General features: G+C 41.3%; 7 protein-coding genes and 1 pseudogene across 18 annotated transcripts; 3 read left to right on the top strand and 5 right to left on the bottom strand.

Moving 5' to 3' along the window:
* Positions 1-2,835: 2,835 nt before the first annotated feature.
* TTBK2 (tau tubulin kinase 2) lies at positions 2,836-166,890 on the bottom strand. Of its 3 annotated transcripts, XM_080674760.1 has the most exons (16): positions 166,538-166,890; positions 140,129-140,264; positions 132,732-132,879; positions 91,037-91,110; positions 85,810-85,950; positions 83,493-83,597; positions 68,749-68,814; positions 62,162-62,254; positions 61,410-61,535; positions 42,645-42,802; positions 34,466-34,682; positions 28,943-29,154; positions 23,127-23,715; positions 18,462-19,723; positions 4,826-5,313; positions 2,836-2,953 (listed from the first exon to the last, which is right to left on the bottom strand). In XM_080674760.1, the coding sequence occupies exons 2-15, from the start codon at positions 140,195-140,197 to the stop codon at positions 4,851-4,853; spliced, it is 3,723 nt and encodes a 1,240-aa protein (XP_080530886.1). In that variant the 5' UTR covers positions 140,198-140,264; positions 166,538-166,890; the 3' UTR covers positions 2,836-2,953; positions 4,826-4,850. The 3 variants fall into 3 exon arrangements, with proteins under 3 accessions (XP_080530886.1, XP_080530885.1, XP_080530887.1); XM_080674759.1 differs by lacking the exon at positions 2,836-2,953 and having other exon boundaries at positions 3,292-5,313; XM_080674761.1 differs by lacking the exons at positions 2,836-2,953; positions 132,732-132,879 and having other exon boundaries at positions 3,292-5,313; positions 166,538-166,871.
* A 19,020-nt stretch (positions 166,891-185,910) lies between these two features.
* UBR1 (ubiquitin protein ligase E3 component n-recognin 1) lies at positions 185,911-352,574 on the bottom strand. 2 transcript variants are annotated; one of them, XM_080674650.1, is made up of 47 exons: positions 352,002-352,574; positions 333,555-333,811; positions 330,014-330,092; positions 324,450-324,560; positions 316,601-316,731; positions 311,974-312,112; positions 310,725-310,787; positions 310,360-310,483; positions 309,727-309,834; positions 308,993-309,081; positions 306,162-306,260; positions 305,101-305,258; positions 289,272-289,371; positions 288,710-288,838; positions 284,912-285,092; positions 282,422-282,483; positions 282,028-282,138; positions 281,250-281,315; positions 280,898-280,999; positions 269,831-269,894; positions 266,833-266,957; positions 264,629-264,681; positions 262,383-262,485; positions 261,870-261,918; positions 261,321-261,475; positions 259,422-259,521; positions 258,730-258,839; positions 255,857-255,943; positions 251,431-251,612; positions 244,773-244,978; positions 243,259-243,352; positions 242,138-242,287; positions 231,382-231,479; positions 226,456-226,549; positions 225,267-225,415; positions 223,423-223,478; positions 222,367-222,463; positions 219,505-219,572; positions 218,343-218,493; positions 215,674-215,761; positions 207,134-207,267; positions 205,651-205,759; positions 203,862-203,918; positions 201,382-201,459; positions 191,745-191,915; positions 190,073-190,174; positions 185,911-188,509 (listed from the first exon to the last, which is right to left on the bottom strand). In XM_080674650.1, the coding sequence occupies exons 1-47, from the start codon at positions 352,080-352,082 to the stop codon at positions 188,368-188,370; spliced, it is 5,262 nt and encodes a 1,753-aa protein (XP_080530776.1). In that variant the 5' UTR covers positions 352,083-352,574; the 3' UTR covers positions 185,911-188,367. The 2 variants fall into 2 exon arrangements, with proteins under 2 accessions (XP_080530776.1, XP_080530777.1); XM_080674651.1 differs by having other exon boundaries at positions 231,406-231,479.
* TMEM62 (transmembrane protein 62) lies at positions 352,235-429,140 on the top strand. 7 transcript variants are annotated; one of them, XM_080674680.1, is made up of 14 exons: positions 352,235-352,356; positions 373,882-373,993; positions 375,238-375,375; positions 378,403-378,448; positions 388,499-388,640; positions 392,004-392,128; positions 392,549-392,671; positions 399,943-400,098; positions 406,441-406,600; positions 415,429-415,542; positions 417,609-417,693; positions 422,875-422,979; positions 424,906-425,024; positions 428,142-429,140. In XM_080674680.1, exons 3-14 carry the CDS (start codon positions 375,279-375,281, stop codon positions 428,466-428,468), a joined length of 1,599 nt encoding a protein of 532 aa, XP_080530806.1. In that variant the 5' UTR covers positions 352,235-352,356; positions 373,882-373,993; positions 375,238-375,278; the 3' UTR covers positions 428,469-429,140. The 7 variants fall into 7 exon arrangements, with proteins under 7 accessions (XP_080530806.1, XP_080530803.1, XP_080530804.1 ...); XM_080674677.1 differs by lacking the exon at positions 352,235-352,356 and adding an exon at positions 373,112-373,575; XM_080674678.1 differs by lacking the exon at positions 352,235-352,356 and adding an exon at positions 373,139-373,575 and having other exon boundaries at positions 388,547-388,640.
* A 320-nt stretch (positions 429,141-429,460) lies between these two features.
* On the top strand, positions 429,461-440,018 carry CCNDBP1 (cyclin D1 binding protein 1). Of its 2 annotated transcripts, XM_080665867.1 has the most exons (11): positions 429,461-429,667; positions 429,884-429,943; positions 430,240-430,325; positions 434,105-434,186; positions 434,983-435,079; positions 435,250-435,323; positions 436,112-436,188; positions 436,539-436,822; positions 437,864-437,924; positions 439,239-439,285; positions 439,532-440,018. In XM_080665867.1, exons 1-11 carry the CDS (start codon positions 429,565-429,567, stop codon positions 439,644-439,646), a joined length of 1,086 nt encoding a protein of 361 aa, XP_080521993.1. In that variant the 5' UTR covers positions 429,461-429,564; the 3' UTR covers positions 439,647-440,018. The 2 variants fall into 2 exon arrangements, with proteins under 2 accessions (XP_080521993.1, XP_080521994.1); XM_080665868.1 differs by lacking the exons at positions 434,983-435,079; positions 435,250-435,323.
* A 3,556-nt stretch (positions 440,019-443,574) lies between these two features.
* On the bottom strand, positions 443,575-464,613 carry EPB42 (erythrocyte membrane protein band 4.2; the record flags this gene model as incomplete). The annotated part of the gene is made up of 13 exons (XM_080674746.1): positions 464,529-464,613; positions 462,840-463,025; positions 461,979-462,212; positions 456,614-456,732; positions 455,609-455,713; positions 454,212-454,389; positions 453,510-453,648; positions 453,138-453,241; positions 452,122-452,364; positions 450,778-451,077; positions 446,959-447,119; positions 445,745-445,878; positions 443,575-443,737 (listed from the first exon to the last, which is right to left on the bottom strand). Exons 1-13 carry the CDS (start codon positions 464,536-464,538, stop codon positions 443,575-443,577), a joined length of 2,076 nt encoding a protein of 691 aa, XP_080530872.1. The 5' UTR covers positions 464,539-464,613.
* A 17,044-nt stretch (positions 464,614-481,657) lies between these two features.
* Positions 481,658-521,758, bottom strand: TGM5 (transglutaminase 5; the record flags this gene model as incomplete). Its single annotated transcript, XM_080644477.1, has 14 exons — positions 481,658-481,805; positions 481,993-482,126; positions 485,012-485,172; positions 485,702-486,049; positions 488,758-488,997; positions 489,101-489,204; positions 489,824-489,959; positions 508,785-508,962; positions 509,551-509,679; positions 511,904-512,022; positions 513,764-514,009; positions 514,108-514,323; positions 519,754-519,911; positions 521,736-521,758. The coding sequence occupies 14 exons, from the start codon at positions 521,756-521,758 to the stop codon at positions 481,658-481,660; spliced, it is 2,340 nt and encodes a 779-aa protein (XP_080500603.1).
* LOC308245840 (10 kDa heat shock protein, mitochondrial-like) lies at positions 499,581-499,892 on the top strand (annotated as a pseudogene). The gene has a single exon. The product of its transcript is annotated as a 10 kDa heat shock protein, mitochondrial-like (transcript).
* Positions 521,759-529,792: 8,034 nt separating the features above from the next.
* On the bottom strand, positions 529,793-543,857 carry TGM7 (transglutaminase 7; the record flags this gene model as incomplete). Its single annotated transcript, XM_080644352.1, has 13 exons — positions 529,793-530,253; positions 530,472-530,605; positions 531,920-532,080; positions 532,391-532,717; positions 534,002-534,244; positions 534,698-534,801; positions 535,823-535,961; positions 538,203-538,380; positions 538,467-538,595; positions 540,414-540,532; positions 541,266-541,511; positions 541,954-542,425; positions 543,828-543,857. 13 exons carry the CDS (start codon positions 543,855-543,857, stop codon positions 530,094-530,096), a joined length of 2,442 nt encoding a protein of 813 aa, XP_080500478.1. The 3' UTR covers positions 529,793-530,093.
* Positions 543,858-570,494: the final 26,637 nt, after the last annotated feature.

The following is a 570,494-nucleotide window of genomic DNA, read 5'->3' as shown; positions in this document are numbered from 1 at the left end:
CATTTTATCGCCACAGTAATACAGGTACTAAAATCTCTTTTTAGGCAAAGCCCCCAACACATCTGTGGTAAATACACATAAGCAGAAATGTGCAGATGTTAAGAGAATGAATGTAAACAACTTAATTCCAAAATACAGGAGCATGACAGGAGAACTGTTTCCCTAATGTATGCCATGTTTGATTGATATAAAGGAATGAAAAACATTTTTAAATGTCAAAACTCTGATCTCCAAGACTAAATCTAGACTTATCTATAAGTAAATATATTTTCAAATAGCCAGAGTACGATGTATTTCCCCCCTAAATTCTAAATTCTGGATCTTGTTCTCCTATCACCAGTTCCTTATGTTAGATTAAGAATGTAGTTCCTAGAACAAAGAATCCTCTGCTTTTGGGGAAAAGGCATCTGTTTTTTATTCAAAGGTACAGAAAATTGTTTTAACTACCTGTGTCTGGGTTTATAAAACATGCCCTAATGTACATCTTTTCCTTGTAGATTGAAAACAACCATAGAAACCTTTGCATAAAAATCTGTGGCTTAGAAGGAATCTCATGATTACTAAGAACCTCAAGTTCCCACAGTGTTAGGAGGAGCTAAACAGAAAGATACTGCACATCTAGTTCACTGTATTAGTAAGCAGCTGAAATTTGTTTAGTATTTTAAAGCAAATAATATAAAGTAGATAACAGTGGGTCTCAATTATCATTTTGCTACTTATTTAGGACTTGATTAACTTGGCAACTTTTACAAAAAAACATTTACTTCACAACATGCAACCTAAAAAACAGTAAATGTAGCTATGCCACTGTCAGCAAGGCCAGCTTGCGTACCAAGTTGAGAATGATGGTTCCTGCCTAAGACTTAAACATTCAAAGATGTTTATAATCTGTGCTTTAAAGTTAAATTTGGTATGACCCAATTTTCCTTTTCTGTTCACTATATGTTAAAGTTAAATGCCTTTAAGCTGTGCAAAAGATCACTATGTGAATGTTTTGCTTATTTTGTGACAGTCAAAAGAACGTGCAACGTTCAGCCTGCCCCAGCTTTCCTTACAATCAGTGCCCTCTCACCTTGTAAAGTGTGAACGGCCCTTCCGTTTTGTACAGAAGATGAACTGTATTTTGCATTCTGTCTACTTGTAAGTGAATGTAACATACTGTCAAATCTCCTTGTTTGAATATAGAATTGTAACACTACACGGTGTACATTTCCAGAGCCTTGTGTATATTCCAATGAACTTTTTGCGAGCACATCTGTAACCATGTGTATATAATTAACAAGCCCGTGTATGCTTATGCCTGGGCAACTATTTTTGTAACTCTTGCGTAGATTGTCTCTAAACAATGTGTGATCTTTATTTGGAATCCGAGTTTGTGCTTTAACTTTTTTCTCCAATATAGTGCCCCAGGACAGCAAAAAAAAAAAAAAAAAAAAATTACTATGTGGAATTTTAAAGTCATTTAACTCATTTGTACACCTGGAGATTTGGCAGTATAACTTAGAAAGAATGCTACCTGAAAGGACCAAAATGTTGCTAATTCCATCTTCTATTCCACCTAAGTAGTTCCAGAGATTAGATAGGGAAGGTAACCAGCCACTTTGTTGTGATAGAAATGACAGGCACTTGATTTTCAAAAGATAATTTACTTCTGCTCCATAATACTTTCAGTGTAGTTTGGCTTGACTTTAACTAATGGCCATGTATGTCCCTCATCTTAGGTAGAATAACCAAACTGGTTTAAAATTACTTGGATGATCTATGTTTGTCACTGAATTTTGAAATATGCCATCACTAAAAAAAATAAAGAAGTGAAAATAACAATACAACTCACTCTCTGTGTCATACTTTACAATAAAACAAAAATCCTTGTGCCGAAAGTGCTTTACTCAGGGCTGTGCACTTCTCTTTTTAGCCCGAGACAGGTATTATCTGAAAACACAAATTGTACTTAAAAACCCTAAAATCTCTATGCAGGGTGGGACAAAAGTAGGTTTATAGCTGTGAGTATGCAAAACAGTTCATTCTTGTATTATTATTTATTAATTACTGTATTGTTTTCCACACAAAGAACTAAAACCCTACTTTTGCCCCACCCTATATAAGATAGTAGTACTTTCAAGTGGACCTACTGATACATAATATAGTATTAGTTTGTTTTCTTTTGAAAGTATCAAGCAGAAAAATCTCTGGTTAACACTTTTCTCTACATGCAAAATAAAATAGTCTTACACAGCAAGACTGTTTCTGGACCTTGAGTTTGTGGGTACCATTTAGAAACGGGAGCAAAATACAGTGGAAAAGTTGTGAGAAAAATGGAAAGAACTAAAAAAGAGGAAAAACATTAAGTTGCCATCATTGCCAGTTTTGACTGCTAGCAGAGAAATGCCAATCAGATATAAAATAATACACACACCACACTGCAGCCTCTCCCAGCTTTTCCAATGGTTACTGCAAGCACATTTCTGACCAAAGGGGTCAGGATTTAAAGCTGGCTACTTTTCGCACAATTTTGCAAGTACAGCAGAAAAAAAGAGAATTTCTTAATTGTAGCTTACTCCTCCACCACCCCTCAAAAAAATGAAGTTAAAAGAGGAAAGCAGAATGGTAATTTTAAAGGATATTTTTTAAAAATCGATTCATCAGACCTATGATTATCATCCCAGTTTATCCACTGTAACCATAAGAACAGCATTATGTAATTAACGAGACAAATCTTTGAACCAGTATTACAAGCATGTCCCAGTAATTTTTCCCCTATTAAAATATTTTTAAAAGTGAAAATCAGCCTATCTTGGCCTGTTAAAGACTGCCAACCCTTGCAATTATACGCAAGGAAGGCAAGAAGAATCTTCAGTGTCAAATGCCAAGAACGTATTTTCAGGAAATGAAGACAGGCAAGGCCCAAGTGTACACGAGGCACACAGTAAAAAGGTACTTCTCCACCTGTGATCTTGAAATTACAAATGGAGAATGAGAAAGAATGAGTTTATATAAGCATATGTTTCTCTATATTTTTATAAATATTTATATAATTTACCATGAAGACATGCAAGTAGTGTTATAGCAACTATTATACAATATAATACAGAAAGATGGGTCTTCCAATGTTACAGTTGCTTTAGGTAAACAGCAAATATGTCTTATCTATTGCATTCCCCTATAGTGCTTGAAACCAGAGAGAAATTAAGTTTCCACACTATGCTACAATTCTTATGGGAGTCAAAATATGCCTCAATAGTGTTTTGAGGTTTGTTTTTTTTGTACATTTTTTTGTTTTTGTTTTTTTTTAGAAAGCTCAACACAGATAAAGAGAACAAGGTAAGTTCAGTGCAGCTTCAGGGCAACTTTGATGCAGCATTAGAATATGTTCACTCGGTGAGAAAATATATTTCTTTCCCCCCCCAAATTCAACCACATTAGGTTTGGCAGCAAACACAAGGTCAAAAAGAAAGCACAGATTTTGCTAGAAGGCAAATTTCAACAGCAAGCAGACCAATTTACCTGACCTTAATAAGGTCTTTACAACACAAAAAACACCAGAGTATAAAAAAAACCCATTTTCAAAGTCTACTATGATTTAATTTTGCCTGATTCCTGTTAGCAGAAGAGTGCGATTAGAACAAATATGATCCTCTTTATAGCTCTGTAAATTGAGATTACATAGAAATCAGGTCAAGAAACCCAAATGTTCAAACTAAAGCACAGGAGAAGCTGGTAAAAAAAACTTTAAAAGATAAATATTGAACCTAAATTTATTTCCCCAGATACTCATTCCTAACTGGCTCCATGTATAAAATACAAAGTTTACGGATGATAAGTCTCAACAACATCCCTAATTTCTTTCTACTTTTCTTTTTAAATCTCTAAAAGCATAAAGTCATATTTCACAGCACTGTACTTCCTTGGTATCATCTTGGAGGTTGGCATTAGAAATAGTTGGAACCTAGAAGAATTAAGGAATCAAGGTCTACTCTGGTCAGTTTTCCTTCCACAAGGAAGAAACTAACAGGGAAGGAGCGTTCATCTACCTTAAAGGGCATTAACCCCCACTCTGCCCCTCTCTCCCTAAAGCACTAAAGCCTGCAAACTAGTTCTATTTAGACTTTCCCTTCCATTACCTAGGTGTCATCAGTTATTTCTCACAATAAAAATATACTGAGACCATGGTGCTCCAAAGAAAAATATTAGCATATGCTGCTAAAAGCATATTAAAATGTACTGGTAAAATAAGAGAGACTGGATCAGGTGAGAAATGCTAACTTTAAAAAAATGTGAAATCCAAGGAGGGTACTAGGAATGAGGCAAAGTAAAGGTGTGAACTCTCCATATAGATAGATACACAAGCTAAATATATGTGTATCAGCACTGGCTCCCCACCAACAGACTTCTTACATACTTTAATATTGGAGCAATTCTGAACTCCAAAGTTGAGAAGTTTTGAATGAAAATATTAAAACAGGAGTTTTCAATTTTGCTATATAATGTTTGAGGATAGCTGTGAAGAATAAGGAGGCCAAACCCTTTAAAATTCCATTCCATCTCCTACCTTTGACTCTTTTGTTTTAGAAGCAGCTAAAAAACAGAAAAGAAAGTTCATTTAATCAGTTTCTCCCTCTTGGATTTGCTAGACTGCCCTTCCTATGCAAAGGCATTAATTCTTGATCTGCTTGCTGCCTGCCTTAGGTAATTCCTTATCATATATTTATGTCTCCTTATAAATAATTTATCATGTTACTTTCTTTTGCAAGAGAAAATCAACACAGACTTTTAAAATAGACAGTATAGGGATACACATGCATCAGGTTTGGGGGGAGATCTTCACCTTTCACGGAGATGCGGCTTGGCTCCTATCTGCTGAGTTTACTGGCTGACTTACTCTTCCCTGGGGGGGCTTTAGTGCTGGCCGAGTGGTGGTGGAGGTTGCCAGATCCTTTCAGGCCATTCTTGCTGGGTTTGCAATGCTCCTGTTGGCAGGACCTCCTGGAGGAGGAAGATCCTGAGTGGCTGGGAGGTGACTTGCTTCTCCCCAGATGCGGGGATGAACTCCTCTGGTCATGGTGGGGCCGTCCAGCCCTAGATGGTGAGGAACTAGATGTGCGAGGCAAAGAAGAACTTCGAGGAGAGGCACTGGGGCTCCTGCGAGGGACAACTGGACTCTTGGGTGGTGTTTTTGGGTTGTGAGGGGATCCTGGACTCTTGCACTGAGTAGTGCTCCGGGGTTTCTGAGATCCATTTTGAAGAATTTGGGCCAGGCGGGAGAAAAGGTCTGAGTCAGAATTGCTACTCCCTAGGACTTTGTATCTGCGGAGCCTTAAAAGAACAGAGAAAAATTATTTTCATTTTAATTCATTTCAGGTGTGCCTATAAAAGTCCCAATCATAATTTGTATGATGTGAGTCAAAATTCAGGAAACACAGGATACAGCTACTCTTTTACATACCAGTTCTATGACCCTGGACAAATTAGTTAATCTCTCCTAGCTTTTGATGGGAATATTATCAATCTCACCACGTTACTGAGCAGCCAAGGGCAATAACCCAAGTGAAGTACTTAGTTGGAGGTCTGCCATTCAGAAGCACTTGGGTGTTGTTAGTCCCCTTCCTCCTATGGCATGTTTGCTCTTCTGATTTTAGGATTAAATAAAACATCTCTAGCATAAAATGCCTTAACATTTTGTTTAAGGCTTCTAGGACAGGAATTCTGCATACATATACAGGCAGTCCTCGGGTTACGTTGGACTCGTCGAACGTCGTCTCGTGGTTACACTGCCATCTCCCATTTATTTATTTTGCAAAAAAAAAAATTTACATCGCCATCTCCCATTTATTAAAAAAAAAAAGTACATACGTCATTTTGACATATGTACATATGTGCTTTATGTTTTTTATCATTTATTTACCACAAGTAAAGGTCAGGAATTGTTATCTTTCTTTTAAATTTTTTTTACTGTTTCACTTCATTACTGCTGTGCATGTGCTCCATGTGAGTGACGTAGGTGCTTATGTAGGTGGGTTCTGGCTAACGGCGAAAATTGCAGTGCCATAGGAACGGATCTCCGACGTAACCCAAGGACCTACTGTATGCAAATATTAACCCCACAATGTAAGTTTTCAACATAAACTGTGCTCACCAATAGCAGGAACTATAGAAAAAGGTTATTTCAGCTTCTTTAATAGTTTCCAAAATAAAAGAGTCCTCACTGATTCCTCTGGGTCTCAGTCTCTGCCCTGATAGAAGGCTGAGATTCAGGAGAGCTGAATTTGGGAACTGACTGCCCCTCTTTAACTGACAAGTCAGAACTCCAAATCTAGAAAGTATTCATATGAATAGCAATGTCTTCTTTGCCCTAAATGTTTTTTTTCTGTTTTAGCTTAAAATCCACTCCGTTTAAGAATTTAAACCTCAAACTGCTGACATGCCACTCCTTACAGAAGGAAGTGGGAGAAGAACTTAAAGGTTGTATTAGTATGTACAGAATGCAGGTACATAAATAGCCATCATCATCATCATGGGTCAGCAACAAATTACTGATTTTTTTCTATGAATTTTCTTTCCTTCTCTTTCTCTACCATCTACTTATTCTGAAAAATGACATGAAACTCATTTGGGTTAAGTCTATTCTCAAGGATCTTAGAGTGAAAATTCTGAAATGGAATAAAATAATTCCTCTGTGCCAGGACCTAAGTAGGAAAGTTGAGTTCCCTCTGAGTATCCAGATGAGTCAACTCTAATATCTGGCACAATGCCACAGGCTTGACTTAGTTACTAAGTGCTACTTTTAGGGGACACCGTAAAATGCTAAATAATGAATGATAATTAAGATTTGTTTGTTGCAGTCCAAAGAAGTTCAAGCCACAGATATGCTATCTCTATGAAGCACAGATGCCAAGCAGAAAAAAAACAAAAACGGGATGCATAAATATTGTTCATAGAATCACCTTTTGAAAATCTCATAAAATGACTGCTGTTTACTCATCACTATTCTTCCTATGGAAGTCTTGTCCCATTGGCACTTTAAATCTAATGTTTAGTTACCCTGAACCTGAAACCTTAGGGCAAGTCAAAACTAAACTTTCTGTAGGTAAGAGTAACAAGTTCTGCTGTGTAATGATACAAATAGAATCTTACTTTATTTATTTATTTTTTTAAATAAATCTTTATTCAGATTATTACAATTATTTCTCCTTTTTCCCCCCATAGCTCCCCTCCACCCAGTTCCCACCCCACCTTCTGCCCTTACCTCCCCGCCAATGTCCTCATCCATAGGTGTATGATTTTTGTCCAGTCTCTTCCTGAACCCCCCCATACCCCTTTCCCCCTGAGAATTATCAGTCCACTTCCTTTCTATGCCCCTGATTCTATTATATTCACCAGATTATTCTGTTCCTCAGGTTTTTATTTATTTTTTATTTATTTATTTATTTTTTAAATATATTTTATTGATTTTTTACAGAGAGGAAGAGAGAGGGATAGAGAGTTAGAAACATCAATGAGAGACATTGATCAGCTGCCTCCTGCACGCCCCCTACTGGGGATGTGCCCGCAACCCAGGTACATGCCCCTGACCGGAATCGAACCTGGGACCCTTCAGTCCGCAGGCCGACGCTCTATCCACTGAGCCAAACCGGTTAGAGCTGTTCCTCAGGTTTTTAATTCACTTGATTTTTAGGTTCACTTGTTGATAGATATGTATTTGTTGTTCATAATTTTTCTCTTTACTTTTTTCTTCTTCCTCTTCTTTAAGAATACCTTTCAGCATTTCATATAATACTGGTTTGGTGGTGATGAACTCCTTCAGCTTTTTCTTATCTGTGAAGCTCTTTATCTGCCCTTCAATTCTGAATGATAGCTTTGCTGGGTAGAGTAATCTTGGTTGTAGGTTCTTGCTATTCATCACATTGAAAATTTCTTGCCACTCCCGTCTGGCCTGCATAGTTTCTGTTGAGAAATCAGCTGACAGTCGTATGGGTGCTCCCTTGTAGGTAATTAACTGTTTTTCTCTTGCTGCTTTTAATATTCTCTCTGTCTTTTGCTCTTGGCATTTTAATTATGATGTGTCTTGGTGTGGTCCTCTTTGGATTCCTTTTGTTTGGGGTTCTGTGCGCTTCCTGGACTTGTAAGTCTATTTCTTTCACCAGGTGGGGGAAGTTTTCGGTCATTATTTCTTCAAATAGGTTTTCAGTATCTTGCTCTCTCTCTTCTTCTGGCACCCCCATAATTCTGATGTTGGTATGCTTGAAGTTGTACCAGAGTCGTCTTACACTATCTTCAACTTTTTGGATTTTCTTTTTTGCTTTTTGCTTTTTCGGTTGAGTGTTTTTTGCTTCTTTGTATTTCAATTCTTTGACTTGATTTTTGTGTTCCTCTAGTCTGTTTTTGGGTCTCTGTATAATATTTTTTATTTCAGTCAGTGTATGTTTAATTTCTAGTTGGTCCTTTTTCATATCTTCGAGGGTCTTGTTATATTTATCGGCCTTTTCTAAAATATTCTTGAAAAGCCTTATAACTGTGGTTTTGAATTCTATATCCAGTCGTTTGTTTTCCTCCATTTCTTTCGTTTGTGATCTGATTCTTTGAGGCCGCATTTTCACTGCTTCCCTGAGTTGGTAAGGTAGATTTGTGTGCTAGGTTTCCAATATGGCCCAGTGGGTCTGCCTCCCCAGTTAACCTGAGGTGGACACACTTGGTGCACCCCTTTGTGGACTGTGTGTACAGCCTTGTTGTAATTAAGTCTTGATTGTTGTTGGTTTCACTGGGAAGAATTGACCTCCAGGCCAGTTGGCTGTAAGGATCAGCTGTGTCTATGCTGGGAGAAGTTCGGTGCTGGAGACAGCCTTATAGGATTAGACTTGCCAAATTGCAATAGCCTCTGTGCTCAGCTTGGATGGGATAGAGTCTCAGTCTTGGCTTCCTGTCAGCCTTACCCTTGCACGCATGTGCGCACCTTCAGACCTCCGCCTTCCCTGGCTCCTGAGTCTCCGCCCGAGAGTCCAGACTCCCCCCACAAGAGCGTGGGTCCCCAGCGGCTCGCCTGGAACCGGGGTTCAGTGCAGTCAGAACTGGGGCCCAGTGCAGTCAGGAAGCTCCGACTCCCTTCCACTAGGGAAAGCCTGTGGCAACCTCCGCAGCCTTTGTGCGCACTGGCACGCGCGTGCTTTCAGTCCTCCGCCTTCCCCGGCTCCCAAGTCTCCACCCGAGAGTCCAGACTCCCCCCACAAGAGCGTGGGTCCCCAGGGGCTCGCCTGGAACCGGGGTTCAGTGCAGTCAGAACTGGGGCCCAGTGCAGTCAGGAACCTCCGACTCCCTTCCACTAGGGAAAGCCTGTGGCAACCTCCGCAGCCTTTGTGCGCACTGGCACGCGCGTGCTTTCAGTCCTCCGCCTTCCCCGGCTCCCAAGTCTCCGCCCGAGAGTCCAGACTCCCCCCACAAGAGCGTGGGTCCCCAGGGGCTCGCCTGGAACTGGGGTCCAGTGCAGTCAGAACTGGGGCCCAGTACAGTCAGGAACCTCTGACTCCCACTAGGGAAAGCCTGTGGCAACCTCCGCAGTCTTTGTGCGCACTGGCACGTGCGCGCTTTCAGTCCTCCGCCTTCCCCGGCTTCTGAGTCTCCCCCTGAGAGTCCAGACTCCCCCCGTAAGAGCGTGGGTCCCCAGGGGCTCGCCCGGAACTGGGGTTCAGTGCAGTCAGAACTGGGGTTCAGTGCGTTCGGGGGCTTCCTTCCCCCTTCCGCCAGAGAAAGTCAGCCAGGCTCTCAGCCACCCTTCCTCTCTAACCCTTTGCCGTACCTCCAATTCTCTGTGAGCTTTTCTCTTTCCTTCTAGTTGTAGAATTTTCACTCAGCCAGCTTTCCTGTGGTTCTGGATGGTGTCCGTTCTGTCTTTTAGTTGTAGTTTTGAAATTGTTGTGCGAGGCAGCAGTTTAGGTGCTTACCTATGCCGCCATCTTGGTTTCCAATTTTCTAGAATCTTACTTTAATATGCTTCAGATATCCTTGTAACAGGAAGAGGCCTATTATTATATTATCTCGGAAGGGCTAGTTTTCATGTAAATGTACTTGGTGTACCGGTTAATAATGCGGATTTTTTTCAATAGATGGAGTTATACATATGTGGATATATATGCGATTTGATATGTATGCTATTTTGTTGTATTGACAAGCTTCAAAACTTCATATGTCAAATTTTCTGAAGGTGTTAACATCATAGATATTTTTACCCTTAAAAAAGTCCAATTTCATGCCAAAAATAGAGCATTTGTGGGAAGTTTTAGTCCATTACTTTATTTTGAAGAAAAGTGCTGCTGAATACTTCAGGAAGCTTATGGTGAATATGCTCCATCCATTTCAAGATACTTGTGAACGCTGGTTTATACTTGTGAATGCTTTAAAAGTGATGATTTCGAAGTGAAAGACAAAGAACGTCCAGGTCAACCGAAAAAGTATGAAGACCAACAATCAACAATTACAAGCATTACTGGATGAAGATGTGTGTCAAACTCAAAAACAACTTGCAGAAAGATTAAACATTGCTCAGCAAACAATTTCCAATTGTTTACAAGCAATGAGAAAGATTTTAAAGGAAGGAAAATGGGTGCCACATCAACTGAACGAAACACAAATGGAAAACCAAAAAGTCATCAGTAAAATGTTGCTTCAACAGCATGAAAGAAAGTCTTTTTTGCATCGAATTGTGACTGGTGCTAAAAAGTGGATTTAAGAATCCCAAACACAAAATCATGGGTTGATCCAGGTCAATCATCAACATCCACTGCAAGGCCAATCACTTTGGAAAGAAGACAATGCTCTGCGTTTGGTGGGATCAGGAAGGTGTGGTGTATTATGAGCTTCTAAAACCAGGTGAAACTGTTAATATTGCTCTCTACTGACAACAAATAATCAATTTGAACCACGCTTTGATCGTAAAACGACCAGAATGGTCCAGAAGACACGGCAAAGTAATTTTGCTTCATGATGATGCACCATCACACACTTCAAAACCAGTTAAAGACACGTTAAAAGATCTTGCTTGGGAAGTATTAACCCACCTGCTGTATTTACCAGACCTTGCTCCTTCAGATTACCACTTGTTTTGATCGATGGCACACGCACTTTCTGAGCAGCACTTCAAAACACACGAAGAAGTGGAAAATTGGGTCTCTGAATGGTCTCCCTCAAAACAAGTAAAGTTCTATTGGGACGTATCCACAAATTACCTGAAAGATGGGGGAAATGTGTAGCTAGCGATGGACATTACTTTGAAGAAAGCACTTTTGATGTTTCTCGTGAAATTATCGTGTTTTCTTTGCTTACAAAATTCGCATTTTTAACCAGTTAAAAATTCGAATTAATTGTTAACTAGTTAATAATGTGGATTAACTATTAACCGGTTAAAAGTTCGGATCAATTGTTAACCAGTACATAATACAAATTAATTATTAACTGGTTAAAAATGCAGATTAACTGTTAACCGGTTAATAATACAGATTAACAATTAACCAGTTAAAAATTCGAATTAATTGTTAACTAGTTAATAATGTGGATTAACTATTAACTGGTTAAAAATTCGGATCAATTGTTAACCAGTTCATAATACAAATTAATTATTAACTGGTTAAAAATGCAGATTAACTGTTAACCGGTTAATAATACAGATTAACAATTAACCAGTTAAAAATTCGAATTTTGTAATCATAGAAAACACGATAATATCACGAGAAACATCAAAAGTGCTTTCTTCAAAGTAATGTCCATCGCTAGCTACACATTTCCCCCATCTTTCAGATAATTAGTGGATACATCCCAATAGAACTTTTCTTGTTTTGAGGCAGACCATTCAGAGACCCAATTTTCCACTTTTTTGTATATTTTGAAGTGCTGCTCAAAAAGTGTGTGTGCCATCCATCAGAACAAGTGGTAATCTGAAGGAACAAGGTCTGGTAAATACAGCGGGTGGGTTAATACTTCCCAGGCATGATCTTTTAACGTGTCTTTAACTGGTTTTGAAGTGTGTGATGGTGCATCATCATGAAGCAAAATTACTTTGCCGTGTCCTCTGGCCCATTCTGGTCGTTTTACGATCAAAGCGTGGTTCAAATTGATTATTTGTTGTCAGTAGAGATCAATATTAACGGTTTCACCTGGTTTTAGAAGCTCATAATACACCACACCTTCCTGATCCCACCAAACGCAGAGCATTGTCTTCTTTCCAAAGTGATTGGCCTTGCAGTGGATGTTGAAGGTTGACCTGGATCAACCCATGATTTTTGTGCATTTGGGATTCTCAAAATAAATCCACTTTTCAGTGCCAGTCACAATTCAATGTGTTAGAGAGTAGACATTTTTGAGCATGCTTCCTCCTAGTCCACTTAGCCTTGAATCCCAGCTGCACCTCACAAAATAGCCTTGCAAGATAGAACACTGTCAGCTTTCTGAAGAACAGGATGACCCTGTAAATAACATGGTCATCAATAACATGACCCTGACATTACTTAAGAGAAACCGTTTTGTCTTAAATTGCTTGCTCTGCAAAAACAAGATGTGGTAAATGTGCTTAAAAGTGGTCCTGCGCAAAGGGTCGGGGCTGCTCCCTGGACTCCCTGCGTGGAGAAAGGCAGAGCAGTCGCTAGCCGGCTAATAAAGGCTCCCTAACTTTTAATTTGGTCTGGACTCCACTGGTCATTCACTCGCGTTCACTCCACAACATTTGGAGGCCCCAGCAAGATAACCAGCCTTTGACTGGTCTTGTGACCTGAGCCCACTGGGGTCCCCAGACTCTCCAACCCAGGGGGAGATCTCTGAGAGACATTCCTCAGCCCCGGGACTGGTAGAGGTCAGAGACCCCGCCTGCTAAATTTCCTGATTGACCTGATCGGAGCCGCCTGGATCTGGTTCTTACCGGTAAGAAACTTATTTCTGATTCTGTGGGTGCCCATCTAGGGTCTCTGGAAGGCTGGATGCAGCGCTATTTCCAAGACCAGATCCTGGTGCACGACGGTGCCCGGTGATCCTCAGTTGGTTGTCATTGTCTTTGTTATTCTGTGTTATTGTGGTCTAATTGTCTCTATCATTAGAATGGGTCAGTCTGCTTCATGTTCTTCTGTCTGTACTCCCCTGCAATGTTTTTTGAAAAATTTTCAGGAATTCAAGCAGCGAGCGGATGACTACAGAGCCTCCGTTAACGCTTTTGATTTACGGAAATTTTGTGAGCGGGAATGGCCGACTTTCCTATATCCCAGTGAGTGGCCCCTGGAGGAGGCCACCGATCCAGGGCTGGCAAATAACGTCCACCATGCTGTTTTCAACAATCCCGGCCACCCAGACCAAATTCCTTATATCCAAATTTGGATAGACATCTTGACTGACAATCCCAAGTGGCTCTGGGACTGCCAAAAACCTCCCCAGAAGAAGTAAAAAACTCAGACTGTCTGGTGTATAAATGTAAGTGTGAGAGTCTATGTAAAAGACAGTGCAAACCCTGTTTTAGGGGGAAGACAGTAGAGAACTTTTAATTGCTTTTCCTTGATTTATAATTTGCTGTATTAGTTTAAAATTTTGGAATTCTAGGGTTAATTTAAGGGTATAAAATTTGTGAAGGTTGCCAATCCAGAGAAGTTTAAACAAAGGCTTGTTGGGTTAAGATTACTCATAATTAACTGCTTATAGGCTGCCTTTTTCAGCCCTGCTAGCAAACAGAGGATCATGTGGTCCCGAGAACTGCGACCTGCCTGCCCTTCCTGATAGATTTACAGTGGGTCTCTGGAGGAGGAAGAGAGCCAAAAACTGCTCTGGAACAGGTGTGAGAAAGGGTAGAGGCGGTAGAATTCACTCTCAGCCTGATGAGATAGAGAAGCCCTAGGCTGGGGGACAGGGGATGGTTGGAGATATCAGAAGTGGTGAAGGTTGAGATCTTCTGGGGCCTTGAAGTAAAGAAGGAAAATCTGGGAGGGAGAGCAGCTGTTCCTTAAGTGTAAAAAGCCTGGTTATACAGGATCTCAGACCGCTTGCCTTATTTCCCCTGCTAAGGGCAGAGTAAATGGTTAATGCAGAAAAGGGGAGAGGGAAGCGTTGGCGGGGAGAGCAGGGAGAGATAGGTTTTTGTTGATTTTGCTGGCTACAACCCGCTCTGCTGGCGTCCTTGGTTTCTTGCTTATCTGAACTATGCTGAACTCAAGGCTTTACAGTCAAAACACAGTGGATCTTCCTCTGCCCCGTTTTCTTCTTTTTAACCCTTCCAATACACATAAAGAAAATCTCATTGTCTGAGCCTGGCAGGGCAGGGTTACTGGGTACTTCTTGGGTGGTGGTGGAATATTCAGCAAAGGAACTTTAAGATATAATATCTTTAATGTTACAACTAGTTTAAGTTTTAAAAATCTGTCTCTCAAAAAGAAATATTCTTACCTACTCTTAGTTTTTATCACAGAAGGTCTAAGTCATAAATGTTAATCTAAGAAATTCTGGCTGTTTACTTTTTAGGAATCATTAAAGGATTGTGGTTTCAAAGAATAAGGAATACTGAGTAGAAGGTCTGAGGCATGGTTATGCATTTTTAAAGGACACAGAAAGAAGGTTTGAAGGCTAATTTGAAAGTGTAAAATTTATAAAGGTTGTGTATGTAATAAGAAGGAGAAGAGAAATGTTGAAAGGAAATCAAATAATACAGGCCAGTAAGCCAGAAATAGTAAATAATTTACATTCTGCCTCCCTAAACAGAGGGTAAATAGTTATGCCAAAGTACTTAGGGAGGGACTGATAAAAGAAATCTACCAGTTACTGTTCATTATAATACATTCAGAAAATATTACTTTGGAAAGTCCATATAAAGGACTGGCAAGGAAAATTCTATCTTAAAGCAGGTCAGTATATTTTTCTCCTTATACAATTCCTCCGGTTTGGCAATACTTAATAAATAAATAAATCATGGCAATACATTTCTTTGCATAAATTCAGTAAGACCGGTTTCCAATAGTAGTTTTATTAACCAGAAAGTTTGACTGGGGTATCATGTTTTAAAGAGCCCTGCCTGAACTCTGAAGACTTGAAGCCAATAAGAGTGTCATGGAGAAAGTCTGGTATCCTGCTTGGTAGCCCTGAAAATAGCTGGTGCTGGAGCATCAGGCTCATGCCCTACCATCACTGGCGGTTGGTCAGAGTAGAAGGGGAGCAATAAGGGCGCCTCTGCATCCCTGCGGGACCCCCACGCACTCTGAGCCGCGATGAGTAGGAGGGCTGAGATGGGCCTTGAAGCCTAGGGCATGGGCCCGGGTAGAGCCACTACAGGTGAGGACTTCACCTAACTCAGCAGATACTACAGGCAGGCCTGAGGGCAGCTGGATGGCTTGGTTTCCTGGCCCTACGGGGCACATTAAGATTCAATCATGAAATTCCAGCAAAGGTAGTCAGTTACCATTCTTGTTATGTTTATGCAAACAATCAGGCCAAATTAAATACAATAGATAAATTAGTCTTGAGTTAGCTCTTTTGATAAACATGGGGGTAATTTTGAGGAGAAAAATTCTATTTCAATAGAAGTTATTAAAACTGAAAGGTTTTCTTTCCCTTCCACCAGACCATTTGTTACAGTTTGTCTCCGCCAGGTCACAAGCCCACCTCCTTCTGTGCCCAGGCCTCATTGTCCCTCTGACAGACAGCAAGGATCTCTTGGCTCTGAGAGAAACCTCTGACCCACCTCAGCAGGAAGTAGCTAGAAGAGCCCACCGACGTCCATTTTCCCTAAAATAATTCAGAGCCAGGATCCTTGAGGTAATATATTAGGCAGACAGATATGAGCAGAGCAAGGACGATGGGCCAACTAGCACTACCAGATGTAATTAAGTCTTTCCATCTCTACCTATGTGAGACAAGGGGACTCCCCATAAGCAAGAGGGAATGAGGCTGCAGATGAAGCAGCCCGGGAGGCTGCCCTAAAACCAGTGGGGCCTCTACAGATTCTAGTGACTCTTCCAAACCCTGACCTACCCACCTCACCAGCTTACATGGAAACCCAATCTAGAAAAGCTGAAATCCATAACCAATCTTTACTCAAGTTCTTACAGGCTTTACAGCCTACCCAGAAAGCAGTCCAGAAGCATGTCTGATCCGGTCCCTCCTTCCACCCTGGTGACTCTGTTTGGATAAAGAAATTTGCCACACAAGGACTGACTCCTACCAGGAAAGGACCACCCCCACAGCATTCAAGGTCGACGGGATCTCGACGTGGCTTCATCACACCTGGCTTAAGACAGCCCAGGCAAAATAGAGAGTCCAGGACTCTTCGGACCCTCTAAAGATTAGTCCTGGCCCTCATTCCAGGCCCTTATCTTATAAACAGGCCCACTGACTTTATTCAGCAGAGAATTAATTCTATCAAGCTTATAGTCCTCATGGGTTAATATAACTCACTCGCCAACAATGACCCAAAAGAGTCAATGATTTGATTCATGTACATAAAACCAGTGGGTAATGTTAGAGAGTAGAAATTTTTGAGCATGCTTGCTCCTAGTCCACTTAGCCTTGAATCCCAGATGCACCTCACAAAATAGCCTTGCAAGATAGAACACTGTCAGCTTTCTGAAGAACAGGATGACCCTGTAAATAACATGGTCATCAATAACATGACCCTGACATTACTTAAGAGAAACTGTTTTGTCTTAAATTGCTTGTTCTGCAAAAACAAGATGTGATAAATGTGCTTAAAAGTGGTCCTGCACAAAGGGTCGGGGCTGCTCCCTGGACTCCCTGTGTGGAGAAAGGCAAAGTTGCCGGCTGGCTAATAAAGGCTCCCCAAATTTTAATTTGGTCTGGACTCCAGTGGTGGTTCACTCGCGTTCGCTCCACAACAGATGCAAAAAAGACTTGCCGTTGAAGCAACATTTTACTGGTGACTTTTTGGTTTTCCATTTGTGTTTCGTTCAGTAGATGTGGCACCCATTTTCCTTCCTTTAAAATCTTTCCCAGCCCTAGCTGGTTTTGCTCAGTGGATAGAGCATCAGTCTGCAGTCTGAGGGGTCTGGGGTTCGATTCCAGCCAAGGGCACATGCCGGAGTTGCAGGCTCGACCCCCCGCAGCGAGGGGCGTGCAGGAGGCGGTCAGTAAATGATTTTCTCTCATCATTGATGTTGCTCTCTATCTATTCCTCTCACTTCCTCTCTGACATCAATAAAAATATATATATTTTTAAAAATATTTCCCATTGCTTGTAAACGATCGGAAATTGTTTGCTGAGCAATGTTTCATCTTTCTGCAAGTTGTTTTTGAGTTTGTTTTCGGTTGGCCTGGATGTTCTTTGTCTTTCACATAGAAATCATCACTTTTAAAGCATTTAAACCAGTGTTCACTAGTATCTTGAGATGAAGCATGTTCACCATAACCTTCCCGAAGTATACAATAACTTTCAACAGCAGTTTTCTCAAAATAGAGTAATGGATTAAAACTTCCTGCAAATGCTCCTTTTTTGGCATGAAATTCGACATTTTTAAGCGTAAAAATATATATGATGTTAACACCTTCAGAAAATTTGACATAAGTTTTGAAGCTTGTTGTCAATACAACAAAATAGCATACATATCAAATCACATATATATCAACATATGTGTAACTCCATCTATTGAAAAAAAAAATCCGCATTATTAACCGGTATACCTAGTATTTTGATTTTCACTTTATTTTTGTTAAAAGACTATCCTTTTCTTCTTTCTTCTCCAAGAGTATAGACCATTATTCTACTCTGTGAAAGTGAGTAATGGCTCCAAGGAAAGCACTCTTAACTGGTTTATTACCTCCCAATATTTCCTCCTCTTCTTCAAAATATAATCTATTGACTCTATGGTCAACTATACATGAGAAATTCAATAAACAAGTATACCATACAGTAAATATTAAAGCAATAACTTTATTATGTATAGCTGTATCTAGCATCAGACCTAGGGAAACCACCAATAGGATTTTTGTTTGTTTAATTCATTATAATCAGATAAACAGTAGTGCTACCAGGAACAAGTCATCAAATGATGAACACACTATTCTTCACTAGAATTTGACATTATAATGACATCTGTTATAACAGGATTCTGACTAACCAAAGCTACAAAAATACTGAGTATCTAGTTAAAACAGACTGGAAGAAAAGTAACCTTTGTTGCATGCTAATCAGCATTGCAAGAAGCTTTAGATATATACTCCCTTATTTCATCCTCCCCAAACCATGAGGCAAATGTTCAACTCATTTTATAGACAGGGAAATTGAGGTTCACACTGCAAGAAAGTGGGAGAGCCAAAAATTAACCTGGATCAATCTGACCCCTTCTACTACACTGTGCTGTAAGGCTTGGGAAAGGCAAGGAAGAAAGTAGACAATCAGAAGCAGGCAACAAAGAAATGAAACCTCTGACATATTATATATTAGAGTCAAGCAGACACAAACAGTGCTATACACTTAACATAGGGAGAGCATACAGCATTACCTGGCTTCTACTCCGGGCCTCGTGGGTGGCTTTCCTGGTGGTGGCCGAGGCAAGAACTGTGATGAAGTGGAGCTATTGACTTGATCTGTGTTGACCCATGACACTGGCCTTGGAATTTTGCTCTTTCTGGACTGGGAGATGATAGGTGACAAAAAGCTATCTTCAGCTGACCTGCTCAGGGGGGCGTCTATCGCCAGTCTTGAAAAGGGAGTGAAGACTTCCTCCTCAGAAAAGGGAGCAGGAACAGTAGCTAGTCTCTCCTCCAGCAATTTATCAGAGGCACTTGAGAGGTCCCCAAGAAAAGACTTGAGTTGCCTTTTTTCCACCAGAAGTTTGAGTAGGTCTGGCTGATAAGCTTTCTTTTGGAGGAGCTTTTCTTTTGCAGAGAGTGGAGAGGATGATTCGAAAGCTGAGTCTATCTCTTGTGCTAAAACAGGGATTCGGCTGTGTCTAGTTACGAAGGATGACCTAACCACATCCTTCCGGGATGAGGGACAATGTTCACTCTCTGAAACACTATTAAATAGCTCTCTATTTCTAGGGTCAATTTTCTCTTTCTTACCCTCTTGGTGCAAAAAAGTAGAGAGGTCCCCTTGAAGACCGGACAAGTCTTCACTCTTGATGTCATCATCCTTAGATATCTTACTTTTTTGCATTGTTGCCACCTGGCCTATCTGTCCTTCAGCATGTGGGTCAATGCCTCCTGGAGAAATTTCTGAAGTTCCAACTGCCAGAAGTTTCATTATCTCATGATTTTTGTCTTGATTTGGCATCACACTAAAAGTCTGTGTCTTTGTCATATCAAGAGGCTCAGTAGTTGCTGAGTGATCCCTTTCTAAGTCTCCTGGGAGAGAGGAGATCTCAATATAATGCTGCCCTTTACTTAACTTTTCATCTTCATTATCTGACCCTAGCAGGCTTTTCTCTTCAGTTTCCCTAGGGAGACTCTCAGCTTCTCTCACAGCCAGTCTGTTATGGTCAGGAAGGTCTTCTGGTCCCAGGTCTTGAGATTTTTCACACTCTCTAGTATTGAGTAACATGTCAGGACCAATATGCTCTATCTGCAGCCCCAACTCTGTTCTGCTTCCTCCACTAGCAGGTTCTCCCTCTGTCACAACTAAACCAGAGAAGTTCTCCCTTGGAGAATAAAGTTCCACAGTGGGCTCCATAGGCTGAAGGTCCTTCTTCTCTGGCAGCTGACCACAGTGAAAGCTTCCTGAAGTCGACTGTGTAGATGCCACAGAAGGTCGAGGAATTGTAATCTGGAGAGAGAGAAGAAAAAAAAGTTAAAATGCAATAATGTAGAATATAAGTGAAGATGCAGGATTTGAGATTTAACACCTCAAATTCTAATTTATAAGAGGAACACGTATGTTGGCCGGGGTTGCCTAATTCATACTTAAAATGAACAATTCTGAATAAAAATACATGACACCCAAGCTCAGGAACTATACAGCACAGTCTTCTTCGAGGTTCATCCCTGCATTTCTTTAGCCTGCTTTGTGTTCTGGAAGACTGACTTCTGCAGACTGTGCTATCCCAGGCTCCCTTGCCTTCTGATTTCTGGGTTTGCCCAATGGCCAGCACCAACATAGAATCTGAATTTGTGGAGATAAGGGTCTGGGTATTAATTCTCTCTGCCCCCTCCCCAAGGGACTGCAGGTGGACATTCTACCACTCTTGGTCATAGCTCCTGTCACATGGCCCCACTCCCATAGATAAGACTCTTACCAGGTTCTATTAACAGCCTTTCTTTCTCCTCTTTCAGGACTCAAGACAGGAATGACTCTATTTAATGTGCCTATGGTCAGTTAAGGAAGTGATAGCATCAACTTTGCAAAAGTAAACTCTGAATTTAAGCCTCAAGAAGATAATCAAGATAAATATATTATCCCCAACCCCCGCCCCCCCCCAAATGAAGGAAATGGTAAGTTTAATACCTTAGACATACAAGTAAGTAAAAAAGTGATGCAGCTGACAGAGACTTTCAGTAAAGAAAACTCTTTAAAAAAATTGTTTTAATCATATTTTTATTGATTTCAGAGAGAAAGGGAGAGGGAGAGAGATCGAAACATCAATGATGAGAGAGAATCATTGATTGGCTACCTCCTGCATGCCCCACATTGGGGATTGAGCCAATAACCTGGGCATGTGCCATGACCGGGATTGAAACGTGACCTCCTGGTTCATAGGTCGACGTTCAACCACTGACCCATGCCAGTCGGGCAAGAAAAATATTTTTATTTAAAAATATTTGAAAAAGGTCAAACATATTAAATATATAAATACAAGTCTTTCAACAACTTGATAGAGAAAATGTTGCATATAGTGTAAGAGCTATAAGAATAATATTTGTGGACAGGACAGTATTGATGGGAATGGGCAAAAAATACTAGGAAAAATTAAGCCAAGGCTTTAGAAAGCCTTTTGAAGGGAAGCACACCAGAATGCTATTGGAAAAATACTTGAACAACAGTGAGAACATAGCATCTAGTCAAAGAAAAGAAGAAACTGAATCTGGGCAGGTGGAAAGAGGGAATGAATGGAAAGAGAAAAGGTGGGGGTGAAAAAAGGGATAGAGGGAAGGGACAGAAGTGGTAGGGTACCTTTGTACAATTTGGAAAAGGATGCTCTTCAAAGAGGAAACAAAGATGCACAGTTTGGCTAGCAAAGTTTGAGCTAGATTTCAGACCCAACTGTTCCCTTGTCTAGGCATGCAGTAAACAACCTACATAACTTTACAAAGCAGTCTTGGGGAAGAAGGAAAGACAAACTAATTGATTAAAAAAAGGAGGCAGCCCGGCCAGAGTAGCTCAGTTAATTGTCATCCTGTGCACCAAAGGGTTGCTGGTTAGAGTCCCAGTCAGGGCACGTACCTGGGTAGCGGGTTCGGTCCCAGTCAGGGTGCATTCTGAGGACAACCAATTGAGGTCTCAGTCTCTTTCTCACTCTCTCTCTCTCTCTGCCCCCGCCCCCCACTTCCTCAGGTGAAGATTATAAGATAAACAAATAAAACAATAAGAAGTAGGCATTTATTTTCCCATTTTGTAGTGCAGGTAAATTCCTACAGAGCTATTCACAAAATCAAATTCTATTATCTTTTCTCATTGCTTTACACTTGCATGAGGAATTGTGTTCTAATAAAAAACATTTCAGTCTGGGGAACAATGCTATTTCTGGTGAGTTGAAGAAGAGGGCCACTAGATGATGATGGAATTTAAGAAAACCTGGTATTCCCACCCATGTAAGGACTGATGTACCTGCCTGTGTCTAAGGTTTGTGTACACAGTTTCTTACTGCCTCCATCTCTGGCTTTTCTGGAACTCCTGCCACTCACACAGCTGTGGGGGCAGCACTACTTACTGAAAACAGCAGTGTAACAGGAGTCTCCATATGAATGCCCAAAATGAGAGTAAACAGTAGTTTCCTCAAAACATTCCTTTGCAGAGGACTTATCACAATTACCTTTAGCTGCTTGTTAAAATGCAGATTCCACTCTATCCCAGACCTACTGAAGCAGAAGTTCTGAAAATGAGCTTGGGACTCTGCATTTTAAACAATGGACATTAAAGCTATAAAACTTGAGAGGAATATAAAATATGAGAAATGTCTAGGTGGAGGTTACAAAAGAGAGAGGGAAAAAGAATTAGATTTAGCAACAGTATAAAGTACAAACCATGGGCTGGCGCCATTTGGGGGCTCAGCCCATCTGGGTTTCCAGATGACCTAATAAATTTATAATTCTTTAACAAAAATAAATAAATAAATAAAAATAAAGTGCTGGTACAAACCATGAATGGTTAAATATATACCTTCCTCACCATATTTTTCTTTTCTTTTATATTTTTATTGATTTCAGAGAGGTAGTGAGAGGGAGAGAGAGGTAGAAAAGTCCATGATGAGAAAGAGTCATTGATCGGTTGCCTCCTGCACTCCCCCTACCTGGGTATGTGCCCTGACTAGGAATCGAACAGTGACCTCCTGGTTCATAGGTTGATGCTCAACCACTGAGTCACACCAGCCAGGTGCTTCCTCACCATGTTTCTAATGTAGATATTAAAAATATCTAGAATTATAATTTTTTAAAAATCATTATGTATACACACATAGATAGTTTTTATTAAGTATAAATGTTATTCTGAAGTTAGGGTATAATGACATATTGTGTATTGAGTTGGTATCTTGACAGGAAACCTCACTTTTTGAGAAATTTCATACTGGAAGACTAACTAGTCCAAGCATCATTCCTTATACACATTTGCATACTTGGGCATCTGGTGAACAACCTGAGTAGATCAACTGTTAGTCCTTTCATATATATATAAAAATCAAAATCAGTAAAGACATATATATATATATGTGTGTGTGTGTGTGTGTGTGTGTGTGTGTGTGTGTGTGTGTGTGTCTTTACTGATTTTTAGAGATAGAGGAAGGGAGAGGAAGAAAAAGACAGAGAAATTGACGTGAGAGGGAAAAATCAACCAGCCGCACCTTGACAGGGGATCAATCCCACAACGCAGGCATGTGCCCTGACTGGGAATTGAACCAGTGACCTTGCAGTGCACAGGATGATGCTCAACCAACTGAACTACATTGGCCAGGACAGTCCTTTCTTAATAACACCTTGAATGGATAACAGATAAATGACAGGAACAAATCTCTTACCGCTGTAAGGGGTCCTTCCGCTTGTGCCTCCATTGGACTTGTTGGTGTTGCTGCAATAAACTGACCACCAGCTCCAGCCTGGAGTTCTAGCCTATCTGTATATTGCTCTGAAGCAGCAGTGGCACGGCATTCCCCAGAAAGTGCTAAGATCACACCTGAGGTTTCCTTCTTTAAATGAATATTTTCTTCCCAAGGACCCAATCGGAGGTTTCCATCTTGAGGTGATTCTTCTAGAACTTGAAGTACTTCAGGCTCCTCATCAGAAGGGGTCCCTGTTGTTTTATGGCCTAAAGCCTCATTTGTCCTAAAATCCCGAAGGTCCTGCTCCTTGTCCACAATCACCCATTCTTTGGAATCAACCTCCTGCTTGCAAGAGCTCAAGTTAACAGCTATAAATCCATTGCTGCCACCACCATCCGCCTGCTCAGGGGTATGGGCAGAGGCAGGCTTAGAAGCATCTGGAAGATATTCTTCATCATAGTTCCAGATGTGGTCAGTACGGGCCCCAGCAGGAACACAAGGCTTATGAAGCAGGGCAGGAAGAACAGGTTCCTTTCCTGCACTGGAATCTTTCTGCATTTTCTCCAGGCTTAAGAAAACAGAGAGAAGTTAATTGTCCAAGGGTAATACTTATTGCATAACCTATAAACTCTATACAGAACTAATATTCACACAGAGATTAAAAAATACGGATAAAGCATAAGGAAAGTTTCACAGATTGATCATGCTCTTCTCCACTTTTCATAATCTTGTTTGGGAAGATGGAGCCATGGGAGATGTCTCTCCTGCTGCGGAGAAGCCTAACTGGTTGATTTATATGATCCACTTCATCTTTGCCTTGCCAATTCAGTCACACTGCCCTCTGCTCTCTCCTCTATCTGAGGGACTGAGAACAATTTACACAAGGGGCTTTTGCCTCACCAGAAGCCCTGCAAAAAGAAATAAAGAGGCCTGGCCGGTGTGGCTCAGTTGGTTGGGCATCATCCCATGTACCAGGAGGTTGCCTGTTCCATTCCTGGTCAGGGCACATGCCCAGGTTGAGGGCTCCATCCCCGATAGGGGGCATGCAAGAGGCAGCCGATTGATGCTGCACTGTCACATGGATGTTTCTTTCTCTCTCTTTCCCTTCCCCTCTCTCTCTAAAAAAAAACACAAACCGATAAACTATTTTATTATTATTTTTTAGTTTTTAAGTTGAAAGTATTACATATGTCAATAAACTATTTTTAGAAAAAAGTAAAGAAGCTAGTATACATAAGGAAAATACTTTCTGCATTTGTTTGTCTCTAGCAATGTATGCAAATATATACTCGTTCAATTATATCCTCCAAAGGCAAGGCTTTGAAGAAGAGCAGGTACTGTACCTGCTCACCCACACCTAGCCCACTACGTACACAGAACTCCAATAATGGTGGTGGGATGGGGGAAGCTTCAGGGTATATTTTCAGTTTTGATGGATCAAGAGGCAGTTGACATTGTACATACAAATCTCTCTGAGGGTCAGGCAACATAGTGTGACTGGTGGTGTTTGGCTGCACTGCCTTCTGAGAACTGATCTCATCTGTAAGGAAGTAGTTTAAGCAATACATTTTTTCCTTAAGTGTATAATTAGGTGCTTCAATTCCTTATTCATTCTAGGTTCTGGCTTGAGTTCATTTTCTTTTTTTAAAAAATACTTTTATTCATTTTACAAAGAGGGAGTGGGAGAGAGACAGAAACATCAATAAGAGAGAAACATCGATCAGCTGCCTCCAGCACACCCCCTACTGAGGATGGAGCCTGCAACTGGGGCTTGTGCCCTGACCAGGAATAGAAGTGTGACCTCCTGGTTCATGGGCCCAATACTCAACCACTGAGCCACACCAGCTGGGCTTGAGTTCATTTTCTTGAATTACTTCTATTCTCAACTCCGTTTTCCCTCAGCATGGACTCTTTTTAAAAAGTTCTATTCTGCCTAGCCAGTTTGGCTCTACTGGATAGAGTGCCAGCCTGCGGACTGAAGGGTCTGGTCAAGGGCACATGCCTGGGTTGTGGGATCAATCCCCAGTAGGGGGCATGCAGGAGGCAGCCGATCAATGGTTCTCTCTCATCCTTGATGTTTCTATTTCTCTCTTCCTCTTCCTTCCTCTCTGAAATCAATAAAAATATTAAGGAGAACCAAGATGGCAGCATAGGTAAACACCTGTACTCACTGCCTCCCACAACATCAAAATTACAACTAAAATACAGAACAACTATCATCCAGAACTGCCGGAAAGCTTGCTGAGTGGAAATACTACAACTAGAGAAGTAAAGAAGGAAGCACACTGAGACTGGTAGGAGGTGTGGAGGCCTGGAATGGGCTGGTCTGGACCCAGGTGGGCTGCTTTTGTAATCGGGAGGGAGATCATCTCTGAGAGGCTGCCCGGAAGAGCGAGGGGTCCCAGACCCCCAGCCCAGGGTCCCAGAGCTAGGGAAAGAAGTCCCTACAGGCAGTAAGAACTACGGGCTGTAAAAACCAGTTCAGATTGGGGCTGAGTGACAAATAGGCTTCTGGAGACCCAACTGCTCCTCTTAAAAGGCCAGCACTGTGAACTGAATTTACAAGCTCTCAGTTCCTCTGAGCTCCAGTGCCCAGCAAGGCTTTGGGGTCCAAACACATATGGGGAGAAACTGGACTGTCTGGCATTGGGGCAGGAACTCGGGGGCGGCTTTCTTATAGACGGAGGTCATTGTCCCCATGCTGGGACCTCCCCAGTGCAGGGCTGACTGGAAGCCAATCTGTTTGCTCTGCCCTGGTGATTCCCTGAGACCCTGCCCCACCTAATTTACAACCCCACCCAAGCTGTGCCCAGTGGCTTTTGCATTATGAATGGTCTGTCCTTTCTCAGGCTAAAAACCTGTCAAATAAGCTGCAGCTGGGTCAGGGAGCCCCAAACCTATCAATAAAAGGCCCAAGACCCGGCACCAGCACAAGCCTGCCTTGCTTCACAGCTGGGCCTCATCTGGACACTTCCAAACCCCATACAAAGAAGAGGAATCTGCAGATCTCTCTGTAGCTCCTGCTGGATGGCCCCAGGCAGTGGCTGACTGCATCTCCCTGGAGGCCCAAGAGCCAGTGTACCCGGTGGTCAGTGTGAGACCATACTAGATTACAACTCTTCACATCCATGAGTGACACACTCAAGGAGCAGATCCAGTGAGCTCCAAAGCCCCACTGAAGCAAGTCCTGCTCCATAAGGGTAGCTCCTGGACAGCAGCTCTCCCACTGTAATCGCAGCTGGTCCCCACAGCCAATTGGCCTGGAGGTCAATTCCTCCCAGTGACACCAACAGCAATCAAGGTTCAACTACAACCAACTGTGCACACAGCCAACTAAGGGGTGCACTAAGAGTGTCTACCTCAGGTGACTGGGGAAGCTGAGCCACTGGGTCCTATAAGATACCTACTACCAGTACACAAGGCCACTCTATCAACTCAAGGAGACTTAGAAGCTACCCAATACATAGAAACAAACACAGGGAAGCAGCCAAAATGCGGAGACAAAGAAACATGTCACAGTGAAAGAAATGGAAGAAAGCAAACTACTGGATATAGAGTTCAAAACCACAGTTATAAGTTTACTCAAGCATCTTCTAGAAATCTTGGAGGAACTTAGTGAGACTTTTAAGGATCTTAGTGAGAATGCCAAAAAAATGGAAGAGGACAAGTCAGAAATTAAGCATACACTGACTGAAATAAGGAATAATATACAGGGACTCAACAGTAGACTAGAGGATCCCAAGAATCAAATCAATGATTTGAAATACGAGAAAGCAAAAAATACCCAAGCAGAAGAGAAAAAAGAAAAAAGAATCCAAAAATATGAAGATGGTGTAAGGAGCCTCTGGGATAACTTCAAGTGTACCAAGGCCCGAATTATGGGGGTGCCAGAAGAAGAGAGAGAGCAAGGTATTGAAAACTTATCTGAAGAAATAATTACAGAAAACTTCTCCAACTTGGTGAAAGAAATAGACTTACAAGTCCAGGAAGCACAGAGAACCCCAAACAAGAGGAATCCAAAGAGGACCACACCAAGACACATCATAATTAAAATGCCAAGGGCAAAAGACAAAGAGAGAATCTTAAAAGTAGCAAGAGAAAAACAGTTAGTTACCTACAAGGGAGTGCCCATATGACTGTCAGCTGATTTCTCAATAGAAAACTATGCAGGCCAGAAGAGAGTGGCAAGAAATATTCAAAGTGATGAATAGCAAGAACCTACCACCAAGATAACTCTACCCAGCAAAGCTATCATTTAGAATTGAAGGTCAGATAAAGAGCTTCATAGACAAGAAAAAGCTAAAGGAGTTCATCACCACCAAACCAGTATTATATGAAATGCTGAAGGGTATTCTTTAAGAGGAAGAAGAAGAAAAAGGTAAAGATAAAAAATATGAACAACAAAGTGACAACAAATATCTAGCAACAATTAAATCTAAAAATCAAATGAATAAAAAATCTGATGAACAGAATAAACTGGTGAATGGAATAGAATCAGGGGCATGAAAATGGAACAGACTGACGATTCTCAGAGGGAAGGGTGTGTGGGGGGTATGGGAAGAGATTAGACAAAGATCTTATATGCATGTATGCAGTACCTATGGACACAGACAATAGGGTGGCGAGGGCCTGGGGTGGGTGGGAACCGGGTGGATGGGAGCTATGGGGGGCGGGGGAGACAGATATCTGTAATAATCTCAACAATAAAGATGAATTAAAAAATAAATAAAATAAAAATATTTTTAAAAGTTCTATTCTTTTGTTAGACCAATTCTTTATCAAACTAAGCTTTTATCTACCTTTATATTTATCCCCAATCTTAGCCACAACTCAAAATGTTTAAATATTGCCTCAACCCTAGTCCATCCCTTTGATCATATCAACATGTAGTCACAAGTTTACATCACATAGCTGTGAGTTGAATGATTACAGGAAGAATATACATCCATGAAGGACTGTTTAAAATGGAAGCCAGACCAGACTAGGCCAGAGTGGCTGAATTGTCTCTGGACAATTACGGTCCTTCTAACTATACTTCACTGCCAATAATAGCCACCAGGGATGTACCGTGAAGAGTGTCACTATTATTGAAGTCACTTGAGTCTTAATATTATTGAAGCCTTCTTAATTCATAAATATACCCCAAATTCTTTTAAAAGTTTCATTCTGTCTTTTATTATCAAAACTTGAGGACAATGGGCCTCATAACTGCAGTCATTATCAATGTATGACTCTCTAAGTTTCACCTGTCCTCCTCTCAAAGTTGATTGTGAGCTCTCTAAAGTCCTGTCTTTCCTTCTTTCTAGGTAGAATGATAAACTTATTCATGTCGATTTTCCCTACAGCACTACTCATAGAAGGCCTTCATTAAAATGAACTGACTTGCCTGTCCCTTGTGTATAAATGACTTTTTCCCCTCTTTCCTGCTTAATGCCCTCTCCAACTCTATACTGCATCTTCTCCATTCCAATAAGAGATCGCCTTTCAAATAAAGTCACTTCAAAATGTTCATTTATTGACTAATTATTAACTAATATCTAGTATTATGAAGTTACCAGCTCCCACTGTCCAGCTCCCAAAGCCAAAGGCTATGTTATAGGAGTTGTAACAACATTAGGAGGCAATTCACAACAACAATCAGGATGATAATGAAAAACATAGATGAGAGCTTAATCAAATCAGTGCTACACAAATGCAAGAATTTATTTGAAAGACTTTACATAATAAAAATAAATAAAAATTTAAGATTATAATATCTTAGTAGTTTTAAAAAAAGAGGAAAAACTATTTTATACCAGGTCTCAAGAAACTTGTCAGTATCCGGCTTTGGCTCTAGTGTCAGACGTTTTTCCAGCTCAAAGCTGTGGATAGAACGTAACTTTCGCACCAACGGAACATCTCTGTCTGGCTGAGTAATCTCTGAGCGGACACGAATCGGTGAACCAAGGCTTGGAGCATTCAGAATACCATTTGCTTGACCATGGCTATTCTCCTCTTCAGTAGCAGCCTAGACAAAATATAAAAGAAAATTATGAAAAACATTCCAGTTACTATACATGATAGTAATTGTTGAAGTCTTTCAACATAATATAACCAAATGCTTGGGATGTGTTCTCACAAGATTAAGATATTTTGCCTAATTTAGGTCATGACATACTTTTCTCTTAACCCTTTTATTAAGTGAGCTTTCTTAATTTATTCTCAGTTTCAGTATTATTTTAATTTTTATACTTTCGGTACAAAGATAAACAATCTAAAAATGTTTAATAGCCTTAGCTTTTTGTATTACGTCTAACTAGAAACTTCCAGGACCCCATCCACTAAACTAAAACTTAGGACATTCTCTTTGAGTCAGGTGGTTTCACAAGCAGTAGGAGAGGATGCCAAGCCTCAATACCTCCTGCTGTGTTCCCTCTCTAAAAAAACAAACAAGAATGAGGAAACTTGGTGTTTGAACAATAAGGAGCTGGGTGGAGAAGGAGGCTGCTGAGCATTGGGCAGCACAGAAGGGTGGGTCTACCTAGGGACAGATGCCTACAGAAGTGCAATTATGAGGGAAATTAAGATTTATACTAGTGGTGGGAGGAAAAAGGGAAATCTGGGACGACTTTCTGATTAAAGACCCTCAAGACGATGTGCAAATGGTCTCCAACAAGGGGTTCACTTTGGCTACCAGCAGAAGCAGAAGATAATCTTCTCTGAAGGATGGTTTCTCCACTTCCCAATTTAGGTCTACAGAACTCCCACCAATTATTAATTGAAGAGTAAAACATTAAAGATAGTCAAAAAAGCCCTGGCCATGTGGCTCAGTTGGTTGGAGTGTCACCCCACACACCAAAAGGTTGTGTGTTCCATCCCTGGTCTGGGCGCGTATTGGTGTTTCTCTCTCACACCCATGTTTCTTTCTTTATCTCTTTCAAATCAATAAAAAACAAATACATATCCTTGGGTGAGGATTAAAAAAAAAAAAAAAGATAGTCACACACATGAGAAGGCAATGCCACCATGATTGAGTAAGCAGAATTTTTTTAAGTGTAAGCAGAATTTTTTTAAGTGTAAGCTTCCCAAAAACATCAGCTATCAAACTTGTTCAGATAAAGAACAGAGAATAGCTAGGCATAAAATGTTTAAATAAATGAAGGTCATTATCACAAAGATCAAAAAAGGATTCTTTGGAATTAACGGATAAATTTAACATTAAATATTCTATTAACAAGTTAAATGTATTAGCCATAAAAGGCCGGAGTTATTAATTAGTGAATTAGAAGACACAGAAAAAGAAATTACCTGGTATGAAGCACAGCAAGGTGTGAAAAATATGAAAAAAATATATTAAGAGATATGACAGAATAAAAAGGCATAATATATGTTTAATTGGAATCCCAGAAAGAGAACAGAAAGAATGAAGATGTGGCAATATTTAGGTAGAGAATGGCTGTATATCTTCCAGAACTGATTAAAAAAAATATATGAATCAAAAGATTCAGAAAACATAAAACATCCTAAGCAGGATAAACAAAAAGAAATATCTGTGTAGATACACTGTAGTTAAAATGCAGAACACCTAAGACAAGAAGTAAAGCTAAAAAGGAGCTGGGATGGGAGGCCAGGTGGAATGATCATACACTCACATACACGTACACAAACACAAACAAAATGAGAGTGACAGCAGACTTTTTATAGCAATAGATGAAGCAAGAGGAAAAATAACTGTTGATCAAGAACTTTAAACCCACTGCGCCAAATCAGCTAAAAAACATATATGCATGTGCATTTGTTGTATATATGTGTATCAGCAAAAATAACAGCATAGAAGGATGTACCCAGGCTATTAACACAGGTTACCTGGTTTAGGAGATGTTGGATATTTTTAAAAATGCATCTAATAACATTTTACTAGCTCAGTTAACTTTTCTCACTCCAGTAATTTCTGAAGATGAATTTTATAAAAAGACTGTTGAATCAAAAAAAGAAAAAAAAGGAAGAACTTTAAATCCAATAAGAAAGAAAAAAACCTCACTTTGAATCCAGCATAAACTATCGTTAAAGAATGAGGCTGGTTTTGCTCAATGGTTAGAACAGTGGCCCTCAGACCGAAGGGTCAAGGGTTTGATTCCCAGTCAAGAGCAGGTTTGATTCCCAGCCCTAGTTGGGGCACGCATGTGCAGAAGGCAACCAGTCTATATCTTTCACATTGATGTCTCTCTCTCTCTCTCTCTCTCTCTCTCTCTCTCTCTCTCACCTCCTCCTTCCTCCCTTTTACTCTCTAAAAATCAATGAAAAAAAAAATCCTCGGGTGAGGATTAAAAAAGAAAAAAAAAGAATAAGGCTGAAATAAATACATTTACTGCTAAGTAAAAATTGAGAGTCTCTACCAAAAAATCTCAACTAAAGGAACTTCCAAAGGAAATATTTCAGGAAGAAAGATGAGTCCAGATTTAGAAAAGAAAAGAAAAAAAGAAGAAAGATGAGTCCAGGACTTCCGAAAATGTAAGGAAATGGTAAACATCTTTTAAAAATTAATATAAACATTCCTTGTATGAAAGTTCAACACCACTAATACCTTATTTTTTTAAAGGATGGAATTAAAAATAGAAGAGAACTAATAGAGATTAAATAGTGATAACTGGTGAAAGAAAACTAAAGACTTATGCCAAGTACCATTTCACTCTCTCATATACACAGACACCCATATGGGCTGGCAACTAGATGTGGGGTTTTTTTTGTGTGTGTTTTGTTGTTGTTTTTACCATGAGAACAGTTTGCTCCTGGTGCCATAAAGACAGCCACAGCTGATATTCCAAAAATCTGACAGTGATCTCCTGACAATTTTTTCACTACTTACTCCGATTACTATTAATCCAAATAATGCATATTTAATAGCCAGACCACAGTGTACCATATCACACCTACACAGAGGAAGTTTTTGCAAATGACTCCCATGATTGAAAGTATATACTGTTTTAAATTATATAGTTAATTCCTCAGAAGTGATTACAGAGGATTCTTTTCAAGATATATTCCTCGTTCATAAAGCATGACTAGCCAACTTCCTATCAGTCATGTTAACAGGTATGAGCCCTAAGTCTTATTTTACACACTTATGAACTTAACCTTTTTTGCAACTAACCCTTAAAACATAGGAAGCACCAAAAACTAACTGATTTCTAATTCCTTGCCCCTACATACCATTTATCTACACTAATAAAAGAGAAACATGCAAATTACTGTCACTCCGCTATGCTACCAGCCAATCAGAGTGAGTATGCAAATTAACCTGAAAACATAGCGGCAGCCCTGCCCCCCTGCTGCTTCAGGCCTGTGGGGGTCCGAGAAGTCAGGCGCCAGAGCCTGAGGCTGGCTGCAGCCAGGGAGACCAAGAAACCGCCTGCCCTGTGATTCCAGGCTGCAGCCAGCTGCAGAAGCTGCCCACCCCACGTCCTGGGGGAGACAGAGAAACTGGGCTCCAGCACCTGAGGCTGGCTGCAGCCCGGGAGACAAAGAAGCCGCCTGCCCCATGATCCCAGGCCGCAGATAGCAGCAGAAGCCTCACGTCCGCCTGCCCCATGTCCTGGGGGAGACAGAGAAACCGGGCCCCAGCACCTGAGGATGGCTGCAGCCCGGGAGACGAAGAAGCCACCTGCCCAGTGATCCCAGGCTGCAGCCAGCCAGAGAAGCCTCACATCCGCCTGCCCCACATCCTGGGGGAGAAGGAGAAACTGGGCCCCAGCGCCTGAGACTGGCTGCAGCCCCGGAGACAAAGAAGCCACCTGCCCCATGATTCCAGCACCTGAGGCTGGGTGTGGCCCAGGAGATGAAGAAGCCGTCTGCCCCATGATCCCAGGATGCAGCCAGCTGGAGAAGTCGCCCACACTGCATCCCAGGGAAGATGGAGAAGCCGCCTGCCTGCGGTCCAGGCTACAGCCTGGTAGACAGAGAAGCCGCCCACCCCACAGTCCCGGGCGCCAGCACTTGTGGCTACAGCCCAGGCGAAGCCACCTGCCCACCATCCCCTGTGGCTGCAGCCGGCCTGGGCGCCTATGGCTGACCAGAGGGAGGAAAGCCCGGATCCCAGGTGCCTGTGGTCGGCTGGAGGAGGAAATCCTGGTCCTGGATGCAGGGCTGAGGCAGAGGTGGTTAGGGCCAATCAAGCCAGCAGGGGAGCAGTTAGGGACAATCAGGCTGGCAGGCAGAAGCAGTTAGGGGCAATCAGGCAGGCAGGCAGAAGAAGTTAGGGACAATCAGGCTGGCAGGCAGAAGAAGTTAGGGACAATCAGGCAGGCAGGCAGGCGAGTGGCTAGGAGCCAGCAGTTCTGGATTGTGAGAGGGATGTCCGACTGACTGCCAGTTATCCCCTGAGGGGTCCCAGATTGAAGAGGGTGCAGGCCAGGCTGAGGGACACCCTTACCGCCCCCCCTCCCCCGTGCACAAATTTTGTGCACCGGGCCACTAGTCTTCATATAATCTTCTATGAAAATGGAAATGATGAGGAATAGTAAGATCAGAGAGAAATTTGTGGAAGATTACTAAAAATTAATCATTCAATTTAGAAATCTATATCTTTCCCCATACTTACAGGTGGACCTACTTGCAATTCTAATGAAGAAAAAATCATGTCAATTGTTCAACATCCACGTTGTCAACTCATAAACAGTTGTGTGATGCTTCCCACTTCCAACTCTCCCTTCCCCACCTCCATCTGAGATAGTTTTTAGAATGGGTACTCATGGCTCTATCAGTCCATACCAGTGGTCGGCAAACCACGGCTCACAAGCCACATGCGGCTCTTTGGCCCCTTGAGTGTGGCTCTTCCACAAAATACCATGTGCGGCACGTACGTACAGTGTGAATGAAACTTCGTGGCCTGTGCACAGAAGTCGGTTTTCGGCCTGAGTCTATTTTGAAGAAGTGGTTCTAATGCCGAGCCACACTCAAGGGGCCAAAGAGAGCCGCATGTGGCTCGCGAGCCGCAGTTTGCCGACCACTGGTCCATACCAAAGGAGTCCAGGGTCTTGTCACATTATTTAGAAAGACTATTAACTTCTGTTCTATAGATGTCTCTTCTTTTTTCTTAGGGTCTAGTTAGTTTTTTTAAATACTTTTATCTTTTTCACAAAATATAAGATAAAGATTAATATTTGGTGTCCATACTTCAATATTTTGGGCAAAATTAGCCAAAATACTGCCATTACAAATATAGAAATAACTAGCAATACTGTCTACTTCTCATTCAAAATTGAGAATCATTATACTTTGCTACAACAATAGGAGAAAATAAGTATACAGAAAGATATTACTTCTATGCAAGAAATACACACCTTACAAATTCCAAACTTTATTTTGTTCCTGTTGGCATCCATCTCTTCCCAGACATCCTTCTCCTGGAGATGAGTGTGTCCCAGAGATCCAGGCAATTTATCCGGTGACACACCAACAGGGATGCCATTCTCCCCATCACTAAGCTGTTCATCTGGAAACACCTCATCTGTATTTTCTCGAAGCAAGTCCCCTGGGATGGGAGTGGCATTAGCAATTCTAAAAATAATGAGGGGTGAAGAAAAGGTAGAACTTAAAAACACCAGAATCAAAAATTACAATGAGACTATTTTCCATTTTGTTTCTGGAGTTAAATGATGAAGTCTATATATCATTAAAAGAGTAAAACAAAACAAAACTCAAAACCGTGGAAACAGGCTGTGGCAATTCTACAAAATAAAACTTGTACATTTTGATCAACAGAATTTTCAACCTGATTTAAAAATAAAAATTCCAATATAATAACTTACTAATTTAATAATTACTTTAAAAGTTAGAAACATTTGGTCTATTTTCCAAGAAGTCTTTTACAATTTTTTTTATTTTCTGTTTTTTCACCCATTTTTCTCAGAGAACAACAAAAACTGTAAACAGGAAAATGTTAATAATAATATAAGCAGGTATCAAATCAATAAGTATGCTTTGAATAGTGTAAAATGTGCATTTGTTTTTTCATTTACAGACTTTTTACTAAATACCTACTCCATGCAAGGCCCTAGGAGACATAAAGAAGAGAAAGGAAATTCTTGCCCCCTAGGGGGAACTAGAAAATTTGCAATTACACAGTTTTATACATCTGCATGAACTGATCAGGAATGATACAGAAAATATAACTTGGCACTTCGTTTATATATTGCTTTCAAAGTAACTTCATGTCTGTTTACATGGCTAGTCATCTCTCTCAGACTTCTGGCCCATGAAAAGCTTTTCTAGTTCTGTTATCACTAGTGATTAGGCCCCTGCCAGCTCTAACATTCCATAACTCTACACTATACTCAATTTTTAAAAAAACTGCTGACTGAACACAATATTTAGTACACAATGACACCTTTTCCTAGAGGTGATCTGGAAGGTTTAAAAGCAGAAAACCAGCCTTCAGTAGATTATACTGACATAATTATTATGAGTGATAAAATAGGCATTTTTGTGCACCACTCTAAAGATAATGTTACACGCTGGCCCAGATGTCATAAATGCCATGCTGTGAGAACAAAGATCAGTCATTTTCAGGGACTTGTCAATAGGTTAGAGGTAAGTAATATCGAAAAACACTGGCCATGGCTCTCAGGAAAGAAACTTATAGCCTTGTAAAGTAGTACCTGTAGTTCTGACACTAAGAACCTCTTGAAAAGGTAAGTTTGGCCTAAAGTAGTTCAAATGAACAGATTTATTATAAAAGTAAAGTTCAGGAGGGGAATGGGTAGAGGTAGAACAGGGCATAGAGGGAATAAATGGTGATGGGGAAAATTTAATTTAAAAAAGTAAAGAAATAAATTGTCTATTAGAGGATTTTTCAGGTATAAGTTCAATATAATTTATTGATACAAGGACTTACAGTAGACACTAACATATGTGTTACATGGCATGCCAAATATTTATTGAAAGAATTCCCTCTATCCTGAGGAAAGGGACTGGCAAAAGGAAAAATATTTGAGTTCAGGAAGTTCAATCTACTAGCCCCACATTCCTTCCTGCCCCCATTTTAATCACTGAGTGTTCTTCCAAAGCCTTTTTTCCACATGCCTACTACTCTGCCTATTTCCAACTACCAATTCCTTGGCATTTTCTTCTTCCACTCCTCTACCTATAATCTGCTGCTATTTTCACTCTATCTTAATTTCCCTCGTATCTCTTAGATTTCAATATAATACCACACACTTCCAGGAGCTCTTCCACTCTCTCCACACAACTCTGGTTTCTCTCTGTACTTATTCTCCCACTTTTACTCCTTACATTATTTTCTTCTCCTAAACTTCTGATCAAAACCTGGATTTTGAGATACAAAGGAAAGAATTCCTTTCCAGAGAAATTATGTTAAGGAATAAGAATGAGAAAGTATATATGAGAGTATTATGTTAAAGAATAAGAATGTGTGAGAAAATATGTGTGAGAGTATCATGTTAAGGAATAAGAATGAGTAAGGAAGTATGTGTGAAAATATTTTTAGCACATGGTCTGTGTTTGCAGGCTAGATATAAATTATAGAAGCAGATTAGGGGGAAAAGTGAGGTGTGTGGGAGAACTGGAAAAGTAGTAAGAATGGACATCCTTTTTGTATTCTCTTCCCCATAATCTAAGTCAGGGGCTGGCAAACTAGGGCTTCTGAGCCAAACTAGGGCTTCTGAGCCTGCTCACCTATTTTTTGTTAATACAGTATTTTGGCACACAGTCACACTCATTCGTTTCCATGTTGTCTATGGCTGCTTTAGCACTACAACAGCAGCGATAATGGAGACAGAGACAGCAGAGTCCACAAATTTTTATCTGGCCCTTTACAGATAAGATTGCTGACTTCTGATCTAAAACATCCTCCTACCTTTTCCTGAACTTACTTTCTTCTTCTAGTAAGAAATTCAGAGTTGTGGGACATACATAATCATTTTTTTTCTCTTTAACAATGATTCTCTAGGGCTTTCTAATTATGCCTCCATAACAATTGCAAACAGAGAATTCAGTAAACTTTTCTTTCTTTCTTTTTTTTTTTTTTAGAGTGGAAGGGAGGGAGTGGGGGGATAGAAACATCGATGTGAGAGAGACATATTAATTGGCTGCCTCCCACACATGCCCCGGGATTGAACCTGCATCCCAGGTAGGTACATGCCCTTGACTGGGTATCGAACCCAAGGCCCTTCAGTGTGCAGGCCGATGCTCTAACCCAGTGGTCGGCAAACTCGTTAGTCAACAGAGCCAAATATCAACAGTACAACGACTGAAATTTCTTTTGAGAGCTGAAAACCGACTTCTGCGTATGGGCCACGAAGTTTCAATCGCACTGTATGTGCGCGCCCGCATGTGGTATTTTGTGGAAGAGCCACACTCAAGGGGCCAAAGAGCCGCATGTGGCTCGCGAGCCACAGTTTGCCGACCACTGCTCTAACCACTAAGAACACCAGCCAGGGCAGCGAACTTTTTCTTAAAGGGCCAGATAGTAAATGGTAAGCTTGTAGGTCTAATACTTATTTTTTTCAACCCAGCTAGCTTAAATTCTGTGCAGTCTTTAAGCTGTGGGCCAATATGTATTACACAAGTATCAGTCTGCCTTTTTAAAAAAATATATATTTTATTGATTTTTTTACAGAGAGGAAGAGAGAGGGATAGAGAGTTAGAAACATTGATGAGAAAGAAACATCCATCAGCTGCCTCCTGCACACTCTCTCTACTGGGGATGTGCCCGCAACCAAGGTACATGCCCTTGACCGGAATCGAACCTGGGATCTTTCAGTCCGCAGGCTGACGCTCTATCCACTGAGCCAAACCAGTTAGGGCATCAGTCTGCCTTTTCAAAGGCACTTCAACTTATAAACACCATGCTAGGTATTTATACCATTCCTCACCAGTAAAACGAGACCAAGTTAACTACCCAGTCAACTAACAAAAGGAAAGCTAGTCTTTCGCTGTCTGCCTCCCACTTGCGCTACCTTTTCCCTAGCCCTTTTAAATGACTTTTTTTTTATTTTCCCCCAATTTTACTCAATGTCCTTTATCAAATATTCATTTGAGTCTATCCTCCATTTTACATTTTATACTTTATTAAATTTTGAGATATCTTTTTTCTTCCTTTTCTTTCAAGTCTCATTTCTTTTTCTCTGTTTTCCTTTTCCTTTTTCTCTCCCTGACCCCACCCCTTTTGGGATCTATTTCTCTTTTTAAATAATTTTTTAAAAATTAATTTTCCCATTACAGTTGACATAAACATTTTTATTAGTTTCAAGTATACAACATAGTGATTAGATATTTATATTCCTTACAAATTTATATTCCCCAATAATTCTAGTATCCATCTGACACCATGTGTTATGATAATAGTATAGACCCGTGGTCGGCAAACTGCGGCTCGCGAGCCACATGTGGCTCTTTGGCCCCTTGAGTGTGGCTCTTCCACAAAATACCACGGCCTGGGCGAGTCTATTTTGAAGAAGTGGAGTTAGAAGAAGTTTAAGTTTAAAAAATTTGGCTCTCGAAAGAAATTTCAATCATTGTACTATTGATATTTGGCTCTGTTGACTAATGAGTTTGCCGACCACTGGTATAGACTTACTAGAGGCCTGGCCTGCAGGGATTGGGCTGAAACCAGCTCTCTGACATCCCCCGACGGGTCCTGGATTGCAAGAGGTGCAGGCAAGGCTGAGGGACCCCACTGGTGCACGACTGGGGCCGGGGAGGGATCGCGGGAGAGCTCCAGGGTGTGTCCAGCCCGTCTCGCCCAGTCCTGATCAGCCAGACCCCAGCAGCAAGCTAACCTACCGGTCGGAGCATCTGCCCCCTGGTGGTCAGTGCGTGTCATAGCGACTGGTTGAACAGTTGAACGGTTGGACTCTTAGCATATTAGGCTTTTATTATATTGGATTCCCTATGCTTTGCTTTATAACCCTGTGACTATTTTTTATAACTGGCAATTTATACTCTTAATCCCTTCCACCTTTTCTACCTATCCCTGCGTGGAGGTAGGGGTATCTATTTCTATTCTTAGTTTGAGGTGGTTATCCATATCTTCAAATGAATGAGCATGTTTAATTCCATTTTGGCGTTTGTCTTAGTTTTCTTTCTTTCTTTCTTTCTATCTTTCTTTCTTTCTTTCTTTCTTTCTTTCTTTCAATAACTTTCTTTATGGTTGTTTCCCCCCCCCCCCCAATAATTACTTTTTTCTTTCTTTTTAAAAATATTTTTATTGATTTCAGAGAGGAAGGGAGAGATAGAAGCATCAATGAGAAAGAATCATTGATCAGCTGCCTCCTGCACGCCCCCTACTGGGGATCAAGCCTGCAACCCAGGCATGTGCCCTTGACTGGAATCGTACCCGGGACTCTTCAGTTCGCAGGCTGATGCTCTATCCACTGAGCCAAACGAGCCAGGGTACTCTTTTCTTTTTTCCATCACCACATAGTTGTTTTTCTGAGAGGAAATGTCCTTAGTTAGTATGTATTAAATTTTCCAATTTTTTACTATAATACTTTATGGAACTTTAAAATCTTTTTGTTGTTGTTCATTTTTGTGTTATTGGAATATTTTACAAGATTCATAGTTTAATTAGTGCCATCTTCTGTCAGTATAGCAAAGTCCAAACATTTGAGTGGATTTATGTTTTTTGTGGTCAGGGGAGATACGTGTGTCTTCTGATTTCGTAGTTCTCCATTCTTGTAATTAAATTTTTTTCTCCTTTTGTTCCTCTGCAATTATTGATTTATTGCCTTTCAGCTCCATATCCATCCTTTTTTCCTGTTTGATGAAAGTGGATCTGAGCCCTTTAGATATTTTCCTTCCCCAGCGGGCACTGGAAGGAAATTGCAGGAGGAGAGTGCTCTGCTTCTGGGTTCCAGTGTACAGCTTGGCAAGTTTCTCCAGCACGTGTGGCTCTCCCCAGTGCGGGGATCCTGCAGCATCGGGGCCTCTTCAGGGCCTGTCTCACACAGACAGCAGCAAACAACAGCTTTCCTGAGCAATCCCCACTACCCATAGGTTTTGTAGCAGATTGTGTCTGGTAAGACACCCCCAGTAAATAGCTTTCTTTGGTACCCCAGAGGGCAGATTTTCAGCAAGTTTTACCAGTGTGGCATCAGAGTCACTTCTCTCCCATCCAACGAGGGATGGGAATACCTTCTTCAATAAGCTCAGTATGTACCTCAGCCTGGGATCTGGACTGGGGGAGCTTTGTTTGGATGCTTAATCTTGGCCCTAGGAGTAGGAGCTGTACTTTATGTTTGCTATTCCTATATTCTTTACAGTTCTCTCTACTTCTTACTAGATAATCCCATGTTACTCCAATTCTGTTATAGGTAATGATTCTTTCCTTGTTCAAATTACTACGTAGTTTCTCTCTCCTGATTGAACCCAAATGAATACATATTTTGTCCTTCAAAAATCAACTGATAAAGGGCACCTCTCCCTTCTTTGTTGTTTTTTTTCCTTCCCCAGAAGCTATGTGTTCTGAATCATACATATTTGTACCTCCCTATCGTTGATAATCTGATCTATTTGGATGTTTTTTAGTATTTTTGTTCTTGGGATAGTGCAGTCTTTCTGGTGTTGGTTTTAGATCAACCTTAACTCCCATTGCTAATTCTCCTCTTCCTCACAGTTTTTATTGATCTGCCTTTATAAAGCCTTGTGGCAGGGTTGGGTATGGCAGGCCCAGAAGAGATAACCACACAAGGACTTGGTGTTTTGTTTTTCCTCTTTTTACTCAGTTATTTTGAAGTTTGGGCATCCTTGGTCTTCAAATTATGCTAGGACATGGTTTTCGTGTAGTTTTTTTTTTTTTTTTCTTTTCTTATTTTAGGAGGAAACATTGGCAGATGGGAACTTATATTGTCTTCATTAACTTCAGTTATCTTGAAGTCCTATTACCTGGTTTTTGCAAGTTGGAGGCTTATCTACTTACTAGTGGCCCGGTGCATGAAATTCGTGCATGGGGTGGGGGGGGGGGGGGTGTCTCTCAGCCCGGCCTGCACCCTCTCCAATCTGGGACCCCTCGGGGGATGTCCGACTGCCGGTTTAGGCCCGATCCCTGTGTGATCGGGCCTAAACCGGTCGATGGACATCCCTCTTGCAATCCAGGACTGCTGGCTCCTAACCGCTCACCTGCCTGCTGGCCTGCTCACCCCCAAGTGCCCTCCCACCGGCCTTCTCGCCCCCAACTGCACCCCCTTGCTGCCTGCTTGCCCCTAACTGCCAGCTGATCACCCTCAACTGCCCCCCCGCCAGCCTGCTCACCCCAACTGCCCCCCCCTGCTGACCTGCTCACCCCCAACTGACCACCCCTGCTGGCATGCTCACCACCAATCTCTCCCCTCCTACCCCCCCGCTGGCCTGGTCACCTCCAACTGCCCTTCCCTCCTGGCCTGATCGCCCCTAACAGCCTCTGCCTCAGCCCGCCACCATGGCTTTGTCCGGAAGGATGCCCGGAAGGTCTCCCAGTCTAATTAGCATATTACCCTTTTATTAGTATAGATAACAACAATTAAAGGTAAAGGAGAACAAAGGCCCTAAAACAAAAGCCAGAATTTCTATACAGCTCAAGGTCTGTGACTAATACTTACCTAGAGTTGGATGATTCACTCATTTATAAAATGGGGTGGCTGGCGGGGGGGGTTCCAAACTCAGATAAGCATGAAAAACATCTGGTAAATATGATTAAGTGGTTCTTGGCTAAGTCCTTCAAATAGATAGCTTAAGCAAATGTGTGGTGATTCTGATGTAGCTAGTCAGGGTCTCACATTTAAGAATTCTTAGGCTAGCTAATTAAGGATAACATGTTCAGTTATATGAGTCCATGTAAGCTTTTCTGATAAATAAGCTCTAGGGATCCAATCTTTCAGTATAAAATCAGAGCAATAGATTAGTGATAAAATGTCCCAGTTAACTCACATTGTATGAGGATTTTTTACAATTTACTTTTTTACTTAAAAGCAAACAGTTTAAAGCAACCAGAGCAGGTGAAAAATGGGTCAGAAAAAGAAGACAATCTGCCTCCCCAAAAGCAACTGTTTATGCACATAGAGAAAACAACACAAAACACCAAGAAGATGGAAATACCATAACCTGTTTCTAATACACTTTGAAAATTAATCACTCTCGTAAGAGGAACAAGCTACATATTTTGTTCCCACTAAACTTAAGCACAGTATAATTAGATATACTTTGGCTCATTCTGTCCAGGGTCCCATGTATTCTTTAGAAGTAAATGTAACAAATGCTCCTCATTTTGAAAATGAGAAAACCCACTGTAAACCTGACATCAACCCACACAAGCCCTAAGCTCCCATTTCACAGTATGATCCATTAACACTTTCTATGAATAGTACACCTGAACAAAGGCATATACAGAGCAATGTTAATTCAAGAAAATCCAGAGGCTTTCACCTATGTCTTAGCATTTGGTCATCTGTAGGAGTCTGGGTGAAAACATTTCTGCCAGTATAGTGCATCCATGAAACACTGCTAAATGGGCAGCTGAGGACATACCCGATTGCTGCAGGGGTCAAGCGGGTGTGCAACTGAGGGGTGGTAGAAGTAGTGGTGGTTGTTAGGGAGCCATCAGTTCCAGTCTTCTCCCAGTCAAAAGGGTCACTCTCAAATACTCCAAAGGTTTTGATGCTGTTGTCAAACACCGATGTAAGAAGCTAAACCACAAAGAAGAAAAAAACTAGAGTAAGCCAATAGTAAACAACGTCATATTATTTAAGAGAAAGCACCCAGACTCATGAATTAGTTTTGTAGATTTTTTTAAACAAATCTGATGGCCTGGCCAGTGTGGCTCAATGGTTGAGGGTCAGCCCATGAACCAGGAAGTCACAGTTCAATTCCAGTCAGAGCACATGCCCAGATTGCCAGCTTGGTCCCCAGTGGGGGGCATGCAGGAGGCAGCCAATCAATGTTTCTCTCATCTATGTTTCTATCTCTCTAGCCCTCTCCCTTCCTCTCTCTAAAAATCAATTAGAAAAAAAACAAAACAAAAAACCATGATGATACAAAGAGGGGAATTTGAATAAGGACTGTATGTGGATGATAATACTGAATTAATATTGAATTTTCTCGGTTGAGGCACTAGTTTGTAGTGAGTAGAATGTCTTTGTCCTTGGAAGATGCATACCTACTTTCGGGTGGTTTAGCAACAAGAAATATGTGTTGTATGTATATGTGTGTATTCAGTTTCAACAATCTACATGATCTATTTTGTGTGTGTGTGTGTGTTTGTCAAAAGGGGCATTTCTATATGGTTCAAATTAAATAAGTGGCCAGTGTTAATAGCTGGTATGTAAAGGTTAAGGGGCATACAGAAATTCATTATGCTTTTTACATTTCTTTTTTGTGGGTTTGAAAAATTCTTAAACTGTGTGTGTGTGTATACTCAACTATAAAAAATAAAATCTGCCGCCCTAGCCAGCGTGGCTCAGTGGATAGAGAGTCAGCTCTCAGACTGAAGGGTCCTGGGTTTGATTCTTGATCTAGGGCACATGCCACGGTTACAGGCTTGATCCCCGGTCAGAGCACATGCAGGAGGCAACCAATCGATGTGTCTCTCTCACAATGATGTTTCTCTCTCTCTGTCTCTCCCCGTCTCTTCCACTCTCTCTAAAAAATCAATGGAAAGAATAACCTCAAGTGAGGATTAAAAAAAGAAATAAATAAATCTGCCTTATTATTTGATTTGTAGTATATATAATTTCAGTTATTTTTGCCATTAAATTCCAAAAGCTTAATGTAATCTTGAGGACCATCTCTCAGAGACATTTCCTTACTACATCTGACAGTCCATACCATTTTCAATTTTATGATTAGGGCCTCATTTTCTCCTCACCATTTCTCTTGTTCTGTACCTGTAAGTATCCCATCCCCAGAGATTCATCTTGTACATTTCCTACCCCAGACCTGGAATCAGCACTTCCTCATTGGAGGATTTTGTGAAGGTCTGTTAAGGCTTTAAAAAGATTACTCTGCCTATTAAGTGGAGAAGAGATGCCATAAAGGGGGGTGGGGATGAGGGTGCTAGGAATAGATGTCAGTTAGGAGACTACTGAAGGTGAACCAGCAGTAACAGTGGAGGTGGTAAAAAGTGGTAGGATCTGGAGGTAATTTGTACAGCCAACAGAACTTGCTGATGGATTAGATGAAAGCTAGGAAAATAAAGCATAAGGAATAATTTACATTTCTATCCTGAGCCACTGGGTAAATGATGGTACCATTTACTAAGATGAAAGGCAGTGAATCTGAGGATTGGGATATTGAAAATTTTACAGAGTTTAGGTAGGAATAAGGAATACAGATACAACATTGATAGTCATCAGCATGTAGATATTAATAGGTAGTATTTAAAGCCATAAGTACTGAATGATGTAATCTAAGAAAAGCAGGTAGCAAAGAGGCCCAAGGGTAAAGCCTAGGGCACTCCAACATTTAGATGGAAAGAAGGAAAGGACTCAGCAATGGAAACCAGGAAGTGAAGAGTGAGGTAGGAAAACCAAGTGTGTGGTGTTCTAGATGCCAAATGAACAGTTTCAACAAGAAAAGCGTCAAATGCTATCAATCGTAAGTTTGTTATTATTGCTGATTATTTAATTGATTTGTCTCTCTCTTTCACCCAGAGAGTAACCTCCAGTAGGCCGGTACATGTCTGATCCTGTTCATTATGTATCTAACACAATGCCTTATATGTGACTTCAGTATTGTGATCTGTAAAAATATATATTTGGTCATTCAGATAACCAAATTATATTCCTCATATATATTTGGTCTTTGACCACAGTTCCTGGCTTTCAGCTCCCAAAAACTCTTGGAATTTTCTGAGCAATAAGAGCAATGGGAGAATCTTTTGTTCTAATATCTGGTCTGGTCCTCAATTCCTGAAATCACTTCAAAGCTATAAAATTGAAATTAGTGTCTTGTTATTCATAACAAGCCCCTTTCCACCACAACTGGGTGTATGTGGCTTTTGGAAAGCATCTAAGAAAAAGAGCTGGTCACCAGAAGAACCCACCCTGTTATTAGAGGGTTGGAACCTTCAGTCTCACCTCTCTGGCCTCTGGAGGAGGGAAGAGAGGGCTAGAAATTGAATCAATTGCCAATGGCCAATGATTTAATCACTCTGTCTATCTAATGACACTTCCACAAGAACTCAAAATGACAGGGTTCTGAGAATTTCTGGACTGGTGAACACACGGTGTTACCTCAGAGAGGGCCTGGATGCTCTGCACCCTTTTTCATACCTTGCCCTGTGCACCTCTTCCATCTGCTGTTCCTGGGTCATAGCCTTTGAAATAAACCAGTAATCTAGTGATAAAATTGGTTTCTTGAGTTCTAGAACTGTTCTAGCAAATTAATTGAACCCAAGGAGGGAGCTGTGGGAACCTCTGATTTATAGCCAGTCAATCAGAAGGACATGTGACAACCAGGACTTGTGATTAGCATCTGTAGTGGAGGGCAGTCTTGTGGGGCTGAATCCTTAACTTGTGCAATCTGATGCTATCTATCTCGGTAGGTAGTGTCAGAATTTATTTCAATTGTCGGACACCCAGCTGATATCAGAGAATTGCTTGGTGGTGTGGGGAAAACAACAACAAAACCACCCATGTTGGAATTGTGATGACAGACCCTTAAATAGTCACTCTAAAAACACTTTATGAATAAATGTCTATTTGTAATAAGCCCCAAAGAAAAAAATAATAAAATTTAAAAGGAAACTAAAAAGATAAAAGAAACTGGAAAAGGTAGTTATAAAACCTGAGAGAGAATCATTGATTGGCTACCTCCTGCATGCCCCACACTGGGGATCGAGCCCACAACTCGGGCCTGTGCTCTGACTAGAACTGAACCATGACCTCCTGGTTCATAGGTTGACGCTCAACCACTGAGCCACGCTGGACGGGCAAAAGCTGATAATTTTTATTTTGGTCATATTTTTGTTGTTAACTATTTTATAGCTAAGACTTCCCCAAATAATCAGAGGTAGAGGACTGTAGAAAACACAAAGGAGAAGGAAGACAGGTTGAGAATCAGCATATAGGAATTGAAGTGGCAGACCTTTGATCTCTCTCCTGACTCTGGAGATCAAGGCTCTCTCATAGGTTCTCAGAGAGTAAGATGTATGCTTCCTGTAAGGTGGAGTTCCTACCATGAGGCAACAATGGCTTTGCTGTGTGAGTACTTACGAACTGGGCTGCAATAGGAATAATCTTAAACAACTTTTATGTAAGATGTCCTTATATCATGGAATTATTTTCTTATAATTATCATAGTATCATAGTCTTAGAAAATATAGCACATGCCATTGGGCCTCAAATAAGAATGTAGCACATGCCATTAAGCCCCAGTTTGTCATTATGATGGTGATTCTAGAGAACAGCAACGAAGGTTGAAGGATGGAAGGCACAGAATGAAGGAAAGCTAAAAGCACTGAGGCACTAAATGGTCTGACTAGATACAGCTCTGCAGGTACTTTGGAGTGGGGACTGAATTCACTAAATAATAAAACAAAAATCCCTTCAATTCAGTTACTCATTCAAATAGATTTGAGAACAATATACATTAGTCACCTTATAAATCACATATACTGTATATATAAAAGGCTAAGTGACTGGCCGACCAGCCGGTAGCTATGATGTGCACTGACCACCAGGGGCAGATGCTGAACGCAGAAGCTGCCAAGTGACAGCAACTTTGCAGAGTGCCCTCTCACACTCCGGGACCTCCTGGGGGATGTCGGACTGCCGGTTTCAGCCTGATCACTGCAGGCCAGGCCGAGGGACCCCACCTGCTGGAGGGACCCCACTCACTCTGCAGACACTCTTCAAGCTCCGGCGCCACCCGAGGTGTGGCTGGGCAGGGAGGGACCATGGGAGGTTGGCTCCAGGGCATGACCGCCCCTCTCACCCATAATTTCCTTTCAATGTGCACGAATCTGTGCACCAGGCCTCTAGTATAGGTATAATACACACACACACACACACACACACACACACACACACACACACACACACACGAAACTTGTAGTCCTCATCTTTTTTTAACCCCAATATAACTGAGGAACAAAGCACTTTCCAAACAGGAATTCACTGTGGCAGTAATTTTCAAACTGAAAAGGGGGCAGAACAAAATCTGAAAAAACTTTACAGCTGAATCTGACACTCCCCTATAAGAAGGCATGTCCCATGTCCCATGTCTCTCCACTAAGAATCACTGAAAATTTGCCTGGCTGGTGTGGCTCAGTGGTTGCCTGGCTGGTGTGACTCAGGGGTTCACAGTTCCATTCCCAGTCAGGCACATGCCTGGGTTGCAGGCTCAGTCCCCAGTGGGGGGCGTGCAGGAGGCAGCTGATCAATGGTTCTCTCTCACCATTTATGTTTCTATCTTCTTCCCTCTCCATTCCTCTCTGAAATCAATAAAAAAAAGAATCACTAAAAATCTAGTATACATCTGACTCCTTTACTTCTTTTATTTGATAATATAGTCTTAGAAATACAAACTCATCTAAAGAATCCAGGTACCCCCAGGGGATGCCGACACATGCCAGAGAGGGTTTAAAGTCATCTGATGAATGTCGCACAGCTTCCTGAAGAATTTTTCTCAGAGTTAAGACATTTAATATATTTTATAATACAATAAAAACAAAGTTAGAGACTGGAGGACAAAATGGCAGCGGAATAGACAGATGTGTCCCGAACCCTGTCCCGGAGCAGATAGAATGAGCAGCTGAAACGAATAACATCCACCCCAAATTTGCGAAGGAGACTCAGCTGGTGAGACAATTTGCAGCTGGAAAGGGCAGAGGACCCCTGGAGGAAGCCCAGGGCACTGTGACCACGCAAGTAGCAGACATGTGAGCAGCCCGCTCCTGTCCAAGGAACAGCAGCCCTACGAGCAGCCCGCCCCAGGCCAAGGAACAGCAGCCTCACGTGGCCGGCCCCTGTCCAAGGAGCAGCAGCTGTGTGAGTGGCTTGCTCCCCCGTCCGAGGAGCAGCAACCACGCGAGCAGTCCACTCCCGTCCGAGGAGCAGCAGCCGCATGAGCAGCCCGCCCATGACGGAGGAGGAGCGGCAGCTCCATGTAGCCCACCCCTGTCTGAGGAGCAGCAGCTGCATGCAGACTGCACCCTGAACCCATCTGAGAAGCAGCAGCTGCGCAAGCAACGTGCCCCCATCCGAGGAGCAGCAGCTGTGTGAGCAGCCTGCCCCCATCCGAAAAGCAGCAGCTGTGTGAGCAGCCTGCCCCCATCCAAGGAACAGCAGCTGTGTGAGCAGCCTGCCCCCATCCGAGGAGCAGAAGCTGTGTGAGCAGCCTGCCCCCATCCAAGGAGCAGCAGCTGCACATGCAGCTCATGCCCATTTGAGGAGTAGTAGCCGCGCGAGCAGCCCACCCCTGTCCAAGAAGCAGCAGCTGCGCAAGCTGCCCGCCCCTGTATGAAGAGCAGCAGCCTTGCGAGCAAACTGCCCCTGTCCAAGGAGCAGCAGCCATGTACAGCCAGCCCCATCCAAGGAGCAGCAGCCATGTGAGCAGTCTGCCCCCATTGGAGAAGTAGCAGCCACGCAAGCAGCCTGCCCCTGTCTGAGGAACATCAGCCTCATGATTAGCCCAACCCTATCCGAGGAGCTGCAGCTGTGCGAGCAGCCTCCTCCCACCAGCCAGGGGAGCCACCATTGCTGTGAACAGCACCCACCAGAGGAGCCACTGCCAACTGAGGAGCAGCCGCTGCCGTGACCGCCCAAGGAGCAACCGCAGCCCGAGGAGCCAGTGCCACCCAAGGAGCAGGTCCTGCACGACTCGACATGTAAACCCATCGGTGAGATCAAAAATGGGGAGACAAAGAAACCCCCAAAGGAAAGAAAAGGAGGAATTGCCAGAAAGGCAGCTAAGTGAAACAGGAATGCAATACTTCAGAAAGGAATTCAGAATAAGGGTCATACAGTTCATAAACCAGATGGATGAAAATCAACTTATGTAAGAATCAAGAAGAAATGAAGAGTGATATAGCTGCAATAAAAAACACCATGGAAAGTTTCAACAGTAGACTAGGAGACGTGGAGGACTGACTTAGCGAATTAGAAGACAGGGAAGCAAAACACACCCAAACTGAACTGCAATTGGAGAAAAAAATTAAAATACACAAGGAGAGCCTAAGGGAGCTATGGGAAACATGAAACGAAGTAACATACGGACAATAGGGGTGCCAGAAAGACAGGAAGAGAAACAAGGGTTAGAAAAGCTATTTGGCCCTAGCTGGTTTGGCTCAGTGGATAGAGAATCAGCCTGTGGACTGAAGGGTCCCGGGTTCAATTCTAGCCAAGGGCACATGCCTGGGTTGCAGGCTCAATCCCCAGTAGGGGATGGGCAGGAGGCAGCCGATCAATGATTCTCTCTCATCACTGATGTTACTATCTCTCTCTCCCTCTCCCTTCCTCTCTGAAATCAATAAAGAAATGTATTTTTTTTTTAAAAAAAGAAAAGCTATTTGAAGAAATAAATCAGAAAACTTCCCTGATATGGGGAAGAAAAAAGTCACACAAGCACAGAGTCCCAAACAAGATGAACCCAAAAAGACCCACACCAAGACACATCATAATTATGATGGAAAATGTTCAAGACAAAGAGAAAATCTTAAAGGATGCAAGAGAGAGACAGAAAGTTATATACAAGGGATCTCAAATTAGAATATCAAATGATTTCTCAACAGGCCAGAAAAAAATGGAAGGGAATTTACAAAGTGATGCAAAGCAAGGGACTGAATCCAAGAATACTCTAACCAGCAAGGCTATCATTCAAAATTGAAGGTAAAATAAGGAGCTTCACAGACAGAAAAAGGCTAAGGGAGTTTATCACTACCAAGCCAGCAATGCAAGAAATGCTAAAGGGACTGGTGTAAAAAGAATAAAAAAGTAAGAAGGAACACAGGAACAAAAAATAAAAATGGCTACAAACAAGTACCTTTTAATAATAACTTTAAACATAAACGAACTAAATGCTCCAATCAAAAGACATTGAGTGGCTGAACGGATAAAAAAACATGACCCATATATACGCTGACTACAAGAGACCCACCTCAGAACAAGGGACTCACATGGACTGAAAGTGAAGGGATGGAAAAATATCTTTCAGGAAAATGGAAAGGAAAAAAAAGCTGGGGTAGCAATACTTACATCTGACAAAATAGACTTTAAAATGAAGGCTATATCAAGAGATAAGGAAGGCCACTTCAAAATACTAAAGGGATTGATACAACAAGAGGATATAACCCTGATAAACATATATGCACCCAATGCAGGAGCACCCAAATACATAAAAAAAAAAAACCTCCTGGAAGATATCAAGGGAGAGATCGACAACAATACAATCATAGTAGGGGACTTTAATACACCACTGACATCACTGGATAAATCCTCTAGACAAAAAAAATCAACAAAGAAACAGCAATCCTAAATGACTCACTAGATCAGATGGACTTAATTGACATCTTCAGAACATTTCACCCCAAAGCCATGGAATATATATTCTTTTCAAGTGAACATGGGACATTTTCAAATATAGACCACATACTAGATCACAAGCAAAGTCTCCCCAAATTCAAGAAGATTGAAATCATATCAAGCATCTTCTCAGACCACAATGGCATAAAATTAGAAATAAATTACAATATAAACAATCCAAAAAACAAAAACACTTGGAAGCTGAATAGCATGCTATTTAACAATGACTGGGTTACCAAAGAGATCAAAGAAGAAATTAAAAACACCCTGGAAACTAATGACAATAAAAACAAAACAATCCAAAATCTATGGGACACAATGAAAGCAGTCCTTAGAGGGAAGTTTATAGCTCTACAGGCCTACCTCAAAAAAACAAGAAAAAATCGTAGTAAATCATCTAACTCTACAACTCAAAGAATTAGAAAGAGAACAACAAGAAAAGCCCAGAGTGAGCAGAAGGAAGGGTCACACAGTTCATAAACCAGATGGATGAAAAAATCAACTTATGGCCGAAACCGGTTTGGCTCAGTGGATAGAGCGTCGGCCTGCGGACTGAAAGGTCCCGGGTTCGATTCCGGTCAAGGGCATGTACCTTGGTTGCGGGCGCATCCCCAGTGGGGGGTGTGCAGGAGGCAGCTGATCGATGTTTCTCTCTCATAGATGTTTCTGGCTCTCTATCCCTCTCCCTTCCTCTCTGTGAAATATCAATAAAATATATTTAAAAAAAAAATCAACTTATGTAAGAATCAAGAAGAAATGAAGAGTGATATAGCTGCAATAAAAAACACCATGGAAAGTTTCAACAGTAGACTAGGAGACGTGGAGGACTGAATTAGCGAATTAGAAGACAGGGAAGCGAAACACACCCAAACTGAATAAGGGTCATACAGTTCATAAACCAGATGGATGAAAAAATCAGAGCGGAGATAAACGACAGAGACCAAAAAAAAATACAAAAGATCAATGAAACCAAGAGCTGGTTCTTTGAAAGGATAAACAAGATTGATGAACCTCTAGCCAGGCGCACCAAGAAGCAAAGAGAGAGGACCCAAATAAACAAAATCAGAAATGAAAGAGGCGAAATAACAACAGACCCCACAGAAATACAAAGGATTGTTACAAAATACTATGAACAACTCTATTCCAACAAACTAGAAAACATGGAGGAAATGGACATATTCCTAGAAAAATACAACCTTCCAAAACTCAATCAGGAAGAATCTAAAAATCTCAACAGGCCGATAACTATGGAAGAAATAGAAGCAGTCATCAAAAAGCTTCCAGCAAACAAAAGCCCAGGGCCAGACAGCTTCACAGGGGAGTTTTACCAAACATTCAAGGAAGAACTAAAACCTATCCTCCTCAGACTATTCCAAAAAATTCAAGAGGAAGGAACACTTCCAAGCTCATTCTATGAAGCCAGCATCACCCTAATACCAAAACCAGATAAAGACAACACAATGAAAGAGAATTACAGGCCAATATCGCTCATGAACATAGATGCCAAAATCCTCAACAAAATTCTAGTAAATCGAATCCAGCAGTACATCAGAAAGATCATACACCATGACCAAGTAGGATTTATCCCGGCGATGCAAGGACGGTACAATATCCACAAATCAATAAATGTGATACATCAAATAAACAAATTGAGAGATAAAAATCACATAGTCATATCAATTGATGCAGAAAAAGCATTTGACAAAGTCCAACACCCTTTCTTGATAAAAACTCTCAGCAAGGTGGGAATAGAAGGATCATACCTCAACATAATAAAAGCCATATAGGACAAACCCACAGTCCACATCATACTCAATGGACAAAAACTAAAACCATTTCCCCTAAGAACAGGAACAAGACAGGGATGCCCACTCTCACCACTCCTGTTCGACATAGTACTGGAAGTACTAGCCATTGCGATCAGACAAGAAGAAGAAATAAAAGGCATCCAAATTGGAAAAGAGGTAAAGCTGTCCTTATTTGCAGATGACATGATACTGTACATAGAAAACCCTAAAGACTCCATCAAAAAATTATTAGACTTAATAAATGAATTCAGCAATGTAGCAGGATACAAAATTAATGCCAAGAAATCTATGGCATTTCTTTATACCAATAGTGAACTTACTGGAAAAGAGACTAAAAAAGTAATCACATTTACCATCGCACCAAAAATATCAAGATACCTAGGAATAAACTTAACTAAGGAGGTAAAAGACCTATATGTGAAAAACTACAGGACAATGAAAAAAGAGATAGAGGAAGACGTAAACAGATGGAAGAACATACCATGTTCATGGATTGGTAGAATCAACATCATCAAAATGTCCATACTACCCAAAGTAATCTATAGATTTAATGCAATCCCCATTAAAATACCAACGGCATATTTCACAGACCTAGAACAAACTTTTCAAAAATTCATCTGGAATAAAAAAAGACCCCGAATAGCTGCAGCAATCCTGAGAAAGAAGAACAAAGTAGGTGGGATCTCAATACCAGATTTCAAGCTGTATTACAAAGCCACTGTTCTTAAAACAGCCTGGTACTGGCACAAGAACAGACATATAGATCAATGGAATAGAATAGAGAACACAGAAATCAACCCAAACCACTATGCCCAATTAATATTCGACAAAGGAGGCATGAACATATAATGGAGTTAAGACAGTCTTCAATAAATGGTGTTGGGAAAATTGGACAGATACATGCAAAAAAATGAAACTAGACCACCAACTTACACCATACACAAAAATAAACTCAAAATGGATAAAGGACTTAAACACAAGACGGGAAACCATAAAAATACTAGAGGAATCCACAGGCAGCGAAGTCTCAGACATATGCTGAAGCAATTTCTTCACCGATACCGCTCCTAGGGCAATGGAAGCTAAAGAGAAAATAAACAAATGGGACTACATCAAAATAAAAAGCTTTTGCACAGCAAAGGAGACCATCAACAAAACAACAAGAAAGCCCACTTCATGGAAGAACATATTTGCCAATTTTATCTCTGATAAGGGTTTAATCTCCAACATTTACAGGGAACTCATACAACTTAACAAAAGGAAGATAAACAATCCAATCAAAAAATGGGCAACAGACCTAAATAGACACTTTTCGAAGGACAGAAGGAAGGCTAACAGGCATATGAAAACATGCTCCAAGTCACTAATTATCCGAGAGATGCAAATCAAAACAACAATGCGGTATCAATTCACACCTGTCAGAATGGCTATCATCAACAAATCAACAAATGAGAAGTGTTGGTGAGGATGCGGAGAAAAAGGAACCCTCGTGCACTGCTGGTGGGAATGCAGACTGGTGCAGCCACTGTGAAGAACAGTATGGAGTTTCCTCAAAAAACTAAAAATGGAACTCTCATTTGACCCAGTGATCCCACTTCTAGGAATATATCCCCAGAAGCTAGAAACACCCATCAGAAAGGATATATGCACCCCTATGTTCATAGCAGCACAATTCACCATAGCTAAGATTTGGAAACAGCCTAAGTGCCCATCAGCAGATGAGTGGATTAAAAAACTGTGGTACATCTACACAATGGAATACTATGCTGCGGTAAAAAAGAAGTTCTTACCATTTGCAACAACATGGATGGCGATGGAGAGCATTATGCTAAGTGAAATAAGCCAGGCAGAGAAAGATATATATCACATGATCTCACTCATTTGTGGAATATAATGAACAACATAAACTGATGAACAAAAATAGATCCAGAGACAGAGAAACATAAATCAGAACGTCAAACCTCAGGGAAGGTAGGGGAGGGTGGGGGTAAGGGGAAGAGATCAACCAAAGACTTGTATGCATGCATATAAGCCTAACCAATGGACACAGACAACAGGGGGGTGAGGGCATGAGTGAGGGGGGGGGGGGTTGGGGGATAATGGGGTGATAAGGACACATATGTAATACCTTAATCAATAAAGAAATTAAATAAAACAACAGAAAAAAAGAAAAGTATCAGGTAGCCCTAGCCAGTTGTTCAGTGGTTAGGGCATTGGTCCATAGACTGAAGGGTTGCGGGTTTGATTCAGGTCAAGGGCATGTACTTGGGTTGCAGGATCATTCCCCGGCCCTGGTCAGGGTGTGTGCAGGAGGAAACCAATCAATGTGTCTCTCTCACAACAATGTTTCTCTCTCTCTGTCTCTCCCCAATTCCCTTCCACTCTCTCTAAAAGTCAATGAAAAAAATATCCTCGGGTAAATATTAACAAGCAAAACAAAACAAAACATAACAAAACAACTACCAGATACAGAATTTAAAACAATAGTTATAAGGATGCTCAAGGAACTTAATGAGAACTTCAAGGAACTTAGTGAAAACATCAACAACATAAAAAAGGACCAGTCAGGCCCAGCCAGCGTGGCTCAGCGGCTGACGTCGGCCCATGAACCAGGAGGTCAGGGTTCAATTCTCAGTCAGGATACATGCCCGGGTTGTGAGTTTGATCCCTAGTAGGGAGGCAGCTGATAAATAATTTTCTCTCATCATTGATGTTTCTCTTTCTCCCTCTCCCTTCCTCTCTCTGAAGTCAATATATGTATATTTTTAAAAAGGACCAGTCAGAAATGAAGCATACATTAACTGAAATAAAGAATAATTTACAGGGGGTCAAGAGTAGATTAGAGGATTCAGAGAATCCAATCAAGAATTTGGAATATAAGGAAGCAAAAAACACCCAATCAGAACAGCAAAAGAAAAAAGAATCCAAAAATATGAAGATAGTGTAAAGCGCCTCTGGGACAACTTCAAGTGTACCAACATTCATATCATAGGGGTGCCGGAAGGGGAAGAGAGGGAACAAGAAATTGAAAACCTATTTCAAAAAATAATGACAGAAAACTTCCCCTACCTGTTGAAAGAAATAAACATACAGTCCAGGAAGCACAGAGAGTCTTAAACAAGATGAACCCAAAGAGGCCTACACCAAGACACATAATAATTAAAATGTCAAAGGATAATGGCAAAGAGAGAATATTAAAAGCAGCAAGAACCCTAGTCGGTTTGGTTCAGTGTATAGAGTGTTGGCCTGCGGACCAAAGGGTCTCAGGTTTGATTCCAGTCAAGGGCACATACGTAGGTTGCAGGCTCCTCCCTGGCCTGGGCCCTGGGCAGGGTGCATGCAGGAGGCAACCAATTGATGTGTTTTGCTCACATCGATGTTTCTCTCTGTTTTTCTCTCTCTCTTTCACTCTAAAAATCAATGGAAAAGTATCGTCAAGTGAGGATTAAAAAAAAAAAAGCAGCAAGAGAAAAGCAGTTACCTACAAGGGAGTGTCCATAAGACTGTCAGCTAATTTCTCAACAGAAAATTTGCAAGCCAGAAGGGAGTGGCAAGTAATATTCCAAATGATGAAAAGTACTTACAACCAAGATTACTCAGCAAAGCTATAATTTAGAATTGAAGGTCAGATAAAGAGCTTCCCAGACAAGAAAAAGTTAAAGGAGTTCATCACCACCAAACCAGTATTACATGAAATGTTAAAGCAGGCGTCCTCAAACTACGGCCCGCGGGCCACATGCGGCCCGCTGAGGACATTTATCCGGCCCGCCGGGTGCCGCTCCTGTCCTGCTTAGCAGCCGACTCGTCCCGGGCCCGCAGTGCACATAGGAATTTGTTCATAGTTTTTTTTTTAAACTATAGTCCGGCCCTCCAACGTTCTGAGGGACAGTGAACTGGCCCCCTGTTTAAAAAGTTTGAGGACCCCTGTGTTAAAGGGAGGACGAAAAGGAGGAGGAGGAGGGAGAGGAAGAAAGAAATGACAATACATATCGACAAATGAATCTAAAAATCAAAATAAACAAGCAGAAAAGACTCATAGATACAGAGAACATTTTGACAGCTGCCAGATAGGAGAAGAATTGGGGGGATGGGTGAAAAAGGTGAAGGGATTTAGAAGTACAAATTAGTCCTAGCCCATGGACACAGACAATAGACAGGTGAAGGCCTGGGATGGGATGGGAGATGGGTCAAGGGGGGGAAAATGGGGGATATCTATAATACTCTCAACAATAAAATAAACAAAGAAAAAAACCCAACACAAATTGCATCACAACGCTTCTGTATGTTCTTCCAAGGCTTCCTGCTGCAGATAATAAAATCCAAATTCTTTAACAAGGACTATAAGGCCCTGCATCATCTAGTCTCTGCCTTCCAGATTTCATCTCAAAACACTGTCTCCCCTAATTAACTATGTTCTGGACACTTATCTTCTTTTAGTTCCTTTCTTGATTCAGAGTCTATGCCCATTGTTCTTCCTTTTGCTTATAATATTCTTCCTCTCCACATGGCCAACATAGTCTCATTTTTTAGGGTGTGGCTTAAATGGCAGCTTTAGAAAAAGACTTTCCCTGACCTAATTTATGGGAAGTTCCTCCTTTTTTGTCTCTAGCTCAAATTCTTATTTGTTTGCTTCACAAGCAGCTCATATATGCCCTCTGAAAAATTTAACTCTTTATCACTAAACTGCTAAACACTAAAAACTGCTTTAAGTCCCCCAAAGCAAGAGGGGCCGGTTTTGGATCTCTGCTCTATCATAACCTCTGATTTTAGCAATGTTGTGGCAATGTATGAACTGGCTTATATACACATTTTAGTTTCAGGCTCACCAATGGGGTATATATTTATAGGTTTCATTAGACTTCTCAACTTGCTAAACAATGCTTAACATAATCTGAACACCCCAATAAAGATACTTTTTGTGTTCTTATGTCAGAATCATGTAATCCTATTAATTAACAACAATAATTTCAGATAATTCTTCATATAATTTTTGTGTTCTTTCACTGAATTTTTCTTAACCAGTCATGTTGATATTTACTTTATAGTGCCTACTGTATTTGTGGCTGCCTCTCCAAGGAAGGCAGTTGGCAAATTGGAAAGAGCTTGGGCCTTTTTGAATGCGTCAGAAATGGGTTCAGATAACCACTTTTATCACCACTAGTTTTCCCAGGCTACTAAGTCTCCATAAGACGGGCATACTACTACTGCCTAGATATAACTGTGACACTGCTGTGCATGTGACAATAATGTGTAAAGGCCCCACGGGCTCTCCTTTGTCCAGTCTGATGCTGCTGTATTAGTTTTCCATTAATAGTGACACCTACAGGTGGAGTCCTGTGGTGGAAGTCAAGGTTGATAAAGATTTTCCTAGGTACCACTCAGATGATTTCCTTTCTTGAAACAGCTTAAAATGATTATTTAAATTATAAGGTAGCCATAATTTTTAAAACACATTTATGAAAACATTGGCCAAGCACTTTTTTTAAAACTTTTAATTTGAAATACAGTTGACCTTTCAATATCTCAGGGGTTAGAGGTACTGACCACTCACAGAGTCGAAAATCCAGTTATAACTTAAGTCAGCCCTCCATGTATGTAATTTCCTAACCACTGGACCCTCACAATTCAAACCCATGTTGTTCAAGGATCAACTGTAATTAAAGATTTATAGTGCAGCCCTAATCGGTTTGGCTCAGTGGATAGAGGGTCGGCCTGCGGACTCAAGGGTCCCAGGTTCGATTCCGGTCAAGGGCATGTACCTTGGGTGCGGGCACATCCCCAGTAGGGGGTGTGCAAGAGGCAGCTGATTGATGTTTCTCTCTCATTGATGTTTCTAACTCTCTCTCCCTCTCCCTTCCTCTCTGTAAAAAATCAATAAAATATATATTAAAAAAAAGATTTATAGTGCAAAATTACTATACAGAGAAGTACCCTTCACCCATTTTTCCACAGTATCATCTTAAATAACTAAAGTACAATATCAAAACGAGGAAAACGACACTGGTACAATTCACAGAGCTTATCAAATTTTACCAGTTTTACATGCACTCCTCTGTGTGTGCGCATAAATCTATGCAATTCTGTCATCCAAGGAGATTCATGGCCCAGCACTGTTTTGTTTCTTATGGTTGCTATGCTTTTTTCAAAATCGAATAATAAAAACAATATTTATAAGATATCTGCTTTAATCTTGACTATAATTCTGATATCTTCACCTCCAGTTTAACAGACAGAAAATAGTATTTACATAGCATATAATCGTACAGGGTGGGGAAAACATAAGTTTACAGTTGTATGTGAAACAGTTTTTTTCTTGCATTATTATCTATTAGTTATTGTTCCTAATACAGGGACAACTATAAGCCTACTTTTGCCACACCCTGTATTTTGACTGATAAACTTGGATGTAATATCCCAAAACACCATAGCATTTCCCAAAACCTGTGTTGGCCTTTTTTCTGATTGAGGCATGCATAAAAGATTCTTGGTAGAAGAGAGCAAAACAGCTCTTCTTTCTAGGGCTGCACCTGCTGTCGGAGTGAGCAGCAGCACGCTACTGGATGAGGTATTGGCCGTGTACAATTTCTTAAGATAATTTTCTCTAAGAAGAAACTCTGATTTTTAAAATGTATAAAACATACACATTCAAAGTGTCAGAGGCTTTATTAAACAGCATCATTTAACACTCTGATTATAAAATATATTCATTTTGGTCTTGGCTCAGAACATAGAAAGTTGGAGAAATACTATTTGCCCTTTGATGTAGCCAGGGCAGCAGTCATACTAAATACTGGTAGGTATTTTGCTTGTTGCTGGAGGATGTTTATTGTTGTTTTTAACTATAGTGGTTGTCCAATGAGAAATTTAAAATTCTGAACAGTAATTAAACTAAAATTCAAGAATGAATTCTGTTCACAAGAATAATCAGATACAAAGTAGGGTAATTTTCCTCAAAATGAAGACTGCAGTAGGCCTCTGCGAGGAAAGCAAGAGGCGAAAACCTACAAAGCTCAGCTCTTTTTGGAACCTGATGCCAAACTGATACTAGGCATCAGAACACAGTCACACCAATATCTTTTTTCCAATTATCCTTTTCCTCTCCACTGGCCCCCTGCTCCCACTTGCTGCTTATGAAAGATTGGAGAACAAGAAAGAACCAGATTATTTATGGAATCTGTGAAACAAAGAAAATATTATGCCTGCTCTTTCTCTTCCAAAAACAGGAAAATCACTATGCTTTGTTTTGTAACAGAAACAGAAAAGCCTCCGAGAGAATATACAAATAAAAAACTCAAGAACAATAATGTGCTAATTTAAACTAAATTAATTATAGGTTGAAGTTTCAAATCCAGCTGGTGAACACAAAAGTTTTCTTAAAATTGTAGATATAACTAAGTGGAGAACGTAATCTAAAAGTTTTTGCTATGCTAAACTTTTACATTCCTAGACAAATGTCAATAAAAAAATTATTAGCACCCAAGATGGGAAAGTTAGAAAATTTTCCAGCTCTTCCTGAATCTAGTCCTACAAGTATAATTTCATTATTTTATTGCAAGTAATGTGAACTCTCTGCATTTCATAAAATACATATGAAATACTATATAATAAAACTCTAATATGCAAATCGACTGAACAGCAGAACGATCAGTCACTATGATGTGTACTGACCACCAGGGGACAGACGCTCAATGCAGGAGCTGCCCCCTGGTGGTCAGTGCACTCCCACAGGGGGAGCGCCGCTCAGCCAGAAGCCGGGCTCACGGCTGGCAAGTGCAGTGGCGGTGGCGGGAGCCTCTCCTGCCTCTTCAGCAGTGCTAAGGAGCAGTGAGCAGGTGGTCGGTAAGGAGTGAAGGGTCCTGGACTGCGAGAGGGGTTCCCGGACTGTGAGAGGGATGTCTGCCAAGGGGTCTCAGACTGCAAGAGGGAGCAGGCCAGGCTGAGGGACCTCTTCTCACCACCACCACCAGTGCACGAATTTTGTGCACTGAGCCTCTAGTATAAATATAAGAACATACTCCAAAGCGACTGGTATACAATGTATTTTCTCCATTTGTTAGACAGTATATGGTTTATAACACAAACAGTCATATAGAAAAGAAGACAAGCTCACCCCCTTAAGTCTCTAAGGACCCATTTTTTTATGTTGCCTCTCTGCTTTATATCTTATTTATATCTTATACAAAGCTTCAATTTCACACAGAAATAGTTATTATATGCAAATAAGTTCACTGTGCTGTGGGTAATCTTAGTTTTTTGACTAGGCAACACTTATAACACTTTAGAATATAAAACTTCCATTAACAGGCAGTAAAGTCTATGTGTTGTCCTTTGTAGATCAAAATGATACACTAATATATTATTATTATTAATCTATGTGTGGCTTCATTTATGTTTTCAGTGGTAGTGATTATTCTGCATTAAGCTCTGACCAAGTTTTCCCTGAAACTAATAGAATCTTCTGAAAGATTGGTTGGGTTAGGGATGCAATTTGTGACAAACCAAGACAACCCTTAGGCCTCATTAACGGATGCTCTAAGAAAATGATTAATGGAGCACAGACAAAATGGAGCCAACAATCTTCACTGTTGCCCCAAAGCATATTAATATATAATATGCAGCCCTCAAGCCCTCAACAGATACATTACCTAGTTGAACATTTCCTTCTGGTCAACATTAGCTATAGGATTTATATAATTTGAACTATCAGCACTTCTACATCAGATGAATCACAGCAGAAACAGTAAAATCTGTTTCATGATGAGCAAACCTAAAACTCTAATGAAGTATGTTCATCCAGAAGGAAGAAAACACCCACACTGAGACACTGTCATCATCAGTTAATTTCATCACATTCCACAGAATGTATTAAAATAGTATTATTCTAGGGACCTCCCAAGAGTCATTTATAACTACAATAAGTGATGACAAAATAATTAGCCCACAGAACTCACAAGAGGATTGATTACCTGATAGTCTGGTTTTGTAAAATAATCCAAAGAGGAGATGTGGTCCAGAAAGATGCTGAATTCTGGAGGGAGATGTTTCAACATAAGCTTGTGGTCATACCTCTCCTTAATAGAGCCTACTTGCTCCTGGGAAGAAAAGAGAAATGGAACCAAAGTCAATTTCTCTTGGCAGCTACACATTAAGAGCCTCTCAGTAACAGTCTCGAGGGTATATGATGGGGATAATGAAGTATAAAGCATGAACTGAGCTCATACTAATAGCTTAATGCATACTGCTTTAAGGGGTGGGGAGGGTAACTGTAATGCAGAACCAAAGGATAACACCGAGTTCTGCATCAATGAATCGTTAGCTCTCCCCCAAAACAGTTGATCTTAAATCTGGTTGTCAACACAGGTGTTTACAGTTTTCAAATCAAACAATATAATGTGACGATTAAAATAAGAGTTTCATTGATTTATAAAAAAGGAAAAGAGAACTAGTGAAAATAAAAACTAAGAGGGAAGTCTAGATATCAAATCAGAAGTAGTAATTGTACTTAAATTAGTATCTATTCCTAGAAAAAGTCATAAAATTAACTAGATCTCTAATATCAGGTCATAGAGACAAAAATATACATATTTGGTATTATACAGTGAAAGTGCTTATAATTTTAATTCTTACACCTAAATATATTCTCAATCAAGATGCCTACAAAGGAGGAAGTTTTATTATGTTCCCTACCCAAAATTGACATTTCCATTTTCAAAATTACCTTGTCTTTTATTTTTCTCCATGGCAGCTGCCCAACCACAAATTCCACCAACATGTAGAATAAGGACCAAAGGTCATCATGTCTTCCCATTTCCTTCATAAGCAAAACAAAATTCAGTCACATTATATTAATATACTCCCTGTGAGTATATTACATTGTCTAAGACCTAACTATTGTGTTTCATCCTATAATAAGGCCTAAACATTTAAATATAGTTCCCACAAATGAGAGAGAGAGAGATAGAAAGATAGATAGATAGAGAGAGAGAGAGAGCACGCACTATATAGCAATGTACATGGCAGAAGGAATATACTGAAGAACTTGATATAAAGAATACCCCCAAACCCAGAATGCGGCAACAATATAATTAACAGCCCATTAATTAATAAATGAATTCATTAAGAGGAGAATGTAGTTGCTAAGGAAAGGGGGAAGGGAAATTAGTGTTTAGTGGGTACAGAGTTTCAGTGTTGCAAAATGAAAAAGTTCTAGAAATCTGTTGCACAATAATGTGAATATACTTAACACTAACGTATTGCACACTTAAAAATAGTTAATATGGTAAGTTTAATGTTATGTGTTTTTAGCACAATAAAAAAAAAGGAAATACTAAGAGCCAAAATTAAAGGAAAGCTGGAAATAAGAGAAGTCAACTGCTGCTGAAGTTTCTACTTTGGCTGTTTTGGAGATACTGTCAGATTTTATCAACCACACTTTTATCAATCAGGAAAGAGACAGGTGTAAAGCACTGAGCCTATGTAAGACAGGAGTTGCAACTGAGCAACTTCCCCCACCATCGTCTTATAGCTAGGACTCTCAGAGGGTGATCTTTAGTGCAACATTAGGTATGTACATTATAATATACTAGAGGCGCAGTGCACGAATTCATGCACCAGTGGGGTCCCTTGGCCTGGCCTGACGGATTGGGCCGAAACCAGCTCTCTGACATCCCCCGAGGGGTCCCGGATTGTGAGAGGGTGCAGGCTAGCTGAGGGACCCCACTGGTGCACGATCGGGGCCGGGGAGAGATGCAGGGGGTTGGCCAGTTGGGGAGGTCCGTGGAGGGCTCTAGGGCGTGTCCAGCCCATCTCACTCAGTCCCAATTGGCCAGACCCCAGCAGCCAGCTAACCTACTGGTCGGAGCATCTGCCCCTGGTGGTCAGTGCACGTCATAACAAACAGTTGAGCTGCCTTAGCATATCATTAGCATATTATGCTTTGATTGGTTGAATGGCTGACCTGATGAACAGACACTTAGCATATTAGGCTTTTATTATATAGGATTTTTTTCTGTAGAATTTAACCACTCTCAAGGGATAAAGTGAGTAGTTAAAAAAGAATTTTCCCTGAGAGTTTGTTACTGCAGGCCTGCCCCTCTTTCAAGATTTGGGAATTAAATTTATACCACTTTTATGGTCTGGGAGACCAAGCCCAGGAATGAAGTATTTTCTGGGTGATTCTGTCCAGCAGTGATGACAGATGCAAATGAAAATCCTTTCAAGATAAAAACAACATTAAATTCAGGACTTCTATGAGGCCCACCAAATAGAAGCTTATTATGTGAAATTATAAAATATATTATAAAGCAGGCTCCCATAACTTGACAAGAAAAACTGTAAATAATAGAATTAGATATTTAAAATTTTCAGAAATGGATTTATAGGATACAGAATATAAAATAAGAAAGCTTAAACAGAGTGTAGACACAGCTAATCCTCACAGCCAATTGGCCTTGAGGTCAATTCCTCCCAGTGATACCAACAACAATCAAGACTTAACTATAACAAGGCTGTACACACAGTCCACAAAGGGGTGCACCAAGAGTGTCCACCTCAGGTTAACTGGGGAGGCCGACCCACTGGGCCATATAGGCAACCTAGCACACAAAGCTACTCTACCAACTCAGCAAAGCAGTGAAAATGGGGAGACAAAAAAAGAGATCACAAATGAAAGAAATGGAGGAAAACAAACGACTGGATATAGAATTCAAAACCACGGTTATAAGGCTCTTCAAGAATATCCTAGAAAAGGCCGATAAATATAATGAGACCCTCGAAGATATGAAAAAGGACCAACTAGAAATTAAACATACACTGACTGAAATAAAAAATATTATACAGAGACCCAACAGCAGACTAGAGGAACGCAAGATTCAAGTCAAAGATTTGAAATACAAAGAAGCAAAAAACACTCAACCGGAAAAGCAAAAAAAAAAAGAAAAAAGAATCCAAAAAGTTGAAGATAGTGTAAGAAGCCTCTGGGACAACTTCAAGTGTACCAACATCAGAATTATGGGGGTGCCAGAAGAAGAGAGAGAACAAGATACTGAAAACCTATTGGAAGAAATAATGACAGAAAACTTCCCTGACCTGGTGAAAGAAATAGAATTACAAGTCCAGGAAGCGCACAGAACCCCAAACAAAAGGAATCCAAAGAGGACCACACCAAGACACATCATAATTAAAATGCCAAGAGCAAAAGACAAAGAGAATATTAAAAGCAGCAAGACAAAAACAGTTAATTACCTACAAGGGAGCATCCATACGATTGTCAGGTGATTTCTCAACAGAAACTATGCAGGCCAGAAGGGAGTGGCAAGAAATATTCAAAGTGATGAACGCAAGAACCTACAACCAAGACTACTCTACCCAGCAAAGCTATTATTCAGAATGGAAGGTCAGATAAAGAGCTTCACAGATAAGAAAAAGCTAAAGGAGTTCATCACCACCAAACCAGTATTATATGAAATGCTGAAAGGTATTCTTTAAGAAGAGGAAGAAGAAAAAAGTAAAGATAAAAATTATGAACAACAAATACATATCTATCAACAAGTGAACCTAAAAATCAAGTGAATTAAAAATCTGAGGAACAGAATAAACTGGTGAATATAATAGAATCAGGGGCATAGAAAGGGAGTGGACTGATAATTCTCAGGGGGAAAGGGGTATGGGGGGTACAAGAAGAGACTGGACAAAAATCGTACACCTATGGATGAGGACAACGTGGGGGGAGGTAAGGACAAAGGGTGGGGTGGGAACCGGGTGGAGGGGAGCTATGGGGGGAAAAAGGAGAAAGAATTGTAATAATCTGAACAATAAAGATTTATTAAAAATAATTGGCTCTCAAAAGAAATTTCAATTGTACTGTTGATATTTGGCTCTGTTGACTAATGAGTTTGCCGACCACTGTCTTAAAAAAACAACACTCTTCTAGAATTCCGTGTCAAACAAAATTATCCTTCAAGAATAAAGGAAAATAAGGTCTTTGATAACAAAAATTGGGGTAATTTGTAAAAAAAGAAAAAAAAAGCTTAAACAAAAAAATAAGATTAAAGTCATGAGAAAGGAACCATATATTATCCAAAAAATAAAGATAAAAATACCAATTAGAGTTGAATAAGAACCAAAAGAAATCCAGAAATAAAAAGTATAATTATAGAAATTAAAAACTAAATTGACAGGTTAAAAATATGATCAAACAGCAGAAAAAAAGAATTAATGAACTGGAAGACAGATCTAAAAAAATTATCTAGAATGCAACACAGAGACACAAAGAGTTAGAAAATCTGAGAGTGAACTTAAGAGGCATAAAGGACAGAACAAGAAGGTCTAACATACACTGATTTGGAGATATTGAAAAAAGGCATAGAGAGAAATGGAAAGGCAGTATTTAAAAAAGTAATGTCTGAGAATCTTTCAGAATCAATGAAAGACAGGAATGTTCACATCTAGGAAGCATAACTCTCAAACAGAATAAATATAAACAAATCCACACCTAGGAATGTTTGAATATATCTGCAGGACACCAAAGACAAAAAGTAAATATCAAAAGTAGGCAAAGAAAAGTAAAAATTAAATACAAGGTATCAACAACTAAATGACCAATGATTGTCTCAACAGCAACCATAGAACCAGAAAAAAAGTAATTTCTTCAAAGTATTGAGATAAAACAAATATTAACAAAGGATTAAAATGTAGGACAACAATAAGATGAAATAAATAGTCCTCATTTTGTTTGGAAATTATTCATGTTAAAAGTTTAAGATGAAAGAAAGAAAAAAGAGAGAAAGAAAAAAAGAAAGAAAGAAAGAAAGAAAGAAAGAAAGAAAGAAAGAAAGAAAGAAGGAAGGAAGGAAGGAAGGAAGGAAGGAAGGAAGGAAGGAAGGAAAGAAAGAAGGAAAGAAGGAAAGAAAGAGAGCAAAGAAAAGAAGGAAGGAGGGAGGGAGGGAATTATATTTAGAAATTACCAAATCAGAATAGCAGAATATGGAAGAAAGAAGTTATCAGAACTATCTGGGAAATCTTTTTAAGTTAGACAAGCACCTGTGAAGTTTTCATTACTTGTACTCCTGTGTCACCACATAAACTGGCAATTGCTCTGAAGTAGTGTTACCGTGTAAAGCATTCTACTCCTCAGGTGTGTTAGGAGCCGAAAAGAAAGGTACAAACCACTATTATGCGCTATGAAATTCCTCTACCAAGGGCAGATGAATAACATTAGCTGGCAGGTTAACAGAGTAACTTTCAGATCACTCTGTGCTGGAGAGGCTTTTAGAAGATCTCTACTCTTCAAATTAAATCTCTAATAGCAATTTGGGAAATGCTTATAGAGCTCCTATGATTTCTGAAAATGTTTATGCTTAGCTAAAAAAGAATGTCCTATTTCAAAGATCCAAGCTGGCATAATACTTTAATAGAATCTATATATATAAAAGGCTAAGCGACCAGTCAGCCAACTGGCCAGTAGTAAAGATGCGCACTGACCACCAGCGGGCAGAAGCTCAACGCAGGAGCTGCCAAGCGACAGCAACTTTGAAGAGTGCCCTCTTGCACTCCGGGACCCCTCAGGGGATGTTGGACTGCCAGTTTCGGCCCAATCCCCACAGGCCAGGCCAAGGGACCTCACCTGCCGGAGGGACCCTTGCTCACTCCACAGACGCCCTTCAAGCCCTGGTGCCGCCCCAGGTGTGGCCAGCCGAGGAGGGACCATGGGAGGTTGGCTCCAGGGTGTGTCAGGCCTGTCCTACCCCGCTGGCCACCTTCTAACTAATTTCCTTTCAATGAGCATGAATCCGTGCACCTAGTTAACTATAAAGCTTAATACTTATAACATTTTGTAAGAATCTATCTGAAAAATAAGAGTACCTTCTTTTCAAGGCAGAATAACTATCTAAATGCCATAAAATAAAACAACACTGAATCAAAATGAATGAGTTAAATGCTTGGCAGAGTGCTACCCACTGATAAAAATACTTTTCCTATTTTTAATTTATAATCACATCAGAAGAAACCAAATTAACTGGGGCATAGCATACACAACCTCAGCATACTCTTCCTTTATATTTAGCATTGGTCAAATTTTCATTAAAGCAATTTTGGCTTCACAGAACAAAAATAAGGTAACAAAAGATCAAGAAAAGATTTATCTTTATTTTATCAAGCAATTACTTGTTAAATTACTCAATCCATCTAAACAAGTTCAAGGATTGAGAATCCTTAAAATACCCACCTTTTCTATTCATAATTAAGGCTCAGGTTAAGGGAAAAAATCAGAGCAAAACAAAAGGACCAAAGTAAAAAAAAAAAAAAAAAGGTGGGGGGGGGGTATTAAAAATTTAACCCAAGAGGAAAGGTATATTTACTAAGATAAAAATTTTGAAGTCTGCATTTGAGATCTTCATGAAAACAAAATATTACAGGAGAAGGGCTACCATAGATGAGATGCATATTATAGATAAAACTAGAGGCCCGGTGCATGAATTTGTGCACCAATGGGGTCCCTTGGCCTGGCCTGCAGGATTGGGCTAAAACCGGCTCTCCGATATCCCCCGAGGGGTCCTGGATTGCGAGAGGGTGGCAGGCCAGGCCAAGGGACCCCACCAGTGCACGATAGGGGCTGGGGAGGGACGTGGGAAGTTGGCCAGCTGGGGAGGAACCGCAAGAGGTCTCCCGGGCGTGTCCGGCCCATCTTTCTCAGTCCTGATAGGCTGGACCCCAGCAGGAGGCTAACCTACTGGTCAGAGCCTCTACCCCCTGGTGGTCAGTGCACATCACAGCAACTGATCAACCGGTCGACTATCTGACCCCTAGTGGTCAGTGCATGTCAAAGCGAGCAGTTGAGTGGCCTTAGCATATCATTAGCATATTACTCTTTGATTGGTTGAACAGATGACTGGACACTTAGCATATTAGGCTTTTATTATATAGGATGATGACCCCTTCATTTCACTAGGTATTGTAACAGTATGGTATTCCCAAATAATTTCTAGAAATAGAACACAAATGTTTTATTTCTTCAAAATTTTATATTAAATTCATTAATACTTATTTACTTATACCTATTAAGGACACAAGATTCCCCATACATATATATACTTCACTATTATCTTTCCTGGCAAATCTAATTTTATTTTCTACGCAGATGCACACATCTGTTATCCACTATACACCTTACCATGCATCAGTATTACTAATGCTTTTTCCTCTTCTCCAAAGCAATTTCCACACCTTTGTACTCTAAAAAAGAAATCAATCTAACTCAAGCCATCACCATGCTTATACAGACATGACTCTAGTTCAGATACCTACTCTGTTCCGATGAGCATTGATCGATGCATAACGAACTGTCCCTCGAAAGCCTGCCACAGCTCGAGGCTACAACAAAACCAAAAAGAATAATAAATAAGCTTCAAATAACAAAAGATTCAGTACACGTGAGCTATAAAGTGGATGTGAGAAACATGTGCATTACTGACAACAAAACACTACTTAAATTTCTAACTTTTGCCTGTCTGGTGTTGCTCAGTGGTTAAGTGTCAATCTATGAATCAAGAGGTCACAGTTTGATTTAGGTCAGGGCACATGCCTGGGTTGCGGGCTCAGTCCTCAGTAGGGGGTATGTAGGAGGCAGCCAATCAATGATGCTCTCTCATCATTGATGTTCTCTTTCTCTCTCTCTCTCTCTCCCTTCCTCTCTGAAATAAATAATCATGTATTTTTAAAAAATAAAATAAAGTGGCATTTATAACAAATAAACTATGTATATTAGAAAACATTAAATGCTTTCATATGCTCAGAATCCTGCCCAGTATCATAGTACACGAACTAATATTCAGGCTCTGGTAAAAAAGTATAGTAAGACCATGAGGAATCGCTGAGGAATCTAAGATGCCAATCTCTTTGTGTCTTGGTTATTACATTCAAATTCCATTCAAACATGGTGGCAATTTGTATCCCTACCTATATATGCAATTCAAATATTCATAAATTTAAGTTAATGAGTACTTACTATGTGCCAGGTACTGGGAATAAATCCAAACATGAATAATACATGATCCCAGTTCTCAGAGAGCTCAACTTAGGATAAAGTTCGACCTTTTCATATTTGGCCTACAAAACATTCTATGACTTGGCACTGGCCTCATTCCAAAATGGATTTATTTGTGGTTTCTCCTACTGAAGAGACTGCATCCAACTGTAGAGACCAGCAAGTGCAATTGCATTTGGTAGTTGCACTTGCTGGTCTCTTCAGTTGGAATGCTCTCTCTTTGAATGCCTCCAATGGCTAGCTCTTCTACTCCATGTTAGGCCCTCTACTCAAATGCCAGTTCCTCAGAGAAACATTCCTTAAGTATTCTAATAAAAAATACTACCCACCCTTGTTCTTTAAAAAAAAAAAGTTTGATTTTTAGATAAGGGAAGGGGAGCAAGAGAGAGAGAGAGAGAGAGAAAAAAAAATCTATATGAGAGCTTAACACTGATTGGCTGCCTCCTGCACACCCCCTACCAGGGAATGAGCTTTCAACACAAGCATGTGCCCTTAACCTGGAATCAAACCAGCAACCTCTGAGTAATCTAAGACTACACAGGAGGACACTCAACCAAATGAGCCACACCGGCCAGGACCCACTTTATTCTTCTACTCTGCTTTATTTTTTTCTCATAATACCTTTCACTACCTAGAATTGATTTTATTTATATTTTCACTTTTTTATTGTCTAGTTTCTTCCATTGGAATATAAACTGTGATGGCAGGGTCCCTGTCTTGCTCATTTTACAGACATAGAAACAGGTTCTGAGAGGTACAGAATTAGTCGGTGATAAAACCAGGCATCAACTAAGGTCTTTTGACTTAAAATCATAAATTGTTCAAGTCTGTGGCTTCACAAGGATGGAGTCAATAAACTAAAGATTTATGGAATGCACCATAGCTCAATATGAAAACTGACAAACTTGAAAATAATCATAGCCAATAATTTTCATTAGAATTTTTATTTGCTATCAGTAATTTTAAATTACCCCCAATTAACATGCATTACTTTTTTTAAAATAATATGTTTTTATTGATTTTAGAGAGAGGAAGGGAGAGAGAGAAAGAAATAGAAACATAAATGATGAGAGAGAATCATTGATCGGTTGCCCTCTGCACACTCCCTACTGGGGAGTGTGCCCTGACTGGGAATTGAACTATGATCTCTGGGTTCTTGGGTCGATGCTCAACCACTGAGCCACACTGGCTGAGCAACATGCATTACTTCTGTAGTCAGAAAAAGTGTATAGTAAATAATATTTTAAAAATCTTTATTACCAGAATCTTTTGGTCATATGCTATAAGATAAATATCCTATGTATTCTTCCTCTGTTTTTTTTGCTCATTTTTTTTTAAGTATATTTTATTGATTTTTTTACAGAGAGGAGGGAGAGGGATAGAGAGTTAGAAACATCGATGAGAGAGAAACATCGATCAGCTGCCTCTTGCACACCCCCTACTGGGGATGTGCCCGCAACCAGGGTACATGCCCTTGACCAGAATGGAACCTGGACCTTTCAGTCCGCAGGCCGACGCTCTATCCACTAAGCCAAACCGGTTAGGGCTTTTTTGCTCATTTTTATAATCTATGTTCAATCTATTCAAATTAGCACTCTATTTCTTCTTTCATGAACTTCTCTTCCTCTTTAATTACTCCTTTCTGTTTTTGTTGTTGTAATTGTTAATTCTCAACAGGCGATATTTTTTCCATTGATTTTTAGAGAGAGTGGGAGGGAGGGGTAGAGACAGAGAGAAACATTGATATGAGAGAGACACATTGATTGGCTGCCTCACACAAGCTCCCGGGGATCCAGGGCCTGGGATCGAGCCTACAACCAAGGTACCTGCCCTTGACTTCAATCGTACCCAAGACTCCTTCAGTCCTTAGGCCGATGCTGCAAACTGGCTAGGGCACTTCTTTTTGTTTTAAGATCTAACTATATTAGAAACATTTTTTATTTAATGGCAAGTCTCAGTAATCAAAAGTTTCTGCAATCTATTTAAATCTCGTTTATTTTCTTAGATGCCATTCATTGAAAATCATAGTCAGATCTCAATATTTTCCTAAGACATCATGACTAACAGGTATATCCAATATTATCACTTTGATTGATGGAATTCTGAGGTTGGAGATTTCTTTCTAGAAGAAAAATGTGTAAGGGCATATATATGAAAGCTCTTTTCACTAAATAACATTTCAGAGATTGTACTTTTATTCATTACTTGCTAAGAGACAGAAAGAAACAAAGAGAGACACATCAATTGGCTGCCTCCCGCAAGCTCCCGGGGATCTTCACTAACACACAAATGTTTTTGTAGCATGTAATTTTGCCTAGTTATTTTCATTCCAATAACTGTTAGGATGAAAATACCCAGACCTATTATCGCCTCTGCAGCCCTAGTCTATTGGGCACCTAGACTCTTCTCCCACCACCCCACCTCCCCACCTCCCCACCCCCACCCCATGGATTCTAGCCAACACAAGTCCAGGAAACAGACTTTCCAGTTAAAAGTAGCCCTGGCCTGGCTCTGACCTTACTTCTGTCATTGCCATTGAAAAGGCTGAAATATAGATAAAGAGAGATCAGCTGTTTTAGAGAGATCTTGATATGACTGACTCATCAAAGAGATAATACCAGGTCAACAAAATTTAGCCACCTTATATAATGCAGAAGAAACAATACACCCAATTGGGGAAAACAGCTATATATATATAAAGAATTCTAATTCAAAGCAGATTATAATGGACATCATTAACAAAGTACAATGAGCTACGAAAGCCTAGGAGTGGTAGGATTAGTTCTATTTGGTGGAAAGGAAGAAGGAAAAGCCCTATAGAAGAAGGAAAAGTTTTAAGAATAAGGCAACTTTTAACTGGAACTAGACATAAGTTAGCTCTTGAAACTTCCCTAATTGATGGCATTTTTACTGATAGCTTTCAAAATTACAAATGCATACATTCTTTCTGACCTGGCAATTTCATTTCTAGAAATTTATCTTACACATATAATTTGCATATATGCAAAAATAGTGAATGTACAAATTTATCCAATACATTAGTGTTTGTGATAGTAAAAGAACAGAAATAACCCAAATGTTCATAAATAGGGGACTGATTAAATAAATTACAGTACACCCGTATAATGGAATATACTCTGTAGCTGCAAAAAAAAAAAAAAAAAAGGAAGAAGCTCCATATCCTAGATGGAAAGATCTAGATACACTGATAGGTGGGGAAAAAGTGCAGAATGTACATCATGCTACCTTTTGAATCGAAAAGGGAAAAATAAGAATATGCATTCCTATTTATTGTATACACATAAAGAAATTCTGGAAAAATACATTAAGGAACTAATAACAATACAGTTACCTAAAGATGAAGGGAGGGACAAGGGCAGACAGGAAACGAGTGGGAGAGGGGTGAAATGGAGATTTGTTTCACTTCTTACCTTTTATATATATATTTTTTATATATTTTATTGATTTTTTACAGAGAGGAAGGAAGAGGGATAGAGAGTTAGAAACATCGATGAGAGAGAAACATCGATCAGCTGCCTCCTGCACACCTCCCACTGGGGATGTGCCTGCAACCAAGTTACGTGCCCTTGACCAGAATCGAACCTGGGACCTTTCAGTCCGCAGGCTGACGCTCTATCCACTGAGCCAAACCGGTTTTGGCCCTTTTATATTTTTTTGAAGTCAGGCTTACTGAAGCATAATTTACATATAGTAAAAGTCATACTTTAGATATACACAGTTCTATGAGTTTTGACAAAGATATATAGTCATGTAGCTACCACTGCAATCAAGATATAGAATATTTCTATCACCCCAAGTGCCCCTTAACAACCTTTGTAGCCAATCCCTTCCCTCCACTCCCAGTCTCTGGCAACCTGTGATTTCTGACCTTCACTACTCTGGGCATTCTAATTACTGTGTAATAGTATCTCACTGTGTTTTTATTTTGTATCTCCCTAATAACTAAAGATAATCAGCATTTGCTAATATACTTATTTACCATCTGCAGTATCTCTTCTTTGATCAAATATCTATTCAAAACTTTTGCTCATTTCCTTTTTTTAAAAATTGAGTTGTGAGAATTGTTTATAGATTATGGATATAAGTCGTCAGATGTGTGTTTGCAAATATTTCCCCCTTCTGTGACTTGATTTTTCATTTGATTAACAGTGTCCTTCAAAGAGCACAGTGTTAAATTTTTTTTTTAATTTATTGATTTCACAGAGAGAGGAAGGGGGAAAGCGAGTAAGAAAAAAATATGTTTTTTGTCCTACTCATTTATGCATTTATTGATTGATTCTTGTACATGCCCTGAGTGGGGATCGAAACTGCAACCTTGGTATATCGGACAACACTCTAACCAACTGAGCTCCCAGCCAGAACAAGTATAAATTTTGATGAATTGTTAAGACTTTTATTTTTGCAACACATGAATATAGTATTATCTTCTAAAAAAATTATATTTAAAAACATCTTTAGAGAAAAAAGTAAAAAGTTAAAGTGGCTAAAAACCTAAGAATGTGCTTTATTAAAACAAATACCTAGATATTTGAGTGGAAATTAAAAAAAGAAAAGAAAAAGTATATTGTGCTTAGAAGAACTGGCAGAAGAATTACAACAAGAAGAAGAAAATGCATTTTAAATAAAAAGAATACAACAATGCCAAAAGGAGGAAAGTACTATAAGTGTTAGGGAAAAGAGTTTGGTACGGCTGAAGCAAATGGTAAGAGAAAATAATGGAAACATAGGCTGGAATCAGATTAAGGGTGGCCTTCAATGTCATAGTAAATTGTTTAATTTATAATGTGCAGTCAAATGGAATTCATCAAAAATTTTAAGTAGTGAAGTGATATGATTGAGAAAGTGCTTGGCATGTTTACTCTGCTGGAAGTATAAAGGATAGATTGGAAGGAGAGGGCAGGGTGGTCAGTGAGGAAACTATTTTAATAATCCAAACCAAAAACCAGACCTGTACAAGGACAGAAGTAGTATGAATGTGAAGAAGGGAATGAATGTTAGAGATAGAATGAACTCCTAGAAGAATAAATCTAGGAGAAAGGAAGGACTCTAGGCATGAGCCCACATTTACTGCTAATCAAAGGGAGGAGATTGGGGGAGGGGGAGAGAAATGGCATGGAGAACTTTGTAATAAAATCCCCAGTGGAAATAAGAAAATATAGGGTGTCCCAAAAAATATATATGCACTTTAACAACTGACAGTTCAATTTTGAAAATAAACTGTATGTTAATAAACACTGACTTTATAATCATTCACAGTGTGCATACATTTTTTTTGGGGACACCCCATAATTGAAATTCTGGAAAGGTAACAGAGAAAACGACTTTAAAAACTGTTCTTAATTAGGTCATTACAGCCCAAGGCACTGGAAGTTTTAGCTGAATGGTTAGGAAGGAGAAAACATGGCATTCTAAGAGCTTAGATACAAAGGGCCAATGTGAGATGCCAGCTGCAGGGCTAAGGAAACTGGGGCATGCTTTAAACCAGGAGGGGGAAAAATGAGCATGCAGACTGAAATAATTAAGTAAACAGGAATTCAAAACTGAAACTGTATGGATCAAAGCATCTTTGTACTTCACATATCTATTTAATAATGTAACTAATATATCTTAAAGATGATAAAAAATAAAGGATCTCAAAACCAACCACATAAACAACTCACTAGTATCACAGATACTACCCATCATTCTGTTTGTAATGCAAGCTGACTGATGATCCTGTGCCATAACTTCGGTAGATAAACACACATTATGTTTTGAAGGAGTTTTGTATCCTGATTGTGGTGTTGACTATAATGAATCTATACATGTGATAAAATTTCAGATACCATTCCCCCACTCCTAAGAAAAAATGTGTGTAAAAAAATAGTGAAATCTGACTCAGGATGTACTTGAGTTAATAATAGTATACCCATATCAAATTTCCTAGTTTTGACAATGTACTGCTATGGCTATCTAAGATATCATGGGGGGAAGCTAGGTGAAGGGCATATGGTAACTACAGTATTTTACAAATCTCCTTGAATCTGTTCCATACTCCAAATAACTACCCTTGGGTCTACAGAAGAGAGAAGAAAGCAAAGCAAGGGACTGGTTAATGCAAAATTAAGAATGGAATTTGTCTAGGGCTACAATGGCCAATATAATAGCAACTTCAAATTAAATTATTTTTGAAATTGAGTTCTTTGTTTTTTCTGGTCAAAATTCAAGTGCTCAATAGGCACATGTGGCTAGTGGCTACCATATTGGACAGTGCAGATACAGAACATTTCTAACTTCACAGTAAGTTCTATTGGACATGCTGCTTGAGGGAGGAAGAGGGATGCCATCAGTAAAAGACCATAGCATGCTTCTAAGATGGGAATGAGCTATTTCTTAACCTAGATGGAGGCCATGAATGTCTTAATATTCTTACTTAAAATTTATATATGTGTTTTTTACACTTTTTTAACATATATGGAAAGACAAAAAAAAAATCAAAATATTAGTTAAATATTAGTTAAATCTGTGCCCACTTATTCTGCCTTTTCCCAGTTACATGGAAAAGTGTTCTTGCTCTTACATAATAGGCTAACCTCACCATTTGTGCCAGGATTTCTTCCCCTGCCAGCTATGCAAGAACTTGGCTTTTATAATTGTTCCTGCTCTGTCCTACATCAGTTTTTATTTTTTCACATGTCCTGGAGTATTACCACCAGTACACACATATGCTACAAAAACTACCATTTTTTAAGAATCAGGGAAGGAAGGAAGGATGGCTTTCACTGCCCTTTCAACTACTTGTTTTACCAGTCCTCTTTAGAACAAAGAAACTCTGGCCCTGGCCTGTGTGGCTCAGTTAGTTAGAGCATTGTCCTGTACACCAAAAGGTGGCAGGTTCGATTCCTGGTCAGGACACATACCCAGGTTGTGGGGTGCATATGGGAGGCAACCCATCAATGTTTCTCTCTCTCTCTTCCTCCCACCATCCCTCCTTTCCTCAAATTAATAAAATAAAATAAAAAACGTATCTTCTGGTGAAGATTAAGCACAGAAACTCCACCAGAGAGTTGCCTACACGCCCTTTCTTCACTTTGTCTCTCCAACTCTCTCTTTAACCTATGCCAATTGAGTAATCCAGATGGTCAGTTTTCATTTCCCAACTAACTTGACCTATCAGCAGCACCTGGTGCAGGTGATAACCACCCCTACATACTTGAAGCACTTTCTTCACTCAGCTCCCAAGATATCACACTCTCCTGATTTTTCTCCTACCTCACTGGCTGATCCGCCCTCTCACTCTTCTTGGCTGGCTCACAGTTCTTTTTCCATCATCAAGTTGCTAAGTGCCCCAAAGGCTCAAACTCAGAACCTCTTTTCTTACCTAGCAATATCTTCTCCTTAGCTGATCTAATCTAGTTTCATTTTTTAAAATTACCATTTAGTTTTAAACATTGGGAGCAAATGATTCTTAAATTTAAATTACCCCATCCCTGGTTTCCCTTTTGAGCTACAAATTAATATATCGTATCCGTTTTTTGTTATTTCCATCTCGAATCTAAGAGGCATCTCAAACTTAACTTCCAGAAAACAGAACTTGTGTTTTTATTCCCTTATCGAATCTGTTCTTCATCCTTCCCCATCATGGTTAATAGCATGACCATTCATTCAGGACAAAAATCTAGTAATCATTCTTGACTATTCTTTTTCCTTCACATCCCAATATCAAATCCAGAAGGAAGTCTTATTAAATCTATCTTTAAAATATATGCAAAATACAATAATTTCTCACTACCTTATTGTACCACCCTAATGTCCTAGGTCCCAGCCACCATCATTGATCACTGGACCTTCATGTTAGTCTTCTAACTTGTCTTTCTGATTCTACTCTTGCTCTTAATAGTTTCTTCTTTACAGCCAGAGTAACATTTTTAAAAAAACATGTTCTAAAAATTGAAAAACTGTTATTTAGAATTCCAGAAATATATTTCAATCCAATAAACTACATAAAACCTAAGTTCTTTACCTGCCTAGCTACAATAGCTACCAATTAATACAAGAACATTGATAAAATCAAAGATAGTCTTTCTACAATTTCTAGGTACTTAAAATCTCACATGATTATGTTTTAAATATAAACTTCTTCTGTATATAACTCTACTATATAGGGCGGAGCAAAGTGGGCTTAAATTATGAGTATGCAAAACAGAGTTTATTCTTGTATTATAATTTATTAATTATTGTGTGATTTTTCAAATGATCAACTGTAAACCTACTTTTGCCCCACCCTGTATAATTTATTGACAGATCATGTTACAGGTTATACAACAATCCTACTAAAAAACTTCCAAAGGCTTCCAATCACACTTAGAATAAAATCTATCTCTTTGCAAAATCATACACAGTCTGGGGAGCCTTCCAACTTCTTAAACCTCGTCTTTCTCCACTTATCCCTTATGATGCTATGCTATAGCCACAGTGGCTCCCCTACTTTTTCTTGAATACACCAAATTGACTCTGCCTCAGAACCTTTACCCTCACTCACTGTTCCCTTTGCCTGAACACTTTCTTAACAGATATTCACATGGCTTGCTCTTACTTCATTCAAACTCTCAACTCAATACCTCCTCATAAGAGGCTTTTCTAACTAACACTCTAAAATAGTCTTTTGTCCTCACTGTCCATCACTCCCTCTATGTCAGTACCATGCTTTGTGTTTCTTCTTTGCATTTATCACTATCTAAAATTATGTATTTATTTGTCTTCACTAAAATATAACATCCATAAGAGCCTTATTTTGTTCTGCTTATTCATGGCTGTAGTCCCAGCACCTACATCCATGCCTTACACATAATATGTGCTCATTAAATATGTTAATGAGAGAATAAAAATAACCTGATAATATTCTAAAAATTAAAAAAGATACTTGAAATAGAAAGAAGATTCCAGAATAACATTCAAATCTAGTAAGTTAAATAGATACTAAATTCATCACTTACTGTAATAATGAAATGCTCAGTGTCTCTGACTCCATGTTTTTCAAGCCTACTTTGTTCCCATGGCCTTCGGGATAATAGCTTCTGCTTAGTCTTGCATATAGACATGCTAATCATTAGAGGAATTCTGCTTGTGGCTTGAGGAGATAGGGAAGTATGTATTGTTTATCAAAGATTTGCAGGAACCTTGTGACCAGACTCACATCAAGTAGCACTGATTTTCCTCAGACCACTGCTGGCACCCAAATGTTTGCAGTGGTCAATCACCTCAAATGCCCCTCTCATATCTCCTTCCCTTGACATAAAAGAAGCTTGAACTCTGTACTTTCTTAAGAGGAATCTGAGAAACCACTAGGTCTCCCATCTTCTCAGTAGGAACCTTCTTGATCAATAAACCTTTCCTTACTATAAACTAAGATGTTTTGAGCCGTGGCCTTTCGAAGCATAGTGTACACAGACTTTGGAACAGTAACACTACCTTGCTACCTACTGAAAGGAATTCTAGGGACAAAACAGGCTGGTTTACGTAGTTTTAGGAATAAAGAGGGCCCATGGGGGAGGAATGCATAGGTGAGGGCTGGGAGCCGCCAGAAGGCATACATTCACAAAGAATAGAAAAGTGTCACAGGATAAGGGGAGAGGAAGGTAGACATCCACAGAGGATAAATAAAAGTCACCAAGTATGGGAAAAAAGGATACATACTTTCACAGAGGATAGAGAAAAGTCCACAGATGCTGGAAAGAGGGAAACATGTTCACAGGAGATAGAGGAACGTTGCAAGATAAGGGGGAGAGAAAAAGGGGAGGCACCACGTGGGTTTTAAGCTTTGAAGCTGATATTCTGCAAAGGAGACCAATTAGAAAAGCACAGGGTCATAAAATGGGGAAGGGGTCCAATTAGAAGGGAGCATGAAGAGACAAAGAACCACAGCATTTAAAAACCATAGAAAAAAGAAGCTGAGCGGGTTACCCCTTGGGGAGCCCCTCCCTACGCTGGAGTCTGTATTTGCTTCCAATAAATTTTCACCCTTTTACGAACAAGTCCTTTTAGCCCTTGAATTTTATTCTTCAAACATCCTGAGGCAAGAACCTGCAAGGGGGAGATCCGCTCCCCACACCCCACATTTCACTATTAATATGCAAGACCTTCACAAATAAAGAAGATTCTCTCATAATTTCTAGGCACTTAAATTCTCATGTGCCCTTATTTTAAATATAATTTACATTTAAATTCTCATGTGCCCTTATTTTAAATATAATTTACATTTCTGTATACAACTATTATTATATAGTTAGCTCATTCAAAACCAGTGTTTCAATTTCTGTGCAACCAATTTTCTAGGAATGAGAGTCACAATCAGTAGCAAGCTAAAACAAAACTAAAGGTAAAAGGAAGACACAAGTATGAGAACGATACTGGGAGAACAAACACCAGTATGACAACATGAGGAGTTCCATTGCCCAGTAAAACTGGTGAAAATTATTTTAAAAAACAACTAAAGCCCTGGCCGGTTTGGCTCAGTGGATAAAGCGTTGGCTTTTGGACTGAAGAATCCCAGGTTCATTTCTGGTCCAGGGCACATGCCAGGGTTGTGGGCTCGATCCCCAGGAGGGGGCGTGCAGGAGGCAGCTGATCAATGATTCTCCTCATTGGTGTTTTTCTCTTTCTCTCTCTCTCTTCCTCTCTAAAATCAATAAAAATGTTTAAAAAACAAACAACAATAATTAAAGCCTCTGGAAATGGTCCTTAGGGCAAATAACAAATGAAGAAACATCTGTCTAGGAAAACCTATTGAAATTCTTCAATAAGAAAGGCAAGAAGTCTATGGTAGCTGAACCAAAACTGATTCCCTTTTCGAGATCAGTGAGGGTGGCTCTACTCCAGACTGCTGCATCCAAGAACACAGGGCTCCCTCCTTCCCCACTTCCCATACAGAAGCAGGACTTCAGTATTTCTCATATTCTCCCAGCTGTCTGTTGCTGAGCAGGCTAAGTCCTGGGCAACTGTGGTAGCCTTCCCTTATGGAATAGAGGCTCTACCTTGAACGTGGTATGATGAGAATAATGGGACCCCAACTGCCCTTCTCTTGGCTCATGAGGCAGTGATTCCTTGCTGAGGGACTTCAGACTGCTACCCCCAACTGAACCAAAGGACTCAGCTCCTAAAGTGAATAAGTCACTTAGAGAACAACTAGGCACAGTCCTTACCCTCAAATCCAGAGATTTTAAGAGATTTTGCCTAGGGGCAGAAGGCAAAAAGAGATAACTCTTCATTATTGTATTTTATTTTTCCCATCACCATTTATGCCCTCTTCCACCTCTACCCACCCCTCCCCACCACAATCACTACACTGTTGTCTATGTCCATGAAAAAGAGATAACTCTTAATCTCTTCCTAAAGGAAATTGTTTCATATGCAACAGTTAAGTTTAAACCCAAGACACCTTTCAAAAATAGTGGAGGTTGTAGCAAAGGAAACTGGGAGGAGATTGGTGGATCTAATGAAGATACAGCCTAGACTATAGGCTTTCCAGGGGAGAACAAGGAGAATAAGACAGATGACAGGAGTCCACCTGAGGTCAGAACAAATATCAAACTCTGACCTCAAATTAAAACCACATGAGATACCACTTTGCACCAGTCAGAATGGCTATCATCAATAAATCAACAATCAACAATATTGGCAAGGACATGGAGAAAATGGAACCCTCGTGCACTGCTGGTGGGAATGCAGACTGGTGCAGACACTGTGGAAAACAGTATGAAGTTTCCTCAAAAAATTAAAAATGGAACTGCCTCATGACCCAGTAATTCCACTTCTGGGAATATATCCAAAGAAACACAAAACATTAATTCGAAAGAATATATGCACCCTTATGTTCACTGCAGCGTTATTTACAATAGCCAAGATTTGGAAGCAGCCCAAGTGGCATGGTTCAGAGATTGAGCGTCAACCTATGAACCAGGAGGTCACTGTTCAATTCCTGGTCAAGGCACATGCCCGGGTTTCGGGCTCAATCCTCAGTGGGGGGCGTGCAGAAGGCAGCCAATCGATGATTCTCTCTCATCATTTCTTAAAATTAAATCTTTATTGTTGAAAATATTACATATGTCTTTTTCCCCACCATTGACCCCTTCTAACCTGCCCTCACCACCTGACCCCAGCCTTCACCAACCTATTGTCTGTGTCCATGGGTTATGCATATATGCATACAAGTTCTTTGGTCTCTTCCCTCCCACCCTCCCGCACCTTCCCTCTGAAGTTCTGAAGTCTGGAATACTACTTGGCCTTAAAATAGAAGAAAATCTTACCTTTTGTGACAGCATGGATGGACCTGGAGAGTATTATGCTAAGTGAAATAGCCAGTCAGAGAAAGACAAGTACCATATTTAAGCATCCATCTTATATAAAAACTGTTGTTTGAAATTTTAACCCTGCTATTTGGCTTCTGTAAATGCTTGCTTGCTTAAATAATAAGGAAAATAAGACTACTCCCACTTCAGAGAGACCATTAAACCTTCCCCAGAGGAAATTATCAGTGCTGGCACCAGGCCAAGCCTTTGGTTGAGGTATCAAGGCCCCAGCACATAGGGGCTCTTTAAGAACTTGCAAAGGGGGCCGGAAACACCCCATATTTGGGAGACAAAGAAGGTAAAAACATATAAATAGGGAAAATTTCTCCATGTTGGGGCCCAGAATTTGAGAGGCCTCCTCTGGACCCACACGTAATAAATGTAACTCCATCTCTCTAAGTATTGCTTGGTTCTTCTCCGGTTTTCTGTAACAATAAGATTTCACTTATATATGGAATCTAATGAACAAAATCAACTAATAAAATAGAAACAGAGGCATGGATACATAGAATAGACTGACAGCTGTCAGAGGGGAGTGGCCTGAGGGACTGGATGAAAGTAGGTGAAGGGATTAGTCAAAGAACATATATGCATAACCCAAAGCCACAGACATCAGTGTGGTGATGGCCAGAAGGAAAGTGGGCTGGGGAGAGGAAGAAGAGAGTAAAGGGGAAATAAACCGTGGTGGAAGGAGACTTGATTTGGGGTGGTGACCACAAAATACAATATACAGATGATGTATTATAGAATTGTACATCTGAAACCTGTATAATTTTATTAATCAATGTCACTTCAATAAATTCCTTTAAAAAAAAGGGGGGGGGAACTATTCCATTTTAGGAGGCACACTTTTCTTACTTTGTCAAGGAATTTGTGCCCTACAGCACTGTTGTAAACAATAGAGCAATCAATTAGTGGAAATTAACACTGTGTTTTGGGGGTGGGGAATGGAAAAAACAGATTTCACTAAAGTAATACATTTACTAAACAAATAAACAAGCACATAATAACAAGCCCTGGAAGGGGGGACCAGTACCCAGAACTGCTACAGCATATTATCTAAAATGTCCAGTTTCCAATAAAAATAAATTATAAGGTATGCAAAGAAACAACAAAATTATCTCCCATACATTAAAAAAAAAAAAAGCAGGCAACAGAAATTGTCTGTGAGAGTGATTAGATATGTTGGATTTAACAATAAAAGATTTCAAACTAGCCATTATAAATATCTTCACAGAACTAAAGGAATGCTTGATAACAGAAGTAAGGAAAGTATGACAACATCGTATCAAATAAAGAATATCAATAAAGAGAAATTTTTTAAAAGAATCAAATGGATATGAAAAGTACAATAACTGAAATAGAAGAACCGTAGTATGTAAAAAGAGCTTTGGACTGCAAAAAAAGACCACTGATCCTAAAGGGCTAATTTGTGATCTTAGTACAAGACAACTCTAAATCTGTGTCTAATATATTTTTTCAAAATCTACAACTTTCAATAGTGGAATAATTAACTAATTTCTATGATTTAATCATAAATATGTATGCTACTTCTTGAATCACATCCTTTCTGATACATAATTAGCATTCCTTTAAATAGAGTGATATAATAAGTAATAGGTTAAGTCTCAAATATTTAATAACATGAAAAATCTTACTGGTCTGACGTCACCACAGGAATTAGTAAACTGTCGAGCCAAGCCAAAATCGAGCATGTAACACTTCCTACATGTACTAGGAAAGCGACCCATGGCGAAGTTCGACTAGAAAAATAAAGAAGGAAAATATACATATTCTTATAATTAGTCCTTATATATTATCCTTTCTATATTCTAATTCTTCTACTTAAATTCTATACAGCACACATGTCTCAAATACACTATTCTAGCCAATTATGTTTACTGTAAATTTCATTGTGGGTTCTATTAATGCCTATGATCAGGTGAACTTTGAGCAACAAAGATTTAAGCGACTGTATAAAATTGTATACAACACAACACTGACTTCACTGAAATCAGAACTCTAACTTCCTCTAAGCCACTGCCTAAATGAAAACCCAATCCTTAATTTTTAAAATGGAAAGAACTAGGAGTGGGTAAAATCAAACACATAGCTCAGAAATGTAAATGAATATCCTAAAGCTGAATTTCACTAAGTGTAAAAATTAAGATGCAATTTAAGGAAACAATTCAAAACAGACTTAAGGAAAATATACTTTGAATTCTTCCATAAGTAAAAATGAATGTAATGTTAAATGACCACAAACTTGCAAAGATGGGTATGTAAACAAGAGAATTTATAAAAGCAAAAGTCAAATTGTCACAGAATTGTTAGCTTTTATTTTTAAAAAAATTTAAAATAAAATTTTAAAATTCTACTTCGGGAACTTTCTGATAAAAATGGAAGCTCTTCATCACCAGTTCTCAAATAATGACATTTAGTTTGTCATAGAAATAAAAGCCAAAGAAATCTACATTTCATTAAGTCTGATTCAATCATGTTACTTTTAGTTGCCATTTTCATGTAAACTAATTTTAGAAATCAAGTAGCAACAGATGGTGTAATTTTCAACTGCACCAAAAATGAAAAATTTATAGTAAACACGGTATTTCCAAAATGGGTCATTCCCCTTGTGAGCAATAAAATAAAAAAAGAGAGAGAGAGAGAAGGCCCTAACTGGTTTGGCTCAGTGGATAAAGCATCGGCCTTGTGAACTGAAGGGTCCCGGGTTCGATTCTGGTCAAGGGTACATGCCCGGGTTGCAGATAGATCCCTGGTGGGGGGTGTTTAGGAGGCAGCCAATCAATGATTCTCTCTCATCATTGATGTTTCTATTTCTCTCTCCCTCTCCCTTCCTCTCTGAAATCAATAAAAATATATCTTAAAAAGTATAAATATATAAATAAATGAGAAGGAAAAATAAAAAAGTATATTTCACAGTTATGGAAATGATAGTATCTAAGAAAAACAATAGGGGAAAAAGTACTATATATTGCCACTGTAATACTCAGAAGAAAAAAGTAATATTTCAAAATTGATGGTTTCTTTTTATATATATAATATATTTTTATTGATCAGTGAGAAAGGGAGAGGGAGAGAGAGATAGAAACATCAATGATGAGAGAGTATCATTGACCGGCTGCCTCCTGCACGACCCCTACTGGAGATCAAGCCCGCAACCTGGGCATGTGCCCTCAACTGGAATCAAACTCAGGACCTTCCAGTCTGCAGGCCTATGGTCTAGCCAACAAGTCAAACTGGCTAGGGCTAAATAGTTTCTTATAAGTATAATTTATTACTTAAAAGTAGTTCAGGTATTCTCCCTCTCGGGAGCATGCCTGTGCCTTCCATCTTCTTCCCCAGGCATGTTACCTTCACCTTCCTCTCTCCTAAACTCCAAGGACCCTTCTTTTGCCTCTGTAACTTGGTTCCTGAGCCCATTTCTTCTACCACTCACTTATTTTACCTCTGTGTCTTTTTAAATAAACTCTGATAGTTTAATTCTTTGCCCTGAATTCTTTCCTAGCCACAACTCAAATAAAAAAAATAAAAAATAGTTCAAAAGAACATCATGACAATATCTAAAAACACTTTTGTAAATATTTGTAACCAATACTAGGAAAAAGAAATCCAAAGAATAACTATCAATTTAGGTATAAAGCTAAGTAATATGGCAATGTTAACATACATAATAATAATAGCCAAGCATTAGTCATTTTTAATTTGGCTATTGAACAACATTTTCATTGTAGGAGAAAAGCTCTTGAATATAAGTTGTAGTGTGTAATTATCTTTTTTTTTTTTTAATGAAGAGGCAAGTTATATTTTGCTTCCAGTTACATTTCTGCTACAGAAATTAAAATATTATCTTGCATATAATATAGAAAGCTACACTTGTAAGTTATTGTGTCCCATTTTAAGATTAAGAGTACTGAGCAAACGCATTCTGTGCTCTGGCTGGAAACGGCCCCCTACCGGTTTGATGTCTCGGTGCAAGAATCCCACAGAATGGATGCTCTCAATAGACTCCAGAATCTGTCTACCCAGCCGAAGAGTAGTGCTAATAGTGAATGTGCCCCGGGACTGGCTACGGCGTAGATCTGCCAGATTCCGACCCTATGGAAACCAAATAAACACTTTCAAATATGGTACTAAAGTTATGTTATAAGAAAAGATGGGGAATTATCCATTTATCATTAAAAATGTTTTTACTGAAATAGCAAGGATTTTACCCAAATCATGATTCTTTCACTCAAGAGAAGAGATTCTGTTACGGTAATACATTAACATTTCAGACAAACTTAAGAATAACCAGTTTTTTAACATTTTTGTTTCCAACTCACAATTCCCTTTGTTTCTGATGTCATAACAAAATATAGTCTTGATTATTTTAAAAGATTATATATATATAAATATATATATTATCATTAATTCCTTATTACTGCCTAACATATATTTCCATACAAACCACTTAATTTTTGTCACAGTTTCCATATAAAATGGGGCCAGTGTTTTGTGAGGATTAAAAAAGTGTTTAAAATACTGTCTGGCAAACAGTAGGTACTGAATATATGCTAATTATTGTTACTGTGAACAAAAATGCTATGAAACACTCAATTACTTCTAGCAGTATATAAAAGCAATGAATGTATCTAACCTGTGACAGATATGTTACATTAATGATTGCATTTAATTCTCACTGCACCCTGAATCGAAGTTGTCATTTCTGTTTCACAGATGAGGAAACTGAGGCTCAGAGAGTTTAAATAATGTTAAACTGTTAAGGTAAAGTTGTCTTTCAAATCTAAGTCTGCCAGATTCCAAAGTGTTCTTTTTCCACTTCACAGTACTATTTCACCAGAAGGTTCCTTATAGCCTAGGTAACAACCAAATCTGATGAGATGAATGGGTTACAATGCTGCAGTTCTACCTCCCAAAGAATGGAAACTGGCCCCTATATCTCAAGGAAATTTAAATATCCCAATCTCCCTATTCCCAAAATTTTGTAGTATATGTTTAGGATTAATACCACTAACACCATCACCTCAACTAAAGACAGTTGGTTCACTTTTGAAAAAGTAATAAAATCTTAAGTTATTTAAGTACCTATTTGAAATAAAATATTAAATAGTACTCAAGTAAACTAAGAATCGAAAATTTACCAGAATGTCAGGGACCTTTCATACTACATACCTTCTTTAAAAATGCAGTTTTCCCACAGCACCAATTGGTAGTTATCTTTTTTTTTTTTTTAATGTTAGGAGAATTTGTTGTTCTCTATATCCTTAGCAAATGTAAAATAAGTGATAATCTAGAACAACTTTTATAATCCCATGAGAGTATCTAATAACCTTTATTAGCATTCCAATAAATTTTTCTTCAAAAATCAGTATTTTCATTGCCAAAAATATACCTAATACTAAACTTCATTTATAAACAATTTCCACCACCATAAAAGCTTTTGAAAGGAAATCAATTAGCCCGGTGGGCATGGCTCAGTGGTTGAGCGTCAACCTATGAACCAGGAGGTCATGGTTCGATTCCCATCTCTCTATCCCTCTCTCCCTTCCTCTCTCTCTAATAAAAAATCAATAAAAACATGTCTTTTAAAAAAAAGAAATCAATTAAACTTATGATATCAGTAATAATTTTAAATCCTTTTATTTTTTAATTTTTTAAAAGATACTTCATTTTTAAGATGTTTTTATTGATTACAGAGAGGAAGGGAGAGGGAGAGAGCGACAGAAACATCAATGATGACAATCATTGATCAGCTGCCTCCTAGACATCCCCTACTGGGAATTGAGCCCACAGCCGGGGCATGTGCTCTGACCGGAATCAAACTGTGACCTCAGACATTCAGCCACTGAGCCATGTAGGTTGGGCTTAAATCCTTTTAAATGTATACCTAAGGCATCAAATAACAGAATCTAAAAATATAAGTACAGCCGCAACCGGTTTGGCTCAGTGGATAGAGTGTCGGCCTGCGGACTGAAGGGTCCCGGGTTCGATTCCGGTCAAGGGCATGTACCTTGGTTGCGGGCACATCCCCAGTGGGAGGTGTGCAGGAGGCAGCTGATCGATGTTTCTCTCTCATCAATGTTTCTAGCTCTCTATCCCTCTCCCTTCCTCTCTGTAAAATATCAATAAAAAATATATATATATATATATATATTTAAAAAAATTAAAAATATAAGTACAAGTGTGGCATATGAGGAAAGAGTTATTAGCATGGTAAATACATGCAGGTTTGAGCCAGTAAATTATGAAGGGTGGGGAAAAAAAAAGGTTTACAGTTATGAGTATGTGAAAGTTTTTCGTATATTATTTATTAATTATTGTATCATTTTCCATATGAACAAATGAAAACCTATTTTTGCCTCACCCTATACTTCAGAGTATATACTACAAGTGGTTATTATTTGTTAGGAAGACAAATTGAAAACAACCTATATATCCATCAATAAATGAAAGATTAAATAAATCATGGTACAGTCATCTCACTGACTAATATGCAGCCATATAAAAACCTTTATACACAGTAATATGGAGTAAATATTATTATTATTATTACTTTTTTATGTTTCTCTCCCCATGGAATATTATTGAATAAAAAAGTAAATTCATTTATTCCTAACTAATTCTATAAATTTAACATGGTCCTAATAAAAATACAAATATAATTAATTATTAAGAATTTGAAACATACTTAAAGGGAGAGAAAATAATATAACTAACCCTCATATGTTATCTACTACTCCCCAGCAGCACATACCCTCCTCTCCCTTCCCCACACACATACAATGCATTATTTTCATGTAAATCCCAATCATATAATTTTATCTACATATTTTAAAAAGTTGCATAAGAGTAAAGAGATGCACTTTGATGTCCCTGAACCTCACAATATAAAATCAAAGAGGGCAGTAGCAATTCTATTACCAAAAACTTGAATTGGAAATATGAACATAAACCATGATATATTTTCTCTTACTTAAAGCATAAATTATACAGAAAGAGCCAGGTACACAATTTTATACCAGAAAGTAAGGATGCTATCAAAGAATGTTGCAGTCTAGTACTGTCAAAATGAATCAGGATACAACTTGAAGAAAGTTCTGGTAGCCAAAGATGGGCCAATTTGAACATTGAAAAGAAAAACAATGATTGAAAGACACAGATCATGATAAATCTATGAATTCATAATTATATATATTTTAAGAATTAAAAAAATATGTTTTTATTCATTTTGAGAGAGAAAGGAAGTGAGAGGGATAGAGAGATAGAAACATTGGTGAGAAACATTATCGATCAGCTGCCTCCTACACGTCCCCTTCTGGGGATTGAGCCTACAACACGGCCATGTGCCCTGACTGGGAATCGAACCCTGACCTCTTGGTTCCTGAGCCACACTGGCTGGGCCATAATTATATTTTTTAAAAAGAGAGGGCTAGTTATTCCCCTTTGGAAAATATTAGGGAACCAACCAACTATTCTGAATACTGGTAAATAAAAGAATCAAGTATTAGTCCTGTCCTTCCTGTAGGAAATGTTGTCCTTCCTCAAGATAACTTAATAGCTGATGGAGTGCTCTTTAAAGAATTTTTGACCCAGTGACCCCCCTTCTAGGAATATATCCTAAGAAACGCAAAACACCAATCAGAAAGAATATATGCACATCTATGTTCATAGCAGTGTTATTACAATACCTAAGATCTGGAAACAGCCCAAGTGCCCATCAGTTAATGAGTGGATAAATAAGCTGTGGTACATTTACACCATGCAATACTATGCAGCAGTAACAAAGAAGGAGCTCTTACCCTTTGCAACAGCATAGAGGGACATGGAGAGTATGATGCTAAGTGAAATAAGCCAATAAGAGAAAAACAAGTATCACATGATCTCACTCATATGTGGACTCTAATGAACAAAATAAACTGATGAACAAAATAGATCTAGAGACATAGAAGCAAGGAAGAGACTGTTGAATCTGAGAGGGAAGGTGGGGTTGGCGGGTGGGTGGGAAGAGATTAACCAAAGAATTTATAAACCTGTGCTGGCTCAAGAGATAGTGAAACATATGACTTAAACACTCTAAGTCTACAGAGATATTAATATCTTTACATCTAACTCAAATGCTGAAGGACAGCTGATGGAAGCAAGAAAAGCCTTCTGAGGAGAAGAGGAAACACTTAAGGCCAGGACCCATGTCTCTGAAATCACTGTTATGTAGTTATTAAGTTGAAAGAAAAGAACCAAATGCCCAAAACAGATTTTGCCACAGATGAAAGAAAACCTTGCGATCTCTAACTTAGGCAGCAAGGTGAACCAAGCTTTTATCCTTTGAGGGTGACTACAGTTCAGAGTTGTGTGTGTTTTCAGGACAGAGGTAGTGTCAGAGAGAAGGGGATGGGTCCCTCTTCTCCCTGCTGCAGTCATTACTCCAATATTCCCCTTCTGAACTTCTCTCTGCTGCCCCAATCCAACTCCACTTCTCATTTGAAGGATAGGGAACAGAGACAACAATGTTAAAAGATGAAAAAAGAAAGAGGACTAGCATTTCTCTTCTATCTCAACTAGTGCTTAAATTTTTAAGCAGGTCAGGTTGGTACTTGAGCACATAAATGGAAAACCAGATCCTTAAGGTAACAAAGGGTAGAAAGGCAGGGGATAGGGACTGGGCAAGACTCACATTATATCCAGCAATCCATGTAAGGATTGAAAACTGCAATGACAACAATCAGTGAAGATATGAATCAACTAAAATAATTGAGACAAGCCAAAACCGGTTTGGCTCAGTGGATAGAGTGTCGGCCTGCGGACTGAAAGGTCCCAGGTTCGATTCCGGTCAAGGGCACGTAACTTGGTTGCGGGCACATCCCCAGTAGGAGGTGTGCAGGAGGCAGCTAATCGATGTTTCTCTCTCATCGATGTTTCTAACTCTCTATCCCTCTTCCTTCCTCTCTGTAAAAAATCAATAAAATATATTTAAAAAAAAAAAAAATAAAAAAAAATAAAATAAAATAATTGAGACAACCCTTCCTTCTTTGGAAATATCTGTATCAAGAGTGTTTAAACAAATTTTCATCTGAATAATATAAAACATTCTGATATCATACCAAGAATGTTATTATTTTCCACTATAATTAGGTACTTTGATCAAAACTGAAAGATTTTAAGATATATTTTCAAGGCAACCTACCTGCAACTGCATGACCACATAATTGAAGCGATCGTTCCTCCCACAGCCAATAAATCTACAAACATGGTCTTTCCCTGGAGGGGGAAAAAAAAAAGAAAACAGTGGAAAAGGTTATATTATAGTTTATCTTCTAAAAATTAATAATTTGTTTTTTTTGTATAGAATTTTATGATTGAATATAAAGGACCTATGAACCTTAAAGGATAGAGAATTTGTATTGTTCAAATTTTCTACATACCTCCCCCCAAATCCTACAGTGCTCCTTATGTATTCAAATAAATGTTTATTGAACGAATAAATAAACAATGAATGAGGGAACAAATGGGTGATAATTTATTTAAGAAGGAAAGAATTAAGAGGTCATTTCAGATCAAACAGACCAGACATTATATATATGAAAGTATAGAAGAGAAATAAATAATTTTATTAGGAATATAAATTCTGAATTTTAGATATGGCTTGCCATTCACCATTGTAAGTTGTCAGTGAGTCCCTTTTCTGACCTCACTGATTTGAATTAGCTCAGTGGTTTTCAACCTGAATTCCACACGTAAAATCCAAGGAGGTGCTGCCTAGGGTACAGAGGGAAGCAGAGGTGGAACAGGTAGAAATCTAGGGTCCTGGCTCTGATTCAACAAAAGCAAACAAAGGTTTTAAAAGAGGATCAAGACTGATAGGTTCCAGAGCCAGAAGAGAGAATCTGGCTGGAACACAGTGAAAACAAGAGGAAAAACAAAAAGAGATGGCACCGAAGAAGCAGGCAGGTGTCAGACCCTGAGCAGTCTTGGACTCCGTGATAAGGAATCTGAACCACATGAATAGGACAATATTTTCCAACCCTGCCTGCTTACTAAAATAATTTGGGAAATGTTTTAAAGATTCCTGAACTCTGTACTGACTCAGAATCTGTAGGGGAAGATATAGGACATGAGTTTTTCATAAGTTTTCTAAATGATCCAAAAGCAGATGGACCATGGATGAACATCTGAAAACTACTGCTGGGGATGCATCTATATTTAAGATAAGGAAAAACACACTTCAAACCAGGCGTACTCAAACTACGGCCCGCGGGCCACATGCAGCCCACCGAGGACATTTATCTGGCCCGCCGGGTGCCGCTGCCTGTCCTGCTTAGCAGCCGACTCGTCCCGGGCCCGCAGTGCGCATAGGAATTTGTTCATAGTTCTTTTTTTAAACTATAGTCAGGCCCTCCAACGGTCTGAGGGACAGTGAACTGGCCCCCTGTTTAAAAAGTTTGAGGACCCCTGCTTCAAACTTTGCATTTTAGAACATTGCTATGATGGCAATAAGAAGGATGGACTATAGAGAGAGTCTACTTCAGGAGGCAGAAAGGTCACTCTGGGGATAGTTACAATTTCCCAAGAGAGAGAATAAGGTTTTAAATCTTAAGTATTAGAGTAGAGAGAAAAAATAAGAGAAATCCGAGAGATATTAAAGATGTAGATTTTTTACTAGAAATTGGTACAACTAAATAAAATGTTGTACCAAAATAAGAGGATATAGAAAGTAGGTTGTATAGAAGTTCAGAGATGTTAGAATGTGGAGTTTGAAGGTAACCAGCTGAATTCAGTAGACACTGTAATTTCAAGCCTGGTACTGAGTGCAAAAACTGAGCTCCAGAAATACATTGGGAAACCATCAGCTAATGGAAGGTACTTGGAACTACAAACATAGACAGAAGATTGTCTAGTTGAAAGGATAAAGAAAAGAAACCTAAGAGCAGAATCATATATAATAAAAGGCTAATATGCAAATTTTCCCCTTGGGAGTTCAACCGCTGGCTATGACATGCGCTGACCACTGGGGGCAGCACGGAACCAAGGAAGGCTCCAGCCAGCAGCTGGTAGCTGGGGAAGGAAAGCCCCAGATGGCAGCTGGCAGCAGGGGGAAGGAAGGCCCCTACCCATGCACGAATTTTATGCACCAGGCCTCTACTTATAGAATATGCAATTTTAAAGTACAGTAGGTCCTCGGGTTACATCGGAGATCTGATCCCATGGCACGATGTAATGTGATTTTTGCCGTAAGTCGGAACCCACCTACATAAGCACCTACGTCACTCACATGGAGCACATACACAGCAGTAATGAAGTGAAACAGTAAAAAAACATTTAAAAGAAAGATAACAATTCCTGGCCTTTACTTGTGGTAAATAAATAATAAAAAACATAATGCACATGTGTACATATGTCGAAATGATGGAACTTTTTTTTTTATAAATAAATGGGAGATGGCGACATAACCACGGAACAACGTATGTCGAGTTCGATGTAACCCGAGGATTGCCTGCATAATAAAAAAACAAAATTGTCCATGAAAGAAACAGAGTAATAGCCTGAAAGGTAGAGGAAATGATGAGAAAGGGTTATCACAGAAACCAAAAGAGAAGAGCATTTTGAGGTGGAAGTGGCTGATGACAAGAGCTATAGAAGGGCTCAGAAGTGCTAATTAACATAAAAAATTAGGCGGTCACTAATGAGTAGAAGGGGCAGGAGCCAGTCTGCAATGGGTTCAAGAGTAAATGGAATATGAGACAATCTTTGAAGAAGCTTGAGGAAGTCACAGACCAAGAGCTAGAAGGGCAAGATTTGGTAGACTAATGAAAACTATATATTAACAGTCAAAAAAGTTTGTCCACTGACTGACTTAAAATATAAATACAATCCAGACATGTTTAGTTAATAATCCCACACTCTTTGGCATCTGGGTTATCACATTGTTCTCTCGTTCTTTGTGCTTTGTTGAAAAGAAAGAATAGGTGCAATGGGAAAAATAATTCACTATGGGTACAATATATGTTCAACACTTTATATGTATTTTACATGCTTGAAAAATTATAAATTGTAGAAGAATGAAAGGATAAAATGACGGTCAATTAGCAACTTACTCTTTTCTTCAGCTTCATAGAAACAATTTAAAAAATAATTTAAAAAGTATTTTCCTCTTATTATCAACTAGAGGCCCGGTGCACCCAGTGCACGAAATTCATGCACGGAGGGGGGGGGGGCGGTCCTCAGCCCAGCCTGCACCCTCTCACAATCTGGGACCCCTCAGGGGATGTTTGACTGCCATTGGACATCCCTCTCGCAATCCAGAACCGCTGGCTCCTAACCGCTCGCCTGCCTGCCTGCCTGATTGCCCCTAACTGCTCCCCTGCCTGTCTGATCGCCCCAACTGCCTCTGTCTCGGCCCCTGCTGACGCGGCTTCGTCTGGAAAGATGTGCAGAAGGTCGTTCGGCTATCTGGTCTAATGAGCATATTATGCTTTTCTTATTATAGATTCTGCAAGATTCTACCTTCTTATCATGTAACATTTAAATGCAATGTCTCTAGCCTGGCCAGTGTGGCTCAGTGGCTGAGCATCAACCTATAAACCAAAAGGTCACAGTCAATGGAGGTTTCAGGCTTGATCCCTAGCAGAGGGCGTCAAGGGGGCAGCCAATCAATGATTCTCTCTCATCATTGATGTTTCTCTCTCCCTCTCCCTTCCTTTCTGAAATCAATAAAGATATATAAAAATAAAATAAATGCAATGTCTCTATTACAAAAACATTTCGACCACCTAAAAACAAAAGGCTATACCAGATTTAACTCCTCTTGGAATGCTCTTTTTAAAATATCTTTATAATAAAGTTATACCAAAATACTATTTATCTCTTGATACTAAAACCACACTACTTTTAAAAAGAAAAAAACACAACATATAAACTGTATACCCTTATTGAGCAACCAAAACACAAAGTCAGTAGCAAATTTTCTAGGATTCACTGATAGATCTTTATTGCTTTAGGTAAGAGTTTGATGAGTTCTTATCTCATACTTTATGGCATAATGTACTACTATTCTATTTCCTATATGTGCAATTAATGAAACTACTCAATAGAGTTAGCTCAATAAATATGTTCAAATTTTTGGAAGCATGAAGAAACAACAATTTATGTTAATCCTTACCCAAGGATATTTTTTCCATTAATTTTTAGAGATAGTGGAAGGGAGGGAGAGAGACAGAGAGATAGAAACACTGTGGTTGCCTCCTGCTCGGGAATTGAGCCTGGAACCAAGGTATGAGCTTTTTTTTAAAAAAATATATTTTTATTGATTTCAGATAGGGAGGGAGAGGGATAGAAACATCAATGATGAGAGAGAACCACTGATTGGCTGCCTCCTGCATGCCCCCTACTGGGGGTCAAGCCTGCAATCTGGACATGTGCCCTTGACCAGAATCAAACTTGGGACCCTTCAGTCCACAGGCTGATGCTCTATCCACTGAGCCAAACCGGCTAGGACCAAGGTATGTGCTCTTGACTGGAATCAAACCTGAGACCCTTCAGTTCACAGGCTGATGTTCTATCCACTGAGCCAAATCAGCCAGGGCAAAACTACAATTTAATTGGAATAGCAACTTCACCACCACTTAGAGCAATTATGTGGTTTGTGTATTTTTTTTTTAATTGATCTGCAAGAGAGACATCCATTTGTTGTGCCTGCCAATTATTTATGCATTCGTTGGTTGATTCTTATATGTGCCTTGACCGAGAATTGAACCCACAACCTTGGCATATCAGGTTGACACTCTAACCAACTGAGCAACCCAGCCATGGAGCCACCGTTAAAAAAACTTTTGTAATAATTAGTACAAATTAAGTTATCACTCCATGAGTACAGGGACCATAACTATTTGTTCTGGTACCTACCACCATATCTAGCAAATAGTGAAATGCTCAATCAATATTTGTGAATGAAAAAAAATTAATAGAAATAATAATTGCTAAGAAAACATGCATAGTAGGCAAGCATACTATGCCAGGCATTATATTAAGTGCTTTACATGCATTTGATCCTCACAACTTAATAATGTATTCTTATTATCCTTATTTTTCAGATGTAAAAATAGAAGCTTAGTGAGGTTAAGTACTTTGTCCAAGAACCCACAGCTGGAAAATGATGGAGCAGTTTGATTCTAGAGCCTCTCTTCTGAATCATTATGACATAATCAATTGAAGTGAGTTTTGAAGTAACACCCTGTCAATAAATTTTAAAACTAAAAGGGAAATAAAGACTGTGACAAAATACAGACAAGAAGACCTACTGTGTGCCAAGTACTAAAGTAGGCAATAGAAATACAAGATAAATTAAGATCCATGTCCTCAAGGAGTTCATGGCCCAGATATGTAAACAAAATATTGTAATATAGTATGATGAGCAAATTACTATGGATAGATTTGAACATTTTATTGATGAAACTTTCATGAGAGTTAAATCACTAGATTTTAAATGTATAAGATAAGAAGAGCATTTAAGAGGATACCCACAAAGTCTGAAGGATTCAAATACCTATGAAAGATGATTTAGTAGGCTAGAGGGATGGATAAGGGTTAAAAGGTGGGCTGAAGTAGGGGCATGCTGAGACACGAAAAGTAACTGAAGTCTTGTATGCCACATAAAGGAGCTCAGGTTTGACTCATTATTAGATAATGGGTGGGGGAGATGGGTAGTTCAAAGGTTTTCAAGCATAGAGTACATGATTTGGCCTGTGTTTTAGAAAGGTAATACTATTCACCATTAGATGCTGATTTGTGGAGGAGATGAAAGCAGGAAGATCAATTAGGAGGTTAATGCAATAATCCACATAAAATATGAGGAAGGTTCAAATACTGAAAGTGAAAATTTAAGGAATAGGAAAGATTTCAAATTAAGCTTTAAAAGGCAGAATAGGAGAAACCAAGATGGTGGCATAGGTAAACACCTGAACTTGCTGCCTTGTACAACCATTTTAAAACTACAACTAAAAGACAAAACGGACATCATCCAGAACCATAGGAAGGCTGGCTAAGTGGAAATTCTACAACTAGAAGGGAAGAGAAAAGCACACTGAGACTCAGAGGAGCTGCGGAAGTAAAGTGCAGAGGTACGGAGGCGCGCATGGAGAGGGCTGGCAACTGAGTACGCGGCTGTCTAAAGCGGGAGGGAGACACAAGCTCCCGACTGCTCTGAACTCCAGTTCTGGGCGAGACTCTGGGGACCCAGACTCATACGGGGAAAAACTGGACTGTCTGGCAGCGGGCAAAACTCGAGGGCGGCTTTCTCTCAGAGGTGCTTGCAGCGATTACCGCGGGACACTGAGACCCGGGGGCCTCTTAGGGTAGGGCTGACGTGAAGCTATTGCTGTTTGCTCTGCCCTGAGACTCTGCCCCATCCAAGCTGTGTGCAGAAGCTTTTGCATATGAATGGCCTGGTCCTTTGAAATCTAAACTTACCTAACAAACTGCAGCTGAGTCAGAGAGACCCAGAACATCTAAAACAAGGCCCAATGCCCCACAGCAGCTTGCACTGCTTCACAGTTGGGCCTCATCTGGGCACCTCCAAAACCCAAACAAAGAAGAGGAATCTGCAGATATGTCCGTAGCTCCTGCTGGGTGGCCTCAGGCAGAGGTTAAATTTGCACCTCCTTGGAGATCCAAGAACCAGTGTACCCAGGGGTCAGAGTAGGACCATCCAGATTACAACTCCTCAGATCCATAAGGGACACACTCAGGGGGAAGACTCAGTGAGCACCAAAGCCCCACTGAAGCAAGGCTTGCCCCATAAGGGTGTCTCCAGCACAGAAGTCCTCCCATCGTAGACACAGCTGATCCTCACAGCCAGCTTGCCTGGAGGTCAATTCCTCCCAGTGATACCAACAACAATCAAGGCTTAACTACAACAAGACTGTGCACACAGCCCACAAAGGGGTGCACCAAGAGTGTCCACCTCAGGAAACTGGGGAGGCTGAGCCACTGGGCCCTATAGGACACCTAGCACACAAAGCCACTCTATCAACTCAGGGAAGCAGTCAAAATGTGGAGACAAAGAAACAGGTCACAAATGAAAGAAATGGAGGAAAGCAAACGACTGGATATAGAGTTCAAAACCACGGTTATAAGGTTTTTCAAGAATTTTCTAGAAAAGGCCGATAAATTTAGCAAGACCCTCAAGGATATGAAAAAGGACCAACTAGAAATCAAGCATACACTGACTGAAATAAAAAATAATGTACAGAGATCCAACAGCAGACTAGAGGATCACAAGAATCAAATCAAAGATTTGAAATACAAAGAAGCAAAAAACACCCAACCGGAAAATCAAAAAGCAAAAAGAATCCAAAAATATGAAGATAGTGTAAGGAGCCTCTGGGACAACTTCAAGCATACCAACATCAGAATTATGGGGGTGCCAGAAGAAGAGAGAGAGCAAGATACTGAAAACCTATTTGAAGAAATAATGACAGAAAACTTCCCCCACCTAGTGAAAGAAATAGACTTACAAGTCCAGGAAGCGCACAGAACCCCAAACAAAAGGAATCCAAAGAGGACCACACCAAGACACATCATAATTAAAATGCCAAGAGCAAAAGACAAAGAGAGAATATTAAAAGCAGCAAGAGAAAAACAGTTAGTTACCTACAAGGGAGCACCCATACGACTGTCAGCTGACTTCTCAACAGAAACTATGCAGGCCAGACGGGAGTGGCAAGAAATTTTCAATGTGATGAATAGCAAGAACCTACAACCAAGATTACTCTACCCAGCAAAGCTATCATTCAGAATTGAAGGGCAGATAAAGAGTTTCACAGACAAGAAAAAGCTAAAGGAGTTCATCACCGCCAAACCAGTATTATATGAAATGCTGAAGGGTATTCTTTAAGAAGAGGAAGAAGAAGAAAAAGGTAAAGATAAAAATTATGAACAACAAATACATATCTATCAACAAGTGAATCTAAAAATCAAGTGAATAAAAAATCTGATGAACAGAATAATCTGGTGAATATAATAGAATCAGGGACATAGAAAGGGAGTGGACTGACAATCCTCGGGGGGAAAGCGGTATGGGGGGTGCAGGAAGAGACTGGACAAAAATCATACACCTATGGATGTGGACGGGGGGCGGGGTGGGTAAGGACATGGGGTGGGGTGGGAACCAGGTGGAGGGAGCTATGGGGGGAAAAAAGAGAAACAACTGTAATAATCTGAACAATAAAGATTTTAAAAAGATAAAAAATAAAAGGCAGAATAGATAGATTATGGAGAAGAGAGAGGAAAGTGAAGAAAGACTTCTATTTGAAGCTAACCTGATAAGGTAAACTGCATGTATATACATACACCAAGACAAAAGCTGTGGTGTGTGAGAGAGGATAATGATTTCTACTTTGGGGATTTTGCACTGGTTTATCTACAGGACATGAAAGTTGTGTTAGAAATGTGTGTAGAGTTTAACGAAGAGGTCAATTATAGAAGGTTACAGATCTGTGTATTTGTCAATGGAGAAGAGTTGATTGCCTACAGAAGAAAGGTAGAATACTGGATCAATAACAGAACACCAACATGCCAAGGGGAAAAAGGAACCCATGAATGAGACTGAGAAGAAAATGTGGAGTCCAAGGAGTTTTACACCTCACAACTTCCATATTTCCTGTGAAGAATTAAGCAAAATGATCTCTAAAAATGAGGGGAATAGGGTAGGTTATGCTTGAAGAGAATGTTAACAATTCAAAACAATTGCTGTGGAGAAAAGGAAAGACAGAGAACCAGGCTACCATTCATATAAGAGTCCTGAGTAGAACTCAGATACCAGAACTATAACAAGCTTTATGGTAGGTAAATTAGGCAGTCTATTGAGTCATAGCAGGTTGGTTAGCAAACAACAAGAGCAAACAACCCTATACTATGCACTACTAGGTCTGATCATGACTCTCCATACACAAAAAGTTATTCAACTTCATGCCCAGTGAGATTAGAGGAAAGGTTCAAAAATATTACAAAAACTATTGAAAGTCTCTAGGTAAAACATTTTATAAACTTTTAGTAATTCCCAGTATAGAAAACACCTAAATAATCTAAATGACACTCTACAGGAGGCCTATCTTGTGTAGAAGTGATGTCAATCCCAAGCCAGTCCTCATTTTATTCCTACCTGATTAACTTTCACAGGTTTTTATACTTGTACATAAAGCCACCAGAATATAGTAGATAAATAAACTTAATTTCAGCATCTTAAAACACTGTCTGTGGTTGCTTGTTTAACCCTTAGACTATAAGTACTTCAAGGGCAAGGACTCTAGTACTCAGCTCTGCATAGGGGACATACTAAGTGAACAGATGAATGAATAAGTTTTTAACAGCTTTACTGAAACATTAACATACCAAAATTTCACCCATTTAAAGTGAAAAATTCACCTTAGTGCAGTGGTTCTCAACCATTCTAATGCCGCGACCCTTTAATACAGTTCCTCATGTTGTGGTGACCCCAACCATAAAATTATTTTCGTTGCTACTTCATAACTGTAATTTTGCTACTGTTAATGAATCGTAATGTAAATATCTGTGTTTTCCGATGGTCTTAGGCGACCCTGCTAGCGGTTCTCAACCTGTGGGTCATGACCCACAGGTTGAGAACTGCTGCTGTAGAGCCTAAGACCATCGGAAAACACAGATATTTACATTACGATTCATTAACAGTAGCAAAATTACAGTTATGAAGTAGCAACGAAAATAATTTTATGGTTGGCGTCACCACAACATGAGGAACTGTATTAAAGGGTCGCGGCATTAGAATGGTTGAGAACCACTGCCTTAGTTGGTCTGGCTCTGTGGATAGAGCATCGGATTGCAGACCAAAGGGTCCCGGGTTCGATTCCGGTCAAGGTCACTTACCTTAGTTGCAGGCTCCTCTCCAGCCTGGGCCCTGATTGGGGCTGTGCAGGAGGCAACCAATCGATGTGTTTCTCTCACATTGATGTTTCTCTCTGTCTTTCCCTCTCCCTTCTACTCTCCCTAAAAATAAATGGAAAAATATCCTGGGGTGAGGATTAACAAACAAAAAATAAAGTGAAAAATTCTACAGATGATGTATTATAGAATTATACACCTGAAACCTATATAATTTTATTAATCAGTCGCCCCAATGTATTCAATAACAAGGAAAAAAATAAAGTGTAAAATTCAATGATTTGTTAGTATACTAGAGGCCCGTTGCACGAAGAGATTCGTGCAATAGGCCTTCCTTCCCTTGGCTTCCAGCACCGGTTTTCCTCCAGCACCCGGGACCTAGGCCTTCGCTCCAGCCAGAGTCTGCCTTCTTCATCTTTGCTACAGACTCCGCTGGAGTCTGCTATCTTTGTCTTCGCTGCAGACTCCGGAGTCTGCAGTCTTGTCTTTGCCGCGGCACTCCGCTCCTGTAGATCCCTTCCCGCACCCCCACTCCCTCTCATAGCAGCTGGGCGCCGCCATCTTTGGCCTTCTAATTTGCATACTCACTCTGATTGGCTGTGGGCATGGTATGGTCAATTTACATGTTTGTCTATTATTAGGTAAGATTCACAAACTTGTGCAACCACAACCACAATCCAGTATTAGAACATTTTCATCAGCTTTACCTCACTCCACCAAAAAAAATGCATACCGTTTAGTAGGCTTTTCCTGTCCCCCACCCTCACACTCCTAGCTAGCCCATCACTAATCTACTTTCTATCTCTATAGATTTACCTATTCTGAAAATTGCATATAAATGAACTCATACAAGTGGTCTTTTTCTTTCAGTTAGCATAATGTATTCAAAGCTCAACCATGTTGTAGCATGTTGTGCTTCATCTCTTTTCATTGTTGATAATATTCCATTGTATAGATATACTACATTTTGCATAGCCATTCAAGAGTTAACTGTCCATTTGCATTGCTTAAACTTTTTATTATTATGAAAAATTCTGCTAAGAGTATTTATACACAAATTTTTGTGTGGATACTAGTATATGTTTTCATTTCTCAGCTATAAAACTGGGAGTAGAATTGCTGGGTCATAGAATAACTCCATGTTTAATCTTTTAAGCGACCACAGGAACTGCTGGAGTGTTTTCCAAAGGAGCTGAACAACTTTCTATTCCTACCAGCAACATATGAGGGTTCTAATTTCTCCCCATCTGCAGCTACCTTACTGTTATCTATATCTTTTTTTATTGTAGCCACCTAGAGGGAGTGAAGTGTATCTCATTACAGTTTTGATTTATAGTTCTGTAATGATTAATGATGTCGAGCATCTTTTCATGTGTTTATTGACCATTTGTATATCTTCTTTGGAGAAAAGTCTATTCAAATCCTTTGCTGATTTTTCATCTGGGGTATTTGTCTCTTTATTAATGAGTTATAGAGTTCCTTATATATTCTAGATAAAGTCCCATATCAGATGTATAATTTGTAAATATTTTCTCCTTTTCCATGGGTTGTCTATTCATTAGTTTTTTTTTAGAGAATTTTTATAAGAGTTTATTTGAGCCAAATTGATGACATATGCTGGGGAACAAATCTCAAATGCTCCAGAGAATAGCAGTTTTGCAGCTTATTATTTACTTTCTTGATGGTGGTTTTTGAAGCACAAAAGTTTTAAAATCTGATGAAATCCAATTTATCTACTTATCTTGTTGCTTTTAGTTTTGGTGTCTAAGGTCACAAGGACACCTATGTATTCTTCTAAGAGTTAGAGTTTTATACATTTAAGGCTTTGATCCATTTTATACAAATACACTATCCGGTATAAGGTAAGGGTCTAACTTCATTCTTTTGCATGTGCATATCTGTGTTGAAAAGACATTCCTCTGTGTTTCTCCTTTACTCTCACACTACTACCATTCTCAAAACACTTCTGACACCAGATGTGTGGGCTTTCCACACATTAAGCTGTTTTCCTATACACCAGCTGGGTGTCCTATGATTCAATTCAATTCTGACACTCTACTTGGAGTAATCATCAGATATCCACAAGTTAAGGGCTCAGTTCCACAAGACTACCCCTATTACAGATGCCAATCACAAGTCTGCAGCTGTAACCCATACTTCTGACGAACCAGCTATAAATTGGGTTTCCCATTACCCTCTCCTTGGGTTCCAAAATTTGCTAGAATGGCTCACAGAATTCAGGGAGACACTTATGTTTACCAGTTTATTACAAAGAATATAATAAAGGCTATGCACGAACAGCCAAGTTTAGAGATAACATAGATTAAGGTATTTGGGAAGGAGCACACAAAGCTTCCACGCTCTCCAAGTGCACTACTCTCCCAGCTCCTCCACATGTTCACCAACTGAGGAGCACTTCAATCCCAGTACTTCTGAAATTTTAATGGAGGCTTCATCAATAGGCATGATTGATCATTAACTTAACCTCCAGCCAATTCAGCTGTCCTAGCACCACTTCTTTCCCCATTTAATTGTCTTGGCTCCCTTGTCAAAAATCAATTGACCATATGTAACAAGTAATTTCTGGATTTTCAGTTCTATTCCATTGATCTATAATTCTATCCTTATGCCAGTACTACCATGTCTTGATTACTGTCACTTTATAAATTTTGAAATCAGAAAGTCTTAAGACTCCAACTTGGTTGTTCTTTTGAACAACTTTTGATTATTTGGGGTCCTTTGCAATTCCATATTGATTTTATAATTAGCTTATCCATTAGAAGCCAGCTGGGATTTTGGTAGAATTGTGTTCAATTTGTAGATCAATTCAGGAGTCTTAAAATCTCAACAATATTATCTGCCAATCTACAAACATATCTTTTCATGTATTTAGATCTTCTTTATTTTTTCAACTATGTTTTATAATTTTTAGAAAATAAGTTTTGCATTTCTTTTGTTAAATTTATTCCTACATGTTTTATTATTTTTGATGCTATTATAAATGGAATTGTTCTGTTAATTTCATTTTTGGATTGTTCATTACCAGTGTCTAATATAAATGATTTTTGTATATTTATCTTATACCCTGCAATCTTGCTGAACTTGTTTATAAGTTCTAATAATTTTTTAGTGGATTCCCTAGGATTTTCTATATGGAAGATCATGTCATCTACAACTAGAGATAGTTTTGCTTCTTTCCAATCTGGGTGCATTTTATTTCATTTTTTTTACTTGAAAAGAAGGGATAAGAGCAGAAATCCTTGTTATGTTCCTCGTCTTTGGTGGAAAGACCCAGTCTTTTACCATGTTAGCATGGGTCTTTTTTTTAAATAGATGCCTATTTTCAGGGTGAGGAAGTTCCTTGCTATTCCTAGTTTGTTTAGTATATTTATCATGAAGGGGTACTGGATTTTGTAAAATAGGTCGTGTGTTTCTATTGACATAATCATGAGGTTTTTAAAGTCATTTGTTCTATTGATATAGTGCATTATATTAATTTTCATATTTTGAGCCAACTTGGATTCCAGACATAAATCCCACTTAGTCATGGTGACTAAACCTTTACATATGTTGCTGAATTCTGTTTGCTAGTGTTTTGCTGAGGATTTTTGCATCTATACTCATAAGAGACATTGTATTTTTCCTTTCTTCTAATATCTTTGCCTGGTTTTGGTATCAGAGTAACATTGGCCTCATATAATGGATTGGAAAATGTTCCCTCCTTTCCTTTTCTTTCTTTCTTTCTTTCTTTTTTTTTTTTTTTTTTTTTGAAGACCTTGTTTTTAAAAATTGGTTTTAATTTTCCTTTAAATGTTAGAATTCATCAGTGAAACCATCCAGGCCTGGGCTTTCCACAGTAGGTAGGCACTTTCCATTATTATTATTATTTTAAATTTGATCTCTTTACCTGTTATGTTTATTCAGATTTTCTATTTCTTCATAAGCCAGTTCCCATAGTTTATGTCTTTCTAGGAATTTGTCCATGTCATCTAAATTATTTAATTTGTTGCCATGTAGTTCATATTTCCTTATTATAATATTTATTTCTGTAAGATCAGTAGAAATATCTCCTCTTTAATTTATTTAGTTCTAGACTTTCTATTTGGTTCCTTTTTCTAATTTCAATCTTTTTGGTAAAGTACTCCTTTTATTCATTGATTTTATTCCTGGGCTCATTGAACTGCCTTTCTGAGTTTTCTTGTATCTTGCTGAGTTTCTTCATGACTAAAATCTTGAGTTCTCTTGCCCTAGCTGGTTTGGCTCAGTGGATAGAGCATCGGCCTGCAGGCTGAAAGGTCCTGGGTTTGATTCTGGTCAAGGGCACATGCCCAGGTTGTGGGCTTAATCCCCATTAGGGGGTGTGCAGGAGGCAGCCGATCAATGATTCTCTCTCATCATTGATGTTTCTATCTCTCTCCCTCTCCCTTTCTCTCTGAAATAAAAAATGCATATTTTTTAAAAATCTTGAATTCTCTTGTCATTTAAATCACAGTCTTACATGACTTTGGTTTCTTGAGACTGTCATTTTCTTTCTGTTACCGTGTTACCTTGGTTGTTTCATGGTATTTGATGGATTGTTCCCTTGCCTGTGCATTTAAAGTAATGAACTCTTTTCTTATTTAGATACCATTTTGATTTTAACAATTCAGCAGGTTGAGAGAGGTCTTCCTTTTGTTTTCCAGTAGACGGTGCTATAGCACAAGTTTCTGCACTACTTGTGCCTCTGCAGTGTGTGTGGGGGGGGGGGAGTGTTTCTCTGCAGTGGTGGATTGGTGCCTGGGTGACCAGAGTGGTGGGTGTCCCTGCTTTTCCAGGTCCTCTTAGTCTCTGGATAGCACCACCCTATTGGGGATGTGGGGAAGCTGGGTTTGTGTGTCCTCAGCACTGCTACCTTGTTCCTTAAGGTTGCTGGCATCGCTGTGCTGTAGCTACTAGTGGTGTCTGACTCAATATTGGGGAGAGAGGAGCAAGATTCTTGGGCACAGATTCTCCTTCTGCCCCTCTTACCTTTCACTCCTCTATACGTTCAAATACACCCACCTTCAGATGTACCAATCCATGAATATCTCGGGCATGTTTGTGAGTTAAGCAGAGGAACAACTTTCTTTTTTTTTTTTTTTTTTAAAAATATATTTTATTGATTTTTTACAGAGAGGAAGAGAGGAAGGGAGAGGGATAGAGAGTTAGAAACATCGATGAGAGAGAAACATCGATCAGCTGCCTCTTGCACGCCCCCTACTGGGGATGTGCCCGCAACCAAGGTACATGCCCTTGACCGGAATCGAACCTGGGACCCTTGAGTCCACAGGCTGACGCTCTATCCACTGAGCCAAACCGGTTTTGGCTAGAGGAACAACTTTCATTATAGATCTCTGACTTGTAACTTTGAGACATACAAAGGGGTCTTCTTAGTCTGAGAGGATGCTGACTTCCTCATTCCCAATTTTAGTAATTTGAGTCTTGTTTTTTCTTGGTCTGTCTAGCTAAAGCTTTTTCAATTTTGTTCATTTTTTTTAAAGAACTAATTTTTGGTTTTGTTTTCCCCCATTGTTTTTCTATTCTCAACTTCACTAATTTTCTGAAATCTTTATTTCCTTCCTCTGCTTGCTTTATGTTTAATTTGCTCTTCTCTTTCTAGTGTCATAAGGTAAAAGGGTAGATTATTTATTGGTGATCTTTCTGGCTTCTTAATATAGACATTTACAGGTATAAATACCTTCTAACCACTGCTTAAGCTACACCTTGTAACTTTTGAATCTATAGAAAATCACTTTGGAATCTTGGAAGGGTCATTAATGCCATACACCATACAGGATAATCTATTATTTTTCTTTAAAGGAGATACTAGACGGATGCAAAAGAAAAACAACACTGACAAAATTAAATCTCAACTCTGTCACTTAATTATGGGACCTTGAGAAAGTTTCAGTTTTGTCAGAAGAGCCATTGAGAATACTGAATAAGGTGATATATTTACAAAGCATGTACTTAATCAACTATTCAGTATTTATTCTCCCTTACTAACAGCACCCAAATCTCTCTTAAGGAATTATCTTCCTCAACTGTGTATCTACTGTCTCAATGGACTTGACGTCCTCCCAAGCCCAAGGTTGGGCATTAATTGCTCTAAATCAGAGTAATCTAGAAAATTATCTTTTGCCATGAATATCAGTTGATAATGAGATGAAAACTAGATATTCAAGACCTAAGACAATCAATGTATGACATTACTCTGACAAAACTCAAGACTTTCATCTAACAATCATGAGCTTTCTTTTAAAAAAGAAAGAATGTAGGTCCCTTCTAGTTGCTACGAGCAATCATCTCTCTACCATGAAGAAAATCAGTAAGAGGATGAGGTCCACAAGAAAAAAAAGAAAGTCACATGGACAGCAACATGAAAAAGAATGAAAGACAAGAATGAAAAGATAGCCCCTATCTTGTACCATACACCAAAATCAACTAAAGTGGATTACAGACTTGAACATTAAAAAAAAAAAAAAAAGACTTGAACATAATACCTGAAAACATTAAACACAGAAGAAAACACAGAGGGTAAGCTCATTAACATAGGTCTTGGCAATGACATTTTGCATTTGACACCAAAAACGAAAAAAAACAACAGCCCAGTCGAAGTTGCTCAGTGGTTAAGCATTGACCTATAAACCAGGAGGTCGTGGTTTGATTCCTGGTCAGGGCACATGCCTTGGTTGTGGGCGCAGGCCCCACTGCGGGGGGGCAAGCAGGAGGCAGCTGATCAATGATTCTCTTTCATCATTGATATTTCTATCTCTCACTTCTCCCTCTCCTTTCCTCTCTGAAATAAAAATTAAAAATATATACATATATAAACATATATTAGTGGCCCAGTGCATGAAATTCGTGCATGGGGGGAGGGTATCCCTCAGCCTGGCCTGCACCTTCTCCAATCTGGGACCCTTGGAGGATGTCCGACTGCGGTTAAACCGGCAGTTGGACATCCCTCTTGCAATCCGGGACTGCTGGCTCCTAACTGCTCATCTTCCTGCCTGCCTGATCACCCCTAATGACTCTGCCTGCCGGCCTGATCACCCCCAACTGTCCTCGCCTGCCAGCCTGATCGCCCCCAACTGCCCCCCCTGCCAGCCTGCTCTCCCCAACTTCCCCCCACGCCGGCCTTCTCACCCCCAACTGACCCCCGCCAGTCTGCTCACCCCCAACTGCCCCCCTTGCCAGCCTTCTCACCCTCAACTACCCCCCCCTTGCCAGTCTTATCACCCCCAACTGCCCTCCCCCCCCCGCTGGCATGCTCGCCCCCAACTCCCAACTGCCCTCCCCTCCTGGCCTGATCACCCCAACCGCCTCTGCCTTGGCCCCGTCTCTATGGCTTTGTCCAGAAGGACGTTCAGAAGGTCTCCCAGTCTAATTAGCATATTACCCTTTTATTAGTATAGACGATAAATACACTAAAGGCCCTATGCACGAAATTCATACACTAGGGGAGGGGGTCTCTCAGCCCGGCCTGCGTCCTCTCTCAGTCTGGGACTCCTAAGGGGATGCCTGCCTGCTGGCTTAGGCCCAACCCTCCCCACCCCCACTTAGCCAAAAGCTGGGCTTGCTGCTCCTTAGTGCTGCCACAGAGGTGGAAAAGGCTCCCACAACCACCACTGCGCTCGCCAGCCATGAGCCGGGCTTCTGGCTGAGCAGCGCTCCCATAGGGGGAGCACACTGACCACCAGGGGGAAGCTCCTGCATTGAGCATCTGCCCCCTGGTGGTCAGTGCATGTCAGAGTGACCAGTCGTTCCACTGGTCTTTCCACTGTTCGGTCGATTTGCATATTAGGGTTTCAATATATATATATTTTTAAGGCAAAGACAACAAAAGCAAAAATAAACAGGTGGGACTACACAAAATGAAAAGGCTCTTGCACACCTGCCTAGAGGTGCTGCCAGCCAAGCAGCCACACAACTAGGCCAGGTGGACTGCTCTCAGGGGCCTGTGTTGGATGGTAAATATATATTGTTCATTTTTCTAAATGGCTTGGTGTAGGCACTTTGTAAATGTTTCTTGAATGAATGAGCTTCTAATAAAACAAAGCACACATACAAATAAAATAAAGTAAATGGCTTCTGTATATCAAAGGAAACCATCAAGAAAATGAAAGGCAACCTACTGAATGGCAGAAAATATCTGTCAATCATGTACCTGATAAGGCATTAATATCATACAACTCAATACAAAAAAAAAAAAAATCCCCAAAATGGACACAGGACTTGAATAGGTATTTTTCCAAAGAAGATAGCAAATGGCTAACAGGTACATGAAAAGGTGCTCAACATCACTAATCATCAGGCAAATGTAAATCAAAACCACAATGAGGTATCACCTCACACTTGTAAGAACAGCTAGTATGAAAAAGACAAGAAATAACAAGTATTAGGAGGGTATAGAGAAAAGGGATCCCTTGTGCACTATTGGTGGGAATCTAAATTGGTACAGCCACTATGGAAAACAATATGGAAGTTCCTTAAAAAATTAAAAATAGAATTAACATATGATCCAGCAATTATCCTTCTGGGTATATATAGAATGTCCTCAAAAAATGTATACACACTTTAACAGCTGATAGCTCAATTTTGAAAACGAAATTTATTTTAATAAACACTGCCTTTATAATTATTCAAAGTGTCCATATACATTTTTTGGGATACCCTATATATACCTGAAGGAAACGAAATTATTACTTTCAGAGATAGCTGCACTTCACATTCAATGCAGCATTATTTACAATAGCCAAGACATGGAAACAACCTAAGTGTCCATTGACAGGTGAAAGGATAAAGAAAACATAATATGCAAGCACAAACACGCACAATATTATGCAGCCATAAAAAATAAAGACAGCCTTCCATTTGCGACAACATGAATGGATCTTGAAAGTATTATGCTAAGTAAAATAAGACAGAAAAAGACAAATATTATATGATCTCACTTATATGTGGAATCTAAAAAAAACACACGAATTCCCCAAAACAGAGAATATGATTATTGGTAGTTGCCAGAAATGGGGGGTGAGGAAAGGGTGGGGGAAATGGGTGAAGGTGGTCAAAGTACCATCACCCATTTCCAGATGTAAAATAAATAAGTCCTGGGGATATAATGTAAAGCCTGGTGACCATCTATTATATAAAAGCCTGTGGTCATCACACCATCACGCCGTAATGACCAATCAACAGGAGGCTGTGTGCGCGGCAGGCACGCGCGGGTGGGCAGGGACTTAACTCTGGAGGACTTGACTGGAGGCATGGGTGGGTTTCTGGGTCCTGCCTCCCACAGCAGCGGTGGCCATGGCAGCTGCAGGACTCTTTCTGGGTCCCGCTGAGCCGTGTGACTCTGGGTCCTGGGTCTCGCGCGATTTCGTGCGCTGGGCCCCTAGTAGTTAATAATATTGAATTGTATATTTGAAAGTTGCTAAGAGAGTAGGTCTTAAAGTTCTCATCATAAGAAAAAAATTGTAACTAAGTGAGGTGACAGATGTTAACAAACTTATGGTAGTAATTTGGTAGTATATACATATATCAAATCATTCTGTTGTACATCTTTAATAATTATTAAGTTGATGTTAATTCTATATCAATCAAACTGATAAAAAGATGATCAATATCGCCCAGCTGATGTTGCTCAGGAGGTCACGGTACCATTGCCGATCAGGGCATATGCCTATGTTTCAGGCTCGATCCCCAGTGAGGACCTGCAGGAGGCAGCCAATCAATAATTCTTTCTCATCATTGTGTTTCTATCTCTCTCCCTCTCCCTGCCTCTTTGAAATCAATGAAAAAAATTATTTTTTAAAACATGCTCGATGTCACTAGTAATGAAAGAAATGCAAATTATAACATGACACCAATTTATACCCATCAGACTGGAAAAATATAGTCTGACAATATTAAGTGTTGGTGAGCATAGAGAATTGAGAACTTCCTTGTGTCCCAATAGTAGAAGTATAAATTGGTGCAACCACTTTGGGAAGCAATTTGTACCTATCATATAATGATGATGCTAGCAACCATTTATCATACTTTCTGTGCCAGGCATAGTTTTGTTGTTTTTATCCTCACCTGAGGATAGTTTTTTGTTTGTTTGCTTGCTTGTTTGTTTTATGTGTGTTGTTTAACCCTCACTGGAGGATATTTTTCCCATTGATTTTTTTTTTAGAGAGCATGGAAGGAAGGAGGAGAGAGAGAGAGAGATACATCGATGTGAGAGAGACACATTGATTGGTTGCCTCCTGCACCAGCCCACATTTGGATGGGGGACTGAGCCTACAACCAAGGTACGTACTCTCGATGGGAGGAATCCACCCGAGACCCTTCAGTCCGCAGGCTGACACTCTTAACAACTGAGCCAAACTGGCTAAGGTAGATATGTGTTTGTTTGTTTGTTTGTTTGTTTTTTAAAATATATATTTTATTGATTTTTTACAGAGAGGAAGGGAGAGGGTTAGAGAGAAACATCGATCAGCTGCCTCCTGCACACCCCCTACTGGGGCTGTGCCGGCAACCAAGATACATGCCCTTGACCGGAATTGAACCTGGGACCTTTCAGTCCGCCGGCCGAGGCTCTATCCACTGAGGCAAACCAGTTAGGGTGATATGTGTGTTTTTTTAAATTAATTTTAGAAAAAGGGGAAAGGAAAGGGAGAGAGAAGCATCAATGTGAGAGAGAAATGTCAGTCGGTTGCCTCAGGTAAGCACCCTGCCTGGGGATTGAACCCAAAACCTGGGTATGTGCCCCGACTGTTAATCAAACCCTTGACCATTTGGTGTACAGGACGATGCTCCAATCAACTGAGCCACCTGGCCAGGGCTGTGCCAGGCATTGTTTTTAAAAAATATTATTTAATTATGTTCTTACCATAACTTTTACCTCATATTATAGTTGAGGAAATAAGCCTAAAAGAGGTTAATCTGTCCAAAGCTACAAAAACATAGTAAATAGAATTTTTATTTTAGCTGTCTCATTCCAAAATAGGGCCCATTGTCACTAATCTTTAATGATAATAATAGGTAGCATATATTGAGCACTTCTTGTAAAATCACACAGTATATTATGTATTAGATATACTTTGGCTGATTTCACCTTTGAGGGTAAGTGCTATTGTTACTCCTGTGTGACTTGTGGAGATTAAGTAACAAGCTAACATATGAAAAAGCTGGTATTTAACTCAAGCAGGCTTGAGCACATGCAGTTTCCTCCACACCAAACTAAAAGATCCAGAGGTAGGATAGGCTTTAGGTACTGGTATATTTTGATCTGGGTTCTGACTCTTCCCCCCCACTTCCAGTTGATTGATGGTTTAGGTTTCCTTTTTTTTGTATATTACCAGTTCTTATCCTTGACATATCTTTTCTCTTTTCATTCCTGTGACTGATTACTTTGGCCTAGGACAGTGGTCGGCAAACGGCGGCTTGCAAGCCACATGCAGCTCGCGAGCCGCGGTTTGCCCCTGTTGACTAATGAGTTTGCCGACCACTGACCTAGACTCTTGATTCCAATAATTACAGGCTGTTGTTGTTCCTTGTGATTAAACCCCTATCCCAGTGGTCGGCAAACTCATTAGTCAACAGAGCGGCAAACCGTGGCTCGCGAGCCGTAGTTTGGACCACTGGCCTAAGACATCACTATCTGATAGAGTGTTTCCCTAGAATCCTTTGCCTCTATGCTCTCCATATATTTGAAGGCCCTCTAGTTCCCTGCCACTATATTCCTCTCCATAATACTGCTGCCACTTAATTCTCACCTACAGACTCAAGCCCACCTCACTCTCGCCCTTAGGTTCAGCAGGAAATATTTATCCAACTCTATCCAGCATAGTACTCTGGATGTCATCATGCATTCACCCTTGCTGCTAGTCTTGCCCTGATCTCATTCCTTGCTTCTGACAACTGAGCTTCTGCCTAGCTGTTCTTTTGTTCCCTTCACAATGCTTTATGGGTCTTTGTATACATTTCTCTTTTTTATACATTTTAAATATTTTTCTTATCACTTATCTGAAATTTCATTATTCATTCTCTGTGTCAGTCTGGCTTGATTGTGAGGCCCTAAAGACAAAAACCATGCCTTCTTTATATCCCTAGCACCTAGTACAATGGTTCAAATTTTCCAGTGCCTAAAAAGAAAAGAAGGAAGGAAAAGAGAATGAAAATGATTAATAAACTATCAGGTACCCTGGACTTTCTAGGACTAAGGCCATTTGCCCTTTCTTCTCCATTCTATTGCCCTTCTTCCACTTCCATGGGAAGGAAGGCCCCAGCCGGTGGCTGGCAGCGGGGAAGGAAGGGCCAAATGTCAACCTCAGAATGACAAACACAAGCTTGCCTTGCATGCTTCACCCATTTCTTATAAACAATGTACTGGATTCCCCTGATGTTCCCTGCTCCAATGGACTACCACCGATGGTCTACAGACAGCTCACATAGCATGTGCATATCCCTGATCCCATCCATTCTGCCAAATCTGACTGTACTTCACTGAACCAGGTGGCCTGTGAAGTACATGACCCACACATGACCCAGGTCAACATAATGTCATCACCCACACACTATTCATAAGATAATCTCCCTAAAGTACTATTTTTATCATGTCATTTGCCTACTCAAAAAAATATAAACAATAAGGCCTGGAGAAATAAGATTAAAACGGTGAGCCTAGAATTCAAGATTCATTCTTACATTATTATCAAACCTCATTTCCTTCAGCTTTTCAGCATAAATTATACACTCTGATGAGGAGTAGCTGATTTTTTAATTTTCCCTCTTAAATGTTCTACTTTGGTTTTGCTCATATTATTTCCCTCAACCTCATCTCCTCAAATCAAATACATTTCTTAAAATCCAAATATCCCTGCAGGAGTTCATATTAACCCATTAATAGTCAGGATTAGATTTTCAGATATTCAGAAGCTGGGCACCTAGCAAGGCCCTGAAGGGGAAAAAATAAACAAGATAATTAACGTAAGAGTTCTCTGGAGACAAATAAGAGTAATAGAGTTTGGTAACACAGAGAGAACTAGAAAAAGAAGAGAAGTCAGCAAGGTAGCTCTGATCACTGGGAGTCATAGGTTGTTGACCATAAGAAAATATAGGATGGCCCTGGCTGGTTGCTTAGTGGCTAGAGCAGCCATGGGCAAACTACGGCCCGCGGGCCGGATCCGGCCCGTTCAGCTGTTCTATACGGCCCGCGGAGCTGAAAGAGCAGAGGGTTCTCTTGCTCTCCCCTCCGCTCCTTTACTTTGAATTTATATTAGTTCACACAAACACTCCATCCATGCTTTTGTTCTGGCCCTCTGGTCCAGTTTAAGAACTCATTGTGGCCCTCGAGTCAAAAAGTTTGCCCACCCCTGGGCTAGAGCTTCAGGCCATAGACCTAAGGGTCTTGGGTTTGATTCCTGGTCAAGGGCATGTACCTCAGTTGCAGGGATGGATATACACTGAGTGGCCAGATTATTATGATCTCTGAATGCATAAGAATCTGGCCACTCAGTGTATATCCTATATAATAAAAGGCTAATATGCAAATTGTCCCCTCGACCAGGAGTTTGACCAGCAGGCAGGCTGGCCAATCGCCCATGTCCCCGCCCCCTGGCCAGGCTGGCCAGATCCCACCCATGCACGAATTCATGTACTGGGCACCTCTCTCTCTCTCTCTCTCTCTCTCTCTCTCTCTCTCTATATATATATATATATATATATATATATATATATACACACACACACACATATATATGTACACACACACACACACACATATATGTATACACACACACACACACACACACACACACAGAGTGGCCAGATTATTATGCATTCAGAGATCATAATAAACTGGCCACTCAGGGTATATATCAACAAGCCAATTCTAACTTTCTGTTTATGTCTCTCTTACATTTAAGAAATCCTCTAAAAGACAAAAGAAATCCTGAATGTACAAACCAGATATTTACCAATCACTCAAAATACCACCACAAGGGCTTTTTGTTAATCTTTTAGGTCTTTCTTTTTTTTAAATTTAAAAGGCAAGCTAATTTATTTGGTGTCATTTAGACATACATACAAACAGATTGTGTGCCAATCACATCAATACAGACTATATAAGCACATTTTTAGAGGAAAATTAGTACTTTAAAAATGTCATTTTATTTAAAGATTTTACCTATCATTAAAAGAAGAGTTGGGCTAGTTGCCAACTTTTTGAACACTGGCTCTCCCATAATTATTCTTTTTTTGCTTTGTAATAATATATTGCATCTCATAGCCAGTTAGTATTTTTTATTACATACTACATTTTCCCCCAGTCATCCTCTTCCTGCCTGTCCCCACCCCCAGCCCCGGACTAGCTCCCCCCTCATTGTCTATGTCCATTGGTTATGCTTATCTATCTATATTTATAAAAGGCTTATATGCAAAGTGTCCCCTTGGAAGTTCAACCAGGAGACCAGGAGTTTGATCGCTCTCTATGATGTGCACTGACCACCAGGGGGCAGCACGGAACGAAGGAAGGCCCCATACGGCAGCCAGCAGCCAGGGAAGGAAGGCCCCGGCCAGTGGCCGGGGAAGGAAGTCCCCGATTGCCCCTGATCACCAGCCAGGCCTAGGGACCCTACCCTGTAGACAGTGCCTGGGAAGGCACATGGGCATTCTTTAATTATTGTCAGCTGAACCCAAGGTGACAGGCAAAGCCGCGTCTTGGATACACATTTACCAAAAAGGCAGATGTATTATCAGCACTGACTCTTACCTTTGCCCAGGTGTCCGGGAGTGGGCTTTGATATGTAAATCCAGTCAAGCACCAGGAATGCTGGGGCCTACTCAAGAATGCAAATAATCTCCTTTGTCTTGACTTTTGGTGAAACTCCCTGGTATTTGGGGGTATAAAATAAACGCACTGTATCGGCTCTGGGTCACTGTCTCTCCAGCAGAAGAGGGCAGCAGTCCCACCCGGTTCCCAGCTTTTTCCTTCTATCTCTGTGTCTCTTTCTTTCTTTTATTTCTCAATACCCTGCTCCTCTACTCGAAGGACACAAAAAAGAAAGACCCTGTCATACTACCCATGCACAAATTTCACGCACCAGGCCTCTAGTATGCATAAAAGTTCTTTGGTTGATCTCTTCCCCCCAAGTCCCCTCCCACCCACCCACTCTCCCTTGCCTTCCCTCTGAGGTTTGGCAGTCTATTCAATACTTCTATGTCTCTGGATCTATTTTTATTCATCAGCTTAAATCTTTTAGGTCTTAATCACTCTAACTCAACAGGGAATGCCTATGGTCTGTTATCAAGCTCTGTGCAAAAGAGAAATAATCATGGTATCTTCATCCAAAGAGCAATAAAAAGTAGACTTAATTTAGATAGATAATATCTATGGGTGTAGCAAGGCAGCACCTTGCTAAACAGATATTTTAACTGTGATATAAGAAGGGATTTCTATTCATCCAAGGCAATTAGTGATCAATCCTTTCCTAATTGCCAGTCTTTTTTAAAAAGAAATAGCTGCTGTATTCTCAACTAAATGCATAGAACCTAATGAATTTTTTTGTTTTTACAATTTCAGTGAACTTCTACTACTTTTGCTTTCAAATCATGAGCTTAAAACTATGGCAGGTGCAGGGGTATGGTGCTCTACATCCCAGCATTAAATAATGAGTAACAATGTCATGCACAAGGCAAGTAATTTTACATGCTTTGTTGCTAGAGGAAAGAAAACCAACCATAAAGGGGAATCAATCATTTCTCATTTTAAGTTTAAAAGCCATTAGCAATAAAGTGAAAAGCTGAGCTGAAACAATCCCAAATCCACTAACAGCAATGCTCTAGAATTCAAAGAACAAATTCCAGGTCATTTACAAATTAGCAAACACTGAGATTCTAAAAAGATGGACTACCATCCTGATAAGGACACCACAAAACCAATGTTAGCTTCCTTACCCATCAGTCATTTACTCCAGGTATTTACCTACTCCCACCAAAAACAAAGAAACCACACCCACCCAAATAACAACAACTCATGAAATATCTACACCATGGGAGACAGAAAAATATAAAGCTAGGCCCTGTTCTCAAAGACTTTACAACCTTATTGAAAGAAATGAACATATTATAAGACTAATATAGACAATAAGATCAAATGATAGCTTATAAAAACAAAGAGTAAGCATTACAGAGAAATCAATACATTAGCTGGATTAAAATACATCAGATCCAGAGACATAGAAGCATGGAACAGACTGACGAATTTCAGAGAGAAGCCTCGGGTGAGGGATTTGGGGGCGGGAGGGGGGGGAGGGAGGGAGTAGGGGTGTGATTAATGGGGAACTTATATGCATATATGCAAAGCCCATGGACACAGACAATAGTGTGGTGAAGGCCTGGGAGGGGCGGGTGCAGGGTGGAGGGAAAATCAATGGGAAAAAACAACAACAATAAAGGAGACATCTGTAATACTTTCAACAATAGATAAAATAGACCTAGCCAGTTTGGCTCAGTGGATAGAGCGTTAGCCTATGGACCGAAGGGTCCCCAGTTTGAATCTGGTCAAGGGCACTTACTTGGTAGTAGGCTCCTCCATGGCCCGGGCCCTGGTCGGCAAGTGCAGGAGGCAACCAATCGATGTGTTTCTCTCACATCAATATTTCTGTCTTTCCCTCTCTCTCTTCCACTCTGTAAAAAGCAATGGAAAAATATCCTCAGGTGAGGATTAAAAAAGAAAAGATAAAATAAAATGCATCATAGAGCCTGGAGCTTCAGTGAGTTAACTTGACAGTGATACAAAAAGAAGGGCCCGGTGTGGCTCAGTGGTTGAAAAAGTCCACCCATGAACCAAGAGGCCACCAGATCTATTCCCAGTCACGGTACTTGCCTGGTTTGCAGGCTTGATCCCCAGTAGGTCTTTCTTTTCTTTTTTCTTTTCTCTTCTCTTCTTTTCCTTCTTCTCTTCCCTTCCTTTCCTTTCCTTCCTTCCTTTCTTTCCTTTTTCTTTTCTTTCTTTCATTCTTTTTTTCCTCCCTCCCTCCCTCACTCACTCCCTCCCTTCCTTCCTTCCTCCTTTCCTTTCTCTCTCTCTCTCCCTCTCCCTTTCTCTCTCTCTCCCCACCCCTCTCTCCTGCTCCTTCCTCCCTCTTCCAGCTCTCATGAGAAAGCCCATCTAACAATCCCTTCGTTTCTAAGTAACTCACCAGGAGCTGAAGGAAGATAGCAGAAGGGAGTTTCCAAACTTATCTTTCTAGATAACCATCAAAGGAAATTCCATCATTTAAATGTTTTTCTTCTAAAAGCTGAATAGCTTTATATTTCACATGTAGATGTGTAGTACATTTTAAGTTCATTTTTGTATAACTTATGTGGTTAAGGTCAAGGTGCATTATTATTATTTTTAAAATATATTTTTATTGATTTCAGAGAGGAAGGGAGAGAGAGAAACATCAATGATGAGAGAGAGTCATTGATTGGCTCCTCCTGCATGACCCACACTGGGGATCAAGCCCAAAACCCTGGCATGTGCCCCAAACAAGAATCAAACTGACATCCCGGTTCACAGGGCAACGCTCAACCACTGAGCCATGCCAGCCGGGTAAAGTGCATTATTTTTGTATGTGGATGTCCAATGTTCCAACACTTTTAATTGAAAAGAATATTCTTTTGTCACTTAGAAACTTTGTAAAAAATTATTGGCCATATTGGTGTGGTTCTATTTCTGGAATCTCTATTCCAATTTCAGTGATCTATATTTCTATCTCGTTGCTAATACCACAGTGTTGATAATGGTAGCTTTGTACTGAGTTTTAATTCATGTAGTTTGATTTTTCTAACATATTTCTTTTTCAACACTGTTCTGGCTATTCCAGGTCCTTGGCCTTTCTACAGAAATTTTAGAATCAGTTTCTCTATAACTACAAACAGTGCTGTTGGGATATTTATTGATGATGTGTTAAATCTATAGATCAGTTTGGGGAGAATGGCTTTATAGTGAATCTTCCAATTCATGAATATGATATGTCTCTCCATTTAAATGTTCTTTGATTATTTTTAATCAGGGTATATAGTTTTCAGCATAGAGATACACATTTTAAGTATTTCATTTTTAGGAGCTATTGTAAATTTTTTAAAATACAAATTTCAATTGTTTACCATTAATATATAGAAGTATCATTGCTTTTTGTGGATGACCTTGAGTCACCTGCTAAACTCATGTATTCTAGAAAACTCCGTGTGGATGCCTTGGAATTGTCTACATAGATAATCGTGCCGTTTGCAAATAGGGACAGTCTTATTTCTTCCTTTCCAATCTATATGCCACTATTTCTTTGAATAGTTTTGCAGCACCACACTCATGCTCTTCTAATTCAGGGTTTCTGATGACAAATGTTAGACCTTATGATAGTGTCATAGGTCCCCAAGACTATTTATTTTTAATCTTTTTTGTTGTTGTTCCAACTGGATTTCTTTTTTTCCTTTTTTCTTTTTTTTAAATATTTTTTATAAAGGTATTATATGTGTACATATCTTACCATTGCCTCCCCCACCCCACTCCCACACAAGCCCTCACCCCCCAATGTTTTCCATCCGTTGGTTATTCTTATATGCATGCATATAAGTCCTTCGGTTGATCTCTTATTTCCCCCACCTCTCCCTAACCTTCCCACTGTAATTTGACAGTCTGTTTGATGCTTTACTGCCTCTGTGTCTATCTTTTTGTTCATCATTTTATAATGTTTTTTATTATCCACAAATGAGTGAGATCATGTGGTATTTTTCTTTCAATGACTGGCTTATTTCACTTAGCATAATGTTCTCTAATTCCATCCAGGTGCTTACAAATGGTAATAATTCCTTCTTTTTTATGGCAGCATAGTATTCCATTGTGTAGATGTACCATAGTTTTCTGATCCAGTCATCTGCTGACGGGCACTTAGGCTGTTTCCAAATCTTAGCTATTGTAAATTGTGCTGCTATGAACATAGGGGTGCATATATCCTTTCTGATTGGTGTTTCTAGTTTCTTAGGATATATTCCTAGGAGTGGGATTACTGGGTCAAATGGGAGTTCCATTTTCAGTTTTTTGAGGAAACTCCATACTGTTCTCCACAGTGGCTACACCAGTCTGCATTCCCACCAGCAGTGCACGAAGGTTCCTTTTTCTCCGCATCCTCACCAACACTTGTCGTTTGTTGATTTGTTGATGATAGCCATTCTGACAGGTGTGAGATGATATCGCATTGTCGTTTTGATTTGCATCTCTCGGATAATTAGTGACTTTGAGCATGTTTTCATGTGTCTCTTGGTTTTCCTTCTGTGTTCTTTCGAAAAGATTCTATTTAGGTCCATTGCCCATTTTTTTATTGGATCATTTATCTTCCTTTTATTAAGTTGTATAAGCTGCCTGTAGATGTTGGAGATTAAAACTTTCTCAGTGATAACATTTGCAAATATGTTCTCCCATACAGTGGGGTTTCTTGTTGTTTTGTTGATGGTTTCTTTTGCTGTGCAAAAGCTTTTTATTTTGATTTGGTCCCATTTGTTTATTTTCTCTTTGGCTTCCATTGCCCTAGGGGCAGTATCAGTGAAGAAGTTCTTTCGGCACATGTCTGAGATTTTGCTGCCTGTGGATTCCTCTAGTATTTTTATGGTTTCCCGTCTTATGTTTAAGTCCTGTATCCATTTTGAGTTTATTTTTGTGTATGGTGTAAGTTGGTGATCTAGTTTCATTTTTTTGCATGTATCTGTCCAATTTTCCCAACACCATTTATTGAAGAGACTGTCTTGACTCCATTGTATGTTCATGCCTCCTTTGTCAAATATTAATTGCGTATAGTGGTTTGGGTCGATATCTGGATTCTCTATTCTACTCCATTGGTCTATATGTCTGTTCTTGTGCCAGTACCAGGCTGTTTTGAGAACAGTTGCTTTGTAATACAGCTTGAGATCTGGTATTGAGATCCCACATACTTTATTCTTCTTTCTCAGGATTACTGTGGCTCTTCGGGGTCTTTTTTTATTCCAGATGAATTTTTGGAGAGTTCTTTCTAGGTCTGTGAAATATGCTGTTGGTATTTTAATGGGGAGTGCATTGAATCTATAGACTGCTTTGGGTAGTATGGACATTTTAATGATGTTGATTCTACCAATCCATGAACATGGTATGTTCTTCCATCTGTTTACATCTTCCTCTATCACTTTTTTCAGTGTCCTGTAGTTTTCCATGTATAGGTCTTTTACCTCCTTGGTTAAGTTTATTCCTAGGTATCTTAATTTTTATGGTGTGATGGTAAATGGGATTGCTTTTTTAGTCTCTTTTTCTGTAAGTTCACTATTGGTGTATAGAAATGCCATAGATTTCTTGGCGTTAATTTTGTATCCTGCTACATTGCCGAATTCATTTATTAAGTCTGTTAGTTTTTTGATGGAGTCTTCTGGGTTTTTTATGTACAATATCATGTCATCTGCAAATAAGGACAGCTTTACTTCTTCTTTTCCAATATGGATGCCTTTTATTTCTTCTTCTTGTCTAATTGCAATGGCTAATACTTCCAGTACTATGTCAAACAGGAGTGGTGAGAGTGGGCATCCCTGTCTTGTTCCTGTTCTTAGGGGAAATGGTTTTAGTTTTTGTCCATTGAGTATGATGTTGACTGTGGGTTTGTCATATATGGCTTTTATTATGTTGAGGTATGATCCTTCTATTCCCACCTTGTTGAGAATTTTTATCAAGAAAGGGTGTTGGATTTTGTCAAATGCTTTTTCTGCATCAATTGATATGACTATGTGATTTTTATCTCTCAATTTGTTTATGTGATATATCACGTTAATTGATTTGCAGATATTGTACCATCCTTGCATTCCTGGGATAAATCCTACTTGGTCATGGTGTATGATCTTTCTGATGTACTGCTGGATCCGATTTGCTAGAATTTTGTTGAGGATTCTGACATCTACGTTCATGAGCGATATTGGCCTGTAATTCTCTTTCATTGTGTTGTCTTTATCTGGTTTTGGTATTAGGGTGATGCTGGCTTCATAGAATGAGCTTGGAAGTGTTCCTTCCTCTTGAATTTTTTGGAATAGTCTGAGGAGGATAGGTTTTAGTTCTTCCTTGAATGTTTGGTAAAACTCTCCTGTGAAGCCATCTGGCCCCGGGCTTTTGTTTGCTGGAAGCTTTTTGATGACTGCTTCAATTTCTTCCATAGTTACTGGCATATTGAGCTGTTTAGATTCTTCCTGATTGAGTTTTGGAAGGTTATATTTTTCTAGGAATATGTCCATTTCCTCCAGGTTGTCCAGTTTGTTGGAATAGAGTTGTTCGTAGTATTTTTTAATAATCCTTTGTATTTCGGCGGGATCTGTTGTTATTTCACCTCTTTCATTTCCGATTTTGTTTATTTGGGTCCTCTCTCTTTGCTTCTTGGTGAGCCTGGCTAGAGGTTCATCAATCTTGTTTATCCTTTCAAAGAACCAGCTCTTGGTTTTGTTGATCTTTTGTATTGTTTCTTTGGTCTCTATGTCGTTTATCTCCGCTCTGATCTTTATTTCCTTCCTTCTGCTTACACTGGGCTTTTCTTGTTGCTCTTTTTCTAACTCTTTGAGTTGTAGGGTGAGGTAATTTATTACCATTGTTTCTTGTTTTTTGCAGTATGCCTGTAGAGCTATGAACTTCCCTCTCAAGACTGCTTTCGCTGTGTCCCACAGATTTTGGATTGTTGTGTTTTCATTGTCATTTGTTGCCATGATGTTTTTTATTTCTTCCTTGATCTCTCTGGTAACCCAGTCATTGTTTAATAGCATGCTGTTTAGTCTCCATGTGTTTGATTTCTTTGGATTGTTTTAATGTAGTTGATTTCCAATTTTATGCCACTGTGATCTGAGAAGATGCTTGATATGATTTCTATCTTCTTGAATTTGAAGAGACTTTGCCTATGTCCCAACATATGGTCTATCTTTGAAAATGACCCATGTGCACTTGAGAAGAATGTATATTCTGTGGCTTTGGGGTGAAATGTTCGGAAGATGTCAATTAATTCCATCTGGTCTAGTGAGTCCTTTAGGATTGATGTTTCTTTGCTGATTTTTTTTTAGAGGATTTGTCCAATGGTGATAGTGGGGTATTAAAGTTTCCTACTATGATTGTATTGCTGTCAATCTCTCCCTTGATATCCTCCAGGAGATTTTTTATGTATTTGGGTGCTCCTGTATTGGGTGCATATATGTTTACCAGAGTTATTTCTTCTTGTTGGATTGCTCCCTTTAGTATTATGAAATAGCCTTCCTTATCTCCTTCACTTTGAGATCTAATTTGTCAGATATAAGTATTGCTACCCCAGCTTTTTTTCCATTTCCATTCGCCTGGAAGACCTTTTTCCATCCCTTCACCCTCAGTCTGTGTGCGTCTTTTTTTCTGAGGTGGGTTTCTTGTAGGCAGCAGATATATGGGTCTTGTTTTCTTATCCAATCCGTTACCCTATGTCTTTTTATTGCGGCATTTAATCCGTTTACATTTAAAGTTATTATTGATAGGTACTTATTCGTCGCCATATTTATTCTTTACCCCCGTGTTCCTTCTTCGCTTCCTATTTCTTTTTTTTTACAGCAGACCCTTTAGCATTTCTTGCATTGCTGGTTTGGTGGTAATAAATTCCCTTAGTCCTTTTTTTTCTGTGAAGCTCCTGATTTCACCTTCAATTTTGATTGATAGCCTTGCTGGGTACAGTATTCTTGGATTCAGACCCTTCCTTTGCATGACTTTGTATATTTCATTCCATTCCCTTCTGGCCTGATGAGTTTCTGTTGAGAAATCAGTTGCTAGTCTGATGGGGTTTCCTTTGTATGAAACTTTCTGTCTCTCTCTTGCCGCTTTTAAGATTCTTATTTTGTCATTGGTGTTTGCCAATTTAATTATAATGTGCCTTGGCGTTGGTCTTTGGGGGTTCATTTTGCTTGGGACTCTGTGAGCTTCTTGGATTTGTGTGGGTTTTTTCTCTATATCAGGGAATTTTTCTGTCATTATTTCTTCAAACAGGTTTTCTATTTCTTGCTCAGTTTCCTTTCCTTCTGGAACCCCTATTATGCAGATGTTGTTTTGTTTCGTGTTGTCCCAAAGTTCCCTTAGGCTCTCCTCCTGTTTTTTAATTTTTTTTTCCAGAAGCTGCTCTACTTGGGTATTTTTTCCCATCTTGTCTTCTAGCTCACTGATGCGGTCCTCTGCTTCTTCTAGTCTACTCTTGATGCTTTCTATTGAGTTCTTTACAGCAGCGATGTCATTTTTCATTTCTTCTTGGTTCTTCTTCATTTCCTCTTGGTTCTTACTCAGATTGTCGAATTTGTCTTCCATTCTTTTCAGCCACCTTATGACCATTTCTCTGAATTCTTTCTCTGGAAAGTTACTTGCCTCCATTTCGTTTACTTCCTTTTCTGGTGATGTCTGCTTTTCTTTCATATGTGGGCTGTTTCTTTGTCTCCCCATGGTCTCTCTTCTCCGGATGTCTGGTTATGTAGTTCTCTCTCTCCTCGCCGTGGTGGAGTGTAGAGCTCCTCTGAATCCGCATGTTTGCGCCAACTGGGGACCGGTGTTCTGGGGCTCGCAGCTGTTCGGTGGGTGCCGCAGTTGTGGATTCTCAGGCTTCCGATCAGCTCCACTTTCCCTTACCGAATTTCTTCTTTTTTTCTTTTCTTTTTTCAATAAGGTGTACAAAGAATTTTTGGTTTAAGTGCGGCATAAGGCCTATAGGTGTTTTGTTTTGAAATTTCCGAATGGATCATTTCTATTGATCTATTTTCAAGTTCACTGATTCTTTCATCTGTCATGTCCACTCTATTGAGCCCATCCAGCAATTTTTAAATTTCCATTATTGTATTTCTCAGTTCTAAATTTTCATTTAGTTCTTGTTTATCTTCTCTTTGCTGAGTTTTTTTTTAATCTTTCCACTCATTCCTGGAACATTTAGTTCTTTCTATCTTCTATTTCTTTGCTAAGACTTATCTTCCTGCCCATACCTGGAACATAGTCATTATAGCTGATTTAAAAGTCTTTGAGGAAGCCTGGCTGGTGTGACTCAGTGAATTCAGATTTTTCTGATTCTTTTTAAGCTGAGTAATTCTAGATTGTATTCTGGACATTTTTAATATTATGTTGAAACTCAGGTTCTTATTTAAATCCCACTGAGAATGTTTGTTGAGTTTTGGGGTTTTTTTTAAGCCAGTAATTGACCCAGTTGGGTTCATACTTCAAGTTCTGACATGTCTTCTGTGGGTTGTGTTTCCAATTTCAATTCAGTTAAGTGTTTCATAACTGTCCCACATAGTGTCCAGCTTGGGGGTTGGGGGGGTGGTCTATACCATAATTCCGGGCTCACGTATGCAAAACTTGGAAGTCAGCTCAGCAGCCCATAAGCAGCTTTAAGTGGTTTCCCTGCAATCTTCTGGTTCCCTAGGACTCCCCTTTTTTGGCCTTCCAATAGAAAGCTGGGCTTCATTAACCACACTCTGCTGTGTACTTCCCATGACTGTGTCAGAAGTCAGGGTCCAGGGTGAGAAAGAAGAGCTAAGAGAGAAGAAAAGCAATGGAATTTGCTCCACTCTCTTAAGACCATAGTTCCTTCAATTTGAGAGGAAGGTTCCCCTTCCTCTGAGATTTAGGCTCCTGCCTGACACCGCTGAGACCACTGTAGTCACTGCCAAGGATTGTTTGAGGCCTAGGGTGCAAGAGAATGAAGAAAAGGAAAAAAAGAAGAAAGAAAAAGATGTGGGATTGCCACATTTTCTCTGAGCATTAGGAAACCCCTTTCCAGCTCCTTGAGTCAGAACTAGAGGACTTCTCCTGGTGCTTTTTCTATCCGAGTTAATAATGCTCACTTCCAAGTTTCAGGATATGTTAAGTTCAGGCAGGGACATACTCGAAGAAAAAAATGGTAAACTCACTGCCAGTTCACTGGTACTTTGAATTCTGGTCTTCTTCCCCAATCTTCCTCCTACTATTTATTTTTTCAGTCCTCAAATAGCCACTCCAAGCATTCTGTCCAGGTTTTATAGCTGCATACAGTGGGAGAGACAGGGTGAAGTATGCTTACTCCATCTTATCTGGAACCAAAACCTGGACTACTGTTTTTCATAACAGGCTTTGTAGGCTTTGATTGATTAAACTATTTGTATAACTTTGATTATAAATTAAAAATTTTAAATAACTCCTGTAATAATCTTATCTAGGAAAAAGGAACAGGCAATCTAGTAGAATCACATTTTTTTAAGCATACATATTTTTGGATATTACATGCTTAGGGAAAAAAAGTGAAGCGCTTGCCCTAACCGGTTTGGCTCAGTGGATAGAGCCTCGGCCTGCAGACTGAAGGGTCCCAGGTTCGATTCCGGTCAAGGGCATGTACCTTGGTTGTGGGCACATCCCTGGTGGGAGGTGTGCAGGAGGCAGCTGATCGATGTTTCTCTCTCATCGATGTTTCTTACTCTCTATCCCTCTCCCTTCCTCTCTGTAAAAAATCAATAAAATATATATATTTTTTAAAAAGTGAAGCTCTTAATTGTACTTTGCTTTATTTCTTTAAATCTTAGATTACCTGTGGATTTTTATAAATACTAGGCCTATTATAAATTTATTTTAAAGGAATAAAGAAAGTAGGAATTATCCAAAGCATAAAAGAGAGGAAGCAGATTTGCAGATCAGAGGCCATAAACTGTTTAGGAACTGAAAAAAAACATGCTATGGTAAGGTGGGTAGACTTTACCTGAGAAAAGGAAGGCCCTGAAATATTTTAGCAAAGGTGGGGGAGTGACACGATCCAATCGATATATTTGAAGGATCACTCCTGCTGCAGAACATAATGGTGCAAAGAAAATGAATCTTACTGTCTGAATCTAAGGAGTCACATAAAGTTGCAGAACAGTAACATATGATTCCACATGCTATTGGGGGATATGGGTAAGGGAGGGAGATTTTTTTTAAATTTTAATTTTAGAGAGGGAGGAAGAAAGAGAGGGAGAGAGAAATGTCGATGTGAGAGATACATGGATTGGTTGCCTCCCCTAGGTACCCCATCCAGGGTTCTAACCCACAACTTAGATAATTGCCCTGACTGGGAATCAAACCCATGAGCTTTTGGTGCATGGGATGATGCTCCAACCTACTTGAGCCACACCAGCCAGGGCAATGGAGGAAGATTTTATAGATACACACAATCACATCATCATATATGTCATGCATGACATATATATGACATATATAATGATATGGTTATATATGAATGCATACAATCATGTGATTATATAAATGTGTGAATAGGTATATTTATAATATGTATTGCATGTTTCTGGAAAAACCACAAGAAACCAGTAACATTGCTTAACTTTGAAGGAGAAAGAGGGGCTAAGAAAAAAGAAACTTACTTTTTACTTTATTCTTCTACTTGAGTTTTAAATTTTTTTACTGTGAACATTTATAGACTAAAAAGGTTGTAAACAAAATGGAGGAAGGTCTTATACATGCATAGATAAAAGATACATATAAGATATTATAATAAGACAAGTATGAATGAACCTAATATTTAGTAGCACTGTTCCTAACACATAGTAAGCACTCACACTGCTATAGATCTCCCCACAAATAAGATATTATAAACTAAGTTCACAACCCAAAACAGCTTTTTAATTAAATTACATTACATTAATTTATCATGTATTTTTAAGCATTCAAAAATTTAAAGAGAAGATAAAGGGTAAGAATGGATTTTGAAATGTTTATAATTTTTATATTACATTTTTACTGTACAAAAGTTGACATTATTCTTTTCCATTTTTTAAGCACCAAAGAGAGTTTATAAAGGAAAAAAGTAAAAGATCTTCTCCTTACAGATACCTCTAATTCCAATACCTAAACATAACCATTCCCAATGGCTTCTTGAGTTCTATATGATTCCAGACTTTCTTTGTGCATATAAAAAACATATAAATATATGTGTATGTGCATATAAAGACACACACATATACATTAGATTCTATTTTAAGGAAATGAATTTCTGCTCCTTAAAATAATCTAGACCTATTCTTGCTCTTATGTGTCATTTTTCTAGGCTCAAATGGAATAGTGAATAGACAAATCCCCGAGCTAGCAGATATGTTAAATCTCCCAACTAGGTAAGTGTTAAAGTGAACATACTGAACAAATAAAGTTCTCAGAGATCTCCTAACACTCTTTTTTTAAAAAAATATATTTTTTTTATTGATTTTAGAGAGGAAGGGAGAGGGATAGAGAGAGAGATAGAAACATCAATGATGAGAGAGAATCATTGATCGACTGCCTCCTGCACACCCCCTACAGGGGATCAAGCCCACAACCCAGGCATGTGCCCTTGGCCAGAAACGAACCTGGGACCCTTCAGTCCGCAGGCCGACGCTCTAGCCACTGAGCAAAACCGGCTAGGGCTCTCGTAACACTCTTTAATGAAACCTTATCCAGGGCAAGCAAAATTACTTTAAGGGGGAAAATGCACAGGATGAAACAAACAAAAGGGCAGATGATAGATTAAAGGATACAATGAAGAGTTTATTCCTAACCTTTTAGGACCTGTAGTTTGATTACTATGCTCTTCCACAAAAGGAGTTATCAGAGATCTTATAACACTTTTTGATGGAACACATGAACCTTCACGAGGGCAAGCAACTTTGGAATAACTTTCATAGGCAGTCTTTTATACTGGCAAGAAATTACATATTTCTTACATTCTTATGACTAGGGAAAGGGAGTAGTCGTACTTCACAGCAGTAGCTGGAGACTTCCAGCAGGGAAGGCAGAAGAGGTACAGTTGCTCTTCTGTAATAGTACCCCTTCTTCCCAACTCTCAGAGCTGTGAGCAGTCTCCAAGGCAAAAGTAACACCCAGAACCAATATCTCAGGGTAAAAAAAAGTCCCTGATAGTCCAAATAAAATCACTTCTTTATGGGTCATGTTGTTTTTCTCTGCACTGATATGGGGCAAAACAAATTAATTCCCAACTACTTCTACTGAGAATAATAAAACTATTTGGTTATCAAACAATGGCATTTACTTTATTATTTCTTGATATTAATAGGATCCTCCCTTGCTTTTAGAGGATCTAGAGCAGGAGTGGGCAAACTTTTTGACTCGAGGGCCACAATGGGTTCTTAAACTGGACCGGAGGGCCGGAACAAAAGCATGGATGGAGTGTTTGTGTGAACTAATATAAATTCAAAGTAAACATCATTACATAAAAGGGTACGGTCTTTTTTATTATTATTATTTCAATAGTTTTATTCATTTCAAACATTTTAACAAGAAGAATGTAAACACTAATTATTATAATTTGAAACTTCAAAAAATGGAGGAATCATAGCACAATAACATACCTTATATTGAAGATGGCAAAGGCAAAATAAAATTGCCTAACAAAGGAAAGGTACAAAAGCCTTTCAAATTAAACTTAAATATAATAAAATAATTTAAAACTAAAACAAATAAAAAAGAACAAAATGTGTAAACAGTAAATTAAACCTTTTCTTTAGTGCAACTTCCAAATTATGCCCGGGACGTAGATGTAGATGGCAATGTAGACTGGGTTGAAAGGTTTTTGGTCTTTAAAACATCAACTTCAGTGGGAACAGTGTTGTTGGTCTCCTTTTAAGCTAATGCTCTGATACTGTGTTCTCCAGGGGCGTGTCTCCCTACATCACCACGATAACGTGTCTACACATTCCCAGGGTGATGTCGGGGGACGCGTCCGCGGGCATTACAAGGAGCCTCTGGAAGATTGAGAGGTTGTTCCTTCTACTGAATGGGCGGATATAAATCCGCCCACTCAGAAGGAGCTGCAGCCGTGTTTCCCAACGTTGCCATGTTAACACTGCTGCTGGTGAAGGAGCGGAGGGGAGAGCAAGAGAACCCTCAGCTCTTTCGGCTCCGTGGGCCAGATAGAACAGCCAAACGGGCCGGATCCGGCCCGCAGGCCGTAGTTTGCCCACGGCTGATCTAGAGGATAATTTTTAAAAATAATTAAATAAACCTTTAATTAATTACCTTCTGATCCAAAGTAATATTCAAGTTGGTGTTTGAAAGAACACAAGAGATAAGATATGCTGATCATTCACAACATGACATAGAGGGCTAAAATAGCACAGAAAGGAAGGACAACTTTCTAGTCATTCAATGACTTAAGTAGTAATTTTTAAATACTTTTTTAAAAATTCTCACTCGAGGATATGTTTATTGATTTTAGAAAGAGAGGAAGGGGGAAAAAGAGGAAAAGAAACATGGATGTGAGAGAGAAAGAAACATCGATTGGTTGCCTCCCTTACACGCCCCAACTGGGGATGGAACCCACAACCTAGGTATGTGCCCTGATTGGGAATCAAACCTGTGACCTTCAGTCGGAGGGCTGGCGCTCTATCCACTGAGCCAAACCAGGTAAGGTAAAATAATTTTGTTAGGTGTTTAAGACTATTATGTTTATGTTATTAAAAAAGGAATCCCTTCATGTAAATTATGGACTTAGTTAATGACAATGTATGAATATTGGTTCACCAATTGTAATATGTACCACACTAATGCAAGATGTTAATAATAGGGGAAACTGGGGATGGGAGGGAATATGGGAAGCTGTACTTTCTGCTCAATTTTTCTTTAAACCTAAAATGGTTCTAAAAAGTAAAATTAAAGAAAAATTAGAACATAGGCTTCCTCTCCAATGAGGTCCTCTAATCCATTCTTAAAACTGGTCACTTAAAGCATTTCCACAGCCTTATTACTTCACTGCTCTAATAATACAGATCCCTCAAATTTTCCTGAAGTTTAACATAAATTACCTTTAATATGTTCTCATACCATTTTTTTATGTGTGTGAGGGTAAGTGGCTAAGACGTTTTATGTTCCAATAGATACACTTTAATGGATTCACAAAATCAACAAAGCTCTCATAGGCAAAGTAGTGTCCGTCAAATATTGATATATCTCCAAACACACCCCCCCAAAACCCACAAATTCCCTAATTGTCTGATACTTCATGACTCTATAAAATAAAGAATATTTCCTTCTTCTTCTTCTCCTTCTTTGTCTTTAAAGGAGCCCTGATCTATTAGAGAGACATACTGAAGTATTTATAGATGATATATGTCTAGGATTTTTTAAATACTCCAGCATGGTAGGGGAAAATGTTAAAGAAGTAAGATTTAGAAGCAATAAGACTGAGCAAATACTAATACTTATTGAAACTGAGTACTATGTGAATGTTCATTATACAATTCTCTATTTTTTATATATTTAAATTTTTTCATGATAAAAAGTTAGGGAAAAATCAAATTTAAGATTTATCTATCTCACCTGCAAGATTCTAGACATGTATCAAATTTTGTTAAGATTATAATGGACACCGAAACCGGTTTGGCTCAGTGGATAGAGCGTCGGCCTGCGGATTGAAGGGTCCTAGGTTCGATTCCGGTCAAGGGCATGTACCTTGGTTGCGGGCACATCCCCAGTAGGGGGTGTGCAGGAGGCAGCTGATCGATGTTTCTCTCTCATCGATGTTTCTAACTCTCTATCCTTCTCCCTTCCTCTCTGTAAAAAATCAATAAAATATATTAAAAAAAAAAAAGATTATAATGGAAATCTAACTTTTTAAAAAGTACCTTCTGACAGTAGGTGCATGAGGTACTGCAGAATTACTAGTGATCAGAGTTAAACTCATAGAACAGAATATTTTTTCCTCTTACACCAGAGAATATTTTCTCCTCTTAGTAAGTTTTATGGTTCTATTTACCAGGGATACTTTAGATAATAATGAGTGTAGAAGTACTATCAAATAGGCCTACAGACAGGTGGTTTAGTTTTAGAAGTGACTAAAATATTCAAATACATCTGTAAAAACCAAGTATAGCTTAGGAGTGTAGCTTGAACATTAACTTACCAGACACTGAATAACTGCACAAATTAATAAGCATAACACAAATAAACCTATTTTTCTTGTTCTCCGAAAGCGAAGTATTTCCTGTTGCACACACCAAATAAGTCAGTCCAATACTAGTGACATGGCCATTGGCTGCTAAAATATTCACTGCTAGTATTAGTGAAGAGAAATGGTGTGTCTGCATGTAAGGCACATAAGGGAAACGAATGCAACATGGTTATGTAATCAGTCATTAGCGAACGTTGTAGTTCATTATTAATAATCTTACCTAATAATAGACAAACATGTATATTGACTATACCTCCGCTATGCCCACAGCCCATCAGGAGTGAGTATGCAAATTAACCCAACAAAGATGGAAGGTTGATTTGCATATGCAGGCGCGGAGCCACCGGCCGGGGCGGGACACCTGCTATGAGGGGGAGGGAGTGGGGCAGGGAGAGCTACAGGAGCGGTGCTCCGGCCAGGAGTAAGGACTTGGCGGCTTCTGGGCAGCCAGGGAGCGGGGACTTGGCAGCTCCTGGGCAGCCGGGAGCAAAGCCAGGGGAAGGAATGCCTATTCTTGCACAAATACTGTGCTACGGGCCTCTAGTTATGTATAACAGGATATTGTAAAAATTAAGTTACGAAATTTTTATTAAAACGTTTCTTACATACCATTATATTGGCCAGCAGCCGGAAGGCCCCAATCAGCCCTGATCACCGGCCAGGCCTAGGGACCCTACCCATGTACCGGGCCTCTAGTTTTACAATAACATTTATGAAAACACTTTCTAACACAAAATGTTTCAGATAATTCACTCTCTCTCATCCCTACTCACCATGAAAACAAATTGCCAAAGTCCAATTACTCTAAGTAATCTATCTTTCTACTATTACTAGCTAGTGATAAAATTTCCAAGAGAAATAAGCTCAGCATGTTTATAACAATATGACACTAGAATATTTAATAGCTAGAGAATGTAATTGAGGTTCAGAAAGAAAGTAATAAATTATAAATTGTTTGATATATCATATAAAACAACTTACCTTGTAGTTTTTTCAATACAGCAACCTCCATTTTCAGAACTTGTTTTGGTTGTTGGGCTGACTCTACCTTCAGTGCAACGTTTTCCCTGGTAAGCATGTCCAAGGCATCGTAAATTTCTCCAAAGCCCCCACCCCCAATCTTCCTCAACTGCATAAGAAATAAGAACACACACAAAATTACCAGAAGATTCTAACTGGAAACCAATTAGTCTCTGATATTAAATTTATATATAATTTTGCTATTGCTATTTTATTATAAAGAGATCTTAATATTATTAAATTAACCATATGCCAAGAAGAAAACAAATGCCTAGAAATAACATCAGAACCTTTTCCACAAATTTGTCCACAAAAAGTTAAAAAATTATTTCAGCCACAAACAATTTTAAAATTTGGTCTACAGTAAGCATTAGAACTGTCACAAAAACACAATATCTGAAAGCTTCACTTCCCACAAATGCCTCTCAACAACCAGATTTGTTGTTTTAATTCTAAGGCAATCATTTGAAGACTTTTTAAACCATGAAATATTTTTGCCAGTTGCAATCTTATCTGGAATCTAACTGAGATGTGTATGTGGGGAGTTGGGGTAGAAATAGGGCAGCCAGAGCCAAGCCCTCTCTGCAGCACTTACCCTCCTTTCTGAGGCACTGAACAGGCTTAAAGAGCACACAGAAAACTCGTGTTTTAAACTGGAGTGCATGTTGCTTCTTCAAGCTAGAAACAACATGCAATTAGCCTTTTTCCATTTCCTAAAACTAGGTCTTCTCTTTACCATATTATCCAACATCTAGAATGTACTATAATGTAGAAAGTCATCACTGGAGGCACAGAGTCCTGAATCCTCACCATCTCAGAGGACTCACCTCAAGCCCCACTCCTTTCTCCACTGGGTCAAAACTGATTACTGTATCTGGGCTGATTTCTTTATCTTCTGAATTTCTACAGGAATTATTTGCGTAATCATTTTACTAGGCTTAATACTTAAGATAGCACTTGTATTAACACCATCCTGCTTTTTTATCTTTTATGTTGATTACCTTTCCAACTTTCCATTGACAGTGTCCTGGCCCTCTATAGTGAAACTAAGCTTCTTCAAAGAGAAGGCCATTCCATTATTTTTTGTTTTCCCCAAGCAAAACAAAAGTCATAACTATATATACAGGGTGAGGCAAAAGTAGGTTTATAGTTGTTCGTATGGAAAATACAATAATTAATAAATAATAATGCAAGAATAAACTCTGTTTCGTGTGTTCACAATTATAAACCTCCTTCTGTCTCACCCTGCATTGCTAAGTAACCATTCATTGCTTTGTATATATGGACCATAATACTTCTTTATTCTGGTTTGGTGATGATGGGAAGAGATACCAGGAGGAACTCAGGTATGAGTTTAGAATTAAAAAGAAGTTCCAGAACTTAATTTTGGTTATGTAAATTGGTCTTTGTTGAGTCCTGACTGGTACTTGTGAGTCTTTATATATATACATTCATTAAACAAAGCCTAGTGTAACTTAAAAAGCTCATAAAAAGTAATGAGAACATCTTTCTAATTATGGACTGTGATGAGAGGTGGCTTCATGTTTTTCTTCACAAAAAACCTTACCAAATGACAGAACAAAAAAATCTAGGCTGAAGTAAATAATTTTGCTCTTGGTATATTCTTATAATCTCATCTGAACAACAGTAGAGCATTAACTTTTTATTGAACTTGACAAAGCCTAAGACATCAGTGCTCATGTGGGAGAGAGACAAGAGAGTTTAGTATGATGGGGTAATGCAGATTAGAGAAAGAATAAATGTAAGGCCTATGACAGATTTTGTTTTCTAAAGACCTCCACAACAATATTGCCCAACAATTTTACTTTGTCAGTGTGACCCTACTGCTTCCCCATCAAGGGGTAGAGTCAAGTCCATTTCCCCACCCCCTTAAATTTGTGTGAATCTTGTGACTGCTTTAACCAACAGAACATGGCAAAGTAACACTGCAAAGTTCTTAACCAGCCTTATAGCTTTTGTTAACTTGTTTCTCAAGAGCTAGCCACCTGAGAAGTCACAGCCCTGTAAAGAGGTCCTAGAAAAATGAGCCACCAGGTTGTGGGCAGTGGGGGAACTGAGGATCCCAAGGTATCAAACAAACCATCTGGAAGTGAATCCTCCAGATCAACCAACCTTGATAGTACCACATGACTAAGGGACAAACCACCCAGGCTCATTCTTCCCAAAATCCTAATCCACAAAATTATGAACAAAATGAGTAACTGTTTAAGCCTCTAAATTTGGATGTAGTTTGTTATATAAAAGTAGATAACCAAAACACAATCCTTAATAATGAGCTTGTGATTTCTCACTAAAATTGCCATTGTGCCTCCCAAATTTGGGCGACATTCTCCATATATTAGCTCTACATATCAGGAAAGAACAACTATTCCAGGCATAGCTTCATGTGCCACCTTTTGATATGTCTCCTGGCGAAGAGCCAATCTTTATCACAGCCCATACTACAAAGCTCTTACCTAAGCAACACTCACTCCTGACTAACATAAAAGATTACCAAGTGTTGGAATCTTCCTGCACCAATCCATGATGATGACATGGTCCTTCCCTTATATTTACTTAAGTAAATTTTCAAAGCCTATTGATTTGCCTGATCAAATGTACTCTAAAAACAAAATTTTTATTTCTAGAGAAAAGATCTTCTTTTTCCAATCTGTTGGTAGATTAAGGAAACCACTAAAATAGTTTTGCTAAACCTGATAATGGAACAAAATTTTAGGTAAGAAAAGATTGGGTATATTTTGTTTTGGATATACTTAAATATTCCAAAAGGAAAATAGCTCCCTTAAGAGGAGGAGAGATGGCAGATTTCAAGTCTAGGGCAAAGAAGCCATCAAAAGACTGCTAGAATCATGTTCAAAGAACTCAGGAGACAACCTGAAGGGTGTCCCCTTAGTCAAATGAAACAATTTGAACATCAATACTGGTGAACTAAAACACATTAAATTTGTTTAAATCCATGGCTTCTTAGTTATATTAAAAATTTCTTAGTTGTGGAGAAACCAACATGGTGGCATAGGTAAACACCTGAACTTGATGCTTCGAACAACCACTACAAAACTACAACTAAAAGACAAAACGGACATCATCCAGAACCACAGGAAGGCTGGCTGAGTGGAAATTATACAACTAGAAGGAAAGAGAAAAGCACACTGAGACTCAGAGGAGGTGCGGAAGTGAAGTGCGGAGGTATGAAGGCGCGCATGCGCGGAAAAGGGCCGGCAACTGAGTACGCTGTTGTCTTTTTCAATCAGGAGGGAGACACAAGCTCCCGACTGCTCTGAACTCCAGTTCCGGGCGAGACTCTGGGGACCCAGACTCATACGGGGAGAAACTGGACTGTCTGGCATTGGGCTAGAACACAAGGGTGGCTTTCTCGCAGAGGTACTTGCAGAGATTACCACAGGACACTGAGACCCGGGGGCCTCTTAGGGCTGGCTGACGGTCAGCCATTGCTGTTTGCTCTGCCCTGTTGATTCCCTGAGACCCCGCCCCACCCAATTTACAACCCCACCCAAGCTGTGTGCAGAGGCTTTTGCATATGAATGGCCTGGCCTTTTGCAATCTAAAATTACCTAACAAACTGCAGCTGGTCAGAGAGCCCCAGAACTCCCAAAAGAAGGCCCAAGGCTCCACAGCAGCTTGCACTGCTTCACAGTTGGGCCTCATCTGGGCACCTCCAAAACCCAAACAAAGAAGAGGAATCTGCAGATATGTCCGTAGCTCCTGCTGGGTGGCCTCAGGCAGAGGCTAAATTTGCACCTCCTTGGAGATCCAAGAGCCAGTGTACCCAGTGGGACCATCCAGATTACAACTCTTCAGAATCATAAGGAACACACTCAGGGGGCAGACTCAGTGAGCACCAAAGCCCCACTGAAGCAAGGCTTGCCCCATAAGGGTGTCTCCAGCACAGAAGTCCTCCCATTGTAGACACAGCTGATCCTCACAACCTGTTGGCCTGGAGGTCAATTCCTCCCAGTGATACCAACAACAATCAAGGCTTAACTACAACAAGACTGTGCACACAGCCCACAAAGGAGTGCACCAAGAGTGTCCACCTCAGGTAATTGGTGAGGCTGAGCCACTGGGCCCTATAGGACACCTAGCACACAAAGCCACTCTATCAACACAGGGAAGCAGCCAAAATGTGGAGCCAAAGAAACAGATCACAAATGACAGGAATCGAGGAAAGCAAACTAATGGATATAGAGTTCAAAACCACAGTTATAAGGTTACTCAAAAATCTTCTAGAAACCTCTGAGAAATTTAGTGAGATCCTCGAAGGATATGAAGAAGGACCAGCCAGAAATTAAGCATACACTGACTGAAATAAAAAATAATATACAGAGATCCAACAGCAGACTAGAGGATCCCAAGAATCAAGTCAAAGATTTGAAATAAGAAGAAAGAAGAAAACACCCAACCGGAAAAGCCAAAAGAAAAAAGAATCCAAAAATATGAAGATAGTGTAAGGAGCCTCTGGGACAACTTCAAGCATATCAACATCAGAATTATGGGGGTGCCAGAAGAAGAGAGAGAGCAAGATACTGAAAACATATTTGAAGAAATAATGACCGAAAACTTCTCCCACCTGGTGAAAGAAATAGACTTACAAGTCCAGGAAGCGCACAGAACCCCAAACAAAAGGAATCCAAAGAGGACCACACCAAGACACATCATAATTAAAATGCCAAGAGCAAAAGACAAAGAGAGAATATTAAAAGCAGCAAGAGAAAAACAGTTAGTTACCTACAAGGGAGTACCCATATGATTGTCAGGTGATTTCTCAACAGAAACTATGCAGGCCAGAAGGGAGTGGCAAGAAATATTCGAAGTGATGAATAGCAAGAACCTACAACCAAGATTACTTTACCCAACAAAGCTATCATTCAGAATTGAAGGTCAGATAAAGAGCTTCACAGATAAGAAAAAGCTAAAGGAGTTCATCACTGCCAAACCAGTATTATATGAAATGGTGAAGGGTATTCTTTAAGAAGAGGAAGAAGAAGAAAAAGGCAAAGATAAAAATTATGAACAACAAATACATATCTATCAACAAGTGAATCTAAAAATCAAGTGAATAAAGAAACTGATTAACAGAATAATCTGGTGAATATAATAGAATCAGGGGCATAGAAAGGGAGTGGACTGACAATTCTCAGGGAGAAAGGGGTGTGGGGGGTGTGGGAAGAGACTGGAGAAAAATGGTACACCTATGGATGAGGACAGTGGAGGGCTGGTAAGGGCAGAGGGTGGGGTGGGAACCGGGTGGAGGGGAGCAGTGGGGGGAAAAAAGAGGAACAACTGTAATAACCTGAACAATAAAGATTTATTTTAAAAAATTTCTTAGTTGTAATTTTTAAAATTCTCTTCAGACTATGGTCACTTTCAGACTATGTTAGGGAGCCAATTCATTATTTCGAAAATTGATAAATTAAGAAAAAGAATCAAGCATTTATCCTGTTTTCCTAATAAAATTATATCTCATAAACAGATGATGACGAGAAATTTCACTTTTTAATGTACTTAAAATAATAAATGAAAGAATGCTAGAATATCACCAATTTGCAATCCCTAATGAATTAACAGACCTAGACAATGATGAACCATAGTACTAAGACCATAAAAATGATGGGCAATAAGATATTATGCTCCTCCTATTGAAAGTTCACAATACCGCCAAAACCGGTTTGGCTCAGTGGATAGAGCGTCAGCCTGCGGACTGAAGGGTCCCGGGTTCGATTCCGGTCAAGGGCATGTACCTTGGTTGCGGGCACATCTCCAGTGGGAGGTGTGCAGGAGGCAGCTGATCGATGTTTCTCTCTCATCGATGTTTCTAACTCTCTATCCCTCTCCCTTCCTCTCTGTAAAAAATCAATAAAATACATTTAAAAAGAAAGTTCACAATACCTTTTATGAGAAAATGCCCCCATCTCAGAGTACATTTGAACTCAGATTTAATCAATCCTCTATGCATAATTAACAATTTACATAAAATACATGACAGAGAAACATGTTAACACCACATGGAAGCAATTGGAAAAATACAAACCATGAAAAATTATACAGGCAAATGGCCTAGTTACTCCAACAAATAAATGGTAAGTAAAAAGAGATAAAAAAGAACGTAAAAATTAAAAAACTTAAATGATATCACCAACAGCAATATCCAGATTTTATTTGGATTTGATTCAAACTGTTAAAATTTTTTTCTGATATATTGCCTTGGGCAAGGGAAACAAAAGAAAAAATAAATAAATGGGACTACATCAAACCAAAAAATTTTGCACAGCAAAGAAAATCTTCAACAAAATGAAAAGAACCCCCTGAATGGGAGAACATATTCGGCAATGATACATCTGATAAAGGGTTAATATCCAAAATACCCAAGAAACTCATACAACTTAACACAAAAAAACAAACAATCCAATTAATAAATGAGCAAAAGACCTGAATAGACACTTCTCCAAAGAGGGCATACAGATGGCCAACAGACAAATGAAAACATGCTCAATGTCACTAATCATCAGAGAAATGCAAATAAAATCCACAATGAGATATCCCCATCACACCTGTCAGAATGGCTATCACCAATAAATCAACAAACAAGTGTTGGCAAGGATGTGGAGAAAGGGGAACCTCGTGTACTGTTGGTGGGAATGCAGATTGGTGTAGTCGCTAAGGAAAGCAGTATGGAGTTAGCTCAAAATTTAAAAATGAAACTGCCTTATGACCCAGCAATTCCAGTTCTGGGCATATATCTGAAGAAACCCAGCACACTAAGTTAAAAGAATATATGCACCCCTATGTTCACTGCAGCATTATTTACAACAGCCAAGATTTGGAAGCAGCCCAAGTATCCATCAGCTGATGAGTGAATAAAACAGCTGTAACATTTACACAATGGAATACTATTTGGCCATAAAAAAGGAAGGAAATCTTATCCTTTGTGACAGCATGGATGAACCTGCAGAGCATTATGCTAAGTGAAATAAGGCAGCCAGAGAAAGACAAATACCATATGATTTCACTCATATGGGGAATCTAAAGAACAAAATCAACTAACAAAATAGAAACAGAGGCATTGATACATGGAATAGACTTGACAGCTGTCAGAGGGGAGGAGAGTTTGGGGCCGAGTGAAAAAGGTGAAGGGATCAAGCAAAAAAAAAACAACAACAACAACAACAAACAAACACCTGAAAATAACTGGTTTAGCAAGCAATATATGTATTATTCTATAATAAAAATCCTATTTTTTATCAAGATACCCAAAATTGCCCCTAAGACAATCAATCTACCTCTCCTTCTCCCCTCCCCCCCCTCAGATGTATACTCACCACTTTCCATCTTTCTTTGACCAGGATTCCAACACTGAGGATATCTGGCTGCTCTCCTCCTCCACTCATTGCAATTCAATGATATGATAGAAAGGCTACACAGGCATCCAGCTCCCAAGGGTGGTTTCCATTTAACCTAAAACAAAAGAAATAGCATATCAAGGCTAATTAATTAACACAAACATTTCAGCAGCACAAAGTAGCACTACTAATGCTATACATTAATTCTGTTGTTTGTTGGAAAGGGGGAGAACCCACAAACTCAGTTCCAAAATCTGTTCAGTGCATATTTTTAAAAACTATTTATCTTTCCATTACAGATACCAGTGAAATAGCTAGACATTACAAAAACATTACACTACAACAGAGAGACATAACTTGCAAATAGCTGAGATTGCAAGACTATAGAGAAAGCATGGTGTCAATAGCAATTGACCCAGACAGAACACTATCCTAAGCACAACATATTGCTAAAGAAAAAGCTAAAGTAACTACTTTACAACAGCTTATAATTAAACTAGAGGCCCAGTGCACGAATTCATGCACATTGAAAGGAAATTAATTAGAAACAATATTTTAATATTGCTATTTGCCCTTTCTCTATAACAGAAGTGTCAAACAAATTCACGATTGACAACAACAGATGGAAACACATGTGTGCAATTGGCGCCAGTGAGAGCTTTATATATATAGATAAACTTGCTTAATTAGACCTGCTTTCTGATGTAGCTAAACTTTTTCCAGCCCAGTGAAGCACCCCAACTTCTCTTTCAGGTAATTGTCAGCAACACAGCAGTAAATATCAACACGAAGCAGATTGTTATTGTAGATCACGCAGGGAGAACAAAGGGTGAAATATTTAACTGTAGCAGTGTTAGACTATAATCTGCACAGTGAGAAAACCTGAAATCATTTTCAAAGTCCACCATTTCTTACTTCTTTTCAGTCAGGTCAAGTTTCTAAACTTTCTAAATCTCCATTTTCTGGCTAATGAAAATAGGATTCTACCAAGTCTCCTATCTACCTACTCCAGGACTTCTGTGAGGATCAAATGAGATGAGGCACAGGAAAACGCTTCACAGACATTTGGTTAAAGTGTAAAATGTTTGCACCTGGCTATAAAGCAAGTCGTGTTCTTGGGCTGAAGAAACTCCAAGGAGGCTAGTCGCTAGGGAGAGGAAGCTGGGCGTTGCTACATGATGTCATTACCCATCGCCCACAGCGACTGTTTCTGCGCTGGGCTGTGGGCCACATTTTGCACCATGGGGTCTCAGCAGCGTTGGCTGCGATTTGGTGGGCTATCGCTCCGTTATGGTGGCAGGGCCTGTGTCCCACTTGGGGGAAGCCAAGTGTTGCTTTGTCGGTGCCAGGTCCACAGTGCCATTTCTTTGTAACTGGCCAGTGCGCATCACAGCAGCTCATGCATTGAGCGTCTGCCCCCTGGTGGTCAGTGCACCTCAGAGTGACCAGTCGGACAGTCAGAGAGACACTAGCATATTAGCCTTTTATATATATATAGATAGATAGGTTGTAAGTCAGAGCTTATCATCATCAGAACTAATAAAATTTTAATGTTACATAATGCACTTAAAATGCATAGGAAATAAACATGAGCCACAGAAAAAGGCTGTTTATCAAACCCAATATACTGATATTGTAAGGAAAAGAGAATAACAACATGAACAGCCCACCTATAGAAAATGAAGAAACAGCAGAAAAACATGGCCTAAAGGAGATGAGAACTGTGACCTAAGATTACGGAACAAATTAAATATAAAAAAGAAGCTTTAAGACAACATACATCATAATTAGAAAATTAAGAGCGCTAGGCAACAGGAAGACATGAAAGGAAACCTGAGTGAACACCGAAAAGGATAAAAAATGAAATAAAAATGACAACTCAGCTAGAAAAGACATGAGAGAAGATACCATACAATAAGGGAGAAAAAGGAGAAAAATGAAAAACACACACACATTTTTAAACAATTAAAAGTGATAAGTAAAAGGCAAAGTAAATATAAAATACATCTTATAGACTGCCCACCCCAAATCAAAGCTATAAATTAAAACAAATACTAGCCACTATAATTCAAGAAAATTTTCTAGAAATAAAAAAGCCTAAATCTGTATGTTGAAATGGTATACCATATACCTTAGAAAACAACTCAGAAGCTCAACACCAAGACACAGCCTAATAAATCTACTGAATTTTAAAGGGGGGTGGGGGGAAATCATCAGGCATCGTGCAAAAAGTACAAATTACTTATAATGGAAAGAAAATTAAGACTGATGACAGACAGTGGCGCACATAGCTTATATTAGTAGACAACAGAATTATATATTTAAATACCCAAGGAAATAAAATGTGAGCTAAGGATGTTCTATCCTGCCAAACTAACCTTCAAGGCTAAAAAAAATAAACAATTATGAACACACAGAACTAAAAAATTATTGTTCCAGGAAATGCCCCTAGGAATAAACTACATAAAAAGTATCAGACAAAAAATTATGGTAAAAGATTTGGCATTAAGACGATTGGCCTGAAAAGGCCTAAAAGCAATGATAACTCAGTAGCAATGAGCACCTGTGCCTCTAAATTGTAAACTCTAAGTGTCCTTTCCCACTAAAATAAAATCAATGGAAACACACGTGTGCAATTTCTCCTTGGAGAAATGGCTTATTCCAGGTTTGGCACAGAAAACTGTACACAAACTAAATATAAGACATCTTGTCAAATGAGAAAGCAAAAATGTTAACGATACTACCGCAAGCAAATTAAAAGGCAATCAGAGACAACTGAAAGGATTCTCATTTGCCAAGGATGAAACAATCAGAACATATACAAGAATGCAATGACAGGAAAACATAAAAAATATAAACATCCATAAGTTCACAGTGATACTCAAGAAAGAAAAAAGAAGAAAATTCCTCTTTGGTCAACTTTGGAGGTTGCTAGGATATAACCATTCTGAAAATTGGAAAATAAGTAGAAAGAATCAAGCATTCATCCTACCTTTCTGATATGAACAGTATTTCTGGAAAACCAAAGAGATGATGAGGGCAGCTTATTCCCTAGAGAATAATCATGGCTAATAAAAGCAGAAGAAATGATTGAATTAGAAAATCACCTAGAATTAAGAAATCCAGCCCTGGTCAGGGCATGTACAGGAGGCAACCAATCGCTGTTTCCCCTTCCTCTCTCTTCCTCTCTCTAAATGTCAATTTAAAAACAAAAAGAAAATCAAGTGTCTTCCCATACATCAAAAGGTTACTGGTTCCATTCCGAGTCAGGGCAAATAGGTATACCTTGTGGGTTCGATCCCCAGTTGGGGCATGTACAGGAGGCAACCAATTGATGTTTCTCTTGCACACTGATGTTTCTCTCTCCCTCCCTCTCTTTCTCAAATCAATAAAAACATACTCAGTGAGGATTTTTTTAAAATTGTTTTAAAGAATTCCAATCCCTGGTTAAATAATGAATCTAGGCAATGACCATCAATGGCTGCTAAAATCATAAGGTAAAAAAGGTGGATGGGCCGAAACCGGTTTGGCTCAGTGGATAGAGCGTCAGCCTGCGGACTGAAAGGTCCCAGGTTCGATTCCGGTCAAGGGCATGTACCTTGGTTGCGGGCACGTCCCCAGTAGGGGGTGTGCAGGAGGCAGCTGATCGATGTTTCTCTCTCATCGATGTTTCTAACTCTCTATCCCTCTCCCTTCCTCTCTGTAAAAAATCAATAAAATATATTTTTTAAAAAATATATTAAAAAAAAAAAAGGTGGATGGGGAACTTGAATAGAGAAGGATCAAGTTGAACCCATCGATTAATCTTAACTTCACTAAAAAGCAGGAAATGGATACGATGCAACAAAATTTTCCTGATATGAGGCAACAAACTTTTCTTAGTACCACTCTTTTGTTGTTGTTAATCCTCACCCAACGATATTTTTTCCATTGATTTTCAGAGACAGTGGAAGGGATGGGGAGAGACAGAAAGAGAGAAACATGGATGTGAGAGAGACACATTGATTCGCTGCCTCCAACACTCAGGATTGAGCCTACAACGGAAGTATGTGCCTTTGACCAGAATCGAACCTGGGATCCTTCAGTCCTGGGCTGACGCTCTCACCACTGAGCCAAACTGACTAGGCTCAGTACCACTCTTAAAGTCCCCACCAACAGAAAACAAAAAAACAACATAAATCTAATCAAACATCTAGATTTACTTATCACGTTACAAAATAAGAGGACCAGGAGCACATGTTAAATTCAACATGAGGATACAATGAGCTAAATGCATAATGTTGGGTATCCTAAAGGACAGTAAGACCATTTTTCCAACAAATAAATGGCATAGAAAATAAAATAGTTTGTATTACACATCACAAGAAACAAGATATATATAAACCTAAGGCAACAACTAGAAAGAAATAGAAAACTATTTTTAAAGTATTAAAACGAAAAAGCACTTTCAACCCAGAATTCCTTATCCAGGGAAAATCCCCTAAGCATATTCTCAGATAAAGAAAAATTAAGATTATGTGTTGTCAGCAGAGCTTCTGGGAAATAATTATCAAAGAAATTTCTTCTGAAAAAGGGAAGAAAGGGAAACTTACAAAAACAGGAATGAAGGAAGAACAACAGAAACCTAGGCAAATATAACAGACTAATCTCTTATATTCTTTAAAATATGCTTGACAGCCGAAACCGGTTTGGCTCAGTGGATAGAGCATCGGCCTGCGGACTGAAGGGTCCCGGGTTCGATTCCGGTCAAGGGCATGTACCTTGGTTGCGGGCACATCCCCAGTGGGGGGTGTGCAGGAGGCAGCTGATCGATGTTTCTCTCTCATCGATGTTTCTAGCTCTCTATCCCTCTCCCTTCCTCTCTGTAAAATATCAATAAAATACATTTAAAAAAAAAAAATAAAATAAAAATAAAATATGCTTGACAGTTAAGAACAAAAGCTATAACACTGTCTGAATTTTCAATGTACACAGATATAATTCATAAGACTACTACAACAAAAAGGTGAAATGTTAGAAAGATCTATATGATGGTGATTGCATTCCCCTTGGAGAGGTAATATAATAATTCTAGTAGACTTTGAAAAATTAGATAGGTATAAAAATTAGATAGAGCAACCACTTAAAAAGAAACTATACAATAAGACATAGTGAAAAGCAAAAACAAATGAAATAAAGTAGAACATGTTAAGCTAGCCATGGCCCAGTGGCTCAGTTGGTTGGAACATTGTTCCGTGCACCAAAAGGTTGTAGGTTCAATTCCCGGTCAGGACACATACCTAGGGGCACGTACAGGAGGCAACTGGTAGATGTTTCTTTCTCATATTAAGGTTTCTCTCTTTCTCTCTCTCTCTTTCTCTCCTCCCTCCCCATCCTCTCTCTCTAAAATCAATAAAAATAGCCCGACTGGCGTGGCTCATTGGTTGAGCGTCAATCTATGAACCAGGAGATCATGGTTCTATTCCCAGTCAGGGCATATGCCCAGGTTACGGGCTCGATCTCCAGTGTGGGGCATGCAGAAGGCAGCTGATAAATGATTCTCTCTCATCATTGATGTTTCTATCTTTCTCCCTCTCCCTTCCTCTCTGAAAAATCAATAAAAATAAATAAATAAATAAAAAATAACATCCTAGCACCAATAAAAACCTGAAAGTTTTTCTCCTAAGATCAGGAACCAGACAAGGAAGCCCACTATCACCACTTTTATTTAACATAGTATTGAAAGTCCTGCCCATAGCAATCAGACAAGAAAAAGAAAAAACATCCAAATTAGACAGAAAGAAATAAACCTGTACTAGTAATAGTAACATGATACTCTATATAGAAAGCTAAAGACCACCAAAAAACTAATAAATTCAGTAAAGCTGTAAAATACAAAAGTAAAATCTATGGTGTTTCTGTACACTAAAAACGAGTTATTGGAAAGAGAAATTAAGAAAATCCCATTTTCAAAGTGCATCAAAAAGAATACCTAGGATTACATTTAACCAAGGAGGAGAAAGACCTGTACTCTGAACACTATAAGACACTGATGAAATAAAATTAAAGACACAAATAAATAGGATAGTGTGCTCATGGATTGGAATAACTAACAGTGTTAAAATATCCATTCTACCTAAAGCAATTTATAGAGTGAAAGCAATCCCTATCAAAATACCAATGGTATTTTTCTCAGTACTACAACAGATAATCCTAAAATATACATGACAACACAAAAGACCCTAGATAATCAAAGCAATCTTGAGAAAGAACAACAAAGTTAGAGGTGTCATGCTTCCTGATTTCAAACTATATTACAAAGCTATAGTAATCAAAGCAGTATAGTACTGACACAAAAACAGACACATAGGTCAATAGAACTAAACAGAAATCCCAAAAATTAACCCACAATTATATGGCCAATTATTCTATGACAAAGGAAGCAGGAATAGACAATGGGGAAAAGATAGTCACTTCAATAAATGGTGTTGGGGAAACTGGACATATACATGCAAAAAAAATAATAAAGCTGGACCACCTTCTTACAACATATACAAAAATAAACTCAAAATGGATTAAAGACTTAAATATAAAACCTGAAACCATAAAACTCCTACAAGCAAACATAGGCAGTAAACTCTCTGACATCAGTCATAGCAATATTTTTTGGGATATGTCTCCTCAACAAGAACAGCAAAAGCAAAAATAAACCAATGGGACTACATCAAACTATAAAGCTTTTGCACAATGAATGAAACCATCAACAAAACGAAATAGGAACCTACTGTATGGAGGAAGATATTTGCAAATGATATATCCCACAAGGGATTAATATCCAAAATATATAAAGAGCTCATACAATTCAACATTTAAAAAAAAAAACTGAATAGACGTTTCTCCAAAGACATGTAAATGGCCAACAGACACATGAAAGGATGCCTAACATAACTAATCTCAGGGAAATGCGAATCAAACCACAAAGAGATAATATCTCACACCTGCCAAATGGCTATTATAAAAAAAAAAAAAAGACATATAAATGTTTTCGAGAAAAGGGAACCATCATGTACTATTGGTGGGTTGTACTGGTGCAGTCACCATGGAAAACAGTATGGAGGTTGCTCAAAAAATTAAAAATAGACCTGCCATACAAACCAGCAATTCCACCTTTGGACATTTATCCAAAGAAAACAAAAATACTGGTTCAAAAAGACATATGCATTCTTATGTTCACTACAGCATTATCTACAATAGCCAAGATATGAAAGTTATAAATAGATAAATAGATAAAGAAGATCTGGGGTATGTGTGTACGTATTCACTTCATGGCTGAGTAATATTCCATTGTAAATATACACTGAGTGGCCAGATTATTATGATCTCTGAATGCATAATAACCTGGCCACTCAGTGTATTTGTATCTCAAATGGGTACCAAAAGTATTCTAGACTTTTGCTGGAGATCAACCACCTATTTGCCCTGAGCTTTCTATCAGCCAGTGCAAAGGGGAAAACTGATCAGGTGCATGATTTATAGTATCTTTGATATCAAATAAATGAGGTGCTCAAGAGAAGTACATTGAGTGGCCAGATTATTATGCGTTCAGAGATCATAATAATCTGGTCACTCAGTGTATAAAACTAGAGGCCCAGAGCACGAATTTGTGCATGGGTGGGGTCCAGCCGGCCGGCCCCAATCGGGGCCCATCGGGCCGGGCCAGCCAGGGGCAGGGGACATGGAAGGTTGGCTGGCCAGCCACGCCCCCCGGTCAAACTCCCGGTCGAACTCCTGGTCGAGGGTACAATTTGCATATTAGCCTTTTATTATATAGGATAATATTCCATTATTATAGAAATAAAATATTACTCAAATGTATATAATGGAATATTACTCAAATAAGATATATAGCAGAATATTACTGAACCATAAAAAATGAAATCTTGCCATTTGAGACAACATGAATGAACCTAAAGAGTATCATACTAAGTGAAATAAATCTGACCAAGAAAGACAAATGACAGATGATGTTATTTATATGTGGAATCTTAAAAACAAAACGAACAGAACAAAATAAAAATGAATTCATGGATACAGAGAACAAATTGATGGTTGCCAGAGAGAAGGGTGGCAGGAGGAAAGGTGAAAAAAGAAAAAAAAATATTTGGAGGTACAAAGTTCCAGTTATAAAATAAATAAATCACCAAAATGTAATGTACAACAATGGGAATATAATCAATAACACTATAATAACTATACAGTGACAAATGGTTACTAGACTTATAGTGATCACTGTGTAAGGTATATAGGTGTTGAGTCACTATGTTATACATCTGAAACAAATCTGATGTTGTATGTCAACTTTAATAAATAATGAATAAATATATAAATGATCTAAATGCACTCCTGAAAAGACAGAGATTTTCAAGATAAATATGATTGCCACAATAAATTCACTTCAAAATTAATGATGTATGTAGGGTAAAAGTAAAGAGATCCCCACTTCTGCTCTTTACTCTCTAAACTACGGTCCCCTGGCGTGGCCTGCGAGGATCAGGCCAAAACCGGCAGTCCAACGCTGCCTACTGCTCCTGGTCATCCCAGCACCGCTGCACCAGCCGCAGGCTCGCGCCCAGTCTGTCCCAATCGGGAGAGGCTCGTGCTGCAGCAACAACACTCACCAGCTGTCAGACCTGCCTCTGGTGCATGACACAGCTGAGCGATGCTCCTGCGGCGAGAGTGCACTGACCACCAGGGGGTAGCTCCTGCATTGAGCATCTGCCCCCCCCCCCCCCCGACGGGCTGGTCATCCGGTGGTCAAAATCACTTAGGCTTTTATATATACAGGTAAGATAGTAATTTAATCCTGACACATCCACATGCATCAGCAAAATGTTGGTGACATATTTGTAGTCTGCAGAACAGATTAATTTACAGTTGATTTTGCTTTGAAGCAGACAAAATGTAACTTCATATTAAGGCAGCATTAAGTACTGTATAGAAATACATCATTCACTTTAAACTCATCCAAATATAATTTATCAGTTTTCAGAATTTCCAGCACAGAACTTCCTAAAAAGAGAGCCATTGTTCAATTACAGATCAGTGTGGGTAACAAAGTGAAATTTAGAAGAAGTTATTTATTTGACATTTAACTCTTTATTAAATCTTTAAATTTTTGCCTCAGTATATACTGCCTTTTTATTATACAAAATGTCCATCCCAAATTTCAGGTGAATGTATAAACAAAATGTAGTACATACAATTCAATATTTCAAAAAGGAAGGAAATTCTTACATATGTTACAACATTAATGAACTTTGAAGACATTAGGCTCAGTGAAATAAGCCAATCACAAAAGGTAAAACATATGATTCCATTTATTATAGGTACCTAGATTAGTTAAATTCTTATGGATAGAAAGAAGTTTCTGTCTGGTGGTTACCAGGGACTGAGAGGAGGAGGAAATAGTATTTAATAGGCAATTAGGGTATGGAGTTTCATTTGGGGAACATTAAAACATTTTGGAGATGGATGGTAGTGATGGTTGCACAATGATGTGAATGTATGCCACTAAATTGTACACTTAAAATAGTAAACCTTATGCATATTTTTAACAAAGCAAAAAAAATTCAAATTTTAAATAGGACTACTAGGTACCCCTCAGATAGATAGATAGATAGATAGATAGATAGATAGATAGATAGATAGATACACACACACACATACATACATACACACACACACACACACACCCCGTATATTTTAAGAGGACAAATCCATTTTGTTTTTTTACTTTTCAATAAGCTTAAATCCTTGAGGGATACAGCATTACATGCATTCTGTGTCCAATGGCCTTAACAGTAAGGTTGCTTTGGAATTTTAGCATGAACCATGCCACTGTTTCCATGAGCACGAGTTTCCACAGATTACTCTGGTTTTGTGTCACCAGGAGTCACTGTGTTGTTCTTTGTTTTGTATACATAAGCACATCTCTTGCCTAGATAGAACTGTTTCATTTCGAGCTTAGACATCTTCAATTTTAAGAAGAGTTGTGTGCTCCCTCTGGTTCTAGAGATCCCACTCATAGCCAGCAAAAATGGCCTTGGACATATGTATTTGTCATTATAGAAGTCCTGTTCCTAGCAGGCCTCCACAGGCTCCAAGATCTATCTCACTTTAAATTACCAGTGGGAAGATCATGGAACAAAGTGGTATCTGGATAAAATCCTTCAGAACACTTAAGTAAATAAATGAAAAAAAATACAGCTGTTCCAATTAGGAAATAAACTCTAGTGAAAAAAGCCCAGAATGCTTTAAGCTACCAAGGTGTACTAGACTTTTTTTTAAATATATTTTTATTGATTGATGAGGGAAAGAGAGATAGAAACATCAATGATGAGAGAGAATCATTGATTGGCTGCCTCCTGCACACCCCCTACTTGTGATCGAGCCCGCAACCTAGGCATGTGCCCTTGACCAGAATTGAACCTGGGACCCTTCAGTCCGCAGGCCAACACTCTATCCACTGAGCCAAACCAGCTAGGGCTGTACCAGACTTCTAAAATGGCTCCCCATGAACCCCATCTTGTGCTGCTGATCCTCTCCCCTTGAATGTGGGTGGATCTAGTGACTTGCTTCTAATGTTAGAATACAGCAAGTGATAGGATGTCACTTCCCAGATGTACTATAGAAGACTGTGACATCTACCTTGCTCACATTCTCTTTTTTTGACTCTTCCTAGTTGCTTGATCTTCTGATGAAGCGAGCTGCCAAGGAAAGGCCACACGGCAAAGAACTGAGGGCAGCCTCTGCTAGCAGTATTGATTCCACTTTTAATAGGTACCAACATCTAGCAGGGAACCGAGGCCCTCCGTCCAACCACCCACAAGGAATTGAATCAATCTAACAATCATCAGTTAGCTTAAAAATGGATCCTTCCCCAGTTGAGCCTTATGATGACTACAGTCTACCTTTATTGCAGCCTGCGACTGCCCCTGAAACAGACTATCTAGATGAGTCAAATCTTGCCCCACAGACACTGTGAAATTAAGAAATGTTGTTTTAGCCAAAACCGGTTTGGCTCAGTGGATAGAGCGTCGGCCTGTGGACTCAAGGGTCCCAGGTTCAATTCCGGTCAAGGGCATGTACCTTGGTTGCGGGCACATCCCCAGTAGGAGGTGTGCAAGAGGCAGCTGATCGATGTTTCTCTCTCATCGATGTTTCTAACTCTCTATCTCTCTCCCTTCCTCTCTGTAAAAAATCAATAAAATATATTAAAAAAAAAAAAAGAAATGTTGTTTTAAAACACAAGTTTTTGGTAGTAATTTGTTCTGCAGTTATTCAGCAATAGATAACTAATACACTACCAGTCTTCATTGGTATGGGGCAACAGTATCTCAAACTTGTACCTGAAGCACAGATTCTTTTTGATTCCATATCACAAATTATATCTGAAAAATTAATGTAATTTGGCTATATGCTGTCAAATAATTACGTAGGACTCATTTTTTTCAGTAATGCTAATAACTTAAAATCAATCTATTTTGGTGTAAAAATCGAGATACTAAAAGAGAAGAATTAAATAAATTCCTTGGAAATATCATCAATGACCTAAAATAAGGAGTAAAGAGCATGCTAATGAATTCAGACAATGATGCTAAATCTGGAAGTGTTGACAAAACAGAACCAAAGAAGATCAAAATATGGACAGAACATACTAAATGGATATTCAACTTGTAAAATAACATGTGGTGAAAATCATTTAAAACATTTGGTAAGTAGAAAAAGATTGAGAAGGAGTAGCTGGCAAATTAATAAGTAAACAAGGACAATCCATGAAGATGAAGACCATATCATAATCATTATAATCTTTACCAAGATAAAAATTTATGAACTTTGCATTTTATCAAATAGATAGATATTTGGTGAAGTTAATCAGCTGAAAATGAAACATCAAACTGTACATAATTTAAAAGTCATATAGATGCACATATACAAATGTAACAAAAAAGATGAGAGAAAAATTAGAAATAAACAGAGAATGAAACTAAGAATAAGAAGTGTAAAAGGCAAATGGATAAAAAAAATCGTATAAGAATTCCAAAAACATAAACCAAAGTAAACCCCACTTAATGAAGAGAACCCCCTACAAGAGTATTATTTGAGAAAATAATGTAACACTGCAGTGTGCTTACTGTCTCTAACTCCAAGGAATCCCCCACAAAATACATATTAACACCTGACTACCTAGACTCAAATCCTGGCTGTGTAACCTAGAACCCATTACTTAATGTCTCTCTGCCTCAACTTCCTCATCTATAAAAAAAAAGGGGGGGGGATAAGAACAGTGGCTATCTAAGGATTGAAAGTGATAATGTAGGACAGCAGTCACCAACCTTTCAGACCTCATGGACCACCAGTGGTCCACGGACCACCAGTTGGCAACCCGCTGATGTAGGATATTTGAAAAGTGTTTATCATAGTGCCTACCACATTGTCTATCCTCAATAAATGGTAGTTCCCCATTTTGCATGCTTTTTAAGCAATAGAAGGGAAAACAGTCACATTTACAGACAGTCTAAAACAGTCCCTGTATTGCCTGAGTGTTGATAAAAGGAAATTATCATGTTTGCATGAAGGCCTAGCAATTAAACCTATTATACAACTACTATAGGCCCAATGCACAAACATCGTGCAAGAGTAGGCCTTCCTTCCCCCAGCTGCCAGCACTGGCTTCCCTCCGGCACCCGGACCCGGGCTGGCTTCTCTCAGGCCACCCACAGGCACCAGGGACCCGGGCTGGCTTCCCTTGGGCCGCCTGCAGGCACCCGGGACCTGGGCTGGCTTCCCTCCGGCCCCGGCTTCATCAGGAAGGACGTCTGGTCTAATTAGCATATATTATAGACTAGAGGCCCAGTGTACGAATTCATGCACGGGTGGGGTCCGACTGGTCCGCCTGGGGCCTATTGGGGCTGGGCCTGTGGGGCTGGGAGAGAGGAATGTGAGAGGTTGGCTGGCCAGCCCTGCCCCCAATTGGGGGAAGGAGGGGCGATCAGGGCCGGGGCCGGCTGGAGGGAGGGGCCGATTGGGGCCCCAATCCAGCCGGTTGGCCGCGGCAGTGCGCATCATAACAACCAGTCATCCCAGTCGTTCTGTCGTTCTGGTTGCTTGGCTTTCATATATATAGATTATTTATCAAATTTATATAAAAATGTTTCTGTTAGCAAGAGAAAAATTACAACTGTAATTACAAATTAAGTTATAGCAAGTTAATAGAAAAATTAGCTGATCAAAAAGGAAATAAAAATAAACCAATGCCACCTACTATTTCTAGATTGGAAAAAGTATAAATTAGATCCCAAATGTGTTTGATTTTAAGCAAATTCTCAGTACCCACTTACATAAAGGGAGGAAGCATTATCATAGTGAATATCAAAGAAATTCTTTAAAAATAAAAAATTAGACTCTCATACACTGTTGGTAGGAATGTACTTTGGAGAATAGTTCTGTATTATAAAGTAGAGCTGAACATATGCTCACCCTGTGACCTAGTAACTCTTTTCCTAGGTATATATCCTACAAACACTCTTCTCTCATGTGTACCAGAAAACATGTTCAAGAATGTTCACAACCACACTATCCATAAATGCCAAAAACTTGAAACAACCCAAATGTCCAGTAAGAGAAGAATGGATAAATTATAGTATATTCATACAGTAAAAAATAGTTAATTTCCTACTGCTGACATACAAATTGCCATAAGTTTAGTGGCAAAGCAACACACATTTATAATCTTACGGTTCTGGATATCATAAGTCCAGGCAGGTTTCCATGGGGCTAAAATCAAGGTGTCAACAAAGCTATGTTCCTTCTAGAGGCTCTAGAGGAGAATCCATTTCCTTGCCTTTTCTAGCTTCTAGAAGCTGTCTGCCATTTTTGGCTCATGGCCCTATCCTCCATCTTCAAAGCCAGTTGAGCAGCATCTTCAAATCTCTCTCTGACTTCTGCTTCCTTCTATCATCACATCTTATTTCTCTCTGACAAACTTATATATGCATTCCTCTTATATGTGATTATATTGAACCCACCCGGATAATCAAAGATTATCTTTCTATCCCAAGAACCTTAACTTTATCATACCTGCAAAGTCCCTTCTGTCATATAATCCTATCTAATAAAAGAGTAATATGCAAATTAACCATCACTCTGCTATACCCACAAGCCACGCCCATCCGCCAATCAGGAGTGAGTATGCAAATTAACCCAACCAAGATGGATGCAGCCACGGAGCAAACAGGAGGCTTGGGTTGCCCCGGCGATGGAGGAAACCAAGCTTCCTGCACACCCTGGCCAGCCCAGGCCTCCACTCAAGGCTACAAAGTTTCAATTATAGAAGATAAATAAATCCCAACAAAAATGGCGGCAGTCATGGAGCTGGAGAGAGCAGGAGACTTGAGTTGCCCCCGGCAATAGAGGAAGCAAGCTTCGGCAGGCCTTCCTCAAGGCTACAAAGTTTCAATTATAGAAGATAAATAAACCCCAGATACCAGGGCCTCCACTTGGGTCGCCAGGGGGCGTGGCCGGCCTGCAAACCACCACAGGCCCCTCGCCCAGGCCGCCCCACACCCCAAGGGAACCCCCACCCTGATCTGGGACACCCTTCAGGGGAAACCAGCCGGCCCCCACCCGTGCACCAGGCCTCTATCCTATCTAATAAAAGAGTAATATGCAGATTGACCATCACTCCAACACACAAGATGACTGCCCCCATGTGGTCAAAGATGGCTGCCCCCATGTGGACACAAGATGGCCACCACAAGATGGCCAGCAGGGGAGGGCAGTTGAAAGGGACCAGGCCTGCAAGGGAGGGCAGTTGTGGGCAATCAAGCCTGCAGGGGAGGGCAGTTAGGGGTGACCAGGCTGGCAGAGGAGGGAAGTTGGGGGCGACCGGGCCTGCAAAGAAGGGCAATTGGGGGGGGGGACCCAGGCCTGCAGGGGAGAGCAGTTGGGGGGACCAGGCCTGCAGGGGAGGGCAGTTAGGGGCAAACAGGCTGGCAGGGGAGCAGTTAGGCATCAATCAGGCTGGAAGGCAGAAGTGGTTAGGGGCAATCAGGAAGGCAGGCAGGCGAGCAGTTGGGAGCCAGAAGTCCTGGATTGTGAGAGGGATGTCCGACTGCCCGTTTAGGCCTGATCCTACCGGGATCGGGCCTAAATGGTAGGATCGGGCCTAAACAGGCAGTTGGACATCCCTCGAGGGGTCCCAGATTGGAGAGTGTGCAGGCTGGGCTGAGGGACACACACCCCCATGCACAAATTTCGTGCACCAGGCCTCTAGTGTGATATATTCACCAGTTTTAGGGAGTAGGACATCAATATCTTTGGGGGATCATTACTCTACCTACCACAAAAACTATACTAAAATGAAAATGAAGAAACTACTGCTATACTGAACTACATGAATGAATCTCACAAAAGACAAAATCAGGTAAAATGAAAGTATACATACAATATAAGTCCTTCTATATAAGGTTCAAAAATAAGCAAAACTAAACTATGCTAAACAGGGATGCAAACATAGATAGGAAGTCTTTTAAAAAAGTAAAGACATGATTTTTCACAAAAATCACAAGAATGGATTCTTTGGGGATAAACAAGGGAGCTTCTGAGATGCTGGCAATGTTTCTTTTTTTTCAACATGTTTTATTGATTTTTTTTTTTTTTTTTTTTTTTTTTTTTAGAGAGAGAGAGGGAGAGAGATAGAGAGATAGAAACGTCAATGAGACAGGAACATCATCGATCAGCTGCCTCCTGCATACCCGCCTACTGGGGATCAAGCCCACAACCTGGGCATGTGCCCTGACTAGGACTGAATCAGCAACCTCTTAGTTCCTGGGTCGATGCTCAACCACTGAACCACACCAGCCGAGTGGCAATGTTCTATTTCTTGACCACTTGGCTTTATAATTATTCTTTAAAAGATGTTTCATGTACTCTAGTATTCTTTAAAAAAATATGTTTTATGTACTCTATTATTCTTTAAAAGATATGTTTTATGTACTCTATGATTAATATATCTTCTACTGCTTATATCTTAAGAACAGTAACAGGTAGTATAATCATATAAGAACAGTAACAGGTAGTATAATCATATAAACCAGAAGGAGGGAAAGCCATACACAAAACAGAATAGGCAACAACCACCTAGCAGTGTGATAGACAGCAGGAGACTGTCCAATCTATGCAAGGTGAAAAACCAGTTAACCTGTGAGTTGAGCATGAAACAGAAATCTAGGTTCAGAGTAAAGAAATAGGCTTAGCCCAGCTGTTTTGTCTCAGTGGTTGAGCGTCAACCAATGAACCAGGAGGTTGCTGGTTCAGTTCCCAGTCAGGGCATAAGCCCGGGTTGTGGGCTCCATCGCTGGGGTGGGGGGTTGGGGGGGATGGGAGGGGGGACATGCAGGAGGCAGCAAATCGATGATGTTTCTTTCTCATTGATGTTTCTATCTCTCTATCCCTCTCCCTTCCTCTTTCTCTAAAAATCAATAAAGAAAAAAATTAAATTAAAAAAAGGCTTAGAATCACATACACAATTTACAATGTCTTCTTATTAAGCTATGAATATTTTTAGTTTAAGAGCAGAAATATACACATCTTTGTATTTTTAGTACTAGCATAATACTTTTTACAGAACTTTTCAATAGATTTTTTTGAAATATTTTTTAAAATATGTTTTTATTGATTTTTTTAGAGAGAGAGGAAGGGAGAGGGATACACAGATTTAAAAATTGATGAGAAATATCAATCAGCTGCCTCCTGCATGCCCCCAGTGGGCATGCAACCCAGGCATGTGCCCTGACTGGGAATCAAACCTGTGACCCCTTGGTTCATGGGTCAATGCTCAACCACTGACCCATACCAGCCAGAGTGAAATAATTTTTTAATATATTTTCATTGATTTCAGAGAGGAAGGGAAAAGGAGAGGGAGAGACAGAAACATCAATGATGAGACAGAATCATTGATCAGTTGCCTCCTGCATGCCCCTATGGGGAAGGAGCCCGCAACCTGGGCACATGCCCTGACCAGGAATCAAAACTGTGATCTCCTGATTCCCAAGTGGATGCTCAACCACTGAGCAATACCTGCTGGGCTCAACAGATTTTTAATGATTGAAATGTCTTTCACCTCCTATACGTTTTGCTTGATTTTGTAGTCCTCAAGCAAATAATTGAGAGTCAATTTAAAAATTCAACATATAATCACTCAATAAATTACTATGAATACATTAAAGAGCAGAAAGTGGTATAATGCATGGGACAGTGTGATCATATAGTTTCTCAGAGGAGGTAGAGAGGATTTATAGTGGTTTGGTAGATTGCAAAATAGCCACAAATTCCTTCCATTCCTCAATATCCTTCCCTTTACAATTGTCCTGGCTGCAACTCTCATCAAGAGGCAGAGTTTCTTTCTCCATCCTGGAAATCAGGTTCGGCTCTGTGACTTGTCTTGACCAATGAGACATCAGCAAACATGACCCCGATGCTTGAAAAGCATTTATGCATTGGAAATTTGTTTTGCTGGTTTGGAACCCAGATTGTGAAGAAACCCAAGCTACCTCACAAAGTGAGCCCAGACAAGTTCAAAAAAACCATTCAGCCGAGCCCAGTCAAACTGCCAACCCATGGAATAGTTAACTAATAGATTATTATTTTAGCCTCTAAACTTTGGAATGGTTTGTTTCAAGGCAGAATCTAACCAACTGAGGAGGTAAGCAAAGGAAATGAGCACAGCATCCAAGTGCATGGGTAACTGAATGCAGGAGATTAGTCTAAAAGGAAAAGAGTTCTGATTGTGGATAAAGAATACATAGACCTGAAAGGTAAACTGAGTTAAGACTAAAAATCAGGCTAGATACAGGATAGATTTTATTCTATTTCAGCAGACAAGGGAGAGCCACTGAAGGACTTCAGAACAAGGAAGGATATAGTATAAGAGGAAAGGAAGTCTGGTTAGGACTACTATAATCTAGATAGGCTAAAGTAATACAATTCAAAATTATCCTACATTTGGAGGGAAGCTAGATAATTCACTAAACAGATAACAGCGTGGTTTTATAAATGCCATATATAGTTTATGTAAGATTCTGCTCTTTAAAAGAAAAATAGGAAATTTATTTTTACCTACAATTTTAATCTCAATGGGAAGTGCTAGAATTAATCATCAAAAGAGCTTAAGATGTGTCTAAAGGGTAAGAAAATATTTTTACTCTCTTTTTGAGCATAAAGATAATATATAGATTTCTAGTGATACCATAACTGTAAAATATGACTTCTCTTTGAGATTTAAATATACCCACCAGACCATTTCAGCTTCTGGCCTCCACAATGTATAAGGGACCAGATTTACCCTCCTACCTACAAACTAGAAAAACAGACAAAATATATGAATGAAACAATGGATTTTAGACACAAGACAACAGGCAGTACAACACAGGGGTCCATAAGAGAATGGAAACAAGTGAAGTAAGCCTTACAACTGCCCCCACCTCACAGCCCCTAGGGAGTTTCCAGGACACAGCACAGTAACAGGGAACCCAAAGAGAGGCCAGGAATCTCTGTGAGTTGAGGAAACAGAATTGAAAGTTTTGGGGAGGCCAAGGCAGGGCAGAACACTGGAGAGAGCTGCATAAAGAATGAGCTCTGGATATCTAGAGAGGGTTCCTCTTACGGCTTTGGCTGAGTACTTATCAGTGCACGTGTGTGAGGAAACAATCAAGGCCAGGGAAAGGACCACGGGAAAGGGGCAGGTGGAAAAATCCATGATGCTCACAAAGGGCCGTGAATAGTTTGTGTACTCACCAGAGTGAACAAGACCAAAAACAATGAGGGCCTTGAAGGAATCAAACTATCTTCAAATAACTATACCCCAGAACAAGCCCCAAAATATTTAAAGGAAAACAAACAAATATATCCAACACATAACAATATAAAATCACAATGTCTGGAATTCAAACAGAATTACCAGGGCTGCAAGCAAAGAGAAATATCACTCAAGAAAAGCAGACCCAGAAATAGTATAGGTGATAGAATTGGCAGACAAGGACTTTAAACAGCTATTATAAATAAATTCAATATAGTAAAGAAAACACAGAAAAGCATAAGCATGAGAGAAATGGAAGGTATTTGAAAATTAACTTCTAGACATGAAAAGTATGTAGCTGAGATAAAAAGTACATTGGATGGGCCTGGCCAGGGTTGCTCAGTGACCTATGAACCAGGAGGTCATGGTTCAGGGCACATGCCTGGGTAGCGGGTTCAATCCCCAGTGTGGGGCTTACAGGAGGCAGCGGATCAATTATTCTCTCTCATCATTGATGTTTCTATCTCTCTCTCCCTCTCTCTTCCTCTCTGAAATAAATAAAAATATATTTTTTAAAAATACATTGGGTGGGATTAACACCAGATTAACCATGAGGGGTGGATGGGGAAGGGAATTAGTGAACTTTAAGATACAGAAAAAGACTATCCAAAATGAAACAGAGAGAGAAAAAGACAAAAACCAAACAGAGCATCAGTGAACTACAGGAGAACATCAAAAAGCCTAATATATATTATACACAAATATAACTGGAGTTCCAGAAGGAGACAACAAAGAGGTTATTTACTCTTTTATTTTGTTGTCAGTTACTGTAACCATACTGTCTTATATAAAGTTTCTCTCCACTTTTAGCAAGTACACATTTTAATTTCTAGAAATGTTTATGAGCCCAGAGACACTGCATCCTGGGGAAAAAGAAAGCAAAAAAAAAGTCTTAAATTTTCCAAATTTAATGAAAACTATAAATATTCCAAACAACCCCCTATTATTAAAGTAAAAAATCATATACTTTCTACAGTTATCATGATCTATTATGTAAGTAAATAATATTTAGAATGCCTGATCTACATTCTTAAAATAGATTAAAATGTAGTTAGATATAATGGCTATATCATATATCTCAAAAGTCAAAATAATGCATTTTTCACAGTATAAAATATTATCTAAGTTATGCTTTAAAATAAACAAGCTGAGGCATAAACACAAGTTTATAAAAACTACACACCATCTAAGTTTTCAAGATATCTAATAATACTAATGTAAACAACAGAAATAAGGGTCAGAATAGGACAGATCCTGTGAAATTTTGTTTTTGTTTGAACCCATAGGTTTTAGCAAGAGCCTCTAAAAAGTTAGTAAAAAGAGATGAAGATTTGTGAATAAAACTCTAAACTGCTGATAGCAAAAGAGAAACAAAATTTAGTGACCAATCACACTATAACTGTTCCTTCTACACTTTTACAGGAGGTAAATTATACTTCCACAGCAGCATGGAATATCTCCGGGCTAAATAAATATATTCAAGAAAGTAAAATGTCTATTAAAGAGAAACTTTACAAGTCAGCATGGTTACAATTACAACAGAAGAAAAGTTCTGCTTTGCCTGGCTACCATGCTAACAACACATAAACAAATTCTTCCTTTACAGAAGTACAATGTAATTTATATGGCCAGATTGTAAGGAAAACACTAAATAAATAAGACCCTTCCTTCAGTAAAATGTACTGTAGCCAGGTCAACCAAACAAAGCATGTGTCTACGATCCTCCCACTAACACAAAGAAAAAAAAATCAATACCGAACCTTCTCTGTACTGATAGTCATTCTACCTGGATTTAAAGTATATTAATTTTCTCTTTTTAAAAAGAGCAAAACTGAGGCAAATAGAGATTAAGTAATCTAAGGTTGTATATTATAGTAGAGATGAGAACAGATTCAAATCTCATTTAGTGCACAATGAACAGTTCATATTCATTTGTTTAGTAAACATTTATTAATGTTAAGAGGTTAGTGGCTAGACTAACCCCATTTTCTAAACCAAAAAGTAGATGCCAGCATATAAGGGATATATTTTTACTTGATTTACAAATGTATTTACATATTTTTAAACTTATAAAGATATTCAAATTAGATCCTAATTACTTCTACATTTTATAACTCACCTATATACGGCTGGACTCTAGCTAGAGAGATTCTAACTTCCTTCCTAGAAGACCTCTTTCTTGTAACCTTACATACCCTCCTACTGGTAATGCCTCATCCTACTAGTAACTTCTGAAGTTCAAACAGAGAATGTGAAACATAACAGGAATTCTGCCAGTACTCAAGCAATTGAGGCCTGGGAGAACCCCAAGTAGAAACCCATATTGAAGGGAGAGATGGACTCTTTAGGACAAAAGTTTTCAAAGTCTTCTGACATTCTAAAAGGACCTAAAGTTGTATAAGGAGTTGTGTGAACATTTACTAATTTTTATTAAATGTTTTAAATTTAAAAACATTTATTTTTTAACTACTTAGAGCTATCATATAGCCACTAACTTCTGAATCTGATAGAATATGTAGAATAAACTTTTAAAAAAATACTATTTTTATGGTTGATGAAACAGAAAACTACTTCCCTGCACCTACTTCCCAGGTGTTAGGTCTATCTATTAACATGCTCATGTGGTAGTCTGCATTTTGTTTTCATGACACTTGGAACACTTCTAATTCCATGTTCTACAACTGTCTGCTCCTATTGTTTTATAAGCTCTAAAACTGAGATCATTTCTGTCTCACTGCACAGTAACATGGTAGATACTTAACAAATATCCTGTTCAATAAAAGCCTAATATGCTAAGTGTCAGGTCGGCCGGTCAACCGGTCAGCCTTTCAACCAATCAAAACGTAATATGCTAATGATATGCTAAGGCCACTCAACTGCTCGCTATGACAAGCACTGACCATCAGGGGGCAGACGCTCCGACTGGTAGGTTAGCTTGCTGCTGGGGTCTGGCTGATCGGGATGGAGCAAGATGGGCTGGACATGCACTGGAGCCCTCCCGCAATCCCTCCCCAGCTGGCCAACCTCCTGTGCCCCTCCCTGGTCTGGATCGTGCACTGGTGGGGTCCCTCGGCCTGGCCTGCGCCCTCTCGCAATCTGGGACCCCTCAGGGGATGTTAGAGAGCCGGTTTCAGCCCAATCCCGGAGGCCAGGCTAAGGGACCCCACTGGTGCACGAATTCGTGCACTGAGCCTCTAGTTTAATAAATAAATGGATGAGTCTATTGCAATGGTTCTAAAATGATATAATGAGGTTCAGAGAGGCTAACTTAAGGCAGCAGCAGTGGAAATGAAAAGGAGAGGTTTTATGTTAGTTAGAATCAAGAAAGAGGAAGCCAAAAAAGAAAGAAATGAAATTTTTGAGCTGAGATGACTAAACAGTTTTATATATACATATATATTTTACAATATATTTTATTGATTTTTTATAGAGAGGAAGGGAGAAGGATAGAGTTAGACACATTGATCAGCTGCCTCCTGCACACCCCTCTACTGGGGATGTGCCCGCAACCAAGGTACATGTCCTTGACTGGAATCGAACGTGGGACCCTTCAGTCCGCAGACCGATGCTCTATCCACTGAACCAAACCAGTCAGGGCTACAGTTATACTTTTATTTATAGAATTAAAGAAGGTAAAAGACAGCTGACTTTTGTCTTGGACATGTTGAATTTTTCAAGTATTAGACAAGTAGCAGAAATGAAGTCCTAATTGACTTATTATCTACCATGTGATTTAGCTTCCAGATAATTTTTTTCATATCAAATTCATGGGAGATATGGCTTATATTTTTCTCTTTAGGTACTCATTTCTTTCCTATGTTGCTCTCTTCATCTCCTCCTTATTTGCCATTGAAAAATGTTGATAGCCCTGGCCAGCATGGCTCAGTTGGTTGGAATGTCATCCCATAAACCGTCCCATACACCAAAAAATGGCGGGTTTGATCCCTGGTCTGGGCATATACAGGAGGCAGCTGACTGATGCTTCTTTCTCATTCTCCTTCTCTCTCCCAACCCCTTCATCCCTCTCTAAAAAAAATACACAGACACACACACACGTTTGCTTAAATTAATCTGTTTAAGAGATGAAATTTTCTAGCAAAATTGACATTCACATTATGTAAACATACAATTTCAATCTGCATTTTAAACCTACAATCAAGGATCAAAAGATATTAATGACAGAAACTTTCAAGTGGTAATATGTGTTGTACTTAGACTCAAAATGTAGCTCTAAAAACTCAACTTTTCATATAAGACTTAAAGGCTCTTTTATCAAATATGGAAGTATGATACTTAACCTGAAAGCACTGGGTATTTAAAGTACAAAAACTGTCAAAAGTATTTACAACACAAGGATTCTATCCAACGAAGTCTGGGAAGAGGTGGGGGGAGGGGGATCTACCACTGTCATCACTATTGTTTACAATATAATGGATAATGACAGAAGATAACAAGCAAGTAAAACAGTATAAATGTTTAATTAAAAAACTTATAAAAATTGAAGATGTCCTACAATATTACTAACCAAATAAACTGACATAGCTCCATCTATATTTTGAGTCAAACTAGAGGTGAAAAACAGCAAAAAAAAGGAATAGAATGGAGTAACTTTGAGTAACATACACTCAAGTTGTAAAGATTGTTTGCTACAGCCCACCCCCACACTGTGGGGCTCAGTGGTGCATCAACCCACCAACCAGGAGGTCACAGTTAGATTCCCAGTCAGGACACATGCCCAGGTTGCAGTCTCCATCCCCAGTAGGGGGCTGCAGAAGACAGGCAATTGATGATTCTCATCACTGATGTTTCTATCTCTCTCTCTCTCTCTTCCGTTCCTCTCTCTACAATCAATAAAAACATTAAAAAAAAAACAACAAAAAGATTGTTTGCTACATATCTATAAAACAATTTTTCTTCTCGAAGTTTTTTTTTTAAATGGGGAAGGAAGTAAACTATATTTAATATTCCCATTAATTCTCAAAGGCTGTTTTATTTTGCTAATCAATTCAACTCCCACTAATTTAATAATGGTCATTAAACATTTTCCCTTGTTATACGTTGCTTTTTTCTTTAAGCAACAAACATTTATCATCTCACCTCAAAGTATCTTAGTTGGGTGATTCCAGCTCAAAGTCTCCCAAGAATTGTAATCAAGCTGCCATGTCTATATATTACTTTTTAACGTTATAAAACTTATATAAAGAATTGCCTGCTTCCCCCCCCCCCAGAGTTAAATTTAAATTCCATGATGGAGGGTGGGAGTGGGGAGGAACTTGGTTCTATAATATTCGTCTACACTGAAAAGCCAACAATCTATCACTAATTGTCCCCCCCCAGAGTTAAATTTAAATTCCATGATGGAGGGTGGGAGTGGGGAGGAACTTGGTTCTATAATATTCGTCTACACTGAAAAGCCAACAATCTATCACTAATTGTCACATTTTAGGCATTTTTATGTAAAAGTTGTCTAAATTATACAAACTCCACTTCTAACACTACATTTAAAGATATTTGAAGCCCTATATAATTGAGTTCAATTTGCTAATGCAACTTAGCCTAATCTCGTGAAGACTTCCTGAGGCATTATAATCATCAGTATTTAAAAGAAAGTGGAAAGATGACATAAAAATCTTAAGTCACATAATACAATAGGAAATTCACTAAATTATATATTATCCATAGTACAAGATAATGATCAAGATATGTTATTTTTAGCCCCCTACTAAAGATCAAATTTGTTTCAATTCGATATTATAAATTAATATAGCCCGGGACTTCTATTTCTCCTTTCCTGAAAGAGGAAAAGGAATATCCTAACATTCTATAATAAAATTTTTAAAAATGTTAAACTTTCCTTTATAACTATGCTTCAAACATCCTTTTCAATGCCTTGATAAAAATGCATCATACAGAAAAACATAAGGTTCTAAATAAGGGGGAAATCCTTTCAGTATGTTTTCAATTTGAATAGCTCACATTATGCCATTCAAGTCCATGCACATATTATTTGAAAATTTTTTAGAGTTAAGATGTATTCAAGATTCGTCATATTAAGTAATATTTGTCATCATTACTGCTTCTCTATTTTTTTTTTTTTTTAAAAAGCAGCATAGCCGGCAGGGGTTCTCAGTGGTTGAGCGTGGACCTATGAACCAGGAGGTCAAGGTTGGATTCCTAGGCAGGGCATATGCCCAGGTTGAGGGCTTGATCCCCAGTGTGGGGCATGCAGGAGGCAGCTGATCAATGATTCTCTTTCACCACTGATGTTTCTATCCCTCTCTCCCTCTCCCTTCCTCTCTCTGAAATCAATAAAAACATATTTAAAAAAAAAAACACCACACATAGCATACAATTCCCTCAATTCTTTAAAATCAATCTCCCATCTCCCCTCCCCTCCAAATAAACGTTACTATCTATTCTATTTAGCCAAAAGAAAACAGCAAACACATCTTTGTGGTCTATCCTGGCAAATCAGTGTTTTGAGAAACCAATGCAACTGTTATTAATGGCTCAGAACCAAACACTGTAACAAAACACAGAGTGGAATCCTCCGCCCGCGTGTGTATACATGTGCCCATTCATAATAATGTGATCCTCGCACATGTATAAAAACGCAATTTCTATCGAATATCAAAACATCTTTATATAATACACAGGTTATAATAAAACTGCCCTCTTTTAATGTTCAAAGAAAGAACAATTTCTAAAGCTAGCGACGAGAGGAGTTAATACCGGAACGGCTGCCACCTATCAACTTTAATTCAAAGCAAAGTACAACTCAATGTCATTTTTACCTCTACTGCAGCCACGACTGAAACAAAATTAACTTCACTGTAGGATAAAGTATGATGGCATTCTAATGGGTTATTTACTTCTCTGGTATGTGTGGAGTACATATGTATGGAGTCTTTTGTCCCTCCCACAGCAACCCAGGGTGTCTACATCATCTTAGTCAAACCAAATGACGAGCAAATCCCGCAGCTCATTACTTCGCACCTTAAGTAACAGAAAGTGACGGCCTCCGTTGTCGTTACTACACAGCAGACAGATTCTATAGCCCGATGACCCGCTATTACGTTTGGGGATGTGGAGTAGGAGAGAGGCGCTCAGAATAGCCTGAGAATCCCGTGTTCAGTCCTGACACCAGAAGCAGCATGAATACAAGTGATATGTGGGTCACACACCGAGAGAGGAAGAAAGCGAAGCTTCGCGACCCTCTAAGTTCAATGAAGACACCAAAAGCCTCTGGGGCAACGGGGCACACGCCTTCGGGGAAACTGGGGAGCAGCAGCCGATCTCCGATGTGGAGTGACTGGCACTGGCACAAGCCCAGGGCGTGGGCAGCGACCGAGGAGTCTCCGTACCCTTTCCCTCCGCACCAGGGTCGGTCAGTGCGCGAGGAGGGTGGCCAGAGCAGCGGGCCAGGCTGGAGGAAGACGAGGGCCGAGGATCCCCCCTGGCCGCGCCCTGGGGGTTCTGGGGGTGTGTCCTACCTGGGCCGTGGCGGGCGCAGGGATTTCGGGCAGAGGGCTCAGGGCCGGGACCCGCAGGGGTCAACCTTCAGCAGGCGGGAACGCCGCCGCCTACCCATCCCCCGCCGCCGACTGCGGCGGGACGGAGCGCGGCTTCGAGGGTCGGCCGTCTGGGTAGTCCCCTCTGGTACGGTCCGCGTTCACTGGCGGCGGCGGCTGCTGCTGTTACTGCTGCTGCTGGCCACCCCCCGCCGCAGCTCCTGTGCCAGCCTCCGCTCCTCCTCCTGCCGCCGCCGCCGCCGCCTCGCCCCCACCGCTCCCATCGCCGCTGCGGCGACTACTGCAGCGCCCGCTGACCCGACCCGACGTTATTCTCCCCCTTCGCAACCCGGTACAGCCTAGCCCACCTGCCCTGCCAGTGCGCACGCCCACCTCTCCGCCACAGGTGCTGATTGGAGAGCGCGTCACCAACCCGCCACGTCGGTTGGCTGGTCCCATTGCCTATCAGGAAGGGGGCGGAGAGTCGGACCGAGAGGGTCTCCGCCCCCCACCGGAGAATTGCCGCTATCTTCAGGTTTGCCTGAGAGGGCGAGTTGCCGGGAAAGGAGCATCACAATAGCAGCGCGCTTGCGCAGGAATTCTGGGGCTCGTAGTTCCAGCCTCAACCGCAGCTCCCCACCGGCTGGAGCCGAGAAGTAGGGCTTCTGAGACTGGTGATTGGAGCTCAGTGGTGTCCTGTAACTTGCGTGGTGGTTCTATAAATGCGTGGTTGTGAGCCTAGGGTTGGGCTTTTCGGAAGAAAATCGGAAGTGTTTTGTCACGAGTTTGCATTCTCCAAGAAAGGAGGGCCCCAAACCGGAGGCCCTGCCATGCCACTGTCTCAGAACCAGAGTTGCCAGGGTCTGGCAAATGGACGCTGTCCCCAGACTCGTCTAACGAATCACGCGAAACTAATCACCGGTGGGTACTGGGGGAAAGCCGAAGGTATAAGGAGGGAAGGAGACCGAGAACCGGGCAAGGAATGCCAGCCTGGAGCCCGGAGTACCTTACGGTTTGCACAGTCCACGAGGAACGAGATCTCATTGCCTTTTTGAGACACCACCAGCCAAAGGTTCAGAGAGCAGCCCCCTGGGGACCAGTTATAGGATTCAAGGGAGTCCCTCGAAGACTTTCAAAGAAAAGTGAAGAGGGCCAAGCAATGACGCTGTGTGGGATACATTTGTATTTGGTGTCGTGTCAAGATCTTTGAAGAGGAAACCCTAAGATGAAACCCCACCAAGTTACTCAAAGAAGTTAAACAGCTTTCCCCAAACTAGAAAAGTAATTCGTGGCAGAACCAAAACTCAGGTCTCTTAAACCTCCCATGCCCAATGATTTTTGGTTGGTTGTTTTGTTTTTTAATAATCACAATGACTCCCAGGAGTTTACCATGGCCTGAAACGATACAATGAATTTTGAGCTGCATTTTACTTTAAATCTCTTTCTTCAATCAAGTGACATTATGATTAAAGCCAATTAGGAATATAAAAGGGTTTGAGCATGTAGACAAAATTTAACACTGAAGAAAAACAAAAGAAAAAATGTAAAAGGGTTAAATATGAATCCTATATTCAATCTCACAATGGTTTACAGAATCTGTTTCTCCTTGTCCAGGAAATGCCACAGTCTCTTAGCATTCTTTAAAAACAGCAGGCACCTCTACTGTCTGACATGTCTAGATCCTTGGATAAAAAGCAGGACAAAATGTACATTAAAAGCTATTGATGCCGAAACCGGTTTGGCTCAGTGGATAGAGCGTCGGCCTGCGGACTGAAGGGTCCCGGGTTCGATTCGGGTTAAGGGCATGTACCTGGGTTGCGGGCACATCCCCAGTGGGAGGTGTGCAGGAGGCAGCTGATCGATGTTTCTAGCTCTCTATCCCTCTCCCTTCCTCTCTGTAAAATATCAATAAAATATATTTTAAAAAAAAAAAAAAAAAGCTATTGATGCCCGGCGAGTGTGGCTCAGCGGTTGAGCGTTGGCCCAGGAACCAAGAGGTCACCCGTTTCGGGGCACATGCCCGGGTTTCGGGCTCGATCCCCAATAACGGGGCCAATAAGGGGGCGTGCAGGAGGCGGCAGATCGGTGATTCTCATCATTGATGTTTCTATATCCTTCCCTCCCCTTTCCTCTCTGAAATTAATGAAAATATTTTTTTAAAAAAGCTATTGATGATGCAGCTCCTCTTGTTCTATTCAAACTTAAAGAAGTTGCCAAATTGTTGTGTGTTTTTCCCCCCACTGATTGAAACCACAAGTTGCTTTTCCATTCCTTTTTCTAACAGAATATAATTCACTTCTGAGTATTGGCTGGGCAAATAATTTGAATTGGAAAGGATTGGAGTTTCTATAAATACTTTTCCTTAAATTAAAAAAGTTTGGAAGGAGGGGAGGAGTCCAGATTCAGTGACATTATGCCTAGCAATATTTCAAATAGCTATTCTCTATTTGAAGAGAATATTTTTCACTCACTTAGCAAATACTGTACATTGTGTCCTCCTCAAGCTACCCAGATATATCACTGCTATCATGGGTAAGGGTTTTAATGAATTCATTCACAGGACTATTACTGTTTCTTTTAAATGAGTACAGCTAGATTCTCCAAATGATGGAAAGATGATTATTCTTCTAATTGTTGTTTTATGGCCAACTCCCATATGCAAATCCATGAAGGATAAGAGTATGTGAGAGAGCAGTCCAGAGCTATATATCAAGAGAGAGGCTTTAAAAGTGCAGTGCAGAGGGGAGTGTTCTGTGATTAGTATCTTGAGAATGGGGCAACAGTGTATCTCAGGATAGAGAGTGTAAGGATGAACATTCAGTGAAAATTAATGCCACTAAAGTAGGAATCCTGGGATATTGGACTGGCCAAGGAGAAAAGCTTCCCAGGCCTCCCTTTTTCTCTGGTGCTTTACTTTTAAAAATTATTGGTCTGCTCCAAGATATATCCTTTTAGTTAGGCTAAATGGAAAGGTACTATTTATTCAAGAGCTGGTACTGGAATTCAGGAATCCTCTTTGAAATTGACATATATATATATTGTAATCAGCCTCTAAGAAGGCCCACAATGATCCCTGCCTCCTGGTACACAATAGTCCCTCCCATAATGAATTGGGCTGACCTGTGTAACCAGTATGTTTTTTCACAAATTATGATGTGTAAATTCCAAGGCTAGGTCATAAAAGACTTTGCAGCTTCCACTTTATGCTCTCTTGGATCACTTACTTAGAGAGAAGCCAGTTGCCATAACATGAGGACACTCAAGCAGCCCCTTGGAGTGGGCACCTGGCAAGGAACTCAGCCATTAAACCAATTAATCAGCACATTTTGCCAGCCATGTTAGTAAGCCATTCTTGGAAGTAGACCCTCCAACCCTGGCCAAGCTGTCAGATGACTGCAGGCCCAACTGGCATCTTGACTGCCACCATGTGAAAGAAACCCTGAGCCAGAATCACCCACCTAAGCCACTCCCAAAATCCAGACCTACAGAAACTATGTGATAATATAAATAAATGTTTACTGTTGCTTTAAGCATTAAGTTTTGGGGGCAATTTGTCATGCAGCATTGATAATAAAGTAAGATTTGCACACCAAAAAGGGGATGATTCAAACTAGGGATGTGTGCCCTAGATAATTGAGTCTGAAAGAATGATACTCTGATCCTGGGATCAGTCTTAGAGCATATTCAGATTTATACTGAATGAGCAAAGTTCAGATTTATACTGAGTTTGAACACAGCACACAAAGCCCCTTTCAACACAGCTTTTCTCCTAGCACAGAATAAAGAACACACTGGAGAATTCCTTTCTCCTTTCCCTTTTCCTCCATTTGTGGCCTCTTCCACCCATTTTTACGTAGATCTTCCCACCTCTCTCTTTGAAAGCAAATCTCATGTTGTACATCTGAAACTTGTATGTTGCATGTCAATTATAGCTTAATTTTAAAAATCTCAGAATTCAACATTTATTTTTATTATTTAAATATTTTTTGTATTGATTCCAGAGAGAGGAAGGGAGAGGGAGAGAGAGACAGAAACATCAATGATGAGAGAGAATTATGGATCGGCTGCCTCCTGCATGCCCCCTAACTGGGAATCAAGCCTGTAACCCCGGCACGTGCCCTTGACCTGAATCAAACCCGGGACCCTTCAGTCCACAGGCCAACAGTCTATCCCCTGAGCCAAAGTGGCTCGGGCAAGAATTGTACATTTTAAATGGGTGGATTGTATGGTATGTAACTTATATCTCAATAAAGCTGTTTTAAAAAATTTCACAGTCCTTTGAAACATGAAACTCAATAGAGGACTGGTTTTCCAGTGCTTTCACAAACCAACGAACAGTCCTGTTTTTAATTTTTTCATCAATTTAACTAGTTTCTATTTGAATATTACTTAATCTACTCAACAAACTTTCTACGCCAACTACTCTGCTGGACGCTGGGAAAACAAATATGAATAAAGTCAGTCCCTCTCCTTAAGGGTTTCACAGTGGATTAGCAAACATGCAAATCCTATTACAATACACAGAAATAACTGCTATAATAGAGGCACATTATGTAACATATATGGATGCTCTAGAACGGCTCAGTAAACTATACCCTGCAAGCCAAATCCTTGGGGTCCTCTGAGAACTTGACCTCTTTTTTTTTTTTTTTAACTTGACCTCTTTTGACAGAAAAGCATTCACACCAAGTATATCAACTATCTCAAGTGTTTGTGTTTTTTAAAAACTTCACTTCATCCTTTATTTCTAATTAAAGACATTTCAGAGAAACGGGGTGGGGGCAGTAATCTCAATTTGGGGTATATGAGTCTATTGTCTTTTAACCTATTGAATATCAACTTGTGTTTGGTTATTATTAAAATGCAACAAAATGTCAGTGAAGATGAACACTGATTAGAACTAAAGTTAGAAAATAAAAGTTTGCATTGACAAAAGAATTTCTAATTATAGTTATTTCTTTTTTCTTTTTCTTTTTAAATGTATTTTATTGATTTGTCACAGAGAGGAAGGAAGAGGGATAGAGAGTTAGAAACATCGATGGGAGAGAAACATCAATCAGCTGCCTCCTGCACACCCCCCACCGGGGATGTGCCCGCAACCAAGGTACATGCCCTTGACTGGAATTGAACCTGGGACCCTTCAGTCCGCAGGCCGAAGCTCTATCCACTGAGCCAAACTGGTCAGGGCTAATTATAGTTATTTCTTGATCTACTTCCTACTTATGCCCCTTTTGTGAAATACAGAACAAACTATACTCTTAAACATTAACTTTTTGCAAATTTTATTCTATTAGAAAATGAATTCTATACACATGAGCTCTTTTAAGTTTCATCTTTGTTACAAAGTCATCTGTTAACATAGCATGCTTGTATACTCACAATTTTCAAATGGGAACTAGTGAGGTGACATTCTGATGTGTGCCTGCCACAGTCTGGCAAAAGTTCAGTAACTTTCTGGTTCAGGGATTACCTACTCCAAACACTGGACATCTTTGTGATTTTCAGGCTTTACTGCCAGGAAGACTAATTTGATGTCAAAGCTTATAGCGCAACCTAGTGATCATAATATTCCACTGCCGGCTGTATTGAAATAAAACATAATGTCTCTTTTATTTTGTCTTATTAATCAAAGCAAACTATCCAGTGACTAATTTTTAAATATTTTTTAGAGACCTGATGATGAATATGACAAAACAATATTTAAATATTTTTCTGGTGGTATTTTGGCATTGTATTCTTTACAAAATAAAATATACACTGAGTGGCCAGATTATTATGATCTCTGAACGCATAATAATCTGGCCACTCAGTGTATATCCTATATAATAAAAGGCTAATATGCAAATTGTCCCCTCAACCAGGAGTTCGACCAGCAGGCAGGTCGGCCAACCGCCCATGTCCCCTCTCCCTGGCCAGGCTGGCTGGACCCCACCCATGCACGAATTCATGCACCGGGCCTCTAACATATATATATATATATATATATATATATATATATATATATATATATATATATATATATATACTGAGTGGCCAGATTATTATGCATTCAGAGATCCTAATAATCTAGCCACTCAGTGTATTTGCAGATGGCAACTACAATTTCCAGAAATGTATTAGGTATCACATCAAGTTACTATACAACACCCCATGGAGGATTAAAGAAATCTAAGATGTGGTTCTGAGATAGGCTATTCTGAATTATAGTTTTTGTATGCATATGTCATTTCTTTCTATAAGCTACAGAGGGATCATTTTTATACTGTATATTTTCTATACTTTCTTCACTCTGTAAATATTTATTAAATACAATCCGTATTTTAAAATAACATGATGTAAAAGTACTAATAAATACAAAAATACAAGTGCCCTCATACTTTGTATTAACTTCCAAACAAGTGCTATTAAGACTTCTGGGGTTTGTCTTTTTCTGCATATTAAGGTGATTATTTATTGCTCTCTGATTTTCTTTAATTCTTACCCAGAAACATAACAGAGAGATTGTAAAAAAACAAAACAAAACAAAACAAAAAAAAAACAAAGAAAGAAATCCCCCAGTGTGGAGGACTCAGAAGACAGAGAAGAGAGAAAAAGTCTAATAAATATACCTTAGAAGTGGCAACAATAGTATAGAACTAGACACTGGACTTTTTAGTTTTCCAGGCCAGTCTGTCTCATATGCAGCATTCAGACTCCCTGCCTATTCTCAGTACTGCATCCCATTGTGTGTCATACGTTAAGCTTGCTCTGGTTAACTCAAGGTTGCAAGTAAATGTTAGATGTCTAAATCCAGTTGAAAATGAGATCTAGCCTATCTGCTTGCAGAAGGATACTATCTATCCTTATTCCTCTTTCCTAGTAAATTGAAACTTTGTTGTTCAGGCTCACACAGATTTCCAAAAAATAAATTGCTAGAAAAATATAAATCTTAAAACTTTAATTTTCATTGACTGAAATAAGAAGTTTGGAAATAGACTCAAATACATTTGATATATTATAAAAGTGGCTTCTCAGATAGGACCAAGATGGATCTTTATAGAAATTGTGTTCAGATAACCAAACAGCTATTTGAAAAATACCATAAAATTTGGACTACAGGCAAATAAACTCCAAATTGATCAGAGATCTAAGTGGAAAATATGAAACAATACAAGAAGAATACATGGATTAATTCCTTTAAACCTGGGTGGAAGAAGAAGATTTATAACTCTGACCCCAGATTCAGACATAATGAAAAAAAAAAAAGATAAAAAATTTCAACTACAGCCCTAGCCAGTTTGGCTCAGTGGACAGAGTGTTGGCCTGCAGACCAAGGTTCCCAGGTTCGATTCGGTCAAGGGCATGTACCTTAGTTGCAGGATCCTCTCTGCCTGGGCCCTAGTAGGGGCTCGTGCAGGAGGCGATCAATCGATGTGTTTCTCTCACATGGATGTTTCTCTCTGTCTTTCCCTTTCTTTTCCACTCTCTAAAAATCAATGAAAAAATATCCTCAGATGAGGGTTTACAAAAAAAATTTTTTTTCAACTACAAAAACTTTAAAGATAAATAAAGTTAAAGTTACTAACAAAAAATTCAGGATGTATAATCACACATAAAGAGGTAATATCTTGAATACATTAAAAACTCTTTAAAAATCAAGGGGAATAAAAACCAATAGGAAAAATGGGCAAAAAACAACACACCCAAAATATGGCTAAAATTAAAAAGACTGACAGCATCAAATGTTTATGAAGATGTGGAGTAAGCAGAACTCTCATACATTGGTGGTTGGGATATAAAATGGTATTCGCATTAGGAAATAAGATCTGAAAATATATGTACCCTATTATCCAGTGATTTGACTTCTAGATATTTACTCAAGAGAAATAAAATTCTATGTTCAGATCCCTTGCTTTTTTAAGTTTCTAGCAGTTGCTCGTATCCCTTGGCTCTTGGTCCCTTTCCCCATCGTCAAAGTCAAGAAATAGCTGTAAATTCCTATGGTTTGTGGCATTGTTACCGGGAAACACCCGGGTGGGCTCAGGCTGCCTGTCGCAATGTCCAATAACAAAGGCAGGGTTAAATCACATAAGGCATTTATTGAGAAGGCCAGCCAACCAAGAAGACAGGGAGCTTACAAGCATCCAAAACCTGTCTTGACGGTAAGGTGCAGGGGACAGGATTATAAGGAAAAACGGGCTGGGGTGAGGTTGGGAACAGAATGCAATTGCATGCAGTCCTGGATGTCAGCAGACGTCAACCATTGTTCTTGGTTGTCAGGCTTGGCTCCTGGTGGGGTCAGCCTGGTCATGCTCAACAGTCCGGCTTGCGTGTTGGGTACAGTATATATTGTCCGCAGTTGAATCACCTCCTCCATCACATTGTTCAGGATCAAAGGGAGTATGCAGGTGCACTGGCTTGAGAAATTAAACTTAGAAAAGAAAAAAATACATAACTCTCTATTCCCACACGTATATGTATTTCAGAATTTCAAACTAATATGATTATCTTTCAGATTAACTCAGGTGCTCTATCCATTAGATTATAAGTCCCCCCTATCATTATCTATGCTAAGAATTATAACCAAAATTTTTAAAAATTTAAATCAGGCTTATTTTGATGCTCTTTCAATTGGTGCTTTGACCTCATGCCATTTTATATATTGGACAGTAATTGTGTTGGCCTTTTTCAAATGATAAAGCCCTACTCTGCAGGAGTCAACTTATTAACCTTTTCACAGTGCCTCGCCTAGAGTCATGCACACACAATAAAGAGAAAATGGCAAGAACCCAGAAGTAAACAAATGCAGTGTAGTGATGCCCCCTACCTTTACACTATTCCAATTCATCCAGGTATTAAGCCCTCAGGGGCCATAAAACTGAGTTCTAGTATCTCTCTTTTGTCATTTGATCCTGGCCCTAAATAGAATCAATGACTTTCATGGACGAAATCCACAAGGAAGAGCATACAGAGCAAGAAGGCAATAGGGCAAGCTTGGAACCTGGAAAAAAGTAAACATTCAAAAGGCAGATAGTAGGACAGGATTCAGAAGAGGCCAATGGATAGGGCAACTAGACCTGCATGAAAGCATTCCTGGTCGAGCTCAAGACTCACTGCTCCATGTCCCTCACAGCACTGGTTACTTCTGCCCTGATGCTCCTCTGGAAAGGATCTTAGAACTGTTTGGTTTGTCCTTAGCTGCCTCTCGCCTGTTCTTTCCTGACAGGAAAAACCCTAGTCCCCTCTTACTAAAAATGTCAGGAGAATCTGGCAGACCATCTTCTTTATTTCTGATTTTATAGGTTTGTGTGTGTGCTTGTTTGTTTGTTTAATAGGAAATACATTCACACGGTTCCATATTCGAAAGGTGCCAAAAAATGGGCCCTGGCCAGGTAGCTCTGTTGGCTACAGTGTTGTGTGGATACACTAAGGTTGCGGGTTCGATCCCTGGTCAGGGCACATACAAGAATCAACCAATGAATGCATAAATCAGTGGAATAGCAAATCAATGTCTCTGTCTCTCTTTCCCTTCCCCCTCTAAAATTCAATAAAGAAAAAATAAAAATAAAGCTACCAAAATCATCCACACCATTATGAAAGCTGGATGGTGAATAAGGCTGATAGAAAAAAAAAACTGATTCCTTTAAAATATGGTATTGGAGGAGAACTCTATGGATTCCATCAGAAAGACAAATAGGTCCTATTGCAAATTAAGCCAGAAATATCACTAGAGGCAAAAACAATAAAACTAAAACTGCCCTACTTTGGGCACATCATGAGAAGGCAAGGTTCCTTAGAAGAGACAATAACGCTGGGAAAAATAGAAGGCAGCAGGAGAAAGGAAGACCAAATATAAGAGGGACTGACCCCTTAAAAGAAGCCATAGGCATAGGTCTACTCATAGGAGCTGTTGAGGACAGGACATTGTGGACATCACTCATTCACAGAGTCTCCAGGAGTTGGAACTAACTCAATGGCACATCACACACACACACACACACACACACACACACACACACGATATATTGTAAAGAGTAAGCCTCCTTCTTGTGCATGTCTTCCAGTCGCTCAATTCCCCTACTCCTATTACTGGTTTCTTGGGTACTTGCTTATGCATGTGCAAACAAATACTGCTACACATCCTTTTTCTTTTTTTTTTTTTAAATATATTTTATTGATTTTTTACAGAGAGGAAGGAAGAGTGATAGTCAGAAACATTGATGAGAGAGAAACATCGACCAGCTGCCTCCTGCACACCTCCCACTGGGGATGTGCCCACAACCAAGTTACATGCCCTTGACCGGAATCGAACCTGGGACCCCCCAGTCCGCAGGCTGACGCTCTATCCACTGAGCCAAACCGGTTTTGGCCCTTTTTCTTTACATAAAGAGCAAGCAGCAATGTTCTGCAACTTTCTTTTTTCATTAATAATATATTTTTAGAGTTTATTAATAAAGACCTGTCTCATTATTTTTTAATGATTGTATAATATTCATTTGGAAATAAGACTTTTAAAATCTATTTTTTTGGCCTGGCTGGTGTGGCTCAGTGGTTGAGCAATGACCTATGAACCAGGAAGTCATGGTTTGATTCCAGTGTGGAATGTGCAGGAGGCAGCCAATCAATGATTCTCTATCATCATTGATGCTTCTATCTCTCCCTTCCTCTCTGAAATCAATAAAATATATTAAAAAAAAACACACAAAAACAACAACAACAACAACAAAAAAGACTATTTTTTGGAATAGTTTTAGATTTACAGAAAAATTGAGAATGTAGTGCAAAGAGTTCCCATATATCATCTTATCCAGTTCTCCTATTAACAGCGTACATTTGTATGTTCCATTTGTTATAATTATGAAAATAATATTGATACACTGGCATTAATTAAGTCCATCATTTATTCAGATTTCCTTAGTTTTTGCCTAATATCTTTTTCTGTTCTAGAATCCCATCCAAAATACCGCATTACATTTACATGTCATGTTTTCTTAAGGTTCCCATGACCACGGCAACCTTGTTTTTGATGACTTCGACTGTTTTGAGGAGTATTGGTCAAGTATTTTGTAGGATGCTCCTCTACTGGAATTTGTCTTTTTTGTTTTTTATTAGATTGGGGTTAAGGCTTAAATGGCAAAAAGTGCCATTTTCATTACATCAAAGCAAGGATACATACCACCAACATGATTTATCACTATTGATACTGACCTTGATCACCTGGCTGAAATAGGGTTTGTCAGTCTCCTCCACTGCAAAGTTATACTCCCCCTCCCCTCTTTCCTACTGTATTCTTGGGAAGGAAGTCAATATCTGTAGCCTATATTTGAGTGGAAAGGAAATTTTAAGGATTTGTTAAAAATTATTTTTACAAATTGGCTAAAAGTCAGAGTAGCACTGGTTGCAAAGGAAGAGAAGAAAACTCCAGAAAAATTACTTGGAGCCATGTTTTAGAGGCTCTTCCATTTCATGAGCCACTGAAAGTTTTGACCATGCATTGCTACTGAGGAGCCACTGTATCAATTGGAGATATTATCAGATCTGTGCTCTAGGAAGATTAAATGTATGACAACATGCAGAATTCAAGAAAGTAAGAAACTAAAGGCAAGAATACCAACAAAGAGGCTATTGCAACTGTTCTGGTGAAGGTGTGAGAAGAGCCTGAAGTCAGGTGATGATAGTAGGGTGCGGGGTATAATTTGAAGAAACAATTAATGAGATTTGACACATTTGGCAACAGAGTTATTGTGGAAGGAAGAGTAAAAAATGATTTAGATGTCAAAACTGCATGACTTGGACAATGGTGGTAACTTTAACAGAAAGAGAAGAGAGGAAAAACTGGTTTGGATCAGAGGATGAGTTTGATTTTAGAGTCTGTGAACTTGAAGATCCAGGAACACTACCAGGTAAAAAGTTGGAAATGTAAGTCCGAGGCCAAGGCTGGACAGTAGATTTGAAAATTTTTCACCTAGAGATGGAATCTAAGTTGTGGGAAATGCTACGAAGTGTGGCATTCACTAGTACTAAGGATGGAGGGAGGACTCAGGTCAAAAAAGAAGAAAGACCAAAAGTAAAGGAGGCAGTTGTAGAGCTATTGAGGCTTTGGGTGAATGTCACAACCAAGTGAGTTACATTCTACAAGTCACCTGCTTTTGTCTTTTTGTATAACTCAATTCAAATTTTCTGCTTTTGTCACCTTCTTTTATGCTTAGAATGCCATTTTATTCTAAATTGGAATGAACTTATTATTTTATTACTAGAGGCCCAGTGTGCGAATTAGTGCACCAGTGGGGTCCCTCAGCCTGGCCTGTGGGATCAGGCCGAAACTGGCTCTCTGACATCCCCTAAGGGGTCTCAGATTGTGAGAGGGCGAAGGCCAGGCCGAGGGACCCCACTGGTGCTGATCGGGGCCGGGGAAGGACACAGATGTTGGCCAGCTGGGGAAGGACCACAGGAGGGCTCCAGGGCATGTCTGGCCCATCTCACTCAGTCCCGATCAGCTGGACCCCAGCAACAAGCTAACTTACCAGTCAAAGTGTCTGCCCCCTGGTGGTCAGTGCATGTCATAGTGAGCAGTTTAGTGGCCTTAGCATATCATTGGCATATTACGCTTTGATTGGTTGAATGGCCGACTGGATGAATGGACACTTAGCATATTAGGCTTTTATTATATAGGATCAGCCAGGTGTAATGCACTTTTTTAAGTTCATCTATATTCCTGATCAAGGACCACATCAACTATTATACAATTTAGTTAGCCAGCTCTGGAAGCTGGCTTAAGGAACTTGTTACCTGCCCTGATTGGAGCATGTTTATAAGAAAACTAGAGGCCTGGTACACTTTTAGGCCCAGTAGGATCGGGCCTAAAAGTAAATGCCACACTTCGTAGCATTTCCCACAACTTAGATTCCATCTCTAGGTGAAAAATTTTCAAATCTACTGTCCAGCCTTGGCCTCGGACTTACATTTCCAACTTTTTACCTGGTAGTGTTCCTGGATCTTCAAGTTCACAGACTCTAAAATCAAACTCATCCTCTGATCCAAACCAGTTTTTCCTCTCTTCTCTTTCCGTTAAAGTTACCACCATTGTCCAAGTCATTCAGTTTTGACATCTAAATTATTTTTTACTCTTCCTTCCACAATAACTCAGTTGCCAAATGTGTCAAATCTCATTAATTGTTTCTTCAAATTATACCCTGCACCTTACTATCATCACCTGACTTCAGGCTCTTCAAATTTTACCCTGCACCTTATTGTAATTTATTTCAAGTTCTTTTTGTTAATAGTTTGATAGCATTCAGGCTTGGTGGGATCGGGCCTAAATGGGCAGTCGGACATCCCTCTCACAATCCAGGACTGCTGGCTCCCAATTGCTCTCCTGCCTGCCTTCCTGATTGCCCCTAACCACTTCTGCCTGCCAGCCTGGTCACCCCCTAACCACTCCCCTGCCAGCCTGATTGATGCCTAACTGCTCCCCTGCCAGCCTGTTTGTCCCTAACTGCCCTCTTCTGCAGGCCTGGTCACCCCTAACTGCCCTTCCCTGCAGGCCCAGTTGCCCCCAACTTCCCTCCTCTGCCAGCCTGGTCACCCCTAACTGCCCTCCCCTGCAGGCTTGATTGCCCACAACTGCCCTCCCTTGCAGGCCTGGTCCCTTTCAACTGCCCTCCCCTGCTGGCCATCTTGTGGTGGCCATCTTGTGTCCACATGGGGGCAGGATCTTTGACCACATGGGGGCAGCCATCTTGTGTGTTGGAGTGATGGTCAATCTGCATATTACTCTTTTACTAGATAGGACTAGAGGCCCAATGCACAAAATTCATGCAGGAGCAGGCCCTCACAGCCCCGGCTTTGTCCAGAATGTCGTCCAGACGTTCATTTGCTGTTCAGCCGTCCAGTCAATTTGCATATTATGCTTTTATTATTATAGATAAGTTCTAGTAACTGATTTTGCATTCATTGAGTTGCATTATTTTCATTTTACATTGAGTCCAATAGCTTCATTTATTTCAAGTTCTTTTTGTTAATAGTTTGATAGTATTTATTAAAATGTTCTTTTTAGTGGCTTCTGGTTTCCCTAAAGAAAATGTCTATCCTAAAATTGGGTTGATATATGTGCATATCTTTGATTGGTTTACTAAAATAAACCTTGATGTGGACTAAGTGGAGACAGACATATTTTATCTTTTTAAAATCAATTTTATTCTCCATTCCAATTGCTATTTTCCTAGCTTAGGTTACCACTTCTTATCTACATCACTGCAGGAACCTTCTAACTGGTCTTCCTTCTAGTCTTCCATGGTGACTTTATTTTTTTCTGTATTGTAGCCAGAGAGCTCTTTTTAAATGCAAACTGGACCACATTATCCATCTATGAAAAGTTCCTCATTTCCTTTTTAGTAGCACTTACAAAGCTCTTGATGATCATTTCCCACTCTTGCCATTAAGTTGCCACACACTATTCTCCAGCCCATGCAGTAAGAGGAGAAAAAAAGGTGTAAATACTGAAGGGGAAGAGGAAAAAAAGATATTATCTATCTATACAGTATATCCCAAAACATCTAAAGAAAAAGTATTAAATTTAATGAGACAGCCTTAGCCGGTTTGCTCAGTGGGTAGAGCGTCAGCCTGTGGACTGAAGGGTCCTGGGTTCGATTCCAATTAAAGGCACATGCCAGGGTTGCAGTCTTGATCCCAGTGGGGGGTGTACAGGAGGCAGCCGATCAATGATTCTCTCTCATCATTGATGTCCCTCCCCCCTCTCTCTCTCCCTTTCCCTTCCTCTCTGAGATCAATAAAATATATTTAAGAATGAAAAAAAAGAATGCACTGGTTCTACACTGGAATGTTAAAAGGAAACATTTATAAAAAAAAATTTAATGAGACAATGAGCTATATACCTACCAAAATGGCTACAATTAAAAAGACAGATCATACCAAGTGTTGACAACAATATGGAGCAAGTTGGAATTTGGGAAAATATTTGACAATTTCTTAAAAAGTTAAACAGCCCTTCATACATATGTATAATGTATATACGTCACAATATAAATACATATACACACACATATATATACAGCATGTGGCAAAAGTAGGCTTACAGTTGTGAGTACGCAAAAGTTTATTCTTGTATTATTATTTACTAATTCCATATGAACTGTAAATCTCCTTTTACCCCATCCTATACACATACACATAGTCTCCAAAAGTAACAAATGCATATGTCTACAATAAAACACTTGTATAAAAATGTTCTTTATTGATAAATAGCCAAAAATTAGAAAAAAATCCAGATGTCTATCAATAAGAGAATAGATAAGCCTTTGTGTATTTATATAGTTGAATACTATTTAGCAATATAAGGAAATAGCTTCTGGTTCATACAACAACACAGATGAATCTCACAGGCAAAAGAATCTGAAAATAAAGAGTACATATTGTATGATACTATGTATGGATATACTGGTGTGTGCACAAAGTGTGAAAACCTTTGCATTAGATGTTCATGCTCACCAGAAAGCATCCATTATAGAAGAGGTACTAAACAATCAAGTAGTCAAAATAACTCAGACATTAGCATCCTTTGGCAGCTGACACAATAGGAACATGAATGCATGGAGGTTAATTATAAGCCCAAAAACATGGACTTGCACTTACCAAGACTCTTAGATCTACTGCCACCTTTGAATGTCCATCCTGCCAGCAACAGAGTCCACTGCTCTAGCAGTATTTCATAGAGCATTGTTCTTTAAGGAGATCAACCAGCCGCTTGGTAGCAAGTTGACTACACTAGGATGCTCCTATCCTAAAAGAGTCAGTGCTTTATTTTCATAAGATTAGATACCTATTCATGGTATGAGTTTGCCCACAGAGCTTCAGGTAGTATCACTGCCTGGGGGCTTACAGAGTACCTATTCTGCTAACGTGGAATTCCACACAAGATAGCATACAATCAGGGAACCCACTTCCCAGGTAAGGAGGTGCAGGAGTGGGCCCATGACTATGAGATACACTGGTCATATTGCATACTGCAGTTTTCAGGAGAGGCTGAGCCGATAGAATGTTGGAATGGCCTGTGGCAGGTGCGGTTGAAGTGTCAGCTTAGAGGCAATGCTCTGTGAGGGTGGCGTGCCATCCTCCAGGATGCAGTATATGCACTGAATCAGAAAACTTTATATGGTGCTATGTTTCCAATAGAAGAATATCTGGGGTGGAACCAAGGAGTAGCTCCAGTCAACATAATTCCCAATGACTCCCTGGAGGACTCTGCTTCCTGTTCTTGCAACTCTGGTTCTGCAGGGTTAGAAGTCATGGTTCCTAAGGGGCTCACTCTTCCAGGGGACAGCAAGAATCCTACTGACTATAAACTATGGCTGCAGCCTGGGTCTTTTGGACTCCATGTAAGCAATGACTAGAAAGCAAGAGGAGTCACTATTTTGGCAGAGGTAATTGACACAGATCAGCAGAGGAGGTTAGGGCTACTGTTAGGTAAAGACAGGGAGGAACATGTGTGAAATTTATATGATCTTCTTCATTACCTGTGCCCAGTTGTGACTGAATGGATTAGTGCAGCAACTTGAACCTTTTGTAATCCCAAAACTGTCTCAGTATCAGCTTACTCTAGGACCCAACTAACACAATGATTATGTTGTTTGGGTCGACTATATCCTTATTAATTTTTTGTTCACTTTATCTATCTAGGTTTGGGAGATGCTTGCTAGAGTCTCCTTTATTAATGTGTCTATTTATCCTGTGGTTTTGCTTGATGAAAATCCTCAGTTTGCACGGTTCCTATATGCAAGATTTTCAATTAGTATGTTTTATTAAATTAACATTAGTTCTTCAACAGCACAGTTCATATTTCACTTACAGTGGTATATTAACTGTAATTGCATGAAGTGCAACCTTTACTACTAGTTCTTCAGTCTACAAATCACTAAATAACAGATGTGTGTCAAGATCAGTGACCAATTATGCCACTTCTTTCAAAGTCCACTGGGGATGGGACATTGCACGTTATTCAGTTTAGGGACAGAGGTATCATCGTATTGTCTTCTTGTCTCCCAGTGATAAACCCATGTGACATTTTACAAGAATGGATCATTAAGAGAGGAAATTAGCCAACAAAGATAAAAGTGCAGCAAAGAAACTAAATAATGCTGGAAGCGAAACTTGGGTCAAATATAAATGGTATAGATGTTATAGAAGGAACAGTTAAACTGTGGAACTGTCAACACCACTGCTATTTGAGAGACTCTAGGTATGCAGAGAAACTTAGTGAAGACAAAATAATTGGTTATGATGAATGGCCCAGAAGAAATGACAATGGCAAAAAAAAAAAACAACACTTCACATTAAAGGAACTCTTGGGAAGCATTTCACAACATCAAAAGCACAGAGGATAAAATGTTGGAAGCTGATTCAAACTTAGAAGTATGATGATTTGCCAAGGCATAGAAAGATGCCCACTCTGTATCATAAGTTATACAAAGAGAAGCAGAAAAGCATTCTTATTTTTCTTGCTAATTAAAAACAGAGAAATAAAACACTTCAATTTTCAATGTTTCTAAATTACATTGTGCTAAATATTTTTTACTATTTTCATTTCCCTATTTATAACTGACAATAAGTTTTTAACCAATTTTTTTTTAAAGCAGGCTTTCTTTTATTTTTAAAAAAATATTTTTTTCATTGATTACAGAGAGGAAGGGAGAGGGAGAAAGAGATAGAAACATCTATGAGAGAAAAATCATTGATTGGCTGCCTCCTGCACACCACACACTGGGGGATCAAGCCTGCAACCTGGGTATGTGCCCGGACCAAGAATTGAACCGTGACCTCCTGGTTCAGAGGTCCATGCTCAACCACTAAGCCACACTGGCCAGGCTTAACTAAAATTTTTGAAGGCTATGGAACAATAGTAATCTTTTCCATTGGTTATTAAAATTGCTTGCCACATCTGCAGTAATTCACTCCTGTACAAAGGGAAGGACTGCCTCTGTTTGGTTTCAGTTTTCCACATCTTCACCAACATGTTATTGTTTGTCTTTTCAATAATAGCCATCCTAGTAGGTAGTTTATGAAATGGTATTTCATTGTGGTTTTGATTTGCATTTTTCTAATGATTAATAATGTTGAACATCCTCTTATGTAGTTATTATCAATCTGTATATCTTTTCTGGAGAAAAATTATGCAAATCTTTTGCCCATTTAAAAATTGGTTTTAATGTCTTTATTTTCCACCTGGATCTATTTGTTGCTCACCTGATATTTTCCTAAATAGGTGAGTTAACCCATTTAAATTGATAAATTGGTCTAGATTTATATTATTTTACTATGTAGTCTATTTTCTTGGCTTTCCCCTCACTTTTGGTATTGTACTGTAGTTCTAGTTGAAACTTTATACTAATATCTTTATGTAATGCTCTTAACATTGTCTTTAAAAACTGTCTGTTGCTTTCCTAATATATGATTGGGAATAGAACCGGTGTCCACTGGTTCATGGGTTGACGCTCAACCACTGAGCCACACTGCTGGGCTGTATAATGCTGCTTTAGATAGTTGTCTTCCCACAGGGTGTGCTACCCAAAGGGGTGTATAGATTTATTTACCAGATATTTAAATAGAAATATTATATTTTTCAACTGACTTTTTAAAATCTCCATTTTAGGACATGTACTTAAGGCATTAGTGCAGTATTGCATAAATATAGAAATACATAATGCATGTTTAAAACTTATTTACTAATGGGGTGTATGGTTACAAAGTTTGGAGACCATTACACTAAATACCTATGTCTGTTTAAAAAATATTTTATTGATTTCAGAGAGGAAGGGAGAGAGATAGATAGATAAAAACATCAATGATGAGAGAGAATCATTGATTGGCTGCCTCCTGCTTCCCCCTACTGGGGATCAAGCCTGCAACCTGGCATGTGTCCTTGGTTGGAATCGAACCCGGGACCCTTCAGTCTGCAGGTCAATGCTCTATCCACTGAGCCAAACAGGCTAGGGCAATACCTATGTCTTTTAAAGAGCTTGTTTGAGCCCTGGCTGGGTGGCTCAGTTGGTTGTAGCATCGTCCTGTTCACCAAAAGGTTGCAGGTTTAATTCTCAGTCAGGGCACATATCTAGGTTGCAGGCCTGAGCCCTGGCTGGGGTGCATATGGGAGGCAACTGATTGATGTTTCTCTCTTACACTGGTGTTTCTTTCTCTCCCTTTCTCTCTAAAATCAATAAAAAACATATCCTCGGGTGAGGATTAAAAATACATTTTGTCTGGGCTGACAAGGATAACTTTTAACTAGAGCTCATTTCTAGGTATAGATTTTTATACTTCAAACCCTATGCCCAAATATAAGAAGTCCCTTTTTTTTTCCTTTTAAATATACACATATAAGATATTTTATTTCAAAAAGCACAAGAACATTATACAAGTTTTAAATTTACATTCTGCAATAAAAGATATCAATATAAGCATTATTTGTATAACTTCATCATGGATGGAATTTGAAACAGTGGTATAAACATGTTGCAGTCACTAAATATAGATCATCATCACAGTGAACCAAATGCATAGTTGTTATGAAATGACAAATGACCACTAAAGGATGAACTCACAGCCCATACACCAACATAATAAATTAATTATACAGATATATGTTTTCCTTTACCACATCATAAAAACTCCTCCTGACCCCTCACACCAAACATTAGAAAAACAGTTTTGGAGTTACCTTGTTGAACTAGTTCCTCCACATTCTACACTAATAAAAATAAAGTGACTTTTTGCTAATTTTTAAAGTAAATTTCATAAGCATGATTAAATTGTTTGCAATGATGTAGGCAAACCACTAAGGTATTTGAATATAATTAGAAATGCCTTAGGCTGGGGGCAGCACTGAGACATACGTTCATCTACAGTGCAGAGATCTGAATCTAACTCAATAAGTGGAACTCAATATGAAATAGGTTCTTTGGCAATAAAGGTCTGACTGGCTAATGTGGGATAGTCCTTCTGGCAGCTTGAGAGCTTAACCCAGAATATGCGAAGTGAATATAAAAAGATTAGAAATTTAAAGTCAGTTTATCTTTGCTAAACTGGGGCTGGTCAATTAGAGCAGAAGTCAGCATCTTCTGTTGACTATCCTGGCTCAGACTTCCCAGTCAGCCAATCCATCCAACAAAGTCACATAAGAAATAAAGGGAAATGTTCTAATCACTTAATCATATTGGCAAATTTGACAAACTGAATACTGAATTTTCTGATCCTCACCTATCAATATTACAAATTGTTCAGTGAAGTTTAATCAATTTTCTGATACCTTCTCAATAATTATTCAAGTAGATTGTGATTCTGATGCCTGTTCATGCCTATTACTTAGTGCAAAATCCACCTTTACTTTACATAGAAATGCCAAAAAAAATCTGCCCCCAAATGTGTATCATCAATCACTTCACATATTTTTATTTGCTTGACTTTGCTGAGCACTAAGAAAGCAGGAAAACATTTACATACATATATGACACTAGTCACTAAAGGCAAAATAAGATGATTTTTGAATGCATCTTTGAAGCTCCTAACATTACTCCACATACAACAGAAGCTAAAATGGAAGATTTCAATTTATCTTCTGTCTGCTGTTTTACATCACAAGTTCTTGATAAAAGTTAAAGTTTGCACAGATTTTGGAGAGCTTGATTATTTATAAACAAGATGGCTCAACCACAGCATGTTATAACAGGACACAGACTATTGATCACATGGCTTTTTTGGTTGTTTGTACTAGTCATAAAAATCAGTTTATGAAAAGGTTACACACAGATAACAAATGATTAGTCTTTTATAAAGACATAGGAGGTTGCAGAATCGGCTTCAATTTGATTGTCCTAATTTACAGCTGTCATGCTCTGTTCACTGAGGGAATTTTTCTTTCTTCATTCTATAGTTTACATCAGAACTGCATCAGATTTCTAAGAGTCAAATAGGATGGTACCACATCACGAGATAAGTGAACTCATTTTAGAACCTTGCCTTTGGAAAATGGAAAGTATAATTTCAAAACTCAACCAAGATATTTGTGGTCAGAGGTGAGGATTATAGATAGACTCTGTCCCATCAGGGATGAATAATGAATGCACTATCCTAATACTGGCAGAAATTGGCCTTAGAAGTGGCAACTCAGTCCATATAGAGATTTCATTTAATTTCTAACTGAAACAGTAAGTAGCACATTAGGATATTTCCTTAAAAGAGAAATGACTAAAAATTTCCTTTTTTGGAAAACTTTCTCAATTACAGAATTTTCCAACTGAAGCATACTGAATGGTTTCTGCAATTCCTCTTTAGCTGCAAGAAGAAAATCACAGATTATTAGAATCTTGTCAGTGATCCAATGCTAGCTAAACTAAATGGGGGGTGGGGGTGAGGACCAACAGCAACAAAATTGCATATTTAACTAACATATAATAATGTCCACAGCTGCTTGATGTGACTTCATTGATCAGGGAGATGAAATGAAATGGGACAGATTAGAAAGGGAAATAAGTTTTCTGGATATATTAGCAGAATCAGACACTTGGGGTGAAGAAGCATTTCTTTAGTGTTCTAGAACATAGAACAGATTAGTCTATGCTCTTCTTTTCCTTTAAGCATATGTTCACTAATTGAAAGCAATACTCCATTAAGGAATATTTTATTGATTTATATGAATCTGGACACAACTGGACAAGGAGCAAAAGACCCTCCAACCCTTCTCCAGCCCTCCGAAAGTCTCCATAATTCTGAATCAGTCTTCATTATAGTCTTCATTCGTGATTGTCCCGAGGCAGAGTTGGAGCTCATAATGACTGCCAGTTGAATCCAAATAACATCTGATTCGTTTCCTGGCTCCTAGCAATCTCTTCTATTATGCAGTGTTGTTGCCACACCAAATGGAGCTTCCGATACCTCTCATGACACAAATGAAGGGGGTTGCCCCTCCTTCAGGGGAAAAAGAAAACACCAACAACATGTAAGTTTGATCAAATAACTGCCACACTTTGTTGCCTAAATTAGCCTGAACTCTTGAGTTGTTTTTTGAGCTGGGAGGAATCACCAGGACAGTGTTTTAAAAGGGATATTTTCTCTTCACCTGTGATCACTAAGAACTTGATAGGTTATTTAGCTATTGAAGCAGAAATTTACCCCTAGATTATTCAGAAAATAAGTATACCATGAGCATTATGGGGCCTCATTTAAATAGCCAACAAGGTTTATAATTTGAAGCAGCTTTTTTTTAGGTGGTTAGTCTGAGTGGAGCTCTAATGGCTTTTTAGATTCATCAGCTTTGATTTCTGATCTTTGCATAGTAAAGGTTAGATTTGAGATGTAACACTAAGCCCTCAAATTATATTCTGCTCCTCAGAAATATTTGGTTATAGCTGTCCTTATGACACAACGAATTTGCTGGTGATTAGCACACATTTAAATCAAATTACCCCACAATTCTAAGGCTGCACAGTTTGTAACACTATATAACAACTAATCCAAAATGACTTAAGTTTGGCTGTTGCCAATAATGGATAACTGTGAGATTCTCCTGAGGCACTCGAGTATCTCAGCTAGTTGGGTATTTCTCAACTGCCTAATTAATTTTAAAATTCTGCTTCTTTGCACCTTTTTGGAACAAATCAGATCTCTTATCCTCAGTCATTAACAACTTTCACAACTCAGATTTTTTTTTTAATCTTCACTCGAGGGTATTTTTCCATTGATTTTTAAGGAGAAGGAAGAGAGAGGGAAAGAGAGAGAGAAACATCGATGTGAGAGAAACACATTGATTGGTTGCCTCCTGCACAAGCCCCGACAGGCCCCCGGCTGGGGAGAAGCCTGCAACCAAGTATGTGCCCTTGACCAGAATCGAACCTGGGACCCTTCGGTCGGCAGGCCGAAGCTCTATCTACTGAGCCAAACTGGCTAGGGCTTTCTCAGATTTTTTAAATCCAAAGAGTATCTCTACAGGTCAAATGCTGTCACAATAAAAACAAATCTCTGTATGATAAAAGAGGTTCCAAACCCCATCTAGTAAGCCTGTTCATTCCAAGTAATATTAAAAAAAAACCCTCAATTTCAATTAAACAGAGACAATTTATTGTATGGAGATCTAATCTTTATCTGTGTGTACTTTTGTAACCATTGTGCCTTATTTCCTCTTTCTCATACATCATGAACAGTTCTCCAGTACCTAATACCAGGAATGATATAGAAAAATTCAGATTCTAAGTATTTTGCTTTGCTAAAGCAAAGAAGGCTGATATAGCTGACTAATAAAAAGTTTCAAGTATTGCAATGGAAACAATGAATATCCATTTTAGTCTGAAGTCCCTCACTGGACATTCCAGATTTCTTTCTTTTATATATTAGTGTCAATTAAATCTAATTAATGATGAAGAATGGTTGATTAAAATGAACAGAGCATGCAAACATTAGGACAGTTGGTATCTTAAAAATTTTGGAGAAGTATTACCTTTAATGTGACTAAATTTAAATAAAAAAAACTCTTACTTCAGGCCAGGATCTGTTTCACCATATTCATCCAAGTAAGGAGCTGGATAGGCACAGCCTCTGGCTTTACCTTCAACTAAGACCACTCTGCATTCTCTGATTCTGAAGGACAAAACAACCAACAGGAAATATTAAGTGCATGTGTGCAAATGATAGGTACAGCCAATATCTGTTAGGAATTCAGTATAAAGACAATTATACATAAACAGATAAATTGTGTTTTGTCTAAATAAAGAGAGCAAACATTACTATATTTGTTAAAGCTATGAGAAAGGATCACTGGATTTAGAGACATGGGATCAGTAATACTGACTGTATTTACTGAAGAGAGGAAAGAGACTATCCTACTTGAGTTATAGGTACCCTAGGAAATGGTGATTGGAATAGCTTCTGTTATGTTTCCTAACCTATGAACTGGAGCGGGGAGAACGCTAAACAGAAGAACAGCACCACATCTCCCAGTCTGATAACCTCAGGCCAGAAAGGTCATCTAGGTAAGTGTCAAGCCTTTCCTGGTTTGAACCAACCTCCAACAGTGCCACTTTGAAGGTACTTGGGACTCTTGCAGCAGAGAAATGGAGACACACACAGGTGATAAGTACTATAGAGAGAAATTATAAAATAAATGAGGTAGTGGGTTTACTCGCTGTAGGTTCCCTAGAAGAAGAAAATAGGTGTTGGGATTTGGCTTCCATACTGTCAATCCCCTCATCTAACTGATGCCTACAGTAATTACATATGCCACAGGTAGTGAGATATTAGTGTTTATATAAACAAAAACTATATTACATGGGGAAAATGGAAAGAAAAAGGACAAGCATATTTCTGAATTTTATCTCACAAGAGCAACTTTGTACTCTCCTTTCATAAATGAGTGACTATTGTTCTACTCTCGGTTTTTTGCCGAGAGAACCAGGGAAAACATGGTTGGTTGATAGAGGAAATGAAAATGAAAATATTCAAAGGACAACCTAAAGTAACAATTTACATATACTTTAAAAATGTAAGTTTTAGGATTCTAAATTCTTTCACTGTATCTGAGTATTATACCATTCCAGAGTAATCAATACAAAGTCTGTTATAGTTAAGATTTTCCATAAATAATCAAAATCTGAACAGCATCCTACTTAAAGTTTTTTTAATCTTTGTTTAAAGTATTACAGATGTCCCCCCTTTTTCCCCACTGACACCCCCCCCACTCCAAACACCCCCATAGAACAGAATCCTACTTTTAAATTTTTTATTTTTTACTAGTTATTTTGTAACTAGAGACCTGGTGCATGACATTTGTGCACTGGGGGAGGGGGGAGGGAAGAGAGAGGGTCCTGCCACTGCTGCTGCGCTCGCCAGCCATGAGCTCAGCTTAGGGCTTCTGGCTGAGTGGCGCTCCCGCTGTGGGAGCACACTGATCACCAGGGGGCAGCTCCTGTGTTGAGCATCTGCCCCCTGGTGGTCAGTGTGTGTCATAGCGACCGGTTGTTCCACCATTCTGTCAATTTGCACATTAGGGTTTTATTACATAGGATATCTTCTCAAATGCAATCTCATGTGAATAACTGGTCTCTAACTTCTGATATAATTTCCTATCAACACACTGTTGCCATAATGGCCTCCAGATTGAATACAAATTCCCTAAATTCATTATGAAGCTTTCAGATCACACACTACTCACTTCAGGAAAATGCAGACTCCAGCTCCACAGTGAAGTGCATGAAAAATGCAAGCTCCAACCTCTTCCCCATTCACTGTTTCTTGGCAGCAAATGTTCTGAGAACACAGTATGGTCCCACAGAAAAGACAAAGGACAGGGTTTTTTCGCTCATCATCTGCAGACCGTGGGCACCTCAAAAGGGAAGAAAACATTTAGTATGGTGGAGAAACAAAAAAAGCATGATATATCTAGTTAGCATGAAACATGTTCCCATCACTGGCTGCTTTGCACCAAAGAAAGATCTTAAAAAGACAAGGGAACATTTTATTGTATGATTCCTCTTTAATACTTTCCCCTAAGAAGACTTAACAAAAACAAAATCTTCTGATTAATCCATAGTAAGAAAATTTATTATTAAATATAGTATCCTGATAATTCTTATAAAGTTTGACAATTAAATATGCCTTGAGATTGAGATTTATTATAGAATCCAGTCTTCATGTGACATGACCAATTTATAGTCAATGGCCTCCTCTTGATTCATGTTTAGTCAAGCTTGTGTCCTATGTTGGAGGAATATGACAATATTTTTAAATCATAACTTGCAGTAAGGGTTCAAACACATTTCTCTCCCATTTCTTTGAGTTCTTTGAGGTATTGAGATCTTTAGGATTGAAATGAGAGACTGCAGTCTTTGAGTTGATGGCCCCTTCCATCTGGAAACACAGGAAGTCTTAGGAAGAAAAGAGTTGACTTACTTGAACCAAATAGTACTTTGAGATCCAATCATTTTATAGTGGCATAGTACAGCCTTGCTATAATGCCCCCAAAGGGAGCATCACTTTTTAAATTAAAGTGATAATGGTTTTCTTTTAAAAAGGAGCTTCCCATGCTCCTATCTTTGCTGTATACTGAACATAATAGAAATATCAAGAATTCCTTAATTTGGGCAGTAAAAAGTAAATGAAACCACAGGAGAGATCCAACAAGGCTCTATTGTCTAATAGGAGCAAAGGGACTCTGCGTATAGGTCTTCCATTCCTGTCTCCTGTAGATGACAGAGCTGTTTCCACTTCCAGGGGGTTGCTCCAGAACGTAATCATAGCTCTTTTTTGATAAAGCCAACATCTTCTTTCACCTTTAGCACAAGATGGCTGAATCTGAGTCACTAGCTATTTTATAGAGAAAAACAGCTAAAATATAATAACTGAGCCGACCACATTACACTAAAGATGGCTCAGTCTTAATGTAAACTAGTGGTGACAATAAAACTGGAAGAAATCGTAAGATTTATTTTCATCTTTACTTTAAGCCAGTAAGTAGGAATATCATCCAGGAGGATCTTCATTGTGATTAATGACTAACACTGTTTTCAGATCCTCCTAAGAGCCAACAGCATGATAGATACCTTTTAATGCCTGGGAGATAATACCTATTCACTGGGCTTTAGGATAGCAATCCAGCCCTAAGATTAGGAAAGTCATTGAACTTAAACTGGATATAATTTTTGAAATCATCTAGCTAATTTTTGAGGGCTGAGAGATAAAATGAATCAACCACTTCTTTAGTTGGCTGACCTTAATCTTCATGAGACAAGCATCACGGAGCCAACACCAAGAGCAATTCTATCTGGGAGCAGAGCCTGGACTATAAACGGCCTGAGCCCTGGCTGGGCCCTTTAAACCTCCTGGCTTCATGGCTCAAAGCATTCCTTAGTCATTTTTGTAGGGCAGTAATTCACAAATTGGGCCAAAGAAAGGCTCTTTAAGCTCTCAAAATGTTCCTAAACAGCAATCCCTTACTTTGTTCCTTCCAATGATAGAAGGTTATTTAACACGTGATTAAGGACTACTAAGCATCATCTTATACAGTAACTGGTATCCTTAAAACAAAATTAAAGAGTTAGTTGTGTTTAGTGGGAGTTCTAATTAATTTAAGTTTACTAAAAAGTTTGGCTGCAGGACAATGCTTAGTAACATTACAAAACTCCTAAATGAGATTTGGAATGCTGCAATTTGGGAAAAAGATGCTTTATTACCAGTATATCATCCATGAAGTGCTGAATGGGCTTTGACTTTCAGACTACCGAGATTCTTGCCTTTTAATTACAAGTCACTGCTAGTTTCATGTCATCATTATCAGTCTGGTTTGCTATGAATGGTAGTGTGATGCCAATTGAATGCCAAGGGTACATAATTGCATCAATAGGAATTTTGGCTTATTATTTTCAAGACATGATGTGCTGTGATTAAAATATGAAATATTCACATACCAATGGCTAAAGCAGATATGAATATAATTTCTCCACTCAGAGAGTGATGTTCTACTTATGAATTTATGCTACTCAAGTAATTTACATCATATTATAGCAAGGTAAGTGTAAAACAAAAATTATTGTTAACTTTAGAGGATATTATTTTATCATAGAGAATCATGTGTTTAAGCTCATATTGTTCTCTTACAAAAGTAACTAACAGGTAATTCACCCATGTTATTAGTAACGAGTAGAATATAATCTGTTTATTTTGCTTCTCACTAGTCCCAATCATCCAGTGCTTTTTAAAATTTTATTTGAAAGTGATTAAGTGAAAAGAAAGGAAGTTTGAGAAACACTGCTTTAGAGTAGTGTTTAATCTGACTGAGGTAGAGGGGCATGGTACCAAAAAGGGCTAAGGGGATATACTCCCTCTTTCCCTTATCCAGGCTTGAACTTGAGTTACAATGCTATTATCTGTTTTACTGTTATAATGGGATTCTATAAAGATTTTGTTTGGGGGAAAAAAAGCGTTCTTCAGTATTTTTTCAGTGAATCAATGTGGTCACCACACTGTAATGCATGTAAAACTGTTTAAAGATAGATGAATAAGCAATGATTCTTACAATGGGGGAGGGACGGAGGAAGGGAGGGAGGACGAGAGAGAGAGAGAGTGCACTCTTATAGCTTTAAAAAAAAAATTGAGGAGGGATGTCATAGAAGATGAGGGAGTAGGGCACTCTAGGAACCAGTTCCTCTACTGAAACAACTATTGATCTGGCAAGAATTGACTGAAGCAACTATTCTGGTACTGAGTGTAGATGAATACTCGCAGTGTCCATGGGAGTACTTGACAAAGAAAGAGACTGGCAACTTTCAGCGAACTGTAGCATTTTGTGTAGTGACTAGCATCTCCTACCTCCCAGACCTATAGCAGGTAGCTATGGAGGTGGCTGCCGGCAATCCTGGTGGGGCTACTGGATGGGGAATAGGAAACTCATCCTCACAAATCAGGGTTGTATATTCTGCATGACAATTCATTGTGGGGCTGGACACAGAAATTGGTCATTGTTTCAATCACCATGGGATGAAGTAACTTCTTTGGCAATGATGGTGAAGGTATTTAAAGAGACAGGATATTCTTTTTTTCTTCTTTTCTTTTCTGTTCTTTTTTAAAAAATATATTTTATTGATTTTTTTACAGAGAGGAAGGGAGAGGGATAGAGAGTTAGAAACATCGATGAGAGAGAAACATCAATCAGTTGCCTCCTGCACACCTCCTACTGGGGATGTGCCCACAACCAAGGTACATGCCCTTGACCGGAATCGAACCCGGGACCCTTCAGTCCGCAGGCCGACGCTCCATCCACTGAGCCAAACTGGTCTCGACTCTTTTCTGTTCTTATTGGATATCGAAATTTAAGGAAATTTTTGTCAATTCACTGGCTTTCCACAGAAATAATGATACAAAGCCTTCAGTAAACACACAACAAGGAATAAAGTCTTTGCAAATAGAGTAGAAAAGTCACCACTAGTAAACAGACAATGACAGCCTTTATCAAGTGACAATGGCAATTACTGGGACAGTGGGGTGGGGGAGAGAATCTGATTTCCAGAGTTACTAAATCATAATATTCAAAATGTTCACTTTTCAACAAAACTTACAAAACTTAGGAAGAAACCCAAACATTTATGATTAATTGATTTTCAATGTGGCTGCCAAAACTATTCAATAGTGGAAAATAGTATCTTGAAAAACAGTGGTGGCACCAACTGGACCCTTGGATGAGGATTAAATAAAAAAACAAAAAACAAAAAAACCCCTAAATCTAACAGCTAAAACGACAAACCTATTAGAAAAAACAGGAATAAATCTTTATGACCTCAGATTTGGCAATAGATTCTTTAGCACTGACGCAAAAAGCCCAAGCAAAAAAGGAAAAAACAAATAGAGAAAATGGGCTTTTATGAATCAAAGGACATTATGAAAACACAACCTATAGAATGGGATAAGTTATTTGCAAATTAAAAATATGATTAGGGGCGGAGGATCCAAGATGGCGGCGTAGGTAAACACCTAAACTGCTGCCTCGCACAACAATTTCAAAACTACAACTAAAAGACAAAACGTCTATCACCCAGAACCACGGGAATGCTGGCTGAGTGGAAGTTCTACAACTAGAAGGAAAGAGCAAACAGCATTGAGGGGTGCACAAGCGCTGAAAAGCTGAGGTACGGAGACGCGCGAATTGGGCTGGCGACGGGCATCTGGGAGCGCTGCTGTTTTCAACCCGAAGGGAGATAAGCTCCCGATTACTCCGAACTCCAGTTTCTGGGGAGACACGGGGGACCCAAACTCCTACGGGGAGAAGCTGGACTGTCTGCCATCGGGTCGGAAAGTGAGGGAGGCTTGCTTGCAGGGCTGCGCGCAGGAATAATTGTTTATTGTGCTGGGGCGCAGGACGCGGGGACACGGTCAGAGACGCAGAGCCAGCTTACTGGCAGCCATCGCTGTTTGCCACACCCTAGCCTGGTCAAGCCCTGAGACCCCGCCCTGCACAATCTAGGAACCCACCCAAGCTCCAAGCAGCGGCTTTAGCATATGAATGGCCTGCCCTATCACAGCTTAACCTAGCAAACTTGCAGCCCAGGTCAGACAGCTCCAAAACCTCCAAACCCCAAGCAAAGAGGAGAAAACTGTAGTTCTCGCTGTAGCTCCTGCTGGGTGGCCTCAGACAGTAGCTAACCTGCACCCCATTGGAGATCCAGAAGCCAGTGTACCTAGTGGTCAGTGTGAGACACCAGATTTCAACTCCTCACATCCATAAGTGACACATTCAAGAGGCAGACTCAGTGAGCACCAAAGCCCCACTGAAACAAGTCCTGCACCATAAGCGTGTCTCCGGCGCAGCAGCTCTTCCATTATAGACACAGCGGGTCCTCACAGCCAATTGGCCTGGAGGTCAATTCCTCCCAGTGTACCAACAGCAATCAAGGCTTAACTACACCAAGACTTTGCACTCAGCCCACAAAGGGGTGTACCAAAGGCGTCCACCTCAGGTGATTGAGGAGGCTGAGCTACTGGCCCCTATAGGTCACCTACCACACAAAGCCACTCCATCAACATAAGGAAGCAGCAAAATGCGGAGACAAAGAAACATGTCACGAATGACAGAAATGGAGGAAAGCAAACTAATGGACGACATAGAGTTCAGAACCACATTTATAAGGTTACTCAAGAATCTTCTAAAAACCGCTGAGGAACTTAGTGAGACCTTTAAGGATCTTAATGAGAATGCCAAAAAAATGGAAAAGGACCAGTCAGAAATTAAGCATACACTGTCTGAAATAAAGAATATACAGAAACTCAACTGTAGATCAAAGGACCCCAAGAATCAAACCAAAGATTTGAAACATGAGGAAACAAAAAACACCCAACCAGAAAAACAAAAAGAAAAAAGAATCCAAAAATATGAAGATAGTGTAAGGAGCCTCTGGGACAACTTTAAGCGTACCAACATCCGAATTTTTGGGGTGCCAGAAGAAGAGAGAGAGCAAAATATTGAAAACTTATTAGAAGAAATAATGACAGAAAACTTTCCCTACCTGGTGAAAGAAATAGACTTACAAGTTCAGGAAGCACACAGAACCCCATACAAGAGGAATCCAAAGAGGACCACAACAAGACCCATCATAATTAAAATGCCAAGGGCAAAAGACAAAGAGAGAATCTTGAAAGCAGCAAGAGAAAAACGGTTAGTTACCTACAAGGGAGCACCCATACGACTGTCAGCTGATTTCTCGGCAGAAACTATGCAGGCCAGAAGGGAGTGGCAAGAAATATTCAAAGTGATGAACAGCAAGAACCTACAACCAAGATTACTCTACCCATCAAAGCTATCATTCAGAGTTGAAGGTCAGATAAAGAGCTTCACAGACAAGAAAAAGCTAAAGGAGTTCATCACCACCAAACCAGGATTACATGAAATGCTGAAGGGTGTTCTTTGAGAAAGAAGAAGAAAAAGGTAAAGATAAAAATTATGAACAACAAAATGACATCAAATACATACCTACCAACAAGTGAATCTAAAAATCAAGTGAATAAAAAAATCTGAAGAACAGAATGGACTGGTGAATATAATAGAATCAAGGACATAGAAAGGGAGTAGACTGACAATTCTCTGAGGGGTGCGGGAAGAGATTGGACAAAAAGCTTACACCTATGGATGAAGACAGTGGTGGGGGCTAAGGGCATGGGGTGGGGTGGGGAATCAGGTGGAGGGGAGCTATGGGGGAAAAAAAGAGGAACACCTGTAATAATCTGAACAATAAAGATTTATTAAAAAAAAATATGATTAGGGTTTAATGTTCAGAATATATAAAGAACTGTTAACAACTCAACAACAAAACAGTCCAATTATAAAATTGGCAAAGAACTTAAACATATACAAATGTCCAAAAAGCACATGAAAAGATGTCTGACCTCACTGTCATTAAGGAAATGTATATCAAATCACAATGAGCTACTATTTTACACCCACTAGAATGGCTTTAATTTAACAAAAAAGAAAATAGTGTTGGCGAGGATATGGAGAAATAGGAGCCATCATACATTGCTAGTGGGAATGTAAAATGGTACAGTTGTGGAAAAGAGTTTAGAGGTTCCTCAAAAAATTAAACATAGGTTTGCCATAACGACCCAGCAATTCCACACTTAAAAAAAATTACTGGAGAAAAATTAAAATACATGACCACACAGAAACTTGTAAATGAATGTTTATAGTAGCATAATTCATAGTAATCAAAAGGGGGACACAATTTTAAATTCCCATTAATGGATGAATGGATAAAACAATCTGATATATACAATGAAATATTATTTTTCTAAGAAACAAAAAAGTACTGATACATGCTACAACTTGGATGAAACTTGAATACACTATGCTAAGTGAAAGAGGTAAGACACAAAAGGTCATATAGAGTATGATTCCTTTTATTAAATACTAGAGGCCCAGTGCATGAAATTCGTGCACGGATAGGGTCCCTAGTGGCTGCTGGTTGCCGGCTGCTAGCCGGGGCCTGCCTTCATTCCGTGCTGCCCTCTGGTGGTCAGCGCACGTCAAAGCGAGCGATTGAACTCCTGAGGGGACACTTTGCATATTAGGCTTTTATATATATTGACTAGAGACCCAGTGCATAAAATTCATGCACTGGTAGTGAAGCATCCATCTTATATAAAAACTGCTGTTTGAAATTTTAACCCTGCTATTTTGGCTTCTGTAAACGCTTGCTTGCTTAAATAATAAGGAAAATAAGACTACTCCCATTCCAGAGAGGCCGTGGACTATGCCCCAGACAGAGTTGTCAGTGCTGACACCAAGTCAGGCCTTGAGATATGGTCTCATGGCCCCTTCCCAGCACATAGGCCTTCTTTTCCAGAAGGCCCGGAAGTCTCATTCCAAATTTGGGAGACAAAAGAGCTAGGAAAAGTATAAATAGAAAAGGTTTCCTACATGTCGGGCGGGGGAGCCCAGAATTTGAAAGGCACATTTTTCTCTGGCCCTGCCCTTAATAAAATGTAACTCCCTTTCTCTAAGCATGGCTTGTTTTTTTCCCAGTCTTCTGTAACAGTAGGGTCCCTAGCGGCTGCTGGCCAGGACCTCGCTCCCTTCCCCCAGCTGGCCTGACCCTGGTAAACTCCCAGAAGAACTCTGGTTGAGGGGACAATTTGCATACTATGCTTTTATTATATAGGATATCCAGAATAGGCAAATCCACAGAGATAGAAAGCAGATTACTGATTACCAGGGGATTAGAAAAGAGGGGAATGGGGAGTAATTATTTAGTGGATACAAGGTGTTTCTCTAGGGTGATATAAAAGTTTTGAAACCAGAGAGAGGTGGTGGTTACACAATTATTGTAAATACTAGAGGCCCGGTGCATGAAATTCATGCACGGAGGTGTGTGTCCCTCAGCCCAGCCTGCACCCTCTCCAATCTGGGACCCCTCGAAGGATGTCCGACTGCCCGTTTAGGCCTGATCCCGGTAGGACACCCCTCTCACAATCCAGGACTGCTGGCTCCCAACTGCTCACCTGCCTGCCTTCCTGATTGCCCTTAACCACTTCTGCCTGCCAGCCTGATCACCCCCTAACCACTCCCCTGCTAGCCTGATTGATGCCTAACTGCTCCCCTGCCAGCCTGATTGCCCCTAACTGCCCTCCCCTGCAGGCCTGGTCACCCCTAAGTGCCCTGCCCTGCAGGCCTGGTCACCCCCAACTACTCTCCCCTGCAGGCCTGGGTCCCCCCCAACTGCCCTTCCCTGCAGGCCCAGTCGCCCCCAACTTCCCTCCTCTGCCGGCCTGGTCCCCCCCAACTGCCCTTCCCTGCAGGCCCGATCGCCCCCAACTGCCCTCCCTTGCAGGCCTGGTCCCTCCCAACTGCCCTTCCTTGCTGGCCATCTTGTGGAGGCCATCTTGTGTCCACATGGGAGCAACCATCTTTGACCACATGGGGCAGCCATCTTGTGTGTTGGAGTGATGGTCAATTTGCATATTACTCTTTTATTAGATAGGATAGTAAATGCCACAGAATTATACACTTTATCATGGTTAACTGCATGTTATGTGGTTTTCGCTTAGAGCAGTGGTCGGCAAACTGTGGCTCATGAGCCGTGGTTTGCCGCTCTGTTGACTAATGAGTTTGACTAATGATGGGGGCTTAATCAGAAGGAACAACAACAGCCTGTAATTATTGGAACTGAGAGTCTAGGTCAGTGGTTGGCAAACTCATTAGTCAACAGATTGGCAAACCGCGGCTCGTGAGCTGCATGTAGCTCGCGAGCCGCAGTTTGCCGACCACTGACTTAGAGGAACCAGTTAGTGACCCTGAAACAGCAGGAAACAAGAGAAAATTTTCTTCAAAGGAGGAACCACTCAGTAGTGGACCTGAAGAAGTAGCTGGTAGCAAGAGTAGCAACTCTAAGAAAAAGAAAAAGCACCAATAGCTATGCCAGGGAGATTAGAATAGATAGTACCCTGGTGGGTTATAATCACCCACAGTGCCCCATCCCGATATCCCAATAAAAACAAATTCATAAGAGTTGAAAAAAAATTTGTTAGTGGTGGTGTATATATCAACTGCAAGCTCAAACAAATTTTAAATATATATTTCTCTCTCTCTCTTTTTTTATCGATTTCAGATAGGAAGGTAAAGGGAGAGAGAGATAGAAACATCAATGATGAGAGAGAATCACTGATTGGCTGCTTCCTGCATGCCCCCCAATAGAGACCGAGCCTGCAACCTGGGCATGTACCCTTGACCAGAATCGAACCTGGGACCCTTTAGTCCACAGGCCAACACTCTATTCCAAACCAGCAAGGGAAAAACATATATTTCTTCTTACCTGAAATGAGAAGCTTGATTTAGAAGGCAGCTATAATCATCAGGAAGCTCTATCAAATTATTTCTTTTTCTGGGGTACCTAAAAATACAATTTAAAAGGCAATTTTATTAGGAAATAAGCCCAGATCAAAAATTGGCCAATAAGAAAGAAAGTCTTAAAAATAACAAAAGGACCCATACTTGCAGTAATTCCCACTGCTACTAGATTAAAGCCAAATTTCTCAGCCTAGAATTCCAAATCCTTTGTCAGCTAGCTTCCTTTCCAAACTTAACTTCCTAAGACTAAATTGTTTCAGCTAGATTTCTATACTATCTAGGAAGGAAACATAAAATAGTGGTTAATAATACAACCTTTGAAATCAGACAGACTTGGTTACAAGTCCTAAATTCTCTGACAACTGATAAATCACTGAACCTAAGACTATATTTCCTGGTCTGAAACTGAGGATGAATATATTTTCTTAATCATAAGACATACCATCGATTTAATAATACTTTTTTTGAGGGGGGGGCATAAAAGACTCATGTTGATTTAAGAAATGTTATACAGATATCAAGGAACCTCAATGAGCTGTTGAGGACTCAATAAGACACTGAAATGAAATATAATATACTTAGGACTTGAAGCATGTTTGCAAGTTATTATACATTATCACCATACTAGATACAACAAAAGCCTTGCTTGCATGCCTTGGGGAAGGTCATCTGAATAACATGGAATTCTCTTTTCAAACCTCAAGCAATTTAAATTCTCTTAATTCCTTCTATGTTCAGCTAAAAATTATTTCCTCTAAGACTAATCTTGTGTCATTAAGAATCTTTTACTCTTTAAATTTCTATAGCATTAACAGTATATTCCATACACAGGGGTGGGCAAAAGTAGGTTAAATTACCAGCCATCATTACATAAAAAATAAATGGATAGCATGTGCACATTTACAAGGAAGGTCAAAGAGTTCAAAAGGTGAAAAAAGATGGTGGCAAATGTTCATTGTCTCAGAGTGTTTGCTTTAGTCATAGAAAAATGGTACTGGTGTTAGTACTTAAGGCTGGGGGGTGGGGGGTTCAACTCCTCTGCTTGCTTATTGATATAATTCAATTTAAATAAAAATTAGACACTGTACATAATACACAGAAGATAAGCATGCAGTTCTGGCCCTTGTTGAGTTTACTGCTAGTGATGTAGTGTACTGGCAGGTACACATGTACACATATGTCAACACACATGAGATGATATATTAGGATGGGCTTTTTGGAGGAGGGGATATTTGAATTAGTCCTTGAGGAAGATGTGAATTTTGATTGGGCCATAACTTGAGGGAGATAGGAGGGCTAAAGAAGTTTTGTTGGGCTGAAGCATTGTCCAGTTCTCCATCAGGAAGGACACTGGTGTTGAGGAGAATATAACTCCACATCTTCCAGTGCTTTGACAAAACCTCAGATGCATGGCCAGAAGGACCCATACTTGCAATCCATAACAGAAGGCCACGCATCTGAGATTTCATATTGTTGGAATCAGCTTTCTATAAGTTTGGTGTGGCTGAACCAAGAAAGAAGGCATATGCAGATTTCTACAGAAATTATGATCCCATAATTTCTATAGAAATTATGATCCCTGTAGGAGATGAGGAAGGCTGGTATCTTTCAGAGTACAAAGTGATATTGGAATGTAAAAAATTTCTTTGGGTTGAATTCCATGGAAGTTTGTCACTGATCTGCGTTCCTGAACTAAGAAACATGAATATCTGAGCTAAGGAATAATTTCTCTTGATAACTAAACAATTAAGAAATACTAAAAAAAAAGAGGTTTTGTTGGGTAATCTAAAACCATATAGGTAAGAAGGGAAAGGAAACAGTTCTATTTATATCTTTATATATTACTGTATTCTCAAAGGAAAAAAAGTAGTTTATAGGAATATTGTCACTACCATCTGATGGCTCCAAGATGCCATCCCTTCCTTTCTCTTTTGTTGTTGTTAATCCTCACTCAGGATATTTTTTCCATTGATTTTTTGAGAGTGAAAGGGAAGGGTAATGGGTTAGGGGGGGTTAGGCAGACATTCACACTGATTGGAGAGACACATTGATTGGTTGCCTCCCACGTGCGCCCAACCTGGGGGTAATCGAACCTGCAACCCAGGTGTGTGCCCTTGACTGGGAATCAAACCCAAGACCCTTTGATGTGCGGGTCGATGTGAAAATCTATCGATTGAGCAACACCAGCCAGGACCTCTGCCTTTTAATGGACTTGCACTAGCTTAAGGAAGAGGAGCTGGTGGGCATCAAACTATTTGGGAAAAGGCCAGTCAGTCCAAGTAAAAACAAATGTAGGAAGAATCTGATTTCTGGCAAAGACCTACAGAACTGTAGGAAACAAGGTACTAAGTGAGAATGAAGACAGACTAGAAAGCTCAACAAATCAACTAGTTTTGGAAACATAACTTGTAGATGGGGAGAAAAGGACTAAAAAACAAAACCAACCTGACTATGGTGCTTTTTTGCTTCAAGCAGTTCAGTAAGGCAGGATCTGCACACCACCTATATGAGGAGCAAAGAGAAAAAGCAAAAAGGTCATCACAACTTTAGTACAATAGTCACCATTGAGCCATTCTCTCTAAATCTTTCTGTTCCTTCTTTCCAAATTCCTTCTTCTAGACTTCTTTTATTTTGTATCTTGTCCCCTTCCTCCCCTACTTTTTTTTTATATCTCCCTATTTATTTTCCCCCTCTTTTGATTAATTTCTTTTTTAAAGGGTTTATCACTCAAAGTCCTACTAAGAAAACAAAAACCATTCTGAGTACTTCAATAAGAGGGACTTTAATCCCAGGAATTGGTAATAAAGATAATAGAAGGGCCAACCAGGAGACAAAAAAAAAGGCAAGGCAACCCAAAGAAGAGCCAATAATAGGAAGCTCCCACCCCTCCTAGGCTGGAAGAAGAAAAGGAAATAATGGTATTACTGAAGCAGCGGGGCTAGGGTCATCAGTGGATACTGGAACCACAGCAGCCTTGTCTGGTGGGAACTGGAGCAAGAGAAGAGCTACAGCCACTGCCAGAGATGCCCCACGAGGCAGAGAGAGGCAGTCTAAGTACTTAGGCTTTTCTCATACTCCTGGCTTCCATTATCCTGCCAGCGTCTCCCACGGGCTAAACACAGGCAGAAGCCAACTGACAAGGAAGGGAGACTGGAAAAACCTGCAGGGGTCCATCTCCTGCACTACAGAGCACAGGATGAGAAAGGGCTTTGAGGCAAGCAGGGTCAGGAATGGTACAAAGGGCAGGACTTTCTGTTTCAGAGTTTAAGTTTTTATCATTTGACTATCCTAGAATTAGCAAATGCAAAATGCATCAATTCCAAGAATATAAAAGTAAAATTAGTATAATCTACTTGTGATTATTATACTCAACACAAAGCATGATATTGATTTTTTTTAACCCATTTTGATTCATTTGTAACACACTGAATACCTCGTGAAAAATGAGGAAACACAGAAAAGAACCTAACAAGAGATGAAAGCACATAAAAAGATGACAAAAGACAGGCAGACATTCACACAAATCCTGACAGGGGCATGGAAGGGCAAAAAACATTGATTAAAGAAAAAGGCAGACAATTAAAGGTAATAAAGGAAGTCATGGAGGTAAGAGTAACACAGTGGAAAATGACTGAATATGGTGGCAGCAAAGATAAAAGTAGGAGATTGCAGGTTAGAAGGGTAAAGAGTGATCAGGAAGACCAGTAAGTAATGAGGTAGAAAAAAGCTTTTCTGAAAGCAAGACACACTTCTCGCAGGGAAATGTAACTGATACATTTTTTATCTACCAAACGACTTTCTTTCCCCCTACTAGTAAGTCACCCTCCTCAGTTGTGTGCTATCATGTGAAATGTGCTACTGTTTTGGATATAGCCCCCAAATGGGGTTCTTCTGGTACTTAATTGAAACTTTATGCCTGCTGGCAACATGGCTTTTACTAACACTCCTTCCCCTCCCCACCCCGCCCCCCGACCCCGCCAGTTTAAAACTGGGATGATGAGACAGTAACTCTGAGGAAAATAAGTACAATGAATGGTAATCATGGTGGAACAAGTAGAAATTCCAGCTGCCTATGGCTCTTAGTCTTATCCCCAATTCCTTTAGTGGGTGAATTAGGAATCACCTATATTTTTGCCATCTTCAATCAATGCTAATCAATTTAAAAGCTAGCAAGTAATTTTAACTTTCCTAAACTGTATAATAACTCAACAATGATATTTTGTCCCTATAGTACCTCTGGAGGAAGGGTTTTACAGTATGCCAATATTCCTGGAAAAGTAGGAACAAATTTGTGGGTAAAGATAGATAGCTACAGAGTGCACTGTACTCTCCTTCTGTAGAATCTGCAAGAGAATAAAAATACATTTAATAAGCACATTATTCTTTCCTGGTCAACCTGTTAATAGAGGTTTTTCATTGTTTATGTTCATTTCTATACTCTCTCTATACAGAGTGTATTTTGTACTCTATAAAACTCTATAAAAGCGATCCTTTTAAAACACAAATCTGATGAAGTCATTCTCCTGATCAGATGTCTCTAATGTTAAACCACTACATGATATGAAATACAAAGTCCTCATTGTGGCATAAAGACCCTACATGACCTGCCCCTGGATGCCTCTTAGACCTCATTTCTATCACTCTCCCCTTGCTCATTATGCTTCAGCCACACTCTTCTTTTTATTATTCTTTGACTGTCAAGAAAAGCATTTGCATTTATTGCTTCTTCTGCTTAGGAAAACTTTCTTCAACTCTCGGCCAGTTCAACCCAGTTCTATTTTTTTCATGTCTCTTTGCTCAATGTCTCCTCACAGAAAACCCTTCCATTATTATTTTTCTTTGCAGTACTTATCACCATTTGACAAGTTTATCTGTCTCTTTATAATTTGGTCTCCTCCCGATAAAAGAAAGAACTTTAACTATATTACAACACTGACTAAATTAATACATGATTTTTTAAAACTGCCAACAACAGATCTGTAATGGTAACTAGTTGAAAAGTAGCATCCTATTTTACATAGAATCAGGACAAACCTAGATTCAATAAACCCTACTAAACTGAGTTCAAAACAAAGAAACTGATAGCCAGAAAAGCAGACCTGGTCAGTTTAATCTCAAAGGATAAAAGGAAGAATCTACAAGCAATTTTGGTGACTCTCCCAAAATCATACAAGTGCTCTGATTTTTACCTATACAAAGCCACAAGGAAGCCTTCTTGACATTGATCTAGATTTAAGGCAAGTAAAGGAAAAAATGCCTTTGTTAAATATACATGGCCTTGGTTTAATACTGGAGACCTTTCCCAGGAGCATTTTAATTATTTTATAAAATAGACATATGTTCAAAATTTAAACAAGTGAGTGTACAATAAAGTTTTTCTCCTACCTAGCCAAACAGTTCTCTTCCCTAAGAGCAACCAATTTTCCAGTTTCTTGTATATCTCATCCTATCAGTTATATTCTGCATGCAGGCATTTTATAAACTCAAGCACATTAACTATACAGAGAAAGGACTCATGAGTAGATTTTGTAGATTATAAAGCTAATCTGGTTTTCGGTCTGACCTTTAACCTAACACCAGGGCAGGGATACTGATGAATGAGGTGGGGAATACTAGAATTAACAAGTTTTTTGTATGCCCTCCCCTTGTATTCTTGAGGCTGAAGGTAAGATAAAATAGCCTCTCATTTACTACTATGATTTCATTTTTCTACTTACTGGTAAACAGGTCTTCAGGTGGAGTTATTCCAAGTAAATAGTGGAAGAACAATGCAGCACAACGAAGGTAAGGGGTGATGCCATTCTTCAGTGAGACCCACAAATACCAACCAGGAATATCACAGCCAACGTAGCTAAGAGGCAATAATTTCAGAACAGAACAGAATACTAATGAGCCTAAAGCCCTAGATTTTAATCAGACCCCCTTTCAAAAACATAGCTAAGCATTTAAATAATTTTTATCCATTTAATTTTTAAACATTTAAAACAAAATATTTAACTAGCTATAGCTTCAGACTATAAATCTAATAATTTCCTAAAGAAAATCACAGGTGACATCAGAGGAATGGTAGCGTAAGAGATTCCCTTTGGTGTCTCCCCTTGAAATTTCAACAATTTGAACAGCTATCTCAACAAAGGATTCCATGCTCAATGCACAAATACACCTGAGAGATCCACACCCTGAAACATCTAAAGATGGGCAAGTAGAGCAAAAGGGGAAGGCAAAAGGGAGAGGGGCTGATACGAGCCAGACATGCTCAAAGCGGGGCTCTGATGAAGTGGGGAGGAATACAGTGGTGGCTGACATTCCTTTCAGCCAGGAGGAGACTCAGTGGGCAGGAGTGAGCAATACAAGCTGTGGCTGAGCTGAGAGACCTAAGCAAAGACACATACAGTACATGGTAGTATGGCCATGATTGTCAAGTGGTTGGCATTTCAGATGGAGAAACAAAGCCATGGAGTCTGGCCACCTTCCCTTAGTCTCCCTTTAGCCTCCAGAGCAGCGGTCGCCAACCTTTCGGACCTCACGAACCACCAGTGGTCCGCAGACCACCAATTGGCGACCGCTGCTCCGAAGGTTTCCATAAACCAGCAGTCGCCAATCTTTTGGACCTCACAGACCACCAGTGGTCCACGGACCACCAGTTGAGGACTGCATGCCTCACTTTGCCCTTGGTATTGGGTTGCATAGCACATTATCTGGGAGCCTGAGAACTAGTACTACCCATTTCTCTCCGAGTGAAGGGTGCAGAGGGAACCCTGTGGAGGCCCAATGCATTGCAGCTACACGGTAGCCAGAGACAGTGGTGGTGGGTCGACACTGGTTTCACAGAGCTAACAAAAAAACTTGTGACTCAGCGCCACCAACTGGAAAAAGAATAGAAAGACCTCTTCATATTAATCTTGAATTGCCACTCATACATTGATGTCTAGACAGGAGGCAAATAACCAAGGTAGTAAGGCAGATAGAAAATGAAAACTCTCCAGAAAATACACTTAAAGACATGAAAATCTGTGACATAAATGACAGAAAATTCAAGATTGCAGTTCTGAAAATACTCAGTGAGATGTGAGAAAATACAGATAGACAATTTAGAAAACAACTTAATGAACAAAACCAGTACTTCATCAAAGAGATTGAAACTTTTAAAAAAGAACCAAACAGAAATACTGGAGGTGAAGAATTAAATAAAATAGATCAAGAATAAACTAGTGGGGAGAAACCAAGATGGTGGCATAGGTAAGCACCTAAACTGCTGCCTCGCACAACAATTTCAAAACTACAACTAAAAGACAGAATGGACACCATCCAGAACCACAGGAAAGCTGGCTGAGTGAAAATTCTACAACTAGAAGGAAAGAGAAAAGCTCACAGAGAATTGGAGGTATGGCAAAGGGTCTTTGTGCACGCAGAGAGGAAGGGCGGCTGAGAGCCTGGCTGACTTTCTCTGGCGGGAGGGGGAAGGAAGCCTCCGACTGCACTGAACCCCAGTTCCGACTGCACTGAACCCCAGTACCGGGCGAAACCCCGTGGACCCAGGCTCATACAGGGGAAGTCTGGACTGTCAGGTAGAGAGAAAGGCACCCGGAGACTCGGAGACCCGGGGGAGCCCCGGCGGGCAGGGGTCTGGAGGCGCACGTGCCAGTGTGCACAAAGACTGTGGAGGTTGCCACAGGCTTTCCCTAGAAAAAGGGAGTCGGAAGCTCCTGACTGCACTGAACCCCAGTTCTGACTGCACTGAACCCCAGTTCCAAGCGAGCCCCTGGAGACCCAAGCTCTTACGGGGGGGAATCTGGACTCTCGGGTGGAGGCTTGGGAGCTGGGGAAGGCAGAGGTCTGGAGGCGCGCGTGCCAGTGCGCACAAAGACTGGGGAGGTTGCCACAGGCTTTCCCTAGTGGAAGGGAGTTGGAAGCTCCTGACTGCACTGAGCCCCAGTTCTGACTGCACTGAACCCCAGTTCCAGGCAAGCCCCTGGGGACCCACGCTCTGGGGGGGGGAATCTGGACTCTCGGGCGAAGACTCGGGAGCTGGGGAAGGCAGAGGTCTGGAGGCGCGTGCGCGCAAGGGCAAGGCTGATGGGAAGCCAAGACTGTCTGCTCCGCCCTGAGACTCCGCCCCATCCAAGCTGAGCACAGAGGCTTTTGCAATTTGGCAAGTCTAATCCTATAAGGCTGTCTCCAGCACCGAACTTCTCCCAGCGTAGACACAGCTGATCCTAACAGTCAACTGGCCTGGAGGTCAATTCCTCCCAGTGATACCAACAACAATCAAGACTTAACTACAACAAGGCTGTACACACAGTCCACAAAGGGGTGCACCAAGAGTATCCACCTCAGGTTAACTGGGGAGGCTGACCCACTGGGCCATATAGGAAACCTAGCACACAAAGCTACCCTACCAACTCAGGGAAGTAGTGAAAATGCGGCGACAAAGAAACAGATCACAAATGAAAGAAATGGAGGAAAACAAACGACTGGATATAGAATTCAAAACCACGGTTATAAGGCTTTTCAAGAATATCCTAGAAAAGGCCAATAAATATAACGAGACCCTCGAAGATATGAAAAAGGACCAACTAGAAATTAAACATACACTGACTGAAATAAAAAATATTATACAGAGACCCAACAACAGACTAGAGGAACACAAGAATCAAGTCAAAGAACTGAAATACAAAGAAGCAAAAAACACTAAACCGAAAAAGAAAAAAGAAAAAAGAATCCAAAAAGTTGAAGATAGTGTAAGAAGCCTCTGGGACAACTTCAAGCGTACCAACATCAGAATTATGGGGGTGCCAGAAGAAGAGAGAGAGCAAGATACTGAAAACCTATTTGAAGAAATAATGACCGAAAACTTCCCCCACCTGGTGAAAGATAGACTTACAAGTCCAGGAAGCACACAGAACCCCAAACAAAAGGAATCCAAAGAGGTCCACACCAAGACACATAATAATTAAAATGCCAAGAGCAAAAGACAAAGAGAGAATATTAAAAGCAGCAAGAGAAAAACAGTTAATTACCTACAAGGGAGCACCCATACGATTGTCAGCTGATTTCTCAACAGAAACTATGCAGGCCAGACGGGAGTGGCAAGAAATTTTCAAAGTGATGAATAGCAAGAACCTACAACCAAGATTACTCTACCCAGCAAAGCTATCATTCAGAATTGAAGGGCAGATAAAGAGCTTCACAGACAAGAAAAAGCTAAAGGAGTTCATCACCACCAAACCAGTATTATATGAAATGCTGAAGGGTATTCTTTAAGAAGAGGAGGAAGAAGAAAAAAGTAAAGAGAAAAATTATGAACAACAAATACATATCTATCAACAAGTGAACCTAAAAATCAAGTGAATTAAAAACCTGAGGAACAGAATAATCTGGTGAATATAATAGAATCAGGGGCATAGAAAGGGAGTGGACTGATAATTCTCAGGGGGAAAGGGGTATGGGGGTGTTCAGGAAGAGACTGGAGAAAAATGGTACACCTATGGATGAGGACAGTGGTGGGGAGGTAAGGGCAGAAGGTGGGGTGGGAACCAGGTGGAGGGGAGCTATGGAGGGAAAAAAGAGAAACAATTGTAATAATTTGAATAAAGATTTATTAAAAAAAAAAAAAAGAATAAACTAGTGCCCTAGCTGGTTTGGTTCAGTGGATAGAGTGTCGGCCTGTGGACTGAAGGGTCCCAGGTTCAATTCCAAGAAAGGGCACATGCCCAGATTGTGGGCTCGATCCCCAGTGGGGAGTGTGCTAGAGGCAGTCATCGGTGATTGTCTCTCATCATTGTGTTTCTATCTCTCTTTCTCTCCCTCTCCCTTCCTCTCTGAAATCAATAAAATATATATTTAAAAAAATAAACTAGTGAGCACAGAAAATAGAGCAAACCAAATGGAGGAAAGAATCTGTGATGTAGAAATCTAGAAATGACGCAAAGGAAGAGAGAGACATGAGCATTAGGAAGAAAGAAAGAAAGAAAGAAAGAAAGAAAGAAAGAAAGAAAGAAAGAAAGCAAGCAAGCTCTACAAGAACTATCTGACTATATATTTCAAAGCCTAAGCACCCGTTATGACCAAACGACCGGTAGACAGGTCGCTATGACATGCACTGACCACCAGGGGGAATGCACTCAACACAGGAGCTGCCCCTGGTGGTAAGTGCACTCCCACAGCCAATCTCCTGTGGCCCCTCCCCCCTGGTGGCTGACCAACCTCCCACGGTCCCTCCCCCTGGCCGGTCCCCCGATAGGCCTTGATTGCCGGCCAGGCTGAGGGACCCCACCTGTGCACAAATTCGTGCACCGGGCCTCTAGTATAAGAATAATAGGCATACCGAAAAGAGAGCCTATTCAAACAAATAGTTGATGAGAATTTATCAAACCTATGGAAAGAACTAGATCCTCAATTCCAAGCAGTAAACCGAATACCTAGTTACCTCAATTCAAAGAGGCCTTCTCCAAGTCACATTGTATTAAAACTTAAAAGTTAATGACAAAGAATTTTCAAGGCAGCCAGGGAAAAGCAAGTAAACTATAAAGAAAAGCCCACTATGTTATCATTGGACTTCTCAGCAAGCCAAAAGAGAGTGGAACCAAATATTCAAACTACTGAAAGAGAAATATTACCCACCAATAATAATATATCCAGAAAACTTATCCTTTAAATATGAAGGAAAAATAAAGACTTTTCCAGACATACAGAAGCTGAGGGAATTCATTGCCAGAAGACCTGTATTGCAAGAAATACTCAAGGAGGTTTTTCTACCTGAAACAAAGAACAAAAGGTCACAGGCCGGCTGGTGTGGCTCAGTAGTTGAGCAATGACCTATGTGAACCAGGAGGTCAAGGTTCAATTCCTGGTCAGGGCACATGTCCGAGTTGCAGGCTCAATCCCCAGAGTGGGGCATGCAGGAGGCAGCTGATCAATGATTCTCTCTTATCACTGTTGTTTCTATCTCTCTCCCTCTTCCTTCCTCTCAGAAATCAATAAAAAAAATTAAAAATAAAGAAGTATGTCTTCTTGATATAGTGTCCCCATTATCATTATAAAATGTTCATCTTTGTTTCTTGTTACCTTTATTATCTTGAAATCTATTTCATCAGATATAAGTATGGCTACACCTGCTTTTCTGTATATGTTATTTGCTTGAAGAATCATTTTCCACCTTTTCACTTTGAATTTAGATGCATCTTTGCAGCTTAGATGTGTCTCTGAAGGCAGCAGATGGTGGGTTTTGTTTTTTGATCCAATCTGCTACTCTGTGTCTGTTTTTGGTAAATTCAGTCCATTTACATTTAGGGTAATTATTGAGGTGTTCCTGGTCTCCCAAGGGGACTGGGAATTGAAGCCGTGACCTCCTGGTTCACAGGTCAACACTCAACCACTATGCCACTGTGGCTGGGCAACAGTTCTTAATATACATACACCCAATCAGGGAGCACCAAAATATATAAAGCAACTACTCACAGAACTAAAGGGAGAAACAGACCAAAACACAATCAAAGTTGGGGATCTTAATACTCCATTGACAGCTCTAGACAGATCATCCAAACAGAAAATCAACAAAGAAATTGGTCCTTAAATTAGACCAAATGGACATAATTGACATTTACATAGTCTTTCATCCAAGGACATCAGATAATACATTCTTCTCTAGTACACATGGAACATTCTCAAGGATAGACCATATGTTGGGCCACAAAACTAGTCTCAGCAAATTCAAGATGATTGAAATTATACCAAGCATATTCTCTGACCACAATATTTTAAAATTAGAAATCAAATGCAAAAAGGAAGTAAAGAAGCCTACAAATTTGTGGAGATTAAATAACATATCACTAAAAAATTGAGAGCCCAGAAATAAAACCACAGGTATATGGGCAAATACTTTTTGGATATTTTTCCATTGATTTTTAGAGAGAGTGGAAGAAAGAGGGAGAGAAAGAGAGAAACACCAATGTCAGAGAGACACATCAATTGGTTGTCTCTGGCATGCCCCGGACCAGGGCCAGGAGCCTGCAATCGAATACGTGCCCTTGACCAGAATTGAACCTGGGACCCTTTGGTCTGCAGGCCGACGCTCTATCCACTGAGCCAAACCAGCTAAGGCATAAGCAAATACATTTTAACAAAGGAGCCAAAAACACACATGGAGAAAAAAAAGCCTCTTCAATAAATGGTGCTGGGAGAATTATAAAGCCACACGCAAAAGAATAAAACAAGATAACAATTTGTCCCCTTGTACAAAAATTAATTCAAAATTAATTAATTAATTATAAAGACCTAAATATAAGATCTGAAATATAAAGTACATAGAAGAAAACATAGGTACATACTAAACTTATTGACCTGGGTCACAGAGAACATTTTATGAATTTGACCCCAAAGGCAAGGGAAGTAAAGGGAAAAATAAATGAATGGGACTATATCAAACTAAAAAGCTTCTGCACAGCAAAAGAAACCACCAACAAAACAAAAAAGGCAACCAACTGAATGGGACAGGATATTTGCAAACAGCAGTTCTGAAAAGGGGTTAATATCCAAAATATATAAAAAACTCATACAACTCAACACCAAAAAAAAAATTCAATTAAAAAATGAGCAGAGAACCTGAACTGATACCTCTCCCAAGAAGACATATAAATGGCCATCAGATATATGAAAAGATGTTCAACTTCACTAACTATTAGGGAAATGCAAATCAAAACTACAATGAGATACTACCTCACACCTGTTAGAATGGCTATTACCAACAAGACATGTAATAACAAGTGTTGGAGAGGTTGTGGAGAAAAAGGAACCCTCATTCATTGCTGTTGGGAATGTAAACTAGTACAGCCACTATGGAAATCAGTATGGCAATTCCTTAAAAAACTAAAAATTGATTTACCATATGACACAACAATCCCTCTTCTGGGTATCTATCTAAAAAACACTCGAAATAATTTATTTGCAAAGATTTATGCACCCATATGTTCATTGCAGCATTATTCATGGTGGCAAAGAAATGGGGACAACCAATGCATCCTTTTTTAAAGGATGGATAAAGAATATATGGTAAATATATATTATGAAATGTTACTTAGCCATAGGAAAAGATGAAATACTGCCATTTGTGACAACGTGCATGGACCTTGAGAATATTATGCTAAGCAAAATAAGTCAGTAGAAAAGACTAAGAACCGTAAGATTTCACTCATATATGGGATATAAAACTGAAACTCATAGACAGACAGACAATGGCATGGTGGTTACCAGAGGGAAGGAGGTGGGAGGATAGTAAAGGATAAAGGGGGCCAAATATATGGTGAAGAAATATAACTGGACTTTGGAAGATGGGCACACAATGCAATATACAGGTCATATATCATAGAAATGTACACTTGAAACCTATATGACCCTATTAACCAATGTCACCCCAATAAATGTAATAGAATTAAAATTTAAAAAAGGAAATTACAGATCCTGCACCTTTTACCATTTATAGTTTTAAGACAAAGAACTACTTTCTTCTTTTTCCTAATCCTTATAATGAAATATAGAGCAGATACATTTATCACTAACCAAAGTAGCTAGGTGAGCTAAAACAAAATTAGTAATTTCCTGATTTCTGTATTAAAATTAACTGGTGATTTGTAGAACAGTAAACTATTCTATAAGATACTGTAATGGTACGACACAAAGAGTGAATATAATGTAAACTATGGACTTTAGTTAATAACAATGTATTAATATTGGTTTATCAAATTTACCACACTAAAGCAAGATTTTAATAATAGGAGAAACTGTTAGAGGGAGGGAATAAATAGGGAATGCTGTACTTTCTATTAAATTTTTCTGTCATCCTAAAACAGCTCTAAAAAATAAAGTCTACTAAGAAAAAGTAAGAAAAAATAAAGTCTACTAACATTAAAATAAACATACACACACACATTCAGAACATAGTTAACCTCTAATTTGTTAAATGCTTTAAAAGACAACCTATTTTCTATTTTTCTACATTTATTTAAACTAAATGCTGCCATTTAAGAAAATTCTATCATCCTTTGCCTATATTCCCATAATAGTTTACAAGAGTAAAGATGTGCCAAAACTTCTTTCAGTCTTAGAAACAAATAAATGGCTAGCTGTTATTCCTAAAGCCCTCTGCTCATCTTTTAAATTAAAATGGCTCGAAAGTTATACTGTCAAACAACTGAACAAAGATGTGGAATTATTAAAACAATACTAAAATAGATAATACTAATGGACTGCTGCTACTCACCCACTTGTATATTGAGAAACTTCTGCCATAAAAAAAGATGCAGAATGAGCCTCTTCACTGTCTTCTTGAACCTGAGCAAGGGGGAGGCCTGAAAAAAAATTCTGAAAGATAAATCTATAAACTGGCTATTTTATTTACAAATTACACCTCAATTTCATGGTTCCAGGATAATAAATAATGTGTTTTCAAGTGAGGATTTTTCCCTTGTTCTTAATCTAAATAGTTGATTCTGATATTAAAACTATTATGTAAACTTTATCAGTATACTAGAGGCCTGGTGCACGAAATTCGTGCATGGGAGGGGGGGTGTCCCTCAGCCCAGCCTGCACCCTCTCCAATCTGGGACCCATTGAGGGATGTCCGACTGCCCGTTTAGGCCCGATCCCACCAGGCAGTCAGACATCCCTCTCACAATCCAGGACTGCTGGCTCTCAACCACTCGCCTGCCTCTGCCTGATTGCCCCTAACTGCTTCTGCCTGCCAGCCTGATCACCCCCTAACCACTCCACTGCCAGCCTGGTCGATGCCTAATTGCTCCCCGGCCGGCCCGATTGCCCCTAACTGCCCTCCCCTGCTGGCCTCGTCACCCCTAACTACCCTCCCCTGCCAGTCTGGTCGTCCTTAACTGCCCTCCCTTCTGGCCTGATCACCCACAACTGCCCTCCCCTGCAGGCCTGGTCCCCCCCAACTGACCTCCCCTTCAGACCTGGTCCCAACTGCCCTCCTCTGCTGGCCTGATCGCCCACAACTGCCCTCCCCTGCAGGCCTGGTCCCCCCCAACTGACCTCCCCTGCAGGCCTGGTCCCAACTGCCCTCCCCTGCAGGCCTGGTCCCCCCAACTGTCCTCCCCTGCTGGCCTGGTCACCCCTAACTGCCCTCCCCTGCAGGCCTGATCCCCCCAACTGTCCTCCCCTGCTGGCCTGGTCACCCCTAACTGCCCTCCCTGCTGGCCTGATCACCCACAACTGCCCTCCCCTGCTGGCGGTCACCCCTGCCTCCCTGCTTGCCTGATCGCCCACAACTGCCTTCCCCTGCAGGCCTGGTACCCCACAACTGCCCTCCCTTGCTGACCTGGTCTCCCCCAACAGCCCTCCTCTGCCAGCCTGGTCACCCCCAACTGCCCACAACTGCCCTCCCCTGCCAGCCATCTTGTGTCCACATGGGGGCAGCCATCTTTGACCACATGGGGGTGGCCATCTTGTGTGTTGGAGTGATGATCAATTCGCATATTACTCTTTTATTAGATAGGACAGTGGTCGGCAAACTCATTAGTCAACAGAGCGGCAAATCGCGGCTCGTGAGCTGCATGTGGCTCACGAGTCACAGTTTGCCGACCACTGAGATAGGAAAATAAATATTTAATAAATATCCATGTTTAGCAAGGCTGTGGTTTTGTTCTTTTTGTTTCTGTGGGTAATCCTATCTAATAAAAGAGTAATATGCAAATTGACCATCACTCCAAGACACAAGATGGCTGCCCCCATGTGGTCAAAGATGGCTGCCCCCATGTGGACACAAGATGGCCTATAGGGGAGAGCAGTCGGGGACAATCAGGCCAGTGGAGGAGGGCAGTTGGGGGTGACCAGGCCTGCAGGGGAGGGCAGTTGGGAGGGGACCAGGACAACGCAGGAGGGCAGTTGGGGATAACCAGGCCTGCAGGGGAGGGCAGTTGGGGGTGACCAGGCCTGCAGGGGAGGGCAGTTGGCAGAGACCAGGCTGGCAAGGGAGGGCAGTTAGGGGTGACCAGGCCAGCAGAGGAGGGCAGTTGGGGGGGACCAGGCCTGCAGGGGAGAGCAGTTGGGGGAGACCAGGCCTGCAGGGGAGGGCAGTTATGGGCAATTGGGCTGGCAGGGGAGCAGTCAGGCGTCAATCAGGCTGGCAGGGGAGTGGTTGGGGGGGATCAGTCTGGCAGGCAGAAGCAGTTATGGGCACTCAGGCAGGCAGGCAGGTGAGCGGTTTGGAGCCAGCAGTCCTGGATTGTGAGAGGGATATCTGACTGCCTGGTGGGATTGGGCCTAAACGGGCAGTTGGACATCCCTCAAGGAGTCCCAGATTGGAGAGGGTGCAGGCTGGGCTGAGGGATACACATACCCCCATGCATGAATTTCGTGCACTGGGCCTCTAGTTATATAATAATTTATAATCTTACCTAATAAAAGAGAAACATGCAAATTAACCATCACTCCGCTACGCCCAAAGCCAATCAGAGTGAGTATGCAAATTAACCCAACAAAGATGGAGGTTAATTTGCATATGCAGTCGCAGAGCGGTGTGAAGCCTGCTATGAGGGGAAGGGGGGTGGCGGAGGGAGCTACTGGAGTGGTACTCCAGACAGAAGCGAGGACTTGCCAGCTCCAGGTGGCCCAGGAGCGGGGACTTGCCTGCTCCCGGGCGGCCGGGGAGCAGGGATGTGCCGGCTCCCGGACGGCTGGGAGTGAAGCCAGGTTTCTATTCCTGCACGAATATCGTGCAACGGGCCTCTAGTTATATATAAAGAGCATCCATAAAGAACAAATGAATGATCCTTCAACAACAGACAAAATACAGAACTAAGCAATATATGATGTAAGCACAGTACAATTAATTTTGCCAATAAATCATTGGCAAATGTTATTTATAGTCAACAAATAATGGGAATTTGTCATTCAGTAAGATAGCAATGTAGTTACCTGTGTCTATGGTAAGAAGTATCTGAAGCATGTGTGCCATGGTGATCAAATGAAAGAGATAAAGGTGGTTATAAGAAGAACTAATTGATGAAGGCTGTAGATCAACAGTGTCATCCCAATACAAGGATGGGAATGCTAACACAGCACCTACCTATAAGAGAAAATGGATATTAACATGGGTAACAACAAAGACCAACACAAATTAATCTCATAACTAACTGTAAAGGGCACCAGATGCTGCACTGTGTTTGTATGTTTTTTTTATAAATATCATATTTTTCCTAATTATTCAAGAGAATATCTTAGAATATAATGTACCAAAAATGGAGGACAAAAGTCATCCCAAACAGGCTATTCCTTTGCTGGGTCTACTTATTCTAGTTGTAGATAGTGGTCTCAACCCTGTGAGGTTCAGAAGATTTCATAAGTGAGGATTTTGAGCAGATAGCTCAACATCTCTTAAAATAACACTGATACACAGGCCCCATCCCAGCCCAACCTAATCAAATTCTCAGGGGTTAGGGTCCTGTTTACTAGCATTCTTTTCAAAGTTCCCCCAAGAGATTCCAAAAGACAGGATTGACAACCACTAGGCAGAGGCCTGGAAAATGAGGGATGAGGACACTGGCTAACCCAAATTCCATGCTCCCAATCTTACCACAGCTTTCAATAGAGAATGTGTTTTGAAGAAATTAGATCATTACAGGAATGGAAAAGTTCTTCAAGCAACTCACAAAACAGTTGCCACCCATCCACCAGTGTTTGGGGGAAGCCTACCTGTGTCCCTGGCCAGTTCCTATCACCAAATAACTAACAATTTTAAGATAACTAAAGCTGTCATTCACTGCTTATAATGTAAATAAGTTCAGAAAAAGGGGGACAGGGAAAGCATTATATATTAGAAAAAGTTTGCTTGTATAATAATAATCAACCATGACAAGACCTATTACAAAGTAAAGAGTAAATGTGCTTTCATTTTTACAGTGATTTTGATGGTCTCAGTCAAATCTGTATCTATTTGTAAACACAACAGACAAAAGAGACAACTTCATAGTTTGAACACCAAAAGCTTATAATCTTGAACAAAGAGCATAAATTTGAATGAGAACACATGAAATTATAAACTTGAGCGACTTGTAATAAAATTTTATTGAATACTTACCAAAACATGAAATAGATCTATAGATAGAAGGCAAGGTGTATCTTCTGATTTTAGGTTAGGAAGAATGACTAAAATAAATAAATAATTATAAGTCAGTCAGTAAGATAGCAATGTAGTTAAATATATTGCAAAATATAAACATCTAAAACAAAAATATAATTGGATTATAAAATAAACTGATAAACTGGTACATTACAGCTTTAAGATATGGGAATCTGAATTAAATATAAACTAAACTGGGAAAAGGCTCCTGGAAGGCCTTGGATAAATCTAAGGGTTAAAAGATAGAATATAGGAGGCAAAGGTAAATAAACTAGGATAACTGAAATAGAGACTGTTCAATAAATATTTGCTGAATAAGAAGAATTACTTTTATATAATGTTCTCTACTTTCCCCCCCTAATTACAGATTTCTAAATGTTCTGTGATACATAAGTGAATAAATTTGGGTGGAGGGGAGCAGGGAGAGCATGCAAACCAGTGTAAGTGAAATGAGGATGGAGAAGAGCCTCCTAAACAAAATAAGGGTTAATATGGATTGATGACTGGAAGGAAATGCAGATAGCTCAAAAGCTATTGACTTTTTAATTTAATCAGTCTCTAAATTTACAGGTGAGGCAAAGAGTAAGAAGGAAGTAAATCAAGAATTTAAAATAACAGTAAGGGTTGTATATATATAAAAATGAGAAAATTAGTTATCCTATCTAATAAAGAGAGAATATGCTAATTGACCATCACTCCATCACAAAGATGGATGCACCCACAGCTGAGGCCAAGTTCCCATAAGGAGACTTAAGGAGCAATCAGCAGGGACCTGAGGCTATGCCAGGGGTGGGCAAACTTTTTGAATCGAAGGCCACAATGGGTTTTTAAACTGGACCGGAGGGCCGGAAAAAAAAAGCATGGATGGAGTGTTTGTGTGAACTAATATAAATTCAAAGTAAAGGAGCGGAGGGGAGAGCAAGAGAACCCTCCGCTCTTTCGGTTCCGTGGGCTGGATAGAACAGCCGAACGGGCCAGATCCGGCCCGCGGGCCGTAGTTTGCCCATGGCTGGGCTATGCCCTCCCCCTCCCCACCCCCGTGGGGCTTGACAGGGGACCTCAGGCCTTGCCCCCTGACCCAGCACCGGGCCAGGGGACCTGAGGCTGTGCCCCCCACCCAGCGGGGCTTGACGGGGGACCTCAAGGTGCACCCCCAGTGCTGGGTCGGGGAAACTCAGGCCGCGCCCCCACCCAGTGGGGCTTGACGGGGGACCTGAGGCTGCACCCCCCTCCTGGACCTGGGCCGGGGGATCTGAGGCTGAGCCTCCCCCCCACCTGGTGGGGCTTGACGGGGACCTCAGGCCATGCCCCCCACCCAGTGGGGCTTGACAGGGGATCTCAGGCTGTGTCCCCCACCTGGCAGGGCTTGATGGAGGACCTCAGGCCACTCCCCCCATCCTGGCACTGGGCCAGGGGACCTGAGGCTATGCCCCCTGCCTGGCAGCACTTGACAAGGGTGGGACTGGCCGGGTCTGGATCTAGCCCAATGTGTGTGTGTGGGGGGGCAGCCGGGTCTGGGTCTCACGTGATTTTGAGGTGCATGTGGGTGGGCAGGGACTTGACTCTGGGTCCCGTGGTGCGCCCCAGACTCTGACAGGAGGAATATTTTCATATACATTTTACTAATTTTCTTTCATCTCTGACACTTCTATTATAGAGAAAGGGCAAATAGCAATATTAAATTATTTCCTCTAATTAATCCCCTTTTAATGTGCATGAATTTTGTGCACCGGGTCACTAGTATTTCAATAAAGCTGTAACTTTTTCAAATGAAAGCAAGAAGACTCTTTCCAGATTAGGCTAATTTCTTAACCCCAAATTCAAGAGTCTAAACAAAAGAATTAAAGTTAATTAGGAGCATAGGCTTCTAAGTAAAAACTGGGTTTCAGTAGTGGTTATTTTGTAGAAATATATTTGGGAAGGACAAGCTTAAATGCCCGCTTCCTGTGACATTTTGAACTTATGAACAAGTGGCCTTAAAAACAGTCCTTTTTAAGTCTGACCTGTTTAGATGCAGAGGAGCTTCTGTAATAGAAATGCCCAAATGGAAATGCAGATACCAAAACGAAAGCTAAATCATTCTATTACTGTATAATCTCTAATCCTTTTTATTTTTATATTAATTACAAGTATCATATGAACTTAGTTAATTGCTAGTTTGTTAGAACCTGAGAAAACCAAAGGGCACAAATGCATAAACCTGCATTCGGAGATTATTACATTTCTATTATTTTACATAACTTTGACACTGATTCACCAGCAAAATTAAACATTTTAAAATCTATCCATGTCATTGCCCCCTTTTCTAACCAAATTGGGATATAAGGATGTTAGTGGTTATGGATGTTGGTTCAATAAAGCCCCTAGATTGGTATAAAGGACATAAGTTGAAAACATTTAGAAAATACCTGATACTTAAAATAAAACTGCAGGTATTACAGGGACAACTGTATGTTTTGTGTGTTTTTAAAAAATATATATTTTTATTGATTTCAGAGAAGATAGGAGAGGAGAGAGAGATAGAAACATCAATGATGAGAGAGACTCATTGATCGGCTGCCTCCTGTATGGCCCCTGCTGGGGATTGAGACTGAAACCCGGGCATGTGCCCTTGACCGGAATCAAACCCGGGACCCTTCAGTCCACAGGCCAATGCTCTATCCACTGAGGCAAACCGGCTAGGGCTGTTTTTGTTTTATTTTTTGTTTTTGCGTGTTCAAAATGAGTGCAGTATGTTGTTCCTTAACAAATACACTGCCAGATATGTGATGAAAAAGAAATTTAAATAATAACATAGTAATAATTCAGAGAAGACTCTACCTGATAGGAGACGAATCAGATGTTTCTGTATCAGGACCTGAGGACAGGTACTCCTCTGTGCAATGGCAAACTGCATTAATGCTTTCAGACCATTATGCTAAGTTATAAGAAAGGGGAAGATAAAAAGATAAGGGAAGATAACAGACCTAAGTCATTCACCGTAAACATAATTAGTTGCAGACTTATTATACACTGTACATTCTTACAAATAAATTACAATTTAAATACTTCTACAAAATTTTATGACCTCCCCAAACTTTTAATAGATTTTCCATGACATAGAGGTATTAAAGCTATAATCATTTCAATTTTCATTTAAGTACTCATTTTCTCCAGAGTCAATTTCTTAAATGCTTGATCCAATTTATTCTATTGAGACCCATACAAATAAATATGTTAACAGAAATTCCAAAATAATGGCAGAAAACCAGTGAATTCAGGGAGCTAAAAGGAAGCCTATTGTGGACTACAAGTCCCCTGTGCCAGCTGTCAGAAAAATAAGAGGGTAATGGCTAGGAAGGGAGTGGTCAAGTCCTTGGTTGCCCATTCTGTGTTTACGGAACTACTGAGCACATTTCCTAAGTACCATTTTCAGGGCATGTAATGAGGCTTAGGCCTGAGGCAGGAGTATAGTCCTGTAGTGTCAGGATATGCCCATCAAGGAGCCATGGCTTAGTTTTATTATTATTTTTTATTATTCTTGAATTTGGTATGATGACTTATTTAGAGCTAAGCCATCATTAATAATTAAAGTTGGTAAGAAAGAAAAATATGTTTTTAATTTTGCAATAAACAGAGAAGGGGAGAAAAAATAACCAGTATCATCTGAAATCTCTCTGAATTACACTGAACTACCAAGATTGAGTAAGCTTTAAAGTATACAATGGCCATTCAGTCTCTAGGAAACTGATGTAGCTCCTTAAAAAACAACAACATAGAATTCTGCTAATTTTATAGAAAAAGGAATGAATAAAGAATTTTAAAAAGATAAATTAATTGCAGATTCCTTAAAAGAGCATACCATGAGTTACATGTACTCTGTAAGAACACACATACCTGTCTATTTTGAAGTGCTCCAAATAGAGGTTTTCCTTCATCTCCCAAGAGGTTTTCTCAAAGAGTAAAAAAAAAAAAGTAATAAATCCTGAATATTTGGTTTCTGTCTAGCAGATGTTCTTTTACTAATTACATTTTTGACCAGATAATTTGCACTTTTCTGTTTCAAAGTTTCATGTTTAAGTCTATGCCAAAATTTCTAAATCTTTGAGTGAGAGAATACTATAGAGCCAAAGGCAGACTGTTTACAAATTGCTACTATATAATAATATCCCTGTAGCAATCTATAAACAATAAAGTAATTTTTATATATAATTGCAACCTATTTTTTATTATAGTTGACGTATAAGTCCATCTATTGTGTTGAAAAAATGCATAAGGCAGATACAAAGTTTATTGTTGTTACAGACAGTTTTAAGAAGAATTGTAACAGATTAAGAGGAAAAAGAGATAAAGTTAAAAATACAAAAAAATGAATTCAGAAATATATTCTGCCTTGTTGGCTAGTGTATTTATTGCTAAGCTACTTTTTTTTTTTTTTCACCAATTCTCAGCAGCAGATACATATATGAGTGGGGAAGGCTTATTTCCTTTTTTCTTCCCCCCCAATATTTGAATGTTCCTAACTATGACAACACATTCTGTACATGTCGCTTCATTCTCATAGGAAATGAGATATGTTAGTTAGCAGCTTATGCACTAGAAATAAATTACAGTATTATGTCCACTGGATAGAAAAGCACTATAGTAAAAACAATGTAACACTATATTAATCAAATAGAGTCCAATTAATAGATTGCAGAACCACATATGAAGATACAGTCCTTTCTCCAGTCAATTTCTCATCTCTTTTAGGACAAAACTGTGACCTTTTTTATTTAGTGTCTAAACATAAATTCTTGACTCCTAATGCTTATATTCCTATACCGAAAATCAGATTTTATTGTACTTCAACATATTGTTATTAATTCTCATTAAAAAAAATATTTTTATTGACTTGAGGAAGGGAGAGGGAGAGAGAGATAGAAACATCAATGATGAGAGAGAATCATTAATTGGCTGCCTCCTGTGCACTCCACACTGGGGATCGAGCCTACAAACCGGGCAATGTATCCCGACTGGGAATTGAACCATGACTTCCTGGTTCATAGTTCCATGCTCAACCACTGAGCCATGTTGGCCAGGTTCAAATATTTTTTGCTTATATTACTTACGGCCATTATTATAGTTAAAAAGAGATCAATACAAAAATTCCCAGACTAAAAGGCATCAGGCCACACTAATGTGCTGAAATAGTCTTCAAACAAGTCAAACTATTTGGGGCCATCAGGGATAAAAAGGAGAAATTTTTAGTCAGTCAATGTTAATTCTATTTTTACTAGAGGCCCAGTGCATGAATTTATTGCACTGGAGGGGAGGTATCTCAGCCTGGCCTGTGCCCTCTCGCAGCCCGGGACCCCTTGGGGGATGTCCGCCTGCTGGCTTAGGCCCGATCCACCCCTCCCCGGGATCAGGCCTAAGCCGGCAGTCAGACATCCTTCTCACAGTCTAGGGCTCTCGCAGTCTGGGACCCCTCACTCCTTACTGCCTGCCTGCAATGAAGACAGGAGAGGCTCCCACCACCGCCAATGCGCTCGCCAGCCGTGAGCCTGGCTTCTGACTCAGCAGCGCTCTCCCTGTGGGAGTGCACTGACCACCAGGGGGTAGCTCCTGCATTGAGCGTCTGCCCCCTGGTGGTCAGTGCATGTCATAGCGGCCGGTCGTTCTGCTGTTCGGTCGATTTGCATATTAGGGTTTTATTGTTTAAGATAAAACATCCAAACCAGTTCTTTTATAGGCTTTACCTATGGCCTGGAGAGTGAAAGCACATGTGCTCCAGGTCATCATGGGGACTCGAGGATCTGTTTCATCAGGAGGCACTTTCAGTCCAATTCTATACACTGTTGTGGCAAAGAGAATGACCATTTCCTTGATGCTATTAGAGTATTTTATCCTACAAACAAAACAGGAAAAACTTATATAATGATTTAGTAACAGGAGCTACCTACTGAGAAGTCTAATTAGGTATTGAAGCAACAAACAATTTAACTCCTTTTGACAAAGTTGCCCTTTGCAAGTTAGAGATTAGAGCCCCTGCAGAAAATGTATTCATTAAGAAAAAATGGGAAAAGCAGAACTGTGTCTCCTGTAAGTAGAAAAATCTTACAAAATAGCTTCACTTCCTATGAAAGATGCAGTAAATGATCACAGCAGAAAAGGGCCCAGGCACAAATTAAGGGACAGACTGGACAGAAAAGAAATAAAATTAAGAGGAAAGAGATCTAATATAAGTTTTAGTGTCTGGAAAACTGACCAAGAAGTACTTTTATGTTGACAGACTTTGCAGGGGGTGTTGGTGGTGGTGTTGATAATACCATGTACTTGGAGGGATAATTTCTGTTTTCCTGAACTTCCATTTGTAACAAGTAACACACATTTTCAGTAGCAGTGGGATATATAATATAAATAAGAATCATACTAGAAAAATGTACCTCAGATAATATTCTTTATATAATTCTTGATTAGATACATTATATTTTTCAAAGTGTCTTCACATAAATATATTTCCAATAATCTTATGAGGTGAGTTAGGAGATCACTGTCTCAATTTTATAAATAAGAAAAATTAATTGGGGGCGGAGGGAGGTGACTTGAAGCTTTTCAAAAGTCACTGAGCAAGTTAGATGTGACTTTAACTGAAGTCTCTTAAATTCTGTAGGTTGGACTAAATAGAAATGGTATTATTGTTGGTCAAAAATAGTTAATTATAGGCATGGTTCACCCTAAGTATATATTACTCTAGTATTTCAAACCACTTAATTTTATTAATACAAATAAAACTCTAGGGAGAAAGAAAAAAGATAAAAATGGGATAAAGAAACAATTTTACAAATAAAGCAGGAAGGAAATAAAATACAAAAGCAAGGAAGAATTGTTCTCTACTCTGATTTTCACAACTATCTACAAATTTCTGTTAATTATTTAGATACTTACGAAGACTGAATTCCATAACTCAGGATAGAATGGAACTCAAAAGTGGAATCACCCATCCCTTGATCAAATAAGACTGGAATTGTTGGGTTTTCTCCTTATAAATTAAAAGGAAAAAGAAAGAAAAATCATGAGATTTTTATAATTTACACACCTTTGTAGCTTTTTAAAATTATATATGATCATTCTCAAAAACTTTGAAAAAGCTAATAAGCAATAAAAAATCTTTCAAAATTTCTCCATACAGATAACTTTGTGCGATAGTCTTCTGTTTTCCCTATAACTGTTACACATTAGACTTTTTAAAAATATATATATTTTATTGATTTTTTACAGAGAGGAAGGGAGAGGGAGAGAGAGTTAGAAACATCAATGAGAGAGAAACATCAGTCAGCTGCTTCCTGCACACCCTCTACTGGGGATGTGTCCGCAACTAAGGTACATGCCCTTGACCGGAATCGAACCTGGGACCCTTGAGTCCGCAGGCTGACGCACTATCCACTGAGCCAAACTGGTTAGGGCTACACATTAGACTTTTTTAAAAATTGATTTGAGAGAGAGAGAGAAAGAGAGAGAGAGAGAGATTGAGAGATTTGTGGTTCTATTTATTTATGCATTAATTGGTTGATTCTTTTTTTAAAAAAATATATTTTATTGATTTTTTACAGAGAGGAAGGAAGAGGGATAGAGAGTTAGAAACATCGATGAGAGAGAAACATCGATCAGCTGCCTCCTGCACACCCCCCACCGGGGATGTGCCCGCAACCAAGTTACGTGCCCTTGACCAGAATCGAACCTGGGACCCCTCAGTCCGAAGGCTGACGCTCTATCCACTGAGCCAAACCGGTTTTGGCTAATTGGTTGATTCTTGTATGTGCCCTGACAGGGGACTGAGCCCACCAGGGCTCGATGCTTTTTAAAAAAGGACAATAGCTATAGTACTGTTCTGTATCTTGTTTTTTCACTAATAAATCAGAAATGTCTTTCCACATCAATAACTTTCCACCTATCTTTTCATTTTTTAAAAAATATATATTTTATTGGTATTTCACAGAGAGGAAGGGAGAGGGATAGAGAGCTAGAAACATCGATGAGAGAGAAACATCGATCAGCTGCCTCCTGCACATCTCCCACTGAGGATGTGCCCGCAACCAAGGTACATGCCCTTGACCGGAATTGAACCTGGGACCCTTCAGTCCGCAGGCTGACGCTCTATCCACTGAGCCAAACCGGTTTCGGCTATCTTTTCATTTTTAACAAATGCATAGTATTCTATTAGTAAAGCAGCATATATTAGTGAATAAGAGCAAAGGATTTGTAATCAAACTGCCTGGGTCTGAATCCTAGCTCTGCCATTGACTGTTAAAAAGACCTTGGGTGAATATTAAATCTTTCTGTGGCCCCATTTCCTCTTCAAATCAGAATTGTTGTTCCCCTATATGGAATACGTTGTTGTTTTTTCTGGTTGCTTTCAATATTTCCCCCCCTCATCTTTGTCTTTTAGTAGTTTGCATATGATCTGAGTGTGATTATCTTTAAGTTTATCTGTCCGAGGTTCATTGTACTTCTTCAATCTGTAAATTTAAAGTCTTTCACCAAATTTGGTAAGTTTCCAGCCATTATTTCTTCAAAAAATTTTTTTCTGTACCATCCTTTTTCTTTTTGGGACTTCAATGAAACAAACATTGAATAAAAAGAAACGATTCCATAAGTTCCTAAGGCTATCTCTTTATTTCATTGCTTTTTCTGTCTATTCTATGGATAGGATAATTTCCACCAATCTAATTTCAAATTTACTGACTCTTATCTCTCAATCTCCATTTTACTATTGAGCCCATCTAGTTAATTATTATTTCACTAGAGGCCTGCGGGTAGGGTCCCTAGGCCTAGCCTCCTGCGATCAGAGCCATCTTCTGCCCGTTTGCCAGTCCCCAGGCTGAATGCAGCCACCGCTCATGCAGCGCCACCGCCGCTGCTGCTGCTGGGGCTTGAGGCGCTGACAGAAGCTGCGGGGTGTGCCTGCGACCTACTCACCCTGGCATGAGCGGCCCCAAGTGGGCAGTGCGTTCCATCAGTGGCCGGCCCGGTGCACACCATGGAGGTGAAGTCGCCCAGCGCCTGCTTTCCTGCAGGCCTGAGTCCCCAAGCAGCGGGGATGAGTTGGTCCTCCCACCACCCACCCCGATTCCCCAGTTCATCATCGAATCCTGCAGGCCGGGGGCAGGGACCAAGAGGTCAACCGTTCGGCCCGCTCGCCAGTCCCCAGTCCTGCCCCGCCACCGCTTGTGGGCCAGGGGGAGAGACCGAGAGGTGGTCAATGCCAACTCCTGGTGACTGGTCGAGTGGTCGTTCTGGTCGTGATGCTTATGGCCTCTGGCCTTTTATTATATAGGATACTAGATTTTGTGCCTGATGCACAAAATCCATGCAAGAGTAGGCCTTCCTTCCCCGGCTGCCAGCACCACCTTCCCTCTGACACCCGTGACCCGGGCTTCCCTTTGGCACCTGGGACCCGGGCTTCCCTCGCAACCCTGGCTTCATCCAGAAAGTTGTCTGGAAGGATGTCTGGTCTAATTAGCATATTACACTTTTATTATTATAGACTAGAGGCCTGGTGCATGACGTTTGTGCATGGGGGGTAGGGGGGGTCCCTCAGCTCGGCCTACACCATCTCCAATCTGGGACCCCGAGGGGGATGTCCGACTGCCAGTTTAAGCTAACTGCCTCTGCCTGCTGGTCTGATCGCTCCTACCTTGCCCCCCTGCTGGCCTAATTGCCCTCACCTTGGCCCCCTGCTGGCCTGATTGACCCTAACTTGCTCCCCTGCCGGCCTGATCACTCCTACCTTGCTCCCCTGCTGGCCTGATCGCCCCTACCTTGCCCCCCTGCCAGCCTGATCACCCCCCATATTGCACCCCCCGCCGCCAGCCTGATCTACCCTAATTTGCTCCCTTGCCAGCCTGATCGCCCCCAACCGCCTCTGCCTCAGCTCCCGGCCTAAGCCACAGTCTGGCCTCCCTCTTTGGGAGGTGACCTGACGGATCAGGGGAAGGCGCTGCCCCCATTACCCTGCTGCTGCTGCCACTGCCGGCCTGAGCCTGGGTCCTTCGCAGCCACGCCTTGGCCCTTCGCTGCCACCCGCGGCTGCCTGAGCCCGGGCCCTTCGCAGCCACCCGCAGCTGCCTGAGCCTCGGCCCTCACAGCTACTGCAGCTTTGTCCAGAAGGTCGTCCAGAAAACGTCCTCCCTAATTAGCATATTACCCTTTTATTAGTATAGATACTGTTTTTTTCAATTCTATTATCTCCATTTAGGTTTTTTTAGTTTTAGTTTTTTTCTGCTGACAACTGCTATCTTTCCATTCATTTCAAGAATGTTCATCTTTACCTATGTTTCATGATTATATGGCTGCTTTAAACTTTTTGTCTGAATAGTTTAACATTAAAACATCTAAGGATTGGTATCTGATTGTTGAATGATGGTCAGGTTCTTTGTATATTGAGTAATTTTGGATTGTATCTTGAATATTACATTGTACAGTTATGGCTCCTGTTAAAATTCTCTAGAAAAATGTACTTTGTTTTGGTGGGTAATTAACCCTATTAGGTTTAACAAGTTCTGTCTCATTGTATGTGGTTGGTTCCAGTGTTAGTTTTCAGCACCTTTGTTATACTGTTTGGGTGTGCCAGGATGCAAACTACTCAGGGTTTAGTCTGGGACTTGAATGGTGATTTAATGTAGCTTTGATCTCAAAGCTGTTGCTATGCTTTTTGGGCCCTGTTCTGCACAATGTACAGCTTACAAGGGAGCCCAGGACTTGTACTGGTCTAAAAAATAGCTTGCCCTTCTATAGCGCTTCCTCTCTGGAATTCCCCCCTTACTCTCTAGCTCCAAGGGACCCTTTTTCCTAGTTCCTTTGGTCAAAATGATGTTTCTCTCAGTTTTAGTCCCCTGTGCTTTCATCAGCTACCTTTTAGGGTAAAACTGTGAGATAAAGAGAAAAAAATAATTGAGGCTTCACTCTGCATTCTTTGGATCACAGGGGTCTCCTTTTTGTAATTCCTCTGGCTGGAGGGATTGGCTTTCTCTTATGAATTTAGGTATCTACATGGCACTGCAGCTCTATGACTGGGGCTAGCCTCGGGCGAGGGTCAGAAGAGGTGGGGGGAACCACAAAAGGAATCTCCTTTACACTCTCCATGGGCTTCTTTGCCTGGTGCTGTAGCCAGAGAGCACCTCTCTTGAATTTGTTGCTGTTCATGTCTGTTACACAGTTCTGTGATTTGGGGTCAAAGCTGAAAAATAAAGGGGGCAGGGGGAACCCAGGAAACTCAATGCCTATATTAATCACTCTTCCAATTTTGATTTCTCTCCTTAATCTGTCTGAATTTTTTCTCAGAGTCTTTAGGTAGTCTTATCTCCAACTGTAAAAATATACATATATGAAGGAACAGTTTTAAAATGTTGTTTTTGTAATTACTATTAATGATAACATTAATAATACTAGTAATAGTAATGGCTAACACATATAGTATTTACAGCTCTACTTTCCATAGAATAACTCAACCCTTTAATCAACGAGATAGGTAATATTATTATTCCCACTTTACAAATAAGAAAGTCGAGGGTAAGTTACTTGTCCATGATCACATAAACAGTAAATGATGGATATAAGATTTAAACCCAAGCAGTGTGACTCCAGATTAGTCACTGTCTATCTTGCCTCCCAGTATAAAAAAAATTTATTAAATCAAGTAAAGTGATTAAAACCAAACTTAGACAGGGCTTTAAAAACCTCTATTTTCTGATACTTAACAAATAAGGATTTTTAAACCATATCTTAGAGCAATAAGTACATATTTCTTAGAAAATTTATAGATTCTGACACTTAAATCCCACATAGCTAAATAAAAAATAATTTTAAGCAAACCTTTAGCATGTTTTATATTATAACCTGATATTCTTGCCAGAACAGTAGGTATCCATCGTGCGAGGGTCAAAAGCTGAGCAAGAGCTTCTGCATTCTCACTGAAACGAGATATTTAAAACTTATTAAAAATATTGGCACAAAGTCAAACTGAAAAGCTGAATTTGTGGAGTTCTTCCCTTGATAAATGGCTATATGAAGAAGTCAAATTCTGCCCTGACTGGTGTGGCTCAGTTGTTTGGAGCATCATCCCATGCACTGAAGGGTCACTGATTCAATTCCTAGTCAGGGCACATACCCACACCAGGTTGCAGGTTACACTCCTGGTCGGGGAACGTACAGGACAACCAAGTGATGTTTCTCTATCACATCAATGTTTCTCTCTTTCCCTCTCCCTTCCTCACTCTCTAAAATAAAAATAAAAACATTTTTTTAAAAAGAAGAAAAAGTCTAATTCCTCCAGATTAACTGCCTATGTGATAGAACACATGTGCCTAAAAATGTAGTTTTGGGAGGGAGGGGAATTTTAAAAGTACAAGGAATAAGATTCAACCCATATTCCCATCGAATCACCATTCTTTTTTTTTTTGTAAGATTTTTTTAAAATTTCTTTATTGATTAAGGTATTACATATGTGTCCTCATCCCTCCATTAACCACCCCCCCCAACAACTCTTGCCCTCACCCCCCTGGTGTTCGTGTCCATTGGTTAGGCTTATATACATGCATACAAGTCCTTTGGTTGATTTCTCCTCCTTTCCCCCACCCTCTCCTACCTTCCCTCTGAGGTCTGGCAGTCTGATTGATGCGTCTCTGCCTTTGGATCTGTCCCTGTTCATCAGTTTATGTTGTTCATTATATTCCACAAATGAGTGAGATCATGTGGTATTTGTCTTTCTCTGACTGGCTTATTTCACTTAGCATAATGCTCTCCAGTTCCATCCATGCTGTTGCAAATGGTAAGAACTCCTTTTTTACTGCAGCGTAGTATTCCATTGTGTAGATGTACCACAGTTTTTTAATCCACTCATCTGCTGATGGGCACTTAGGCTGTTTCCAAATCTTAGCTATGGTGAATTGTGCTGCTATGAACATAGGGGTGCATATATCCTTTCTGATTCATGTTTCTAGTTTCTTGGAATATATTCCTAGAAGTAGGATCACTGGGTCAAATGGGAGTTCCATTTTTAGTTTTTTGAGGAAACTCCATACTGTTCTCCACAGTGGCTGCACCGGTTTGCATTCCCACCAGCAGTGCAAAAGAGTTCCCTTTTCTCCACATTCTCGCCAGCAATTGTCGTTTGTTGATTTGTTGATGATAGCCATTCTGACGGGTGTGAGATGATACCGCATTGTTTTGATTTGCATCTCTCAGGTAATTAGTGACTTTGAGCATGTTTTCATATGTCTCTTGGCCTTCCTTTTGTCCTCCTTTGAAAGGTGTCTATTTAGGTCCGTTGCCCATTTTTTGATTGGATTGTTTATCTTCCTTTTGTTAAGTTGTATGAGTTACCTGTAAATGTTAGAGATTAAACACTTATTGGTGATGACATTGGCAAATATGTTCTCCCATGCAGTGGGCTTTCATGTTGTTTTGTTGATGATTTCTTTTGCTGTGCAAAAGCTTTTTATTTTGATGTAGTCTCATTTGTTTATTTTCTCTTTAGTTTCCATTGCCCTAGGAGAAGTATCAGTGAAGAAGTTCCTTCGGCATATGTCTGAGATTTCTCTGCCTGTGGATTCCTCTAGTATTTTTACGGTTTCTCGTCTTACGTTTAAGTCCTTTATCCACTTTGAGTTTATTTTTGTATATGGTGTAAGTTGGTGGTTTAGTTTCATTTTTTTGCATGTATCTGTCCACTTTTCCCAACACCATTTTTTGAAGAGACTGTCTTGACTCCATTTTATGTTCATGCCTCCTTTGTCAAATATTAATTGGGCATAGTGGTTTGGGTCGATTTCTGGGTTCTCTATTCTATTCCATTGATCTATATGTCTGTTCTTGTGCCAGTACCAGGCTGTTTTAAGAACAGTGGCTTTGTAATACAGCTTGATATCTGGTATTGAAATCCCACCTACTTTGTTCGTCTTTCTCAGGATTGCTGCAGCTATTCGGAGTCTTTTTTTATTCCAGATGAATTTTTGGAAAGTTCATTGTAGGTCTGTGAAATATGCTGTTGGTATTTTAATGGGGATTGCATTGAATCTGCAGATTGCTTTGGGTAGTATGGACATTTTGATGATGTTGATTCTACCAATCCATGAACACGGTATGTTCTTCCATCTATTTATGTCTTCCTCTATCTCTTTTTTCAGTGTCCTGTAGTTTTTCGCATATAGGTCTTTTACCTCCTTAGTTAAGTTTATTCCTAGGTATCTTAATTTTTTTGGTGTGATGGTAAATGGGATTGCTTTTTTAGTCTCTCTTTCTATAAGTTCACTATTAGTGTAAAAAAATGCCATAGGTTTCTTAGCATTAATTTTGTATCGTGCTACATTGCCAAATTCATTTATTAAGTCTAATAATTTTTTGATGGAGTCTTTGGGGTTTTCTATGTACAATATCATGTCATCTGCAAGTAAGGACAGTTTTACTTCTTCTTTTCCAATTTGGGTGCCTTTTATTTCTTCTTCTTGTCTGATTGCAATGGCTAGTACTTCCAGTACTATGTTGAACAGGAGTGGTGAGAGTGGGCATCCCTATCTTGTTCCTGTTCTTAGGGGAAATGGTTTTAGTTTTTGTCCATTAAGTATGATGTTGGCTGTGGGTTTTTTATATATGGCTTTTATTATGTTGAGGTATGATCCTTCTATTCCCACCTTGCTGAGTGTTTTGATCAAGAAGGGGTGTTGGATTTTGTCAAATGCTTTTTCTGCATCAATTGATATGATGTGATTTTTATCTCTCAATTTGTTTATATGATGTATCACGTTTATTGATTAGCGGATATTGAACCATCCTTGCATCCCTGGGATAAATCCTACTTGGTCATGGTGTATGATCTTTCTGATGTACTGCTGGGGATCTGATTTGCTAGAATTTTGTTGAGGATTCTGGCATCTATGTTCATGAGGGATATTGGCCTGTAATTCTCTTTCATTGTGTTGTCTTTATCTGGTTTTGGTATTAGAGTGATGCTGGCTTCGTAGAATGAGCTTGGAAGTGTTCCTTCCTCTTGAATTTTTTGGAATAGTCTGAGGATAGGTTTTAGTTCTTCCTTGAATGTTTGGTATAACTCCCTGTGAAGCCATCTGGCCCTGGGCTTTTGTTTGCTGGGAGCTTTTTGATGACTGCTTAAATTTCTTCCATAGTTATTGGCCTACTGAGATTTTTAGAATCTTCCTGATTGAGTTTTGGAAGGCTGTATTTTTCTAGGAATATGTCCATTTCCTCTAGGTTGTCTAGTTTGTTGGAATAGAGTTGTTCATAGTATTTTTTTTTTTTAACAATCCTTTGTATTTCTGTGAGGTCTGTTGTTATTTCGCTGCTCTCATTTCTGATTTTGTTTGAGTCCGCTCTCTTTGCTTCTTGGTGAGCCTGGCTAGAGGTTCATCAATCTTGTTTATCCTTTAAAGAACCAGCTCTTGGTTTCATTGATCTTTTGTATTGTTTTTTTGGTCTCTGTCATTTATTTCTGCTCTGATCTTTATTATCTCCTTCCTTCTGCTCACTCTGGGCTTTTCTTGTTGCACTCTTTCTAATTCTTTGAGTTGTAGAGTTAGATGATTTACTACCATTTTTTCTTGTTTTTTGAGGTAGGCTTGTAGAGCTATAAACTTCCCTCTCAACCCAGTCATTATTTAATAGCATGCTATTCAGCTTCCAAGTGTTTGAGATTTTTGGATTGTTTTTATTGTAGTTTATTTCTAATTTTATGGCATTGTGGTCTGAGAAGATAGTTGGTATGATTTCAATCTTCTTGAATTTGGGAAGACTTTGCTTATGACCCAATATGTTGTCTATTTTTGAAAATGTTCCATGTGCACTTGAGAAGAACGTATATTCCGTGGCTTTGGGGTGAAATGTTCTGAAGATGTCAGTTAAGTCCATCTGATCTAGTGAGTCATTTAGGATTGCTGTGTCTTTGCTGATTTTTTGTCTAGAGGATTTATCTAGTGATTGTATTGTTGTCGATCTCTCCCTTGATATCTTCCAGGAGTTTTTTATGTATTTGGGTGCTGCTGTGTTGGGTGCATATACGTTTATCTGGGTTATATCCTCTTGTTGTATTGATCCCGTTAGTTTTATGAAGTGGCCTTCCTTATCTCTTATTATGGCATTTACTTTGAGGTCTATTTTGTCAGATATAAGTATTGCTACCCCAGCTTTTTTTTCATTTCCATTTGCCTGAAAGATATTTTTCCATCCCTTCACTGTCAATCTGTGTGAGTCTCTTGATCTGAGGTGGGTCTTTTGTAGACAGCATATATATGGGTTGTGTTTTTTTATCCATTCAGCCACTCGATGTCTTCTGATTGGAGCATTTAGTCCATTTATGTTTAAAGTTATTACTGAAAGGTATTTTTTAGTCATATCTATTTTTGTGTCTGTGTTCCTTCTTACCTGTTTATTTCTTCTTTTCACAGTATTCCCTTTAGCATTTCTTGCATTGCTGGTTTGGTGGTGATAAACTCCCTTAGCCTTTTTTTGTCTGCGAAGCTCCTGATTTCCCCTTCAATTTTGATTGATAAGTCTTGCTGGATAGAGTATTATTGAACTTAGTCCTTTGCTTTGCAATACTTTGTATACCTCCTTCCATTCCCTTCTAGCTTGATGTGTTTCTGTTGAGAAATCATTTGATAATCTGATGGGGGTTCCTTTGTAGGTAACTCTCTGTCTCTCTCTTGCCGCCTTTAAGATTCTCTCTTTGTCGTTGATATTTGCCATTGAAATTATGACGTGTCTTGGTGTGGGTCTTTTGGGGTTGATCCTGCTTGGGACTCTCTGTACTTGTATAACTTTTTTCTCCTCCATATCCGGGAAGTTTTCTGTCATTTCTTCAAATAGATTTTCTAATCCTTGCTGTTCTTCTTGTCCTTCTGGCAGCCCTATTATACGTATGTTACTTTGTTTCATGTTGTCCCAAAGCTCCCTTAGGCTTTCTTCCTGCTTTTTAATTTTTTTCTCCAACTGCTGTTCAATCTGAGCTTGTTTCTGTATCTGATCTTCTAACTCACTCTAATCCGGTCCTCTGCTTCTTCTAGTCTACTGTTGAAACTTTCCATGGTGTTTTTGATTGTAGCTATATCACTTTTCATTTCTTCCTGATTCTTGCATAGGTTGTTGATTTTCTCATCCATCTGATGTATAAATTCCACAACCATTACTCTGAATTCTTTTTCAGTCGTGTTGCATGCTTCAATTTCACTAATTTCCTTTCTTGGCGACTCCTCATTTTCTTTCCTCTGGGGATTGTGTCGTCTCCCCATTCTGACTATTCACCAGAAGGTTCAATCTTCGAGTTGCATGGACCTGGGCTGTGTGCCGTGGGAACTCCACACCACCCGAGCGTCACTGAAGTGCTCCGACACTAGGACGTGTGGCTGCCGTGGGTTGGTGGGAACCAGGTTTGCCCAGGGTCAGTGTTCCCAGCATTCAGTGTGGTCTCATGTGCGCACCTAGAGTCAGGGACCCCCGCCTGCACCGCGCTGTTGGCGTGTGCCAAAAATGAGTCCCCTAGCACATGCCAGGAGTCAGAGTTTCCCTGTGTCTGCACCAAGAATCGAGTATCAGAGTCTCTGTTGCCTCGTGCGGCTTCTCGCTGAGAATCAGGGTCCCCGTGTGTGCATACACCAAGAATTGGAGTCACTGGCTCTTAGTGTGAATGTGCTGTGAGTCAGGGATCCCAGGCACGCATGGTAAGAACCAGAGTCAAGTCAGTGGTGCTCAGTGCTGCCTCTTGCCAGGAGAATCTGGGTCCCGGTCACCATGGGGGACTGGGTTGCACAATAGCTCTGTGGCGTGCCTGCGCTGTGGAAAACTGACTTCCGCATGCGCTTGCCCAGAATCCAAGTCAGGTGGCACTGCCGCCATGCGTGGGCTTCGGGTTTGGTCACCCGACTGCGTTGCAAGGAGCAGATTCCAGTGTCTCAAATTCCAGTAGCAGTGCTGTGGCCCATGCACGTGCTCTCAAGCTCAACTTCACGTAGGAGAGCTGCGGCCAGTGCACGTGTTCTCCAGCTTAACTTCCCATAGGGGCGCTGCGGCTCGAGTGAGGGGCGGGTCTATCAGTTACTATGGTGCTATCTGTGAGTCTGCGGGGAGGGGGATAGGCTCTTTGACTCACAGAAATCTGCGGCCAGGAAGTCTGGATTCTTGTTGTCTGTTGGTCTGAAGCTGTGGTTGCAATTCTCTGTCCCCAGTGGCTGCAGGGTCCTGGTTTGCATCCGAGATGCAACTGGGTGTTGCTGAGGGCAGGATCCTAGTCTCAAGAAGCTCTGTTTCTCAAGATGGCATGGTCTCCGTGCCCGCACCAGCCGCCCAGAAGTGTTGTTTTATGCGCGGGGCTCCGCCGTCTAAGACTGCCCGGTTTGGCAGCCCCTTGGAGGACCTGCAGAATCTAACTGTCCCTAGCTCATACACACACACACCACACACGTCTACACTCTCCTCTATGGGTTTCTCACTTTCTCACACGCTCTTCCTCCCTCCTTCCTGCCGGTCGCCATCTTCCTTCCACCATTCTTTTTTGTTTGTCTGTTTGTTTTATTAATCCTCACCATAGATATAGTTTTCACATTGCTTTTTCAAAAAGAAAAGGAAGGAGGGAGGGAGAGAAATATCGATGTGAGATCTCACATCGACTGGTTGCCTTCTGCATGCTCCCCTACCTGGGAGCAACCTGCAACTCAGATATGTGCCCTTGACTGGGAATCAAACCTGCAACCATTTGGTGCATGGGTCAACACTCTAACCAGAGCCGCAACAGCCAGGGCTGGAATCACCATCCTTGTTGCTCAAATAAAAAACTAGGTGTTGCCACTGATTTCTCTGATTCCCTCACACTCCACATTCTAATTTATCAGCTAGTCTCACAGGTTTTGTCTTCTAAATATATCCTAAGTTGATCACCTCTTTCTACCTCCACCATTATTAACCTAATCCAAGTCATATCTGAACTAATTCAATAAACTAGTTCCTGCTTCCGCAAGGGCGTTTCATTATTATATGTGTATTCATCATACAGCAGAACCAGAGGGTTCTTTTAAAAATGTAAATCAGATCAGATCACTCCCCTGTTCAAAACACTCCAATGGTTTCCCATCACACATAAAATGTAATCTTAGCTCATTCATAGTCCTTTTTTGATCTGGCTCTTTGCTTGCTCCATTCCAACCATGCTGACTTCTTGCTGTGCCTTGAACATGCTGACTGTGTTCCTACCTCAGGGCCCTGGCTCTTTTTGTTTTTTTTTCTTCTTTACATGGATTACTTCTCATTTATTTTTCACAACATCCCCATTAGTTATGAACTGGTATTTTAAAATTGTTTATTGTTTAAAGTATTACATAAGTCTCCTTTTTCCCGCATTGACCTCTCCCCAGCCACTCCCACCCCCCAGCACATGCCCTCACCCCCCTATTGTCTGTGTCCATTGGTTATGCTCATATGCATGCATACCAGTCCTTTGGTTGATCTCTTACCCTTCTTCCCCTGCCTTCCCTCTTAGGTTGGACGGTCTGTTCGATGCTTCTAAAACTCTGGCTCTATTTTTGTTCATCAGTTTATGTTGTTCATTATATTCCACAAATGAGTAAGATCATGTGATATTTATCTTTCTCTGACTGGCTTATTTTGCTTAGCATAATGCTCTCCAGATCCATCCATGCTGTTGCAAATGGTAAGAGTCCCTTCTTTTCTTAGCGTAGTATTCCATTGTATAGATGTAACAGTTTTTTAATCCACTCATCTGCTGATGGGCACTTAGGCTGTTTCCAAATCTTAGCTATTGTAAATTGTGCTGCTATGAACATAGGGGTGCATATATCCTTTCTGATTGGTAGTTATGAACTCTCAATAATTGCATTTGGAAAATGGTGGTTGTACCGTGACAACCTGGTTACGCTAGGCCTGGGTTCCTCAGAATCCTCTTCCCTGTATGATTCTGGGCTTGATTTTGTCAGAAGAGAAATCTGAATGAGATTTCGAAGGCAGAAGTAAAAGAGCAGCCATTACTCTCTTTTTTTTTTTTTTAAATATATTTTTATTGATTTTTTACAGAGAGGAAAGGAGAGGGATAGAGAGTTAGAAACATCCATGAGAGAGAAACATAGATCAGCTGCCTCCTGCACACCCCCCACTGGGGATGTGCCCGCAACCAAGGTACATGCCCTTGACCGGAATCGAACCCGGGACCCTTCAGTCCGCAGGCTGACGCTCTATCCACTGAGCCAAACCAGTCAGGGCAGCCATTACTCTCTGACAGTCATCATGGTTGGATGCAGTTATGGGCAGACACAGAGGTGTCAGTAGGTTCCAGCTGTCTGTAGTTGCCCACTCTCCTTCACTCTACCTCCTGCTCTTTTTGGAATGTCTCATCTCACTGATCATATGTACATCATTAGATGCTTGAATGTGAACTTTCTTAGGCAAGAGCTCCCCACAGATTTCTCCACCAGCAACCTACTCATGATCCCATTTCTGCAACTGAACATGCCTACCTCCTCAGATGGACTAATGGGTGACACCTCTAATCTTCCAATTCCCCCTTTAGACCTTCACTTCCCCAGTGCCTACCACATAGCGGTTCAGCTTCCCTCATTGAATCTTGACTGATACGAGGAGATAGGGCCCTGGCTCTTGATATAACCTGTGTGTGGTGTTCTATTCTCCCAGAGTAGCACTGCTTGTCCTTCCCTTCATTCAAGTCTCTGAGAGAAGCTCCCTGACAACTCTGTCTATAACTAGTCTCATGCATTGGTATGTCTCTAGTCCTTTTCTCTGCTGCTTTAGTTTTTTTATAGTATTTCTCGCACAACACTTTATTTGTGTTTACTGTTGGTCTTTCCTCTTTGTAATGTAAATTCCATAAGGGCAGGGACTTGATCGAAACTATTATTAACCAGCAAGGGGAACCACAAACAGTGTTATCAAAAAGGACTTTAAAATAGGAAGTTGCTTATTTGAATGACAGTAAAGTTAAAATATATAATAAACTGTGCCCAAATTCACATATCTAGGTACAAACTTGATCTAAGAATTCTTTCAGTTCTCAGTGTATTATGACTGATTATGGCCAATTTTCTTGAAAAATACTAGTTTATTATTAATTTTGATAAAGTTTTTATGTGCTCTTAACTTTAATAATCTTAGATTATACTGATGTTGATTTTCTAAAAATAAAAGTGGCAAATAGAATTAATTACATAGCTAAGTTCTATTGTCTAATAAAAATGTTATGTATAATTATGTATTTCAGATCCTAAGTAACAAAACTGTTATTATAGCTTAAAAAACATCACAGGATTCAAAGAGAACCAGTTGTAAGGATCAGTTTAACTTGAGAAAGAATTGCCCTGAAGCACCATATTCTTAGAGAAGGTGCTGAATGTTCCTGTAGAGAATAATTCCCATATTTTAGAATCTTTATTTGGGGAACCATTATGTAAAAAAGGCTAACAAGAAATTGGAAAATCACTATATTTTATTATGATTTACTTTATCTTTGTTTTTGGCTGTATAGTTAGGTATGGCTTTGGAATCAGGTCTGGGTTCAAATCCTAGGTCTTTCTTGGGATAAGTAAAAACTATTCAGTCTTCAATTCCTTATCTTTAAATGGGAATAATAGTACCTACATCATTAGACTATTTAACAAAATAACCTAGTAGAGTATCTAGAACATATCCATTACTGGGAAAAGACAGATAAATTGTTCTGATGCTACCGTCTTCCAAAAAGATGACATTCTATATTCCCATGTGTTGAGTAGAAGACAATTTCCAAATTCGATTTTCTAATGAATGGAATAGTAGAGAAAGAGCTACTTATCCACCCTACTTACCAAATCTATAAGCTTTGAATTCTTTTGTTGTGGAAAAATATAAAAAGTATTTTATTAACAAAACCATTTTCTTTAGGGTCATCATTACAAATTAATTAAGTTTTAAAGAAACTAAAATAGTAACAATAAATAGTACTATTATCATCAAGTAGAACAGTGAGAAAAAGAAATACACAAGTGAGTGTTCTAGTTTTCATTAAAAATTAATGAATTTGCTGTTAAACTGCATTTACAGATAGTCAGAATATAAACATAGTCTAAATGTTCAAAAACTATCCAAAGATACAAGATGAATCAGGTGTTTTATATTTACTTGTATGGTTAACATTTTGCCCATGTCTCTAAAACTATAGCACTTGGATCTGCCAAAAACAGAATTAAAATTAATACTACAAAGACATTTAGAGGAACCAAACTCCAAGTAGCAAATCTAATAGTGGCAAAGAACTATATGAAAAAAACAAATCTGTGCATCTTTTCTCCTTCTGAGAATGCTGATAGAGATTAAAATTCTATTGCTTAAATGGAAGTTGGAAGATTTACATAAAACATAGATTTGAGTAAATGAATATTCCAATTATTTTAGAGACCAAGAATTGGAGATAATTTTAATCACATTTTCAAGTAGCATGTTATAAAATTAAAAAGTATTACTTTAAATAGCAAAAAAGAAACTAGTAATCTAACCAAAATATGCATAATGAAAGAATTAAAGACATCTTTTTATAAAATTAACCAAAACATAAATTAAAATATACCTGCTTATCGTTCGAGGTTGCAAAGGAATAATGGGGATCACAGTATTGCACAGAGACTTGCAGAGAGGACAAAGATATTCTCCACTTTCCAAGTCAAAAAGGTCAACATGAATACGCTGCTGAAAGCTCAGCTGTACAGCTTCAAAATATCTGCAAAATTACAAGACATAGGTCCATTCACATGTATGTTTGTTCTAATCCAAGTGAGAAAAATCTGAAATTTTGACCTCAATGATGTACATCTTTAAAATCCACAAGTTACAATTATAGAAGAAATAGGATGCCCATTCTATTGGGGTAAAACTGAAGGATTCATCAGGGTAGAAAAACATTTTAAAATAATTTTGCTTAATCATAACTTATCTCCTGCCTCAACAACATGGAGATAGAATGTAGACACTACTTTCTTCAGTTTCCAATGACCAACTAAAGTAGCCATTGGCTAGTTAGGAAAATTATGCTTTTTAATATAATGCCAAATGAGTAAACCCTATACAAAACATTTCCCAGTAATTACATTTCTGAATTATCTCTTTCAGAGATAGAACTAGAATTTCTTGTCCTATTCTATCTCAAAAGTACGTTTCACTCTGCTTTGAGGTGAATGAAATTTTTATAAAGGTTACTGCTTCTTTTACACAAATATTGAGCAACTAATTAGTTTGTAAAGAACAAGTGCAGCCCGGCCGATGTGGGTAAGTGGTTCAGTATCAACCTATGAACCAGGAGGTCACAGTTCGATCCCTGGTCAGGGCACATGCCTGGGTAGCAGGCTCCATCCCCAGTAGGAGGCGTGCAGGAGGCAGCTGATCAATGATTCTCTCTCATCGATGTTTCTATCTCTCACTCCCTCTCCCTTCGTCTATGAAATCAATTTAAAAAATATATTAATAAAAAAAGAACAAGTGCAAAGGAATGATGAATTAAGTGAAATTTGTTTGTAACTTTACACACAAATTTCTAAGGGTGGTAATGTAATGAGTATCATACAAATGAAATTAGTAATTCAATTATTCAAATAAGGAAGGAAAGAAGACATGAGAAAATATGCCTTTTTGTGGCCTTTAGTGAACTTCAATATTCCCAGTTTCTTTCAAGAACATGTCAGAAGGACAACTTACTTCTGCCAGCACACTGCATGCATTACATGACCACAGCTTCCTGTATAAGTTCCATATGCCAAGTCTGGATCCATGAAAAGTGGGTCCAGGGATTCTGGTATAGGAAGACAAAAATGATAGGTGTTATATTCATCTCTCCCATAGTCATAAAAAGAGGGGTGGGGAAGAGGTTATCACATCTAAAATTCTAATCATAAACTTTCTAAGGTATCTGCAAGAAAAGTGTCACACTATCATGAGAGCAGAATCTGTATTCTCAATAGTAATTAAAAAGAGGAAAATATAAAACTGATTCTAAAATTAGTATGAATTAATGACTAGTTCTATTCTTGATTTATATTTTTATTTTGAACATTAGGTTTAAGTTGCATTATCTTGGTTGTTGAAGTTAGTATCGATGACTCAAGCAAATTTACTTTTGTAATTTGACTGGGTAATTTTAAGGGATATTTAGGGGCATTATAATCCACTGGATAAAAGCCCAGACTACAGGATTCGAAATCTGGTTTCATTACTTATAACTCATGGCCTTGGGCAAGTTACTTCTTCTCTGTGCCTCAGTTCCTTCGTCTATAAAATGGAGCCCATGTTGGTACCCAATTCATAGGGCTATTATACAGATTAAGTGATTAAATACACAGAAAGCACTTAATCTGAGCCTGGCATATGATAAGTATTCAATAAATGTTAAAATCAATACGGTATTTTAAAAATAAAGCAGCTATCTCCTTTTGTGATATAAGTGCAATATATTGGCTAATTTATTTCTTGCCAAGAAAATGCGTACCAAGAACCTGATCATGAGGCAACAATTAGACATATCCACAATGTAAGACACTGTATAAGACTACTGGCTTGCATTCTCCAAAAAAAGTTATTATCAAAGAAAGAAAAAAGGCAAGTGACTATTCTAGATTAAAATAGACTAAAAGAGACAAAACTAGAGCAACACATAAAACATGTCTGGATCCTAAATGAAAATGTCTAGTTAATAAAAGATGTTTTAAGGGTAGTTGGGAAATTCAAGTATTGATTTCATATTAGGCAACATTCCTGAAATATTATTTTCTTAAAGTTATAATGGTATGGTAGTACATACAGATTGTCCTTAGTTTTAGAAAATGCATGTGGAAAAATTTAGGGATGAAATGTCATGATACTTGTATCCTACTTTCAAATGGTAAGAGCAATGAGAAATGGGGAGGGAGGGAGGGAGGGAGGGAGGGAGGGAGGGAGGGAGGGAGAGAGAGAGAGAGAGAGAGAGAGAGAGAGAGAGAGAGAGAGAGAGGGAGGAAGGAAAGAAAAAGCAATGTGGCCAAGTGCTAACAAGAATTAAAATTAAAAAAACAAAGCCAGCATGGCACGTAAAGAGTCCATTTTACATATAGGTAAACTGTGATTTGACCAAATAAGGCTAAATACAATCTTGCTCTCAAAGTTGTTCCAGATAGTTTTTCTAATTATATAAGTATGAAAAGAAATGCTCAAAAGTATATTTATTAAACAATACATACCCCCTGAGAATTCTATGGGTTTCCCCCTGTGCTGGGTTAAGGCGGTGGATTTCTGGACACAGGCCGATAATACCATGGCATTATTTTCTATTTTCACCTCTTGTTCTTCTTGACAGAGGATGCATGTCAGCACCTCCTTTTCAGTAATAGACGGACCTCGTTTAGGACCCAAAGCAATTCTAGAGTAGTCACTGACTGGTGGGGTGCTACCAAGAGAAACGACCAGAAATGAGGATACATGTTTTGGTCACTTGTATTGTATCTTGGTAGATTTTAAGTAATCATAGGGCAAGAACTTCAATAAAAACAAAATAAAAATTATATTTAGTAATATTAGCTTAAAATTTTCCCACCCCCTGATATTTCTGGCTTTTATTAGTTAATTTGCTTATTAGAAAGTACATTTTGTGTTGCTAAGTGCAAAAAGAGCAAATCACAGAGTAGAATGTACCAAGAAGCTAGGTATCTGTTTTTATTTTGATTATAAAAGTAAAACATACTTATTAGGAAAATTTAGAAAATCTAGAAAAGTATAAAGAAGAAAGTAAGATGCATTATACTCTCACAACCTAGAAATAATCACTTGTATATTTCTTTCCAGTCTATTTAGAACATTTTTACATAATTAAGATCATATTACATATATACATTTGCACACTGCTTTTATTCACTTATATTTTAATATTTCATGTCATTAAAATGTCTTTAGAAACATTATTTTTAAACGGCTGCACAGTACTCTTACTATATGTGCTATAATAGTTTTATCCATTCCCTCTTATTAGTAATTTAAGTTTCTATTCTGTTTTGGTAGCTATTAAAAATGCTACACTTTAGCCCTAACCAGTTTGGCTCAGTGGATAGAGCGTCAGCCTGCGGACTCAAGGGTCCCAGGTTCGATTTCGGTCAAGGGCATGTACCTTGGTTGCAGGTACATCCCCAGTAGGGGGTGTGCAGGAGGCAGCTGACTGATGTTTCTCTCTCATCAATGTTTCTAACTCTCTATTCCTCTCCCTTCTTCTCTGTAAAAAATCAATAAAATATATTTTTAAAAAAATGTTACACTTTAATGATTTACCAATTCTTAGGGTCAATGTGTGCAACAATCTATAATAATAAAAGGGTAATGTGCTAATTAGACTGGACGTCCATCCGGACAAAGCCGCAGTGGGCAGGGGCCGCGGCAGAAGTCCCCAGCTGCGGCGGCGGCAGGCAGGGCCTGGGACCAAGGCCCTTGCACGAATTTCGTGCATAGGGCCACTAGTAATATAATAATAATAGTAAATATTTATTAAGCACTAATTGTGATGTGAGGCATACTTTCAAATTCTTTACATTATGTTAAACCATTTAATCCTTCCAACAACCCTCTGAGGTAGGTACTATCGTTATCTCCATTTTTCAGATGAAGAAACTGAGGCCTAAGATGTTAAGAGACTTAGCTAATGATGTACCACTAGGAAGTAGCAGAGACAGGATTTAACCCAAGTGATCTGACTTCCTAGGCCATGTTCTGAACTACTCTGCAATACTGCCTTTCTGTCTGTACAAGAAGCTCCCTAAAATGTCATAGATCATTCAATAAATGGGGAATAATATAAATGTTCATTATCAATGTAAATGGAATTACATAATACAGAATACTATGCAGTTTTTAAAAGGTGGATCTCAGCTAGGTGTGGCACCACCTCCTAGAAGGCATCCAGCAATATGTGAGTAAGGTTTAGTTTTTGGTTATCATAAGGACTAGGGGACACCACTAGTGTTTAGTGGAAGAGGGAGCAGAGATGTTAAATTGCCTAATTCATGGAGCATGAAAAAGAATGGCTGCCCAAATGCCAAGACTGAGAAACATTGAGCTTGTTTTATATATGTAACAACATGTATAAATTTCCAAAATATACTATCATGTGGAAACGCAAAGTTACAGAATATGCACATAATGCCATATACTATGCAAATAAAACAAAAGGCTGAATGACACTATTCCTATGGCTGCATATATTCGTTGTGTAATAGCACAGTAAAAAACCATGACAAGGTCTATATAAAATTTATATCTCTGAAAAAGGGCAGAAAGGAGTCCAGGGTTTGGGTAAGTGCTCAAATGAAACTTTAGCTTTAACTCTATTATTTGATTTTGAGAGGAAAGTGAATTAATATAACTATGTAATTAAGTTTTTGTTTTAAAAATGTAATACTATATTTGTGACTCTCTGGGATAGGAAAAGCCTTCTTAAACATAATACAAAAACATTACAACTCAAAAAGACAAATAAATCTGTTTTATCAACATTGGAAAACTTCTCTATGGCTAAACTTCATAAATAATGTTAAAGAAACAGGAATATGAGAAACATGTAACAAGTTTAGTATCCATAATTTTAAAGGATTCTATAAATCAATAAGACAAAAGCAAAGCACCCAATAGAGATGGGCAAAGGATAATAACAGGCCATTCCTGGAAGACAAAATGGAGCAGGCTAGTAAACTATCATATGGAAAGATGTCCAACCTGGTATTAACTAGTAATAAGGAAAATGTGGTCTGACACCAATTTATAATTTTGATTATATGCAACATTTTCAAGTACCGATATATTAAGTATTGGTGAGAATGAAGAAAATAGACACTCTCATATACTGTTGGGAGTAGAAATTGGTAACATTACTTTGAAGGGAAATGTGGAAATATCTATTAAAGTTTTAAATAATTATGACTTAGCCCTTTCACATATTAGATTCCATCCTTGAGAAGTACCTGTACAATTGCACAAGGGGGCACATACAAAAATGCTCTGCACACACACATGTTGTTTACAATAAGAGAAAATGTGGAAATAAGGGGAAAACTTAAATGTCCAAAGTAAATATTGTGTATATATTCACAGTATGGAAAACTATGCAGCAGTCTTAAAGAATGATGTAGATATACATCTATATATATACTGACATGAAAAAAATCATAAAACAGTGAGGGAAAAAAGCAAGCTGCAAAACAAAGGTATCTATACTAATAAAAGCCTACGTGGTTGTCACGCCCTCACACTGTGATGCCCTCACGCCGCAACGAGCGATCACCAGGAGGATGTGTGCAGTGGGCGCGCACGGGTGGGCAGGGCTGTGTGAGCTTCGAGGTGCGGGTACTTGATGCTGCGTCCCTCGCAGGGACTTGACCAGGAGGTGCATTGGGGGAGCGGATGGCAGCTGCTGCTGCCCAGGGCCGGCCCAAGGTTCAGGCAAGCAGCCGATGGTGGGCTGGCCCAAGGCTCAGGCAACGAGGGCCAGGCTGAGGCTCAGGGAAGCTGCGGTGGCTGCGAGGGCCGAGGCTCAGACAGCCTCGCAGCCGGCAGTAGCAGCAGCAGAGGCATGATGGGGGCGTCGCCTTCCCCTGATCCCTGGGTTGCCTCCCGCAGAGGGAGGCCAGAGGCAGCAGCAACGAGGGGGTGATGGGGGCAGTGCCTTCCCCTGATCGGCTGGTCGCCTCCTGCAGAGGGAGGCCAGACTGCGGCTTAGGCGGGGAGCGGGCCTAAGCCGTCAGTAGGACATCCCTTGAGGGCTCCCGGACTGTGAGAGGGGACAGGCCGGGCTGAGGGATTCCCCGCCCAGTGCACGAATTTTCATGCACCGGGTCTTTAGTGCTAAAATAAAAACAAGCCACTAAAAAACACAAGACTCATTATTTCTTTATGTACACATGTTAATAAATTGTCGAAAACAAAAGAAGAGGTCTAGAACAAAAATTAGTTATAGCAATGGTTATCTGTGAAGAAAAATCAGGAATATAGAGAATGGTCAAAGGGGACTTATTAATTTGAGTTGTTTTCAATGAGAACACATTCATAATCTTATTGTGCAATCAATCAGGCAATAAAAAGAAATAATGAAAGCATTAAAGCTATTAACCCTGAATACACTTTTGCTTGAATTTCCTTGTTTTGATAAATATACAGTACTCTTTTCCTTTACCTTCTATATAGTACATTGTTAATATGTAAAACTAGGGAGTTGGGACTTTCTGCTTATTGTTTTAAAGTTTTGTATTAATTTCTAGTGTTATTACCACAGTCAGCCAAGGATAGCTTACCTTCATATCATTTTTTAAAAATCTTTAAAATATACGGTCATCATTCTTTGTAGTATGCTAGCATGCTCAGCTTCAGGATTACAGACATATTATGTGGAGTATAATGTTTCTACTGTTACTGCAAAACAATTTCCCAAACGTATCCACAATACAAATTATTTTAAAGAGTTGAGAAAGCTTGTTTTTAAAAATAAGGATAGGAAGTACTTTCAATATTTTAAATTAGAATGCTTTTCAAACTACCATTATTTTTGTCTCCTCCCTTTTCTGAATGTATCTATATATAGAGCTCACAAACCATGGCTCTCAGAAGGCTAATCGATGCTAATGGCATGCTTTTCCTCAAGAGCATACTATAGTCAGGACTCAGAAAACCAGATTTACATATTCCCATTACAATGTGCTATCCATGACTATAACTATACATGCATTGTCTTCTATCTCTTTACGAAAAAAATAAAAATATAAACCACTTTTTTGTGAAGGATTTTTTTCAATCTGTAATAACTGAAATCATTATTAGAAACTAGAGGCCCGGTGCATGAATTCGCGCAGCCTGGTCAGCGATCAGGGCTGATTGGGACATCTCGCCCAGTCCTGATTGGGGATGGTAGGCCAGGGGGCGGGACCGTGGGAGGTTGGCTGTGGGAGTGCACTGACCAGTCAACCAATCCTTCAGTCGCTTAGGCCTTTATATATATAGACTAGAGGCCTGGTGCATAAAATTCATGCACGGGGGGGGGGGGGGCGGTCCTCAGCCCAGCTTGCACCCTATCCAATCCAGATCCCCTTGGGGGACATCCCTCTCGCAACCCAGGATCGCTCGCTCCTAATTGCTCACCTGCCTACCTCCCTGATCGCCCCTAACCACCTCTGCCTGCCTGATCACCCCTAACCACCTCTGACTGCCTGCCTGATCGCCCCTAACTGCTCCCCTGCCGGCCCAATCTCCCCTAACTGCTCCCCTGCTGGCCTGATCGCCCCTAACTGCCTCTGCCTCGACCCCCACACCCCAGAATCAGGTTTCCTTCCTCTGGCTGGCCGCAGGCACCCAGGACCTGGGCTTCCCTCCCTCTGGCTGGCCACAGGCACCTGGGACCCAGGCCAGCTTTGCCCAGGTTGGCCACAGATGTCCGGGACTGTGGGCGGCTTTGCCTGGCCGGCCACAGGCTCCCAGGACTGCGGGCAGCTTCGCCTGGGCCTGGCTTTGTCAGGAAGGACGTCCGGAAGACGTCCAGTCTAATTAGCATATTACCCTTTATTAGTATTCTATCTAATAAGAGTAATATGCAAATTGACCATCATTGCAACACACAAGATGGCTGCCCCCATGTGGTCAAAGAGGGTTGCCCCCATGTGGACACAAGATGGCCACCACAAAATGGTTGGCAGGGGAGGGCAGTTGTGGGCGATCAGGTCAGCAGGGGAGGGCAGTTAGGGGTGACCGGGCCAGCAGAGTAGGGCAGTTGGGAGAAACCAGGCCTGCAGGGGAGGGCAGTTGCGGGGGACAGACCTGCAGGGGAAGGCAGTTGGGGGGGACCCAGGCCTGCAGGGGAGGGTAGTTGGTGGGGACCAGGCCTGCAGGGGAGGACAGTTAGGGGCTACCAGGCCTACAGGGGAGGGCAGTTGGGGGTTACTGGGCCAGTAGGGGAGGACAGTTGGGGGTGACCAGGCCTGTAGAGGAGGGCAGTTAGGGGCAACCACGCTGGCAGGGGAGGGCAGTTAGAGGTGATTAGGCCAGCAGGGGAGGGTAGTTACGGACAATTGGGCCAGCAGCGGAGCAGTTAGGTGTCGATCAGGCTGGCAGGGGAGTGATTAGGGCAGCCGTGGGCAAACTACATCCCGTGGGCCGGATCCGGCCCATTCGGCTGTTCTATCCGGCCCACGGAGCCGAAAGAGCAGAGGGTTCTCTTGCTCTCCCCTCCGCTCCTTTACTTTGAATTTATATTAGTTCACACAAACACTCCATCCATGCTTTTGTTCTGGCCCTCCGGTCCAGTTTAAGAACCCATTGTGGCCCTCGAGTCAAAAAGTTTGCCCTCCCCTGGGTTAGGGGGTGATCAGGTTGGCAGGCAGAAGTGGTTAGTAGCAATCAGGCAAGCAGGCAAGTGAGCGGTTGCGAGCCAGCAGTCCTGGATTGTGAGAGGGATCCCAGATTGGGGAGGGTGCAGGCTCGGCTGAGGGACACCGCACCTCCCTTGCATGAATTTCGTGCACCGGGCCTCTAGTAGATAATAAAAATGATGTAGAATATATGAACTGATATGTAAATGTGTATCTAAAAAAGCCCATGTATGTAAGACAACAGGAGTCAATTTCTATTTCTTTTGTTCACATTTTCCTATCTTTTTGTGCATAAAGGTTCCCAACAAAGTTTATTATGCACCTGAACTGTTTCTCAACATAAAATTACACTCAATACATACCTTAATTCTTCACTGTCCCCTTTCTACCTTAAAAAGAGTGTAATTCCTCTTACTATAAAATATATTTGGAAAAACATTATTGGAGTGAATATGTACTTTTTCTTCCAAAAATGGATTTGCTAATTTTTAGTTTTGCTTTGTTTTACCTCTCTTCCTCCATAATGGAGTCTTCTTTTCCAGACATTTCTGATGTACTATCATACATGAGTTTGTGAGTTTCAATAAAGTTTTTCTGTAAGGCAGACATCTGAGCCATGATCTTCTGGCGGTGCAGCCTAGCAGCTTCAGCTTTTCTTTTTCGTTCTGCTTTTTCTTTATCCTGAGTAATCTGGGTATGATGAAACACAAAAATTAGGTAAAAGCTAGTGATACAATTTGCATATACTATTCAGCCAGGCAAAAGTTCCTAGAGTAACAGTCTGATAAAATTGATTACCCCACCCCTTAGGCCTAGATTCAATCTTAAGTCTCAAAATTAGCATACTTTCCCATCATATCATGCAACTAATTGCTTCTTTGGTTATGTCAATAATTTAATATAGAGGCCAAATACCTTAAATACCTAATAAACTGTCTTTTATACTCAATGCTGGTACCTCGCAAAAAATATTAAATGAACCAAAATTTTGAAATCATTTGTTAATCATTGAACAATTGACATTTAATCAATTTAAGCCAATCTGATGATGTTCAACAGTTACTCCTAGACCTGATGTTAAGACTAAGATCTTGAACAATATTATTGAGATGTACTGGTATTTTTAAAAAATTAATCTTTATTGTTGAGATTATTACAGATGTCCCTCCTTATTCCCTCCATAGCTCCCCTCCACCCAGTTCCCACCCCAACCCAGGCCCTCGCCATCCTATTGTTTGTGACCAAAGTAATGCATACATGCATATAAGATCTTTGTCTAATCTCTTCCTGGACTACACCCCGCCCCCCCACCCTCATCCCTCTGAGAATCGTCAGTCTGTTCCATTTCCATGCCCCTGGTTCTATTTCATTCACCAGTTTATTCTGTTCATCAGATTTTTTATTCGTTTGATTTTTAGATTCAATTGTTGATAGTTATTTGTTGCCATTTTCTTGTCTGTGAAGCTCTTTATTTGACCTTCAATCCTAAAAGAAAGCTTTGCTGGGTAGAATAATCTTGGTTGTAGGTTCATGCTATTTATCACTTTGAATATTTCTTGCCACTCCCTTCTGGCCTGTGTAATTTCTGTTGAGAAATCGGCTGACAGTCCCTATGGGCACTCCCTTGTAGGTAACTAACTACTTTTATCTTGCTGCTTTTAAGATTCCTTTTCTTTTGCCCTTGGCATTTTAATTATGATGTGTCTTGGTGTGGTCCCCTTGGGGTTCCTCTTGTTTGGGGTTCTCTGCGCTTCCTGGACTTGGAAGTCTATTTCTTTCACCAGGTTACGGAAGTTTTCTGTCATTATTTCTTCAAATAGGTTTCCAATATCTTGCTCTCTCACTTCTTCTGGCACCCCCATAATTCGAATGTTGGTACGCTTGAAGTTGTCCCAGAAGCTCCTTACACTATATTCATATTTTTGTATTCTTTCTTTTTGCTCTTCTAGTCGGGTGTTTTTTGTGTCCTCATATTTCAAATCATTGATTTGATTTTCAGGATCCTCTAGTCTACTATTGAATCCATGTATATTATTCTTTATTTTAGTCAGCATATGCTTAATTTCTGACTGGTCCTTTTCCACTTTTTTTGGCATTCTCACTAAGATCCTTGCAAGTCTCACTAAGTACCTTGGAGATTTTTAGAAGATTTTGAGTAACCTTATAACTATAGTTTTGAACTCTATTATCTAGTAGTTTGCTTTCTTCCATTTCTTTCATTTGTGACATGTTTCTTTGTCTCCGCATTTTCGCTGCCTCCCTGTGTTGATAGAGTGGCTTTGTGTGCTAGGTGTCCTATAAGGCCCAGTGGCTCAGCCTCCCCAGTCACCTGAGGTGGACACTCTAGGTGCACCCTTTGCTGAGGTTGAGCCTTGATTGCTGTTGACATCACTGGGAGGAATTGACCTCCAGGCCAATTGGCTGTGGGGACCAGCTGTGACTACAGTGGGAGAGCTACTGTGCAGGAGACAACCTTACAGAGCAAGACTTGCTTTAGTGGGGCTTTGGTGATCACTGAGTCTGCCCCTTGAGTGTGTCGTTTACGGATGTGAAGAGTTGTAATCTGGTATAGTCTTACACTGACCACTGGAAACACTAGCTCCTAGGTTTCCACGGAGGTGCAAAATCAGCCACTGCCTGGGGCCATCCAGCATGAGCTACAGAGATCTGCAGATTCCTTCCTCCTCCTTGTATCGGGTTTGGAAGTGCCCAGAGGAGGCCCAGCTGTGAAGCAAGGCAGGCTGGTGATAGGTTTGGGGCTCCCTGAACCAGCTGCAGCTTGACAGGTTTTTAGCCTGAGAAAAGATAGGCCATTCATATGCAAAAGCCGCTGTGCACAGCTTGGGTGGGGTTATAAATTGGGTGGGGCGGGGCCTCAGGGAATCACCAGGCGGAGCAAACAGAAATGGCTGCCAGTCAGCCCTGCAACCGGGCAGGTCCCTGCATGAGAACAATGACTGATGTGAGCACCTCTGTCTGGAAGAAAGCCTCCCTGGAGTTCCTGCCCTGATGCCAGACAGTCCAGTTTCTCCCCGTGTGTCTTGGTCCCCCAGAGCTTCACCCGGCAGTGGAGTTCAGAGGAAGCGCCTGCTTTGTAAATTCAGTTCGTGGTGCCAGCCTTTTAAGAGGAGCAGCTGGGTTTCCAGCAGCCTGTGTGTCACTCAGCCCCAATTCACACTGGTTTTTACAGCGAATAGGGACTTGTTTTCCCAGCTCTGGGAACCTGGGATGGGTGTCTGGTGTAGGGCTGGCCTCTGCAGAGGTAATCTCCCTCCAATTAAAAAGGCGGCACACATGGGTGCCAGACCAGCCCCTTCTGCGCCTCCGCACCTCCTACCAGTCTCAGTGTACTTTCTTCTTTACTTCTCTAGTTGTAGGACTTCCATTCAGCCAGCTTTCCAGTGGTTCTGGATGATGGTTGTTCTATATTTTAGTTGTAATTTTGATGTGGTTGTGGGAGGCAGTGAATATAGGCATTTGCCTATGCCATCATATTTTGTACTGGCATTTTTTATTGTGTATTCTAACTTAAGCCCAGTGTTTTCCTTTTATAAAAGATAATTAATAAATACAAATAATAATATTCTAATTTTAAGATTAAAATAATCAAAACCTGATTCATCCTATCTAATAAAAGAGTAATATGCAAATTGGCCATCACTCCAAGACACAAGATGGCCACCCCCATGTGGTCAAAGATGGCTGCCCCCATGTGGACACAAGATGGCCAGCAAGGGAGGGCAGTTGGGAGGGACCAGGCCTGCAAGGGAGGGCAGTTGGGGGGGACCAGGCCTGCAGGGGAGGACAGTTGGGGGGGCCAGGCCTGCAGGGAAAGGCAGTTAGGGGTGACCAGGCCAGCAGGGGAGGGCAGTTAAGGGTGACCAGGCCAGCAGGGGAAGGCAGTTGGGGTCGACCAGGCCTGCAGGGGAGGGCAGTTAGAGGCAATCGGGCCAGCCAGGGAGCAGTTAGGCGTTGATCAGGCTGGCAGGGGAGTAGTTAGGGGGTGATCAGGCTGGCAGGCAGAAGCGGTTAGGGGCAATCAGGCAGAGGCAGGTGAGCAGTTGGGAACCAGCAGTCCTGGATTGTGAGAGGGTTGTCCCAGATTGGAGAGGGTGCAGGCTGGGCTGAGGGACAACTCCGCCCCCCGGGCACCAATTTTGTGCACCGGGCCTCTAGTTATGTTAATAAAATTCATAACCTAAATATTACTATATTTCACTGAATTTAAAATGTACCATTGTCTATGTTCCACTAAGAATGCTACTGATTAAATTATAAGGAGTTACTGATTATAAGACATATCCCAATATCAGATATTAGAACAGTTTTTAAATTAATGAAGTATTTCCAACAGAGCTCCACTACACATCTATTTCCTCTGACTTTGTATTATATTGGAAAACTATGTGTTAAGTACCACTAATCCCTGCAGTACAGAAGCTTAATGAGCCCTGGTCAGCATGGCTTGGTGGTTAGTGTGTTGGCTTGCACACCAGAGGGTCACAGGTTAGATTCCCAGTTGAGGGCACATACCTGAGTTGCAGGCTCGGTTTCTGCCCCCCGTCAGGGTGTATGTGGGAGGCAACCAATTGATGTGTCTCTCTCATGTTGATGCCTCTCTCTCTCTCCCTCTCTCTCGCTCTCTCTCTCTCTCTCTCTCTCTCTCTCTCTCTATCTCTATCTCTATCTCTATCTCTATCTCTATCGGTACCCCTACCTCCCATCCCTTCCACTTTCTCTAAAAATCAAAGGAATAAAGTATCCTCACTCCTTGGATAAGGATTAAAAAAAAAAAGAAGCAGCTTAATGAACAACAGAAAATGGACACCTCACTTACTTTACAATAGGTTCCTTCTAACAAAAAGAAGCAGTTCCTTTATACCAGCAAAGTTCAAAGACAGAGATGAATGTCACCATTATTATAATGTTATTACCTCATCGTTCCTAATAGATTCTGATCCTGATGCAGTTGCTATAATTAAACAAGATTTTTCTCTTAATCGCTTCACTGTGTCAAACATCTGAAAAACAAATAAAATGTTAAAAGATTTGGTTGCACTGATCAGGAACAGAAAAATTCACTAATCTGATTTTGTCACCAAGTCTCCAAATTTCTTTGACTTACACCACACACACACACACACACACACACACACACACACACACACACAGTGACTCCTAACTGTGACAAACACCTCCCCTATTTGATTAGCACTGGAGCTAAAGGGAGGTTGCAGGAAGCACAATAAACTGATTCAATCTGCAGGTGTTACCATACCTCTTCTTTCGCCAGGGAAAATAAAAAATTTAATTCTTTATATTTACATATCTTCTCATAAGAGGCAATCCTGTTATATACAAGGTTGCTATTTCCTACTTTTCATTTAATCATTTATCTTCAGAGGTGTTTCCAGAACAGCTATCTTACTCTTTTTACAAAATATCAAGGTTCCAACAATACGATAAACTTACTGATATTTTGAAGGAGCCTCAGTCCCATATGGAAAAATCTCCCACAAGAAACTTACAACACAACTTTACATTAAGCATTTGGATAAAATACCCAATGTTTACAAGAGCAAACACTTATGCTTTTTGTATATTTTGACAATGAACTTTGGTATTCCAACCAAAAATAAATTTTCAGGAATAAATCTTCAATTTATAACATCTTATCTATAGAATATAAATGTTGGACTAAATGACAGTTCAGTTTACTTTCTTAATAAAGTTAGAATAGTTAACTACTTCTCTTGTTTCTGTTTTGATTTTATATTTTAAATTATTATGTTGGTAAATTTAACTCAAATATGAAATATTCATGAAATCTACTTTAAGAAAAATCTTAATAATAACATCATTATCTTACAGTTACATATCCAATTACATTAAGCTTGCTGAAGGAGTGTCTGATCCTGTATAATAAAAACCTAATATGCAAATTGACCGGTCGCTATGATGCGCACTGACCACCAGGGGTCAGCAGAAGCCAGGCTCACAGCTGGTGAGTGCAGCAGCAGTGGCAGGAGCCTCTCCCACCTCCGCTGCAGGTGGCAGGTAAGGAGCGAGGGGTCCTGGACTGCAAGAGGGCGCAGGCCGGGCTAAGGGACCCCCCCACCCCCCACAGTGCAATAAATTTGTGCACTGGGCCTCTAGTAATAAAAAGGGCAGACTTCTTGAAGTACAAATCAGTACAAAGATCTCCATTTGATATGAATGTGGGAAAAAATCATTTTATATTCTAATTATTAAAATAATTATCTAGCTGATAACATTAGAATATTTTCGTAAATACAGTGAGGGAAAACTCCATAACTTTGGTTTCATGTTTCCATGTGGAAAGTTTTCCATTAAAGAAATATTCCTAGCCCTGTTGGTTTGGCTCAGTGGATAGAGCGTCAGCCTGTGGACTCAAGGGTCCCAGGTTCGATTCCAGTCAAGGGCATGTACCTTGGTTGCGGGCACATCCCCATTGGTGGGTGTGCAGGAGGCAGCTGATTGATGTTTTTCTCTCATCGATGTTTGTAAATCTCTCTCCCTCTCCCTTCCTCTCTGTAAAAAATCAATAAAATATATTTAAAAAAAAGAGAAATATTCCTGGCCTCTGTCCATAACCCCTTATACACTCCTTCCCAAAGGCACAGGCATCCACCCAATAGTTCAAGCTCCAAATCCAGAAGTCATCTTTGACTCCTTAATTTCCCTTCCATCAAATCTATCAGCAAGTACAATAGATTCTACCATCAAATTACACCTGAATGGGTTCAGCTTCTTGGCATTTGCATCCTAGTCTAAGTCATGCTTACTTCTACCAGGATTACTGCAATAATCTTTTAATGGTTTCCCTGATTTTAGTATTGTCCCTTATAATCTATTTACCCCACAGCAGAGTGATCTTGTGAAAATACAGATCAGATATTGTCACTTTAAATCCTTCAATGGTTTCCCACTGTACTCAAAAGTAAAATCTATCACTTTACCCTGACCTGCAAGTTCCTATAATGACCTGGCTGCTGGCTATCTCTCTGACCTTGCTGCCTATCTCTATCTCCCTATCCCCATTGTACTCCAGTCATTCTGGTCTTCTTTCTGGTCACCTTAGAGCTTTAGCTTTGCTGTTCCCTCTTTTTAGAGTGCTCCCCCAGATTCTTATGACTGGTTTCATGTCATTCAGTTCCAATGTCATCTCCCAAAACAGACCTTTTCTGATTACCCATTTAAAGTTACCCCCTACTCATCTAAATTATCCTGGTATTTTCTTATTTATTGTCTGTATATAAGCTCTATGATAGCAAGTACCTTATCTGTCTTGTTCAGAGTCTAGAAATGAGTACAGCACATAGTAGGATTCAATACATGTTAACTGAATCACACACATGCATACGTTTTATTTTTTTTAAACTCCACTAAAACACAGAGAAAATAGAATTATTAACATGAAAACATAGGATTAAGCATAAAAAACAGAAGTAAATGACTTCACAAGAATATAGTGGTTTAATTTTGGAGGCAAGCAGAGGATTCTTTTTTTTGTAAAATATATTTTTTATTGATTTAAGAGGGGAAGGGAGAGGAAGAGAGAGATAGAAACATCAATGATGAGAGAGAATCATTGATGGGCTACCTCCTGCACACCCCCTACTGGGGATTGAGCACGCAACCTGGGCATGTGCCCTTGAATGGACTCGAAACTGGAACCTTTCAGTCCACAGGCTGACACTACCCACTGAACCAAACCGGCTAGGGCGCAAGCAGAGGATTCTTAAATAATTAAACCAAGTTATAACCAGTTATTTTCTAGGTTTACCTGGAGTATCCATGTTATCATGTCCTTCTGGCCTTCTAACTGGGGAATTCCTTTGAGTTTTTCCAAAAGCATTTGTATATTCTGAGCATTCATGGCCGAACTTCCTAACCCTTTTTTAAAACACAAAAAGTACATGTCACAAGTAAATAAACTGCTTCATAATTACGAATAAATTACAACTTATAGCCAATATTATTCACATGGATAAGGAAATTTTGCAATCCCTTAAACACATTAAATTTTTAATGGAAGAATCTGCAATTACATGAATTACGAAGTACTGCATTAAACAACTTGAAAACTTGAATTTACTTTAGGTATCTCTTGCTCATTGTCCCTTGGGGCTGATAAATGAAAGCTAATCTTACTGATCTGTCTCTTGCCTTTCCTCCACATTTCTCATGTCTAGTAAAAGTACTTAAATAAGAGCCAAAGCTCCAGAAATATGAAAGTGGGAGCTGTTATATATATATCCATAAACTAAATATCAATGATCTAAAAGAAACTGTGTGTAAATAGAAATAAGATGCTTTTCTCCTCTTGGTCTTATAAGCAATATCCCTGGAGTATGCTTTGAAAAAACTCTTAATCAGGTAGCATTTAATAAAAATCTAATCTAAACTTATTCTGTTCTTCTAGGTTGAAGACAGTGCAAAAAGACCACCTTATCCTTCACTCAGACTAAAACATACTTGAAGCCTTGTGGTAGAAGTCAAAGGTCACTTCTTCCTCAGGAGCTTTCTGAAGCTGCTGCTTTTCTTCTAGTAATCCCAATGCCAGAATATGAAATGCCTACAGGAGAAATATAGGAGAAGATCTTTAAAATTGTGCTTCCTCAGGTAAATATATTTTAAGTGGATGAATAAAAATAAGCAATCTGATAGGTAAAAAAACGGGCAAAGGTTACAAACCAGAAGTTTACAGAAAATGATAAATACACATAGGAAAAATCTTCGACCTCACTTAATAATAAAGAAGTGTGAGGTGAAGCAAGATCATCCTATTTTTCACCTATAAGAGTGGCAAAATTTTTTTTACCGTTTAGTAAAATACAAAAGTGGCAAAGGTGTAGAGAGGCAGGCACTTTTCACCACACTGGTGATGGGAAAGTAAATTGATGTAACATTTTTGGAGGCCAATTTGACAATATCTATAAAAAAATGTAAAGTTACAGACCCAGTATACTAGGAATTAGTATAATAGATACACTCACTTAACTATACAAAGATATTTATATAAGGATGCTCATTTTAGTGTTCTCTGTTATACAAAGACCTAAAAGCAACCTAATGTCTATTAATAGGAGACTGGTTAAATGAATTACAGATATCCCTACAATAGAATCTGTAGCTATTAAGATTGAAGTAGGCTTATATGCACTAATGTGGAATAATTTCCAGAAGATACAAACCTTTATCAATGCTTACTTCTTAGGAATAGCACTGAGAGTTAGGGAGAGAAATGTTAACTTTGATTTCAAATATATCTAGTATGGTATGAAATCTTTTTATTGCCATTTATTTACCACTGTTATAACAAAAATTAAGATACACATACAGTATGACAGCATTTAGAGCCTTCAGGCCAACAATAGCTAAGGAAAAAAGAAAATTTAGCCTAGATCTGTCTGTCATCAAGTCTTTATTACACTGTCTCTTCATAATACAAGTGAAATAAAAAAATATAGAAAATTATGACACAATAGTAATATGGCACTTTATTATTAGCAGAAGTAGGCTTTAAATATCTATATAATAATAGGGTAATATGCAAATTGGTTGGGATGCCGTCACATAATGACCGATTGGCAGGCTGCGTGTGCAGGAGGAGCGGGTGGGCAGGGACTTGTGTTGGTGGGCGGGGACTTGTGTTGGTGGGCAGGGACTTGCATTGGTGGGCGGGGACTTGCGTTGGTGGGCGGGGACTTGCGTTGGTGGGCAGGGACTTGCATTGGTGGGCGGGGACTTGCAGCATCAGTGGGCAGGGACTTGCGCCGCCCAGGAAGTGAGGTTCGTGTCCCCGCCCCTGGCAATAAGGGCAAATAGCAATATTAAAATATTTCCTTTAATTAATTCCCTTTTAATATGCATAAATTTCGTGCACTGGGCCACTAGTATGTGTGTGTGCGTGTGCGTGTATATATATGTATATATAAATATATACATATGTAAATATATATATATATATATGTATATATATACATATATATATATATATAAATGGTTCCCAGAAGCAAAGATCCTAAAAACATGATAATGTGTCACTAAGGAAATCTGTGCCACACCTAAGCTTTTTTTTTTTTTTTTTTTAACATATTTTTGATTTCAGAAAGGAAAGGAGAGGGAGAGAAACATCAATAATGAGACAGAATCATTGATCTGCTGTCTCCTGCATGCCCCACTCTGGGGATCAAGCCCACAACCCAAGCATGTGCCCCGACCAGGAATCGAACCATGACCTCCTGGTTCATAGGTCGATGCTCAACCACTGAGCCACACTGGCGGGGCACACCTAAGTTATTTTTAACGACCTCTGTGTTTCAGGTACACTAGTTGTGGTTCTGACTCAAGTAATATTTCAGGTATACATACCATCTGGAGCATCCCTTCAGTCCACAAGTTAGAATCTGTGTCTAATGCCCGCTCAAATATGGTCCTGAGAATGTACATCATGACATCACAATTTAGAAGGTTAATCACTTTGCTGAAAGCAGGACAGAATTCAGGAGGTGGTGGTGGTGGTAATGCTATAGTAGATGGGAGATGGATGGCAGAAGAGACAAACAGGTACATTTTTATTTGGGTTATTCTACATGCTAAATTGCAAATGTCAAAATCATATATTACATGCAAAAACAACACAATTTTTATTACCTTTAAAGCACTAAAAACATTAATGTCAAGAGAAATATAAATCACTATGTCAAGCACCCAAAATAAACTCCATTTGCTATAAATTTAAAATTATATCACCACTGAGGTGGGCCATATCTTAAAATGTGAACAAGAAACGAAGGGTTCTTTGCACTTGTATTAGTTGCCCACACTAAATAAACAAGAAAACAAACCACTATATACTCAGCTGATAATAAAACCACAGGAAATAGACAAAATGAGTCAATTCAGAATCTCACTTTTTACCTTCATCTTTGTTTTCTTGTTTTCTCTTTTTCTTCTGCATATGTTCAGCCTATATATTAAAAAAAAAGAAAAGAAAAAGAAGACAGTCTATCTTTAAATATACTGCTTGGCAAGCATGACACAAATGGAATAATTTGAAGCAAGAAGGAAAGTTCCACCAACCTACCAAAATATTTTATATACTGAAGTATGTATTCAAAATGCTACCTTGTTCCAGAAGCAAAATGGTTGTACTAGGAAATGCCTACAGGATGGGTAATATCCTTCCTCAAGAATTTAGTGCCTATTCTTTCAGTCAACAATATTTACTTATTGTCTATTTCTGGTATAATATAGAAAATTTGAATATTGCCTGTATACTAGATAACATTATTGATTCCATTTTAATTTCTTGGGTGAGATAATGGCCTCTATTAATGAAAACCAGTATGAAACTACAGAAAACGCAGAAAATTTTCTGTAGAGTTAAAAAGCATTTTAGGTTTATTTTCTGAAGAGGATACCTTTTCCTACCTTGCTATGTTGTGTTTTGGAGTAATGATAAAAGTACATATTGAAGTCTTTCAATGATTCATCTTTTAGTTCATAAACTCCATGGCCTGATACACCTGGTTTCCTAAATAAATAGAAAATACAGAGATGAACTGCAGTCGTCTTGAAGAATAGAATACAGACAAAATAAGAACCTAAAAAGTAACCTAAAAGTAAAAATCTAGCAGAAAAAAACATAATTATATCTCACTCTGGTGGCTTAAACTGAAATGACAAATTCATTCCAATATTAAAACTGAAAACATACACTGTATGCTCAAAGTCCTGATAACGGCTAAACGGTGTTTCATAATTAGGAAATTTAAACAAATCTAAGGAAGTTTATTTTATACTACATATAATTGATTCCATGATCTTTTTAAATTCCTAAGGATTCTTTTTTAGCCTCTGAAGCCTAAAGGTTGTCTGTTCAATGAAAGCACATTGTATTATCTAAGGTCAAATCTAAAAATGGTAGTGAGACATCATGTCCTCAACAAGTTGTAGATAAAAAATATAGTGTTGAGTCCTCTATACAGCACTGTAAGGCAAAGCATGAAGGCCAAACGAAGTACACCATATTTGCTCTGCACTGTAACAACTTTTGTTTCTATCCAATTCTTAACTTAAATGTTTAACTGAACATTATTAGTGCATTTAAAAAGCTACATTCTATTTTTAAATTATTTGAAACTAGTAATGTATCTATAAATACAATACTATAACAAGTATAAATTTACTATTAGTATCAATCTTTAAAATTCTAAGAATTAATCCACTTATAATCTTACTAGAGGCCCGGTGCACGAAATTCGTGCACTTGGGGGGGGGGGGTCTCAGCCTGGCCTGTGCCCTCTCACAGTGCCCCAAAGAGGTAGGCCAGAGCCACGGACCCCGCCTCTGTGCCGTGCGGAGCTGTGGGACCCCCAGGAATCACCGCACAAAGCCGCGGGCCCCACCTACACACCGCGCATGCAGCATCAAGCCCCCGCCTACCCGTGTGCGCACGCAGCCCTGCCCATCCACGCATGCCCGCCACACACGCAGCCTCACACGCAGCGCTGTGTGAACACTTGTTCCCAGCATGAGGGTGTCACAACGTGAGGGTGTGACGACCACATAGGCTTTTATTAGTATAGATTCCCATTTTATATATCTCAAAGAATCAAAGGATTGTAAAATACTGTTGTTTTTAAAATGTTTTTATTGATTTTAGAGAGAGAAGGGTGAGGGGGAGAGAGAGGAACACTGATGTGAGAAAGAAACATCAATTGGTTGCACCTCGAATCCACGACCTGCGTATGTGCCGACTGGGAATCAAAACGACAAACTTTTGGTGCATGGGATAGGATGACACTCAACTGACTGAGCTATATTGACCAACACATAAAATACTGTTTTAAATCTACTAGAGATTTTCATGTTCAGGAAAAACAATTTTTCAACTTTGGGTGAAAATACTTGCAACAGTTTAAGATGACTGTGTTTTACCTTAGGATAGAGATTTTCAACCTTTTTCAGCTCACGGCACACAAAAATATATTTTTTGCCAATCTGACAAAAGAAGTAGCATTATTTTGATTCATTTACACCAGACAGCTATTGTTGTGTTGGCTGTTGTCATTTTTTATTAGACAAGAGGGAAAAGAGGTCAGTGCCCCTGAATAAATAGTTAGGTATTGCATGTTTTGAAAATTCTTGCAGGACACTTGTTGATAATCGCTGCTTTGGACAACTACTCCTTGCCAATTTATGTGTGTGTGAGAAAACACTTCAAAATTGAATTAAATTATGTAAATTTAAAATGGGTTGTGTATTGAATCTGTCCCAAGATCAGTAAATATACAATTCTTTTAAAAAATAAACAAACAAAAATAAACCTACTAGATAAGCCTAAAATTAATATGTAAAATGAAAATTCATAGAATAAGTTTACCATAAATAAGTCATGGCGTAGTTGATGGGAAAGACTATGGGTAAGGTTTCTTTGCTACATACTAAGTCACTTAATATCGCACAGATGGGTATTTCTCATTCACCTGCTCAAAATATTCATTTCTTCAACAAATATGTACTAAGTGCCTACTGTATGCTCCTTGTTCTCCTTCTAACACTTTATTCTAGTTCTTGGGAATTCAAGCAAGAATTTCAGAGCTTCTACAAAGTATCCAAAATACAAGACCAAAGATTGTCTACTCTCAGAATAAGCATAATCATTAAATACTTACTTAAATGTAGCTACTTTGTTTATAACATTCTCTAAGCCAGTTTCATTATTTTCCTGTTGAAACATAATTTTTGTTATTTTTACCTTCATATAATGACTTTTCTCTTACTGAGAAGTAGAATACATTTTCAACATTCCTGAAGTACTTTATACCCAATAAGTAAAAGATCAATTTCCAATATAAAAAATTAGGTCAACACAATTAACTTTGTTTGGAGGGAACGATTTCTTAATAGACCTATGTATAAACTGTTTAAGGAAGAAATATTATCTAAGTTTGCCCTCATATGCATGTACACACACACATACACATACCCCCCCTACACACAAAACTAATAGTTCAAAGAAAAAGAACTTTATGTAGTACGTTCATTACCCACACCATTTAAGCACATGCCCATGATGTACTAATTGCTAAAATAAAGGTAACAAAATAAATGGGATCTATAGCAAAACACATATGTAAGTGTCCAAATGTATTCTGGCTTCTGCAATTATATATATTTTTTCTAATTGGCCTGAACTTTTCTTTGAACAAGGAATTTTTTTTTAAGAAGTCATTTAAAATCAGGTAAAGGACCTAGTCAAGATAATAAACTAAGATCATAGATTCCCATAGTTTTGCAAAAATTAAGAAAGACTCCTTTTAAAAAATATATTTGGGCCGAAACCGGTTTGGCTCAGTGGATAGAGCATCGGCCTGCGGACTGAAGGGTCCCGGGTTCGATTCCGGTCAAGGGCATGTACCTTGGTTGTGGGCACATCCCCAGTGGGAGGTGTGCAGGAGGCAGCTGATCGATGTTTCTCTCTCATCGATGTTTCTAGCTCTCTGTTCCTCTCCCTTCCTCTCTGTAAAATATCAATAAAATATATTTAAAAAAAAATGTACTTGGGGTAAGCAGTAAAAAGTTAGGTACACCTGAAGCATTTTTTTTTTTTTTTACAAAGTATGGTATGTATATTAATAGGAGTATGTGAAATTACTTTAAGTGGCACACATATATTTTTAAATTTTGAATAATTATTCACTTATTGTAATATATATTCAAAAAATAATCCAGAACATCAAGCCTACTATTTCACTGATATTATTTATTGCGTAGAAAGATGCTAACGAAAATGTAAGTTGATTTTAAATTGTATTCATAATTATAAAATTGGTGAAAGAATATGCAAAAATTATACAAATGACATGCCAAATGGTTTTAGTTTAAGAATTAGTTAACAGAAACTAAACTTATCAGGGTGATCACTTTGTAAGGTATATAAGTGTCTAATCTCACTATGTTGTATAACTGAAACTAACATAATATTATATGTCAACTGTAATTAGAAAATAAATTAATTTTTTAAAAAGTGAAACTGGAAAAAGATATAAATGAAAAGATACAAATTGGGGGTAGGAAGGTGACCAATAGTCAAAACTTATTCTATTCTACTTCTCTGGAAAGCCTTAATAGTACAGATAAGTCTAATTCTCTTTTAAGAATCATTATTCTAATTCATAATTAAATCTCAAGGGAAAAAATATGAGACTCATAATCTTTAGAACTATTACTTAAATATCAGTATTTACAAAAACAAATATCACCCATGGCAGACATGAAAATGCATTCCCAGACCTCTAATTAGATGGACTACAGATACTAATACAGGCCCAATCTGGGAGAAATTAAACATTGTGTAGGCTACCAGCAATCTACGATGCATCTATCTAACCTTCCTTCCTTCTTTCTTTCATCTGGAGTCAGACTTGTACCACAGTCTGATAGCTCCCCACCAGCCTTACCCAGCTTCCTCACCATTTTCTCTCCTAGGCATTATTCCTAATAAAATCTTAAATGTTTTGTCTTGACATCCGCTTCTCAGAAGACTCAAACTAACACACCCACCCAAATAATCTCAATATTTTAGGTAGGCCCCCCACCTTTCCTCTGAAAAAGTCTTAAACAAAAGGTCAAGGAGTTTCTTGCTCTAAAATGTCTCCTAAATAGCCAGAATGTTTCTAAAATGTTTCCTAAAGCCCAAAAGCCCAGACTTAAAAATTTATACCACTAAAGAATGAATGGTGATGGTTTTACATCAGCGGAATTTGCTAAACAAATTTTCCTAAAACTCTGAAGTAGTTTCCAATTAGAGAAAAAGAAAAAAAACCTCTCCATCCCATCTTGAGGTGAATGAAGTAAAAAACAAAATTGGTCTTACATTCTCAGGTAAATTTTTGGCAATGGCACTGTGTGGCATGGGTTCAATACAAAGCAAGTGAATAATTTCTCTCATTGTGACCTCTTCTTTGGTCACATTTCCCACTCCAGGTACATAACGCTCTCCTAATACAAACAATGGAAAAAAAAAAAGTAAAACAATTAATTGCTTTCTATTTAAATCTCTTCCCACCAGGAGCACTTATAGACAGAACACTGCATTAAATTAAGTCCATGAGAGAGGGACTGAGAATTATTGGACATGTTCCTAAAACTGAACAAAAGTCTATATGCTGAAAGAAGGAGGAAGGAAAATGAAGAAATCTAAAAACACAGCCCTTCTCTTTCTTTTGCACACATACATACATATACTCACACATTATAAACAAGGCCCCTCTATTAAATTAGCACGTGTTTCTAATCTAGAAAACAAGGCAGATGGCATTGAATGAGCAGTGGCCATCCTAGCTAATAAAGAGGGAATATGCAAATTGACTGTCACACTGTAATGAGATGGCTGTGCCCACAACGGAGGCAGGGATTCCGTAACATAAGATGGCTGCGCCCACAGCAGAGGCAGGGATGCCATAATACAAGATGGCTGCGCCCATAGTGGAGGCCGAATTCCCGTAACGAGCCTTAGAGAGCAATCAGCAGGGTGAGGCTGTGTGGTGCTGGGCTGGGGCAGAGGACCTGAAGCTGTGGCCCCGCCTGGTGGGGCTTGACAGGGGACCTCAGGCCACGCCCCCTGCCCTAGCGCCGGGCCAGGGGACCTAAGCCCATGCTCCCTGCCTGGCGGGGCTTGACAGGGACCTCAAGGCGTGCCCCCTAACTGGACCAGACCAGGGGACCTCAGGCCGCGCACCCCTTCCCAGTGCCGGTGGGTGGGGGGGTCCTGAGGACTTGACAGGGGACCTCAGGCCATGCCCCCGGGCCTCAAGGCGCACCCCCCGGCCCGGGCCAGGCTACCTGAGGCTGTGGCCCCCACCCAGCAGGGCTTGATGGGGGTAGGGCTGGCCAGGTCTGGATCTAGCCCAATGGGGGTGGGGCTGGCTGAGGATGGGTCTTGTGCGATTTCGAGGCGCATGTGCGTGGGCGGCGACTTGTCTCTGGTTCCCGTGGCGCACCCCAGACTCTGACAGGAGGAATATTTTCATATACATTTTACTAATGTTCTTTCATCTCTGACACTTCTATTATAGAGAAAGGGCAAATAGCAATATTAAAGTATTTCCTCTAATTAATTCCCTTTTAATGTGCACGAATTTCGTGCACTGGGTCCCTAGTCATTGAATAATAGCTTTTCTTTCAAGATCTTCCTCAATTTTGTCTTCGTTATTTATGAAAGAACAAAGTAAAAATGGAAAAGCAAAATGCTTAAAAATGTCTTTATGAATTAAATGACAAAACGGTAATATGTATCAGGAATGAGTGGTGTTGCTAAAATGCCCAAATGATCAGGTTTCCATTTTGCATCTCAATAAACTACCAAATTGAGAGAAAATGCTTAAATTAATAAGAACTTCATTGGTGTTAATAGCATCTAATCCCATTGCCTCAAGAAGGCTTACCATATCTGGTCATATGTCACCACTGATTTTCAATAGTATAACGTGTAAAAAGTCCAATGATATCTACAAGAAGGTTATTAAAAAGACAGTAACCCTTTGCCTAACAGAATTGATGAATTCTACAAATTAGCCAGAGAATGACTTTTTGTTAAATGAATTCATTTCCAACAGACTTAATCCTTTTTATATTTGTAAAGCATCTTATAATTTTTTTTTTCTTCACCAAAAACAGTATCCCCTAAAATTTTAGTTCTGAAAGGAACCATCGAAATCATATAGACTACCTTCATTTTACAAATCACGAATTTGAGATCCAAAGAATGTAAATGGCATGCTCTTGATAGTTGATAGCAAGGCCAAGACTAGGTTTTTTGATTCCTAATTTGAATCTTTTTCTACTTTTTAAAAAATGTTTTCTCCATTATAAGATCAGAGATTTTATATGCTTTTGTAAAAATATTGACTCCTGAAATTAATGAATTTAGGAATATACTAAGTATTAACTAAAAATCAAATCACATAGGAGAAAAAACCCCAATAGATTTGACTAAAAATAATAAAAGCAAAATATAAGCAATAATAAATTAGTAATAATATAAAACAGCAAAAATATAGTATAGAATTTTTGAAAGCACTCCAAGAATACAAAAATTCCCCTCAATTTTTATAACCTAATAAAGTATATCATTAACTTTAAAAATCTTTTACACATTTTAATTTGTCCATTTTTTCCATCAGTTTCTAATGGAATATTCTGGACAAGAAGAGTTAGTACCTGAAAAATTTACATATCACTTAGCAATAAAGGCTTACTATATTTCCTGCTGAGATAAAGCAGCTAATCTAGCATCTAGCTCTAACAAACAAATAAAATGAACCCATGTTTTCAGATTTAGCTACTGGCTAGATTCACCAGGAACTATTAATACAAAGCAGAGTCTGCTGCACTAAAGGAAGAAACAAGAGCCAGAATGAGAAGTTAAGGACTTTTCCTTAGCTGGTAAAATCAACGGAGTCTAGATAACATAGAACATACAAAATTAAGTGTGGCCAATATTTTCACAAAGTAATTTAATAGAATGACACAATAAAAAATATATTTTACTTAGACCTCTGTTACAATGAAATTTCATATCTGTAGAAATTTTTCAGCATTCAGCAGTTATTTTTCACCTACATTTCTATCTATGATAAATATCCCTGACCTCTATAAAAAAGTCCAAACAATTACAAATTAGATATTAGAAAGTAAAGATGTAACAGCTGTGCTTTTTTAAAAGATGGGTTTCTAAACATATTAATCACATTACTATACATTCTAGGCTATATTTGGGAGGTGAGTAAAATGGTAAATTATAGCTCTTATTAATGTTCTCTCTAAAAAGTAACCCAATCCATATGCTATTTCAAAACATGTTTTAATCTTACCCACAATATAGATGAGGATTTGAAGCATTTCTTCTATTAATGTATTATATTGTTTAATCAAATCCTATAGAATCAAAAAATAATAAATTAGTTGTATAAGAACCAAAAACCTCCACACAACATATATTTCTGCATCAGACTCATGGTCCTTCTAAGTCCAGTATTTTCTTTCAACCACAGCAATAGAAAATTATGAGGTGAATAATTCCCTTTTGGACATCAAATTCAACAAAGTTCATAGTATCTGGCACGTAACAAGAAATAGATAATAACTGCTAAATACTATTATTGTGTTACTTATTCCCCTCATAACCTTAAGTCAACAAACTGATTCTAATCTTTAACTTTTCCTCTACTACAGGCTTCCTTCTTACCTGGGTTGGTGAGGCAGTGGCTTCAAATAGGTACCTAACAATTATGGTGAGAGTACCTTTCCATAACACAGTTCTCATTAAGCACTATTGGAAATTATTTATTTATTTTCACTAAGTATAAAACATGACTAAAAATTAGCTTTGTATTTTATATCCTATACATGGCCCTTTTGCAAGTGACTTCTAATCTGAAAGAATAAAATAATGTGATTTATAAATTCAAAGTAGTCAAGTGCTACTTTATAAGTTGTTATCAAATATTAAAACAATGAAGATGTGAGAAAACTCCATGAGACAAACTATAAACTGTGAAAAATATAGCAAATACAATAAATAAATAATTAATAACCTTATTAAATAAGGAACTTTTACAAAAACAGAAAAGGAGCAAAGAACAGGAACAGATAATTCACTACAAAAGGGGAGAAAAGCCAATAATCATGAAAACATGATCACCTCACTGATAATTCAAAAACTACAAATGAAAATGAAACACCACCTTTCATCTATAAGATCAACAAAATTAAAAATACCAGTGCCAGCTGTCCCAGTACAAGGATCCAGTAACAACATATGCAACGTGGTAACCAAGGGATATTACTGGTTATCTATTACTTGCTCTTTTGTGGAGAGTGATTTGCTGGTCTTCTCCCAAGCATCTAACCCAGTGATGAGCAATCTATAGCCAGTGGGCAAAATCCAGCCCAAAGCCTATTTTTCTATGGCCCAAGCAGCTAGGAATGATTTTTATAAAAAAACATGGGCAATCAACTGTATAAGGAACATGAGTGTTGACTCTCAATTAAGTAACATGATATAACAACAAAATGCATTCTTTTCCTTAGTAGACTTATACTACAAAACTCAATTATTATTAATACTAGAGGCCCAATGCATGAAATTCGTGCACTTGGAGAGGGGCAGTCCCTCAACCCAGCCTGTGCCCTCTTGCAGTCTGGGCATCCTAGGGGGATGCCTGACTGACAGCTTAGGCCCGCTCCCCGCTGGCAGTCGAACATCCTTAGCGCTGCCGCCACCACCGCTGCGCTTGCCAGCCATGAACCTGTCTTCTGGCTGAATGATGCTTCCCCTGTGGGAGCACATTGACTATCAGGGGGCAGCTCCTGCATTGAGTGTCTGCCCCCTGATGGTCAGTAAGCATCATAGTGATAGGTCATTCCACTGTTCAGTCAATTTGCATATTAGCCTTTCATTATATAGTGTATTTTTAATTTCATCAACAAAAATTGTGGAAATTTATTTTCTGTTTAAGTACCTATTTATACTCAATTTGGCCTCTGGGCTCAAAATTGGAGTTATTGTTAAAAAGGAACCAATTACTATTTCACCAATTTTAGCTTAATTTATATGTAATTTAAGTATACTATTTTGTGGTATAATTTTTGAAATTCATATTTATTCACCACACACAGGTTTTCTCTTTTTTTTTCATTATTGTTAATGTTTTTCATTTTCAAAGGCAGCTCATATTTTGAGATTGTTTGGCAGCTTGTTTTTGGTGGGTGCCAAATTATGTGCAGTGTGGTGTTAAAAGGTAATTCAGATCATCTAAATATATGCTTCAATAAATACAATTTAGAAAGGCCAAAATTTTTTTTAAATGCCACTACAGATGTATGTACTGCTAGAGAAATCTTAAATCAAAGTAACTTTTCTGAAAGCAATTTGACAAAATACAAGAAGAATCTTAAGAAAAAGCACACACTAGCCCTGACCAGGTAGCTCAGCTAGTTACAGCATCCTTCCAATATGCCTAGGTATGGTTATCTCTACAGTCAGGGCACATATAAGAATCAACCAATTGCCCAGCCAGTGTGGCTCAGTGGTTGAGTGTTGACCTATGAACCAGGAGATGGCGGTTGGATTCCCAGTGAGGGCACATACTCAGGTTGTGGGCTTGATCCCCAGTAAGGAGTGTGGAGGAGGAGGGCCGATCAATGATTCTCTCTCAAAATTGATGGTTCTCTCTCTCTCTCCCTCTCCCTTCCACTCTCTGAAATCAATAAAAACATGTTTAGGAAAAAAAAAAATCAACCAATGAATGCATAAATAAGTGGAACAACATTTGTCTGTCTGTCTCTCTCTCTTTCACTTACTCTCTCCCTTCCTCTCTTTCTAAAATTAATAAAAAAAATAAAAAATATTTTTATTGATTTCAGAGAGGAAGGGACAGGGGGAGAGATAGAAACATCAATGATGATAGAGAACCTTTGATTGGCTGCCTCCTGCACACCCCACATTGGGGATTGAGCCCACAACCTGGGCATGTGCCCCTGACTGGAATCAAACCTGGGACCCTTCAGTCCACAGGCCGATGCTCTATCCACTGAGCCAAACTGGCCAGCACAATAAAAAAAAAAAAGAAGCACACTGTTTTGTCCAGCAAATCTACTTCAAGTAATTTATCTTAAACCCTAGCTGGTTTGGCTCAGTGGATAGAGCATCAGCCTGTGGACCAAAGGGTCCCAGGTTCAATTCCAATCAAGGGCACATACCTTGGTTGCAGGCTTCTCCCCTGCCTGGGCTCTGGTCAGGTGCATGCAGTAGGCAACCAATCGATGTGTTTCTCTCACATTGATATTTCTCTCTGTCTTTCCCTCTCTCTTCCGCTCTCTCTAAAAATCAATGGAAAAACATCCTTGGGTGAGGATTTAAAAAAATAATCTATATATAAAACCCTAAGCAATCGAATGGCAGAACAACTGGTCGATCGGTCACTATGACATGCACTGATCACTAGGGGGCATATGTGGATCTATATGTAAGAGTATATGTATGTATCCTGCATGCACCTGACCAGAGCCCAGGCAGGGGAGAAGCCTGCAACCAAGGTATGTGCCCTTGACTGGAATTGAACCCGGGACTCTTTGGTCCACAGGCTGATGCTCTATCCACTGAGCCAAACCAGCTAGAGCTTAAGATAAATTATTTGAAGTAGATTTGCTGGACAAAAATCACACGGGAAACACACACACACACACACACACACACACACACACATATGTGTGTGTGTGTGTGTGTTACCCGTGTGATTTTTGTCCAGCAAAATCTTTAATCATATTTAAGATTGTTATTTTTTATCTGTGATTTTTGCAGATACAGATAAAAAATAACAATCTTAAATATGATTAAAATAGTTAACAATAGGGAGAGGGAATAATGGCGGCGGAATAGACAGACGTGTTCTGAGCCTTGTCCCGGAGCAGAAAGAAAGAACAGCTGAGGGTCGCACAAGGAGTGTTTGTTGGCTGGTTGGGAGACAGCTGAATTCCAGAAGGAGGCGGGGGACTGCTGAACGGGGTTCCCCTGACCTGGCAGCACCCACTGCGGCTGGGTCCCCTCCCGGAGCTGCGGGCTTGGACGCGGAGTCTGCGCCATCTTGATCCGGAAAGTGGAGCTTATCTGAAGCCTGAGAATCCACAACTGCGGCACCCCAGGAACAGCTGCGAGCCCCAGAACAACGCTCCCCAACTGGCGCAAGCACACGGGTTCAGAGGAGCTCTACACTCCACCACGGAAAGGTCAGATTTCGCCTGAGATAAGGTGAGGTCTCTGGTCCCGGCGGGAGAGAGGAACGCGCGTTTCGCGGGAGCTGGAGGACCAGGGAAGTCTGTGCCTAGAAAAATCCGTGGCTGTAGGGGCTGGCGTGATCTGTGAATGTGGAAAGGGGTCCTCAGAGCTGCTAAGAGAAGGGCACTCTAAAAAGCAACCCATTTTGATCTGAAGTGCAGGGACACCCTAAGAATTTCAGGCAGTCCAGACTTATGCGCAGCCCCTGCGTTCCCTGGGTGCCTGGGTTTACGCGCAGCCACGGAGTGCGCACACTTGGGCTTTTTCCTCTTGAAATTCTGGCTTCTGATTACTAAGCCCAATACATAGGATCACCCAGTTGGGGACACCCTGGGAGACTGCAGGGGAAGGTTGTTTTTCTGGAACCCGGGGATCGGAGCGGGGAGTGAACATCAGAGAGTCAGCTCTGAGGCAGACCACTCCCACAGGCCGGTGGGAAAGAGTGCCACAGGGAAAGAAGGCTCTAACACTGCCTAGAGAGGCCATAGATAGACCCGGAAGTCAATCCAGAAACACTGCCACCCAGGGGCTGAATCACAAATTGACTCTTGTGTAATCAAAAATAAAGGAATACGAGAAATTAAGACACACCGCCTGCTTAAAATCAGGACTGGCTTACAACACCGAAGAGCAGTGGATCGCAGGGAACTGCAATACTGTCTGGACTGAGAAACAGGCGTGCCAAACAGAAAAACAGAGGAAGTGAATGACCTTCACTACTTCACATTTTATTTTTACCTTTTATTTTTTTATTTTTTTTATTTTTTTTTTTATTTTCATTTTTTGCATCTTTTAATCAAGAAACTTTTTTTTTCTTTTTTCATCACTTGATTTTACCTTTTTAATGATTACATTTTTATTTTCAATCCGTATTATTACTACTGCTATTTTATTTTATTTTATTTTATTTTTTTAAGTGTCATTTTACTTTCTCTTCATTTTATTTTGGGATTAGGGTTCTACATTCTATTTTTATCTTTCCTTTAGCATCGTTTTACTCTATCTCAACTCTACCTTTAGGCCATCACTCTCTTCCTAACCTCCCCCTTTTCATTGTCCTGTTTATCTTACCCTTTTACTGCTTTAGATTTTCCCTATTCTTTCTGTTTACCCCTTGTTAAAATTTCACCCTACTTACATATCTAATCTCCAATCCCCTGCTCCAAGTCCACATACACCTCTCCCTTCACTGTCTGAGCTATCCATAAACTTGTCCTTCTCTCTGTCCTTTTGTTGTTGTTTGCTTGAATGTAGATTATACCCAATTTTTATGCTTTTTTGTGAGATTGTTTTGCTTATTCTTCTTTTGTTTATTTTTTTGTTTGTTTTGTGCTTCAGCTTTCCCTTGCCTCACTCCGTATTAGTTGGTGTTGTAGTTTGTACTAATCCCCAGGCATTTGTTGCTGGCATTTGCTGGGATTAGTGATTGTTCTATTGGAGTTTTATCCCCAATATATATAGTCTGTTCCCCTTTCTCTCTTAGTCACTTTCTTGTCTCTCTTACTTTTTTTTTTTTCTTTTTCTCTTTACTTTCCCTTTTCCCAATTTCATTTTCACACTCCTTTTTTCTTTTTTTCTTTCTTTCTTTCTTTTTCCTCTTCTTCTTTCTCTCCTATCACCTAATTTGCCTTTCTCTGGTGGTCACCTTTATTGGAGGTTATTAATATCGTGAATACATTCCTGTTCAGTGCCTTGTGAGTTGTACCTGGTAGTGCTGTATTTTGTGCCTTTAAATCAACCCAGGAGAGAGAGAACTACATAACCAGACACCCAGAGAAGAGAGACCATGGGGAGACAAAGAAGCAGCCCGCATATGAAAGAAAAACAGGCATCACCAGAAAAGGAAGTAAACGAAATGGAGGCAAGCAACCTTCCAGAAAAAGAATTCAGAGAAATGGTCATAAGGTGGCTGAAAAGAATGGAAGACAAATTCGACAATATGAGCAAGAACCAAGAGGAAATGAAGAAGAACCAAGAAGAAATGAAAAATGACATCGCTGCTGTAAAGAACTCAATAGAAAGCATCAAGAGTAGACTAGAAGAAGCAGAGGACCGTATCAGTGAGCTAGAAGACAAGATGGAAAAAAATACCCAAGAAAAGCAACTTCTAGAAAAAAAAATTAAAAGGCAGGAGGAGAGTCTAAGGGAACTTTGGGACAACACGAAACAAAACAACATCCGCATAATAGGGGTTCCAGAAGGAAAGGAAGCTGAGCAAGGAATAGAAAACCTCTTTGAAGAAATAATGACAGAAAATTTCCCAGATATAGGGAAGAAAAAACCCACACAAATCCAGGAAGCTCACAGAGTCCCAAGCAAAATGAACCCCAAAAGACCGACGCCAAGGCACATTATAATTAAATTGGCAAACACCAACGACAAAGTAAGAATCTTAAAAGCAGCAAGAGAGAGACAGAAAGTTACATACAAAGGAACCCCCATCAGACTAACAACTGATTTCTCAACAGAAACTCATCAGGCCAGAAGGGAATGGAATGAAATATACAAAGTCATGCAAAGGAAGGGGCTGAATCCAAGAATACTGTACCCAGCAAGGCTGTCAATCAAAATTGAAGGTGAAATCAGGAGCTTCACAGACAAAAAAGGACTAAGGGAATTTATTACCACCAAACCAGCAATGCAAGAAATGCTAAAGGGTCTGCTGTAAAAAAAAAAAAGAAAGAAAGAAACAGGAAGCGAAGAAATAACACAGGGGTAAAGAATAGGAATGGCGACAAATAAGTACCTATCAATAATAACTTTAAATGTAAATGGATTAAATGCCCCAATCAAAAGACATAGGGTAACGGATTGGATAAGAAAACACGACCCATATATCTGCTGTCTACAAGAAACCCACCTCAGAAAAAAAGACGCACACAGACTGAGGGTGAAGGGATGGAAAAAGGTTTTCCAGGCAAATGGAACTGAAAAAAAAGCTGGGGTAGCAATACTTATTTCTGACAAATTAGATCTCAAACTGAAGGACATAACAAGAGATAAGGAAGGCCATTTCATAATACTAAAGGGAGCAATCCAACAAGAAGAAATAACTCTGGTAAACATATATGCACCCAATACAGGAGCACCCAAATACATAAAAAAACTCCTGGAGGATATCAAGGGAGAGATTGACAGCAATACAATCATAGTAGGAGACTTTAATACCCCACTATCACCACTGGACAAATCCTCTAAACAAAACATCAGCAAAGAAACATCAATCCTAAATGACTCACTAGACCAGATGGAATTAATTGACATCTTCAGAACATTTCACCCCAAAGCCACAGAATATACATTCTTCTCAAGTGCACATGGGTCATTTTCAAAGATAGACCATATCTTGGGACATAGGCAAAGTCTCTTCAAATTCAAGAAGATAGAAATCATATCAAGCATCTTCTCAGACCACAGTGGCATAAAACTGGAAATCAACTACAATAAAAACAACCCAAAGAAATCAAACACATGGAGACTAAACAGCATGCTATTAAACCATGACTGGGTTACCAGAGAGATCAAAGAAGAAATAAAAAACATCATGACAACAAACGACAATGAAAACACTACAATCCAAAATCTATGGGACACAGCGAAAGCAGTCTTGAGAGGGAAGTTCATAGCTCTACAAGCCTACTGCAAAAAACAAGAAACAGGGGTAATAAATTACCTAACCCAACAACTCAAAGAGTTAGAAAAAGAGCAACAAGAAAAGCCCAGTGTAAGCAGAAGGAAGGAAATAATAAAGATCAGAGCACAGATAAACGACATAGAGATCAAAGAAACAATACAAAAGATCAACAAAACCAAGAGCTGGTTCTTTGAAAGGATAAACAAGATTGATGAACCTCTAGCCAGGCTCACCAAGAAGCAAAGAGAGAGGACCCAAATAAACAAGATCAGAAATGAAAGAGGTGAAATAACAACAGATCCCGCCGAAATACAAAGGATTGTTAAAAAATACTACGAACAACTCTATTCCAACAAACTGGACAACCTGGAGGAAATGGACAGATTCCTAGAAAAATATAACCTTCCAAAACTCAATCAGGAAGAATCTAAACAGCTCAACATGCCAGTAACTATGGAAGAAATTGAAGCAGTCATCAAAGAGCTTCCGGCAAACAAAAGCCCGGGGCCAGACGGCTTCACAGGAGAGTTCTACCAAACATTCAAGGAAGAACTAAAACCTATCCTCCTCAGACTATTCCAAAAAATTCAAGAGGAAGGAACACTTCCAAGCTCCTTCTATGAAGCCAGCATCACCCTCATACCAAAACCAGATAAAGACAACACAATGAAGGAGAATTACAGGCCAATATCCCTCATGAATGTAGATGCCAAAATCCTCAATAAAATTCTAGCAAATAGGATCCAGCAGTACATCAGAAAGATCATACACCATGACCAAGTAGGATTTATCCCAGGAATGCAAGGATGGTTCAATATCCGCAAATCAATAAATGTGATACATCACATAAACAAATTGAGAGATAAAAATCACATAGTCATATCAATTGATGCAGAAAAAGCATTTGACAAAATCCAACACCCTTTCTTGATAAAAACTCTCAACAAGGTGGGAATAGAAGGATCATACCTCAACATAATAAAAGCTATATATGATAAACCCACAGCTAACATCATACTCAATGGGCAAAAACTAAAACCATTTCCCCTAAGAACAGGAACAAGACAGGGATGCCCACTCTCACCACTCCTGTTTGACATAGTACTGGAAGTATTAGCCACTGCAATTAGACAAGAAGAAGAAATAAAAGGCATCCAAATTGGAAAAGAAGAAGTAAAGCTGTCCTTATTTGCAGATGACATGATATTGTACATAAAAAACCCGAAAGACTCCATCAAAAAACTAACAGACTTAATAAATGAATTCGGCAATGTAGCAGGATACAAAATTAACGCCAAGAAATCTATGGCATTTCTATACACCAACAATGAACTTACAGAAAGAGAGACTAAAAAAGCAATCCCATTTTCCATCGCACCAAAAAAATTAAGATACTTAGGAATAAACCTAACCAAGGAGGTAAAAGACCTATATGCGGAAAACTACAGGACCCTGAAAAAAGAGATAGAGGAAGATATAAACAGATGGAAGAACATACCATGTTCATGGATTGGTAGAATCAACATCACTAAAATGTCCATACTACCCAAAGCAATCTATAGATTCAATGCACTCCCCATTAAAATACCAACGGCGTATTTCACAGACCTAGAAAGAACTCTCCAAAAATTCATCTGGAATAAAAAAAGACCCCGAATAGCCACAGCAATCCTGAGAAAGAAGAATAAAGTAGGAGGGCTCTCAATACCAGATTTCAAGCTGTATTACAAAGCCACTGTCCTCAAAACAGCCTGGTACTGGCACAAGAACAGACATATAGATCAATGGAACAGAATAGAGAATCCAGATATCGACCCAAACCAATATGCGCATTTAATATTTGACAAAGGAGGCATGAGCATACAATGGAGTCAAGACAGTCTCTTTAATAAATGGTGTTGGGAAAATTGGACAGATACATGCAAAAAAATGAAACTAGATCACCAACTTACACCATACACAAAAATAAACTCAAAATGGGTACAGGACTTAAATATAAGACGGGAGACCATAAAAATACTAGAGGAATCCACAGGCAGCAAAATCTCAGACATATGCCAAAAGAACTTTTTCAGTGATACTGCCCCTAGGGCAATGGAAGCCAAACAGAAAATAAACAAATGGGACTACATCAAAATAAAAAGCTTTTGCACAGCAAAAGAAACCATCAACAAAACAACAAGAAACCCCACTGTATGGGAGAACATATTTGCAAATGGTATCACTGATAAAGGTTTAATTTCCAACATCTACAGGCAGCTTATACAACTTAATAAAAGGAAGATAAAGGATCCAATAAAAAAATGGGCAACGGACCTAAATAGAATCTTCTCGAAAGAAGACAGAAGGAAGGCCAAGAGACACATGAAAACATGCTCAAAGTCACTAATTATCCGAGAGATGCAAATCAAAACAACAATGCGATACCATCTCACACCTGTCAGAATGGCTATCGTCAACAAATCAACAAACGACAAGTGTTGGCGAGGATGCGGAGAAAAAGGAACCCTCGTGCACTGCTGGTGGGAATGCAGACTGGTGCAGCCACTGTGGAGAACAGTATGGAGTTTCCTCAAAAAACTGAAAATGGAACTCCCATTTGACCCAGTAATCCCACTCCTAGGAATATATCCTAAGAAACCAGAAACACCAATCAGAAAGGATATATGCACCCCTATGTTCATAGCAGCACAATTTACAATAGCTAAGATTTGGAAACAGCCTAGGTGCCCGTCAGCAGATGACTGGATCAGAAAACTATGGTACATTTACACAATGGAATACTATGCTGCCGTAAAAAAGAAGGAATTACTACCATTTGTAGGCACTTGGATGGAATTAGAGAACATTATGCTAAGTGAAATAAGCCAGTCAATGAAAGAAAAATACCACATGATCCCACTCATTTGGGGATAATGAAAAACATTATAAACTGATGAACAAAAAGATAGTTACAGAGGCAGTAAAACATCAAACAGACTGTCAAATTACAGTGGTAAGGTTAGGGAGAGGTGGGGGAAATAAGAGATCAACTGAAGGACTTATATGCATGTATATAAGACTAACCAACGGATGCAAAACATTGGGGGGTGAGGGCATGTATGGGAGTGGGGTGGGGGGGGCAATGGTAAGATATGTACACATATAATACCTTAATAAAAATTTGAAAAAAAAAAAAAATAGTTAACAATAACATTTTTTAAAATATATTTTTTATTGATTTTTTACAGAGAGGAAGGGAGAGGTATAGAGAGTTAGAAACATCGATGAGAGAGAAACATCGATCAGCTGCCTCCTGCACACTCCCTACTGGGGATGTGACCGCAACCAAGGTACATGCCTTTGACCGGAATCGAACCTGGGACCCTTCAGTCCGCAGGCCGACACTCTACCCACTGAGCCAAACCCGTTAGGGCAACAATAACATTTTATTTGGAATTATTTCACATCTCAGTTTCTGTTGCTTACCTGGTCATTTGTAGATATGGTCTTGTTAAAAGCATCAGCAAGTTCATACCTCTGAAGTATCAGTAATAAGAACTTGTTGGGATCCATTAAAGATGCACCAATCTGTGAAAGACACAGAGCATCACAGTTCATGTGTATTGAATCAGAATCATTTTGCCTCCAATAATACCGTCAGAAAAATTATAAAGTAAATCTGCAGAAGAAAATGTAGTAGTCCCTTCTACTTCTATGATGTCGTATTTTAAAAGTGAGAAAAATTTAACTTAAAAATAATTACAGTATCTTCTCTTATTACAAAGAATCTAAGAAGGAAGGTTAAGACATAAATACCAGAAGTAATTTAAATAGGTACCTGAAGCATGATGATATCTTTATCATACATTTCTTCTCTGCACTTAACATCCTGGTAATAAAACACCTATACAATAAAAGGTAGAATAGAAGTTACAAGAATTATTTTATTTCAAACAGAATTTTCAACAAAAACTATTCTTAAAACTTTCTCTAAACTAAGAACTCCAAGAACTCCTTAGTGGCAAAATATAAATTGTAAATCTACAAAACATTTTAAGGGATTTGTGAGGATAAGGCGAGAAAACGTGGTATGAAAATATTTCAGAGTTTAAAAATGCTTTATATTAGTTAGTACTCTTGACATGTGTAGTAAAAAAATTTAATGCCCACTTCAATAAAAGTAAACCAATATAATCAATCATAATACCATTTTTCTCCCAAGTATGGTATATTTACAATTTCTATTTCCCCTTTTAGGAAATGGCACTTCTCTTTATTTGCTCTAAAACAGAAGGAAAAATTATAAGGTGGCCTTCAATTAAGACCGGTGGTAGGAAGGCTACTGGTCCCCAAGCAAGGTGATCTTTAGAAAAGACCTATGTTAATGGGCAGGTTTCTGGTGGTACTATTGGCTGTCAACTGATCTAGCCACTCAATAGGATAAAAGTAGAAATGTCTACATGGTCACTAGAACTTTCATTTCTGACTTCATACATGAAAACAGAAAGCAAATACTCAGCAAAGTCCAGGGACACAAGGTAAACTGATATGTTTGGGTTTTTTTTAAATCAGAAAATGAACACATTTACAAATATGAATAATTGGCCTTACTGTACCTGGCTAATGAGAGAGAGCCCATTTCTTCGCCACATCTCAGCAACAACCTGGGCAACTAATACCAGACAACGCAAAGGAAATTCTACTAGTGCCTCCACTTGAAAGTCCTCCTGAAACAGAATGAGGTCAATTTCATTATTTCTTAGAAGGCTTGGATGTGTCTCACAGTTATGGCAGTATATATTCTTCAGTATTCTTATCGGTAAAATAAAAGGGCTTGAACTAGATGACTAAATCCCTATGATTCAGATTTCAATGTACTACATATAGATTTAAAATTACTAAATGGGAATTATTTATGTGGGTTTCAAAATATTATTTTTCTTCCCATTCATCAACCAAGAGGTATTTAAAATAGGATCTAAGCAAGTCAACCCTTATATAGGCACTTACAAAAGGCACAAATTCATGCAGTCTTGCAACACCGCCCAACCTGCTTAAACGCACATGGAGACCTAATGGTTAAAAAATAAAAGGAGAAAAATTAAAAAGCAATAAATCCAATTAAATTTGATTCTTAATCAACTCATCAAATTTGGAAATTTGTGAAATTTAAAAATACCATTTATTGAGTTTAAAAATGACACCTCAAAATCTAAACTTTTGATTTCTAATTTTGAACATATTACTAATATATTTAAGTCCCTACACTGTGCAAGGTATGCTTATACATTATATAAAAATAATATGTTGCTTATAAAGACATGCTTATTTTTCAATTAACCAAGCATCAAAAGAAACAACTTAGATCTAAGTCTTTTTTTTATAAAAATAGAAGTGACATAAAATGACATGTCCATTATATAACATACCAAAAATAAGAAAAAGTGAATCAACAATCTAAACTCAGGAGTTAAAATTATAAAACTCTTAGAAGAAAACATAGATAAAAGGCTCCAAGACACTGGATTTGGCAATAATTTCTTGACTATGACACCAAAAGCACAGGTAACCAAAGGAAAAATAAATTATAGACTATATCAAAATTAAGACCTTTTGTGCATCAAAGGACACTATCAACATAGTGAAAAGGCAACCCAGAGAACAGGAGAAAATATTTGCAAATCATGCATCTAATAAGCAGTTAACATACAGAATATATTAAGAACTCCAACAACCCAACAACAAAAGATCCTATTAATGCCCAGCTGGTGTGGTTCAGTGGTTGAGCATTGACCTATGAACCAGGAGGTCACAGTTGGACTCCAGGTTGGGGCACATGCCTGGTTTGTGGGCTCGATCCCCAGTAGGGGGTATGCAGGAGGCAGCCAATCAATGATTCTCTCGTATCATTGATGTTTCTGTCTCCCTCTCTTTCTCCCTCTCCCTTCCTCTCTCTGAAATCAATAAAAACGTATTTTCTTTAAAAATAGACCAAGGACTTGAATAGACATTTCTCCAAAGATATACACATGGCTAATGAGCATAGAAAAAGATAGTCAGTATTACAAATCACTAAAGAAATGCAAATCAAAGCCACAATGAGATATCATTTCCCACTCACTAGGATGGCTATTAAAAAAACAAAAAGAAAATAAGTGTTGATGAGGATGTGGAGAAGCTGGAATCCTTGTGCACTGCTCATCCTATATAATAACCCTATATAATAAAAGGGCAATATGCAAATAGACCGAACTGGAACGACCGGTTGCTATGATGCGCACCGAGCACCAGGGGGCAGACACTCAATGCAGGAGCCCTGAGCCAGGCTCCCCAAGGACTCCCGGACTGCAAGAGGGCGCAGGCCAGGCTGAAGGACTCCCCCCGCCCCGCAAGTGCACAAATTTCGTTCATCGGGCCTCTAGTAGGAATGTAAAATGGTGTAGCTGCCATGAAAAACAGTATGGCAGTTCCTCAAAAAAAATTAAAGAGGAGAATTACCTTAAAATCCAACAATTCTATTTATAGGTATATACCCCAAAGAATTGAAAACAGGACTCAAACAGATATTTGTATACTCATGTTCATACCAACATTATTCACAATAGCCAAAAGGTGGAAACAACATGAAGCATCCATTGATGGATAAATAGATAAACAAAATGTGACATATACATATTATAGAATATTACTCAACTTCAGAAAGGAAGAAAATTCTGATACATGCTACCACACAGATAAACTTTGAGGATATTATGCTAAGTGAAATAAGTCAGTTATAAAAGAAGATGTGTATGATTACACTCACATGAGGTACCTATAATAATAAAGTTATAGAGACAGAAAGTAGAATAGTGGCTGCCAGGAAATGCAGGGAGTAGGAAATGAGGAGTTATGTTGAATGGGTACAGAATTTGAGTTTGGGAAGATGAAAAATATTCTGGAGATAGATATTGGTGATGCTGCATAAAACAATGTACTTAATGCCACAGAACTAAACACTTAAAATGGTAAATTTTATGTTATGTATATTTTACCACAGTTATAAAGTTGTTTACAAAAACAACAACAACCCTGACAGAGCCAGTTTACATGGAAATGCAAATCAAAGAATGAATAAAGGAAATCTATGATCTTTCTTTTGGTGGTGAAAGAAACGGTGACACCAACACTTGTACAATTTGGCAGAAAAGAGATTTAAAACCAGCAACGAGATTTTACTATATTGAGATTTGGGCAGGAGATGAGTTATTAAGTCAGTCTTTAAGTGTGTACTATAAGATCCATTAGTTGACCAAAATTACAAAAGGCCTAGGAAAACAAACATCCTTAGATGTTTAGTGACAGTTCTTTGAAGGACAGTGACAGCTCTTAATTGCAGTATCTGATGTGAGTATGCCTATACATACTTAGCATAGAAGAAAAATAGGTATGATTCCAGTACTCTGAATATCTAGGAAACAAAACTGATAGAAACAAAGCAAAAAACAAACTAACACTCACCAGCAAGAGTCCTAGAGAGTGGAAGATGTATGCTTACGAGATCTTCAGATACTCTGTAGGACTTAGTTTCCAAAGTGTGACCACACAATTGTACTACTGTCTTGCTACTAGACATAAAACTTGTACTACACCTCATCACAGCTTTGTGACATTCTTTATAAGCCACTAGTAAGAGTTCTTCCTAGAAGAAAAATGCAAATAAATTGACAAATTATCTACTTTACCACATTATTCAATAAATAGTTGCTAAGTACAAGCACAAAATTATTCTATGTATTACTAGGGCTACCTCTACAGGATCCGTAAACCAGTAGGAAATATAAGACAGAGAGAGGCACATGCCCGTGCACATGCACACACAATCAATGTGAAAAATTGTACTAGTAAGTACCATGTAAATGATAGAAACTATTCCACTAAGAGTGGGGGGGGGGGAGGGAAGCATCATAAACAACTGGAAGACATATTGTGAAAGCAATTTTTGAGTGGGATCTAAAGAATAAGCAGAATATAAATATGGAGAAAAGATGAGAAAACGATGGCATTGTAAGCAAAGATACAAAATAAACAAAGAGAAATAACGAAGAATACACCTCCTGTTCAGGCAATAGAAAGGGATAAAAACTAGAAAAATCCAAGGTTTTGTGGATGGAATTAAGGAGCAATTAAAGTTGGAAATATGCCTTGGTATTGACATGTGAATACATTGATGGTATCTAAAGTATAATAATATAGACAACTCACTGCTTCAAGAATTAATGGGTGTCAATAGAGTAGAGAGTAATGTTAGGAACCAACGAAACCAGTAGGAAGATTACTACAAAGTCTAAGTGTAAGGTGATAAGGGTCTCAACTAGAGTGGAAGTAGTCAGGGCAAAAAAGAATTAACCCAAAAGATATGTTAGGATTATAAAATAAATTTAGGATAAGGAAAATTCAAATTAGGATGAGTATGGCAGAGAGAGAAGTCAAAAGTCACTTTTTTGTTGTTGTCGCTAATCCTTAATCGACTATATTTTTCCATTGATTTTTCGAGTGGAAGGGAGGGAGAGAGACAGAGAGAGAAACATTGATGTGAGAGAGACACATCGATTGGTTGCTTCCTGCACGTGCCCCAAAAGGTCACTTTTTAAGACAGTGTTTCTCAAACTGATTTTATCTTAAAAAAGGAATACTATTATCAAATAAATGTTGGGACTATCCCTCTTAGAAATTAGCACATTAATTAAAGAGTGAAAAGTTCAGGCCCTGGCTGGGTAGCTCAGTTGGTTAGAGCATCATCCCAATATACCAAGATAGTGCATCTAATCCCTGGTGAGGGCACATACAAGAATCAATCAATGATCCTGGCCGGTATGGCTCAGTTGGTTGGGCATTATCCTGTGCACCAGGAGGTTTGATTCTCAGTCAAGGGCACATGCTAGGGTTGCAGGCTCAATCCCCAGTAGGGCGTTCAGGAGGCAGCAGATCTATGTTGCACTATCACATGGATGTTTTCTCTCCCTTCCCCTCTCTCTCTAAAAATCAATATTCTTTTTTAAAAAAAATCAATCAACGAATGCATAAATAAATGGAACAACAAATAGATCTCTTTCTCTCTCTTTAAAATCAATCAATAAATAAAAAAAGTTCAAAAAGTTTCAGTGGCTTAAAAAATTCATTTGAATTTGTTCAACCTAGCATTTCCCAATCTTATGTGAGCACAGAACTTTTTTCTTTAAATATAATTTTTCAAAAAAATGTTTTTTATTGATTTCAGAGTGGAAGGGAGAGGGAGAACGAGATAGAAACATCAAGGATGAGAGAGAATCATTGATTGGCTGCCTCCTGCATGCCTCTTACTGGGGATCGAGCCTACAACCCTGACATGTGCCCTTAACTGGAAGCAAACCCGGGACCCTTCAGTCCGAAGGCTGATGCTCTATCCACTCAGCCAAACCAGCTAGGGCACACAGAACTTTTTTACCATCAAAAATATCTGTTAACAATTTAACACAGAGAATGTAGTAGCTCTTGATATTTCCCATATAAATGAATGTATGAATCATAGCGTTATTTATGGAACAAGAGCAGTCAGGAAGAGAACATGCAAGTTGTAAGTAGAAGGAAATGATGACAAATCAATTTTTTATATTCTGAATTTGAAATAAGTGTAAGACCTAAGCAGGAATGTCTAACACACAAACAGAAATGATATTATAGCTTGAAAGAGTCATTTATATGAAGTTTTAATTGTGGTGGTAGAAATAAAAAGAGACTATTGGGAAAGGTCTCATTTAAATGGGCAGTGAATAGAAATATTAGGATAATGTAGATTTGTGAAAATCAGAGGGAAAGAACCTTTCAAAAAGGTTAAGGTACTCAACAGAAAACGATGCTATAGACATTTTAAGGAAGATGGGGCCTCAGAAAAGTCCTCTGAATTTGGTTAAAAAGACCCTTTGAAATTTTTTCCAAAAGCAATTCCTGTCATTTGGTAAGGGCAGAAGCCAGACTCTAAAGAGCAACAATAGTAGACATAAATGACTTCAGAAGGCTGAACACATGTAAAGATAAACAACAGACATTTTGACCTTATCTCCAAGAATTATGCATGCCCTCCATAAGACTGAGAGGAGCCAAAAATATGTTCTGTGACTAGTTGCGGAACAATATTTCCTGTCTTTGTTCTATAAAGCTACTGTGCTGGCCCTAGTCAGTTTGGCCCAGTGGATAGAGTGTCGGCCTGTGGATTGAAGGATCCCAGGTTCGATTCCAGTCAAGGGCACATGCCTGGGTTGCAGACTCGATCCCCAGTGAGGGGCATGCCGGAGGCAGTTGATTAATGATTCTCTCCATTATTGCTGTTTCTGTCTCTCCTTCACCCTTTCTCTCTGAAATCAATAAAAATATATATTTTTTAAAAAGCTGCCGTGCTGGATTAAGGTCTTTTGTGTCTATCATTAACTGCTGGTGGTGGAGCAGAAAAGGAAAAAAAGAGAGCTAGAATACAGTTTACAGAGGTAGCAAAGACAAGTAAGGGGACTTTTTTTATTGTTGTTTTTAAGGATATGTGTTTATAGGCAGATGAATGAAAGAGTGGGAAATACCAGGGGAAACAACCGAGGAATCAAACTCCAGAATAAGTAATAAAGGTTGGGCTAAAGAGCCTTGGTAGAGACATTAGTTTTAGAAAGAGATGAAAAGAAAGAGACCAATAGTGAAGCTACAAACTTAGTCGGTAAATAGACTGGTGAGAGATAGAGAGAAACTGAAGAAAATGAAAGAATTTGACTCAGATGTCAATTTTCTCAGAACAGAAATAAATGAGCTCTTACTTCCAAAAGAGAATTGTGGTAGGGTTATGGTCTAAAATTATTGCTTAAGGAAATATGTTAGTCCTATATTTTGAAATTAATTTTATTACTAGTTTAACACATGTAATAAAGTACTTAATTGAATGAACAGCCACCCTTCTCCATTGTTGGAATATTTAAAAGTCTGTGTTATATGGTTCCAATTTACATATTATTTATATTCATGTCCAAGGAAATACATACATACATAAATAAATGTGTGTTGTATTTTTTTTTAAACCCACTATTTCTAAGGTAAATGAAACTATCATGGAGAACACATTCTAATTAAGTGTGAGAAACTGAATTTTCTTCCTAAATTTTAATAAGACAAAATCAAATATATAAGAAACTACTTAAGTAAACTTTACATCAATGAAGTTGCAGCATAAAACTAAACTATAATAACCACTAGAGCACTTAAAAAGACACTGCTCCTACTAACAATAACAATTTTACTTACATCACAAGCACACCACTCTTGGAACATGAGTAAAATATTCTTCAATTGCATCTGTATGGCAATGGCAGCCTCCCAGTCAGGATCCACTTCTATATGTTGTCCAACCTGTCTTCTAATTTCTTCCATTCCCTGCAAGAAAAAAGTGGTTTACACACACACACACACACACACACACACACACACACACACACACATATCCTTTTTTTCACTCCTCTTCAAGCAAAATATAGAATTATCAGGATTCATATTTATATACTAATATGCATAACTTTTTGTTGTTGTTGTTGTTAATCCTTACCTGAGGATATTTTTACCACTGACTTATAGAGACAGTGAAAGGGAGGGAGGATGAGGGAGGAGGAAGAGAGAGATAATGCATGGAAAGTGCTTACTACAGTATCACATAAAGCAGGATCAGTGAGGCAGTGTTTGCATTTTATTTCTAGTTTGCTAGATATATTCTTTCTAAAATAAAAACTAAAATTTGCTAAAAAATATTAAAGACTCAGGTTAAATTTTTAAAAATAAATTTATCTTACTAGTGTAGAGAACTGTACCATACCTGCATACAGGTAAGAATCTTCAAAAAAGATCGAAAACCTTCAAGGAATTGCATTTTTAATCTTTCTGTCCATACAGTGGGCTTGCTGATTAGGATATACCTATAATATTGAGACAAAGAAATATTTCACTTCTATATTTTGAGATAGTTTAAGGTACTCAGGGTTATAAACAATGTTGATTCATTAAAATTATGTATTATAATTTCTTACAATTAAAAGCTCTGGGCAGAGCTAGAATTATCCCAGCAAAATGTGAATGCTCCAGAAGAGACAGATGTCAAAGCTAAGCCTGACTTCTCCACTCAAAAGTTAGTTCTGATTAAATGAAGCCAGAAAGAACTTAGCCTATCACAGTTGGATAACTACAGTACAGATTTTTTTATGATTGTTTATACCCTTCACCCAAAAGGCAAGTAGAAAATTGCCTTCAGCCTCAAAATGCATGTCAAAACTGCATGTGTAGAATACATGCTGCTTGTGCAGACAAATGATTTCGGAATATTTTGTAAACTATAAAATACTTATTGTACTAAAATTATACACTTTCCCCCTCCCCACAAAAGACATGCAGTCATGAGAATTACAGAAAATTCACAACACATACAGTAGTTTGGTCTAAGAGGATTTAACAACTTTGTTGTTGCTGCTGAGTGTGTAATGACTAGAGATTTGTGAACATCTGCACTGGTTCTCCAAAGCTATTTATTCCTATGACCTGATTTTAGACAATAAATATACTACAGTTGGGGATGGGGGGAGGCAGGATATTTGGAACTGGTTTCATATCCAATGAAAACAATGTTTATTGGGAAATGACTTCTCAGGAAGGAATCTAGCAATTATAAAAATTATTTTGCACTCAGTCAATTGAAATCAATTCCTGTTAAATATCACACACTGGGAAATAAACATGAACAAGACACCCTATCCTTGAGGTCCTTAGTGTACTGGGGAAAGTAGATATGGATAGTGGACACTGCAATACAATGTTAAGCACTCAAAACAAAACAAAATAAAATACAAAGGAAGGGGGAGAAACCAAGAAGGCGGCATAGGTAAATACCTAAAAATGCTGCCTCGCACAATTTCAAAACTACACCTAAAAGACAAAACGGACATAATCCAGAACCACAGGAAAGCTGGCTGAGTGGAAATTCTGCAACTAGGAGGAAAGAGAAAAGTACACGGAGACTCAGAGGAGCTGCAAAAGGCTGAGGTACGGAGGCACGCGCGTGGACAGGACTGGCAGTTGAGTGCGTGGCTGGCTTTCTCAAGCGGGAGGGAAACGGAAGCTTCCGACTGCACTGAACTCCATTTCAGGGTGAGACCCTGGGGACCCAGACTCATACGGGGGGAATCTGGACTGTCAGGAAAAGAGAAAAGCACACTGAGACTCAGGGGAGCTGCGAAAGGCAGAGGTCAGGAGGCGCGTGTGTGGAGAGGACTGACTGTTGAGTGCGCGGCTGGCTTTCTCAAGCGGGAGGGAGACAGAAGCTCCTAACTGCGCTGAACTCCAGTTCCGGGTGAGACTCTGGGAACCCAGACTCATTCTGGGAGAAACTGGACTGTCTGGAAGCGGGGAAAACTTGAGGGCAGTTTTCTCTCAGAGGTGCTTGCAGCGATTACTGAGGGACACTGAGACCCAGAGGCCTCACAGGGCAGGGCTCACGGGAAGCCAAGGCTGTCTGCTCCACCCTGAGACTCCGCCCCATCCAAGCTGAGCACAGAAGCTCTCCCAGCGGAGACACAGCTGATCCTAACAGCCAATTGGCCTGGAGGTAAATTCCTCCCAGTGATACCAACATCAATCAAGACTTAACTACAACAAGACTGTGCACACAGCCCACAAAGGGGTGCACCAAGAGTGTCCACCTCAGGTGACTGGGGAGGCTGAGCCACTGGGCCCTAGCACACAAAGCCACTCTATCAACACAGGGAAGCAACGAAAATGTGGAGACAAAGAAACAGATCACAAATGAAAGAAATGGAGGAAAGCAAATGACTGGATATAGAGTTCAAAACCACGGTTATAAGGTTTTTCAAGAATTTTCTAGAAAAGGCCAATAAATTTAATGAGACCCTCGAGGATATGAAAAAGGACCAACTAGAAATTAAGCATACACTGACTGAAATAAAAAATATTATACAGAGACCTAACAGCAGACTAGAGGACTGCAAGAATCAAGTCAAAGATTTGAAATACAAAGAAGCAAAAAACACTCAACCGGAAAAGCAAAAAGAAAAAACAATCCAAAAAGTTGAAGATAGTGTAAGGAGCCTCTGGGACAACTTCAAGCGTACCAACATCCGAATTATGGGGGTGCCAGAAGAAGAGAGAGAGCAAGATACTGAAAACCTATTTGAAGAAATAATGACTGAAAACTTCCCCCACCTGGTGAAAGAAATAGATTTACAAGTCCAGGAAGTGCACAGAACCCCAAACAAAAGGAATCCAAAGAGGCCCACACCAAGACACATCATAATTAAAAGGCCAAGAGCAAAAGACAAAGAGAATATTAAAAGCAGCAAGAGAAAAACAGTTAATTACCTACAAGGGAGCACCCATACGATTGTTAGCTGATTTCTCAACAGAAACTATGCAGGCCAGACGGGAGTGGCAAGAAATATTCAAAGTGATGAATAGCAAGAACCTACAACCAAGATTACTCTACCCAGCAAAGCTATCATTCAGAATTGAAGGTCAGATAAAGAGCTTCACAGATAAGGAAAAGCTAAAGGAGTTCATCGCCACCAAACCAGTATTATATGAAATGCTGAAAGGTATTCTTTAAGAAGAGGAAGAAGAAGAAAAAGGTAAAGATAAAAATTATGAACAACAAATACATATCTATCAACAAGTGAATCTAAAAATCAAGTGAATTAAAAATCTGATGAACAAAATATACTGGTGAATATAATAGAATCTGGTGCTTAGAAAGGGAGTGGACTGACAATTCTCAGGGGAAAGGGGTATGGGGGGTGTGGGAAGAGACTGGACAAAAATCGTACACCTATGGATGAGGACAATGCCGGGGAGGTAAGGGCAGAGGGTGGGGTGGGAACCAGGTGGAGGGGAGCTATGGGAGAAAAAAGAGGAACAATTGTAATAATCTGAACAATAAAGATTTATTAAATTAAAAAAAATACAAAGGAAGTAAAGTAGGAACATAGAAGATAAGGCAACAAAGATAGGAAAAATATTTTTTTACTTTGTAAAGATAGTAAGAATTGTAGTTTAATTTTCCCTTTCTCTAGATATCTATTAATATGTTAAAAATATAATCATACACTAATAACCTTTCTAAATCTTTCTTTCTTTCTTTCTTTTCTTTTTTCTTTCTTTTAAAGGCTCATGGGAGGAGTGAGGATATTTTTTCCATTGATTTTTTTAGAGACAGTGGAAGGCAGGGGGCGAGGGGGAGAGAGAAACATCCATGTGAGAGACACATCAATTGGTTGCCTCCTGCTTGCGCTCCAACCGGGACTGGGAATTGAACCCACAACCCTTTTGAGGGTGGGCCAACACTCTAACCATTAAGAAAAACTGGCCAGGGCTCTAAATCTTTTTAAAAAAATCTTTATTTTGAGGGTATTACAGATGTCCTCTCTCCTCTCCCCGCCAACAGTAAAGATAAAAAAGACTAAAGCAGTGGTTCTCAACCTTTCTAATGCAGCGACCCTTTAATACAGATCCTCATGTTGTGGTGACCCCCAACCATAAAATTATTTTTGTTGCTACTTCATAATTGTAATTTTGCTACTGTTAATGAATTGTAATGTAAATATCTGTGTTTTCCGATGGTCTTAGGCTCTACAGCAGGGGTTCTCAACCTGTGGGTCCTGAGCAGGGTCGCCATCGGAAAACACAGATATTTACATTATGATTCATTAACAGTAGCGAAATTACAGTTATGAAGTAGCAACAAAAATAATTTTATGGTTGGGGGTCACCACAACATGAGGAATTGTATTAAAGGGTCGTGGCATTAGAAAGGTTGAGAACCACTGGACTAAAGTTTACGATCTCACAGTGAACAAATGACATCAAAGTTTGGTTGTTTTCTAAAAGTATGGTATACAAATGAAAAGCATCAGCATTATCTGGGTATTCTTTAGAAATGCAGACGCCTGGGCTCTAGTCAGACCTAGTGAACAAAACTCTGCATTTTAACAAGCTCCCCAACTGATTTGTATTCATATTAAAATTTGAAAAGCACTGTTCTAGAGAATTTATATTTCTAGTTTTTAGTAACCTCGCATAGTTCATGCCTAGCAGACCTAGCAAGTAGAGAAGATGTGAGGGATAAGAAGAGAGAAAATAATAATGAAGGAAAGGAAAAGAAAAGGAGTCTGAAGATAAAAATAGGTGGCAAAAGCAGTGGAAGGGGAAGAAGAAAAGCAAGGTAAGGATGGGAGAGTAAGGGGGTGATTTGGTTTGAGAGTCTACTATCCTTTTTAGAAATAGGAGCAAGTTGCAGGCGTGAGGAATGTCTACCCCAGCCGTGGGCAAACTATGGCCCGCGGGCCGGATCCGGCCTGTTCTATCTGGCCCGCGGAGCCAACAGAGCGGAGGGTTCTCTTGTTCTCCCCTCCACTCCTTTACTTTGAATTTATATTAGTTCACACAAACACTCCATCCATGCTTTTGTTCCGGCCCTCCGGTCCAGTTTAAGAACCCATTGTGGCCCTCGAGTCAAAAAGTTTGCCCACCCCTGGTCTAGCCCATGGGCCATTATTATAAGGCCCTCGAAATCATGTGGTCTGGCCCTGCCAAGGCATTAGGGGTGAGTTAATTAAATATCTGACCAAATATAGCAGGCTAATTTTTAAGCTGATAAATCTGTATGGCCCTTGAATGATGTTATAAATATTCAAATGGCCCTTGGCAGAACAAAGGTTCTCCATCCCTGGGTTAAAGTAACAAAAGGGTAATATTTACTTAATAGAACCAAAGTTAACTGCTTCTCTTTTCTAAGTTTCATTTTCACAATGATTAGCAACTGAGAAACAAAGTATCCCACCAAATACCCACAGAGAGTGAATGAGAAATGAAACTAAATTAATAGAGGTTTATTATTTAAAATGATTGCGGTATAGACCTAGCCAGTTTGGCTCAGTGGATAGAGTGTCAGCCTGTGGACTGAAGGGTCCCAGGTTCAATTCCAGTCAAGGGCACATATCTCAGTTGCAGGTTCACTCCCTGGCCCCTGTGTTTCTCTCTTGTCTCTCCCCCTCCCTTCCACTCTTTCTAAAAATCAATAGAAAAATATCCTCAGGTGAGTATTAACAAAAAAGCAAAACACAAAAAACAATAAAAAGTAAAATAAAATGATCCCAGTATAACAATCCCTTCCTTCTACTATGCAGACCTCAGAGTACTGTGTTCATTTCTTCACAACTAGCTTAAATGGTATACATTCAACTAGAACCGGTTCAGTAGAGGAGGACAATAATTTAGAAGGAATTTTAAATATGAAAAGTGTATAGCTAAGGAAACTAATGAAACTTAACCAGTGAAGACTTGGCAGATATGCCTGCTATCTTCAAGTTAAATGAGAACTGAAGATCTGAATGGACAAAGGGAAACATAGAACTACAGAAGAAAAGCTACAAAAAGACAGAGTTCAATATAAACTAATGAACTTCTAACAGCTGGACAGGGCTACTCAATGGTTGGAATACACTGGTTTGAGAGAATGAAAATTTTCTGAGGCAGACTTAACAGAACTTCTACTAGTACTAACAAATGTTAAATGCTACAGTCACATTAGTAGCATATATGGTAAGTTTATGGAGAGCTACAAATTCTGGAAGAATTTAGACTTTATTCTGGAAACATTTAAAAGACATTAAATATTTGTGGTTATTTCTGATTTAAAAGCTGGGTTCAGAAAGAAGTGGTGAATAAATAAGTCTATGGGGAAATAGTAAAAATAAGATATGACTGCAAAATTTCTACCAAGAATGACTGAGAAAATGGGACTCAATAGCTATTTGTTAAATGAAGGGTATATCTGATTGATGTTTTAGGCTAAGTTTCAGAGAAAGTTTTATTGATATTTATTTTGTGAGGCTAAAAGATGAAGTGAAAAGAATTTGAGTTATATAAATAAACAGAGCTGGGCTCAGATTCAAGGTCTGCTACTTACAAGCTCTGTGACCTTAGGCAAATGATTATAATCTAAAAATAAAATTAAATCACCTACCAAGGGAGAAACCCAGATGGCAGCATAGGTAAACACCTAAACTGCTGCCTCACACAACAATTTCAAAACTATAACTAAAAAACAAAACGAACACCATCCAGAACCACAGGAAGGCTGGCTGAGTGGAAATTCTACAACTAGAAGGAAAGAGAAAAGTACACTGAGACTCACAGGAGCTGCAGAAGGCAGAGGTACGGAGGCGCATGCACAGAGAGGGAGGTGCACGTGTGGAGAGGGCTGGCAACTGAGTACACGGCTGGCTTTCTCAATTGTGAGGGAGACAAAAGCTCCCGACTGCTCTGAACTCCAGTACTGGGCAAGACTCTGGGTACCCAGACTCATACGGGGGAAAACTGGACTGTCTGGCAGCGGGTGAAACTCAAGGGCGGCTTTCTCTCAGAGGTGCTTGCAGCGATTACCGCAGGACACTGAGACCCAGGGGCCTCTTAGGGCAGGGCTGACAGGAAGCCATTGCTGTGTGCTCCACCCTGAGATCCCGCCCCACCAAGCCATTGTTGTTTGCTCCGCCCTGAGACTCCACCCTATCCAAGCTGAGGCAGAGGCTTTTGCATATAAATAGCCTGGTCCTTTGAATTCTAATCTTACCTAACAAACTGCAGCTGAGTCAGTGAGACCCAGAACACCCAAAAGAAGGCCCAAGGCCCCGCAGCAGCTTGCATTGCTTCACAGCTGGGCCTCATCTGGGCACCTCCAAAACCCAAACAAAGAAGAGAAATCTGCAGATCTCTCCGTACCTCCTGCTGGGTGGCCTCAGGCAGAGGCTAAATTAGCACCTCCTTGGAGATCCAAGAGCCAGTGTACCCAGGGGTCAGAGTGGGACCATCCAGATTACAACTCCTCAGATCCATGAAGGACACACTCAGGGGGCAGACTCAGTGAGCACTAAAGCCCCACTGAAGCAAGTCTTGTCTCATAAGGGTGTCTCCAGCATAGAAGTTCTCCCAGCGTAGACACAGCTGATCCTCACAGCCTATTGGCCTGGAGGTAAATTCCTCCCAGTGATACCAACATCAATCAAGGCTTAACTACAACAAGACTGTGCACACAGCCCACAAAGGGGCCCACCAAGAGTGTCCACCTCAGGTGACTGGGGAGGCTGAGCCACTGGGCCCTAGCACACAAAGCCACTCTATCAACACAGGGAAGCAGCCAAAATGTGGAGACAAAGAAACAGATCACAAATGAAAGAAATGGAGGAAAGCAAATAACTGGATATAGAGTTCAAAACCACATTTATAAGGTTTTTCAAGAATTTTCTAGAAAAGGCCAATAAATTTAGCGAGATCCTCGAGGATATGCAAAAGGACCAACTAGAAATTAAGCATACACTGACTGAAATAAAAAATAACATACAGAGATCCAACAGCAGACTAGAGGATCGCAAGAATCAAGTCAAAGATTTGAAATACAAAGAAGCAAAAAACACCCAACTGGTAAAGCAAAAAGAAAAAACAATCCAAAAAGTTGAAGATAGTGTAAGGAGCCTCTGGGACAACTTCAAGCGTACCAACATCCGAATTATGGGGGTGCCAGAAGAAGAGAGAGAGCAAGATACTGAAAACCTATTTGAAGAAATAATGACTGAAAACTTCCCCCACCTGGTGAAAGAAATAGATTTACAAGTCCAGGAAGTGCACAGAACCCCAAACAAAAGGAATCCAAAGAGGCCCACACCAAGACACATCATAATTAAAAGGCCAAGAGCAAAAGACAAAGAATATTAAAAGCAGCAAGAGAAAAACAGTTAATTACCTACAAGGGAGCACCCATACGATTGTCAGCTGATTTCTCAACAGTAACTATGCAGGCCAGACAGGAGTGGCAAGAAATATTCAAAGTGATGAATAGCAAGAACCTACAACCAAGATTACTCTACCCAGCAAAGCTATCATTCAGAATTGAAGGTCAGATAAAGAGCTTCACAGATAAGGAAAAGCTAAAGGAGTTCATCACCACCAAACCAGTATTATATGAAATGCTGAAAGGTATTCTTTAAGAAGAGGAAGAAGAAGAAAAAGGTAAAGATAAAAATTATGAACAACAAATACATATCTATCAACAAGTGAATCTAAAAATCAAGTGAATTAAAAATCTGATGAACAAAATATACTGGTGAATATAATAGAATCTGGTGCTTAGAAAGGGAGTGGACTGACAATTCTCAGGGGAAAGGGGTATGGGGGGTGTGGGAAGAGACTGGACAAAAATCGTACACCTATGGATGAGGACAATGCCGGGGAGGTAAGGGCAGAGGGTGGGGTGGGAACCAGGTGGAGGGGAGCTATGGGAGAAAAAAGAGGAACAATTGTAATAATCTGAACAATAAAGATTTATTAAATTAAAAAAAATACAAAGGAAGTAAAGTAGGAACATAGAAGATAAGGCAACAAAGATAGGAAAAATATTTTTTTACTTTGTAAAGATAGTAAGAATTGTAGTTTAATTTTCCCTTTCTCTAGATATCTATTAATATGTTAAAAATATAATCATACACTAATAACCTTTCTAAATCTTTCTTTCTTTCTTTCTTTTCTTTTTTCTTTCTTTTAAAGGCTCATGGGAGGAGTGAGGATATTTTTTCCATTGATTTTTTTAGAGACAGTGGAAGGCAGGGGGCGAGGGGGAGAGAGAAACATCCATGTGAGAGACACATCAATTGGTTGCCTCCTGCTTGCGCTCCAACCGGGACTGGGAATTGAACCCACAACCCTTTTGAGGGTGGGCCAACACTCTAACCATTAAGAAAAACTGGCCAGGGCTCTAAATCTTTTTAAAAAAATCTTTATTTTGAGGGTATTACAGATGTCCTCTCTCCTCTCCCCGCCAACAGTAAAGATAAAAAAGACTAAAGCAGTGGTTCTCAACCTTTCTAATGCAGCGACCCTTTAATACAGATCCTCATGTTGTGGTGACCCCCAACCATAAAATTATTTTTGTTGCTACTTCATAATTGTAATTTTGCTACTGTTAATGAATTGTAATGTAAATATCTGTGTTTTCCGATGGTCTTAGGCTCTACAGCAGGGGTTCTCAACCTGTGGGTCCTGAGCAGGGTCGCCATCGGAAAACACAGATATTTACATTATGATTCATTAACAGTAGCGAAATTACAGTTATGAAGTAGCAACAAAAATAATTTTATGGTTGGGGGTCACCACAACATGAGGAATTGTATTAAAGGGTCGTGGCATTAGAAAGGTTGAGAACCACTGGACTAAAGTTTACGATCTCACAGTGAACAAATGACATCAAAGTTTGGTTGTTTTCTAAAAGTATGGTATACAAATGAAAAGCATCAGCATTATCTGGGTATTCTTTAGAAATGCAGACGCCTGGGCTCTAGTCAGACCTAGTGAACAAAACTCTGCATTTTAACAAGCTCCCCAACTGATTTGTATTCATATTAAAATTTGAAAAGCACTGTTCTAGAGAATTTATATTTCTAGTTTTTAGTAACCTCGCATAGTTCATGCCTAGCAGACCTAGCAAGTAGAGAAGATGTGAGGGATAAGAAGAGAGAAAATAATAATGAAGGAAAGGAAAAGAAAAGGAGTCTGAAGATAAAAATAGGTGGCAAAAGCAGTGGAAGGGGAAGAAGAAAAGCAAGGTAAGGATGGGAGAGTAAGGGGGTGATTTGGTTTGAGAGTCTACTATCCTTTTTAGAAATAGGAGCAAGTTGCAGGCGTGAGGAATGTCTACCCCAGCCGTGGGCAAACTATGGCCCGCGGGCCGGATCCGGCCTGTTCTATCTGGCCCGCGGAGCCAACAGAGCGGAGGGTTCTCTTGTTCTCCCCTCCACTCCTTTACTTTGAATTTATATTAGTTCACACAAACACTCCATCCATGCTTTTGTTCCGGCCCTCCGGTCCAGTTTAAGAACCCATTGTGGCCCTCGAGTCAAAAAGTTTGCCCACCCCTGGTCTAGCCCATGGGCCATTATTATAAGGCCCTCGAAATCATGTGGTCTGGCCCTGCCAAGGCATTAGGGGTGAGTTAATTAAATATCTGACCAAATATAGCAGGCTAATTTTTAAGCTGATAAATCTGTATGGCCCTTGAATGATGTTATAAATATTCAAATGGCCCTTGGCAGAACAAAGGTTCTCCATCCCTGGGTTAAAGTAACAAAAGGGTAATATTTACTTAATAGAACCAAAGTTAACTGCTTCTCTTTTCTAAGTTTCATTTTCACAATGATTAGCAACTGAGAAACAAAGTATCCCACCAAATACCCACAGAGAGTGAATGAGAAATGAAACTAAATTAATAGAGGTTTATTATTTAAAATGATTGCGGTATAGACCTAGCCAGTTTGGCTCAGTGGATAGAGTGTCAGCCTGTGGACTGAAGGGTCCCAGGTTCAATTCCAGTCAAGGGCACATATCTCAGTTGCAGGTTCACTCCCTGGCCCCTGTGTTTCTCTCTTGTCTCTCCCCCTCCCTTCCACTCTTTCTAAAAATCAATAGAAAAATATCCTCAGGTGAGTATTAACAAAAAAGCAAAACACAAAAAACAATAAAAAGTAAAATAAAATGATCCCAGTATAACAATCCCTTCCTTCTACTATGCAGACCTCAGAGTACTGTGTTCATTTCTTCACAACTAGCTTAAATGGTATACATTCAACTAGAACCGGTTCAGTAGAGGAGGACAATAATTTAGAAGGAATTTTAAATATGAAAAGTGTATAGCTAAGGAAACTAATGAAACTTAACCAGTGAAGACTTGGCAGATATGCCTGCTATCTTCAAGTTAAATGAGAACTGAAGATCTGAATGGACAAAGGGAAACATAGAACTACAGAAGAAAAGCTACAAAAAGACAGAGTTCAATATAAACTAATGAACTTCTAACAGCTGGACAGGGCTACTCAATGGTTGGAATACACTGGTTTGAGAGAATGAAAATTTTCTGAGGCAGACTTAACAGAACTTCTACTAGTACTAACAAATGTTAAATGCTACAGTCACATTAGTAGCATATATGGTAAGTTTATGGAGAGCTACAAATTCTGGAAGAATTTAGACTTTATTCTGGAAACATTTAAAAGACATTAAATATTTGTGGTTATTTCTGATTTAAAAGCTGGGTTCAGAAAGAAGTGGTGAATAAATAAGTCTATGGGGAAATAGTAAAAATAAGATATGACTGCAAAATTTCTACCAAGAATGACTGAGAAAATGGGACTCAATAGCTATTTGTTAAATGAAGGGTATATCTGATTGATGTTTTAGGCTAAGTTTCAGAGAAAGTTTTATTGATATTTATTTTGTGAGGCTAAAAGATGAAGTGAAAAGAATTTGAGTTATATAAATAAACAGAGCTGGGCTCAGATTCAAGGTCTGCTACTTACAAGCTCTGTGACCTTAGGCAAATGATTATAATCTAAAAATAAAATTAAATCACCTACCAAGGGAGAAACCCAGATGGCAGCATAGGTAAACACCTAAACTGCTGCCTCACACAACAATTTCAAAACTATAACTAAAAAACAAAACGAACACCATCCAGAACCACAGGAAGGCTGGCTGAGTGGAAATTCTACAACTAGAAGGAAAGAGAAAAGTACACTGAGACTCACAGGAGCTGCAGAAGGCAGAGGTACGGAGGCGCATGCACAGAGAGGGAGGTGCACGTGTGGAGAGGGCTGGCAACTGAGTACACGGCTGGCTTTCTCAATTGTGAGGGAGACAAAAGCTCCCGACTGCTCTGAACTCCAGTACTGGGCAAGACTCTGGGTACCCAGACTCATACGGGGGAAAACTGGACTGTCTGGCAGCGGGTGAAACTCAAGGGCGGCTTTCTCTCAGAGGTGCTTGCAGCGATTACCGCAGGACACTGAGACCCAGGGGCCTCTTAGGGCAGGGCTGACAGGAAGCCATTGCTGTGTGCTCCACCCTGAGATCCCGCCCCACCAAGCCATTGTTGTTTGCTCCGCCCTGAGACTCCACCCTATCCAAGCTGAGGCAGAGGCTTTTGCATATAAATAGCCTGGTCCTTTGAATTCTAATCTTACCTAACAAACTGCAGCTGAGTCAGTGAGACCCAGAACACCCAAAAGAAGGCCCAAGGCCCCGCAGCAGCTTGCATTGCTTCACAGCTGGGCCTCATCTGGGCACCTCCAAAACCCAAACAAAGAAGAGAAATCTGCAGATCTCTCCGTACCTCCTGCTGGGTGGCCTCAGGCAGAGGCTAAATTAGCACCTCCTTGGAGATCCAAGAGCCAGTGTACCCAGGGGTCAGAGTGGGACCATCCAGATTACAACTCCTCAGATCCATGAAGGACACACTCAGGGGGCAGACTCAGTGAGCACTAAAGCCCCACTGAAGCAAGTCTTGTCTCATAAGGGTGTCTCCAGCATAGAAGTTCTCCCAGCGTAGACACAGCTGATCCTCACAGCCTATTGGCCTGGAGGTAAATTCCTCCCAGTGATACCAACATCAATCAAGGCTTAACTACAACAAGACTGTGCACACAGCCCACAAAGGGGCCCACCAAGAGTGTCCACCTCAGGTGACTGGGGAGGCTGAGCCACTGGGCCCTAGCACACAAAGCCACTCTATCAACACAGGGAAGCAGCCAAAATGTGGAGACAAAGAAACAGATCACAAATGAAAGAAATGGAGGAAAGCAAATAACTGGATATAGAGTTCAAAACCACATTTATAAGGTTTTTCAAGAATTTTCTAGAAAAGGCCAATAAATTTAGCGAGATCCTCGAGGATATGCAAAAGGACCAACTAGAAATTAAGCATACACTGACTGAAATAAAAAATAACATACAGAGATCCAACAGCAGACTAGAGGATCGCAAGAATCAAGTCAAAGATTTGAAATACAAAGAAGCAAAAAACACCCAACTGGTAAAGCAAAAAGAAAAAACAATCCAAAAAGTTGAAGATAGTGTAAGGAGCCTCTGGGACAACTTCAAGCGTACCAACATCCGAATTATGGGGGTGCCAGAAGAAGAGAGAGAGCAAGATACTGAAAACCTATTTGAAGAAATAATGACTGAAAACTTCCCCCACCTGGTGAAAGAAATAGATTTACAAGTCCAGGAAGTGCACAGAACCCCAAACAAAAGGAATCCAAAGAGGCCCACACCAAGACACATCATAATTAAAAGGCCAAGAGCAAAAGACAAAGAATATTAAAAGCAGCAAGAGAAAAACAGTTAATTACCTACAAGGGAGCACCCATACGATTGTCAGCTGATTTCTCAACAGTAACTATGCAGGCCAGACAGGAGTGGCAAGAAATATTCAAAGTGATGAATAGCAAGAACCTACAACCAAGATTACTCTACCCAGCAAAGCTATCATTCAGAATTGAAGGTCAGATAAAGAGCTTCACAGATAAGGAAAAGCTAAAGGAGTTCATCACCACCAAACCAGTATTATATGAAATGCTGAAAGGTATTCTTTAAGAAGAGGAAGAAGAAGAAAAAGGTAAAGATAAAAATTATGAACAACAAATACATATCTATCAACAAGTGAATCTAAAAATCAAGTGAATAAAAAATCTGATGAACAGAATAAACTGGTGAATATAATAGAATCAGGGGCATAGAAAGGGAGTGGACTGACAATTCTCGGGGAGGGGGTGTGGGGGGTGCAGGAAGAGAATGGACAAAAATCATACACCTATGGATGAGGGCAATGCGGGGGAGGTAAGGGCAGAGGGTGGGGTGGGAACCGGGTGGAGGGGAGCTATGGGGGTAAAAAAGAGGAACAACTGTAATAATCTGAACAATAAAGATTTATTAAAAAAAAATTAAATCACCTACCTTATAAGAATATTGTAAGAATAAAACAAGGTGAAATAAGTAAAGCTCCTTAGCACATTACAGTTTCTAAAAAAGAACAGAAGCCAGGCTGGTGTGGCTCAATGGTTGAGTGCTGACCTATGAACCAGGAGGTCATGGTTCAATTCCTGGTCAGGACACATGCCCAGTTGTGGGCTCCATCCCCAGTGTGGGGCATGTAGGAGATAGCCTATCAATGATTCTCTCTCATCATTGATGTTTTTTATCTCTGCCCCTCTCCCTTCCTTTCTGAAATAAAAATATATTTAAAAAAAAAAAAGGAACAGAGGACACTTGTGAGAGTGAGTTAAAGTGAAACCTAGAACAGTATCTGTTGAACAGGTGCTCAAAATATGTTCCCTTTCCCTTTTCCTTTTCATCAGAGATATCTCTATTTAGGTAAGGATGTAGAAGAGAACTTGTAAGCATCAAAAGAGTGTGAAAACTTTAAAGTTGCCTTCCAAACCAGGATCTCTTAAAGTTTTATCATATGGGTATGCAGGGATGTCCTGACTCTAAATTATTCACCATAGAGAGTAACTATTATCAGAGATCCATAAAATAAAATATGATGAGACAGTGATGTGACAATGCATCTCTTTTCTGGATATAAAAATAACACAGTTACAAGTATACTTCACAGTAATGAGAGCCACAGCAAAGAGATTTTTCCTGTACAGTAGACCAAAAAATGATGAATACACTAATTTAACACTGATAACTATAAGCACTCCATTGGAGTTTTTGTATATTTTTTGTTTGTTTTGCCTAATACATAATTTATGCAGAATTTGTGAATCACAATAGCTAAATGGTAACTCACTACTGAATTCTTCCACCATCTCTACTTGTCCTGAAGATGTGATAACATAATCATTTACTGAACTTTAAAGAAAGATTTATATGTTATAATCATATTTAGAAATTGAGCAATTTGAAAAGGTCTGGAAGCATTTTCCTCAGTAATATCAAGGATCTAAGGCATACTTCCAGAAATCTTTCAAATGTATTTTTTAAATAGATTAAACTATTTCTAGGTTGGTTTGGAAGTCTATTTGTTTCCATCTCTCCATACCCTACATGGTCACTAGAAGAAGTGGACAAAATTTGATTATTCCCCCTCGGGACTAGAAATAATTATGTCATGGAGCCCTTCATTTTAAATAGCAAACTAAATGAAATACATTTTATCTTAATATATTCTTAAAAGAAAGGATTTTTTTTAAGTTTATGACTTATTGAATAGTTGATATTACAACCCTTATAATATTCACCATTTATTTCTAAAATAAATTTCCTTTTAGGTCCAACAATCCCAAGATTAATCATGTGATTTCTATTTTAGTTTAAAACAAAACTCTCCACTTTCTTCAAGGAGAAAAACTTAAGAAACCACTGATGAATATCAATAACTTGGTTACATGTATGAAAAAGGGAGTTAAAAAGAAATTCACACCAATTAGATCATCTGAAACTACGCCCGAAGAGACTATACAAGAGGGACAGAACCAAAGTACAGAAGTGGAACTGAGTGGAAGGCATAGTAATTATGATGGAGATTCATTTAGTGATCCTAAGTTACTATGACAGGCCCCTTCATTATTAACTTAGTTTTAACTCTATAAGAAGCCTTCACTTAAAACATTTATTGACATGAGACAGTAAGAGTTCTTTTTACTTCTCATTATAAACTGAATCTTAGATAACCGAAAGCATCAGAGGTTTATTTACAAGACAGAACAAATAAGCACAGTGTGTTTAATAAGTACCCTCACCTTTTGACTCGAACAACTTACTTTAGATCACATATAACAGCATATACTCTTCCCAATTTGTCCTGGCTATAACCCTGGAAGTTGAATTTGTTGTTCCTATCCAAGTACTCAGGCAAAACTTCTAGCAAAGTTTCAGTAATGATAGAAATAACATTCTGCTCTTCAATAAGATGTCGAGCCTGCAGAATATTTCAAATGTTACCTTTACTATTAACTTATTTGTTTGGTCAGTGAGTCATTTTTAAAATATGTTTACTGAACATCAAACACAGTCCTTAGTTTCACAGAACAGCAATTTCTGAGAAGCTATTTTCTAAAAGTAAAAAATTCCCTATTCCTCAATAACTAGAAAATGCCTGTCTGGACACCCCAAACCCATTACTAAGATTATTTATATAATGCTTACCATAGGCAATCACACAATGAGCAAAAATAGAACAATCATAGATATACTTCATAACTTCTATCACATTATTATTTATTATGGCACATCCCCCTAACTCCCAGTCCACTATCTCTTTCCATCCTTTTCTCTGGACTTTGAGATGGGAAAGTATAGTTAGCCAAACTGTCCAAAAGAAATAGGAAAAAAAGTAGTACAAAAAGAAAGCAGAATCCTCCACTCTCCTCCCACGTCTATGCAGCACTATATCTCCCACAATGCTGCAGTCATACCCTACACCTGCTTTATCTTAATCTATCCACTCACCCCAGTAACTAAAGGACAACAAAAAAGCAAAAAAAAAAAAAAAAAAAAAAAAAAAAAAAAAAAAAAAATTGGTATTGAAAAGGCATTGCTCCTAAGTTACTCTTAAAACTGAGAAATAAACTCTGGAATTCACATGTAAGGATCAGGACTTTAAGACAAAGGCAGTGCCATCATTCCCCACTTCACAAGTTACCTTGTCTTTGGATACCATTAATATATTATTCACATGCAGATACCACATATTCAATTTTCCAGATGAAATTAGCTCAACATAATGATTTTGACATTGTTTTGAATCAACACTAAGCTAAAATTCTTAAAAAACAAAACAAGTTTTACTTAGAAAGATTGCAAAGAAATTATTAATACATACCAGAGTAGGAACAGTAAACATCTGAACTGACAGTGCAGTTATAGAGATACTTCTGTCATGATCATCACTGATATATTCTTTCTGCAGCTGTTTATAATACTGAAAGATATAATAAGTAATAAGTGGAGAATCAATTAAAATGACTACTGAAAACTTAAAAATCCCAATTTTAACAGCTGCTGCAAATCTGTTTCTATATATAAAATGACAAGTATTATAATTCCTATTTCTTGATGGGAGATAATATGGTCAACAAAAATATATTAGAAAGAAAATAATGAACAAGAGACCAAACATGAATTCAACTGCCCAATCTCACAGAGTTGGAAGTGAGAACTATAAAAAAAAAAAATGCAGCTCTCGCTGGTATGACAAGGTCGTTAGAGCATCAGCCCACTCACCAAAGGGTCATGGGTTTAATTCCTGGTCAAGTATTCAATTCCCGGGGTATGTGCAAGAGGCAACCAATCGATGTGTCTCTCTCACATCTCTCCTTCCCTTCCCACCCTCCCTCCTACTCTCTCCAAAAATCAATGGGAAAAATATCTTCTGGTGAGGCTTTAAATAAATAAATAAATAAATAAATAAATAAATAAATAAATGTTAAAAACAAACAAACAACAAAATGCACAAAACACACAAACACAGGTAAAAAATCACAGAGGACTGCAATGGTGCAGTATATCCTTCCTCCAAATAAGATCTGGGGCAGCCGCTAGCAAATTCTATCCCAATGGTATAGGGCATGATCTATATTCCAAGTACTTATAAAGTGATATGAACCAGAAAACTAACCAATCAGATTCAATCTAGCCTTAAACAGAATGGATGCTGGCTGTACATAATTTCTTATCCATACTGGTGCATACCAGCTGAAAATAAATCCTAATATACTGGGAGACAAAAAAAAAAATAATACATTCAGTCATGTATCAAGCATAGTGTTAGATCCTTGATCTACATATTTAATTTTATCGATTAGAATTCCCATAGATTTTAAGAGGTACCCACTGCATACAAAAAATATCATCTTAGTAAAGAGAACTGATTTTGTATAAGAAAATAATTTCCTTTCAGATTACACATATGGTTCAATATTGTATCTCTAAAGAATTTTAGAAGAATAGAGTTGACAACCTGAGTTGTCATCACCTTTCAAGAAACCAAATGTCTTAGTTACTTTTAATAATCTACTTCTAAAATTCAGGGAGTAAGGGATCTTACCCTACATTATCATTTGCCTTTAACAATCATTATTTCGCTTTCTGCTTCCAGTTTTATTCTGGGTCCTACCTCTGCCCTGTTTTAACTTTTATAGAACTGCCTGCAATTCAATATCAGAGGAACCTAACAAGTATTTATTGGATACCTTACATAAGGCAAAACAGAACTCTTGCCCATATAATTCCTGCCTCCCTTTAGCATTTTTTTAAAACATCCTCCTATATAATAAAGAGCTAATATGCAAATGGTCATCACACACTCACACCATCACGCAGAAATGACTCAGACACCTCAACACCAGGGAGAGAGGAATGGGGATCAGCCAGGCACAAATGAGCTCGTGAGAGAGGAATGGGGACCAGCCAGGCTGCAGCCTGGGAGAGAAATAAGACGCCTGCCCTGCGGTCCCAGGTGCCAGTGGCTGCGCCTGCGGCCCGCGAGAGGGACAAGCCGCACACGCCGTGGGGTCCTGGGCGCCAGTGGCTGCGCCTGCACCTGCGGCCCAGCCCAGGAGAGGGACAAGCCATGTGCCCCGCAGTCCCAGGCACCAGCAGCTGGGGCTGCAGCCCGGGAGAGGGACAAGCCGCATGCCCCGTGGTCCCGGGCGCCTGCAGCTGCGGCCCAGGCAAAGTCGCTCACCCATGGTCCCCTGCGGCTGTGGCCAGCCCGGGCGAAGCCGGCCTGGGTCCTGGGTGCCTGCGGACAGCCAGAGGGAGGGAAGCCCGGGTCCCGGGTGCCTGCGACCGGCTGGAGGAGGGAATCCTGGGTCCTGGGTGTGGGGCGAGGCAGAGGCAGTTAGGGGTGATCAGGCCAGCAAGGGGCAGTTAGGGGCGATCAGGCAGGCAAGCAGAGGTGGTTAGGGGCGATCAGGCAGGCAGGCAGGCAGGCAGAGGGGCTGGGGTGATCAGGCAGGCAGGCGGGCGAGCGGTTAGGAGCCAGCGGTCCCAGATTGTGAGAGGCAGTAGGACATCCCCTGAGTGGTCCTGGATTGCAGAGGGTGCAGGCCGGGCTGAGGGACCCCCCCAACTGTGCACGAATTTCATGCACTGAGCCTCTAGCGTGTGTGTGTATTTTTTAATTTATTTCAGAGAGGAAGGAAGAGGGAGAGATAGAAACATCAATGATGAGAGAGAATCATTGATTGGCTGCCTCCTGCACATCCCCTACTTGGGATCGAGCATGCAATCTGGGCCTGTGCCTTGACCAGAATCGAACCTGGGACCCTTATATCTGCAGGCCGATGCTCCATCCACTGAGCCAAACTGGCCAGGACACTAGCATTCTTATATGTTCCTTTTCCCTGCTATGACTTTCAACTAGTCACTTCTATTCTTGTTATATTAACAGGCAAATGATTAGGAAGGATGAATGAATGTGATAACTTCCTATTTTCTGTCTCAGCAAATAATAGGTCATTTCCCACCTTTCTCCTCTCCCAGACTACTGTTTCCATACTACCAAATGTGAAAATAAAAAAATGTTTGACAAAGAAATGAATCATAAAATTAAATTCTGGATTCATAATTATCCCCTTTGTTTCTATTACTTCATTTATAAAAATGTTTTCTATTTCTATTTATTGATATCTATTTATAAAGAGCAATTACCTTTACAAATTCCATAGCAAAGAATTTTTTGTATTCCATCTCCATAAAAAAACTGCTGAAGATCAATTCGTGAAGGATCTTACGGGCACCTATAAATCATTTTTGGGGGAAGTGGGGTAGTATCACCAAGGCAAAAAAAACATTCCAGCTATTAGAAGTGGCAAAATATTATAAAATTATTTCACATGCTAGTAGACCTCAAGGACTCAAATATGAGTAGCATTTATCACATTAATGTTTAATAGATAGAATTTAAAATATATACATGTATGGCCTTTTTCTTCTTTTTCTGTAGTCTTCTCACTACTTTATCTTACTTCATTCTACCTCTCCCAACATTTCTCCATTCTTTTTCATTCTATTTCACTCAAAACTACTCTTACTCTTTATTCTTCCCTTTTCCATCCCCTTTAGTCTTTTTCTCTTACCTTTCACTTTTTGTTCTTTGTTTAGATTTATAAAAATGAATATTAGTACAGCTTTAATAATGGCACTACATACATATACATACTTCTTTTACTGACCCCGATTAAATGAAAAGGCACTATAATTAAAAGGCAGTATCCCCGAGTTTCAACACAGAAGAATACATATTGATTGGTTGATCTTACCTTAACGTTTATCTTATAAACCAAGATCATTGATATTAGTAAATAAAAGAGATCATAGCTCCATTTTAAGGTCATAATTTTCCTTTGCTTCATAGCAAACAGCATAAGCAAAGATCCACCTACCTTTATAAAGCTTTGCATCCCAAAGCATTAACCTGCTTATGAGACAGGGATTCTCAGAGCCAGGTTCTTCTCTAAGGCATGCTTGGCAAAAGATCTGTCTAAAATCACCTACAAAAAAAAGCCATCACATAATATTTATTCTTATAACATTTCTCCCAAAAGTATGTTTCCTATAGAATGTGAAAAAATTAACATTGATCTTTGAACATTTGATAACAAGGACAATTCTGTCAACATCATAGAATCAAGGGCCAATAAAATATTATTTACAGTACTTGAAATGCATTTCTGAAAATTAATCAAAATACATTAAAAATTTTTTTAATTTTTTTTAAAATATATTTTATTGATATTTCACAGAGAGGAAGGGAGAGGGATAGAGAGCTAGAAACATCGATGAGAGAGAAACATCGATCAGCTGCCTCCTGCACACGTCCCACTGAGGATGTGCCCGCAACCAAGGTACATGCCCTTGACCGGAATCGAACCCGGGACCTTTCAGTCCCCAGGCCGACGCTCTATCCACTGAGCCAAACCGGTTTCGGCAATACATTAAAAAATTTTATTTTATACTTAATATTTTTAATTTGTAGCTATTTAAAACAACAACACAGTATTAGACTATATGCTTACTTGAATAGCTCATAATTTTGTTCATCCAGGAGCCAAGACGTAAAGCAAATTTCTGATGAGCCATAACTTCAGAGTGTAATACTTCTACATGAAGTGGATGTTGAGAGACATTTTCTGAATGACTCTACAAATAAAAGGAATATAAAAAAAACACCCTAGTTTTAAAAGTTTTGTTTTAACTAAGTAATCTATTCTTTAAAAAAGAAATTACATGACCATTGCAGTTCAAAATCTCTGAGTCCAAATGCATCAACCCTATCTTTACTTAGGATGCAAAACCCATTTCAAAAAGATTGTTGTTTTACTTGGGTTCTTATAATGTGCATTCCTCTTACGTTCTCTTTGGCCCTAATTCAGAAAATTACCTTTATATCTTCCTTTGCTTCCTGGCAAGCAGCAAAAGCACCAGCTTTAACAGCCCGACGACCCTAATTATAGACAAACATGAGAATTAAATAGCAGAATGACAATCCTAATCAATTAGTAATATATAGCCCAAAAACCTATTGAGTTCTTAATTATTAATCATTTGTCAACTGCCTAAAAGTTAAAAGATTAAAGATAATCACAAAAGTTTAACACCTTTGGGTAGTTCCAGAACTTTTAATACCACTAGTAGAGAATTTCTATACTTTAGGGTTTTAGATTTCCTGCCTAGCAAGATGTCAGTTCTTTACTTTTTGTAGTGTACTCTATATTCATCTGATAATAATAACTGAGGTTTACTAAACTCCTGCTATATGCTTTAAATACTTCTCATGCATAGCCCCAGCCAGTTTGGGTCAGTGGAGAACGTTGGCCGGCAGACTGAAGAGTGCCATGTTTGATGTCGGTCAACGGCACATGCCTGGGTTGTGGGCTTGATCCCCAGTAGGGAAGGTACAGGAAGCAGCCAATAGATTCTCTCTCATGACTAATGTTTCTTGTCTCTCTCCCCCTCTCCCTTCCTCTCTGAAATCAATAAAAATAAATAAATAAGTACTTCTCATGAATAAACTCGAAGTTCCTCAGCATGTGTTGCATAACACACTTAAGGTCCACTAGTGGGTTAGAGGTGTGGCCAGGATGTTGTTTCCTCAAGCCCTAGAATCACTACACTAATTACTAATGCCATGCTGCTTTGTTCACTATATTACACTCCTCTCTAGGGCAGGATTGTGTTAAATAGTCTTTCTATACACCTGAGGAACTCATTGCTTTGGATGGAAATGAAATAAAAGCTGAGCCATAAATCAATATTATTCTAAAAATAGTTTTAATGAATATTAAAACCTCAGAAATGATCCACTTTTAATAATTCACACATTTATTCATTCATTCAATAAAAATTAGAGAAATGGACTGAAGTTGAGCCAACATTCTTTACTCTTTGCCAAATACATTCAGCCACCTTTCTAATTACTTAGACTTAAAAGAGGAAAGTTATAGTTATCTACAACTATGATACACACGTAGAAAATTCAAGTTTTAACCAGTTTGTGTAGGATATAAGAAATGGGTGAAGAAGATGGTTGTACCTAACACGATACTAAAGCACTTGGCAAGGGCTCAGTCAACACCTAACTTCAGGAACTGATATAAGACAGTACAATAATTCAAAAGAAGCTCACAAACCTCTTTGTCTATGGCAGTGGTATGCAACTGGGCCTCTGCAAGCTCACAGTCAAGAGCTCTTTGTAGACTGTATATGACATGGTCATATGAATGGTGTTCGTCATTAAAAAGGACACAATAGTATCTTTCATTTTTCTCCCTGTTTAAAAAATAAGATAAGCATTCAGATATTGCAACAAAGGAAAATATGAAAAATAGGCTAAAATAATATATGACATATGTACCAAAGCAGCATTGTGTAAGTTCTTACATATGAGAAAGTACCACTATAATACTCATATAGGAAATTATTTTACATAGTACAGTACTGTGGAATTTTAAAAACCCTAATAAAAGTATTACCTTTTCCATCACTTTTCCCCAACTTTTTTTTATCACTTCCAGATACAGATGATTACTGTCAGTTTATTTTTTTACTTTCTTAAAATATATTTTTATTGATTTCAGAGAGGAAGGGAGAGGGAGAGATAGAAACATCAATGAGACAGAATCATTGATTGGCTGCTTCCTGCACGCCCCCTACTGGGGACCGAGCCTGCAACCCGGGCATGTGCCCTGACTGGGAATCTAACCATGACCTCCTGGTTCACAGGTCGATGCTCAACCACTGAGCCATCATGGCTGGGTGTAGATTATTATTGTCATTTTAGTGGCAGGAACACAATGAAAGAGGGAGAGGGAGAGATAGAAACATCAATGATGAGAGAGAATCATTGATTGGCTACTTCCTGCACGCCCCCACTGGGGATTGAGTCCGCAACCGGGCATGTGCCCTGACGGGGAATCAAACCATATCTCCAGGTTCATGGGTTGATGCTCAATGACTGAGCCACACTGGCCGGGCTAGCAAACATTTTTTAATCTTAAAGACCTGGGCTAAAGGGAGACACGGTGCCCAAGTCCCTACCTTTGTTCACAACCTCCTGGGAACCTGGAAGTTGGTCCAGGCCAGTGTCATGGTTTTAATACCACTCTTAACTTTGCTAACTTCTCATCTTGACAAAGGAAGAAAGGCCTCAGACTCAGAACCTTCAAACAGGCAATAATAGTAACATTTTATTGACATTTAGTTTTTATTGAATTTATTTTTGTTCTACCTTATATTTCTGGTCTTACAGTACATTTAAGTTTTTTTTTAAGTATATAGATTTAAAGTGTGGGCACTACCATTTGACTGAGTGAGGGACCTTATAGACATTTGGGTGGCTTAGGCTTTTAATCTTGTTGAGATGACAATACCTCTTACATCTCTAAGAAGAGGATAATGTCTACATTTAAGACTGGTGTGAGAATCTTATAAAACATGTGAAAACAGTTGTCATGGGCTACACAAATTTAGATATTATCAGTTTTCAACAGTTTATATAATACTAGAGACCCAGTGCACGAAATTCGTGCATGGGGGGGGGGGCGGTTCCCTCAGCCCAGCCTGCACCCACTCCAATAGGGGACCTCTTGGGGGATGTCTGACCACCAGTTTAGGCCCAATTCCTATGGGTTCGGGCTTAAACCGGCATTTGGACACTCCTCTCACAATCTGTGACCGATGGCTCCTAACCACTCACCTGCCTGCCTGTCTGATTGCCCCTAACCCCTCTGCATGCCTGCCTGATCGCCCCTAACTGCCCTCCCCTGCCGGCCTGATCAAGCCCCCAACTGCTCTTCCCTGCTGGCCTGATCTCACCCCCAACTGCCTCTGCCTGCCTGATCACCCCTAACTGCCTCTGCCTGCCTGCCTGATTGCCCCTAACCTTTCTGCCTGCCTGCCTGATCGCCCCTAACTGCCTCTGCCTGCCTGCCTGTCTGATTGCCCCTAACCTCTCTGCCTGCCTGCCTGATCGCCCCTAACTGTCTCTGCCTGTCTGATCACCCCTAACTGCCTCTGCCTGCCTGCTTGATCGCCCCTAACTGCCCTCCCCTGCTGGCCTGATCGAGCCCCCAACTGCTCTTCCCTGCTGGCCTGATCTCACCCCCAACTGCCTCTGCCTGCCTGATCACCCCTAACTGCCCTCCCTTGCTGGCCTGATCTCGCCCCCAATGGCCCTCCCCTGCCAGCCTGGTTGCCCCCAACTGCTCTCCCCTGCTGGCCTGATCTCGCCTCCAATGGCCCTCCCCTGCCGGCCTGATTGAGCCCCCAACTGCTCTCCCCTGCCAGCCTGATCTCACCCCCAACTGCCCTCCCCTGCCAGCCTGGTTGCCCCCAACTGCCCTCCCCTGCTGGCCTGATCTCGCTCCTAACTGCTCTCCCCTGCCGGCCTGATCGCCCCTAACTGCCCTCCCCTGCCGGCCTGATCTCGCCCCCAACTGCCCTCCTCTGCCGGCCAATTTGGTTCTGATTGGTCAGTTTCTATGCCAGTTAGCGTCAAAAGCTCCACCTCCTTGGCAGCCATTGGCTCCTTACATTCAACCAGACTTGGTTCTGACTGGTCAGTTTCTATGCCAGTCAGCATCTCTGGGCCTATCAACGGGGCCTGATCAGAAAGGCAGGGCTGATCAGCAGCCCCAGTAGAGGCCTGGAGAGAAATGGAGGTGCGCTGTTGGCCAGGCCAGGAAAGAAAGAGAGGCAAGTTCTGATCATCGGCTGCCACAGAGGCTAGAGATCAGACCCTGCCTCTCTCTCTGCAGGCCTCTCTCCAGGCCTGATCCGCAGTCCCCTAGGCCAGTGGTCGGCAAACTGTGGCTCTTGAGCCACATGGCGGCTTGCGAGCTGCGGTTTGCCGCTCTGTTGACTGAGTTTGCCGACCACTGGGATAGGGGCTTAATCACAAGGAACAACAACAGCCTGTAATTATTGGAATCGAGAGTCTAGGTCAGCGGTCGATAAACTCATTAGTCAACAGAGCGGCAAACTGCGGCTCGTGAGCCGCAGTTTGCCGACCACTGCCCTAGGCAGTCAGTGCTGGGTCAGGGTGCCAGCAGCGACCCCAGTCAGTGCCAGGTCGCCACGGCAACCCAGCACTGAATTCCAGTCTGGTTAAGCCTTCGGTCGTAATGGTCGTTATGACCCTGGCTCTTTATTATATAGATGTTTTACAATGCGCTCAATTATTGATTCTCATAACTCTAAGAGGAAGATTTTCTTGGGTCTCTTATAGCTTAGGATATGGAATCTCAAAAGGATTTCTTCATGGTCACAATGCCAATAAGCAGTGAGAAGGATAGAACTCAGACCTGTGAATCTGAAGTCCAATGCTGCCTCCATAAACATCCACACTCAAGCAACTCTCCCTTTTTAGGCAGGCAGATTGCTAACTAGTATTTTGTTGACCAACACAATTCTTAAATGGGTTTAACTGATGCTATCACATATTTGAAATTAAAACCTTTGTGGACATAATCTCTGATGACCTGTATTTTCCCTAGCAGTTTATGGGCCCAGCAAGAGTAAAACAGTATGTTTATTGTCTTTATAAACTTAAATTCTTAATTTTCTCTCCTAAAATAAAACAAACCATGAAACCTAGTAAATTCAAAGAAGAATAATAGATTTGTGATTAGATTTACCCACAAGGCCCAAATTATATCTTCATATCAGGTCTAGAATCCCCTTTTGCACTTGTAAGTTAAGAGCAAATATTATAGTCTCGGAAAACTTATTTATGGCTATTCCTGGAATTCCTGGATTTGGAGCTTAAAGATGTTAAATATCTACAACTGAAATAATCCTATATACCAAAGAACAGGGGAAAGGGCCAATTCCTAATTCCCGCCATCAAACTTTTTTTATTAAATATATTTTATGGATTTTTTACAGAGAGGAAGGGAAAGAGATAGAGAGTTAAAAACATCGATGAGAGAGAAACATCGATCAGCTGCCTCCTGCACACCTCCTACTGCAGATGTGCCTGCAACCAAGGTACATGCCCTTGACTGGAATCGAACCTGGGACCTTTCAGTCCGCAGGCAGACGCTCTATCCACTGAGCCAAACCGGTTAGGACTGTTGTTTGTTTTTTAAATGTACAATAACCCACCTGAGGAACACATTGAGAAAGGAAGGGAGAGGGAGAGATAGATAGAAACATCAATCAATGATAGGAGAGAATCACTGATCGGCTACCTCCTGCACTCCCCCTACTGGGAATTGAAGCCCACAATCTGGGCATGTGCCCTGACTGAGAATCGAACCATGACCTCCAGGTTCATGGGTTGATACTCAACCACTGAGCCACACTGGCCGGGCCATCAAACATTTTTTAATCTTAAAGACCTGGGCTAAAGGGAGAGACACTGTGTCCAAGTCTCTACCTTTGTTCACAAACCTCCTGGGAGCCTGCAAGTTGGTCCAGGCCAGTATCAAACTGGATAACTTACTTCCCTACTGGGATAAGTGGCTGTTAGGGACTTATAAAATCATTTAGAACATGACCCCACAAATAGTTGTGTGTTTGTTTTTTCGTAAACGTCAGAAGATCCTGACTAGGCTCTTCTTTTTGGCTTAACTTCTGTTAGCGCCTAGCAGAACATCTCATATAAATGGACATTTTGGAAGTATTCCCAAAAGATAATTCTCTATAAAATTTGCAATGGTAATAAATTAAGCAGTAAATAACAAAAACATTTTTCCAACACTTATTTTGCAATATAAATAATCACTAAAATTTATAGCTTTTGAAAAATTTTCCCACCTTATTTGGAGTTCAGAAGGCAGTTCTTTTTCCTCTTCCCATATAGTCATTTCTACAATGTATTTTATCACTGAAGGGAACATTTTCCTGGCTTGGGCAATTACCTCCTCATTCAGTGAACAACGTAAATTCTGTAAGCAGAGTAAAACATACTACCAAGCAGAGAAAAACACACTATATTGTATACAAATAAAATGGATAAAGAAGATAATGTTATTAATTTATAATAATTATGTATATTTATTTTTTTAAGATTTTTAAATTGATATTCTTTTTTTTTTTTTTTTTAGAGAAAGGAAGAGGGAGAGAAAGAGAAAAACATGAACGAAAGCAAAACGTCAATTAGCTAGCTGCCTCCTGCATGCCCCCTACTGGGGAATGAGCCCAAAACCTGGGCATGTGCCCTGACTGAGAATTGAACCTGCAACTTTTCAGTACATGGGATGACACCAAACCAAGTGAGCCACACCAGCCAGGGCTATAATAATCTATAATAATATAAGTGTAATATGCTAATTAGACCAGACAGCTGAACGATCTTCTGGACGTCCTTCCGGACGACCTTCCGGACGAAGCCAGGACTGGGAGGGCCGAGCCCCTTGCATGAATTTCGTGCAACAGTCCTCTAGTTATTTTAATAAGTTCATTATACCATCCTCCAGGAATAAAATCGAGTTGACCTCAAGAAAGTTGCTATTCATATCAGTTTAGTTTAATTCCTTGTGGACAAGTTGGTGCTACAGATAACAGAAAGGAAGGAGACAGGACCTTGTCCTCTTCCCCCTCTTTTAGTGATGCTCTGCCATATGAATGTTCTCTGCCTTTCTGAGTAGACTATGATAATATCAGAGAACTACTGGTTAGCCCTTATAAGTTACAAAAATCTTTCTCACACCCTGGCCGGTGTGGCTCAGTTGGGCATCATTCTATGCACCAAAAGGTTGATGGTTCGATTTCTGGTTAGGGCACATGCCTGGGTTGTGGGCTCGATCTCCAGTGGGGGGTATGCAGGAGACAGAACGATGTTACATCAAGATTTCTTTTTTCCCTTCCTCTCTCTCTAAAAATTGATAAACTATTCTTTAACATTTTTTTCTCATAATTTAAACTGATTCCCATAGCCACTCTGTAAGAAAAGCAGAGAATTAATGACATTTAAAGGATAAAGAACCCATCCAAGGTCAAAGAGCCTATAAATAATAGAAGCAAGACTAAAACCTGGGTCTTTTGACTCCCATAAAAAACTTATTACAGAACATTACCTCCTTAATGAAAGGCTTGTTCAAACCAATCAGCTAAAAAAATGCATCCAAATGTTCTCATAAGCCATTATGGAAATGCAAATCAAAATCACAATGATATACCTCTTCACACCTGTTAGGATGACTATAACAAAAAAGGCAAATAATAACAAGTGTTGGCAAGGATATGGAAAAATCTGAATCCTTTTACACTACTGGTAGAAATGTAAAATGGTGCAGCCAATCTGGAAAACAGTCTAAGAGATGTCCAAAATGTTAAGCATAGTTAACATATGAATACTCTGAAAGTGAAATTAATGAAAAAATTCCATTTATTTTAGTATTAAAGAGATACTAAATTTCTCTTTGATAGATACCAGCCATTCCACTCCTAGGTATCTATCAAAGAGAAATTTAAAAATGTCTGCACAAAAACGTATACACAAATGATCATAGCAGCATTATTCTTAATAGCCAAAAAGTGGAAATACCTCAAAAGCCCCTCAACTGATAAATGGCTAAGTAATATGTGGTATATATCTATACACTGGAATATTATTTGGTCATAAAAAGGAATGAAATACATGCTACCATATGGATAAACCTTGAAAACATGCTAGGTGAAAGAAGCCAATCACAAAAGACCACATATTATATCTTCCCATTTATAAAATACTAGAGGCCCAGTGCACAAATTCGTGCACTGGTGGGGTCCCTTAGCCTGGCCTGCAGGGATTGGGCAGAAATCGGCTCTCTGACATCCCTCGAGGGGTCCTGGATTGCGAGAGGGTGCAGGCCAGGCCAAGGGACCCCATTGGTGCATTATCGGGGCCAGGGAGGGACCGTGGGAGGGCTCCATGGTATGTCTGGCCCTGTCTCGCCTAGTCCCGATTGGCCAGACCCAGCAGCAAGCTAAACTACTGGTTGGAGCATCTGCCCCCTGGTGGTCAGTGCACATCAGAGCAACTGATCAAACGAGTGGTCGGACACTTAGCATATTAGGCTTTTATTATATAGGATGTCCAAACTCGGCAAATCTATAGAGACAAATTAATTGCCTAAGGCTGGGAAGTTTGAAAAAAATGGAGAGTGACTGCTAATGGACATAGGGTTTCTTTGGAGGTGATGAAAATGTTCTATAATAGATTATGCTGACAGTTACACAACTCTATGAATACAATAAAAAACCACTGACTTATACACTTTAAATGGGTGAATTTTCTTATATGGTATGCAAGTTATATCACAATAGCTTTAAACAAAGGACTCAATAAGGAAAGAAAAGAAAAAAATCATAGTAGCTCTTTAAGATAAAAAAAAAAAAAAAAAATCCATGCCCTAACCGGTTTGGCTCAATGGATAGAGCGTTGGCCTGCAGACTCAAGGGTCCCAGGTTCAATTCCAGTCAAGGGCATGTACCTTGGTTGTGGGCACATACCCAGTAGGGAGTGCGCAGGAGGCAGCTGATCGACGTTTCTCTCTCATCAATGTTTCTAACTCTCCCTCTCCCTTCCTCTCTGTAAAAAAAAAAAAAAAATCAATAAAATATTTAAAAAATAATAATAATCTTTGCATTTAACTGTATAAATACGAGCACAGGAAAATATTTAAAAAAAATCCAGTGGAAATCCAGTATAAATTTGTGAGACACCTGGACAGACAGTGTTGGCAAAGAACTGAGTTAATTCCTTGGTGCTTTTGAAAAAACACACAAAGGGCTGCATATTAACAAATAGTAACTCTTCTGTTTCAGAAATATGAGATGTTTTTCCATTTATTTAGATATTTTTAAATTTCTTTCACCAATATTTTATATTTTCAAAATATAAATTTCATACTTTTCTTAAATTTATTCCTAAATATTTTATCTCAAATTTATTCCTAAATATTTTATCTCTTTGATACGAAAATAAATGGAATTTTTTCATTATTTTCATTTTCAGAATATTCATTACAGTGCATAGAAATACAAGTAATTTTTTTTTGTTTTTTAGTAAGACACTATTTTGCTTCTTTTTTTATATGTATATATTTTTTATTGATTTCAGAGAGGAAGGAAGAGGGAGAAATAGAAACATCAATGATGAGAGAGAATCAATGATCAGCTGCCTCCTGCACGGCCCTTACTGGGGACCGAACCCACAACCCAGGCATGTGCCCTTGACCAGAATTGAACCCAAGAACCTTCAGTCCACAGGCTGACGCTCTATCCACTGAGCCAAACCAGCTAGGGTGAAATACAAGTAATTCTATATAATAAAAGCTTAATATGCTAAGTGTCCGGTCATATGTTCAACCCATCAAAGTGTTATATGCTAATAATATGCTAAGGCCACTCAACCACTCGCTATAACGTGCACTGACCACCAGGGGCAGACACTCCGACCGGTAGGTTAGCTTGCTGCTGGGGTCCGGCTGATTGGGACTGAGCGAGATGGGCCAGACACGCCCTAGAGCCCTCCTGCGGGCCCTCCCCAGCTGGCCAACTTCCCGCGTCCCTCCCCGGCCCTGATTATGCACTGGTGGGGTCCCTTGGCCTGATCTGCGCCCTCTTGCAATTTGGGACCCCTAGGGGGATGTCGGAGAGGCGGTTTCTGCCCGATCCTGCAGGCCAGGCTGAGGAACCCCACTGGTGCACGAATTCGTGCACCAGGCCTCTAGTTTTTATATGATTATCTTATATCCTACTAGAGGCCTGGTGCACGAAATTCATGCAGGAGGGTGGGGTGTGTGTTCCTCAGCCTAGCCTGCACCCTCTCCAATCTGGGACCCCTCAAGGGATGTCTGGTGGGATCGGGCCTAAACGGGCAGTCGGACATCCCTCTCACAATCCAGGACTGCTGGCTCCCAACTGCTCACCTGCCTGCCTGCCTGATTGCCCCAACCGCTTCTGCCTGCCAGCTTGATCACCCCCAAACCACTCCCCTGCCAGCCTGATCGATACCTAACTGCTCCCCTGCTGGCCCAATTGCCCCTAAGTGCCCTCCCTGCCGGCCTGGTCGCCCCAACTGCCCTTCCCTGTAGGCCTGATCGCCCATAACTGTCCTTCCCTGCTGGCCATCTTGTGGCAGCCATCTTTGACCACATGGGGGTGGCCATCTTGTGTGTTGGAGTGACAGTCAATTTGCATATTACCTCTTTATTATATAGGAAAATCTTGCTGAATTGATTTATTAGTTCTAACTATTTTTTAATGGATTCCTTAGGATTTTCTATATATTTTATATAAATTATATCATCTGTAAATAGAGCTAGTTTTACTTTTTCCTTTTCAATATGTATGCCTTTTATTTCTTTTTTCTTGACAAACTGCCCTGGCTAGAACCTCAAGTACAATAATGAGTAGATATAGCAAGAACAGAATCTTTGTCTTCTTCCTGATTTTAGGGAGACAGTATCCAGTATAATTACAGCTGTGAGTTTTTCCTAGATGCCCTCTATCAGGTTGAGGAGGTTTCCTTCTATTAAGTTTAAGTCTTTTTTATCGTGAAAGTGTGTTGGAATTAGTTAAATGCTTTTGCTATATCTTTTGTGATCATATGGTTTTATTTATTATTCTATTTATATGGTGTATTGCATTAACTGATTTTCAGGTGTTAAGCTATGTACTGCATTTTACATCAGATGATGCTCATTATGCCACATCAACGCACTATTAGCTATGATTCATGACTGGTTTCAGGAATGATAGTAGGATACCTCCATTGTAAAGTTTCATTTTCTCTTATGACTAGCAAGTAATCTACGAGATGACAAATTAGAACCATGTGAATATTGTTCCTTATCAACTCAAGTCTCAAGGGTTTTCACATCCATTAATGATCCTCATTTATCATATACTAGAGGCCTGGTGCACGATATTCGTGCATGGGGGAGGGGGGTGTCCCTCAGCCCAGCCTGCACCCTCTCCAATCTGGGACCCCTCGAGGGATGTCCGACTGCCCATTTAGGCCCAATCCCACTGGGCAGTCGGACATCCCTTTCACAATCCAGGACTCGTAACTGCTCACCGGCTTGCCTTCCTGATTGCCCCTAACCGCTTCTGCCTGCCAGCCTGATCACCCCCTAATCACTCCCCTGCCAGCCTGACTGATGCCTAACTGCTCCCCTGCCAGCCTGTTTGCCCCTAACTGCCTTCCCCTGCAGGCCTGGTCACCCCTAACTGCCCTCCCCTGCAGGCATGGTCCCCTCCAACTGCTCTCCACTGCAGGCCTGGGTCCCCCCCAACTGCCCTTCCCTGCAGACCCAGTCACCCCCAACTTCCCTCCTCTGCCAGCTGGGTCACCCTTAACTGCCCTGCCCTCCCCAGCAGGCTTGATCGCCCCCAACTGCCCTCCCTTGCAGGCCTGGTCCCTCCCAACTGCCCTCCCCTGATGGCCTGATTGCCCACAATTTCCCTCCCTTGCAGGCCTGGTTCCTCCCAACTGCCCTCCCCTGCTGGCCATCTTGTGGTGGCCATCTTGTGTCCACATGTGGGCAGGATCTTTGACCACATGGGGGCAGCCATCTTGTGTGTTGGAGTGATGGCCAATCTGCATATTACTCTTTTATTAGATAGAGGCCTGGTGCATGGGTGGGGGCCAGCTGGTTTGCCCTGAAGGGTGTCCCGGATCAGGGTGGGGCTTCCCTTGGAGTGTGAGGCGGCCTGGGCGAGGGGCCTGTGGTGGTTTGCAGGCCGGCCATGCCCCCCAGCGACCCAAGCAGAGGCCCTGGTATCTGGGATTTATTTTATCTTCTACAATTGAAACTTTGTAGCCTGGAGTGGAGCCAAGCCTTTGCTCTGTCCGTGGCGGCAGCCATTTCTGTTGGGACTTATTTTTCTTCTATAATTGAAACTTTGTAGCCTTAAGGGGAGACCAAAGCAGGCCAGGGCTGCAGAAGCTTGGCTTCCTCCATCACCGCGGGCAACCCTAGCCTCCTGCTCTCTCCAGCTCCATGGCTGCTGCCATTTCTGTTGGACTTTATTTATCTTCTATAATTGAAACTTTGTAGCATTGAGTGGAGGCCTGGGCCGGCAAGGACAGGCAGAAAGCTTGGCTTCCTCCATTGCCAGGGAAACCCAAGCCTCCCTCCTGCTCTCTGTGGCTGCAGCCATCTTGGTTGAGTTTATTTGCATATTCCCTCCTGATTGGCTGGTGGGCGTGGCTTGTGGGTGTAGCGGATTTATGGTCAATTTGCATATTACTGTTTTATTAGATAGGATTTCCTTAGGGCTTGCAAAAGGTTGCTTTTTCTTATTCTAGTATCCCTTTTCTACTAGCTAGTATTCGTCTAGAAAAAAGAGCTTTGATCTAGCCAGTTTGGCTCAGTGGATAGAGTATTGGCCTGCGGACTGAAGGGTCCTGGGTTCGATTCTGGTCAAGGGTACATACTCCGTTGCAGGTTCTATCCCCAGAAGGAGGTGTGCAGGAGTCAGCTGATCAATGATTCTCTCTCATCATTGATGTTTCTCTCTCTTTGCCTCTCCCTTCCTCTCTGAAATCAATAAAAATATATCAAAAAAAAAAGAAGAGCTTTGCCTCATCAACTGGAAATACTTGTTTACCATGAGACACAATTCCTACCAATTTTTAGAGTAAAGAATTGATACAATAATCACTACGATAGCAACAAACTTCATCTTTCTATCTATTTCTGTTTCTTATATATGTTTCCTTAGGAACTCATGGATTTTTATATCTTCAATATGAGTTAATCAATTGTTATGGTTATTTGTTATTATTTTTTTGATGCTACAATTGTCCAACTCAGGTCAATGGAAGTCCTTTCAAGTTGTGTTCTTCTTTTGACATAAACCCATCCTTATAAGCTTATGTATTCCCTAAGGCCTGGAATCTAATATTTTCACAGCAATCCCTGATTGCATTTAATGGAAAATGGTACTTAAAGAGATCAAAATCTGGGCCTTGGGGTGTTCACTGCTTTAGGGTTATCTGGAACAGTTTAAAGAGTACAAAAACTCTTTATTCTTGAAGTTTTGAAAAGAATTCCTCTGTGAAACTATTTGAACATGGCATTTTTAAAAAAGTATTGTCTCGTGACAATTTTCTGAATTTCTTCAAAGCTTACAAATAGTTCAAGTGTTCTGTTTATTAATAAATTGGCATTTTATACTGTTTGATAAAGTAATCCATTTTCAAATGTATTTATTGACATCTAAAGAGTTTTTTATAATCTTTACAATTCCCTTTCTATGATTGTATCATTATTTCCTCATTTTCCTTTCTAATTATCTATATCTGAGTTGGCTCAATTCTTTTATTCTTGATTAAGATGTATAGTGGATAATCAATTTGTTGACTTTTTTTTAAGGAAAGTAATTATTAAAGTTATGTGTCAGTTCTACCGTTTCCTAATTTATTACATTTGGCTTCTAACAATAATTACTTACATTTGTTCTTTTAGGCTTAAATATGTATTGTTCACTCTTATGAAATTGACTGCTTAACAAAAAGTATTCTGAGTTAACTTTTCATTATGAATTCACTATTAGGATTCTCAGTGGAATTCAGTTTAACCCATACACAAAACATTTATTTCTATCTAATTTCAGCAAGCTTAAAGTAGTTAGCATTTTTTATTTAAAAAACAACAACTAATATTCTTACCTCTTTTGTAGTAGCTGCTGCTCCAGGTTCATGACTTATACAAAAAGGGCCAGTTTTCCATGCCTCTGTGTCTCCACAGTCACAAAATCCTCCTCCAGTTGAAGTATGCATCTAATAAGTGAAAAATGAGTTTGTCTTGATTTCAAAACATATTACAAAGCAAGGAAGAATGACACAGATAACTCAAATAATAAATGTTCTCTAATACTTCTACCTTAATTGTATTTAATGTAATAGAAACTGGATATGTAAAAAACCTGAATACTAACCACAACAAAAATGGACCTTCAAATTTGATAAATTTTTAAAATATACTAATATTTAAATAATAGTTTTAAAATTTTTGTACTAATGAAGAACAGATTGTGACGTGTGCAAAAAAATAATCTACACAATTCCCAGAATGCTTAAGTAATGAGATTTCTAATTAAACAGACATTTTAAAATAATTATAATGATACTTATATTGTACTTAAGAAATGTAAAAAGTATTTTCATCTATTTGATATCTTACAGCAACTAAAATGGTTTACATTTTTCCTTTGAGAGTTCTTGCAGAAAAAATTATCAAAAATATATTAAGCCAGATAGAGAATGACAATGGCCTGATTTTGAATTCCCTGACTGGGAATCGAACCATGACCTCCTGGTTCATGGGTCGATGCTCAACAACTGAGCCACACTGGCTGGGTACCTAATGTTGTTCTTGAGTTGTTTGTGCTAACTTACATTCCCAGTAAAAGGATATTATTTCGGAGTTGATCACACTGGGTGAGTTTTTCTCAGTTACTCATGGGCCCTTTTAGTGTGTCAGGGCACATGCCCAGGTTAAAGGCTCAGTCCCCAGTAGGGGCATGCAGGAGGCAGCTGATCAATGATTCTCTCTCACCATTGATGTTTGTATCCCTCTCTCCATCTCCCTTCCTCTCTCTGAAATCAATAAAAATGTATTAAAAACAAAACAACATTAGGCAAAAATCTATCAAAATTTTAAATGCACATACTGTTCAATCCAGAAAATCTACCTCTAAGAATCTAGCCTTAGGCATTCTTGAATATATACACTGAACTATATGAAAATAAAGACATATGTACACTTCAATTGTGTTGATCAGTGGAAAACTGAAAACAATATAATTGTTTATACAAAGTGGATGAGTTAAATATATGATGATATATTCCCACAAAGGAATACATGTGGCAATTAAATAAGGCAAGAGTGGGGATGAGACACAAATATAAATACATCATTGTCATTTAGTAAATATAGAGACATACACAGGAACGGAACAGAGAAAAAGAACATTATTATATGTATCAACATAGAATTATACCCAGGATATACTGTTAAAAACAAGTTGCAAAATAGAATATACAGTAGGATCCCATTTTATACACACACACACACACACACAAATACCTCTCTAAATATACAAATATATGTATGTCTGTGTGCATGTTTGTAAATACATGTTTGTAAATAAAAAAAGATCTGTAAGGATGTACAGTAAAGTGTGTTTAGTTTAACAAAGAAAGTACATGGGGGCAGAAAGACAAATATAATTTTTATTTATATTCTTCTGTATTATTTGAAATTTTAAAGGTAAGTTTTATTATACTGCCTAGGTAAATAAACATTTTTTAACACTGTTGTGTTTCAAAGATAATCCTCCTATATAATAAAAGCCTAATAATGCTAAGTGTCTGGTCGTCCATTCAACTAATCAAAGCATAATATGCTAATGATATGCTAAGGCAGCTCAACTGCTCACTATGACAGGCATTGACCACTAGGGAGCAGACAGTCGACCAGTTGACCAGTAATTATGATGTGCACTAACCACCAGGGGGCAGATGCTCCGATTGGTAGGTTAGCTTGGTGCTGGGTTCCGGCCTATCAGGACTGAGCGAGACAAGCCGGACACACCCTGGGGCCCTCCCACAATTCTTCCCCGGCTGGCCAACCCCTGCAACCCTCCCCAGCCCCAATCGTGCACCGGTGGGGTCCTTCAGCCTGGTCTGTGCCCTCTCACAATCCTGGAACCCTCAGGGGGATGTCGGAGAGCCCATTTCCACCCAATCCCGCAGGCCAGACTGAGGGACCCCACTGGTGCACAAATTCATGCACCGGGCCTCTAGTGTGTGTGTGTGTGTGTATGTATGTGTATATGTGTGTGTGTGTGTGTGTGTGTGTGTGTGTGTGTGTATATATATATATATATATATATATATATATATATATATATATATATATATATATATAAAAAATAAAAGCCTAAGCGACCGTATATAAAATAAAAGCCTAAGCGACCGTATATAAAATAAAAGCCTAAGCGACCGTTACGGTGGAACAACCAGAATGACTGGTTGCTATGATGCATACTGACCACGAGGGGGCAGACACTCAATGCAGGAGCTGCCTCCTGGTAGTCAGTGCACTCCCACAGGGGGAGCGCCACTCAGCCAGAAGCCGGGTGCACAACTGGTGAGCACAGCAGCAGTGGCAGGAGCCTCTCCCGCCTCCGCGCAGTGCTAAGGAGCAGCAAGCCGAGTGGTAAGGAGCAGTGAGCAGGCGGGCAGTAAGGAGTGAGGGATCCCAGATTGCAAGAGGGATGTCCGCCTGCTGGATCAGGCCCAATCTCCTGAGGAGTCCTGGACTGCACGAGGGTGCAGGCTGGGCTGAGGGATCCCCCCACCCCCAGTGCACGAATTTTGTGCACCAGGCCTCTAGTATGTATATAAATTCTCATCATGTAAGATTATAACAGGCTGATGTTAAAATAGACCCAGATAGTTATTTTTATAATTAAATCTTAGATATTATCAGCTCTGCCTATGATTAGTGCTTTTGATCCTAACACTTTATTTCCACACGTTTGTTGAAAGCCTCTATGTCCCAAGTATTATGACATACATAGGAGGTATAAAGTATATGAGATCTGGACCTCGTCCTGGAGAGCTTATAGTCAGGTAGGGATGAAAGACACAAATATAAATACATCACTATCATTTGGTAAATATAAAGACATACACAGAAGTGGAACAGAGAAAAAAGAACATTGTTAGTGAGCTTTGTTTTCTTCTCCAGGTTTATTCTAATTGACTCTAGACTATGTTCCAAAAAAGAGTGCCAAGATTACAAGCTGGCTTGGTTTTCAGTATTAACTTCCAAGATACAAGAAGACCCTAGTTAGATGAACTTGGCTACTATTTTGGTTCTACTTGATCAAAGTCATATTATTCTGATCTTGGCTACTTAAAATTTATTCTACTCTTCAAATCAAAGACCTTGGTCCTGTCAGCAAGAATGACTGCAAAATAAATTGCCAAAGACCTTGTTCCTCTTATCCAGGACGATAGCAAAGTATAGTAGCAATGCATATTCACCACTCCAAAATAAGGTAAGAGAAACAACATTAAGAACAATAAAATAATTTCATTTCAATAGTGACAATAAAATTATTTTAAAAGTTGGGTTCAGTTATAAGGTTTCTATTAAGAGGTTTCTGCAGGTCCTGCAGGTTTCTGCACTGCTGATAGTACTACATTTGGTATAGTTATTTCCTATAGCAATTTGGCAAAATGTATTAAGAACCTTTAAAAGTTCACTCTAAAAAAAATAGAACTAAAATTATTTTTTAGAGCAGTTGGTTTAAAGAAAAATTGAGCAGAAAATATCAAGTTCACATATAGCCCTTGTTCCCCCAATCCTACAGTGTTTCCTGTATTATTAAGAACTTGCATTAGTGTGGTACATTTGTTACAATTGAGGAGTGTAACCAATGATGAAATATGTAAATTCCACCAGTGATTAGCTTTGTAATCTTGGGAAAACATTTTAACCACACTGTATTCTAGGCTTCTCAATCTGTTTTTCCTTGTGCACAATAATAACAATATTTATAACCTATATCTATAGCCCAGCACTTCCTGAGCTTGAAGCAATAATATTTAGGCCAATCTAAAAACATAAACAGCACTTTCAACTCTATGGAAGACACAATCTACATAAAACTTTAGGCGTGTTACATGTCCAAAACATCAGTCCTGGACTAAATCGTCCAGTGGATTGAGTGTCAGCCTGTGGACCGAAGGGTCCTGGGTTTGATTCCAGTCAAGGGCACGTACCTCGGTAGTAGGCTCCTCCCCTGCCTGGGCCCTGGTCAGGACAAGTGCAGGAGGCAACCAATCGATGTGTTTCTCTCACGTCGATATTTCTCTCTGTCTTTTCCTCTCCCAAAAAGCAATGGAAAAATATCCTTGGGTGAGGATTTTTTAAAAATATACAAAAAGAAACATCAGTTATTATGTCTGTCTAAGCCCACAGTAAAGAACCAATACTATTACTTGAGAAGTATATTTTAGCTCAAAATTACAAGGTTGTCTAAAAATGTAACAGGAAAGGACAAAGCCCTCAACCTCATTGGTAATTAGGAAAATTAAATTAAGATCACAATGTGATACTATTATATAACCATCAGATTGGCTAAAATTAAAAAGATACCAAATCTTGCAAAAATGTGGAGCAATGGCAATTCTCATATACTGCTGCCATAAATTGGTATAACCACTTTGGAAAACAGTCTGACGTTAACTATTATGACTGAAGATTCATATACTCTAGAACTCAGCAATTCTATTCCAGATAAATAGCCCAGAAAAACTACTGTACATGTATACCAAAACTCACAAATAAGAATGTTCATAGCAGAATTGTTCATAATAATCACAAATTATAAGCAATGTGCACTATCCATATACAGCACAATAAGACAATATGGATTACTGAGCATTATAAGGTCAATGGACAAATCACAGCTATACACATAATGCTGAATGAAAGAAGTCAACTCAAAAGGAAAAAGATACAGTATGACTCCACCTATATAAAGTTCAAAAACAGATAAAACTCGCCCTAACTGGTTTGGCTCAGTGGATAGAGTGTCAGCCTGGGGACTAAAGGGTCCTGAGTTAGATTCTGGTCAAGGGCACATGCTGGTCAAGGCTCAATCCCCAGTGGGGGTGTGCAGGAGGTAGTCAATCAATGATTCTCCCTCATCACTGATGTCTCTATCTCTCTCCCTCTCTTCCTTCCTCTCTGAAATCAATAAGATATATATTTAAAAACACACACACCAAAAAAAAACCAACCAGATAAAACTATTCAATATGATTTGAGTGATAAGCTAAAAGGGAAATAAAGGACAAGTTATTGTGAGAGGTGAGAGATAGTGATCCAGGAAGAACAAATGGGAGGAGGCCTCTGAGAGCAGGCATGTCTTATTTCTTGACCTTAGTAGTGGTTACATGAGTGTTGGCTTTATAGTTATTCTTTAAGCTGTTCATATACCTTATACAATCTTCTGTATAAATGTGATATACTCACAAAAAATTGTATGGGACTACCTCTTGAGATAGATGTCCCATCACATAATATGTTTAATCAGAGTAAAGGTACACATATCCGAACTGTAATAGCAGGAATTCAAGTACTGGTCAGGAATATGAACTAGGTGGCCACAAATTCCTGCTAATCTAGATATTTTATGGCTCTATTTTCATACCTTGTAACGATGATTTTTATGAACACTGTTCTGGAAGCAGTCCATACATAGTACACATGTTGGATCAATTGCACAATCCCTGAAAAAGATTAAAAATCAGAATCCAAAATTTAGATTACTCCCACTGATGCTTAAGGACTATAATGTAATGTGCATGCGTTTCCTATATGATCCACAAACTGATTATGAAAATGCTTCAAAAACTAAACTTCAAATAATTTTAGCCATAGTTGAATGTTTAAGTTTGGATATTTCATTTTGTTTCCTAAATCATTCTCATTACTTTGAGTTTGCACATGGTTTCAAACTGTTAAGATACACTTCAAAATTAGTTTTATAAAAAGCTGATTAACTTTAAAAAGTTATTTGCAATCATCTTACTCTATTACATTTACAAACACTTTACAAAAAATGATTGTTCAATGGTGTTCAATGGTAAATAAAGCTTGGATAAAGACAAAAGTCATTAGAATGTAAGCATAATTAAGGGCAGGAATTTCAATTTATTTTTTAAATTTTTTATTGATTGATTTTAGAGAGAGAGGAAGGGGGGGAAAGAGAGAAACACTGATTTGTTCCACTTATTTTTGCATGCATTGGTTGATTCTTGTATGTGCCCTGATGTGGGACCGAACCCGTGACCTTCGTTATCAGGACAATGCTGTCACCAACTGAACTACCTGGCCAGCCTTCTATTTATTTTATACTAGAGGCCCAGTGCACGAATTCATGCACACGTGGGGTCCCTCAGCCTGGCCGGCAATCAGGGCCGATCAGGGCAGTCTTGCCCAGTCAAGATTGGCCGATTGAGGCCGGCCACCCGGGGAGGGACCGCAGGAGGGCTCCAGGGTGTGTCCAGTCCTCTGGCCTAGTCCTGATCACCCAGTCCCGATTGGACAGACCCCAGCAGCAAGCTAACCTACTGGTCTGCCCCCTGGTGGTCAGTGCGCATCACAGCGACTAATTGAGTGGTTGACCGAACCGTGGACTGATAGGTCGGACATTTAGCATATTATGCTTTTATTATACAGGATATTGATATGTCCCAAACACCTTAAAACAGTGCCTGCTACATGTTAGGTATTGAACTAATATTTATTGAATGAATGAAATTCAATCTCTCTTCATTTCTTGCCTAAAAACAGCTTTTAAAATGTACTATTTTATTTAATATTTTCAGGAAAACACTGAGGATAATATACAGTAAGTCCTCACTTAAGATCACCTATAGGTTCTTTGACTTTAAGTGAAACAACATATAACAAAACCAATTTCACCCCTGGCTGAGTGGTTCAGTTAGTTGGAACATCATCTGGTACACTAAAAGGTTGCAGAGGTTCAATTCCCAGTCAGGGCACATACCTAGGTTGAGGGTTCAATCCCTAGTCAAAGCACGTATGGGAGGCAACCGATTGATATTTTTCTCTAACATCAATGTCTCTCTCTCTCTCTCTAAAAATCAATTTTAAAATACATATCCTCAGGTGAGGATTTTAAAAACAACAACACACAGACCAATATAATTTTACAATAGGCTAATTGATATAAACAAGAGTTAAGTTCCTATGGCATCTCATCATTATAATGAACAACACTGAACAAAATGTTATTTGAGGACCTGCTATAAATTAGTGCAAAATTAATTTTTTTAAAAAAATAATTTTTTATTGATTTCAGAGAGGAAGAGAGAGGGAGAGAGAGATAGAAACATCAGTGATGAGAGAGAATCATTGGTCAGCTGCCTCCTGTATGCCCCCCACTGGGGATCGAGCCCGCAACACAGGCATGTGCCCTTGACCAGAATTAAACCTGGGACCTTCAGTCCACAGGCTGATGCTCTATTCACTGAGCTAAACCAGCTAGGGCTGAAAAATTAATTTTTAAAATATTTTATTTAAAAGGAGTTGAAGTTATGGAATTGGAAGTTTTAAAAATGAATATTAAAGGAGTAATAGGAAATAAAAATTGCCTAACAATGTTCTCTAAAATGTATATGATCTACTGACCTATTTAGAGCAGGATTTCTAAACCTCAACAGTACTGAAGTTTTGAACCAGATAGTTGTCAGACATAGAGAAGACTGTCCTGTGCATTGTAGGATGTTTAAGCAGCAACCCTGGTCTCTACCCACTAGTACCATTTCCTCAGTTGTGACGATTTGAAATGCCTCCATGTGCCCTAGCCAGTATGGCTCATCCTGGTTAGGGCACATGCCCAAGTTGCAGGCTAGATCCCCAACAGGGGCCTGCAGGAGGCAGCCAATCGATGATTCTCTTTCATTGATGTTTCCCTCACCCTTCCTCTCTCTCTAAAAACATCAATAAAAACATATATATTTTTTAAATGTCTCCATGACACTTTTGGAGAAATAGGGTCTACAAATGTCTACTATGCTTTAGTTGAAACTGATTGGGCTTCAGCTGAAAAATACATAAGATAAATGAACCATATCATGCTATACAGCAAAATAGTGTACAAAATACATAAGCTGACTTTTTCCTGATGAAAGAATTGGATAAAAAGATAGTATGTTCTAAACAACTATTAACTAAATATGAAACCTAGAATTACAGTAAAGCAAAAAACAATTTCTGTATTTATTAAGTTTAAAAAGTCACACTTCTAACCTAACCTAAATTACCTCTATCAAAGGAGAAAAAAGAAGAACAACTAAAAGTGCTGCTAAGATCTAAAAGTTGAACGTTTCAGGCAGGATTAGGGAGTGAAAAAGTTTTCCATGTTTAAGGCAACTGCTTTCACAAAGGGTAAAAGCCTAAATCTGTTTCTAGTTTCCGTACCACTGGCCTCCTTTACCCAGTGAAATTCTTTCTGCCCTTACAGGTCTGCAATCCTTTGGCACCAAATCGCACTTGGTAGCAAAAACTGACCTGAAATAACATGAAACTACAGATTCTATGTATACCACTTGCTGTGAATATTCATAGATTTCTTACAAAAATGCTGTATTTGATGATAAGATCCTGCCTTGACTCTGCTAGGGAAGTATTAAAAATTCTGAAATACACCTGGCCTCAAGGGTTTCAAATTAAGAATATGTGGACTACATAATAAGGCAAAAATCTATCACTTAGGCACACTTTAGGAGAACATGAAGAAAAAATGAGAAAACTGTTTAATTATGTCATATTAAAAAAACAAGCTGCCTGGGCGGCGTGGCTCAGTGGTTGAGTGTCGACCTATGAACTAGGAGGTCAGGGTTTAATTCCTGTTGAGGGTACATGCCCGGGTTGTGGGCTCGATTCCCAGTTGGGGGAGTATAGGGGGGCAGCCAATCAATGATTCCCTCTCATCACTGATGTTTCTATCTCTCTCCCTCTCCCTTCCTCTCTGAAATCAATTTAAAAAAATTTTAAAAACAAGCTACTAGTATACTAGCAAAAAGAGATGTATAAGTGCATAATAAAAGGAAGTTAGTTAAGTAGGATTACACAAGTAATAAACCAAGAAAGGTACATCATGAAGTAGGTACAAAATATCCATACTGTAATTATAACCAATCCTGTAAATTTCTAATTCTTACCTACAAGAATATGTTGTTTCTCCACTTTTGAAAACCTTCCCACAGAGTTGAAATGCTCCACTATGTTTTAATTTCTCTAAACAAATATCTGGATCTTCTCCAAATAAATACCATTCCAGTGGAGTGAATATTGATGTTTGTATACTCTCCTCCTGCTTTTCCAAGTCTGGGTCCATTTCAGCAAAATAAATTTCAGGCACCAATTGTGCCAAATGGTGCAAGAAAGTAGTATGAAAATCAACTTGCTGATCCCACCACTGAAAGAAAAGAAAATGAGTAGACTTTGTTATAAGTTCCTTTTTTTAAAAAAATTTAATAAATCTTTATTGTTCAGATTATTACAATTGTTCCTCTTTTTTTCCCCCCCATAGCTCCCCTCCACCAGGTTCCTACCCCACCCTCTGCCCTTACCTCCCCGCCACTGTCCTCATCCATAGGTGTACGATATTTGTCCAGTCTCTTCCCCCACCCTCCACTCCCCTTTTCCCCCAAGAATTGTCAGTCCACTCCATTTCTATGCCCCTGATTCTATTATATTTACCAGTTAATACTGTTCATCAGATTTCTTATTCCCTTGGTTTTTAGATTCACTTGTTGATAGACGTGTATTTGTTGTTCATAATATTTATCTTTTTCTTCTTCTTCCTCTTCTTAAAGAATACCTTTCATCATTTCATATAATTCTAGTTTGGTGGTGATGAACTCCTTTAGCTTTTTCTTATCTGTGAAGCTCTTTATCTGACCTTCCATTCTGAATGATAGCTTTGCTGGGTAGAGTAATCTTGGTTATAGTTTCTTGCTATTCATCACTTTGAATATTTCTTGCCACTCCCTTCTGGCCTGCATAGTTTCTGTTGAGAAATCAGCTGACAATCATATGGGTGCTCCCTTGTAGGTAACTAACTGTTTTTCTCTTGCTGCTTTTAAGATTCTCTCTTTGTCTTTTGCTCCTGGCATTTTAATTATGGTGTGTCTTGGTGTGGTCCTCTTTGGATTCCTTTTGTTTGGGGTTCTCTGCGCTTCCTGGACTTGTAAGTCTATTTCTTTCACCAGGTAGGGGAAGTTTTCAGTCATTATTTCTTCAAATAGGTTTTCAGTATCTTGCTCTCTCTCTTCTTCTGGCACCCCCATAATTCGGATGTTGGTACGCTTGAAGTTGTCCCAGAGGCTCCTTACACTATCTTCAACTTTTTCGATTCTTTTTTCTTTTTGCTTTTCCGGTTGAGTGTTTTTTGCTTCTTGTATTCCAAATCTTTGACTTGGTTCTTGCAATCCTCTAGTCTGCTTTTAGGTCTCTGTATAATATTTTTTATTTCAGTCAGTGTATGCTTAATTTCTAGTTGATCCTTTTGCATATCCTCGAGGGTCTTGTTAAATTTATCGGCCTTTTCTAGGAAATTCTTGAAAAACCTTATAACCGTGGTTTTGAACTCTACATCCAGTCGTTTACTTTCCTCCAGTTCTTTCATTTGTGATCTGTTTCTTTGTCTCCGCATTTTCACTCCTTCCCTGAGTTGGTAGAGTAGCTTTGTGTGGTATGTGTCCTATATGGCCCAGTGGCTCAGCTTCCCCAGTTACCTGAGGTGGACACTCTTGGTGGGCCCCTTTGTGGGCTGTGTGCACAGTCTTGTTGTAGTTAAGCCTAGATTGTTGTTAGTATCACAGGGGGAGTTGACCACCAGGCCAATTGGCTGTGAGGATCAGCTGTGTCTCTGCTGGGAGAGCTTCTGTGCTCAGCTTGGATGGGTGGAGTCTCAGGGTGGAGCAGACAGCCTTGGCTTCCCGTCAGCCCCGCCCTATGAGGCCCCTGTGTCTCAGTGTCCCGCGGCAATGGCTGCGCACACCTCTGAGAGAAGGCTGCCCTCGAGTTTTGCCCCCTGCCAGATAGTCCAGTTTCTCCCCGAATGAGTCTGGGTACCCAAAGTCTCACCCAGAACTGGATTTCAGTGCAGTCGGGAGGTTTTGTTTCCCTCCCGAACGAGAAAGCTAGCTGCGTGCTTACTGCCCGCCCTCTCCGGGCGCTGCGAGTAAGCCAGCCGCATATTCAGCCGCCCGCCCTCTCTCCGCACCTCTGTCCTCCACAGCTCCTCTGGGTCTCAGTGTCCTTTTATCTTTCCTTCTAGTTGTAGAATTTCCACTCAGCCCGCTTTCCGGTGGTTCTGGACGATATCCGCTCTGTCTTCCAGTTGCAGTTTTGAAATTGTTGTGCGAGGCAGCAGCATAGGTGTTTACCTATGCCACCATCTTGGTTTCTCCTCATAAGTTCCTTCTTAAAATTCTAGGGGCACCAGTAATAGCACAGTTCTATAATTTTAGAGAAAGTGACCTACAATATATTCTTATTTTATCCTTTGCCAATACAAAAGGAAAGTGGGTGATTGAAAAAAAGTCTTGTCCTGACCGGTTTGGCTTAGTGGATGGAGCATCAGCCTGCGGACTGAAAGGTCCCAGGTTTGATTCTGGTCAAGGGCATGTACCTTGGTTGTGGGCACATCCCCAGTGGGAGGTGTGCAGAAGGCAGCTGATTGATGTTTCTCTCTCATCGATGTTTCTGACTCTCTATCCCTCTCCCTTCCTCTCTGTAAAAAATCAATGAAATATATATTTAAAAAAAAAAAGTCTTGGAAACAAGTGATTGCCCACATATACCATAGATATCTGGAAAAAAGAAAAGTAGCTGTAGCAGGTGAGAATTATCCTTCCCTTCTGGAATGGCTAACTTTTGGTGTGTAAAGTTAACTCTATTATCAGTTAGAGGCTGTACAAACAAAGCATTCCCCACAGTCTTAGTTTTTTTTAAAGGAACCATGCATTTAATGAGAGATCAAAATGAATGATTGCAAAGTTTTTAGAACACAAAAGCACTAACCATCAAAGAAAAAAAAAAGATAAATTGGACCTCATCAAAAGTAAAACCTGTTCTTTAAAAGAAACTGTTACAGATGGCTCCTATGCCATGCTTATTTTTAAAATATATATATATATATATATATATATATATATATATATATATATTTGTATTGATTTCAGAGAGAAAAGGAGAAGAGAGAGAGAGAGAAACATCAATGGTGAGAGAGAATCATTGATCGGCTGCCTCCTGAACGCCCCACACTGGGGATTGAGCCGGCAACCTGGGCATGTGCCCTAACCGAGAATTGAACTGTGACCTCCTGGTTTATAGGTCAACACTCAACTAGTGAGCAACACCTGCCAGGCTATGCCATGCTAATTTACATCTGAAAGCATGCTCAACATCTTTAGTCATTATAAAAATGCAAATTAAAATTACAATGAGATTACCTTACAAAACCCATTAAAATGTAGGTAAAAAAAAATAAAATAAAGCCCTGGCCAGGGTGGCTCAGTTGGTTGGAGCAGTTTCGATTCCTGGTCAAGGCACGTAACTAGGTTGTGGGTTTGATCCCCAGTTGGGGCACATGCAGAAGACAACCAATTGATGTTTCATGTTTCTCTCTCTCACTCCTTTCCCCTTTCTAAAATCAATAAGCATGTCTGGGTCCATTTCAGCAAAATAAATTTTGCTGAGGATTCAAAGAGTAAACAATGTTGCCCTAGCTCAGTGGTCGGAAAACTGCGGCTCGCGAGCAGCAGTTTGCCGCTCTGTTGACTAATGAGTTTGCTGACCACTGAGATAGGGGCTTAATCACAAGGAACAACAACAGCCTGTAATTATTGGAATCAAGAGTCTAGGTCAGTGGTCGGCAAACTTATTAGTCAACAGAGCGGCGACCACTGCCCTAGCTGGTTTGGCTCAGTGGATAGCCTGCAGACTAAAGGGTCCCAGGTTCGATTCCAGACAAGGGCACGTGCCCAGGTTGCGGGCTCGATCCCCAATAGGGAGTGTGCAGGTGGCAGCTGATCAATGATTCTCTCTCATCATTGATGTTTCTATCTCTTTTTCCCTCTTCCTCTCTGAAAGCAATAAAAATATATAAAAAAAAGAGTAAACAATGTTATGTTGCTTGACTTAGACAATCTAACAAGTGTCAATACTTTTGCAATTAAGAAAAAAGCTCTTAAAAATCTGTAAGATATATTTAAAATAACGCCAAATAGTTTCAAATTATCTCCCTAACGATATTTATTAACTAGAAAGGGAAAAGTAGTAAGTATAGAGACCCTGCAGATACCAAGTTAACCAAGTGATTAAGATAAATATCACTAATAAGAAATATTAATATCAAGGATCCCTTAATATGAAGCACTGAGAAAAATACGGTACCATTTTCGTGTTATTCTTGCCCAAAATGTATAACCTCATTCTAATCATGAAAAAACATCAAACTCAAATTGAGGATCATTGTACAAAATAACTGTTCAATAATCTTCAAAAGTATCAAGGTCACCCAGCCAGTGTGGCTCAGTGGTTGAGCATTGACCTATGAACCAGGAGGTCATGGTTTGATTCCTGGTCAGGGCACATGTCCGGGGTTTCCCGGGTTTTGGGCTTGGTTCCCCGTAGGGGGCGTGCAGGAGGCAGCCAATCAATGATTCCTTCTCATCAGTGATGTTTCTTTCTATTTCTCCCTTCCTCTCTGAAATCAATAAATATATATATATATATATTTTTTTAAAGTGTCACAGTCGCCGAAACCGGTTTGGCTCAGTGGATAGAGCGTCAGCCTGCGGACTGAAAGGTCCCAGGTTCGATTCCGGTCAAGGGCACGTACCTTGGTTGCGGGCACATCCCCATAGGAGGTGTGCAGGAGGCAGCTGATCGATGTTTCTCTCTCATCGATGTTTCTAACTCTCTATCCCTCTCCCTTCCTCTCTGTAAAAAGTCAATAAAATATATTAAAAAAAAAAAAAGTGTCACAGTCATGAAAAACAAAGAAAGACCAAGACACTGTTACAAACTGAAAGAGACTATGAAGAAACTGAGACACAGACTGGAAGATATAAAGGAGAAATACTAAATGTAATGTGGGATCCTAAATAAAACCCTGGAACAGAAAAAGAACATTAGTGGGAAAACTGGTAAACTTCAAATAAGGTCTGTAGTTTAGTTATTATCAATATTAATTTCTTTACCCTAATAATTACCTATACTAAGGTTATATAGGATGCCAACATTAGTGGATATAGGTGTGAGAGATATAAAATAACTGTCTGTGCTATTTTTTCAAGTTTTCTATAAGTATAAAATGAGTCCAAAATAAAAGGTCAGAAAAGAAACTGATATTGAAGATGTTTATTTACTAATATAGAAAGGCATTAATAATAGAGGCCTGGTGCACGAATTTCGTGCACGGGTAGGGTCCCTAGGCCTGGCAGGTCGGGGCTTTCCTTCGTTACATGACGCCCCCTGATGGTCAGCACACATCATAGCGGGCAGTCGAACTCCCGATTGGTCAAACTCCCGAGGGGACAATTTGAATATTAGCCTTTAATTATATAGGATAGTTCAGTAAAGTAGGTTACAGAGCAATATGTATAAAGTCTCGTTTTGCTTAAATATTAATTGTATTTACATGGGGGGAAATCAGAGGGAATATATACCAAAATGTTAACAGTGGTGGGTAGTGAGATTTTAGCATATTTTCATGGAATCTGTTTGTATGTTTGCTTACTTATGAATAATATCTTTACAGTGATTTCATATTAGGGGGATAATTTTTTATTATAAAAATTAAAACATTTTACTAAAACCTCTTTTAAAAAACTGTGCCTTCCAACCTTGGCTGGTGTGGCTAAGTGGTTGGAGTGATGACCAGGCAGGGAAGAGTCATGGGTTCAATCCCTGGCCCCAGTCAAGGTGAGTTCAGCATTGGGAGGCAACCAGTCTATGGATCTCTCTCACATTGATGTCTCTCTCTCTCTCTCTCTCTCTCTCTCTCTCTCTCTCTCTCTTACCCCCCCCACCCTCCGCCAACCCCTTCCACTCTCTCTAAAAATCAATGGAGAAATATCCTCAGGTGAGGATTAAACAAAAAACAAACAACAATAACAAAAAAACCTGTGCCTTCCAGCCCCAGCTGGATGGCTCAGTTGGTTGGAGCATCATCCCACACATTAAGAAGGATACTTTTTTGCCCTGACCAGTTTGGCTCAGTGGATAGAGCATCAGCCTGTGGACTCAAGGGTCCCGGGTTCGATTCCGGTCAAGGGCATGTACCTTGGTTGCAGGCACATCCCCAGTGGGGGGCGTGCAGGAAGCAGCTGTGATTGATGTTTCTCTCCCATTGATGTCTCCCTTCCTCTCTGTAAAAAAATCAATAAAATATATATTTTTTAAAAAAGGATACTTTTGTTTTGTTTGATTGCTTTTAGTAATTTTCCCAATTTAAGAATAAAATAAGTAATTTTTTATTCAATCTCCAGATTTTTTTTTCAGCATCTGGAATTAAGGGAGGGTTTTCCTAATTGTTCTCTGAAAACAAGTTCTCACATCATTTAAATTCCCAAACATTCCTAACATTTCCCTCATCCCCAGGGACTTACTTGGATGCTTGTTCGCGAACATCATTCTGAAAAAGAAACTTTAAGTATAGTGTATAACTCTTTTTCTAATTCTTCTGTTTTGAAGTGGTAACAACATCTGGAGGCTCTACTGTGGCAAGTATTGGGTTAGTAATTGGAGCATCTCTAGCACCAAGAAATCTTTTGGTTATACAAAGTTTTCTTGTAATACCATTTGACAGATTCATAAACGTAAGAAAACAACCCTAATTCAACTGCTTACACCAGTGGTCGGCAAACTGTGGCTCGCGGGTTTGCCGCTCTGTTGACTAATGAGTTTGCCAACCACTGTGTAAGGCATTACCCTTACCCAGAAGTTTTGACTTCAGGTTTTAAGTGTTTTTCCCTAAGGCAGTGGTCGGCAAACTCATTAGTCAACAGAGTGGCAAACGGCGGCTCGCGAGCTGCATGTGACTTGCGAGCCGCAGTTTGCCAACCACTGGCTTACACCACAGGGAAACCCTAGCCTATCTGATAATTGGGTCTCTAAGCCTGTCAAAACATTTCCTCTCAGTCAATTTCCATTCTTACAGCTCACAATTAAACCAAAATCTACCTCCCTGTAACGTTTAGCCTACACTGCCTGAAATAATCCAATACAATTTACTCTGCTATTTTACCCAACAGCCTTTCAAATAAATTAAGATAACTATTATATTTCTCATTAGTCTCTTCATTCTGGGACTGAACTAGAACATAGAAACTAAAGAAATGTGTCCATCCCTAATGACATAGTATCCAGACCGTTCTCCATTTATGGAACATGTACAATATGCCTCCACACAGGGGAGTAGAACTATTTATTACCTTCCTTAGCCAGAGCACTAAACGGCTTTAAAAGATCGTGTTCTTTTTTTGGCATTCATACCACATTATGACTTAGTGAGCTTGCAGACAATTAAAACCCTAGATCAATCACATATAATTGTGATGAAAGATAGAGTTTACTCTTAGTATTTACTTGAGTGTAATTCATCTTCTAATAGTTTACTTAATGCCATTCTTCAGAACACAGTCTATTTGACTTGTTTGGAAGAGTGGAGCTATAACTACTTAATGTGTCTTTATAGACTACCTTTTAAAATGCCTTTGAACATTTGGTATATATGGGTAATGACATTAGCTACACAAGGACAAATCTATTAATTTATCCACCGGTGGTGGTGGTTGTTTTTTTTTAATACACACATATTCTGCCTTAGGAAGAGAATATGAGATATGTACCCCAGAGTTTAGGAAAGCAGATTTCATTCATCCAAAGACTTCAAGGAAAGTCTAGAAGACTGGAGCATGAACTTGTGGTCGGAGGAGAAAAAGGAAGAGAATGGTTTAAGAGGGACAGTATGTTCTCAAAAGCCATATTCTGACTGTATGTTTATGTATTTCAACAGGAAAGAAAAGAGAGGGGCCTTGTTTATCACATGACTATATTTGTCCCAGCCTATTTTATCAATGCCATGAAGACATAGTAAACTTTCTTATCATATTTACAAACACAAGGCTGGCAGGGATAAAAAATTCTCCTTAGGCTGATATTGCATTGAAACTAATAAGGTGAAGCTTAATCGTGATGAAAGTAAACTCCAACTGCACAAGGCCTATGTCATTCCCATATAGCAAGTAAGCTCTTTGGTAAGTATAACTCTTCTGGAGTCTTTCAGTAACATTTATTTAGTACAGCATATTTCTATAACCACTTAGCTTATTAGAAGGGTATAACTTAACATTAAAAAAAAAAAGGTTGTACCAAATGCTTTAAAAAAACCAAACTCATCATATAACTATAGTTAACTCAGAATACCTTGGAGTTCATAGTAATACCCCTGGGACTAAAGAAGTCTTAATATTTTGTCCTAAGCCATCTGAGGCAATGGGTTAAAGGCTTAAAGAAAATTGTCCATTTCACAGAGCACAGTGTATGATTAATACCTTTAGAGAAATGGGTAAAATAATGGTAAGGAAAATTTCAAGTAACCCTCAAAGCCAGCACACATGAAGGATGAACAGGATTGCACTGGTTCACCCTCTGTCACTGATTTACTAGTACATATATGGATATCTACCCAGACAGACTCTATGCAGTGTTGAAAACAAAAACCTCTTTACTGCAGGACAATGTCTGTTATTCAACGTAAGCAGTCATGCCCTGGCCAATGTGGCTAAGTCGGTTGGGCTTCATCCTGTGCACTGAAAGTTTGCCAGTTTGATTCCCAGTCAGGGCACATGTCTGGGTTGCGCCCGGGTTGTGGGCTCGATCCCCGGTAGGGGGCCTGCAGGAGGTAGCCAATCGATGTCTCTCTCTCTCTCTCTCCCCTTCCCTCTCTCCTTCCATTCCTCTCTAAAAATTAATAAAAAATATTTTTTTAAAAAACACACATAAGCAGTCACTCCAGGCCAAGCTCATCTATATTAAGTTACTGCTCTTCCCTAGCCTCTTACAGGTAGTGGGACTGAACCTGTCACTTAGAACTACAGTTTTAAAACTTCATATCTGACATTATAATAAAAGTTGGTACTGAAAATCAGCATTTTCCCTAGCTAACCACAATAGAAATTGGGAAATGATAACAAAACAAAAAACAAAAAATCAACAGGCACTAGGCCCTACTATGATCTGGTGAAAAAGTGCTTTATAAAGTTGGGACTCACAAGACCTTGGTTTTCATCCTAGTTTTCTCACTGTGTCCTTAATACAGAAAGCTGTGCTCTAGCCTAAAATGATATAGATTCAAATTTCTAAGGAAAATCCTCCACTGAAAATAGCATGTAACTTCTCACTCCTTCCTCTTTTTTTTTCCCTTTTTTTAAAAATATTTTTATTGATTTCAGAGAGGAAGGCTGAGGGAGAGAGAGATAGAAACATCAATGATGAGAGATAATCATTGACCGGCTGCCTCCTGCACGCCCCCTACTGGGGATCAAGCCTGTAACCCAGGCATATGCCCTTGACAGGAATCGAACCTGGGACCTTTCAGTCGGCAGGCAGATGCTCTATCCATTGAGCCAAACCAGCCAGGGCTCACTCCTTCCTCTTTGTCTCAATATTTTAAAGTCAGCTATCAAAAGATTACATTATCTTTTAAAGGACCCCTACAGATATGAGATTGTTGATAATTATTTCCTTTATCTTCATAATTTTGCACACGTAACAATAGTAAACTTTTTAAAAAAATTTAAATCCCCCCCATTTGGGCACAAGATAACTTTTGGGATAATGGAAATGTTCTATAACCCGATTTGGTGGCAGTTACACAGGTGTATACATCTGTCAAAACTAATGAACCAAACGCTTAAAATAGATGACTTTATTGTACGCTAGAGGCCTGGTGCACAAATTGGTGCCTGGTTGGGGTCCCTCGGCCTGGCCAGCAATTAGGGCTGATTGGGGTCCGTCTCACCCAGTCCCAATCGGGGGGAGGGGCTGCCCGTGGGAGGTTGGCTGGGGAGCGCACTGACCACGAGGGAGCAGCTCCTGCGTTGAGCGTCTGCCTCTTGGTGGTCAGTGTGCATCATAGCAATTAGTCAATCGGTTGACTGGTCGTAACAGCCGCTTACGCTTTTATAAATAGAGGCCCTCGAGGGTGTGTGTGTTCCTCAGCCCAGCCTGCACCCTCTCCAATCTGGGACATCCCTCTCACAATCCAGGTCTGCTGGCTCCCAACCGCTCGCCTGCCTGCCTGCCTGCCTGATTACCCCTAACCGCTTTTGCCTGCCAGCCTGATCACCCCCTAACCACTCCCCTGCCAGCCTGATCGACACCTAACTGCTCCCCTGCCGGCCCAACTGCCCCTAACTGCCCTCCCCTGCTGGCCTGGTCACCGCTAACTGCCCTACCTTGCCAGCCTGGTCGGCCTCAACTGCCCTCCCCTGCTGGCTCAGTCACCCCTAACTGCTCTCCCCTGCCAGCCTGGTCGCCCCTAACTGTCCTCCCCTGCAGGCCTGGTCACCCCTGACTGCCCTCCCCTGCAGGCTTGATCGCCCCCAACTGCCCTCCCTTGCAGGCCTGGTCCCTCCCAACTGCCCTCCCCTGCAGGCCTGGTCACCCACAACTGCCCTCCTTTGCAGACCTGGTCACCCCTAACTGCCCTCCCTTGCTGGCTTGGTCACCCCCAACTGCCCTCCCCTGCAGGCCTTGTCCCTCCCAACTGCCCTCCCCTGCAGGCCTGGTTCCTCCCAACTGTCCTCCCCTGCAGGCCTGGTCACTCCCAACTGCCCTTCTCTGCCAGCCCGGTCACCCCTAACTGCCCTCCCCTGCAGGCCTGGTCACCCCCAACTGCCCTCCCTTGCAGTCCTGGTCCCTCCCAACTGTCCTCCTCTGCTGGCCATCTTGTGATGGCCATCTTGTGTCCACATGGGGGCGGCCATCTTTGACCACATGGGGGCGGCCATCTTGTGTGTAGGGGTGATGGTCAATTTGCATATTACCTCTTTATTATATAGGACTAGAAGCCCGATGCACGAAATTCGTGCATGAGGCGTGGAATCCCTCAACCTAGCCTGCGCCCTCTTGTAATCCAGGACCCCTGTAAACTGGCAGTCGGACATTCCTCTCACAATCTGGGACCCCTCGCTCCTAACCGCCCACCTGCTCGCTCCTTACCACCCGCCTGCTCCTTACCGCTTGGCTTCCCGCTCCTTAGTGTTGCTGCGGAGGCGGGAGAAGCTCCCGCCACTGCCGCTGCGCTTGCCAGCCGTGAGCCCGGCTTCTGGCTGAGCGGCGCTCCTGCTGTGGGAGCACACTGACCACCAGGGGGCAGCTCCTGCATTGTGCATCTGCCCCATGGTGGTCAGTGCACGGCATAGCAACTGGTCGTTCTGGTATTCCACTGTAAAGGTCGCTGGGCTTTTATATATATAGACTAGAGGCACGATGCACAAAATTCATGCAAGAGTAGGCCTTCCTTCCCTCAGCTGCTGGCACTGGCCTCTCTCTGGCACCCGGGATCTGGGCTTGCTTCCCTCCAGCCACCAGCAGGCACCCGGGACCTGGACTTCACTCCAGCTGCCCACAGGCACCTGGGACCCAGGTTGGCTTCCCTCCGGCCCCAGCTTCATAGGGAATGACGTCTGGTCTAATTAGCATATTACCCTTTTATTATTATAACTAGAGACCCAGTGCACGAAATTCGTGCATGGGGGGTGTTTGTCCTTCAGCCCAGTCTGCACCCTCTCCAATCTGAGACCCAGTGGGATCAGGCCTAAACAGGCAGTTGGACATCCCTATCACAATACAGGACTGCTGGCTCCCAACCGCTCGCCTGCCTGCCTGCCTGATTGCCCCTAACTGCTTCTGCCTGCCAGCCTGATCACCCCCTAGCCACTCCCCTGCCAGCCTGATCAACACCTAACTGCTCCCCTGCCAGCCTGATTGCCCCTAACTGCCCTCCCCTGCCGACCTGGTCACCCCTAACTGCCCTCCCCTGATGGCCTGGTCACACCCAACTGCCCTCCCCTGCAGGCCTGGTTGCCCCTAACTGTCCTCCCCTGCAGGCCTGATCACCCCCAACTGCCCTGCCTTGCAGGCCTGGTCCCTCCCAACTGCCCTCCCCTACTGGCCTGATTGCCCATAACTGCCCTCCCCTGCTGGCCATCTTGTGGCAGCCATCTTGTGTCCACATGGGGGCGGCCATCTTTGACCATATGGGGGTGGCCATTTTGTGTGTTGGAGTGATGGTCAATTTGCATATTATCTCTTTATTATATAATATTATAGATAGGTAACTTATACCTCAATAAGATTTTTTTTTTAATTTTTTTAAAATATATTTTATTTTATTTTATTTTTTAAATATATTTTATTGATTTTTACAGAGAGGAAGGGAGAGGGATAGAGAGCTAGAAACATCGATGAGAGAGAAACATCGATCAGCTGCCTCCTGCACACCTCCCACTAGGGATGTGCCCACAACCAAGGTACATGCCCTTGACCGGAATCGAACCCAGGACCCTTCAGTCCACAGGCCGACGCTCTATCCACTGAGCCAAACTGGTTTCGGCACCTCAATAAGATTTTTTAATATCTGTACTGAGTTCAGAAAGGAAGAGAGAGGGAGAGAGAGATATAAACATAAATGGTGAGAAAGAATCATTGATCAGATGCCTCCTGCATGCCCCCTACTAGAAACCAAGCCCACAACCAGAGCATGTCTCCTGACCGGGAATTGAACTGTGACCTCCTGGTTCACAGGTCAACACTCAACCACTGACCAACACCAGCAGGGCCTCAATAATATATTTTTTAAATCTTCCATATTTTCCAACAATAAAGAATTTAAATTAAAAAAAAATATATATATATATATATATCCTCCCTATTTGCCCTGGACAGCATGGCTCAGTGGATAGAGCATCAGCCTGTGCACCAAAGGGTGTTGGGTTCGATTCCTGGTCAAGGGCACATACCTGGGTTGCAGGTTTGATCCCCAGCCCTGTCGCATATGCACTCGTATGTGCAGGCAGCAACCAATTAACATGGCTCTCTCACATCAATGTTTCTCTATCTCTCTCCTCTGTCTCTCTCCCCCTCCCTCCTTTCCACTTTCTCTAAAACACAATGAAAAAAATATCCTCGGGTGAGGATCAATCCTATCTAATAAAAGAGTAATATGCAAAGTGACCATCACTCCAACACACAAGATGGCTGCCCCATGTGGTCAAAGATGGCTGCCCCCATGTGGACACAAGACGGCCACCACAAGATGGCCAGCAGGGGAGGGCAGTTTGGAGGGATCAGGCCAGCAGGGGAGGGCAGTTGTGGGCGATCAGGCCATCAGGGGAGGGCAGTTGGGAGGGACTAGGCCTGCAAGGGAGGGCAGTTGGGGGCAATCAAGCCTGCAAGGGAGGGCAATTAGGGGTGACCAGGCCGGCAGAGGAGGGAAGTTGGGAGTGACCAGGCCTGCAGGGGAGGGCAGTTAGGGGCAAACAGGCTGGCAGGGGAGTGGTTAGGGGGTGATCAGGCAGGCAGAAGCAGTCAGACATCCCTCGAGGGGACATCCCTAAACAGGCAGTCGGACATCCCTTGAGGGGTCCCAGATTGGACAGGGTGCAGGCTGGGCTGAGGGACACACTCCCCCTCCCCGTGCACCAATTTTGTGCACCAGGCCTCTAGTCAATAAGTAAGTAAGTAAAACAGTACCCAGTTGGTGTTGCTCAGTGGTTGAGCATCAACCCATGAACCAGGAGGTCACCAGTTCGGTTTGATTCCACATGCCTAGGTTTCAGGCTCAATCCCCAGTAGGGAGTGTGTTTCTCTCTCATCTATGTTTCTATCTCTCTACCCCTCTCCCTTCCATTCTCTATTTTTAAAAAATTAATAAAAATATATTTTTAAAATCCTCCCTATGAAATTTTAAACGTTTTAGCCTTATAAACTCTTAACCTTCTCAACTCCTATTTCCTTCACCTCCACTCTACCTCAGCTAGTGTCTCCTCATTCATTCATTCATTCATTCATTCATGTATTCAATAACAATTCTGAAGCAATGTGCTAGGTAGTGGAGATACTGATGTGAACAGGAAACAGTTTGTACTATCAAGGAGTTTTTTGTCTAGAACAGAAGATAGACAGTAAATAGGTGTGTCTGAGTAGAGCCTGAGACATGCTATATACAAGAGTATGAAAAGGCTGCTATAGAAACATAGAGGCACATCTAAACCTGGCTCTGCCATCACAAGCATGTGATGTGCCTCCATGTTCTAAAACTCCAAATTTCCCCTTTCTGACCATAACATTCAGTCTTTCCATTTATGTCAACATCATAACTTTAATACCTTAAATCCCACCAATTCCCTTGGTTTTCCTTAGCTCCCTGTTCAGTCTGGACTCCAAGGTTAGCTATTATCCCAATATGCTCCCTACTTTTGTCCTCCTTCCCCCAATCACTTCCATAAATCACTAATGTTGATCCTCATTTATTCACTAAGAGTATGTAAATGTCTGCTATATCAAACACATAATGGTATATATCAGTAAACAGACATGGTCCTTGCCTTCATGGAGCTTACATTCTGGTAGGAAAGACAGACATTTAAATAAGTAAATAATTACAATACACTAATTACAGATTATAGTAAATGCAGTGGAAGAAATAAACAGGATACTTTGACAAAGAATAAGAGGAACCCATCTTTTAGACAGGGTAAGTATCAAGAAAAAACAGAAGAAAAATACTCTAGGGAGGGGAAAAAAACAGCAAGTAAAGGCATAGGCCCTGAAGCAAGATACAGCATGGGATTGTTTTAAAAACTAACAGGCCAGTGTGGCTAAAACTGAGTGAGAAGAAACTAACAAGAAATTAGAGGACATGTAGAGGCCCGATTAGGCAGGATCTTGAATGACTTGTAATGCATTTAGATTTTATTACAAGTACAATGAAAAATCACTGAAGAATTTAGGCAGGAAACTGACATGAATATGATTTAGTCTTAAAAAGATTTACTCTGGTTGCTAAGAGGAGAATGGACTGGAACAGGGCAAAATGGAAGCAATGAAGCCAGTTAGGAGGCCACTGCAGTTGCCTAGGCAATAGACGGTGACTATGACTAAAGAGGTGGAGTGGAAACAGAGAATTGTTTGTGTTCAAGAGCTATTATGGAAGTGTCATCTACTGAGACAGGAATAACAAAACTCTTGATCTGCCTCCCTGTTTCCCTCTCCCAAAATCTGGTCATTCTCTCAGTATATGACATAACCATGGCCATGAATGCTTAGGCCAAACATTGGGGATCCAGATGTCATCTGTTTCTTCCCTTTGCCTCATGCTCAATCCACAAGCAAATCTTTTTGTTTCTACCATACTTCCAAATTCTCTCTCAAATCCATCCTCTCCTTTCCATCTCCAGTGATCTCTCTAGTACAAGCCACCATCAACTATGGCTTGGATAAGTTACTGCAGTGGCTTCCTAACTGCTCCCCCTATTTGAAACACTTATCAGACATCCAAGGGGATATGTCAAGTAGGTAGTTGGATTTGTGATTCTGGAGCTCAGAAGTGAGATGACCTAAATTTGGGAACTGAATGCATACAGATGGTATTTATAGCCATAGAACTAAATAAATCACATAGGCAGAGGGTATAGACAGGAAAAGAAAAGACCATATTACCACACCAGGAAAAATCTTCTGAGATGGACTTAAGAAAGTCCAGTTGAAGAAGACAGAAGGCAAAAGCTGTGTTAGACCACCCCATATACTATCTGAATTCCCAATTTTTCTCAGTCCTCATCTTCCTGGACCTAGTAAACCACCCTCTTCTAGACACTATACCAGCCGTGGGCAAACTACGGCCCACGGGCCGGATCCGGCTGTTCTATCCGGTTCTCTTGCTCTCCCCTCCACTCCTTTACTTTGAATTTATATTAGTTCACACAAACACTCCATCCATGTTTTTGTTCCGGCCCTCCGGTCCAGTTTAAGAACCCATTGTGGCCCTCGAGTCAAAAAGTTTGCCCACCCCTGCACTATACCCTATGACACTGCGCTACTCTCACCTCATTCCTGCTTGGCTACTCCCTTTCTAGGTCCTTCCCTGGTTTTTCCTCCATCTTCTGTCCCTGAAATTAAATCATTCCTGTTCTGCCTCCTTCTCTCCCTCCCCCCACTTTACCCTCTCACTCCATGTCTGTCTGTCTCTTTCTCTGTATGTATGTACATATATACACATATATACATACACACACACTTTCCTCCTCAAAGATCTTATCCCTCCCCACAATGTCAACATGTCAATTCTGTACTGAGAACTTAGTCTTCCTCAATGTGTGGCCCACAAGACCAGGACTTCAAAATTAGTAGGGCATGCTGATCTACAGAATCAATTACCCTAATCATTCTCAAGCAATGGCTTTTATAAATGTCCAATAATTCATACCTATTATTTCACTCTAATTGTGTTAGGTAATATCAGGAATTTGAGAGCCTTCATACATGTTGATAGCAACATGACAGAAAAATGACCTACGAACTAAGAAGAAAGTTTAAGGATAGCAAAAACTATAACCACAAACAAGACTCTAGTGGAGTTGGTAAGAGTTCTTAAATCTGCAACACTCCCATATTCATTATTTTTGTTTTACCTGCCTCTCAATGTTGATTTAAAATATACAAATTATTCGAATGTCAAAGAATCTTTGAGCTTGTTTTGCTTAATAGCAAACAAGAAGTAATCTGGAAAGCCAGAATCTTACTCCAGTTAGGATAAAATTAAAGATAGTAGATTTAAAAATAAAAGGAAAGTAAGATGCTATCTGGAATCCTCAAGTAGAGAAATCCAAGCCAAAAAAGTGATCATGAGCCTTAACAGTCACAAGTCTTCATCCACTTAATCACCCTATCATGTATTAAAATCATTTGAGCACTTGTCTTATCTGTGTCATTGGACTGTGAGTTCCCTCTGGCACCTGGGACCTGGGCTTGCTTCCCTCCGGCTGCCAGCAGGCATCCAGGACCGGGGCTGGAAGCTTTCACACCTCTCTTGGAATCTACCTGATACTTTGCAAAATCCAAAGTCTTACCCAATGAAATTTAATATTTCTTGAAGTAGAGTTTGCAACCTAATTCTAGCTTGATTCCTGTACCATTATCTCCAATCCCAAATAAGTGAAGTCCAGATTGATGAGATTTTACTATACTACTTGGAAGGAATATATCAAAGCTTTAAATAAACATTAGTCATCTTTAGCAATACAAAATTACAGTAACACTTCTGCCCACAGCACAGTTTCTCCATTACTTCTAAGATGTAAAAAGCACAAGCTACCATTAAAACCAGATGTTTACAATTGCTTCCAAACTTTTCCCATCTTCTCATTTCTTATTATCTCAAATAGATGCTTCCTCCTTCAATACCAGCAGTGAAGTGAGGTTAAATTAATATTTGGGGTAGAGGATAGCTGCAAGCACTGTCATAGCTGGGTGGCCAAACCCTTATTCCAACTCCCTCCCTACCTGGTTTCTATCTCCCAGCCAAACTAGTCAGTCCCTGGGGTGGACTCCTATTTCTGGAGTTCACTCTGTTCTCTCCTAAAACAATGCTCAAGTGTCTGCAGTATTAAAATACTCCAAGAAAGCTTTCACTACAACCACAAACCAAAGAAACTTCAGGAAGAGGTGTATATCCTACACTTTTCTGTATGCAAGAATAAATGCCAACTGATAAAAGTCAACATCATGCCAGAATCAATATTTGAATATTTCCTATATATCTCCCCACTAGATGCGGGAGACATCCAGAATAGTACCTAATGTTACCTCTTATCCTCCTCAGTCAGTCAGCTTTCTCTCTGTAGCCAGACGACGGGCTCACTCTCTCTTGCCTTCCCATTCTTTCAACATATGGATCCCGATATTAATTAATGGTATTTCTCTGACTGGAAATGTCTGAAAGTCTCTTTTCCATCTTTAAAAAAGCAGCGACAGAAGACGGGTTCCTCCATTGAGGATTAGGCCTGGGGTTCTCAAGATACTGGACTGAAGGACTACAATTGCTACACCTCTTATCTTTCCCTGCCTCCCAATGTTGACATGAGTGGACACATGAGTGGACAGTGGCAGCGTACCCTGACACTATCAGTCCCCACCAGTCAGCTATCAATCCCAACACCAGGTGCTGCATCCTGGATTCCAATGGTCCAGAGGGGTTAACGCTGCGCCTACCGGAAAATGGCTCTTCCTCCAACCCCGCCGCAGCCCCCCACACCAGACCATCTACCAACATCACCAGTTCTTTCTGCTTCAGGATAGAGACATGCTTAAGCTCGTCACCACTAATAAATGACAAAGGCATTATGTTCCGTAGACTTGGCCAGCAGGAATGTGGGTGAGTGGCTTTTTATTTGGTGCCTTCCTTCCACATCAATCCCTACAACTCCCCCTCCCCAGAGCCGCCATAAGCGGTGCAGCCCCACATCCTCCAAAGCGCGGTAGGGAAGAACTGGGGGTACAAAAGGAACTTGCCCACAAGGACTTACAGATGCCAGTCCCTGCGGGGTCTGGGGCAAGTCCGGGCTGACTTCCATCCTCTCCACACCCCTGGCCTCCTCGTCCGCCATCTTGAGGGAAACTGACGCTTGCAGTTGCAGACCCCCGGCCAGAGACCAGCGGAGACCTGTGGCCGGTTCAAGAGACGCTGGACGACACTTTTACGACGGCCCCTAAGTCGAATTTGACGCAGAATTGAACAGCGGCTTCCGGTGCGCTTCCCGGAAGCAAGCGTCACGGTCCTTAGGGCGCGAGGGTTTTCCTTCCCTACTTTCTTAGTCGTAGAGCTCGGTGGCTGAAGGTTGTGTGTCTGGTTTCGGTGCTGGGAACTGTTGCATCTACGAGGTAAAAAAGAAAAGAATTCGGCGTCCGTTGTGAAAGGAAGAAAAATGTCGGGGCTAACTACGTGAAAAGCCGTTCAGGGTCTCCTGGACGGGTCATTGGTCTAGGTGTGCTTTGTCTCTCAACGCACCTGCTGCGGTTCCCTAGAGCCCACAAAATGAAAAAGTACTCAAAGCTATCACATCTTTAGGAAGGTAACCCGTGGGCACTTGCGCATGCGCACAATAAAACTCAGACCCCAGCTTTTTGGGGAGTGGTAATGAAGAAATAACGGAAAATTGGAAACCTATTCATCGGTAGAGGGAAGATAAGATAAACATGGTAATCTGCATTATGGAACACCATGCATGCCTTTAAAAAAAAAAAGATAGATCTATGTGAAAGATAAAGATAAGTGAGGAGGGAAAAACACTCAGCCACAAACCTTATATTTAGGCTTACATAAATTTAAATTCGAAGGAAACATTCTGAAAGGGAAAAGCACAAATGGTAGTTTGCTCTGAAAACCGGAAGAAGAGTAAAATGGTCAAGATCTGCTTTAGCTTCATCTGTTGTTTTAAATTGTTTGCAAAACATAATTTAAAATGTATTTTTTAATAAAGGGGAAAATAATAAAGCTCCACTTAGGAAATAATAAAGAGTTAACTATTTGGCATTAGATTAAGTCAGATCTTCAAATCATATAAAAATAATTTTTAATGAATTTAAGGGTTAGGTACTGAAAAAAAAGTAAAGTCAATATAAACAAAAGTAAAGTATAGCCCAGCTGGCATGGCTCAGTGATTGAGCATCAACCTATGAATGAGAAGGTCATGGTTCGATTCCTGGTCAGGGCATATGCCCAGGTTGTGGGCTCGATACCCAGTGTGGGACATGCAGGAGGCAGCCGATCAATGATTCTCTCTTATAGATGTTTCTATCTCTCCCTCTCCCTCTCTGAAATCAATAAATATTTTTTAAAAGAATATAAAATAATCCTAAAACCATACAATTTGAAAGCCACTGTTGTAGAGACTTTCTTATTGACTTGTGAAGATACTATATCTTGTTGGGTGGAAAAAACAGGTTACTAAAACAGTATGGTTCTGCCCTCACTGAGTAGCTAAGTTGGTTAGGAGTGTTGTCCCAATATGCCAAGGTTGGAATACAATCCCTGGTCAGGGCATATATAAGAATCAGCCAGCGAGGCCTGGCCGGTGTAACTCACTTGGTTGAATGTCATCCCAGGCACCAAGAGGTTGCCAGTTTGATTCTGGTCAGGGCACATGCCTGGTTTGCAGGGCTTGATCCCTGGTTGGGGACCTGCAGGAGGCAGCAGATCAATGTTTCTCAGAGCGATATTTCTCTTTTTCCCTTTCTCTTCATCTCTCCCTCTCTAAAAACTAAAATCAATTTAAAAAAAAATCAACCTCCCTTCTTTCCTTCCATTTACTCTTTCCTTCCCCTGTCCCCCTCCCTCCCTCTCTCTCAAATGAATAAATAACAAAAAATAAAACAGTATGGTCCTGTTTTTTGTAAGACAAAAATGTGCCTAGATATTTAAAAATAAACTACACAAAGTTAAAAAGTAAACAAAACCTGGGAAGAAATGTCTGCAACATATAATAGACCAAAGGATAAAATCTCAAAGACTATTCCAGTATTAATTACTAAAATATTACCCTTGGTTATCCCTAGCTTGCAAAATCACAGAAATTATTTTCTACTTTCTACTTGACTGTATTGTCTAGTTTTTCTTTAAGTATTTCTTGTGTAAAATTTTTTTAATCTACCCATTTTTAAAGGTATATAAATATCTAGTGCCTAGATAGATACCCACCCAATCTATCCAATTCAAAAAGCCTTCTTGATAATGTATTTCCTTATCTAGCCAGATGTGGTGTGATCTTTCCCCTCTTGGAGGAACTAGTAGCTGTATACCTAACCTCTGGAATTAGACTTTCTGGATTTGAATTTCTTTTTTACCACTTGTTAGTTGTGTAACCTTAGGCGAATTAACCTCACTGATATTTGGTTTTCTCATCTATAAAATAGACATGGTAATAAGACTATTTTCCTCATGATGGTTGTGAGGATTAATGAGATACCACCTGAAGCCCTAAATGCCTGGTATTGTTCAGTACAATGACTGCTAGTACTCAGGATGAACATTTTTGTGGGTTTTTTTCTGGCTGTCCTGCATCTGGTGGCAGCTTCTCAATTTAGTGGAGGAGGTCTTTCCATTGTGGGAAGTCTTATTTCAGGGTGACAGTGTCCCCAAACACATGGTTAGATTTCATTTCTGCTTGGTATCCTCCGTTCAGCCAGTTCATGCTAAAAAACAATTGTCCCTCCAGCTTGTTGGTCATCTGCAGTTCCTTGGGTTTCTAAGCATTTCTTTCTAAGCCTGTCCTCAGCTTCCTGCAGAACCTATGGATCCCTGACATCCTTTCAGTAGATATCCTCTTTTCTCAAGATAGCTAGAGGTGGTTTTTATTTTTTGAAACTGAAAGATTTCTAATTGATGCATTAACTATTAAGTCATTATTTATAAGATAACACTGCCTTATATTACAGCTTCTCTTGGCATATCTTATTTTTGTAGTTTCTTGAGTGCAAGAACCAAGATGTATACATAGAAATGTCAACTACTATGTTAAGGACTTTAGATACATTTTAAAGTATAACTCACAAAACAATCCTGTGATGTAGTTCCTATTATCATCATCATTGTACAGACAAGGAAATGATAGATAGCTTGAACAAGTGAGATTGCTTGTTCAAAGAATCGCAATTACCAAGTGACAGAAACCTAGATTCAAAACTTAGGTCTGTCTGGCTTCAAAATGTTTGCCTTTAACCATTTCACTCTCCTGCCAACTATAAAAAAATTTTTGTCTCTTTTATCATTTTGTATGTTGCAGTATAAATGTCTATTGTTAAATAAATTAAAATATTCATCATGTATCTGGCATACATTTAACATCCTAGTACATTTATAATAGACATTTTATAGGTCATTAACCAAACAAAACAGATTATTAACTTATGAATTATTGTTCTTTTCTGATTTAGAGCTAAGTATGGGTAGACCTAGTTTAGAATAGGATTATGAATTTGTTTCATTCTTATGCAGAGACAAACTTCTTTTTTTAATTAGCATCAGTTCACAGTAAACTTTGTGAATAAATATGCTACAAGTGCATTTTTCTGTTTTAAGTATTACCAACAAATAATATACATTAATTAACTTTCTCGGTGCCCCAGAATGACACAGTCCATTGAGATAGCCATGCTCAGAACTGTTTTCCTTAGACTTCTCATTTATGGGTTGTGCTGGAGGTTTTCAACCCTGATTACATATAAGAATCATCTGATAACTTTTTAAAAATTCCAATGCCTGGTGTCACTCTAGTGCAGGGGTCCTCAAACTTTTTAAACAGGGGGCCAGTTCACTGTCCCTCAGGCCGTTGGAGGGCCGGACTATAGTTTAAAAAAAAAAAACTATGAACAAATTCCTATGCACACTGCGGGCCCGGGACAAGTCGGCTGCTAAGCAGGACAGGCAGCGGCACCCAGCGGGCTGGATAAATGTCCTCGGCGGGCCGCATATGGTCCGCGGGCCATAGTTTGAGGACCCCTGCTCTAGTGATTCTGATTTAATTAGAAAGAGGTGAGACCTCAGTATCCTTAAAAAAAAATCTCCCAAGGGATCCTAATGAGAACCCGTGACTGATTCCATTTTAACCAACTTCCTTCTTGGGGTTATTTTCTTATGTGACACTACATAATTCTTCCTGCCTGATACAAATCCTTGATATTCCGAATCCAGATTAGGAAAGAGTAACCTTTATTGGTTTCCCTATTTCTACTCTCTCTCTCATACTCATCCTCTATTTTCCTGCCAGAATTATTCTTAAAGGTAAATCTGATCATGTGACTCTTACCTAAATATATTAGACTAGAGGTTCGGTGCACGAAATTCGTGCACGGGGGAGGGGGGTGGTCCCTCAGCCCAGCCTGCACCCTCTCCAATCTGGGACCCCTCGAGGGTCCTACCTGGATCGAGCCTAAACGGGCAGTTGGACATCCTTCTCACAATCCAGGACTGCTGGCTCCCAACTGCTCGCCTGCTTGCCTTCCTGATTGCCCCTAACCACTTCTGCCTGCCAGCCTGATCACCCCCTAACCACTCCCCTGCCAGCCTGATTGATGCCTAACTGCTCCCCTGCCAGCCTGGTCACCCCTAACTGCCCTCCCCTGCAGGCCTGGTCCCCCCCAACTGCTCTCCCCTGCAGGCCTGGGTCCCCCCCAACTGCCCTTCCCTGTAGGCCTGTTAACCCCCAACTTCCCTCTTCTGCCAGCCTGGTCACCCCTAACTGCCCTCCCCTGCATGCTTGATCACCCCCAACTGCCCTCCCCTGCTGGCCATCTTGTGGCGGCCATCTTGTGTCCACATGGGGGCAGCCATCTTGTGTGTTGGAGTGACGGTCACTTTGCATATTATTCTTTTATTAGATAGGATTAGATAGGATAGAGGCCTGGTGTACAGGTGGAGGCTGGCTGGTTTGCCCTGAAGGGTGTCCCGGATCAGAGTGGGGGTTCTCTTGGGGCGTGGGGCAGCCAGGGTGAGTGGCCTGTGGTGGTTGGCAGGCCGGCCATGCCCCCCTGGCGACCCAAGCGGAGGCCCTGGGATCTGGGATTTATCTTCTACAATTGAAACGTGTAGCTTTGAGCAGAGGCCAAGGCAGGCCAGAACAGGCGGAAAGCTTGGCTTCCTCCATCATCGCCAGGGACAGCTCAAGCCTCCTGCTCTTTCTGTGGCTGCAGCCATCTTGGTTGGGTTAATTTGCATACTCGCTCCTGATTGGCTGGTGGGCATGGCTTGTGGGTGTAGCAGAGGTATGGTCAATTTGCATATTACTCTTTTATTAGATAGGATGGCTTCTTTATAAGATAAAATTTAACCCTTAAGCATGGCATTCAAAGCCCTTCTCGCTCTGGTTTGAAACAATTTTTGCTAGTCTAATGTCCCTTGCCACCCCACTTGAACTATCTAAACTACATCTGTCACCTACATCATATAGTCCCTTGGCCTAGAGTGCCCCCTCCCCCACTACCACACCTCTTTCTATAAAGAATTTCTTTTTATTCTTTAGAGGTCAGTTTATATACGACTCCCTCTTAGTTTTCTGATCCTCTCACTCTCCAATAGGCAGAATTGTTCCCTCTATGCTTTCATTGCACTTTTAATTATTTAGATGCCTATTGAACCTGTTAGACTATGAGCTTCATGAGAGTAGGAATTCTGTCACCACTTTGTATTTATAGAACATGGTAGCTGCCTACTGGATCATGGATGTTCAATATTCCCGGGGGGGAAAAACCACTTCAAAAAAGACTAAAACACTACACACACAAATTATTATAATTGAAATTTATAAATGGTTCTTAAAATAGCCTTTAAAAATCAATTCACAAAATGTGTATTGGTCTCCAAAGCCACATTAGCTAGCACTTGTATTTATTTCATTTTTAGAGACTCCTTCCTAGGGAGAGTTTTCACTTTGAGAACTTACTAAAATACAATTTGTGTTGCCCATCCAGTGTGGCTCAGTGGTTGAGCATTGACCTATGTACCAGGAGGTCAGGGTTTGAGTCCCAGTCAGGGCACATGCCCGGGTTGCGGGCTTGATCCCCAGTGTGGGGTGTGCAGGAGGCAGCCGATCCATGATTATTTCTCATCATTGATGTTTCTGTCTCTCTCTCCCTTTCCCTTCCTCTTTGAAATCAATAAAAACATACTTTTAAATATAATTTGTGTTTGGAGAGGATAACCTCTGATCAGATTACCTTTTAGTGGCATTAGTTTAACAGATGCTGGGATGTACATGTTACAGGTTGGGTTTCGAAAGAAGCTGATTCTGAAGCAGAGTTTAGCATACAGGTTTATTAGGGAGAGTTCTTGGAATCGACACCTATAGAAGGGAAAGAAAGGGAAGGAAACATGATTGAGCTAAGAGAGAGGCAGAGCTGCAGTGCAGTCTGAATGACGGCCTTAACCAGCTTGGGATTTATGAAATTGGACTAGTTCTTTAGAGTAAGATAACAGTGGGTAAAGAGGTTACAAGAATGAAAAAGTTGAAAACACAGTAGTTATTTTGGGAGAGGAACAAAGAATAAAGGAAGAACTCAGTGGAAGAAATGGAGATAAAGCATGAAAAAAACAACAACATTTGTGACCTCAGTGGAAAGGCAAGTGGAGTTGGGTTATAGAAGAGTCTAATGTCCTTCTAGTCAAGAGATGAAGGTAAGGAGAAATGAGCAGAGGAGAGTGAAAGGAAGAAGGGAATAAAAGAAAAGCAGTGAAAATAGCAAAGATAAGCCCTTAACATGAAGAGGAAGAAAGAAGAGAAAGGGAATGTAACATTCCTTACTTATTTTCACACTTAACAAAAAACATGACACAGTTGGGAAATTTTACTCAAAGATCTTATTCCTGTTTTAAGTACACTCACATACACTTTTTTCACATTAGTAAAAAAGCAACAAAACTAAAACAAATTAAGTGACATAGTTTAACAATATCAGGGACTACTATGCACCAAAACCTATAGTAATTTTAAAGGCAAGGATATAATAATAATTTATTTTATTCCATGTCATTTAACTTATACAATCCTTTTCTAGGCACCTAATTTCCTAAGAAACCAATTATATGAAAATCTTTTTTTTTTGAGGGTACAAATATGCTTTAAAATTAAATATAATTTTGAATTATAATGGTCTTATGCCATAACTTAATATAAATCAGGGTTGTTTTGTGTGGAGTTTTTTCTTTTTTTTTAATTGGTTGTCTACACCAATTTTCAGTAACTCTTAAGAGTAAACTGTTGCCTGGCTGGTGTTGCTCATTGGTTGAGCATCAACCTATGAACCAGGAGGTCACAGTTCGATTCCAGGTCAGGGCACATTCCCGGGTTGGAGCTCGATCCCCAATAGGGGGCCTGCAGGAAGCAGCTGATCAATGGTTCGCTCTCATCATGGATGTTTCTATCTCACTCTCCCTCTCCCTTCCTCTCTGAAATCAATAAAAATAAAAAATAAATAAATTTTCATAATGAAAAATTTAAAAAATCAATAAAAATGTATTTAAAAAAGAAAGAGTAAACTGTTAACTATTTTCTGGGTTCATTGTAGGTTTTTCCTTAATGGATCTAGTAGTGATTGAATATTAATTATTTCCCCAAATACTGCATTTCAAATATGGGCTTTATGGGTGTGTTATTTTTAATTTATTGATTTTTAGAAATAGAGGAATGGAGAGCTAGACATTGATTTGTTGTTCCGCTTATTTGTGCATTCATTGGTTGATTCTTTTTTTTTAAATAAATCTTTATTCAGATTATTACAATTGTTTCTCCTTTTTGCCCCCATAGCTCCCCTCCACCTGGTTCCCACCCCACCTTCTGCCTTTACCTCCCCCACTATCCTCATCCATAGGTGTATGATTTTTGTCCAGTATCTTCCTGAATCCCCCCATACCCCTTTCCCCCTGAGAATTATCAGTCCACTCCCTTTCTATGCCCCTGATTCTATTATATTCACCACATTATTCTGTTCCTCAGGTTTTTAATTCACTTGATTTTTAGGTTCACTTGTTGATAGATATGTATTTGTTGTTCATAATTTTTCTCTTTATTTTTTTTCTTCTTCCTCTTCTTTAAGAATACCTTTCAGCATTTCATATAATACTGGTTTGGTGGTGATGAACTCCTTTAGCTTTTTCTTATCTGTGAAGCTCTTTATCTGCCCTTCAATTCTGAATGATAGCTTTGCTGGGTAGAGTAATCTTGGTTGTAGGTTCTTGCTATTCATCACTTTGAAAATTTCTTGCCACTCCCATCTGGCCTGCATAGTTTCTGTTGAGAAATCAGCTGACAATCGTATGGGTGCTCCCTTGTAGGTAATTAACTGTTTTTCTCTTGCTGCTTTTAATATTCTCTCTTTGTCTTTTGCTCTTGGCATTTTAATTATGATGTGTCTTGGTGTGGGCCTCTTTGGATTCCTTTTGTTTGGGGTTCTGTGCGCTTCCTGGACTTGTAAGTCTATTTCTTTCACCAGGTGGGGGAAGTTTTCAGTCATTATTTCTTCAAATAGGTTTTCAGTATCTTGCTCTCTCTCTTCTCCTGGCACCCCCATAATTCTGATGTTGGTACGCTTGAAGTTGTCCCAGAGGCTTCTTACACTATCTTCAACTTTTTAGATTTTTTTTTCTTTTTGCTTTTTCAGTTGAATGTTTTTTGCTTCTTTGTATTTCAATTCTTTGACTTGATTCTTGTGTTCCTCTAGTCTGTTGTTGGGTCTCTGTATAATATTTTTTATTTCAGTCAGTGTATGTTTAATTTCTAGTTGGTCCTTTTTCATATCTTCGAGGGTCTCGTTATATTTATCGGCCTTTTCTAGGATATTCTTGAAAAGCCTTATAACCGTGGTTTTGAATTCTATATCCAGTCGTTTGTTTTCCTCCATTTCTTTTGTTTGTGATCTGTTTCTTTGACGCCGCATTTTCACTGCTTCCCTGAGTTGGTAGGGTAAATTTGTGTGCTAGGTTTCCTATATGGCCCAGTGGGTCGGCCTCCCCAGTTAACCTGAGGTGGATACTCTTGGTGCGCCCCTTTGTGGACTGTGTGTACAGCCTTGTTGTGGTTAAGTCTTGATTGTTGTTGGTATCACTGGGAGGAATTGACCTCCAGGCCAGTTGGCTGTAAGGATCAGCTGTGTCTACCCTGGGAGAAGTTCGGTGCTGGAGACAGCCTTATAGGATTAGCCTTGCCAAATTGCAAAAGCCTCTGTGCTCAGCTTGGATGGGGTGGAGTCTCAGGGCGGAGCAGACAGTCTTGGCTTCCCGTCAGCCTTGGCCTTGTGCGCGCGCGCCTGCAGACCTCTGCCTTCCCCGGCTCCCGAGTCTCCACCCGAGAGTCCAGATTCCCCCCAGCAAGAGCGTGGGTCCCCAGGAGCTCGCCTGGAACTGGGGTTCAGTGCAGTCAGAACTGGGGCTCAGTGCAGTCAGGAGCTTCCAACTCCCTTTCACTAGGGAAAGCCTGTGGCAACCTCTGCAATCTTTGTGTGCACTGGTGTGTGTGCCTCCAGACCTCTGCCTTCCCTGGCTCCCAAGTCTCCACCCCAGAGTCCAGATTCCCCCCCGTAAGGCGTGGGTCCCCAGGGGCTCGCCTGGAACTGTGGTTCAGTGCAGTCAGAACTGGGGTTCAGTGCAGTCAGGAGCTTCCGACTCCCTTCTGCTAGGGAAAGCCTGTGGCAACCTCCGCAGCCTTTGTACACACTGGCGCGCGTGCCTCCAGACCCCTGCCCGCTGGGGCTCCCCCGGGTCTCCCCCGGGTCTCCGAGTCTCTGGGTGCCTTTCTCTCTACCTGACAGTCCAGACTCCCCCGAATGACCCTGGGTACACGGGGTTTTCCGTCGGGGGCTTCCTTCCCCCTCCCGCCAGAGAAAGTCAGCCAGGCTCTCAGCCGCCCTTCCTCTCTGTGCCCACAAAGACCCTTTGCCGTACCTCCAATTCTCTGTGAGCTTTTCTCTTTCCTTCTAGTTGAATAATTTCCACTCAGCCAGCTTTCCTATGGTTCTGGATGGTGTCCGTTCTGTCTTTAGGTTGTAGTTTTGAAATTGTTGTGCGAGGCAGCAGTTTAGGTGCTTACCTATGCCGCCATCTTGTTTTCTCTCAGTTGATTCTTGTATGTGCCCTGACCAGGGATCAAACCTGCAACCTTAGTGTATTGAAATGATGCTCGAGCCCTGAACGGTTTGGCTCAGTGGATAGAGCATTGGCCTGTGGACTGAAGGGTCCCGGGTTCGATTCCGGTCAAGGGCATGTACCTTGGTTGTGGGCACATCCCCAGTGGGGGGTGTGCAAGAGGCAGCTGATCGATGTTTCTCTCTCATCGATGTTTCTAACTCTCTGTCCCTCTCCCTTCCTCTCTGTAAAAAATCAATAAAATATATTAAAAAAAAAAAAAAAGAAATGATGCTTGAAACCACTTAGATGCCCATCCAGGTTGGGCTTTATGTTTTGAAGTTCAAAATAATTTATCTTAGAATATGATTACCTCCATATAATAAAATATACCCTTTTGTTCATGGCAGTTCACAGTAATTTGATGAGATAAAGATATTTGAAGCAATAATTTACTAAAAGCTTATACTAGAGGTCAGAAAACTATGGTTGGTCCAATACTTTTTTTTTCTTTATTGATTAAGGTATTACATATGTGTCCTTATCCCCCCAGAGCCCCCCCACCCCACTCCCGTTCACACCCTCACGCCCCTGGTGTCTGCGTCCATTGGTTATGCTTATATGTGTGCATACAAGTACTTTGGTTGATCTTTCCCCCTTACACCCACCCTCCCCTACCTTCCCTCTGAGGTTTGAGCATCTGCTCAATGCTTCTCTGTCTCTGGATCTATTTCTGTTCACCAGTTTATGTTGTTCATTATAATCCACAAATGAGTGAGATCATGTGATATTTATCTTTCTCTGACTGACTTATTTCGCTTAGCATAATGCTCTCCAGCGCCATCCAAGTTGTTGCAAATGGTAGGAGTTCCTTCCTTTTTACAACAGTATAGTATTCTATTGTGTAGATGTACCACTGCTTTTTAATCCATTCATCTGCTGATGGGCACTTAGGCTGTTTCCAAATCTTAGCTATTGTAAATTGTGCTGCTATGAACATAGGGGTGCATATATCCTTTCTGACGGTGTTTCTGGTTTCTTGGGCTATATTCCTAGAAGTGGGATTACTGGGTCAAATGGGAGTTGCATTTTTAATTTTTTGAGGAATCTCCATACTGTTTTCCACAGTGGCTGCACCAGTCTGCATTCCCACCAGCCGTGCACAAGGGTTCCTTTATCTCCGCATCCTCGCCAGCACTTGTCATTTGTTGATGATAGCCATTCTGACAGGTGTGAGATGGTACCTCATTGTCATTTTGATTTGCATCTCTTGGATGATTAGAGTTTTTGAGCATGTTTCAAATGTCTCTTGGCCTTCCTTATGTCCTCTTTCAAAAACTATCTAATTAGGTCTGTTGCCCATTTTTTGAGTGGGTTGTTTATCTTCCCTTTGTTATTTTTTTTCTATTTTGCCACTTGTTGTTTTTTTTTAAGGTATTATATGTGTACATATCTTACCATTGCCCCCCCCACCCCACTCCCATACATGCCTTCACCCCCCCCCCAATGTTTTGCATCCATTGATTATTCTTATACTCATGCATATAAGTCCTTCGGTTGATCTCTTATTTCCCCCACCTCTCCCTAACCTTCCTGCTGTAATTTGACAGTCTGTTTGATGCTTTACTGTCTCTGTATCTATCTTTTTGTTCATCAGTTTATAATGTTTTTTATTATCCACAAATGAGTGAGATCATGTGGTATTTTTCTTTCATTGACTGGCTTATTTCACTTAGCATAATGTTCTCCAATTCCATCCAGGTTGCTACAAATGTTAAGAATTCCTTCTTTTTTATGGCAGCATAGTATTCCATTGTGTAGATGTACCATAGTTTTCTGATCCAGTCATCTGCTGATGGGCACCTAGGCTGTTTCCTTTGTTACATTGTATGAGTTCCCTGTAAATATTGGAGATTAAACCCTTATTGGAGATAACATTGGCAAATAGGTTCTCCCATGCAGTGGGCTTTCTTGTTGTTTTGTTGATGGTTTCTTTTGCTGTGCAAGAAGCTCTTTATTTTGATGTAGTCCCATTTGTTTATTTTCTCCTTAGTTTCCATTGCCCTAGGAGCTGTATTGGTGAAGATATTGCTTTGGCATATGTCTGAGATTTTGCTGCCTGTGAATTCCTCTAATATTTTTATGGTTTTCCACCTTTTGTTTAAGTCCTGTAAACATTTCGAGTTTATTTTTGTGTATGGTGTAAGTTGGTGGCCAAGTTTAATTTTTTTGCATGTATCTCCAATTTTCCCAACACCATTTATTGAAGAGACTGTCTTGACTCCATTGTATGCTCTTGCCTCCTTTGTCAAATATGAATTGAGCATAGTGGTTTGGGTCGATATCTGGGTTCTCTATTCTATTCCATTGGTCTATATGTCTGTTCTTGTGCTAGTACCAGGCAGTTTTGAGAACAGTGGCTTTGTAATACAGCTTGATATCTGGTATTGAGATCTCTCCTACTTTGCTCTTCTTTGTCAGGATTGCTGCAGCTATTGGGGTCTTTTTTTTTATTCCAGATGAATTTTTGGAGAGTTCGTTCTAGGTCTGTGAAATATGCTGTTGGTATTTTAATGGAGTGCATTGAATCTATAGATTGTTTTGGGTAGTATGGACATTTTAATTATGTTGATTCTATCAATCCATGAACACGGTATGTTCTTCCATCTGTTTATGTCTTCCTCTATCGCTTTTTTCAACATCCTGTAGTTTTCTGAGTAGAGGTCATTTACCTCCTTAGTTACGTTTATTCCTAGGTATCTTAATTTCCAATACTTATTTTTGTACCATCTAATCTAAGAATGGTTTTAAATAGTTGGAAAAATAAAAATAAATAATATTCTGTGAAATGGGAAAGTTATTTGAAATTCAAATTTCACATCTGTAACTAGGTTTTTTTTGTGTTTTTTTTTTTGTTTTTTTTTTGTTTTGTTTTGTTTTTTTGTAATACTGCCACTTTTCTCTGGCTGCCTTTTAGCTGAGTGCTTGCTGCAGAGAACAGATGGCCCACAAAGTCTGAACTATATACTAACTACTCTTTGCAGAAAAAGTTTGTCTTCCCCATCCTAGAATACAATACAACTCTGCTCTAAATAGAGATGGCATAGTCACACTGAGGTGTACTTTTTTTTTTAAATAAATCTTTATTGTTCAGATTATTACAGGTGTTCCTCTTTTTTTCTCCCTAGCTCCCCTCCACCTGATTCCCCACCCCACCCCATGCCCTTACCCCCCGCCACTGTCTTCATCCATAGGTGTAAGCTTTTTGTCCAGTCTCTTCCCGTACCCCTCACACCCCTTCCCCCCTGAGAATTGTCAGTCCACTCCCTTTCTATGTCCCTGATTCTATTATATTCACCAGTCCATTCTGTTCTTCAGATTTTTTATTCACTTGATTTTTAGATTCACTTGTTGGTAGGTATGTATTTGATGTCATTTTGTTGTTCATAATTTTTATCTTTACCTTTTTCTTCTTCTTCCTCTTCTTAAAGAACACCCTTCAGCATTTCATGTAATCCTGGTTTGGTGGTGATGAACTCCTTTAGCTTTTTCTTGTCTGTGAAGCTCTTTATCTGACCTTCAACTCTGAATGATAGTTTGCTGGGTAGAGTAATCTTGGTTGTAGGTTCTTGCTGTTCATCACTTTGAATATTTCTTGCCACTCCCTTCTGGCCTGCATAGTTTCTGCCGAGAAATCAGCTGACAGTCGTATGGGTGCTCCCTTGTAGGTAACTAACCGTTTTTCTCTTGCTGCTTTCAAGATTCTCTCTTTGTCTTTTGCCCTTGGCATTTTAATTATGATGTGTCTTGGTGTGGTCCTCTTTGGATTCCTCTTGTATGGGGTTCTGTGTGCTTCCTGAACTTGTAAGTCTATTTCTTTCACCAGGTAGGGAAAGCTTTCTGTTATTATTTCTTCTAATAGGTTTTCAATATTTTGCTCTTTCTCTTCTTCTGGCACCCCAAAAATTCGGATGTTGGTACGCTTAAAGTTGTCCCAGAGGCTCCTTACAATATCTTCATATTTTTGGATTTTTTTTTCTTTTTGTTTTTCTGGTTGGGTGTTTTTTGTTTCCTCATGTTTCAAATCTTTGGTTTGATTTTTGGGGTCCTTTGATCTACAGTTGAGTTTCTGTATATTCTTTATTTCAGACAGTGTATGCTTAATTTCTGACTGGTCCTTTTCCATTTTTTTGGCATTCTCATTAAGATCCTTAAAGGTCTCACTAAGTTCCTCAGCGGTTTTTAGAAGATTCTTGAGTAACCTTATAAATGTGGTTCTGAACTCTATGTCGTCCAGTAGTTTGCTTTCCTCCATTTCTCTCATTCGTGACATGTTTCTTTGTCTCCGCATTTTGCTGCTTCCTTATGTTGATGGAGTGGCTTTGTGTGGTAGGTGATCTATAGGGGCCAGTAGCTCAGCCTCCCCAATCACCTGAGGTGGACGCCTTTGGTACACCCCTTTGTGGGCTGAGTGCAAAGTCTTGGTGTAGTTAAGCCTTGATTGCTGTTGGTACACTGGGAGGAATTGACCTCCAGGCCAACTGGCTGTGAGGACCCGCTATGTTTATAATGGAAGAACTGCTGTGCTGGAGACACGCTTATGGTGCAGGACTTGTTTCAGTGGGGCTTTGGTGCTCACTGAGTCTGCCTCTTGAATGTGTCACTTATGGATGTGAGGAGTTGAACTCTGGTGTCTCACACTGACCACTAGGTACACTGGCTTCTGGATCTCCAATGGGGTGCAGGTCAGCTACTGTCTGAGGCCACCCAGCAGGGGTTACAGCGAGAACTACAGTTTTCTCCTCTTTGCTTGGGGTTTGGAGGTTTTGGAGCTGTCTCACCCGGACTGCAAGTTTGCTAGGTTAAGCTGCGATAGGGCAGGCCATTCATATGCTAAAGCCGTTGCTTGGAGCTTGGGTGGGTTTGTAGGTTGTGCAGGGCGGGGTCTCAGGGTGTCACTAGGCTAGGGCGTGGCAAACAGCGATGGCTGCCAGTAAGCCGGCTCTGTGGCTCCGTGTCCCGCGTCCCAGCACAATAAACAATTGTTCCTGCGCGCAGCCCTGCAAGCAAGCCTCCCTCACTTTCAGACCCCACGGCAGATAGTCCAGCTTCTCCCGGTAGGAGTTTGGGTCCCCCGTGTCTCCCCAGAAACGAGTTCGGAGTAATTGGGAGCTTATCTCCCTTTGGGTTGAACAGCAGCGCTTTCAGTCACCCGTCGCCAGCCCGATTCGCGCGTCTCCGTACCTCAGCTTTTCAGTGCTTGTGCACCCCTCAGTGCTGTTTGCTCTTTCCTTCTAGTTGTAGAACTTCCACTCAGCCAGCTTTCCCGTGGTTCTGGGTGATAGACGTTCTGTCTTTTAGTTGTAGTTCTGAAATTGTTGTGCGAGGCAGCAGTTTAGGTGTTTACCTATGCCGCCATCTTGGTTTCTCTCTGAGGTGTACTTTTGAATACTGTCCTAACCAAAATTGGGATACAATTGTGGGAGAATGGGGTCTGAGAGTATGAATGAAAGTCCTTGAGGGCATTACTTGTTGTTGTGATAGTACCTTAGAGGGAGTCATAGGATATCACTTAATCCTGAAAGCCCCATTCTATCACCATTGGCATGTCAAGAGAAATATGGAGATCAATAACAAAGAACTGAGTTCTAGAACTGAAAGTCTCCTCTGAAAGATTTGAATGAGGAACACTTGGAACCCAACATTTTCTGAGTAGTAAACATTTTCTTAGTCACAAATGTAGGGAATGAAATACCACATCCTTAAACTGAGTGCATGTGTAGTTTTGAGTAAAATAAAAGTTATTAGAAAATACGATCCATGAAGGTGATCACGATATGCCACCCCAAAACATGCGCTTTGGCATAAGGATTATTTCTAGCTGAAGGCAATTAATAATCAACAGATACAGGGAGGGTTCTCTGTGCTTATCTGCCTAAAAGCAGGGCATAAATTTCCTCCCTCCCTCTCCTGGACCAGGAGGTGGAGAGTGACCCTTATCACAGAAGACAGAGAACCAGCACCAAGATGAGCCTGCATAAGATGAACCTTACTTAAAAAACAAAACAAATAATATTGTAATAGCTATGTACGGGCCAGGGGGGTACTTGAAATAATAGTGGGACCACTCTGTAAAGTATATGATTGTCTAACCACTATATCGTGCACCTGAAACTAATACAGAATAATATTGAATGTGAACTATAATGAAAAAATGGAAAATTGCATATGTTTTTCATCATCATAATAGCAAAAAAGAAAATTGGGGGCCTAACAAAGTACAAAAAACAAAGAAACACAAAACCACACACCCACACACAACTCTTCCGTTAGTTTCCCCCATATATTTCCTAGTTACTTCCACAGTTGACCTCCCTTTAAGCCCACACCTTTGTTGGGAAGGGTATATAAGCTCACTAGTCTTAATTGCTCCTTTTAGTTACGTCTGGTTACTTTGTTGAGAAATCCTGCCCATATAAAAAAAATTTGTAAATGTATTCCTTTTCTCCTGTCAATCTATCTTTTGTCAGCTAAATTCACAGATTCCCATTTACTGAACCCCATTTACTGACAAGGGTAGGTGACGTTCTTTCTCCTAGTCCTCCATAACAGATGCCTTAGTCCCATTAACAGTACTCCTGACAGGAGAGCTCCGATCTCTCTTCACATACCTCCAGTGCCCGTTGAGTGGAAAGGGTTATTATTTATCCAGAGCTCTTGATTTATACCTGGATAGAAACAATATACAGAAGTCAGCCTCTACTGAATCCCAACCAGCAGAGGAGGGGTGGGTTCCACTCTTAGGTCTCTGGTCTTCCCCTCTTAGTCCTGGCTCTGCCCACTTTGCCCAGCTCAACTCCCATGTCCTTCGCTAAGCATTAATAGTTCTTGGCACCCTGAAATTTGGCTTGAGGTCATTTACTTTAGAACTCCATCTCTGTGCTGGCCACCCAGGACCACTCCCTCTTCTCTCCTCCTTCCCCAAAACGACTGACTTCTTTGAGATAAATCTCTCCCTTCTTTCTTTCCTCCTGCTCCCTCCTGCTTTAGCAGTTCCAGGGTGATTTACACTGTGTATTCTGTGGTTAGGGAGGCATTAAAACTCCCCTTTCTTTCCTGCATTCTTGGTTAGCGAGGAGAGGTATTAGTCATTTGTTCTCAAGCATCCTTGGTTGGAAAATAGAAGATCTTGGCCTTGTTTAATTTTCTTGTCTCAGTTTCCCTAGTCCTCTTGCCCTGGAATTTTCCTAGCTTCTCATTATCCTGTAACAGAAGGAGTTACAGGACCCAGTTTGCAGTAGACTGCATCAATCCTGGTGTTCAGTGATTTGGTGAACATTAAACAAACATGAACAAATGTATTTGTCCAGGATCTGAGTAAATTTTGAAAAGAGGACCCAAGATGTATCTATAATGGTTTGAGCACCTGTCAGTGAAGGCTGTCAACCATCTATGTATTCTATCTGGACTCTTTGGAGAAAAGGTTAAACAAAACTTGTAATAAAAGTGCAGGTGAATTCAGTACAAGAAATACATAAAACAATGTATTATTAAGAGAGCGGAAAGACAAAAGGAATTCCTAGGCACGGAGTGAAAGCAGATACCAGGATAACAACTGTGTAGCAGACATGGTGAACAAACAGGCCAGGTGAGAAGTCAGAAAACTATGAAAGAGGCCACTTCTGAGAAATAAAAATGGCACAATATTTGAAGGGTTTAAAAGTACCAACTAGAGGTTTCGACAACTGGTAACAAGTTTGAGTTAATGATAAGAACTTGGAAAACCAAACGGAAAAATCAAGATAATTCAGCACTGAAGGAACATGAGTTATGCAAGAAAAGAATAGTTATCCTCAAACGGGTTAGCAAAATATGGCCCCCAAATCCACCTGTTGCCTGTTTTGTACAGCCTTCAAGCTAAGAACAGCTTTTACATGGTTGAAAATGTCAAAAGAAAAACATTTCATAATATATGATCTTGCAATTTCATATTTATAAAGTTTTTTTTTTGAACCCTGCCACCTCATTCTTTTGTGTAACAGTAGAGTTGCATAGTTGCAATAAAACAGTCTGGCCCACAAAGCCTAAAGTATTTACTGTCCTCTATAGAAAATTTTGCTAACTCAAAAAAATGGTTATTTCCCTCTTTACTTGGTCATTATTGAAAACTCAGAAATATGGATGAGCAAAGCAAACATAAATAACCATAACCTCATATAATCTCACTATCCCAAGAGAACCATAATTAATAGTTTGGTATATGCGTCCAGGCTTTTTTCTGTGTGCATGTGTGTACTATACTCTAGTTTTAGAAAATACTCATTAACATGTTAACATGCTATTTTTCTTCAATATTACTTAAGATTACTGCATGTTATTCCCTTATATGGCTGTGCCATTCTATTTTTAAGACTTATTGTGGACCACTTACTGTAGTTTCTAATTTTCTCCTATTATAAACTTTGCTTTAATAACCTTACTTATTGGTAAATCTCTGTAAACATCCATATTTTTCCTTAGGATTAGCTATTACATTTAGAAATATCAGGTCAAATAGAGTGCACATTTTTACATTTTTCATTTTTACTTATTTTATTGATTTTTAGAGAGACAGAGAGATACTGATTTTTGTTGTTCCACTTATTTATGCATTTATTGGTTGATTTTTTGTATGTGCTCTGATTGGGGATCAAACCTGCAACCATGATGTATTGGGATCTCTAACCAATTGAGCTACCCAGGAGAATAAAATCTAGTTTACTGAGTCCTAACCAGCAATCGAACCATGACCTCCAGGTTCATAGGTTGATGCTCAACCTCTGATCCACCGCAGCTGGGCTAATATTAACTTTTAACTATTTTCCCCCTCAAATATTCAATCAGATGTCAAATTCTGTAGGTTCTGTATTTACAATTTTACATCTGATTCTTCCTTTCTAATTTCAGTGTCATATTCTCCCATCTTCCTTCTTCCTCCATTTTCCTCTCACTACCTGGATGGCTTAGTCTGTTCAAGCTACTAAGACAAATAAGACAGACTGAGTGGCATGTAAAGAACAGAAATTTATTTCTCACAGTTCTGGAGGCTGGGAGTCTAAGAGCAGAGTGCAGCATGGTCAAAGCCCTCCTACAGGCTGCAGACTTATTAACTTGTCAGTGTCCTCAAAGGGGGGATGGGGCAGGTATCTCCTAGGGTCTTTTTTACTATAAGGGCACTAATCCTATTCAGGAGGACTGGATCAAAGGCCCACCTCTAAATACTATCACATTAGGAATTAGGATTTCAACATATGAATTTTATGGGGACACATTCTGACCACAGCACTGGATTATTCCAATATCCTTCTATATATATATATATATATATATATATATATATATATATATATATATATATATTATTGATATTTTACAGAGAGGAAGGGAGAGGGATAGAGAGCTAGAAACTTCGATGAGAGAGAAACATCGATCAGCTGCCTCCTGCACACCTCCCACTGGGGATGTGCCCGCAGCCAAGGTACATGCCCTTGACCAGAATCGAACCCGGGACCCTTCAGTCCGCAGGCCGATGCTCTATCCACTGAGCCAAACCGGTTTCGGCCCAATATCCTTCTAATAGGATTCTCTGTTGCAACTCTCCCCTGTCCAGTCGGTTTCCTATGCTATTGCCAGGTCTATCTTCACTCTTGGCATTTATAAAGGCCTTTCACAATGTGGCTGAAACTAAGGGTCTGGTCTCATTACTGTTATTCTTCTAGGTAAAACCCAGGTCCAGCCAAATAAAATGCTTACTATCTCCTCAATATGCATTTTCTCACCTTAATACTTTAGTTCATGTTGTTAGGTCGTGGTAGAAAATGCTTCTCCCCATACCCCCCGCCCCCAATCTCTGTCACTCAGAAATACTATCCATTTTTTTCTGTTGTTGTTAATCCTCATCTGAGAATATCTTTTTCCATTGATTTTTAGAGAGAGTAGAAAGAAGGGAGGGAGGGAAAGAGAGAAAGAGAAACATCGATGTGAGAGAGATACAACTGGTTGCCTCCTGCACGACCCCTATTGGGAATTGAGCTGGCAACCCAAGCATATGCCCTGACAGGAATTGAACCAATGACCTCTTGGTTCCTGGGTCGATGCTCACCAGTCTGACAGCACATGAACATTCTTTTTTTTTTTTTTTTTTTTTTTTTTTAAATATATTCTATTGATTTTTACAGAGAGGAAGGGAGAGGGATAGAGAGTTAGAAACATTGATGAGAGAGAAACATCGATCAGCTGCCCCCTGCACACCCCCTACTGGGGATGTGCCGGCAACCAAGGTACATGCCCTTGACCGAAATCGAACCTGGGACCCTCCAGTCCGCAGGCCGACGCTCCTCTATCCACTGAGCCAAACCGGTCAGGGCATGAACATTCTTAAGTCCTTCAAAGGTTTGTGGAATTTGGGTATCGCCAGGCATTGCTGCACAACTGAAAGATTCCAAAGTTTAAGTTCCCAGGCTAGTAAAAGCAAGAAGAGAGTTGTTTCCTTTGCCTTAGCCTACTGGATTTTTATAATTTAGCAGCTTGACATAGTGACTCCATTTTATTTCTTCACTCTTTTCCTCAGCCGGAATCTAATTCTTCTGTGCCTGGCTCATTCTAAGTATTTAAAATGTATTAAATGAATGTTATACACTTTATTGGAATACTATGTAACTAAATGCATGTGAAATCAGGTTTAAGAGAAAAAATACTTCACAAAACATTGGTTTTACATCTAAAAAAAACACCACATATGGAAGCAGGTTGTTAATAATCAGAAGGGGCCAGAGAAAGTCAACTGTCACATGTGTACTGCAATTTATTATTATTATTATTAGTGTGTGTGTGTGTGTGTGTGTGTGTGTGTGTGTGTGTGTGTGCTGCAATTTAAAAGGTGTCCTCGCGAATACTTTGATTCTCACAACCCTGTGAAATACGCCCCGGAGGTATTATTAAGCTGTTTTATTGGTAAGGACGCTGACTCACAAGAGGTCAGAAATGACTAAGGCGGGGCCAGAATTCTAGCCCCGCCTCCCGGAACCGGCTCCTTCCCTGACACCCCTCGGCAACCCTGAATGGCGTTGGGGGTCTCTCGGTTTGCTTTTCTTCACCCTCATTACTTTAGCAAACCCAACCCAGAGCTGCAGGCGGCCGCGAGGGGCAGGTGCCCGGGAAGGCGCAGGTGCCAGTGGCGGCGTTCCAGAGCGGCGCGGTAGGCTCCGCGACCGAGTCCTTAAGGTCGGCCAGAGCCGCTCCCGCGGGCGCTGCGCCGGGCCCGGGCGGGCAGTATGGCTGCAGTGCTGGCCTTCAGGGTGGTGGCGGGCCTTGTGGCCGCGGCGCTGACGGCCGTGCTCCTGGAGTACTACGGCCTGGCGGGCCAGACCTCGCCGCTGCCCCAGACCCGCGTCCCCAGGAGGCCGCACCCTGCGCCGGGCCCTGAAGCCAGCAATATCTTCTGGGGTCTGCAGGTGACGCTGGGGGAGCCTGGCGAGATGGGGGCCGGGGGTCGGGGGCGCGAGGGGCGGCTGGTTGCAGAGCTGGCAGGACTTGGTGAGACGCTGGCAGTTTCCGCGGGGGCAGGACCCGTGCCCATTCAGGCCCCAAACTCTTGGCGGGGGTGGGGTGGGGGTGGGGGTCGGTCCTTCCTGGATGGGATGGGTTCTCTGTTGCACTGCATCTTTGCTTTTTCCTACCCCCTTAGAGAGCCGCTGGGTTGCTCTGTACGTGCTGCCTCTTCCTGACTCAGATATCTGTTTAATACCTGCTTTCGGCAGATATCCGACCTTCACCTGAGCAGGTTTCATGACCCAGGCAGAGCTGCAGACTTAGAGAAGTTCTGTTCTGAAACTATTGACATCATTCAACCAGCTCTCGTCCTAGCAACAGGTAAGGAAGGTTGCTGTGCTATCATGTTGTTCTGTGGTGCGGAAGGTAGAATGATAGCCAGGGCTGCAGCTCTTCACTTTGGGAACATTGGAAACACTATAGCCCCAGTCCCAGGTGAGCCCTCCTCCTGTAGAGGAGATAACACATTGTAATTCCATTTGCCTATGGATAACTGAATCAAGATCCAGGATAAAAGATTTGTCATAGCAAGGTTTTGTTAAAGCGGTAGAAGCAGGACTCGGTGTTCTCACCTTAATGTCTGCTGTATTTGTACCTGTTTTTTTATGCTGCATTCCTGAATTTGAGAGAGGATTAGGGAAAGCCCTTTAACCACAACTCAAAAGTTACCTTTAAAACAAAACACACTCATATTTCCATGTTTTTTACAGTTAATCTTATTTTGTCAATTGTTTGAGGCTTAAATTATCAGGACACTTTTTCTTCAGCCCTTGGTACTTCTGAGACTTGGGTTCCCTAGAATCTTCAAACCCCTAACCATTTGCTCCCAAACCATGTTGGAGGAGAAGAAGCTAAAGGAGCATCTATCTTGTCCACTAGGGGATTGATCCCACCTACCTTACTGAAACACTTCTACTGATATGATGGAATAGCAGTCCTATCTTATGGCAGACTTCTATTTCAAGGGTCTGTCTAGTTTTCTAGAAATTTTGGTATTTCTTTGTCCAATCTACACCTTCCAGATTGCTTCTTGCTGTAAAAATAATATTTGGTTAGATTACAGCCATTGCCATAGACATTAGGCACCTGCCCAGACTGTTGGAATTTCTTATAATTTTTGTTAGAGTCCCATGCTCTCTTTTTTAAAGTATGTTTTTATTGATCTTTAGATTGAGAGGAAAGGAGAAGGAAAGATAGAAACATAAAATATCAAACGGCTGCCTCCCATGGGTGATGCAGTCCGCAACCCGAGCATGTGCCCTGATTGGGAATTGAACCAGCAACCCCTTGGTGCATGTGTCAGTGCTCAGTCCACTGAGCCACACTGGTCAGTCCATGCTCTCTTTAAAGATATATTTTTTCCACAACCCATTTCTAATATAGGAGGTTAAATAGGCATTTGCTAAGCTATAAGGAACAAATGAATGGACTCAAAAGTGGCTATGCTTACACATGTTGAATACTTTAAGTATCTGTTCCTTCAGTGTGCATTAAAATAAATTGAATCTTGAATCTCCTCTTGGGTTTATTTTGTATTGCAATTCATTTCTTATGTAAATCTGCAGGAGATCTGACAGATGCCAAAACAAAGGACCTGTTGGGATCTATGCAGCAGAAGGTAGAATGGCAAACTTACCACAGTATTCTGAAGAAGACAATGGTCATGGAAAAAACCAAGTGGCTTGATGTCAAAGGAAATCATGGTAAGAGTCAAGACCCACATATAATTAAGGCTATATTTTTATTCCCTCCAGGGGCCTAGATTCTTTAATCTACCTAATAAAAGAGTAACATGCTAATTGACCGTACATTCGAGACGCCCACCAGCCATTCAGGAGTGAGTATGCAAATTAACCCAACAAAATGGCGGGTTAATTTGCATACACAGGCTCCAAGTGGCCAGGAGTGGGGTGGGAGGCTTGCGATGTCACCATTGTGACACTGCAGGCATTGCGCACCACCCCAGCTGCTCCGGGCCTCTGGGCAGCGAGGGAAGGCGGAAAGGCGGCTCGGGCCAGAGCGAAGGCACTGCTGGCAGCCAGGGGAAGGAAGGCCCATTCTTGCACAAATCTTCGTGCATCAGGCCCCTAGTTTAGATTATAAAATGGGACATTGTAACCTAGGTTTAGAAATACTAAAGGCCACAATTCTGAAATACAACTATGATATGTGATTTTAAAACTACAGATGTCACCTGGCTGGTGTGGCTCAGTGGTTGAGTGGCGACCTATGAACCAGGAGGTCATGGTTCGATTCCCCATCAGGGTATATGCCCACGTGTGTGCTTGATCCTCAGTGTGGGCATGCAGGTGGCAGCCGATCAGTGATTCTCTCTCATCATTAATCTTTCTCTCCCTTCCTCTCTGAAATCAATAAAAATATATTTTAAAAATAAGTAAATATAAAAATACAGATGTCAATGTTGGCCTTAGAGGGGAAAGTTGGTATGGTCCTTTCTTTTTTACATGGAAGAAAAGCTTCTAGCAAAACCCATGCAGGTGAATATTTTAAAAAATACACATTTTGCTAGGTGAAAGAAGCCAGACTTGTCAGTTTATATACTGTATGATTCCAGTTTTATCACATTCAAGAAAAGGCAAAACTATGGATAGATAACAGATTGCAGTTGCCAGGGGTAGGGATGGGGAGAAGGTTGACTATAAAGAGGCCATCAAGAGAGAATTTTGGTGGGTAGTGGAACTGTTCTGTATGTTGATTGTGGTAGTACATATATTACCGTGCATTTCTCAAAATCTATAGAACTGTACATCACAAAGAATTACTTTTACTGTGTATAAATTAAAATTGCAAATAAATCCCCATCTGCATGAAGAGAGAAATGGATAATCCCTTTCTGTTTTTTAGATGATCATTGTTGTGATAGTAAGGAAATGAACTCTTCTCTAAAAGTATCATGATGGTAGTAGATTTGTTTGTTTTATAAAGGTTAACTTTCTTACTGGTTAGTTACTTAATTTGTCTGCTTCATTTGATTATTCATTGGTGGTAAGTACCTAATTATATTTTTAAAAACTCTACCATTTTAAGCAGATAAATCTATCTGGTGTAATATACAGTTGTTGGTTTGATTAAAAGATGCCTTTTTACAAAGCAACTATTAATTATAAATTGAAAATAGGATATCCGGCTTACAACTTTCTCTGCTATATTTATATTTCCCCTTTTCCCTGATCCTAATTAGTGGTACAGGTCAAATTCTTTTGCAATAAATAATAAATATGTGTATTTTTTAAAAAAGTTTTCCAAGCCACGGTGCTGACTTATTTCAAGTAAGAAATATCAAATAGACTCTTGTGTTTAAATAATCTGCATAGTCCTCGGAGTTCATAATAATCTAACTTAACTTGCATAGGCATAAATGTTTATGGTATGGGCATATACATACATGTTGTGCTATCAAGGGAGCAGAAACTAATCTTTACTAAAATTTATAACAATTTTTCTCTTACTAAGCAAGAAGTTACATATACATTATATTTCTTTGGGGCTAGATTGGACTTAAAGATTAATTTCTAAGGTTATTAAAAATGTAGTGGATTCCTGGAATCGAAGCAGTTTTAGCTGTTGCAGTCAGTCAAACTATGAAATCACTGTATCCTACCTAATAAAGAGAGAATATGCAAGTTGACGGTCACACTGTCACAAAGATGGTGACACCCATAGCCACAAGATGCCAGCACCTAGTCCCCTCAGCCCCGCCCGAGTCCCCCAGTCCTTTCAGCCCTATTGGGGGGTGGCGGGCACACAGTGCGGCCAGACCCATCCTCAGCCCCTCAGCTGCCCAGGGCTGGCCCGAGGCGCAGGCAAGCCTCGGATGGTGGCTGCCCAGCCGCCCAGGGCCGCCTAAGGCTCAGGTAACCAGGGCCGTCTGAGGCTTGTGCTGCCGGCAGTGGCAGCAGCAGAGGTGTAATGGGGGCGTCACCTTCCCCTGATTGCCGGGTTGCCTCCCGCCCCTGAGGGCTCCTGGACTGTGAGAGGGGGCAGACTGGGCTGAGGGACCCCCTCTAGTTTCCTGATAAGTATTCCATGACATCCTGAACCTTAACCCTTACTATTATGTAATTCCTTCCTTACTGAATCTTCTTAAGATTTAAGAGGAGAGGGGCTGTTATCAAAGTAATCTGTTTTTTAGAGGCACTTGGTATGTATCCATATATCAGGCATCAATCCAGTCCTTGCGGCTTCCAGAATCACATGTTTAAAACAATAGCAATAACCATCCAGCCTTATACTTTCAAAGTGATATGTATTCTAAAATAGTATGTAATTCAAAGTATTTATTATTCTCCAGTATACTAGATGCCTTAAACAAGTTTCCAGATAATCTGAATTCTATTTTCAAATTTTAAAATTATCAATCTCATCTATTGGCATTCTACCATTTAAAGTGTTATTGAAAGAATTGTAATTTTTCTTTAGTCATTAACACGTTTGCACTTTTTTCTTTTTAATATTTCTACTGATTTTCAGAGAGAGAGGAAGGGGGAGGGAGAGAGAAAGAGAAACACTGATGTGCGAGTGGGACATTGATTGGCTGCCTCCCACACGCTCCCCACTAGGGATTGAGCCCACAGCTCAGGCATGTGCCCTGACTAGGAATTGAACCAGCAACCTTTTGGTGCATGGGATAATGCCCAACCAACTGAGCCACACTGGCCAGGGTGCATTTTTATTTTTAAGATGATGTTTGCTCTTTTCTTTTTAATTAGATTCATTCAATGTTCCAAGTCTGGAGAGCGTCGAGAATTATTACAGGTACTGTAATGAACAGAAGACAGACCATCATGTGTTACAAAAAGGGTACAGTCAATGAATGGGTGAAAACATTTTTTAACAGATAAATTTCTATTTACAGAAACTGGTAATTTAGAAAAGGAGACTTTTTTTTTTTAATGTGTATGACATACAATTTTTTGTTTTTGTTTTGGGACTTTTTCTTTTAATTCTTTTTATTTCATATGCTTTTTCTTGGGTAATGGTACTTGTAATCCACATAGACATTATTTATTTATTTATTTATTTATTTATTTATTTATTGCCATTGATGCATAGCAGAAGTCATTTAGATCAGAGCTTGTCAACTAGAATACTATAGGTTTTAGGAATGCTGAGATATTGATTTTCTCAGCCGCTAGGGTGGCTGAAGTGCCGAGTTGGTCACCTCTGGCTGCTTTGTCCTTTCATTCCAGAATGTCATACAAATATTAAAGTTTCCTTTATGTGCCATGAATATGAAAAAGATTGTGAATGTGAAAGGATCTTGAGTTAGAAAACTGATTCTCGGATCTCAATGTGTTAAGATTCTTCTTTTGATTATAAATTCACAGTATTTCTGCATTGTCAGTCAAGTAGCAAATATTTATTGAGAGCCCATCATTGGTTAGATAGTATGAGAGATACAAGAGTAATATTCATAAGGCCTCTGTATAAATGTTTAAGATTCTGGTAGGTGGGTGTAGATCTACTGGTCATGCAGCCACCTAGACAACCCTTGTATGTAACTTCGCTTACTTATTAAACTGGTCACCTACAAAAAAAAAAAAAAGAATTAGGAGAAACCAAGGTGGCGGCATAGGTAAGCACCTAAACTGCTGCCTCGCACAACAATTTCAAAACTACAACTAAAAGACAGAACGGACACCATCCAGAACCACAGGAAAGCTGGCTGAGTGGAAATTCTACAACTAGAAGGAAAGAGAAAAGCTCACAGAGAATTGGAGGTATGGCAAAGGGTCTTTGTGCGCGCAGAAAGGAAGGGCGGCTGAGAGCCTGGCTGACTTTCTCTGGCAGAAGGGGGAAGGAAGCCCCCGACCACACTGAACCCCAGTTCCGACTGCACTGAACCCCAGTCCCGGGCGAAACCCATGGACCCAGGCTCATACAGGGGCAGTCTGGTCTCTCAGCTAGAGAGAAAGGCACCCGGAGACTCGGAGACCTGGGGGAGACCCAGGGAAGCCCCGGCGTGCCAGTGCGCACAAAGACTGCGGAGGTTGCCACAGGCTTTCCCTGGCAGAAGGGAGTCAGAAGCTCCTGACTGCACTGAACCCCAGTTCTGACTGCACTGAACCCCAGGTTCAGGCGAGCCCCTGGGGACCCACGCTCTTACGGGGGGGAATGTGGACTCTCGGGCGGAGACTCGGGAGCCGGGGAAGGCAAAGGTCTGGAGGCGCGCGTGCCAGTGCGCACAAAGGCTGCGGAGGTTGCCACAGGCTTTCCCTAGTGGAAGGGAGTCGGAAGCTCCTGACTGCACTGAGCCCCAGTTCTGACTGCACTGAACCCCAGTTCCAGGCGAGCCCCTGGGGACCCACGCTCTTGTGGGGGGAATATGGACTCTCGGGCGGAGACTCGGGAGCCGGGGAAGGCAGAGGTCTGGAGGCGTGCGCGCGCAAGGGCAAGGCTGACTGGAAGCTAAGACTGTCTGCTCCACCCTGAGACTCCACCCCATCCAAGCTGAGCACAGAGGCTATTGCAATTTGGCAAGTCTAATCGTATAAGGCTGTCTCCAGCACCGAACTTCTCCCAGCGTAGACACAGCTGATCCTTACAGCCAACTGGCCTGGAGGTCAATTCCTCCCAGTGATACCAACAACAATCAAGACTTAACTACAACAAGGCTGTACACACAGTCCACAAAGGGGTGCACCAAGAGTGTCCACCTCAGGTTAACTGGGGAGGCCAACCCACTGGGCCATATAGGAAACCTAGCACACACAAATTTACCCTACCAACTCAGGGAAGCAGTGAAATGCAGTGTCAAAGAAACAGATCACAAACGAAAGAAATGGAGGAAAACAAACGACTGGATATAGAATTCAAAACCACGGTTATAAGGCTTTTCAAGAATATCCTAGAAAAGGCCGATAAATATAACGAGACCCTCGAAGATATGAAAAAGGACCAACTAGAAATTAAACATACACTGACTGAAATAAAAAATATTATACAGAGACCCAACAACAGACTAGAGGAACACAAGAATCAAGTCAAAGAATTGAAATACAAAGAAGCAAAAAACACTCAACCAAAAAAGCAAAAAGCAAAAAATAAATCCAAAAAGTTGAAGATAGTGTAAGAAGACTCTGGGACAACTTCAAGTGTACCAACATCAGAATTATGGGGGTGCCAGAAGAAGAGAGAGAGCAAGATACTGAAAACCTATTTGAAGAAATAATGACTGAAAACTTCCCCCACCTGGTGAAAGAAATAGACTTACAAGTCCAGGAAGCGCACAGAACCCCAAACAAAAGGAATCCAAAGAGGCCCACACCAAGACACATGATAATTAAAATGCCAAGAGCAAAAGACAAAGAGAGAATATTAAAAGCAGCAAGAGAAAAACAGTTAGTTACCTACAAGGGAGTACCCATACGACTGTCAGCTGATTTCTCAACAGAAACTATGCAGGCCAGACGGGAATGGCAAGAAATATTCAATGTGATGAATAGCAAGAACCTACAACCAAGATTACTCTACCCAGCAAAGCTATCATTCAGAATGGAAGGGCAGATAAAGAGCTGCACAGATAAGAAAAAGCTAAAAGAGTTCATCACCACCAAACCAGTATTATATGAAATGCTGAAAGGTATTCTTAAAGAAGAGGAAGAAGAAAAAAGTAAAGATAAAAATTATGAACAACAAATACATATCTATCAACAAGTGAACCTAAAAATCAAGTGAATTAAAAACCTGAGGAACAGAATAATGTGGTGAATATAGTAGAATCAGGGGCATAGAAAGAGAGTGGACTGATAATTCTCATGGGGAAAGGGGTATGGGGGTTCATGAAGAGACTGGACAAAAATCGTACACCTATGGATGAGGACAGTGGGTGGGAGGTAAGGGCAGAAGGTGGGGTGGGAACTGGGTGGAGGGGAGCTACTGGGGGAAAAAGGAGAAACAATTGTAATAATCTGAATAAAGATTTATTGAAATTAAAAAAAATTATGAACAACAAATACATATCTATCAACAAGTGTACCTAAAAATCAAGTGAATTAAAAACCTGAGGAACAGAATAATCTGGTGAATATAATAGAATCAGGGGCATAGAAAGGGAGTGGACTGATAATTTTCAGGGGTAAAGGTGTATGGGGGTGGTTCAGGAAGAGACTGGACAGAAATCATACACCTATGGATGAGTGTGGGGGAGGTAAGGGCAGAAGGTGGGGTGGGAACCGGGTGGAGGGGAGCTATGGGGGGGAAAAGGAGAAACAATTGTAATAATCTGAATAAAGATTTATTTTAAAAAAAAGAATTAATACTAAAAAATATAGTCTATACCTTCAAGGAAGTCTGTCTAGCTAAAGGTGATAAAAATTGTTAGGTAACAGCTAGAAAAGAACATGAAGGAATGGCTGATGATATGCTTGATCTGTGGTCGGCAAACTGCGGCTTGCAAGCCACATGCGGCTCTTTGGCCCCTTGAGTGTTTTAACGCCACTTCTTCAAAATAGACTTGCCCAGGCTGAAAACCGACTTCTGCGCATGGGCCACAAAGTTTCAATCGCACTGTACGTGCGCGCCCGCACGTGGTATTTTGTGGAAGAGCCACACTCAAGGGGCCAAAGAGCTGCATGTGGCTCGCGAGCCGCGGTTTGCCGAACACTGTGCTAGATTATTATACATGGTAATCACTGAGAAATCAGAAAAGGTGGAGGTCAGCTTGGAGTGGACAGAGAGAAGACTTTATTTTTAATTTAATTTTTTTTTTTAATTTTGGACTTAATTGGCATATAGTATTGTGTAAGTTTAAGGTATATAGCATGTTCATATGTTACATTTATATATTGCAATATGATTACCACCATAGCTAATACCTCTGTCTTGTCACATAAATTATTTTTCTTTGTGGTGACAAGAATTAAAATCTAGTCTCTTTTCATCTTTGAAGTTATAGTATTGTTGACTACGCTCTGCATTAGGTCTTCAGAACTTATTTATCTACTAGTTGTAAGTTAAAGAAGACTATAAAAGAAGTGAAAATTGTGTCCAGTGTTTTTTATTTTTCAATATTTTTTAATAATTTTTTTAGAGAAAGGAGGGAGAGAGATAAAGATGAATAGCAAGAACATACACTGACTGAAATAAAGAATATTCATCTTTTTTAAAGGGAGCAGGGAGAGAGATAAAAACATTGATGCGAAAGAAGCATTGAACAGCTGCCTCCTGCACACTTCCTACTGAGGTTAAAGCCCTCAATCTGGGCATGTGCCCTGACAGGGAATCGAACCAGTGACCTCTTGGTGCATATGTTGACACTCAACCACTGAGCCATACTGGCTGGGCTGTGTCCAGTCTTAAAAGAGGGGGTAGCATTTCAAAAAGTAAGATACTTCGAGTGGTATATTTTAGGCAAAAACAACAACAATAAAACCAACCCCCAAACAAAAACAAAATAAAAGCTAGAATGAACTTTTGGGGACAGTAAAGAAACCGGTTATCACCAAAATTAGGGTTCATAATGAGGGTTGGTATCTTGGGGCCAATTTAATGAAGGTCTTAAGTGAGAAGCATAGAGATTTAGATGTGATGGATAATAGTTCATAATCCAGTATAGGTTCCTAAGAAGACAAGTAACATAATGAAAATAGTATCTTATAAAGATAATTGCACATCAATAAAAAGATAAGGATAAAAAAGAAAAAAGAGGGAGAGACTGAAGCTGTATAGATACCAAATAGGGGAGTCCTGCAGCAGTCCAGTCATAATATGGAAAGGGCCTGAGAAGACAAATCTATCTAAGTTCCTGGATATGGGAATGGTGGCATCAATTTGAGGATGATATGTCGAAAAGAATTGGTTACTGCCGAAACCGGTTTGGCTCAGTGGATAGAGCGTTGGCCTGTAGACTGAAGGGTCCCGGGTTCGATTCCGGTCAAGGGCATGTACCTTGGCTGCGGGCACATCCCCAGTGGGGAGTGTGCAGGAGGCAGCTGATCGATGTTTCTCTCTCATTGATGTTTCTAGCTCTCTATCCCTCTCCCTTCCTCTTTGTAAAATATCAATAAAATAAAAAAATATATATATATTAAAAAAAAGATTAAAAAAAAAGAATTGGTTACCATATAATTAGTCACCATAACTTGGAAGAGGAGGTATTCCTCTTTTGTTAATGTGAGAAAAGGACAGAGATGAAAATCTTTCACTTTTTATTAACTGTTTGTGTCTTGATTGTGATTATGGGAATGGAGTTAAGAAACATTTTCAAAGAAGAATTAATAGGGCTTAGGATCTGAGTGTTTATTGGGAAAGTAAAGTTATTAATCACTTTAAAGTTTCTTATCTTTATATTTTTGTTCTAACTGCCTAACTCCGTGGTCGGCAAACTGCGGCTCGCGAGCCACATGCGGCTCTTTGGCCCCTTGAGTGTGGCTCTTCCACAAAATACCATGGCCTGGGCGAGTCTCTTTTGAAGAAGTTTAAGTTTAAAAAATTTGGCTCTCAAAAGAAATTTCCATCGTTGTACTGTTGATATTTGGCTCTGTTGACTAATGAGTTTGCCGACCACTGGCCTAACCTATCTGAGTTTAATAAATAGCACATATCTACATATCTATCTATCTATCTATCTATCTATCTATCTATCTAAATAGCACATATCTACATATCTATCTATCTATCTATCTACCTACCTACCTACCTACCTACCTATCTATCTATCATCTATCTATCACAGAAATATCAACCTGAAGGAAAGAAATCTTGAAGTTAAATCTTGAGCTTAAGAATACACCAGAGGATGTGGAGAAAAGGGAACACTAGTTCACTGCTAGTGAATGGGAATGCACTATGGATAACAGTATGAAGTTTTCTAAAAAAATTAAAAATGGAACTGTCATTTGACCCAGTGATCCCACTTCTGGGAATATATCCTAAAAACTCCAAAACACCCATCAGAAAGAATATGTGCACCCCTGTGTTCATAGCAGCATTATTTACAATAGCGAAGATGTGGAAATAGACCAAGTGGCCATCAATAGATGAATGGGTAAAAAAGCTGTGGTATATTTACACAATGGAATATTATACAGCTGTAAAAAAGAGGGACCCTTTACCCTTTGAGACAGCATGGATGGACCTGGAGACTGTTATGCTAAGTGAAATAAGCAATCAGAGAAAGACAAATATCACATGATATCACTTACTTGTGGAATCTAATGAACAAAATGAATTGACCAACAAAATAAGAACCAAAGCATGGAGGCATGAACAGACTGACATACCTCGATGTGGGGTTGCAGGGAGGAGGGGCGATAAACCAAAACACATATGCATAGTCCATGGACACAGACAATAGGGTGGTGAAGACTTGTGGGGAGGGGGTGAGGGGAGAGAGTAGGGGATAAGCAGAGGCAGGTAAAGGGGAAGAAAATTACATCTGTAATACTGTCAACAAAAAATAAAAAAATAATTTAAAAAAGGGTGCCCCAGTGAATGCCAAAATCGAGAATTCAAAAAATGTTATTAACTATCATATATTTTAACTTCTCCCTTTAAATAGTTGGATTTATTTTTTTTAAAATTTAATAAACCTTTATTGTTCAGATTATTACAATTGTTCCTCTTTTTTCCCCCCATAGCTCCCCTCCACCCGGTTCCCACCCACCCTCTACCCTTACCTCCCCTCCACTGTCCTCATCCATAGGTGTTCGATTTTTGTCCAGTCTCTTCCCGCACCCCTACACCCCTTTCCCCCTGAGAATTGTCAGTCCACTCCCTTTCTATGCCCCTGATTCTATTATATTCACCAGTTTATTCAGTTCATCAGATTTTTAATTTACTTGATTTTTAGATTCACTTGTTGATGGACATGTATTTGTTGTTCATAATTTTTATCTTTGCCTTTTTCTTCTTCTTCCTCTTCTTAAAGAATACCTTTCAGCATTTCATATAATACTGGTTTGGTGTTGATGAACTCCTTTAGCTTTTTCTTATCTGTGAAGCTCTTTATCTGCCCTTCAATTCTGAATCATAGCTTTGCTGGGTAGAGTAATCTTGTTTGTAGGTTCTTGCTATTCATCACTTTGAATATTTCTTGCCACTCCTGTCTGGCCTGCATAGTTTCTGTTGAGAAATCAGCTGACAATCATATGGGTGCTACCTTGTAGGTAATTAACTGTTTTTCTCTTGCTGCTTTTAATATTCTCTCTTTGTCTTTTGCTCTTGGCATTTTAATTATGATGTGTCTTGGTGTGGTCCTCTTTGGATTCCTTTTGTTTGGGGTTCTGTGCGCTTCCTGGACTTGTAAGTCTATTTCTTTCACCAGGTGGGGGAAGTTTTCTGTCATTATTTCTTCAAATAGGTTTTCAGTATCTTGCTCTCTCTCTTCTTCTGGCACCCCCATAATTTTGATGTTGATATGCTTGAAGTTGTCCCAGAGGCTCCTTACACTATCTTCATATTTTTGGATTCTTTTTTTCTTTTTTCTTTTCCAGTTGGGTGTTTTTTGCTTCTTTGTATTTCAAATCTTTGACTTGATTCTTGCGGTCCTCTAGTATGCTGTTAGGTCTCTGTATAATATTTTTTATTTCAGTCAATGTATGTTTAATTTCTAGTTGGTCCTTTTTCATATCCTCGAGGGTCTCGCTAAATTTTTTGGCCTTTTCTAGGAAATTCTTGAAAAACCTTATAACCGTAGTTTTGAACTCTATATCCAGTCATTTGCTTTCCTCCAGTTCTTTCATTTGTGATCTGTTTCTTTGTCTCCGCATTTTCACTGCTTTTCTGAGTTGGTAGAGTAGCTTTGTGTGGTATGTATCCTAAGGGCCCATTGGCTCAGCCACCCCAGTTACCTGAGGTGGACACTCTTGGTGCACCCCTTTGTGGACTGTGTGTACAGCCTTGATGTAGTTAAGTCTTGATTGTTGTTGGTATCACTGGGAGGAATTGACCTCCAGGCCAATTGTCTGTGAGGATCAGCTGTGTCTATGCTGGGAGAACTTCTGTGCTGGAGACAACCTTATGCGACAAGATTGCAAAATTGCAAAAGCCTCTGTGCTCAGCTTGGATGGGGCAGAGTCTCAGGGCAGAGCAGACAGCCTTGGCTTCCCGTCAGACCTGCCCTATGGGGCCCCTGGGTCTCAGTGTTCCTCAGTAATTGCTGCAAGCACCTCTGAGAGAAAGCCGCCCTCGAGTTTCGCCCGCTGCCAGACAGTCCAATTTCTCCCCAAATGAGTCTGGGTTCCCAGAAACTCGCCCAGAACTGGAGTTCAGCCCAGTCAGGAGCTTCCGTCTCCCTCCCCCTTTAGAAAGCCAGCCGCGCACTCAGCCGCCTGTGCACTCAGCAGTCAGTCTTCTCTGCGCGCGCGCGCCTCCAGACCTCTGCCTTCCGCAGCTCCTGAGTCTCAGTGTGCTTTCTCTTTTCCTGACAGTCCCGATTCCCTCCGAATGAGTCTGGGTTCCCGGAAACTCGCCCGGAACTGGAGTTCAGCACAGTCGGGAGCTTTCGTGTCCCTCCCGCTTGGGAAAGCCAGCCAAGCACTCAGCCGCCGTGCACTCAGCCGCCCGTACTCTCTGCGCGCGCGTGTTTGTACCTCAGCCTTTTGCAGCTCCTCTGAGTCTCAGTGTGCTTTCCTTTTTCCTTCTAGTTGTAGAATTTCCACTCAGCCAGCTTTCCTGTGGTTCTGGATGGTGTCCGTTTTGTCTCATAATTGTAGTTTTGATATTGTTGTGCGAGGCAGCAGTTTAGGTGTTTACCTATGCCGCCATCTTGGTTTCTTTTCCTGGATTTATTTTTAGATAGTTGGATTTTAATTTGTCAAAAATATAGCAATATAAACAACATATGAGATTATAAAATCCTGAAGAATAACTGTGAAAACATTGAGCAGGAATAATATAAATAAACTTTTTAATGAGGAAAAAGCCCTGAAATGGAAATTTTAAAAATACCAAGAAGAGAGGCAATAGAATTGACTATTAATTGTAATATGTATGATAATTTATGATATAGTTGATGGCTGTTGTGGCTTAAATATAGCTCCTTGATGGCACATTAAGTTTCAGAAGTTTATTTGTATTTTTCATATATGCTGTTAGGTAAAAAGTCATATAGGACACTTAGATATTTTCTTACAATGTTCTGACATTTAAATAATATAGGTATACCCCAATGTAATCTATACTTTCCTTCACATTTATTTAACAAATATTTAATGAGTATAATTAGTCACCAAGTACTATATGTACTATGTTACCCATCCTTTCTCTCTACTCTTCACTCTCCGACTTTTCAGACACCTGAACACTATTGACACATAAGATGGTGAGGACTTTTATTACTGGATGTGCATCCTGTGAATGTTATCAGTATGTTTTTAGGAACTGAAAAAGGTTTACTGACCCATACCTAGACTATCAGTTTTCTCCTGGTTTGATGACTTCTTTGCAAGCTTTTATCGCTAGTTAAGCCTCTGTAGTCCTGTTTCAAGAAATAAACACCTTTTGTATCTCACTGCACCAAGAATTCTACTATGTACTTAGTAGGACTTAACTACAGTTTTAATGATTGGTAAGTACCATTTCACTAGGTTCTGACTGATCTCTTTCTTAATGTTTAGTGGACTGCTTAAAATCGCCCCCCTACTTCTCTGCTTTACTTGGCAACATTGTGTGTTGGTTATTGTCTTTAGAGACAATGGGAGAACAATCTTGAAAATTTCTTTTACACTTTATCCATTGTGGATCTAGTTCAGTGTATTTCTCTGTCAGATCAGAGGAAGCAAACCATAGTGTGATATTAGGGCATTTAAATGTATTCAGTTTTTTTATGATTGCACTAAAACTTTTCTGTCTTGTGTTTTTTAGGAAATATTCTGCCATACGTAGAGATGGCTCTTTCCATTATGTCCACAGAACTCCCTTTGGAAACTATTCTTTCATTTCTTTGGATGCCACCCTAAACCCAGGGCCTAAGAAGCCCTATAATTTCTTTGGAATTTTAGATGAGGTACAGTAAAAATCTCACTTCTCTTTGTAGCTAACCTATTTTTCTCAGATATATGTGGCTCACTTAAAATTTTCCTAGGGAAATAAGTCCTTATCTAAAAATGCTAGAGAAAAAAGTTTCCTGTGATTACAGGTACAGCCAGAAGAAATTACTGGCTACTTCAGCACTATTATTGCTATACCTATTCGTGCCCCAAAATCTGGGAAAGAAGTACCTCACATTTTATATTTATATTTATTCAGTAAACATTTATTAAATATGTACTAAGTGTAAGATGCACTTAGCAAGGTACAGGGCATACAGCTTTGTATACTTTATGGTATATTCCTAAACCCTGCAGTTGCCATTTTTAACTAAAGGTCGGTCTCTCTCTCTATCTCTATCTCCATCTCTATCTCTCTCTATCTCTATCTCCATCTCTATCTCTATCTCTTTCTCTCAATATATATATTGAAATAAATAAGTTTCTTTTAAACAATTTTTTGTAAGCTAGGTGAAAACTCTTTGTAAGCTGGATTAAAACTGTCTGGAAAGTCACATCTGAGAACCTATCATTATTTCTTGGTACAACAAATAGCAACTCATTAAATGTTCAGTGAGCACATGCTCATATGCAATATGTATGTGTCCATGTATAAGAATACAAAGGTGATATGGTCAAGTCCCGGGCCTCTTAAGTTATTTAATCTCATGGTGGGGCATAAAACCAGTGCAGAAATAACTCATAAAAGGCTGAATTTGCTAAGTGCTGAAAGAGATTCAAAGTGATATGAGGGTGTAGAGGGGCTTGAAATCAAGTGAACAGAATATTGTCTGATGCACTGTGTTATATTAGGCATTTTATTTAATGTAGGTGTATTTTGTTTTTTATCTATCAAATGTCTTTAGACCGAGTTGATTAAAATGTTATTTTTAAAAGTACACCTCAGAATAATGTTTTTTAAAGGTATGATTGAAGGATCATCTGCATAAAAATCAGCTGGAGTCTTATAAAATGAAGATTCCCGGCTTTACTTGCAATGTATCAAATTAGAAACACTGAGGGTGGGGCCCAGGAATTTATTGCCAATAGCACTTTACAGATAATATTAATGTACATTTACATATGTACAAGTTATTTTTGCAATCAACTTCTTGAGGGATGATTTACATATAATAAAATGCACTCATTTCAACTGTTTGAAGAGTTTTAAAATATATATATATTTTTTTTATTGATTTCATAAAGGGAGAGGGAGAGAGATATACACATCAATGATGAGAGAATCATTGATCGGCTGCCTCCTGCATGCCCCCTTCTGGGGACTGAACCCAAAACCTGGGCATCTGCCCTGACTGAGAATCAAACCGTGAGCTCCTAGTTCATAAGTTGACTTGCAATCACTGAGTCACGCTGGCCGGGTTGTTTGCAGAGTTTTGATAAATGTCTATATTGGTGTGTAACTCTCACCACAACTAAGAACCCCAGAAAGTTCTCTTGCAAAGTCAGTCTCCACCCCCAGTCCCAGGGGACAATTGTTCGGGTTTTCTGTCAGCATAGATTACTTTTGTTTGTTCTAGAGTTTTATATAAATGAGATCATACAGAAGGTACTCTTGCATTTGGCTTCTTTTACTCAGTATAATGTTTCTGAGATATATCCATATTATTGTGTGTATCAGTTCTTTCTGTTTAAAAAAATACATTTTTATTGATTTTTTTTTTTTGCTAATCCTCACTTGACGATATTCTTCCATTGATTCTCAGAGAGAGTGGAAGGGAGAGGGAGAGACAGAAAGAGAGAGAGAAAAACATTGATATGAGAGAGACACATCATTTGGTTGCCTCCTGCGCATATCCCAACTGGGGATTGAGCCTGCAACCGAGGTACATGCCCTTGTCTGGGGATTGAACCCAGGACCCTTCAGTCCTTGGGCCGATGCTCTATCCACTGCGCAAAACTAGGGCTTTATTGATTGTTTGTGTAACATTAATGGGCTGCCTCCTGCACATTCCATACCAGGGATTGAGCCCAAAACCCGGGCATATGCCCTGACTGGGAATCAAACTAGCAACCTCTCAGTGCCCTGAAGATGCTCAACAAACTGAGCCACACTGGCCAGGGCAGTTCTTTTTTTTTTTAATCCTCACCCGATTTTCCATTGATTTTTAGGGAGAGTAGAAGAGACAGTGAAAGGCAGAGAGAAACATCAATATGAGAGAAACACATTGACTGGTTGCCTCCTGAACCCCTACCAGAGGCCAGGCTGGGGAGGAGTCTGCAGCCAAGGTATGTGCCCTTGACCGGAATTGAACCTGGGACCCTTTGATCCACAGGCCGACACTCTATCCACTGAGCCAAACTGGCCACGGCCAGTTCTTTCTTTTTTAATTGCCAAGTGTATTCTGTTGTATGGCTGTATGCAATTTGTTGATGGTTTCTAACTTTTGGCTACTATGAATAGAGCTGTTAGAAACATTCAGGTACAAGGCTTTCTATGGACATAATGTGCATTTTGTTTTAGTATCAGTATCCTCTTTATTAATTGCAGTGTGGTATACAGGGCTGAAAATGTTAGTGTTTATTTTTATAAAGAAATTTATAAATTTTAAAAATTATGTAAGGTAACGATGCTTATTTTTGTTCCCTCATCTATTAAATGGGGGTAATATCTGCCCTGTTTATATTATACTAGAGGCCCAGTGCACAGATTCATGCACCAATGGGGTACCTCAGCCTGGCCTGCACCCTCTCACAATCCAGAACCCCTCGGGGGATGTTCAACTCCCAGTTTTGGCCTGATCCCCAGGGATTGTAGGGTTTAAACAGAGAGTCCGACATCGCCCGAGGGATGTAGTAGTGCATGAAGCAGCAGGTGGCTGGGGAGGAGCCTGAGCCTGGGCCAGGCATTGCACCACTCCCGTTCATCCTGGCCCCGCTGCACCTGCTGCCACTGCCACTCAGTAGCACTGCCGTGGAGGCAGGAGAGGCTCACGCAGCCACAGCTGCGCTTTACAGCCGTGAGGCCAGCATCTGCTGCCCGTCGGTCAGCTGAGTGGTGCTGTTGCTGTGGGAGCGCACTGACCACCAGGGGACAGCTCCTGCATTGAGCATCTTCTCCCTGGTGGTCAGTGTTCGTCATAGTGACCGGTCGACCTGTTGTTCAGTCGTTTGGTTGTTTGGTTGCTTAGACTTTTATATATAGAGATGTGAAAACAGTTAGAAACTTACAAAGGTCCATACAGGTCATTAATTAGCAGGGTGTCAGCCCGAAACATAATACGCTTATTATTATAATATTTCAAGGGTGTTGTTTAATCTATTGACATTAGATTTCAGCCTGAGCCTAATTAAAAGATTTTTCTATGTTTCTTCCTTTTTAGAAACAGATGGAGGAGCTTTTATTATTGTCAAAGGAAAGTAATCAGAGCAACCACACTATTTGGTTTGGACACTATACAACATTTACTATTCTTTCTCCATCACCAGGAGTTCGGTCAATAATGAGGTGAGGCAGGCTTCCAAAATTAAAATTAATTGTTTTTAATTATTTTATACTAGAGGCCTGGTGCACGAAATTTGTGCACAGGGGAGGGGGGGGTCCCTCAGCTTGGCCTGCACCCTCTCACAATATGGGACCCCTCAGGGGATGTCCGACTGCCGGTTTAGGCCCGATCCCTGCAGTTGAACATCCAGCAGTAGGACATCCCTCTCGCAATCTGGGAACACTCGCCTCTAATCACTTGCCTACCTGCCTGCTCAGTGCGCATTATAGCAATGGGTCATTCTGGTCATTCCACCGTAACGTGCTTAGGCTTTTATATATGTAGATTACTCTACCTGCCTTGCTTTTTTGAAGAAATATTTGTATGAATTTGGCACCACAAGTTATTTTTATTCATTATTCCATTTATTTTTCATTGGTTAGTTCAGCTATAGCTTATTTGTGTGGGCACCTCCATACACTTGGTGGACTGATGCCTGTTTTGCACACTCGTCACTCCCAGGGCACTTTGGAACTTGAGGTGGGAGACTGGAAGAACAACAGAAGGTAAGGGGTAGTTACCCCACAGAATAAAACTTACACATGTTAACACATTATGGACCAGTAGTTTTATTGCTAGCTTTACCCAGTGGCCAGATAAGTTTCTATTGAACTAGTACAAAAAACGTTTTACATAAATGTTAAAGGCTTGCTTTAAAATTAAATACCCATTGCATTTTGAAGTTATTTATTACATGTTCTTGCAAGCTAATATCTTTTTAAAGTATGATACTTTGTAAAACACTGTGTAATATGAAGCGAGAATTCTTGTGATCCCTCTGCAATGTGTTAAGTTTGATAAAGCAATAATAGCTTTCTTTTTTTGTTTGTTTGTTTGTTTGTTTGTTTGTTTTTAAGGTATTATATGTGTACATATCTTACCATTGCCCCCCCCACCCCACTCCCATACATGCCCTCACCCCCCAATGTTTTGCATCCGTTGGTTACTCTTATATGCATGCATATAAGTCCTTCGGTTGATCTCTTATTTCCCCCACCTCTCCCTAACCTTCCCACTGTAATTTGACAGTCTGTTTGATGCTTTACTGCCTCTGTATCTTTTAGTTCATCAGTTTATAATGTTTTTTATTATCCACAAATGAGTGAGATCATGTGGTATTTTTCTTTCATTGACTGGCTTATTTCACTTAGCATAATGTTCTCTAATTCCATCCAGGTTCCTACAAATGGTAAGAATTCCTTCTTTTTATGGCAGCATAGTATTCCATTGTGTAGATGTACCATAGTTTTCGGATCCACTCATCTGCTGATGGGCACCTAAGCTGTTTCCAGATCTTAGCTATTGTAAATTGTGCTGCTATGAACATAGGGGTGCATATATCCTTTCTGATTGGTGTTTCTAGTTTCTTAGGATATATTCCTAGGAGAGGGATTAGTGGGTCAAATGGGAGTTCCATTTTCAGTTTTTTGAGGAAACTCCATACTGTTCTCCACAGTGGCTGCACCAGTCTGCATTCCCACCAGCAGTGCACGAGGGTTCCTTTTTCTCCGCATCCTCGCCAACACTTGTCGTTTGTTGATTTGTTGATGATAGCCATTCTGACAGGTGTGAGATGGTATCGCATTGTCGTTTTGATTTGCATCTCTCGGATAATTAGTGACTTTGAGCATGTTTTCATGTGTCTCTTGGCCTTCCTTCTGTCTTCTTTCAAAAAGATTCTATTTAGGTCTGTTGCCCATTTTTTTATTGGATCATTTATCTTCCTTTTATTAAGTTGTATAAGCTGCCTGTAGATGTTGGAGATTAAACCTTTATCAGTGATAACATTTGCAAATATGTTCTCCTGTACAGTGGGGTTTCTTGTTGTTTTGTTGATGGTTTCTTTTGCTGTACAAAAGCTTTTTATTTTGATGTAGTCCCATTTGTTTATTTTCTCTTTGGCTTCCATTGCCCTAGGGGCAGTATCAGTGAAAAAGTTCTTTTGGCATATGTCTGAGATTTTGCTGCCTGTGGATTCCTCTAGTATTTTTATGGTTTCCCGTCTTATATTTAAGTCCTGTAACCATTTTGAGTTTATTTTTGTGTATGGTGTAAGTTGGTGATCTAGTTTCATTTTTTTGCATGTATCTGTCCAATTTTCCCAACACCATTTATTGAAGAGACTGTCTTGACTCCATTGTATGCTCATGCCTCCTTTGTCAAATATTAATTGCGCATATTGGTTTGGGTCGATATCTGGATTCTCTATTCTGTTCCATTGATCTATATGTCTGTTCTTGTGCCAGTACCAGGCTGTTTTGAGGACAGTGGCTTTGTAATACAGCTTGAAATCTGGTATTGAGATCCCTCCTACTTTATTCTTCTTTCTCAGGATTGCTGTGGCTATTCGTCTTATTGCTATCGTGGATATCCCAATTAAGGAAAAACTTGTGATATTTCTGTTTTTGAAGTAATTTATGTATCTGGCACTCTTTGTTGTTGTGCAAAAACTTTTTACAACAGTTATGTTTGCTATCACTATGTTATGTTGGATTTTCAAGACACATCCATTAGGAAATAGTTCTCAAATTCTAGTATGCGTAGAATTCTGGAGGATCTTATTAAAAACTAGAGGTCTGGTGCACGAAATTCGTGCACGGGGGTGGGGGGGGTCCCTCAGCCCAGCTTACACCCTCTCCAATCCAGGACCCCTTGGGAGATGTCCGACTGCCAGTTTAGGCCCGATCCCACAGGGATCGGGCCTAAACTGGCAGTCGGACATCCCTCTCGCAACCTGGGACCGCTGGTTCCTAACTGCTCACCTGCCTGCCTGCCTGATCGCCCCTAACCACTCTGCCTGCTTGCCTGATCGCCCCTAACTGCTCTCCCCTGCCGGCCTGATCGCCCCTAACTGCTCCCCTGCCAGCCTGATCGTCCCTAACCACCTCTGCCTCAGCCCCTGCCACCATGGTTTTGTTAAGAAGGACAACTGAAAGATGTCCAGTTGACCCGGTCTAATTAGCATATTACCCTTTTATTATTATAGATTAGTCAGCTCAGACAGCCATAACAAAATATCATAAATTTGTGTGGCTTAAACAACAGAAATGTATTTTTCTCATAGTTCTGGAGGCTGGAATTTGAGGTCAGAGTACCAGCATAGCATTGTCCCATACACCAGAAAGTGGTGGATCGATTGCCAGTCAGGGCACATGCCCAGGTTGCAGATTCAATACCCAGTCCAGTGAGTGCAGGAAAACAACAGAACGATGTTTCTCTCTCTCTCCCTTCTTCTCTCTGAGATCAATTAAAATGAATGATAAATAATTTTCTCTAAGTATGGTTTTAATAGGAAAGACATTAGTGATTTATGAAGTGAAAAACTCATTATAACACATATATATAGCATGACCCCATTAAAAAAAATTTATTGATTTCGGAGGAAAGGAGGAGAGATAGATAGAAACATCAATGATGAGAATCATTGATCAACTGCCTCCTGCAGAGGATCTAGCCTGAAATTTTACCAGGAATCATATCATGACCTCCTGGTTCATAGATCGATGCTCAACCACTAAGCCCCAACAGCCAGGCCCATTTTTATCAATAGCAGGCACATGAGGTACATTGGCAAGATTTCACTCCTAGACAAAAGTCTGAAATTGCCCAAACTCCTCTGCAGCTGGGTTTTTGGACATGAATTCGTTTCTGCCGATTGGATGCACTTGAACAATATTTTGAAGGCAGAAGTGGGGCAGAGGCATCTTCCCACAGTTTGGGCTGTTTGCTGCTGGTGATCATGTTTGCAGAGATGTAGAGGTTTTCTGCAGAGAATCCAGGCTGTGCACAGGCAGTTGTGGCAGAGGCAGTGCCCAGTGACCTCTTTTGTGGGAGCTGGAGGGCACTTGTGGGGGCAGCAGTTTCCCGATCCCCGGGTCACAGCTGTGCCAGAGTGCCCTAGATTTCAGCTGTGGCTGAGAGGGCAGCTCCTCCTGCTGGGCAGGGAGTCTTTCCTGGGGGCCCAACCTAATATCCACTCCTGCAGCTTTCCAATGATTTCCCAAGCACCAATTCCCTGTGCTAAATTCTTTCCTGCCTAAAATAGAAAAGATCTAAAAACATTTTGGATCCTCTACTTTCAACGAAAACAGTGCTGCACAGGGTCAGGTCTGAGAAGTGGGTGAGGTGTTGCGGAAGGCTCCCTTCTTTGAGTCTCAGCTTCCTCTTCTGTAGAACCGAGACCAAAGATTATCTGTTCATAGTTACTGAAGACCGTGGCAGCTGTGTTTCCTGAAGATGGCCACAACATTTCCTATCCCTCCTGTGGCCTTGCCACTTTCCGCCACTTCCTCTCTCTTGAAGTGGGGCTGACCTCTGAATTCCAAGGCCAAAGCCAAAAAGGTACGGGGCTGCAGCCCCACCCAGCTCCGGCTCTGCCCACACCGTTTGGGGCTCTGTCTGGCGCAGGGCCTTGCCCTTCTGGCTCGCTTCCCCTCCTGTCTGCCGCCCAGCGCCTCGCTGCACATCATGGCCCACCTGCTGGTGCTGCTGGGTCTGTCGGGCGGGGTAAGAGCCCACGTCAGGCCTCGTACCTCCTGGCTCCTGTGTGCTGCTGCCCTCTGTGCCCTGCGGCTCCGATTCCTGCCGCTGTTCCAACCGGAGCCAGACGCCCAGGTGATGTGCGCAGCCCGTGGGGATTGCTGTGGTCACCAGGAAAGCCTCCCCACCCCATCCCCGACTCCAGCACCCTGAACCCGGGTCCACTTCTGCCAAAGGAGAGCCTTGCCCGCACAGCTGCCCGAGACTGAGACTGAGCAACTCCAAGGTCCCTGGACCCCAAACTTCTGCCAGCCAAGGTGGTTGGCTGGCTGGCCCTGCCCTGATCGGGGTGTTGGGGGCGATCCGGCCCGGATCAGGCCAGTTTGCTGGCCACAGTGGGTGTCATAGCGACCAGTCATTAGGTCATTATGGTCGTGATGACATTATGGTCTCTAGCTTTTTTTATATACAGATAAAACTTTCTAGGACCTACCTCTAGAGATTTTGATTGTGTTGGTCTGCGTTAGGACCCAAGAAAATGCATATTTTAAAAGCATACCAGGGCCCTACTGGTTTGACTCAGTGGATAGAGCGTTGGCCTGTGGACTGAAGGGTCCTGGGTTCAATTTCAGCCAAGGGCACATGCCTGGGTTGCGGGCTCGATCCCCAGATGTTTCTATCTTTCTCTCCCTTCCCCTTCCTCTCTGAAATCAATAAAAATATATAAAAATAAATAAATAAAAGCTGTTGAGCGAAAATATGTTACTTAAAAAATAAGTAAGTAAGTAAATAAATAAATAAAAGCATACCAGGCACGCTATGGACCAAACTATGAGAAACACTAGGACCAGCCCTGGTGGGGTAGCTCAGTTGGTTAGAGCATCATCCCAATATGCCAAGGTTGTGGATTCGATCTCCAATCAGGGTACATACAAGAAGCAACCAATGAATGCATAAAGTCAATAAAATTTTAAAATATGGAAAGAAAAACACTATGACTAGAAATACGTCATTTTCTCTTTTGAATTTTATTTAATTAAAACTTTTTTAATATATGTATTTTTTTATTGATTTCAGAGTAAAGGAAAGGGAGAGAGAGATAGAAACATCAATGATGGGAGAGAATCATTAATTAGCTGCCTCCTGCACGCCCCACACTGAGGATGGAGCCGCAACCCAGGCATGAGCCCTGACTGGGAATCGAACCATGACCTCCTGGTTCATAAACAATACTCAATCACTGAACCATGCTGGCTGGGCTTTAATTTAATTATCAATTTTTATTTTTTAGAGAGGAAAGGAGAGAGAGAAAGAGAAACATCTGTGTGAAAAACAGATTGGCTGCCTCCTGTAAATCCCCTACCTGGGATTGAGCTGAAACTCCGGCATGTGTCCTGATCAGGAATTGAATGGGTAACCTTTTAGTGCATGGGGTAATGCCCAACCAACTGAGCCACACTTGCCAGGGCTCCCCTGAATTTTATATCCACATTTCTAGTTATTGCTATAAGAGTTAGTGATTCAAGTTCTTCAAATAGATGATAATTGGTTTTGTTAAGGTTAATTCTTCCTAAGAAGAAACATAACTTATCAAAAGCATACAGTATAATTAAACATAGAAAGAGAACTAAATATATTATAACTTTGATAACAACATTTAAGTGCACTAGTTTAAGTATCGATGAGTATCACTTCATTGTTTAACTATTACCAATTGCTGTTTATTAAGATTTAGTGCTCTGCAGATATTATGTACCCAATAAATATTTGCTGAGCTAAATTGTTTTCTTTCCATTTTTAACTATCTCCATTAATTAAAAAGCAGTTTTACATTGTAGGTGGTACTTACTCATTTTAGTTGGTTTTTGTGGAATCTGGGTAAGAGCTATGCTTGAAGCCTGTAATTAGATAGCTGCTGGCTACTGTAATTACTTTGAGCCTTATAAGACCTGTCTTTTCATGACTGAAAGGCTGTGGGCTGGGCTGGAATTGCCTTGTTCCTAATCCTTGATTGGCCTCTTTATTTAAGTGATACTAATTATGAAACCTTTTTTTCCTCTTCCCGCCTGCTCTCCTGTGTTCTAACCCTGGGGTTTTATTTGGAGTTTTACTGAAAGTATCTAACTTTTACCTGCCCTTACTAAACACTTAAGTTGTACTAGTAAAATAGTTTTTAAAAATAGTATATTAGTAATATTAGGCCAGGCTTTGTTGTAGATGCAAATAAACGTGTGGCTTAACACAACAGATGTCTATTTTTTCATTTATATAAAGCTGGTATGAGTCAGGCAACTCTCTTCTAGAGAGTGACAGGGATTCAGACTTCCTCCATCTTAAAAGGCCACTATTTTAATACCTCAGTTCCAGTACTTTGGACCAGAATTGTGATATGTGTTACTTCTGTTCACAGCCCATTGGTCAGAACCAGTCACATGGTCCCAACCTAATACCAGGGAGACTGGGAAATGCAGGGGAGCACGTGGAGTATTTGGTGAACACTCTTGTTTCTGCCATAGTTAATTATTTCTCAGTTCTAAAACTTAGAAAATGCAAAACTGGTTATTCCTTTTTGTTGTTATTGTTAATCCTCACCCAAGGATATTTTTCCATTGATTTTTAGAGAAAGTGGAAGGAAGGGAGAGAGACTAAGAGAGAGAAACATCTATGTGAGAGAGACACATCGATTGCTTGCCCCCTGTACTCACCCCAACCTGGGGCTGGGGATTGGGCCTCCAACCAAGTTACATGCCCTTGACCAGAATTTAAACAAACCAGCTAGGGCAAAACTGGTTATTCCATAACTTTTATTGTGCATTTAGAAAATCAAGACAACTTAACTTTTGTTAATTTCTTTGAAATTATAGAAAAACATTTAAAAGACAAGTGAAAGGTTTCTAATTGTGTTTATTTTAATATTTTATATAGCATTGTTGATGGTGTGAAGAATGTCAGATATAAGGTTAAGATGAATATCTCAAGTTCAAAATGAATTAATTCAACAAGCATTTATTTAAAAATTAAAAATTATTTAAAAACTAAAGAGTGTATGCTATGTACCAGACATTTATCAAGGCATAGTTAAATTCATTGCTTCAGTCAAATCCCAGTTGTTGTGACAAATGTGAAGTATAAAGTGACAGAGGCCAGAGAAGAAGACAAAAACAATATTATTGACTCTGCATTCAAATTCATGATCTCAAGATATATATTTTTATATTTTTACATTTGTTCTGTATATAACCTTCATGCCTCTTAAAATGTGAAGTGACTAATTGCCTTATCATCCTCTGTTCTCTAGGTACCGCATCTTTGCTTTTGATCATGACCTCTTTAGCTTTTCAGATTTGTTCTTTGGCGAGTGGCCTGTGATTCTTATCACCAATCCTAAGTCGCTCCTCTATAGTTCTCCTAAACATGAACCACTAGAAAGACTCCTTCACTCAACACACATCAGGTATGTAGAAAATTTTCAGAATTTTCTTTCAGTTTGATATTGATGGAGAATAAATCATTGTGACTGCATTTCCAAGTACAGCTATGAGATGTCCTAATTTAGTTGTCTCAACAATCTAAACATTATGTAAAGACTAGAGGCCCGGTGCACAGGTGGGGTCCCTAGGCCTGGCCAGTGATCAGGACTGATTAGGGCCTGCCGGCCAGAGGGAGGGACAGGTCACGGGTGGTTGGCTGCCGTCCTCAAGGAGGGAGCTGGCCCTCGGCCCCTCTGGGAAAGGGGCTGCATCCACCACCACCCACCCCCAGTTCCCCGTCCCAGCTTGGGGCCTGAAGGCCCTGGCGGGGTTGGGCGAGGAGGCGATGGTCACCAGGCTGGGTGGAAGGAACGGATGCCGGATGCCAATGCCGCTCCGACTGTGGGAGGTTAGCTGTGGGAGTGCACTGACTACGAGGGGGCAGCTCCTGTGTTGATCTTCTGCCCCCTGGTGGTCAGTGCACATCATAACGACTGGTCAACCGGTCATTTCAGTCATAATGGTTGCTTAGGCTTTTATATATATACTAGAGGCCCAGTGCACGAAATTCATGCATGGGGGCTGTGTGTCCCTCAGCCCAGCCTGCACCCTCTCCAATTTGGGATCCCTCTCACAATCCAGGACTGCTGGCTCCCATCTGCTCGCCTGCCTGCCTTCCTGATTGCCCCTAACCGCTTCTGCCTGCCAGCCTGATCACCCCCTAACCACTCCCCTGCCAGCCTCATTGATGCCTAACTGCTCCCCTGCCAGCCTGTTTGCCCCAGCTGCCCTCCCCTGCAGGCCTGGTCGTCCCCAACTTCCCTCCTCTGCCGGCCTGGTCACCCCTAACTTCCCTCCCCTGCAGGCTTGATCGCCCCCAACTGCCCTCCCTTGCAGGCCTGGTCCCTCCCAACTGCTCTCCCTTGCTGGCCATCTTGTGGCGGCCATCTTGTGTTCACATGGGGCCAGGATCTTTGACCACATAGGGGCAGCCATCTTGTGTGTTGGAGTTACAATCAATTTGAATATTACTCTTTTATTAGATAGGATAGAGGCCTGGTGTACGGATGGGGGCCAGCTGGTTTGCCCTGAAGGGTGTCCCGGATCAGGGTGGGGGTTCCCTTGGAGCGTGGGCGGCCTGGGCAAGGGGCCTGTGGTGATTTGCAGGCCGGCCACGCCCCCCGGCGACCCAAGCGGAGGCCCTGGTATCTGGGATTTATTTATCTTCTACAACTGAAACTTTGTAGCCTGGTGCGGAGCCAAGCCTCCTGCTCGATCCATGGCCGCAGCCATTTTTGTTGGGATTTATTTATCTTCTATAATTGAAACTTTGTAGCCTTGAGTGGAGGCCTGGGCCTGCCAGGGTGTGTGGAAAGCTTGGCTTCCTCCATTGCTGGGGAAACCCAAGCCTCCTGCTCCCTCTGTGGCCGCAGTCATCTTGGTTGGGTTAATTTGCATACTCGCTCCTGATTGGCTTGTGGGCGTGGCTTGTCAGTGTAGCAGAGTGATGGTTAATTTGCATATTACTCTTTTATTAGATAGGACTAGAGGCCCGGTGCAAGAAATCGTGCACTCGGGGGGGAGGGTCCCCCAGCCTGGCCTGTGCCCTGTCACAGTGCAGAAGCCCCACGATTGATCACCCCAAAGAGGTAGGCCCCATCCACCCATCCAGGGCTCCTCGATGGATTGCCCCAAAGAGTTAGGCCGGAGGCGGGGGTCCCACCTCCATGCCATGCAGAGCCAGGAGGCAGGACTCCCAGGCAGGCTTCGTGCTGCACACGTAGCATCAAGCCCAGCTCTGCCCACCTGCGCACGCCTGCTGTGCGTTTAATCATCTTGTGACGGCGTGAGGGCATCATGGCATGACGACGACTTAGGCTTTTATTAGTAAGGATACTAGAGGCCCAGTGCATGAAAATTTGTGCACTGGGGGGTGCTCCCTCAGCCCAGCCTGCCCCCTCTCACAGTCCGTGAGCCCTCAGGGAATGTCCAGGGGGGAGCAGGCCTAAGCTGCAGTCTGGCATCCCTCTGTGGGAGGCGACCGGACTGATCACGGGAAGGCGCCGCTCCCATCACCCTGCTGCTGCTGCCAATGCCAGCCGCGGTGGCTGCGAGGCCTGAGCCCCGAGCCTCGCAGCCTCTGGGGCTCATAGCTGCCTAAGCCCACGGTTTCCGTGAGCCCACAGCTGCCTAAACCCCGGGCCTCGCAGCCACTGTGGTTTTGTCTGGATGGACGTCTGAATGGACGTCTGGAAGACGTCTACCCTAATTAGCATATTACCCTTTTATTAGTATAGATAGACCAATTGGTTACTGTTTCATTCCAATTCAGTTAAAAATATATTGTAGCCCTGGCCAGTGTGGCTCAGTTGGTTGGAGTGTCGTCCTGTATACCAAAAGGTTGCAAGTTCTATTTCCAGTCAGGGCACATACCCAGGTTGTAAGTTAGACCCCCAGTCTGGGTGTGTTTGGGAGGCAACCTATCGATGTTTTTTTTTTTCTCTCTCTCTCTCCCTTCCTCTTTCTAAAAATCTCTCCCTCTCTCTCTCTCTTCCTCTCTCTCTCTTTCTATATATATATATACACACATATATACACACACACACATATGTATATATATATCATATATTTACTAGTATGCTGCTGAAAGTTTAAAAACTATCCAGAAACCCATAATTCTACCACTATTACTTTTGTGTATTTTATCCCACTTTTTTATCTGCATGTTGTTATATTGTTATAATTATAATATACATATTCTAGGGTTATTCTAAGATATTCCTTTGTATACTACTTAAAACAGTTATATTTTATATTTAAAAAAATTTTTTTTCATTTTACTACATAACCTTCCAAAAAAGAAAAAGCTGTATAAACCTTATGGAATTAAATAATCCATTGCCATGTGACTATGAATTAAAGAGACTTATGAAACCTTTCTTAAACATAAAGGCACTCTTATAAATATATGTACTTTATTTTTAAGCATATTTTTATTGATTTCAGAGAGGAAGGAAGAGTGAGAGAGAGACATCAATGATGAGAGAGAATCATTGATTGGCTGCCTCCTGCATGCCCCCTACTGGGGATTGAGCCTGCATCCTGGGCATGTGCCCTTGACTGGAATCGATCCCTGGACCCCTCAGTCTGCAGACTGATGCTCTATCCACTGAGCCAAACCAGCTAAGGTAATATATGTACTTTATGCTCTTTTAAATTTTATTTTGAAAAGTAATACAAGCACTGCCTTTGGAAAATAGGGTGTGGGATTATATGTGTATCCCTACCCTTCACCAATAGAACTATTATTAATGATTTTGAGTTTCCCTTAGTAGGCATTCTCTTTTAGGCATGTTTTTACATAGTTGTAATAATAGGGCACAATCTATTTTTTTTTAAAAAAATGTATTGGGCTGACATCTATATATATAAAAGTCTAAGTGACCTTTACAACTGGTCGCTATGATGTGCACTGACCACCAGAGGGCAGACGCTTAATGCAGAAGCTGCCCCCTGGTGATCAGTGCTCTCCCACAGCCAACCCCCCGTGGTCCCTCCTCCTGGCTGGCTGGCCCTGATCAGCCCCAATGGGGACTACGTGAGATGGCCCTCAGGGCCCTGATCGCCGGCCAGGCTGAGGGACCCCACCCATGCACGAATTTGTGCATCAGGCTTCTAGTTGGTTAATAAAAGTATACATGTTTCAAGTATTCAATTCTACAATACATCATCTGTATATTATTGCATTGTGTGTTGACCACCCCAAGTCAAGTCTCCTTTTGGGCCCAGTCTATTCTAATTCCTATATTTTTCTTTCAACAGAGAAAATATATCACAATTTATCTAACCATTTTTCTATCTGACTGTGAACTTTTAGATTTTTTCCCAATTTAGAGATAAGCCATCTGATACATACAGTCTTCCTTCATCTGAGTAATTCCTTTAGTGTTCTAGAAATGGGATTCTAAGTTAAAGAGTTTGAATTCCCGTATGACTGTTGATAAAGATTGCCCAATTACATTTGGCAATCAAATCATTATTTGTTTTTTTTAAATTGTAGTAAAATATACATACATAAAATTTACCATTTTAATCATTTTTAGGTGTTAAAATTTAAGTGTTAAATTCAGTGGCATTAAGTACATTCATATTGCTGTGCAACTGTCACCACCACCCATCACCAGAACTTGCATCTTCCAAAACTGAAACTCTTTACCCATCTCCACTAATAAAAGAGAAACATGCAAATTAACCATCACTCCACTATGCCAAGCCATGCCCAGCAGCCAATCAGGAGCGAGTATGCAAATTAACCCAACCAAGATGGTGGCCAGCCACAGAGCTGGAGCAAGCAGGAGGCTTGGGTTGCCCCAGCAATGGAGGGAGCCAAACTTCTCGCCTGCCCTGGCCGGCCCTGGCCTCCACTCAAGGCTACAAAGTTTCAATTATAGAACATAAATAAATCCCAACAAAAATGGCGGTGGCCACAGAGCTGGAGCAAGCAGGAGGCTTGGGTCTCCCCTGGCAATGGAGGAAGCCAAGCTTCCCACCTGCCCTGGCCGGCCCTGGCCTCCGCTCAAGGCTACAAAGTCTCAGTTATAGATGATAAATAAATCCTAGATACTTGCTTCCATCCGGCCCTGGCCTCTGCTCAAGGAGGTGCTGAAAAAAAAGAAAGAGAAAAAAGGAGGGGCTGGGATCTTGGGTCGTCGGGGGGTGATCAGGCCAGGATGGGACGGCAAGGGCCATTGGGGGTAAGCAGACCAGCAGGGGTCCAGTTGGGGGTGAGCAGGCCGTCAGTGGGGGTCAGTTGGAGGTGATCAGGACAGGGGGTGTCAGTTTAGAGTGAGCAGGCCAGCAGAGGCGCAGTTGGGGGTGATCAAGCTGGCGGGGGGGCATTTGGGGGTGAGCAGGCCGGCGGCGGGGGGCAGTTGGGGGCGAGCAGGCCAGCAGGTAGAGTGGTTAGGGGAAATCAGGCAGGCAGACAGGCATTTGAGCAGCTGGAGCCAGTAGTCCTGGATGGTGAGAGGGATGTCCGACTGCCAGTTTAGGCCTGATCCCTGTAAACCGGCAGTAGGACATCCTTCAAGGGGTCCCAGATTGGAGAGGGTGCAGGCCGGGCTGAGGAACACCTCCTGCCCCCCGTGCACGAATTTCGTGCACCGGACCACTAGTTCAACAATAACTCTCTTATTACTACCTCCCTGTAGCCCCTGGCAATCAACATTCTACTGTCTGTCTCTATGAATTTGACTATTCTAGGTACCTCATATAAGAGGAATTCTCTGTCCTTTTGTGACTGGCTTTTTACACTTAGCATAGTGTGTTTAAGGTTCATACATGTTGTAGCATGTGTCAGAAATTCCTTCCTTCTCAATCCCAAATAATATTTCATTGTATGGATATGTTACATTTTGTTTATCCATTCATCCATAAATAGATACTTGTGCTTCCACTTTTGGGCAACTGTGAGCAATGCTTCTATAGCCTGAGTACAAATATCTGTTCAAAATCCTGCATTCAAAATTGTGCCACTATTTTGAAAGGTCTAATTTTGGGGGGTATATATCCAGAAGTGGAATTGCTGAATTATATGGTAATTATATGTTTAATTTTTCGAGGAACCACCATACTGTTTTCCATAGTGGCCTTACCATTTCACATTCCCACCATCAGTGAATAAGGTACCCAGTTACTTTTTAAAATAGGTACTAATTTATGTTATTAGATATTGTACTTTTAAAAAGATTTACTACTTAATCTGGAAAAAATGTTATCAAGCTGTTTTAAGATTTTTTTTTTATCACTAGTTAAGTAAAACATACATTTCTCAGTCAGTTTTCTTTTTATAGGAGCTGGATATCAGATTTAGGCATTATATTCTCTGGGGCCTGGTAACCTTAGCCTTATTTGTAACATTGCTTCTTTAGTTTAGATAGAAAAACCAAATAAGTGAATGGGAACTGAATAAGGAGATGGTAGGCTTGACATTAGATGAACAAATGTCTAATTTACATTCTCTTCCTATGAGAAAAACCAGGACTTCAGGAGTTTCTTCAGAAAGAACTTCGGGTCTACTCCAAAATATACTCCAGAAACTACTCCAGAATAGTTTCTAATGTCTCACCAGTTCAGGTTTGCTGAATTATGCAACTCAAAAGCCACCATTCAGAAAGAAACCAAATTATATGAATAGTGGTCCCTACAATTGTACCATGTCATGATTCTGCCTATACTTTTATCTTTTCAGGTTATTATAGGTTATTCTCCTTTATAAAAACAATGACAAATACCTAAAACCTGTTTTATATATGCTTTCATTTCAGAGTTTTGGCCTTTTCCTCATCCTCCATTACTTCTGTCACAGTTAAGATCGATGGAGTTCATTTAGGGGAAGCTACTCATTTGTCTGGTCCTATTTTCACACTGAAGTGGAACCCAAGAGACTACATTAATAGTACACATAATATAGAAGTAATTGTCCAGGTAAGTTAGTAATTTTCAATTCGCTATGTAAATGTGATTAGACTGTAACCACACTGAACTCCAACTTGGGGGAGGAGGGTTGCAGTCAGTTGGTACAGATGAAACTAAGTTTAATAAAAATTTGGATGCATTGGATTTGGTATGTTCTGAAAATGTGCACTCAGGAGTAATTCTACTTTTAGACTAAAAACTGAGCAGAGGAAAAGATGAGTGTGCAACTTCTGGCCACAGTCCCCCCTTTTTCTAACTTCAGGGAATCATTCTTTGGTTTTCTTTTCTACTGTGGCCCTAGTGTCTTTTACTAATGGGAGAAAAATTCACCAATATACCAAAAGATAATAGAATAAGTCAGAAAACATGTATTTATGTATCCATGCCTTTGATTGCTATCTCCTAATACAGGAAAATTGTGTCATTATTTTGAAAGCTCTAGGACAGCAAATTTTCAGTGCAATAAAGGATTTTTTATTTTATTTGGGAGTATGCATTTATAGCATATGCAGTTATTGTCTGCCTGGCATTGCTCTGATTTAACCTGGCAGGCATTTAATTCACTAGCACCTGCCAAGGTAGACAGTGATCACTGTTACCAAAATAAAGCTGTTTCATCAACCTAATGAAACTCTTTAAGGGATAGATTGTGCTCAGAAATTATTATTATTTTTTTAAATAAATCTTTATTCAGATTATTACAATTATTTCTCCTTTTTCTCCCCATATCTCCCCTCCACCCATTTCCCACCCCACCTTCTGCCCTTACCTCCCCCCCACTGTCCTCATCCATAGGTGTATGATTTTTGTCCAGTCTCTTCATGAACCCCCCATACCCCTTTCCCCCTGAGAAGAATTATCAGTCCACTCCCTTTCTATGCCCCTGATTCTATTATATTCACCAGATTATTCTGTCCCTCAGGTTTTTAATTCACTTGATTTTTAGGTTCACTTGTTGATAGATATGTATTTGTTGTTCATAATTTTTACCTTTACTTTTTTCTTCTTCCTCTTCTTTAAGAATACCTTTCAGCATTTCATATAATACTGGTTTGGTGGTGATGAACTCCTTTAGCTTTTTCTTGTCTGTGAAACTCTTTATCTGCCCTTCAATTCTGAATGATTGCTTTGCTGGGTAGAGTAATCTTGGTTGTAGGTTCTTGCTATTCATCATTTTGAATATTTCTTGCCACTCCCATCTGGCCTGCATAGTTTCTGTTGAGAAATCAGCTGACAATCGTATGGGTGCTCCCTTGTAGGTAACTAACTGTTTTTCTCTTGCTGCTTTTAATATTCTCTCTTTGTCTTTTGCTCTTGGCATTTTAATTATGATGTGTCTTGGTGTGGTCCTCTTTGGATTCCTTTTGTTTGGGGTTCTGTGGGCTTCCTGGACTTGTAAGTCTATTTCTTTCACCAGGTGTGGGAAGTTTTCTGTCATTATTTCTTCAAATAGGTTTTCAGTATCTTGCTCTCTCTCTTCTTCTGGCACCCCCATAATTCTGATGTTGGTACGCTTGAAGTTGTCCCAGAGTCTTCTTACATTATCTTCAACTTTTTGGATTTATTTTTTGCTTTTTGCTTTTTCGGTTGAGTGTTTTTTGCTTCTTTGTAATTCAATTCTTTGACTTGATTTTTGTGTTCCTCTTGTCTGTTTTTGGGTCTCTGTATAATATTTTTTATTTCAGTCAGTGTATGTTTAATTTCTAGTTGGTCCTTTTTCATATCTTCGAGGGTCTCGTTATATTTATCGGCCTTTTCTAGGATATTCTTAAAAAGCCTTATAAGCGTGGTTTTGAATTCTATATCCAGTCATTTGTTTTCCTCCATTTCTTTCGTTTGTGATCTGATTCTTTGACGCCGCATTTTCACTGCTTCCCTGAGTTGGTAAGGTTGATTTGTGTGCTAGGTTTCCAATATGGCCCAATGGGTCGGCCTCCCCAGTTAACCTGAGGTGGACACTCTTGGTGCACCCCTTTGTGGACTGTGTGTACAGCCTTGTTGTAATAAAGTCTTGATTGTTGTTGGTATCACTGGGAAGAATTGACGTCCAGGCCAGTTGGCTGTAAGGATCAGCTGTGTCTATGCTGGGAGAAGTTCGGTGCTGGAGACAGCCTTATAGGATTAGACTTGCCAAATTGCAATAGCCTCTGTGCTCAGCTTGGATGGGGTGGAGCCTCAGTCTTGGCTTCCCATCAGCCTTGCCCTTGTGCGCACGTGTGTGCCTTCAGACCTCTGCCTTCCCGGCTCCCGAGTCTCCGCCCGAGAGTCCAGACTTCCCCCACAAGAACGTGGGTCCCCAGGGGCTCGCCTGGAACTGGGGTTCACTGCGGACAGAACTGGGGCTCAGTGCATTCAGGAGCCTCTGACTCCCTTCCACTAGGGAAAGCCTGTGGCAACCTCCGCAGCCTTTGTGCGCACTGGCGTGCTTGCACTTTCAGTCCTCCGCCTTCCCCGGCTCCCGAGTCTCCGCCCGAGAGTCCAAACTCCCCCTGTAAGAGCGTGGGTCCCCAGGGGCTCGCCCAGAACTGGGGTTCAGTGCAGTCAGAACTGGGGTTCAGTGCGTTCGGGGGCTTCCTTCCCCCTTCCGCCAGAGAAAGTCAGCCAGGCTCTCAGCCGCCCTTCCTCTCTGCGCGCACAAAGACCCTTTGCTGTACCTCCAATTCTCTGTGAGTTTTTCTCTTTCCTTCTAGTTGTAGAATTTTCACTCAGCCAGCTTTCCTGTGGTTCTGGATGGTGTCCGTTCTGTCTTTTAGTTGTAGTTTTGAAATTGTTGTGCCAGGCAGCAGTTTAGGTGTTTACCTATGCTGCCATCTTGGTTTCTCTCAGAAATTATTTTCTAAAAAAAAAAAAAAAATCTGTCAATTTTATAACTTTATGGTTTGATGACAGTTTTTAACAAATCTTTTAATATTAAGTTGGTTTGAAATATGAAGTAATCCTTCAGAAAACACATAAAATTATTTTTATTACTGTGCTGTTGTTTTTTGTCACAGAGAAGGATTTTGAGCAGGAAAGAGCTATTTACTGAGCCCTGATGCCAAGCACTTAAATTTTTTACTTAATCCATATCACAATCCTGTATGCTGGGTAGCTTTATCCCCGAATCATAGATAAGGAACAAGAGAAGGCACTTTACAATGTCACTGTGTTTGAAGTATTTTGCTTAGGAGGAAAAAGGAACACACAGGGAGGATGTGGAAGGTGGGATGGCTGGGGATAAACTCTTAATGTCTTTCATATTAGAAGTTGGTCATTTTAAAAAAGCTTGAAGGTATGAGTGCAACTAGAATATTCCCTGTGTCATGGGGAAGAAGTAGGAGCAACCATAGGAGATCTGCTCACAGTAGGAATGGGGAACTCTCAAATCCTTGGATTGCTCCAGAATCTCAGCTTCTGTAGTTTTATGAGAAAGAAACCTTATTCATATTTCTTGAAACATTTCTGGTTATCTATTTGAATCCTTAGTAAAAAATGTAAAATTACTATACTTTTTATGTGTTTAACATTTCTTGCAACATTATTGAGGTATAATTTACATATAAAACGCTGTGTATCTAAAGAATGCAATTTGGTAAGTTTTGACATACATACACATCCTTGAAACCATTACTACAGTCAATATGATACATCACCCTCAAAAGTGTTCTTGTGCCCTTTTGTAACTACCTTCTTTCCACTTTCATTTCCAGGCAACCAGTGATCTGTTTTCTGTCTATATGTGTTATAACTTAAAAACATTAGTCTACTGAATATGAAATAGGGAACCTGGTCCCCTCATTCATCCATGGGAACATTACGTCCTTTTTTTAAAAAAAATATTTTTTATTGACTTCGGACAGGAAGGGAGAGGGAAAGACAGATAGAAACATCAATGAATCACTGATCGGCCGCCTCCTACATGCCACCATTGGTGATTGAGCCCACAACTGGGGCATGTGCCCTGACCAGGAACCAAACCTTGACCTTCTGGTTCCTAGGTCAACACTCAACCACTCAGGCACACTGGCTGGGTGAACATTATGTCCTTTCAAATATGTTATGCTATATAGGTCTGAGAGAAAAATCTGTGAGAATCTGGCCGGTGTGGCTCAGTTGAGTGTCGCCCTGTGCACTGAAGCTTTGTTAGTTTGATTCCTGGTCAGGGCACGTGCCCAGGTTGTGGGTTTGGTCCCCAGTTGGGGTGCATAAGGAGGCAAACTGATTGATATTTCTCTCTCACATTGATGTTTCCCTCTCTCCTCTCTCGCCTCTCCCTTCCTCTCTCTCTAAAATTAATAAAAACAATTTTTAAAAATCTGTAAGATCACATCAATTTATTATATTGTATTTTACCTACTTACTAGGAACACACTTACTGCTTACTATATTCATTGAATATAGGTTCCAGGCAGCCTACCAGCAAACATTCTCAGATCAATTTTCAGTGTGGTTCCTGAACTAGTAGCATCAACACCACCTGGGAAATTGTTAGAAATGCTAACTCTCGGTTCCCTTCTCAAACCTGTGAACAAGCCCTAACTGGTTTGGCTCAGTGGATAGAGTGTCGGCGTGTGGACTGAAGGGTCCCAGGTTCGATTCTGGTCTAGGGCATGTACCTTGGTTGCGGGCACATCCCCAGTAGGGAGTGTGCAGGAGGCAGCTGATTGGTGTTTCTCTCTCATAGATGTTTCTAGCTCTCTATCCCTTTCCCTTCCTCTCTGTAAAAAAAATCAATAAAATATATTAAAAACAAAACAAAACCTATGAACCAGAAACTCTGGAGATGGGAGCCAGTAATCTTTTAACAGTCAATCCCTCCAGGTGATTCCGATGTGCATTAAAGTTTGAGGACAGTATTTTAGACTGTTGTATCTACTTTGCCAATTTAAAGACTAAAAATTTCTATGTCTCTAAATTTAAAAAAATCTCTGCTTTAAAACAAGAACTTATCACTTAAAGTAAGAATATTTGGAGTATAGTTTGATAAATGCCAGTAAAGCTTCTTTTCACTATTTAAAAAGTTTTGTATGAGCATTATGCTAAGCGAAATAAGCCAGTCAGAGAAGGATGAATATCACATGATCTCACTCATTTGTGGAGTATAATGAACAACATAAACTGATGAACAAAATCCGATCCAGAGACAGAGAAGCATCAATCAGACCGTCAAACCTCAGAGGGAAGGTAGGGAAGGGTGGGGGTAAGGAGGAGATCAACCAAAGGACTTGTATGCATGCATATAAGCCTAACCAATGGACACCGACACCAGGGGCGTGAGGGTGTGAGTGGAGGGGGGTGCTAGGGAAGCAATGAGGGGATAAGGACACATATGTAATACCTTAATCAATAAAGGGGGGGGAAATAAAAACTTTTGTATGATGGTTAATTTAAAAAATATATGAAAGAGATAATACTATAATGAATTCCTATGGATCCATCAGCCAACTTAAACAGTTATCAACTCATGACCAGTCTTTTTTTATCTATATCCCATCCACGTCTCTCCTTCCTGCACCATGATATCATTTTATATGTAAATATGTTAGTATGAATCACTAAAAGATAAGGACTATTTTTAAAAATGTAACCATTTTAAAAAAGTAACCATAATACCATATTATACCTGAAAAATTAACAGTAATTCCTTAATATCAAACCATCCAGCTAGTGTTCAGTTTTCCCAATTTGTCATATATGTTTCTCTCTATACATTGCATTTAGTTGATTCAAGTCAGAATCCAAACAAGGCTCAAATATTGCATTTAGCTGATTTGACTCTTCTGTCTCTCCACCTCTCCTGTTTTTTCCCTTGCATTGTATTTTCTTTGGAAACTGGGTCTTTTATCCTGTAGAATTTCCTGTGTTCTAGATTTTTGCTTTTTTATTTGAGTCTGTTTTTTAGCAAGAATACTTCATATGGTGTTTTATTCTTTCACTAGAAGACTATAATATCTGGTCATCTCTTTGTTAGTAAGGTTAAGATTGATCAGTGTATTCAGGTATTGTTAACCTTATCTAATGATGTGCTGATAAATATTTAACAACCAACTTGGAGGATGTTTGGAGTGGGGGCTGCTTCTTAGCATTTCTCTGATTTATACCAATTTCCATGATATAAATATTCCTACCAACACAACATCAGTTGGCTTACAAAATTCCTGAAAATCTAACTGGTCTTGTGAGTCAGTCAAGCCAGCTCCAGCAAACTGCTGGATTATCCCTCCATTCATTGGGAAGTATCCAATCAGATTTTCATTGAAGGATTTCCAGCAGTTATTGATTATCTTTGCCTAGGTCCATTATTTCATTAGATTTATAAAATGACTAGTAGCCCTGCGCACGAATCTGTGCACCAGTAGCTCGCCAGTAGCTCACTGCCGCTCTCCAGTAGCTCTCCGCCCACTGCCCTGCCCTCCTGTAGCTCCCCCCGCCCCCTCTCATAGCTTGCTGCCCTGCCCCCTCCTGTAGCTCTCTGCTGCCAGCTTGTAGCTTGCTGCCCCATCCTCCTGCTGATCCATGATCCAGTTGTTATGTGGTTGGTCGTTATGCTTCACAGCGAAACGACCATTTGCATATTATATCTTTATTATATAGGATTATGCTTTGATTGGTTGTTTGATTGTTCTGCCATTCGGTCTATTTGCATATTACTCTTTTATCATATAGGATGATATTCAAATTGCTACTCCTTATTATAGGAGTATTAATTAGAATAGGTCTATAAAGAAAACATTTATCTTTTTGGTACCCAGATAATAGAGTTCATACAAGAAAGACAGGATAAATTCTTTCTTTGTTTTTTAAATTCTTTATTGTGAAAAGTATTACATATGTCTCCTTTTTCCCCCATTGACCTCTCACCGGCCATCCCCACCCCCATCAAATGCCCCCACCCCCCTATTGTCTGTGTCCATTGGTCATGCTCATATGCAAGGATACAAGGCCTTTGGTTGATCTCTTACCCCCGCCCCCCAACCTTATTTGCCTTCCCTCTGAGGTTTGATGGTCTGTTTGATGTTTTTCTGTCTCTGGATCTATTTTTGTGCATCAGTTTATGTTGTTCATTATATTCCACAAAGGAGGGAGATCATGTGATATTTGTCTTTCTCGAACTGGCTTATTTTGCTTAGTGTAGTGTTCTTCAGTCCATCCATGCTGTTGCAAATGGTAAGAGTTCTTTCTTTTTTACAGCAGTGTAGTATTCCATTGTGTAGATGTACCACAGGTTTTTAATCCACTCATCTGCTGATGGGCACTTAGGCTGTTTCCAAATCTTAGCTATTATAAATTGTGCTGCTATGAACATAGGGGTGCATATATCCTTTCTAATTAATGTTTCTGATTTCTTGGGATATATTCTTGGAAGTGGGATTACTAGGTCAAATGGGAGTTCCATTTTTAATTTTTTGAGGAAACTCCATACTGTTTTCCATAGAGGCTGCACCAGTCTGCATTCCCACCAGCAGTGTACGAGGGTTCCTTTATCTCCACATCCTCACCAGCACTTGTCATTTATTGATTTGTTGATGATAGCCATTCTGACAGGTGTGAGATGGTATCTCATTGTCGTTTTGATTTGCATCTCTCGGATGATTAGTGACTTTGAAGATATTTTTATATGTCTCTTGGCTTTCTGTATGTCCACTTTCGAAAAGTGTCTGTTTAGGTCCTTTGCCCGTTTTTTGATTGGATTGCTTATCTTCCTTTTGTTAAGTTGTATGAGTTCCCTATAAATGTTGTAGATTAAACCCTTATTGGATGTAACATTGGCAAATATATTCTCCCGTGCAGTGGTCTTTCTTGTTGTTTTGTTGATGGTTTCTTTTGCTGTGCAGAAGCTTTTTATTTTGTTGTAGTCCTATTAGTTTATTTTCTCTTTAGTTTCCATTGTCCTAGGAGATATATCTGCAGGATAAATTCTTAATTCTTCCCCCACCTCCCTTTTTTAAACCAGCGTTCAGAATAATGAGTTGCTTCTTTAGCATCTGCCAAAGATAACCGTATGAGTCTTCTAGTTTAAGTATCATTATGAATCCAACATTTTAAAAATCATATGTAGCATGTTTTAATCCATTACATTTATTCTTTTTTTTTAAATATATTTTATTGATTTTTTTACAGAGAGGAAGGGAGAGGGATAGAGAGTCAGAAACATTGATGAGAGAGAAACATCAATCAGCTGCCTCCTGTACACCCCCAACTGGGGATGTACCTGCAATCAAGGTACATGCCCTTGACAGGAATCAAACCTGGGACCCTTGAGTCCACAGGCCGACGCTCTATCACGCTCTATCCACTGAGCCAAACTGGTCAGGGCTGCATTTATTCTTTTTGATGCTCAAATTGTTCCATCTTTGGCTAGTGGGAACATTTCCAAATTGGTCACTAAGTCCTTTGATACAATCCTAGTAGTCTTTGTTAGTTTTTTTGTTTGTTTGTTTGTTTGTTTGTTTGTTTTTGCTTTCCCATATGACAAGATATTCCAAGCCCTTCTTACGCATTTCTTACTCAAACACTGGAATCAGCCATTTTTCTAAAGAGCACTGGTTCCTTATAGTGAAAAATTATACTTTGAGACCACAATTGGCACTAGCCCAGCTAGTTCACTGCTATTGGGTTTGTTGTTATTTCTAGGCCTTTTCAGTGAACATAGGAAAATACAGATTTTTTTTAAAAGAAAAGATATTGTGAGAACATGGTGACATTTCCAATTTAAATCTAGAATTACAAGGTTCTAAAGATATTTCCAATTTAAATCTAGATTTACAAGGTTTTATGTAAAAGTGCTTGTAGGAAGAATAAAAAATAAATGAAAAAAAGTAGCATGATAGTTTCTTCTCTGCTCTGCTTCTAACTAGGATTCTGCTGGAAGAAGTAAGAGTGTTCACCACATATTTTCTCTTCAAGAGGATAATCATCTCAGATTTGACCCTCTAGTATCATTTATTCTTCTTACAGATCACTGCATGGTGGTGAGTAAATTCAACCTAATGATTTGTGTGTTTCTACTGGATTTGGTAGGTCCAAAATCATAAATAATCATGTGATGAGAAAGCTGAACCTTATAAAATGAAAAGTTTAGTTATTCATTTAGAAGAATAAAATGCTTTTAAGTTGAAAAGCATAGACAAGTAATACCTGTTTTGGGATCTGTCTCTAACCAATGCCATTAAACCAGGATAACTAAAGGAATTATAGGGACTGTGTGTCCTACACAACAAACAATATGTGCTAAATGTAGAAAACTTGTAAATTTTAGAAATAAAGTGAAACCATTCCAACATCATTCTTTGATCACACTACCCATTATAACCATTGTATTTGTCATTATGATACTGTTTTCTCTCATATACATTTGCATATGAGTTTTTAGTATAAAATGGTAAGTAAACTTTTAATTCTCTTTTGCTGTCTGATTTTTTCCCATGGAGGAATTTGTTTTGACTATTATTTTATATCAGTTTATATTATTTAATAACATGATGTTATTGACTGCATTATACTGTCATAGATAGACCTTAAGCATTTCCCTATTGCTGGGTGTTTGTTTCCAATTTTCCCCTCTACTATATAAATACTGCTTGTATCTAAGTTTTTGCATCTAGTAGTTTTGGGGGATAAATTCCTAGAAGTGAATTGCTAGGTGAAAGAGTTGACACACTATTCTATATACTTTACTTACTTATTATATAACTACATAAATTACTTATTATTTATTATATTCATTGTTTTTTGTTTGTTTGTTTGTTTGTTTTGTCTATCCTCCCTTAGTAAAACATAAGCCCTATGAAGGCAGGGATCTTTATCTGGTATGCCTAACACCTAGTAGGCCCTCAATAAAGATTTCTTGAGCAAATAAATGGGTATTTTTTTTTTTTTTTTTTTTTTTTAGTTTTTAATATACATTGTCAAATAGTGTTCCAGAGAAGCTGTGGCAATTTATACTCTATTTCCCTCAGATCTCACCTATACTGGGTATTAACATAAAATGTTCAAAAGATATACACTACAATGTTAAGAAGAAAATTTAAACCTCCTTTAATTTCACCTCCACACAGACTTAAACTGTGAATTGATTATTTTAATTGGCTTTTATTACTTGTGTGATTGTGTTTTGTAAAACTATGACTAATGGGTATTTGTATCTAATTTTTACAAAATTTTTGTGTCATTTTTCTTTTGGGGATTATTAATAACTGCTTAGATCAGGATTTAGAAACGTTGATGTTCTATGAATTATCTGGGAATATTAGTAAAAGGCATATTCTAATCATTGGGGCTGAGGTGGGGCCTTACGTTCTGCATTCCTAACAAGCTCAAGATAATTCCAGTGATGACCTTTGAGAAACAAGGATCTAAATTACATTTCTTTACTGTGAGTTAATCACCAAGTGAATGACTTCTTGATGGAGAAAGCAAAAAGAAAGTGCAGTCTCTGTTCACTCAGCTGCAGTGTACTGTGCACTGGTTTTATTCTTATACAAATTTAATCAATTTTTAAAACTGATTTCAAAGAGGAAGAGAGAGGGAGAGAGAGAGAAACATCAATGATGAGAGAAAATCATTGATTGGCTGCCTCTCGTATGCCCCCTACTGGGGATCGAGCCCGCAACCCAGGCATGTGCCCTTGACCAGAATTGAACCTGGGACCCTTCAGTCCGCAGGCCGACACTCTATCCACTGAGCCAAACTGGCTAGGGCTATTCTTACACAATTTTAAATAAAACAAAACAAAGTATGCTTCTCCTATAACAATGAAAATGGACTATTTTAATTTGATCATTTTTTATAACTATATAAAATTACTTGGTTTCAACATGGTGTAAGTATCCAAATTCTGAAAGAGTAATGCTGAGGCAACTTATAATTTTCTATTTTGGTAGTTCAGATGTTTGATTTTCTTTGGCTACATATTTTTCTTATATAGTCATTTCTGCTAATGATGTCATTTTCATTTTTGTTAATGAGGCCATTTTAAAAATCTTAACCAAAGCTGTGCCCATGTATCTATTTCACATTAACACCTATTTCTCTGCAGGCCCGGGTCCTTTTTGTGATGATTGTGCTGATCCAGCTCTTCATTCTCATTATTTATAGGCATCAAAGATATCTAGAGCTTAAAGGTTAGTCATGGTTTCTTTCATTCTCAGAAGAATTTTTATTTTAAAGTAGTACATAATGTCCTCACTATTGCCAAATGATAAATATGAGTATAAATATAGTCTTTGCCTGAGCTCTGTGAGGTATACCTTTTCAACTACCACACATTTTCCACAGTACTCTATCTTAAAAAAACACACAACCCTTTAATCACTTGCTGCTACATGAGGCTCAACCAAAATGGGGGGGGGGGGGGGGGGACAAAAATCACAATATAGCTCAAAGTGGCCAAACATCTCTGCTAGACATTGAAGATCTTCCACAATCTGGTGTTACCTAACTAGCCATATTTTCACCCAGTTACCTGTATTTTATTCTAGGTAACTATTCACTGTTCATACCATGCACATTTCTGCTTTTGCACTTTTGCCCAGGTCATCATCTCTAATTTAAATTGTTTTCCTAAATTTGTCTAATCTTAGCTTCCTTTAGGGCTCATCTCAAAACCACTTTTTCCATGCCATTTTCTCCAACCATTCCGGTCATAATGAGCTCTTGTTTCTCTAAGTCCCTATAGTCCTTCCTGACGATTAATTGATACATAATTAGCCAATCACTTGGCTTTCATAACCACTTCAAATGTATATACATTTTCTCCTCAGCCAAACTCTAAGTTCCTCAATGCAGGAGCCTTTGTTTTCTACTTCTTGCTTGTTTTCCACAGCACCCAGCGCTGAGTTGGTGCATAATAGACAGTAAATACTTGTCGAATTAAACTTTCCTTATCTCTTCTTGGCTTGGGTGAAATCGCTGAGGTCAGGGACTGATTATGGGGGAGGGGAGAACTATAGTAATGACTAAACAGTAACATGGTTAGCTGAATAAGTAGTGCACTACTGAATGTTTTCCTGCATATATATACTAGAGGCCTGGTGCATGAAATTCGTGCAGGGGGGCAGGGAGGGGGTCCCTCAGCCCAGCCTGCACCCTCTTCAGTCGGGGACCCCTTGGGGGATGTCCAACTGCCAGTTGAGGCCCGATCCCACAGGTGGCGTCACGCCCTCACAGTCAGGCCTCAACTGGCAGTCGGACATCCCTCTCACAATCCGGGACCGCTGGGCCTAACCGCTAGCCTGCCTGATTGCCCCTAACCACTTCTGCCTGCCAGCCTGTTGATGCCTAACTGCTCCCCTGCCAGCCTGATGACGCCTAACTGCTCCCCTGCTGGCCTGATCGCCCCCCAACTGCCCTCCCCTGCTGGCCTGATTGCCCCTAACCACTCCCCTGCTGGCCTGATGATGCCTAACTGCTCCCCTGCCAGCCTGATCACCCCCAACTGCCCTCACCTGCCGGCCTGATCTCCCACAACTGCCCTCCCCTGCCGCGACCCGCCTCCTCCGCATGAGGCGACAGAGACGCCGGCAATAGCCTCCTCCACGCTGCGTAGAGCTGTGGGATCCCCAGGCCTCACCGCACGGAGCAGCCACCGGGCCCCACCTTGGCTGTGTGCGCATCCATCTTGTGACAGCCATCTTGTGACAACGTGAGGGCATGACGCCACCTAGGTTATTATTAGTATATATATATATATATATATATATATATATATATATACACACACACACACACACACACACACACACACACACATAAATATATATATATATATATATATGGTAAAGCTTCTATGAAAAAGTTCCAGAAACATTATTGCCCACATATAATGTGCACATAATGTACATAAATAAATATTTGAGGGAGGGCCCCAATCTCATTATGTAGGAATACCAATATCTTTGTGTAGTTATGTAAAATTTACAACATTTTACCTGCCTTATTTCACTTAATTCTTACAACAATCCTGTGAGGTAGGTATTATTGTCCCCATTTTAAACATTAGAAAACCAAAGACTGGAGAGGTTATATAGATTGTCCAAAATGTCATAGCTAGTAAGAAACAGAGGAGAGACTTAAAACCCAAGTCTTCCAATTCCAGGTCAGTTTTTTTTTAAATCCTCACCCGAGGACATTGTTCCATTGATTTGTAGTGAGAGTGGAAGAGAGAGGGAAAGACAGAGAGGAATATTGATGTGAGAGAAACACATAGATTGGTTACCTCCTGCACACACCCTGACTAGGGGAGGAGCCTGCACCGGAGGTATGTGCCCTTGACCAGAATCGAATTTGGGACCCTTCGGTCCGCAGGCCGATGCTCTATCCACTGAGTCAAACCGGCTATGGCCCCAGGTCAGTTATTTTCTTTAAACAACACTTCTCAACTTTGACTACACTTTAGAATTCCATGGGGAACTTAAAATCTCAGTGTCTACACAGTACCACTTACTACCTCGGAACCTCTGTAGGGATAGGACCTAAACATCAGTAGCTTTTGAAGCTCCTCTGGTTTCAATATGCAGTTAAGGCTGAGAAGCATGGCTAAAGCAGTATTTCTCAGTCAGGCTGCTTAGAATCACCTAGGTTGCTGCCTAAACTCCCCCTCTTCCCTAGGTCAATTAAATCAGAGTCTCTGGAGGGTGAGATCTGGGTCTGGGTATTTTCTAAAAGTTCCCCCAGGTTATTCTAATGTGCAGCCAAAGGAGAGAATCATTGCTTGAAGTCTAAAGTATAGCTGTCTCTAAGGTTAAAGGATTATTTATTTACTAGTGGCCCGGTGCATGAAATTCGTGCACATTAAAAGGAGATTAATTAGAGGAAATAATTTAATATTGCTATTTGCCCTTTCTCTATAATAGAAGTGTCAGAGATGAAAGAAAATTAGTAAAATGTATATGAAAACCTTCCTCCTGTCAGAGTCTGGGGTGCACCACGGGACCCAGAGTCAAGTCCCCACCCACCCACATGTGCCTCAAAATTGCATGAGACCCAGACCCGGCCGCCCCCTTCCCCCCATGGGGCTAGATCCAGACCCGGCCAGTCCCACCCTTGTCAAGCCCCATCAGGCAGGGGGCGTAGCCTCAGGTCCCCTAGCCCGGCGCCAGGATGGGGGGTGTGGCCTGAGGTCCCCCAGCCCAGACCGGAGCGGGGGTGTGCCTTGAGGTCCCTCATAAAGCCACGCTGGGTGGGGGCATGGCCTGAGGTCCTCCATCAAGCCCTTCCAGGTCGGGGGGTGCAGCCTCAGGTACCCCATCAAGCCCCTCTGGCAGGGGGGCCCAGCCTCAGGTCCCTCGTCAAGCCCCACTGGGCTGGGGGCGTGGCCTGAGTTCCCCCGACCCAGCACTGGGGGTGCACCTTGAGGTCCCCTGTCAAACCCCACTTGGTGGGGGGCATGGCCTGAGGTCTCCTGTCAAGCCCCGCTGGGTGGGGGGCACGGCCTGAGGTCCCCTGTCAAGCCCCGCTGGGTGGGGGGGCATGGCCTGAGGTCCCCTGTCAAGCCCAGCCAGACAGGGGGGCACAGCCTCAGGTCTGCTGGCCCAGTGCTGGGGCGGGGGGCGTGGCCTGAGGTCCTGTGTCAAGCCCTGCCGGGTGGGGGGTGCAGTCTGAGGTCCCCCGGCCTGGTACTGGGGTGGGGGGCGCAGCCTGAAGTCCCCTGTCAAGCCCCACCTAGTGGGGGGTGCGGCCTGAGTTTCCCTGACCCAGCACTGGGGGTGCACCTTGAAGTCCCCTGTCAAGCCCCACCTGGTGGGGGGCACAGCCTGAGGTCCCCTAGCCCAGCACCAGGATGGGAAGGGCACTTTGAGGTCCCCCGTCAAGCCCCGCAAGGGCGGGGGAGGGCATAGCCTCAGGTCCCTGCTGATTGCTCGTTAAGAATCCTTATGGGAACTTGGCCTCAGCTGTGGGTGCAGCCATCTTTGTGACGGAGTGATGGTCAATTAGCATATCCCCTCTTTATTAGATAGGACAGTGGTCGGCAAACTCATTAGTCAACAGAGCCAAATATCAACAGTACAACGACTGAAATTTCTTTTGAGAGCCAAATTTTTTAAACTTAAACTTCTTCTAACACCACTTCTTCAAAATAGACTCGCCCAGGCCGTGGTATTTTGTGGAAGAGCCACACTCAAGGGGCCAAAGAGCCACATGTGGCTCGAGAGCCACAGTTTGCCGACCACAGAGATAGGATAATAAATATCACCTATAATAATAATTATTAATATGTATTAATACTTTGAGAAGTACCAGGATAGGACAAGAAGGAAGCTGAGACAGGAATGAGTAGCAAGTATGCAATATACAAAGGGAGAAAAGTTATACATTACCAGGTTTTGTATGAAATTAACTGTCAGCAGGCTGAATGATGATATATGCTAGCCTTCGAAGAAAGACACATTAATTAACTTACATCAGGCTGTCTTACCATTGGGATCAGCTCTTTAATTACTTTCCACCTCTAATATTGTTCAGTGTGCACTGAGCTTCCTATCAGTCTTCTGCTGCCTGATTTATGATCAGCCACATACATGAGTGGACTGGCTGGCTGGGGTTGAGGATCTGGAATACTTGGTCTGTGGCCACAGAATGGACCTTCTCTGTGTGAAGCCCTTATACTTGGCTTTTTGGTACTTTATTTTAAGATATGCTCATTTGGAGAGCTTTATGGGTCCCTTTCAATTGGAGTAAGAGGTTAGCTGGGAGTTAAGAGTTGTATCACATATGGGAAAGGAATATTTGAACAGGTACTCATACTTAAGATTAGACTGGAGAAATGTATTTCTTTGATATGCCTTTGACATACCTTTTGGAAGTTTGTACATTTGGACACTAAATCCCCTAGAAAACAAAGACTTGATCATCCTTAGAGTATAGATTTGTATTTCAAACACACATGAAGATAAAATAGTATCATCCTCTGGTGGATCTTTCTTTTTCTAAATCTTTATTATTGCAAGTATTATATATGTCCCCCATTTTCCCCTAGTGACCCCTTGTAGCCCTCCCCCTGGCAGGTAATTCTATATTGTTTTCAGTCATTTTAAAGTGTGTGTGTGTGCGTGTGTGTGCGTGTGCACACGCTCCTCACAACTATACCATTGCTTTGAATTTCTTACCCTCTGCAATTCTAAGTGAATTGGCTTATCAGGATTCCCACCAACTTAAAAATTTAAAGTGGTGTCATCTGTATAGTTACCATATGACAACAGATTTACTGAATATATAGGCTAGCCCATGGAAGTCTTCTAGAAAATGTTATAAAGAAATTAAACTTTGCATATGTTCATTGGATTTTTCAAATTTATTCTCTTTAGGACCTCCAGGATTTATAAATTTGACCTCATTTTCCCTTCATGTCTTGAGCAAAATAAACATCTTCTACTATTCTGTCTTGTTCCTGACTCTATATACAGTGCTGGGTAAGTCAATTAGGAAACCTGAGATTGTGGAGCAGTCTGCCAAGGAATATATTGAGAATTTTGACAGTAGAATCATTTAGGCTCTGTAGAGCATAACAAACGGCACATGGTTCCTTCATAAGTCATTTCCTGGGATATGGTCTTGGGAAATAAAATTGTTTCTTAACATGTTTAAAGGACATTTAGTTTACTTAAGAGTGCTAAGGAAACCATTGCAGAATTTGTGTAGAAACTTAATAGGAGATAGTTCAGCTTAATTGCCATCTCTTCAGAGCAGCTTTTTTGACTACCTTCAAGTTTTATCCTCTATTTCATCATGCTTTTTATTTCCTTCATTACTTTATCAGAATTTATGATAATCTTCTGTGTTCATCATCTCCTCCCTTGTTAGACTATCCATTGATGTGTTGTCTCTCTTGTTCTCCTTTATGACCACCACTAAGAACAACGCCTAGCATATAGTTCAGTGAATAATTTATTTATGTGTTGCTCCTAAAAACTCAGCTCAAGAAAAGAAACTGAGATGAGCAGTGAGTTTAGTTATATCTGAAACTCTTCTGTTATATTAATTATTATACCCAATACTTATAAAGTCACTTAGTGACTTACGGAAGTAGAAAGCACTGAGGTTTTTTTATTTAAAGCTTCTTACTAATGTACCTTAGTGACTAAAAATAAATTAGGCTATTTGTAGCTTAGTCTTTGTTTTACACTTTTATTTCACCAGAGAACATAAAGTAGTAAAGTAAAAAATTTGACACTTTACCATCCTATATAATAAAGAGCTAATATGCTAATTAGACCAAACAGCAGAACGACCTTCTGGAGGACCATCCCGATGACCTTGCGGACGAAGCTGGGCTGCAAGGGCTGGCCACGGCTGCGAGGGCCAAGCCCCTTGCACGGATTTCGTGCATCGGGCCTCTAGTACAATATAACAAGCTATAGCAGATTCCCCTTTGGAAGTCAGTTTTCTTGTTTGTTGAAGCTGTTTTGGACACATGTCTTACACTGGAAGACAAAGCAAGTGATTTGGTTCCTGGCTATAAAATAAAAAACATGGAGAGGGCAGAAGTTGCTTCATTTTTAAAAGTTGAAACTTCAAGGGAAAACACTTCTTTAGATTAATATCTAATGGAGTTTATATAATAATATATCTGAGAAAAGTACCTATGACTTTTTAAAAGCTGAAGTCTAGTCTTACCAGCAAATTATGGTAATGCATTTTAAGAAAGGATATCTGACCCTCCCTTAATCACTCTTTACGTATAGTAGTTCCAGGCACCTGCATACTGAGAATGTGCAGTAAATAATAGTAGGGAGGAGAGGAAAGTCATTCTGGTATTATAGGTGAAAAAATAAAGAAGCAAGTTAAACTCTGTACATGTTCACCCTGCCTATGTAGTTGATTTATAAAGTAATGACTATGGATCAGCAAGAAAAGGTAAAATATGTTCATTAATATTAGTAATAAAGAGAAGTACATTTTAGAAAGATGAAAGTGGTTGAAGTTTTATAGCTTAAAGGAGTAAATCTCAGTCATCTAGAAGATTAACTTTTGAGGAATACCTCTTTGCTTCTTAAAGGAAATGTTAATGAATTGTATTGAGGTAATTACTGCAACAGAATCTCCTAATATGTTTATTATATTCACTGTATGTTTTTGGAATTACAAGCTATATATCTTTTCCAGGTATAGTATGTACTCAGATGATTTCATAATCCAGAGAAATATGGAGTAAAGGAGCAAATAGTTAGCTAGGATATCGGGTGCAGCATAGAGATTAGCAAAGAAGAAAAGCTATGCAAATAAAATGCTTATAGATGACTAGTCTCATATTTCTTCGTTATTCCTGCAAATGCATCTTGTGATGTATGTAATTAGAGTCATAGTTATTTAATCTTCCCTCTCCACTGCTTCTTCAGGACCATGGTTCATTGGTGAAATTACTAAAGGCAAAATGGGTTGCTGCTTTTCCTTTGGGATCTTTGTTGATGGGCGTTTCCTACAAGGCAGTTTAACGTTTGTGGTTGGAATTCTCCAGGTAAGAAGTCAGAAAAGCAACTTAAGAACATCTTGGCTTTGTCAGACTAATTGTGTAACACTTAAGAATTAAATTCAAAATCCCAAATTAGATACCATAGATCATGTTTCCTAATTTACTGGCAGGCAGTCTTTAATAACTGGTATTTTGTTTGCCTTTTGAGTACTTCCTAAGCTCTTCCACCGTTCTCTTATAAACATCTAAAATACATTTTTGGCAGACAGGGTTTATAAGAGGGGGAAAAAGGTTTTGGTTTCTGTTGTTTGTTTCACTGTGCTTTTTATTGACAAAAATAGTGAAATAAGGGTAGAATAAATGATAGACTTCTGAGTAAACCAAAATTGATTATGATAATGAAGCATGAAAATATTTCAGAAGGAGGAAAGGAAAATGACACATACAAGAAAAGTATTCAGTTAACCACTGGAAGCTGCACTGGGCAAAACTAGACCTGGGCTTCCTAGTAATGTCTTATTAGTATACTTGTTTTGGAAACACTGATACATTTGATTTACATTTTGATTGAAATACCTTTAAAACAAACACACACTCAAACAAAACCCTGACCCATAGCAAATCTCTATAAATAGGTTTGAAAGATATTTACCTAACCATTTATTTTACTCACTTAATGGGACTAATGGTCCAAATTCTGGAGGTAATGATCTGGAGTTTTGGAAAAGATACAAAAACATTGTTTAAAATGAGTTCGACAGCCTCATAACAGGGTAGTAAAACATGATCAGCAGGATTAGAGATAAACAAATAGGGAAGACCTCTGCAAACACTGGCCATAGTCCCGAACATTCTCTGTAAAACAGCATTTTATATGTGTATACATGTGGGTCCAGTTCAATTTTCTGTTATGTAAATGGAGGTTGTCTCTCAGGAGCACTCTTATACCAAGTAAAACCTGAACCTTACCAAAGGGTGGATATATATTCATACTTGAATAAATAGTACATTAATGATGGATCTTAACTACATCTAGGCTCATGACTCCCAAATCTATATCTCTGATCTAGACCCCTTCTCTACACTCCAAGTGCCTAAATATCCAAGCTGTCACTTCTCATCTTCCCTTAGATATCTAACAAGCATCTCAATTCAATAGTATACCTTTAATAGGACCTTTAATTTCTACCCCCAAACTTGTTCCTCTCTAATTATTTCAATTTTACTAAATGGCTCCACAATTTACCCAGTTTCTTTAGGATATATCTCCAATCCTTTCCCTTCTCTCATATTCTATCTAGCAAGTAATACCTTGTTTGCTCTGTGTGTGTGTGTGTGTGTGTGTGTGTGTGTGTGTGTGTGTGTGTGTATCTTGAAACCACCACTTCTCTCCATCTCATTATTACCATCCTAATTTAAGTCAGAACTATTTCTTGGCTGGACTACTGCAGGCACCCTCTAACTGGTCTTCCCTCTGCTGCTTTTGCCTCTCTACTGTCAGTTTGCCATACAGCATCCACTGTGGTCCTTTTAAAACCTTAATCAACCCACTCACTTTTCAGCTTAAAACCCTTTAAGCCAGGGGTGGGGAACCTTTTTTCGGCCAAGGGCCATTTGGATATTTATAATACCATTCTTGGACCATGCAGAATTATTACCTTAAAAATTAGCCTGCAAGAAACTAGAAACACCAATCAGAAAGGATATATGCACCCCTATGTTCATAGCAGCACAATTTACAATAGCTAAGATTTGGAAACAGCCTAGGTGCCCATCAGCAGATGACTGGATCAGAAAACTATGGTACATCTACACAATGGAATACTATGCTGCCATAAAAAGAAGGAATTCTTACCATTTGTAGCAACCTGGATGGAATTGGAAAACATTATGCTAAGTGAAATAAGCCAGTCAATGAAAGAAAAATACCACATGATCTCACTCATTTGTGGATAATAAAAAACATTATAAACTGATGAACAAAAAGATAGATACAGAGGCAGTAAAGCATCAAACAGACTGTCAAATTACAGTGGTAAGGTTAGGGAGAGGTGGTGGAAATAAGAGATCAACTGAAGGACTTATATGCATACATATAAGAATAACCAACGGATGCAAAACATTGGGGGTTGAGGGCTTGTATGGGAGTGGGGTGGGGGGGGCAATGGTAAGATATGTACACATATAATACCTTAATAAAAAAATTAGCCTGCTATGTTTGGTCAACATTTAATTAACTCACCTCTAAGGCCTTGGCAGGGCCAGACCAAATGATTTCACAGGCCTTACACGGCCTGCAGGCTGGACGTTCCCCACCCCTGCTTTAAGCAGAGCAGTGACATGATCTGGGTCCTGCTGATTGCCCAGATTTCCACCTGGCTCATCATATTTTAGGCCATTGGCCTTAAATAGGCCAAGAGCTCAACTACCTCTGGGCTTTTCATTTGATTCTTCTGCCAGGAATGCACTTCCTCCCATTGACTCATTCCTATACTTCAGGCCTCAGAGAGCTCGTCTGATAGTTTCCCTCTTATTTTCTTTATAGAATTTCTCAAAATCTATAATTAACTTATTTTTTTTTTTTTTTTTTTGCGGGGGTGGAGGGATTCCCCCTGCTAGAATGCAAGCTCTATGATGCATCTTTTCTGACTTGTTTACCAGTATGTCCCAAGCCTCAAGTGTAGCACAGGGCCTGCCACATAATGGATGATGAATGAATGGTACAGCAGCTAAATGTGGATTATAACTTAAATCTTCTAATTTGTATTCCAATAATCATCATGGTATTTCAAATAAAATTACAGAGATAAAAAAAATATTGATACCCAAGTAACCCCCTCCCTCTGCCAAAAAAGCATGTGTGTGTGTGTATGCATACATATTCTATTCATTTCCTCCTTAAACATGATCGAGGGCTTCAACATAAGTGAAATGATACTTGCCTTTAAAATAAATAAAAGGATACAGGCCAAAATATACAACTAACCATAAGTCAACTGTTGTGATATAAGCAAATGTGATTAAAGCATAAAGAATAGAGAGTTAACCCCCAAGAGAGAAAGCAACATATTCTTAGGAGCTACCTAATGTATTAGTGAGCCCTGGCCCTGACTCCTCTGAGGGCTTTCTAGTAAACTAATGATTCTGTTCTCCTCTTTCCAGTTGGCATTTTTTAACATCCCCTTGATGGCTTACCTGTGTTGGAGCTTGCTGCAGCGGTGCTATGGTCACAACTTCAGGTCTCATCTCCATCAAGGAAAATACTTGAAAATTATACCTGTTTACCTTCTTGTGTTACTGCTATACATCTGGCAGATTTATGCCTGCTACTTTCTTCAGAGGACATATGGCACTCTAGCTTTTTTCTTCTCCCCTTTGCGGACCTGGTTGACACTGTTGACACCTGTTCTCATTCATCGTGTATGGACACTGAACTCCAAGGAGCTTGTAACCTTTACAGTGCAGTTAAAAAGCCACCTGAGCTCCTGAAGGCCATGTCTCACCATCTACCTCTGTCGCCCAGGCCTCTGCCCCAGCAGCAGGTGGAAGGCCAGTATTGATGGGCAAGCTTCAGGGAGCTGCTGCTCCTTGGCTGCCTAGGAGTTGGGGTGATTACCCACTACTGATTCCTGCAGAATGGACTTGCAGAGGAGTCTCTAAATGATGCTATGATTCCTTCCTTCCCCAAGAAGGCTAAGGGTTGATTTACTTATGTGAAGGGTAAAGGACAGGGGCTGGGTGTATATGGGTGTATCTGTGGCCCAGTGTGTTTTTAGGGCTAACTCATGTAAAATACTGAGCACAATGTCTGGAACTCAGCAGTCAAGGGTGCCACTTTAGAGTTGGAGAACCAGTGTGAACTTGGACCTGACCCTGACTACCCTTGCACTATTAGCTCTCAGTCTGCTTTAACCCCAGGCTAGGGCCTCTGCTTCTTCAATGGGGGAGGGGGGGGGGTTCAACCAATCAAATAAATGAATGACGATAAGAAATAACTCCTTCCAGCCGCTGTGGCTCAGTTGGTTATCCTGTGCACCAAAAAGTCCTGGGTTGAATTCCCAGTTGGGCACATGCCCCGGTTGCAGACTGCATCCCCAGTAGGGGGCATGCAGGAGGCAGCCAATGGATGTTTCTATCTGTCTCTTGCCCTTCCCCTCTCTTAAAAAAAAAATCAATAAAAACATATTTTAAAAAAATGTAAATAGCCTGGCCAGTATGGCTCAGTGGTTGAGTGTAGACGTAGACCTATGAACCTGGAGGACACCGTTTGATTCCCGGTCGGTCAGGGCACAAGCCAGGGTTGCAGGCTCGATCCACAGTCGGGGGGTGTGCAGGAGGCAGCCGATAAATGATTCTCTCTCAACGTTTCTCCCTCTCCCTTCCTCTCTGAAATAAAAAAATAAAAAAAGGAAATAACTCCGCGGGGCGGACCATGGGAGGCGTGGCCTGACCTCTGGGGCGGGGCAGGGCGGTTTGTTGCCGGAAAGGAACCGGCTCTGTGACGTCCGGAAGTGGAGCGGGGCCGCAGTGCGGCTCTGGCAGCTGCCTCGGCGTCTTGTCTGCAGGCCCCAGGCCATCTACTGCGATGGCGAGCGCTGCTGCCCCTGCAGTGCCCACCCTGGCTCCGCCTTTGGAGCAGCTCCGGCATTTAGCCGGGGATCTGCGGCTACTCTTGCCCGGAGTGCGGGGTGAGCTGACGCAGTTGGGACGGGCGACCCTAGGGACGGGCTTGGGTCGGGAAGAGGCCAAACTGTGGCGGGGACCGGGCGGAGGAGGTGGGAAGGGGGGAGGGAGGCCGGGAGGGGGGAGGGAGGCCGGGCGGAGGCGGGGGCCGAGGCGGCTCGGGCCACCTCTGCTCTTCCTTCCGCCACCGCCTGCTCGGCGCATGCCCCACACCCACCCAGTGGGCGAAGCGCAGGAGACCACCAAGGAGTTCAGCCGGGAGACGTTTTGGAGAAGACTCAGTGAGTGCCTCTCCTGTTGGGAACTCCCCCCCTCTCTTCCAGCGACCCGCCTGGCCCCTCCCCCCGCACCCTCTCCCCCACTCCCTTCATCCTCTCTGCGGGGGTGCCTCACCATTACCCACCCTCGGCACCTCAGAGGTTGAAATATTAAACATTGATTTTTGGAGGTGTTTTTGAGACGTCTCAGCCGGTAAGGGTGGAGAGGGAACGCTTTATCTTTAAAGTCCGTGCAGCAGCTGCAGCCTTATCCTTTTGGCACTGACTTTGGCTCCGGCCTGCTCCGCTGTCACCCCCAGACGAGGCAGCTGTGAAAGTGTCAAGGGAAGCCACGACTCTGACGGAAGTCTTCTCTCGACTTCCACTGCCACTGCCGTCCTCACAGGTGGGCTTTAATTTCCCGTGCCGCCTCGTTATTCCTCGGTAACCCTCTCATCATCTTTCCACCTTAGCCGCTCAGCCAGGGGATTTATTCTGATCTGGCAAGTGAGACTGCAGTCCTCACCTCACAGGATTGTTGTGAGGACCACATTGCCACGTGCAGTACCTGGCATGGAGTAGGCTGGTCTTCTAAATAGTATTGGTTCAACTTAAAGTTCATTCTGGTTATTTCCTTTCTGGTAACTTAAGAACTTGCTATTTGTGTTCACATATCTGACCTCCATCTAACAGATGAGTAAGCAAGCTCAGAGGCTAGGGTTAAGGTATATAAGCAGTGAGGATCTATCCGATGTCTGAGCTATACCTTTTTTGTTATGCTACATCCCTTTTTATATGCAATTTTTATATTTTATCAGTAACAAAGTATACAGTATAAAATTGAAAAGATATCAAAGTTAAGTGTGCTACGAAGTTTATATCTCCGTTCCCCAGTTCCTTTTGAATTTTTCGTAAGTATTCTATGCATATGCACATTTATGTATATATGCCTGCTTATTTTTACACAAATGGCAGAATGCCATAAACACTTTTCCGGATCTTTTTTTAAAAAAAATTAACAATATAGTTTGCAAATTGATTCTCAGCAGCACAAATAAAGTTGCTCATTTCTTTGTAATGGCTGCATGGTATTCAGTAGAGAGCATTTAACCATAATTCAGGTAACCAGTACTCTATGTAGACATTTAAGCTGTTTCCAATTTGTAACTATTATAAACAGTGTTGTAAATTGCCTAATACATTCTTGGTATATGTGTGTATATTGGTAGAAACAAAACAAACAAACACATACACAACAACAACAAAAACAATTCCAGGAAGTGGAATTGCTAGAACAAAGAATTTATGCATTTAATAACCCTTTATTATAAAACTAATGAAAATAAACATGTCAACTGTGACCAAGTATGCTCTATGCCCAGTTTTTCTAGAGCTAGGTATACTGAATTTGGGATAAGTTTATTTAAAAATGGCATACTCATTGCCTTATTTGATTTTCGTAGTTAATAGTTTCATTTTCTTGGTCAATCTGTATTTCCAGATGTTTTGAAATGGAAAAATACTCTTTTTCTGCACCTACAATGATAAACTCTCTTCCCCTACATAACTCAGAGATCTGTGATGAGGAAATGAGATTAATTATATGACAGCACTTTAAAAACTTTGTGGAAGAAAATCAGTATTTATTTCAAAGGAAGTTAGTAATATTACCTTGTTTTTCTTACCTGCCAACTCCTTTCTTTCAAATATTCCTAGGACTTGCTGCTAAAATTCACAGCTAATAAGATACCATGAGGAGGCAGCATAGAACTATTTTCTGTACATGCTTAGGTCAGTGGTTTCACTCAGATGGAAAATTAGAATTTGGTTTTATTTGAATTATATATATTTGAATCACAATTGCTTTCTTAGGATCTCAGCATGTTAGTCTTACTGAATAATAGTTATATTTATTTTTAATTTCAATTCCATAGGGACTTTTACTTTTATAAAATTATGTATTTGGATGTTGAAGGAATGTCAAATTGCCATAAAAGTTTCTAAACAGCCATGACTGGTTTGGCTCAGTGGATAGAGCGTCGGCCTGGGGACTGAAGGGTCCCAGGTTCGATTCCAGTCAAGGGCATGTACCTTGGTTGCGGGCACAGCCCCAGTGGGGAGTGTGCAGGAGGCAGCTGATCGATGTTTCTCTCTCATCGATGTTTCTAACTCTCTATCCCTCTCCCTTCCTCTCTGTAAAATATCAATAAAATATATTAAAAAAAAAGTTTCTAAACACTCTCAATCACTGTACTTACCCATCTCAGACTAATAAAACAGTTTGGGGACTGGCACCATTCTGTAGAGCACATTTTACATAGCACTGGCTTAAAATTTAGCAGCTAAGTGAGGACAAGGAAGATAAGTGAAAGTCAGTGTCTGCTTAGAAGGAAAATAGTCAACACTGAACATTGTAGAGTCCATTATTACCTTTAGGTATATTGTGATCCTGCTAGATTAGAGAAAGAGAGAGACAGACACCTGGTTAATGGTCTAAGAGGATTGGCAAACTTTTTCTTTAAAGGGCCAGATAATAAATATTTAGGCTTTGCAGGCCAGTGATGCAACTCTGCCCTTGTAGTGCAAACACAACTATAGATAATACTAGTGGCCCGGTGCATGAAATTTGTGCACATTAAAAGGGGGACCCAGAGTCAAGTCCCCGCCCACCCACATGCGCCTCAAAATCGTGTGAGACCCAGACCCGGCCACCCCCTCATTGGGCTAGATCCAGACCAGCCAGTCCCATCCTTGTCAAGCCCCGCTGGGCAGGAGGTGCAGCCTCGGGTCCCCCGTCAAGCCCCACTGGGCGGGGGGAGGGGGTGGGCACAGCCTGAGTTCCCCCGACCCAGCACTGGGCCTGAGATCCCCTGTCAAGCCCCACCAGGCAGAGGGGCGCAGCCTCAGGTCCCCTGGCCTGGTGCTGGGGTGGGAGATGCAGCCTGAGGTCCCCCAGCATGGTGCCAGGGTGGGGGGCTCGGCCTGAAGTCTTCTGTCAAGCCCCACCTGGTAGGGGGCACAGCCTGAGGTCCCCCAGCCTGGTGCTGGGGCGGGGGGATCAGCCTGAGGTCCCCTAGCCCAGCACCAGGACGGGAAGCACACCTTGAGGTCCCCCATCAAGTTCTGCTGGGCGGAGGGGCGTGGCCTTGGGTCCCCTGGCCTGGCGCCGGGGCGGGGGTCAAGGCCTGAGGTCCCCCAGCCTGGCGCCGGGGCAAGGGGCGAGGCCTGAGGTCCCCTGTCAAGCCCCACGGGATGGGGGAGGGTGTAGCCTCAGGTCCCTGCTGATTGCTCGTTAAGACTCCTTAAGGGAACTTGGCCTCAGCTGTGGGTGCAGCCATCTTTGTGATGGAGTGATGGTCAATTAGCATATTCCCTCTTTATTAGATAGGATGCAAATAAAAGAGTGTGACTGTGTCCCAGTAACACTATTAAAAAAAATTGGCAGTGCACCTGATTTGGCCCGGGGGTCCTTAGTTGGCCAATTCCTGGTCTAAGATAGGGTGAATAAGTTTTTCCAGCTGTTTCTGTTTTTTGTTTTTTTTTTTAATATATTTTTTATTTATTTCAGAGAGGAATGGGGAGGGAGAGAGAGAGAAAAACATCAATGATGAGAGAGAATCATTGATTGGCTGCCTCTTGCACTCCCCCTACTGGGGATCAAGCCCACAACCTGGGCATGTGCCCTTGATCAGAATCGAACCTGGGACCTTTCAGTCTACAGGCCGACGCTCTATCCACTGAGTCAAACCGGCCAGCATTTTCCAGCTGTTTCTTAATGTTTTAGAGTTACCAGCTCAGTACCTGGTGTCCGGCTAACTTCTCTCTAGTGTGTGATGAGAATAGCACAAGGCCTAACTCATACTAGGACTTCAGAAAGGGTTTGTGATGCTATACTAGGGGTGGGCAAACTTTTTGACTCAAGGGCCACAATAGGTTCTTAAACTGGACCGGAGGGCTGGAACAAAAGCATGGATGGAGTGTTTGTGTGAACTAATATAAATTCAAAGTAAAGGAGCGGAGGGGAGAGCAAGAGAACCGGATAGAACAGCCGGATCCGGCCCGCGGGCCGTAGTTTGCCCAAGGCTGTGCTATACCGTTGTCTTCTCTCTTCCAGAGTAGAAGAGTTGACCAGATTGATCTAATCCATTTCCTTTTTCATTCTGAAATTGGTCTACCTCCTCATAGGAAGCCCAGAGGCTCTGTGAACAAGTCCATGCTGCCATCACGGCAATTATTGCAGTATACTATTCGCTTCCCAAGGATCAGGGTAAGACACTGTCACACATAAACATTGGGTAGACCTTGGCAAATATGACAGCTTATGTACTGAAACTTTACCTTTCCCTCAATTTGAGCATGTAATATAACTTTCTCATAAAATGCAAAGATAACTTCATAATGGAAGTGACCTCTGTAAATAAGCCTTCATATATAGATGCTGTGTTCCCATCTCCCCTGCCTTGCCTGACTTTAAGGTTTTTCATTCTCACTAGCTCCTTCCTCTCTAACCCAATATACCATCACAGATGCTGGCTAGGTCTCAGCCCCATACCCAGGCCCAGGCTATCCCCAGTCTCCACCCATATTATATCACGCCCTATTGCTGAGTTTCCTTATACATTAAGCGGCTTCCATGCCTTTCTTTTTATTTTTTACTTTTATTGACTTCAGAGAGGAAAGGAGAGGGAGAGAAAGATAGAAACATCAATAATGAGAGAGAATCATTGATCGGCTGCCTCCTGCACGCCCCCTACTGGGGATAGAGTCTGCAACCCAGGCATGTGCCCTTGATCAGAATCGAACCTGGGACCCGCAGGCCGACGCTGTATCCACTGAGCCAAACCAGCTAGGGCCATGCCTTTCTTATAATCAGCACTCGGGAATGGTGGGAAGAGCAAGAAAACGACATGGGGACCTAAGTCAGACCTGTTTTGTGTGGGCACTCCAAGTATAGCATGTGGGTGCACATTACCTTAAGTTCTGTAGTGCTTACACTCTGAGGAAAGTAGATGCTGACTTCTGGAAAGAAGACCAGGCTGCTTAGTCTTTGGGTTTGGCTACAGGAATCACTCTGAGAAAGCTGGTTCGGAGCGCCACTTTGGACATCGTGGATGGCATGGCTCAGCTTGTGGAAGTGCTTTACACCACTCCAGCTCAGAGGTAGTGATGCCACGGTTCAGTTATTAGTTAGTGGGGTTCCTTGTTTCAGGAAGGGGAAAAGCTCATTTCAACAGCAAAATTGTTTTATAATAGAATAATAATTGGAGGAAGGAGCTCTTTAGGATAGGAACCTAGATTGTTGATATGTCCTTATTGATTCCTTTCCTCAGCCCTGAGAACAATGACCTTATTTCTTGCAACAATGTCTGGGTTGCGTGCCAACAGGTGCCTCAGATACCAAGAGGTGGGTAAGAGTGGGAAGTGGGCCATTGACTCTGCTGGCCAAAGCAGACAGACCTCTCATACTAGCTTCCAGTTTTGTACCATATTTTAACTTACATAAAGAGTTTAGTCAAATATATATAATTTGTTACCAATATCAAAAGATAGGTATTAATACTTTCTGCCAGTCTTTTTAGTTCTCATATTTCTTAATTCAAACTCCCCTTTTGCTGTGGCTCTGCTTCTTATTGAACACATATGGCTTGTTCTCCTGGTCCTGCCTGCCCCAAGATCAGTATTTCTTTTCTTTAAAAAAAAAATGCTTTTATTTATTTTTGAGAGCGAGGGAGAGAGAGAGAGAAACATCAATCAGATCACCTGCTTCCTGCAACCTCCCTACGGGGGAATCGAGCTCACAGCCTGGGCATGTGCCCTGACTAGGAATCTAACCAGTGACCTTTTGGTACATGGGACGATGCCCAACCAACTGAGCCGCACTGGCCATGGCCCCAGGTTCAATATTATGGGACACACTGAAGCAGTTATGAGGTAGAACCAACTAGGTCCAAAATTGTGGTCATTCAAGAGGACCACGATGAGAAACACCTTGTGACCATTTTACTTGCAGTGAATGATAAAAAGCATTTTAGCCCCCTGTTTGGATATCCAGAGGATGTATGTGAGAATTTTACATTAAACCACTGGCCTTGTTGACTGTCCTTGGCACTCCCCTCAAATGGGAACACTGTTGATTGCCCTTTGCAGACTTTAGAGAATTGTTGGGTTTCTCCTCTAATTTTTTACTTACAGATAACAAAGCTGCAGCCCTTTTAATGCTGACAAAGAATGTGGATTTAGTGAAGGATGCACATGAGGAAATGGAGCGGGTGAGGAGACTTCTATCTTTGCTGGTCATTGGAAGGCAACTGTGACTAGTAGATGAGATTTGGTTATAAACAGAGGAGATGTCCTGAGCACTGGCCGAATAAGTCCCAGCCTCACTCCTGTCCTCCATCTCCCACCTGCACCCCATGCTGGTGTGTGATTCAGTACCACTCCCCTGTCCCATTGCTGGACTAGGAGAGAAAGAGGGTTTATGCAGTGATCTAACTCTGTCGCCATTAGGGAAGTAGCTAGTTGAGGTTTGGGACAACTCAAACATGATGCTGAAAGTACAACAGGCTTTTTTTTTTTTTTTTTTTTTTTTGGCATTCACATAAATGGTGGTATGTCTTAGGCTGTGGAAGAATGTGACCCTTACCATGGCCTCTTGAATGATGATGAGGAGGACAACTCTGACAACCATGGTGATGAACAGGATGATGTGTTGGGGTGTCCAAACAATCAGGACTCATATTGGTCAGAGGAAGATCAAGAGCTTATAATCCCGTGCCTTGCGCTGGTGAGAGCATCCAAAGCCTGCCTGAAGAAAATCCGGATCTCAGTGGCAGAGAATGGGAAGAAGGACCAGGTGGCCCAGCTGGATGACATTGTGGATATTTCTGATGAGATCAGCCCTAGGTAAGTGTGAGCTCTACTTGAAATAGCTGAGTAGCAATTCTGATATCTGCTTGTGTTGTCACCCCAGTTTTTCCCCCAATTTTTTTTATTTTGAAAATCTTCAAACCTACAGGAAAGTTGAAAAAGTATTGTAGTGAGCACCCACACATATCCTTCATCTACATTCACTTATTATTCACATTATTTTCTATATCAGTTTATTTCTCTATAGATAGATGTGCCATTTTTCCCCAATGAACCATTTGAGAGTAAGTTGCAGACATCAATGACATTTCACCTTTAAATACTTTTATTCTTATTATAGCCAAGAAATTTAACATTGAACAAATTAATATGATCTAACATTCAAATTTGCCCAGTTGTCTCTAAAATATCTCTTACAGAATTTTTTTTTTAAATCTAAGGTTCTGTCTTGGTGTCACATTGCATTTGGTGGTCATCTCTTTAGTCTCTTGCAACTAGAATAGCCCCTGTCTTTTTTAGTCTTTTTCTTAATTGACATTTTTAAAAATCCAATTTTTAAAAAATTGACATTAACAATTTAAAATAATCTTTGTAAAATATCCAACAATCTATATTCATATGACTGTTTTTTCATGATCATACATCCAGCTTAAAGATTTTTTGACAAGAATAACATAGTTGAGTGTTTTGGGCTTCTCATCGCGTCACCTTGGGAGTCACATGATGATAGTTGGTCCCATTATTGGTGGCACTAATTCGATCACTTGGTTAAGTGGTGCCCACTTTGGTGGCATTATATGGATGAACCCCTCCTGTACTAGCTATTAAATTGGTGGTTTCAGATCCTCAGATTTTTTAATGAATTGATGATGTCTTCTCCTAGTAAAACGGTATATATGTGTTCAGTAAATACCCGTTGAGTTGATTCTTTATTGGTTGCCCAATTTAAGGAACTGAGAGGCATTTCTGGGGCAGTCATTTTCTTACTAGTTTGCATCCTTAGTTGTGTACTAGAAGCCACATAGCTGTGCTTTGTTTCGTTTTTTGTTAATGGTTATTTTCACTTTCTGTCCTTAGTGTGGATGATTTGGCTCTAAGTGTATATCCACCTATGTGCCACCTGACTGTGCGAATGAGTGTAAGTACCTGCATTGATAAACCTAATTGGTAGAATTTTACCAATCACTAGCATTTTCTTTGAGCTGTAGGAAATATATTTGTTACACTTGGATATAAGTGCAACAGTAATATTAATTTCTTACATGTGTTTGTGCTTGATAAATATTTGCTGAATTACAATAGCCATGACCTCTGGTAGTACTGTTTTCTATATCCAACTGGGTAATCATTTAGAAAAACCCAAAGACCTTAGAAAATCTTCTTTGAAGAGAATGTCTTAATTACTGTAGTGCTTTTGGATCTTCTCAACTGAAGTCACCTATTTCTAATTTCTGCTATATGCAGAAATAAGTGTTCCGGAAAAAAACACTGTTCTAATATAAACACATTATGTGATTTAACCATGGAGGATCAAGTTGTTTATAAAATCTGATTTTATTGTATTCTTTGAAGTCCTGGGTTCTGTGCTAGAGAGAGTTCTATTTTATTTTTATAAACTCAAGTTCTTATTTCTAATGTTATTGAAAGGAGAAGTAAAACTGTCAAATGGCTTATATTCTGTAATCAGATGTATCAATCCTAATCATATTTGATAAATTAAATAGTGGAAATTAGATATATCAAATGTATCTTCACAATATACAAACACCTTGAAGGAGAATAGTATTCTTTTGGGCATTAACTTTTTAAATTTGTATTCACTTTTAAAAAATTGACTTCCTAAGACATAAACATCTTTAGCAATATACCTTCTCAATTACCTTGAATAGAAATATGAAATATGTATTATATATTGATGGCATACATATATCCTCATGTTATCTTGTCATTGGTGTTCTTAAAATTCTGTACATAGATTTTTTAAAAAGAATTAGGATTTTAAAAAATGTGTGTTTTTTTTTATTACTGATTTTAAAGAGAGAGGAAGGGAGCAAGAGAGAATGAGAGAGAAACATAGCTTGGTTGCCTCCAATATGCACCCCTATGGTGGACCGAATCTGCAACCCAGGCATGAGCCCTGACCAGAAATCAAACCGGCAACCTTTCAGTACACAGGACAATGCTCAACTGACTGAGCCACACCGGCCAGGGTTATACATAGATTTTTAAAAAGAAAAACATTAGTTGTTTCTACTATATGTTTAGAACTATCAGAAGTTAAGACAAATTCAGGTTATATTCTTCCTTTTGCTGTTTTTTTTTTTTAATTTAAAATATTTTTTAAAATCTTGTAAAAGTGTTGCAGAAACAGTATTAATAAGATTTGGCTAGTCAAGAATCCAAAATCAGGGTGAGCCCTTACCATAAAAATAAACCTCTGTTTCTTTTCTAGGCTGCAAAACTTGTGTCTGTTCTCAAGAAGGCACTGGAAATTACAAAGTGAGTATGAGGACTTCTCTCCAAATAGATTTTTGAGAATAAACCTATCCAGCCATTCTCCGCTCCCAAACCCCTATTTGAAGGAGTGGGTATGGAGTTTTCTTTCAGCTTCAGTTGTGGAGCAGCTGAGCTTCTGCAGAGAAACTTGCCTTTTCTTAATTTAGTTTCCTCTGTGCCTCCTGTTGAAGATATGTTTTCCCTGGACAATATAATAAATTTCATTTTTTTTCCCCATTCCATTCACAGAGCGAGTCATGTAACCCCGCAGCCAGAAGATAGTTGGATCCCTTTACTCATTAATGCTGTTGATCATTGCATGGACAGAATCAAGGAACTCACTCAGAATGAACTTGAATTATGAGTTTTCAGGCTCATTTGTACTCTCGTCTCTCCTTTTCTTACTGTCATAGCCAGGCTCTGATGTCTGCTTTTAAAATGGGGCTAGAATGTTTTCTGGTTTGAAAGGGAGTTTCTGTATATATTTATCAAGAGACACTATTGCCAAAGATTGTTGGTTAGGCCAGACTTGGCAATTATTTATAAAACAAATGAGTATGATATATTTTTCTGTGCTAGCTACAAAAGATAATGGCATGATTTTGTGTTCCTGAATCGCCTCCCAGAGATTCCTGGGGAAGCTGCCTCATCCCCTATTTGCAATAAAATATATTGTTTCATGGTTAAAGATGTTGACAATCTCAATAAAATACTAACCTGCCAGTGCTTAAATGAGTACTCTTCCAAAGTTTCTTTCTACCAGAAATACAGGTAGAAATTAAAACATTGCTTTCCTTTGGGCTTAAAAGTCTGAAGATCTGATTCTGTTCAGAAGTATACGTAGAACAAAACACTTGACTTTAAAGAAAGTGACTCCAAAGCCCCTCTTAGTAATTGAGCATGTTATATAATACTAGAGGCCTGTTGCACGAGATTCATGCACTGCGGGGGGGGGGGGGGGTGGTGGTGGCGGTCCCTCAGCCCAACCTGCACCCTCTCCAGTCTGGGACCCCTTGGGGGATGTCCGATGGCCTGTTTAGGCCTGATCCCACAGGCAGTTGGACATCCCTTTCACAATCCAGGGCTGCTGGCTCCCAACTGCTTGCCTGCCTGCCTGATTGCCCCTAACCTCTTCTGCCTGCCAGCCTGATCGACACCTACCTGCTCCCCTGCCGGCCCAATCGTCCCCAACTGCCCTCCCCTGAAAACCCGGTCACCCCCAAATGCCCTCCCCTGCATATTCCCTCTTTATTAGATAGGGTTTTTTCTTTAACATATTGGACAGCCCTAACTGGTTTGGCTCAGTGGATGGAGCGTCGGCCTGTAGACTCAAGGGTCCCAGGTGCGATTCTGGTCAAGGGCATGTACCTTGGTTGGGGGCACATACCCAGTGGGGAGTGTGCAGGAGGCAGCTGATCAATGTTTCTCCCTCACAGATGTTTCTAGCTCTCTATCCTTTTCCCTTCCTCTCTGTAAAAAATCAATAAAATATATTTTAAAAAAACATATTGGACAGTGTACCTGCAGGGGTCTTGACAAACCAGTAAAAATGTAAACCCAAACTAAAAGTGTCACAAAATAAACTCCTTAAACAGGAATTTCATGAGACCTTGGAAAGGTGATATCATGTGGTTATTTCTTCCTTTTTTCCTTCTCTTTCTTTTTCTTGATGTTTCATCTTTTGTCCTTTCTTTCTTTTCTCCTTTTATTTCTTTTCTGTCCTCTCTTTCTCTTAACTTTTCCGTTGGTAGAATCGTCAGTACTTGAATCTGTCTTGCTTCCAGAAGACGAAGAAGAGGGAAACACACCGTCATCTGAAGAAAAAGATGATCTATGTTGGGATCGGTGGTGTTTCTGGTTTTGCTCTTTCCCCAGTTTGTCATTTCTGCCGCCCGGCATCTTCAGGACTTGTGCGTGGGCACTTCTTATTCATGTCTACAAAACCTCCCTGCCTTGGTGAAACTGTAGGGGAAAAGGCCTTCCTGGGTGGGCTCAAGCCCTGCCCGAGGTGCTGAGGAACCAGGGCGGGGAGCACCCACCACCGCCATTGCAGAGCCAACCTTTGGGGTTCTCTCCAGTAATGTAACTGCAATGTCGCAGTTTACCTTCAGAAATTAGTTGTAAGTTACTTCCAATGTGAAACCCTACCTCAGACATTTCCTTTGCAGTTTGTAAAGATTTTAAACAAAACCCATTTACCTCCCTAACCTGGTCAGACGTTTCTACCCAATGGGAGTTTGTAAAGATTTTAAACAAAACCCATTTACCTCCCTAACCTGGTCAGAAGTTTCTACAGGCTGCAGGGGTGTGTGGGGGGATCACTCTGTGGGGAGTGAATTTGTTTTTGTTTCTTATAAAGGGTCAGGAGGACCTCTGGGCAGCATTCCGCCAGGCCACTTACGCTACCGGCTCTCAGTGGCAGCCCTCCTTGGGACTGGGGGACTCTGGCAGGCCTGAGAGGACTGGGTGCCGCCATTTTGTCGCGGAGTGATGGTTAATTTGCATATTAGTCTTTTATTAGATAGGATCATTATTCTTTTTTTTTTAAAATATATTTTATTGATATTCCACAGAGAGGAAGGGAGAGGGATAGAGAGCTAGAAACATCGATGAGAGAGAAACATCCATCAGCTGCCTCCTGCACACCTCCTACTGGGGATGTGCCTGCAACCAAGGTACATGCCCTTGACCGGAATCGAACCCGGGACCCCCCAGTCTGCAGGCCGACGCTCTATCCACCGAGCCAAACCGGTTTCGGCAGGATCATTATTCTTATTAAGTCCTTCTGAATATTATTACAGGTCATTCCATGCCTCTAAAATTATTTTGTGGTATTGAGCTCATTTGTTAAGTTTGTTCACCTTAATTGAACCAGATTTTTCTTATACATACCTGTATTGTTTTCTGTTATATATTACGGGTCCCCAGATATAAATACAAAATTCAAAGCAAAATAATTTTAATTGACCTTTTAGAGAGAGGAAGGGGGAAAAAGCGAAACATCGATATATTGCCTCCTGCACATGCCCCAACTAGCAATCGAACCTGTAACTGGTAATTGAACCCACTATCTTTGGTGAACAGGATGACATTCAAACCAAGCCACACTGGCCAGGGCTAAATACAAAATTTTTATAAACCAAAAAATTTTAGATGTATAAGCTTATATAATTTAAGTGTCTCTTTAGTTAAATCTTTTGCAAAACCATCATCATTTAATTATAATTTTGTATCAGCCTGGAAGATTATATATTGGAAACAAGGTAAACCTGTAGTTTTGCATATTCTGGTGACCTGACTTGGGCCTTATGTATATACTGCAGTCTCAGCAACCTCTTCCCCCAGTTCTTTTTCTTGTGTAGGTGTAATTCATCCCATCCGCCCTTCTGATGTCTTAGGAAGAAACGCAACAGTAGCCATTCTTTTGAGCACTAGTGAGTACTTGGGGTTGAAATTCCTAAGGCAAGAGTTTTAGTTTTCCTTTATAAAGTGCCATTCTGTATATTTAACAAATGTCATAAAGAAAAAGAACTAAATTCAAACTGAAAAAGTGCCAAAGCAACAAAATAATGTGAACAAAAAAAATCATTACTTTGTACAAAAGGAGTTCAGTTTTTTTATTCTTTCTTACAAGGCCTATTTTCTATATACTTAATAATTTTAATATTTCTCTACTAGACCAAATTCATGTTACTAACATCAGACTTTAATTGTGGGATACTTAATACATATAGAACTCTCATAAAACTTATCTATAGCTGAATCTAGAAGATCATTCTACTCTTAGATCCTATGTTCTGTATTTTATAACTTTGTTCAGTCATCTTTGAGACTTTAAGGATAATGGTCAGGGATAGCACCAATCAATGTAATATTAGGATTATCTAAAAATTCCATTTTTAGCAATTTCAAAAATATATGATTTAAATGTTAGGTTCTTTTCCTTACCTATAAGTTAATGAATGTGTTAGTGAGCACTAAAATGGTTATGAAAATCCTGAACCAGAAAAATCTGAATGTACTCATCTGAGTACCTTTTTAAAGATCTCCTTTTATCATTCAAGCCCAGTAGTTTCTAAGGCAACTAGTCTTCATAGCTGCCTTAAGCTGGAATGATAGAAATGGATGTCTTTCTGTTGATTTCTGGGAATCTAGTTTTGTTCTTGGTCACTCTTCTGCTCAATTTGAATGGGGATTCATTTGTCTGGTAAGCAAAGTTTCCCTTTCAGCACATTTGGTTTTAGAGCATAGATACAAGAGGGTGGTGGGGGCATGATGCTGGAGCTGGTCGTTTAAGCTGCAAGTTCAGGGGCTACCACAGTGACACTTCTGTAGTTGGTTAGGTTCTGGAACATGTTGCAGTCCATTTCCACGTTGAGCCGCTGGAGCCCCACCTTCACCGGTGTGAACCAGAATTGGGTGCACAAGGTGTTTCCAGGTCGCACGGGACCTAATCTGAAATAAAGGAAAAGGCAGGTGCTAGTTCTGTCCCAGATCGATAGCTTTGCTGGCCCCAGTGACTCTGATCCTTTCCTACCTGAAGAGGTGGATCGTGACCTAAGTGCCTTGCTGTTGAAACAGGAGGTTTTAAGAGGGTAGAAGACGGGAGCCTCTCTATGGTGAGCAATTTCATGGTTGAGAAGAGAAATCCTATTCTAAGGGCTTCCAAACTGCATCTGTTGTTTCTTTTATCACCTGTGACTTCAGTCTGGTCCCAGTCTCGGTAACAGTATTGGGGTATGTTTGGAAAAGTTATAGCTTTGGGACCCTCACACTGCTAAATACAGTGGGTATGGCAGGTGTATTGAGATGTCAATATGCCAACAGGTGGTGGTTGGAGACCTATCAGCAGCTTCCTGGCCTTCCTGTGGACCTTATGGTGACTGAGGGAATGGTACAGATTTTCTTTGAGGAGCTTTGCCCCACAATTGATCTGGAAGACCACAAAAGTCTGGTTAAATGTTGGCAGTCCCTCCTCTGAACTTATTGGCAAGAATGACTCATTGAGTTTCATGAGGCTGAGGCAGTGGCTCAATACTAGACAACTTGTCAGGGACCTCAGGGATGGTACAATAGTCATCGTGAACTCTAAACTATATACTGTGTTATTCAGAGAAGGATGTAGTGGACATAATGAGAGGAGAGATGATGAAAGAAGATACTTGCAGCATTTAAAACCGACAAGGGACTAATACCTAGACTATACAGGCCACTCCTACAAATCAGCGAGGAAAAAAAAGGGGGAACACCAAAAGAAAAGTGGTCAAAGACCTTTAGAAAGGAGTAAATGGAAAAGGCTAATAAACACACGAAGAGTTAAAACAATAATGAGATATTACCTTATTTCCATTAGACTGGAAAAAAGAGAAAGTTGAGTATTGCCATGAATGGAGGAATAGCAGGAATATAGAAACTGTCATGGAGTGCTGGAGGGAGTGAGGCTTCTGCAGCCATTCTGCAAACAAAGCTGATAGTACCTGGTCAAACCAGGGCACATCCTATGACTCAGCAATTCTATTCCTGGGCATATATATCCTTTCCTCGCCCACCAAAGTTTCAAACAAGTACATAAGGGGACATGTGGAGATGCTGGTTGCAGCATTGTGTGTGGTGTTTGAGAGTTGGAGGTACTCTGGGTACCATCACTATGAAGTAGAGTGGTAGGTAGCAGGGGATGTGCAGTATGTATTATGTAGCAGAAACAATGGATTGGATATATGTGAATGAGTCTTAAAAACAGATCTGAGTGAAAAGTAAGAAAAAGAATTAGACATAACATCACTTATACAATTTAAAAATACAAGCTCAGGCCCTGGCCAGTGTGGCTCAATTAGTTGGAGTGCTGTCCTGTGCACTGAAGGGTTACAGGTTCGATTCCCAGCCAGGGCACATAGCCAGCTGTGGGTTCAATCCCTGGTTGGGGCATGTGCGGGAGGCAACTGATCAATGTCTCTCTCACATCAATGTTTACCCCTCCTTCTCCCTCTTGCTGTAAAATAAAGAAAAAAGAGGTTCATGAGGCAATAGTGCACATTTTACACATACTAACAAAATGATAAGAAGTGTGGTTGGAATGGGAGTCGGGAATAGAGATAAAAGAGAATATTGAAACAAAATTCAAAACTGTGGTGGGCTTTAGTAGAATGCATCTTTCGAGAGGCAGCTTCCCCGTGATGTTCTCTAGTACCCAGTCCTAACCCTGCCACCTTCACTCACCAACAATATTGAGGCTCTCCCTGCATGACAGGGCAGCAACCAGGGTCAGGTGGGTGCCTACGGAGTACACAGCCTCCCTCACTGCTGTCCCCATGGGATGAGATAGGCCCTAACCCCTTAGTTCTACTTCAGGGCATATTTGCTCTGTCTCCATGAACACACCAAAAAGACAGTTATTAACCTTGGGTCCAGTGTTTCTGACCAGTTGAGATGTGTCAGTGGGATGAGAAGCATGTGGTCTCTTACCTGTAGCTCCTCTCTCTGTGGATGAGCCCCCTTCCGAAGATGGAGATCACACAGTCCTTCATGGGAGCATCCAGGGAGTTATGGATGCTGACTGAGGCAGTAAGAGGCTGATATTGCTCTGCTGCCTCTGGCATCTGTGGTAAGAGACACAGTTACTCCTTTCCCTCCTGGGCACCCTCCCTGTGCCCTCCATTACTCTCTTATCTCTGCCATCCTGACCCAAACACCACAGCTGACTTCTTTACCCCTCTACCTGGTCTTCCTGCATTTACTCTCACACCAGATCCATCACAGACCGTTTCTGATGGTGCCTCTCTTCCACTTAGAGACCTTGGAGGGTTTCCCATCGTCTCTGGAATGAAGCTTCAGTTGGCATTCAGAGCCCTTCATGGTCTGACCCCAACCCACCTCTCCAACCTTATTTGTTCTTCCCTTGACTAAACAACATTCAAGCCACATCGGGTGCTTTCCTATCCCAGCACACCTCTCAGTCTCCTTCCTTTGGGCCTCTTCTACTTACAATGGCTTTCCCCCACCTCTGCATTGGAAGCTTACCCATTTTTCCCAGTATAAATGCCACCTTCTCCACGAAGTCTTCCTCAAACTAATCAGATGGAATTAATCCCCGTTACTTCACTTATCCCATAGTGACTTTGTGGCTCTATTAAAGCATTTACATAGAAGACCAACATTGTGTCTCCCTTACGCAACTACCACCTCTTTAAGGGCACGGACCAAATTGCATTAATTTTGGCCAGGGTAGATGTGGAAAGATGACTGGATCAAGAGCCATAAGTCTCTAAAATGCCCCATTATTATGATCTTGGGCATATTGCTCTCTAGGAGTTTCCTCATCTGAATAATGGGAACAGTTCCACCTCACAGGGCTTTTGAATGAAAAGAAATGAGGTGAAAATACATTGGCCTATGTATAAAGTGCTAAATAAACACAGGCTATTATTATCCCTATAAGTATGGAGCAACAACTGGGGAGAACCAACCTTTACTTAACCACATTAAGAAGTTGGAAGATTTAAACCTGCATAGCACATGCAAGAAACCATCTCAAGAAAAGGAGCTCTCAACATAGCATTTTCCGGTAATTCTGCAGCAGTCACCTGCACTGAAGTGTGATGGCCTCTGATACTTTCTGAAATGGGGACCTGAGTAGTAAGTAGTGCATGAGAGCAATTTGGGGAAAGACTGGTGCCTACCTCAATGGCAAGGTGTGGTCTACAAATGGCGATGTCTTCCTGAGCAAAGCAGCTAAGGCTGGACTCAGAGTGTGTTGCCACAGCAGTAAGTCTGAGGAAGCTGTTCTCAGGTGGGCTTTGCTCAAAATGGGAGCAGGACAGGCTGGTGGTGATTCTCCTAACTGAGATACATGATAGAGGAGTCAGTGCAAAAAGCTGAGTGTGCGTGCCCCAGAGACAAGCAATGGTTACACACAGAATGCAGATGAGTCAGGATCTCGCTGAAGCCAGAAAGGAGCCTAATTCCCCACAGCAATTTCAAATTTAAACTCATCCAAGAACCCACCCCTCACCCCCATCACCACCTTCACTAACACTTTTGGCAGACTACCTCCTTGGGGTTGTGGACACAGTCCCTGTGAGCTAGAACAAGTTAAGCTCTCTTGGCCTCAGTTTCTTTGTCTAATAATAATACCTACCTGGTGGGATGGCTTGTGTTAAATGAGATACTGAAAATGAAGTACTTATCTCAGACCCTGCCACATATCCTATATAATAAAAAGCTAATATGCAAATTGACCGAACAGAGGAACAACTGGTCGCTATGACATGCATTGACCACCAAGGGGCAGACACTCAACACAGGAGCTGCCCCCTGATGGTCAGTGTGCTCCCACAGAGGGAGCTCCGCTCAGCCACAAGCCATGCTAATGGCTGTGAGCGCTGATAGCTGCGAGCACAGCAGTGGTGGCGGGAGTCTCTCCCGCCTCCACGGCAGTGCTAAGGGTGTCCTACTGCCAGCTAAGCCATCAGTTGGACATCCCCCAAGGGCTCCTGGATTGCGAGAGGCCAAGCTGAGGGAACCTCCCCCCCCCCCCCGAGTGCACGAATTTCGTGCACCGGGCCTCTAGTTGTTACTGAATATATGCTGACATAGTTCCTTCCCATTCTCTGCTTCTTCTCTTTCCCTTTTGCAGAGAAAATAAAGCCATCCTTCATCCTTGAGGAATCCTTTCAAGCTCCTGATCCCATTCCCAAACTACAGACATAGACATCTACCCTAGCTCTCACTACTCCCCTAGGGGGATGATGTGTCCCCACTGCGCAAGTTAAGTCCTCTGTTTTTAAAATCTATGCTCCATCCTGACCCTACCAGTGCCTAGCTGTGTAACTTTGGGTGAATTATTTAACCTCTCTGTGTCACGGTCTCCTCATATGTAAAGTGGGAATAATAATGGTTCCTGCCTCATTAGGTTGTGAGGATAAATGAGGCACTGCACATATAACACTTAACACAACATGTTTGCCACTAATAAGTGCCCCAAAATGTGAGCTATAATTATTCTTGTTGTCTCTCATTTCCCCAAGAGTTGCACCATCAATTAAAACCCATCTCTCCCTGGGTGGAGGTGGGCAAAGGGTGTGGGGGTGGGGGAAATGGCAGACATCTCCTATAGTGTCAACAATAAAAAATTAAATAAAAAACAATAATAAAAGCCATGGCTGGTGTGGCTCAGTGGGTTGAGAGTCATCCCATGCACCCAAAGGTCACTGGTTCAATTCCCAGTCAGGGCACATGCCCAGGCTGCGAGTTCGGTCTGCATAGGAGAGGCAACCAATCGGTGATTCTCTCTCACATCAATGTTTCTCTCTCCCTCTCTCCCTTCTTCTCTCTCTGAAATCAATAAAAAGGTATTTAAAAATAAATAAATAAGTAAAAATTAAAACCCTTCTCTCCTGAGACTTCAGTCTTTTTTTTTTTTTAAAAAAATATATTTTATTGATTTTTTACAGAGAGGAAGGGAGAGGGAGAGAGAGTTAGAAACACAGATGAGAGAGAAACATCGATCAGCTGCCTCCTGCACACCCCTTACTGGGGATGTGCCTGCAACCAAGGTACATGCCCTTGACCGGAATTGAACCTGGGACCCTTGAGTCCGCAGGCTGACGCTCTATCCACTGAGCCAAACCGGTTAGGGTGAGGCTTCAGTCTTTTGCTCTCTGCTCATTATTTTCCTCAGCATGTAAGCAGATTTCACTTTCTCTCATCTTAAAGGAAAAACAAACAACCTCCCTCTACTCAGTGTCTCTGAATGACTACCACCCAACCTCTCTTCTTTAAAATTGTTTTGATTCCTCACCCAAGGATATGTTCTTACTGATTTTTAGAGAGAGAGGAAGGGAGAGAGAGAAACATCGATGTGAGAAAGAAACACCAATTGGTTGCCTCTTGCACATGCCCCAACCAGGGAACTAACCCAGAGTAAGACCACTCTGTCGATAGATGCTGTTCAGCCTTGATAGCTCATGGCCCCTCTGCTGCCCTTGCTTGGTGCCGCCTTCCTGTCTTTGACTTCTCTGTCTCCATTTCTCCGCTCTTTCCCTAACTGCCCCCTACATGCTGGTGTTGTCTGTGTTCCCTCCTCACCCTCTCTTTTTCTCACAGTCCTCAATGCCCCTTTGAGCTCATTGATGCCATGATCTGGTCTCCAACCCAGACCTTTATCTTGAATACCAGGTATAGGTTTCCTGCTGCCTACGGGCCATCTCATAGGCTTTCAAACCCAACATGCCACAAACAGAACCCACCATCTTTCCCCCCAAACCTTTTCTTCCCCATTTTTCCTATTGTAGAGGCTCACCCAAACCTGAAGCACCCCCCTAAAACACACACACACACACACACACACACACACACATATACACACATATTCACAAGTCCAATCTATAATTTCCTTAATATATTTTCATTTGAAATGCTGATAGTTTAGTTTGTCCTTCATTTCTTGATTATCACAAAAACCTTTCAACCTCTAATCCAGTGCTTCTCAACACTGGGTGCACATTAGAATGATATGGGAAGCTTTATAAAACAATCCCAATGCCAGGCCATACCTCAAATCAGTTATATCAGACTTTGGTGATGAGGCCCAGGTATGAGTATTTTTACAGTTTCCCAGGTGCATCCAAGGTTGAGAACCACGATTCTAATATGACCCCTTCTATTCCATTCTCCCCAAGTTCTTTTTAAAAAATGAATTTCTGATCATGTTGAGCCCTGGCTCCCCATTGCGCAGAGAACAAAACTCAACTGCTTAGCATGACCTACAAGCTCCTGCATGATCTGGCCTTGTCCAGCTCTCACCACACCCCCCCCCCACTGCTCCCCTCCTTTCCCCACCCCCTTAGAAGGGGAACATGATAGAGAGAGTGGAGAGTGGGGTGGTGATTAGGAGACTGTTGCCATAATGTAGACAAGCTCTATTCCACTGATTCTATCTTGCCTGCACATTGAAATCACCCAACGTTTACAATTTTTAAAAAATGTTTGGCTCCAACTATGGAATTTCTGATTTAATTGGTCTGGGGTGCAGGCTGAGCATCAAATAGCCCTAGGTGATTCTGATTGTAGGAACATTTGAGAACAACTGCTCTTGTCCAGGAAATTTCAACCCTAGAATAACATGGGGAGTTTTTAAAAAAATACCAATGCCTGGGCCCCACCCCAGACCAATTAAAGAAGAATCTCTGGGAGGAAGAACCTGCACACATGCCGTTCCTCTGCCGGGAATGCCCGTGACTCACGTTTCTGTCCATCACTGTCCTGCTCACCCTGAGGACCCAGTGCCGCCTGATTTACTTGGCGGCAGCCTGTGCTCCAGCCTGGGTGCAATGCTCCCCTGCCATTCTATTCTGTTTACCCTGCCAAACACTTACACTGCTGCTAACACCGGGAGCTAGAAGCCACCCATCGAGACCTGCAGGGGGAGCCTTATGGCTGCAGTCTGCCCAGGGTGGGAACAGGGTGTCTGGGCATCTGGCAGGGCCATAGAGAGTTACCCAGGTTGGCGCTGAGCGTAAGGAGCAGCTTCTCCCTCCAGAGCTCAGCAGCAAGGACGCCATGGTAGTACATGGCCTGCACCCCAATTGCCAGCCGCACAGTCTTCTCCTGGTCACTGGGGTTAACCAGAGTCACGGAGAACTGGGCATCCCCTCTCAGGGGTAGGGAACTGGGTGCTTCCAAGAACAGGTACAGAGGATCAGCAGTCTCGAGACTGGGAGGATGGATGCCATTGTCTTCCCCATGCTCCAGTTTCTCTTTCTGGACTCTCTCCAGCACCTCTTTTTCTTGAAGAGATCCTGAAGAACAGGAGAAACAAAGCAGGCCTCTTACCCAGCAGGTATAGGCCCTTCTAATAAAAGCCCAGGATTAAGATTTATTTACCCACGGCTGCTCAAATGCCAAAGTCACAAGAACTTTGCAAACCTCTAAGGACATATTTAGCTTAAAAAAAAAAAAAAAAAGTCTGTGTTCAGCACAGACACAGCATGTCCCTTCCAAGTCACTCAAGGACCGAGTTCTTTTTCAAGTGCCATGAATTTGCCCCTTGAACAGTTGGGAGAGCCAGCTTTTGGACAATTCACACTGTCTCTGAGGACAGTTTGGAAGAGACTTGAACCTTCCTAAGTGAAGGAGTTTGAACTTATTCCAAGGGCAATGGGGGCCATGGAATGTTCTGGAGCAGGGGTAGTAAGATAATTATACTTGTGTCTTAGAAAGCTCATTCTGGAAATGGAATAATGATGGAGAGACTACAGGCAGGGGGTTCAGTTAGGCGACCATTGGAATATTGTGGACAAGAGATGACAAGGCCCTGGGTTACCTATACGCAATGGGGAAGGAGATGAGGAGACACATGTGAGAGTAATGTGGGGCGGTGAAGGGGAAAAGACGAGAGTGCAGGCCTTATTGTTGGAACAAACAGGTAGACAGTAGTGCCATTAACTAATATGGAGGGAGAAACAGGTTAAGAGGGATTGGATAAGCAGGAGAGAGGAAGAACATCTTTTGGCAGCTGGGTTTAGTAGTAAGTGTGTTGTTTTGTAGCAAAACTGGGGGCAATTTTGCCCCTCAGGAGACATTTGGGAATGTCTGGAGACACTTTTGTTTGTCACAACTGGTGGTGGTGGTGATTGGTGATGGAGGGGTGCTGACATCTAGTGGAGAGTGGTCAGAAATGCTGTACAGCCTCACAACCAAGAGTTACCTGGCCCAAAATGTCAATATGACAAAGGGGGTTGAGAAATATGGTGGGGAAAGAACTGCAACTCTTCATGGCCTGCATCCCCCCTCTTTTGCTATTTCAGGAGCTGAGAAGCCTGGGGCCCTCCCCTGGCCAGTACCTTCAGGATACTTATAGTTCTGAGTGATGTCCTCACAGCGGTCACTGCCCACACCTTTGGTGCTGATGTTGCGGCCCACATACTTAGTGTTGGAGTTGGTCAGCGCCAGGGTCCCATCCTCACAGCACTTCCAGACCACGCACGAGGCATTTACTGAGGCAAAAATGTCTGCTACTCCAGGGGTCAGCCCCAGGGTCCCCTCCTTGACAGCTCTGACAGGGACCAGATCACAGGCCTTCAGGACTAAGGGAGAGAAAGGTCAGTGGGCAAGAGGAGCCACACCCAGACCTCTGCTTGGGTCAGAGCTCCATAACCTCAGTTCCCATCCTAGACCCTATTTTCCCTTCCCGGGGATTAAGGTCCGAGATGGGCACTAAGCATGCAGAGTTTCTAAGAGGGCATGTAGAGGTGAAACAATGTTTAGGGACAATAATGTTGGTAATGGTCTGTGGCAGGAGCCCTCTCAGAAACTGGACAGGTAGAACCCCAGAGAAACATAGTACCCAGGGGTTCATAAGCCAGCTTTGCTATGGATGTGATAGGAATAGGTCACTGTTCTGTTGCTGGGGAAGGAAGAACCATCTTTATATGGATCCTAAAGACCTTTTCTGAGCTTAAATCCAGATTCCTTCTATGAGCTTGAACCTATTTTGATACCCTCTTCATCCATACCCAGAATCTCAGAAGCCCCATTACAAGCCCCTGACCCTGCACATCTACCAGCTCCCTAAGACCCTCTGCCTTTCAATGAGGCCCAGCTCTCTCACCTGTTGCTCTGAGGTGGGGCTAGTCTCCCCACAGCCTTGGGCTGAGATGGCTGACACCTTTGTCCCCTTGAGCCCACTGGCATCAGGTCAGCATTCTGCCAGCCACTATCATTTTCTCCACTTTTCTTGCTTTAGAGAATGCAAACCCCTTTTGGACCAACTGTTGTTCCTGTTTCCTCTCCAAGGGACTCCTTCAGCCAGCACTCTGTGCAGCCCAGGGTGGTCCTGAGCCCACCCCCCAGGTTTTACCTGCACCTCCCTTAAGAGCACTTGGGTACAGAATCTGCCATCCACCGTAACCCTGGGTCAAATCAGGCCGGGTCATCCAGCACTCTGTGGAAGTCTGGAAGATCCTGAAGGTAGCAAAAGAGCCATTTAAGTGTAAAAAAAGAGTCCTGAAGAGGTTCTAGAAATAGCAGTGGCTGTTGCCAGGGGGATGGGAGTTGCTGTGTACCATGAAAGTGGCTGTAACACCAGGAAGGAGCGTGCATGCCACGACTGGCCCTTAGTGTCCTGCCTCCTCTCAGTGCCTGGGCCACTCGGGGTGGTGGGTTCCCATGGGGTTAGGCCCCAGGTTTGGAGCCCTTCCAGTCTGAGACTTCCTCCCCTTGGGCTGCTCACCAGATTCTGCCTCTCTGGCCTTCTCCGTTCTGAAGGCCCTCCTCATTGTAGTACTCATCCACCAGCAGGCCCCCGCCCGTGCCCTGGGCGGAGGAGAACGTGGTCACAACGCGCGCAGGGATCCCCAGAGACCGCAGCACTGCGTGGAAGGGGCGGGGTCAGCGGGTGCCACAGGGCCTGGGGGGTGGGGTGGGGGTACGGCTAGTGTTTTCAGGGTCTCTTCTGGGCAGGCACCGTCTTAAATGCCAGGTGACAGCGTGGAAAGAGGAGGGGCACATGCACCGGGAAGTTAGAACTGGCACCAGGCACAGGACCTCGAAAGGCCAGGAAAGGAGGTGCACACAGGTCACCGGCAGGCGGTGTGCCGCTGGGGAGCCGCCGGCGCTGCGGGCTTGCTCTACTGGGGGAGCGGCAGCGGGACTTGCGGGGTGAAAGTGAGATTGGGAGCACAGTTCCCCAGAGGGGCCCCACTTTGCTGAGCGGGAAAAGGAGCGGAAGCTGGTCAGGAGGAGCTGCCCTGAACAAATACCGGTTTCTTGGCCAGATGGTGCCGCTGAGCCCTTATGGGTGCGAAGGAGGTGAGGCAATGCGGCGGGGTGGGGGCAGCACCTGCTTTTGGAGATGTCTCTCCCACAGGGGGGCCACAGGGCAACCCGACAGGAAGACACTCTGTCCGGTGGTCAAGGTGAGCCTGATCCATACCTGTGCAAGCAACCGCGGCCAACACCCAGGCCTGACCATCATACACCGGCCGCCCGCGGCCCGTGCACCACTGCCGCAGGATGGGCACGCTGCCTCTGCGCTTGCTCAGCAAGGCCCCCTCCTGGGCAGCCTGGGTCTGCGGGGTGGGCAGGACACTCCTCTTCTTCAGAGCATGCAGCTGTTTGGGCAAACACGTGGCTGTTATGTGAGTCCCAGTATGGTCAGCTTCCGGGGTGGGGTGGGATGGGGTGGGGTGGCGGTGAGGGGGGTGAGGTGAGGGTGAGAGGGTAAAGTGGGGTGAAGAGTGAGGAGGTCTCATCGCAGTTTTCCAACGGTGGTGAACAGACATCGCATCAGAATTCCTGGGCCATGTTAAACCTGCATGTTCCACACTAGCTCACTGGGTTATAATCTTTTGGGGGTGGGGGTGGGGGAGGCGCTGGGAGGAGTCCAGGAACCGACTATAAAAATTATATATATATATATATATATATATATATATATATATATATATATAGTTTTCAGAAAGGAAGGGAGGTGGGAGGAGCAGAGGGAGATAGGAAATTAATGATGAGAATCATTGATCAGCTATCTCCTACACGCCCCCTACTGGGGATGGAGCCTGCAACCCGGGCATGTGCCCTGACTGGAAATCCAACCTCCTGGTGCATAGGTCCACTCTCAACCACTGAGCCGAGCCGGCTGGGCAGGAATCCACCTTTTTAACAAGTCCCCTAGAAGCCAGGAGTTTGCCACCACACTGGCAAAGAAAGCCACAGAGCAGCGTGAGAGTGGCCCCACTGGGGCTGGGTTCCCTGCTCCTTCACTTGCCTGGCCCTGATTCCTTTGAGGGTGTTGGCCCTCCTATCCTACCCTTCCTCCTGCTCACAGGCTGGCTCTGCCCCTCACCACATCTTCAGAGGGGAGTCCAGTGGCACCAGAGGAAATGGGGACACATCACTCCTGTGAAAGGACTTTAGGAACAACTGGAAAGCACCAAGCTGCCATCATGGTCTGCATGTCCTTAGGAATGATTTACAAATAAAACCAAGTCCCTCTGACCACCTTAGCCGCCGAGTAAGATGGACCCCACTCCCTCCCTTCCAGAGACCCAGGCCTCCAGTTTGGGCTGGGGGAGGGGTGCTCTGAGGACATCCAGGCCAGGTTTAGTCCTCGCAGGCTTGTGTCCTGGAGGATGATACCTCTCTTTGTCTCTCCCCCTCCCCCCCCGCCCCCGTGGCTGCTACTGTCCTCCCCTCCATACTCATGCCCTTCTCCAGGAACTACCCCCCACACTCTGGGAAGAGGGCACTATTTGTGTTTTGCAGGTACTCAGGGCCATGGGGGGGGGGGGGCAGCTCTGTTAGAGGGCTCCCGCTTCCCCTCCTCTCACTCACCACCGCGCCCAAAATGCGGGCCACATGCACAGGGTTGCCCCACTCCTCCACTTGCTCGTCCATGCTCAGCAAGTCCAGGGTGAGGTCCAAGACATCCCCCTCAAACTGTAAGGACCACGCAGAGCGGTGATGAAGGGTCCCCATCCCACAATTCAGCCCCAGCACCTTGTCCTTCTCTTAGACTCAGGCTTCCCTCCTTCCTCCCTTGCCTTGTTGTCCCCCTCTGCCCCTTGATCCCTGTGCCCGGCAGTCCAATCCTTTGCCTGTTCTATTATTCGACTCTCCCGGTAAGGTGTGAACGCTTGAAGACCGGGGCTGTGTTGTTTCCATTCCTTTCTATCTTTATCCATTTAGTGCACTCCTACCGCTCCTGCTAGCACTGGCCCACGTGGGGAGGATGCCAAGGCAGCTCCTGCTCTTGAAAAGCCCACAGTGAGCAGTGGAGGGGGACGCGTAGCCACTTCGACTACAGATCTCAGCAACGTGGCCAGGGCTCTGGGAGAGATGCCAACGCAGAGCAGAGAGCACAGTAGAGAGATTCACTCGGCCTTTGGGGCTGAGGAAGGCTTTCCGAGGGTCTTAAAAGATGGGTAGGAGCTTCCCAGGTGATAACGAAGGGAAGCTATTCCAGGTTGGGGGGACATTCAGCCCGCATGCCCAGGGGCTGGCTGGTCAGGAGCTGGAGCATGGGTGGCTCTCGGGGAAAGGAAAGCAGTGGCCTGGCTGTGAAGGGTCTGTGTGTCATGCAGGGCATTGGTTTATATCCTGTAGACAGTGGGGGTTTAACAGAGGGCTTTGATTGGTGTGATCTTTAAGAAGATAACTCTGGGAGCTGTGGAGGATGGTCTGATATGGCCCTGAGGAAAGAGGTTCGACATGGCTGACATTTCCTAAACGTGTTGCCTCATGATCAGGGGCTTTTGGACCTGCCATTTCTGTCTGGCCTGAACACTAAAGGTTATGGGGCAAGCACTGTCCCTTCACCTTCCCCAGAGGCCCCTGTACCTGGCCAAAGTCCCAGGACTCTTCCTGGATGCAGTCAGCCGTGCCCAGGTAGATGAGGCCGTTCTGGTTCAACAAGTACTCCCAGCGTTGAGCCTCATTCTCCAGGAACACAGCATCCTCTGGGGATAGGCAGGCAGGAATGAGGGTCTGTGGGGTGCGAGGCTTGCCCTCCACATCCTGTCCTCTGCCCTCCCTGCCCAGGTCACTTTGGGCTGTACGTCTCTCCTTCAGCTCTGGGCTTAATGAGGACTGAGGGAAGACTTCCTCTTTTCACTGGCCCCTCTGGGACCTGGCCTCCTCTGGTGGAGAGAGGGAGCAGGGGGCAGACTTTCTGTGTCAGCCAAGGTGGCCTTCATGGTCAGCCAGGAACAAGCCAACCTTAAAAATCCTGCTAGTTCCCAGAAGGCATGTGCAGCCAGAGTGCTACCATCCCAAGAGAATTTGCCAACAGCCCAGGGAGCTTCCCAGTGGGCCTATTATGTCTCTCTCCCAAGTTCAATTTAAACAAAATAGTGTTTAGAAGAAAAACAATACAACGTAGGTTGACGGGAGCAAAAGGGAAGAGCAGCATTTGGCAAGACAGGATGAAAGGGAGCAGTGGGGCTGGCAAGGTGAAAGCCAGAGCATGGGCTTTCTGCTCTGCGAGTGTCCAAGTGGGTCTAGGACCCCACATTCCCTTGTTGGTGCCTCTCCTGCTGTCAACATCCAAGGGTTGGGCTTGGGGAGGAGGATGGGGGCTTTGAAGAGTCCACTGCCCACTCTAGGAAGCTGGGAGTGGCGGGGGATCAGCTCTGCTTCCCAAGTGTCTCTCTGCACCTGGTGCTGGGGGAGAGTGTTAGACTGGTTCCTGGGGACTAGCAGGAGAAAAAGATTTACAACCCTCCACCAGGCATCCATCTGGGATGAGAGTGCTCAAAGCAACAGAAGGATAGGATATTAGAAGTCAGGAAGCCCTGAAAAACCTGGGGCCTAAAATCAGAGCCATATGCCCAGGGCGCCCTCGACTCCTGTCCCTCAATCCCGAGTACGTTCTATGAAGTCAGCTGGACACCACTTCTTTGGAAGTCACTTCAGACTGAAGTGTGTGGCCCACATTGCAGGGCTCTGGGAAACAGGTGATCAGAGCACAGGTAGCACTGTCCTCCTGTTCTCTGCTTGGGCGAAGCCTCCCTTTGATAAAGTTCCCTGCTTATGAATAGGGCTCTGACTTGGATATAAAATTTCCTTTTGAATTTAGGAAAGCCCCATCCCCAGGTATCCAAGATGAGACTGAGTCCCAGATAATCTCTGAAAATCTCTTTATCACCTCCCAGTGAGCAGAGCAAACAATGCACTCCTGCTCAGAAAGACACACACACACACACACACACACACACACACACACACACACACACACGCTGTCCCTACAAGCCAACCATGACTGGATATAAGTTCCTCTCTATTATTCCACCTATCCACCCTGCTTAGCACAAAGAGAGCATTGAACTGAGCAAGGAGGAGGGGTTGGAGACTAGAGAAGTAAAGACAGGGAGCCAATGGGGAGTCAGGCACCACATGGAAAGGGAGTCAGGAACTGGAGATGGAGCTGCAGGGACCTGGGAAGATTTCTTCCTATTTCCTCCCATTTCCCAGCCCTGCCTTGTAAGGAGGCCCCTCCAGGGAGACCAAAGTATTAAGGGGGGTGGTAACAGATTTAAAATGGAAAGACAAGGAGAGAAACCAAGATGGCGGCATAGGTAAACACCTAAACTGCTGCCTCGCACAACAATTTCAAAACTACAACTAAAAGACAGAACGGACACCATCCAGAACCGCAGGAAAGCTGACTGAGTGAAAATTCTACAACTAGAAGGAAGGAGAAAAGCTCACAGAGAATTGGAGGTACGGCAAAGGGTCTTTGTGCGCGCAGAGAGGAAGGGCGGCGGAGTGCCTGGCTGGCTTTCTCTGGCGGAAGGGGGAAGGGAGCCCCCGACCGCATTGAACCCCAGTTCTGACTGCACTGAACACCTATTCCGGGCGAGCCCCTGGGGACCCACGCTCTTGTGGGGGGAGTCTGGACTCTCGGGCGGAGACTCGGGAGCCGGGGAAGGCGGAAGACTGAAAGTCCGCTCGCGCCAGTGCGCACAAAGGCTGCGGGAGGCTGCCACAGGCTTTCCCTAGCGGAAGGGAGTGAGAGGCTCCTGACGGCACAAAACCCCAGTTCTGACTGAAGTGAGCCCCAGTTCTGACTGCAGCGAACCCCGGTTCCAGGCGAGCCCCCGGGGACCCACGCTCTTGTGGGGGGAGTCTGGACTCTCGGGCGGAGACTCGGGAGCCGGGGAAGGCGGAAGACTGAAAGTCCGCTCGCGCCAGTGCGCACAAAGGCTGCGGGAGGCTGCCACAGGCTTTCCCTAGCGGAAGGGAGTGAGAGGCTCCTGACGGCACAAAACCCCAGTTCTGACTGAAGTGAGCCCCAGTTCTGACTGCAGCGAACCCCAGTTCCAGGCGAGCCCCCGGGGACCCACGCTCTTGTGGGGGGAGTCTGGACTCTCGGGCGGAGACTCGGGAGCCGGGGAAGGCGGAAGACTGAAAGTCCGCTCGCGCCAGTGCGCACAAAGGCTGCGGGAGGCTGCCACAGGCTTTCCCTAGCGGAAGGGAGTGAGAGGCTCCTGACGGCACCGAACACCAGTTCTGACTGAAGTGAGCCCCAGTTCTGACTGCAGTGAACCCCAGTTCCAGGCGAGCCCCCGGAGACCCACGCTCTTGTGGGGGGAGTCTGGACTCTCGGGCAGAGAATCGGGAGCCGGGAAGGCAGAGGACTGAAGGCACACACGTGCTAGCAAGGGCAAGGCTGATGGGAAGCCAAGACTGAGACTCCACCCCATCCAAGCAGAGCACAGAGGCTATTGCAATTTGGCAAGTCTAATCCTATAAGGCTGTCTCCAGCACCGGACTTCTCCCAGCATAGACACAGCTGATCCTTACAGCCAACTGGCCTGGAGGTCAATTCTTCCCAGTGATACCAACAACAATAAAGACTTAATTACAACAAGGCTGTACACACAGTCCACAAAGGGGTGCACCAAGAGTGTCCACCCCAGGTTAACTGGGGAGGCAGACCCACTGGGCCAAATTGGAAACCTAGCACACAAATCTACCAACTCGGGGAAGCAGTGAAAATGCGGCGTCTAAGAATCAGATCACAAACGAAAGAAATGGAGGAAAACAAACGACTGGATATAGAATTCAAAACCACGGTTATAAGGCTTTTTAAGAATATCCTAGAAAAGGCCGATAAATATAACGAGACCCTCGAAGAGATGAAAAAGGACCAACTAGAAATTAAACATACACTGACTGAAATAAAAAATATTATACAGAGACCCAAAAACAGACAAGAGGAACACAAAAATAAAGTCAAAGAATTGAAATACAAAGAAGCAAAAAACACTCAACCGAAAAAGCAAAAAGCAAAAAAAAAAATCCAAAAAGTTGAAGATAATGTAAGAAGACTCTGGGACAACTTCAAGCGTACCAACATCAGAATTATGGGGGTGCCAGAAGAAGAGAGAGAGCAAAATACTGAAAACCTATTTGAAGAAATAATGACCGAAAACTTCCCCCACCTGGTGAAAGAAATAGACTTACAAGTCCAGGAAGCCCACAGAACCCCAAACAAAAGGAATCCAAAGAGGACTACACCAAGACACATCATAATTAAAATGCCAAGAGCAAAAGACAAAGAGAGAATATTAAAAGCAGCAAGAGAAAAACAGTTAGTTACCTACAGGGGAGCACCCATACGACTGTCAGCTGACTTTTCAACGGAAACTATGCAGGCCAGACGGGAGTGGCAAGAAATTTTCAAAATGATGAATAGCAAGAACCTACAACCAAGATTACTCTACCCAGCAAAGCTATCATTCAGAATTGAAGGGCAGATAAAGAGTTTCACAGACAAGAAAAAGCTAAAGGAGTTCATCACCACCAAACCAGTATTATATGAAATGCTGAAAGGTATTCTTAAAGAAGAGGAAGAAGAAAAAAGGAAAGATAAAAATTATGAACAACAAATACATATCTATCAACAAGTGAACCTAAAAATCAAGTGAATTAAAAACCTGAGGAACAGAATAATCTGGTGAATACAATAGAATCAGGGGCATAGAAAGGGAGTGGACTGATAATTCTCAGGGGGAAAGGGGTATGGGGGGGTTCATAAAGAGACTGGACAAAAATCATACACCTATGGATGAGGACAGTGGGGGGTAGGTAAGGGCAGAAGGTGGGGTGGGAAATGGCTGGAGGGGAACTATGGGGGAAAAAAGGAGAAATAATTGTAATAATCTGAATAAAGATTTATTTAAAAAAAAAATAAATAAAATAAAATGGAAAGACAGCAAACGCACTCTCAAACTGGCCCACGTCCACTGGGACACATACTTTTCTCTTCTTTCACAGCTTTGCCCTTGCCCTGGCCTCCTTCCTTTTCTCTACCTAAATAAAATTTGCTTTCTCCTAAAGGGGCGGGGGAAGGAAAGACAGACTCAATCATCAGAAGAATAGATGCCCTGTTGGCTCCTGTTGGGGCCAAATACCGATGATCTTTTCTAGATGAAATAGCTCCCACAGCCTGGGCTGATCTTTGCCAGAGGTGGCCACTGGTTGGGCAGCAGGAAAACCCACCCCTTGGGCACTGAGCTACAGGAGGCCAGCCCTGTAATCTGAGGTTCAAGTGGGATATTTCCAAGCCTTAATATGGAGAGAACTCAGCAGTCTTCAGTAGTAAGAACAGAAGAAACAGTGGAGAGAAGTAGAACAGATTTACTGTGAAGCTGATGGAACAGAAGCTTTGGGGCCCCTCACTAGCACAGACAGACCCCCTTCAGGCCCTGGGAGGGACCTTAGCAATTCAAAATTTTGTATTCTTTTTCTTTAAGAGGGTTCCCCAAATTATATAAACCTCAGTTTTCACAAAACCTGGATTCACCTGGAGATAGTCTATGGGAGGCCAAGGAGGTAACAGAGAAGCTTATCCCTAAGTTCTTGCCCTTTTACAATAAAGGGCAGCTCTCCAGGGTCATCTCTGACTTGTATCTCCTATGACCAAATAGCCTGAGCCAACACCAGAGTTTGGTGGTGAGATGAGCCTTTGCTTTCAGTGGGGAGCCCCAGGCTGCTTCTGCCAGGGGTGACACCAAAACAGAACTCTGGATCTGAGAGGCCATTCATCCAGGAAGCAGACTCCCCAAGAATGAGCGCTAGTGCTGCCCTCAGAGGAAGTTGTCCACTGAGGCCTGGGGCAGGCGCTCCCTGCCAGAGCTGCACCCACATCCTATACCTTGAGTACCCTGTGCAGCCCAGGCTGACCCAAGCCCAAACTTACCTCGAACCCAGGGGTTAAAGAGCAAGGTGAACTGGCCTAGGAGGCGTGGCTTCCTGCGTGAGACCTGCAGCAGGAGTGAGTAGTGCCCAATGACAGCATCAGAGGGCGTGGTCACAGAGATGGTCCATGACTGGGCATCTCTCTCCTCTACCACGGCACTCCAACTCTTCCGGTTCCCCAGACTGGAAATTGGGAAGGTGGCTTGGGTCCTGTTGGCCTTGGAAGGCTGCTCTCCTGCAGTCACAAATGACCAGACGAATTGGTCATTTGGACTGCTTGGTCACAACTGAGTAATAGAGTCAAGTATAATAAAGTTGGAGCAGTTAAAAAATTAGTTTGGGAGGAGAATAAGAGGCCCATCCATTAATGGGAGGCAATAGAAGGTGATGGGAGCACACAAGTTCTCATGTGCCCATGGACCTACATTTAGACATTTCATAGTCTATAAAATGGGCATGGTAATAACACCTGCTTCAGAGTGTCAATGTGAGGTCTTAATGAGATACTGCATGTTAATCCTTTGGCTAATATCTGAAATGTAGTACAGATCCAATAAATAGTAACAATTAAATGTGATATTCAGCCTGGATTAGATCCCATTTAGGCTTTTCTACAGAACTGATATTATATTTGCAACCAAAAGGAAGCCCCATGTGATAATGCTGCGAAGCAACTTCTGAACCCTATGAAACAAGACTTATTATACACATTATCTTCTCTTCACAACAGCCCTGCTGGGTGAGCAAAACGTCTTGAGGTCCAGGTACCATGTAGGCCATTTGTCCCTTAGTTCCCTGAGAGGGTGGTGAGAAAGAACCCTCCAATCCTGCTGCCAAAGGGGTCCAAGCCTGCTCCACTTACCAGTTTGTGCAATGAGGGCCACCTTCTTTAGGGCAGGCAGATATGCGTGGACTGGAGCCCGAAAGTGCAGCCTGATGGCGAAGGGCTGTCCCCTCCTCACAACTAGGCGCCTGGAGCTGATGTCCTTGGTGTGGTGCTCCTCATTGTTTCTTGCTGCCTGGAAGTCGCAGCTCTTGATCCCCAGGGCTATGTGGAAAAGAGAGAAAACATGGAGACTAGGTAATTGTGACAAGTAAGTAAAAGCAGAGACTCTGGAGTCAGCAAGACCAGGGTTCAAAAATCCTTTGCTCAACTTACTAGCTTGCTAAGGCAAGTAACTTAACTACTATGACCCTCTATTTTCTCTTCCGCAGAATGATCACTCCTCCTTGTAGGGTTGTGGATATTAAATGAAGTAATATATATATAGTAGTCCCCCTCCCTCCTTATCCCTAGGGGATACATGCCAAGACCCCAGGGATGCCTGAAACTGCAAATAGTACCAAACCCTATAGTATACCAGAGATTTTCAACTGGTGTGCAATAAGAATTTTTTAAATGTGCAAAACCTGACTATTTAGTCAGGGGCACTGACCTTTTTTCCCTTAGATTGTCAAAGAAAAAAGTGAACACAGCCAGCACAACAATAGCCGTCCAGAGTGAATAAACAAAAATTATACCTAATTGTTGTCAGATCGGCAAAAAATAAAAATAAAAATATATTTTTGGTGTGCCACAGACTTTTACAATTAGTTTGTGTGCCATGTGATGAAAAGGTTGAAAATTGCTGCTATATACTATATTTTTCCTATACATACATACTTATGATAAAGTTTAATTTATAAATTTGTCATAATTAGAAATGAACAGTAACAATAACAAAATAGAACAATTATAACAATATACTGTAATAAAAGTTATGTGAGTGGTTTGGGGCCATTATTAAGTAAAATAAGGGTTAGTTGAATGCAAGCACTGTGATACCACAAAAGTCTATCTGATAACCAAGATGGCTACTAAGTGACTAAGGGGTGGGTAGCATATGCCATGAATAAACTGGACAAGGGGATGATTCACATCCCAGGAAGCACATTGTGTGAGATTTCATTCTGCTACTCAGAATGGCCCACAACCTAAAACTTATGAATTGTTTACTGCTGGAATTTTACATTTAATATTTTCAGATCACAGTTCACCATGGTAACTGAAACCACAAAAGTGAAAACATTGATGGGGGGACTCCTGTAATACACTTAGCTTAGGGTCAGACACATAGTCCCATGATATGAAACAGTAATTATTATTATTAATAATAGGAAGAATAGTGCTTGTTCTCATTGTTGACCCCCTTTTCTTGTCCCAACCCTAAAGCAATGAATAAAATCCAGAATCTTGCTCACCTCTACTCATAGTTTCTACGCATATGATCCTGGGACAAGAATATAAATCCATGTTAACCATTATAACTACCACCATCTTACCACCATCAATACAATTATGACCACAAACTTACTGCCACAACCTACTCTGTTGCTACTGCATAGCCCCACCACCATCACCTCCTCCACTACCAGCACCCATTACCACTCCTCAACAAAGTCACACCACCCATCACCTCCACCACCATCCTACTTCCTTTAATGAAAACACATAATGATGGAGGGGCTACTGACAGTCCAGCAAGCCCCATGGAGAGTTGGCGTGGCTCACCCTGTCCCATGGATGCAGGCTGCCCTTATCCACTTGGCCACAGGAAGTGTCTGTCTTGCACTGTTGCTTGGGGCTTCCTCTCTGAATCTGTCTTCCAGACAAAAAAATAATGGAGGTACTTTTGTTGGCTTAAGAATCTATAAATAGTGACGTTTCCTTCTGCTTCTCTTGTGAGCTCCCTGACAAGTTTCTTCTCTCCTGTTCCCTCCCCACTGGTATCTCTTGAACCAGCTGTTGGGAGTTACCATTTTTTCATTGTATCTCTTGAGCCAGGAGGCCCAGGCAGGGTATGCCTGGCAGGCTGGAGTGGGAAAGATCTGCCATCTGGAGAATCCCCGGAAAAAACCTCTAAGCCTGATGCTTCAGTGGCCTCAGGCGACCCTCTGAGATGTTACCTGGACGACACTGAATGACTCTGGAAGAGATGACTCCACAAATAGGAAGCCCACATCCAACCCCAAATCTCAGGCCCTAAACATATCATGGGCTGCCAGTTGCTAGATGTTTGTGGTCTGTTTTGATAATACAAAGAGAGAACATGTATGCTTGGGACTCATCTGTGTGAAAGAGATAAGGAGGTAGAATTTATTGGTGAAAAATAAATGTCCTGAAAGCAGAAGACAGAGCCCAAACTCTTCCAAGCCTGTCAGGTCTGGGACTCTCTATCAGAGAGGGTGTGGAACTATCTTGGGATGCAGAGCCCATGTTTTTTTCTTGTTCTACTTGTCTAGTCACAGAAGAGACAAGACACAGGAGATGATCTTCTATTTGGCTGTCTTTGACCTTCTACAGCCCAGCTATTTATTGGGCTTCTGAAACTGTCACCAGAAGCATTCTCAGGCAGCTGTACTGGCCTGCTTGCATGTGGGATATCTACAGAAGGATATAAAAGAAACAGCAAAGAACAATGGTTGCCTGTGGGGAGGAGAGCTGGGGGGTGGGGTCATAAGGTGATTTTTCTGCTATTGGCTCTTTTATACTTTTAAAACTTTAAACCATTGCCCATTTGAAAAAGCTTATTAAAAATTGAAGCTGCTGCCTTCTCACTCCCCACCCCCCAAAAAAGATTCTTCATGAGAAATGAAGAGGTAAATTTTTCATTATTTGATGATGATATGTTTTTTACTGGGAAAACATGAATCTATTAAAAATGATTATAAAGGATAATATAATATGGTAAGCTGATCTTAAGTTTAATGCATTCTCAATAAAAATGCCACCCAGCCAGTGTTGCTCAGTGGTTGAGCATTGACCTATGAACCAGGAGGTCATGGTTCCATTCCCTATTGGGGTATACACCCAAATTGCAGGCTCAGTCCCCAGTCGGGGGGGTGGGGGGAGGGTGGTATGCAGGTGACAGTCGATTAATGATTCTCTCTCATCACTGATGTTTCTCTCTCTCCCTCTCCCTTCCTCTCTGAAATCAATTAAAAAATATTTTAAATGCCAACAAGATTTTTTTTGACACTAGAAAAGTTGATTCTAAGGTTCAAAAATAAATTTCTAAAGGCTTCCGAGATATCTACACTAATAAAAGAGAAACATGCAAATTGACCGTACCTCCCCTACGCACACCAACCACACCCACCAGCCAATCAGGAGCGAGTATGCAAATTAACCCAACCAAGGTGGCTGCAGCCACGGAGAGAGCAGGAGGCTTGGGTTGTCCCCGGCAACGGAGGAAGCCAAGCTTCCCGCCCTGCCCTGGCTGGCCCTGGCCTTCGCTCAAGGCTACAAAGTTTCAATTATAGAAGATAAATAAATCCCAGATACTAGGGCCTCCACTTGGGTTGCTGGGGGGCATGGCTGGCCTGCAAACCACCACAGGCCCCTCACCCAGGCTGCCCCACGCCCCAAGGGAAGCCCCATCCTGATCCCGGACAACCTTCAGAGCAAACCAGCCGGCCCCCACCCGTGCACCAGGCCTCTATCCTATCTAATAAAAGAGTAATATGCAAATTGACCATCACTCCAACACACAAGATGGCTGCCCCCATGTGGTCAAAGATGGCTGCCCCCATGTGGACACAGGATGGCCGCCACAAGATGGCCAGCAGGGGAGGGCAGTTGGGAGGGACCAGGTCTGCAAGGGAGGGCAGTTGGGGGTGATCAAGCCTGCAGTGGAGGGCAGTTAGGGGTGACCAGGCTGACAGAGGAGGGAAGTTGGGGGCGACCAGGCCTGCAGGGAAGGGCACTTGAGGGGGACCCAGGCCTACAGGGGAGAGCAGTTGGGGGAGACCAGGCCTGCAGGGGAGGGCAGTTGGGGGCAATCAGTCTGGCAGGGGAACAGTTAGGCATCAATCAGGCTGGCAGGGGAGTGGTTAGGGGATGATCATGCTGGCAGGCAGAAGCGGTTAGGGGCAATCAGAAAGGCAGGCAGGCGAGCAGTTGGGAGCCAGCAGTCCTGGATTGTGAGAAGGATGTCCGACTGCCCGTTTAGGCCCGATCCCAGTAGGTACTTTTGTTGGCTAAATGGGCAATCGGACATCTCTTGAGGGGTCCCAGATTGGAGAGGGTGCAGGCTGGGCTGAGGAACATCCCCCTTCCCCCCCCCCCCCCCGGTGCATGAATTTTGTGCACTGGGCCTCTAGTTAAGACATAATATGATATTACTGTACATAAACCAAATGTATGCATTAAGTAGGTGCTAAATGTGGCAAGTAATATTTAACTAATATCTACCAAAACTTTAAATGTCTATACTTCTGAGTCACCCCTAGATATTCTATCATGCAAATAACCAAATATGTATAAAATGAAATATATACAAGTATATCCATTGCACTGGTGGTTACAATAGCAAAATATTGGAAACTACCTAAATGTCCATAAATAAGGTACTGGACAATAAATTATGAGACATGCATTCAAAAGAATACAAGTCTGAAAAAGAATGAAGTAGCTCTATATCAACTGATATAGAACAATCTCCAAGCTATACTGTTAAATGGAATAAGCAAGCTATAGAGCAGTGTGAAGAGCAAGCTACCTTTGTATACAGGATATGTGTGTGTAGGGAGAATATATATGAATTTACTTGTGTTTATATAAAATATTTCTGAAAAGTTCTTGCTTCTGGGTAGGGAAATTCAGTCCCACAGAGCTTCACAAAAACCCATGATCTAGCAGTATTTCACTTGGGGCACTTTTGGGGTAGCCTATGATGAAACAGATATTGCTTTGGTTGAACGATGAGTGCATCATGTGAGAAGGATAGAGGGAGGAATGACCAAAAAGGTCTGTTCTGCTTCCTAGCACTCACACCGTTTAACTCCCCAGCCTCTGGCAGAAAAACAAATTGTCAGCTGCTGTGTACCCTGGAATTCATTTATTCATTGATGACACAAATATTTATTGAGCACTGTTGTGCATCAGGAACTTACTAGGCACTGGTAATTCAGTAATAAATGAATAAATGTGTCCCTGCTGCCCAGGAGCTTCTATTTCAGCAGGGGAAACAGATAGTATGGAATGCTTACACCACTAATTATTTACTTGCTATTAAAGTGAGACTTCAAGTTCTAGGACCTAGGTGTGGCAGTCAGGAAAGGCTTCTCTGAGAGAGTGATATTTAAGCTGAGAAACTGGAAGGATAAATGGGAGTTAGCTAGCTAATGGGGCAAGGGGAGGGGCTGGGTGGGAGGAGAGAGAACAGCATGTGCAAAGGCCCTAAGGCAGGGAGCAACTGAAGGAAGGCCATGGAACTGGAGCACAGATTGTGATGGGAAGAGGGAAAGCAACGGCTGACCCTTGCAGAGTTGAGTCAAATGTTTTGATTTTCCCCCCTCAGAGTGCTGGGAAGCTATTGAATGGTGGTATTTTAAGCAAGAGAGTAACACAATCAGATTTGTATTTAAAAAATACCAGGCTGAGTAAAATAGGGAAAATTATTTAGTGTGGGAAAAGTGGAAGAGAGAGGACCAATAAGGGACATGGTCCAAGTGAGAAATGATGGTGGCCTGGTCAAAGGAGTTTTGGTGAAGATAGAGGTGGAAAGATTTGATAGAAATGTAACGGGTTAAACTGGCAAGACATGCTAATGGACAGAATTTGAAGGGCAAAGAAGAAAATACATTGAACATGACTCCTAGGTTCAAATAAATTAATTATACTGGTACATTGCTTTACAAAGCACTTTCATATACATTATCTCATGTGATCTGAACCTCAGTCTTATAAACTAAATAAGGGATCATTATTTCAATTTAATTGGTGAGCTTCAGGGAGTAAACATGTTTATTTTAATGAATGAATAATGAATAGCAGACTAGCATGATACCATCTCCCCTAGAGAGAATAATTAAAATACTGCCAGAGAGAATTTAAGATGACTAACAATGAAACATGATGTTTCAGAAGAGCATACATTAAAATGATCCAAAAGATGAAAGATGAGTAGAAATGGAGATAAAACAGAACGAACAATGAGGCCAAGAACATACATTATACCTATGTCTATATACATGCTGTCCACTCACTAGAAATGTATCCATCTCTAAACTTCCCAGGAGTTGAGGCTTTTCCAACATCCCACAGGTTATGGTAAAGACAACTCAAACTAGGGTCTTCCAGCCCAAATCCCATATATTTGATTTCACATTGGCCTGTAATCTAAACTACCACTGAGAAGGTCTCTCTATTCAATCTTGTAAAATTTCTCAAGGATTTCTGCTTTTAGATATAGCAGACTAGCATGATACCATCTCCCCTATTGAGAATAATTAGAAAGGCTGAGTAAAATTTTAAACCCCAAGGCAGCAAGGGCTTAAGGGATGGAAATCTTAGAGAGAAGAGAAGCTCAGAGAGGTGAGCCTGACAGAGTGTCACTTTCCCTTTGGGGGATTTGCTGATTCACAATTGACAGATGATAGCTTGAGCGTCTGAGCAGATCTTCTGGCCATCTCACAGGGTTGGAAAATAAAAACTGAACTTCCAGGGCTACTGAGGATGAAGGGCCTCCATAAACACCCCAGATCTTCAGTGGGACCCCCGCAAAGGTCTGTACCTCAAGAGTAAAGATTAGTAGGAAATAGACTAAAACTTATAAAAACTGAAACCTAGTTTTGTTTGTTTTCAGAAACTCAGTCAATGGAGGTTTTTATTCCTGTTGACATTGTCATGGATATTATCATCATTATTATTATTTATCTAACGAAGTTGTAAACATTGGAATAGCATAGAGTGGTTAAAAAATTCTTTTTATTGTGAAAGAAAATTTATCATCGTAAGCATTTTTAAGTGTACAGTTCAGTAGTGTTGAGTATATTTACATTGATGTGAAAGAGATCTCCAGAACCTTTTCATCTTGCAGAACTGAACTCTATACCCATTAGATACAAGTCCCTTTTGCTTACTCTTCTCAGCCTCTAGCAACCACCATTCTCTATATCTATATATCTGGTAACATTCTTTCGATATCTATTAATTTGACTAATTTAGATACTTCATGTAAGTGGAAACATATAGTATTTGTCCTTTTTTCACTTAGCATAATGTCCTTAAGGTCCACCCATGTAGTAGCATGTAACAGAATTTCCTTCCATGCATAATATTCCATTGTATGTATATACCACATTTTGATTATCCATTCATTCATTGATGGTATTTGGGTTGCTTCTGCCTCATGGCTATTGTGAATAGTGCTATAAACATGGGTATGCAAATATATCTTCAAGACCCTGCTTTCAATCCTTTTGGATATATACCCAGAAGCGGGGTTGGTGGGTCATATGGCAGATCTATTTTAAATTATTTGAGGCACTGACATGCTGTTCTCTAAAGTGATTGCACCACTTTACAATCCACCAACAAGGCACAAAAATTCCAACTTCTACGCATCCCCACCAATACTTGTTATTTTCTGCGTGTGTTTTTTAAAATTTTATATGGGCATCTTAGTGGGTGGGAGGTAATATCTGAATGCAGTATTGATTTGCCTTTCTCTTATGGTTAGTGATATTAAGAATTTTTTTCATATGCTTGTTGACCATTTGTATATCATCTTTGGAGAAATGTTTATTCAAATGCTTTGCCTATTTTTTAAAAAAAATCCTCACCTGAGGCTATTTTTTACATTGAGTTGTGGAAGAGAGGGAGCAGGGGGAGAGAGAGAGAAAAATATCGACACATCGATTAGTTGCCTCCCACATTCGCCCCTACCTGGGCTAGGGAAATTGCAACTGAGGTACATGTCCTTGACTGGGAATCAAACCTGAGACCCTTCGGTCCAAGGGCTGACATTCTAACCACTGAGCCAGACCGACCAGGGCACTTTACCTATTTTTAAATTGGGTTATTTGATATTTTTGTTGTTGAGTTATAGGAGTCCTTTATATATTCTGAATATTAACCCCTTATCAGATTTATGTTTGTAAATATTTTCTCCCATTCCATAGGTTGCTTTTCACTCTGTTGCTTGTGTCCTTTGATGAATAAGAGCTTCAGAGTTTGGTGTAGTCCTATTTGTTATTTTTACTTTTTTAAAAAATACATTCTTATTTATTTCAGAGAGGAAAGGAGAGGGGAAGAGAGATAGAAACATCAATGATGAGAGAGAATCATTGATTGGCTGACTCCTGCACACCTCCTACTAGGGATCGAGCCTACAACCCAGGCATGTGGCCTGACTAGGAATTGAACTGTGACCTCCTGGTTCATAGGTCGATTCTCAACCACTGAGCCATGCCAGCCAGGCTATTAAATCAGCCTGGGCCGAAACCGGTTTGGCTCAGTGGATAGAGCGTCGGCCTGCGGACTGAAGGGTCCCTGGTTTGATTCCGGTCAAGGGCATGTACCTTGGTTGCAGGCACATCCCCAGTGGGAGGTGTGCATGAGGCAGCTGATCGATGTTTCTCTCTCATCGATGTTTCTAGCTCTCTATCCCTCTCCCTTCCTCTCTGTAAAATATCAATAAAATATATTTAAAAAAAATAAAATAAATCAGCCTGGATTATGGTGCCCTGCCCTATCCTAACTGCCTGCCAGAAGGAAAATTCTCTATAGAATATTAGGATTATCCAGAGCCTGACCTTATCTCTGTGATTTTTACACATAGTATCTAACATTCAATCAAAAATTACCAGGCATAGCAGTTAACAAGACTAAATGACTGAGAAACAAGAGAAGAAGAAGAAAAAAGGCAATAGAGCTAGGTCCATAGAAAATTTAGATATTGGGGGTATTTATCACAGACTTTTAAAAATGTGATTATTATATTTAAGAAAATAGGTGACAACTTGTATAATTTCAGCAGATGATTGAAATGTGTAGAAAATAACCAAATGTAGATTGTAGTATCCTATATAATAAAAGCCTAATATGCTAAGTGTCTGGTTGACTGGTTGTCTGTTCAACCAATCAAAGTGTAATTATACTAATGATATGCTAAGGCCGCTCGGCCGCTCAACCGCTCACTATGACATGCACTGACCACCAGGGGGCAGACAGTTGACTGGTTGACCAGTCACTATGACATGCACTGACCACCAGGGGGTAGATGCTTCGACTGGTAGGTTAGCTTGCTGCTGGGGTCTGGCCAATCAGGACTGAGCGAGACTGGCCAGACACGCCCTGGAGCCCTCCCGAGGCCCCTCCCCAGCTGGCCACCCTCCTACATCCCTCCCTGGCCCTGATCGTGCACTGGTGGGGTCCCTCAGCCTGGCCTGCACCCTCTTCTTCTTCTTTTTTTTTTTTTTTTTAATAGATTTTATTGATTTTTACAGACCAGAAGGGAGAGAGATAGAAAGTTAGAAACATCGGTGAGAGAGAAACATCGATCAACTGCCTCCTGCACACCCCCTACTGGGGATGTGCCTGCAACCAAGGTACATGCCCTTGACTGGAATCGAACCTGGGACCCTTCAGTCCGCAGGCCGATGCTCTATCCACTGAGCCAAACCAGCTAGAGCTGGCCTGCACCCTCTTGCAATCCGGACCCCTAAGGGGATGTCAGAGAGCCAGTTTTGGCCCGATTCCGCAGGCCAGACTGAGGGACCCCACTGGTGCATGAATTCGTGCACTGGGCCTCTAGTTTAAAAATAGAGTAATTAAAATTAAAAACACTATAAGTGAGTTTAATAACAGATTTAGCACAGCAGAACAGAAGATTAGTGAACTAGAAAACAGATCAGTAGAAGAGATCAAATTAAGCATGGAGAGAAAAAATAAGGGAAAAGATAGATTAAAGCAAAAAAGACTTTTAGGAAAAAACTCTCTGTGAAATTGTAGTCCCAGAAAGAGAAGAGAGAGAGAGAGGGGAAATGGGACACAGAAATGTTTGGAGAAATAATGCCAAGAATATTTTAAAACTAAAGCCACCAACTCAAGAAATGCTGAGAACTCTAAGCAGGACTTTTTAAATTTTAAAAGTAGCCAGAGAAAAATACATATTACTTTTTTTTAAGTAATTTTTTTATTTTCAATTATAGTTGATATAAATTATTAGATTCATTTCAAGTGTACACCCCAGTAATTAGAAGTTACATAACTTACTAAGTGATCATCCCAATAAATCTCTCATTCATCTGACACCATATATAGTTATTAGAATATTATTGACTATATTCCCTATGTTGTACTTTATATCTCCATGACTATTCTATAACAACCAATTTGTACTTCTTAATCCCTTCACCTTTTTTGCCCATCTCCTCAACCCGCCTCCCATCTGGCAACCATCAAAATGTTCTCTATTTATGAGTCTGTTTCTGTTCTGCTTATTTGTTTATTTTGTTCTTAGGTTCCATTGTTGATAGATATGTATTTATTGCCATTTATTGTCCATATTTTTTATCTTCTTCTTAATAAAGACTCTTTAACATTTCATATAGTACTAGTTTGGTGAAGATGAACTCCTTTAGCTCTGAAAAGCTCTTTATCTGCCCTTCTAAATGATAGCTTTGTTGGGTAGAGAAATCTTGGTTGTAGGTGCTTGCTTTTCATGATTTTGAATATTTCTTACCAACCCCTTCTGGCCTGCAAAGTTTCTTTTGAGAAATCAGCTGACAGTCTTATACGTGTTCCCTTGTAGGTAACTAACTGCTTTTCTCTTGTTTTTAAGATTCTTGCTTTGCCTTTAACATTTTGCATTTTAATTATGATGTTTCTTGGTGTGGGTCTCTTTGGGTTAATCTTGTTTGGGATTCTGTGCTTTCTGGACTTGTATTTCTATATCCTTCACCAAGTTAAGGAAGTTTTCTGTCATTATTTTTTCAAATAGGTTTTTAATTTCTCACTCTCTCTTTTCCTTCCAGTACCCTCAGTGATGCAAATGTTGGTATGCTCAAAGTTGTCCCAGAGGCTCCTTACACTACCTTCATTTTTTAAAATTCGTTTTTTTCTTTTTGCTGTTTGAATGGGTGTTTTTTGCTTCCTTATATTATAAACCGTTGACTCAATTCTCAGTTTCATCTACCCTACTGTTGATTCCCTGTAAGTAATTCTTTATTTCGGTTAGTGTATTCTTCATTTCTGACTGGTTCTTTTTTATGCTGCTGAGGTTCTCACTAAATTCATTGAGCAATACTATAACCAGTGTTTTGAACTCTGCATCTAGTAGATTGCTTGTCTCCATTCTCTTTGGTTCTTTTTCTGGAGTTTTGTTCTGTTCTTTCACTTGGGCCATGTTCTTTTGTCTCCTCATTTTGGCAGCCTCCTGTGTTTGTTTCTATGTATTAGGTAGAGTTGCTATGTCTTCCTGGCTTAGTAGTGTGGCCTAATGTAATAGGTGTCCTGTAGGGTCCAGTGATACAGCCTCCCCAATCACTCAAGCTGGGCGTCTTTCCATTCCCTCATGTGGGCTGTACACTCTCCCGTTCAGGTTGAGCTGTGATTGCTGTTGGCATGACAATGTGAGGGATTTATCCAGGCCCATCATCTTCAAGGACTGGCTGTGACCACTGACCACTGACCTGCAACCATCGTGGAGGGTCAGCTGTGCAGGGGCCCACCACACAAAGCAAGACTTACTTCAGCAGGCTCTGGTGTCTGCCCCTTGAGTGTCTCACTTGTAGAGGTGATTGGGTTGTGCTTCGATGTGTTTTGAAGCTGTCCGCTAGGTTGGTTGTTCTGAGGCCTCCAGATAGGTGTATGCCAAGGTCAGCCACCACCTGTGCTTTGTCCAGGACCACCCTCCATAAGCTACAAAATGATCTGCAGATGGTTGCTTTTTGTGCTGGGCTTGGAGATACACAGGCAAGGTCAAGCTGTAAATAAAGGCTGGTTGCTGCTAGTGTCAGGCCTGGGGCCACTTAGCAAGAGGTATGGGATTTGCCGAGGCCAAGATGCTGCTTTGTGAGAGATTTTAGGAAAATCTGAAGCATGAGTCAAGACAAGCCATTCATATGGAAAAACCATTGGAAACAGCTTGGGTGGGCTTGAAAGTTGGGTGGGGCAGGGCCTCTGGGAATCACCAGGGTGGGGCAAACAGTGTGAGTCAGGTTGATGGAGACTCAGATATGGCACCTGTCTGCTGGCTTTGTGAGGGAAGGGCTCATCAAAATAACAAAGGATTCTGCCAGCACTTCTGTCTGGGAGAAAGCTCTCACCCTGATGCCAAACAATTCAGTCCCTCCCTATGTCTCTGGTGCCTTTCAAGCTGCTGACCCTACGCTGGAACTCAGAGGGAGTGAGTCCGAGTAAGTCTATGTGTGGGCCCTTTAAGAGGAGCTGCCTGGGATTCCAGCAGCCTCAGTCTTCCTCAGCCTCAATCCTGCTGGTTTTTACAACCAGAAGTTATGGGGACTTCTCTCGCTGGCACTGGAACACTAGATAGGTGGGCCTGGTGGGCTGGGACCCCTAGCTCTTCAGGGGGACTCCCACAGCTGAGATATCCTTCTCAATTTTTATCCATCACATGTGGGTGTGGGACCAGCCCACTCTGCGTCTCTGCCTCTCTTACCAGTCTTGATGTGGCCTCTTTAATTCCCTAGTTGTAGGACTTTGATTCAGCTCAATTTCAGGTGGTTCTGAATAATGATTGTTCTGTAGTTTAGTTGTAATTTTTTGTTTGTGTGCTTTCTGTTAATTTTCACCAGAGGATATATTTTTCCATTAATTTTTAGAGAGATTGGAAGGGAGGGAGGCAGGGAGAGAGAGGGAAAAAAAACACATGGATGTGAGAGAGACACATCAATTGGTTGCCTCCTGCACATGGCCTGATTGGGGTCAGGGATTGAACCTGGAACCCAGGTACATGCTCTTGACTGGGAATCAAATCCGAGACATTTTGGTGTGAGGGATGATGCTCTAACTACTGATAACACTGGCCAGAGCTAGTTGTAATTTTGATGTGGTTATGGGAGGATGCAAGTACCACGTTGACCTATGCTTCCAACTTGGGCAGAAGTCAAAACACATATTACTTTCAAAGGAGCAAAATAAGATTAATAGATAACATATCAATGAAAACAATGGAAGCTAAAAGACAAGTGAGATGATATCTTGAAAAATTCTGAAGGAAGAAACAGCTAATCTAGAATTATATATATGAGAAAATATCTTTCAACAAATGGAGGCATATGTTTCCAGACAAGCAAACGTGCCTTGTTTTCCATTGTTCTGCCCAAAGCAGCAAACATGGAGGCTTAGGGCACATTTATCAACTAATTGACTAAATGAGTGAATTAAAAATCAGGAATCTGAACAAGGATTCCCTAGAGTTTTTAGTTTTAAATCATAGTGATAATGCTAATAACTACACAAGAGTAATCATTGATAACCTTTAATGTTTTTCTTGATGGAAGCCTATTATCCAAAGAATTGGATGGCTCTGTTTATTACATAAAGGGGCAAAGTTTAAAGATATATAAGGAAACTGAGAATCAATTAACATACTAGTAATCCCTGATCTTTGATTTTGAGACCCTACGAAAAGGGTCTCAATGAGCCACTCTTTTCTTAGCCAGCCAGTTCTGTAGTCCAGTTTAAAAGGTCTTGAAAGACCATGTGACTTTTAAACTTTCCTGGAGGATTTTTCCAACCTGAGCAATTGGTGGGTCAATGCTCAGCTAGTTCTGCATTAAGTATGGTGGGGGTGCAAGCAGTCAGCTCACTCAAGACAGGAGCTAAGCTGAAGTTCTGGATGGAGGTGCTTCCTTTTTCCTTACTGTGCCACAGCTGGACGCCTACCAGAGAAAGTCTGTGAGCAGCTGGGCTTCACTGCAGAATGGTAGACATACTCTGCAGTTTAGTTATATTTGCATACCTAAACTTGTTGCAAGGTTTTTATTTGAGCTATATCCTCTTTAAACTGTGAGAACTGACTTCCTTGTCAAGGAGTAGGGGACACAGTAGCGGGCAATGAAGGCATTTACAAAGCAGTTCCTGGGTGTGACGACTGTACAATGGAGCAGTAGTTGTAGAATCTGTCATCTATAAATGAGAAATAGGCGGAAAGGCAAAGGAGAGAGAGAGAGAGAGAGAGAGAGAGAGAGAGAGAGAGAGAGAGAGAGAGAGAGAGAGAGAGAGAGAGAAACATTGATTCATTGTCCCCACCCCTCCTGGGGGGATTGAACCTGCAACCTGGGTATGTGCCCTGACTGGGAGTAGAACCAGCGACCTTTCAGTCCACAGGATGATGCTCCAACCAACTGAGCCACACCAACTAGGGCCCATGTTGTGTTCTTTGCCTCATGAAGGCACCAATAGAAAAGTAGAGGGCTGAAGAAGAGTAGGGTTAAAGTATTAATTTTTCTGATTCCTTCCCTATATCATCACTGAAGGTCAGTTCTTGGCAGGCAGCCCTCTTCACATAAATCTTTCTGTCTTACATATGTGGAATGTAAGCAATGCATTTCCAACAATCTCTCCCTCCCTTCACTTCTTCAGGTTTATGGATCTAAGTGTCCCACACTTAGATCCATAAGTGGTTCCCTACCCCCTGGCCACGCCTGAGTATATAGCCCCTCTCCTCAAAATACCCACCTATAGACAGAATTAAAAGGAGAAATAGATAAATCCACAATCATAATGGGGCATTTTAACATACATCACTTGGTAATTTATAGAACAAATAGAAAAATTACCGAGGATATAGATTTAACAAACTTGACCTAATGGACATATATAAAACAGTGTGCTACAAAACTGCAGAATACATACTCAAAAGCACACGGAACATCTATCAATGGACTATATGCTGGCCCACAGTACTGGTCTCAACAAATTGAAAAGGATGAAAATCAGACAGAGTAAGTTCTCTAACCACATTGTAACTAGGCTAGAAATCAGTTCCAAAAAGATAACTAGAGAATCACCAAATATATGGAATATAAGCAATGTCTTTCTTTCTTTCTTTCTTTCTTTCTTTCTTTCTTTCTTTCTTTCTTTCTTTCTTTCTTTCTTTCTTTCTTCCTTCCTTCCTTCCTTCCTTCCTTCCTTCCTTCCTTCCTTCCTTCCTTTCTTTTTCTTTCTTTCTTTCTTTCTTTCTTTCTTTCTTTCTTTCTTTCTTTCTTTCTTTCTTTCTTTCTTCCGTCCTTCCTTCCTTCCTTCCTTCCTTTCTCCTCACTTGAGGATATTTTTCCATTGATTTTCAGAGAGAGTAGAAGGAGAGGGAAAGACAGATAGAAACATCCATATGAGAGAAACACATCAACTGGTTGCCTCCTGCAACTACCCAGACTAGGGCCTGGGCCAGGGAGGAGCCTGCAACCGAGGTACATGCCCTTGACTATAATCGAACCCGGGACCCTTTGGTCTGCAAGCCTACACTCTATCCACTGAGCCAAACCAGCTAGGGCAGCAATGTTTCTAAAATCAGTCTTTCATTCTGCCTCTGTTTCTAATCTTTTGTTGTTGTTGTTGTTGTTTCTAATCTTGATCCTTCTCCCTCTACCTTGGTTAGGAGTGACAGAGCTCTTTCTCACATTCCCACAGATTCATACATTATCCCAGCATTGACCTATAAACCAGGAGGTCAGGGTTCCTGAACACTTTTGCTGTGCCAAGTACTTGGCCAGCCTCCTGGTAGGAAGCTCCAAGCTCTTGTACAGTCTGAAGACAAGTTCCAATCTGTGGGGTCCAAGGCAAGCTAGGAGTACTCTGCAGTCAAATTCTTTTTGTCTATACTCCTGAAAAAGTGGCAGGCCCAAAGGTGACCTTCAGGATTGAGACTATTATCTTTTCAGTACTTCTCAAGTTACCTGTAGTCTGCTCAGTTCTGCAAAATAGAATCAACTTTAAGCACTGACATTATAGGCAATGACTGTGATCCAAGACTTAGAGGAAACAGATGCCTAAAGATGATTGTGATCTAAACTCCTTAGCCAGCCGTGGGCAAACTACGGCCCCGCGGGCCGGATCCGGCTGTTCTATCCGGTTCTCTTGCTCTCCCCTCCGCTCCTTTACTTTGAATTTATATTAGTTCACACAAACACTCCATCCATGCTTTTGTTCCGGCCCTCCGGTCCAGTTTAAGAACCCATTGTGGCCTTCGAGTCAAAAAGTTTGCCCACCCCTGCTAGACTGTCATCTGAAACCTTTCATCCACTGCCTCTTGCCTCATTTATTTCTGCTACTTACTCCTTCCTGCTCTCATCTCCAGCATTCTGAATGCTTTGTTTTATGGAATGCCTGCCCCTTCGAGCCTGAGTCTATTTGGCTAATTCCTAGTCTTTATCTTTCAGCTTAAGTGTTGCTCCCTCCAGGAAGCCCTCCTTGATCCACAATTCCAAGACTAGATTAGTTATCCCTCCTTATGCTCCCACAACACCCTGCATTCACCCCTATGGTGGTTCTTGCCACTCTGTTATAACCTCCTGTTTATTTTTCGTTTTCCACATGCTAGAATTGAGCTCCTGGAGAGCAGGTCCTGGTCCTTCTTGTGTCCTTGGGCCCTAGCTGTGAGCCTGGCCCCTAGTGGAAACTCAGAGAATATTTATTGAGTGAAAGAGTTAATGAATGTGGTGTTAACACCACGATTCATAACAGAGTACGAGAGAGTGGTAGCTGAACTATTCCAAGTACTTCAGAGGTTATTGTCTCTGCAAGATGTTCCTCTCCATTATGTTTTCCTTAAACCATTTTTCATGATTGTTAGGCAATAATTAAGGAATGAAATAATTACAGTAGTCCCCAACTCCTAGTCTCAGTTTTGCTTTCTGCCGTTTCAGTTACCCATGGTCAACCACAGTTCAAAAATATTAAATGGAAAAGTCCAGAAATAAACAATTCAAAAAATATTTTGAAAGAGAGAAATCACATTCACATAAATTTTATTACAGTATGTTATTATAATTATTCTATTTTATTATTTGTTATTATTTTTTATCTTTTACTGTGCCTAATTTGTAAATTAAACTTCATCATACATTTGTATGTATAGGAAAAACATAGCATATATAAGGTTTGGTACTATCTGCAGTTTTAGCCACTCACTAGGGGTCTTGGAATGTATCCCCCATGGATAAAGGGGAACCATCATATAGGTTATTTTCAGCTCCCTGCTACCAGGGTTTTCCTAGTTCTCAGCCCATTCTTTTTTTAAAATATATTTTTATTGATTTCAGAGAGAGGGAGAGAGAGATAGAAACATCAATGATGAAAGATAATCATTGGCTGGCTGCCTCCTGCACACCCCTAACTGGGAATCCAGCCCACAACCCAGGCATGTGCCCTTGACTAGAATCAAACCTGGGATCCTTCAGTCCACAGTCTGATGCTCCATCCACTGAGTCAAACTAGCTATGGCTCAGCCTACTCTTAAAGAGTATGGCTGTTAACCTACTATATAATTCCCACTACACCCTCTACTCTCCCTCTGATTAACTACACTTACCCTTTAGTTTATATATAATAGAATTATTTAACTTTTTAATTTAATGTGTATGCATTTAATATATGTCCTAAACAGTTTTCTCAGTCATAGCTAGTGCCTGAAGGGCAGGTGCATCATGCCTTTCTCTAAGCAGAACTTTGCACAGTACCATGAGAAAGGTGCGTCCAGCCAAAACCGGTTTGGCTCAGTGGATAGAGCGTCGGCCTGCGGACTGAAGGGTCCCGGGTTCGATTCCGGTCAAGGGCATGTGCCTTGGTTGCGGGCACATCTCCAGTGGGAGGTGTGCAGGAGGCAGCTGATCGATGTTTCTAACTCTCTATCCCTCTTCCTTCCTCTCTGTAAAATATCAATAAAATATATTAAAAAAAAAAAAAAAAGAAAGGTGCGTCCAAGAGGAGATAACAATTGGAATTCTTTTGTGTTCAGTGGGACTATTAAACACAAGAAAGGCCTGAGAATATTTCACTTCCTATGAAAACACTGCCTCCCTTCATTATTCAGCTGGCTTTATCCCCTGCACCCCAGCCATCCCAGATCCACCCAGGACCACAATGCACTCGTAGACTTTGAGCCAAGAGGCTGAAACTGTTAGGACTCAGGAACTTCTTGGATGCACCATAGGAAGGGATTCAAAGGAAGTTCAACTGAGAGATCTCCCAGAGTTTTCCCCAAGACACAAAGATGATAGGTAGTATGTAGAAACACCTACAAAGGTTTTTGTTTCCCTAACTGGATCGTGACTGATACACCATAGGTAAGTACCTTACTATTTGTTGACATGTTTATTGCCTGTGATCCTCCCGGCCCCCACCATGTAAACTCCCTGGGGCAAGGACTTTGCTTTTTTTTTCCTGCCTTATCCCCTATACTATATTTCTCAAACAAGTGGATGGACTCAGGCATTGAAACAATGGGACACTCCCAGCATCCAGGGAATAGGTGGGAGCTACTGTAGGGAGAGTGATGATTACATGGGTACAAAGTAGATGAGAATAAGGACTGACGTTTATTGGTACTAGGAAATTAGCCATTGCAATGACAAAATGACAGTGAGCTGCACATCCAGTCTTCTTCTTTTCTTGACATCTGAGCAGTTAATCATGGTCAAATCCTACCAGGTCATTGAACCTCTGGCCATTTCACTCTTCTGGGTGGGACACCACGGAATCCCTGGGCCCTGAACAGAATCCTGGGGAACTGTGCAAATGGCCCAGGGGACTATCCGTCACTAGCATTGTTTCTGCTGCTCACGTCAGAGCCCTGTTGTGGTGGGGAATGATGCAGCTTGTATTTGATCTTGAGTATTTTCTTCAAGCTTAAAATCTATGCAATCATCTTTTTGTCCTAGATTTTATACCTACAAGTCAACATTGATGTTCTTGTAACCCTTGATGTCCTTAAATTTGTTGCTCCTCAGGTTAGCTTGGATCTGCCTTTGGCCACTCTTGAAGGGGACAGTCTTTAGAGTGATGCTGGCCCTGTGATGGGGTTTGAGGACTCCAATGCTGCAGCAGAGAAAGGAGAATGTCAGAAAAACTTAGATATTTGTGATCACCCCAAAGCCCTTTTTCACTCAGCAAGCTGGTCTCTCCTTTCCCAGTTTTCTCAGAGCCTGGCCTAAGAAAGCCCATGTCCAGAAATGATAGCACCCACCTCAGACAGGAGAGAAGGCTTGGCACCCCTAACACTTACAAGACTCTCTGCTGTTTCTTGAAGAGACCACTTCCTTCCACAGTCAGCACACAGTCTGCAACCTGCTCTGAGAGAGGGTTTGAAAATATCACCTGTATGGAGAGTGGCTGGTTCACAATGGCTGCTCCTAGGACCTAAACAGAGAAATCAGAAGGAAGGAAGAAGCAGAGAATTAATCTCATTCTCCAGTTCACCACACTTGTGGAGAGCACTGTTCCCTAGGTCTGTTTCCTGAAGAGCAGGGCTTCCATGTCCGTGTTTTTCCAGCTGTGGGTTGGAAAACCCTAAAGACTCCATAAAAAAACTATTAGACTTAATAAATGAATTTGGCAATGTAGCAGGATACAAAATTAACACCCAGAAATCTATGGCTTTTTAATACACCAATAATGAACTCACAGAAAGAGAAACTAAAAAAGCAATCCCATTTACCATCGCACCAAAAAAAATTAAGATACCTAGGAATAAACTTAGCTAAGGAGGTAAAAGACCTGTATTTGGAAAACTATAGGACACTGAAAAAAGAGATAGAGGAAGACATAAACAAATGGGAAAATATACCGTGTTCATGGATTGGTAGAATCAACATCATTAAAATGTCCATACTACCCAAAGCAATCTGTAGATTTAATGCAATTCCCATTAAAATACCAATGGCATATTTCACAGACCTAGAACAAACTCTCCAAAAATTCATCTGTAATAAAAAAAGGCCCCAAATAGCCGCAGCAATCTTGAGAAAGAAGAACAAAGTTGGAGGGATCACAATACCAGATTTCAAGCTGTATTACAAAGCCACTATTCTCAAAACTGTCTGGTACTGGCACAAGGACAGACATATAGACCAATGGAACTGAACAGAGAACCCAGAATCAACTCCTTTGCTCAATTCATATTTGACAAAGGAGGCAAGAGCATACAATGGAGTCAAGACAGTCTCTTCAATAAATGGTGTTGGGAAAATTGGACAGATACATGCAAAAAAATGAAACTAGACCACCAACTTATACCATACACAAAAATAAACTCAAAATGGATAAAGGACTTAAACATAAGATGGGAAACCATAAAAATCTTAGGAGACTCCATAGGCAGCAAAATATCAGACATATGTCATAGCAATATATTTACCAATACATATCCTAGGGCAGTGGAAATTAAGGAGAAAATAAACAAATGGGACTACATCAAACTAAAAAGCTTCTGCACAGCAAAAGAAACCATCAACAAAACTACAAGAAAGCCCACTGCATGGGAGAACATATTTGCCAATGTTCTATCCGGTAAGGGTCTAATCTCCAAAATTTATAGGGAACTCATACATTTTTAAAAAAGGAAGATAAACAATCCAATCAAAAAATGGGCAAAGGACCTAAATAGACACTTTTCGAAAGTGGACATATAGAAGGCCAAGAGACGTATGAAAACATGCTCAAAGTCATTAATCATCTGAGAGATGCAAATCAAAATGACAATGAGGTACCATCTCACCCCTATCAGAATGGCTATCATCAACAAATGACAAGTGCTGGCGAGAATGTGGAGAAAAAAGAACCCTTGTGCACTGCTGGTGGGAATGTAGACTGGTGCAGCCACTGTGGAGAACAGTATGGAGTTTCCTCAAAAAATTAAAAATGGAACTGCCATTTGACCGAGTAATACCAATTCTAGGAATATATCCCAAGAAAACAGAAACACCAATCAGAAAGGACATATGCACCCCTATGTTCATAGCAGCACAATTTACAATAGCTAAGATTTGGAAACAGCTTAAGTATCTATAAGCAGATGAGTGGATTATAAAACTATGGTACATCTACATAATGGAATACTATGCTGCTATATATATAAAAAAAGAACTCTTACCATTGGCAACAGCATGGATGGAACTGGAGAGCATTATGCTAAGTGAAATAAGCCAGTTGGAGAAAGATAAATATCACATGATCTCCTCACTTGTGGAATATAATGAACAACATCAACTGATGAACAAAAATAGATTCAGAGACAGAGAAGCATCGAACAGACTGTCAAACTTCAGAGGGAAGGCAGAGGAGGGTGGGGAGTGGAGTGGGGTAAGAGATCAACCAAAGGACTTGTATGCATGCATATAAGCACAACCAATGGACACAGACACTAGGCGGGTTAGGGCATGTGCTGGGGGTGGGGGTGGCCGGAGAGAGGTCAATGGGGGAAAAAGGAGACATATGTAATACTATATGTAATACTTTAAACAATAAAGAATTTTTAAAAAAGAGAATATTCTTTGGCAGTTTTTGTTTGTTTCTTCTGATTACAATTCTACCCCATCTTTTCCTTTCCTTTTATCATAACTCGCTCATTCTTTTCACATGAAGAGCTCATTCAGGGCTGTAGAGACAAGGAAGTAGCTTCAAGAAACCTAGAAGCACTTTTGGAAACCCTCCCGAGGCTAGGCTTGCCAGATGCACGCTGCGGAGGGCACCATAGGCTCATGTGGCAGGGTCCAGGAAACTGCTTGGCGAGGCAGCAATGGAAGGAAGGGACCTGTGACATCTTCCCATTCTGAGGATCACAGGCCGTCAGAACAGGACTTGTCCTCAGCAGCCATCTTTTCTAATCCTCTTAATTGACAGTTCAAGAAGCAGAGGCCCAGGGGTTTGTCCAAGGATGCACAGTCAGGAAATGGCAAATCAAACCTAAGCTGACCTTCAGGCAGTGCTCTCTCCCTTCTCAGGTTCCTCCCAATTGAGCTCATATTGACCTTGGGGAAGGCCAATAGTTGGAGGTGGCACAAGAGAGGGACCTCGCCATGGCAGCTGCTTAAGATCCACCCACAAGGCATCAAATGGTGCAAGAGGATGGAAATATTACCCAGTGTTTTCAGATAAACCTCCCAATCCAGGGGGGAAGTACCTGGAAGCACCAGAAGAGGCAGAGGAAAGGAGGGGCTGCTTTTCTGAGCAGACTCTCAGAGGGCTCCTCCCACGCCCAGCTAGTCCCAAGGAACCCCCAGATCACTTCCTGGGCTCTTGCTTACATTAATTTTGATGGCAGGATACACTAAGGTGATGATCTTGTTCACCAGGATCTTCTCGGGACTGCTCTTCTCTTCTACCAGCGCACTGATGCGAATCAGCTTGTCTGTTGACAGGTGCTGGCTGTACTGGGAGTAGGAGATTTGACAGCGATGGGTCTTTGCTGGGGAGAGAACACAAGGATGAGGTGAGACTGCTGTGGAAATCAGCTGGACCTGGTGGATATGGGGACCCTTTTATAGAAAGGAGGAAGCTAACATGTACTGAGCCCCAGTGAAGCAGTTACCAGGTTTTCAGATGGAGAGACTGGGAAGAGAAATAGACAGACCAGACACTCACATGGACAGACCACAGACGCCCACTTGCCAGCATTCCCAGCAATTGCGCAAGGTTATTCTGCTTGTAAATGGGTGAGCTGAGGTTCTAAATTTTGGATGACTCCAAAGCTCAGGTTTTCTCCACTAAGCCAGGCTACTGTCCTTGAAGGAAGGGTAGGAGGAAGAAGAGGACACAGGAGGCAGAGGCAGAGGGAAGGAGATAAGGGAAGAAGAAGAGGAATCTGTGTTGAGGAGACACCAGGAAGACGGTGTCACAGGGAAGCTCCAGAACCCTTGTTGGCTAGCTTGACCCCAGTGGTATTTCCATAACCCATCTGTGTACAGAGTCCCCATGCCCACACCCAGAGCCCATACCTTCTTCAGGAAAGAGTCTGATGAAGGCTGTGTCCTGCCAGAATGGGGGCAGGGGGCTGCCATTATGCAGCAGAGACTGAGCACTCAGGTTCACTTTGAGGTCCTTGAACTGGAGCGACATGTTGACGGCCAGCAGGACAAACTTTATGTCCTGGCCCATGTTGGGCAGGTCGAGCAGCTGGAATTCCAGGGAGACCTGGATAATATCACTGGGCCGAAGGGGAGGTGAATTCAGCCTCCGAGGCATGGGGCTGGAAGGTTGTGAGTCTGCTTGGTAGTGGCCTTGGGACTTCCCCATCTTCAGCTTCTGAAGAGCCTTCAGAAACACCTGTCTCTCCTGGGGAGAACCTGAGAGGGCAGAGAGAACACCAGCTATGGGCCAGCGGTTAGGCCGTGGCTGAACATCCTTCCCAACAGCCATACCAACACTGCCAGGTTGTTCAAACCTTCGTTTCCAACAACAAACACACCCTACAGTTTATCAGGTGCTTTCTAAGTGCCAGGCTCTGCTGAGCACTTCACTCCTTTCATCCTTACATCAACCATGAGAGAGATATATTATTATTCTTCCATACACAGATGTGGAAAATGGGGCTTATAGAGGTCATGTCAGTTGCCCAAGTCTCACAACTTGCTGGGGGCAGAGTCCAGGTAGAAACCAAATCCGCCTGAATAAAAGAATCTGTGCTCATGACCAACAGACTATACCATGGGAAAGATGAAGGCCCACAAATGTGGAGAATAAACCTCTTAAAGACAACAGGGCATGATTTGATTTCTGTTCCAGCACTACATTATTAGTCAGATGTAGACTACCTGGATATTGAGAGATGAGAAACCACAATGAAAAAAATAAGAGGAAATTCAGTCAAGCTGAGTTCCCAGAGCACCCAGATCTTAGTCCTAGGGAGGCTCGGTGGCCGGGAAGTGCAGGGGTACTCACCGTGCTTCCCTAATAATCCCAGCAGCTGCCTTCACTGAACACTTACTATTGCCAGGGCCCCGCTTTACCTCCTTAGTGCATCCCCACAACCTCCCAGGCAGAGGCCACTTGCGTCACCTTGCTCTGGAGGTTGTTCTAAGCCCTGTTTTATGCAGAAGAGACTCTGGAGACACTGGCTTCAGTAAGAGTGGACCCAGGGAGATGTGGATCAGATTTATCTCCTCTGTGGTTTGTTCCACCTTCAGATCTTGTCAGGCTGGGTGGGAGGAGACAGAATACTGCCTGGCTGAGCAGCACACGCAGGCCCACGGAATATAGCTCCAGATCCCCCAAGTTCACAGGGAACCCAGTGGACCTTGTAGCAAATGCTGCCCATGCCCCACCCACATTGCCTTGGCACTTGCCATTTCAATGCCCATGCTCCCTAATTTCAAATTCTATCATCTGCTACTACTCTTTGCCTGAGGCTTTCTCTGCTCTTGCATGGAGCAGACCAAAAGTGCTAGAGAATTTACACCAACAACCCCTGACCAAAAGGATTTGGTAGATAAATAATAGCCCCTTGCCTCTTGGGTGGGATAAATCTAGGGCAGCGATTTTCAACCTGTGTGCCCCAAGAATTTTAAAAACATGCAATATGTGACTATTTAGTCAGGGGCACTGACCTCCTTTCCCTTAGAATCTAAGGCTTAGATTGTCAAATAAAAAATGACAACAGCCAACACAACAATAGGCACCTGGTGTGAATGAATCAAAATTATACATATTGTTTGTCAGATCGGCAAAAATTATCTCTTTCGTGTGCTGCAGAATTTTAGTAATTGGTATATGTGTGCCATGAGATGAACAAGATAGACAGTCGCTGACCCTGGATGTTGTTCTACACTTTACACTGAATCCCTGATGGGGTGGCCAGATTTAGCAAATAAAAATACAGGGCCATTTAATTTGAATTTCAGATTAACAAAAAATAATTGGAGACATGGTTAGACTAAGGCATTATTCATCCTGTATTTTTTCTGGCAGCCCCACTGGCAGAGCTCCCCAGCTGGCCTGAGCTCCTGCTGCCCACGTGCGAACAGGCTTGATGGGGTCCCCTGCTCTGGCTCCCTTCCCTTCCCTGTCTCCCTTGCTCACTCTCCTTCCTTCCAGTAGTTCCTGGATTGTCTCACAGATAAACCACTTGAATCCTTGCCTCAGGATCTGTTTCTGGGCACCCCAACCAAGATAACCCAGAGTCGATGGGGGTGGGGAGGGGATGGATGGTATTGCTGTGTAGCCCTTTCCTAGGCTTGGATTTGGGAGCTTCTCTATGTTGGCCCCAAAGGCCCACATAGACAGGCCACAGGCACCCACTTGCCAGCATTCCCAGCAATTGCTCAGCTACCCCCCTCCCCCACCCTACACACATTCTTGATCCGTCCTACTCAGATTCTGCCCCTCACCCTGCTTCTGGCCCTCATGGGCTGGATATTTTTGCTTGGCTCCCTAGTGATTGAACCTGGTGATTGGTCTTCCTCAATTTCCAGGAATTAGTCTATAGCTGGCTAATTTAGCTGCCCCTTTGCCCCTGCTAGCTTGGATAAGAAGCCCCTGCCAGGTCTCCCACCTCTCCAAATCATCTTCTGCAGGGCGGGCGCATGAGTGAGCATATGGCTTTATATCAGCCTCGGTGCTGACTGGTGGTCTGATTTGTCCTCCAAACACCCAATAAAACACAGTAAATTAAACAATGCATTAAAGAAAATTAATTTAATTAATTAATAAGCATTTTTTTTACTAAATGCCCCCATCTTCAGTGGGAGGCTGATTTTGGGGGAAGGCAGGGATGAGGAATTCATATACTGTTGATGAGATGCCTGTCAATGGCCCTATAGTCAATGTGAACATCTGTGGGGAAGTGCTCACTGGCCAGTGGGATGGGGGTTGGGGGGCATGAGGAAGTGCGGCAGTGGGGATGCCTGAACTGGGAACTCAAAACTGAAGGGCTGAGGTCCTGCCCCACAGACACCCTCTGTTCCCCAGAGGCCTGTTGCAGCTGGCTGAGGGGATCACTGGGTAGGGGGAAGGTGCCCACAGGACCTGGACTCTGAGGGGGCTGGTATAGTCATACCTTCTTCATACTTGTAGTTCTCTGTGATGTCATCCCGTTCATCACTCCGGATGCTCTTGGTGCTGATAAAATTGCCCACAGAATTCGTGTCCCGGTGAAGCCTCTGCTCCTTTCCTCCATGGATGAGCCAGGACACACAGTCGGCATTCACCATGGAAAAGGCAAAGGCTGTGTCGTAGTTCAGATCCACCTCTCCCTCTTTGATGGCTCTGACGGAGGCAGGGCCACAGCAGAACATGCCTGGAGGAGAACAGAAGAGCCACGAGGGGCCGTTGCAGGGACAGGCGGGGCCAAGGGCTGTTTCCGTGGGAGTGGGTTCTGCCTTTCCCATGGAGAGGCTCACCATTGCTCCTCTCCTGAGGCGTGGAGTCCAGCACCTGCCAGCCTCCGTATCCGGGAGGGAGGTCCTTTCGGGCCATCCAGCACTCATTCCAGACATGGAAATTCCTGAGGGAGAAGCCACAGGAGCCAGTGTCAAATAAACGAAGGGCAAGTTTGTAGTGCTTGTGTTCCTTCTGGAGGAAGGCGGGGACAATGAGTGGGTGCACTGACCGATAGACAGACTTAGCACACCCAGGCCTTCAAACCTCTGTGGGTGAGTAGTGATGGCTCTTCCTCCTGTGAGCCCAACCTGCCCTGCAAGGAGCTTTCCTCTGTGGGAGACTAGAGAATGAAGGCTTCCAGCGCCGACTGGAGTTAAAAACCCGCTCTCTCTCTCAGAAAGTCCTTGTGCCGTTTCCTGTGTGTGCTGCTGACTCAGAGGCAATCATGGTCTTTGTGTCTGGAGGTGAGACTTCCGGTCCTCCTGCAGCCCAGGCTGAGTATTAAATGAAGGAGGCAGCAAAGAGGAAAAACTCACCCAGGACAGGGAGCTCTTGTGATGTTTAGATTCTAAACTCAAAATCTTGTGTTTTTTTTTTGTTGTTGAGCTGTGTCCCAGCCTTTGGGTTGGGGATACTGTGCTGTAAGGCTGGTGAAAGTGGGGGTGTGGGGGCATGAGAGGGTATCAGACTCGCTTCTTCTGGTGGGGTTTGCCCTACAAAGAGAACAAGAAATTGTCTCTCACCAGACAGTGTCCTTCTTATTCTTCAAAATCCTGCCCGTGTTGTCGTAGTACTCATCTATGATCAGGTTCCCGTCTGTGTCGTGGCCAGAGTCAAAGTTGGTAATCACGCGGGTGGGGATCCCCAGGCACCTCATCACTGAAAAAAGGGCAGAAAATCTTTTGGGGTTGTGAATTCAGGAACTCTATGGCTTCCTGGAGTTAGGGCCCTGGGCTCAGGGAAATCATTCATTTAGCACCTTCAGGACCAAGCAGGAGCTGTCTGGGGTACTGGGTTGGTGATGTTGCCAACCTTCCCATCCTCCTGAGCTCCTCTTCCTGGTACTCACAGAAACCACTACGTGCAAAGGTGCAGGTTGCTTCAACAAGCACTGCCAGGACCAACGGAAAGTCTAGGGAGTCCTGGGTTCCCCTGCCTGCCTGGGCCAGCAGGGAGGGGCAGGCACGCCTCTTTGGCAAGACTCCGTGGCCTGACTCAGTCTCACTTCTCTCCTGGCCATAAATTTCCACCTCCAAACCAAATACCTGGAAAGTTTTCCTTTCTATGATAGAGATTGTTGGCTGAGGACATCAGATTCTTAGGCAAGGAGTCCTGTGGTTTGGACTCCCCCTTTTCTATGGGTGTATTGTCTTGGCAGCTTCTCAAAGAAAGCATCAGAGATCCAGCCAGAGGGAAGGAAACTGTGTAACAGAAGCCTGGAAAAGGGAGGCTGTGCCTGGTGGAGCAATTCTGGAAAAGAGGTAGAATGTTATCTTTACTCCTGAAGGTGCATCTCTTCCCTTTGCCAACCAACTTCTTTTCTTTGTCCTCTGCTCTATTTCTTCCACTCTGCATTCTTTTAAGAACAGCAATATCTCCCAGCCCATCTACCACCAATGCCCCGGGGATCCCTGTCCCCTAAAGTCCAACTGTGAAGTAATAATGATATCTACCAGCAGGCATGGTGCTGTTTTACATACATTGTGCTCAGGACTATTCTACCTGGAAGCTGATGTTATTATCCCCATTTTGTATATGAGGAATCAGAGGCTAAGAAAAGTATGCTTACCTTGACCAAAGTCACAAAGCTAAGAAGTGGCAGAGCTATCCCTCAAATCCTGGTTTTACTGCTAAGCTTGTACTCAGTTCTGAGTTCACCTCCCAGTATTATGTAAACAGTTCAGCATTCTAGTATTTTCACATTATTACACATCCCAAGCACTTTCCTATGTTATCAAATATTTGGCAAGACAAGATTTCTAGTGGTGGTTTTTTTTAGATATTTGGTTGGTTTCCATTTTTTCCCCTGTTGTAAATAATGCTGTGTTGAACATCTTTATAGATCAACCAGAGGCCTGGTGCACGAAATTCGTGTATGGGGGGGGGGTGTCCCTCAGCCCAGCCTGCACCCTCTCCAATCATGGACCCCTCGAGGGATGTCCAGTGGGATCGGGCCTAAACGGGCAGTCGGACATCCCTCTCACAATCCAGGACTGCTGGCTCCCAACTGCTTGCCTGCCTGCCTTCCTGATTGCCCCTAACCGCTTCTGCTTGCCAGCCTGATCACCCCCTAACCACTCCCCTGCCAGCCTGATTGATGCCTAACTGTTCCCCTGCTAGCCTGTTTGCCCCTAACTGCCCTTCCCTGTAGGCCCGGTCACCCCCAACTTCCCTCCTCTGCCGGCCTGGTCACCCCTAATTGCCCTCCCCTGCTGGCCTGATTGCCCACAACTGCCCTCCCTTGCAGGCCTGGTCCCTCCCAACTGCCCTTCCCTGATGACCATCTTGTGGTGGCCATCTTGTGTCCACATGGGGGCAGGATCTTTGACCACATGGGGGCAGCCATCTTGTGTGTTGGAGTGATGGTCAATCTGCATATTATTCTTTTATTAGATAGGATAGAGGTCTGGTGCACGGGTGGGGGCCGGCTGGTTTGCCCTGAAGGGTGTCCTGGATCAGGGTGGGGGTTCCCTTGGGGTGTGGGGCAGCCTGGGCGAGGGGCCTGTGGTGGATTGCAGGCTGGCCATGCCCCCCCGGAACTCAAGCGGAGGCCCTGGTATCTGGGATTTATTTATCTTCTACAATTGAAACTTTGTAGCCTGGAGTGGAGCCAAGCCTTCTGCTCGCTCCGTGGCAGCAGCCATTTCTGTTGGGATTTATGTATCTTCTATAATTGAAACTTTGTAGCCTTAAGTGGAGGCCAAAGCAGGCCAGGGCTGCAGAAGCTTGGCTTCCTCCATCGCTGGGGGCAACCATAGCCTCCTGCTCTCTGCAGCTCCGTGGCTGCCGCCATTTTTTGTTGGAATTTATTTATCTTCTATCATTGAAACTTTGTAGCATTGAGTGGAGGCCTGGGCTGGCCAGGGTGTGTGGAAAGCTTGGCTTCCTCCATCGCTGGGGAAACCCAAGCCTCCCTCCTGCTCTCTGTGGCCGCAGCCATCTTGGTTGGGTTTATTTGCATATTTGCTCCTGATTGGCTTGTGGGCGTGGCGGAGGTACAGTCAATTTGCATATTACTCTTTTATTAGATAGGATCTTTTTTCCTCCCTTGGGACAGATTCCAGGAGATAAAATGACAGTCAAAAAATATAGATAGTGGCTATTTGAAGATGGCTGTCTATGGGAAGGCAGACTGCAAGATAGTGTATGAGTGAGAGAATGAAAGGAGAGTGTATGGACATATGGGGCGTGTATATTTGTGGGTGTGGGACAGCTAGACTCCAAGGGACTGTTGGGGATTGCCAGACCAGGTTCCCCTGACGGGGCAGCCTCCACTGCTGCTGAAATTTCTCCCAGAGCAACCGGCTCTGCCACGGAGACCACGCCATCTTGAAAGGTAGATGGGCTGTTATCAGAAGCCTATAAATCCTGGGACTCTACAACCACAACACCCAGGGAACAGATGTGAGCCCAGGAACACCAGATCTCAAGCAGCGCGAATACACAGACTCGGATGAGCTCTGCACCTTCTCACAGAAAGGTCAGATTTTGCCTAGGAAAAGGTGAGGTCTGTGATCCAGGCTGGAGAGAGAAACGCTCACAACGGGATCTAGAGGTTTGGGGGAAGTCTGCACCCCACAAAATCCATGGCCATGGGGCTAGGATGATCCGCGAATGTAGAAGAGGATCTGCAGGGCTGCTAGCAAAAGGGAACTCTAAAAATCAACCCATAGCTGGACTATGTGCAATAGGCAGCCTGAAATTTTGCCAGTGTGCCGGCTGCTTAGTGCCAGGGGAAAAAAGACTTGCACAGAGACGTTCACAGAGTTGCGCGCAGTACCGGAGGGTAAAAGTTGCGAGTTTGCACACTTACTCTGGCTCTTTTTTGGTCTTTAAATCCTTGTTTTTGATTAGTAAGCCCAGTACATAGGATCACCCAATTGGGGACACTCTCAGAGACTGCAGGGGAAAGTTGTTTTTGTGGAACCTGGGGATCAGAGCGGGTGTAATGATTAGAGAACCAGCTCTAGGGCAGTCCATTCTCCCAAACCAGTATTAAGTGCGAAAGGGAAAACAAAATCTAAATACTGGCTAGAGAGGACTTATAGCCCAGGAGGTCAGTCCAGAAACACTGCCTCCCAGGGGTTGAATCACAAATTGACTCTGTGTAAACACAAATAAAGGAGTCTTAGAAACAAAGAAATACTGCCTGCTGGAAAATCAGGACTGTGGCTTACAACACAGAGGAGCAGTGGAATGCAGGGAACTTCAATACTGTCCTGACTACTGGACAGGAAACAAGCGTGCCAAGCAGAACAGTAGAGGAAGTGAATGACCTTCATACTGCACATTTTTATTTTTCATCTTTTAATTAAGAAACTATTTTTTTCTTTTTTCCTCACTTGATTTTACCTTTTTAATTATTATATTTTTAATCAGTATTATTATTACTACTATTTTACCTTTTTAAAAAACTTCATTTTATTTTCCTTTATTTTATTTTGGGATTAGTGTTCTGTATTCTATTTTCATTTTTCCTTTAGCATCATTTTACCCTATCTCAACTTTACCTTTAGGCCGACACTCTTTCTCACTTTTCCTCTTTTGTTGTCCTGTTTCTCTTACCCTATTCCTGCTTTAGATTTTCCTTATTCCTTTTTTTTTAACCCCCTGTTAAAATTTCACCCTACTTATATATCTAATTTCTAATCCCCTGCTCTAAGTCCAGACACACCTCTCTCTTCTCTTTCTTCACTATCCAAATTTTTTTTCTCTCTGCCCTTTTTTTGTTTGTTTGTTTTGTTGTTGTTGCTATTGTTTTTTGTTTTGTTTTGTTTTGTTCTAGGTTATTTTATTTTATTTTATTTTACTTTGTTTTGTTTTGCCTTGCTTTCTCTCTGTCCTATTGTTGATGTTTGCTTGATTGTTGATTAGATTGGGGTGTGTTTTTTTGTGCTTGTTTGTGAGATTGTTTGTTTTTTTGTTTGTTTTGTTTGTTTTTTGCTTCTGTTTTTTCCTCTCTTTGCTTGTTATTAGTTGTTGTTTGTGGTTTGCATTCATCTCTGGGTGTCTGTTGTTTGCATTTTTTGGGATTAGTGGTTGTTCTATTGGAGTTATCTCCCCATATAAATAGTTTCCCCCCTTCTTCTTTATTCTCTTTCTTTTCTCTCTTACTTTTTTCCTTTTCTCAATATCATTTTTGGACTCCATTTTTTTCTTTTTTTCTTATCCCCTAATTCTCTTTTCTCTGGTGGTCACCTTTATTTGGGGTTATTAGTATTATGAATACATTGGTGTTCAGTGCCTTATGCATTGTGCCTTGTTGTGTTGTATTTTGTGCCTTTAAATCAATGCAGGAGAGAGAGAGCTACATAACCAGATACCCAGAGAGATTATGAGGAGACAAAGAAACAGCCCACATACGAAAGAAAAGGAGGCATCACCAGAAAAGGAAGTAAATGAAATGGAGGCAAGCAATATGTCAGACAAAGAATTCAGAGAAATGGTCATAAGGTCGCTGAAAAGAATGGAAGACAAATTCAACAACATGTGTAAAAACCAAGAGGAAATGAAGAAGAACCAAGAAGAAATGAAAAATGACATCACTGCTATAAAGAACTCAATAGAAAGCATCAACAGTAGACTAGAAGAAACAGAGGACCACATCAGTGAGCTAGAAGACAAGGTAGAAAAAAATACCCAAGCTGAGCAGCATCTAGAAAAACAACTTAAAAAGCAAGAGGACAGCCTAAGGGAACTTTGGGACAACATGAAACAAAACAACATCCGCATAATACAGGTGCCAGAAGGAGAGAAAACTGAGCAAGGAATAGAAAACCTGTTTGAAGAAATAATAACAGAAAACTTCCTGATATAGGGAAGAAAAAACTCACACAAATCCAAGAAGCTCACAAAGTCCCAAACAAGATGAACCCCAAAAGACCGATGCCAAGGCACATTATAATTAAATTGACAAACACCACGACAAAGTAAGAATATTAAAAGTGGTTAGAGAGAGACAGAAAGTTACCTACAAAGGATCCCCCATCAGACTAGTGACTGATTTCTCAACAGAAACACATCAGACCAGAAGGGAATGGAATGAAATATACAAAGTCATGCAAAGGAAGGGTCTGAATCCAAGAATACTGTACCCAGCAAGGCTATCAATCAAAATTGAAGGTGAAATCAGGAGCTTCACAGACAAAAAAGAACTAAGGGAGTTTATTACCACCAAACAAGCAATGCAAGAAATGCTAAAGGGTCTGCTGTAAAAAGAAGAAATAGGAATGGAAGAAGGAACACAGGCATAAAGAATAAAAGTGGCGACAAACAGGTACCTATCAATAACTTTAAATGTAAATGGATTAAATGCCCCAATCAAAAGACATAGGGTAGCTGAGTAAATAAGAAAACATGATCCATATATCTGCTATCTACAGGAAACCCACCTCAGAAAAAAGAACTCACACAGACTGATGGTGAAGAGATGGAAAAAGGTTTTTCAGGCGAATGGAAATGAAAAAAAGCTGGGGTAACAATACTTATATCTGACAAATTAGATCTCAAAGTGAAGGACATAACAAGAGATAAGGAAGGCCACTTCATAACACTAAAGGGAGCAATCCAACAAGAAGAAATAACTCTGGTAAACATATACGCACCCAATACAGGAGCACCCAAATACATAGAAAAAAAAAACTTCTGGAGGATATCAAGGGAGAGATTGACAGCAATACAGTCATAGTAGGGGACTTTAATACCCCACTATCACCATTGGAAAAATCCTCTAAACAAAAAAATCAGCAAAGTAACATCAATCCTAAATGACTCACTAGATATGCTGGAATTAATTGACACATCTTCAGAACATTTCACCCCAAAGCCACAGAATATACATTCTTCTCAAGTGCACATGGGTCATTTTCAAAGATAGACCATGTATTGGATCACAGGCAAAGTCTCTTCAAATTCAAGAAGAAAGAAATCATATCAAGCATCTCCTCAGATCACAATGGCATAAAACTAGAAATCAACTACAATAAAAACAATAAAAAAATCAAATGCCTGGAGGCTAAATAGCATGCTATTAAACAATGACAGGGTTACCAGAGAGATCAAAGAAGAAATAAAAAGCATCATGGCAACAAACGACAATGAAAACACAACAATCCAAAATCTATGGGACACAGTGAAAGCAGTCTTGAGAGGGAAGTTCATAGCTCTACAAGCCTACCACAAAAAACAAGAAACAATGGTAATAAATTACCAAATCCTACAACTCAAAGAGTTAGAAAGAGAGCAACAAGAAAAGCCCAGCATAAGCAGAAGGAAGGAAATAATAAAGATCAGAGAGGAGGTAAACAAAATAGAGACAAAAAAAAAACACAAAACAATATAAAAGTTCAACAAAACCAAGAGCTGGTCCTTTGAAAAGATAAACAAGATTGATGAACCTCTAGCCAGGCTCACCAAGAAGCAAAGAGAGAGGACCCAAATAAACAAAAACAGAAATGAAAGAGGTGAAATAACAACTGATCCCACAGAAATACAAACGATTATGAAAAAATACTATGAACAACTCTATTCCAACAAAATGGCCAACTTAGGTGAAACAGACATATTCTTAGAAAAATACAAGCTCCCCAAATTCAACCAAGAAGAATAAAAAAATCTGAATAAGCCGATAACTACTGAAGAAATTGAAATAGTGCTCAAAAATCTTCCAGCGAACAAAAGCCCTGGTCTGGACAGCTTTACAGGGGAGTTCTACCAAGCATTCAAAGAAGAACTAAAACCTATCTTCCTCAGACTATTCCAAAAACTTCAAGAGGAAGGCACACTTCCAAGCTCTTTCTATGAAGCCAGCATTACCCTAATCCCAAAACCAGATAAAGACACCACAAAAAAAGAGAACTACAGGCCAATATCCTTGATGAACATAGATGCTAAAATCCTCAACAAAATTCTAGAAAATTGGATTCAGCATTACATTAGAAAGATCATACACCATGACCAAGCGGGATTTATTCCAGGGATGCAAGGATGGTACAATATCTGCAAATCAATAAATGTGATGCATCACATAAACAAACTGAGAGACAATAATCATATCAATTGATACAGAAAAAGCATTTGACAAAATCCAACACCCTTTCTTGATAAAAACTCTCAGCAACGTGGGAATAGAGGGATCATACCTCAACATAATAAAAGCCTTATATGACAAACCTACAGCCAACATCATACTTAATGGGCAAAAACTAAACCCATTTCCCCTAGGAACAGGAACAAGAGAATGATGCCCACTTTCACCACTCCTATTCGACATAGTACTAGAAGTACTAGCCATAGCAATCAGACAAGAAGAATAAATAAAAGGCATAAATTGGAAAAGAAGAAGTAAAACTGTCCTTATCTGCAGATGACATTATACTATACATAGAAAACCCCAAAGACTCCATCAAAAAACTACTAGACCTAATAAATGAATTTGGCAATGTAGGATACAAAATTAACACCCAAAAATCTATGGCCTTTTTATACACCAATAATGAACTCACAGAAAGAGAAATGAAAAAAACAATCCCATTTACCATGGCCCCCCAAAAATTAAGATACCTAGGAATAAACTTAACCAAGGACATAAAAGACCTGTACCCGGAAAACTACAGGACATTGAAAAAAGAGATAGAGGAAGACATACACAAATGGAGGAACATACCATGTTCATGGATTGGTAGAATCAACATCATTAAAATGTCCATACTACCTAAAGCAATCTATAGATTCAATGCAATACCTATTAAAATACCAATGGCATATTTCAAAGATCTAGAACAAACTCTCCAAAAATTTATCTGGAATAAAAAAAAGACCCCAAATAGCTACAGCTGTCCTGAGAAAGAAGAACAAAGTTAGAGGGATCACAATACCAGACATGAAACTATATTAACAAGCCACAGTTCTCAAAACGGCTTAGTACTGGCACAAGAACAGACATATAGACCAATGGAACAGAATAGAGGACCTAGAAATTGACCCAAGCCATTATACCCAATTAATATTTGACAAAGGAGGCAAGAGCATACAATGGAGTCAAAACAGCCTCTTTAACAAATGGTGCTGGGAAATTTGGTCAGATTCATGCAAAAAAAAAATGAAACTAGATCACCAATTTACACCATACACAAAAACAAACTCAAAATGGCTAAAGGAATTGAATGTAAGATGGGAAACAATAAAAATCCTACACAACTCCATAGGCAGCAAAATTGCAGACATATGTCGTAGCAATATCTTTACAGGCACAGATCCTAAGGCAAGAGAGACTAAGGAGAAAATAAACAAATGGGACTTCAAAATAAAAAGCTTCTGCACAGCAAAAGAAACCATCAACAAAACAACAAGAAAGCCCACTGCTTGGGAGAACGTATTTGCCAATGTTATCTCCGATAAGGGTTTAATCTCCAACATTTACAAGGAACTCATACAACTTAACAAAAGGAAGATAAAAAACCCAATAAAAAAATGGGCAAAAGACCTAAATAGACACTTTTTGAAAAAGGACATTCAGAAAGCCAAAAGACACATGAAAACATGCTCAGTGTCACTAATCATTCGAGAGATGCAAATCAAAACAACTATGAGGTACTACCTCACACCTGTCAGAATGGCTATCATCAACAAATCAACAAATGACAAGTGCTGGCGAGGATGTGGAGAAAAAGGAACCCTCCTTTCAATGCTGGTAGGAATGCAGACTGGTGCAGCCACTGTGGAAAACAGTATGGCGTTTCCTCAAAAATTTAAAAATGGAACTGCCATTTGACCGAGTAATACCACTTCTAGGAATATATCCCAAGAAAACAGAAACACCAGTCAGAAAGGATATATGCACCCCTATGTTCATAGCAGCAAAATTTACAATAGCTAAGATTTGGAAACAGCCTAAATGCTCATCAGCAGATGAGTGGATTATAAAACTATGGTACATCTACACAATGGAATACTACACTGCTATAAAAAAGAAGGAATTGGTACCATTTGCAGCAACATGGATGATGGTAAGAGATCAACCAAAGGACTTGTATGCATGCATGTAAGCATAACCAATGGACACAAGACACTGGGCGGGTGGGGCGAGGGCATGTGCTGGGGGGTTGGGGAGGCTGGGAGAAGGTCAATGGGGAAAAAAAGGAGACATATGTACTACTATTTGTAATACTTTAAACAATAAAATAAAATTTAATAGATAGATAGATAGATAGATAGATAGATAGATAGATAGATAGATAGATAGATGCCAGCAGCGACTGCAGGTCTCTCCTAGTGGTCGGAGTCATGGCAGGACAGGCCTTTAGGAAGTTCCTTCCCTCCTTTGACGAGTATTAGTTGAAAAGAGTGCTGTGGAAACTGTAAGGAAACTAAGGCATTATGCTTCCAAAAAAATCTCAAGGAAAAGTTTTGCAAGCAATAGTAGTTGCTGTTGGATTGGGCTCCAAAGGAAAGGGTAGAGAGATTCAACCTGTTAACATGAAATCTGGAGATACAGGTGTCCTTCCAAAATATGGAGGCACCAAAGTAGTTCTAGACGACAAAGACTATTTCTTATTTAGAGATGGTGACCTTCTTGGAAAGAATGGGGACTGAAATAAATCACTATTGAAATGGCATCATGTGAAGCTGGCCATTCCATTGAAGTTCTAAAATCTTTCGTCATTTAAATAATTTCTGTGTTTCTTTTATAATAAACTAATGAAAAAATATAGATGCTTCTCAGCGTTGTTCACATACTATTGTAATATTTTAAATGTTCATAATTTTTAGTTCAAATAAGTATTTATATTAAACATGTAATTGCTTATAGATTTTAGTTTAGGCTCCTTCTCACACTTTGGCACAAAGCCTCTCCAAGCTAGGGCATGGACACACCCCTGGATATGGTGTAGGACAGGGTGGAGAGAAGCCCAAAGGGAACCTGGAGTTCTCCTTGGAGTGGCATGTCTGCACAGGGCCAAGGAACAAGGGCAGGAAGTGAGCAGAGCTGACAAGCAAGTTGTAGATGGAGGTGACACAGGACAGCCTCAGAGGGGAGGGTGAAGGTTCGAAGAGCTGTCACTAAAGGAACCTGAGACAGGAGTAATGCAAGAGCATTCAAGTGACTCAGGAGCATGGCGTGGGCCAGGATTTATGCTAAGATTACAGTCAGACGGGTGGATAACACTTATGGTAATAAGAGAATGTGCCAAGGAGAACTGAGTAGGGAGAGCAGTGAACAAGCCTCTGTTCTTTACCCTGATTGCTGAATTCATGAGCAGCCACTGGAAATGTCAGTGGTGGTGTCAACTCCTGCCCCACATGTCTGGATGGGCACAGAGTAGATGCGCATTAAATTGTGTTGGAAGCAGGTTGTCTTTAAGCTGTGCACAAGGTTTCTGCAGAGTATCACTCCCAATGATTCACAGTTTGACATGAGGCTCAGGTGACTCACTGATAATTTTGTGGGAGCTGAGTCCCTCATAACAAAGAAACCCATATGGGGTGTGTTTGTGTGGGTGCATCCACAGGCATGCACACTCACACGGTGATATTTGGACAAAGGTGGAGAAGATCTCAGAGTTGGGAAAGAATTCGAGTTCCCAAGGCATACTACACAACACCCAGCATGAATTACTATCTCTCTTCACTTGGCCATTTAGCACTTAGTGACAAGTGTGAAGCCCTTGCTATGAACCAGGCAGTGAGTTAGATGCAAAGTTCACAGAAACAAAAGACATTCCTGCCCTCCCGGAGTGCAGCTTCACTCCTGACTGGTGGCAGACACTGTGCTGATGGTGCATTAGAACACGCAGTCTGTTTCAGGCTGGACATGAAGGCTTCTTACCAGTTCTCCCTCCACCACCAGCCCTGCCTCCCCATAAGGAAATGTAGCTCCAATTTTGTAAGAGAAACTAGTGGAAAGTCAGAGTTCAATTTATTGAAATTCATTTGGTCAGCTTTGCTATCACACTTCCATGGCTTATACTGAAGAATAGAGTCAAAGCCCCAGCTAATATAAAGTCAAAGTAATTGCATTTAAATGTGATGATTTTCAGCACCTTCTAACTTCTCCTGGGTTGTAGTAAGCTTCCAAATGGTAAATGTAACCACTGCCTGCTCCACCTCCCATGCCTTTAATTGTTTCCCACAAGATGCTTATCTTGCCTTAATTTTTCAGATATGTTAGCATGAGGTCATATTCTCACTTGTCTGCAGTGACAATAAAACCTAAAACTGATGTAAAAAATAAAGCCTACTTAAAAAAAAAATGTAACCCTAGCTGGTTTGGCTCAGTGGATAAAGCATTGGCCTGTGGACTGAAGGGTCCCTCCCGGGTTCGGTTTCAGTCAAGAGCAATGCCTGGGTTGCGGGCTCAATCCCCAGTATGGGGTGTGCAGAAGGCAGTCAATCAATGATTCTCTCTCATCATTGATGTTTCTATCTCTCCATCTCCCTTCCTCTCTGAAAACAAGAATAAAAAAGAAATGTAGGGATGTAAAGAAACAAGAAAATATGATCAGGAAAATTGTCAGTCAATAAAACTAGATCCAGAAATTACAGAGATCATGGAATTAACTGATAAGGACATTAAAACAGGTATTTTAAATACTATAGATATGCTCAAGAGAAAGTAAAGAAAAACATAAACATAATAAGAAAAATGGAAGATAAAGAAAAGACTCAATGAAATTTTTTAAAATCCTCACCCAAGGATATTTTTTCATTGATTTTTAGAGAGAGTGGAAGGAAAGGGGAGAGACAGAGAGGGAGAGAGAAACACCAATGTGAGAGAGATACATCAATTGGTTGCCTCCTGCACACGCCCAACCTGGGGCAGGGGATTGAGCCTGCAGCCGAGGTATGTGCCCTTGACAGGAATCAAACCTGGGACCCTTCAGTCCGTAGGCTGATGCTCTATCCACTGAGCCAAACCAGCTAGGGCCCAATGGAACTTTTAAAGGTGAAAAATACAATCTATAAAACAAAAAAAAATACTGGACAAAATATTATACAAAGATAACAATACTAGTATACTGCCCTGGCTAGTGTGCTGGGTGGTTAGAGTGTTGGCCCACACACTAAAGGGTTACGGGTTCAATTCCTGGTCAAAGGCATGTAGCTGGGTTGAAAGGCAACCAATTTATTTCTCTCTCACATCAATGTCTCTCTCTCCCCCCTTTTTCCCTCCCTTCCATTTTCTCTAAAAATCAATGGAAAAAATATCCTTGGGTGATGATTAACAACAACAACAAAAGATAATATACTTTTTTTATAAGAACACCTTTAAATACAACGCTATATATTAAACACATCAAAATGTTTCCCTATCTTGGGGGGAAGTAAATGGAAATGGTGGAGAGAAACCAAGATGGTGGCATAGGTAAACACCTAAACTGCTGCCTCGCACAACAATTTCAAAACTACAACTAAAAGACAAAACGGACATCATCCAGAACCACAGGAAGGCTGGCTGAGTGGAAATTCTACAACTAGAAGGAAAGAGAAAAGCACACTGAGACTCAGAGGAGCGGCAGAAGGCAGAGGTACGGAGGCGCGCACGCGGAGAGGGCTGGAGACTGAATACCCCGCTGGCTTTCTCAATCGGTAAGGAGACAAAAGCTCCAGACAGCTCTGAACTCCAGTTCCGGGCGAGATTCTGGGGACCCAGACTCATTCGGGGAGAAATTGGACTGTCTGGCAGGGGGCAAAACTCGAGGGTGGCTTTCTCTCAGAGGTGCTTGCAGCAATTACCGTGGGACACTGAGACCCAGAGACCTCTTAGGGCAGGGCTGACGGGAAGTCATTGCTCTCTGCTCCGCCCTGAGACTCTGCCCCATCCAAGCTGAGCCCAGAGGCTTTTGCAAGTCTTCTCTCATAAGGGTGTCTCCAGCACTGAAGTTCTCCCAGCATAGACACAGCTGATCCTCACAGCCAACTGGCCTGGAGGTCAAATCCTCCCAGTGATACCAAAAACAATCAAGGCTTAACTACAACAAGACTGTGCACACAGCCCACAAAGGGGTGCACCAAGGGTGTCCACCTCAGGTAACCAGGAAGGCTGAGCCACTGGGCCCTATAGGACACCTAGCACACAAAGCCACTCTATCAACTCAGGGAAGCAGCCAAAATACGGAGACAAAGAAACAGGTCACAAATGAAAGAAATGGAGGAAAGCAAACGACTGGATATAGAGTTCAAAACCATGGTTATAAGGTTTTTCAAGAATTTCCTAGAAAAGGCCTATAAATTTAGCGAGACCCTCAAGGATATGAAAAAGGACCAACTAGAAATTAAGCGTACACTGACTGAAATAAAAAATAATATACAGAGACCCAACAGCAGACTAGATGATCGCAAGAATCAAGTCAAAGATTTGAAATACAAAGAAGCAAAAAACACCCAACTGGAAAAGCAAAAAGAAAAAAGAATCCAAAAATATGAAGATAGTGTAAGGAGCCTCTGGGACAACTTCAAACGTACCAATATCTGAATTATGGGGGTGCCAGAAGAAGAGAGAGAACAAGATACTGAAAACCTATTGGAAGAAATAATGACTGAAAACTTCCCCCACCTGGTGAAAGAAATAGACTTACAAGTCCAGGAAGTGCACAGAACCCCAAACAAAAGGAATCCAAAGAGGACCACACCAAGACACATCATAATTAAAATGCCAAGAGCAAAAGACAAAGAGAGAATATTAAAAGCAGCAAGAGAAAAACAGTTAGTTACCTACAAGGGAGCACCCATATGATTGTCAGCTGATTTCTCAACAGAAACTATGCAGGCCAGATGGGAGTGGCAAGAAATATTCAAAATGATGAATAGCAAGAACCTACAACCAAGATTACTCTACCCAGCAAAGCTATCATTCAGAATTGAAGGTCAGATAAAGAGCTTCACAGATAAGAAAAAGCTTTAAAGGAGTTCATCACCACCAAACCAGTATTATATGAAATGCTGAAAGGTATTCTTTAAGAAGAGGAAGAAGAATAAAAAGGTAAAGATAAAAATTATGAACAACAAATACATATCTATCAACAAGTGAATCTAAAAATCAAGTGAATAAAAAATCTGATGAACAGAATAAACTGGTGAATATAATAGAATCAGGGGCATAGAAAGGGAGTGGACTGACAATTCTGGGGGGAAAAGGGGTGTGGGGGTGCAGGAAGAGAATGGACAAAAATCGTACACCTATGGATGAGGACAGTGGGGCAAGGGGAGGTAAGGGCAGAGGGTGAGGTGGGAACCGGGTGGAGGGCATCTATGGGGGGAAAAAAGAGGAACAATTGTAATAATCTGAACAATAAAGATTTATTTAAAACAATAAATGGAAATGGTTTATGAGATAAATGGGGAAAATCAATTAATTAGTTACATTTTTTTAAAATGGGAGGCCTGAAGAAGACCTATTACGATAAATGCCATGACACGAGGAATATGATTAATTTAATCCCAAACACTCCAAGGAACAAAGCAAGGAAATAAACCCAAAAAGTGGTAGAGCCCAGCCAGTGTGTCAGTGGTTGAGTGTCAACCTAGGAGCCAGGAGATCTCGGTTCAATTCCTGGTCAGGGCACATACCCAGGTTGTGGGCTCGATCCCCAGTGGGGGCATGCAGGAGGCAGCCAATCAATGATTCTCATCATTGATGTTTCTATCTCTCTCCCTCTTCCTTCCTCTCTCTGAAATCAATAAAAATATATTTAAAAAATAATAAAATAAAAATAAAAACCTTTTAAACAAGAGCTAGTCAGACCTTTGGAGCCTAAGAGGCAGAGATTAAAACACCAGGAGACTAATTATAATAGCTAACACTTATGTAAAACTAACCATGTGCCAGGCATTTTTCTAGGTGATTGCCACATATTAATTAACAACTCAGTGAGGGAACATTTCATACAATCCTTGATGCCTCATAAATCCATGGAGAATAATAGTAGATTTGTGTTTAAGCCAAAGGTTGAAGCTGAATAACTCACGAGGGCCTTGGCTGAGGTTCCTTTCTTTCAGAGTAAATGACTCAGTGAAAACAATGAGGACAAGAGTTATTGTATTGAAATAACTCTATACAAACAAGTGAGGAGAAATCTTAGATCCGTGAAGAGAGGAGGTGTCCAGCCCCAAGCTCTCTGCCTCCTCACCTTTCCACCATTTCCCACCATGGCTCAGGTCCAAGGGCCATACTTTACAGAGGAGGAGATGATACCACATTGACCTGCTCACATCACATGTTCAAGTCTTCCTACCCTCAGCCCCTCACTTCTGCCCCCACTGCTACCCCATGCAGTTGTGGGTAGGAGCTTACCAGGACCAGGCATATTCCCAGGATGCCTGGCTTTAAAGAAAAACAAAACACTTCATTGAGATAATTCGCATACCGTAAAATTCACCCTTTTAGAGTCACGACTTCAGTGGTTGGTAGTATATTCACAGGTTGTACAACAATCCCCACTAATAATCCCAGAGCATTTCACCTAAAAAACAACAACTCTATGTCTACTAGCAGTCACTTTCCATTCCTCCTCTCCCCAGCCCCAGACAACCACTAATCCACTCTCCTGTCTCTATGAATTGGCCTATTCTGGGCATTGCACATACATGGAATCATACAATAAGTGGCTTTTGGACACCTGGCTTTGGGGAGAATTTTCAGGCAACAGATCATCACTGTCCCCTCTGTTCCTTGTACAGTGTGAGGCTTCCTGGATACTTTACAGACCTCAGCCAAGGGCTGAGGGGCCGACCTTGTCACAAGGAGTGGATGGCCAGAACAGGATGACTGAGAGTTGTGGGGCAGCTGGGCCTGAGCATTGAAGGGTAGGCCAGGGATTTCTCTGAAATTCTCCAAGTAATAGACAACTAAACGGTTGTCAGGGAAACAGCCCATCCAAAAATTATAGCACTATTTTTGATGCATCCAAAGTTTCATTTCTGTGATTTTTCTTTAGGAACTCGACGTCAATTAGTTCACATTAAAAAAGGCAATACTGGGAAATAGAGCTGCTGGCAGGAGGATGTACTTCTGGGTCAGACAAGAGTCACTTGATCACTTTTGAGTTTCAGTTTTTTCACCTGTAAAGTGACAGTAATGATATCCACTTCGCATGTGGTTGTGAGGATTAGAAAGTGTGAAAGTGCTCAGTGTGTGCCTGAAGCACAGACAATGCTAGATACGTGGTGGCTGCTAGTCATGTCTGTGCAGTATATGGCCTTGTGGTTAGAGCATGCCAGACCTAGATGTGAGCTTCGCTCCACCACTCAATCTCTCCATCTGCAAAATTAAGGTGATGATAGGACCTAATTCATAAGGTCATTTGAAGGATCAAACAGGACTATCCTAGCTAATACTGAACACTCACTGTAGCCAGGCTCTGTTCTAAGAATTCTCCATGTATGAACTTAATCCTCTGAGGAAACTTGAGGCACATGGTAAGTGATTTGTCCAAAGTTATTCAGCCAACTAATGGCCTTGCTGGTTTTTGAAGCCAAGCAGTCTGCTTCTAGAGCCCACATGCTTCACCATTACTCTAAGCTGTCAAAGTTTTAGCACAGTTCCTGGAACAAAGGAAGTCTTCCATAACCATCAGCTATTGTGATTGTGAGTAATAGTAATGCTTTGGCAGCTGAATTGGGTTAAGGAGTTTGATAAATCTCTAACTTTTAGTGGAGGATACAGACTGGGTCTTACCCATTTTTGTGTCCAAAAGTATTTGAAGCATAGTGCCTAGCATAGAATAAGGACTCAATAAATAAGTGTTATTGGAATGAGTTTTAAAAAATGATATACTTATTAATATACAACATGGTAAATCTTTCCGGGAAGGCTGGTGCTAACTGAGCTTCCGTTGGACCCAAGTAGCCCACATTTGACCCACTTTGCCCAACCCTTTGCTTTCCAGATCACTATAGGGCCATTATTCTCATAAACATTTTAATTGGTCTGCTCTCTTGCATAATCTCCATTCACTGGCTCCACCTCTGTCATCAACCAGTTCCAGATAATCACACACCAAACCCTGGCCCTTTCTTTTACACACATACACCTGGCCCATTACACTCAAAGCTTTTCCATGCACAGGAAGATTTCCTCTCTATCGTGCACAAACAAGATTAATCCGTCCTCTGCCTCTCACTCTTGTGTCTCCTCCCTCAATGACTCAGACATCCTAGTTTACCCAAATGCCTATAACTCTTATCTGTCACACAATCAAAGCTGTCAAATTCCTGGTTTCTTATTAAAACAAAACAAAACAAAACAAAACAAAAAACCGATCAAGGATTCTTTGACCAATCAAAGCATTCAACGCAAGACGTAAGCCGGGGCTGTGCAGCTGCAGGGGATGAGTAGTTTGGGACCTCCTCCTCACCAACCTGTGTGAAGTCACCCTCTGTGGGTGTTGACAGAGACCTCCTTGTGCCCTGGGACAGAGGCCTGGCCTTTTCTCACAGCCCGGGGCTCTCTGGGCTTCCTCCAGGAAACTGGAGCTGGACTCAGCACACACATGCATACAGAGTGCGCCAGGCTTTGTCCTCTAGGGAATTTCTACACAAAAGGCCTCACTCCTTGATTAAACCAAGTTGTGGGCAGATCTGGCCTCCCTGGATTGCACTAGAGAGTGCTGTGAACAAAAGCCACACTTGGCATCTTTCCCCAGGTAACATTAATAACTTCCTGATTGTGACCCAAGTCAGGTTTATGGATATGCATGCCAAGAGGCTGAGAGCTGGCCTAGGCCGGAGGGCAGGGTGAGGATGAGGGCCAGGAGCAAGAGTCCCTGGTGAGGCAGACCTCCTCCTGCTACCTCCAGTGTGCAACTCATTTCCAGGTATCAGTTTCCTCAACATTTACCTGCCACTTCCTTTTACTTGCTCCTCTTGCCACATGCAAACCAACTTCCACCTGCCTTCTTTCCCATGTGCCTACTATTCTTTTTAGCTTTTCTTCTACCAATCTTGCATCTACTCCCTATTTGAAAAGTTGATCTACCATTTCCCCTCACCCCCTAATTCCCTGGCCTGAGCCGGGCCTCCAGACCTCCAAACTTGTGAAACTCCAAATTCAAGGTCATTGCACTTTGGCTGTCACCTTGCTCTGGCCCCATGGTCCATACCACTGCTCAGATGCACATTTCCCTCTCATGTGAACATCTTCATTAAGACCATTCTCTGTGCTAATCAGTTTGCAAGTTTTTCTAATTACTTGGCCTCTCATCTCTTTCCAGCTTGCACCAGACAGTTTCCAGGCAGGTTCTGTTAGAAGAGAGGGAAGGGTGCCAGGTTCCGTGAAGTGTGTGATTTCTGCCTCAAAACCATCCTCTGAAATAAGCCCACATATGTGAAGCCTGAGGTTAGTGAAGAGACATTTTTTTGTTGGAAAGGGTTTCCTTCCAAATGTTCCTTGGTGGGAACTGTGTGAGATGGGGACAAGAATTATTTGGAGGGCTAATATGTGAGCCATTGCATTTTTGGTCATTTCATGGGGAACTCTCTACTTCCTACCTGTGCACATGATGGCTGCAAAGACCCAGCATTGCCCGTAGCGCACTGGCTGGCAACCTGTGGAGTGCCACTGTTTCAGGATGGCCACGCTGCCAGTCCACTCTGCAGGGCTGGTGCCATCTGAGAAATTCTCACTCCACTTTCCATTGAGCACCCCTTTGTCATCATTGCTGTTGATCTGAAGAGAAGCCATACATAGAAGAATTAGAAGCATCCTTTTCATCAACAGGATGTGATGTGTGAGCTGCCTTGCAAGGCCTGTGGGCCTGAGACACAGCGGAGGCTTTGATCTCATTTTACCTGGGAACTTCCAGACCTGCTGGGGAAGGGGTCAGGATGTGAAGCTGGCCATTTTGACTTTTGTTCCACTGTTAATTGGTTTATTATTCTGTTTCTACACACCCTCTTTCCCCTGCAAAGCTAGAGCTTGGCTTTGGTAGCTTTTAAAGATACTCAGAGCAAAGGAAACTTAGAAACAATAAGATCATTTCACAAACCACAGCTATGCTCAGCCTTTCCCAAAACACGCAATTTGGAATTAATAGACGTGATGGCCCACACCCAGCTATTTCAGAGCCCAGTTGAGAAAAACCTGTTAGCTATACTTTCATCAGTCTTAGCCAAAATGGCTTTGCAAGAGGGCCCGTGCCTCTCAACTCTTCATTCTCCCATTTCAGGGGCAACTGTGAGTGAGCAGGACTCCCCTGGCACAGCTTCCTCCCTCTCTAGACATGCCCTGAGTGGGCAGATCCTGACCCAACCTCACCATGGCGCACACCACTCTGCTGACGTAGACAGGGCTTCCTCGAAGAGCACAATCTGTGGCTGGTTCAGCCTGGAAGTTCAGGCTCTTGTCTAGCAACTCCAGACAGATGTTGATGATATTCTCTTCAAACTGCAAGGAGAGATGCAGAGAGGCAAGGCACCCATGCTTCACACATGCAGATACGGAGCCACCCCACTCAGCTCTCCGATGGAGTGTGTTTGAAATACAAACCCACTTGGAAGGTAACTGTGTCTAGTAGCACAGCCATGAACTTGGGCAGGTACAGGGTCTCAAAGCTCTGGGATCACAACTCCCCCACTTGGTATGTCCTGCAAGTCAAAACCTTGGAGCTTTTTCTAATGTGTCTGACTGGCTGAAAAATCGTTTCCCTCTCTTCTCTCCTCAATCTCCACACTCTTGGACCTCATGAGCTGTTCTTGCTAAAACCACATTGCCTCATCTTCCACCCCTACCTGCTGATCCAGCTCATCATTGGTAGTTAAGGCTTAAGGTGATGGCCCCAACTTGCCATGGAGCCTGCGATTCAGTAGGGCTGTGGGCTGACTAATAGCATGTGAGTTATGGAAACTTCCCACCCAAGGCGGGCAAGGTGAGAATGCCACTTGTCCTGAGGCCTTTCGCTGAGTCCAAGCCTGGTTTAGCTTCATAACACTGGCTACATCTCTACTCATCAGGCTCAGGTATAATGATGTAGCCAAGGTCTGTCTTCCCTGCCTAAGTGTATGCTCTGTATCTCTCCAACTTTCCTTGGAACTTCACACCCCAGCTCTGGCACAGTGCTCAGCACAGAGTAGGGGCTCTGCCATCTTTGTTGAATGAGAGTAAGTGAATTAATTGATTTCCATGTAACACTGGGAAATAAACAGGATTTGGAGGCTCTCTGATCCATTTTCCCCAAGGGATAGTTTGATCAGTTCACTTTTCTGCTTTAAAATGTTCAAAGATCCATGTGACCTACAGAATCAAAGCTCTAGCCTCCTCTACAAGACCCATATACCCTCCCTGATCTGGCCTTCTTCTACTTCTCAGGACCCTCGCCTCACCAGTTTTGCTCCAGCAACACCAGATTCCTTGTAACCCCTGCAGCAGGTCGAACGGATCCTCACCTTTGTGTCTTTGCTCATCCCTCTCTTTGCCTGTGATGTTTTCCCCCACCTTCCTTCTCTTGGTTAACTCAGTTCAAGCATGTCCTCTTCCAGGAAGCTTCCCAGACAGCCCCATGCCCAACCAAGTGATCTTCCTCCAGGCTCTCAGAGGCCGCTGTGCCTGTCTGGCAATCTTTACATGTCACGTTGCATAAGTGACCTGCTAATGACTGAGTCCCCACTTCACTGTGGGCTCGGGGACAGTGTTTTATTCATCTTTATATCTCTAGCACCTAGAGCCCTGCCTGGCACTGAGCAGGCATTCAGTATACGTTCACTGAATAAGAGATATGGGAGGACCCAGGGCTCAGAGACCAGCAGCTCTGCTCTTCTGTTTCTCACAGGTGGCAGCAACCTCCTGTCCAGGGACTCACTAAGATCCCCCTCTGCCCATGCTGAGTGAGGGGGTGGGGATGTCAGTTGGGGCCAGTTTAGGCTGCTATGTCTCATCTTGACTAAACCCCCCTGGGGGCGGGATCTAGGCTGGGCCTGAGGCCACACGCGTTGGACAAGTCCAGGAGAGGAAGCCATAGCAAACTGAAACAAGGCTCCACACGCTCCCCCGGGATTTCCAGCTGACACCCCTGTGGGTGGCAGGGTTGGTCCTCTCCCCCTAATGTGTCTGACTGGGTGAAAAATCGTTTCTCTCTGATGGATAAGAGTTCTGAGCCAGTGTCCCAGTGCTGGGGCAAACCTTAAGAACCCTCCTCCCTGGCCTGGTTCTGGACTTCCTGGATCACCTGCTGACGGCTGGGCTGTTGTAGCGCATTGTGATTCATACGATGCTATTTTTACAAATAAAGTCACATGATTTAGAATATGGGTGGAAAACAAAATCTAGAGCAACCTGAACCACACTAGAAACACAGCTAACAAACAGAAAAATGAGGCACCACCATGGCCGTTGTCGCTGTTGTGCCTTCATCCTCACTATCATACTCAGTGGAGTTCCTGGGTGGGTACCTTCAGCTGCCCTTCTCTCTCTAATCCTGATACAGTCAACAAAGAACATTCCAACTTTCTATGGCTGCTCCTCTAGCTCCCTGGAGTCACATCTCACATCTTCCCGGTACCATTTAGTTCCCATTACTCAGTAGTTCTATATAAACCTTGCATGAGGGGCATCCTCCCATCTCCTTCCTGCTTCCCTCTCCCTTGGATGGTCCACGAGCTGGGCTGAGACTCACCTGCCCATAGTTCCAGGGGCAAGGGCGGATCCAGTTCTTGTTCCCTTGGTAGATGAAGCCGTAATCATTCATGACATACTCCTGCCTCTGGGGCTCACTGTCCAAGAAGACAGCGTCCCCTAGGAATCAAAGTGGGAGGACACAAAGCAGAAAAGTCATCTTGTCCTTCCTGCCCATCCCCATCCACAGAAAGAATAGAAACTGAACTCTGAGGACTGCACAGGGTGACACCAAGAGGGGAAGCAAGACCTGCTCTCCACCATCCCTCCACATCGGCAATAGGCTCAACATGAAAATGAGGTAGAACAGTAAAAATTTATCTGTGGTGGAATTTATTGGTTTGCAAAGCACATTTACATCCCAGCCTCATTTTAAGGTTAAGGAAACAGGCTCAGAGTGATAAATAGCTTGCCCACATCAGGGTGAAATGTGAACACAGCCCACGTGACTCCATGCTCTGTGCTCTGCCATACTTAACTAATCCTGGTTGGAAAAGAGCAACCCAGTATTTAGGGTTGGCTTTGACCTCATAATTTCTTTTGTAGGACTCAAGCTTTAAAAGAGGAGACCCCACAGATACCATTTTCTTCCCCACAGCTCCAGGGGGTACAAGTCTGAAACCCACACTTTTGGAGGGCAGGTGTGTGTGTGTGTGTGTGTGTGTGTAAGAAAGAACAAACAGACATCTGTCCTCCTTGATCCAGTGGCAGGGCCTCTTCGTCTGGCTGATGGGTAAGAGTTCTGAACCATTCAGTGATAGGGCAGTGGGAGGTGGTTAGAGATATTATAGCCCCGCCAGGGTTTTGGGTTCTAGCACAATGCAGCAGGCCCCCTTGGGATAAGGTTGGTGGAGAAAGTAGAATGAGAGGGAGTAAGAGAAGGGAGACATCCTCTAAGTCAGAAGTGAGAATTGGTTGAATTTGGCCTCTGCCCCAAATCCCTTATTCTCAACTCTTTCTGACCTCTTCCTACTCTCTCCTCCTGGCTTGTCCTTCATTCTGCTCACATCATGCCAGCGGTCTATGGAACTACCCCTGCCCTCAGGTAGATGTAGAGGACAGATATTGTGGGCCAGGTAGTTCTGGGATATTTCCTGTAGCTGTGTTTGCTTATGACAAAAACTTTCCAGCCCAAATAAATAGGGAACCAGTTAAAAATTTGGTGCATCCAAATGGTGAAGTAATTGTAGCTGTTAAAAAGAATGTACTGACAGGAAAATATGTCCAACATTGAATTTTTAAATGAAAAAAAGCAAATTAGAGCAAACTATGTGTTAAATAATCCCATGTGTGGTATGTATTATATAATTACAGACATATGCATATATGCAATAAATACACATTTGATTAAGCATAGAACATTTTTTGTAAAGCTACACAAGAAAACACTAATAGGACTTCCTCTGAAGAATGGAACTTGGAGATTGGGATAAGGTTTGACTTTTCACCTCCTTCTTTTTTTCTTCCACTTTCTTTCTTTCTTTCTTTCTTTCTTTCTTTCTTTCTTTCTTTCTTTCTTTCTTTCTTTCTTTTGCTCTTTACTTCATTCCACAATTCACTTATTACTCTTACCATGAAAAAACTCAAGTTAAAAATGTATGATAAAGGTAAATGTTAACAGTGGTCAAACTTAATTGTAATAGTTTTCCTTTTAAGTAAAGATGACTTGGTTCATAATTTTAAAATTCTAGATAAGCAAATAACAATGATCCCTCCCTGCTTTTTGGTGGTTGGGAGTGAATGCCTAGTGCATGAGATTGGGGAGGTTTGTGGGTTCCCAGGGAGCAGGGTTGATCCTGGCTCTCTGTGGCATTGACAAAGGGGCGGAGACAAGGGACCCCACACAGGCATCCTGCCTTACCTGAGCACCAGGGATTGAAGAGCAGAATGAATTCCCCGAGCTGGTAGGCCGTGACAGACCCCTGGAAGGAGTCAATGTGAACCTTCAGGAGGTACCGACCCACAGGTGCCATGGGAGGGGCATACAGGCTCACCTCCAGGGAGCTGGCCCTGCTGGTCTTCAGTGAGGCCGTCCAGGGGCTGGGGCTATGACGACCTGCCAGGCTGAATACAGCCCGAGTCCCCTTGGCCAGGTCAGGCTTCGGTCCTAGGAGGGAAGCAGAGTTGAGGCCCTCTGAGGAAACCTCCCAGCTCCTGAGACTCTGACCCCCACACCCTCCCCTGTGTGCCAGCAGGGGTTCTCACCAGTCTCAGCTACGAAGATGATGTTGTCCAGGTCTGGCTCAAAGCCCCGGTTCCTGAAGTACAGAGTGATGTTGAAAGCTTGGCCCCGGCGAACGATGAGGTGGTCAAAGCTGATCTCCTCCGTGTGGTGCCGCATGTTGTTCTGGGAGCTTTGGAAGTCTGTGACAGACAACTCCAGCCCTGCAATGGGGCAGCAGGGGCAGACGAAAGAGCAGGCTTATGGAGCATGGTCCAGTCTTGTCCACCGCTTACTAATTGTGCAAACTTGAGAAAGAAGTTTAGCTTTTCTGAGCGGTAAAATAGAATCCATAATACCAGCTTTATACAGTTGGTATAAGGATTAAATGAGGCTCCGTACATGTATGTGCCTCCTTTTTACTTCTTTCCTCCCTTCCTTCCCTGCTTCTCTGACCTTCTAATCCTTCCTCCCTTACTCTCCTGGAGGGACATGGTTTTCTCTCTCAGTCCAACTCCTGTAGGACTGGCCAAGTATGTCTGTGCCCTTTAGCCTAGCATGTCTTCAGATTTATACCAGCATCCACTTTCTTGAACAAAAGTTGAGTTTCACTTTCCCCTGTACCAGCATCCAAATTTGGGAGAAAGTCCCTGGGTTAGCTGCTGTGCTTTCAGCAGTTCGCTGGCCTCCTGACTATACTAATGCATGTGCCCAATGCTTGAGGAGCTGTGATGCTGAGGTCAGCAAGGAAAGGCCCACTCCCAGCCTTCCAGAGTTTCTGCCAAGACACAGACTGACCTCAATGTCCTCCAGTGTACCTCCCGCAGAAGGGATTCATTTCTGACTTCTTCACATCTAAACATGGTCATAGCATGGTTCCCAGGCACATGGGATAACACACTTTAAATCACAGTTGGCTCAGCCATCTCCTTCTCAGTCTATATCCATTTATGTATCATAAGTCCCTTCACTCTTTCTTTTTTTTTAAATATATTTTATTGATTTTTTAGAGAGGAAGGGAGAGGGATAGAGAGCCAGAAACATTGATGAGAGAGAAACATCAATCAGCTGCCTCCTGCATACCCCCTACCAGGGATGTGCCCACAACCAAGGTACATGCCCTTGACCGGAATCGAACCCAGGACCCCTGAGTCCGCAGGCCGACGCTCCATCCACTGAGCCAAACTGGCCAGGGCTCCCTTCACTCTTTCATTGAAAATGTCTGTGGTGTCCATCTGTCCCTTTCCACATTAACATAATTCCAACCCCTCACCTCACTCCTAGTGACACTAACAGTATCCATCATGTCTTCTTCTTTCTGTCTCCCCACATCACCCACCCCTTAACACATCACCAGATTACCTCTCCTCCAGACAACCTGATCATTCATTCTTTTGCTTTAAAAGCTCTGAGATACCCAATAGCCCACCATACAAAATGCACACTCCTTAACCTGACACTTATGATCCTCCACACCTGGTCTTAACTTACACTTGCATTCTCACTTCTCACCACTCTCACCATGGGTCTTCCTCTCCGTCTGATATCTTCAAGCAAATGGTAGCCTTCCTGTCCATGTATTTTGCTGCTGCTGTAGCCCCAACTCAGAATGCCCTTCACTATCTAACCAAAGTCCACTTTTCCTCCAATGCCTGTTCAAGACCCACCTTCTCATAGAGCTTGTCTCATTTGGCCTACCCTTCTTCCCATCTTCACTTGATCTACAGCATGTAACTGTATCACTCATAGGGAACCTTAACTGCTTAATTGACAAGTTAATATGCTCATTTGTTCATTCACATCAACAAATTTTTACTGAGACTCTACTAGATTTAGGCTCAGCATGAGTTGTTTAGATATTTCTGCAGTTACTTTTTTGTCTGTTTCCCACCACTAGATGTAAATCAGTGGAGACAGAGACCTAGCTGTGTTGTCTCATATGTATTTAGATTTTAAGAAATATGAACCAAAACATTTGACAAAATCCAACATTCTTTCATAATGAAAATACTCAACCAATTAAGACTAGAAGAAACTTCCTCAATAAACAAATGGGACTACATCAAAATAAAAAGCTTCTGCACAGCAAAAGAAACCATCAACAAAACAACAAGAAAGACTACTGCATGGGAGAACATATTTGCCAATGGTATTTCCCATAAGGGTTTAATCTCCAAAACTTACAGAGAACTCATACAACTTAACAAAAGGAAGATAAACAATCCAATAAAACATGGTCAAAGGACCTAAATAGACACTTTTTGAAAGGACATACAGAAGGCTGAGAGACATGAAAACATGCTCAAAGTCATTAATCATCTGAGAGATGCAAATCAAAACGACAATGAGGTACCATCTCACACCTGTCAGAATGGCTATCATCAACAAATCAACAAATGACAAGTGCTGGCGAGGATGTGGAGAAAAAGGAACCCTCGTGCACTGCTGGTGGGAATGCAGACTGGGTCAGCCACTATGGAGAACAGTACGGAGTTTCCTCAAAAAGTTAAAAATGGAACTCCCATTTGACCCAGTAATCCCACTTCTAGGACTATAACCCAAGAAAACAGAAACACGAGTCAGAAAGGACATATGCATCCCTATGTTCATAGCAGCACAATTTACAATAGCTAAGATTTGGAAACAGCCTAAGTGCCCATCAGCAGATGAGTGACTTAAAAAACTGTGGTACATCTACACAATGGAATACTATGCCGCTATTAAAAAGAAGGAACTTTTACCATTTGCAACATGGATGGAACTGGAGAGCATTATGTTAAGCAAAATAAGCCAGTCGGAGAAAGATAAATATCACATGATCTCACTCATATGATCAACATAATTTGATGAACAAGAATAGATCTATCTAGAGACAAATGGTAGGGGAGGGGAGGGTTAAAGAGCAACCAAAGGACTTACATGCATTCATATTAGCATAACCAATGGACACAGACACTGGGGTGGTGGGGGCTTGCCCGGGCTGGGAAGGGATGGGGGAGAGGTTCAACTGAGGGAAAAAGAGACATATGTAAAACTTTAGACAATAAAAAAAGAAGCTTCCTCAACCTGATAAAGGTTATCTATGAAAAATCCATAGCTAACATTATACTTAATAGTGAAAGACTAGCTGCTTTCCCCCTAAGATAAGGAACAATACAAGAATGTCGACTCTCACCCCATCTGTTCCCCTGGATGGCTATAACAAGAAAGAGAGAAAGCAGCAAGTGTTGGTGAGGATGTAGAGAAATTGGAACCCTCATATATTGTTGGTGAGATTGTAAAATGATGTAGCCATTTTGGAAACAGTCCAGCAGCTCCTCAAAACGTTAAGCATAGTTACCATATGACCCAGCAGTTCCATTCCTAGAGATTCCACTCCTATACCCAACAGATTGAAAACATATGTTCACACAAATTTGTACATTAATGTTGATAGCAGCATTATTTATAACACCCAGAAAATAGAAACAACCTGAATGTTCATCAACTGATTAATTAATGAAAGTGGTATCTCCATACAATGGAATATTATTCAGCCATAAAAAGAAATGCTGAATATATTATAACATGGGTGAAAGTTGAAAAAATTATGCAGAATGAAAGAAGACAAACACAAAGGCCACATATTATATGACTCAATTAATATAAAATATGAAGACTAGGCAAATTCATAAAGGCAGAAAGTAGATTAGAGTTTAGCAGGGGCTGGGATGAGGAGGATATGGGTCATGACTGCTAATAAGCATGGGTTTCTTATAAGAAAATATAAGCATAATTTTCAGCACATTGTAGGTATTAAAAAATGTTTGCTAGGTTGAATAAAGTTCTCTGTCTTTTGTATAATCACCCTGTACTTATTTCAAATTTCAGATTCAATGAACACCTTATTGCGGGCCTGTTTACGGTACTATGTGATAGGCACTGTCCTAGGCACCTTAAGATGGTTTTCTCATTGAATCCTCCCCACAACAGTGGAGGCATGAAATGTCATGTCATCCACACTTGGCATAGAGAAAACCAAAGTTTGGGCAAATTAAATGTCTTGCCCAAAGTTAAACTTAAGGTTACTGGCTCAAGTCCTGTGCTCTTTCCATTACCCAATAGCTACCGCCCATTTCCAGCCTTCACTCATGTTCAGAAAGGACACCCAACCCACTGCCAGTTGGGAAAGCACTTGACTTTTTCCTAGTGGTGGAACGAGAAGCTCATTCTTTTTGGAGACCAAAAGACTAGACAGTTGACTAGACAGAGATTGCTAACTGGTCCTGATTCAGCTTGGGCACATGACCCAGACTACTCAGCAGGAGTAGTAGCATCTGCCTGACAGTGAGTAGTGGGGACAAAGCTCATCCTCTGGATGCATTCTGGGTCCAGTTAATACTAGTATCTACCTGTAACATAAGGATTATTCTTCAGCCCAGACACCAGATATTCAAGCAGGAGGTACATTTAACATTGGATGTATTTGTTCTTCTTGTTATGCAAGAAGAATGTAGTGAAATGATCAATAAAGTAGAAATAAAATTATAGGAAGAACTTTTAAAGTAATTGGTCTCAGTATCTAGCTAGAGAGATACTCCCACACAAGCACAAAGAGGTATAGATAAGAACTTGCATTGCAACATTGCTTATATAACTAAAAATTGGGAAGCAACCTGAATGCCTACAATAGGGGACTTGATAAATAAATTACTTACACTCATAATATAAAATACTATGCAATGTAGAAAATAGTGAAAATCTATAGGTACTGAGTGGCATGGATAGAGCCTTAAGGCATACTGTTGAGAAAAAAAGTCAAGCTGTAGAAAAATATGTACAATATGATTATACTAAAGATATACAAAAAAAGAAGCCACACATACTAATATTACATTGAGTGTGTATATATATATATGTGTGTGTATATATATATATATACATATATATATATATATGAATGTAAATGTATAGACAAAAGACTGGTAACAGTGGTTTCTCTGGAGGTAAGGTTGGGGGTAAAGGCACTGACTATAGCTTTACCTGTAATTATTGCTTTATTTTATTCCAACTATTTATATTTCTTGTGTAATTAAAAATTTAAAAATAAAAATTTAACACAAAACAGTAAATGAAGGTGAGTCTGTTACATTTATAGAAATTTATAGCTTATTCTTATGATTTCAACTTACCATTTAATCTTCATAGCAGCTCTTTCTAGAGAGAGGGAATTGATATAGATAGAAGAGTGGTGGTGAGAAGATTAGCTAAGATGAGGAAGAGACCTGAAGTAGGGGAAGAAGTGAAGATATGAAATTCAGAGACTTCTAGAGATGGAAGACAATGTCAAGATTGTCTCGTCCAACCCCCTCTCCTCGTTTTTTCAGGCATGGGGGCTGGAAACTGGAGAAGTGACTTGCTCAATGTCAAAGGGTCAGCTGGTGGAAAAGAACAGAAACCACGACCCCCTAATTCCTGATCCTACCCTGTCCCATGGGGTTATAGAGGCCAGCATGTTGGCATGCAGCTGCTTGGCTGTGTTTACCTGCTGGCATCTCCTGTCTTGGGCTACCAATTCTGAGGTTTCTACTCTTTCTGCCTCTGTTCTTTATTTGCTCCCTTCTTCCTATGAATCCACCCTCACTTGACTTCCTACAGTCTCTCTGTCTTTCTTGCCCCTGACCTCCAGCAACCCCATGGGCCTGCCCTACCTTGTGCCATGGTGGCAGCTGTCAGTTCTCGGGCTGCTCCCCACAGAATAGCAGGATGGCCTGGAGCTTCAGGAAACTGGTCTTGGAGTGTCTGCTTCACCTTCCATCCCTGAGACGCCAGGAGACACTGGAGGTGGGGCTGGATGCTGCACTGCCACCTGCTTACTGGGCAGATCACAACTGGTTTTCTTACTTGCCCTCAGGTTTTTCTTGGCAAAGTTGCGCTGGTAAGATGAAGTGTCATGGCCAATGAACTGTCAGGGCCTTGTGCTATATGGGCTTTGAGCAAAGGCTGTGTGGTAGGTGCTGTGCTGGGAGGGAGGGAGCCACGTGGGAGTGGTAAGCTGATGGGGCTTCTAGGGGGATGGAGAGAGGCTGCACTCCTGCAAGAAGGAGTACCAAGGCCACAAGATTACAGCTCACACTTGAGACCCAAGCCTAGGACTCTGCTTGGCACCTGAGCCCTTTCTTTTATTCTGAAAAGTCACTTCCTGGATATCAAGTGCCATAGAGCCCACTCTGGATCACTTTAGTATGATTTTTTTTTATATTTATTTTTTGTCAAAGGTATTGTCTTGGGTAAGATCTGCCAAGTCCCAGGTGACTCTCAAATAAAAGCAGTAGAGGAAGAAAACTTGGGAAGATTCATGGAAGAGTTCTGGAAATAGATGAGAGAGTGGGAATGCCAGTGAGTGACCTTGATTCTAGTAAGAAAAGTACAAGTACTTGGACTGAGTGTGTAAGCGAGAAAAGAACTGATGGGAGAAGAGAGACACAAAGGGGGAGGATTCTTTATAGGCAGTGGCTGGGACTCTCTGAAGAACCCACACCCACATCCACCTTTCCTTTCCCTCCTGTGGGACACTTCTCCTTGTGTCCCCCTGCTTTTTAGGTTCCTTGTCCACTCTTCTCAGGAACCTCAGTCACCAGCTCCCATCCTCCCTCCTGTATTTCCAACTCTCTCTATCCCCAATCAGAATTTAAAGTGTATTTATACATGTGTATATAGAATTCACTAACACACAGTCACCCACCTTCTATCCAAAGTGTTGCTCAGTGGTTGAGCGTCAACCCATACACCAAGAGGTCACTGGTTTGATTCCTGGTCAGGTCACATGCCTGGGTTTCAGGCTTCTTCCCCAGTAGGGGGCATGCAGGAGGCACTTGATCAATGTTGATGTTTCTCTCTCATTGTTGTTTCTCTCTCTCTCTCTCTCTCTCTCTCTCTCTCTCTCTCTCTCTCTCTCTTTCTCTCTCTCTATCTCTTTCTCTATCTCTATCTCTATCTCTATCTCTCTCCCTTCCTCTCTGTCTAAAATCAATATTTAAACAAAAAGTGGAACTCCATCCCTCTCCTCTTCCTCCTGCATCCCTGGTCTTGGTGAGTGAGGACAGTGCCCAGCCAGTCACTCTGGGAGAAACTGGTACCACCTCATTCTTCTCTAATTTCCTGACTTCCCTTAGCCCAGCAGTCACTGAGCCTGTCCAGTCCAACTTCTGATTATTTCCTAAAACTGGCCCTTCTCTGTGCCCTTGGCCCTGCCTTCCCTGAAGCCTCCACTTGCCTAGACAGCAGCTCCTAACAAGCCTTCCACCTATCCTTTTTCCAAATGAGTTGCCTAAGTGATTTTTCTGAAATGCCAATTCAACCAGGTTGCTCAAGATACAACAGTTGGGTAAAGTCCAAACTTGTCAACATCATCCCCAAAGCCCTTCAGGATCTTTCCCTCCCAGCCTGGAATCCAGGCAGGCAAACCCCTTCAGTTACCCCATGGAGACCTACTCTCCTGCACCTCCAAGTTCTTGAATGAGTTGGTTTCTCTCTGAAATGTTCTCCTCTCACTTGTCTACTTTCTTGTACCCAGGCTCAAGCATTGCCTCTGGGGAAGTCTTCCTAACTCTCTCTTCCACACTGGCTTTCAGGGGCACCCCCTTTTGTGTTCTCTATTAGCCTAATCATACTCCACATTATAAATACTTACCTATCTTTCCTCCTTAAGGGCATGGCCTGTGTCTGACTATTATATCCCCAATGCTTAATAATGATAGTGGTTAACAGGAAAACTACTAGTAGAACTAGTAATAGCTTTCACATTCCAGATGCTGTTTTAGTTCTTTTTTTTTTTTTTTTTTTTTTTTTTTAGATAACCAGGATAATGTGAATATAAATTTGAGTCCCTTTATTTGGACTTTATAACAAGGAAAACTTAGTAATAATTACATAATCAGGGGTGTGGTTATAACTAGGGGTGTAGGCTTCCTAAATGAACCAGGATGCACCCTTTATTTTATGATTGAATTAATGTGTCCTTGAGCCTTCATTATTTAAAACTCTGATTTATCTAAGGCTACACAGTGTTCATTATTCAGCAAGGGCATCATGTCTTGGGGTCTAGCACTGTTGGTGGAGAAGCCATCATTGTTGGGGTTTGCTGGCTGTTTATTGAGGCCATCAATGAGACCATGCAGATGAACATGTTTGTTTTAGTTCTTCATGTGCATTATCCCACCATCCCCATGAGCTGGGTACTATTATTATTCCTATGTTACAGATGAGAAAGACTTAAAGGCATTAAATAGTTTTCCCAAGATCACTCACTAAGAACTGGTGGAGCTAGATTTGGACACAAACAGTCATACTCTAGAGTTCTGTGTAAGTACTTAATTCAGTATCTGAAGCATGGTTGGTTTCCCAGTTCCTATCTGCTAACTGATGGAATAAATTAATTAAAAGATGATCCATGAATGAATGAATGGGTAAAGGCCTGAACCCATTGTCACAATAGCTGAGATGGGGAGAAGAAATGGACATGGAAGCATAACCAATGGACACAGACACCAGGGGGGTGAAGGCATGAGCGGGGAGGGGGGACACAGGGGGAGGGTAAGGACACATATGTAATACGTTAATTGATAAAGAAAGAAATAAAAAAAAAGAAATGGACATGGGCAGGAAAGCTTAATTGTGAGGGGAGGCAGGAAGTGAGTGCAGCTAGGCTGGGCAGGTCTGGAAGGTGGGGTAGCAGAGAGGAAAAATGCCCAATGGCTACCCAGCAACAACCTATTTCATGGCTGGGGCTAATGAGCTGACTTATAGCTGCAGCCTATCATTTGATTCCTACAAATCATTTGTGGGAGAGAGTGTGCTAGGGGAGGGAGGCAGCTCTGATCAGAGTGGCTTATCTATTGGTCCAGAATCAGGGAGGCAGAGGAGAGTCAGGGAAGCTGAGCGGAGTTGATGAGAACCTTCCCATCTGGACAGAGACAAGGCTGTGACTGCAGGGAAGGGCCACAGAGCAGATCCTGGGACACTCAAGTTGGGAGGTGTGGAGGCACCTGCCATCCCTCCAGGCAGGCCAGCTCTAGCAAGGTGGGGTGGGGAGCCTCCAGACCTTATAAGACTCAGAGAGACTAGGACCCTAATCCTGGTCCTGCCATGAATTCCCAGTATGGCCTTTGACAAGTTCCAGCCTACTGGAGGCAAAGACAAGCAAGTAGTTAGCATAATAAATGTGAGAGGTCCGTCAGAAGGCTGGTGGACCTTGGGCTTTAGCAAGGGCTAAAAGCTATGCACCGATAGTTCTGTCGAGACAATGGTGGCTGAAGGCAATCTCCTAACCTGATAATCTTTTATTGTTTATCAAACCTTACCTTTTATATGTCTGTTTGCTTTGTTAAAAGGCAAATGTATATTCCAGTAAATAAAAAGTCATGGGTCCAGAGATTCGGAGAGCCACTCCACTAGAGGGTGAGGCCTCCACCTTGCTTTCCCACATGCCTTCTACATTTATATTTCTTATCTAGTATATCCATTTGTGCGTATCCCCTTCTCCAGATTCTGAATCCTTGCTGCAAACGGTTGCAGCACCAGCCTCCTTGTCTATAGATTCAGGTCCTTGGCTCTGTAGTGCCCAGGTCTGAGGAGAAGGTAAAGCGGTCCCCACAGACAATTGCAAAGGGAAGCCAGAATTGAAAGATCCAGGTGGGATCCTTTGCCTCCTTCCTCTTCCCACCCCCAGAAATGGAGGCAGTGACCCAGGAGAGGTGATTAAACTCATCAGAGGACCTCTGCATATGATACCAAGATCTTTAAAATACACTTTCTCATTTGATCTTCACTGCAACCCTCTGGGGGAAGAAAGGCCTGGCACTGTTTTATTGTTGCTGTCATTTTGCAACTGAGGGAGCCAGGATCACACCATGACAGAGCCCAAACTCTGTCCAGAGCTCTCTCCTTTGTATCACACAATGACACTGAATAGCAGGGACTCCAAAACTACCAGCCAAAGGGATATGAGGACAAGGTCTCTGTGACCACCACAGGGGGTGGAAAGACCAGCAATCACTTGACAGGGTGCTGCTGGCCTGGTTTGTGCCTCCTTGCTCCTGAAAATTTCTTTTGCCATATATGCATAACCCCTGGTCACTGACAATTAGGGTGGTGAAGGCCTGGGATGGGGGTGGGGCGGGGCTAGAAGAGGTCAATGGGGGGCAAAGGAGACATATAATACTTTCAACAATAAAGACGTTTATCTGTGGGCACAACTGCCTGGCCGGGTGACCCTAGTGGTTTGTTGTGAGATGAGGGGTGGGCCAGGACAGGAAGTGGAGCTGCTCAGGGCTAATCTCAGGGCACTCTCTAGCAGTGGCAGGGACCCCAGCATCCTGGGCCCTGGGAGTACATTTTTAAAAACCAATTTTTAGTTGGGGAGAGAGGAAATACTTGAAAGATCAACCATGAAGGCAGAGATGGCTAATATCCCATGCCCCTGGGAGGCCCAGAAGAAAGCCTGCCCACTGATCCCCTCCAGTGACACAAGTCCTTGCATCACCAGACAGGAGGGGCAGTGACTAAACAAAGGAGGACCCACCACCCTGTAAAGGGAGCAAGTTTCAAATTTCCGTAGGAGCCAGTTCAGGTTCCCGGTCTCCTGTGGGCGGGCAGGGAACCACCTGGCACAGCAGTGACAGAGCCCCATAGAAATGCCCTTGGCACTTAATGGGGACAGGTGCAGCTGCACACAGGGTGGAATGTGGGTGCGCAGGCTCCTGCCCTTCCTGCCCAAAGCAGCCTGCAGAAGCAAAATAAATACAAAACAGAACTGAGGAGGAGCAGGGGAGGAGGGTGGAGAGAGGAGCCGAGTGAACCTGCAGACTCACTGAGCAGGTGAGGAGTGGAGGAAGAAGCCACGCCTGAGCATCCGCAGGAGGATGTGCTCCTTCTCGGTGCTTCTGGGTGGCCTCAATTTTCCACGATGGAGAGGTGTCAATTTGTAATGATAACAATTTTTTATTGAGTCATAATTGACACATAACTGTGTGTAAATTTTAGGTATACAACATGTTCATCTGAAACACGTATATATTGCAATATGATTACCACTGTTACACCTCCATCATATCACATAACATTTCTTTTTTGTGGTGAGAACATTTAAGATTGGAAGTATATAATACAGTATTGTTAACTATTATCACAATGCTGTACATTAGATCACCAGAACTTATTCTTCTAACTAGAAGGTTATATTCTTTGACCAACATCTCCCCATTTCTCCCATTCCCAGCCCCTGGTAACTACCACACTCTGTTTCTACGAGTTCAGCTCTTTTAGATTCCCCATACGGGAATACCTCATTGTGTTGTGCTTTGTTTTATTGAACTTCACAGATGTACCATTTTGCAAATTGAAGGCAAGATTCTCCATCAGCAAAGAGATTACCACTTGCTTTATTGCAGTAGTCTGGAACCTAACCTGAAATATCCCCAAGGCATGCCTGTATAAGTGAGATCATGCAGTATTTGACTTTCCCCATTTGACTTCTCTCTGCTTAGCATAATGCCCTCAAGGTCCATCGATGTTGTAGCAAGTGGCAGGATTTCCTTGTTTCTTGTGGCTGCACAATATTCCATTGTGTATATATCACATCTTCTTTGTCCATTAGTCTAATGACACTTAGGTTGTTTCCCTATCGTGGCTATTGTCAGTGAACATGGCAGTACAGATATTTCTTTGAGATAGTGGTTTCATTTCCTTCAGATATATAACCAGAAGTGGAATTGCTGGATCATATAGTAGTTCTATTTTTAACTTTTGAGGAAACTCTATACTGTTTTCTATGATGGCTGAACAAATATACATTCCCAACAATAGTGCACAAGGGTTCCCTTTCCCCCACATCATCACCAACCTTTGTTATCTCTTTTTTTTGTTTGTTTGTTTGTTTTGTTTTTTAATCCCAAGAATATTTTTCCATTGATTTTTAGAGAGAGTGGAAGAGAGAGGGAAAGACAAAGAGAAACATCGATGTGAGAGAGGTACATCAATTGGTTGCCTCCTGTGTGAGCACTGACCAGGACCTGAGCCGGGGAGGAGCCTGTGACTGAGAATCAAACCCGGGACCCTTTGGTCCGCAGGCCAAAGCTCTATCAACTGAGCCAAACTGGCTAGGGCTCTCTTGTCTTTTTTATGATAGCCATGTAATGATAATTTAAAAAAACACAATGACATGCAAGAATAAACTCAAAATGGCTAAAAGACATCAAAGTAAGTCACAAAACCATAAAAATCCCTGAAGAAAACATAAGCAGTAAAATCTCAGATATCTCACATAGTAGTATTTTCACCGATACATCTTCTATGTAGAGCAAGAGAAACAAAAGAACAAATAAACAAATGGGACTACATCAAAATAAAAAGCTTCTGCAGAGCAAAAGAAACCATCAACAAAATGAAAAGGGAGCCCACTGTATGGGAGAACATATTCACCAATGATACTGTAACCAACAGAGTTGAGTCATTATGAGCGTTTATTCCAATACTGCTGGCAATATGGGAGAGCAGCAGGTCATCCACGAAAATCTGCACTGCACCCCACCCTAAGCCGGCTGCCTATATTGGTAGAAGTATAAAGGAAAGTAGGCAAAAGGGCAAGTGGGCAGTTTACAGGTATGCAAAAGGGCTGGGGGTCTTCAAAGGGCTTAGCGATATGCAAAGCCTGGGGTCCTCAAAGGGCTGGTGATTATGGTTTCTGGCTCTGGTTTCTGCAACAAAATTGTTAATCTTTCCATGATAATAAGCAGCTCCAAATGGGGAGGGTGGGCTTTACTTCCAGGTGAGCTCCCAGGTCCTGAGAGCAGCTGCCAGCCAGGTTAGAATGTGCCGTCTTTAATCAGAACAAAAACAATCACGTTAACAGAGCATGATTAATATTTCTTACAATTCTGGCTGGTTCCCCAACATTCTATTTCTGCCCTTATCAATACATCTGATAAAGGGTTAATTTCCAAAATGTATAAAGAACTCATACAACTCAACACCAGGAAGACAAACAATACAGTTAAAAAATGGGCAAAGGACCTGAATAGACACTTATCCAAAGAGGACCTACAGATGGCCAATACACATATGAAAAAATGCTCAGTAATCATCAGAGAGAGATGCAAATTAAAATGACAATGAGATATTGTTACATTGTAACTCAGCGAGCTGAACAGAGGAGCTTTGGTAAGCCAAATTTGGAGTCTTTATTGTGCCGCGGTCTCAGAGGAGTAGCCTCTCAAAGTCTGAGCAAAAAAACATGGAGGAAATTTTCCCTTTATACTTTCCCAGTGTATTTGTCTCCCAAATATGGGATGGCACTTCCGGATCTTTCGCAGGCTTTACAAAAAGCCCTATGTGCTGGGATAGGGGCAGCGAGACTATATCTCAAGGCCTGGCCTGGCGCCAGTATTGATAACTCTGTCTGGGGGTTGTGTATCGTTCATGATTGATGGCCTCTCTAAAATGGGAGTAGTACTTTGGGTAAACAGGTCTTGCAGGACCAGATAAGTGAGCTCATTTTCCCTATTATTCGAGCAAGTGCGTTTACAGAAGCCAAGAATAGCAGCGTTAATTCACAGAACAAAGGACCATTTTATTTATTTATTTTTTTTAATATATATATTTTATTGATTTTTTACAGAGAGGAAGAGAGGAAGGGAGAGGGATAGAGAGTTAGAAACATCGATGAGAGAGAAACATGGATCAGCTGCCTCCTGCACACTCCCCACTGGATATGTGCCTGCAACCAAGGTACATGCCCTTGACCGGAATCGAACCTGGGACCCTTGAGTCTGCAGGCCGACGCTCTATCCACTGAGCCAAACCGGTTTTGGCCAAAGGACCATTTTAGTAGAAAATTTCAAACAGCAGTTTTTGCTATGCTTCAATATCACATCTGTCAGAATGGCTACCATCAACAAATCAACAAATGACAAGGGCTGGTGAGGATGTGGAGATGGTGCAGCCATTATGAAAAACAGTATGGAGTTTCCTAAAAAAATTAAATATGCAACTGCCATTTGACCCAGTGATCCCACTCTTAGGAATATATCCAACACCAATCAGAAAGAATATATGCACCCCTATGGTCATAACAGCACAATTTGCAATAGCTAAGATCTGGAAATAGCCAAAGTGCCCATCAGTAGATGAGTAGATAAAAAACCTGTGGTACATTTACACAATGGAATACATGCAGCTGTAAAAAAGAAGGAACTCTTATCCTTTGCAACAGTATGGATGCACTTGGAGATTAATATGCTAAGTGAAATAAGCCAGTTAGAGAATGATAAATATTACATGATTTCACTTACATGTGGAATCTAACGAACAAAATAAACTGATGAACAAAATAGATCCAGAGACATGGATGATGCATGAAATAGACTGACAGATCTCAGAGGTGGGGGGACAGGAAGAAATTAACCAAAGAGCATATTCCCATATATGCATAGCCCATGGACTCAGTGTGATGAAGGCCTGGGGTGGGCTAGGTGAAGGGGGGCAAAGGGCAAGAGAAATGGGGAACAGCTGCAATATTGACAACAATTAAGAAAAGCACAGCCCTGGCCAGTGTTGCTCAGTGGATAGAGTGTGGCCCAGAGACTGAAGGGTCTTGGATTTGATTCCTGGTCAAAAGCATGTACCTGTATTATAGGTTTGATTTCCAGCCCCAGTCAGGGTTCATGCAGGAGGCAACCAATGAATGTGTCTCTCTCACATCGATGTTTCTCTCTCTCTTCCCCTCCTCCCTTCCAGTATCTAAAAATCAATGGAAAAGATATTTCAGGTGAGGAGAAAGAAAGAAAGAAAGAAAGAAAGAAAGAAAGAAAGAAAGAAAGAAAGAAAGAAAGAAAGAAAGAAAGAAAGAAAGAAAGAAAGAAAGAAAGAAAGGAAGGAAGGAAGGAAGGAAGGAAGGAAGGAAGGAAGGAAGGAAGGAAGGAAGGAAGGAAAGAAAAAAGAAAAGCACATGCACACAATGAAGGGGGAAGAGACCAGAAGATATATGGCAAAATGTTCGCAGAGATTTCTTCTGGGACGGGGGAGCAATCAGTGACTGTTCTTTTCCCCTTTTCTGTTCTTTCCAAATTATCCGGAATGAGCAAAACTGCTCTTGAGCACCACAGGAAGAAAATACAAAGGAGTGGCTCCCTGTCCTTAAAATAACAAAAACAGTGGAAAGAAAGAGATGCTGGGGCCAGTTGGGGTGACTTAGAGAGAATAGAAGATTAAGGGAAGTGAGTGGGTGAGGGACGGAGAGGGGGAGATGGGGGTCAGGGAAAGTGAGGGCCTGTTTCGGGGAGCAGCCATCTATCCTGGGGCTGCCCTGAGTGGCCCTGCCCAGCTGTCCTTGTGCTGTCAGGCCAGCAGCAAAGTCCCACTGGGCAGCTTCTGTCCAGGCCCTGTAGCACTGCAGCCACTGTCCTCCTCAGAGCTCCTCTACCTCTGCCTGCAGGCTAACAATTTTCACGGAGAGACTGACCCTTGATTCCAGAGAGGCTGCGTTCGAGGGATTATGTTGGGCTTATTTTGTGCATGATCCTTTAAAGAGGGTGAGAGACAACAAAAAGGGCAGGGAGGGCCCGACCACATAGCAGGCAACCAAGAGGACAGGCTGGTAGCAATAAGTAGCTTATTAGCTCGGAAGTGAGAACACCACTGATCAATCAAAGACGTCTTTATTGTCTCCTTCCAAGACGCACAGTGGTCATAAGGGAGCTTCATGTACCCCCAGGCAGGCGGGGAAGAGGAGAGAGAAGGAGCACAGATAACCCTACCCCTTCAGGAGTCAGGTGGGCCAGGGAGGGGACCTCGAGGTCATGGGGGCAAGGGCAGGGGAAGGACTGCAAGAGGCTAGGGAATGTGTCAGAAGGGGAGGAGTGGTCTTGATGAGAGGCTGAGGGTGCAGGGAGGCGTCAGGAGGACAGGGTGGGACCTGGGGAGGGGTTGGGAGTACTAGGAGGGCGTCAGGAAATTGGATCAGGGCAGGGAGCGTTCCTGGGGGTGGGGGGTGGTTTCAAGAAGGCCTGGCTGCTGCTACGAAGATGTCCTTGTAACCCTTTATCTCCTTGACTTCGCTGCTGCTGATGAGGACTTGCAGCTGGCGGGGTCCAGCTTTGAAGGGGTAGAGGTCCAGTTGGATTTGGATGGTGTGTCCCGCCACCAGAGTCCCAAGGCTGAAAGTAAAAAAGAGCTTGTTAGTGCATTGAGGAGTAACTGTGGTGGGTAACCTGGTTACCCGCCTCGGTCGGCAAGCACCTCCCCCCTCCCAACAGCACAGGCCAACCTTCCCTGAGGAGGGTGGGAACACGGGTGCCCAGAGGCACCATCCAGGGAACTGAGGGTCATCCTGTGACCCCATGAGGAACCTCTTATCAGAGACAATGGCACTTACTCATTTGAAACCTGCCCGTGGATGAGGCCACTTCCCTCCAGCACCATTGTGCAGTGACTCAGAGCCACCGTCCGGGTGTTGGTGAGGGTGATGTGGACTCTCAGTGGCTTGCCCACCTCAGCCTTCTCAGACACCTGTGTGGAGAGAGGATGGGGATATTGTGGGCAACTGACCTCATTTCTACATTCCAGTTCAGTAACCTCACTCCCCCAGCCCCCTGTTGACCACCAGGGACTGTTTATTTAGAGCTAAGACACTGCAGTTGGGAGAAAAGAATATGAGATGAGAGTATTCAAGGTTAACACACACCCTGGCCTGTCTTAGAGAGAAACCACCATCAATTCGGAATGGGCACCAAGTTGAAATCTTATTTCCCTCTCTACCGCCTAGTTCTGGATGGCAGTTAGCTTTCAACTATTAGCCAGCTGGTTGTGGCTATAGAAATGCTGTGTTAAAAAGAAACATGTCCCTTGTATTCTGATGAGGGTGTCAAAGTAGAACAGGTAAAAGGAACAGGAATCCAGTATAGTCACAGATCATCCCCAGGTCCCTTACCTAATGGGGACCATGTAATAGCCAACTGGCATCTGATGTGTTTGCATCGGATCCTGCTGTAACCAGGCTTCAGGTACCAGGCAGGCTCTCACCGGGGCACCAGGCTGTCTGCATGGTGATCCTGCCCACTGTGTGTGGAGGCTGCCTGACATCACTTGCGAGGCAGCATGCCCTGGTGAAAACCATCAGGTGGCCAGGTGGTTATGACATGGAATCGCTCAATTCTCCTTTTCAGTGGGGATTGGGTGTGCTGTTGGGAAGCCACCAGGTGCAAAGCCAGGTTGGGACGAGGCTGAGGGGACGCTTTTCAGAGCAGGAGGGGAAGGTGGGGAAAGGAGGCTTCGGGGGAAGGAAGTCCTGGTAATAGGAGGTGGGGAATACCCTGCACTCCTCCGTGTATCCTTCCATCATCTGTATTCCTTCCTCGTCCAGTGGCCTCGCCAGCGACTCAAGCCTCTGAACTTGAAATCGGAGGCTCATCCTTCATTTGCTCCCCTCTTCCTTGTCACCCCATCTTATCAGCAGTCACCTTTGGAATTTGACTTGTGGTCTCTCTCAAATCTCTCTCCCCCACTCCATCTCCCAGTCATTGCCTTTGTGTCTCTGCCTCTGCAGAGCTACTTCCTTACCTAAAATGTCTTCATCTCTATCTCATATCTCTGTATAGTGTCTTCCTTTAGCCTGCATTCCACTTGCATCTTCTGTAAAACGTCACCTCCTCTGGGAAGCCTTCGTGCGCTTTGTACAAAACTGCGCTTCTCACGCCATACTGCGCTTTGATCATCCATTTGGTGTCAAGGCAGTGACTGTGTCTCTTTCGCTGCTGCACCCCCAGCCCCCGGGTTGGGTAAGTCAGAGAGCCCCTGGGTCCCGTCTGTGTCCAGATGCCTTACCTCAATAGATAAGTGGGGAGGCTCCAGAGAGATATCTTTCAGGACCAGTATGAACTGCCCCGTCCCCTCCACCTCAGCGATGCCAGACACACGAATCAGCTTTTCATCCGTCAGCTTGTTTCTGTAATTGTCGTAGGGTAGCAAGAGCGGCCACTGTATCTCTAAGCACAGATAAAAGACACCTTGAGTCTAGGGAATGGGTCTCAGAGAGAGGGGGGAGGAGGAGCTGTGTGCAAGTCTAGATGGGTGTGAAAGTGTCTGTGTGTGTGTAAGAGAGAGACAGATAGCAGGCTTGCCCTGCCCCTACTGCACCAGAGGTCGCTGCTGTGTTCCACCTGGTGGGATGGCATCAGAGGTGTGTGTATATGTGGGGGTCTCTGTGTGATCTGGCTAGTCCAGCCCAGCTTTGTTCGTGGCCCCAAAGTTCCCCTCCATCCTGCAGATAACTTTCCTGGCCTGCCTCATACTCACCCTCCCCAAAGTCCAGGTTCAAGTGCACTATTTGCCTCCAGAGGGGCTGCCGGGTCCCACCCTTGTGCAGCAGTGCCTGTGCGCAGAAGCGCACCTCCAGTCTGATGGGCCCCCGGGGGTGGGCTCTGTGTGGCACCCTCCTGGCATGCAGCGTCAGCAGCAGGTCCTGGCCCCACTCAGGGATCCTGGTCAGGTGAAGCCGCAGCAGCGCTGGCTGATCCCGGAAGCCCCCGGACCCCAGCAGATCCAGGAAGGGGGAAGAGGCCCTCCTTGAGCCCAGCATTTTCCGGGATGCCTTCACGAACACAGAGCGCTCCTCGGGAGATCCTGGGAGAAATGAGAGACAGGAAAGACATCAGTGGGAGAGGCTGAGGGCACCAATGACCTTTTTTGAAAAACAAGCCACCGGACAACTCACAGCTCCCCTCCTGAACCCCCAACCACAGGAAGAGCTGCGTGGGAGGCAACACAGCTTCATGGCTGAGAACATGGGGATTGGCGTTGCTTGGTGCTGGGTTTAAATCTTTCCTCCATCATAGGCTTTTAATCTCTCAGTGCTCGGTTCTGTCATCTGTAACCTGGGGCTATCTCCCTACTTCATAGAGTTGCCAAAACATTGGGTTAAATGAGTTGTCCTTTGTCATCAGTATTGCCCCTGTCATCACTATCATCATCATCAAACCCAGAGGCTTCTCTCTCCTCCCAGTATCCTCACTTCTAAAATACAGGGTATCCCCCCAATATGTATACACACTTCAATAACTGATAGCTCAATTTTGAAAATGAAATGTATTTTAATAAGCACTGTCTTCATAATTATTCAAAGTGTGTGTATACACACTTTGGGGGGGACACCCAGTATTTTAGAAGTAAGGATACTGGGGGGAAAGAGAAGCCTTTTATGCTCAAGCCTTTTAAAGCTTCAGCTCTTGCCCCCCTATGGACTATTCAACATTCAGTCTTAACCCCAACTATCCCAAACTGGACTTCTCTAGAACATTTACTATACTGTGCATCAGAGGCACTGTTCCAAGTAGTTTCTGTGTATTAATTCACTTAACCCTCACATCAGCCCTCTGAAGTACTGTTAACCCATTTCACAGATGAGAAAGTAGAGGCAAGGGGATGGTAAGAATGTGTCCAAACTTACCCAGCTAGGACATAGCAAGCCCTTGATTAGTATTCAGGTGGCCTGACTCTACCCTAGGAGCCTTCTCCATGGGGACATCTACTCCCTTCCACAGGCCACAGAGCCCTTGCCCTTCTTGTACATCTACCTCTCCCCTTGCTGCCACCCCGACTGCCAGGACAGAAGGAGTCTGTGATGTGACCCTAGGATACAGTTGCCAGGTAACATCAAGGACATTCAATTAAATTTGAAATTCAGATAAACAACAAATAATTTTTAGTATAAGAATTTCACATGTAATATTTGGGACATACATATACTAATAAAATATTTGTTTATCTGAATTTATCTGGAAATTTATCTGGACACCCTGTATTTTTATTGGCTAAATCCAGCAACCCTGCCATGGGAACCATTCCCATTGGGAGGTAGCACAAAGGAGGTATACCACCTTCCTCCCAAGTCCCCCGGGCCCTGGGTACCTTCTGGGTGCTTATAGAAGCTGGTGATGTCCTGGCGCTGGTCTGATCCTACCAACTTGGTGCTGATTTTCTTCCCGATGGAACTGGTGTTATGGGCCAGGATTTCCTGGGCCTGGCCATCCCCAAAGAGCCAAATGACCTCATCGGCATTTACCTCCGCATACACAAATGGGGTGTCATAGGGCAGGTGGACCTCCCCTTCCCTGATGGCCTTCACGGAGGCAGGGCCACAGCAGAACAGCCCTGTGTGGGGGAACAGGCATTATGGCAGGCTAGCCTGGCTGCTGACACCTGGACCAGGGGTGCTGGTTGTGGTTGTGGGAAGAAGGGAGATGGGGTAGGGAAGGGCAGTGGCATAAAGGCCACTCTCCAGTTCCCATTAATTCAGCAGAGCCTCAGAGCCCCAACACTCCCCCCCTGCCCCCCCCCCCCCCCCCCGCACCGTGAAGCAGCAATCAGTATCCTCCTCCCCACCTTACAGGTGAGGAAGCAACTGAGAGGTCCAGTGACTTATCTGGGTGGCCCAGCTGTCAATGTCAAAGTCAGACCCCTGACCCACAGTTGTCTCTGCGTTGACTTTGGGAAGGGGATAAACTGGGGGAAATGCCTCTTCTTTCTGGCCTTTTGCTCACGTGGCCTGTCACGTGGTCGGCCTTCCCACAAAGCCCAGACCCTTCCACCATGGTCCTCACTCACCGCTGCTGGTTTGCTGGGGTGTGGGGTCCAGAACCTGCCACCCATTGAATCCGGCGGGGAGGTCTTTCCGGATCATCCAGCACTCGTTCCAGACATGGAAATTCCTACAGTACAGATATGGAGAATATATTTATATATATACAAATTTTTAGTTCAGTGTATATTTCCTTAGACTAGGGATCTTCCCTTACCTCATACATCTGATATTGACACAATAATTTTAAAATCTGATTTATGTCTATATTTCAATTTTGTCAGTTGACCTAATGATAGTTAGATCAATAGTTGTAGCCTTCTTTTCCACCCAGTCCAGGATCACACATTGCAGTTAGCTGTCTAGTATTCCTTGTCTCCTTTAATCTGGAACAGTTCCTCAGCCTTTGTTTCATTACATTGAAATTTGAATAGAGTGTTGGTTATTTTACCATAGTGGCCCTCATTTTTGGCTTGTCTGGTGTTTCCTTGTGATTATATTCAGGCTATGAATCACAGACAGAATTCTACAGGAGCGACAGATTCTTCTCAGATACACTCCTGCTTCTTGAATCCTAGGAGCTCAGAGAGGGACAGCAGCTAGTTCTCGATGCAACTCAAAGGTCTTACCTGGAAACTGGCTGGAAAAGGAAATCAGATTTGGGGAAGCAGGAAGAGACTAAAGATACAAAAATATAGGGCACCCAGAGACATAGGAGACTAAGGCCTAGACAAGCACACACACATGCGTGCGAGCACACAAGCAGAGGAGTGAGGCAGGGAGGAGGAGAAGGCAAGAGAGACTGAAGGAACTATGCAGGTAGCTCTTCTAAACAGAGAGCAGTGCCAACAGAAAGACCCAAAATAGGAAGAGTAAGATGAGTGCAGACTTTGAATTCAGAATTTAGAGGCACAATCTGTCATTCATTTGGTTGCCGGCTTCAGAATGTTCTCCCATAGGCTTCTGTTTCTGAAATGAGTTTGATGTGATGACCTAATTAGCCAGAACAGTCACCTGGGCTGGGAACTTATTCTCTGAGCATCAGCAACAACATACAGGGCAATACTGCCTCCAGCTAGAGAGAACCAGGTCAGCGTTTCCCTACCTTCCTGTGGACAGAGCAGAGATCTGTAGGAGACAGTGCCCCTTACCATATTTTGTCTTGTTTCTGAGTTGACAGCATTTCTGCATTTCGGTCATAGTAGGTATCTATGGTCAAGTTCCCATCCACGTTGTGTGCAGAACGGAAATTGGAAACAACACGGGTTGGAACGCCTAAGCATCTCATTACTAAAGAGAAGAAAAGCATGGAGAATCACTGGAAGCCAAATCACTGGTATTCCAGGCACACTTTCTAACTTTCTAGCTGGAGGAGAGAAAGAAGGCAAAGATTCTTGCAGATCCATACTTGCAACTTCTTCATCCTCAGAGCACCACACACAAGCCCCCAAACTTGGCTGCAACCTGTCCTATCAATGGTCTCCCTCCTGCAGAGGAGCGGGGTTGGGGGGTGGGGTTTTTTGGGGGGGGATCATTTGAGGGTCACAATTAACAACAATTAACAACAACTCAATTTATCATTTAGGGCTTTTCCCATTCATCGGCTTCCCAAATTAAAAACAGAGGACCTAAAACATTTTATAATTTGAAAAGAAAATTAAAAACTTGAGTGCTGTGGCCAGTTTTAGGTAAGTAGCTTAACTTATCTAGGCCTTAGTCTCTTTGTATGAAACAAAATGAGGAACTGAGCCAGATGATATTCAGTCCTGAAATTCTGAATCTGTAATTCTACAGAAAGACAAGGGTTTGGCGGAGGTAAGAAACAAATCAGAGAATGGATAGAAGAGCAAAGATAGACTTACAGAGCTAAGGGGAAGATATCAAAGACAAATGGAGCCTGCAAGTACCATGAGGCAATGGCCATCTTTGTTAAGGCAACAGCCTCCTCTTGTGGCTGTCAAGGTAGTGCTGCAAAGGCTTTTTAAAGCTGAGTTAAGATTTCACAGATGTAGTCACAGGAAGTGGGCATTACACCACCATGATCACCACCACACACACACCTGCACGCCTGCCCAGGGCCAGATGAAATCAATCCAAGAGCCAGGTGTGACCTTTCCAGAGAGGGAAGGTTTACCCCATCATCTGCTCAGAAGAAGCCTCTGGGAGGGTTACAGTGCTTTGAAACATAAAAGGACTATTGAGAGTGGCCAATCTTTCTGTTTCAATTTATTCAAGAGCCCAAAGAGCACCACCTGTCTTCAATCACCTGTCCACTCCCAGCAAAGCTCCTGGGCTTTTCACAAACCCTTCGAAAGGAGGACAGCTAGACCCACCTCCATGTCCCCAGAACTCAGGGCCTGGGAGTGGTGACAGGCTCAGAGGTGGAGCAAGGACACAGACCTAGACCTTCTCCTGCTCATCTCAGGGTCTAATGGCCCCAGCCCTCCTCCATGATACCTGCCTCGCCACCCCAGGGTAAATTTGACTCTACTAAATGCTGGCACTGTCCTGAGCATCTTACAGTGAAAACAGATGAGTAAAGCAAGGTCGCTTGATTTGAACACTCAGATTTAAACCTCTCCTCTGTCGGCAGCACCTACACATAGCTGCCAAGCTATGCTGCCCTTCTCAGGAAAATCTGGGACTTTGTCTTTGTTCCCTGTCTCTGTCCATTCTGTGCTACCTCATTCTTTAACTCAGAGTCAGCCCAAGAGTTCATCCAACATTTGCTGAGCATCACAGAGTGGCAGGCTGCACGGTGTAAGGTACTCCTGCCTTGCAGTCGGGAAGACAGGCAGGCACCTCAGTACTCTCTGTCTTCCCTCATCTTTACAGACAATCTGAGCAATGACTTTGCACTAAATTATAAATAACTGATAATTCACAAACCATCAATGCACCTTCAGGGTAGTTAGTAAAGTAGCAAATCTCTAATGGTAGCTCCTCAAGAATGTCTCTGAACATATTTGGGAGCTCTTCTACAGGTGAGATCAGCTCTGCCAGACCATCTTCTTGCACCTCAAGCTTCCCCCAACCCCGTGGTCGGCAAACTGCGGCTCGCGAGCCACATGCGGCTCTTTGGCCCCTTGAGTGTGGCTCTTCCACAAAATACCACGGCCTGGGCGAGTCTATTTTGAAGAAGTGGCGTTAGAAGAAGTTTAAGTTTAAAAAATTTGGCTTTCAAAAGAAATTTCAATCGTTGTACTGTTGATATTTGGCTCTGTTGACTAATGAGTTTGCCGACCACTGCTCCAACCTATCCTGACTCCAGGCTCACCTGGAGCTGAGAAACCTAAGCAGGTGGCAGAAAGAAGCTCCGTCAGGGACACTGTGGGGTGACTGCAACATAAATGTGCAGGATTCCTCAAGACTACAGAGTGTGCTGGTTCAGAGCCGAGTGCCCACCACTCCTTAGCTATGGGGCTGTGGGCAAGCCACAGTTAGCTCAAGTGAAAACAGATATCAGAGCCTGCCCTGGAAGGGTGATCATGAAGATTAAGTGATTCTGCGCTTCTATCTCCCCTCACTCACCGGTGCACATAACAGCTGCAAAGACCCAGCACTGTCCATACTTCACAGGCTGCCCGCCCCTGGCTGACCACTGCCGCAGGATGGCCACGCTGCCATTCCACTCCAGTGGGCTGACCCCCCGGGAGTAGTCCTCTCCCCAGTTCCCTTGCAGCACGCCGTTGTCATCATTGCTGTTGATCTGCAAAGGACAGATGGGTGGGTCTCCATCCTGCCCAGGGGAAGCTCCAACTGCCCTCAGATGGGCGGGGAAGCTTCTGTCGTTACCATGGCGCTCACCACCCTGCAGATGTACACCACGTCGTTCCTCTGCGAGTAGTCTTTGATTGGGTTCTCTAAGAAGTACAGGCTCTTGTTCAGGATCTCAAAGCAGATGTCTATGATGTCCTCTTCAAACTTCCAAGTGCGTGCAAGGGAGAAAAAAAGGAAAGACTAAAAACGTCTAAAATGCTGAAACTTCAAGGAAGTAACAGACGTTTAGGGAAGGTGTGCATGGGGGTGGGGCTTCATATCAGACAAGACTCTGCCTTTGAAGAGCTTATAAGTCAAAATGAGAATTCTGAAACACTGACCTGTGTGGTGCTAATGGAAAATCAAAGAGAATTCATAGAGGAAAGATCCTCATTGGCTGAAGAGATCAGAGAAGGCTATTGGAGCTGGTGGGCTTTGAAGGGTGAGGTAGACAGGAGAGAAGAGGGGGGTCTTTGAGCATGGCAGGTGGGTACCAAAGACAGGAGCCTGGAGAGTCTCATTTCTGGAGGGCTTGTGGGGAAAGATCAGATGGATAAACACAGGGCAAGGCCTGTGAGGAGGGGGAGAGGCGTGTGGAGAGCCTTTAAATCAGGTGGAGGGTTCAGCACGGGAGAAGCCAGTGAAGCTCATGACATTCGTTTATAACGTGTTTGTGACATGTCACAGTCCTTTTGGCTGTAAAATGTACTGGCATTTGTCTCAGTTTCAAAAAACGTGCACAGGTTGTCACAGTTGAAGAACTGGGAAGCTGATCTTCCTCCATAGGGCTCCCTGCTTCCCCCAACTCTTCCCTCCTGGTGTGTGGACAGAGAGAAACTGTACCAGCTGTGGTTGGTGGTTGGGAGCAGAAAAGTTGGCCAGAGCCAAAGGTCCCCTGCTCTATACACTGACTGGATATTTGATGTTATTAAAGATTGCTATTCATTTTGTATATATATTTTGGGGTTCAGTTTTTCAGAAAGAGTCATCATCTTTTAGAGCTATATTCTGAAGTATTACTGGATTAAATGATATGGTAACTATTATTTTATTCAAAATCAATCCAGTGATGAACTGCTGGTGGAGGTGGGGCAAGAGGGAGGAGTATAGACCAGGGAATCAGCAAACTTTTTCTGTCAAGGACCAAATAGCAACTATTTCAGGCTTTGCAGGCCAGAGGGACTCTGTCTCAGCTACTTAACTTTTCCCCTGTAGCACAAAAGGAGCCACAGATGATACCTAAATAAATGAGCATAGCTGTGTTCCAATAAAATGGTATTTATGGCCTTAGCCATTTTGGCTCAGTGGATAGAGCGTTGGCCTGCAGACCAAAGGGTCCCAGGTTCGATTCCTGTCAAGGACACATGCCTTGGTTGCAGGCTCCTCCCTGGCCTGGGACCTGGTCGGGGCTCGTGCAGGAGGAGGCAACCACTCGATGTGTTTCTCTCACATGGATGTTTCTCTCTGTCTTTCCCTCTCTCTTCCACTCTCTTTAAAAATCAATGGAAAATTATCATCGGGTGAGGATTAACATAAATAAATAAATACATAAAATGGTATTTATGGACACTGAAGTTTGAACTTCATATAATCTGCACACCACAAAATATTATTTTTAAATTCTTTTTCAACAATTTAAAAATGTGAAAATCATGCCTAGTTTGTGGGCCATGTGAAAACAGACAGTGGGCCACATCTGACCCGTGGGCTATAGTTTGCAAACCCCTGGGGTAGAGGAAACAGGATTCACCATAAATTGATCACTATTGAAACTGAGAGGCAGGTTCATGAAAGTTCACTACAGTAGCCCGCCCACTTCGATTATGTTTTAAGTTGTTCATAATAAAATATTAACAACTAAGAGGGAAAGGCATCTTCCTTTCCTTCCTTGCCCACCTCACCGGATGGGAAATTGGTCCAGCACCACACACCCTGAATTTTGTTGGCAGCCTTTGTGAGCCCACCTTCCCGGTATAGTGTTACCTGCCCGTAGTTCCAGGGCCAGGAGGTGATGAACCGTTCATGACCCTTGTGCACAAAGCCATAGTCCATCATGATATACTCTCGCAGCAGTATTTCACTGGGCAGGTAGACGTCGTCCTCTGAACAGGCAAGAGTAATAGAGGGGGAAAAACCCCAAACCAAAAATCAGGGTAATAAAAATGAAAAACGGCAATGAAAGTATCTTGCTGAAAAAAGGAGAAGCAATTGGGTTGATGGCAATAGAAATCAAGAGTGGACCCCTTAAAAGTCTATAATATGTTTTCTAGATGCCAGATATATAAAATGTATACTTCTTTAAAATAACAATTATCTTTTCCTGATTGTAAAAGCAGTAAGCTTGTTGTAGAAATTTGGAGAATACTGATGATGGAAAGAAGACAATGAAAATCGCTCATTCCCACTCCTCAGAGACACATTTTGGTGTATTCTGAGCACTCTCTCTCTCTTTCTCTGCACATGTGTCTAATACAATTACATTTCACATTGTGTTCCACCTCTTAATCTATTTCACTGAACATCACACATCATTTCAAAGAGAGCTTATGGGACCAAAACCAAGGTCTTGTAACACTGCGACCTAAGATTAAATTCTCATAGGATGTAACATACTCAATAGTGCTATGTTTTCCTGAGGAAATATAAGATTTTTTTAAATCACACCATGAACATTTTCATCATGCACTAAAAATTCCTTGTAAAGATTATTTATAGTGAGCACAAGGTGATGTATTGCATAGCTATGCAGCAATTTTTCTTCTGGACTTTCTAGGTAGAACCTCAGAACATTCCCAATGGATCAGGTTAGCATTACCACCTGTGAGCAAGCTGTACCTGCACTCCAAGGGTTAAAAAGCAGGATGAAAGTCCCCACTTGGTGGGTCATGCTGTAACCCTGGCCTTGAGAGATGTCTATCTTCAGAGTGTAGGGACCAATGACTGCACTGGCTGGTGTGAAAAGGGAGACAAAGAGTGAGTTGGAGTCAATGGTGAAGTCAGAAGCACTCCAGACATTCCCTTGTTGAGCCTGGGTGAGTCCAAAGGTAGCTCGGGTTCCTGACAGCTTCGTGGGTGCTGGCCCTGTGTAGGAAAGAATGACCCCAAGGTGAGGTTCGAAGTTTATGTGACCTTCACCTTCTCCCACCACTTGCTGCTAATGGCTTTTGGTTTCAGGTTTTTACTGCCACTGTGTGTCCTTGGGCAAACCACTGAAGATCTCTGGGCCTCAGTTTTTTATCTGTAAAATGGAATCATAATAGTATCCACCTGGGAGTTTTGTCATGAGGGTTAAATAAGTTAATGTGTGTGAAGTTTAGTACAGTGCCTGTAGTATATTTAAAGGCTGGTCGTTGCTATCACAACTTCAGTTTGCTGAGTTGGCCAACTCTTTTCTTAACAACACTAATAGGGTGCTGAGCAGTAACGGGGTCCTGGGGAATCCCAGGAGGAGAGAGGAAGGGAGGCTCAGAAGGAGAGGTAGGTGCCCTGCAAGTGGACTTTGCCTTGGGGAGGGTGAACGCACCGGTCTCAGCCACGAAGGTGATGTGGTCGGTCCCGCAGTGGAAAGGTCGGTTGAAATGCAGTTGGAGTGTGAAGGGCTGGCCCCGGCGCACGATGAGCCGCTTCAGGCCCATCTCCTGCGTGTGATGCGCCTTGTTGTTCCTGGGGCTCTGCAGGTCCACGGACCTGAGCTCTAAGGCTGCCACGGGAAGAGAGGGAGGCAAGGTCACTGCCCAGCCGTGGTTCCCTGGGCTCAGCCTCCCGTGGCACTTCTCAATCATTTCTGTGGCATCTGGCTCTGACTCAGGCAAGATTCCTGTCCAGATCTTAGGCCTTCTGCCACCCTGCTCCCTGGTTTCAGGACTCAGCTTCAGAGGGGAATTCAGCAGGTCCTGGCCTGAGAGTGGGAGGACGATGATCCTGGTGACCTCTGTCCCAGAAAACAAATCGTTTCCAGGTAACTGAAACTTAACCTTGCCACTTGTGTTAACAATCTATAATAATAATAAAAGCATAATATGCTAATTAGACTGGACAGCCGAATGACCTTCCAGACATCATTCCGGACTTCCTTCTGGACAACCTTCTGGACGAAGCTGCAGCGGGTGGGGGGGCCATGGCAGGTGGGGGCCGAGGCAGAGGCGGTAAGGGGCGATCAGGCAGGCAGGCAGAGTGGTTAGGGTCGATCAGGCAGGCAGGCAAGCGAGCGGTTAGGAGCCAGCGGTCCTGGATTTTGAGAGGGATGTTCCACTGCTGGTTTAGGCCCGATCCCAGCCAGGCAGTCAGACATCCCCCAAGGGGTCCCAGATTGCAAGAGGGTGCAGGCCAGGCTGAGGAACCTCCCCTGCCCCCTGCCCCCCATGCACAAATTTCATGCACCAGGCCTCTAGTCCTTGCTGTAGGAATCTGGACAGGTGAGAGCCTCAGGGTTACTTGTAGCTTATTTCTTGCTTCTCAATCATGTTCCCAGTGTCTGAGGGCACTGACTACTGCTTCCTGGGGTGCCACTGTGTGGGTACTCAGCGCACAGTTTAAAAACTCTCATAGCACGGTGTGTGAGAGTGAGACTCACCACCTCAGCTGTGAGACCTCGAGTGAGTCATTTAATGTCCCTAGACATCAGTGTCCTTGGGTGAAAAATGGAGACAATGGGATTCCCACCTCACAGGGTTCATATGGGCATTAAGTGAAGATTGACATGTAAAGACCTTAGCGTAGCAGCCGGTATAAAATAAGCACTCAGGGGTCATTGGTTGCTCTTAGTACTAGTGATAATGCATCCTCAGATTTTCCCTTTGCTATTTTTGCTGGCCATTTTTATTGTATTTCTGTCAACAAAAATCTATTGGGTTTTTTCCCCTAGCGGTACATTAATTTATGTCAGTGGTTCTCAACCAGGGAAATTTTGTCCTCTGAAGGATATGTGGCAATGTCTGGAGACATTTTTTTGTTGCCACAGTGTGGGGAAAGGCTGCCACTGGTATCTAGTGGGTAGAGGCTGGGGATGCTGCCAAACAGTATCCTTCAGGAAAAACTCGAGTTTGTTCTCAGTCATGATGTAAACTGTGGGCCATAATAAAAAAGTTGGAAAGCACTACCCGGTTTGGCTCAAGAGCGTCGGCCTGCGGACTGAAGGGTCCTGGGTTCGATTCTGGTCAAGGGCACATGCCTGGGTTGCAGGCTTGATCCCCAGGAGGGGGCGTGCAGGAGACAGCCAGTCAATGATGTCCATCATTGATGTTTCTATCTCTCTCTCCCTCTTCCTTCCTCTCTGAAATCAATAAAAATATATATTTTTTAAAAGTTGGAAAGCAATTGGCCCAGATCCTTTTGGAAACTGGCTGCGTATCATTTGTTCCTGAGGATCTTGACATTTTCATCTCAGGATCTACTGACCCTCTCCAGGAAGCCCTCCACTGCGTACATAGAGCCCAATGGCTATTCCATCCTGAGAGATCAGGCATCCACACAGGCAGTGAAGACACACTTCTGCAGGAAGGACCAGGACTGGGGCAGCCTTTTCCTGGCCACTGGCCACAGCTCCAAGCATTGTCCTAAGGGCAGCCAACTTCATTTTCCCTTGACCTAGGCTGACTCTTGGTTTAGAAGGAAAGGGAAGAGGAAGAAGGAAGCTGTCTTCCTCTTTGTGCCCAAGGTTGCAGTGCACGGAGAAAGCCCATCGCCATTGGAGACTAGGTTTCCTTTTTTTATTATTCCACTTAATATAATTACACATTTGGCTCACTGAAGCGCCTTTCACGTCAGGAAGACAATGACTTCAGTGAACCAAAGGGTGGGCCTTCAAAAGAGCAGGGAAAAAAAGCCAAGAGGATCAGGAAGAGATTCCACAAAGCAGGAAATCAAGCAGAATTAATTAGTAATAACATGTCAGTGCCCACAAGACGTCTTGACTTGGCCACTGGCCCATGGAGTTAGTAACAAGTGAGAGGAGAGGTAAGCCCCAGCCACAAGACGCCTGGTGCTTGATTAATACAAAGACAATGATATAAAAAGGATCAAAATATATCCCCACGTATTATCAGCATTTAAAAGAGAGAGAGACATTAAAACAGCCCTCTCCGCCTGCAATGAATTCTGAGATACAAAGCTCTTGTTCTCTGAGAAATCAAAACCTGAGGCAGCCCTGCTGTTGTAGAAGATTTAAAAAAAAAAAAATATGGTGGTGTGCTTATTTTTATTGATTTTTTAGAGAGAGAGGAAGAGAGAGGGATAGACAGATAGGAACATCCAATTGGCTGCCTCCTGCACACTTCCTACTGAGGATTGAGCCTATAACCAGCACATGTGTCCTGACTGGGAATCGAACTATTGACCTTCTGGTTCATAGGTTGACACTCAACCACTGAGCCACACCAACCAGGTCCTCACGAAAGGTTTTATATCTCCCTTTGAGTCTTGGCTCAGAGGTAATCAGGGAGTTTCTTTGACCATTGAAGGTGATGCCCCACCTCCCATCCCATGGTCGCTTGCCATCTCAACACCCTCTGTTTTCTGCAGAGCACTCTATTATATCCAGAATTAGTTCCACGGAAGTGGAGTCCTTGGCCACCTTTTACACCTGCCTGGAATGGAACAGGATTCCTAATTGCAGATAATTATAGCTAATGTTCTTACATACTTAATACTTACTATGTCAGGCACTGTGTGAAGTGTTTTACATGACTTAAATCATTTACATTCTCACAACCACTCTCTGTAGAGGTGTTACTATTGTTCCTGACATGCAGGAAGTTGCAGGGCAGAGCTGGGATTCAAATACAGAATCTGGAGCCTGTCCCCTAACCCTTCACATTCTCCTGCCTCTGTGTGGGTGCTTAGAGATGTTTGTTGAATGGACACATGATACATGCATGAAGGAGGAGGACAATGATCTGGCAGGAGGGCAGTGAGGCTGGAGGGGGACAGAAGGAGAAGAGTGTGTGAGGGCAGCAGGGCCAAGATGCTGCTATTGGCTTTGGTAGTAATGTGCACACCTATCCCTGATGGGAGAATACAATTTATACCTTTCTGAGGGCAATTTATCACAATGTATTACAAAGCAGAAGAAAGCCTTAAAACACAAATACCTTTGAGACATAAAATCCTCTTCAAGGAATTTTTCCTTAAAAAATCATAATTTGTGTACAAAAATGTAAGCATAAGGATGTTCGGAGCAACCCAAATTTTTGCGGTAAGAGTTGGATACACAAGAGTTGACTTTGTGCCTCTCATCTTGATTTAATCAACAAACAGGACAAAGATATAGGAAATATGTTACAGATTACCTTTAGAGGGTGAAATTATGGGATATTTCTCTTGGAGTTCTTTTGTGTTGTCCAAGCTTTTGCTTAAACACATATTCTTTTTGTATTTAGGGGAAAGTGTTACTTTGATTAAAGGTAGTTTTTGAGCAGAAGTGAAATGATCCAAGCTGTACTTCTGGATTAATCTGGCTGTGGTATGTAGCTCAGACCAGAGGGAAAAAAACGATGAGCAAGAGAAGAGCTGTGAGAACTCTGTTGCAGTCACCTTAGGCAAAAGGTAAGGACCTAGCCCTGGCCGGTTTGGCTCAGTGGATAGAGCTTCGGCCTGCGGACTGAAAGGTCCCAAGTTCGATTCCGGTCAAGGGCATGTACCTTGGTTGCGGGCACATCCCCAGTAGGAGGTGTGCAGGAGGCAGCTGATCGATGTTTCTCTCTCATCGATGTTTCTAACTCTCTGTCCCTCTCCCTTCCTCTCTGTAGAAAAGCAATAAAATATATTAAAAAAAAAAAAAAAGGTAAGGACCTAAACAAAGGTGTTGGTGAGAAAAACCTGTGTGTTCAAGGGACACCGGTGTCCATGGGCTGTGGCAGGCAAATAAACAGCTGGTTTGGATAAAGACTGGGCAGGTTAAAAGAACCCACTGCCAATAATGTCCTAGGCCAGTGGTTGGCAAACTCATTAGTCAACAGAGCCAAATATCTACAGTATAACGACTGAAATTTCTTCTGAGAGCCAAATTTTTAAAACTTAAACTTCTTCTAACGCCACTTCTTCAAAATAGACTCGCCCAGGCCGTGGTATTTTGTGGAAGAGCCACACTCAGGGGCCAAAGAGCCGCATGTGGCTCGCGAGCCGCAGTTTGCCGACCACGGTCCTAGGCAATCAGGCTACTGGTGAAGGACTGGGAAGCTCCAGGTGGAGATGGCAACAGATGAGTTATCCCCGGCACAACCAGCAGAGAGAGTTGACACCTGCCACCCACCGTCAGGTGGACTCAGCTCCTTCCCTTCTCCTGCCTCTGTCACTCTGTCCAGCTTCTTGGTCAATATCTTTTATTTTTCTACTACTCATTAGTATTTTCAGCTTGGGACTTTGATAAATACTTCATTCTTTTTTATTTCTTCCCTTTTAAAAAATTTGAAAGGGTCCATCTTTGTGAGAACACAGAAAGATTCCTATGTAATAAGATTATGCAGTGCTTCTATGCCTCTTTAAATGTGCAAGAGAAAAAGTGTTTTATTACCTAAGGGTTCAAGTCCAAACTTCTTAGTCAAGCATTCAAAGCCCTCTGCAATGTGGTCCCAACATCTTCTCTCCCAATAGCCATAATAAACTCTGCTTCACTTGTGGCCTCCAAATACATCATGCCTAGCTCTCCCTCTGGATGGTCCCTGACCTTCCCCAATCTCTACATGTTCCCATTGTAACTATTCTTCAAGCAAAACTCAGCATCCACCTCCTCCATGAATCCTTCTTAAACATTTCGGAACATGGAGGTATCTTAGCACCTGTAACAAAAGTTTTGCATTTAGCTAATATTTACTAAGTGTTATTAAGCTCCAGGATTTACATGCATTATCTCCTATTCCTACAAATATCCAACAAGATATTATTAACTCCATATTACAGATGAGCAGACAGAGGATCTATGAGGTTAATTGTCCCAGTGTCACCTACCTAGTAAGTGGCAAAATTGTCACTTATATCTGGATGAATTGACTCCGGAACCTAGTTCTGGCCTGTGTGGCTGCTCTAGAAGTCCCCCCCCCTTTTTTTTTTTCTTCAAGTAAATGAATACGGTGCTTCATTCAAATGAAAATGTAATGAACAGACCTAAGAGGAGTTGCTCCGGTGGAAGAACTAAAGAGGGGTCCGCCCCGCCCACCCCTGCCACCACCACCACCACCCCCCCACCCCACCCCCACCCCGGCTTCTCTGTAGAGCCCTAGGGCTCCAAAGAACACAATGAAAACCACCATTCCATCTCAACCTTCTCATCCTAAATGCCAGCCTGTTAGGGCAGACCAGCTCCAGGGCCCACCTGGTCTTTCCCGCTGCTCTGCAATTTCTTAGACTAAACCACTTATTTGTCAGTTAATCACTGACTGACATGTTTCTTTGAACCATTATTTTTATTTAACGGCTACATAATTAGCTATATTGTTTGATTGTTGACACCCAGTACTCAGCAAATAGCTGCTGGCAGGATAAAAGTGTTCCCAGCTGGCTATACAAGTTAAATCATTAGGTCTTTTGCAGAAAATATAGCACTGGATTAATATACATAATATATTAAGTTTCTATAAATATTAAGTCTTGCTATAATCGGAGAAATGAAAACTAAAACAATAATGAGATTCCATCTTTGATTCATTCAAAAATATTTTTAAAATACCAATAACTTATTTTGTATATGGAATGGACTGTCTCATATGGTGGAAGTGTGAATTCATACAGACTTTTTAGAGAAACTGATTGATATTGAAGGGTAGCAGAATATGCCATCCCAAAACATAAAGATTTTTTTTTTTTTTTTAGCTAAAGGCAATTGAGAAGAAGCATATACAAGAAGGGCTCTCTGCCCTCCCCTCATTTGTCTAAAAGAAGGACATAAACTTGTAAATGTGTTCTCTCTCTCCTCTCTAAGAGAAAGAATAGAAGTTATCACCAGAGAGAGCTCTGGACCCTCAACATCCCAGAGAAACCCCAGAGGAGTTCACATACCAAGCTTTATAACTAGTCCTACCTCCCATTAGTTTCCCCATATGTTTACCTTGCTATGATTTGCTGCACTAGAAACTCAAAGTCCTCTTCCTTTGTCTTTCCCTTCTCTAAAAATTCACTGTTGCTTTGTTAAGATGCAATATAAGCCCAAGTTCTAAACCAACTCTTTGAGTTATTCATCACTGAATGTTCCCATGCGTATGTGCAATACACATGTTAATAAACTTCCATTTATTTTTCTCTTTTTAGTTGAATTTATAGGTTCCCAGCCAATGAACTTAATTGGTAGAGGTGGAAACCACTTAAGTTTTCTCTCCCCTACAATATCCATCAAAACTAAAAGTGGATCCAATGGTTCTTCTTTTAAAAATCTTTCAGTTAAAAAACATTTGCACACATTGCAGTATTGTATATAAGGACAAAATATTGGAAACAATCTAAATGTCCATGAACAAGGCATAGTAATAAATTAAACTAATTAATAAATTTATTAAATACATTATGCTTATCTACCCAAAATTGAAAACTATAATTTATTTCAAATCTTTGTATTGGCATGCAAAGATTTCCAAGATATATGATTTAGTTTTTTAAAAAGCAAGTCATTAAATAATATGTATTATGTAATCTCATTGTATAAAACAAGTAATTTTATATAACCTAGTAATATTTGGAAGCAGTTAACTAAATTGTTAACAGTTTTCTTCCTATGATGAAAAAGCCAGATTGGAAATACATATGTATGTAAAGGGGGACTTGGGCTTTTTTAAATCCTAATATCTGAACTTTTAACTTTTTTATAACAAGCATTTATTTTTTGTTTATTACTTATTTAATTGAAGTACAGTATTTTAAAAGATACTATAACATTTTAGTCTTCCCATAGTTGGGAATAACTGAAGGAAGAAAAAATAGCCTAGAATTTAGCACAAAAGTACCCTGGAATCTAGCATATGAATAAGCCTCTTGAACCTTCTCTATTGAACTGTGGCTTATATTAAAAGACTATGTACATCTCAAATTTCTAATAATCTATATGACATATAATTTATTTCTTATTTTTATTAAAATTTTAAAAACTTTTAATTGCAGTTGATGTTCAATATTATATTAGTCAGGTGTACAGCATAGTGGTTAGACATTTATATAACTTACAAAGTGAGCTCCCCGAGTCTAGTACCCAACTGACACCATTTGTAGTTATTAAAATAGTATTGACTATATTCCCTATGCTGTACTTTACATCCCTGTGGCCATTTCGTAACTGCCAATCTGTACATCTTAATCCTTCACCTTTTTCATCCAACCCCCCTCCCATCTGGCAACCCATCGGTTTGTTCTATATATCTATGTTTGTTTCTGTTTTGTTTGTTCATTTATTTTGCTTTTTAGATTCCACTCTATGATGTATAATTTACAGCACAAATTTTAAAAATGCGTAATCCATGTTTAGTGCCCTCTCCTGGCAGGCCCCATGCGCCTGCCCGGCTGGCCTGCCCTTTTTCTCACTCCCAGCAGCAGAGCAGCATTGGTTCTAAGGGAACTCAAAAAAGAACCCAAAGGCAGGAGAGCATCTCTCTAAGGGGAGCTGAGAGCCAGAGGAGAAATTGGACCAGGAACGACGTCTAGGACCCAAAGGGTCCTCCCACAGCTCCAGGGTTAGCCACAGAAATGGCCTCTCAAGCACCAAGGGCACCAAGGGGTAAAGGTCAAGGTCCTTGTGGGCCACCTCAGACTTCCCAAGCTTCAGGGTTAAACTGAATCCATTCATAACAAAATGAATGACTGAAGATAGAGAACTGGGAGAAAGAAGCCAGATTATACAATGAACTGTCAACATCAAGACAGGCCCTCCTATCTTTTCTGTTCCCTCTCTGCCCGCTCTATACATCTCTTCTCTCTTAACTTAGCACTTTAGAAAAATTAGGTTCCCAGCACTCACCCTGCTTCATCTTCCTCCTTCTTCTGTCAGCCAGGGCCCTTCAACTAATCAGTATTAAGATTCTAGACTTAATTGCCTCTCTGAGCATTTACTGTCATCTGACTAGAAACTTTCCTTCCATCCTGAGTCGGGCGGGGCTGCCATTTCCTCCTCCTCCTAGTATTCTTCCTGCTCTTACCTTTCCCACTGTTCCGGGTGCATCTTAGTTTAAGGAAAAGAAATCTTTCTAAACCCTTTTTAAAAATTGCTAAAGGATTTGTTTCTGTGGCCTCTTTTTTAAGGTGAGAAAACTCAAGTGGCATGGAAGGCAGAGCTTGGTTTGGACCTGTTCCTTTCCACCCCTGTCACCTCCAGGTTTGGGACTGGATTCACTCTAAACCAGCTCATTCTGGTGCCAGGCATCACTCCACGTTGCCCAGATAAGAATAAGGGACAAAGCGGCCCTCAGGAAGGTCATCACATATGGTCATGAAAAAGCCTTTGAACAGCCCATTAGGACCCAAAGACCTTTGCATCTTGAAGAAAAAAATGAAGTACATTGAAATGGTGAATTATCAATTAAAAATGAAGTTGAGGCCCAGCCAGCATGGCTCAGTGGTTGAGCACCAACCTATGAAAGGGGAGGCCATGGTTCGATTCTGGTTGGGCCATATGCCTGGATTGTAGGCTCCATCCCCAATGTGGGGCATGCAGGAGGATCCTGATCAATGATTCTCTCTCATCATTGATGTTTCTATCTCTCTCCCTCTCCCTTCCTCTCTGAAATCAATAAAAATATTTTAAAAAATAAAAATGAAGTTGGTGAAGTTTCCACTGATGAGGGGAAATGACCATGATATAATGTTAACTGGTGGGGTGTGTGGGGTGGCGGGGAGCAGGATACAAAAACAGCGCAGCTTATTTCAATGGTGTAAATAATGTTATTTATATGGATAGACCCAGTTTTAACAGATGGAAGAAAATACAAACTGTGATTATCTGAGGGCCGTGAGATTGTAAATGGTTGTGGTTTCCTTATTTATACTTTTCTGAATTCAAAAAGAGAAAGAGAAAATTCCACATTGGGAGAGTAAGATGCTTTTAACCAGGGAGGAAAAAAAATATTTTTTAAGAGGAAGTGAGAAAAGGGGTAGGGGGAGCCTGGCTGGAGATCTAGACCTGTGTCTTTTACCAGATTCACAGTTTAAAGAGAGAAGCAGAAGTATCCAGTCAACACTCCTGGAGGAAGAATTTAGTTTGGTAAAAGAATAGTGCTACAAAGAAAACATAAAGCTAGTTATACATTCACTGATCATTGTCAAAGGTGTGTAAGGGGCACCTAATTCCCTGTGTGGTTCATAGAGAAACTACCTGTAACCAAAGCTTTCTGTCACATCCTCTGCCTTTTTTAAATTTGTTGAGTGTATTTAGAAAAAGGTCCTAAGTTAGATGCATTAAACTCGCTCATTACCAAGTGTTTACTAAGCACTCTGGGGACTTTATTTTTATCAAATTTTCTTTACTTTGACTCAGAAAAATAACACTTTGGGTACTAATCCAAGAGTCTCTTGTAGTAGAAACAGACGCTGTTTTGATGAAGGCAGAATTTTAAAAAACAGCTCTTTGTAATAAAAGTCCTAATTTATGTTAAAAATATTTTTATAAATGGTGGAGGGAAGTATACATTTTGATAAATGTCTACGCTGAGGTCGGTTTTTTCCATAGTTACAATCATAATGTATCTTAAAGACAGAACTTGTTTAATGGGAGAATATCCGTAGAAAACAATTTGCCATCTTATTTGAAAATACAGCCTTAACAGTGTAATGACTTTTGCCTTGTAAAAATAAGCTTTTACATTTCAAATATTATTTGTTTATTTCAACCCTTCCATTTTCATTTGGGGGCTTAAATGGGAAAAGAGGTTTCTCCAAAAATAACCACCATATTATTATCTAGGTTAACCAAAGAAAATTCCATTTGGTCAACCTTAAGGGCCTCATTAATACTAAGTGTCCCAATTCCTGCTACCCCTTTCCTTCCTTCCTTCCTTCCTTCCTCCCTTCCTTCCTTCCTTCCTTCCTTCCTTCCTTCCTTTCTTCCTTCCTTCCTTCCTTCCTTCCTTCTTTCCTTCTTTTTACAGATATTGAATGACTGTCATGTTGCCAACACCATTTTAGAAGTTTTGAGGCACACAAAGTTAAAAGCCAATCTTAACCCAAAGGAAGAGCTAAGAATCTATTGATGAAGATAAAGCACACAAATATCCTCTTCAGAGGAAACTGCCCTGAGTAGCAGGCTCAGTTGCTGTAGGTATTCTAGGGAGGAGCTCAACAAAGGCACTGTGATTGATATGTGACCAGCCACTGGTCATGAAGGATGAAGAGGATTTTAGAGAGACAGATGGTGTAAGAAAGGCATTCTAGGCCAAGGACACAGCAAAGGCAAAGGGGGGGAGGAGGGGAAAACCAGGGTTGTTTTTGAAACTGGCAGCAACCAAAACTCACTTTATAAAACAATTGTTTTTAATAGGGAAAAAAGAAAGGGTCAGAGGCTTGTAAGTTTCAAAATTGTATAAAACAAAGCAGTATTTCCTACACTACTTTGAAATTACTTTTACTGTTGTGAGTTTTAAACCTAAATATCACCTATTAGATTCAGCTTTGGATTACCTCTAGTTTTTTTTCATACCACTACCTACATCAGCTTCTCACACATCATTATCATCCACACCTAAAACTTAGCTAAGCAGCTATATTGAGCAACTAATTTTAAAATTAAGTTGCAATCAAGTGATTAAGTTATGTTCAATATCCATCAAAATATGGCAAATTATGTTCTTTGACTGATTATATTATACTAGAGGCCCGGTGCACAAAATTCGTGCACGGGGGAGGGGGGTTGTCCCTCAGCCCAGCCTGCACCCTCTCCAATCTGGGACCCCTCGAGGGTTGTCTGACTGCCCATTTAAGCCCGATCCTGGTGGGAACGGGCCTAAACGGGCAGTCGGACATCCCTCTCACAATCCAGGACTGCTGGCTCCCAACTGCTCGCCTGCTTGCCTTCCTGATTGCCCCTAACCGCTTCTGCCTGCCAGCCTGATCACCCCCTAACCACTCCCCTACCAGCCTGATTGATGCCTAACTGCTCCCCTGCCAGCCTGTTTGCCCCTAACTGCCTTCCCCTGCAGGCCTGGTCATCCCTAACTGCCCTCCCCTGCAGGCCTGGTCACCCCTAACTACCATCCTCTGCAGGCCTGGTCCCCCCCCCAGCTGCTCTCCCCTGCAGGCCTGGGTCCCCCGCAACTGCCCTCCTCTGCCCGCTTGGTCACCCCTAACTGCCCTCCCCTGCAGGCTTGATCGCCCCCAACTGCCCTCCCTTGCAGGCCTGGTCCCTCCCAACTGCCCTCCCTTGCTGGCCATCTTGTGGTGGCCATCTTGTGTCCACATGGGGGCAGGATCTTTGACCACATGGGGGCAGCCATCTTGTGTGTTGGAGTGATGGTCAATCTGCATATTACTCTTTTATTAGATAGGATAGAGGCCTGGTGCACGGGTGGGGGCCAGCTGGTTTGCCCTGAAGAGTGTCCTGGATCAGGGTGGGGGTTCCCTTGGGGCATGAGGCAGCCTGGGCAAGGGGTCTGTGGTGGTTTGCAGGCCGGCCACGCCCCCTGGCGACCCAAGCGGAGGCCCTGGTATCTGGGGTTTATTTATCTTCTACAATTGAAACTTTGTAGCCTGGAGCGGAGCCAAGCCTTCTGCTTGCTCCGTGGCGGCAGCCATTTTGGGAGGGATTTATGTATCTTCTATAATTGAAACTTTGTAGCCTTAAGCAGAGGCTTGGGCCGGCCAGGGTGTGTGGAAAGCTTGGCTTCCTCCATCGCCGCAGGCAACCCTAGCCTCCTGCTCTTTCCAGGTCCGTGGCTGCCGCCATTTCTGTTTGGATTTACGTATCTTGTATCATTGAAACTTTGTAGCCTTGAGTGGAGGCCTAGGCCATCAAGGGCAGGCGGAAAGCTTGGCTTCCTCCAATGCCGGGGAAATCCAAGCCTCCCTCCTGCTCTCTGTGGCTGTAGCCATCTTGGTTGGGTTTATTTGCCTATTTGCTCCTGATTGGCTGGTGGGCATGGCTGGTGGGTGTGGCAGAGTGATGGTTAATTTGCATATTACTCTTTTATTATATAGGAATCTGTTCACTTATAGATTTTCTCCTAAAAGACAAGTGCTCAATAGAGTCAAGTTTTAAATCTAATTTCCAGAACAACAAAAAAAGCTCTTTTACCATAGAATCATCCTATATAATAAAGATGTAATATGCAAATGGTCGTAGAGCAGCAGAGAGCTACAGGAGGGGGCAGGGCAGAAAGCTATGAAGGGGAGTACGGGGGAGTGGAGGGAGCTACAGGAGGGCGGCAGCGAGCTACTGGTGAGCTACTGGTGCATGGATTCATTCGCAGGGCTACTAGTCTATGATAACAGACCAACCTCCGCTACGGTTAATCCACTAGATTTGTCCCACAACAAGACAGAAACTTCTGAGGACCTTTGATCCTAAAATAAATACAGACACATATAATCCTTCCCTGGCTCAACACCCTTATATGTGTCTACTGGGTTTTCCACTTGAAGGTACTGTAGTCACTTCAAATTCAACATGATCAAAACTGAACTAATTAGTTCCACCCATCTCCCAAATTCATATTATTTTTTACTTATCCTTGTAAATATTACAAAACTTCATTAGTTGTTTGGAACCTGCTATATGAAGGCCCTGTGACCAAAGGGACAGAGCACAGGTTTCTGAGTTGGAAAATCTGGTTCAGGACCCTGCTCTGGGCTTTCTGAGCTTAGCAAGTAAGCCTTGATAAGAGCACTACCCCCATACACAATGGGGCCAATAGCATTGATTCTCAGTCCAACTCCTACTTTAAGGAGTTGCAATGAGAATCAAATAGATAGTGGGATTAGATAAAATAGATTTGTGGAAGCATGTAGAAGCCTTAAAGAACTATACAAGCATTATCCAGTTGTATTGGTACTAATGGTAATATTTAAGATCCTTCAAAATGTGAGTTTCATGTAAAGTGAAAAAACACATGTCGGGACGTGCTGCTAAACTGTCCAAGTAAATATTTGTGACCATGAAATTGTCAGAGCTAAAACCAGCCTCAGTCTTACTTATTCTTGTCAATACTACTGGACCTGCTCTCTCGACGGCTGCTGCCTACTTGGAAAATGGGAACTCAGCTGCACATTTTCAAGGATGAGTTGACAGGCTCAGCCCCACCAGGCTAGAGGTTCTTGACCAATTCCACAAGGCTGGGAGGACTGCAGAAACCTTCAGTTATATAGCTGGAAGGGTGGAGCCAGAGAGCTACACCCTCGGCCTGGGATCAGTTTCTGAGCCCTGTCTGTTAAGTCTTTTTTTTTTTTTTTTAATATATTTTATTGATTTTTTACAGAGAGGAAGGGAGATGAATAGAGAGTTAGAAACATCGATGAGAGAGAAACATTGATCAGCTGCCTCCTGCACACTCCCCACTGGGGATGTGCCCGCAACCAAGGTACATGCCCCTGACTGGAATCGAACCTGGGACCTCTCAGTCTGCAGGCCGATGCTCTACCCACTGTGCCAAACCGGTTAGGGCTGGCTGTTAAGTCTTGAGATCTTATGCAGACAACCCCTTTCTGGTGGCAAGCTTCACCCATCTTGCCCTCACCTGCCTGTCTGACTTCAATCTGGACCACTCCAGGCCATCAACCTTGTTTTAAAAAGTAAACATCCATAAATAAATAAATAAATAAATAAATAAATAAATAAACAAACAAACAAACAAACAAACAAACATCCAAGGTGAGTTAGTCCAGGTGGGTTCCCCAATACCTTTTTCCCCAGGTTGTTCCTCTGCCCCTTAAAAATTATGGAAGAAGACTAATGGAGGAGTTTTGCCTAAACATCTAAAACCTGGAGAAGGAGATGTCAGAAGGTTGCTGGCTTCATGCTTCCGGGTGGATGGTGATCATATTTTTGAAATAGAAAACACTGGGTGAGGACCAAGTTTGGGAGGTCAGAAGATGGGTCAGGTTTAGGATTTGTGGTTGACTTTGAGATAACAATCTACACTGATAAAAGAGAAACATGCAAATTAACCATCACTCCTCTACACCCACTAGCCAATCAGGAGTGAATATGCAAATTAGAAGGCCAAAGATGGCAGCCACCCAGCTGCTTCAGGCGTGGAGTGTCTGGGCGGGGCAGGACACCTAGGGAGGGTGGGGGGCGAAGGGATCTACAGGAGCAGCACTCCAGCCACAGCGAAGATGAAGACTGCAGACTCTGGAGTCTGCAGCAAAGGCGGCAGACTCCGGCCAGAGCGAAGGCCTGCGTCCCGGGTGCCGGAGGAAAACCAATGCTGGAAGCCAAGGGAAGGAAGGCCTATTGCATGAATCTCTTCGTGCAACGGACCTCTAGTTAGATGTATAATAGAGAGGCTGACTAGGCAGTTGAATAGATGAATCTGTAGCGTAGTAGAAAGATCCGGGTTAGGGACATAAAATGATAGTCATGGGAGCCAAGGGTTTGGATGAGTGCATATGGGAAATGGTTGCAGAGTGAGAAGATACTCTAGGAATTCCAGGATGATTAAAGGAGATGATGGCCATGGAACCAGAGAGGTAGCAGGAAAACCAGGAGGTGGTTGTCCTAAGAAGCCAAAGTGTTTCAAGAAGCAGGGATGCCCTGGCTGGCATGGCTGAGTAGTTAGAACATTGGCTGTGCACCAGACGGTTGCAGGTTCTATCCCCACCCCTGGTGCGTGTGGGAGGCAACCAGTCCATGTGTCTCTCTCACACCAGTGTTTCTCTGCCCCACTCCCTCATTCCCCCTCTCTCTTCATCCTCTTTCTCTCTAAAAATCAATGGAAAATATATTCTCACTTGTTTGGTGAGAATTAAAAAAGAAGAAGAAGAAGAAGAAGCAGGGAGTGCTGCCAAGCCATAAGTAACATAAAGTATGAAAAATGTACATCAGTATGGAGACTACTGTACCTTAGTGAGAGAGATTTAGATGGTGTGATGGTGGGAGAGGAAAAGACATTGGAGAGAGTTGAGGACTGCATGGGAGAGGAAAAAATGGAGACAGTGAATGTGGACAATGTTAGAATTGACTTCCTTTCCTTTTGCCAGGCTTCATCTTTGTTCCTTTAAAAATAATCAGTGAAGCCCTAGCCCAGTGGTCGGCAAACTCATTAGTCAACAGAGCCAAATATCAACAGTACAACGATTGAAATTTCTTTTGAGAGCCAAATTTTTTAAACTTAAACTTCTTCTAACGCCACTTCTTCAAAATAGACTCGCCCAGGCCGTGGTATTTTGTGGAAGAGCCACACTCAACGGGCCAAAGAGCCGCATGTGGCTCGCAAGCCGCAGTTTGCCGACCACGGCCCTAGCTGGTTTGGCTCAGTGGATAGAGTGTCAGCCTGTGGACTGAAGGGTCCCAGGTTTGATTCTGGTCAAGGGCACATACCTTGGTTGCAGGCTCGTCTCCAGCCAGGGCCCTGGTGGGGGCTCGTGCAGGAGGCAACCAATAGATGTGCTTTTCTCACATCGATATTTCTTTCTGTCTTTCCCTCTCTTGCCCACTCTCTAAAAATTAATGGAATAATATCCTTGGGTGAGGATTAAATAATAATAATAATAATCAGTTTAGGGCGGAAAAATCAATGAAGGAAGAATTTCAGGAGACCAAGAGGCAGAGGCCAGTAGAAGAAAATTTTTTCACTGTTTCTTTATTTTCTACTCAAAATAATCTATACTAATAATAGCCTAGGGGCGTCACACCCAGACGAATGGTTACCAGGAAGTGCATGGAGCACCTCTGGGTCCTGCCCCCGTGGCCCACAGGCTTCTATCACAGCAAGGCTGGCAGCCTAGTGGATGGGGCGAGGCAGGCACAGACAGCAGGGCGTGGCTGCCGGGCGCCAGGGCCCACAGACAGACAACAGGGCCTAGTGAGTGAGCAGGCCTTCAGACAGACAGCAGGGCCTGGCTTCCAGGCGCCGTGGCAAGTGAGTGAGCAGGCCCACAGATAGCAGGGTGTGCCAGCCTCAGCGCACCAGTAGTCCCGCCTCTGCGTGTGAGCTGCAGAGGAAGCACCTTTTCTGACCACTCATTGGCTAAACTCCCCATACACTACTCGCAGTGTTCTTGGTAACTTGGGTAATAAGAATCCAAGAAAGTGATTTTTAGATTCACTTGTTGATAGATATGTATTTGTTGTTCTTAATTTTTATCTTTACCTTTTTCTTCTTCTTCCTCTTCTTAAAGAATACCTTTCAGCATTTCATATAATATTGGTTTGGCGGTGATGAACTCCTTTAGCTTCTTCTTATCTGTGAAGCTCTTTATCTGACCTTCAATTCTGAATGATAGCTTTGCTGGGTAGAGTAATCTTGGTTGTAGGTTCTTGCTATTCATCACTTTGAATATTTCTTGCCACTCCCGTCTGGCCTGCATGGTTTCTGTTGAGAAATCAGCTGACAATCCTATGGGTGCTCCCTTGTAGGTAACTAACTGTTTTTCTCTTGCTGCTTTTAATATTCTCTCTTTGTCTTTTGCTCTTGGCATTTTAATTATGATGTGTCTTGGTGTGGTCCTTTTTGGATTCCTTTTGTCTGGGGTTCTCGGGGGGAAAGGAGTGTGGGGGGTACGGGAAGAGACTGGACAAAAATCATACATCTATGAATGAGGACAGTGGGGGAGGGGGTAAGGGCATGGGGTGGGGTGGGGTGGGAACCGGGTGGAGGGGAGCTATGGGGGGGGGAAAGAGGAACAATTGTAATAATCTAAACAATAAAGATTAAAAAAAAAATAAAGAATCCAAGAAGGTGATCTAGGGTTTTTCCACCTCACTCCTGGAGGAAAAAACAAAGGTCTGCTGCTGAAGGAGGAGCTAAGAAATGTCATATCCTGCCCTAGCCAGTTTGGCTCAGTGGATAGAGCCTTGGCCTGCCAACCTCAGGGTCTGGGTTCAATTCTGGTCAAGGGCATGTACCTAGGTTGCAGACTCCTCCCTGGCTGGGGCCCAGGTCAGGGCTCATGCAGGAGGCAACCAATCGAAGTGACCCTCTCACATTGATGTTTCTCTCTGTCTTTCCCTCTCTCTTCCACACTCTCTAAAAATCAATGGAAAAATATCCTCAGGTGAGGGAAGGAAGGAAGAGAGAGGGAGAGAGAGAGAGAGAGAGAGAGAGAGAGAGAGAGAGAGAGAGAGAGAGAGAAGAAAGAAAGAAAGAAAGAAAGAAAGAAAGAAAGAAAGAAAGAAAGAAAGAAAGAAAGAAAGAAAGGTAGGTCATATCCTATGAAAGAGACATCTTGAAAATGCCTAAATAAAGTTGTCATTTTTTTGTGGTTAAGGGACTAGAGTCCGTATTGATGAAAACACCTTAGTGTCTACAGCGGCCGGCAGTAGCAGCAGCAGCAGGGTGATGGGGGCAGCACCTTCCCCTGATCAGCCTGGTCACCTCCTGCAGAGGGAGGCCAGACTGCAGTTTAGGCCCGCTTGGGCCTAAGCCATCAGTAGGTCATCCCCTGAGGGCCCCTGGATTGGAGAGGGTGCAGGTCAAGCTGAGGGACCCTGCTCCCATGCATGATTTTCATGCACCAGGTCTCTAGTCCTAATATATAAAAACCCTGGGTCCGTAATGACCAGTAACAACCGCAGGCTCAACCGAACACCAGGCTAGGGAGCTGAGGGAGCTGGAGCTGTGGGCCCCTGGCTGCCCGCAGTGGTGGCTGGGAGGAGGCAGCTGTGGGCCCAGTCATCAGCTTACTATGAGGTGAGAAATGGGAAGTCAGATATTTGAGGAGAGCGGTGATGTTTTGACATAGCCACAGAGGCGAATTCCAGAATGAGTAAACAGGAAAAAGGTGACAGGATTGTTAGGTAGTATTTCAGGCCCTTCTGAGGTTGGTGATAATAAAATTAATTAGTAATAATAATAGTGACTAAAAATAAAACTTTATGTTTTGTATTTATTCCTATTTGTAAAGGAATTATGAAGGTAAAACTAGGGCTGGTATATGATTTCATTAGGGATCAAAACTACTGCTTCTTACATGAGTATCTTGACTTGCATGGTCACTGAATGGTTCAAGATGGCCAACCCAGCTGTACCAGAAGACAAGAAGGGGGCTCTTCTGCTAAATCATAGTCTCTACCACAGTGATCTGCCCTGCCGTGTGCTATTTGTTCTTCAATGGAGCATCTCAGGATGTGGCCATAGAGAAACCTGAGAGTTGATTTCACCAGAAGGGTTGGGGTTTTATAGATAAATTGTATAAAAGTGCTAAGAAGCTGCCCTGACTGGTTTGGCTCAGTGGATGGAGCATCGGCCTGCAGACTGAGAGGTCCCAGGTTCGATTCCGGTCAAGGGCATGTACCTTGGTTGCAGGCATATCCCCAGTAGGAGGTGTGCAGGAGGCAGCTGGTCAATGTTTCTCTCTCATCGATGTTTCTAACTCTCTATCCCTCTCCCTTTCTCTCTGTAAAAAATCAATAAAATGTATTTTTTTAAAAGTGCTAAGAAGCAAGAGCCTGGAACTGTCTTGAGAGAGTGACTAAAATCATGAATCATAGATTGTAAAAAGGTTTGGGAGAAAAGTTAGAGTAGGAGGAAGCTGATGAGTGCAGAGAGAGTAGAGACAGTAATGATGTGGACAGCCCTATGCCATGGAGAAAGGGGCCTGTGATAGAAATTAAGCGGGTAAGTTTGAATAGTAGGAGGTTGTGGTGGAGTTAGGTTATGGACAGACAGAGATGGGAGAATGACACTCTGAAGCTCAAGTGAAGGTCAGAGAGTGACAAGAATCCACCAAACCTCTTCCCTGTTTCTCTCTCCTCCCCATCTACTTTCTACTTCTATGAGTCTGCATCTGTAGTATTTCAAACTGAGGGTGTATTGGGCACATTGTATGCCTCACCTCATCCCCTCAGTCCAGTTTAACTCCAACTATTTCTGCAACAGCCAGGTGTGACCTGACAACATATCTCCTCACAGGTGAGACCTGATAACACTGTGTTTAAACTTCATCAGGAACCTCTCATACTCTGTCTCAGTGTTTCTCTGACCTTCTGGGCACTCACTCATATACAAACCTGAAAAGGGGAGAGAAAGTCAATACCCAGGGTCCAATCCTTGACCACTGGGGACCAGGATCCGGTAAATAAGTGCTCCCTTTTATCTCATTCAGGGTGGACAATTCTTAAGCACATTCTACTTGGCTCTCCAGAAGATCCTAGCAGGACTAAGCCCCAAGTGCCCATAACAGTGACCAGCTTTCTAAGATTTTTTTAAAATTATGTTAATACATAACATGAAATTTACCACTTTAAAAGAATTTTACAGTGTATAATTCAGTGACATCTAGTACATTCAGTTGTGAAACCATCACCACTGGCCAGTTGCCAAACATTTTCATCACATACACCCCCAAAAAAACTTGTACTCATGTAGCCATCACTCTTCATTTCTCCTTAACCTAACACCTGGCAACTACGAATCTCTAAGAACTTGCCTATTCTAGATATTTCATATAAATGGAATCATACTATATGTATCCTTTTCTGGCTGGATTCTTTTATTTAGCATATGTTTTTGAGATTCATCCATGCTGAAGTGGGTATCAGTACCTCATTCCTTATTTGTTTGTTCATTTGTTTGTTTGTTTAGTAAAACAAAATTTATTAGTACCTCATTCTTTTTTATGGCAGAAAAATATACCATTGTATGGATATGCCATGTTTTGTTTATCTATTCAACAGCTTATGAAAATTTAGGTTGTTTGCACCTTTGGCTATTGTGAATAGTACTGCTATAACTGATAATACATTTTTAAATTAAATTTATTAGGGGGGCATTGATTAATAGGATCATATAAGTTTCAAGTGTACATTTCTATGATACAAAATCTGTATATTGCACTGTGTGTCCAACACCCGAAGTCAAACCATCTTCCGTCACCCTCTCACCCCCACTACCCCTTTGCCACTGCTAACTACTGCACTGTTGTCTGTGATAACACATTTTTATATTGGCTTTTCCTCCTTTCCTGTTAGTGTGGGAGATAGAATGGTATGAAAGAATCTGGAGCCCAACCAGGAGCGGGGATCAAACCTGTAACCCAGGTACGAGTCCTTGACTGGGAATCGAACCCACAACCCTTCAGTGGTTGGGCCAATGCTCTGTCCATTGAGCTACACCAGCCAGGGCCCCTTGCTCCTTTCAATCCTCATAAATACCTGGTGAGGTAGGCACTATTTTCAAACCAATTTTACAGAAGAGAAGTCTGTGTTGGGCCCAGAGAGACTATGTGACTTACCTCAGATCACCGAGTGGTGAAGCCAGGTTCTAAAATGTGTTCCCTTTCTACACCTCATGTTACTGCCCATGAAGGGTCTTGCCTTTTCCACTTTTATTAAAAGGATGGGTGTTATTTCTCTACAAGGAGTAGGCACTCAATCTTTTCTCTGGTTGCTGGACATTCTGTAGCTGCCTGTGTACATTCCACACCAAGTTCCTGTGACTAGGTTTCAGCCATGGCCCAAAGTCCCCTCTGATGTCTTGACAAAGGATATGAAGCAGGAGCACCCTTCCCTGGTTTGCATCTGATGGTTCCATGGCTCCTAAACTCCTGTCACAGGCCCAAGGACTCCACCTAGGCTTAACAATTACCCGCTTGTTGTTTTAGGAAGGTTCAACTTACATGTGGAATGAACTCAAGCAACTCCCTAGACAACTTTTAACCCACAGGAAGAGCCATTACGCGGCTAGGCAATGGAAGGTTTATTTAGAACCTGACAGGTAGAACCAGGTTAAGATCCTTCTGTGTCAGTCTGTTGCGATGTTAATGATTGTTCTGGTTTGGATTCTCAATGGTTAGGAGAGACTTTGGGCAAAAATCATTAAGGTGAGGTGTGGCTGTTCTCTAACCTAGGCAAGGGGCCAGGTCATTTAAGGATGGCTACGTGGCTAAGCCATTGTTTCAACACTTTCACCAGAGCCCTGACTGAGAGATGGTTTCATCTCCTGAGGGGTGTTGGCTTGGGATCAAATAAGAGCATCACTACTTTTACAGACACCTTGGTCTCCTTCTCTTGAGCCCTCACCTTTCCCCCCAACCCATTATTTATGACCCATTTCCTTGTAAACACAGCATCCTGAAAGAGAGCTTCTAGATAGTGCTTAAGAATGAGACAAGGTGCCCTAGCCGGTTTGGCTCATTGGATAGAGTGTTAGCCTGCAGACTTAAGGGTCCCGGGTTCAATTCTGGCCAAGGGCACATGCCTGGGTTGCGAGCTCAATCCCCTGTGAGGAGTGTGCAGGAAGCAGCCAATCAATGATTCCCTCTCATCATTGATGTTTCTATCTCTCTCTCTTCCTCTCCCTTCCTCTCCGAAATCAATAAAAATAAAAAAAAATAAAAGAATGAGACAAGGTGTTCCAGGGTGCCCTGTGACTTCAGCAACTCCTCAGAGCAGGTGAGGTACTGAGTGTAACCATTAATCAAAGTTCCAAGGTTCAAACAACAGCTGCTTCTACTAGTGGGAGAGAATTACTCACAGTCCCCTAACAATAACACTTACCTGTGGTCTCGTAAAGGAGTAAAAAAGATGCTCCCCAGAGGGGCCTACTATCAGGACAGACATTATTTCCTTTATGTGGGTATATCGCAGGATCTGAAGGTTAGTACTCACTCTTAATGTTTAACCTATAACAAATAAGATTATAGTATGGAATGAGAAGCTGAAAAGGGAGTCTAATTTCTAAGGCACTTGATATAGTAGTAAAAATAGTAGAATTTCTGGATGAGAGAATTACTTCTGGGTTAACACATTTCCCAGCACTAGTCCCCAAACTTGGCCATCCCAATTAGTTTTCAAGTTAGGATGTCTAGACTGAGCACCTGGGGCAGCTGCCTGCACTACATCAACCCCAGGAAATACCTCACGTTTCCATCATAGTTTCAGGCTTGATTAGTTGTTCTGTACAAAAGGACACTGGTTCCCCTCAATGGCTTGTGTTCAGCTGCTGCCCATTGCCTTGGTTATTTGACTTCATTGTGGCATGAAATCATTGGCCTATGAAAGGAGTAGAGACAGGAAAGGGTTATGTAAGGTTCAGATCTCAAAGTCAACAGAAAAGGAGTAGAGACAGGAAAGGGTTATGTAAGGTTCAGGTCTCAAAGTCAACAGAAATGAGTTTCAGGTTGCTGGGCTGACAATGCAGAGAAGGGAGTTCAGGCATTTCAGGGGCAGGGTCCACGCTGCCTGTACGGCCAGTCTGACCAGCAGCACATTCTCAGAGGAACTTCCCTCAAGTGCCAGCTTGATGGTTCCAGTTGGGGTTTGTACAGCGCCAAGGCATTTTGTCATGGCACTTAGTTTTTCTTACAAGGCAGATTAGTGAAGTGTTGTGGGATTCAGCCCAAGCCTCAGAGCCACCGTGAGACTGGATTACTACAGGATTCTCAAACCTGAGTTTAAATCCTGACTCTACTATTAGCCTATGCCCATGAACAAATTACATCCCTTCTCTAAGCCTCAGTTTCCTCATCTTCAAAGGGAACAAAATAATAATATACCTCTACAGGTTGTGAGGATTTCAGGAGATAAGGTTTGAAAGCACGTGGCCCAGTTCTGGGCACAAAGTCAGCGCTCGATAAATAGAAGAGATTATGACTATTTAAAAAGCATATATCTGCTCAAGTAGGGCCCTTCTCTTTTCTCAGCATTCCTTATTTGAGCTAAAGGACCCCTTGGCTAGGACCACAGAGGTTGACCAGTTGGTAATGAATTTCATTACCTGTCATCCCATTTCATTTCTGGGTAGTTCACTCACTGTCCTAAAGGGCTTACCTATGGTAATTACCTCAGCAAATGATTCAGGTTTTGGGGTAATGAAGGAGGCAGGATTATGACTTGTTAACACCTTATTTGATATAATAAATACTGAAGGGTGAAGGTGTTTGTTGAGAACCACAAGGCTGGGTCCAGCATCTGGAAATACTAGTAGCTGAGCCTCGCAGAGGACTTAAGTTACCATGTAAGTTTTCTGCTGAATGCAGAACAATGATGATAATTTACATTCTCTAGATTTCTAAATTCACCTGTCACTTGACTGAGTAAATGTCCCCAATATCAGGGAGATAAAATATGTTACTTTTTTTTTTAAAGTTATCACAATGTAAATGCAACAGAGAGGATTTAAGTTAACAAATGTCTGTCATTAAATTTAAAGATTAGCTTCACTATCTCCTTCCCATTAATTAAAAGCTTAAATTTATAGATTGGGCCTAAAAAACTCATTGTGTCCCATTAAATCCCACCTTAACCCTCGAGAAACTGATCTGTGCCTGCCATATTGACACACTCAACATATCCCAAACTCAATTCATTGTCCCCCTTAACTGCCTCTCCTTCCCAACTACCCTTTTGTCCATGTCTTTACAATCTTCTAGGGATCCTTTAAAAATGTAAGTCAAGCCCTAGCTGGCTTGGCTCAGTGGATATAGCGTCGGCCTGTGGACTGAGGGGTTCTGGGTTTGATTCCGGTCAAGGGCACATGCTCAGGTTGCAGGCTCGATCCCTGGTAGGAGGCAGCCGATCAATGATTCTCTCTCATCATTGATGTTTCTATCTCTTTCTCCCACTCCCTTCCTTTCTGAATCAATAAAAATATATATTTTTAAATGTAAGTCAAATAATATCTTTATACACTGTAATATTCAGGTTTTCATATGAGTGAGAACCCAAACATAGAGAGATCTTGGTGTGATCTCTGATTCTTCAACCACCTTTCCTCTCTGTTCAGGAGTCACCTGGTCCTGTTGCTGTATCATGGTCATACAGACTGGTTAAGATCCTGAGTTCCATCAGTAGACCCTCCTGGGTGTGATGCCTGGCTTTACCATTTACAGCTGTTCAACATTAATCTGTTACTTAACCTCTCTGTGCCTTAATTGCCTCATCTTTTAAATATGAAAAATAACAGTTAATTCATCATAGAGTTGCTGTGATACTTAAGTGAGATAATGTGCCAGCAATTAGTAAGTACTTGATAAAGTTCTGTTACCAATTTTATTATTATTACAAATAATCTAGGATGTGTTCCTTCCTCTCTATTTTATTGTAGCTGCTCCATTTTAAGGTCTTATATTTTTGTCCTGGGCTACAGATACTGATGTTTAATTTTGTCCTGCTTCCAGATTTCCCTCTCGTTACCCTGTCCTGCAGAGCTCTGCCAAACTGGTCTTCCTGCCCTGAGAGTTGCCTAAATCTATCTAAATGTTTTTACCACCCTTTATTGAGAGAGTAGAAGATACCCATACCTCAAGTCTTGCCATACTCTCTCTTTCTCTCCCTTCCTAGACCACATGGCTTTCAGCTCCCTTTTCATCTTTTATGTTCTTCTCTTATGTCTATCTTCTTATTTTGTACTCCAGCATCATGACCTAAAGTTAAAGGCTAAATGACCTAAGGAAACATTGAAAGGGTATGAGAAAGTTCTGTCTCCAAGAAGTTAAACACCCACAATGAGAGATCCTTGTTCAGTTTGTTTATAGAGTGCCAGGTGTTGGGAATACAACAATTAATAAGATACTATCCCTGCCATAAGAAGCTTCAGTGTTGAATGAGAAGACAGACTAGAAAACAGATTATAACACAAGTGAAATATGGATAGTATTTACAAGGTCCTATGGCAATACAGAAGGGCAATCCATACCGTCCTGAAAAGGGGTTGAGGGCATGGTGGATTAGAATCAGGGAATGCTTCCCAAAGATAAGCTTTGAACATCAAGTAGTTGTATTACCAAGGTTGGGAGGGTGTGAGAATAAGGCAAGAGGGGCAGTGTCAGGAATCCAACTGGGAGTCCAAGTGGAGCAAGCGAGCTGAGTGGTTATGTGGTCGAGTCTTGGAGACCAGTAGAACTTGCAGCGTGGCTGACCAACTGAAGAGCAGAGTGCAGAATTCAAAGAAGCTTTTTCACCATTTGATAAAGATGGTGATAGAACTATAACAACAAAGGAATTAGGAATTGTAATGAGGTCTCTTGGGCAGAATGCCATAGAAGCAGAGTTACAGGAAATGGTTAATGAAGTGGATGCTGATGGTAATGGCACAATTGACTTCCCAGAATTTCTGACAATGAAATTTGCCTCAAATCCATTCCAAGTTGTATATTTGTTTTCCAATAAAAAAATTTTACCCCTATCCCTACCCAAAAAAGAGTCCCAACTGGGAGAGCACTGCAAATAAAGAAATGGAGGCATGAGACAGTATTGTGTGCTTTAGGACCTATTGTATGGCTTCATATAAATGGGCTATCAACTAAGGGGATGAGGCATTTGGGCTTTATGAAAAAGCTGCTAATGAAGCATGTTTACACAGTATGTATAATAAATATTAATACAGAAAGAAATAAAAATCAGGAGGGAAAAAAAGACAATAAATCTGAATGAAAGTGGCTCTGGGAGCCAGGAGCAGCCAGGCTTGAGCTACCTCACAGAGAATTTGCCCCTCTTACTCTTTTTTTTCAATGTATTTTTTATTGTTGACAGTATTACAGATATCTCCCATACCCCCCCCCCCCTTATTCTTTTTTTTTTTTTTTTTAGAGAGAGAAGAAGAGAAAGAGAGAGAGAGAGAAGAAACATTGATCAGTTGCCTACCACACATGCCCTGACTAGGGATCAAACCCACAACCTAGGTAAGTGATCTGAATAGAAATTGAACCTGACAGCTTTTGGTGCACGGGATAAGGCTCCAACCAACTGAGCCACAGCAGCCAGGGCCCCTCTTATTCTTCAAGCTACAGTTTCCAGTTCAGCCATTTTTATTTGCTAGTTCTATTCCTGTATTTGGTCTGGTTATTTACAGAAGGGGAAAAAAAAGTGAGTGAATGTGGAGGCTGAGGAGGGAGGTTATAAAATAGATACTATTTGAATAAGTAGCTCTCCATTTGGATGTTTAACAGATTCCCAAAGTCAACACATCCAACCTGAAACTTCTGATCTATGCCCACATATCTGCACCACCCATAGTCTCCTCCAACTCAATTGATGGCAACTCCAACTTTCCAGTTACTTAGGCCTAAAGTCTTGAAGCCCTTCCTTCCTTCCTTCCTTCCCTCCTTCCTTTCTTCCTTCCTTCCTTCCTTCCTTCCTTCCTTCCTTCCTTCCTTCCTTCCTCCCTCCCTCCCTTCCTCCCTCCCCCTCCCTTCTCTCTCTCTCTCTCTCTCTCTCTCTCTCTTTCTTTCTTTCTTCCTGGAAATTCTGTTGGCTCTTCCTTCAGAATATACCCGAAATCCCACCATTTTTCACCTTCCTAGCTGAATCTATATCATCTCTCACCTTGATTACTGCAGCAGCCTTCCAACAAGTCTCCCTGCTTTAACTCTTGACCTCCTCCTTTCTTCTCACTATGTCCATAGGGATCCTTTAAAAATGTAAGTCAAATAATATCACCCAAACCATTTTTAACCCAGATTAAAATCTATTTTTAATTACAATGAATTGCTTTAGGAGCTTTGCTCTTGGCATTCTTTCTGCCTGAAAAACTTTCCCCCCAATAATCTAGTTAGCTAACTCTGTCACCTCAGGTCTTTGCTAAAGTGTCACTGCTCAGTGAGAGTGACCCTACCTACCTTATTTAATATTATAACCTGCTACCTCCATCCCCATACACTCCTTATCCTCCTTACTCTACTCTACTTTTTATTTTTCTCACAGTCTTTATCACTTCTAATATAATATACTAGTGACTCTGTGTTGTTTCTTTTCACAAAAGAAAAGTGAATTTTACTGTTATAATTTATAAACTTTAAAAGTTGTATTGCTATTAAAAGGGGATTAATTAGAGGAAATAATTTAATATTGCTATTTGCCCTTTCTCTATAATAGAAGTGTCAGAGATGAAAGAAAATTAGTAAAATGTATATGAAAACCTTCCTCCTGTCAGAGTCTGGGGCACACCACGGGACCCAGCGTCAAGTCCCCACCCACCCACATGCACCTCAAAATCGCGTGAGATCCAGACCCGGCCGACACCACCCCCCACTCCGCCGCCATTGGGCTAGATCCAGACTCAGCCAGTCCCACCCTTGTCAAGCCCTGCTGGGCAGGGGGCATAGCCTCAGGTCCCCTGGCCCAGCGCCAGGATGGGAGGTGTGGCCTGAGGTCCCCCAGCCCAGACCAGGGTGGGGGCGTGCCTTGAGGTCCTCCATCAAGCCCCGCCTGGTGGGGGACACGGCCTGAGATCCCCTGTCAAGCCCTGCTGGGTGGGGGGCATGGCCTGAGGTCCCCCGTCAAGCCCTGCCAGGCAGGAGGGGCACAGCCTCAGGTCCCCCCGGACCCAGCACTGGGAGGGGGCCGCAGCCTCAGGTCCCCCGTCAACCCCACTGGATGGGGGCACGGCCTGAGGTCCCCTGTCAAGCCCAGCCAGGCAGGGGGCACAGCCTCAGGTCCCCTGGCCTGGTGCCGGCGTAGGGAGTGTGGCCTGAAGTCCCCTGTCAAGCCCCACCTGGTGAGGGGGTGCAGCCTGAGGTCCCCCGGCCTGGTGCTGGGGCGGAGGGAGCAGCCTGAGGTCCCCTAGCCCAGCATCAGGACGGGAAGCGCACCTTGAGGTCCCCCAACAAGGCCCGGTGGGCAGGGGGCGTGGCCTCAGGTCCCTGCTGATTGCTCATTAAGGCTCCTTATGGGAACTTGGCCTCAGTTGTGGGTGCAGCCATCTTTGTGACGGAGTGATGGTCAATTAGCATATTCCCTCTTTATTAAATAGGATAATGTATTTATTATCTTTATTGTTTATTTTCTTGTCTCCCCCTACTAGGCTGCAAATTCTACAAGGGATTATTTAGATCACTGATATATCCTGCTTAGAACACTTAAATGTTGAATGAATAAATGAATGAATGAACAAACGAATGAAAAGTGGATATAGTACATTGAAAGCTCCACTTTTTATTATTCAGATTTCCCTTTCTTAACATGTCTTAGAAGCTAGTGTTGAGAAATAGAGGAATGAGTTGCATGCATCTTACTTCTAGGGACTGGATGAAAAAGGAAAACAAGTCTCCCTATGGCATGGTCCTGGATAG

This window comes from Plecotus auritus, assembly GCF_963455305.1.
Source record: "Plecotus auritus genome assembly, chromosome: 1".
NCBI classification, from domain to species: domain Eukaryota; kingdom Metazoa; phylum Chordata; class Mammalia; order Chiroptera; family Vespertilionidae; genus Plecotus; species Plecotus auritus.
Note: the sequence above shows the minus strand (reverse complement) of the source record. Positions and strands in the feature narration are given on the sequence as shown.

Excerpts from the sequence above, each read along its gene's own strand:
- TTBK2 (XM_080674760.1), bottom strand. The coding sequence starts at position 140,197 with ATGAGTGGAGGAGGAGAGCAGCCAGATATCCTCAGTGTTGGAATCCTG. Across the intron at positions 61,536-62,161 it reads GGAGAAAAATAAAAGACAAG|GAGCAAGTAGGCTCTATTAA; the intron begins GTAATTTTGAAA and ends TTTTCTTCCCAG. Across the intron at positions 5,314-18,461 it reads AGGCCCGGAGTAGAAGCCAG|GCTCCGCAGATACAAAGTCC; the intron begins GTAATGCTGTAT and ends TGTTCTTTTAAG.
- UBR1 (XM_080674650.1), bottom strand. The coding sequence starts at position 352,082 with ATGGCGGACGAGGAGGCCAGGGGTGTGGAGAGGATGGAAGTCAGCCCG. Across the intron at positions 281,316-282,027 it reads GGCTCTCTCTCATTAGCCAG|GTGTTTTATTACCAGGATGT; the intron begins GTACAGTAAGGC and ends TTTATTGTATAG. Across the intron at positions 261,919-262,382 it reads CCAAAACACAACATAGCAAG|GCTGAACATATGCAGAAGAA; the intron begins GTAGGAAAAGGT and ends TTTAATATATAG.
- CCNDBP1 (XM_080665867.1), top strand. The coding sequence starts at position 429,565 with ATGGCGAGCGCTGCTGCCCCTGCAGTGCCCACCCTGGCTCCGCCTTTG. Across the intron at positions 435,080-435,249 it reads TACACCACTCCAGCTCAGAG|CCCTGAGAACAATGACCTTA; the intron begins GTAGTGATGCCA and ends TCCTTTCCTCAG. Across the intron at positions 436,189-436,538 it reads CACATGAGGAAATGGAGCGG|GCTGTGGAAGAATGTGACCC; the intron begins GTGAGGAGACTT and ends GGTATGTCTTAG.
- TMEM62 (XM_080674677.1), top strand. The coding sequence starts at position 373,396 with ATGGCTGCAGTGCTGGCCTTCAGGGTGGTGGCGGGCCTTGTGGCCGCG. Across the intron at positions 373,576-373,881 it reads ATATCTTCTGGGGTCTGCAG|ATATCCGACCTTCACCTGAG; the intron begins GTGACGCTGGGG and ends TGCTTTCGGCAG. Across the intron at positions 425,025-428,141 it reads TTGTGGTTGGAATTCTCCAG|TTGGCATTTTTTAACATCCC; the intron begins GTAAGAAGTCAG and ends TCCTCTTTCCAG.